The following is a 553947-nucleotide window of genomic DNA, read 5'->3' as shown; positions in this document are numbered from 1 at the left end:
GAATACAGCCTGTAGAGTGCCTTAGTTATGTAGTTCAGAGTATATTTTTACTTTACCAAACCAATAACGAATTAAGTCAACAACTGAGATAATTCATAAAAGATATGTTTACTTTAATAAATTTCCAATTCAAAACAATTTATCCTGTGATATTTAGTGTATGTCATGTACATGAGAAATACGAAGCATTGTGAGTAAATGGAAAACTCCTGACCTAACCTGCGTGTCCCCAACTGACCAAAGAACTAGAACATACCATTCATGTGGGGCCACTGAATGTTAAGCATGGCCCTTGCTGTACAAATAGTTTGTTATGCAATTTTCTTTTCTTTTTTTTGAGACTGAGTCTCACTCTGTCCCCCAGGCTAGAGTGCAGTGGCAGATCTCAGCTCTTTGCAACCTCTGCCTCCCGGGTTCAAGTAATTCTCCTGCCGCAGCCTCCCAAGTAGCTGGGGTTACAGGTGCCCGCCACCTCACCTGGCTAATTTTTGTATTTTTAGTAGAGATGGAGTTTTGTCATGTTGGCCAGGCTGGTCTCAAACTCCTGACCTCAGGTGATCTGCCCACCTTGGCCTCCCAAAGTGCTGGGATTTACAAGCATGAGGCACCACATCCAGCCAGGAATTTTCTAACATGTAAACAAAAATAGAAAGTATGCTGGAACCCCCACAAACCTGTGACCCAGCTTCAACATTTATCTGCATTTTGCCAGTCATATTTCACTTCCTGCTTCCCACCTCACTTCCCTGCCTCAGCAAGATCTTATTTCAGGAGCACTTGCTTCAATATTCATCTCTGACAGGGCTTAACAAAATATAACCCTGATACCATTATCACACCTCTAATAATTACTTTTTTTTTTTGAGATGGTTCTCGCTCTGTCGCCCAGGCTGGAGTGCGGTGGCGTGATCTCAGCTCACTGCAAGCTCCGCCACCCGGGTTCACGCCATTTTCCAGCCTCAGCCTCCCAAGTAGCTGGGACTATAGGTGCCCGTCACCATGCCCGGCTAATTTTGTTTTCGTATTTTTAGTAGAGATGGGGTTTCACCGTGTTAGCCGGGATGGTCTTCATCTCCTGACCTCGTGATCAGCCCACCTCGGCCTCCCAAAGTGATGGGGTTACAGGCGTGAGCCACCACGCCTGGTCAACAATTACTCTTTAATGTCATATAATAATCCAGTCAGTGTCCAGATTTTCCTAGTTATCTTGTAAATGTCCTTTTGCAGTTCGTTTGTGTGAATCTTGATTCAGATGATGTTTGCATTCTATACTACACTTGAGCCTCTCTTGGTTTTTTTCCTTGCTAAAGAAAAAAGAAACTGAGTAATTTTTTCCCGTAGCATTCTTTATATTCTCAGCTTGGCTTTTGCATCCCTGTGGTGGTGGTCAACCTGTATTTCCTATGAAATGGTAGATCTTGAGGTTTGATCAGGTCGTTTAGGCAATAAAAAGTAATTGTTAGTGTGTGCTTTGAGACACATCCCTCTTTGTTCACATGAAATACAGGGATAGAGGAATGTTGTTAATACCACAACAGGCATGCATACCAGGGGAGAAGAATGTCTGCCACATGGGGTGTGGGACATTTGCAGGACAAATAGACCAGCTCCACTAAATGCATGGCAAAGGCAGAACGGAGGAAGGTTGGGTCTTGCTTGTGTTCTGATTTGAATGAGGCAACAATAGAATGACAAGAGATAATCAGAAAAGTTTGATGACTGTAGCATATTGGATGATATGGGAATTATTGTTTGTGCTATGATAATAGCAATGTGGATATGTTTTTCAAAAAACTCCTTAATTCCGGCCGGGCGCGGTGGCTCATGCCTGTAATCCCAGCACTTTGGGAGGCTGAGGCAGGTGGATCACCTGAGGTTAGAAGTTCAAGACCAGCCTGGCCAACATGGTGAAACCCTGTCTCTACTAAAAATACAAAAAAGGAGCTGGGTGTGGTAGTACTCGCCTATGGTCCCAGCTACTCAGGAGGCTGAGGTTGGAGAATTGCTTGAACCCGGGAGGCAGAGGTTGCAGTGAGCCAAGATTGCACCACTGCACTCCAGTCTGGGCAACAAGTCAGATTCCATCTCAAAAAAAAAAAACAAAAAGCAATAAACAAAAAACCCAAACCTCCTTAATTCAGTGATATATACTGACGTTTTGAAACAACATAATGCCTAGAATTTTTAAATGATAATCCACATCTGAACAAGATTGGTCACATGTTGCTAACTGTTGAGCTGGGTAATGGAGTCATGGAGTTCTTTGTACTATTTGTTCTAATTTGTGTATATTCAAATCTGTTTTATGTTTTAAAAAGGATGAAAGGTCTGTTACTACTTGACATTTTATCTCTTCCTTAGTTAAGGCATCTTGGTTCAAGAAAGCTCTAAGACAGAAGAGTTTGCAGTCATTCAGTAAGGCTGTCATCCTATTTAAAACTTTTAGGAAGAAAATCAGTGAGTGTCGCATGCCTCAGGTAGACATCTCGATGAGCTGATCACTTCTTTTGAAGCAAACATTACTCAGATGTGGCTGCATTAACTTTGAGTAACTCAGTTGGTATTTCCAGAACTGAAGTAAAGGAGCTCTAACTGTGTGTACATGTTCATGCCTCACACACCCCGCTCTCCAGTTAGAGGATCTAGTATGCTTGATTCTACCAAGTGTTTTGTGTCTAGTATCACAGGTATATTGAAATTGCCATAAAGCAGTGCAGGAGCTCAGGAATCGATTGTAAAATCCATGGTCTCATCCTGCTGGGACGGATCCGGGCAGAGGAGGAAGATTTGGCTGCAGTTCCTTTCTTAGCTTCAGATAATGAAGAGGAGGAGGATGAGAAAGGCAACAGCGGAAGGTGAGAGCCATTTGTTACAAGTACTCACTTACCTCTGGCTGCATTCCTGGATCCTCACTTTCTAAAGGAAACATTTAATTAGAGTGTGTCTCATACTGAGAGTCATTTTATGTCCACAAGAATGGTAAAGTACAGTTGTTTTCAAAAATTGTAATTTTTTAAAATAAAGTGTTTAATGTAGAAACACATTATATTTAGAAAAATACCGTTAAAAGAGGGAAGTGAAAATGTTTAATATCTCTACCTGAAATATCACTGTTACTATTTTGGTATATACCTTTGTAGTTTTCCTTTTTTTCTGGTACTAAATGTATTTTCCTACAGAAGTTGTATGATATATTTTAAAGCTCTTTTTGCTAAGTTATTTATCATTAACGTTAAAAATATATTTATTTTGTATTATGGTGAAATATATATATTGTTTACCATTTTAAGTGTACAGTTCAGTGGCATTAAGTACATTCACATTTTTGTGCAACCACCACTACTGTCCGTCTCTAGAATTTCCATATGATTAGTCTTCTATCCTGTAATTTTTGAGTGCAGTATTTTGTCTTATGACTATTCTCATTTACTCACTCAATTCCTTATTTTGTGTGAGCACTGTGGTGATGACTGTTACTGTATTTATTCATTCAACATCTTTTGAACACCTACTGTGGGCCATTCCCAGTTATGTATACTGGGAATACTGTGATGAACATGCAAAATAAAATAAGACAGACACACGCATCAGTGTAATGTTAGGGCTTTGGTAAGAGGCAGGAAGAATTGCATGCAGCCTGGAGAGTGCATTGGAGCATTGATCTGTCAGGACAAGGAAAACTTCCCCCCAGGCCATACGTACAGAAGTCAGAATTATTGAAACGAAGTGGGCAGGCAAGGGCGTTTCTGATAGGGAAGACAACATGCTAGGGGAGAAGAATGATATCTGCGAAGTTGTTGCATGCTTGTGCATTTCCCAGGGCATGTATCTAGAACTTGCATGTGCAGGGGCTGCTCTAAGCCTTGTTTACCATCCCAGCGGCAAACAGTGGATAATAACGGATAATAACAATGGAAGATAGTCAGTGTCCTCATAGAAGTTGTATTTACCTAGATAAATTGCTGAAAGTGAAATTGCTGTCAAAGGGTATGCACAATAAATGGGTTTGTTGTTAACATTCTCAAGGCGCTTTGGATTGCTGGTGTGACCGGGCACAGGAGGCAAGCCGCCAGTGATGGCTGAACTCTGTTGACCAAGACGCCCTGTGCTGTAAGTACTTGGCAGCATGTAACATAAGGAGACAACGGAGCGCTGCCCTGTGGCGTTGTTGAGCGCATTATATAGACAGAAGTGGGGGTAGCGGCTCTGGTAATAAATCAGGTTATTCTAGGACGCTGATCTTGGCTTTGGATTCTGTCCTGTTTTATTTCAGAAACTTTGTGTAGAAGTTGAAAAGAAAATAGTATCTATAACATTACCTTATCTAGAATATATGTTATACTATATGCTATAGTTCAAACTGATTGCGTCTATAGATACTAATTAAATAGGGACAGTACCAGTTCACTTAAATAAGGAAGTCAGTGAGATTTTTTAATAAAAGGATTATAGATTAGCATTTTCTTACTCAGTAGCTACTAAAATGAATTGGGCAAAATTTTTTGTATTTTTAGTAGAGACAGGGTTTCACCGTATTAGCCAGGATGGTCTCGATCTCCTGACCTTGTGATGCACCCACCTTGGCCTCCCAAAGTGCTGGGATTCCAGGCATGAGTCACCGTGCCCGGCTGTAAAATTATTAGTACATATATTGTATATGTGGAATAACCAAAAATGTTTTGAGCGTTACTTATTCATCAAATTTTTATGTAATTGAATATATTGTCAAAAGAAAAGCTAGATATTTGATTGTAATGGGTTTTTCTTCTGGTAAGATCGTATTAATTAGCCAATAACTTCAGAATGAGTCAGTGGCCTAGGCAGTCTCCTACAGGCTGGCACCCAACTGGGATGTTCCCACATTGACCATGTACAGCTGGCCTCCACCCTGGCTGATTGATACTTACATGGTGCCAGACATTAAGTATCTTGAATATCAGTTCTGGTTTCCCATACATACATACATGTGTGTATGGGAAATATATATCTATTTTGAGATAGGATCTCACTCTGTCACCAGGCTGGAGTGCAGTGATATGATCTCAGTTCACTGCAGTCTCTGCCTCCCAGGTTCAAGTGATTCTCCCACCTCAGTCTCCCAAGTAGCTGGGATTACAGGTGTGTGCTACCACACCTGGCTAATTTTTTGCTTTTTTTTTTTTGTAGAGATGGGGTTTTACCATGTTGCCCAGGCTGGTCTCCCAACTCCTGGGCTCAAGGGATCTGTCCACCTCGGCCTCCCAAAATGCTAGGATTACAGGTGTGAGCTACCATGCCTGGCCCTCATACATATTTTTAAGTCAAAATGTGTCACAAGATATTTCAATATTTTGTGCATATGCTTGCTCACCTGTGCCTGGTATTAGATGAAAGAGTTTTTCACTTTTATTCCAAAACGTGAAATTTGGAACCCTGAAAGTAAATATTTATTAGTATATAATGTGTGAAAAAAGTGATACCTGTCTAGGAGCCAGTCTCTGGTGCCTTTGGGCATCTATCCTAGCTTATAAAAATAGAGCAAAAGCAAACAAAAAGGTGAAAACCCCAAATACAGAAGAAGCAATTTCTCGGCACCAGGCATCAGACTGTCAGCCAAGAAAATCTAACACTGGCCTGTATACTTTTTTGAAGTTGCAAGAATTGGAGCATTTTGGATGCTGTAGATTAAACTTCTAACCTGCTGGGTGTGGTGGCTTCTACCTATAATCCCAGCACTTTAGGAGGCTGAGCAGGGAGGATCACTGGAGCCCAGGAGTTCAAGAGCAGCCTTGACGATATAGTCTCTACAAAAAATGCAAAAATTAGTTGGGCATGGTGGTGCATACCTATAGTCCCAGCTATTCGGGAGGCTGAGGTGGAAGGATTGCTTGAGCCTGGGAGGTTGAAGCTACAGTGAACTGGGATTATGCCACTGCATTCCAGCCTGAGTGACAGAGCATGACCCTGTCTCAAAAAAAACAAAAAATAAATAAACTCCTAACCTGTCGAGGGCAGGTCATTAAATAGATGAGCAAGGTGGAAGCAGCAAGTCCTCTAGGAAGGAAAGGAGACGAGGACTTTCAGCCCAGCTGGCCGATGATCGGGTGCTTCTGGCTGGTGTCCTGGGCAGAGGGTATAAAGGAAGAGAGAAGCATTAGGACATGTGTTTGTATTAAAGTACCTCCATGGTCATGTGGCCACATACTGTTTTATTCTTTCTGTGGGAAAATAATTGGCCAAACAGATGTCTAGATTTAGGGACATTGCTGTAAGGCCAGGCCCAGCGTTGCTCCTGGGGAGGTTTCTTGTGTCTCTGCAGTGCCATTTGTGGTAGCTGCGCATCTGTTTCCATGGCTTGGAATGATTCCCACATGTTCAAGTTGGTATTTAAGATGAAAGAGAATGTAGTGTATCATCGTTTTCCATCAAAAATAAGAGCTGAAATTAAGTGCTGGTATTAACAGGTAGCATGGTGGTATCTAGAAAATTTGACCCTCCAGAGCACTTACTCCTGTACATGCTTGAGGTTGTATTCTATTAAAGCAAAATTTTAAGAGTTTCTGAAAGTAACCATAAAATTTTTAATGCTTGAGGTTGCTTTTCTTTTTATTTTTTAAATGTTTTATGCTGAATAACCTCTATTTTCTTTCTTTTCTTTTCTTTTTTTTTTTTTTTGCTTGGTTAGCCTCATTAGAAAGAAGGCTGCTGCGCTGGAATCGGCAGCTGCGATAAGAACCGAAGTGTTTGTGTGGGGTCTGAATGACAAGGACCAGCTGGGCGGGCTGAAAGGCTCCAAGGTACGGCCTGCTCCCTGGGACCCAGCAGGGCGGGGCACTCGGCAGCAGCCACACCTCGTGAAGTTTTTATAATAACTTTACGCTCTGTATGTTGTACTGTTTCTTTACACGAATTAAAAGACATTACCAAATTACCCCTCAGAAGCGTCTCTCCTTGGAAAATTTCACTTTAGATATAATTGTCTTATTGCAGTCTTAGAAAATAAACTAGAAAATAAACTTTTGAAAAAATTTCACAAGTGCATAGACGAAAATTACAGACTATCAATAGATGTATCTTGCCTTCCCTACAATAAACACTTTTGACTATCATGAACAAAATAATGTGTAAAAAAGCCGTAGTGGCACACAGACGAGCAGGTTGTGGTCTCTGTCCTCCAGGTGCTTCGTGCCTGAGATTCTTCAGGGTAAAGTAGCTTGCACAGAGAGAGAAGGCTTTGTGAGCACAGAGAAACAAGCAGAATGCACATGTGTGCGCATACACACTTGCCTTATTCTTTGCAGGGTTTGTTGTGGGTGGAGAGCACCATGATCTCATTTACCTTGTCAGTAAACCATGAAGCATGTATGGGAAGCCGTGCCACAGCCTCTGTGTTCGCAACATCCTTCATCCCCTAGGTACTGGGATGAAAGGTTAATTTGTATTTTGAATTGCTTAGAAGAAAAAGACCATATTTTGAAAAAGAATAGGTGTAAGAAATGATGCATTTAAACTGGAGTTGAATTCGGCGTTCCTTATATTACTTAGTGTCTCCTGGCTGAGGAGCCACAAAGCAAATTCCTCTAAATTTTATTGCCCAGAGGCACTCTCTGTGTTCACATGAACTTAGGCTTCCTGTTACTTTCTGTGAGACATCACATCATACATTTTCCTTATTGCCTGCCCTGTTGAGAAGCTGAGAAATAAAGTTAGAACTCATTCATTTGAACTCTTTCCTTTCAAGGTGCAATAATTTTTATCTGTATTGGAGCAGCCTTGAATTGGATTTGTGTTTCAATGCCCCTGAGCTTGGTTTGGGAAGCGAACAGTGGACAGTGAGCTGTGGGTGTCTCAGCTGTGGGAGTGCAGGGCTGTCCAGGGGTCCCTGAGGTGCAGGCCATTGGTGGGAGCCTATGACCTTGCTCACTGCCCTACATGGAGTTTTCACTTCAAGGACGGAGTCATCTTTCCACGGTTGTGATGAAAATCCTTTCTTCCACTGCAGTAGTGACTGTTTCACCCATGGAATCATAAAGGGTTTTTTAGACAAAGGGCCCTAGGAATTTTAAATTAAATTCCATCCATCTACAATGGGAAATTTAAGTATATAATTTCTTAGAGATGTCAGAGTCAGAATCAGAGAATGAGCAGGACATGACTTGAAATAAGGTATAGTCTACAGGTGTGTGTTTTTATCTTTACATTATATGCATAGTCATCCCTCAGTATCCATAGGGGATTTGTTCCGGGACTTCCTGTGGATACCAAGATCTGTGGATGCTCAAGTCCCTGATATAAAACAGTGTAGTGTTTGCATATAACCTATGCACACCCTCCCAAATACTGTATATCATCTTCAGATTACTCAGAATACCTAATACAATGTAAATGGTATGTCAGTAGTTGTTATATTACATTGTTAAGGGAATAATGGCAACAAAAATATCTGTACATATTTAGTATAGGTACAATAAAAAATCTTTTCAGTCCATGGGTGGTTGAATTCATGGATATGGAACCCATGGATACAGAGGACCAACCGTATTTTATTTTTTACCTTCTATTATGGAAATGTTCAGATGTACCCAAATAGAGTGAATAACATCACGAACCCTTATGTCCCTGGTACCAGCTTCCATAGTTACCAGCAGCTGCCTACGTTTTTCTGTCTCTGTCCTCTCATTCCCCCAACTCTGGTTTAAAGTAAATCACAGTGTATCATTTCATTTTTAAAACACTCTAGTGTGAATCTCCAAGGAATAACCAACGCCTTTGGTTAATGTAACCATACATAGTAGTAGTACAGTCATGCGTTACTTAATGATGAGGATACATTCTGAGAAAGTTTTGGTAGGGTGATTTTGTCATTGTTGGAAAATGATAGAGTGTACTTAACACAAACGTAGATGGTGTAGCTTACTACACACTCAAGCTATATGGTATAGCCTGTTGCTCCTCCTAGTACAGTTACAACATGTAACTGTACTGAATATGGTAGGCAGTTGTAACTCAATGGCATTTGTGTATTTAAACAGAAAAGGTACAGTAAAAATACAGTGTAAAAGATTAAACATGGAACACCTGCATAGGGTACTTAACCATGAATAATGGAGTTTGCAGGACTGGAAGTTGCTCTGGGTGAGTCAGTGCACATTACTATAGACTTTAGAAGCACTATATGCTTTAGGCTACTCTATAAAAAATATTTTTCTTTCTTGAATAATAAATTATTTGTAACTTGTGAACTTTTCACTTTTTAAAAAACTTTTTGACTCTTATGATAATACTTAGCTTAAAACACAAACACAGCTCTGTGCAAAATGTTTTCTTTACATTCTTCTTTTTAAACTTTTTTGTTAAAAACTGAGACTTAAACACATACATTAGCCTAGCTAGGATCATAGTGTTACTTCTCTTTCACCCCCACAAAGGAGCTAGCTGTCCTTTCCTGTGACGGCAGTGCTTTCTGGAATCCCTCCTGAAGTACCAGCTATAGGCTGTTTTACAGTCGGCTTAAAAAAAAAAAAAAGTAGAAGGAATACACTCTAAAAGAATGATAGAAAGTATCGCATAGTGAATATATAAGCCAGTAGCAGTTGTCTGTTATCATTATGAGATATTAGGAATTGTTGATATGTAGCTGGCAGCACAGATGCTTGTTGACACAGCATCACCACAGACACATGAGGAACTGGTTGGACTGTGATGTTGTTATGGCCAGGACACCACTAGGCAGTAAGGATTTTTCAGCTCCATCATGATCTACTGGGACTGTCATCGTATATGTAGCCTGTGGTTGAGTGAAATGTTATGCAGTGCATGACTGTAATTCCTTGTATCATATAATAAGGTAACATAATTTTAAACATGCAAGTAAAAAATTTTTTTTTCTTAAAAATATTCTGTTCTAGATAAAGGTTCCTTCGTTCTCTGAGACACTGTCTGCTTTGAATGTGGTACAGGTGGCTGGTGGTTCTAAAAGTTTGTTTGCAGGTATGATTATTCTAATATTAAAAAATTTTTTAATTATGCTTGGCACCAAAAAACAGAAAAGTTTTTAATGTTGTGAAAAGTGAGTCCTCTTCTGGCCGTTGTTCCTTGCAGTGACTGTGGAAGGGAAGGTGTACGCCTGTGGAGAAGCCACGAATGGCCGGCTGGGGCTGGGCATTTCCAGCGGGACGGTGCCCATCCCACGGCAGATCACAGCTCTCAGCAGCTACGTGGTGAAGAAGGTGGCTGTTCACTCAGGTACAAACCAAGCACCAGCAGGCCTGTGTGGATCAGCTTGTTGCTCTTGCTCCATTGTTAACCAAAGCCCTAATTGGTGTCCTTACATTCTTTCTTAAGTTTTTACTTAGTAGGAATAAAAATTGGATAATGTAAATCTCTAGGTGGTCTAGAATTTAGTCATTGCTGCCAAATCAAGTTCTTTGCCTAAAAGCAGGCTGTTTTTCTGAGAAAGAGTCTATAACTTTCTTCAGATTCCCAAAAGTATCTATGAACCCAAGTAATGAGAAAGATCCTTTAAAAAAAAAACAGACCACTCTTTCAGTGTAGGGAGTGTTTATTTTGGAAACACTGTGCTAGGCCTCTGAGGAACGGAACTGAATTAGACACTAAGTTCTAATTCAGTTCATACCTTTGCTGAACGGGGCTCAGTGTCACCCGCGTAACAGGAAATCCAAATGATAGTGGCTTAAGCAATGCAGAGTTTTACTTTTCTCGTTTGTAAAAGTCCAGAGGTGGGGTCAGAGTCCATCCAGCAGGGCTGTGTCTATGAGGAGTGCTGGTCCTTTGTGTCCCCCTTTGTGGGAAGATAGTCTTAGACTAGCTCTGGCCCCCAGAGTCCAGGGCCAGGCCTGGCAGAAGAGGCAAGCGCCACACAGTGTGCCCTCCCACCCATGCAGCCCTCTCTCCAGAGCCCCTCCGAAGCCCCACTCATTTCACTCACCATCTCCTGGGGGTAGAGGAGGCTGGGAAGTGGTGTTTAGCTGAGCACATTAACATGGGGGTTCTGTTGGTAAGGAAGGGGGAGAATGAGCGCTGGGGGATTACAAACACGGTCTGCTGTGATGTTCTCAAAGCCCAGGAGTTGGCAGGAACTCACTGTGTAGGAGTGGTCATGCCTTTAATCCTGAGGCAGGTTGTATGGACTTTGAGAATATTCCATGCTGGGGAAAGAGCATCAGTTGGCGTGTTTTGGGAAGAGTGAGTATAATGCTAATGCAAATGATTGAATAATTTCACTGTTGAGGTACAGTTCTCAAAAGCTTAAATTGACACTATTTTTACGTTTTGTCTAATCACAAATTATTTTTACTTTTTTCATCTAAATTTTGATTTTTCATGTATTTAACATAATAGGAACCCTATTAATAATCAGTATTATTTTGCCTCTTTGCAAATTCTTTCTAGAGTTAAATTTGTAGTTTAGTAAAAATTCACTTATTTGACACATATGTCCCAGAAAGCTTTCCTGCTAACTCCGCTGTTGATCCTGTTGAGTTACTCATTTATTCAGCTCACACTCATTGAGTGTGTGCTACATGCCAGGCAAAATAGGGAGCTATGCTGTGGGCTCTCTGTACCTCGCCCTTTGGCAATCTGCACACCTGTGCATGTTGCAGGTGGCCGGCACGCGACGGCTTTAACTGTCGATGGAGAAGTGTTTTCGTGGGGCGAAGGTGACAACGGAAAACTTGGACACTTCAGCAGAATGTAAGGGTACTTTCTTTAGTCTCATTTGCTAATAAGAAACTGTTATGGATACTCTTGAAAGTTATTTTGCAGAAAATTAGACTAGATTATGGAAATGGATCTTAAACAATTTTTTTTAACACAGTTTTGTGTTTTGGTCTCATCGGTTCTGCTTTAAGGTTTGATAGTTGATCTGTGTATCTTGTGTTGACTACATGTGGATCAGTATAGATGTCTTTTTTCCTTCGTCTCTAAGAAGGGACGGATTGACTGTAGGGAGCTGATTTCTTCTTGTTGTAGGAACTGTGACAAGCCAAGGCTGATCGAGGCCCTGAAAACCAAGCGAATCCGGGATATCGCCTTTGGGAGCTCGCACAGCACGGCCCTCACATCCAGCGGAGAACTGTACACCTGGGGCCTTGGCAAGTATGGCCGTCTGGGACATGGGGATAATACGACCCAGCTAAAGCCCAAAATGGTGATTATACGCATTTTTGTTGCTTACAGAAAGCTTACCATCTGAAGATTTCAAGAGAAACTAAGCTTCGAGTCTAGGAAAGTTCATAAAGGTGTGTGCATGGTTGGCTTTGTCTTTGGGAAATTCACTTGCTTTCTCCGTGCCTGTGCTTGATTCTGTTTTTAAATTTGTAATTGAGTAGGTGAAAGTCCTTCTCGGTCACAGAGTAATCCAGGTTGTATGTGGGAGTAGAGACGCACAGACCCTGGCTCTGACCGATGAAGGTGAGTGCCTGGCATGATTCTGTGCTCCTGGGTGGGTAAGAATGATAGGAAACGTTGGCCTGAAGTATATGTATATTCTTAAACCTAGGTTTGGTATTTTCCTGGGGTGATGGTGACTTTGGAAAATTGGGCCGAGGCGGAAGTGAAGGCTGTAACATTCCCCAGAACATTGAGAGACAATGGACAGGGGGTGTGCCAGATTGAGTGTGGAGCTCAGTTCTCCCTGGCGCTCACAAGTCTGGAGTGGTGTGGACATGGTACGTAAACATCCTCCCTGTCACAGTGTGCGCGCTTGTGCAGGTGCATGCGGGGAACCTGGGCCTCACCCCAGGCCCACCCCGGCGTGATTGTGACCTGTCAGATTGTTACTTATGCATCTTTGTCCTTGAAAGGATATTGAGTTGGGATTCGTGACAATAGTGCAAGAAGAAATTTCCCATTGTAACTGGGTCATTTTGAAAATACTAGAACAATTTTAGGCCACTTACCTTTCCTGTTTGGGTGAGATTTATAGGAAAGATTTCTTCTGCTGAAGCCTAAGGATAAAATGAGAGCAAAATAACCTTCTGAATCCTTTGATCCTGAAAAAGTTAACATGTATTTCTTGTCAAAGCTTATTTTATTAATGTGCAAAAGAGCAGGTGCCCAGACTGGCCTTGAATGGTGTGTCAGGCCTTAGTGCCAGTGTCATGACCAGAGGCAGCTTGAGAAAGGTATATACCAGATAGGACTTTGGATAGGTGTTTGCAGTGGTGTGTCTTATTTTCAGTCTCTTTATATGAAAACTTACAACAGTAACTTAAATATCGTAACACATGTATTAAAGTATTAAGGTTTTTCCCAGCTGACTTCATAAGTTAATTTGAATTAACGGTGTATGATTTTGAATGTAAGTTCAAAGACCCTGAGTGCCGTGTGTGATGTCACTGAGCTGGCTGTGAAAGATGTGAGACTGAGCGTTTTCTTGTGTAGCATTGTCAGACCATAACGTATCGTAACACTCCACCGTTGGCCTTCTCCCAGGGGAAAGGGGGATTACTTCAGGTTGGGCCATGGCTCTGACGTGCACGTGCGGAAACTGCAAGTGGTGGAGGGGCTGAGAGGGAAGAAGATCGTGCATGTGGCTGTCGGGGCCCTGCACTGCCTGGCGGTCATGGACTTGGGGCAGGTAAGGCTGCAGGTGGCCTGGGGGTGGCGTGCCATCCTGACTTGGGGGACTTGGGGGTCACGACATGGTGCTCGTCCTGTTGAAATCACAGCTGTTGATGAAATCAGCCGAGTCTTATTGCTTGAAGAACCATGAGGGCAGGACGCGTCCCTTTTGCCCACTGGTGTATCTGCCTGCTCGGCTGCAGGGGTTGGGGGGCGGGGTCCTCAGAAAAGACACGTTCCCATTCTGAAGTCTGCGTGAAAAGTGTGTGGAAAGATTGTTATTCTTGAAGATGCTCCTACGGCAAGGTATTAGCAAGACTTCCCTTTAGAGAATTGCTAACTGGCGAGGAGGGATCCATGCCTCATTTTAGAGACAGAGCTACCGCCTGACAAGTGTTACTGTCTCTTCTGCTTGTAGGAGCATATGCTATGACTGGCTTGTGGATATTCACTTTTAAATTTTATTTATGAAAGCAAAATTACCATTACTGTTTTTGAGTCAAAATGAATTATACTTTATAGTTCTACAAGGCCAAGAAGCAACTTACTTGAAAAATGAGCATATTGTTTTTGGTCATTTTTCTTTGCAAAATACAAGGGAAAAAAATTATTGCACTTAGTTGAAGAGAGGAGCTTCTGTGTGTCTTGCAACAAAACAGAATTGGATTAATATTAAGAAAATACTCCTTTTATAGGTATTATCCAGCGTTTTCATGGTTAGATTTTCTTCAGAATTGTCGTACACTGATGCCATTTTGTAAGATCGTGAAATGGTTTGTTTTCACCTTTAAGAACTCAATTCTTTCAACTACCGTGGCATACACGTTAAGCATTTTGAAGTAAAAATTACATTAAAGAAAATGTCCTGAAATGTTGAAAAATTATAAGCATTTTCCCCCCTCGTAAACAGGTGTATGCTTGGGGTGACAATGACCATGGCCAGCAGGGCAATGGCACGACCACGGTTAACAGGAAGCCCACACTCATGCAAGGCTTAGAAGGCCAGAAGATCACGCGCGTGGCTTGCGGCTCGTCCCACAGCGTGGCGTGGACAACCGTGGATGTGGCCACGCCCTCTGTGCACGAGCCCGTCCTCTTCCAGACTGCAAGAGATCCTTTAGGTGCTTCCTATTTAGGTAACACAGATTTGTGTCTTCTCTGAGATTTTTCTGTAGATTACAGCAACCTTACAGATTTATTTAATTGTGTGCCAACGCATTAGAGGTTGTAGTGCTGTGTTAACTGCATTATGAATCTAAAGACACAGAGGAATTGTGGTGTGCTCTCATGCGATTTATCCATGCTGGAATGAAAATTGTAGAAGAAAGTATGTTGCTGATTCTTGTATTTATGATCAGGTAAACTCACAGTGCTGTACTTGTGTGTAAACAGGACTCCTAATAACTGCCTGAGAGATACAGGCACTGTAGTGGGCTCTTTCGTATTTTTTAACAGCTTTATTCAGTTATTATTGACATAATATAAACTGCATCTATTTTAAGTATACATTTTGATCAACTTTGAAATATGTGTGATCCATGAAAGCATCACCACAATCAAAGATAATGAACTCATACACTACTCTAGCGTTTCTCTCTGGCCCTTTGTACCCATCTCCCTCTTGCTTTTAACTCCCCTTCTCCTTCCTGCCATATGCAGCAACTTCATTTCTGTCACTATAGAACAGTTTGCGTGTTTTCTTTTTGTTGTTGTTGTTTGGTTGGGTTTTTGTTTGTTTGTAGACAGGGTCTCACTCTGTCGCCTAGGCTGGAGTGCAGTGGCACGATCTTGGCTCACTGCAGCTCCCACCTCAGCCTCCTGAATAGCTGGGACTCCAGGCACATGTCACCATGCCAGGCTAATTTTTGTTTGTTTGTTTGGTGGAGACAGGGTTTTGCCATGTTGCTCAGGTTGGTCTTGAACCCCTGAGCTCAAGTGATCCTCCCACCTCGGCCTCCCAAAGTGCTGGGATTATAGGCAGGAGCCACCGTGGCAGGCCAGTTTGCATGTTTTACAGCTTACTATAAATGGAATCATACAGCATATACTCTTTTTAAAAATCTTGCTTTTTCCACTCAGCATAATAATTTTGAGATTCACTTATGTTGCATGTATCAGTAGTTTATTCTTTTTAAATTGTTGAATAGCATCTTAAGATAAATAAATGCAATTTGCTGTTGATGAATGTTTGGGCTATTTCCAGTTTTTGACTATATAAGTGAAATTGCTAACGCACATTTCCATACAAGTTTGTGTGTGGACATCCACTTGAAATTCTCTTGGGTAAACTGCTAGGAGAAGAGTGGTTGGATCATATAGTAGGTGTATGTCTAGCTTCTTAAGATCGCTACATACTGTTTTGCAAAGTGGATGTTCCAGAGGTCCACATCCTCCACATTTTTGTCAACCCTTGATAGGTTCAGTCTTTTAATTATACTGATAGATGTATGGTGGTATCTCATTGTGGTTTTAATTTGTATTTCCCTAGTAACTAATGATCTCAAGCATCTTGCTTATTTACGAATCAGATACCTTTTTTGGTCAGTGTCCGTTCAAGTCTTTTCCCATATTTAAATAGGTCGATCGTTTTCTTACTGAGTTTGAGAATTCCTTATATATTCTGGGTTACAAGTCCTTTGCCTAATATATAATTTGCTAATATTTTCTGTCAATGTGACTTGTCATTTTATTCTCTTCATAGGTGAATCTTAAAGATTAGAAGTTTTTAATTTTGAGGAAGCCTAGTTTATTTTTATTCTTTTGTAAAGCGTACTTTTGATGTTGTGTCTACAAAACCTTTGCCTCGCTCAAGATTATAAAGATTCTCTTTCTGTGTTCTGTTATAGAAGTTTTACAGTTTTAGATATGTGTATCTATGACCAGTTGGTTAAATTTTATATATGGTGGGAGGTTCGGATTGAAAGGCTTTTTTTGGCTTGATTGTCCAGTAGTTTCAGTTGTATTTATTTAAAAACTTTGCTTTTCCTACTGAATTGCCTTTTACCTTTGTCAGAAATCAGTTGTCTATGGATGTATGGATCTATTTCTGAACTCTCAGTACTGTTTTTATTTGTGGATTTTGGTGGCAATGCCACATTGTCTTGATTACTACAGCTTTATAAAAGACCTGAACTCAAGATGCAACAGTTCTTTAGCTTTGTTCTTTTTCAAATATATTTTGGCTGTTGTAGTCCCTTTGCATTTCCATATAACTTAAAATGAGCTTGTCTTTTTTTTTTGGAGACAGAGTCTCACTCTGTCGCCCAGGCTAGAGTGCAGTGGCGCAATCTCGGCTCACTGCAGGCTCCGCCTCCCAGATTCACACCATTCTCCTGCCTCAGCCTCCAGAGTACCTGGGACTACAGGTGCCCGCCACCACGCCCGGCTAATTTTTTGTATTTTTAGTAGAGATGGGGTTTCACGGTGTTAGCCAGGATGGTCTCGATCTCCTGACCTCGTGAGCCACCGCGCCCGGCCGAGCTTGCCAGTTTTTATAAAACCGCTTGCTTGGGGTTTTGCTGTGAATTGCATTCATTCTGTAAGTCAATGTGGAAAGGATGGATTCACAGTATTCAGTCTTCTAACCCATGAACACAGTGTTTCTCTTTATTTGTTAGGTGTTTAGTTTCTCTCAGCAATGTTTTCTAGTCCCAATGTTGTATAGGTCTTGCATATCTTTTGTTAGATTATCTCTAAGAATTTCAGATTATTAAATGGTCTTTTAAAAATATCATTTTTTCTACTGTATGGGAATATTCACATTGCTCCTTGCTAGCATGTAGAAATAAATACAATTGCTTTTTTTTTAAGTGAACCTCATCTTGTCATACAAATATTTTGTTTTTTTCCCTTATCTCTCAGGAGGGGACATTTAGGCTCTAGCAGCATCTGCTTTTATGAATAACTGGAATGTGATCTTCTGGCTGTGTTAGTTACTGACTGTATGAACTGGGGCGAGTGCCTTCGCCTTCCTGTGCTGTCTTCTTTTCTGGGGTAGATGAAGATAAGGCTTGACTCTCGTCTTCCCCTTTCTGGTTCAAATTAGTATTTTCTCAACGTATAGCTCTTTTCATGTCACATTATTTGTATGACTTTTGAGTTTGGCTTTTTCCACTCAGCCTAATCCTCTGGAGAGTCATCCAAGTTGTTACATATTACATAGTTTGTTCAGTATTCTATCAAATACTCAACCATTGAAGGACGTTTGGATTATTTCTAGGTTTTGGCTAATACAAATAAAACTGCCATGTCATTCATATACAGGTGAATGTGAAAATTCACTTTATGTGAAAATAAGTTCTTATTTCTTTGACATAAATGCCCAAGAGTGTGATTGCTGGTCATATGGTAATTGTTTAGTTTGATAAGAAACTGCCAAACTGTTTTCTGGAATGGCTGTACCATTTTATAATCTCATAAGCAGTGGAGGATGATCCAGTTTTTCCCATATCCTCACCATCTTTTTACAATGTAGCCATACTGGTAGATAGGTCGTTGTATCTCATTGTGATTTGAATTTATATTTTCCTCACGGCTAATTATGTTAACCATCTTTTCATGTGCTTGTTTCCTGTCCGTATCTCCTCTGTGGTAAAATATGTCTTCATGCCCTTTTCTAATTGGCTGTTTTTTCTGTTGAGTGCAGAGAGTTCATTATGTATTCTAGATATTTCTAGTCCTTTGGCAGATGTGTGTTATGCAAATGTTTTCTCCTGGTCTCTAGCTTGTCTTTTCATTTCCTTTCATAAAACAAAAGTGTTTAATTTTGATGAAGTCTAATTCATCAGTTTTTTCTTTTGTAGGTCATACTTTTGGTGTCGTCTATTTTGGCCTAGTGCTAGATCCTAAAGACCGTCTCCTATTTTTTTCTAAAAGATTTATAGTTTTATATTTTCTACTTAAGTCATGATCCATTTGGATTTAATTTTGCATAAGGTGTAGACTTAGGCTGAAGTTTGGGTTTTTTGCCCACAGACGTCCAGTTGCTCCACCACCACGTGCTGAAAGGCTGTCCAACTCAGCCTCCGCTGAGTTGCTTTTGCACATTTGTCAACAGTCAGTGAGGCATATTTGTGTGGTTCTGTTTCTGGGTTCGCTATTTATTCCATAGATTCTTATGCCAGTACCACACAGTTTTGGTTATGGTATTAAAACAACTTTTGAGATTGGGTAGACTCATTCCTCCTCCTCATTTTTCTATTTCTATTCTTGTTCCTTTGCCTTTCCATATACATTTTAGAATAATCTTGACAAAAACTCTTGCGGGAATGCTGGTAGGAATTGCATTAAATCTGTGTATCAATTTGGATGAGTTGATATAGACACATGTACCAGCTCCACCTGACTCCCTCCCCCTGCGGAGACCTGGGAGTTTGCAGGGAAGTGAACCTGATGAGACTTTATTGGTGAACATCTTCTCTCTTTGTTGTTTTGTATTCTTTTTTGTCTTGCCTCACCAGGCTAAGAAAACACAGGTAGTTATTGTAGCATTTTCATAGCTTATATGTATATAACATAAACATTTGTAAGTGCATTTTATACAAGCATCTACGTCTTTTTGCAGTTACAGTGAAATTTTGCTGAAAATAGCTTCTTTATCAAAGTATGGATAAGTGGTGTTCTTATTCTGAAGGCCTGTGAATGAGCCTAATAGGTGCTCTGTGAAATAGCAAAATGCAGATTGCAGTGTGTTTTGGAACTAACCTATAAGGTCAGATTTTATAGAAATAGAGGAAATTGTGATCTTAAAAACAAAATGCACATTTTATTTTTCCCTTATAGGCGTGCCTTCAGATACTGATTCTTCTGCTGCCAGTAATAAAATAAGTGGTGCAAGTAATTCTAAGCCGAATCGCCCTTCTCTTGCCAAGATTCTCTTGTCACTGGATGGAAATCTGGCCAAACAGCAGGCCTTATCGCATATTCTTACAGCATTGCAAATCACGTATGCCAGGTAGGCTTCTGTGCTAATTTTTGAAATTCTGCAATTATGTGAGCTTTGGGTTTTTGTGATATTTTTTCTTTTCGTTGATCAGATGTCTCCAAGAATGTCATATTATTGTCTTTAAATGCTGTGTGTTGTAAGTCACATGTTCTTTGATGGTGATTGATCATATCTTTGTGTGTGTTTTAATGGGCATTGAAATATGAATTAGAAAACTAACTTGAACATTTTCACTATTCTTTTTGGCCAGTAGACTCTAACAATTAATATTTGGGGGAAGAAAAGAAGAATTAGGTGATACTAATTTATAGTGATGTCTAAGACAACTTAGCATCCCCTTGGCTCACTTGAGAAGGCTGAGTTTTGCCAATGCAGCATTTTGCAGTATTTTTCTGCTGCTTTCCCACAGCCTAGATAAGTTGCCCATCTACTAATGTATCACACCTATGGACCTGATGGGTGTATTGACATAGGAAAATTAGTTTCAGAACAAAAACAGTCATTCAGTAGAGGCCATTGAGTCCTAGCTGCCCAGTATGTGGCTTTCAGTAAACACAAAATTGCCTGCTGGTCAATTATCCAGCCCTCAGCCTCTCACGGCACCCCAAGAGGATTTCTCAGGGACAGCCAGAATCTCATTCTGGTCTGGTTTTTGTGTTTGGCAGTTTTTCACCTGCCATTACTCTGGTTTTTCAAATAAATAAAATCCAGAGTAAACATTTTAGCTATTAGCCCAAGGATACAGGTAATAATGTTTGGTTTCCAAAACTCTTTTACATGTATTCAATAAAAATGAGGAAATGCCTCAGTGTGCGTGCTAGTCCTGCCTCGCCACTTCCTGTGGTGCTGTGGAGAAGGGGCAGCTCACCACAGGCCGGGCTTTGTGTCCTGACAGAGATGCCGTTGTCGGGGCCCTGATGCCGGCTGCCATGATTGCCCCGGTGGAGTGCCCCTCGTTCTCCCCCGCGGCCCCTTCCGACACGTCTGCCATGGCTAGTCCCATGAATGGAGAAGAATGCATGCTGGCTGTTGATATGGAAGACAGACTGAGTCCAAATCCATGGCAAGAAAAGAGAGAGGTAAAAGCAACCTTAGATCAGAAGGTAAAAGCGAATCGTAAAGCAACGTTAGATCAGAAGGTAAAAGGTGGCTACTTTGTGTCTAGAAAAGTCTCATTCTGTCATTTAGTTTAGGCTGTTTCTGTGCCTCCCGCTTTGATTTTTGGCGTTACTTAGAAGAATATTCTCTGTAAAGGAGCTTTTAAAGTGCTTAAGTGGAATTAGATTTCTTTTTTAAAAAAATCTAATTCAAAAAATCTTAAAAAAAAAATTTTTTTTTTTTTAAATCTAATTCAAAAAATCATTAAGTGCAAGTTCACAGTCCTTTATCTGCAATTCTGAAACCTTAAAGTTCTGATAGTCAAGAATTTTAGTGACTTATTTTGGGGGAAAAAACCAACTTGAAGATAACGTGAACTCATTTTAGTCTGGTTCATGGATCTGTTGTGAATATTAATAGTTTTCTTGAAACTATGAGTGTACTTGACTTTGCACAACTGTCCTAGGCCCCGCTGGGGGTGGTAGTGGCTATGTCAGGTAGGCAGCATGTTACCTCTGTAAACTCTGGAACATTCTAAACAGCCCAAGTAGTTTTAGGTAAAGCATTTGGGACTTGCGTAGGAAATATGTTACGTTGTTGAGTTTTTCCCCTTAAACATCCCCTACTGTGCACTCTTTGACTAGATTGCTTCCTCTGAGGACGTGGTGACCCCCTCTGCAGTGACTCCATCGGCCCCCTCAGCCTCCGCTCGGCCGTTTATCCCAGTGACGGATGACCTGGGAGCCACAAGCATCATTGCAGAAACCATGACCAAAACCAAAGAGGTGAAGAGGCATTCTTCTTTAACTTTGTATTGTGAAATAATCTTAAATGTACACAGAAGTAGAAATAGTACTTAGGAGTGGAACACAGTTGATTCCTATCCCATTCACCTGGGCTTTCCACTTGTTAGCATCTTTGAAGCATTTGTGGGAATGTTGCAGGACACAGTCCCTGTCACTGCTTACTGCTTCCACGTATATTCCTTGAGTATCAGGACTACAGCTTGATCCAGGATTACTTTCAAACCCACAGACATATTTGGATTTTGCTCATCATCCCAATAGTATCCTTATAGGTCTAGCACCCAACCTAGGATTGCACACTGCCTCTTTGGTCTTCAGTGTGGAACAGTCCTTCGTTTTGACAGACACCACAGGAGTGGTGCAGAATTCTTCTCAGTGCCTCCGCTGGGACTCAGGTGTTGTTGATTTGCTGCATCGTTGGTGAGATAGCGCAGGAGTGGTGCAGAATTCTTCTCAGTGCCTCCACTGGGACTCAGGTGTTGTTGATTTGCTGCATCGTTGGTGAGATAGCGCAGGAGTGGTGCAGAATTCTTCTCAGTGCCTCCGCTGGGACTCAGGTGTTGTTGATTTGCTGCATCGTTGGTGAGATAGCGCAGGAGTGGTGCAGAATTCTTCTCAGTGCCTCCACTGGGACTCGGGCATTTCTGATTTTGCTGCATTATTGGTGAGATCGCTTATCACTTGGTTAAGGGTCTCTGCCAAGTTTCTCCACTGGAAATCAGTAAGTGTGTTTAGTACTCATGGGGAGACACTTTTGAGATTATGCCAATGTCTTGTTCCTCATTATACTTTTACCTCCCAGTTTTTAGCATCTTAAAAGATTCTAGCTGAATCCATTAGTACCGCGGTGGTGGTCACATTTTCATTTTTCACATTTATTGTTACTTCTGGTTGTAATTGTTGCCATTTTTTTGCAAGAGAAGGCTTTCCCTTCTCATCCATCTGTCTTCTACGTACCTACCTACCTACCTTTCTGTCTGTTTATATTGTGTAGATTCAGGAGTTCCTGTTTTAGTCAAATAGTGACATTCATTACTGTCATTATTTGACACCCAAATTGTCCCAGACTTGGTCATTGGGACTCAGTCATTGGGACCCTGTGGACTGGTCATTGGGACCTGGTTATTGGGACTCACGTGGACTGGTCATTGGAACCGGATTGGTCGTTGGGACTCCCTTGGACTGATCACTGGGACTCGGTCACCGGGACTCCCATGGACTGGTCATTGGGACTCAGTCACTGGGACTCCTGTGGACTGGTCATTGAGACCTGGTTATTGGGACTCGCGTGGACTGGTTATTGGGAACCCTGTGGACTGGTTCCATTGTCTGATGTGTCCCCGTAATTCTTAGGGGTCTTGCTTCATTTCTGGCACAACAGTGTGCTCGAGACTCATCTTTCACCTACCCTGCCCCTGCCTGGAATCAGCCATTTCTCCAAGAAGCCATGGTTCCTGCTAGTGGCTTGTAGGAGTTGGAAACCAAGATCTGGGTGCTTGCTAAGCCGACTGTTACTGAGTGTCTTTGGTTAGGCCCTCTCAGCAAATAGATCTATACAAACGAGCATTGATTTATCCTTCTGCATTTATCTATATAATAAAAACTATTAACAGCCCACATCAATACTTTTAATTCCAGTCCAGTACCACAGGGCTTATTCACTCTCCCTCTTTCCATATTTTTTTGGTGTATAATGCTTTTATATGTTGCTAGATTTGGTTTGCTGCTATTTCGTTGAAGATTTTTACATCTGTATTCATAAGGGATATGGCTCTGTAGTTTTCTTGTGATGTCTTTGCTTTGGGTATTATGGCAATATTGGCTTCATAGATTGGAGGGTGTTCCTTTCTTTTCTGTTTTTTGGAAGAGTTGGTGAAGGACTGGGGTTAATTCTTTAAATAGTTGGTAGAATTGTATCTGCTCTTCTGGCATATTCCCATCATTCTTTGAGTATTTCCTTTTTGGCACGACACAAAATTCCAGGCTCAACAAGATGTTTTAGGCTCCAACATAGGAATCAGTTGTTTCTCTGACAAGTCCTAGTTCTTTCTGGTGGAGAAGGGCATTTAGAGGTCAAGATCTGGGCCTTTCGTGTGCTTGTTGCTGTTTGGGTGACAGAGCTAGAGAATGAATATGTGTGCGTGTAACATAATAGATACATACATCAGTTTTTTGTTTTGTTTTGTTTTAGACAGGGTCTTGTTCCGTTGGCCAGGCTGGAGTACAGTGGCACAGTCTTGGCTCACTGCAGCCTCAACCTCTTGGTCTTAAGCCATCCTCAGCCTCCCAAGTAGCTGGAACTAACTATAAGCATGCACCACCACACCTGGCTAATTTTTGTATTTTTTTCTTTTTTTTTTTTTTAGAGATAGGGTTTCGCCATGGTGCCCAGGGTGGTCTTGGGCTGGGCTCGAGTGATCTGCTTGCCTCATCCTCTCAAAGTGCTGGGATTACAGGCATGAGCCACGTGTTTGGCCCACATCAGTATTTATGTTGTTATAAATTTACTTATATGGAAAACCACTGGTTCACACCAATATGATTGATTCTCATCCAACTGGGATTCATTCTAGTTTTCACCCTTTCTGTATTTATAACTTTCTTCTCTGACAGTGGGAAACCTGGCTCCTGTCATCAGCAGGCTGTTTACTTACAGTTCAGTCCCCTTAAAGATAATCAACCTCCGATCTTGGCTGTCCCCCACTCCGTGGTGGGCACCCTTCTTCCTCTGTACAGCCTCTGGCACTCCACGGTCACCCTATGTGACCTCTGACCCCCCCCCACCTCCATGTTGACCCAGAGTGTGGCACCTTCCTCACTTGGCCTGGCCCTCCCTCTCCAACCCCCCATGTGTGGATGCCCTCTCCAGCCTGCCAGGGTGCTCCCCACACCAGGCCAGCCCCTGCTCATGTGTGCTCCCTTGCCAGCCTTCTCACCTTGGGAACAAACACTTTATTTTTAATTACATTTGGAACCCTTGATTTATTATGCTGTTACTGCTGGCAGAAAATATGTCCTACGGAAATTATTGATAACCATCTATGGTAAAAAGAAAGACTCTATTTATGAATTAGGTGCTTGGAATCAACTTCTCATGTTTGGCAGTCTCCTGGTGTGAGGGTTTAATGCAGCACTTATTCGAGGAAGGCAACATTTTTGTTTTTAGGTAAAAGGATGATATGATTTCTTTTCCCCAATTTATTTATGAGACATAGGCATTATCCACGTTGTAACCCTGTATTTCTATTATTTCAGTTTTGGCTTGACTCATGAATTTAAGGCAAAGCAATTTTAATATTAGTATTAAGCTATAATTCACATTTTAGGATATGCCGCTCGTGATTTTCTTCCTTGGCAATTCTTCTAGACATATTTTCTTTGTGTGTGTGCGTGTTTTTAAGACACCCTCATTAAAAAAAATGGTAGGTACATTTCAATCTCAAGACTAAAGATATTCTTGTTGATATGTTTCACTGAATGCTTTTGCTGTCCTTCAGTGAGTTATGTTCTGGAATGTCATCATTTATAATGAATTTCACTTACTCCTTGGGTCTCCATGCAGAGGCAGGAGCAAGGTCTGTTTCCCTAAAGGGAGAAGAACCTTGTTCCTAAATCAGAGTGGTGTGATTTCCAGGGACCCTGGTTGGGTCATGTTCCCCTAAGGGGAACATGAGGGGCTGTCCTTCGCCCAGCTTGTTTATGTTTGTGGAAAGAGTCACACTGGATTTGCTGAGGTCCAGAAAGCAGGAGAGAAAAGAGGCACGTCCCTGGCTCTTGTTCTTCCTCTGGGGAGCCAGACTGTGCCTGGGGGAGGAGAAGGGGTTGACATACTCCTGCTCGGCACAGCGGTTCCCATGCTGGGTCAGAAGCGCTGGGAGTCCCTGGCTCTGACAAGGGCCTTTCCACTTTCCGCAAGTTCTGTCCTGATGCTGCCCTCCAGGAGGCTCCTGTGTGCCGACAAGCCGGGCGGGGTGGCGTGGGGGCGGCGCGGCCATCCTGGGCAAGGCACCTCTGTGGGGTGGGAGCTGGGGGTGCAGTGATGCTGCGAATTGGCTCATAGCAAACAAGGAGAGGAGGTGAAGGATCAAGATGCAGTATGTTTAGGCTAACAGGGCAGGAATGGGAAGTACACGAGTGGTAATGAGAAGACTTTTATGTGTGATGTTTTCAGTGAACCCAAGGAGAGAGAGACTATGGAGAGCATGTTACATGCCAGTGAGTCATTTGAAATAAGATTCCAGGAAAGAATTATGGAGAGGATCTAGACAAAATATATACAATTATAGAATACAAATGTAGTTTATAAACCATTTCAAGCATACCTTATGGGTAGATTATACAGGATGCAGCTTCATTCCAAAACTCCCCCTGTAGTATCTGCCTGTGCTCCAAACTTGGACCCCGTAATAAATTGTCATTTCTTTGTAGCTTAAGTCATCCCTTTTTGATAAATGCTATTGGTAATACAACAGTTCATTGGTCTTGAAAACATAGTACATGGCTTGGTGGAGATTTTAGGGGCCGTCATTTCTTAATCTGTTTTCTTAAGGTCTTAAACACCTTCAAGTTTCTTACTCGTTGGTATTCATGTGTTCTCTGAGTTTGTGGGTAAACTGGTGACTCTTTATCTCTTAACATATCATTCCTCATGTTAATTGTTGGATGTCATTTGACTTAGGATGTTGAAAGCCAAAATAAAGCAGCAGGTCTGGAGCCTTAGGCCTTGGATGAGTTCACCAGTCTGCTGATTGCGGATGACACCCGTGTGGTGGTAGACCTGCTCAAGCTGTCGGTGTGCAGCCGGGCCGGGGACAGGGGCAGGGACGTGCTGTCTGCGGTGCTTTCCTGTATGGGGACTGCCTACCTGCAGGTGAGTCTCAGGGAGGGCGGGGCCGTCTGACCCTACCTCCTCCACATGGGGCCAACCTCCTCTCCAAGGGAGAGCAGCTGTAGATCGCCGGTGATCTTGTGCTGGATTTCATCCTAGTAGACAGCAGGTTAGGAGCACTCCTTTAGAACAAAACGTTTTAGCATTTACCCCAGTGACATCCTTTCCCTGTTTTTTGTTGTTTATTTTTTTGAGACGGAGTCTTGCTCTGTCGCCCAGGCTGGAGTGCAGTGGCGCCATCTCGGCTCACTGCAAGCTCCACCTCCCAGGTTCACGCCATTCTCCTGCCTCAGCCTCCCGAGTAACTGGGACTGCAGGCGCCCGCCACCTCGCCCGGCTAATTTTTTTTGTATTTTTAGTAGAGACGGGGTTTCACCGTGTTCGCCAGGATGGTCTGGATCTCCTGACCTCTTGATCCACCTGCCTCGGCCTCCCAAAGTGCTGGGATTACAGGCATGAGCCATCGCGCCTGCCCCTTTACTTGTTTTACAACTGATTTGTGCGTCTTTTTTTTTTTTTTTTTTTTTTGAGACGGGGTCTTACTCTGTCACCCAGGCTGGAGTGCAGTGGCGTGATCTCGGCTCACTGCAACCTCCGCCTCCCGGGTTCACGCCATTCTCCTGCCTCAGCCTCCTGAGTAGCTGGGACTACAGGCGCCCACCACCACGCATGGCTAGCTTTTTTGTATTTTTTGTATTTTTAGTAGAGACAGGGTTTCACGGTGTTAGCCAGGATGGTCTCGATCTCCTGACCTTGTGTTCTGCCTGCCTCGGCCTCCCAAAGTGCTGGGATTACAGGTGTGAGCCACCGCGCCCGGCCTGATTTGTGCATCTTTTTAAAAATGATTTGTCAGAGTTCTTTAAGTCCCTTTTCTATCATATGTCTTACAGTTTCCACCCCAGTTTATCTTTTGTTATTAGTTTGATATTTTTTTGCCATGTAGAAATTTTTAATTATTACATGATCAGATCTGTCAGTTTTTTCATTTATGCCTTCTGAGTTTTGTATTATGCTGAAAAAAAAAAATGCTTGCTTATGTGACATTGTTTTAAATAAATTCTTCCAAATTTTCTTCTAAGTTTTTTGAGACAGTCTCCTTCACCAGGGCTGGAGTGAGGTGGTACGATCTTGGCCTCCCGGGATCACCTCTGCCTCCCAGGATCAAGTGATTCTTGTGCCTCAGTTCCCCGAGTAGCTGGGATTACAGGCGTGCTTCGACGCCTGGCTAATTTTTGTATTTTCAGTTGAGACAGGGTTTGACCATGTTGGCCCAGCTGGTCTCCAACTGCTAACCTCAAGTGGTCCACCCACCTCAGCCTTCCAAAGTGCTGGGATTACAGGCATGAGCCACCACGCCCGGCCTTCTTCTAAGTTTTTTATGATTTCATGTATTGTTTACATTTTTTAGGCACCTGGGATTTATTTTGATGTAAGAATAAAATAGGGATCCAACTTTATTTTTTTCCTAGATGGTAAACCGGTTGCCCTAACATCATTTATTGAACAATTCTTCTTTTCCCTGGTGATTTAAAAACCAGTTTTATCATATTCTAAATTCCTGTATGCATTTGGGTCTATTTACAAAACTTTTTAGACTCTAATACTATGGTATTTTAACTATTATAGCTTTAAAATGTTTTTAATGTTTGGTAGCACTGGGTCCATAGGACTTTGTCCTTGTGGAAATGTTCTGGACAGGAGCCATCTGGGACTGTTGGCACCAGCTACATACGACACTGAGCACTGAAATATGGCTAGTGCACCTGAGGAACTGAAGGTTTTAAAACACTCAACTTGAGGCACATGTGGCTAGTAGCTGTTGAACTGGTCTGTAGGTGTGCAGTATAAAGTGAATGTCTTATTACTGTGTCTTAGAAATAGGACTAATCAGTCCTAAAGGCCGTGGGCTTCCTTAAGAACTCAATCAGCAGCCATGCTCTGCCCTGCCGGGGGGCCTGAGATGTCCTTCCTGGCTACAGATACTTCGTCCCTTTCTCTGGGTGACTACTTTGTGTGGAGGAAAGTCTTACTCTGTCACTTAGTTTAGGCAGTTTCTGTGCCTATTATGATTTTTGGCTTTAGTTAGAAGAATATTCTATTCTCTTTAAAGGAACTTCTAAAGTTTTTAAGTAGAATTAGATTTTTTAAAAAAATCATTAAATGCAAGTTCATAGCCCTTTATCTGCAATTCTGGAACATTAAAGCTTCTGATAGTCAGAAATTTTAGTAACTTACATGATCACCAAAATGATAAAGCACTTAAGTAGAGCTGAGCAGTCTTGAAAGCACAGCAAAGGTTTGGTGGATATTTTAGGGGCTTGTTATTTCTTCATCTGCTATTCATGAAGAACTTAAAAACTATAGGTTTCCTTTTTTCTAGTTTTTTGAGATGAGTTACTTGGCATAATTCTAAGAGATGAAATCGAGGTGAATTGCCATAAGCACTATTATTTTTCATAAGTTTATTGCATTTGTGAGAGGGAAGGGTATGAATGAGAACTTCAATTTAAAATAATTCTGAGCCTTTGCCATGCATATCCCACATTCTCAGTACAGAGGGTAGGGGTTACCTTTATATATGGACGAGGAAACTGAGGCTGAGAGGTTGTTACAGCTTGAGGACACTCACTTTGCTGGTAGGTGGAAGAGATGGGTTGGAACCCTGAGTGCTCTGAGCCCCAGCTCTGTCATGACCCCTCTGCAGATGATGCCTTTGGCAGAGCAGCCTTTGAAGGCCAGAGCCCCTGGTCAACTCTGCACACGGGCACTTGATGATGCCGACATCTGCTTTCAGTAACTCAACCAGGTTCCAGGAGAGAGAGGAATAAGGATACGACCGTTTTCATACTGCCCTTGCCAGGTTGGCAAGGTGGCTATTTCTGTGTCCTGCCCTAACCTGATATTTGGGACTCAGAGAGAGAAATTTAGATTTTAAATCATGCCTATATGACAGTGATATTAGTTTGTTATTAATATATAATAATATGTTTACTAAGCAAAGCTATTTCTTACCTACATGTGAGGAAAAATAGAGAAAAGAATAATATATTTCTAAAAAGTATAGAATGAGCATTAGAGTTTTATTTTTTCTGGATTAAAAATTTGGGGGTTAATAGATTATTGCTATTATGACATATTCTCTCATTTATTTTAAAAATAACAGAGGTTATCATCACTACTCTTAACCTTAATTGTAAAAGGTTACAATTGGTGATTGTGAATCACCAGTAATTTTTATTTTACTTTATTTTTTTTTTGTTTTTGAGGCGGAGTCTTGCTCTGTCGCCCGGACTGGAGCGCAGTGGCCGGATCTCAGCTCACTGCAAGCTCCGCCTCCCGGGTTTACGCCATTCCCCTGCCTCAGCCTCCCGAGTAGCTGGGACTACAGGCGCCCGCCTCGTCGCCCGGCTAGTTTTTGTATTTTTAGTAGAGACGGGGTTTCACCGTGTTAGCCAAGATGGTCTCGATCTCCTGACCTCGTGATCCGCCCGTCTCGGCCTCCCAAAGTGCTGGGATTACAGGCTTGAGCCACCGCGCCCGGCCTAATTTTTAAAATAAAATAAGAACACTGTGGATTGTTGAGAATGTGGCGTGGGTCTGACCCCTAGTGTACTGGGTCAGGAGGGCCAGCCGTGTTGGGGTCGGTGGTCCCTCGTGTCACAGACTCTCTGTCCGGCCTGGGCTGCTTGATGGTTCCTGATTCCTGCCCCTCCCACTGGGCTCTGCTGCCTTCTAGGATTGTGGCCATTTTCACCTACTGGGTGCTCCTTCCCTTGATAGTTTTGTTTCCGAGGCCAGCTTTCCTCACTAGGAAGTGATCGTGTCTTGGTGTGAAATGAAGCTGTTGTTACCACGGTGTTTCATCTGATCAGCTGGCACGTGTTAAGTGTTGTGTGTGTTGGGAGCCTTCCAACTACTTTTTTTTCTTTTCTTTTCTTTTTTTTTTTTTTTTTTTCGAGACAGAGCCTCTCTCCGTCCATCAGGCTGGAGTACAGTGGTGCATTCTTAGCTCTGCAACCTTCACCTCCTGAGTTCACGCGATTCTCCTGTCTTAGCCTCCTGAGTAGCTGGGACTACAGGCACAGGCCCCCACACCCGGCTCATTGTTTGTATTTTTAATAGAGGTGGGGTTTCACCATATTGGCCAGGCTGGTCTCGAACTCCTCACCTCAAGTGATCTGCCCGCCTCAGCCTCCCAAAGTGCTTGTATTACAGGCATGAGCCACTGCACTGCACCCAATTACTATTTTTTTTTTTTTTGAGACACAGTCTTGCTTGGGTCACCCAGGCTGGGGTGCAATGGTGTGATCTCGGCTCACCACAACCTCTGCCTCCCAGGTTCAAGCGATTCTCCTGCCTCAGCCTCCTGAGTAACCAGGATTACAGGCGTGCGCCACCGTGCCTGGCTAATTTTGTGTTTTTAGTAAAGATAGGTATTTTCCGTGTTGGTCAGGCTGGTCTTGAACTCCCGACCTCAGGTGGTCTGCCTGCCTCGGCCTCCCAAAGTGCTGGGATTACAGGCATGAGCCACCAGGCCTGGCCCCAATGACTTTTTAATATAGATCATCTCTAAGCTTCACAGCACCTTTCAAGCTCTGTGCTGTTTCTGTTTTATGTGCAAGGAAGCCAAGCCCTGATTTGAACTCAATTTATCAAACTCCAAGCCCTCCAGTCTGCCACCCTGTCCTTGTGGAGCTCTGGAGCAGGACGGACAGAGGTGGCATTCAGGTGACCAGGTGTGGAACTGTCGGCCTCTTCGTTCATGTCCTTGCTTCCTCCCCAGGGGGCAGATATGCTGTTGGAGCTCTGCGTCAACCGAGTTGGAGGATGTGGCCACAGACTCGCAGAGCGGCCGCCTCTCTTCTCAGTCTGTGGTGGTGGAGAGCAGCCACTCTTACACCGATGACACCTCCACCAGCGGCACGTGAAGATACCAGGTACGGGGCCGGCCCCAGGGAGGAGCTGCAGCGTTTCCGCCTTCAGAACGGTGTGATTCTCTAATTGCTTCAGTAGAAACAGCCGTCTCTGTTTTATAAAAAGAAGATACAGAATTGCTTCAGAATCACTTTTCTCCCCTTTTCTAATAAACTTCTTTTGCACAATAAATCATACAGAAAGTCACACAAAGTAAATGTTTAGCATCATGATAATCAGGCAGACGCCCTAGTCATCATGACCCAGGTCTAGACGTAACCTGTGGCAGATTCCGGAAGCCCTCAGCCTGTCCCCTGACGTCCCTCTGAGTGATGCTGTCCTGACGTTGAGCCATCACTGACTTGCATTTCTGGACAGCTTCTGTTACCCATGTGTGTATCTTTCTTTTCTTTGTAACAACTCAAGAAAAATTATTAAGAAGAAAATCACGGAGGCCCTGGCCTTTGATCCGGCAGGCTTCTCTGCAGCCTGAACCTGCTGACCGGACACGCGTGCTGCTGTTCAGTGTGTTCCTCAGGCCCGTCCTTCTGCCAGGTGCTGCCTGATTCGGAGGCCCATAAGTTCCGCCCCTTTCGTCAGCTCCTTAGTGGCTGTGACTTAGCCTCAGCAGGCCCCTCCTGCCTGCCTGTCTTTCTTTTGTGACATCAGCAGCCCCTGAGGCTTATTAGCACCTGAGGCTGTTGGCCCACAGCGGACTAAAATGGTACTATTCTGGTGGAATCATCTCTTGCTTATTTATTAGCTGGAATGCTTTCTTATAAAGAGACATTTCCGGCCGGGCGCGGTGGCTCAAGCCTGTAATCCCAGCACTTTGGGAGGCCGAGACGGGCGGATCACGAGGTCAGGAGATCGAGACCATCCTGGCTAACATGGTGAAACCCCGTCTCTACTAAAAATACAAAAACTAGCCGGGCGAGATGGCGGGCGCCTGTAGTCCCAGCTACTGGGGAGGCTGAGGCAGGAGAATGGCGTAAACCCGGGAGGCGGAGCTTGCAGTGAGCTGAGATCCGGCCACTGCACTCCAGCCTGGGCGACAGAGTGAGACTCCGCCTCAAAAAAAAAAAAAAAAAAAAAAAGAGACATTTCCCCTCATCCTATAGTTGGTTGCCCAAGGTGCTGTTTGCCTGAGAAAGACAAAAGCTTGATTCTTCCTTCTGTTTACCAGATAATGAATTGGTTTCCTATCATTTCTTGAAGGTGACCTTTTTTAAAAATATTTTTATGAACCCATGGATTGAAACATATGTGATTGTTTTACTTTATTGTGATTATCTTTGTTAAAGCTGAGATTATCCTGTTTCTAGACAGTGGCAGCCTCTTCAGTGTGGCTCCTGAAGTGATTCTGGTGGTCTTTGGTAGCGTCCAGGCAGTCTAAACACGGTGACCTTGGTTTTTTGTAGGTTGCCACTCTTCACCTGGGATCTGCCCTGGATTCTTTTGAGTTCATACTGATACTTAAAAATGTTTTTCTTTTTTTTTTTCTTTTTTTTTTTTTAATTTAAGTTCTAGGGTACATGTGCATAACGTGCAAGTTTGTTACATATGTATACTTGTGCCATGTTGGTGTGCTGCACCCATCAACTCGTCAGCACCCATCAATTCATCATTTATATCAGGTATAACTCCCAATGCAATCCCTCCCCCCTCCTCCCTCCCCCTCCCCATGATAGGCCCCGATGTGTGATGTTCCCCTTCCCGAGTCCAAGTGATCTCATTGTTCAGTTCCCACCTATGAGTGAGAACATGTGGTGTTTGGTTTTCTGTTCTTGTGATAGTTTGCTAAGAATGATGGTTTCCAGCTGCATCCATGTCCCTACAAAGGATGCAAACTCATCGTTTTTTATGGCTGCATAGTATTCCATGGTGTATATGTGCCACATTTTCTTAATCCAGTCTGTCACAGATGGACATTTGGGTTGATTCCAAGTCTTTGCTATTGTGAATAGTGCCGCAATAAACATACGTGTGCATGTGTCTTTATAGCAGCATGATTTATAATCCTTTGGGTATATACCCAGTAGTGGGATGGCTGGGTCATATGGTACATCTAGTTCTAGATCCTTGAGGAATCGCCATACTGTTTTCCATAATGGTTGAACTAGTTTACAATCCCACCAACAGTGTAAAAGTGTTCCTATTTCTCCACATCCTCTCCAACACCTGTTGTTTCCAAAAAATGTTTTTCTTTTATTTATTTTGTATATTTTATTTACGTATTTATTTGTTTAGAGACAGAATCTTGCTCTGTCACCCAGGCTGGAGTGCAGTAGTGCAGTTATAGCTCACTGTAGCCTCTAATTTCTGGGCTCAAGTGATCCTCCTGCCTTAGCCTCCTGAGTAGCTAGGAGTACAGTCGCATGCCACCTCGCCTGGCTAATTAATGTGCTGATTCCTTCTACTCAAATTCAAAAGTACAAAGTCTGTACTTCTTCTCTTGCATCTGCCTCTCTTTTCTTCCATGTCAAATCCTGGTTCCAAGATAGTGTTTGATAAAATATCTCCTGATTTTTCATTTGTTTTACGTAACCACATTGCATATATGACAGACTTAGGATATAATTTCAATACTGCCAACATCAGTATAATTGCTGAAATTCTTAAAAATCTTAGAATATGCCCTAATTTCCTCAAATTTATTAAAATAATTATACTGCATCTACAAGAGCATAATAGCTGTTACATACCATACTTTCTTTCAGTCTTCAAGTCTTAGTTTTACTGACTGGTCCTTGTGGTATTATGCCCAGACCGTTTATTCCCCGAAGAAGACCACCAGAGTCCAGAGTCAAAGCCAAGCGGCAAGGATCTTTAATACAAGTTCGAACTTGGTCCCTCTGTTCTACAACATACAAGAGGGCCCGGAACAATGCGTGCGCTTGCTTTTTATAGCTTGAGGTAAACAGGACTTGTCAGGTTACAGAGGAACAAGGCATTACAATTGGTTTACATTTTAAATTATGCTTTTAGCAGCTTTCTTATTGGTTCCTGCGCTTTTACAAACAGTTGTAACCTTATCGGAGGTTCTCCAGGTGTTGTTTTTCTTTGAAATATATGGAGGAATGTGTTTGTGTCGGGCCCAGGAAGTGGAGGCATATGGGGGGATGTGATGTGCTCAAGGCTGTGATGTGTTTGTGTCCGGCCCAGGAAGTGGAGGCATATGGGGGGATGTGATGTGCTCAAGGCTGTGATGTGTTTGTGTCCTTTCATTTCCCCCTCTCTCAGGTACCTCTGGAGCCAATCTTGGGTCCTATAGGTCTGACTCCGTTTTAGTGTCCACAGTTTGGTATTGAGCTCTGAGGACCATGAGCTGTATGGTGTCAAACTTTTTCTTGACAAACCGCAAAATTCTGTTTATAACACAAGGTCCTACGGTAAGCAGAAACAGCAGACTTAGCAGGGGTCCAAGGAAGGGGGCTAACAGAGAAAACATAGAGGAATTCCACCATTGGTTTGCAGCTGAGGCAAACTGCTGTTTTTTTTATTTCTATGCTTAAGCTGCGTAACTGCTGGACCCGGTTCTCTACAAGCCCTGATTCATTGATATAAAAACAACAGGCCGGGCGCGGTGGCTCAAGCCTGTAATCCCAGCACTTTGGGAGGCCGAGACGGGTGGATCGCGAGGCCAGGAGATCGAGACCATCCTGGCTAACACGGCGAAACCCCGTCTCTACTAAAATATACAAAAAACTAGCCGGGCGAGTTGGCGGGCGCCTGTAGTCCCAGCTACTTGGGAGGCTGAGGCAGGAGAATGGCGTAAACCCAGGAGGCGGAGCTTGCAGTGAGCTGAGATCCGGCCACTGCACTCCAGCCTGGGCGACAGAGCGAGACTCCGTCTCAAAAAAAAAAAAAAAAAAAAACAACAATCATCCTTTAGAAACATACATGTACCACCTTTCTCAGCAGTGAGCAAGTCTAAGGCCCTCCAGTTCTGCAAGGCTACTTGAGCTAGGGATGAAAGCTGTTGTTGGAGGGAGGCAAGGGACTCAGCCGACTCCTCCATAGCAACAGCAAATTGGTACAACTTGTTATTTTCTATGAGGGTGTGACCTAGGGCTCCCCCTGCCAGTCCGGCGCAATGAGGGATGATGTGAGGGAGATTCCTGCAATGAGGGGAAGAAATATGGCTCGTGCAGGTCTCGGTCTAGGGACTGGGTGAATAGTAGTACTAGTCCAGTTACCGGTGTACCCCAGGAACTCGCCGGCAGTTAGGAGAGTTAACCGAGGAACTAATGTAACGGGAAGACACAGTTGGTTAGTTACAGAGGGACCAGATAGGTTCTTAGATAATGTTCCATTACACCAAAAGAATATGCCTGGCGGGGCCCTCAGGTTGGTGTTGGGGGGCGTTACAGTGATGTTGCAGAGGCTGGAGTTGGTGCCTGAAAAACAGTAGGGAAACTTCTCCTGACTGGGGTTCAGGTACAGTGGCACATCAAAAATGGGGTCGTTTGTGAGATTCTGAAGGTTGTTAATTTGGGTAGAGGATCCCCATGGCAGAGGGACAGCGGTTAGCGGTGGGCGCCCTAGGGTGGCACATAGAAAGCAACCGGACAAGCTATGAAGTCCTGTAAGGTTAGCAAGTTCTACTCCTTCTCGTAATAATTTTAACCAGGAGAAAGGACGTAACTCTTGTGTTAGTCTGTCTTTCTGTCGTTGGATATTCCCATGGACCAGGGGCAGTACTTGAACTAGGCCCGGCCACAGATAGAGGTGACTGCTAGGCCACGTGGAGGAAGGGGAGTAGTATACAACTCCATGTTGAGGCTTGGTCCAGCGGGAGTTCCAAGGGTCTTTAACTACCCAAGTATAGATGCCGCTTCTACCCTGTCGGTAGAAGATCCCCCCGGATCGCTCGCGCCACCCTCTGACTGAATGCATTTTACAGTAATTGTAGGGGCAGCCTGCGTTTTGGTGCCACCAATAGTGTTTACAGTTGTATTTAGTCTGATCAAATTCAAAACATATTATTGGCAACTTTGGTTCGGCTATTTGAAAACCAGTAAAATTTAGCAAAATTGGGTCACTGCACCCTGAGGGGGGCAATCAGCACTGGCTAATAATTTTCCGGGTTTATGAGGTTGCCCAGGGTGGGTTCGGTTTTTATAAAGCCAGAATTTCCAGACAAAGGGATTAGAAACTGGTTTTGTGTTTGCCCCAGTGGCCACTAGGGCAGCTAACGCTAGGGTTAGACTGCTTAGCTGCATGTTTGCAGTGAGCTATGCTGCCGGCGCAGGGTGAGTTTTAAGGGGTTGTTCTTAGCTCTGTCCACAGTCCATGTGGTTGGTGCTTCAGTCGCTGCCGTGAGTGGTCCAAGAAGGTCGGAGGTTGGGTCCACCGGTTTGACGTGGGCGTAGTGGATCCATGATGCGATGCCTTCTACTTTCAGGGCGGTGGGTGTGGTTAGGAGTACCTGGAGTGGTCCTTTTCACCTGAGTTTTAAGGTCTCTTGTCGGTGTCGCTTAACCAGGACCCAGTCTCCTGGCTGGTATGGATGGGGTGTAGGTGGGGGACCGGTCTCATATAGTTCAGCTTGGGCCAGACTTCCTGATGAATTTTCTGCAAGGCTTGTAGGGAAAATAAGAGTTCAGAGACATTTTCTGTTTTAGATTTGAGCAGATCATCTTTTAGGCTGGGAACCAGGGGTGGGGGTCTGCCATACATGATTTCATAAGGGGTAAGGCCCAGTCTGTAAGGGGTATTACGGGCCCGGAACAGAGCGTAGGGGAGAAGGACCACCCAATTAGTGCCAGTCTCCATAGTCAATTTAGTTAAGGTCTCCTTTAAGGTCCGATTCATCCTCTCTACCTGTCCTGAACTCTGGGGCCTGTAAGTGCAATGTAGTTTCCAATTTGCCCCAAGGATGGAAGCCAAATCCTGACTTACCTTAGCAACGAAGGCTGGTCCATTATCTGACCCTATCTGGACGGGGAAGCCATACCTGGGAAGGATATCTTCCATAATTTTCTTTGCTACAACCTGAGCAGTCTCCCTCTTGGTTGGGAATGTTTTAATCCACCCTGAAAAAGTATCTACAAACACAAGTAAGTACCGATACCCATACTTCCCTGGCTTTATCTCAGTAAAATCTACCTCCCAGTAGATACCGGGCCTGGTTCCCCTGAGCCTTGTTCCGGTTGCAGCCTGGGATTGAGGGTAGGCGTTGTTAAGCTGGCAGACTTTGCAATTGGTCACGATGCTGCTGGCCATCTCGGCTATATGTCTGATTTTGAGCTTGGAGCGTCTGATCAGGTCTATCATCCGCCGGGCACCCAGGTGGGTGGTTCGGTGGATGTGTTCTAACACTTGTTGTCCTAATTTTTTTGGTAGGATGGTTTGGTCATTAGTATCAGTCCACCACCCATTCTGGATCTGTTTCAGGGGAAGTTTGGCGATCCACTGGAGATCTTGTTCTGAATAATCAGGGAGATATGGCAGGTCCCGGGGGCCCGGATCAGGGAGCTGGAGTGCAAGGAGTTGACTGGGAGCCTTTGCCACACTCCTTGCAGTTTGGTCTGCCAGAAAGTTGCCTTGAGCAATTGGAGTGGTTGGTTTCTGATGCCATGGGCAATGTACAATAGCCAATTTTTCTGGTTCCCATAGGGCTGTTAACAGGGCTAGGATCTCTTGCTTATTTTTTATCTCTTTTTCTTTAGGCGTTAGTAACCCTCGCTCCCTGTAAATGGCCCCATGTATGTGCGCCGTAGCAAAAGCATATCGGCTGTCTGTGTATACTGTCAGTTTCTTCCCTGCCCCTAGGGTAAGAGCTTGGGTGAGCGCTATCAGTTCGGCCTTCTAGGCCGATGTCCCCGGGGGCAAGGGTTCCGCCCAGATTACCTCAGTCTCTGAAGTCACTGCTGCTCCAGCGTACCTCTGGCCTTGGTGAATGAAGCTGCTTCCATCAGTGAACCAGACGAGGTCTGCGTCAGGAAGTGGGCGGTCCTGTAGGTCCTCTCGAACTCCGTGCACCTGAGCTAGTATCTCAGTGCAATCGTGGAGCGGGACGTCCAGGTCCGGGTTAGGCAGCAGTGAGGCAGGGTTTAAGGTTGTCGGGGGCAGGAAAGTTATCCTGAGAGGGTTTAGTAGTAGTCCTTGGTAGTGGGTGAGCCGGGCATTACTTATCCACCGATGAGGTGGCTGTTTAAGTACACCCTCGATGGCATGTGGGGTACCGACCCGTAATTCTTGACCCATGACAAGTTTATCAGCATCTTGTACCATCAGGGCCGTGGCTGCAATCATTCGGAGGCAAGGGGGCCACCTGGTAGCCACTGGGTCTAATTTCTTTGACAGGTAAGCAACTGGCCTCCGCCAGGGGCCTAAGTTCTGAGTTAGCACCGCCTTGGCGACACCCTTGCTCTCATCCACGTATAAGTGGAAGGGCTTAGTGACGTCAGGTAGTCCCAGTGCAGGCGCAGAGAGTAAGGCAGTTTTGATCTGTTGGAAAGCCGTCTCGGCTTCTTCTGTCCAACTAAATGGCTGTTGTCCCCGGGTTGCCTGATATAAGGGTTTAGCCAGCTCCGCGAACCCAGGTATCCATAGTCTACAAAATCCTGCTGACCCCAGGAATTCCCTTACTTGTCGGGTGGACTGTGGCCTGGGGATCTGCAGAACAGTCTGCTTCCGGGCGTCTGTTAACCAGCGCCACCCTCCTTTTAGCAGGTACCCCAGATATGTTACTTCTGGTTTACAGATTTGAGCTTTCTTTGCTGAGGCCCGGTATCCTAGATTTCCTAAAGCTTGTAAGAGACCCTTGGTCCTAGGCCGGGCGCGGTGGCTCAAGCCTGTAATCCCAGCACTTTGGGAGGCCGAGGCGGGCGGATCACGAGGTCAGGAGATGGAGACCATCCTGGCTAACACGGTGAAACCCCGTCTCTACTAAAAAATACAAAAAACTAGCCGGGCGAGGTGGCGGGCGCGGTGGCGGGCGCCTGTAGTCCCAGCTACTCGGGAGGCTGAGGCAGGAGAATGGCGTAAACCCAGGAGGCGGAGCTTGCAGTGAGCTGAGATCCGGCCACTGCACTCCAGCCCGGGCGACAGAGCGAGACTCCGTCTCAAAAAAAAAAAAAAAAAAAAAAGAGACCCTTGGTCCCTTGGAGGCAAGCTTCTTGGGTCTCGGCTGCAATCAGGAGGTCATCAACATACTGTAGTAAAGTTATTTCAGGGTGTTTGCGTCGGTACTCACCCAGGTCTTCATGGAGGGCCTCATCGAACAGGGTGGGAGAGTTTTTGAATCCCTGAGGCAGTCTGGTCCATGTCAGTTGGCCACTTATGCCCCTCTCAGGGTCAGTCCACTCGAAGGCGAATAGCTTTTGGCTCTGAGGGGCTAAAGGCAAACTGAAGAAGGCATTTTTCAAATCTAAAACAGTATACCATTGGTGTTTGGGGTTTAAGAGTACTCAGGAGGGTGTACGGGTTAGGCACAGTTGGATGTATGTCCATAACCCTCTTATTGACTTCTCTTAAGTCTTGTACAGGTCTGTATTCTCCGCTATTAGGTTTACGTACCGGCAACAATGGAGTGTTCCAGGGTGAATGACAGGGCCGAAGGACCCCTTGGTCGAGGAGCCGACGGATGTGGAGCGTAATTCCTACTTTGGCCTCTAGGGGCATTGGGTACTGCCGTATCCGAACAGGATCTGTCCCAGGCTTGAGTTCGAAAAACAAGGCAGGACGGTGTTTCGCTAGTCCTAAGCCCCCTGTCTCTGCCCAAGCTCCTGGATATTGCTGGAGCCAGGTTGCTATGTCCTGGTCAGGGGTCACTTGCTCTTGGTGGAGCCAGTACTCATCTTCTAGGGTTATAGTCAGGATGGGCACGGGCTGATTTTGGGAATTGGTCACGATGGGCCCCTTAGGGAGGAAATGGATCTCTGCTCCCATTTTAGTCAGCAGGTCTCTCCCTAATAAGGGGCAGGGGCTCTCAGGGATGACCAGGAAAGAATGGGTTACATTCCTGGCTCCGAGGTTTACTGTCCTTTGTGTCGTCCAGGGGTACTTCTTAATTCCTGTGGCCCCTTGTACCCATGAGGACTTGGTGGATAATTTTCCATTAGTTTTAACTAGGACCGAATGCTGTGCTCCCGTATCGACCAAGAACTGGACTGGGGACCCCTCCACTTGCAAAGTTACCCTAGGTTCGGGGAGGGGGTCCGAACCCCGTCTTCCCTAGTCTTCGTCTTGAGTGACTAGTACGGGTGTAGGCCTAGGGGGTCCCTGTCCTCATTGTTTCTTCTTAGGGCAGTCTCTTACCCAGTGGCCAACTTCCTTACAGTAGGCGCATTGGTCTTTGTTCAAATTATCATGTCTGGGGCACTGCCTAGGTTGAGTGTTCTCTGGCTGTAGATGCTCTTTCTGTACTACTGCTGCCAGGACCTTAGTCATTTTTTCAGTGGCCTTAAATTGCCTTTCTTCTGGAGTATCTCTATTATTGTAAACTCGCTGGGCTATCTGGAGGAGGTCCTGTATCTGTTTTCCCTCTAAGTTTTCTAATTTCTGGAGTTTCTTTTTAATATCTGGGGCTGCCTGATTTACAAAAGACATTACAATAGCTGCCTGACTTCCTGGGGCCTCTGGGTCTATGGGGGTATACTGTCTAAAGGCTTCCATTAATCTTTCTAAGTAGCTGGCTGGGCTTTCTGTCTTTCCTTGCAAAACAGAGTATACTTTTTTGTTTTTTGTTTTTTTTGAGGCGGAGTCTCGCTCTGTCGCCCGGACTGGAGTGCAGCGGCCAGATCTCAGCTCACTGCAAGCTCCGCCTCCCGGGTTTACGCCATTCTCCTGCCTCAGCCTCCCGAGTAGCTGGGACTACAGGCGCCCGCCACCTCGCCCGGCTAGTTTTTGTATTTTTAGTAGAGACGGGGTTTCACCATGTTAGCCAGGATGGTCTCGATCTCCTGACCTCGTGATCCGCCCGTCTCGGCCTCCCAAAGTGCTGGGATTACAAGAGTATACTTTAGCCAAATTAGTGGGCTTGCGAGCAGCCGCCCGGAGACCCGCCATTAGAGTCTGGCGATAAAGGTGTAGCCGTCCCCTACCTTCTGCTGTGTTGTAATCCCACGGCAGTCTGGTCAGAGGAAAAGTCGCATTTAGGAGGTCAGGGTTGGCATTTGGTTGACCGTCGTCACCCGGGACCAGCTTTCTAGCTTCTACCTGTATTCTCTCTCGCTCCTCCGTTGTGAACAAGATCCGGAGGAGCTGCTGACAATCATCCCAAGCGGGCTGGTGGGTGAACATGACACTATCTAGTAAAGCCATTAAATCTTTGGGGTTGTCTGAAAACCGGGCACTCTGAGTCTTCCAGTTATACAGATCACTAGTGGAGAATGGCCAGTACTGAAGCCTGGAGATTCCCGTGTCATCTGGGGGTCCTATTTCCCGGAGGGGTAAAGCCACTGTGGAGTCAGGCGGCTGGGGGGGGCTAGCTCGCAAAGTGCGCCCCCGCATCCGCCCAGCCGGCCCTTCAGAGTTACTTTCACTTTCAGCAGATCCAGGTGGCCGGCACGCCCTGATAGGAAAACCTTGGCCTTGACTCTAGTGATGACGGGAAGGCAGAATGTCCCTCCGGATGGCCACCCTACATTAAAGGCAGGCCATTCGGAGTGGCATAGAGTAATTAGCCTTCCCTTCCTGATTTCCATACTGAGATCACGGCCCCTTGCTCTAACATCCTTGAAATTACTTGTAAGGAGAGATAGGGGAGTGCTCTGGGTATTACCCATTTTAAACGGTAGCGCCCGGAGAGGCGTCTGGAACAGGTCCTGCAAGGGAACAAATTATGTCAGCCGCAGGCACGCACCAGAAATCTGGGTCAGAATCCGATCAGAGGGGAGCCACCAGCGGGCACCAGAAATCTGGGTCAGAATCCAATCAGAGGGGAGCCGCCAGCGCGCACCAGAAATCTGGGTCAGAATCCGATCAGAGGGGAGCCAGAGGGGAGCCGCCAGCGCGCACCAGAAATCTGGGTCAGAATCTGATCAGGGGGAGCCGCCAGCGCGCACCAGAAATCTGGGTCAGAATCCGATCAGAGGGGAGCCGGGGGACGTCTCCCACCGGTCTCCGCTGGCTGTCCTATAGCGCGTCCGCCAGGACTGCGTCAGCTTCAGTTTCAGACCTTGTGAGTTACAGATACAGGTTTAGAACAGACACAGACAAACAGAGACGAGCCGCAGACTCAGAGAGCTGCAGATTCAGAACGGACACAGACAGACAAACAGAGACGAGCTGCAGACTCAGACAGCTGCAGATTCAGAACTGACACAGACAGACAAACAGACGAGTCGGCTCACCTATTAGCAGATCGATCCTAGTAGATCCGTTGACCGGGGGTCTGGTGGGCTTGGGGGAATCCCGGACGAGACCCCAAATGTTATGCCCAGACCGTTTATTCCCCGAAGAAGACCACCAGAGTCCAGAGTCAAAGCCAAGCGGCAAGGATCTTTAATACAAGTTCGAACTTGGTCCCTCCGTTCTACAACATACAAGAGGGCCCGGAACAATGCGTGCGCTTGCTTTTTATAGCTTGAGGTAAACAGGACTTGTCAGGTTACAGAGGAACAAGGCATTACAATTGGTTTACATTTTAAATTATGCTTTTAGCAGCTTTCTTATTGGTTCCTGCGCTTTTACAAACAGTTGTAACCTTATCGGAGGTTCTCCAGGTGTTGTTTTTCTTTGAAATATATGGAGGAATGTGTTTGTGTTGGGCCCAGGAAGTGGAGGCATTGCTCAAGGCTGTGATGTGTTTGTGTCCGGCCCAGGAAGTGGAGGCATATGGGGGGATGTGATGTGCTCAAGGCTGTGATGTGTTTGTGTCCTTTCAGTATTATGTGGTTGTACAAATGTACTTTTTTTGACCTGAAAATGCAAAAACTTCCTTTCTTCCCACTTCCTGAGACTCTGCAACCTTAAAGGAAGAGTGGGGTACTTCAAAGGAAAGGTGGTGGTGGCTGGGTAATGGGTACAAATGTCTACTGTATACTTCCTTTCCCAAAACAAGTCCCTGTCTGCCGTCAGCATTTCCAAAATGTGAAGATCAAGTGTGGTGTTAACTCATTAACTAATCACTAGACTTTGAGTGCTTGTGGAAACAAAATCTCAGTGTGTGCCTGGATGTTCTAATTCTGTTAAATTAGTTAGTGCATATTGTATATACAATAGTCTCTTAGCCCAGTGGCAGATTTAAGGAGTGGGAGATAGATTTCTACGTTTCAGAAATGAAATATATAAAGAATAAAAATTTTTAATCCCATGATTCTTTGCCTGAGTTTCATTTTTTGGAGAGTTTTTTCCTTTAGATTTTCTTTCCCTTCCATTAAACTGTCACTTTGAAAGGTCCTAGGGTTTGGGGAAAGCGAGTGGGAAAGACACTTGCCTGAACTCTCCAGGATAAGGGAGTGAAGAGGACTTCTTGCCCTCATTTTATTATTGAATAATGTGATGAGAACAATTATTAAGGTGAATAGTCTACAGTAGAAGTTTTCAGATGCCTTCTCAGCAAAATAATTCGGTTTAGTCAACACAAGGATGCCTTTGGTTAGCTGGAATGGAAGATGTGCAGGCGAGAGTGGTCTTGGCAAGTTTTCTGGGGGGAAATACAGCATTTGGAAGGGTGGGAAGCAGAAGGAATCTTAGGCAAGGGAAATGTTTGGGCAGAGCCCCAGGGGACAGAACGGATTGTGGGGGACTTGGTGTCCACATAGACCTAATTAGTAGTCTTAGCTTTTGTGTTTTCAAAATTACCACAGTTTGTGTTCTAAAACTGTCATTCCCTTGATTTTATTGTAGGCATACTATCTGTGTATTTTTAAATTTAAAGTAATAGTAAAGGAGAAATGAAATTATTTTGTTTGAGAAAGAGTTAAAAGGTTAAAATGTCTTGATATAAATAATTTTCTAATGGGAGATTTGGTACATCCCCAGAAGTTGACTTTGGTTCAGAGAATAGTCTTCAGATCTAGAAAGGACTTGAGTCCCAGAGAGGAGCTGCATGGTCTGAACACTTTGATTCTCACAACAGAAGGGAGAAAAACAATTCCAACCATGAAATGATGCAGATGTTCATATTTTGGACAGGGTAAGATCAGTGCTGTTGTCAGAGGAAAAACTCTTGGCCATCACAGGATGGGAGAGAAAGTTTCAGTTGTAAAGAATACTCAAATGCCATTTAAGGAAATGGGTTCTTCTGCCCCTATTCTTTGGAATATATAGGGTTAAGTTCTTAGTTTTTGACATCATAAAAATGTCAAACTATCCTGTTCTAAGAGCCATTTCAAACAATTGACTAGAATTTCAGAGCAATTGCATGAGAGTAATACCATTAGAATTTTAAAATTACTCATAGCCCTATATCCCTAACAAGTATGTTCATGCTTGCATGTTCTCTTCTCATCTTTACTGTGTGCTTGTTTTCTTAGAAATGGCATGTAGAAATTGTTTGAGCAGGAATAATTCTCGAGATAATTTTGTATGTTTCCTTTTTTCTCTTTAAGGTATATATTGGGTAGAAGAGCATTATGTATGGAACTTCTCATGAAACAGGTGATTTTCTTATGATACTCAATTTTCACCCTCAATAGAGTGTTTTGATTATGTAAGCTAGATTTAAGCTAGATTCTCTTAAAGAAATTTTAGTGTTTTGTTTTTTTTTTCATAGCCCCTACTTTCAAGAATGAAAGAGGTCAACCAGTAAAAGGAGATTGTACTTGGTGCCGAATCTATGCTAGGATCGGCATTAAGAGTGACCTTTATTTAAGGTTCTAATTTGCTTATGGTTGGGCACTTAGAACGTCAGTTTGTTGGTTTTTGTGAGATTCTAGAAACGGTCCAATTTTACTTTTTCCCCTTGTCTCCAGACGTTTTAACACTGATCTGCTGCTGTTGAGGTATATGCCATCTTGTTAGGCCTTCTCAAGTGGGAATCAGGAATGCCGCTGTGTTCCAGAGATGTTTTGTTCTTCCTGTAGGGCTGAAGCAGTGCCTACTCAATAGAACCGGTCAGCGTGCAAAGAAATGCCACCTGACTCAAAGGCAAAGCCAGAGTGCAGCTTGGAGCAAAGAAGGTACTTTCATTAAGAATTTTATATAAACCATAAGATATATTTTATATTACTTTGTGCACCTTCTTCTTATCTTAGTTCTTTTTGAGAGAATTCATTTCATTTTCATTTGGTTTGTTTTCTTCTTGTTACAAAGATGATCTGTAGAAAATATAGAAGTATAAAAAAATTAAAGATACTAACTGATAATCGCTTAATGATTTAGTATCTGCTTGTTTAGTCTTTGTTATATTTACTGTAGACAAACATATCTCCAGTTGTAAATTTATTATTGGTATGTATACCCTAGTAAGTTAAAAGTTATATGTACTTTGAAGTTTTGCAAAGTTGAGTTCATATTATAGAATTAATTCCTGATGAACTTTTACGTGCTAGGCACTAGTCTTTTTATTTACTTATTTATTTGTTTATTTATTTATTTTTACATTTTTCCCCCCTCTGTGCCTATGCTTACCAAGTCTTCTTAATTTTTACTTTTTATTTACTCTTTCAATCCTCTTAAGAACTTAAAAAGAGGTTATTACTAATATCTGCATCTTGTGGATGAAGTAACTCAAGGTCGATAACTTATCCAAGGTCACAGGTGGCAGAGCAAGGATTAAAACCAGACAGTCTGGCTGCCCAAGGCCCAACCAAGAGGAGCTGAGAGCAAGCCACGGGGCAGAAGGATGTTGTTCAGGCTGGTTTTCTGTTCAGTTAACATGAAACACGGGCTGTAACCTTAATTCCAGGACATTACCGAGAAAGCCTTCCAAAGCCAGGTTTTTTACCATGAGCATGACTTTTAGCAAGAGTTTGTGGTTTAAAGGCCACATGGTGTTCTAACAAGCTTCCGTTCACGCTTATGGAGGGACTGGTAGTTGAGCTAAACAGTGAAATCCTGGAGCACACAGCCTTTAGGGCAGGTTCTGACCTATTTCTGTGGTCAGGAAAGACACCTGTCTTTCCCTGCTGCCCACAGCCTCCAGTTATTCACCTTCAGAATTTCCTAGTCTGTGATCACATTCAGATGAGAGATGTGTTTTGTTTTTTCCAGGGTAGGAGGAAGGGAGTCACCAACAATACTAAGCAGTCTAGTCTTCTGTGTATGAATGAGCAAGGTTGGGGAGCCAAATTTGTGAACCTTGTGTAATCCTGAGATTCTCCGAGAGCATTCAAGAGAATGTCAGGATTACGCTTGGTGGTAAAGTGGGCTTATGTTAGTTGTCGCCACAGCTCTCATCAAAAGCAGACACAGATACTTTTTGTAGGAAATTATCTCTAACTTAAGCCTGTAGGATTCCCAAAGATTAAAAGCAGGCAACTATGAATTCAGTGAAATCATAGCATTCAAGTAGTCAACCCAACATACTTGAGAATTATCAGAAACAATGAATAATATGTTTCCCGAAGACTATAGGTTTCGGAATTACCAGATACAGAACACAGATTTCAAATATTAGAATTATGAGAAAACAGTTACATGTGAAGTCTAATATATGTAAAAAAGTTCACTCATAAAATTGAGGAAGCAGTAAGACCACCAGGAATGACGAGGAAGACCTGAAAGGAAAATGGAAGAAATAGAACTTACAGAAATAAAATATATAGCTGGGTAGGGTGGCTCACACCTGTAATCCCAGCACTTTTTGGGAGGCTGAGGTGGGAGCATGGCATGAGCCCAGGAGTTGGAGACAAGCCTGGGCAACACGGTGAGAACTTGTTTCTACAAAAAAATACCTCACCACCACCAAAAAACAAAAAAATTAGCTGGGTGTGGGGCACCTGCCTATAGTCCCAGCTACTCAGGAGGCTGAGGTGGGAGGATCACTTGAGTTCAGGAGTCTGTGGCTGCAGATTCGTACCACTGCAGTCCAGCCTGGGTGACAGAGTGAGACTCTGTCCCAGAATAAAATGAAATAAGGAAATAAAAAATGTAATTGTTGAAATAAGAAATTCAGTGGATGGGCCGGGCGAGGTGGCTCAAGCCTGTAATCCCAGCACTTTGGGAGGCCGAGACGGGCGGATCACGAGGTCAGGAGATTGAGACCATCCTGGCTAACACGGTGAAACCCCATCTCTCCTAAAAAATACAAAAAACTAGCCGGGCGAGGTGGCGGGCGCCTGTAGTCCCAGCTACTCGGGAGGCTGAGGCAGGAGAATGGCGTAAACCCGGGAGGCGGAGCTTGCAGTGAGCTGAGATCCGGCCACTGTACTCCAGCCTGGGTGACAGAGCGAGACTCCGTCTCAAAAAAAAAAAAAAAAAAAGAAAAGAAATTCAGTGGATGGATTTGACACTGGAAGGAAGAATTAATTGGTTAGACAATTCTCTCCAAAAAGTCGGTATGTTACACAGAGAGACCTGAGGATAGATGATAGAGCAGAAGTTGGTGGGGTTGAGGGGGAGAGGGAGATCAGAATAAGGTCTAAAATAAATCTTAGTGGAATCCCAGGAGGAGATATTAAAATTATATTAGAAAGTGAGAGAAATAGAAGTTCTTCTTTTGTTTTGTTTTTTTGAGACAGAGTCTCTCTCTGTAGCCCAGGCTGCTGTGCAGTGGTGCGATCTTGGCTCACTGCAAGCTCCGCCTCCCGGGTTCATGCCATTCTCCTGCCTCTGCCTCCCAAGTAGCTGGGACTACAGGTGCCCGCCACCATGCCTGGCTAATTTTTTGTATTTTTAATAGAGACAGAGTTTCACCATGTTAGCCAGAATGGTCTTGATTTCCTGACCTCGTGATCCGCCCACCTCAGCCTCCCAAAGTGCTGGGATTACAGGCGTGAACCACCGCACCCAGCACAAAAGCTTTGTGTTTTTACAGATATTAGACTTGTTTCTTGTTTAAGAAAAAAAAAATCATAACAATAACGTAAGACAATAAAAGAAATGTTTTTCCAAAAAAGAGAAATCATTGTGATTATCTTATCTTATTGGAATGTTGGATAATATAGTCTGCTTCATTAACCATCAAGCATGCTATAGATTTTCCATTTTTATAGGCTCTGTATCTCAGTTAAGGCAATATTGGTAATTTTTGTACTGTATTTGAAGATGAAAAATACAGATCAAAATCAAAGACCTTGCATAGAAGCTGGATAATGAAGACAGCTCTGGAGGAACACATACACACACACAGACACACACATATATAAAGTGTACATACTTTTTAAAAAAAGTTTTAAAGCTTTTAAAACATAAGCCGGCCCCTTCCCTCTCCCAGATTGGGCGGCCCCTTCCCTCTCTCAGAGTGAGTGGGGACAGTGGTTGCATGGGCAGCTTTCCTTGTGAGCCACAGGTCCCTCTGGACACACTGCTGCCTGGCCACGCCCCAATTCCCTTTCATCTTTCTCATTGACCAATGGGCTTGGAGCATTAAGGCCACGCCCTTTTTCTGCATTCTACTGGAGCCCTGGTTACGCCTCCCCTGGTTCAGTTGCTCAGCTGCCTGGTAGGTGACTGGAAGCATTGATCAGTGCTCGCTGGGATTTTGCTGACGTGGCCCCAATCCCACTTCCCTCCCCACCCTGCGATGGCAGAAGAAACTCGACAGAATAAATTGGCCTTAGCCAAGAAAAAGGTAAATATGCACCAGGTCATGGCCCCCCAACCTAGCCACAGATCCCCTTCGACAACAAGACCACTGCCAGAGTCGATATCACTCCTGAGGCACACCAAACTGGGCCCCCCAACCCTGGCACCTCTGGGCTGCCCCCACCAAAGTCTTGTCAATCAGCCCTGCCCCTTCAGCAAGCAGCCCAGTCCCTACCCTCACCAATCACCTCAGGGTGACTTTGGGTGTGTGACTCCTGGGACTTCCCCCTCCATTACTGGGCCCTCACCTCCTGCCTACCCAAACTTGACCTCCCTAGGTTCTTTGGGCTCACGTTTCCAAGCACCTGGGTCCCCCAGCCCTAGGCCCCACCCTCGCCAGTTGTCCCTGGGTGACTTTGGGCTGGTGATTCCTGGGGCTCCCTACTGCAGACTCTGTCCTCCCCTCCTGCTGCCTCAAGGTCAAACTCCCTGGGCTCTTTGTGCTGGTGTCTCCAAGGACCTGGGTCCCAACCCTGTGTTTCCCTCCCCCATAGTGGAGTGGGACTTGGACATTTTGCTGATGTGCCCCCCCCCCCCCCCGCCCAACCAGGAGGAGTGGAATGTAGTGATGTCACAATCTGCCTAGGAACTGTCACTACTGGAAGACCGGCCTTTGATCTTATGACCCAGTGCCCTAAGTGGTGTCACCCCATTTCTTCTTCCTCTGGTCATAGTGCAAATTTGCACCTGGAAGGGGAATGGAGACCATGGGACCTAGGAGCAAGGGGTTCCAGGCTGCCTCACTCCTTTAACATAGACATTGATGGGGGAAAAGCCTACACTTCCCCTGTGAGCTCAAAACATTGACAGTATCTCTGGGTGACAATGAGAGAACGGGTTTGGTTTGGTTTTCTCCAAGGCTTCTACTTTCCAGAGAGATTTTAACATTTTTTTTCTGAGTTCTCCACCTCATATTCTATTTCTCCATGGTTCTGGGACCAGACTACCCTTCAGTCAGTGGTCTCTGAAGTGAGATTTGCTCATCTTCTGTGGAATAGATCTTGGGAAACTGAACTTGACAGCTTGAATCTTCCTCATATTATCTCGACCTGGGGAACTCTGAGTGCCACGGGATAAATGTGGGACATCTTTCTGAAGCATCGGTTTCCCTTGATTCTCTTGAGAGAAGGAGAAAAAACATTAATGTACTAAGGATGACAGTCACATAGGCTTCTGAGAGTATACCAGACTTCTCTCTGAAATGAGGCTTGGGTTGTCCTCTTTCTGATGAATTCTCAGATTTAACAGAAAGGCTGCCTTCTGATAGGAGGACACATTGATATAGAAGTTTGAGAGGTACTGGTGCACTTCTTGATACTAACAGATGTGTGAGGATGTATGACTCTAAACCATGCAGTTCCTGCCTACCTAATGTTTACTTTTCTACCTCTGCCTCTGGTTTTGGTCCCTGGCAGCTGCTGATTTTTGGCAAAACCCCAGAGCTTGGAGTCAGAAGACTGAGTTTCGAAGTTCCAGTATCACCTTTTTCTTTTTCTTTTTTTTTCTAGCCATGATATCAATCCCTCTCAGTCACTAAATGATGGTGACAACACCTTGTACAGTGGTTGGTGTCATTAAATCAGATGGTGTATAAGAGTATTTTGTAAAAACTGTAAAGGAGGATGTGGCTGTAGGGGCTCATGGTTCTCATCACGAGGATTACTGCTCTTCTTTCCCACAGTTAAAAGAATATTGGCAGAGAAACAGCCCTGGTGGTCCAGCAGGCGTGAAGAAGAACAGGAAAACTAATGGCAGTGTCCCTGAGACAGCCACTTCTGGTGGTTGCCACTCACCTGGGGATGTGAGTCTTGGCTGACCAGGCTCCTGGGGACAGGGGGCCCAAGGGGCAGTAGAGGGTAATTGTTAAGATTGTGGATGGACTGTTGGGTACTGGTTAAGAATTCTGGGTTTGAATCCTGCCTCTCCATCTGCCAGGGATATAATTAGGGCAAGTTGCTTGAGCTCTTTGGGCCTCTCTTTGCACATCTGTATAATAGAGGTGGTATTATTGTTTGACTTCCATTTGTGAGGTTTAAATGAGATTTGTTATTGTTTTATGTGAATCCCTAGTACATGGCCTGCTGTAAACACCCAGGACACCAGGATGTGGTCATTGCTGTTTGATTTTCCTCATCCCCAGTCTCAAGGGGAAGCCAGGACAATGAGAACAGCCATTTGCCATCAGGAGTCACTGAAAGGGCCCCAGGGTGGGATGGTGGGGAGATAAGAACCATGAGAGAAGTTGGCATAAAGGAGTTATGGGACAAAGGTCCAAGACAGGCAGAAAAGAAAATGTTGCCAGTTGATGGGGAAGAAAGGAAGTCAGAGGGCTTAGACACTGAGGGACAGAACATCTCCATGTGCACTCTCATCTCTTGTAGTCAGCAACAGGTATCGACGGAGAGGGTCTGACGTCATCTGCACCCCTCAAGGATCTGGAGGTAAGAGGCTCTGGGCGGAGGTGCAGTGACCCTGCAGGCCAGCCCTCCACCCTCCTCCTACAGCGGGGACTGGGTGCCCCTGTGCCAGCTGAGACAGCCCACACACACCCCAGCCCTAATGATTGTTCTCCCTACCACTCCCCCAACTCCTCCTCCACCTCCTCTTCTCTACATGTGCCTCAGAGCCCATCCCAAGAACTAGCAGCAGCCCTGGACTCAAGGCCGGTCAAAATCAGTCTACTGAAGAACACCATCAAATCTTTGGTAAGAATCCAGTGGGGCCCCCTGATTCCACGCTGACAATCCTGGGCTCCAGTTTCCCCTTGGGGCCCTGAAGAAAGGGACTGGGGGCCCCTGGTGCCAAGGGCAAATAGGGAGCAGGGGCACCCAGACCTCACCTGGAGGGACCCCAGAGCACGCAGCGTGGCTGTTCTTTTGCTGCCCTCTTTGCCGACTCTCTCCTCTCCACACACCCCTGCTCTAGTCCTTGCTACACACACCCTGGGGTTGTTGCCTCTCGGGGGAAGTGCAAGCCTGACTGGTTGTCAGGGGGCCCGTATTTCTGCCGTGACTCAGTCCCTAATTTGCTCTTTGATTCTGGACAAGCCGCCTCTGCTTTTTGGACTCGTGTTTCCAGAGGAGGTAGTGAGTATCAAAGGTGTCTGTTAGCTCTGAGAGTCCAAGATTTAAAGGGCCCCTAGAATGGAAACCTCAGGGCCAAGGGCTCCTGTCTGTCATTTTCTGTCCTATATCTGCTGTGAAGAACCGTTCCTGGCCCATTCGTGCTCAGTAAATGTTTACTGAATGAACGCACTTTTCTAAATCACAAGCAGGCAGAAGGGGGGGGCCTTTCTCAAACTCCATCTCTAGACGTTTATATTACTGTCCTCTCAAGAGATTCCACATTCAGACTTCGAGTTCTGTGGCTGTGAGTGAAAACCAACAAAGACCCAAATCCTCTGTCCTTGGGAGCTTGAGGAGAGTTGACCAGTTCGTATTCCCATTATGTCTGAGAACTTTGCCTTTAAAATCCATTCCTGGCCCCTGCCTACGGCTTCCTGGCCTGGGGAATAGAGTTGAGGGGGCCGCCCTCCGTCACCTTCATTTGACTCTCCCCACAGAAACAAGAGAAGAAACAAGTGGAACATCAGCTGGAAGAAGTAACGTGATTTCCTTCTTTCCTCGCGACATGACCGCTGGGTTTGGGGGGCACTCAGATGTAGAGGCCCCAGTCTCGTCTCGCCCACTCCCAGCCTGGGGAAGAAGGCTCACCCCTCAGATTCCACCCCACCCCCACAGGGTCCCTGATAACCTGATGCCATGGGTGGGCCTGTCCTGGGGCATTGATGACATTCTGGGGCATGTCTCTTGCTGTGCCATCTCTGCCTCCCTCTGGTAAGAGCTCTGTCTTCCTCTTCCTATAGGAAAAGAAGGCAAACAGTGAGAAACAGAAAGCTGAAAGGGAGCTAGAGGTGAGTGGAGGGTGTGAAGTTTTCTCCTGTCCTCCGGAGAATGTTTCTTTCCTTCTCTTTCAGCACTTGCTTGGCTTTTCTCCCAAAGGTTCGAGTCCAGAGATTGAGTAGACAGAAGCGGAAACTACGTACGGACCTGTATCGCATGAAACGCTCTCTCAGATACTTAGAAGGTGGGAATCTGGGCACCCTGTCATCCTTCAGCCTGGCACTTTGACAGGTCTTTAGGGGGAGTCCTTTGGGCCCCATCTCAACTCTCTCATTACAGAGGAGTCCAAGGATCTGGCTGGCCGCCTGCAACATTCATTGCAGCGTAAAGGAGAGTTAGAGCAGACTCTCTCTGCTATCACCACCACACAGAAGGAGAAGGACAGAGTGAGTCTGACCACCTGCCCCATCCCCTGGGAGCCCAGCTTGGCAGATGGAGGAGTGAGCCTACAGGTCCCTTCTACAGGATGGAGTGTCCTGCCCAGAAGGCAGCATGGCCATTTCTCGCTGCTTTTGTGTCTGGTTGTTAGAGGCAGCCTGGGGCTGAGTCAGCTGCTGTGGTTGGGTTGGGGGGTGTGGTGGGAAGAGAGCACTGGACACAGAACTTGGAGGCCAAGTGCCTCCCCTGCCCTTACCTGACTGGGGTCTTGGCCAAGTCCTAGGTGGAATATTGGGTACTTTACTCGTGAAGGTACAGGAGAGTACCTTTAGTATGTTACCATTTCTGTAGAGAGAGGAAACCTGTGTGTGTGTGTGTGTACATACTATGATAATATACAGAAAACATGTCTGCAAGGTTCATAGAAAACTCAGGAGAGAGCAACAGGGTGGCTGGGAGATACTTCCCTTCTGTACCTTCTGAGTTTTGAACTATGCGAATGTATCATCCTTTCAGAAAGTAAACAAAAGATTAATTTTCCCCTTCCTATCTGTGCCCCCATCCCCAGCAAGAAAAATGGGCTTAGAGAATTGGATAGACCTGGGTGTTCAAATCCCAGCTCTGCCTAAGTGATGTTAGGCAAGCGCTTCACCTCAAATACTCCATGATTTTTCATGTACACAATAGAGGGAATCATAGTCACTGTCTCCTGTGGTGGTTGCGAGAATTAAAGGGGATTGCTAGCATGGTACCTGGCGAAGCACTCCATAAAGGTTCAAACAGCGGTAGTAATAACAGTAGTAACAATAGCAATATTATCTGATCTCTCTGGGCCTCTGTTAGCCAGCTGTAAATTCGATCTCTTTCCCTGTCCCTTCCAACTTGACTGAGTTCTTTTAAAAACCAGACCACAGACTTGGAAATGCCTCGATCTTTACTGACCGAGTTGTATATTCAGCCTAGCCCTAGCTTGTTTAAGGGGCACTGTATGGAATGGCCCAGGTTCCCTATATAGAAACTTCTCACTCTTCACCATCCAGTCCTCGAGCCACAGGAAAGCACGTATGGAGTGGAAGTTAGAGCGGTCCATACGGGAGCAGGCACTGCGGAAAGCACAGCTGACACAGGTGAGGTTTTGCAGAGGGAGGGAGGGAAGGAAGATGACCCCAGGTGGCGAGGGCAGGTGAGGACCAGTGACAGCCCTCCCTAACTTCTGTGCCCATTCTTGCAGATGGAGGATTCACTTAAACAAGTCCAGCTAGAGAGAGATGAATATGCTCAACGTCTAAAAGGAGAGAGGGCCCGGTGGCAGGAGAGGATGAGAAAAATGTCGCAGGAGGTGAGATCTGACCCCTCAGCCCCCCCCACCTTAGATCGGTCACTGGATCTTTCTAAGCGTCTGTAACATGGGAATAGTAGAGCCAGAGGTGGTCATGGGTCTGGGCTTTGTGGAGGTGGGGGGCAAAGAGGGAGACGGCAGCCTGTCCAGGCACCAGCCCCTCTCTCCAGGACCCTTTATCCCTACGCTTTGGGCAGGTTTGCACCTTGAAGAAGGAAAAGCAGCATAATATGCGTCTGATAGAGAAGCTGGAGAGGCGCTTGTCCAAATGCAAAAACCAGATGGGTAAGATGGGGCTGGCATGACCTGGGAGCAGGCCTGGCATCAGAGGGCTATGGGGGGGCTTAGAATGCCCCAGGGAGGTAGGTGGATGGAAGGGCTTTGAGGCAGAGGGAAAGAGGTCTGTGCCGGGAGACAGCAAGTCTTGTCATCTCCGTGAGCCTCAGTGTCCCCATCAGCAAATGGGGCCCATTGTCAGTCACCCACAGTGCTCTCCATCTGAAAGTGGTTTGGAAGATTGGCTACCATCCGGGTGCGAGGAATCATTCGCAGTGAGGCCAAGTTTGGGGAGCCTGAGAGGAACTGTGCACCAAGAGGAGGGTTTTTTTTTTTTTTTTTTTTTTTTTTTTTTTTTTGAGACGGGGTCTCGCTCTGTCGCCCGGGCTGGAGTGCAGTGGCCGGATCTCAGCTCACTGCAAGCTCCGCCTCCCGGGTTGATGCCATTCTCCTGCCTCAGCCTCCTGAGTAGCTGGGACTACAGGCGCCCGCCACCTTGCCCGGCTAGTTTTTTGTATTTTTAGTAGAGACGGGGTTTCACCGTGTTAGCCAGGATGGTCTCGATCTCCTGACCTCGTGATCCGCCCGTCTCGGCCTCCCAAAGTGCTGGGATTACAGGCTTGAGCCACCACGCCCGGCCGAGGAGGGGTTTTTTTGTTGTTGTTTTTTGTTTTGTTTTGTTTTTGTTTCTGAGAATCCAGAGGCCCTTATTGTCTGCTTCCTTTCTCAGCTGAACCCCTGTCCCCGGAGCCCCCAGCAGTGCCCCCTGAGGAGGAGCTGCAGCACCTGAGGAAGGAACTAGAGCGAGTGTCAGCAGAGCTCCAGGCCCAGGTGGAAAACCATCAGCACGTGAGTCTCCTGAACCAGGCACAAAAGGAGAGGCTTCAGCAGCTGGCCGAGCCACAAAGCGGCGTCGAGGAGCTGGTGCATTGCCCCACCTGGGGAGCCTGCCCTCCTCCCTAGTCCTCCAGGCCTTTGTTTCCCAACTTGTAAAACGGGGCAGTGTAGCCCTCACGTGAAATATTACTTCTAAAGGCACCTGTGAGCCAGAGCCCTGCTCTGGTAGCTGTGGGAGAGAGGGGATGATTTTTCTAACCTGCCTCCACCCTTTCCGGTGCCATGGGAGGCAGACACCAAGTTCTGGGGTCTCCAGCTGCAGTGGGTGGCTGCTGATTGCTTCTCTCTGTCCAGAACAACGAGAACAAGAGCGCACTGCAGGTGGAGCAGCAAGCACAGGAGCTACTGGAGAAGCTGGACGAGGTGAAGGAGACAGTAACCTCTGCCCCATCCAAGAAGGGCTGGGAGGCGGGCACCAGCCTCTGGGGAGGATGTGCCAGGCCAGAGGCAGCTGCAGCCTGGGGGCAGGTGACCCAGCACCCTCCAGGGCAGTCTTGTGACTGCTTCTTCCTTCCTGCCTTCTGACTTTTAGAGGTCGGTACCCCTGGGCTACTCTCAGGTCTGGAAATCGTCATCCCAGCTAGAGGCATGGAGCCCCCAGTCATAGGGGAAGACACAGTGGTATAAGAGGCTCCTTATGCCAGGCACGGTGGCTCACACCTATAATCCCAGCACTTTGGGAGGCTGAGGCAGGAGAATCACTTGAGGTCGGGAGTTTGAGATCAGCCTGGCCAACATGGTAACATCCCTACTAAAATTATGAAAACAACAAACAAACAAAACGGGCATGGTGGTGCATGCCTGTAATCCCACCTACTCAGGAGGCTGAGGCACGAGAATCTCTTGAGCCCAGGAGGTGAAGGTTGCAGTGAGCTGAGATTGCACCGCTGCACTCTAGCCTAGGCCACAGAGTGACACTCTGTCTCAAAACAGAACAAAAAGGCTCCTTAGGTTACAACTGGATTCCAGCCTTGGTTTCACTGGTCACCATTCAAGTACTTTGCATCTCTAAGTTTCTGTTTCTTTAACTTTAAAAGGAAGTTAGCATTTTCCTTACAGAGCTGCTGAGGATTAAATGAGATAATACATGGAAAGCACTAGGCCTGTAGCACACTTAGCAGATGGCGGCTGGCTCCCACTGCTTTTCCAGCAGTCTGTGGCCTACAGTTTAAATGGTGAGGGCTGGGTGCGGTGGCTCAAGCCTGTAATCCCAGCACTTTGGGAGGCCGAGGCCGGCGGATCACGAGGTCAGGAGATCGAGACCATCCTGGCTAACACGGTGAAACCCCGTCTCTACTAAAAAATACAAAAAACTGCCGGGCGCGGTGGCTCAAGCCTGTAATCCCAGCACTTTGGGAGGCCGAGACGGGTGGATCATGAGGTCAGGAGATCGAGACCATCCTGGCTAATACAGTGAAACCCCGTCTCTACTAAAAATACAAAAACTAGCCGGGCGAGGTGGCGGGCACCTGTAGTCCCAGCTACTCGGGAGGCTGAGGCAGGAGAATGGCGGAAACCCGGGAGGCGGAGCTTGCAGTGAGCTGAGATCTGGCCACTGCACTCCAGTCCGGGCGACAGAGCTAGACTCCGCCTCAAAAAAAAAAAATACAAAAAACTAGCCGGGCGAGGTGGCGGGCGCCTGTAGTCCCAGCTACTCGGGAGGCTGAGGCAGGAGAATGGCGTAAACCTGGGAGACGGAGCTTGCAGTGAGCTGAGATCCGGCCACTGCACTCCAGTCCGGGCGACAGAGCGAGACTCCACCTCAAAAAAAAAAAAAAAGAAAAAAAAAAAAAATGGTGAGAAGAGGGTATGAGATTTGAGCCTGGGGAAGGAGGCATGGTGTTCTAGGAAAGGGAGGCAGTCACTTAGGCCTGGAGTAAGGGGTGAGGGTCCTGGGCAGGTGACAGAGCCCCACAGTGCCCTCGCGACCCTATTAATGGGCCCAGAATCTGGAAGCCAGCCACAAGGTGCCCTCATGCCCACGGTCTTCCTGTAGGTGGAGCTGAAGAGGCAAGAGGCTCAGAGTCTGCAGCAGCAGCCAGACCATTACCTGGGTCACTTGCAGCAGTCCGTGGCCACCTATCAGCAGCAGGTGGCCGCCTATCAGCAGCTGACCTCTGAGAAGGAGGCGCTGCACAGGCAGTTACTGCAGCAGACCCAGCTAATGAACCAGCTGCAGCAGCAGGAATCTTGGGGCAAACCGGTGGCCGAGATGGCCCGCCAAAAGTTGCAGGAGACCTAGGGGAGGGAGCTGCTGAAGACGGAGCTGTGAGGGGGACGACCTGGCAAACTCCATGCCTTCTCACTCTTTCCTGGCCCCTTAGGAACACCTGGAAGCTGCCAGCCAGCAGCTGAATGCCCCGTTGAACCACATGGCTCTCCCTGGGGAAGGTACGGGAGACCGCTCAGAGGAAGAGGAGAGAGCCCCAGGAGGAAGGGGGGACTGTGAGCAGCACAGGATTGAGGAGTTGGAAGAGACCTTTAGAACAGCTGGTCATTATGCCGACTGGGTGCCTGCACTAAGTTCGGCATCAATATGGTGACCTCCTGGGAGCGGGGGGCCACCAAGTTGCCTAAGGATGGCTGAACTGGGCCAGGTCAGAAACGGAGCAGGTCAGAACTCCTGCAGTGACCGGTAGTGGGACTGTGCCTGGGCGGTATAGCAAGACCTTGGTTCTTAAAAAAAAATAAAGAACAGCAGCTCATTCCTCTCTGGGAAGGGCTGGCTCAGGGTTACATAGTGAGGGTGGGGGCAGAGTTGGGCCCACAGTACCTGCCTTGTTGGGTTGTCTGAGAAGCCCTCTGGCCACCCCCCACAGGAGATGGAGGAGGACATCTGGACAGTGAGGAGGAGGACCTGGAGAGCTGGGAGGCCATGGTGAGCCTGACTCCCCCTGCACCTATTTTGCCACCTTCCTCTCTGGTCCCTCGAAAACCCCTTTATGCTCTTACTTTCCCTGCCTTCTGATTTCTCTGCACCCTCACCCCTTCCGAGAGCCAGTGGTCAGACACCATTTCCCCTGTGAGCAACAGGTGCACTCTCTGAGGCCCCAAGGGAAGGGGCTGCGCTCCACCTCTCTGCCCCATTTGTTCTGTGTATGCCCCTATACGAATGCGCACGTCTTGCCCTCAGGTGGCATTTTTCAACTCCACTGGAGCCAGTGCCCAGGAGGAGCAGGCACGGTTATGAGAGCGGGTGAAAGAGCAGAGGGTGTGCTGCCAGCGCCTGGCTCACTGGGTGGCCTCGGCCCAGAAGGAGCCAGAGGCAGCGATCCCAGCCCCAGGGACTGGGAACGAGTCTGTGAGTGGGGAGACTCACCGGGCCCTGAGGAAGTCATAGGGAAGCTGGCCCATGCCAGGACTCACCTCCAGCTTCGCCATGACTTGAAAATGCTACCTGAGGGCAGGTTGCTGCCAAGATGTGACCCCATTATTTTGGCTCCAGAGTGGCATTATGGACCACCCGGAGAAGACGGCGGTCTCAGCCTCCCGAAGTGCTGGAATTACACGTGTGAGCCACTGCTCCTGGCTAAGAACCCGTCTCTGTTTAAATGAAAGAAGAAAATTCAGAATATGTGGAATACAGAACACCAAAGGCCAACGTTATTTACCTCTCTGAGGTAATCTGTGTAAACAATTTGATATATATCCTTTCAAGTTCCTACTTGCTATGCATATATATACATATACACAAGTATACGTTGACACGTTCCCCCTTCCCTGCTGTCGTGCTTTTAGTCTTTGTTTTGTAGAAAGTGGACCAACTCTATGTTCTTTGCTGGCCTGTATTTCTCCTATTCAGTGATGTGTTATGAATATGTGTTTAAGTCAATTTATGCAACTCTTTAATACCATTTTAAAAGGTTATGATATATGATCATATGAAGGTATTGCAATTTATTCCAACAGTTCCCTTTTGCACGTTTAACAATTTCCATTGATTTGCCAGGGTGAACATTCTCATGTCACGGCTAAATCCTTTTGTATGGACATCCTTAATTATTCCCTTAAGTTAAACATTTAAATAAAGTTGCTAGATTAGTCTCATTTCTTAAAAAGTTCTTAATTGGTCGTTTATATGTAACATTGTAGTTTTATATGTACTTGCAAATAGCTATAGTTCCTGTAAAAAAAAGTGATAAAATTAAACTTTAACATATGCCAAAAATATTTTGACTTAGCGCTTAAGTGCATGATTACAGTCTCTGTATCTTTTGATTTACCTTTCTATCTTTACAATTTTCAGCCGAGACAGTTAGAGGTCACATAGTAAATTAAGGTTTTCTTTTTTTAATAATCTCCATCTTTCTAAATTTGGTGAGTCACAATAAGTTATTTTGGGGTTGTTGAAAGCTGTGGCTGTGTTCTAAATTTGAGCCCAGAAATCATGCCACTTACAAAATATGCTTTGTCTTCCAACATCAGAGTGTCTGGTAGAAGGTGACAGTTCTTGGAACTTAAAAAATCTAAAACAGGACAGGAACAGAATCTGGAAAATATTTGTTTCTGATAATATGGCTGAGTAGGTACTGTGCAAACCCTGTCTCATAAAATAGACATGCTGGATAGTCCTTGCCAAGATGTACTTGAACTTGCCATAAAAGAAAAATCCAGACTCTCTAAGAATGAAGATGAAGTGAAAATCAGAAGGCTACTGTGAGAATAATGGGGAAGTAGCCCGTTATCAAGGTATGTGTGCATGTGTTCAATAAAAAGCTTCAAACCTAAAAAAAGTTGAGATAATTAATATTGCCCTACATATACACATCATCAACAAGTTTTCATTCATGGCATGGCCAACTTTCTGTTTTTTAAAGGTGGGGTTTTGCTGTGTTTGCCCAGGCTGGAGTGCAGTGGCATGATCTTGGCCACTGGGATTACAGGTGCCCGGCACCACATTCGGATAATTTTTGTATTTTTACTAGAGATGGGGTTTCACCACGTTGGCCAGGCTGGTCTTGGACTCCTGACTGACCTCAGGTCATCGCCTGCCTTGGCCTCCCAAAGTGCTGGGATTACAGATGTGAGCCACTGCACCTGGCCACAGCCAGCTTTGTTTCATTTATATTCCCACTTCATCTATATACATTCCTTCTTCCTCTGAATTATTTTGAAGTAAAACCTATAAACATATCATTTTTTAATTACTGTATATGTATCTGTAGAAGACAAAGAATTTTTTAAAATAAATATATTCGGCCGGGCGCGGTGGCTGAAGCCTGTAATCCCAGCACTTTGGGAGGCCGAGACGGGCGGATGACGAGGTCAGGAGATTGAGACCATCCTGGCTAACATGGTCAAACCCCGTCTCTACTAAAAAATACCAAAAACTAGCCTGGCGAGGTGGCGGGCGCCTGTAGTCCCAGCTACTCGGGAGGCTGAGGCAGGAGAATGGCATAAACCCGGGAGGCAGAGCTTGCAGTGAGCTGAGATCCGGCCACTGCACTCCAGCCTGGGCGACAGAGCGAGACTCCGTCTCAAAAATAAATAAATAAATAAATAAATAAATAAATAAATAAATAAATATATTCGCAATGTCATTAAATACCAAAGAGGTAATACATTCGGGAAATAGCCATAAATCCAGAGTTCACATTTTCTTGACTTACTCATAAGTGATTTTTTCTAGGTTATCTATTTCAATCAGATAACCTGTTTGCTCATATTTACATTCCCGACTGAACAATGTCTAAACTTAAACTCACAGAAAATGCAGGTGATCTTGTGACCAAATGCCTCCTGCAAGGAAAAAACTTGAAACTGCGAGAGGAGTCCCTCCAAATATAGAAAGGACCAGTATTTTAAGAGAGATGTTAATTAAAATGTGGCAATGTAAGGAGCAGAGCAGGAAGAACCTTTGAGTCGGAAACTTACAACAAGTCAATTTCATAGTTAGTTTCCGTGGTCCTTCCACAACCACCTCTGGCATCTGTTTTCTCTACAATGGCGGTAACAATAGTAGCTATTTCAGAGCAGGAAAAGGCTTAGAGCAGCGCTAGAAGAGGGTCCTGGCTATATAAAGTTTAGTTGTTTGTATATTGTAACAAAGCTACTTTTTTTTTTTTTTGTCAATAACAGATTTCTTTTGGAAAAGTAGCAGCCTCCTGTCCGGGGAACACCTGCAGTTCCCACTAAGTGAACATTGGTGTCTGCTAACCTTTGCCTCTGTTTCTCTCAATAACATACTGTCAAGCTGTTCCTTGATTTAGCCATTTTATTTACTTTTTCTTTTCCTTTTTTTCCCTTCCCCTTTTCCTGAGACACAGTCCCTCTCAGTTTCCCAGTCTGGACTGCAGCAGCGCCATCTGGCTCACTGCCACCTCCACCCCGGTCTCAAGCAATCCTCCTCCATCAGCCTTCACAGTAGCTGGGACTACCCCCGGGGCCCACCACGCCCTGCTCATCATTGTGGTTTTTATTTTTCCGTTGAAACCGGGTTTGGGGCCAGACTCAGTGACTCGTGCCTGCAATACCAGCACCCCCGAAGGCCAAGGCTGGAGGATCACCCGAGGGGACGAGCTGGAGACCAACAGCCCGACCTACATGGAGAATCCCAGTCTCTACCAACAAAAAATAAAAAACTAACCGGGCATGGTGGTTCACGCCTGCAATCCCAGTCACTCAAGTGGCTGAGGCAAGAGAACCACCCAAACCCAGGAGGCAGAGGCCGCGGGGAGCGGAGGCCCCGCCACTGCACTCCAGCCTGGGCAACAAGAGCGAAACTCCGCCTCAAGAATGAAAAAAAGAGAGAGACTAGGTTGCCCCATGTTGCCTGGGCCGGTCTGGAACTCCTAGGCTCAAGCAATCCGCCACGCTCAGCCCTCCAAAGACCTGGGATCCCAAGCGTGAGCCGCCACACCAGGCCAATCTATTCCTGTCTGATTAATAAATTGGGCCTTAGGGACTGGCTCAGGCCTGCAATCCCAGCACCCGGGGAGGCCGAGGCGGGCAGATAACCTGAGGTCAGAACATTGAGACCAGCCTGAGCAACATGGAGAAACCCCATCTCTAACAACAACAACAACAAAAATATATAGATACATAATTAGCCGGGCGTGGTGGCTCACGCCTGCAATCCCAGCCACTCCGGAGGCTGTGGTGGGAGAACCACCCAAGCCCAGGAGGTGGAGGCGGAGGCTGCAGGGAGCCGAGACCCTGTCACTGCACTCCATCCTGGGCAACAAGAGCGAAGCTCCCTCTCAAAACAAAAACCAAAAAAAAAAAAAACAAAAAAAAAAAACAGACTCAATTTCACCATGGTGCCCAGGCCGGCCTTAACTTCTAGGCTCAAGCGATCCGCCCCTTTCGGCAGTCCGAAGTCCTGGGATCACAAGCGTGAGCCGCCATGCCAGGACGATCTGTTCCTTTCTGATTAATAAATTAGGTCGTGTGCGCTGGCACATGCCTGCAATCCCAGCACCCCGGGAAGCCGAGGCGGGTGGATAACCTGAGGTCGGGAGTTTGAGACCAGCCTGACCAACATGGAGAAACCTCGTCTGTGCCAAAAAAAAAAAAAAAAACGAAATTAGCCAGGTATGGTGGTTCACGCCTGCAATCCCAGCCACTGGGGAGGCTGAGGCATAAGAGCCACCCAAACCCAGGAGGCGGAGGCCGCGGGGAGCCCAGACCATGACATTGCACTCCAGCCTGAGCAACAAGAGCGAAACTTCGCCTCAAAACAAACAAAACAGACCTAATTTCAACATGTTGCCCAGGCCAGTCTGGAACTCCTAGGCTCCAGCGATCTGCTGCGCTCAGCCATCCTAAATCTGGGATCAAAAGCGTGAGCCACCACTGTTATGCCCAGACCGTTTATTCCCCGAAGAAGACCACCAGAGTCCAGAGTCAAAGCCAAGCGGCAAGGATCTTTAATACAAGTTCGAACTTGGTCCCTCCGTTCTACAACATACAAGAGGGCCCGGAACAATGCGTGCGCTTGCTTTTTATAGCTTGAGGTAAACAGGACTTGTCAGGTTACAGAGGAACAAGGCATTACAATTGGTTTACATTTTAAATTATGCTTTTAGCAGCTTTCTTATTGGTTCCTGCACTTTTACAAACAGTTGTAACCTTATCGGAGGTTCTCCAGGTGTTGTTTTTCTTTGAAATATATGGAGGAATGTGTTTGTGTCGGGCCCAGGAAGTGGAGGCATTGCTCAAGGCTGTGATGTGTTTGTGTCCGGCCCAGGAAGTGGAGGCATATGGGGGGGTGTGATGTGCTCAAGGCTGTGATGTGTTTGTGTCCTTTCAATCCTAGCACTTTGGGAGGCCGAGATGGGCGGATCACGAGGTCAGGAGATCGAGACCATCCTGGCTAATACGGTGAAACCCCGTCTCTACTAAAAAATACAAAAAACTAGCCGGGCGACGAGGCGGGCGCCTGTAGTCCCAGCTACTCGGGAGGCTGAGACAGGAGAATGGCGTGAACCCAGGAGGCGGAGCTTGCAGTGAGCTGAGAGCCGGCCACTGCACTCCAGCCTGGGCGGCAGAGCAAGACTCCGTCTCAAAAAAAAAAAAAAAAATTTAGAGGTACTTACAAAAAGAATAAAATTAGAGCATGTAAATTCCAAGGTAATAAAGAAGGAGGGAAAAGAAAAGGAATCCAAAAGTTCTCAGGGGGAAAAAAAACGCAGAAGAAAAGAGTGAATAGAAACCACAAAATAAGATAGCAGGCCGAGTGCGGTGGCTCACATCTGTGATCCCATCACTTTGGGAGCCCGAGGCAAGCGGATTACCTGAGGTCAGGAGTTCGAGACCAGTCTGTCCAAGGTGGTGAAACTCTGTCTCTACTAAAACTACAAAAATTAGCCAGGTGTGGTGGCAGGCACCTGTAATCCCAGCTACTTAGCACTTAGCAGGCCGAGACAGGCAAACTGCTTGAACTCAGGAGGCGGAGGTTGCAGTGAGCTGAGATAGTGCCACTGGACTCTAGCCTAGGTGACAGAGTGAGACTCCATCTCCAAAAAAAGATAGCAGTAAGAAATCCAAATATATCAATAATCATAATAAATGTTAATGGACTAAACTAATCCATTAAAAACTATAAATTTAATTTTCTATATGCTTGAATTTCTCCTAAAAAAAATTTTAAAAGAGAGATTGTCAATCTGGTGTTTGATTTTTTTTTTTTTTTTTTTTTTGAGGCGGAGTCTAGCTCTGTCGCCCGGACTGGAGTGCAGTGGCCGGATCTCAGCTCACTGCAAGCTCCGCCTCCCAGGTTCATGCCATTCTCCTGCCTCAGCCTCCCGAGTAGCTGGGACTACAGGCGCCCGCCACCTCGCCCGGCTAGTTTTTGTATTTTTAGTAGAGACGGGGTTTCACCGTGTTAGCCAGGATGGTCTCGATCTCCTGACCTCGTGATCTGCCCGTCTCGGCCTCCCAAAGTGCTAGGATTACAGGCTTGAGCCACCGCGCCCGGCCAATCTAGTGTTTTCTTTAAACCCCACCTGTGGCTGTTTGCAAGAGCACACTGAAAACGTAAGAAAACACAAAAAAGTCGAAAATAAGAGATTGGATAAAGAGATTGGACACCAGCCAAACACTGATCGTGAGAAAACTGGTGTACATATAGGTAAAAGAGACTCTAATGTAAACATCATTAAGAATAAGGAGGATTGCTATGGAAAGCTTAAAGGAATATTTCACCAGAAAGATAGTTTCCACTTGCATGTCTCTAGATAACATAGCCTTAAAATGTTCTAATTAAACCTTGACAAAATTAAAATGTTCTAAGCAAAACTTGACAAATCTACAATTCTACCTCTCATCAATGGATAAATAAAACATATAAAATATTATTGAGCATATAGAAGATTTGAACAACACAGCGAACAAGCTTCATCTACAGGACATATACAGACCCCTACAGTCACAACATTTAGGGAATACACCTTCTTCTCAAACACAATCGAACATTTTTTATAAACATTGATCAGGAACAGGGTTTTATGGTAAGTCTCAAAAATCTGAAAAAGGTACCATACAGATAACATTTCTTTTACCAACATGCAAATAAGGTAGAAATCAATCACAAAAATATGCCTTACAAAATCTATGATTCAAGAATTATGAAACACCTTACCAAATGGAAACAGAATAAACTTACTTTTTTTTTTTTTTAAAAAAAAAGAGCTTTTCAGCCGGGCGCGGTGGCTCAAGCCTGTAATCCCAGCACTTTGGGAGGCCGAGACGGGTGGATCACGAGGTCAGGAGATCGAGACCATCCTGGCTAACCCGGTGAAACCCCGTCTCTACTAAAAAATACAAAAAACTAGCCGGGCGAGGTGGCGGGTGCCTGTAGTCCCAGCTACTCGGGAGGCTGAGGCAGGAGAATGGCGTAAACCTGGGAGGCGGAGCTTGCAGTGAGCAGAGATCCGGCCACTGCACTCCAGCCCGGGAGACAGAGCAAGACTCCGTCTCAAAAAAAAAAAAAAAAGCTTTTCTTTAGAACAGAAAAATTGTGAAGATAGTACAGCATTCCCACCGACCCTGTGGCCAGTTTTCCTATTATTAACATCAAACATGAGTATATTTGCTACAATTAACCCATATTGATATGTTATTAACTAAATCTATCCTTTATTCGGATTTCCTTAGTTTTTACCTAATCTCTTCTTCTTTTCCAAGATTCCATCTAGGATATGACATTTAGTAGTCACGTCTTAGGCTCCTCTTGGCTGTGATGGTTTCTCAGATTTCCCTTGTTTTTGATGACCTTGACAGTCTTGAGAAGTACTGGTCAGGTGTTTTGTAAAATGTCCTTCAATTGAGATGTGTCTGATGTTTTCCTCACTATTAGACTAGAACCATGGTTTTGAGGGAGGAAGACCACAGAGGTAAAGGGACATTTTCCTCACATCATGTCAAGGGTACATGCTATCAACGTGTCTTATCAATGTTACTGTTGACCTGATCACCTGGCTGAGGTAATATTTGCCAATTTTCTCTACTGTAAAGTTACTTCCTCCTTTCCATTCTGTACTCTTTGGAAGCAAGTCACTAAGTGGAGCTCATACTTAAGGGGTGGGGAATCATATTCTACCTCCTTTATTGAGGAGTATCTACATAAATTATTTGGAATTATTCTGCTTGAAAGATTTGTCTCTTCTTTCCCATTATTTACTTTATTGGTATTTATTTATATTAGTTTATATTAGTATGGACTCATGGATATTTATTTTATGTTTTGGGTTATAATCCAATGCTACTTTATTTTTTAATTTTTTAAAATTTTAAAAAATTTTTATTTTATTTTATTTTATTTTTTTAAATTTTGAATTAGTATTACTTCTTTTTGAGACAGGACTCTTGCTCTGTCACCCAGGCTGGAGTACAGTGGCATGATCTCAGCTCACTGCAACCTTCGCCTCCCAGGTTCAAGTGATTCTCCTGCCTCAGCCTCCCAAATAGCTGGGATTACAGGTGTGTGGCACCACACCCAGCTAATTTTTTTTTGGATTTCTAGTAGAAATGGGGTTTTACCATGTTGGCCAGGCTGGTCTTGAGCTCCTGACCTCAAGTGATCCACCTGCCTCAACCTCCCAAAGTGCTGGGATTACAAGCGTAAACCATCACGCCCAGTCAACTTTATTTATTTTTGTTGCTCAAATTGTTCCAGCACTGGCCATTGGGGGGCATTTGTGGTTGCTTCCTGTGTCTCTTTTGACACATATCTATTGTTTTCCTTTTTGAGCACCTCCTTGCTTTTTGATCACTTCCTTACTTTCTGGCACTACAAGATGCTTTAGGATCATCTTGCATCCTGACTGTTTCCACTCTAGAATGAACCATTTCTCCAAGAACCTGGTTCTTTCTTACTGAAGAATGGTATTAGAAGCCAAGATCTGGGCACCATGTGTGCTCATTGCTCCTGGGGTGTCATTGCTTCTAGGTTCTCTCAGCAGACAGGGCTAGGCTATTTTGTGTGTGTGTAACACATATTTAATATATAGGTTTATATAAATCTGTATGTATATGACATACACTGATCTATGTATACACACATATCTATAATTATTTTTATATCTATCCATCAATATCTAAATCAAACATGCTATCTCTGACTCTAATCCAGCACCACGTTGTTCTTTCTAGTAATCCAAAAGTCTTTTGAAAAACTGAATTAGTGGCTAGGTGTGATGGCTCATGCCTGTAATCCCAGCACTTTGGGAGGCCGAGGTGGGTGGATTGCCTGAGGTCAGAAGTTTGAGACCAGCCTGACTAACATGGTGAAACCCTGTCTCTACTAAAAATATGAAAAAAACAAAAAAAAATTAGCCAGGCGTGGTTGCACACGCCTGTAGTCCCATCTACACAGGAGGCTGAGACAGGAGAATTGCTTGAACCTGGGAGGCAGAGGTTGCAGTGAGCTGAAATTGGGCCACTGCACTCCAGCCTGGGTGATAGAGCAAGACTCCATCTCAAAAAAAGAAAAAAGAAAAACTGAATTATTAATCAAAAATCTAACAACAACAAAAAATAAACTCAAGACCCAGATTACTTTATAGGCAAGTGTTACCAGGTAAAGACTAGACAACATTTTTTTTTTTGAAATGGTGTCTCACTCTGTTGCCCAGGCTGGAGTGCAGTGGCGTGATCTTGGCTCACTGCAAGCTCTGCCTCCTGGATTCACACCATTCTCCTGCCTCAGCCTCCTGAGTAGCTGGGACTACAGGCGCCCACCACCACGCCTGGCTAATTTTTTGTATTTTTAGTAGAGATGGGGTTTCACCATGTTAGCCAGGATGGTCTCAATCTCCTCACCTTGTGATCTGCCTGCCTGGGCCTCCCAAAGTGCTGGGATTATAGGTGTGAGCCACCATGCCCGGCCAAGACTAGACAACATTTTAAATGTGCATTTGAAAAACATTAAGACCTCAAGAAAAATGGAAAAAATATGCCATGTTCCTTAGAATCTTTATCTAAAGATATCAATTCTCTCCAAAAACAATCTCTATATTTAATGCTACTTCAAATAGAATCCCAAAAGGGTTTTTCATGAAACTTGATGAGATGAATCAAAAGTTTATATGGAAGATCAGAAAAACAGTAATAGCCAAGACAATACTAAAAGAACAGAAAGGAGGTTTGCGGTTATTATAAATTAATTACAGCAACTGAGTCTTGGAGCAAGAACACACACACAGACAAATATAACAGAATATAGAACCCAGAAACATACCCATACACAGTTGGAAACTTGTTATAGATACAAGTGGCAGTGCAGATCAAGGCAGAAAACATACTAGCTATTAAATGGTGCTAGGGAAAACATAAAATCAATTCAGGCCCTACATTTTATTTTATTTTTTTGAGACAGGGTCTGGCTCTGTCATAAGGCTGGAGTACAGTGGTGCAACCTTAGCTCACTGCAACCTCCACCTCCCAGGTTCAAATGATCCTCCCACCTCAGCCTCCTGAGTAGCTGGAACTACAGATGCAAGCCACCACGCCTGGCTAATTTTTACATGTTTTGTAGATATGAAATTTTGCCACATTTCCCAGGCTAGGCTTGAACTCCTGAGCTCAAGCAATCCTCCCGCCTCAGTCTCCCAAAGTGCTGGGATTACAGGCATGAGCCACCGCACCTAGACAGGCCCCGTATTTTAAAAGTAAAGGTTAAAACTCTTAGAATAAAATATATAATATTTAGAATATTAAGATAAGGAAGGATTTTTTAAACAAGAAACAAAACTCATGAATCACAAAGGAAAACTATTATTTACATTAAAATATAAAACTTTAAAATAAAAGACATCTTCCAATGTGGAAAAAATAATTCACAGACTGAGGGAAGATATTTGCAATATATTTAGCCAAAAATGTATTAGAATTTAAAAAAATTTATAATTTACAAATCAGAAAAAGACAACTAAATAGAAAAATGCGCAGAATATACAAACCAACATTATCACAGATGAGCAAACCAGCACAGACGAAAACACACGCAACATATGCTGCCTCTCACTAACATTTGGGGGAAATGCAAATTAAATCCACAGTGGGCTACTATCTCGGACACATCAGATTTGCAAAAACTCAAAAGTCTTACAAGGTCCCTGAACTCAGCATTTTGCCTTCTCTTAAGTCATTCAAAGGCAACAGAAGAAAATAATAACAGAAACACAAACTCTACCTTTGATGAAATTAAAAAAACATTTGAATCCCAATCCACAAATATATGTGGAATACCAAAAGCAACGAAAAGCAAACAGGGGCCGGGCGCGGTGGCTCAAGCCTGTAATCCCAGCACTTTGGGAGGCCGAGGCCGGCGGATCACAAGGTCAGGAGATCGAGACCATCCTGGCTAACACGGTGAAACCCCGTCTCTACTAAAAAATACAAAAAACTAGCCGGGCGAGGTGGCGGGCGCCTGTAGTCCCAGCTACTCAGGAGGCTGAGGCAGGAGAATGGCGTGAACCCGGGAGGCGGAGCTTGCAGTGAGCTGAGATCTGGCCAGTGCACTCCAGCTTGGGTGACAGAGCGAGACTCCGTCTCAAAAAAAAAAAAGAAAAGCAAACAGGAGTGTGGAGGGAAGGGGATCAAGGTTGCCTGCAACTTCTGAGCTCACAGACTACTCGGTGCCTATGCCAAAGGGAGGAACACACCTTAAATTGCAAAACCAAAATAATGGATGGGGTGCATGGGCTTGTGGCAGGAACTTCTTGGGAGCTGATTTAGTTATGGGAAATATTGGGGGCGGGGCTGACTGACAAATCCCAGAAGCAAGATTCTTTAACGAGAAGCTGTGTATTCCAATAGCTGCCTATCTCGTTCGGCTGCCTAATGATAAAGCTAAAGGAACTCATACACGCTACCCTGAAAGGACAGTTCCTGCTGCAGGACAAGCAGCCCATGCCCCTCCCTGAGACTCCCATTGTGAAATAGCTGGTGTCTGTAGTAGGGTTCTTCAGAGAAACAAATAGGATGTATACATAGAGAGAAAGAGATTTATTATAAGGAACCAGCTTCCAATTATGGAGGCTGGCAAATCCAGAATCTGCAGTGTGGGCCAGCAGGCTGAAGACCCAGGAGAGCTGATGGTGCAGATGAGGTCCAAAGGCAGTCTGCTGCAGAGCGGCCTCTTGCTTGGGGAGGTCAGTCTTTTTGCTCAATTCAGGCCTTTAACTGATTGGATGAGGCGTACCTACATTATGGAGAGCAGTCTGCTTTACTCAAGAGTTCACCAATTTAAACGTTAATCTCATCCCAAAACACCCTCCAAATTGACACATAACATTACCCATTACAGTGTCTTAGGTTTGGTTCCTTAGAAGTAGAGCCTGAGGCAGGGACTGGGGGCCCTTGTGGTACAGGCAGAAGACTCCCAGGAGACAGGGAGAGAGGGAAGCAGGGAGGAAAACCAGCTAAACAAACACGTGGTCTCAGCTGCAGCCTCGCTTCAGTCTGATCCCACGGGGACCTCTGCAGCACAAATTGCAATGGAATTGGTCCCACTTTGGAGCAGGGGGCCTGGCCTTCTGAACCCCTCTGTCTGCTGAGGATTGACTCCTGACAGCCTCAGGGTTGCGGGTGTGAGTGAGGACTTAACCTCTCAGGTGTGATGGTTCATTGCATGGGCTTTCTTGGCTAGGCTATGATGCCCAGCAGTTTGGTCAAGCACTAGCGTAGATATTGCTATGAAGGTATTTTGTAGATGTGACTAATTTACAATAAGTTGACTTTAAGTATAGGGCATTACCCTCACTAATGTGGGTGGGCCTCATTTAATCAGTTGAAAACCATTGGGAGCAAAAACTGAGGTTTCTCAGAGGAGGAGGAATTCTGCCTAAAGACTGCAGCTCTTGCCTGGGTTTCCAGCCTGCCAGCCTGTCCTACAAATTGCAGACTTGTCAGAGCCCACAATTGCATGAGCCAGTTCTCTCCCTCTCTCACTGATACTGTTTTTCTGGAGAACCCTGAGTGATAAAGCAGATATGGGGCTCTCATTCAGCCAAGAACAAATCTTTGGAGAAGGGGTTAGCTGAGGGCCATTAGCAGCCAACCCTCTCAGCATAGGCTGGTCAAAAGAAGCTGTGCAGGCCACCAACAGCATGTACTATGGTCCACCTCCCAAACCACTGAGATCCAATTGCTTCCCACGTTAACTTCACTCAATCTAGGCACAGCTTTTCCAGGAATCTGGCTGGTCACAATTTGTGGGAACATTTACAGGAGAAGAGTTAGTGGAAGGAACTACAGCCCACACCACCACAGTTTGTCTCCATCTGTCACTGACACTCGTCATCTTCCTCCTCCACCACCCATCTAGGTTCTCCTTCCTCTCAGCGAGCACTCCTGCTGCTCTCTGTGGCTCTCAGGAGGGCTGTTCCAGACCCTTATCTCCAAGGGGCCTGAAGCTCCAGTTATTATGCTTTACTTAGACCATAATAAGAGAAAAGCAAACCCAGGATCACCTGAGTGCCAAACATATTCCTCCCTGCCCCCATTGTCCCACTGTATAGCAGCAACTCTGTCTCTTCCTGATGATCAGATCAATTACCCCTGCTGGACTTGTAACCCCTTCCTTTGCCTGCTGCAGAACAGGCTGAGTGACAGGCCTGGACCTCCCTGACCTAGTCCTAAGCTTGAGCTCTGCCGGCTGGCTCTGGGACTGGCCCTGGAGGGGTCCACAGGTTGCAAGAAGTACCTTGTGCAATCCACACTGGAAGCCTGTCCTCACCCAGATGAGGGTGGGGCTGAGGGGGCCCTCAGGGTTTCAGGGCCTGGGTGTAACAGCAGCCAGTCAGATCAGGGTAGACACACACACGTATTGTCCCTGAGGCTCAGCCCAGCCCGCTCTGGAGGCTGAAGGCCCTCCCATCAGCCCTGCATCTGGCTTCATTGGAAGTTTCCCAAATGCAAAGACTTTTGTGGTTGTTGTTGAACTCAGGCCTCTTACTTTCTCCACACTCATGCCTAAAACACAAGATGCCAAAAAAAAAAAAAAGCCAAGTGCTCAGAGACATACGGTAGTATGGTGGCTAAGTCTTTGGGTGTTGGAATGAAAAAAAAGCCCTGAGTCTGAGTTCAAGGTATGGCTTTGTCACTTTTGACTTTAATGTTCTTAGATAAATAACAATTCTCTGAGCCTCAGTCTCTACATCTATAAAACATGAATATTACCTCCCTCACAGAATTGTGAGGATAAAGGAAAACATATACGTAAAATGTTTGACACAAAACAAGTATTCAACAGAGGCTATATAACATTATTAAAAACAAGAGTTCGTGATAAAATAGGGAACACAGACAGAAAACCCAAAATAAATGCAGAAGACAGAAAGAAATGGGAAACATTGAAGATCCTGTGGCAAGCATGAAAATCAGACCTCCTTCAAGAGAACCTGCTGCAGGCTTATAGTGACCACCAGCCCCTGGCCACCCTCTGGAGCTATCACTACGTTCACGCCAAGGCCACGCTTTCTTGAGCTACTCCCAGCCAGACAGAATGTGGTGGGGCACCAGTGTCTGCCCATTCCTGTGGGATATGGAGCTCCTCTAATGGGCAACTTTGGCTCCAGGACTCCCATCAGCCAGGCTGGGATTTTCTTAGAACTGCACTGAGTCTGAGGCCCTTCCTTCCATCGCCCCTTCCTTCCCTGTTTCCTTTCATAGGTGTCCAAACGGTATTACAATCTGAAGGCTCTCCTGCTTCTGTCCTTCCTCATTCACAGGTGTTTCCCTCAACAAGTCTCTGGCACAAATAATCCCATCTTGGCCTCTTTAGAGCACCTGAGCTAACACAGGCCCCTTCCCTGAAGCTGGGCTTCCTTAGAGGGAGGGTCCTGAGAGGATCTGTCCCAAATCCGTGTTGTGCACCACCTGGGTGAGGGCAGCCGCAGTTCCAGGTTGACATGAAATTCTTTGATCATGGAGCTCGAATGGGAAATAGGAAGTGAGTGTCCTTGGGACATGCTATGATGCCTGATGGTTCATATTTTCATATTCCTCTCTGTGCCTGAAGTCACCCCTCAGGTTAAGCAATCCCTGCCTCTTCCTGCCCCCACTCCCTAGGCTGGCTCCTCTGGCCTGCACTTCAAATTCATCCTGCTTGTGCATAAACATAATTAGCGTGAATGCTTTGTTTGGTTGAACCAGTATTCTATACAGGTCTGGGTAAGAGTTTATTGTTGGCTTCTCTGAGACCATAAATGTAAGGGAGAGCTTTAGGTGGGATGTGGCTCCCTGGGCAGGGAGACAAGCTGCAGCGGTGGCCCAAGCCTAGGAGAGCTGGGAAACTCCAGCCCAGGGAGGGCTGTGGCTGTGCCCACTTGCAGGTTGGGTTCAATCCCCAGCCCTTGCAGGGACAGTGTGGCCCTCAGGGTCCTGGGGGCTCTGGGGCAGATAAAGGTCTCTGGGGACTTCCCTCCACCCCTCACCCCAGGGCCCAGTGCATCAGGGAAGTCCTCAAGGTCTGCACATGGTGCTGTGGCCACACAGGCGCAACAAGTGGTCGCCAAAGTCTTTCACCTTGAACATCATGTCGTATAGAGAATAAGGTGAGGAAAAATCACAAAGGTTTCATTGGCTTCCCTGCCGCCAAGGGGAGAGGAGATTAGGAGCAGGTCACAGAAGGCTCCCCCACATCTAGTAAGCTGAGGTCTCAAGGTAGGGGACAAGCCAGCCTTCATGCTTGGAAACATGGAAATGTTGCCCATTTTCTGGATTCAGACACATGTAACCACATGTAACCAGCACTACAGTGTCATATAAAGTAGTTTCACTACCCTCAAAAGCCTCTGTGCTCTGCCTCTTCATCCCTCCCTCCCACCTAACCCTTGGCAATCACTGATTTTTTTTTTTTTTTTTTTTTTTTTTTTTTACTGTTGTTTAGGTTTTCCTTTTTCAGAATGTCATACAATCAAAATCATTCTCTGTTCTCTTTTCAGACTGGCTTCTTTACACATTAAGTTTCCTCCATGTCTTTTCAAGGCTTGACTGCTTATTTCTTTTTAGCACTGAATCGTATTCCATTGTGTGGATGTACCCCAGCTTGCTCATCAGTTCACTCACTGAAGGACGGCTTGGTTTCTTCTAAGGTTTAGCAATTATAGCTAGAGCTGCTATCAACATTCATGTGCGGTCTTTGTAAAGAGATAAATTTTCAACTCTTTTGGATAAATATTCCAAAATGAAACTGAGAATATGTTTAGTTTTGTCAGAAACCTCCAGATTTGTATCCAAAGTGACTATCATTTTGCATTCCCACCATTAATGAATGGAAGTTCCTGTTGCTCCACTTCGTCGCCAGCATTTGATGTCGTCAGTGTTCTGGACCTAGTCATTCTCATAGGTGTGGAGTACTATTTCATTGTTCCTTTCATTTGCATTTCCCTGATGATGTGTGAAATGGAGCATCGTTTCATATGCTTACCTGTCATCTGTATTTCTTCTTTGGTGAGGTGTCTGTTAAGGTCTTTGGCCCATTTTTTAATAGGGTTGTTTTCTTTTTATCAAGTGTTAAGAGTGCTTTGTATTTTGGATAACAGTCCTTTATTAGATATGTCTTTTGCAAATACTTTCTTCCAGTCTGTGGCTTCTCTTTTCAATCTCTTTGCAGTGTCATTTGAGGAGCAGAAATGGTTTTTTTGTTTTTGTTTTTTGAGACAGTCTTACTCTATTGCCCAGGCTGGAGTGCAGTGGCACGATCTTGGCTCACTGCAACTTCCACCTCCCAGGTTCAAGCAATTCTTCTGCCTCAGCCTCCCAAGTAGCTGGGATCATAGGCATGTGCCATCATGCCCAGCTAATTTTGTATTTTTAGTAGAGATGCGGTTTCACCATGTTAGCCAGGTTGGTCTCAAACTCCTGACCTCAGGTGATCCACCTGCCTCAGCCTCCCAAAGTGCTAGGATTACAAGTGTGCACCATGATGCCTGGCCAAGAAATGTTTTATTTTAGTAAAATCCGGCTTATCAATTATTTCTTTCATGGATGTTGCCTTTGGTATTGTATCCAAAAAGTCATTGCCAAACCCTGTCATCTAGATTTACTCCTCTTATCTTCTAAGAGTTCTACAGTTTTACATTTTACATTTAAGTCTCTTATCCATTTTGAGATAATTTTTGTGAAGGGTGTAAGGTCTGTGTCTAGCCATCATTTTTTTTTTTGCATGTGGATGTCCAGCTGCCCCAGCATCATTTGTTGAAAAGACTCTGCTTTCTTGTATTGCCTTTGCTCCATTGTCAAAGATCCTCTATTTATGTGAGTCTATTTCTGGGCTCTCATTCTGTTCCATTGATCTGTTTGTCTTCGTGCTGTGTCTTCATCCCTTCCTCCCCTTTAACCTCTGTCACCAATACCACATTGTCTTGATTATCGTAGCTTTATAGTCTTTAAGTTAGATAGTGTCAGTCTACCAACTTTGTTCTTCTTTAATGTAGTTTTGGCTACTCAGGGTCTCTTGCCTCCCCATACAAACTCTAGAATCAGTTTGTCAGTATCCACAAAATAGCTGGCCGGGATTTTGATTGGAAGTGCATTAAAACTATAGATCAAGTTGTGGAGAACTGACATCTTGACAATATTGCATCTTCCTAACCATGAATATGGAATATCTCTCCATTTACTTAGTTCTTCTTTAAATTTCTTTCCTGGCCGGGCGCGGTGGCTCAAGCCTGTAATCCCAGCACTTTGGGAGGCCGAGACGGGCGGATCACGAGGTCAGGAGATCGAGACCATCCTGGCGAACACGGTGAAACCCCGTCTCTACTAAAAAATACAAAAAACTAGCTGGGCGAGATGGCAGGCGCCTGTAGTCCCAGCTACTCGAGAGGCTGAGGCAGGAGAATGGCATAAACCCAGGAGGCGGAGCTTGCAGTGAACTGAGATCCGGCCACTGCACTCCAGCCTGGGCGACAGAGTGAGACTCCGTCTCAAAAAAAAATAATAATAAAATAAAATAAATTTCTTTCCTTGGGGTTTTATAGTTTTCCTCATATAGATGTTGTGCATATTTTTTAGCTTTATACCTAAGTATTCATTTGGGAGGCTGCTAAATAGTATTGTGTTTTTTTTTTTTTTTTGAGACAGAATCTCGCTCTGTCTCTCAGGCTGGAGTGCAGTGGCACGATCTCCGCTCACTGCAAGCTCCGTCGCCTCCCAGGTTCACACCACTCTCCTGCCTCAGCCTCCCGAGAAGCTGGGACTACAGGTGCCCACCACCATGCCCAGCTAGTTTTTTTGTATTTTTAGTAGAGACGGGATTTCACCGTGTTCGCCAGGATGGTCTCGATCTCCTGACCTCATGATCCGCCTGCCTCAGCCTCCCAAAGTGCTGGGATTACAGGCGTGAGCCACCGCGCCCGGCCAGTATTGTGTTTTTTAATTTCAAATTCCACTCACTCATTGCTGGTATATAGGAAAGTGATAGACTTTTGGATATTAAACTTGTATCCTGCAACCTTGCCATAATTGCTTGTTCACTTGGAGTGTTTCTAGTACTTGGTATGGAGTATGTGAATCCAATTTTATTTTATTTTACAAATAACTATCTGGTTATCACAATACCCTTTTTTTTTTTTTTTTTTTTTTTTTTTTTTTTTTAGTAGAGATGGGGTTTCACCGTGTTCGCCAGGATGGTCTCGAACTCCTGACCTCGTGATCCACCCGTCTCGGCCTCCCAAAGTGCTGGGATTACAGGCTTGAGCCACCGCGCCCGGCCAATACCCTTATTTAAGTTATTTTTTTCTTCAGTGACTTGAGATATCATGTATAGTTTATACTAAATGTTCATATGTATTGCCATCTATTTTTTATACTTTGTATTCTGTTCCATTCATTATGTGTCAGCAGCATATAATTTTAATTATAAGGCCTTTATCATGCTTTAATATTTGATAAAGCTCATCCCCTGCCCTCCATTCACACCACAATTATTGCTTTTTTAAGAGATGGGGTCTCACTGTATTGCCCAGGCCGATCTCAAACTCCTGGCCTCAAGCAATCCTCTCGCCTTAGCCTCCCAAAGTACTGGGATTATAGGCATGAGCCACCGTGCCTGGCTCCTGCAAGTTTATCTGTTCATATAAACTTTACAATTAACTTGTCTGGCTTAAAAAATAGTTATTTTTAATTGAATTACATTGCGGGAAATTGATGACTTTATGACAGGCAGTGATTCTGCTTATTTATTTTTTTTGAGACAGAGTTCTGCTTTGTCGCCCAGGCTAAAGCACAGTGGCACAATCTCGGCTCACTGAAACCTCTGCCTCCCCAGGTTTAAGCAATTCTTGTGCCTCAGCCTCCTGAGTAGCTGGCCATCAAGGGCCTGCCACCACACCCAGCTGCTTTTTCGTATTTTAGTCGAGACAGGGTTTCACCATGTTGGCCAAGCTGGTCTTGAACTCCTGATCTCAGGCTATCGGCCCACCTCAGCCTCCCAAAGTGCTGGGATTACAGGCGTGAGCCACTGTCCCCGGTCTCTACTTACTTACTTATTTTTTGGGATAGAGTCTCGCTCTATCACCCAGGCTGGAGTGCAGTGGCACAATCTTGGCTCACTGCAACTTCTGCCTCCTGGGTTCAAGTTATTCTCCTGCCTCAGCCTCCTGAGTAATTGGGATTACAAGTGTGGGCCACCACGCCCAGCTAATTTTTTGTATTTTTAGTAGAGAAGGGGTTTCACCATGTTGGCCAGGCTGGTCTTTAACTCCTAACCTCCGCCTGCTGAGTTCAAGCAATTCTTGTGTCTCTGCCTCCCTAAGTGCTGGGATTACAGACATGAGTCACTGCATCCAGCCCATTTATTTATTTCAGATTCAGGAGGTATGTGTGTAGGTTTGTTACGTGGGTATATTGCATGCTGAGATTTGGGCTTCTAACCCAAGTAGTTTGCCCAAATGATATGGGATGGGACAGGGAATTGCTGGTTAGAGAAAGGCGGGGTCCCTGGCAAGGACTCCATCCCTATTTTGTGCCCAAATGTTGCATTTCCCAAGACCGCCCTGGCCTGCCACACTCTCATCCTGTGCTATAAATACCCTGAGACCCTAGCGGGCCAAGCAGCTGGATATTGAGAGGAACACACCCGTGGAAGAAGACACAAGCCACCTACAGACGGCAACACCGAAAGAGCTCACCGTAACACACGCCCACTGGGGCTTCCGCTGTAAACATTCGTCCCAGGACACTGCCATGAGGTCAGAACCCCACAGCCTGTCTGTATGCTCCCCTAGAGATTTGAGCAGTGAGACACTAAGAAGCGAGCCACACCCCCATCGCACACCCTGCAGGGGGATAAGGGAACTTTTCCCATTTCACAAGTATTGAATAGGTAGTTTTTCAACCCTTGCCCCCCTTCCTCTCTCCCTGCTTTTGGAATTCCTGGTGCTTATTGTTCCTATCTTTGTGTTTATTCATATCTAATGTTTAGCTCCCACTTATGAGTAAGGACATGCAGTGTTTGGCTTTCTGTTCATGTTAATTTGCTAAGGATAATGGCCTCCAGCTTCATCCAAGTTGCTGCAAAGGACATGATTTCATTCTTTTTTAGAGCTGTGTAGTATTCCATAGTGTGTATGCGCCACATTTTCTTTATCCAATCCACCATTGATGGGCACCTGGGTTGATTCTATGTCTTTGCTATTGTGTGAATAGTGCTGTGATGAACATACAAGTGCAGGTGGCTTTTTGGCAGAACAATTTATTTTCCTTTGGGTATATATCCAGTAATAGGATTGCTGGGTTAAATGGTGATTCTATTTTTACTCCTTTGAGAAATCTCCAGACTGTTTTCCACAGGGGCTGAATTAATTTGCACTCCCATCAGCAGTGTATAAGCGTCCCCTTTCCTCCACAGCCTCTCCCTCATCTGTTAGTTTTATTTTTTTATTTTTTTTTGAGACGGAGTCTCGCTCTGTCGCCCAGGCTGGAGTGCAGTGGCTGGATCTCAGCTCACTGCAAGCTCCGCCTCCCGGGTTTACGCCATTCTCCTGCCTCAGCCTCCCAAGTAGCTGGGACTACAGGCGCCTGCCACCTCGCCCGGCTAGTTTTTTGTATTTTTTAGTAGAGACGGGGTTTCACCGTGTTCGCCAGGATGGTCTCGATCTCCTGACCTCGTGATCCGCCCGTCTCGGCCTCCCAAAGTGCTAGGATTACAGGTTTGAGCCACCGCGCCCGGCCCATCTGTTATTTTTTGAGGTTTTAACAATAGCCATTCTGACGGGTGTGCGATTAAACAATACTTAAAGGAAGTGTATAGCTTTAATTGCATATATTAGAAAACAACCTGGGCTGGGTGTGGTGGCTCACACCTGTAGTCCTAGCATTTTGGGAGGCCAAGGTGGTCAGATAGCTTGAGCCCAGGAGTCTGAGACCATCCAGGGCAACATGGCAAAACCCCATCTCTACAAAAAAAAACAAAAAAAAAAGCAAAAATTAGCCAGACATGGTGGTACATACCTCTAGTCCCAGCTTTCCAGGAGGCTGAGGTGGGAGGATCACTTTAGCCCAGGAAGTCAAGGCTGCAGTGAGCCAAGATGGTGCCACTACACTCCAGCCTGAGTGACAGAACAAGACCCTGTCGAGGACGGAAGAGGGAAGAGGGGAGAGGGGAGGGGCTGATAATTAATGATGTTGAACATACTTTCATATATCTGTCATTTTGTATGTCTTCTTTGCAGAAATTTCTGTTCAAATCCTTTACTCAGTTTAAAATCAGATTATTTGTGTTGTTTTTGTTTTTTGCTATTGAGTTGCAGGATTTCCTTACATATTTTGGAAATTAACCCCTTATCAGATATATGATTTACAAATGCTTACTCCCATCCTATAGGTTACCTTTAAATTCTGTTAATTGCTTCCTTTGCTATGCAGAAGTTTTTTAGTTTGATGTTGTCCTTTCTATCTATTTTCAGGTTTGTTCCCTGTGCTTTTAGAGTCATATCCAATACATCATTACCAATGCCAGTGTCAAGAAGTTTTCCCCTATAGTTTCTTTTAGAAGTTTTACAGTTTCATATCTAACATTTAAGTCTTAAATTCATTTAATTTTTGTGTGTAGTGTAAAGTAGGGTTCTAACTTCATTTTCATTTTCTGTTTTTTTTTTTTTTTGGCATGTGGATATCCAATTTTCCTAGCACATTTGTTTGAAGAGACTATATTTTCTCACTGTCTCATTGTCTATTCTTGGTACCCTTGTCAAAGATCAATTGACCATACATACGTATGTTTACTTCTGGGCTCTCTATTTTGTTCAGTTGGTCTATATGCCTGTCATTATGACAGTATTTTTTAGAGTCAGACTCATGGAATTTATTTTTTAAGAGTCAGACTCATGGAAGCAGAGAGTACCGTAGTAGTTGCCAGAGTTTAGGTCTGAGAGAAATGAGGAATTGTTGTTCAATAGGTATAAAGTTTCACTTTTGCTAGATCATTAAGTTCTGGAGATCTGCTCTACAACATAGCATCGTAGTTAACAACCTGGTATTGTAGAATTCAGAATCTGTTAGAGGGCAGGTCCCACCTTAAGTGTTCTTACCACAAAAACAAAACAAAGCAGAAACAGAAACAAAAGGACACCAGGAACCTTTCTTAGGGCTTGACTGTGTTGACTTGATTGTGGTGATAATATCACAGGTGTTTGCCTATGTCCAAACTCATCAAATTTTACAAATTAAACGTGCCGTTCTTCGTATGTCAATTATATATCAATAAAGCTGCTTTTTAAGAAAGGAAACCACTGAGTTGAAATGGTCAGCTTCTGTCTGCCTTAAGAAGCTAGACAAAGAGCAAATTAAACTCAAAGTAATAAGTAAAAAAGAACAAAATTCACTTAAATAGAAAATAGGAAAATAATGCATAAAGTCAACAAAGCAAAAGTTAGCTCTTCTTGAATATTTAATAAAATTGAGAAATCTCTTCGCTAGACTGACCAAGCAGAGAGAAAACACAAGTGAGCAACATCAGAAATGAAAGGGGACATTACTCTTCATCCTAAAATGAGAGACTTGACCTAGCTAGCCTCTGACATCCCTTCCAGCTCTAGTTCAACCTTCTCCCATGACTCCCTGCAACTCTATTTCCACTCGTGGAGAACCCACCAGGAAGGAATCCCCCAGTAGCTTCACCAGCTCTGCAAGAGTCACTCACTAGGCTTGAGATGAAGGGGGCCGGGGAAGGAGCCTCCAGTATGACTGTGACTTGGGATCCTCTGCAGGAAGAGCAGCCTCAGCAGATCGCTGACCCCCTCCCTGGTTGGTAAACTAGGACCCATTGGTAGTAAGAAGGTTTGGGATGGGGAGCATCGGAGAAGGGGCGTGGAACTACAGACAGAGCTGAGAACCCTGCACCATAAGGAAATAGCTTCCTCCATGCCTCGGACCCCCTAGTGAGCAGGTTCCAGAACAGTCCTGGATGCCCAGGCTGCTCCCTAGCTGCTCTTTTGCCCACCTACCCCATTCCTGCAGCCTTGAGCTCCTCCAGCCCAAAGTAGGGCACTTCCATCTGCTAATGGAGAAAGTCCTCTGGGACACCTAGCAGGAAACACTAGAAGCTCAGGCTGACACAGGCTGTGGTGGCAAATCCCTGGCTGTAACGGCACTCGATGAAAGGAGATCTCTATCCCTGGGGCCCCCAAATGCCTCTTATTACCAATTCCCCAGGGTCAGTTGGTCCCCACAGCAAGCCTCCTCTGAGAGGCCCAGTCGGGAACTGCTTGTCTAGACCCAGCTCAGGCCGAGGTGCCCAAGGTCAAGGCTTCAGTAGCCAGGCTCAGTCTGGGAAATAAGATGAGAAACCCAGGATAGTGACCCTGGTGACATGTAGTCCCTCTCTATAGCCAGGATATGGGACCCCAAGGGAGACTTGAGAAGGCAGCCTGCTTCTAACAGTTCTCGCTCAGAGAAAGACGCAGATCAGGAGCAGGGGCCATGAGGAGGCACCAAGGCCTGGATCAACAGGGGGCTTCTACTAAGTGTGAACCCTGTGGGTGCATCTGGGGAACCTCTTGTCAGTGTGCTGAGGGCAGGGAAGGGGGTTTGTACGAATCATGTAGCCTTGTAGCTGTTGATCATAGCAAGTGATCCAAAAATGTATGGCTTGAGGATGGCCCGGTGGGCCCTTAGGCCTGTACTTCCCACCTGTTTCCACGTGAAGGCACTCCTGGAAAGTGGAGGCATTTACTCCTAGAAAGTGAAGGCATCAATGCGGTACACTGGGTTAAACAGACAAGTCTGCAGGTGGTTGGAGGAGAATGGCAGCAAGACTCCTGTCTTCAGTTTGTGCTGCTCTAACAGAACACTGCAGCCTGGGTGATTTCTACAGAACAGAAATGTATTTTTCAAGGTGTCAGCGGGTGAGGGCTGCTGTCTGCTTCCCATATGGCACCTGTGGCTTTATCCTCCAGAAGGAAGAACACTGTGTCTTCACGTGGCAGATGGGTCAGAAGGGGCAAATTTGCCTCCTGAATCCCTTCTGTAAGGTCACTAATCCCCATTCATGAGAGTGGAGCCCTCATGGCCTAATCACCTCCCAAAGTCCCCATCTCTTAATATTGTTGCATTGGGAGCTAAATTTCAACATGAATTTTGGAGGGGACATCATCTTTCAAAACACAGCAGCTTCTAACAGCCCAGGCCCTTCCAGCCACCTTGGGGGCTGAGGAGCTTGGCATCTCCCATCCAGGAATATGAGAGTACAGCTCTGGACTGCAGGCCCCTCCTGCCCTGGCTCTGGCTCCACTCCAAGCCCAGCTCTTAACAAAGATACCTACTCCCTGGGTGGTGGCAGCAACAGTCACACAGAATGGGAGCTTGAATCTCCTGACCTCAGCAAGGCAGGTCTCTATGAAGGCATCCAGGCTCTACCCTCTGGGGGGCTCCACACCGAGTGCTTTTCCCTCAGCTCTTTGAGGCCAGCCAGCACCACCAGGAACCTCTGGCACAGCTCACAAAAGAAAAAGGAAAGGCCAGGCATGCACACAGGGGCACACAGGGGAGGGTCTACCTCCCACCAGGCCAGCAGGTGAGGGAGGGAGATGAGGCAGATCCACGGGCAAAGACGAGGAGCCAGTCCTGTGAAACGTCCCATAAGGTCAGGTCCTCCCCCTGGCCTCGGTGAGGGTTGAGACAGAGGACTGGTCACTCTGGCCAGCACCACCCCAACCCCCACCAGCGTGGCAGCAATAAGGCCAGGTCTGAACCAAGCTGCTCTGAATGCACCTGGCAGAAAGTGGGGAGTAATGAGGACTGAGTCACTTAGGACCAGCCAAGAGGCCACTCCTGGGCAGCTTAGTGCAATCAGCACCCTGTGTGAAATAATAACCATTTATACTGAGGACTCCCAGGGTGCCGGCCACTGTGCTCACCACGCTGCACACCTTATTTCAATTCGCCTTCATGGCAACCTGTGAGCAGGTCCCTGAGAGACTTAGGGAGGCCTGGCAGCTCTCAGGTTAAAAAGCTCCTTATCCTTGCACATGTCAGGTCCAATTAGTCCACTCTCTGATTCAGCTGGTGGAGAGGAAGAGTGGATGTCAGCTCAGATTGATGGTGCATTTGGGGATTGAAAAATACATGAGTAATTGGGTGCAGTGGCTCACGCCTGTAATCCTAGCACTTTGGGAGGCCGAGGTGGCCGGATCACCTGAGGTCAGGAGTTCGAGACCAGCCTGGCCAACATGGTGAAACCCGTCGCTACTAAAAATACAAAACTTAGCAGGGTGTGGCGGCTGTGCCTGTAATCCCAGCTACTTGGGAGGCTGAGGCAGGAGAAATCACTTGAACCCAGGGGGGCGGAGCTTGCAATGAGCTGAGATCGCACAACTGCTCCAACCTGGGCAACAGAGTGAGACTCCATCTCAAAAAAAGAAAACAAACAAAAAAAATGAGTAATCAAAAAACTCAAATATTAATAGAATAAAATATATAAAACAATTCATGCCTAAAATGTCCTCATTGTTTCAGATGTAGAATAGTTAATTTAACTTAAATCATTTCTTAGAAAGACAAATTCAGAAAATTTATTGTGTAATTGAAAATACTTTAAAAAATGTTGAGGGTGAACTTAGCCTGTTCTCTGTCTTTCATCTTGAAACCAGAACTTTTCCTTTATAACATTTTACTCATCCCCACCTTAGTTCATTTGCGTTGCTATGAAAGGATACCTGAAGCTGGGTAATTTATAAAGAAAACAGGTTAATCTGGCTCACGGCTCGGCAGGCTGTACAAAAACCATGGTGCCAGTGTCTGCGTCTGCTTCTGGTGAGGGCCTCAGACTGCTTCCACTCATGGCAGAGGGCAAGGGGAGACTTTGTGTGCAGAGATCACAGAGTGAGAGAGAAAGCAAGAGATGGGGGAGGTGCCAGGCTCTTTCTAACAACCCGCTCTTGGAGGAACTTATAGAGTGAGAACTCACCCAGCCCCCAACAAAGAGGGCAATAACCTATTCTTGAGGGATCCGGCCCCATAACCTAACACCTCCCATTAGGCCCCATCTTCAACACTGGGGATTAAATTTCAACATGACATTTGGAGGGAACAAACATCCAAGCTGAAGGACCCCCTATACCAAACCCATCCTATTAATAATAGAAAAGATATAAACATAGGTTAATACATTCATAATCCATGACTCAAAGCAAGAAAGAGAACTCTTCATGAGTCAGAAACTCAGAGGCAGCCCTGAATGAAAGAGGTAAACAGGCAGCGCAGTGGAACACATGTGCACGCTACCCAGCCCTCCACGCCAAGGCTGCTACTGCTACTGCTACTGTTACCCAGAGGCTGCAGCGTCCCTTCAAGGCTGTGCGAGTCCCCCAACAGCATACCTTCAGCCTCCCTGGCCCCAAGTCCCACACTGCCATCTGCAGGCCGGCCATCATTGCCATGGCATGGCCAAAGACACGCAGCCAGGAGCCATCACAGCCCAGGGCATGCAAGGAACTCGCTCAGAGATGAGGTTACAACCAACAATCACCAAATACATGCAGAAGGCAGAATCCATGAAAGAGAGGCAACAAAGAACCTACCCTCAAGGAATCCAGTCACAGAACAATCAGAAGAACGTGTTAAAGTACATACGCTAACATCATCACAGTGAAAGGAATGAAGCCTATTCAGGAAATGAAAACACGTAGTTTTGGAAAAGATCCACTTAGAGAACTTAAAATGAAAAATGTGATAGTTGAGTTAAACAGAAACCCCAAAAGATGAATCCAGGAGCAGACTGGACACAGTAGAAGATTGTGTTCATGATCTGGAAAGCCATGCTAAGAGAATCCCCCGGAATACAGCACAATGAAAAGATAGAATGCATAAGAGGAAAGTTTAGGGATACACAGCATTGATTCAGATATTTCTACATCCATTTAATATGAATTCCAGAAAGGGAGGATGAACAGCACTTTTGATAAAATTGACAGGTAATTTCTTAGAGCTTCAAGAAACATACATCCAGAGGTCGAAAGAACTCACTGGTAATTTTTTCCTTTACACTTTAGAAAAATCAAAATTAAACTTTTTGATTTTATTATTATTGGATTTAGAGACATAGTTTTACTCTGTCACCCAGGCTGGAGTGCAGTGATGCAATCGTGGCTCACTGAGGCCTCGACCTCCTCCTGGGCTCAAGCAATTCTCTCGCCTCAGCCTCCCACATAGCTGGGACTACAGGTGTGTACCACCATGCTCAGCTAATTTTTTATAGAGATGAAGTCTTGCTTTGTTCACCAGGTTTGTCTCTAACCCCTGGCTTCAAGTGATCCTCCTGCCTGGCTTCCCAAAGTGTTGGGATTAACAGATGTAAGCCATAGAGCCTGGCCAAAGTTAAACTTTAAAAATCAAAGACAGGCCGGGTATTGGTGGCTCATACCTATAATCCTATCACTTTACAGGGCCGAGGTTGGAGGATTGTTTGAGCCTAGGAGTTCGACACCAGCCTAAGCAACATAGGGAGACCCTGTCTCTACAAAATTAAAAATAATAATAATAAAAATAGCCAGGAATGGTGGCACATGCCTGTGGGCCCAGCTTCCTGGGAGGCTGAGGTGGGAGGATGCTTGAGCTTAGGAGGTTGAGGCTACAGTGAGCCATGATCTGCCACTGCACTCCAGCCTGGGTGACAGAGTGAGACCTCGTCTCAGAAAATAATAAATAAATAAAATAAAAAGACAAAGTCCTAAAAATTAGAGAAAGACAAATGACCTGCAATGGAGACTCCAACTGCCATCAGATTGCGTATCAGCAATATCAAATGCAGAAGGCATTAACGTCTGAGCAAATGCACGCGTGAACCAAGAATTCTATACTCATCCAGGCTATTATTCGTAAGTCAGGGCAAGAAAAGACAATTCTAGACATATAAGGACTCAGAATATTTACCATCCATGCACCCTTCATTAAATATTCAATTTTGCACTTCACTAAAAGGAAAAGCAAACACAAAAGAAAGGAGTTACAAGAAGCAATGACAAGCAACTAAATCAAGAAAATATATTGTAAAGTGGAAATAAAAATTTCTATTTTGAAGTTTTTAATACACTGGAAATAAGATTCCAGGTGATTAGTAGAACGTTTGGGTTGTGGGGGAGTGGAGTATAGGGCAGGAAACAGGAAGCCACAAGCATGCCGGGATGCTTGTCTTGTTTGGGGAGAGACAATAGAGACTGGTGGACTTTTTAATGGGACTTTCAAAAAATAAAAGTTTAGGCTGGGTGCGGTGGCTCATGCCTGTAATCCCAGCACTTTGGGAGGCAGAATTGGGTGGATCACTTGAGGTCAGGAGTTCAAGACCAGCCTGGCCAACATGGTGAAACCCATCTCTATTAAAAATACAAAAATTAGCTGGGCATGGTGGTACACACCTGTAATCCCAGCTACTCAGGAGGCTGAGGCAGGAGAATCGCTTGAACCCGGGAGGCAGAGATTGCACCACTGCACTGCAGCCTGGGCGACAGAGTGAGACTTTGTCTAAATGAATGAATGAACGTTTAAGTAAGAAGACATTTTTTTCTATTTTTTCTTTTTTTGAGACAGAGTCTCGCTCTGTCACCCAGGCTGGAGTGCAGTGGCACGATCTTGGCTCACTGTAAGCTACACCTCCCAAGTTCACGCCAGTCTCCTGCCTCAGCCTCCCAAGTAGCTGGGACTACAGGCGCCCATCATCACGCCCGGCTAATTTCTTGTATTTTTAGTATAGACAGGGTTTCATCATGTTAACCAGGATGGTCTCAATCTCCTGACCTCATGATCCTCCCGCCTCAGCCTCCCAAAGTGCTGGAATTACAGGCGTGAGCCACCACGCCTGGCTGTAAGAAGACTTTTAATGAGAGCTTAATTTGGAAATAAACCAAATTTCCATCAGCAGGGGAATGGATAAACATTGTGGGATATCCACATAAATCCTAGTGAGTTATACTAAACAAAGAACTACAGGCATAGCAACAGGGATGACTGGCAAACGCAAAACATGTTGAGTGAGAGAAGCCGGACACAATGAGTGAAAAAGTCAACAAATTGTAAGTCAAAAAAAATTTTAAGCGGTTCAATGTAACAATTTTTTGACTGTATCATTCCATTTGTATGAAACTCTGGAAAAGACAAATCCATTGTGGGAGAAAGCTGATCAGTAGTCACCTGGGGCCAGGAGTGGGGAAACTGACTGGGATGGAACACAAGATAACGTTTTGGGTAATGGACATGTTCCATATCGTGATTGTGGTGGTAGTTACACATGTATATAAATCAGAATTCATTGAACTGTACACTTACTCTCTTGTACACTTACTGTGCACTTGGAGTGAATGTGTGCGATTGTAAATAAATGGTACGTCCATGAAATTGACAAGAGGAACCACCAGAATGGTAGAAATAGGATGCATAACATTCAAACCAGCAGACGGGGGAAGGAAAAAATCAAACCAGAAAGCAGGAAAGGGGAGGAGAAAGACAAAGCATGGCAAACAGAAAACAAGTGTGTCTCAAGACTCAGGACTTGCTTTGAAACCCAGTGATGGTAAAATAAACGGAGAAGTTGGGGTGGAGAGTGAAAGGAGACCTGGGGCATGGCACAGTGTTTTCTGATACCCAAGATGGAACTGAAAATCTACAGGCCCTTAGAGGCCTTGAGGTGCCTCCAGGAAATGCTGGCAGTGTTCAGGGACCCGAAGAGAGGGCGGGAGGACAAGGATGGCAGAAGGGCTGAGGCCAGAGGGAGGAAGGACAAGCAAGAAGGGGCTTCCATGGTACCAACCTGAACTAGACGAAGCACAAGCAAGGGCCACCTGGACCCTCCTGGGGAAGCCTCAGCCGCCATGGTCCAGAGGAGCTCAGCGGGGGTGGTGGGATGAGAAAGACGCCCTGCAGTAGACCAAGCAGAGCTGGGCCAGGCATCAGGCGTTTAAAGCTCCCCAGATGAATTCAATGTGCAGCCCAGGTGAGATCCACCACTCTGGGGTCAAAGGATAAGGAGCCACGAGGACTTGTGAACGCCAGCAAATAAGTCAGAGCCTCTCTCAAGAGCACCTGCCTGCCTCTCCCCACCCAGGTGGCCCCACTCTGGGCAGCTCCCCATCCCTTCTCTTCCTGACTCATATTTTCCTCCTCTTTGTCTCTTCCTCTTTCCCCAGCCTCGCCTCCTTTTACCACTTACTTTGCCAAAGCTCCCCGCCTAGTGTTGGTAGACTTTTCAAACAGTGGCGTTTATTACGTGTTTATACAGATGGTCCCCAACTGAATGGTTTGACTTAGAATTTTTTGACTTTCCAATGGGTTGTTGGGATGTAACCCCATTGTAAGTCGAGAAGCAACTGTACATCTTTTTCAAAACCAAGACCTAAATCTTACTAAAGTAACTGGCTTTTTAACATAGTGACTCATTCACCACTTAGTATTTCCTGTGCCTCAGCTTTCCTAATAGGAAAAAAAATCACTCCCCAGCCCCGACTTCTAGTGGTAAAGAGCCTCCCTAACTCTCCCAGGACAGCCCCCTACAGACCACTGTCCTGCATGGAGAAAATTCCAGGACTCCTTTGTTGGGTGTCCCTGTGGAGTTTTACAGGACAGAGGTGCTAGGGAAAAATAGATTCCTGCAGGGTGATGCAGAGTGCCCTGCTTTCTGTTCTGCAAGAATGGTTCCATCTGAAATGAAGGACATTTCATTCAAACCCTCAGCTGATTACCACCACCACCAGAGCAATGTTAGCTGCATGGCCTGGGCTCGGAGAAGGCGGGGGTTACCCATGCCCACAAGCCACCTGCCAGTATCTGAGGCCCCTCTCCCAGTGCTGCACCATCCAAGGAATGGAAAGGATATTTGCTTATTTTTGTTCTGCAGGAGATTCTTGTGAATGCCCAGAGATGCATCGAAGCAGCCAGGGGGCCTGATATTTGAACCAGCCTCTGTCCTCATATTCAGTTGAGGCTGTGGTCGCAGGGCTGCTAGGTTACACAACTCCAAGGGACAAATTTGCATCATCAGTTCATGTGAACAGCATCTGCTGAAGCTGTGCAGTGCACAACCTGTGCAGCCATGTGTGACAGGCTTGTGGCCCCTTTTTCTCTCATGAGGGGCTGACAAGTGACAAGTTGATGAATGATGTCCCTGCTCCTGTGTTTCTACCCACATTCAAGGGAAACCACGCTTGTTCTTCTGGACAAATCCCTCCAATTCCGTCACCTTCAGGACTTTGAAGCTTATTTCCAGCCATCTTAGACAAGGGCTGGGAATGAGGTAAAGACTCAGATACCTCCTCACTGAGGAGTGACCCTGGCCGAGCAGTGGATGAAATGGGTACCCAGACACAGGTATGCAGTGTAAGAGCAGACAGAGGACTGCCCGGCTCAAGTGGCCAAAATGCAGCCCCGAAAAGCTGGAACTGCTTGCCTTTATTCAGTGCAGGCACAATGCCAAAAGCCTGGAGCAAACACTGGAGGTAATCAACATTTATTGTTCCCCGTTCTGTCCTGTGCACAGATGATCAAAGGTCAGTTCCTGGTCAACATAAGTAAACAAGCCTGTTTAAGATAAATTCCCCCACACTCCCTTGTACCTACTCCTTGCCCTCTGCCTCAGGGTTAGAGAACAGCTGCCTTCAGCTCTTCTCCCCGGGGCTCTGCAGGAGCTTCCAGCCTTTCAGAAGGCCTGCTCCCTTCCCTTTAGTTTCTCCCACCACTCTGACCAATCTCCTACCCTTGTGGCCCCCTTTTTCTTGCCTTGCCTCATGAGGGGCTCTGACAAGGTTGAAGAATGATGTCCCCGCTCCTGTGTTTCTACCCAGCTTCAACGGAAACCACGCTTGTTCTTCTGGACAAATCCCTCCAACTTTGTCACCTTCAGGACCTTGAAGCTTATTTCCAGCCATCTTAGACAAGGGCTGGGAATGAGGTAAAGACTCAGATCTCTCCTGAGGAGCAGGCATCAAACTGGCCAGGTTATCTTCGGCCCCTCCCCTGGCTTCTCACTCTGCATGGCTCCCAGAGTCTGGCCAATATCTGGGCCACAGCACTAGTCCAGCCTCCTGCTCCCTGCCCTCGATCGTGTCCCAGTGTCCTCCCAAACCTGATCTGAACACAAGTGGCGTTGTCTATACTTCTGTGTGAGAAGGTCCCCGCCCACTCTGCACAAGCCTTGCTGGCCTTGGGGAACAGTCACTGGCCTCTACGACCCTGGGGCTGGTGATCACATAGCTGAAGCAGAGACCCTGATGTAAGCAACCTTTAATGTGTGTGTGCGCCTTTTTCTTGGGAGAGGGTCTGTGGTTTATATCAGCTCTTCAAAAAGTCCAAATGGGTTAAGAATCATGAAAGCATTGCATGCTTTTTTTTTGTGGTTGGTGGGCGATGATCCATCTCTTAGAATGTAGGTTCCCATTCATTTATCAAGTATTTATTGAGCACCTACCATGTATCAGCTGCTGCTCTAGGCACTGAGGATACAGCAGTGAACAAAACAGATGGTAGAATGACTTTCTAGGAGCCAGAGACAGCCTGAGGCTCTAACGGGCACTGAAGAAACAGTGCAGATGCTAAGTTGTGAACGCTGTGCGGCTCAAAGCTGGGAACCTGTGAAGGTTTTATTAACAAGTTATTGATGACAGCAGGCACAGCAGTGTTGATGACGATGGCCACAGCAGGAGCCAGATAAACTCCCAATAAACCTCTCACTGATGAACCAAGAGGAGGAGCCGTGGCCTGTGACAGGCAGCCATGGTGAGGAGGCAGAGGAGAACTGAGATGCCCCCACCCCATGCCAGCCCAAATAACTGGCTCCCCCAGCCCTCGCAACTCATGCCAGCTGGAGGGCTGCAGGTCCCAGCCAGGCCAAGACACAGGCTGGGCTCCAGTCACCCTTCCCCCATCTGGGAGCCAGAACTACAGTCTTCTTCCCAGACTCAGGACAGGTGAGGCTTCCCAGCACAGGTGTCCCTGACAGCGTGTCTGTGTGAGAGAGCCAGGAGCGGGGGCACAGCCAAGTGGGAGCCCCTGGCACAGGGAGCAGAAGGAACAAAGGCTCAAGCGCTGCTGCAGGGTCCTGGGCGGCTCAGCACCAGGGGCATACGCTGCAGAGGCCGCGGCCAGAATGGATCTCCTCTTCACCAATCTGAGGGCTGCCCGCACTAGAGAGGTTCTAAATATTTGGAGAGTCCCTGGTGGGTCACGGGAAATGGAGAAGAGGGAGAGTGAGAAACAAAACTTGCCAAGACCCATTGGATGCATCTGGGAAAGAGGCAAGAGCCCAGGCGAGGCTCCCTCTGCACTGCCCATGCCTTGCCACCAACCCACCCCAGGAACTTGCACCACACCCCCGCCCCGCATAAAGGTGCACATCCTCTCCCCTTGATGAACAGATGCCCCTTCTAGACACACCCATTGAGCAACTAGGAATGGTGAGAGTATATCTGCATGACGTGGCCACTACACACATGACCAGAGACTGTGGCCCAGGCTCGAAGAGTGAAGCCTGGGTAATTGGCAGGGAGACATGTGCACATCTCCCACCTGGAGCAGCCGGAATGGGCCATCACCCCACAGGCTTTAGGGCTCTGGGAAGAGAAGGGTAATCTGGGAGGAGGCACGAGGAGGTGAGAAGGCAGACGGAGGGTTAGGATGATGGAGTCAGCGACACAGGCTGGCCACCCCCACTTGGCCCCTCGTTGTTCTTGATAGCAGTGCATCCAGGAGCTCAAGGTGGGGTTGGGGCTTGGGGCTTGGGCCGCTCTGCAGGAAGTGTGGGTAGATGCATCTCTGCTTTCCGTCTCAGTGTAAGGAGGACAGCTGGCTTCTCGATGCCCTCAGCCCCTGGGCTGAGAACCTGGGCCCTCTGAGGTGCTTCTGTGTCTGGGGTGGGCCCTGTGGCTCATCTGATTCTCTCCACACCCCACTGTGAGATGAGTGCTGCTCTCTTCTGCCCTACATCCCCAAGAGCCCCTGGAGAGATCTACTGCCCATCTTCTCCAAAAAACACGCAAGGAGAGCCCTGCCCCAAGTCCAAGCTGCAATTCTGCAAGAGCTTTCCGGGGCCTGGGGCACCTCGAGGCAGGTCCTGGAGAGAAGGGAAGTAGACCTCGCACAGCGTCCCCATCGCTCCTCCCTCGACGAGCCCTGGCCACGAGCAGGGTGTCTCCTCTCTATCACAGTCCTCCGCCTCCTGCCTTGGTCAGCCCCCAGTCCTCTCCCGAGCCTGGTGCCGGTCCAGAGCCAGCTGGAGGGCATGCTTCAAGGTCTCCACGTTGTTCAGAACATTGTATCGACTCAGGGCCACCAGCCGATCAAAGTCCTGGGGCTCGTAGGTGAAGTTCATCATGCCATAGGGGGTGTCTGGCCTGTTGATGACAAAGTCCCCAAAGGCCTTCTCCTCAGCTGTGTGTCGCTCCACACCTGTGGGTGGGGGAAGCAGGGAAGCCAGGCTGGAGCCCTCTGTGGAACTGGTTGGTACAGCCCAGAAGTCTTCCTTGTGCAGGACACCTGGATGGCTCCATTCAGGCCCTGCTTGGGCCACATCTCAGCTCTCAAAGCCACCAGGAGGGGCTGGCCCCATGTGAACGCTGAGACCCAGGGAGCAGAGGGCCGCAGGGGCCAGCTCAGGCCTACCAGGAGGCGCACTTAGCAACATTCTCCAGGGAACCCACCCTCAGAACAGCATCCCGTCACCATCCCAGGGCTCTGTGGGTCAGTCCCAGGCCTGGAGCTTCCCTTACCTGGGGCCAGGTGTGTGCCGAAGGTGTGGTTGACAAGGGGGAAGTGCAGCACGATGGGGGAGCGGGGGTCCTCAGTCTTGGCAAACAGATAGCACTCACGAGCCTCCTCCATGTCTTCAGGGCCCACCTCGATGCTAGGGAAGGGGATTCCTCGGTCCAGGCAGTACTTCTCTGTCATCTTCAAGACCTTAGCAGGAGCAAACCTCTGACTCTGCCTCTCCTCCACCCTGGCCACTCCCCACTGCCCTGGACTCACACACACCCAGACTTCAATGCCAGCTCTGTTTCTGACTAGCTGAGTGACTTCAGGCAGGTGACAGCTCCTTTCTGAGCTGGTTTCTCATGTGTAAAATAAAAAATTTTTACACTCCAGGCTGGGCATGGTGGCTCATGTCTGTAATCCCAGCACTTTGGGAGGCCGAGGCTGGCGGATCATGGGGTCAAGAGATCAAGACCACCCTGGCCAACATGGTGAAATCCTGTCTCGCTAAAAATACAAAAATTAGCTGGGCATGGTGGTGTGTGCCCATAGTCCCAGCTATTCGGGAGGCTGAGGCAGGAGAATCATTTGAACCTAGGAGGCAGAGGTTGCAGTGAGCCAAGATCACACCACTGCACTCCAGCCTGGTGACAGTGCAAGACTTCGTCTCAAAAAAAAAAAAAAAAAAAAGCTCCCCTATCTAGTGGGGTTGTGAAGATTAACAATAATCAGTAATGATCAACAATCAATCATCCACTGCCTCAACAGCATTCCTCCCCAGAAGCACCGTGGTCTTCCCTTCTCTCACCCCATCTGCTCCCTATCAGAGGCCGATGTCAGTTTCACAAGGTTGACACGCGACAATCACAGAAGGTTCATGTCAGAAGAGGCTTTGTCAATCCCCAATCAATCCCAGGCTCTCACTGGACCCAAGACAAGGAGGAGACCAAAGAAGGAAGGGCTGCTCGAGCAGCACCACCAGCACCCACATGGGAACGGGGGCCTCCGTCCACCACCCAGCAGAGTTGGAGGGACTTGCTGCAGGGCTTCAGCATCAGAGGGGACCCTTACGGCTCTGTTGTTACCGTGGTAACAATGGGGCCACAGACTCGGGTCCAAGCTGGAGTGGGGAACTCTGTCATGAATGGGCAGAGTCTAGAACTGGGGAGTCTCCTATGGATGAGGTTAGAAGATTCCTGGGGACCCGCTTTGGCCTCCTTTTCCCATGCCCACCACCATCTCAGCAATTCTGCAACTGGGAGACCTGTGCTGCCAACAGCGTTCAAAAGGCAGCCCCTCACACACAGAGTAGAACCCAGGCCGTCCACAAAGGGCAACCCCCACACACCCAGCCAGTCTCCCTCACCAGAGCCTTCTCTCCCCTCCTCTCCTCCCTCACCCTCTCTGTCCACTCACTGAAGGTGCTCCCCACATCCCTGCCTCCAGCTCACCTCAAAAGGAGCTTCCAAGGAATAGTCAAAGGACAGAATGAGGTCCACTGCTCTCTGAGGCCGCAGAGCCAGTGGGAATGGAGAGTTGATGGCAAAGCCTCCGTCCACCAGGTACAGGCAGTCCTGCATTGGGGTGAGCTGGTTGGGGAAGGCGTCTGGGTGTCTGTCTGCAAGGAACCCATGTGTATGCACGGGGACGAATGCAGTTGCTCTTGCTAGCAACCCCTTCTGTATCTGCATTCACACTTGCCTTCTCTCTGTAGAGTTCTGACAGCCAGGGAGTCTCCCACCCCAAGCCCTCGGCCCCGCCTTCCAAATTCCAGCAGTACTTAGAGTTGCTCCACATCAGCCCATAGGCAGCAGGAGACCACACCTCAATCCCCAGCCCAAAGCCAGCACTGGCCCCAGTGAACCAGAGACGCAGGCAGGAAGGGAAGCCCCCTGTCTCCCACCCAGGGCAGCACTCACCTTTCCAGGCCACGAACTCTCTGCCAGCCACATAGTCCTTGTGCAAGCAGAGACCCTGGGTGAAGTTAAAGCTTTGGGCAGAAGTGAGGCGGGAGGTGAATACGTCCAGCACAGCCTGGGAGAAGGGCCCCTGCGGGGTAAGGAGCCTTGTTCGCAGCCTCGATGGGTTGTGCGGCTGAGGCTTCTGGCAGTTATCTAGACGGGGTGGGACAGTGAACTAGAGAGAGAAGTGGCATCCTCCTTTGCCCAGTGGTCCTTATAGTTCAGGGGTGCCCTTCCTCAACACTGAGCCCTCCCCACATCCCTCCTCCTCCCCGACCCCACCTCCCAGGCCTCTGACCGATGCTTCATCGAACCACTTTGAAATGACTTTTTCTTTTGTATCTTCTATGTTTTGTAAACTGCCTGTAACATTATATTTACTAAATAATAATTTATCTTCCACCCTTTCAAAAATAAAGTTTGAGTCTACAGCTACCAATCAGAACTTCGTCCATTAAACAGTGACTGAGCAGTTACTATGCCCGGCACTGCGCTAGGCACGAGGGCTGTGAAGGTGAACGGGGCCTGCGCTGGCCCTCCCAAGTGCACGGCCTACTTGTGGGGAAAGTCACATAAAGAGAGAATAGATGATGACAAAGCCCCGGGGTAAGGATGACAAGGATGTGCACATGGTCCTAGAGGACCATGGTGGTAAGATTCTCAGGCAGGCCAGGAGCGGTGGCTCATGCCTGTAATCCCAGCACTTTGGGAGGCCGAGACGGGCGGATCACGAGGTCAGGAGATCGAGACCATCCTGGCTAACACGGTGAAACCCCGTCTCTACTAAAACACAAAAAACAAAATTAGCCGGGTGTGGTGGCAGGCGCCTGTAGTCCCGGCTACTCGGAGGCTGAGGCAGGAGAATGGCATGAACCTGGGAGGCGGAGCTTGCAGTGAGCCGAGATTCACGCCACCACACTCCAGCCTGGGCGACAGAGCGAGACTCCGTCTCAAAAAAAAAAAAAAAAAAAAAGATTCTCAGGCATTGTGGAGGGATGGAGTGCAAAAGGGATGTCTGACAAAATGACATCTGTGCTGAACTGAAGAACGGGGGAAAAGTGATCCAGGGGAGAAAGGTGGGAAAGGTGCTCTGCACCATGGGGCTCCCATGAGCCATTTAAGGACCAGACCGAAGAGGAGCCACTCAAGAGGGGTGGACAGAGTATCAACCCGATACCCAGTAGTCCTGCACTGAGTGGACCTAATCGGATCCCAGAACAGAGAACTCAAAGGTGTGGCTTGATCACACCTCTGGACATCTAGAGACCCTAAACTAGAGGTCATTTCCTCAGGACTTCCCCGAATCCAGTGGGACAGCCAAGTCCTTCTCTGTCCCGTCCCTCATTCTTTGTGTCTCTACCAGGGCCCCGTTGCTGGAATGTGGTGTGGGAGGGGCTCGGGGTCACTACCCTCACCTGTGATATTCACACTGCCTCTGTACCACTCCAGGAAGCTGAGGCCTGAGCCCGCAGTCTTTAGGAAGATCTCATCCAGGCTGGTGGCAAAGGCGCTGCCCCACACACCTAAGGAGACAGGCAGGGCCCCACCCCATGTCAGTCAGGGCCTGGCCCCGGCACCTGCCTGTCCCCAGCCCTCCAGCCTCGACTCACCTTGCAGGTAGCAGATCCGGGGCTCGGGCTGGAGCTGCAGCAATCGTCCCATGAAAAGCTCTGAGCCAAAGAGCTCGGTGGGAACATAAGCCCCGTACTTGGGGAAGCCGACCTCGTAGGGCGTGAACTCGCACCACTCTAGGGGCCCGAGTAAAGGGAAAGTCACCAGGGGCTTCCCACCACAGTGCTTGTGCCCAAGCAGGAATCTTAGCCTTGCCAACGACAGGAAGCAGCAGCCCCGCTGTGCTCCAAGGTGCCTGTGTGCAACCACCTCCTCTGGGCACCCTGATCACCCCGTTCTCTCACCCCCTCCTCCCCACCTCCTCTACCTCCTTCCTTCGTCACCACACCCAGGCACCTGCAAAATCTTCCCCACTCATGTTGGTGCGGACGTTGACGCTGGTGTAAATGGGGTAAGGGTTCTGACCCTGGCGGACCGCCTCCTGTTGGTCGGACAGCTTGGCAGGGTTCTCCTGGGCAGGAAAGAAGGGAGGCAGCTTGGCCTTTCAGGAGTTCCATTCCGATCCCTGTGGCCTGGGGCCGGCACCCTGCAGGGTGTGGCATGCCCACAAGAGAGGCTTTGGTTCGCCAAGGCCAGCGCTCTAAGGACAGCTCTCTGAGGGACAGGTTTCAGGCCGCAGCCAAGGGGAGCCCACTGTGGGTCTGTATAATTCCAGGGACTATGGGAACACCCTCCCTCCTTCTTTACTACTCAAAATAGTGTATCAGAACACCAGGAAGTCAGGGTGATGTTGCTAAAGGAATGCTTGAAAAGCCAGTCCAATTTCTTTAAAAAATAAATTACTAAGAAATGTAGATTATTTACTGAGAAATGAGAAATCACTTGTGATATCCATCCACACCTGATCGCCACACACGGGGTGGTGGGAAGCAGTTCCGCGTCTTATCGCCTGGAACTGCAGCTGGGTCTGAAGTGCCAGGAGCAGCCAGGTGGAGTGAGTTACGGCCGAATTGGCCGAGGAGTGGGTGTGGTGCTGGGCCTCACATCCAGGTGTGGACTGAAATCTCTTTCAAAAAATCCTGAGACCAACTAAAATCAGTATCTCTGGAAGGGGGGCCCAGCCATGGGTGTGTTTGCAAAGCTGTCCCGGTGATTCTAATATGCAGCCAGAGCTGAGCGCTGTGGACCAGCCTCCTGCTCCCCAGGGGTTAGGAGCTAGGGAGGCAAAGTGGTGCCAGCCCACCCTGGAGTCTTACTCCTGGCCCCAGGGGAGCTGAGACGTCAGAAACAGCTTTGTAAATCAGATCTGAGCCTGAAGGATGAGGCAGAAGCAAGGGCGGGTGGAAAGAGTGGAGAGGAGCCTGTGTATTTCCTTCTGGCTCTTCTCTCACCTCCTGGTACAGGAAATACTCCACAAGGAGGCCCCAGAGGTCGACGAGGGACATGCTGTGGCCACTGCGCTCCCGGACCCCCAGTTCCTGAATGTAGTACTGTAGCCGCTCCGTGGACAAAGCTCCCATCTTACTGCTGCAGACGCGAACCTGGGCACGCTCAATGGGGCCCTGCAAGGCCACCTGGGACCAGGCTGGGTCCCTGTAGAGTGTGGAGATGCACCTGCGGATGGGGGTTGTGCCTGAGTCAGGGGCAGGAGAGCACAGCCATGGGAGAGAGGGGTGCAGAGTCTGTGAGTGGCCCTCCACCCCCGTTACTTGCCCATGCTGCCCTGCAAGCAACCCCACTCAAAGGGGCGCTTGGGACTCAGTCTCTTCCTGCCCCTCCTAATCCCCTTGGAGGCAGGATCCCAGCCCCTCAGGGACTCCTGCAGATCACCAGGTCCCAACCCCACCCTCTGTGGGGTCTCCTCTACCCTGCGCCCTGCCCCCACCTCACTTACCAGGTGGACCCAGAGACCCCACTCAGGTAGGTCACAGTGTCTAGCAGGCCGAGCTCCTGCAACCCTGCCAGGCTGCCGTACAGAGAAGACATGGCTCGGGTTCCACCCCCGGAACCCAACACAGCCACTACAGGAACCTGGGTACAATAGTAACAAGGAAAACGACTCCGACTACTACCGTCATTTACATATTACATGTAATGCCTATACATGTCGGACATTATTCTAAGAACCTTACACGTATTATCTCATTGAATCCTCACAGCAACCCAGTGAGAACCCGATTTTCCAGATGAGGAAACTGAGGCACGGGATGGTTAAATAATGTGCCCACGATCATACAGTTATTAAGTGATGAGCTCTCACACCTAAGCTATATGGCTCCAGAGATAGCCCTTCACCATTCGACCTGCAAGATATAGACCTGGAAGGTACATCTGATTCCCCAAAATCAGCTACGGCAGGTTCCTCTCAACTGTGGCACTCTTGATATTCCTGACCAGGTAGCTCTTTGCTGGTGGGGACTGTCCTGTGTGTTGTAGGACGTTTAGCAGCATTTCTGGCCGCCTCTACCCGGTAGAAGCCAGTAGCCTCCCTCCACCTCCCCTTTCCCCAGCAGCAACAATGAAATCCATCTCTACACATGGACAGATGTCCCCAGGGGTGCAGTGGGGAGGAACTAAATTGTGCCCCGTTGAGCACCACTGAGCGAAAGTGACAAAGGCCAGCAAGCAGCCTAGACCTGCCCCCAGACACCAAAGGGGCCCCGAGGTTTTAAGGTTTCCTCAGGGTCGGAGGTGCCTTAGCGGTCAGAGTCGATGCTTTCGGCTGCTTAGCTTTCCCACTAAGACTTGGCTTATTCCACTCTGGATTTTTGGCTCTTTTCCCTGTTCTCTTTTCTTCTCTTGTCTTGAAAAAAATGTTCCCTGGCCACTGCTCACGGAAGGCGCTGTTGCTTCAGAGTGCTGGATGAGACAGAGCAGACACCTAGCACAGAGCGGGCACACATATTGCCCGAATGAACGAGCGCTGGGCCACAGTGACAGCGTCTCTTGAGGACTCAGGCAGCCAGGAGGAAGCCAGCAGCCTGTTCCTGACCCCCTGTAAGTCCCTCTCTCAGCACTCCTTTCCTTCTGCCTCCCAGCCACAGGCTGGCTGTCTCTAAACCCAGAGGATCCCAGGGACCCCCAAGCTGCACATCCCTTTGATGATGTTACGGACTCAACTGTCCCCCTCCAAATTCCTGTGTTGGAGCCCTAACCCCCAACGTGACAGTATTTGGAAATAGGGCCTACAAGGAGGTGATAAAGGTGAAGTGGGTAAGGGCCTTCAACTGACAGGACTGGGGTCCTTAGAAGAGGAGGAGGAGACCCCAAGGCGTACACTCTGCACACACGCACAGAGGAAGGGCCACGTGAGGACACGGTGAGACAGCTCCACTAGGAAGAGGAGAGGGGCCCGAGCAGAAACCAGCCCTGATGATGGCACCTTCGTCTTGGACTTCCAGCCTCCAGAACGGAGAGAAGTCATTTCTGTCATTTAAGCCACCTGGTCTGTGGGGTTTTGTTACGGCAGTCCATGCAGACCAAGACATCCAGCCTTGGCCAGGGCTGTTCGGCCCTCGTCCCATACGGGGTCCTGGCTCTGCCGATGGTGTCCATCAGCTCAGGCGAACAGGCCAACCTCCTCTGGCCTCTCTTAGCCATGCTGGTCCTCTCAAGGAAAGAGCCTTGATTTGGTCCTAGCAGCTCTGGGGTCCAGCTCCTCCTCCATTCCGTACCTGGCCACTGTCCGGAGCCTCACTCAATCCCAGCACCTGCTGCAGGGCCTTGGCCACGACCTGCTTCCTCCTGTCCAGAAACTCCTGCTCCCCGTCGCAGAGGTCAAAGCCAAGGCGTAGGTCTAGGTCCCCGGAGCTGCCTCACGTGGGGCGGGGGCGGGGGGGATTCTGGGTGACTGTCCGGTGGAGGAGAGCCCTGGGCCCAGCCCGGGTCTTTCACAGGAGCAGTCCAAGGGATCCGCCCACCAGCACCAGAACCGGGGAGGGAAAGGTGTCACCCCCACCCCACAGCCTGAGCTTCTTGGGCAAGAGAGTGGAGCACGTTGGGGTGTGTCCCCACACTTCTAGCCCAGCCCCAAGAGGCCTTCTGCCTGGAGTCCCACTCACCTCATTTCCACCTTCACACTCAGAGCCACCTCCTGGCCCTGAAAGACACAGCAGCCCCAACCCTGAGCTCTCTGAGCAGGATTCTCCCAGGGACGTGGCTCCCCCACCTGCAGCCCCTGTGGCCATCACTGGCCCGACGCGGACATCCTCACTGAGCTCTGGGCTGACCTGATCCAGCCACCCTCTTGGGTCCCTCCTCCAGACCTCTCTTGGTGGTCATAGAGAGCAGGCAGGGGTCCCTCGGGCACCCAGACAGAGCCTTACCTCCCCCAGGGCCACAGAACACTGTTCCTCCTGGCCTAGGGGCAGAGAGGAGAGCAGGACGCCCCCCTGGCCCAGCTTGCTGGTCTGAGCCTCCAGCTCCGCGCTGGGGTCGCTCTGAGGAGAAGAAAACACCCAAGAAGCTCTCCAGCGGGGAAGAAAAGGCTCTCCCAACGTGGCCCTGGAATGCCAGTCTGGGCTGAGTTGGATCTACGGACCGTCCTGGCGGCACACTCACCTGCACAGCTGAGAGCTGCTCCATCAGCTCCACGTGTAGCCTGGAGCTCAGCACTGGGTTCACGTGGAAGATAAAGGTGGGTTGGAGGCCTGGCTCTGTGGGAGGCTGCAGGGGCAAGAGCTGTGGCTTCTCGTAGGCCCCAGGCACTGTCAGCAGGAGCTGCCGAGAGCCTGAGAGCAGAACGCCCAGGTGGGTGTGCAGGTGAGGGGGTGGGTCTGTGTCTGTGCAGCTTATGCCAGCAGCACCCCAACAGCAACTCCTCCCTTCTCTTCCCCTAGGAAATGCCAACTCCTATCGCCCTGCTCTTTCTCGAACACTGCTCATAGAGAAAGCCTCCGGAAGGACTCAGGTCCTCTAGCCTGCCCTGGTCAGAACTGGAACTCAGGGAAGGGTGGGAAGCACACAAATGCCTGGAGGGGAAGGCAGGGAATGGGGAGGGAGAGGGGCCCTGCCCAGAGCCTGTGGGGCTGATGATTTGAGCTGATTCTATGTTTATTGTAAGAATGAGCAGGCCGGGCGAGGTGGCTCACTCCTGTAATCCCAGCACTTTGGGAGGCCGAGGCAGGCGGATCATGAGGTCAAGAGATCGAGACCATCCTGGTGAATATGGTGAAATCCCGTCTCTACTAAAAATACAAAAAATTAGCCGGGCGAGGTGGCGGGCACCTGTAGTCCTAGCTTCTCAGGAGGCTGAGGCAGGAGAATGGCGTGAACCTGGGAGGCGGAGCTTGCAGTGAGCTGAGATTGCGTCACTGCACTCCAGCCTGGGTGACAGAGCGAGATTCCGTCTCAAAAAAAAAGAACGAGCAGTTTTCAGGCGGTGGTTTCCCCCTTGCCCCACTTCAGGCTCTTTGCTCATTGTGTTGGAGGTTTGTGGCCCGAGAGAGTTGTTCTGGCCTTTGTTTCCAAGTGTAGAACGCTGGGAGAGGAAGGTTTGTAGAGGTGGGAGGAGGAAGAATGGGATGCGTGGATACAGAGAGATGCACGTCCTGGAGAAGCGGCAGAGGGCAAGCCCAGACTGGAAGGTGAGGCCCAGGCTGGGAGGAGTGAGGGGGGCAGGCTTGTAGGCTTCAGAGCTCCCTGCCCAGCTTCCCAGCAGCTTTCTGGGGAGGAGGCCAGACCCCAGAGAGAAATGACTGCACATGACATCCAGGCAGAGGGGGCCACAGACAGCCTCCCAGGAGTCCCAGCCCCTAACACAACATGGAAGAACTAGAGACATAAAGTATGCGAGGATAGCAGACACTGAGGGATCAGAGGAGTCCCTGCCCTGCAGCCCCTCCTTGCACTAGATGAGGCGCAGAGACTCAACATGACCAAGTGTGAGAAGGGAATTCAAGAATATAAGGAAAGTGATATTTTATTCATGCCAAGGCCTATGGACTGAGATGGAGACGTGCTATTCATAAGAAGAAGCCATATAATCCGTGGTTGAGAGAACCGGAGTGTCACTGACCTGGGTTTGACCCTGGCTCTACTACTTACTGGCTGTGTGCCCGTGAGCAAATGTCTTCTTTGGGCCTCAGCCTCATGAATTAGAGGATATTCTAATTGTGCCTGCTTTACAAGGTTGTTAGGAGGATTATAAGACACATTAAAATGCTTAGCCCAGGGCCTGCCTCAGAATGAGCGCTCAGAGTTTCCCGGGCAGGACTCATCCTGCAGGCTCAGGCTGTCAGCACTGGAAGGGGCCTTCGCTGTCACACAGCCACCACTGCTGTCCCACATCTGGACTCCCCTGGTGGGTGGCTGCCCTCTGTGGTACTGGGTTTGACAGCCCCCGTTCTTCATTTCCCCTGTGTTCTGACTGCCGTGTGATTTCAGCTCCCCCTACTAAAGAGGTCAACTATATTCCCTACCCTCCAGCTTTGAGTTCAACCCTGTTTGGGCCAATAAGATGTTAGGTAGCAGCCAGGATGTGACCAGGCTTAACAAGCCTTTGTTCAGTTGGGCTTGCTCTCTTGGGCCTCTGCTGATGCCTTGAGAACACGCCCAGGCTAATGGGCTTGTCACAGGAGGCAGAGGAGAGACACATGGCACAGGGCTGGGCCACCCCCCGCCAAGCGCAGCCCAGCCCGGCTGACCACTGGGTATGTGAGCCGAATAAACGCTGCTTGTATGCCACTGAGATCATGTGGGTGTTTGTTGTAGAGCAATAGTTGGGCGGATACAACCTCTTTGCTCGAATACTTCCAGGGACAGGTCGTTCACTGCCTCCCGGGGCTTCCATCCCATGTGAGTTAGTCGGCTTTGAGCAATGGAAACTGTAAGAGCTTCCTGACCCAGGCCCACCTCCTGACATCAGCAGTCCCAACCCCAGCAGAGAAGGCAGAAGAACCAAGGCCGCTGAGCAGACTCACCGTACTCTTCCCGTGGGGCTGTCCCATCTCCCCGGAGTGTGCCCTGGATTCTCAGACAGGGGTGAGCCTGAGGAAAGCAGAGGCCTGTGGGAGCCAGACAGCCCAGGGCCCCAGCCAGGATGGAGGGAGGGAGGAGTTCCTGGAGCAGGGTCTAGGAAACAGCCCTCCCAGGACCTGGGCCTCATGGGTAGGAGTCTTTTGCAGCAGCCCCAGGTTATACCCAGCCCCTCTCCCCAGACTCAGAGGAAGTGGGCACTGGTGAGAAAGGGGGAGGAGTTGAGGGGCCATGAGAGTGGCTGCTCCAGAGATCTTAGCAGCCAGAGGCCTAAGTAAGTAACATGCTGTGTGGGAGTAGGAGGCTGGGGTCCTGGGCTGTCCACCAAGTGCCTGGCAGCTTCTTGTCCTTCCCCTGTGGAGGTGCCTCCCTAGCATGCCTCCCCTCTGAGGAGGGATTGGGTGTCCTTCAGAGACAAGTGGGCCTGATGGGCCCCATCACAGGCTCCTCACTGGCCCCCGCCCAGAACGCCACCAAGCTCGCCTTCCCCACTCACCACCAGAACCCTGTTGGTGATGATTTCAGATGATTTCAGGCACCTGGCTGCAAAGGATAAGGAATACATGGGGAATGCATCTGGCCCCATCATGATGCCTCTACAATCATAATGTGAGTGAAGCAGCGGGCAGAGCCTGGGGAGCACAGCAGGGTTTGGGGTGGGGCGAGCCTGCCGTCCAACATGCAGATGGGTATCAAGACCAGGCCATCGCCTCCAGGCCAGGCCTGCAAGGCCAGTGCAAGACATGGTGACTGGCAGGCACCTAGGAGCTGCCGTGACTCAAATCTCTGAGTCTCCGAGGGTGTTGGCTCTGCCAGAACTTACCTCTTCTCTAGAGCAAATTCCACCTGCAGCTCTTGTGAATCCTACATGGAGAGGGAGGGAGCACCAGTTTTTTCAAGGCTCCAAAAGCCTCCAGAGCTGTTCCTGCCTGCCAGCCCTGCTCGGCTCCAGGAACTAGAAGGGGAGACTGGCATTGTGGCTTGTCATGGACATAGGAGGGGCAGTGATATCTCCATGGAGAGCCTCATTTATTCCAAAATATGTGTCAGGGGCTGTTCTAGACATTGAGAATCCAGCTGTGACTGAGGCAACACACAGCCCTCAAGGAGCTCATATTTTGGTTTCATGCAAGGAAGATGTATTAGAGGGAAACCTTTATAGGATCAGGGCTGCGGGATGGAGGAAGGTCTGCCTTGGAGGCTTGGCCTGTGCTGACCAGAGCCCCCTCTTCGGTGGCCCTGTGCTGGGCCTCCCCTCCTCCAGTTGGGCTCTCCGCCAGCACTGGTGGGCTCACCTGGTGGTTGAGTGCGAAGGTGTGTTTGTGAGGTTGGCCACATTTGAGGCTCGTCAGGTCAAACAGGAGCCGGGAGAGCTGGTCACTGTCCAGGATGTCCTTGTCATAGAGAGTGAGCTCCAGAACATTCTGGGGACAGGGCAGGCAGGAGGTCGGAGCCTGAGGTAGGACAGGAGGGCAGCTGCCTGAAGATTACCCTTCCTTCCGCAGCGTGGCCCCTGGCTGGCCCTCACCTTCACAGCACCGTGGATCTGGTAGTGGAAAGTCTCATTCCACTCGGGGTCACTGCAGTTGGCCACTGTCCTAGTCTGGGCAGGGCTGGGGGACGCCGTGGGCAGCCACAGTTGCACATAGCAGTCGGCTTTGGACACTGCAGGTAGGACAGGGGAGGGGCCGGGGCCTCAAGCTCTCATTGCTGAAAAGGTTTCCTGGGGGAGGCTACGGCGGAAGGGGAAGGAGCAGAGTGGCGAGGAGGGGAAGCCGCCCTTGTGGCATGGTGGGGTGAGGAGGTGGAGGGAGAGCTTTGATGTCTTTCACTCCATCTTGATTCCACACACCTCCCGTTCACCTGAACAGAAATCCTGCAGCAGCCAGTTGGAAAGATCCCATGGCAGCACAGACCATTAACTCCAGCTACTGCATGATTCAGGCAGTAAAATCCCCTCCCTGTGTGGGCGCTGGCATGGAAAGCTCCCTGAGAGCACGTGCTGACTTGTAGCCACAGCGGGCCTCACACGCTCACCCAGGGCGGCACTCCCAGGCACAGGGAGGAGGCCGAGTCTGCACAGCTGTCCCCTCCAGCCCTGCCTGCCCTCACCTCCATGGTCAGCACCAGTCCCTCCACCTACTCCACACATACACGCTCACACACACACTCTTGCACTCACGCACCCATGTGTGTACGTACTCTCACATTGGCACTCACACACACATGCACTCAGTCACACGGACACTCACTGTCATGTATGCACACACATATACAACACACACGTATACTCACGCACTCACTTTCACACTCACACACGTGCACTTACACACTCGCACACACTTGCACACATATATACACATACTTGTGCTCCCACACTTGCATGCACACGTTTACATTACACACATACGCTCACACACATGTATACACATGTACTCACACTTGCACTCACACTTGCACACAGGCATACACACATATGTATACTCACGTATACACATACACACACGTATACACACACGTATACACACACTTGCACACATGTATACACACATACACTCTCACTCGTACTCACCCATGTATATACTCTCTTACACACACACACACAGTCTCTCTCTCTCTGTCTTTGCCGGCCTGAGCTGAGCTCTGAGGAGGCCGCAGGGAAAGGACAGGGAGAAGGGTGGAGATGGGGTCACTCACGCAGGTCTGTACCCCGGATGTTTGTGGCCCTCAGCACCTTCACCTGGAGGTCATAGTATGGGTGGGTTTCCCGCTGCAACAACAGAACTCCAGGGACTCAGCTAGTGTGAGCCTGGTCCCTCCCCCCATTGTTCCCCTCGTGCCATCACGGAGCAGCAACCTGGCATAGGGTCACTGATGTCTCTGTGCGGGGGAGCAGGGAGACCTTGGCGGGGCCCGGGCATTGGGAATTCAACACCTTCGTGATGCGTCTGGATCCTGGAACCCAACCGGTCTGGGTTCAAATCTGAATCCAGCACGGACTCGCTGAACTATCGATGGCTGTCGTGCACCACACACCTGCGGCTCCCCTCAGACCCTCGCGCCCCCACCCTAGCTCGGGAGCGGCTGTGAGAGCTGCGCTAATGTTGTGCTTGAGGCGATTAAATATTAAAAGAGAAAAACGGCGACACCCCTCCCTCGCTTGCTCCCTGACAGAGGCTCAAAGACCGCCTAGGAGGCAGCCAGCAGGTGAGCGGAAGCCAAGAGTCACCGGCCGGTACCGGTCTGATGAGTCACCGAGCAGATTACAGCTGGGCGCAGGCGAGAGAGCATCAGCATGCCGCCTGCTGGGAGGGAAACCCTCCCCTCACAACCCCACCAGTGCCGTAGACTCTACAGCCAGGCTCGCGCATCCTTCGCGAAAGCCAACCCACCCCAGACAAGTGTCAGGTGAACTAACCCTCCATTTCCTAATCGGAGGGAGCTATTTTCAAGGTTTAATTTAAGCTCTGCCAGGTCATCTAGAATAAACAGGTCCCACCGCAACTCAAAACCCAGGGCTGGGGCTGCTCTCAGTCTTCACAGGGCACTGTAGCTCCCAGGACTCCCCCAGTCCAGGTTTCCCAGGTAATCTCAGGTACGTTACCCGCCAGTGCCTCCACAGAGGGCCCCTCTTCTCTGTCTTCTGAAGCAGCACCGCCCCCAGGAGGGGCAGCATCTTGCCTGCCAGCCACCTTGGCCAGAGTGCCCAGAGCATGGCTGGGCAGCCCGGGCCTCAGCAGGGAGCCCTGCCAGCGCTCCTCTGGCTGCACAAACTGCTGGCTCAGGTGTGACAGGTAGCACTGAGTTGGGAGGGTGGAGCTGCCTGCTCCACAGAGGACTCAGGCTGGATGGCTGCTGGAGGTGGAGTTTGACATGTTCCAGGAAGTGACTGGAGCTTAATTTTCCCAGGCAGGAGGCAGCTCAAGCTCAGTCTGTCTCCATGAGACTCTTGGAGTCTCTGGTTAGCACTCTTGTTCCCAAACCCAGCCCTCTGGTTATCACTGGGCTGTTTGTGCAAAATAGACCCCGGAGCTATTTCCAACAAGCCCTCTAGGTGATGCTGGCACAGCTGGCCCAGAGACCAGCTGGCAAGTGCAAATCAGTGACTAGTCTCCTCCAGTTGTGGAAAAGGCCTGAAACTAGCCATGCTTCAAGTCCCTCCTTCCCTGCGGCTCTTGAGCTGAAGCATTTCATCTGGGCTCAAAGATGTTTCCTTATATATATATATACATACATATGTGTGTGTGTGTGTATATGTTTTTTTAAAAATTATGTGTAAGTTCTAGGGTACATGTGCACAACATGCAGGTTTGTTACATAGGTATAGATGTGCCATGTTGGTTTGCTGCACCCATTAACTTGTCATTTACATTAGGTATATCTCCTAATGCTATCCCTCCCCGCTGCCCCCACCCCACGACACGCCCCGGTGTGTGATGTTCCCCTTCCTGTGTCCAAGTGTTCTCATTGTTCAGTTCCCACCTATGAGTGAGAACATGCGGTGTTTGGTTTTCTGTCCTTGCAATAGTTTGCTCAGAATGATGGTTTCCAGCTTCATCCATGTCCCTACAAAGGACATGAACTCACCAAAGATATTTCTAATCTCCCCTGACCACCCTCATTAATTCTCCAAACACCAAGAGCCTGGTGGGTGCCAGACCTGTGCTAGGCCTAGAAATGCAAAGGTGACAAAGGTGAGGTGGGCCCATCCACATCCTGGAGAAATTCAGTCCGTGACTCCCTGTGGCTTCGGCCCAGGCTCGCTTCCTGTGTCAGTGTATGGTGTCCAGGTACAGACAGGCATATGGGCAGGGGTTATAAATAAGGACAGGCCAAACAAGAAGTCTGCCTGTCCTTCAGCCACTAGAGATATAGGCTTTAGAGTTCTCTTTGGCCACTGTAGGCCTTAGGCTGCAGATGGATGTGATGTCCACTCTTCTGTGGACCACAACCATCAGAGTGGCTGAGACAGGCACAGTCTCCAGGAAGAGTGAGGATCTCTGGGGCTGTGAACTGTGGGAGGGATAGAATTTCTGTCCCTCAACTGAGATTCAGTCATCTCCTCTTCCCAAGGCCTAGAGTCGCCGGCTGAAAAATACATCCAAAACAGATGTGATTCAACTCCCAAATCAACCGAATGGGCAAGTTCAGACCAAAAACTCCCCTCAAAAAGGAATGTGTGACTGCCAGTGACCAGGCCCCAAAGAAGGGCCTGTTTCTGCTTTATTTGGATTGTGAAGCAAAGACCTGGCCTGGGCTCTAAGAAATGAGAGTCCAGCACCCTTGGTGATCGCGTTAATGTGTGCAGGGGACCCGTGGATCCACACAAGAGGAGAGGGCACAGAGCTAGCTGGGGGTGGAACCAGGCTGGGGCCCCAGCTTCTGACTGATGTGAGTCTTGATGGCTATACCACCCTCTTCTGGAAGTCATCGGCCCCACTACACAATAAAGTCATTGCCCCTAGTGCCAGATGTGACAAAGAGACAACAAGGGCTACATTTTCTCTCTGGAATTGGCCAAAGTGAACCAACACTTCTCCACTTACCAAACACCCCTGCATCCCTCCATCCCAATTCCTTCATCATGCGCTGCAGGAAGAGGCACCAGGTGCTACCACATGAAGGGGGAAAACACTTGGATCTTCCAGAGCGCCAGTGTGTCCGGTAGAATTCTGTAATGATGGACATGTTCCGGATCTGTGCTGACGACTTATCAGCCATGACCACACTGGCCGTACCACGTGGCATGGGGCAACATTTGTGATGCAAGTATTATATTCATTTTTTCTTGGTCACTAATTGGCTTACTCTTCTAAGTTCTTTGCTAAATTACTACCTTTTCATTGTTATTTTCATCAAACTCCATGGGAGGGGAAATAAAGAGACCCAGAAAGGCTTGGTTTCTGGCTTCATTAGGTTTATTATGAGGAGCAGTGATGAGATCTTTATCAGTCTTCCCTACAAAGCTTTCATCTCCAGCCTTCTCCATAGCTCTGCGGAGGGCAGAGTTGAGGGAAGGAAGAATGGAGTTTGGCAGATGGGGTCATGTATGTATACCAGGAAAGAAAACACACGTTCTTTATTCTATTGCTTCAAACAGTTCATGATCATTGAAGATAACAAGCACAGCTGGCCAGGAAGGCAGGGCACACGTGGCAGGACAAGTTCCTGCTATCCAGGGAGGCAACCCAGGCTTCCCTGCTGCTCCTGGAGGAAGCCGAGTCCAAGCTGGCCCGGACGAGGCCACAGGCAGCACTGCTTCTGTGTGGGTATGGCCAGCTGGGAGGTGGCACCACACACTGCTCCTCCGAACTCTGGTGAAGGCCTGTCCAGCCTCACAGGCCTAAGCAGAGTCTCCCATGTCTGTGAATTGGGCCAACGGCACTCACTGTCTATTTAGGCCCCCACGGACGGCATGCCTGGGGGAGCCTAGTCTACTTACCATCAGCACGTTGATCTGTCACACAGCATGAAGCCATGGTTTCCAAAGGACCATGGCATGTCAAGGACAGGCCACTAAAACTGTCAGTGTTGGGCACCATCACCTACCCCACTACCATCGAAGACACTGGTGCAGTGAGACTTCGAGTCTGCAAAAACCCCAGGGAGGACAGGAGGCAGGGCCACTCTCCCTATGTGTCCTCAGCCTGCAGTGCCTGAAACTCCAGCCTGTGCACCTCTGGCAGGATCCCCCACACTGCTCCACAGGTGTGGCCGTGAGTTATTTTTAAACCGGTGTGCTGCTGTTCTTGCCCCGCCCCGTCCTCTCTGCTGTGCCTGAACACCTCTCAGGAACACTTGGCAGCATGCCATTGTCAGTTCCAGGTCCGCTCATCCCCTGCGTCTTGCCGGGACCCACCTTCCTGCGCTATCCCAGCACAACCCTCCAACCACACCACTGCCGAACAAAGCTGGGGAGCCAGGGCAGGCTGTAAGGCAAGTGAATGGAAACTGGCTGGAAAAAGAGAAAGGGCCCAGAGCACAACATCGCCACTCACAAAGACTAAGCCAGCTCGCCTGAGTGTCTGGTGAGCGAAAATGGAGCAGGGACCTCTGTGGGAACATGTGTCAGGGATCACGCATACCCCAGACAGGGCAGGCTCATCCGCAGGAGCTGCGGTCACACTCGGCCCGGCCTGAGGCGAGGGATGCAGGGCCTGGCCTAGGCAGAGAATGGTGCTCTCTGAGGCATCTAGGCATGGAGTGTACGGCCAAAGAGGGTCTCTTTACAACATACCCGACAATCAACTAGCACTGTAACCCTAGGAACTGAGACTTCCCCTTGCTTCTCATCTTACCTTGCACAAATATTAGTTATTCCCAGAGTCAGGGAAGTGAGTGGGAGAGAAAGCCTGGGTAGGGCAGTGAGGGAAGTGATAAATGGTGAGAAAGAAAAGGAGACTGAAAACTAACAGGGCGGCTACTGAGGGGTGCAGGGCATGGCTACCATGGGGAGGTAAAACACTACACAGAACGTGAGCCATCGGGTCCATGTGGCCAGAAGCGTGAGCACTGTTCTCTCATGGAACTCTCCAGTGAGCCATGCTGAGGGGTCCTTGTGAACCTGTACACTTATCTTAATAGAAAAGCCCTTGATGAACAACCTAATGGTTACAAACACTTGTGACAAGTTTCCTTGTTCAGGTGACTGATATGCAAAGGCAAGATGGGGCACCTCCTCCTGACCAAGCAGGTACTGAATTCTCTGGAATTGCCCACAGGATAATGGTATAACTAATCTCTTTTCCCATTAAAAAGCCGGCAATGCCAGACCATGAGTCTAATTAATTCAGAGTTGTTCCAGGGCACAAGATAGCCAGTAGTGTCCAAATAGGGAGCCTTGTGGTGGTGGCAGCCAGGATTCCTAAGGCCAGGTGCTCCTTCACCTCTCTGGGAGAGCCAAGCTGTCCATCTGCTGGATCCCCAAGATGCTGGGCTCAAGTGTCAGCTGGGTTTACCTCTTTGGAACAGAAGTAGTGCACGACCACTCCATTGGGGTATCTTGCAAATGCACTGCAGGGAAGAAAATGGCTTGGGAGTGAGGACTGCCTCAAAGTGACCACTTCTCTGGCGGCGGCGCCTCCTACAGAAGAGGCACATTGCTGGGGGGCCATCCCAGAAGCAGCCCACCCAAACATCAAAGGACAGCCTGCCTTGAGGGGCTCTGGATTTCTGTAGCCATCATCTCTGTCAAATAACCAGAGGATGAGGTGCACACAGTTAAGAGTGCATGGGGTATTATTTTACTATGCAAAACACACGGCATAATAAAGATGGACAGTGCAACAGCCCAAAACTCAGCACTGGCTTCCTCAGAGCCGACAATGTCCATCAGAACAGGTTTCAGGCTAATTCTAAAAAGGACAGCGAGTTTGTCTTTCTAAAGAAACATATTTTTCTGGCTACATAAGAAAAGGGACAAGTCCCTCTCCTCTGAAGAAAGGGATTAACTGGAGGATGTGTCTCAACACAGTATGAGGCTGGCTCACCGTCCTACTCCAGTCACACTGCAGTAACTCGAAAGATCTTTTTCTTCCTTCACTAGATCTTCCTTAAAATATAACAACTTTCTGCTGACCTGTACCTCTCCGGCACCCACTGTATCAGTTTCTAGCTTCTAGAGGGGAAGAGTTTTATGGTCAAGAATCCAACAGCTCCATACCATATATTGTGGGTCTTTAAATTCTCAAAGCCCACCCCCAACAGATAGAACAGGCTGCTCTTTGAAGGCTCAAGAACTAAAAGTTGTCAGGACAGCCAGCGGCCACGTTCTCCGGCTCTGTTAAAGGGCGGAAATCCATCCTGAGCGTTCTCCACCCCCGGAAACCTCCACAGAGCCCAGACGCTGCACAGGCATGAAGGAGGCGCACCTGTTTCCAATCTTCTTCTTACACACCATGCACACCTTCTCCTCTGTGATGATGCACTTCACCTGCTGGTGTAAAATCCGCTCTTCCTGGACCTGGAAGAACAGGGGGACTGAGGAAGAAGTTCCACAGTGTGGCACCCAGAAACAGGAGGCAGAGGCCGGCACTGTTTCCTCTTTCAGCTGTCACAGATTCTTCTGCTTAGAACACTGGCAATTCAATGTCAGGCTGGCTACTGGATCAGCTTGAGCTGCACTGTACAGGCTCTGCCTTGGTCGGAAGGGAACATGCGGACACTGTCTTGTACTGGAAGTTAAAAGCCCACCCTAGAGTTTGGAAGGCCCATACCTACCCTCAGGAACTCTGCATGGAGAAGGTTCTTGAGCACTTGATTGAACCGTTTCTTTTGTGCATTTTCTTCCAAGACCTTTTCCAGGAAGATGCGTATGTCGTTGATCTGAGTGTTTGCTGGCAGAAGGTTGAGGGCCTAGGGACAGGAACAGAGATAGCGACTGGGTGAGGCGGAACAGGGGTAAGAATGAAGAAATGTCTGCAGCCATGGAGCTCTTGGACCCTAGTCCCTGTCTGCATTTCCTCTTCTCACTCGATGCTCCCTGCAAACACCCTCCATCTCCCTGGGAACAACTCCGGACCTTGGTGGTGTCCAGTTTGCTGTGGTGCAGCTCCAGGACCTGCAGGGCAGCCTGGAGGTTGGCTTTTGGCTCCAGCAGTTCCAGCTTGATTGGCCCCAGGCAGTGAATGCTGGGGGGCGACAGGTACATCCGAAGCAGGGACAGATACACCTGTCTCAGAGAGAAAAGAGCCACGTCAGGCTGGCAGCAACCCGCCCAGAACCCCCAGCACGGAGCGCGCCTAAAGATTCGAGGTGCTCGTCTACAGTAACGCTATCACTGAGCATGTAAAACTCGCCATTTTCACCTTTTAAACTGGTAAGGTCAAACAGGCAACGGAAGATGTTAATTAAGGATTGCTTTTTCCCTGAGAGAAAAAACCAAATGCCTTGTATTTGTTTACCATTATACCATTTACAAAATGCTACCACGGTAAAATAATTCAACAAGATTCCTCACTTCCTTTGGCTTTAAAAGCTGATACCCTGTCCACATTTTTGCAGGTGGGGTAGCAGGTGAGATGCTGCATTTCCTACTGGTGCCAGTACCACAGGGTTTCGCAACCTCAGTGCACATTCGGGGCCAGATGATTCTTGGTTTGGCGGCTGTCCTGTGCGTTGTTTAGCAGCATCTCTGGCCTCTACCCCCTGGATTCTAGCAGCACCCCTGTCCTCAGTCACAACAATCAAAAATGTCTCCAGACATTGACAAGTCAACGTGTATTGGAGATGTAGTACATCAGAACCATGACAGGTTCCCACTCGACAGGCAGACCTCGTAATATATGACACAAATCAAGACTCCTGAGAGTAAAGAGACAGGAGTGCTATTAATAATCACAGGGATGATAAAGATGTACACCAGAACTACCCCAAGCACACCAGGACGAATGGTCCCACGCTCTCCCTCAATACACACATGCAAGATCAATCAGAGCCCTGACCCATGCCCTGTCTCATTCTGCCACTCATATTATTGCCACCTCTGGTCAAACCAATGGGGCGACGTATGCACACGTGCTCCTGGGGTCAGGGCCACTACTCACATCTTTGTTGCCATCTTTGTTTTGGTCATAGTGTTTGTGGCAGTACCTGTAAGGGAGAGAGTGGTGAGAGCAGGTGGTGTGGGAGGGGGGGCATTTAAATGAGAGGCTGTGCGTGCAGCCTGTTCGAGCAGCCTAACCACAGCCAAAACTGGGGGCCGGGATGGAGGCGATTCTTGCTCCCGCAGCAGAGTGTGGGGAGATGGACTTCTTAGCTCTCATTTCTCTGCGGGGCCTGTAGACTGCTTAGGAGGTAGGATGGCGGGGCAAACTTACTCCTCAGCCATCCTTGTATCCTTCAAGATGTGGACATAAATGAAAAGAGCTTGTTCGTGTTTCCCCATGCGCCCCAACAGGAGAGCTCGTTCTTCTAAGAGGCCTAGGAGGAAAAGGAATATGAGGAACCACTGCCAGCAATCACGCAAGCACAAGGTGAGGACCAAGCTGTCCAGAGGAGTGGACACACGGCAATATACAAGGGAAGAAGATAGGATCCTTATTGCTTGGGTTTTTCTTCAAGGAGGAGATGACTGAAGTTTAAAAGAGGAGGAGGGAGCTATTTTGGGAAGTACTTTATCCCATCTTTTTCGAGATCACATATAAACTGGGTAAGAATATTCATTCAGCAGCCAAGTACTTAACAACCACCTACAACAAGCCAAGTGGTTCAGGTAAGATGAGCAAATGCTTGCTCTCAGCTCTCATCAAGACAAATCACGCCAGATTACAAAAACTGCTGAACAATGAACTTGGCCAAGAACATGTTCTGAAGCAAAAAACAGGTTGCAACCTGGCTATCAATTAGCATGTGGTTCACACCCAGGAAGGAGACTTTTCTCAGTCAGCGTACAAAAGTGAGTCTTCAGAGGGGACAAAACAGGAGCACTGGCCTGAAACGCCTGGTTTTTCCAGGCCCAACTTTTGTGGAGAGTTGGGGAACAATGAAAGGGGTGGATTAGTCTTTGCTCGACCTTCAGCGGAAGTGGCTTCTGGCCGTAAGCCAGACACTCACCATCAAAGGGAAAATCACAGATGAGCCGGCCTGGATCATAGTAGCTGGAAATCTCCAAGAACATGAGGAGCTTTTGCCGGTATTCTCCCAGTTCACCCTCTTCCTCTCCAGCTGGGACTGGGGTCTTGCCTTTAAGGGAAACCAAGCTCAACATGAAAGGATGCTGCCAGATGGCAATGTGGGGTCATCAAGAAAAATGAAGGGAATGGGGTTCAAGGATGTCACCACATGGCCAGAAAGGCCTCGAGGGTGGCTTCCATGCTCACTGCTTTTAGTTCACAGTCTCTATGTGGCCCCAAAACATCAGCTTAAAGTTAAAAAACAAATAAGCTGAGAAGAGAAATACTCTGTGGGCAAACCTGTTTATCAGTATAGCTGCCATCTTGCAGACAGGTCTGTTCCCTCCACCCTCCCCCAGCGATGAATCTGAGACACTCAGAGATGCCAGGACCCAGACAAGGGCTCCTGAGTCTCATGTGCCAGGCCTGTGTCACTTAGCTGCCCTGGCTCCTCTTCAGAACTTCTGCCCACCTGGGCAGAGAACAGCGTGGCCTGCTTACCCCCACCACATGTGGCACCTGGGTCTGTGCTCTCCTCTAAGGCCTGGGGCCAACCGACTTCCTAAGAGAACTGGTACCTGCAGGGAAGGACAGGAGATACTCCTTCATCAGACCTTGCACCTTTTCACAGTACAGCTGGATCAGGCAGTTGTGGAACCGAGAGCCTGTCTCCTCCCAAACGTGGATGATGTGTTCCTGAGGCAAGATGGAAGTCTTTGTCACTGGTATTCTCCAGGCTGTGACCTGGTCTCCCAGCCTGCCGCACATTTTTAAGGCCCAAGAGGTCCCAGATTATTCCCTGATCAGGCTGCAAAGATGACCAAGAGACAGCTCATCTAAAGCCACTGTGAAGTTTCACCGGAAGTTTCACAATGCGACCCAGTAACGTGAGGAGCCGTCTTCTCAACTTCTAAACTCCTTTTTACAAATTTGGTCCCATAATCCTCCAAACTCTCACATCAACCCATGTAATTATGGTTAAATATCTGCATCCTGGTACTTAAGCCCATTTGATTGTCCTGTGGTCACTTTTGAGTTTGGCTGTACAAATGTGGCTTTGGAATCTTTTTTCTAAAACATCATTCTTTCATCCCTCTGTACTTTACCTAGATTTGGTAGGTAGCATTTCCAGCTTGGTCTACTGGGATCTTTTTCTTCAGAGGAAGGTGAAATAACCCTCATCCTTCCAATCCGCAAGTGACATAAATCCCAAATCTGAACAGCTGGATAACAGCACCATGCAGTCCTGGATCCTGGGTTTAAAGCTTTTTAGTGCAGACCAAAAAATACCTTACCAGATAAGGAACAGCCAGACCCTTAAAATTCTCTACTAAGAAGCCGAGGACTCGATCCCGTGGCAGAGACTCCACTTCTGGGAGATCTTCAGTAAATATCTGTCAGAATGAACCCGAGTTCCAGCAGCAGAACCATCTGACTGCAGTTCCACCAAACACACATGCATGTCAGCGCAGCGATCAAACAGACTTTAGGAGGGGAAGGGTACAAGAAGGCATCTGCAGGCAGGCAGAGTGTCAGACGAGGCACAGGCCTCCTCAAGCCTGTGCAAGGCTCTCTCTACTAGCTTCGGCGCTGGCTCACACTTCCCAGTCCACCCTTTCTAGCACCAATGAGGACGGATGCATGAATCCACCCTCCTCTCCATCCACTGCTGTGCCAAGTGCAGTCAGGACCAAGTGCGGCACCAGATAAATCCAAGGGACTCCCATGGCTCACCTTCAGGCCATCTTCCGGGAAGTCTCTCAGCACCCACACTGAGTAGGAGAAAATCAAATGCAGGTTTTCTGTGCCTAGAGGGGAAAGCAGGACTTGTTAGCAGTTGCGGCCCATCCTGCCCGTGGCACTGGGAAGGCAGGTGGGCAGGTTGCCCCAGCATTCACTTTCCTGAAAAGATAGCTCAAGCATGAGTTACTCGGGGCTGTTAGTCCTACTGGGTTGGCTCCATACCACGGGGCTGTCATAGGTCAACCACCGAGGGACTTTTATGCCATCTGGAGGAATGAAATTGAGTGAACACAAGCATGGAAGGGAGGGGAGCAACCAAGCAGAAACAGAAACGGAGGGAGACCCGGTTGTTTGAACAGGAGCGCTTTCCCCTCCCTTTCAAAAGGTGGACTTACCCAGACGCTGCAGATACTGCACTGTCCTCTCGTGGCCTTTCAGAGGGGAGTTGGCTTTCTTGGACTGGTCCACGAGCACCTGCAGAGCTGACCACCAAGCCCAAGAACAAGGTCATGAGCCTTTTCCCCACAGGAGATTTGTCACATCTCAGTAGGTTTCCCCTGCCGTGTACAAGAGTCCCTCCCAGATCCAAGGAACCAGCCCCACACCTTTCTCGTGGAGCCCCTTCTTCTCATACAGGATGATAAGCTCACTGTACTTGTGGGCCTTCTTCAGCACGTGCTCGCTCTCCTCAATGTGGCAGTGATTGTTCTCCAGGCGTAGCAAGGGGGCCACCAGGGCCACATTCGTCTGCAGAAAGAGCAGGAGTTCAGTGGAAACTGCTTCCCTAGCCCAGGCCTGCTCTAGGCTGAAGGGCCAGGAATGTAGCACAAGCAAGAGGAAGCAGACAGCCCTCTTTCAGGACAGCAGGTAGAGGCTTTTAGAGCATTTATGGACCTTCGCACAATGTGTTTTAATGTTCTGTGGGGGAGAAGAGAGACAGAACTTCTTGAAGGAAATACTGTCCCAGCTGACTTTGTAGCACGAACTGCAATCCGACCAGAGAAGATGAACCCACTGTACAATTGTGCGCTGATATCTTGCCTTATCCTCTTAATTCCAAGAGACTCACAGGCATCAGGAGAGTCTATATGGTTTCCAGAATCAAAGACTTCACTCTTACTAGTGGCAGGTCCCCCAGGGTCTAGCACTCCCTTTTACTTTCCCAGACTGTCAGGGTAAGTGGGAATTGCGGCACCGAGCGCTCGGGTAACTCACATGGAGGTAGCACTTGAGCAGGGTGGTGTCGATGATCTGTAGCAACTTCTTCTTGGATTTGATGGTGGGAGTGCCTTCCATGAGCGGGGAGGTGCTTGACTGGTGATCAGAGTCGTTCAGCTTCTTTACCAATTGACTTCGTTTCTGCAAAGGTCAAAATGTGGGGTTAAGGGCTAAGTCTTCCTTTGTCACCTGAGCGACTGAGTCATTCTGAATACCTCCAAATCAGCTCATGCCCATTGGCCTGATCTCACATTAGCGTTCAATGTTTAGCACTGCCAAACTGCCACAGAGACAACAACAATTATTTATTGAATATTTACTACAGACCAGGCACCATGCCGAGCACGTTATATATACCATCTTAATCCTAAAGCAAGTGCCAATAATATTATCCTTATTTTACAGGTGAGGAACCCAAGGCACAGACGTCAGCTGCTACGTAAGGGGTAAGGCAGGATTCAAAGTGGGGTCTGACTCCAAAGCCCATGTTCTTTTATTTTTTTTTTAAATCAACCTTATTGAGGTATAACTTACAATAAAATCTAAGCTTTTAAAGTGTACCATCAGATACATTTTGACAGATGTGTACATGCATGTAACCACCACCTCAGTGAAGGAAGATAACATTTCTATCACTCCAGAAAGTTCCTCGTGCTGTTCCCAAACAATCCCACCCACTGATCTGCTTTGGATCCCTGGAGATGAGTTTCTGCCTATCCTAGAACTTCATCCAGTAGGTATTCTCTTGAGTCTGGCAGAGCCCATGGTCTTGCTCTGCCATCTCTCTGGCACAATATTAGTGTCAGTTACTTCATGCATTCCCAGTATCAGTGAAGAAGGCCAGGGAAGGACATGTGCTCACCTTCCTATGGCTAAGACACTGGCAGTGGAGGGCCTTCCACAGTGCCACAGGCTTTGGGAGATACTATGCCCAGGAATCTTTTTTACTTAGCACAGTGTGTGCAGTGTGTAGACAGTGGCAAGTTTGTGTGCTCCTTGCAGGCTGCCAGCCCCAGGAGGGTACCCTTGGAGCCCAGTGTCAAGGAAGGGCCAAGGCCACCCATGCCTGATCAGACCTGCGGGACCTCACTGACCCAGAGGCAGGGAGTGGAAAGCAGTATGACCATTTCTCCAGCAATACTTCTTTTTTTTTTTTTTTTGGAGACAGAGTCTCACTCTGTCGCTCAGGCTGGAGTGCAGTGGTGCAATCTCAGCTCACTGCCAGCTCCGCCTCCTGGGTTCACGCAATTCTCCTGCCTCAGCCTCCTGAGTAGCTGGGATTACAGGCGTGGGCCACCACACCCAGCTAATTTTTGTGTTTTTAGTAGAGAAGGGTTTCACCATGTTGGCCAGGCTGGTTTCAAACTCCTGACCTCAGGTGATCTTCCTGTCTCGGCCTTCCAAAGTGCTGGGATTACAGGCAGGAGCCACCGCACCCAGCCAACAGCAATACTTCTCAGTGCCTACCCTGGAGCGTTCTGGAGACCCCTTACAATGGTCTGCAGAACACTTAAGAGGAAAAAATATCAGTAAGGTCTCTGATTCTGAATGGGTACACAGGAAATAAACAATAGGCTTCTGTGACAGAAATCTAGGATTAAGGGACTTTAATGGAGATGCTGGTTTTAGTGCTGACTTAAAAAATACATGTCTATAATAGTAAATCATAAAAAATTTTAAATCTAAATACCTCCCTTAAAAACATGTTATAGAAGGATATTTATTGACAAGGAAGTACTTTCTCAGTATATGGCTACATTTTTTAAAAGTAAGCTATAAAACAATCTATAATTTGATATCCATTTGCAATAAATAAACCAAGAAGTAAATAAACAAAAGCTAATTCACAGACATAAAAGTCTAGAAGGACAACACTAGAATGTTAGTTTCTTATATTCTGGTGGTAGAGTTATAGGTAATTTGTATTTCTGTTTCGTACTTTTTTTGTGTGTTTTCCAAGTGGTTCCACATACAGGAGGCATTTTCCCCAAATCCATGTATGTTACAAAAAGTTTGTTTTAAAAAATCTTGTATGCTTCTATCAACTAAAATTTACCTTTTTTAGTTTCTGTAACAGCTTAGTGCGAATTTACTAGGAATTGGGTGTGTTTATTATTATCAAGATTTGGCAGAAAACCCCACTTCAATGGTACTGTTAAGTGAGAAGAAGTAGCAGAAAGAAACTTTCCCCTAGGCAGACTTCCTAGAGCATTAATTTATAGAATGCCTTAGCATTAGAGAAGGCCTTAAATTCCTTGCCATAGAGAAACAAGTACTGAAACTCCCAGGCAAACTCTTTCACGCACTCTGTATTACACCTACCTGTGTCAGGTAGTCAATCAGAGCTAAGTGAGCCTTCTCCAATTCAGCCCCGGAGAGCACAGGCAGTGGGTTGGGATACTGCAACTGCTTCCTGTAGTCTGTGGGCAGCAGGTCCGGGTACAGACCCATCACATGGGTGGGATCTATATGGAAGGTAAACATGATTCCTCTGGAAAGGAGCCCAACAATTTAGGGATAAAATAAAACAAGACTATTACTATAGCAAAATAAGTTCCAGAGTGATTTTTTAAAAAAAGACTCTCAGTTCATAAACTTTCAATGAGCTGTAGACTTATGATTTGAGCATTCTTTATACATATGTTAAAATTCACTAAAACATCACAAAAATGGCATGACTATATTCAAATACACACACAGAATCAGAATTGAATATTTATCAAGCACCTGAGAGTAGAGAATAAAAAATTTCTAAGGAAAAATGCTGATGTTGAAGTAGAAGAGATCAAGAAACTTAACAAAAAATGTATGTCAAAAAAAGAAACACTAAAAAAAAAAAGCAGACAACAGGCTAGGGAATATATTTGTAGTACACATGGCAACAGATTAATTTGTTGATTACAAGACTGGGCAGGAGAGTGAGACCCCATGTCTACAAAAAAATTTTAAATTTGCTGGGCATGGTGGCATGTGCCTGTATCCAGCTACTTGGGAGGCTGAGGTGAGAGGATCGCTTGAGCCCAGGAGGTCGAGGCTGCAGTGAGCTGTGAATCATGCCACTATACTCCAGCATGGGCAAGAGTGGAGACCCTGTCTCAAAAAAATTTTTAAAAAGAGGGTAATATGTTGATTAGATAAACAAATTCACATAAATTGGTAATAAAATGTAAGACTTCATTTGATAAATGACCAAAAGACAAGACCAACTGACAAGAGAGTATAAATAAGTGGGAAAATGTTCTGCTACATTAAGAATCAAAATGGTACACATTAACAATATCAAAGAGGTGACATTTTCCTTCTGCCTTAGAATTTATGTTCTCACAGACGCTTACAGATTTTTTTTTTTTTTTTCAGACAGGGTTTTGCTCTGTCCCCCAGGCTAGAGTACAGCGGCACAATCTTGGCTTCTTGTAGTCTTGACCTCTTGGCTCAAGTGATCCTCCTGCCTCACCTTCACAAGTAGCTGAGACTACAGGCATGTACTACCCTTCCAACTAATTACCTTTAAATTTTTTGTAAAGATGACGTCTCACTATGTTGCCTACGCTGGTCTTGAACTCCTGGGCTCAAGCAATCCTCTCTCTTTGGTCTCCCAAAAAGCTGGGATTATAGGCATGAGCCACCATACCTGGCCACTCCCAGATTGTAACAGCAAAATGCTGTTAAGTAGCCAACATACCCCCTCACTGCCACTGGGGGCTGGTTAACTGGTTATATAATTTACTATAATTTACATTTATTATAATTTATAATACTGTGGAACGCTATTGTTTATTGGTCAACTGGCACTTCCTATCCATTTCTACTCCTTTCTAGTCCTTTCTAGTCCACAGGGGCTATAAAACTGAAAATGACTTTTCTCAAACTCCCTAGCAGTCAGGGTTCTAAGTGAAAATCTGGTTCCACCCAGAAACAGGACATGAGATTTGGAAACTGAAAGTGAGATGGAAGCCTCCTTCTTCCAGCTCCTGAGTGTGTGCAGCCAGACTCGGCATTTCCAGTGTCTGGTTACAGCTCTGCCACTCCGTAGAGGCACCTGCCTGGATACAGCAGCCCACACCCAGTCACCAGCTCTGTGGGAACAGAGGTCACTGCAGGCCTTAGGCAGTGGAAGCAGCAGCAACTTGCTGACCTCTGGGTCACAGGGATATGCCCATATCCATGTCCAGTAGTAGACCCCTGTCTTCTGATACTTCAACTCATCCAACAATCTGTGTGTCTCTATGTGGTAAAATATACACGCTACAGTATTTACCCTTTTAACCATTTGTAAGCCTACAATTCAGCGGCATTAAATACATTCACACTGTTGTGCAACCATCAGTACCATCCATCTCCAGGACTCTTCCATCATCTCAAATTGAAACTGCCCAATAATAACAATTACTCCCTATTCTCCCTCCATTCCAGCCCCTGGGAACCTCTATTTTACTTGTGGTCTCCATGAATCTGCCTACTCTAGGTACTTCAGATAAGGGCAAGTTCTCTCTTCCAGGCTATGTGGAGTCTTGGTGGGAGGATAGCTACCTTTGCCTTCAGAAGCAGAGGGGAGCCAAACCTCTTTCTCCACCCCTGGTAGAGTCTGGGGGTCAGACCATGACCTAATCCTGGCTAATCAGATCCCCTGATCTGGAGAAAATGATGCAAGGATGACAAGCAGTGTGGTACACACCAACATATATCATACATCCCATCCTATGTGCTCCTCTTAGACAACATGACACTCTTCCATCAAGAGGCAAAGTCTGAACTTCCTTGCCTTGAACATGGCAGGACCCTTGTAAACCAACAGAATATAGCAGGAACAAGAGTCACAAAAGACCACTGAGGCTTCTGCCTAGGTCTCTTAGACACTCCTTCCAGAAAGAGCCTGCTGTTATGCATGAGGACACTCAAGCAGCTCTGAAGAGAGACCCACTTGGACAAGAACTGAGGCCCCCAGCTCCAGCTAGCACCACCTTGTCAGCCATATGAGTGAACCAGCTTGGAAGTGGATCTTCTAGCCCAGTCCAGATTTCAAATGATGGTAGTCCAGTTGACATAAGACTACAACTGCCTGGGAGACGTGAAGCAAGGACAGTGCAGCTGACCCCTTCTCAAATTCCTGACCAAGTACTAACAGAGATGGATGACTACTGTTACTTTAAGCCATACAGTTTTGGGGAGATTTGTGACATAGCATCAGATAGCTAATACACTGTAGGTGGCAATTTTTATATGGCTAAGGAGGTGGCTATGCTAGTGCAGGATGGCCCAGCCTGTCCTGGCTGCAAACTGATCATTCTCTGGCTTCCTGTTTCCAGCTGGGAGGGCCTCCAGAGCTCCCCTCATTTCCATCTATTCCCCACCTAATCTCCCATCAATTTTATGGGTTCTTCCAACTGTCTTTACCCTAACATTCCAATAAACTCTGCTTAATTTATCCAGATTCTACTTAAACGATCCAGAGTTGGTCTCCATTGCTCACAACCAAGAATCTTGACTGATACAGGGAGTTACCACAGTTCATTACTGGCCAAGGTTGAGGAATGGTAGAAAAAAGGCAAAGCAATGAAGAGGAGAAGAGGAGATACTAGTATGATACAGAGTCAAACCAAGTATATATATAGATTGATCCAAATTAAGCAAAACTGTAATATACAGTTTTGAATATATAGTAATGATATTCAATACTAATAACATCAAACACTTACAGAACACTTGTTAAGTGCCAGACACTGTTCAAAGCACTTCATATAATCCTTACAGCAACACTCTAAGGTAAGCAGTAGTATGATCATCCCTTTTTTGCAGAGGAGAAAGCAGAAACACAGAGAGGTCCAGTACTCTGCCGGATATCTCAGGCAGACCCCAAGGCACCTGCTCCTCGCCACTACAGTCATGTCGAGAGGTTTCAGGACACTAAGAAAAGGAAGGGCTTCATGGCACTGCCCTGTGTTGGCTCTCAAAAATGATCTGCAGTTTAATCCAAGGAATATGGTCTAGAACAGCATTCAATAAACACTAGCTGATCAAATACCCATCTGTTGAACTGAATGACCTGCTGCTACCTTTCGTTAATGGCAAGGGCATATCATACTGGAAAACTGGGAGTCCACATTTATTGAGAAGACCAGATTCACAGGATTAGGAGTATAGACAGGTAACCACTATGGCCACCCCACAGGATCTTGCTAGGTATGAGGATCAATGTAGCTGAGCCTAAACTTTCTCCATTCTCAGAAGTCTATTATCATTTCTCCCCATACTTTCCAGGCTCCCCTCCTCCACCAGTTCCTTATATGAAGGCCTCACCACTTGTTACCTGTGCCAAGTTTAGCAAAGACCTGCATGGACTCATCAAAACGCTTCTGGCAGAAGAGGTTGAAAGCATACAAGTTCTTGATGTGATGAATTTGTTGCTGCTTTTCACTGTCAGAATCATCTTTCATTTCCTAATAACAGAGTAGAATAGGTAAGAGCTCACTCACTCAACAAATACTGTTGAGTATGTTCTTGATGTTAGAGAAGATGCTAGGAGCTACAGACACCAAAGCGTACAAGACAAGGCCGGGCGCGGTGGCTCACGTCTGTAATCCCAGCACTTTGGGAGGCCGAGGCGGACGGATCATGAGGTCAAGAGATCGAGGCCATCCTGGCTAACATGGTAAAACTCCGTCTCTACTAAAAATACAAAAAAGTAGCCGGGCGTGGTGGCAAGTGCCTGTAGTCCCAGCTACTCGGGAAGCTGAGGCAGGAGAATCACCTGAACCCAGGAGGTAGAGGCTGCAGTGAGTCAAGATCGTGCCACTGCACTCCAGCCTGGGTGACAGAGTGAGACTCCATCTCAAAATAAATAAATAAATAAATAAATAAATAAAAAAGTGTACGAGACAGCCACATGGTATCCGCCTTGCAGGCTGCCCTTACAATCTAACTGTAAGACTAAATACGCGGCCGGGCGCGGTGGCTTAAGCCTGTAATCCCAGCACTTTGGGAGGCCGAGACGGGCGGATCACAAGGTCAGGAGATCGAGACCATCCTGGCTAACCTGGTGAAACCCCGTCTCTATTAAAAAATACAAAAAACTAGCCGGGCGAGATGGCGGGCGCCTGTAGTCCCAGCTACTCGGGAGGCTGAGGCAGGAGAATGGCGTAAACCCGAGAGGCAGAGCTTGCAGTGAGCTGAGATCCGGCCACTGCACTCCAGCCTGGGCGACAGAGCGAGACTCCGTCTCAAAAAAAAAAAAAAAAAAAAGACTAAATACGCAATTAAAACACAACAGGGTTTCTATGAGATGCCTAACTGATAATCCTGAAAATTGTCATGGTCATGAAAAACAAGGAAAGATAAAATGTCACAGACCAGAGGACACTAAGGACACATGACAACTAAATGCAATCTGATTTCTGGATTTGATCCTGGAACAGAAAAAAGGACACTAATAGAAAAACTGGTCAAATCTGAATAAAACCTAGTTTAGTTTAAAAACACAAAATCAAAACAAAATAGGGTAAGAGTGATGACAAGCATGTGGGAGGGGTCCCCAGTCCAGTCTGAGTCAGGGGTCCAGCATGGATTCCAAGAGGGACCTAATCTGAGACATAAAGGATGGGTTGGGCCAGGCACGGTGGCTCACGCCTGTAATCCCAGCACTTTGGGAGACCAAGGTGAGTGGATCACCTCAGGTCAGGAGTTTGAGACCCAGCCTGGCTAACATGGTGAAACCCATCTTTACTAAAAATACAAAACTTAGCTGGGTGTGGTGGCACATGCCCGTAATCCCAGCTACTCAGGAGGCTGAGGCAGGAGAACTGCTTGAATCCAGGAGGCGGAGGTTGCAGTGAGCCAAGATTGCACCACTGCACTCCAGCCTGGTGACAGAGGAAGACTCTGGACTCTGTCTTGGGGAAAAAAAAAAAAAAGAAAGCCATCTGGCATAGCTGACACTGTTGGGAAAGGTCCTAGTCTCAGTAAAAGCTAAACAAATGCAGCTGCTATGAACTTTGCTTCTTCCTCATAACCTATTTTCTCCTTATACCTCTTTAGCCAATCTTTATCAAATTTAGTTTTTCCTTTCAAAATGTCTCTCAATTTCCCCCCTTCCTTTCTTTTCCTATTACCGCCACACTAGTCCAAGCCATCACCAACATGTGGCTGTCCCTGGTCTCGCCTCTCCTGCTTGGTGCTTCAAAGGCTTCCAAAACCTGGTGCCAGCCTCCTTATCTAGCTGAGTCCTGAACACTTATGCCACACCTTCTTCTCCAGTCAGGAAAGGCTCCAAATGTGATAGACATAGGCCACACTTTTCCCTTCTTTAACTTCCTCTCCATCTGGAATGGAATGCTCCATTTCCTGCTCTTAATCCTAATCTAACATATTCTTAAAGGGTCAACTCAAGTGTCCAGCCGTAGGATGCCTTTTCCAGCCCACAGTGAACTGTCCCTCTCTGACACTTGGCTCCAGGACTTATCAATGCCAAAGTTTAGCTTGGAATTTCCCTCTGAAAGTTCTATTATGTTTGCTTATCTATTCAAACAAAAGATAGGTTCTTCCTGGACTAAGATGATGTCAATCAAACCTTTTTTGTCATAAAAAGGGCAGAACACAAAATAAGTATGAGCCTAGAAAAGAGAAGGAAAAATGGGAACCCACTTCCATTTTCTTTACCTGAGATTAAACAACCTGAACTAGGAAGATCACTGAAAAGACTCTGAGACCTTCCTGCTGAGAAAAATAGACTAAAGAGTTTCCTACTGCGTAACCTTTCTATAAAGTTCAAAAACTAAATACATACTTCCATATATTAAATATATGTAAAAGATTAAACGTGTTTAATCATTAAATACATATTTTAAATGTAAACATATATTTGTATATTAAATATATGTTTTAAATATATATGTAAAAGAGTAAGGTCATGATAAATACAAAATTTAGGATAATGATTACATCTGGAGGAGAGGCAGAGGGATGGGATGGGAAGGACTATAAAAAGTTCTAAAAGTTATGGTTCTTGGGTGGGATGGTGCGTTCATGGGCATTCGTTGTATTATTTTTAAAAATGAAAATAAAATAATACAGGACAATGCATGAGTAGAAAAAAAACAGTAAGATGCTGAAATTCAGTGCTCCAAGAAAGCAATCATCTTTATGGAATATTAACTATGTCATACTATTATATTCTTCACGAGTAGCCACCATAGATAACTAAAAGTATCTGCATTCTAAAAAATTGCTTTCCTTTCAGAAATTGTTTACAGGATACCCTAGAAATTCAGTTTTATTATTATCATCTTCATAAAAATCTCTTCTTTAAAGTATCACTATCTGAGGCTGGGCATGGTGGTTCACATCTATAACCCCAGCACTTTGGGAGGCTGAGACAGGAGGATCACTTGAGCTCAGGAGTTCAAGGCCAGCCTGGGCAACAAAGTGAGACCCTATCTCTACAAAAAATAAAAAAACATTAGCTGGGTGTGGTGGTACATGCTTGTGGTCCTAGCAATACAGGAGGCTGAGGTGGGCTGATCACCTGAGACCAGGAGGTTGAGGCTGCAGTCAGCCAAGACTGCATCACTGCACTCCAGCCTGGGTGACAGAGTGAGACCCTGTCTCAAAAAAACAAAAACAAAACAAAACAAAAAAACTCAAAAAACCCCCAAATACATAAAGTAGCAATATCTGGTTTAACAACTAGGTTAGGCTCAGAATGTCTTTTGGTTGTTTCCTAAAAGCAAATCCACTCCCTACAGATGACAATAATCATCACTGAGGATGTTTAAAAGAACAAGACACAGACTCTGACATCAACCTTGGAACAAGAAGTGGTCACTATTTTGCTGTGAACAAGATCCCTTGCAAACATTACAGCAAGCATCATAAATATAAGACTGCAGCCTGGCTGAATACAACAACTTGAAGTAGTTTCAGAATATCAAAAGAAAGCTTACTTATCCAAACATAGGAGTCTACTGTGGAAAGGAATTTTGAGGGGTCCTCTCGTTGTTGCATTCAACTTGACTATAACAGCATATTTATGATTATTACTAGAGTTTAATGTCTGCATTATCTTTAATTTTTCATGACCATACAATATCTATTAAATTATTTTATTCTCCCATTAATTTTTTTTTGTTTTTTGAGACAAAGTCTCGCTCTGTCACCCAGGCTGGAGTGCAGTGGCATGACCTCGGCTCACCGCAACCTCTACCTCCTGGGTTCAAGCAATTCTCCTGCCTCAGCTTCCTGAGTAGCTCGGATTACAGGTGCCTGCCACCATGCCCAGCTAATTTTTGTGTTTTTAGTGGAGATGGGGTTTTGCCATGTTGGCGAAGCTGGTCTCGAACTCCTGATCTCAGGTGATCTGCTCGCCTTGGCCTCCCAAAATGCTGGGATTACAGGCGTGAGCCACCGCTCCCGCCTCTCACATTAATTCTACAAGGTACTATTACTATAATTGATATTCATTCTACATTGGACAGATAAAGTGAAAAAGTAAAATCACTTAGAGTTACATAGATATTTTATGGTGGAGTCAGACCTAGTATCCAAGGCCCCGGACTTTCAGCTATGTGCTTAGCCTACTAATCCAAAATAAATATGAACACTGACACCCAAATCACCTACTTTCAAGAACAATAAGGAAGGCAGACTAGTCATGAATGAGACTTACTGCGAGCTGCAGAGCCAATTCAAACTGCTTGTCCTGGAGAAGCTGTTGGATTTGGGTTGCCATCGGGACAGGGATGAGTCTCCAAACAAAATGATTGCTGGCCACATAGATAATGTTTGATCTGGAGACAAAAGTAAGAATATTAGCAAAAGATCACAGGCTTTGTGATGACACAGGTGACTTTACAACTTTGGGATAATATATAGCCACAGTAAAAAAAGAAATTCCTTACCCTCCTGAGGTAATGAAACGGGGCCTTTGCAATTCAATGCTCTGGACCAGAAGCCTCGGTTCAAATGTTCGGATCTCCACGTATCGAGGCAACACTGCAATGATGTAGGGAGGCTGGTGCTCTGTGAAGGAGAACATATAAAGCAGTTGTTCCAGTCCAAGGCTTTGGGTTTATGGAGCGTTTCAGCTGCCCTTTCTAAGATACATTTAAATGGATCTCCAAAAAGTCCACTAGTCAAGTATCAAGCCAGGATCTTACACTGTGATTCAGAAAGAAAGAAAAAAAAAAATTGGCGTGTAATCCCAGCAACTTGAGAGTTTGAGGTGGGAAGGTCGTGTAGGCGGGGAGTTTGAGACCAACCTAGGCAACTTAGTGAGACACTGTCTCGACAAAAACATTTTTTTTTTTAATGAGTCAGGTGTGGTGGCACACGCCTGTAGTCCCAGCTACTCAGGAGGCTGAGGTGCGAAGATGATTTGAGCCCAGGAGTTTGAGGCTGCAATGAGCCATAACTGCACCACTGCACTCCAGCATGGGTGACACAGTGAGATCCTGACTCTAAAAAAAGAAAAAGAAAAAAAATTGCTTTGGTTGAGTTATGATAAGATAAATCTTTTGCACAAAAAAGACGCATCAGCTGTGCTGACAGTCGCCTGATCCCACTCATGCCTTATTCCCCAAAGAACTGTATAAAAGTTTCACTTGCTCCCTTTTCATCAGTCACAAAGCCAGGCCAGACAAAGGCCAGATGCAGCTGCCCATAACAATGCATCAGTGGGAGAACCAGGTAACAGAACCTCTTCTTCGTTCTCTTAGAAAGGGGGGAAAAGAGGCCGGGCGCAGTGGCTTATGCCTGTAATCCCAGCACTTTGGGAGGCCAAGGCGAGCGGATCACGAGGTCAGGAGATCGAGACCATCCTGGCTAACACAGCGAAACCCCACCTCTACTAAAAATACAAAAAAGTTAGCCGGGCGTGGTGGCGGGCGCCTGTAGTCCCAGCTACTTGGGAGGCTGAGGCCGGAGAATGGTGTGAACTTGGGAGGCAGAGCTTGCAGTGAGCCGAGATTGTGCCACTGCACTCCAGCCTGGGCGACAGAGCAACACCCTGTCTCAAAAAATGAATAAACAAAATAAAAATAATAAATAAATAAATAAAAAGGAAGGGGGGCAGGGAAGGCAAATTCTATTCTCCCTAAAATTACTCTTAAGGGAAGAGTTCCACATTTCTAGCCAATGTTGTTTCTGCTAGAGATTTCCACAGAGAAAAGGTGTGATGCTCCACCTGATGGCTGCTATGGTTTGACTGTTTTTATTCCCTCCCCAGCTTGTGCATTGGACACTTAATCCCCAGCGCAAAAGTGTTCGGAGGTGGGGCCTAATGAGAGGTGTTTAGGTGGTGAGGCTCCAGCTTCATCAACAGATTAATGTGCTATAAAAAGGGCTTGTGGGAGTGGGTTCTCTCTCTTCTGCCATGTGATAACACAGAGCTCATCTTTCTCTTACCCTTCTCCTTCCACCATGTGAAGGAGCATCAAGAAGGCCCTTACAAGACACCAGATGCTGGCACCCTGATCTCGGACTTCCAAGTCTCCAAAACTGTGAGGAAACAAATTTCTGTTTTTATAAATTACCTAGCCTGTGGTATCCTCTTATAGCTGCACAAAAGAACTAAGACAACAGCTTAATGGTACACAGAGAAGGTGGCTGGACAGATTTCTCAGTGTAGGCATTTCTATTTGATACTTGCTGTTAAGTCTTACAATTGTTTTCCTCTATTATATCTAAAAAAACACCTTTGATTCATCTATCCATAACCCCCAATTTACCCTTCTGATCCAGTACAAATTATTGGGTTATACTCCTTTTCTTCATTCTTCCTCTCTCTTTTGAAAATAACTTTTAATAAATCCACCATATTTTCTATACTTTTTGACAGGCATGTGACAGTCCAAAGCTTAACATGCTGGATGAAGCAGAACAATTCCACACAGTCCTTAAGAAGTCAGTATGCAAAAAGCAGAGCTGACAAAACCATAAAATCACTGCAAATCAAGTCTTCCAATATTCGAGAAGTTGTATGGTGAAGGAGATTTAACATAGAGGGAATTTAGAAAATAAGCAACACAAAACATATCTTTAAAAACACAAATCTCAGAACAAGACTGAATAAGAATCTGCCTTACCTTACAATGAACTGTAAAATAAATGTATTGTTTGTATACTATATGAAACGTAATTTCTCTAACTTAGAGATAATAGAAATATTTTCTATGACTATATTCTGTACTATATCAAGAATTAGTAAAAAACCACAGTGAGATATCACCCATTGGCCTTTAGGATGGCTACTATTAAAAAAACCAAAACAAAAATAACAAGTGTTGACGAGAATATGGAAAAACTGGAACCCTTGCGCACTGTTGGTGGGACTGTAAAATGGTGCAGCCGCTATGGAAAACAGTATGGTGGTTCCTCAGAAAATTAAAAATAGAATCACCATACGGTCCAGGAATCCCGTTTCTGGGTATATATTCAAAACAATTGAAAATCAGGATTTCAAGAAGATATTTGCACTCACGTGTTTGTAGCAGCATTATTCACAGTAGTCAAATGGTGAAAGTAACCCAAGCATCCATGAACAGATGGATGGATAAACAAAATGTGGTGTATACATACAGTGGAATATTACCTTTTTAAGTAATTATTTTATTACCTAAATTTTAAGTGGAATATATATTACCCTTTTAAGGTTCAGCCTTAAAAAGGAAGGCATAACCTTGAGGACATTATGCTAAATTAAATAAGGCAGTCACAGAAAGACAAATACTGTATGATTCCCCTTATACAAGGTATCTAGAAGATGTCAAATTCATAGAAGCAGAAAGGAGAACGGCGGCTTCAGGGGCTGGAGGGAGAACTGAGGAGTTGTTAAGGGGTATAGAGTTTCAGTTTTGCAACATAAAAAAGTTCTGAAGATCTATTGTACAACAATATTAACATAGTTAATACCACTTAACCATACACTTAAAAATGGCTCAGGTGGTAAATTGTATGTTATGTGTTTTTTACATTTAAAAATAAAAATGTTTTTAAAAGCAAAAAAATTAGTAAAAAGCAAACCACTACATGCCTAATTACCACATAGAAGTTTAACTTCAAAGGATATATTCATAAAAATAATTTCTTAGTGTGTCTAATCTGCTATGAATTTATATTCCTAATTATCCTTTTTTTTTGAGACAGTCTCTCTGTACAGGCCCGGCTGGAATGTAGTGAGTGGTGTGATCACGGCTTACTGCCGCCTCCATCTCCCAGGCTCAAGCAATCCTCCCACCTCAGCCACCAAAGTCCTGGGACTACATGCGTGCAGCACAATGCCCAGCTAATTTCTTAAATTTATTTTTTGTACACACAGGGTCTCACTATGTTGTCCAGGCTGGTCTCAAACTCCTGGGCTCAAGCAGTCCTCCTGCCTCAGCCTCCCAAATGTGCTGGGATTACAGGCATGAGCCGCTGCACTGGTTTAATTATCCATTATATGATAAAAAGTTTTTCCTATTATATTTGCAATTTATACTATCAATGAACAGTACAATAAAATTTCAAAGCTAGGAGGGAACTCAGAAATGAGTAACCTGAGAACTAAGTTGTAGTTCTATCATTTTGAATGCTACTGCTATTATTATGCTGATATTTTTTTTTTTTTTTTTTTCTGAGACGGAGTCTCGCTCTGTCGCCCAGGCTGGAGTGCAGTGGCCAGATCTCAGCTCACTGCAAGCTCTGCCTCCCGGGTTCGCGCCATTCTCCTGCCTCAGCTTCCCGAGTAGCTAGGACTACAGGCGCCCACCACCTCGCCCGGCTAATGTTTTGTATTTTTAGTAGAGATGGGGTTTCACCGTGTTAGCCAGGATGGTCTCGATCTCCTGACCTCATGATCCGCCCTTCTCGGCCTCCCAAAGTGCTGGGATTACAGGCTTGAGCCACCGCGCCTGGCCTATGCTGATATTTTTCATTCTACCAGAAAAATAAAATTAAAAGCGTATTGTTTTATATTGAATTTTTTCTTTTCTTTTTATGCTGGCCTCATTTTGAAAAGTTAGTACAATTCTCTTTAGTGCTAACTTGTAAAACATATGTAAAATTTCTTTCTCCTTTTAAAATCTGGCCCACTTGAATACGTTCTCATTTAATTAAAAAGGTAATCTATAACAGAAACTCCTTTGGTTGTCATATCTTTTGTTGACAATAGAGATGGTCTGGATCTCTTTATATCTCCAAAACTTGGGAGACTGGCTGGTGTACAGCAGGCATATAAATAATGACTGAAAAGGATAATGCTGCAATTATTCAGCAAGCATTTTCTAAGTTGCTCTGATGTTTCAGGCACTGTACTATGTAGTAATGACTCAAAGTGGATCAAGACATGCATTCAGACCTCACAGAGCTCCTACAGGAACAGAGGAGACAGATTGCTCACGTGTGACAAGGTGCCGTGACAGAGATATCTGAAAGGGTTACGGAAGCACCAAGGAGAAGTGACTAATCCTGCCTGTGGGTCAAAGGAGACCTCACAGGGCAAGTGCCTCAAAATGTACTTCAGCAATAAGACACAGACATGGTTTTGAGAAGCACCGATGAAGGCCCCAGGCACTAACAAAGGTTGGAAAACAGGAACTCTCACACTGGGAAATCAGAAACACACTTGACCATCATATTACATGCCTCTAAACTCCTCTACCAACGTTCCTTTTCTGAAGGAAAAACAAGGTCCCCTAGAACATCAGGAAGCCTCCCATAAAGCCCCGTAAGCCCCTCAAACTTGTTACTATCCATAATCCTGGACCTTCTAAAATACTGACCTTTTGATTTCTCTTCCTTCTGGACTACTTGTCTCTAACCACAACCAGAATAATCACCCTAGAACATGATGCTTTTTTTTGAGATGGAGTCTCGCTCTGTTGCCCAGGCTGGAGTGCAGTGGTGCAATCTCGGCTCACCACAACTTCCGCCTCCCTTCAAGCAATTCTCCTGCCTCAGCCTCCCAAGTAGCTGGCACCACAGGCACACATCGCCATGCCCGGCTAGCTTTTTTTTTTTTTTTTCATATTTTAGTAGAGACAGGGTTTCAACATGTTACGCAGGCTGGTCGTGAATTCCTGAGCTCAGGCAATCTGCCTGCCTCACCCTCCCAAAGTGCTGGGATTACAGGCCTGAGCCACCGCGCCCGGCCAGAACATGATGCTTTTATCAAGACATTCTGCCATTTAGGATCACTGGCCTCCCAGACCTTCTCATGGGCATGTAACAACGAGCCCTATTTCACTGCTCTGTAATTCAGACCACCTGTGTTAAGTCAGGCTCTGTAATGCCCTCTTCCAAATTGGCATGTCTTTGGACTTCTACTCATTTATCAAACTGCTTTCTGCCTAGACTGAATGGAAATTTTTCTTCAAGCCAGGTTCCAAACTCCCTGCCTGACCTAGTCCAATCTTACCTATGTAATGAAACTTCTTCCTGACTAAACAACAAACTTCCCTTTCTCTGAACTACCGAATTTTAACTCATCCAATTTAACACCTTAAGCAGTGCCTTGTCTTGTCTCTTTATCCAGGACTGTAACCCTTGTTTCCAGAGACAGAGGTGTTTAAAGACAGAAAGCATGTCAGCATATCCCACTTCACAGCAGCAACTATTTTAGTAATACTCACTCTTCTGACTGAAAATAAAATGAGGCAAGAGTGGTTATATGTTTCCAAGCAATTCCACTGTGGATAACTGGGAACCTGAAGCAAGCATAAGAACAGAAGCACCTAATGCGTAGAATAGAGACTGACACCTAAATCACCTAAATGTTGTCTGTGCCTCTAAGCAACAACAACAACAAAATAGCAACAATAGAAAAACCCTTCAACATGGAATTACGACATTAAAAACCCTTCAATATGGAATTACTCATACTATAGGAATACACAACGAATTTCCACTCATTTCCAAATGTAGTCTATTTGGCAGAGGTCACAATCAAAACTCTTAAAAAAAGGAGGAAGAAAAAAACTAAGAAGTAAAAAAATAGCAGTAGATAATCACTTCCTAAAATAAACATTTCTGTTCACATGTTTTCCCCCTCAACTTCCTGCAAGAACTAGACTATCCCATTTTTAGTGACCCTAAAATGTCATCTACTTACAAGAAGGGGAACGGCAAGTGAATGACACAATGTAAAGCAGTCTGCCAAAGCTATGAATGGGACTCCGTTCTTGCAGGAATGGCACACAACCCCAACCCAAAGTGGGAAACAGCAGCTACTGCTGGTCTCACCCATGGCCACTGGTATGTCCGTCCAGTTCAGGGCACATTTCTGTGTGCAGATCCCTTCCTCATTGAGTACCACGGTGAGATCATCCTGGCCCACAGCCACTTTTCCATCTGCCAGAGGTGCAACTAAGGGCTCCAGCTGTTTTCCTGTTGGGAAGAGCTCTTTGATAGACCCCTTTCCATCCACCTATAGGAAGAAACAGAGTGAGTCACCTAGCATTCCCCAGCCAGAGGTAGGAATACAGGCTGGAAAAATCCAGAGAGAACCCGAAACCTAGAGAAGCCAATAATATTCCTTGTTTGACATAAGAAAATGTTACGGAGTTCATTATAATAAGCTTTGTTATCACAATATAAAACCCGTTCTTTTGTTCTCTAATGCAAAGAAAAGCATCTAGCCTGGCAACTGACAATGCCAGGTGCTGGCGAGAATGCAGAGCAACTAAAACTCACATTCACTGCTGGTGGGAATGCAAAATGGGGCAGCCTTTTTGTTTGTTGGTTTCTTATAAAGTTTAAGATACACTTACCATATGCCCCTTAAAGATACACTTATCATATGCCCCAGCAATCCCATTTCCAGGCATTTGCCCAGGAATGAAAATGTATGTTTACACAAACACTTGTATGCAAATGTCTTAGCAGCTTTATTCAAAATTGCTAAAAACTGAAAACAACTTTTTTTTTTTTTTTTTTTTAATTGAGACAGAGTCTTGCTCTGACACCCAGGCTGGAGTGCAGTGGTGCAATCTCGGCTCACTGCAACCTCTGCCTCCTGGGTTCAAGCAATTCTCTCACCTCAGCCTCCCAAGTAGCTGGAACTACAGGTGCCCGCCACCACACCAGGCTATTTTTTTTTTTAATTTTTAGTAGAGATGGGGTTCCACCGTGTTAGCCAGAATGGTCTCGATCTCCTGACCTCGTGATCCGCCCGCCTCTGCCTCCCAAAGTGCTGGGATTACAGGCGTGAGCCACTGCGCCCAGTGGAAAACAACTTTGTCCAGCAACTGATGAATGGATAAACAAACATCCATGCCATAGACTACTACTCAGCTATGAAAAAGAATAAACTATTAACACGCACAACGACATGGATGAATCTCCAATGCATTCTGCTAAGGGAAAGAAGCCAGACTCAAAAGGTGACATGTTGTGTGATTCAATTTATATGACGTCTGGAAAAGGCAAAGCTATAGGAGATGAAGAGCAGATGAGTAGTTACTACAGGTCTGGGAACAGAAGGAGAGGCTGACTTCAAAGGGGTAATACGAGGGAATGTTGGGGGGTGATGGTAGTGTTGTGAATCTTGATTGTGGCATTAGTCACATAAATCTAAGCATTGGTCAAAACACAGAACTGTACACCAAAAAGAATACATTTTACTGCATGTAAATAAGTAATTTCTGAATAACCTGGTCCTAAGGCAAGATTTCCCACCCTGCAGGTGAGGTCAGCATCCAAGGAAGTCAGAGAACTGAGAGCCTTAACTCCAGCTTTTGCTGAGTTCCCTTACTCCTTGTGAGCTCTCTCACCATCTATAGGCCTAATTGCTATTTAGTCAGTTGCACAGCAGTGACTCCTCCTGGAGTCTGCAACTCTGATGCTGATAAAATTAGGATATTCAAATGATACAAAGACCGAACAAATATATTAACAAGGTAACAATGGGGCCGGGCATGGTGGCTGTAATCCCAGCACTTTGGGAGGCTGAGGAGGAGGGCTGTTTGAGCCCAGGAGTTTAAGACCAGCCTATGCAACATATTGCGACCCCATATCTACAAAAAATACAAAAATTGGCCGGGCGCGGTGGCTCAAGCCTGTAATCCCAGCACTTTGGGAGGCCGAGACGGGCGGATCACGAGGTCAGGAGATCGAAACCATCCTGGCTAACACGGTGAAACCCCGTCTCTACTAAAAATACAAAAAAAAACTAGCCGGGCGAGGTGGCGGTGCCTGTAGTCCCAGCTACTCGGGAGGCTGAGGCAGGAGAATGGCGTGAACCCGGGAGGCGGAGCTTGCAGTGAGCTGAGATCTGGCCACTGCACTCCAGCCTGGGTGACAGAGCGAGACTCCGTCTCAAAAAAAAAAAAAAAAAAAAAAATACAAAAATTAGCTGGCCACGGTGGTAGGCGTGTGCGAGTCCAGCTACCTGGAGGCTGAGGTGGGAGGATGGCTTGAGCCCAGGAGGCGGAGGTTGCAGTGAGCTAAGATCCTGCCACTGCACTCTAGCCTGGGTGACACAGGGAAACCCTGTCTAAAACAAACAAACAAACAAACAAACAAAAAAACAATGAAGAGCTCACCCAGTGGAAGACAGAGAGAAAGGCTTCTAGAATTGCCATGTCTGAATTACGAGTGGGGTGTGACGCTAAGAGATTTAGATTATTCAATGAAACGAACAGTGTATCAATCTTTTCTACATACAGTATGCATAGTGGAGAAAAACAACATCATGGATATTTACAACTTATGTTAAGAGAAAACACAGGTTATAAAACAATTGTATAACATGGTATTTTTACAAATAGGATGGAAGCTCATACACCAAAAAGTTGGCAGTGCCTATTTCTGAGTGGGGGGACTAAGGTTGATTTGTACTTCCTTTATCTCCTTATCTATATTTTCTGTAATAAACCCTTGTGGCTTTTGAAATTTGAAAATCACTTTTAGTACAAAATATACAAAAAGATAGGAGGGCAGAAGATGAAACTCAAAGTCTTAAAAATACTTAGGTTTATACTAAAATTAGTTTATAATTCCTGAGCACTGAAGAATTAGGATAGCAGTCCATGATGATCCACTGGGCAGAGGTAAGCAGCCTTCATTATTTGTCCGAATAGTCATGAATAAGACATCTTATTTATGAAAAGTGGTGAGCATGAATGATAACTACACATACAAATAACAAATCCTGTTATGCCAAAAGCTCTACTTAAAGTTGTCTCTTGACCTGGAGTTCGGAGCACATAATCATCTTCCCCAAGATAAACTAATGATATTTGCAAAATAATAAGGTTTTACCCGTATTAGGTAGTAGTCTCTCTTGAAACCCACACAAATAGAATTTTCACACCACGCCATGGACTTGGGCACATCTGGTACACTAAAGTCCCCCTGAAAAAAGAGAGCAAGGATCTGAATGAAATAAATATTTTTTTTAAAAAAATCATGACTTTCCTGTTATTCTGCAACCTCCATTCTGCAAAACAACCCTCGCCCTCACCGGGCACAATTCTACAGGCACAAGGCCAGGAAACCACCCTTAATAAAAATACAAGTCCATGAACTGGACCAAGCACATTTGGAAAAGGTGAAAACCCACTTTGAAATAAACCGATCTGTAGAAACACTGTAGACTCATATTACAAGTAAGCATCAACAAGCTCTCATGCACTTCATACCAAGAGTAGTCACCTGTGTAGAACGACAAGACTGGAATCCTGAACTTCATTAGAACTGAGCTACTGCAGCAGTTCCTACTCAATCCATGGGCCAAGGAACAGAGGACTTACTTGCAATTCATGAAATTCCCTGTCCTTCCAGAAATAGAGCTGCAGCTTCTTCTTTACAGCCACACACATCCGTAACACCTCCTCACCGGTCTCTGTGTGCTGGGAGGAGACACGCAAAGCAAATGAAAATACAATGACTCTCTCTACCTGAGTGATGACTAAATTAGAGACTGTCTACCTTGAAATGGCTACCAGTGTGAAAATTCCCTGTGACACAGTCATCCTGCCAGGAAAGCTGCGCAGAACACCATTCTCTAAGATGCACTAAGAAACAAGTGACTGAAGAACACTTCCTCCCGCAGGGCTGCCAGCCAAAGACCACAGCACCAGCAAATCACACGGACATTCACAATTCAGAGGCGAAAATCCGGGGGCAGTCCTTCCCCTATATAACTCCTCTCCCCTTTTTTTCTCTTAAATGTTTCTTGCTCCTGGCAGTCAATGCATGCTGGGTCAGGCGTGACCATGTGCTAGTGATATCAAGCCCACTTTTACGCCTTTAAAGAGCAAGGAAAAGAATATTCCTAAGCATAAAATGATGCAGTGTCATTGTAGAACATAAATGCTAAAAAATGGTAAGTTGAGTAGAGGGGTGAGGCAGATTCTGAAGAATGCAAGAATGATAAACTGGCAAAAATAAAGAGAGATGTCTTTTTTAAACAATGAAAAGTCCCTAATGACAAAGACCTCAGTGATCTGTTTAGAACAAGAGTCCATTTAATGTCTTATAATTGTCTTCATGATATTGTTACAGTCTTGCTTTCCCAATAATGGCTTGTCCAGGACAAGCTTTTTGTCCATGGTTAGTTGCCTCTTGCTGATAGCACTAGATTCTCATTAACCCACACACAGGGAACGCAAACGCTTCAACTTCACACTGCACACCAATAGAGAAATTTCTCTAATACAATGAAATATTCTCTTTGGGCCGGACGTGGTGGCTCACACCTGTAATCCCAGCACTTTGGGAGGCCAAGGCAGGCGGATCACCTGGGGTCAGGAGTTCGAGACTAGCCTGGCCAACATGGTGAAACCCCATCTCTAATTTGAAAAATACAAAAAATAGCCGGACGTGGTGGTGCATGCCTGTAGTCCCAGCTACACAGGAGGCTGAGGCAAGAGAATCACTTGAGCCCAAGAGGTAGGGGTTGCAGTGAACCAAGATCATGCCACTACACTGTAGCCTGGGCGACAGAACAGACTCCATCCCAGGGGAAAAAAAAAAAAGATCTTTGGAGTCTCCATTGGGTATGGATCATCAATGTCATTCTTCCCATCTAATGGTAGGAATGATGTAGGAAAGACTGTACTGATTAAAGCATAAAGCCAAATTTCATCTCGGGTAAACTTACCTGGAGGTCACACGTAAACAGTGATGCTCCCTTTGCCTTTGAAACCGTAGTGATTTGTTGAAATGTCAACAGGTCATGGACATAAATGTTATTTTCTGTTTGGGAGGAAGCATAACATCAGAATCAATGATCATAATTCTCTAGTAGAGCCACTATTGAGGCAAAAAAAGTAACTGTGTTAACATCTCGAAGAAGCAAATGGCAGATGTTGGCTGAAGATGTACCTTCAGTTTCACTAAGATGATTCATTCTCACCTATAACCAGCACAAAACATTTAAGAGGTCACCTGGTCTTCTAAACTTGGATATTTTCTTCCTTAAACATTTGAGCTTGGCCAGGCACGGTGGCTCATGCCTGTCATCCCAGCACTTTGGGAGGCCGAGACAGGCAGATCACTTGAGGTCAGGAGTTTGAGACCAGTCTGGGTAATATGGTGAAACCCTGTCTCTACTAAAAATACAAAAATTAGCTGGGCATGGTGGTGGGTGCCTGCAATCCCAGCTACTCGGGAGGCTGAAGCAGGAGAACTGCTTGAACTCAGGAGGCAGAGGCTGCTGTGAGCTGAGATCATGCCACTGTAACTTACCACATTGTATTGTGATTACTTCCTGTCATTTAGTCTTTGTAATCAGAACGTAAATCTCAAAGATATCAATGATGTCTCACTGAACTTGTTATCTCCAATGTCTAGTCCAGACTTTGCATAGAATAGGCTCAATAAATATTTGATCAATGAATGAATGAATGAATAAAGTGAGACTCCTTGGAGAGGAGAGTTCGAGTTTATGGAGGATGCTGCTGCCTTTATTACCCACGTACCCTGCCATACCAGGTTTGGAACACGTCTGTTCATTGTTAAGTAACCACTATCAAATTAACCATGAAAGGGTTAATCAGTCATATCTTTTCTTTTTAAACACAGGATACAAATGCAACTCCTTTTCTTACCTAACAAGCTGACCAGAATCTTAAACTGGGAAACCACATGGATCTGGAAAACAGCAAATCATGAGGTTCAATTAAACATTTCTGACAAGGTTTAGCAAATGTTCATTCAGCACTAAAAAGGGACCATGTAGCCTATCCAGTTACAGGGCTCTCACTTATTTTTCTGGGCATTATAGTTTCTGTGATTATCATTTCTGCTTGTGAGAGAGGCTCAGGCACATGATATATGGGCAGAGACCCCTGGATAAATGGAAGGTCAAAGAGAAGAGGATTCGGAGTTAATAAATAACATTACCGGCCGGGTGCGGTGGCTCACGCCTGTAATCCCAGCACTTTGGGAGGCCAAGGCGGGTGGATCACGAGGTCAAGAGATCAAGACCATCCTGGCTAACACAGTGAAACCCCGTCTCTACTAAAAATACAAAAAATTAGCTGGGCGTGGTGGCGGGTGCCTGTAGTCCCAGCTACTCGGGAGGCTGAGGCAGGAGAATGGCGTAAACCCAGGAGGCAGAGCTTGCAGTGAGCCGAGATCGCGCCACTACACTCCAGCCTGCGTGACAGAGCGAGACTCCGCCTCAAAAAAAAAAAAAAAATACATACATAAATACATAAATGACATTACCAAAATTCTAGTTTGACGGGTCTCATCTAAGTCAAATCTTCTTATAAGGACTGCCATCACTGCTTACCTGCTGAATCTTTTTGGAGAAGTTCTTATTGGATTTCTCTAGTGTCACTTCAAATCTGTTACAACCTATGGAAAAGAAATAAACATTGGAAGTTCCAAATACAGGGATACATATAAAAACCACTACTAGAAAAATACTGCTCCATACTGCTCTCCTACATAAATCTTTAGAAGTTCCTGAAAGACTAAAAATCAGAGATCTAAATAGCCAGCTGTCTTACGAGCACTGTAAGATGCTTTCAACTCCAGTTTTAGAGCAGAGCGTTTCATGCACCTTCACTTGGCATCGGCAGAAAGGATCACACAAAGTTTACTGAAGCTGCAAGGTACTTGTGAGTCTGAAGATCTTATCTTGCATAATCAGTACCTTGGCAAAGTGTTCCACAAGGAAGAGTGTAAAAAGTAACAGTCAAATATAAGAGCCCAAGCCATGAAACCCAGCGCAAAGCATCCTCAGATCCAGACCAACTAATTTCCAGCAACTACTCTAAGTCCTGTATCATGGAGACAGAGCAAACACTCAAACCCATCTCCAGAGCTAAGGCAACTGAATGCATCTACACTTACTGCCACTTTCAGGTGATGCTACATCTGCTGGCACTGTTACAAAAAAGGGGAAGAAAGTTATATACCATAAAAACATGTGAATTCAGCCTTGCTGGGGATGACAAAAATATTCAGCCTCAAAAGTCACCAATGAGTCAAAAAGAGAGTAAGTATCATCATCATCATCATCAGAGCAGCTATCATTAAGCGATAACTACATACTGGGTTCTGGGTTTAAAAATTTATACTTTTCTTTTTCTGTAAACTCACAACTCCCGAGAAGTAGGTATTATTACTCCAAGCTCATATCTGAGGGCCCTGAGGGGTAAAGCAGTTAGGTAACAGCCAGTGAGGGAGCCTACAAGCAAACCCAGGCTGACTCTAAAGCCTGTGCTCTGAGCCCATGCCCTGCTACCTGCCTTCTAGTTCATGGACAGGATGCTCACACTGCTGACCTGAGTTGTTCCCCACACCTAGCTCTGCCCTTGCCCTCTGGAAATCAGGGAGACTCTTTGGGGCAGCCATAAGAACTCATGTCACCAAAGCTGGTCTCACTTCTTCCATGTGTCCTTCAGTACAGGGGATGAAGAAAGGGCCCTAAAGTTGCAGGGAGTGTGCCCTGGTATTCTGTTGTTACATTTCATGAGGAAAAAAAACAATTCAGACACTTCCTACACTTCAAAGCACCTTATTATTGCACTTAATAATTCTCCTTTTTTTTTTTTTGAGACAGAGTATCATTCTGTTGCCCAGGCCAGAGTGCAGTGGCGCGATCTCAGCTTACTGCAACTTCCACCTCCTGGGTTCAAGCAATTCTTGTGCCCTTAGCCTCTGGAGTAGCTGGGATTACAGGCATGTGCCACCACGCCCGGCTAATTTTTATATTTTTAGTAGAGACGGGGTTTCACCATGTTCGCCAGGTTGGTCTTGAACTCTTGACCTCAGGCGATCCACCCACCTCGGCCTCCCAAAGTGCTGGGATTACAGGTGTGAGCCACTGCTTCAGGCCTATAATTCTCTTTACAAATAGAATTTTCTAAGGCAGAGATTCTTAAACTTTTTTTTCTCCAAATCTTGATAATCTTAAAAATTACTGAGGACTTCAAAGAACTTTTCTGGGGATTATATACATGAATATTTACATTAGAAATTTAAATACATACATTTTAAAACATGTGGCCGGGCGCGGTGGCTCAAGCCTGTAATCCCAGCACTTTGGGAGGCCGAGACGGGCGGATCACGAGGTCAGGAGATCGAGACCATCCTGGCTAACACAGTGAAACCCCGTCTCTACTAAAAAAAATACAAAAAAAAAAAAAAAAAAAAACTAGCGGGCAAGGTGGCGGGCGCCTGTAGTCCCAGCTGCTCGGGAGGCTGAGGCAGGAGAATGGTGTAAACCCGGGAGGCGGAGCTTGCAGTGAGCTGAGATCCGGCCACTGCACTCCAGCCTAGGCGACAGAGTGAGACTCCATCTCAAAAAAAAAAAAAAAAACAAAAAACATGTATGTATTTAAAAACATACATACATTTAAAAACATGTATGTATTAAAAAACAACAATAACCCCATAAGAACCCACATCTGCTTCTGCATTTAATCTGTTTTGATAATTCAATTTGTTTTGGTTGAAGTATATGATAAAAAATCTGTCCTCATATAGATATACAGTTGGAAAGGGAAAAGTACTTTAATAGGTTTTTCAGATTATTCTTTGACACTATACCAATACTTAACAAATGTAATTTCTCGTAAAGTGAAATCTCATACTTGTCAATGAACTTTTCATTTTTTGTCACGTCAAAAAACATTTGTCTACCTTACATTTTGAATGTATCTTTTACTCACACATGATTTTAAAACTTCATGCATTCGTCATCTGGAAAATGTTGGTTTACTGAGTTATGCAGATTTTCCAATCCAGACCTACATTTCATTATAGGATGTTAAAAAATGACACTCATTATTATCACCCCCAATCTCATCAGAAAAAATCTTTAATTATGGAGAAGCTGTCACACTCAGCGGGGTGAACACAAGTTTTCCACAATTCTATTTTTTTCTTGAAAGCTCTAACTTTATTGTTCACAACAAATACTGCCAGTTGTTTACCTTAAAGTAACAGATTCCCTTTGCTCATTAAAAAAAAAAAAAACAAAAACCTGCCAAATATCCAAATGGTCTGAAAAAACCACAACCTGTCATTCTTCAAACAAAAACAACACTCCATGAAAAAAGTAGCCAGTTTAGCTCATACCTCAATCACACAAGCATTTTTCCCTCAAGACAGCCATCGGACTTCACACCTTAGCACACAGCAGAAGTACTGTATGTGTACTTCTCATATCACAAGAGATTACTAAAAAGATGTGTTGCCAAAAGTCAAAATACAATAAAAATAACAACTTTTACTGCCTAACCAAGAACACTCTTAAGTGAAACTAGCTTTCTCACACACACACACACACACACACACACAACTGGCCGGGCGTAGTGGTTCACGACTGTAATCCCCGCACTTTGGGAGGCTGAGACAGGTGGGTCACCTGAGGTCAGGAGTTCAAGAACAGCCTGGCCAACATGGTGAAATCCTGTCTCTACTAAAAACACAAAAATTAGCCATGTGTGGTGGTGGATGCCTGTAATCCCAGTTACTCAGGAGGCTGAGGCACGAGAATTGCTTGAACCTGGGAGGGGGAGGTTGCAGTGAGCTGAGAATGCGCCACTGTATTCCAGCTTAGGTGACAAGAGTGAAATTTCGTCTCAAAAAAAAAAAGAAAGAAAGAAAAAACAACAACAACCCATCACTTGAGGCCACCCTGGGCAACAAGAGACACCTCATCTTTATGAGAAGTAAAACCTATCTGGGCACATTGGTGTGTGCTGGTGGTCCTAGCTGCCTGAGAGGCTGAGGCGGGAGGATCGCCTGAGCCTAGGAGTTACAGGTTGCAGTGAGTCACGATTGCGCCACAGGACTCTAGTCTGAGTGACAGAGTGAGACCATCTCAAACAAACAAACAAACAAACAAACAAAAACCCATGGTGAGCACATGGTGAGAATTGTACACAATGACTATTAGTACAGCCTGGTACCACTTTTTTTTTTCTTGTTTTTTTAAAGTCTCTATTTGAAGTTAGGTGCTACTGTTCTGATTTGTGTTCAGGCGCCCACCAGTTTTAATCACCATTCCTTTTGCACCATCACTGTAAATGTCAATACAGTGGGAAAAAAAAAACAAACAATGAAATGTTTCAGTGTTTTTGCAAACTTGGTTTTGTCCTTGTAGGTCCTCTGAAAGGATCTTGGGGATCCCCAGGGGTCTAGAGACCACACTTTGAGAACGCTGCTTAGCCGGGCGCGGTGGCTCAAGCCTGTAATCCCAGCACTTTGGGAGGCTGAGACGGGCGGATCACGAGGTCAGGAGATCGAGACCATCCTGGCTAACACGGTGAAACCCCGTCTCTACTAAAAATACAAAAAAAAACTAGCCGGGCGAGGTGGCGGGCGCCTGTAGTCCCAGCTACTCCGGAGGCTGAGGCAGGAGAATGGCGTAAACCCGGGAGGCGGAGCTTGCAGTGAGCTGAGATCCAGCCACTGCACTCCAGCCCGGGTGACAGAGCAAGACTCCGTCTCAAAAAGAAAAAAAAAAAAAAAAAGAGAACGCTGCTCAGCACGACTGAAATAAACCTAGAGTTGTAAAGCCCTCAGACATGAACTAATCTAACCCCTCTCAGTTCAAGATAAGAGTAGACTGGACTGGGCACAGTGGCTCACACCTGTAATCCCAGCACTTTGGGAGGCTGAGGCGGGCGGATCACTTGAGGTCAGGAATTCCAGACCAGCCTGGCCAAGATGGTGAAACCCTGTCTCTAAAAAAATACAAAAATTAGCTGGGCATGGTGGCACACATCTGTAGTCCCAGAACTTTGGGAGGCTGAGGTGGGCAGATTACTTGAGCCTAGGAATTCAAGTCCAGCCTGGGCAATCTGGCGAAACCCCATCTCTACAAAAGATACAAAAATGGGTCAGGCATGTTGGTGTGTGCCTGTGGTCCCAGCTACCTGGGAGGCTGAGGTGGGAGGATGGTTTGAACCCAGGAGGCTGAGGCTACAGTGAGCCAGGATAGCGCCACTACACTCCAGCCTAGGCAACTAGGTAAGTTGACCTAGGCTGAGTAAGACCCTGTCTCAAAAAATAAAGGAGTAAAATGAAGCCTAGAGATGTCTGTTGAGAAATGTTTATACTCATGTTTGAGAATTAACCAATTAAAAACACATTTACTGAACAATTACTAGGCTAGACATATCAGAGGATAAAAATGTCACTGGCTCAACTGAGCTCCAGGGAAATGACTCAGATCAGATCAGAGCCCACGATCCCTAGCCCTGGTCTTTTCTTGACCCTATTATCCCCTCCCTTTCCTCAGAAAGACAGTCTACCCATAAGACCTATTTAGGCTTGAAATATCTCAAATCTAGAAACCAAACTAACCCTAGAACTAATTCACACAGGCCCAAGTCTATTTCTGGCCCACACCAGGCCAGAGCTGGGCCAGAACTAAACTGTTCACCAAGAGTATAGGGAAAAATGACATTTCTTGAAGAAAAAGTTTCAAATCAGAGTTTGATTTCCTAATTGTCTATATTTAAGCTACCTATGGAGAAACTGAGGCCCAGGAACATTAACTAATTTGTCAAAGTTGACATGATAAAATGATCACAGAGCAAGGAATAGTCGCCACCGGGGTTCCAAGCCAGATGAATGCTCATATTACCAGTTTAGGTCTATACTGTGTTGAAAGACTTCATTTTTAAAGTCTTGTTTTCAATTTCTGATCACCACTTACATCTGAAAGTAGAGAGTCAAAAAACAGTTGTTGAATGCTGAATAAGATAAGCATTTTTAGCTTTAAAATTAAAATGTGAGCTTAATTTTAAAATTATAGACCAGGTAAATATCACAGAATGCAAATATTTTGGCTCTGAGAACTAAAAAAAAAAAAATTTTTTTTGAGACAAGGTCTGTTGCTAAGGCTGGAGAGCAATGGTGCGATCACAGCTCACTGCAGCCTCAACCTCCCGGGCTCAAGCGATCCTCTCAGCTCAGCCTCCACAGCAGCTGGAATTACAAGCACGTGCCACCACATCCAGCTAATTTTTAGTAGAGAGGGTGTCGCTATGTTGCCCAGGCTGGTCTCAAACTCCTGGCCTCAAACATTCCTCCTACTTCAGTCTCCCAAAGTGCTGAGATTATAGGCATGAGCCACTTCACCTAGCCAAGAATTAAAAATTTAAAACATTAAAACAAAGATCAACAATGTACTGCCCAAGGGCCAAACTGAGGCCTTTGCATGTTTTTGTAAATAAAGTTTTATTGGAACATAACCACACCTATTCATTATATATTGCTTACAGCTGCTTTCATGTTACAATGGCAGAATTAAGTACTTACAACACTGCAAAGCCTAAAATATTTATTCTTTGGACCTTTTCAGAACAAGTTTGCTGACCCCTGATTTAGAGGACAGTTGAAAAACTTAGAAATGAAATAAATTCTCTATTTTATTCTCTGGTTTATTTTCCTACCCTGCTGCAGAAACTGACCAGGATATCTTCCTCTTTGCCGGGTTCACTAGTAAAGTGCTTTTTCCCCCAATGTTACCCTTGCTCCATGTTCCAAAAGAGAGCTCTATTTATCTTAAGCTATCTCTTAAGCTATTTACCAGAGAAATATATATTAGATTGAAAGGTATGAAATTAACTGCAGATTTCTGTAGAGTGGCTCCAGGGTATAATACCTCAACACATCTATTCTCCATAAAGAGAGCACAGAAATGAAAACAGGGAAGGGCAGTGAGGTACTTTCTGCCCCATTAAAAAAACACTCTTTAACAGAATACATTTCAAATACTTTAGTTATTACTCTACGTTACTGACAGTCACATTTGATTAGAACTTTAGTTTTCACAGTTTCTTTAAGCCTAATATTGCATCTGCCCCAACGACTTTGTGAGACAGAGTTTATAGAAAATTGATGTTGGAAAGAACCTGCTCACAGTCACGCAGCCAGGGGGAGGTACACATGAACACAAACCCTGGTCCTCTCTTCCTGGTCTACTCCTCATAAGCTAACAAGATATTTTAAACCAATGTTTCCTAATTTTTTTTCCTACCACCACACCATATATACAGGAATCTTATTCCCATTAATAGTATTTCTTATTACTGGTAGTGAGTCTCTAAGAAAAGAGGAGGAAAACCACCACCTCCTCTTTCCTTAGAGACTCACTACCAGTAATAAGTAATTCAGTAACAAGTAAACCATCAACTCATCCTCACCTCCCAGATGTAGGTAGGGCAATACAGTTTGAAGGAGAAAAGCCCTAGGCATTCTCAAGTCTTCTCCCCATTTTCCCACCGCGCTCCCTCTAACCTTCACTCTTTCTTTCAATGGTCCAGGAATAACTGATTTTACCGTTGTATACTAGCTGACTATTAAAACATTATCATTATTATTATTTTTTCATGAGCAATATGCACTTACCAACGTCCTTCCGAATCCTATAGAGAAGAAGATGTCCTTGTTTGGTTCCCACAAGAAGCCATTCCTCTGGAAAAAAAACAGCTTTGAGAAAGGTCAATCATCTTGAGTATAACCCTATTTCTTTAGCTTGGGCTTGTCATCAGAAATCAATGTGTCAAGAAAATGAGTTGCTTTTGATAGCAGGTGTTTTGCAAAGCTAAGGAATGTTTATACTCATGTTTGAGAATCAACCAATTAAAAATACATTTATTGGCCGGGCGCGGTGGCTCAAGCCTGTAATCCCAGCACTTTGGGAGGCCGAGACGGGCGGATCACGAGGTCAGGAGATCGAGACCATCCTGGCTAACATGGTGAAACCCCGTCTCTACTAAAATATACAAAAAATTAGCCGGGCGAGATGGCGGGCGCCTGTAGTCCCAGCTACTCGGGAGGCTGAGGCGAGAGAATGGCGTAAACCCGGGAGGCGGAGCTTGCAGTGAGCTGAGATCCGGCCACTGTACTCCAGCCTGGGCGACAGAGCGAGATTCCGTCTCAAAAAAAATAAATAAATAAAAATAATAATAATAAATAAATAAATAAAAATACATTTATTGAATAATTACTAGGCTAGACATATCAGAGGATAAAAATGTCACTGGCTCAATTAATATTAAACTAATAAAAAAGATAGAAGGGCTTTGTATTTTTAAGATTAAATGATTGATTTTTTTTATATATACTTATATTAAGATATAAATCTTTAGATCTATATTTTTAAATTAAGCTAAAAAGAATATGATTAAAGTTTATAAAATCACAAAATGGAAGTACAAATGTGAAACCAGGTATCCAACCTCAGAAATAATAGCTAAGAGGCATCTTTTAAATGCTTTTACTTTCAGCAAAATAAATGACATAGCGTAATAGGCTTACAGAATTCATTATCTCAAAAGATAGTCTAGTAGAAAATATTTAATAACAAGTGTTGATGAGAATATAAAGACATTAGAACCCTCATACACTGCTGGCAGGAATGTAAAATGGGACAGCCGCTTTGGAAAAGTCTTGCAGTTCCTCAAAAGGCTAAACATAGCTACCCTGGGAACCAGCAATTCCACTCCTGGGTACACACCCAACAGAAATGAAAACATATTCTACACAAAAACTTGTACACAAATGTTCACAGCAGTATTATTTGTAATAGCTAAAAGATGGAAACAAACCAAATGTCCACCAACTGATGAATAAATAAACAAAATGTGGCATGTCTATATAACGGAATATTAGCTAACAATGAAAAGAAAGGAAGTGTGGATATATGCTGCAACATAGATGCACCTGAAAACATGATGCTAACTGAAGGAAGCCAGACCACAAAAGGCCATTATGATTCCATTTATATCAAATGTCCAGAGTAGGCAAATCCACAGAGGTAGAAAGATTAGTGGTTGCCCAGGGTTGGTGGGCTTGGGGGAAAATGCAAAGCAAATACTAATGGGTACTGAGTTTCTTCTAAAAGTGATGAATATGTTCTAAAATTAATTGTGGTGATAGTTGCACAACTCTGAATATACTAAAAACCATTGAATTGTACACTTTTTTTTTTTAACTTTTATTTTTTTAAGATAGGGTTCCACTCTGTCGCCCGGGCTACAGAGCAGTGGCATGATCATGGCTCACTGCAGCCTCCACCTCCCTGGCTCAAGTGATCCTCCCACCTCAGCCTCCTGAGTATGATCATGGCTCACTGCAGTCTCTGCCTCCTGGGCTCAAGTGATATGCCCACCTCAGCCTCCCGAGTGGTGACAACTGCAGGCATGCACAACCACGCTCAGCTATTTTTTAAAAAATTTTTATAGAGATGAGGGCTCACAATATTGCCAATCTGGTCTCCAACTCTTGACCTCAAGCAATGCCCCTTCAGCTTCCCAAAGTGTTGAGATTACAGGGGTGAGCCACTGTGCCCAGCCAAACTGTACATTTTAAAAGATGGTCTAGGCTAGTGGTTCTTAAACTTTAGTGTTATCACAATTATTTGAGAGTTTGTTAAAACAGAATGCTAGGCTCTACCCCAGAGCTTCTGATTCAGTAGGTCTAAAAGTAGGCCCAGGAATTTTCATTTCTAACAACTTCCCAGATGATGCTGATGCTGGTGGTTGAAGGACCATATTGTGGGAGGCACTGGTCTAGGTAAAAAGAGGCTCAGAAAGAGTTTAAATAATTACCCTGATTACCAAATTACGTCATTCGAGGAAGGTAAGCATGTACAGATACTTCCTTAGCTTTTTGATAACATAAAGGTCACTCATTCCTTTCATAAACTCTCTTGATTCTGGATCTCTGTAAAATAAAATCTTGGATAATGGGACAAATAGATAACTTTTATTGCGCATGTATTGTGTTCCAGGAAATGCTAAGCACATCTGTTAGTTCACTAATCCTCCCAACTACCCCTTGAGGTAAGTCCTTTTTTCCAATCCCCATTTTATAGATGAGGAAGTTGAGACCTAGGGAATACATAACTTTTCCAGAGTCACACATGTGGCAAGCAGCCGAGTCGGGATCCCAACCCCAATTTGTCTCATTCCCAACCACATGCTATGATGTACTTACTAAGGCACCCATGTCAAAAGAATGGGTGTCAGCCAAAGGTTGTCTGAAACACAGTAGTTATATTTATAAAAACAGGTCAGCATCTACATTCTTTATCCAAAGGATCAGTAATACTTCTCCAGGATGATGTTCTTAGTCATCCAGAAAAACAGAGTGATTCTACTTTCTTTGATTTGGGGTCTTAAAGGAAAGGCAGGTCACAAAAAGTAACACTGTATCCTCTTAATAACATTAAGTTGAAATCAGAAATAACAGCAGCTCTAATGAAGGCTGGAGATTTATGCTGGGACAGAACATGAAAAAGTAAAAGAATTCATTTTGCAATGCTTGCTTTGTAAAAGATATTATATTTCGAACTTTATTTATAGATATCATGATATCAGGCAATTTGGCAATACTAAAGTTGATTTTTAGGCCACCCACTGATATTTCAGATATAAATAAAATGAAGTGGAAAATTTAAAAAAATTCCCTCATGCATAAAAATCTATAACCAAAACAAAAGGCCACCATAATGTTCACCATCTTCCCCATCCTTCTCTCTCCACTCTGTCCCCCATTCCCCGCCAGTTCCTGTTTTTCTTTATCTATTTTAATAGCCTCAGCTTCCTTCCAAGTTGGCCAGGGTCTATGAATTTTATCTCTAATGGTTCCTCATGACAGCCTCCTCCTGTAGAGTCTCTCCAGGGACCCCTGTGACAGCTTCAACTGGTCTCATTCACTCCAGGCATTCTCTCACATTTGCTGTCAGTTATCTCAGAGCAGATCTCTGAAGCTGTCACACTGGGGCTTAAAAAATCTTAGGAAGCTACACTACCAAAATATGAAGTCAAATTCCTAAACATGACATTCAAGAGTCTATTTTCCATTTTTATTGAAATGTTTGTTGCCAATAGATTTTTAGATTAATTTACTTTTTTTTCTTGTGAACTCAAACTAAGACATGTCAAAACATTTTTAAAAATCAAATGTCTAGGGGCCGGGCATGGTGGCTCACACCTGTAATCCCAGCACTTTGGGAGGCCGAGGTGGGTGAATCACCAGAGGTCAGGAGTTTAAGACCAGCCTGGCCAATACAGTGAAACCCCATCTCTACTAAAAAATACAAAAATTAGGCCAGGTGTGGTGGCTCAAGCTTGTAATCCTAGCACTTTGGGAGGCCAAGGCAGGCAGATCACCTGAAGTCAGGAGTTCAAGACCAGTTCAGTATAGTGGAACCCTGTCTCTACTAAAAATACAAAAACAATTAGCTGGGCATGGTGTGTGTGCCTGTAATCCCAGCTACTCAGGAGACTGAGGCAAGAGAAATGTGTCAACCCCGGAGGGAGAGGTTGCAGTGAGCTGGGATCGCACCACTGTACTCCAGCCTGGGTGATAGGGCAGGACTCCTGTCTCAAAAAAAAAAAAAAAAAAAAAATTAGCCAAGTGTGGTGGCGAGCACCTGTAATCCCAGGTCTGGGAAGGCTGAGCCAGGAGAATCACTTGAATCCAGGAGGCAGAGGTTGTGCCATTGCACTCCAGCCTGGGTGACAAGTGTGAAACTCCACCTCAAAAAAAAAAAAAAAAAAAATCAAATGTCTATTCTACTGGTCATAAAAGGGAATCATTCTGATGTGTTAAATTCACTGAAAACTTTTAAATCAACCTGATTGATTAAATGTGCCATTAGCCAGAGGATCTGTCCCATGTTGGGTCCTCCACTCTCTAAGACATGTTATTTAACACAGCTGTGCATGCACAACACAGAGAATGACAAGCCCGCAGAGCACGTGCAGCATGGGGTGGACAGTCCCTTCTGAGACTCAAGACAGTAACACACAACAGAAAGCGAGACATACTACGCAAACACATAATGCACACATAAGCAAAGCAGTATCAGCCCTGGAAAACTCCTGACGGCCTAACCCTGAGCCACAAGGTTGGACTTAATTCCTCCTGGGAAGGAGGGCTAGGCCCTGTTGCTCATAATTACCCTAATGGAACTCCTTCCAACAGTGCAATGCAGTCCAGCTTCATGTAATAAATTCCATTTCTGGCCCAATGCTGGCCACTGCAGGGAACACAAAGATGAATAAGATAGTAGTCACTTCCCTTCGTTGGGTAACATGGCAAATAACAGTACTTCTCATCTGGGCATAAGCCCCCAGTCAGCTGCATTAGAATCACCTGGACTTATTAAAAATGCACATTCCTGGGCCCTGCACATGGAGATTCAGATTCAATGGCTTTGAGGTGGTACTCTGAAATCTACATTTTAAAATTTAATTTTGTTGGCTGGGCACAGTGGCTCACGCCTATAATCCCAGCACTTTGGGAGGCTGAGGTAGGGATCACCTGAGGTCAGGAGTTTGAGACCAGCCTGGCCAAAATGGCAAAACCCTGTCTCTACTAAAAGTACAAAAATTAGCCAGGCATGGTGGTGGGCGCCTGTAATCCCAGCTACTCAGGAGGCTGAGGCACAGCAATGGCTTGTACAGGTACACGCCTGGGAGGCGGAAGTTGCAGTGAGCTGAGATTGCACTGCTGGACTCTAGCCTGGGCGACATAGTGAGACTCAGTCTCAAAAAATAATAAAATAAAATAAAATAAAATTTTATTATTTGTTTTCATGAGACATTTTTGTAGTTCCAAAGCTAAAACGATGAAAAGTCTAATTTCTATCATTGTCCATCTTATCCTCTCCTCTCCCTTCTGCTATGGGCATCATTTTAGTAATTTTTGAGTTATCTTTCCATTGTTTCTCTGGAAAATATAGGTATGTATGTATATACAGACATACAGATACTCATATATACACATGAAGTCTGCATTTTTTTTTTACAGGCTTTGAATATACATTCAAGTTTGGGAACCAGGCTCTAGAAGCAGACATGATTTACAGGACATGTGACCTTGGAAAAATTTCTTAAATTATCTAAGCCTCAGGTCCTTCTTCTGTAACATGGAGTCTTATTTTATAAAAGCCTAATACAGATTAGCATTTAACAACTGCAAGCTATTACTATTCATATCAACATTATTCATTAAATACATATTTAATGAATACCCACTGAGTCAGGAAATGTTTTAGGTACCCCGGATATAGCAATGTAGAAAACGAAGTTCCTGCCCTGAGGGAACTTATATTCTAATGTGGAGTGAGAGATGCAATAATAATTAAATACATAAAACAACAGTAGATGGTGACCCATGATTACAAGATAAGGCTAAGAAAATAGCACATTGGTGGGTGTGGCAATCTCTTTTATATAGGATACGTAGGGAAGGTTTTGCTGATTTGGGTGACATTTCAGCAGAGAACTGAGTGAAATGAGGAATGAACCATATATACCAAGGCAAGTGAGTGCCAGGCCGAGGAAACAGCAAGTGTAAAGGCCCTGGGGTGGGTATGTGCTTTGTGCATTGATGGAACAAGGAAGGCTGTGTGGGCCTGGTACCAGAAAGGCATGAGAGGTAAGTGCACAGGAAACAGGGACGTTACCAGGGCCTCAGCACGTCAGATGTTGCCAGACAGGGTAAAGACTTTGGAACTTATTCTAGTTGTGATGTAATACCACGGGAGGGTTTTGAGCAGAGGATGGAATCAGATTTAGGTTTTCAAAGTTTCACTCTACCTGGTAGATAAAAAACTGAAAATGGCAAAATGGCAAATATAGGGTGATCAATGAGAAGACTACTACAGTAATTCAGGTGACAGATGATGGTGCCTTCAAGAGTAGTAATTATCAAGACAGAAATGACTGGATTTCAGATTTATTCTGGGGTAGAACACACAAGATTTGCTGATAGATGGGATATAGTGTAAAATAGAATGAAAGAAGTCAAGAACGATTCCAAAGCTTTTGGCCTTAGTCAAACAGGTAAATAGAAATGCCACTTGCTGAGATTAAGATACAGGAGAACAGGCATGTTTGAGGGGAGAGGAATCAAGAACTGTTTTGGTTATGCTATGAGACATCCAAATGAAGATGCTGAAAAGGCAGCAGGATTATACATATTTGGAGTTTAGAAAGAAATCACCCTCATCATGTTCCCCTGATTTCCTTTTTTTTTTTTTTGAGACGGAGTCTCGCTCTGTCACCCAGGCTAGAGTGCGGAGGCGCGATCTCGGCTCACTGCAAGCTCCGCCTCCCGGGTTCACGCCATTTTCCTGCCTCGGCCTCCAGAGTAGCTGGGACTGCAGGCGCCCGCCACCACGCCCGGCTAATTTTTTGTATTTTTAGTAGAGACAGAGTTTCATCGTGTTAGCCAGGATGGTCTCAATCTCCTGACCTCGTGATCCGCCCGCCTCGGCCTCCCAAAGTGCTGGGATTACAGGCGTGAGCCACCGCGCCCGGCCCTCTTGATTTCTATTTCCTAGGAGAGAGAGTATGTTGTCTCTAAGACATTTACACCTTAAATATTATTTGGCCCTGTGTGACCTGCCTCTGGAAATTCCCGGACGAACTTTGCATCCAAAGGCACAATGTAGTTAAAAAGGGGTAATGACTAGAAACAGCAATAATTACTGCTGCTCAAATCTGGAAATAAAGCACTTTTGAAGCAGGAGGCAGTTAATGGTCTCTTGTAACCTAATATGTACTAAAGCACCTTAGGAAGCAAAGAGCATTTCTCCTGTTTGGTGGGTGATCAAGGAAGGCCAAAAGCTACCTATCGTTTCAAAACTGTGTTCCTGAAAACCACAGGTGCAAGGAATTTTTACTGTGACAAAGTGGAGTTACTGAGAGTCTAGGAGCACTATGTGCTAATGGTCCAACAGGAGATCGGAGTCAAGGATTCTGACGCGCTACGTCAAGTGTGGCAACAGCTGCATTAATCCTTAATGCCTTTCAGAAACATGTCCTTAGCTGAGTTGGGTACCCCCTCATCCATATGTCTCTAGTATCATAATCTGTTCACATGTCTTTGTCCCCCCAATGTGTGTCCTAGGAGCACAGGCACCGTTTCTTACTCATCATTGTATTACTGTCCCTAGCAAAGAGAATGGCCCATGTAAGCACCTAATAATACATATATCTGATGAAGCAATGGGGGAATTAATCCCTTCATGCAGTGTCACGTCTTTCATTTAAAAACCTTCTCCTTCTCTATTTAAATGTTTAATGAGAGCATTTAATGACAGAAACAGGATTCTCCTCTTAACCCAAAGGACTAGAACTGCTTACTGTGGAGGTGTGATTTTAAAGAGACCCAGAGCTGCTAAAGGAGGAAGGGTGCACATTAACATCAAAATTCTTCGTGAAAGAACCCTACAGAAGAAATCATGAAGAACTCTGCAAGGATGACTCAGTGACACTGTGAACAGCTGATGCACACAATATCAGACACACCAAGATTCCATGAGGCCCATCATGGTTACCTATCTAGCCCAGTATAAGATCTGATTAAGGGATCTGAATCATCTTTTTATGGTCCTTGATTTCTAGGACCTAAACATTAGGAGGAAAGTTAGAAATGATTTCCTCGGTCTTTGGGGGCTGATATCAAACCAGTCACTCATAGATAAGAGCACAATGTTCATCGTTATCCCTGAAACCTTAATTTGTATTTCAGAGCACACAAGAGATGTCTATCCCTGCCTTCTGCACTAGTCAATCCCAAAAGGACTATGCTAGTTTTTATGGGTTAGGTTTCATGACAGTCTGGAAACTCTTCCGCCTAAAGAGTTGGGTAACTTGGACACTTTGGATATAAGGTAATCAACCACTTGGGTAGACTCAAAGGTTAGCTAACTACATGAGTTCCCTACAGGAATGAGAAGTGAACGAGTGATCACTATAGGGGAAAAAAAGCATATGGTGTTAACTTGTTCTATGCCCCCAAAACCAGGGTTGACTTTCATCTAGAAAACAACACAAACATCTGGACAACTCAAGCCCCTGGCAGGCTGAGAACTTCTTACTGCTTTGGCCCTCTAAAATGAAGACTTCTTGGGAATCAAAATGGGCTAAAGCTGAGCACAATTAAAAAGGAAAGCTCATCCTCCCACTCTGCACAGGGAGCAAGAGCAAGGGGAACTCCCCTAAATGACTGATCACTGGGATCACCCAAGCAGCCCCATAGACATCGATGTCTACAGCCGGTGGTCATCTCTCTGCTTTCTCTCATTCCAAGCCCCTCTCGGGTAGCATCCAACCGAAGCCCACACGGATGAACGCCTGTCCATTTCCCCGGCCTCAGAAAAGCTCCGGGCCGCTCCTGTGCTGACTCCGCCTCGGCCCCGCGGCCCCTCGGCTCACCCCAGGCAGCGAGACAGTCGATTTGCAGAGGCAGCTTTTCTAGGATCGGCACTGGCTCGAAAGCGTCGTGCATGGCGGCAAGGGGAGAGTCGTCACCGCCGTCTCGCCCACAGTGTTCCGGGCCGGGTTGGGGTCCGGAACGAGGCTGGGCTAAGAGTAGACCGGAATCCGGCCAGGTGGCCCCCCAGCTACAGGCCCTTCAACAACACAGCCATCGTCAACCCCGGACTTCCTGCTGGTTAGGCCCGCCCCTTCCGCAGTCGAAGTCCCGCCCCTTCCTCCCAGTGCACTCTCAAGGAATTGACTTGTTGCTGAGTTGCCATCGTCACTGTGGACGCAGAGCCACTCTATCCCGAGTAGCCATGGGCTTACCATAGAAGGAGCAAACTCTTAAATCTTAGAACTGTTTTAGGCAGTGGGCGTGATGGTTAAAAACTCGGCCTTTGGCGTCAGACCTCAGACGGAGATCTACCAATTAGGAAATCAGCTGTGATTTAGAAAATTTATTTCAATACCATACTTTCCTAATCTGCAAAATGATTTGTGTAAATACCTGTGATCCAGTATCGTGAGCGCTTGGTAACACCTGACACACACTAAGCTCTCAATAAATGGTAGCTTTAGTATTACCATTATATCCCAATTAGTACAAGCACCTTACCTTTATGCTTTCATGGTTGTTCTAGACCAGCAACACAGCAGTAGCAGCAGCACCTATGAACTTGTTAGAAATGCAGTTTCAGGCCCATTCCAGTTCTACTGAATCTGAAACTCTGGAACAGTAATCTGTGTTTTAATAAACCCCAAGGTGAGTCCATGCATTTAAAAGCTTAAGAACCACTATCTTAGGCTAGGGTTGTTCAGTGGTAGCACTACCCACCTTTAGGACAGGATAATTTCTTGTTGGGGGAGGGAGCATGTTCTGTGCAATGTAAGGTGTTTAACAGTATCCTTAACCTCCACCCACCAGATGCCAGTATCTTCCCTACAGAGGTATAAAAATGTCTCTTTGCTGTATGTCCTCTGGAAGGCAAAATCACCCTGAGAACCATTTGAGGCCAATGCTTTTCAAATTTAATGTGCATACAAATCACCTAGAGACAGTGTTAAAATGCCTCTTCTGATTCAGTAGGACCAGAGTAAGACCCTCAACTGAGCACCAAAAATCTCCCAGATGTTGCTTGTCCCTGGATCACATTTTGAGTAGCAAGAGTTTAGGCAACAGATGATTCACTAACTCTTGGAAGTGAGTGAAATAAGCCTCCTTTTAATTTGATGATCACATTCCTGCCAATTCAACTTTCCCAAGTTGTGTCTTATATCCTAATATTCCTTTTAGGAAGGTGTCATGGCTCTTCCTCCTACAGGACCCGGGACCTGTACTGTCTGAGGTTACCTTAGTATTCCCCTTGAAGACTTAAAAAACAACTTAGTTTGAGCTGCAAGAATGATCTATATCTGGTAATTTCCCCCTAGGAAAACATCAGATCAAAAAATTAAGCATTTGGGTTTAAAGCAAAAATGTAAAAGAAAAAGGGTAAATCTATGATATGAAGCCAACAAAACTGGTCCTGGTCATTTTATTTTTACACGGTATCAATTTCTTCATATGTAAACTAGGAATACTTGTCCCATCTTTGCCAAATGCTGTTCTGATAATCAAGTGAAAGTACACTTTCAAGTAGTCATAAACACAAAAATTGCTAAACAAATCCTGTGTTACAGCTGATTTTCACCATAGAAGCTGATCACCTTCTTAAAAATTTAGAATTACCAGCTGTTGTGCTGGAAGAAGGTCTAGTACCTTTTTGTTCAGGCCCAAAACCCTAAGGTTTATATTGTTTTACAGATTAGTGTAAAGCTATAAATTTCTTCTGAACCTGTCCTAAGAAATGACACATTATATCCATTCCCAGTAATACAGAAAGCTGTAAGTAGAATTATCAGGGCCCAAGCTATAGAATTTGTACTATACACTCCTGCTTAACACAAGGGTTTTTTTTTTTTTTCCCCTAGTCTCAAGTCAACATCAAACCAGCCTAAAAAAATAATTTGACCAACTATCTTGCTGCATTACAACTATTATTCATCTGTTAAGTTTTAATATGCAATAGCAGCATGTAACAGTACCACCAGCCTTTGGCTAATGAATTAGCATGAGAATATAGTCAGTTCTTCAGACTGCTGTTCCCCAGAGATACTTCCCAAGAAACTTTTTTTAAAATCACCATAGCAAAGAGTTGTAGAGAAACTACCTAAGGATTAACACTTTCACTGCAGTATGAGTTAGTGAAGATTATGGTCATGTGGTCATTGGTTTTAACAGAAAATAAGATAATCTAGAATAAAAGCCATAGAAGGAAATGTTTCATGAGTTTGAGAGAAAGGGTCTTCAGAAAAAGTTTGAAAAAAATGAGAAAAATACATTAATTTTGTTAAATTTTTTTATATTAAAAAGTGGCATGAACATTTTATGTAGAACAAAAATCTTGGGAAGGCAAAATTGGATAAAACCATTAAAACAGAAATAGAGTGCTTCAAATGAATCCCATCACCTTGTGATGTCCCTTATAAACAGGCTCTAAACCAATACCAGATACCAGAACAGTCCATCCTAAAGAATGAGCAGCAGTCCAGGGCCTCCACACTACTTCATGCAACAACTGTTTAAATTAAGCCAGCAGGACCTGTTTCCTTTGTATAAGCTACCACTTCTGAAGCATTACAGTTCCTCTAGCATGGTGCTCAATCACAGCACTTGGAGCACCTCTCTGCATAAAGGCAAGCAAAACATTGCCTAGGACCCTGCAATGCCACCCTTGGAGGCTTACAAAACAGTAGTTAAAAGTTTCGGAGTGTGCACCACATTGCCAGCAATGGGATGTGTCACAATAGCAGATGTCAAAAGAGTTAAGCTAATATTTCTCTTTAAAGTACATCTGAAATAGAAAAATCTTTAATATACACCATTTGTAAACAAAATTGCACTTGATTTTGCTTTTTTAAATGATCTGAATCATACTGTAACAGTTTCTCTTTTTTCTTTTTTTCTTTTGATCACTCACAGAATTATGGCTCCTTAACTCAGAAGGGCCCTTTTTTCTCAAAACAACCTCTGCGAGATGTAACCTTGACTTCCCAGGAAAATTAAAGGTAGTTAACAATTTTCCCCATCACCTATGTAACTCCCTAAATAAATAAAAATTACAGGCAGTTGCTCCTGGAGATTACATATTATGGTGTTGATGACAGTCCTTTAGAAGACGTTAAACTTTTTAGTTTGTCAGATTAAAAAAATGAAACATTACAGAAAGTTCAGGAACAACATATTTAAGTTGCATGAACATCCAGTCAGAGTCTGGGAGGAAAGGGGGCATCAGTGTTGTAAATATGAAGCTTGCAGATTTTTCTCATCTTATGAACTTGTTTTCAGTAAGATGTTCTCTTTGTTCTGACACCTCTTGCCAACTCCAATGCCCAAAGATCAAGGAACAGATCAGGATGTCATTGCTTCCTTTAATCCCATGGAGCCGTACAGAAGACTGACACAGATGCTGATCTCTTCCCTGATAGGAGCCATCTTTAACTGCAAATCTTCCCATTCCTTACTCCATTTTGGACCTTTCAAAGTGTGTGATCATTCGTTCCTAGGGACAAAAAAGGTTTAAGTATATTAGGTTCAAATGATCTATATTCCAAATATCTTCTATACAGACTATCCAAGCAAACATCTTCCACGAGTACTTGTTTATGTTAATTAAATGTTTAGAGAAATGGTTCCTAAACATTTCTGAAGATTTTGAACATACAGATGTCCAGACCTCACCCAAGAACAACTAAATCAAAAGCTCTAGGCTTCGGGACAGCAAATCAGCACTCAGAAGGAAATGTATAGCGTCAGTTAAGATGACTAAACAAATATTTACATAAGATTAGGCTTTAATAAAAATGTGTACTTCCTCTAATTCAGGAATTTAACTTGAAGACCCAGTGAAGGATGAGGGCAAAGATGTGCACATAGTTAACACTTTGCACTTTAGAATGGTTAGGAGGGTAGATTTCTTATGTGTTTTTTACTACAATTTTTAAAAATCATGTAAAAAATAAAATTACATTTAATTTAATATAGTATTTACAGTATCCCATTTCAATTACAATAATTAATGCACTACCGTTAAATTTCCCTTCTTAGGCAATTTTATACCTTAGAGTTAATTTTCATTTTTCTTCTGCTTCATTTGCTAAGTACCTCTCACTGTTGTATTACAAACTGACAGAACTACAAATCCTTTTTGAATATAATCAATCACATCAGATAATCTATAGATGTTTCCCTTTTTCTTAAAAATATCCTTTCCGATGCACTCTGTTCTCTACTCCATCCAAGCTTGTTGCCCAGCTGCCAACCTGAGAATTTCTTACATCATACTGGGAATTTTTCTTGTCTCTGTGTTGGACCCTTTATTTCCTAGATCCCAAGTCTTTTTCTTAGCTTCCTCATTTTTGTGGAGAACATTTTCTACTGCTTTCCTCAGAAACTGCATATAGGACATCAATTATTTTACTTCTTGTGTGGCTGGAAACATCTTTATTTTACCCTCATAATGATAGTTTAGTTGAGTACAGAATTCTAGGTTGAAAATAATTCAAAGGCTTTGTTCTGGCTTCCAAAGATGTTGTTGAAGAGCCTTATGCCATTTTGATTCCTGGTCCATCATGTACATTGTTTCTCCTGTAATTCATTTAAGTTCTTTTTCAGTTTTAAGTGAAAAAAAGGCCTTGGAGAAAGTGATGTCAGCAAGATGACAGAACAGGAAGTCCTGGACCCTCCTTCCCCCTACAGACACACTGATTCAATAACACATGGAAAAATTCCCTTTGTGAGAAATCCAGAAACCAGTTGAGGGTCTTCTGCACTACAGGAAAGCATGAAACCAGCTGTATCAAAGTCAGCAGAAAAATCTGAGGCACCCTCTTGCCATAATTCTTCCCTTCCCATGGATCCAGTACAGTACCACATGATAGGGTGGAAACCCTCAGCTCCCAGCTTCTTTTTGGAGAGGGAAGGAAATGACTGGAATGTACACCCAACATTCTGACTTTTCTGGAACCTGCACAAGAGACTGTTCTCTGTCTTGCCTGAATCCAAGAGCTAACAACAAAGTGCCCAGGTTGGAAGTTGCTGAAATCAAAAGTGGAAGTTTGGACTAGCAAGTATGAGCTCACTACAGCCCCTCCCCCAGCTCAGTGCAGAGTAAGCAGGTAGAATCCCCAACATCCCCAAATCCCAGCTTTTCCCTAGGGAGGAGAGTTGGACTGTGAAAAAGTTCCAACTTTGTAAGAGGTTACCTGAGGGAATAGTTTCTGTAGGGAATGGTTTGAAGCACAGATGGGACCAGTATACTTTAGGTGCCTGGGGTCAGTATAAATAAAAAAGAGCTGGGCTATGCCACTAGCTCCAAGAGACCCATGATACAGCAGATAAACACAAAAGGGAGCAAGAGATTATAAATTCCCGGGGAGGGAAAAACCCAGCAAATCCCTCTGATTGGGAATATATATGCAGAAGTCCAGAAAAGATATAATACAGAGTGGGTTAGAGAGGTCCTCAGAATCTCCATGCAGGATGATTGGTGAGGGTGTTCTCCTGTACAATGCCAGTCCATGAACACGGGAAAGGTAACTTTTTTTCTAATGCACTGAAACCAACACAAAGAATTAAGGAAAATGGAGAATCAGAGAAACATGGCCCAAACAAAGGAAGAAGATAAATCTCTGGAAACCAACCCTGATGAAACAGAGGTATAGGAATTATTTGAAAGAGAATGCAAAATAACTATCATGAAAATTTAAACAAACTCAGGAGAACAACGCATGAACAAAGTAAGAATTTCAACAAAAATATACAAAACATTTTTTAAAATATGCCAACAAATTGGATAACCTAGAACAAAATATATAGTTCCTAGAAGTATACAACCTACCAAGACTGAATCATCAAGGAATAGAAAATCTTGGGGGCGGGGAGGAAAGAAAAAACACAACCTGGTAAGACCTACAACAAGAAACAAGATTCCATTAGTAATCAAACACACCCCAACAAAAAAGCAGCCCAGGACCAGATGGCTTCTTTAGTTGAGTCCTACCAAGTATTTAAAGACAAAGTAACACTAATCCTTCTTGAACTCTTTCAAAAAAATTCAAGAGGAAAAAATGTATTTGGAAGGATCTTCCAAACTTATTCTATGAGGCCAGCATTACCCTAATGCCAAAGCCAAAGACATGACAAGAAGAGAAAACGACAGGCCAATATCCCTGATGAGCACGGACGCAAAAACCTTCAACAAAACGCTGGAAAACAGAATTCAACGGCACATTAAAAGAATCATATACTATGACCAGGTGGAACAAAATAGAAAGCCCAGAAATAAAACTTCACATATATGGTCAACTGATCTTCGAAAAAAGAGACAACACTGCACAGTGGGGAAACTGACAGTTTCCTCAACAAATGGTGCTGGAAAAACTAGATATCCACATGAGAAAGAATAAAAGTAACTCATCTTCATGATACATAAAAATCAATTCAAAATAGATTAAAGACTTAGCCAAGTCAAAATAGATGAAAGAATTAGACATAAGATCTGTAAACCACAAAACTCCTAGAAGACAACCTAAGTTTCTTGAAATTGGTCTTGGCAGTGATTTCTTGGCTATGACACCAAAAGCACAAAACAACAAGAGCAAAACAGACCAACGGGACTACATCAAACTAAAAAGCTTCTGCAGAGCAAGGGAAGCACACAACAGAACGAAAGGCAACCTACAGAACTGGAGACAATATATGCATACCACATACAGTCATGTATCACTTAATGACAGGGATACATTCTAAGAAGTGTGTCATTAGGCAATTTCATAGTTGTGTGAACTTCACAGAATATACTTACACAAATCTAGATGTTATATAGCCTACTACATACCTCGGCTATATGGTATAAACATACTGCTCTAGGCTAAAAACCTATACAGCATGTTACTGTACTGAATACCAAAGGCAACTGGAATATAATGGTAAGTATTTGGGTACCTAAAGATATCCAAACATTGAAAAGGTACAGTAAAAATACAGTATTATTTTATGAGACCACTGTCATATATGTGGTCTGTTGCTGACTGAAATGTGGCATAGGACTGTTTCTGATAAGGATTAATATCCAAAATATATAAGAAACCCCTACAATTCAACAGCAAAAAAAATCAACTAACCTGATTAAAAACTGGGACAGGGACTGAAGAGACATTTCTCAAAAGAGGGCTTCCAAATGGCTGACGGGTATATTAAAAAATGCTCATCATCACTAATCATCAGAGAAATACAAACCAAAACCACAAGGTATCACCTCACACCTGTTAGGATGGCCATTATCAAAAAACAAAAAACAAATGTTGGCGAAGAAAGAAACTGGAACCCCTGTGCCTCGCTGGTGGAAATGTAAAATGGTGCAATCACTATGGAAAACAGTATGAAAGCTGCTCAAAAAATTAAAAAAAAAAACTGCCATATAATCCAGTAATCCCACTTCTGCATATATACCTAAAAGAAATGAAGCAGGATCTCAAAGAGACATGTGCACTCCCATGTTCACTGCAACATTATTCACAATAGTCAAGGTATGGAAATAACCCAAGTGTCCACTGACAGATAAATGGATGAAGATAACATGTTAACCTATATACAATGGAACACCTGTCAGCCTTAAAAAGGAAGGAAATTCTGACATGTGCTACAACTTAGATAAATCTTGAAGACTTTATGCTAAGTGAAATAAGCCACAGGAGGACAAATACTGCATGATTCCACTTCTATGAGTTATCTAAAATAGAACTCGAAGGCAGAAAGTAGAATGGTGGATGCCAGGGGCTGAGGGAGGGAGAAAGGAAGAGTTGCTCTTCAACAGGCATAAAATTTCAGTTAAACGAGATGAAAATGTTCTAGAGATCTGCTGTACAACATTGTGCTTATACGTAACAATACTGTAATGTACACTAAAGGAATTGTTAAGAGGGTAGATATCATTATGTTTTCTTGCCACAAAAAAGCCTTATGTATACTTGCAAACTCTTGGACAGTGTTTTCACAGAGAAAAATATGAACAGATGGCTGAACTCAGTGCCACCAAATTACTATAGCAAACTTGCATTCCCATGAAGGGCACAATCATGTTTCACTTAATCAGCCTTCTCTGCTTATAGCAGCTCATGGAGAGCTGAAGTCAAAGGGAAGCCCTAAAGACAAATAATTAGCAGAGGAAGACCTCAAGAGGGAGATGTGGGAACAGCAGAATATACCGCAGAAAGCAAAGTGTTTGGCAGATAGGTTCAAATGTGAATGGTAGAGTTCTCAATTATTTCAATGCATAGAACAGCTAAGGAATTTGATACTGTACATGCTGTGTCAAATATCATGTCAGTGAGAAATGAACAAATCATTTTTAGAAGCCAATTTAACACAATGAATCAGAATCAGACAAGATGCTTCCAAAAGGCTTCCTGAAAAAAAAAACAAAAACAAGCAAACAAAAACTCTATAATGACCTAATATTAGAACATGTCCAGAACTAGTTTCCATGAACTCAGGCCACAATTCTTTTTTTTTTTTTCTTTGAGATGGGGTCTCACTCTTTTGTCCAGGCTGGAATGGCATGATCTCAGCTCACTGCAACCTCTGCCTCCAGGGCTCAAGTGATCCTCCCACTTCACCTCCCAAGTAGCTGGGACTACAGGTGTATGCCACCATCTCTGGCTAATTTTTGTATGTTTTGTAGAGATGGGGTTTCACCACGTTGCACAGGCTGGTGTCAAGCTCCTGACCTGAAGTGATCCTCCTGCCTCCGCCTCCCAAAGTGCTGGGATTACAGGCATGAGCCACTGTACCTGGCCCACAATCCTAACATAAGACTTCATGTGAAGCCTTCTAGATTAACTGTATGGAGGCAAAGTAAAAGATTAAAAACATAAATATTAAGGGTACTAATTATAATCCTTACTATCTGAAGAAGGTAGTGACATAAATATTATTAAATAGTAGGTAACAATTTAGATTTTGTTTTGGTCTACTATATTCCTTTCTCAATATTTTTCCTTATTATTTTTGCCAGTATTAGATTAGGGTTAAATTTGCGTTTCTTACAGACAAAATAACTAGACGGTGGAGAGTACTGTACTTACTATCCAATTTCAACAAAAACATTCTCAAGTCTGACCGTGTAACTTTGAAAAGTGAAACATGCATAGACAGATGCAAAGGAAAGATTCTTGAATGTTTGAACTCTATTAGTATTTCTATTCTTATCCTTTTCAACTATATAAACTACAGTTTTCAGGCCACTACTGAGTCAAATAAAGAGAATCTCCATGAACAGACGATTCATGACTTTCTACTTAGTCACCATATACACAATTTATGCATGTGTATTGAGTACCAACCTCATCTGAATCCAGAAGGGCTGGAAGTGCTCTGCAGAGAGAGAGAAATACTGAATTGAACAATGTAAAATAAAGCCACAAATGGTTCATAAAAGACATTGGAATAATGCAATTTAAAGCTTTTTTATTATCATCTAAGATTTGAATTTTATTAATGGCCCTTGTAGGGAAAATAAACAGCAAATACAGTAAGCAACAGTTACAGAAATTGTATAGAAAAAAAACGAATTTTGCAATGTGACAGGACCAATGTTTCATTAAAATTATAGCCCTGGAAAGGAACTAAAAAATTTCAAAAGGAGTATCCCATTCATTTTAAGATCTACTACATAGCTAAATCTTTTTTTTTTTGAGACGGGAGTCTCGCTCTGTTGCCCAGGCTGGAGTGCACTGGCCAGATCTCAGCTCACTGCAAGCTCTGCCTCCCAGATTCATGCCATTCTCCTGCCTCAGCTTCCCGAGTGGCTGGGACTACAGGCGCCCGCCACCTCGCCTGGCTAGTTTTTTTTTGTATTTTTTAGTAGAGACGGGGTTTCACCATGTTAGCCAGGATGGTCTCGATCTCCTGACCTCGTGATCCACCCGTCTCAGCCTCCCAAAGTGCTAGGATTACAGGCTTGAGCCACCGCGCCCGTCCAGTAGCTAAATCTTTCTAAGTAGAAATGTCATCTGAATGAATAAACCCAATTAATTTTGTTTGCAGATTATTCCTATTCTTTTATTTTTCAGTATCTTGTATTTTCATGAGCATAACTTGCTCATTTAAAATAACAACAAAGTAGTACTAACTTTGAAATAGGATTCTTGTCGTAATCATTCAAAAACTTACACATCTGTCACAGAAGAAGGAACGTTCTCTTCTACCCACTTCAAATCATCTTCCTGCTGGGAACATACAAATACCACTCGTTACTAAAATGCACCACATAATACATCTCAAGTAAGGACATAAAGGTCTTAAATCTTGTCTTTCGTAATTCTGTAGCAGTACATTCACAAATGGGACTGCTGACAGAAAAGTCAAATATTTTAATTTTTAAAAACTTTTTTTTTTTTTTTTTTGGAGACGGAGTCTCGCTCTGTCGCCCCGGCTGGAGTGCAGTGGCACAATCTTGGCTCACTGCAAGCTCCGCCTCCCGGGTTCATGCCATTCTCCTGCCTCAGCCTCCCGAGTAGCTGGGACTACAGGCGCCCACTGCAGCGCCCGGCTAGTTTTTTGTATTTTTAGTAGAGACGGGGTTTCACTATAGTCTCGATCTCCTGACCTTGTGATCCACCCGCCTCGGCCTCCCCAAGTGCTGGGATTACAGGCATGAGCCACCGCGCCCGGCCAAAAACATTTTAAAAAATCCCTTTGACCAACATCTCCCCAGTTCTCCCACAGCCCCTGGTAACCACCACTCAACCCTCTGCTTCTAGGAATTCAACTTTTTTAGATTCGACGTAAGTGAGATCATGTGGTATTTGTCTTTCTGTGCCTGGCTTATTTTATTTCACATAATATCTTCCAGGCTTCTTCACACTGTTGCAAATGACAAGATCTCCTTCTGAGTCTAAATAGTATTCCACTGTAGGCCGGGCGCGGTGGCTCAAGCCTGTAATCCCAGCACTTTGGGAGGCCGAGACGGGTGGATCACGAGGTCAGGAGATCGAGACCATCCTGGCTAACACGGTGAAACCCTGTCTCTACTAAAAAATACAAAAAACTAGCCGGGCGACGTGGCGGGCGCCTGTAGTCCCAGCTACTTGGGAGGCTGAGGTAGGAGAATGGCGTAAACCCAGGAGGCGGGGCTTGCAGTGAGCTGAGATCCGGCCACTGCACTCCAGCCTTGGCGGCAGAGCGAGACTCCGTCTCAAAAAAAAAAAAAAAAGTATTCCACTGTGTATTGAAATACACATTTTCCTTATCCATTCATCTATTGATGGACATGCAGGTTGATTCTGTATCTTGGCTACTGTGATTAATGCTGCAATGAACATGACAGTGCAAGTATCTCTCTGACATACTGATTTCATTTCGTTTCGGTATATACCCAGTGATATGAATGCTGGATCATAAGGTAGTTCTATTTTTAATTTTGAGGAACCTCCATACTATTTTCCATAATGGCTATACTAACTCACATTCCTATCAACAGTGTGCAAGGGTTCCCTTTTTTCCATGTCCTTGCCAACACTTGTTATTTCTTCATTTGATAAATGCCATTCAAACAGGTGTGAGGTGTTATCTCATTGTAGTTTTCATTTGCATTTCCCTGAGGATTAGTAATGACGAAAATTTTTTCACATACTTGTTGGCCATATAGGTCTTATGTTAAGAAATCTATATTCAGGTTCACTGCCCATTTTTAAACTGGGCTATTCATTTTCTTGCTACTGAGTTCCTTATATAAATTGGATATTAACCCCTTAACAGATGCAATGTTTGCAAATGTTTTCTCCCATTCTGTAGGTTGCCTTTTCACTTTGTTAACTGTTTCCTTTGCTGTGCAGAAGCTTTATAGTTTGATGTACCCTCATTTCTCTATTTTTGCTTTGTTCCCTGTGCTTTTGGGGTCATATACAAAAAAAATCATTGCCAAGACCAATGTCACGAACTTGCTTCCTGTTTTCTTCTAGTAGTTCTACTGAGGGTTGGAAGATGGGGCAAAGAACAAAGACGAATGGAAAAGTCATACTTACTGCTTTGTTAACTTTACTATTTCCATTGGGCTCTTGTTTGGTACTTCTCATTTTCATTCCCTCTGTAGAAGAAAACAAATGTACACTGGTTAACTTTGTGAACAGACCGACAATGATGGCAAAATGGATTCAGAACTTTTTTTTTCTTTTTTTAAATTAAAAGCCCCAAGGTTAGTTTAAGCTTTCTAATACTTGTGAAGTATACAACAGATGTTTCTCCATCTTTACATGTATGCTGGGAAGTTCAAAGCAAAATTTTTAGCTCACTTCTAGCAAGTAAAATGGATACTTAATGTGCAAATACTTACTGAATTTACCATGGCTTCATCTTAAGATTCACACCCTTATTTTCTTTACCCTAACTTCATCCCATACCAAATATAGGAACAACATAGTTACAAAATGATAAACAATGTACTTATAGAAAAAGAACATTTAAAGTACTAATAAGAGGTGAATTTTATGACTACCAAAGCTTTCTTTCAGCATAGGTTCCTTTTGTTCATCTTCCTCCTCTTCCTCAGACAATGGTGAAAAGGCAAACCTAACACAAGGAAAAAATTAGAAAACTTCAAAAACTGCTATACCAGTTGCATTTTACAAAACGAATTATTGAAACTGCAATTATAGTAACTCATTAAATCAGTTTAATAATAAAATTTCTTCCCCTTCAGAAAGCTCTTAATTGCCTATAATAGTAAGGGAGAAGCAGGACAGTATCACATATATGAGTGCAGGCTCAGCTGAATACTGCCTGTGACATTAGACTAGTTACTTAATCTCTCTGTACCCAGTTTCCTCATCTGTAAAGAAGGGGATAATAGAACACTACTAATAGGAGTGTTTTGTAAAAGTCAGTTATTACAAATAAAGTGCTTAGAACAATACCTGTGTCATTTAGTAGGCAGTCAACAAATGTTCATTCATAAGGATATGTATGTATCAAATAGAATTAGGTAAATTCTCATCTAATTTAAAATCGCAGCCTTCAAATTGGGAGTTAAGAGAAGGCAGGCCTATTCTAGGTAATTTAAAATTTCAGCCTACAAGTGGGAAGCTCAGAAGATGAAGGTCTGATCTGGTATATCTCAGATGCCTCCTTTCCTTAACAACCTCCAAGAGATTCAGCAAAGCAGCTCCCAGACATGTAATTCCTAGAATGTTTTAGCTTTTATTTATTTATTTATTCATTTATTTATTTAAGATGGAGTCTTGCTCTGTTGCCCAGGCTGGAGTGCAGTGACATGATCTCGGCTCACTGCAAGCTCCGCCTCCTGGGTTCACATCATTCTCCTGCCTCAGCTTCCTGAGTAGCTGGGACTACAGGTGCCTGCCACCACACCTGGCTAATTTTTTTGTATTTTTAGTAGAGACAGGGTTTCACTGTGTTAGCCAGGATGGTCTTGATTTCCTAACCTCATGATTTGCCTGCCTCAGTCTCCTAAAGTGCTGGGATTACAGGCATAAGCCACCGCGCCCAGCTGAATGCTTTAGCTTTGACCTCACTCTATACTTCCCATTTTATTGTTACCATTTTCATTCTACCTTGCTTTTAAAACTCCCTTTCATGATAAAAATTCTTAATAAAGTAGGAATAGAAGGGAACATCTATAACTTGCTAATGGGTAACAAATTCCATGGTAAATATCATAGTTGATGATATCTGAGAAGCATTTAATGTCAGAGTAAGATGAGAGGGCCCATCGTCATTGACTCTATTCAATATTATACAGGAGGGCTTAGCCAAGCTAATAATATAAGAATCAAAATTGAGGCAGGAAGATTGTTTGGCAAGAAAGAAGCATGTAATGATTACTTTAGACAAAAATCTATCTGAAAAGAAAATGTGGAAATTATCAGAACTAACAATGTAACAGGAGGGTTGCTGGGTATGATATACATTAAAAAAGCAAACTGGGCATGGTGGCTCATGCCTGTAATCCCAGCACTTTGGGAGGCTGAGGAGGATGAACCACTTGAGGTCAGGAGTTTGAGACCAGCCTGGCCTACATGGTGAATCCCCGTCTCTACTAAAAGTACAAAAATTAGCTGGGCATGGTGGCAGGTGCCTGTAATCCCAGCTACTCAGGAGGCTGAAGCAGGAGAATCCCTTGACCCCGGGGAGCAGAAGTTACAGTGAGCCAAGACTGCACCACTGTACTCCAGCCTGGGTGACAGAGCAAGACTCCGTCGAGAAAAGAAAGAAAGGAGACAAAGACAGAGAGAGATGGGGGGGTGGAGGAGGCAACAGCATCCTACATATTTGAAAAAGCTGTATATATTTTTAAAGGTTGCATTCGTAACAGCCACAAAAATTTAAATCAGAAGTTACAAAACATAATTGAAGGACTAAAAAATGGAGAGATGCCATAGTCAAAGAATTGTCAAAAAAATATAATCTCCCTAATTCATCAATTCAATTAAGTTCCAATCAAGATCTTAATAGCTTTTCCTAGAATTAAACAATCTAAATTTTTTTATTAAAAACCAAAAGCTGAGTGTAATGACATGCACCATTAGTCTCAGCTACTGAGGAGGCTGAGGTAGGAGGATCCCTTGAGCCCAGAAGTTTGAGTCTAGCCTAGGCAACATAGCAAGACCCTATCTAAAATAAAAAAAATTTAAAATAAAGGGCAAAAATTTAACACCAAAGGCTTTTCAAAAAATTTTTTGAGACAGGGTCTCGCTCTGTTGCCCAGGCTGGAGTGCAGTGGTATGACCACGGCTCATTGCAGCCTCAACATCCCAGGTTCCAGTGATCCTCCCAACTCAGCCTCCCTAGTAGCTGGGATTACAGGCACGCACTACCATGCCCAGCTAACCTAAAACAATTTTTTTTTTTTTTGTAGAAATGGGATCTTGCTATATTGCCAGGGCTGGTCTCAAACTCCTGGGCTCAAGCAATCCTCCCAGCCAGGCCTGCCAAAGTGCTGGAATGACAGGTGTGAGCCATCACACCTGGCCAAAGGTTTTTTTTTTTTTTTCTTTTTTTTGAGAAGGAGTTTCACTCTTGTTGCCCAGGCTTGAGTGCAATGGTGCAATCTCAGTTCACTGCAACCTCCCCCTCCCGGGTTCAAGCAATTCTCCTGCCTCAGTCTCCCAAATAGCTGGGATTACAGGCATGCGCCATCACACCCAACTAATTTGGTATTTTTAGTAGAGATGGGGTTTCTCTAGTTGGTCAGACTGGTCTTGAACTCCCGACCTCAGGTGATCCTCCCGCTTCGGCCTCCCAAAGTGTTGGGAATATAGGCATGAGCCACTGCGCCCAGCCCAAAAGCTATTTTTAAAAGAGCTAGATAGTATGCAGCTGAGCCTGCACTTATAAATATGATTAGAGGTTCAGGCCCTCCAGATACCATGATTTATCAGAAGCCTAGGGTAATTCAGACAGTGTGCTAGTGATGCAGGACCAGAACACAAGAGAGTAGAGAGCCTAGAATCAAGTAATTCTTGGGGCATGAACATCTTGCTTGTGATTTTTTTTTTTTTTTTTGAGACGAAGTTTCGCTTGTGTTGCCCAGGCTAGAGTGCAATGGCACGATTTCAGCTCACTGCAACCTCCGCCTCCTGGGTTCAAGCGATTCTGCTGTCTCAGCCTCCCCAAGTAGCTGGGATGACAGGTGCCCACCACCACGTCCAGCTAATCTTTGTGATTTTTAGTAGAGATGAGGTTTCATCATGTTGGTCAGGCTGGTCTCAAACTCTTGACCTCAGGCTATCCACCCACCGCCTCAGCCTCCCAAAGTGCTGGGATTACAGGCATGAGCCGCCGTGCCCGGCCTGATTGTGAAATTTTTAAAAAGTCATTAGAGAATAATTTTTTGACCTCACCTTAGGCTAGATAAGAATTTGCCAAAATAAGATGCAAAATGTACAATCCTTGAAGGGAAAAACTAACTCCATATTTCTGAGATTTTGTATGATTGAAAACAGCATAAAATTTGAATTTGAAAAATCAAAAGATAATTAACTGGCAGAAAATATATGCAATACTTAGAACAAACAAAATATCGGCATACAAAATATATTAGAAATTCCTACAAATTGGGCCTGGTATGGTGGCTCATGCCTATAATCTCAGCATTTTGGGAGGCCAAGGTGGGTGGATTGCTGGAGCTCAGGGGTTCGAAACAAGCCTGGGCACATGGCAAAACCCCATCTCTACAAAAAATAGAAAGATTAGTCCAGTGTGGTGGTACACACCTGTGGTCCCAGCTACTCGGGAGGCTGAGGTGGGAGGATCATTTGAGCCCAGAAGGTGGAGGTTGTAGTGAGCCAAGGTTGCTCCACTACACTCCAGCCTTGGCTTCAGAGCGAGACCCCATCTCAAAATAAACAAATTCCTACGAATCAATACATAAGTGATTGTTACAGTCTGAACGTTGGTCCCCTCCAAAAGTCATGTTGAAACCTAATTCCCAGTGTGATAGTGTTGGGAGTTGGGCCTAATGGAAAGCATTTAGGTCATGAGGGCCCCACCCTCATGAATGAATTAATGCTGTCATATAAAGGGTTTTCTGGAGCGGGCTCTCCCTTTTGCCCTTCCACCTTCTGTCACTTGACGACCCAGTAAAAAGGCCCTCACCAGATGCTGACACTGCTAGCCAACAAATCTCTCTTCATTATAAACAGTCTGTGATATTTTGTTATAGCAGCAGAAAATGGACAGAGACAATGATCAATAAGCCAATAAAAAATAAGCTAAAGATCCAACCTTAAATGCAAAAAGTAACAATATTAATTCTCATCCACCAAAATTAAATAAAATGATGGGACATAAAAAGAGGGAAGAAGAAAAAACCCCTTTAATGCCATTGTTATTAAATATGCAATTTCCTTCAGGTTTCTTTCGGGAACAAAATCTGGAAATACTTTAAAAATTACAAATACACATATCCTGCAACCTAGCAAATCCAAGCCCACTCATTAAGTATTTCTTGAGCATGTGCCAGTGTGTAGTGAGAAATTAACCTTCATTGACTAATGTGAGGTTATCTCTACACTCATAAAATGTCCTGTCTTTATTTGCCTGGGGACTTTGGCGGACAGTCTAACAGCATGGTTTATGATAGGGGCTTTGGGCCATGCCATATCAGTTCTAACCTCCAGAGGAAATGGTATCAGCCTGACTGCCAGGAGGGGTTAGAAACTAAAAGTCAGCAACAGAGACAGTATGTGATTGAGCCCCAGTAAAAACTCTGGACATTGAACGCTCAAATCAGTTTCCCTCGTTGGCAGTAGTCTGTGCATACTGTCACGTATTTGGCTGGGAGGAGGTAACACGTTCCAATAAAAATCTTGAGTGCTGAACATCAATGGGCTTTCCCGGACAGCAACAATGTGTTACTACATTTTTGTTGCTGGGGAAAAGAATTGACTTGAAGAGAGAGAGAACACAAGAAAAGAAAATACAGATTTCCCCAGTTAGACCTGCTATCACCATTTTGTCGTAATACACCTTAAATACAAGCATAACTGTATGCTGTGTCCCATGAGGCCTTCCAGTAAATCGCTGAACATTAGGATGGTCTTGAGGACCGTGACACACCGCAAACTGGAAATATCCCAAATGCCCATTAATAAGAGAATATGTTAATTTAACTGTACTACACATGTCCCATATTTATGCTCTCCATGAAAATGAATGAGTTCAATTAAACCTGTTACACTGGAAGGAATCTCCACAATGTACTGTTACAAGAGTAATGGAAGATTCCATAAGTGAACAGGGAAAAGACACATTATAATATACAGTTAACACTGAAGTCACAGAGAAAGGGGGCAATGTTTTAAAAGAAAAGGGGAAAAAAATAAGAGGGAAGGTAATGCAAAAATTTTTTAATGACTGAGGAAGGGAAAATATTTAAATACAAGTATAGCTAGTGAGTAACCAGTAGATCAACAGACAGATATAAAAGAAGGGTCTCCAGAATGTAAAAGTTCTTTCTCAATAGTGTGATTTCAGATCTCCTGTATTTTCTTTCATGACTTTTCTCTATTCTTTGACTTTTTTTGATAAACACACATAAAGTGCATAGTTTGAAATGACAGCAAGGCCATTTTCATGGAGTAAAAGGATTTCACCTATTTTCTATCTCAATCTTTCATTGGTAAGTCTGGTTATAAAATTAGTCGTTTATACCATGTTACCCTTTTCCTTCTTTGGTGGTATGGGTGTTTAATATAAGCTCTTAACCGTCTACATGCAAATGAGGGGGGAAAAGAGGGAAAAAAGGCATATTCACAAAATAAAGATAGGCAGTTCCTAAATGTCTGAAATTTGCCTATAGTTGTACAAATCAAATTTACACATAGATTTTTAATTTCGGCCGGGCGCGGTGGCTCAAGCCTGTAATCCCAGCACTTTGGGAGGCCGAGATGGGTGGATCACGAGGTCAGGAGATCGAGACCATCCTGGCTAACACGGTGAAACCCCGTCTCTACTAAAAATACAAAAAAAAAACTAGCTGGGCGAGGTGGCGGGCGCCTGTAGTCCCAGCTACTCGGGAGGCTGAGGCAGGAGAATGGCGTAAACCCGGGAGGCGGAGCTTGCAGTGAGCTGAGATCCGGCCACTGCACTCCAGTCCGGGAGACAGAGCGAGACTCCGCCTCAAAAAAAAAAAAAAAAAAAAAAAAAAGATTTTTAATTTCAAAGCTGGTTATGTAAGTTTTAATTTTACCCTTTCTATCATTACAAAGTGAGCTGGGTTGCTGGTTACAGAAGTTTTCTTTCCTTCTAGACACTAGACAGGACAGACTCAGTATAAGTGACACAATTATATCTTTTTTTTTCTTTGATAAAGAGTCTCACTCTGTCACCCAGGCTGGAAAGCAGTGGCGCCATCTCGCCTCACTGCAACCTCCGCTTCCGGGTTCAAGCGATTCTTGTGCCTCGGCCTCCGGAGTAGCTGGGATTAGAGGTATGCACTGCCATGCTCGGTTAGTTTTTGTAGTTTTACTAGAGGTGGGGTTTTGCCATGTTGGTCAAGCTGGTCTGAAACTCCTGGATTCATGTGATTTGCCACCTTGGCCTCCCAAAGTGCTGAGATTACAGGTATGAGCCACCGTGCCCAGTTGACACAATAGATTATATATCTATCTCCCTTGTTTACTATACAAATACTTACAGGCATACTCGGTTTTATGGTATTTCATTTTATTGTGCTTCCCAGATATTGTGGCAACCCTGTGTCAAGGAAGTCTATTGGTGCCATTTCCTAACAGTAATGTGCTCACTTTGTGTGTCAGCATTTTTTTTTTTTGAGATGGAGTCTCGCTCTGTCACTTATGCTGTGCAGTGGCATGATCTCGGCTCACTGCAACCTCTGCCTCCCAGGTTTAAGCGATTCTCCTGCCTCAGGTGCCCAAGTAGCTGGCATTACAGGTGTCCACCTCCACACCCAGCTAATGTCTGCATTTTTAGTAGAGACGGGGTTCCACCACAATTGTCAGGCTGATCTCGAACTCCTGACCTCAGGTGATCCGACTGCCTCGGCCTCCCAAAGTGCTGGAATTACAGGTGTGAGCCAGCACGCCCAGCCCCTGTGTCAGCATTTTTTTTCTTTCTTTCTTTTTTTTTTTTTTTAACAATAAAGTGTTTTTAAATTAAGGTGTGTACATTTTTTAGACATAATGCTATTGCATACATAGTAGACTATAGAATAGTGTAAACATAACTTTGATATGCACTGGAAAAAACAAAAAATGCATGTGACTCAGTATCTGCTTTATTGTGATGGTCTGAAACCAAACTTGCAATTTATCTCCATAGCATGCCTGTGTATTTATCACAAAATGTCAGAGCTGAAAGGAACTTCATATTGCTGGGTTTAATTCCCCCTCATTATATAGAAAGGGAACTAAGGCCAGAGAGGTGGAGAGGTCACATGCCAAAAATCGTGAAATTAAGAGGAGAGCTGAGATAGGAACCCATTTCTTCTGATTCCAGGCCCAGTGTTCCTTCCACTATATGACACAGCCCTGATACTGTCTCCCAATGCACCACCCCTAGTTGATGACATGGTCATCTCATGTTAGCAGAGTAAACAGAAGAGTCCAAGAACCTTTGGTTGTTTGCAGATGGTCGCCAGAGAACCATGATGACAAAGAGGATCATGGAGAATAGCAAGCGCCAGATGGCGTCGTCTACCCACAGCTCCCGCCAGTCCTACAATATGGGGGAGAAGTACAACATTTATAAACCTTATCTTAACCCCTTGTTCATAAAGCCTTTGGCATAGAACAAAAATCACGTATTTGTTCATTCAAGTTATGTTTACTAAGAGCCTGCTATGTGCTTAGTACTGTGGTAAGGGTGGGGAAACAAAGTGAATGAATGTAGTTTTTGCCCTTGTAGTGCTTACTGTTGTTAAAGAAAATGCATCAATGGAACAGAGTATTTGTCAAAGCTTCGTCATCCCTCTGAGAAGCTTTAAGAAAGGGTTTTATATAGGGTAAGAGAAAGTTACCTTATACAGGGTAAGGGAAAGTTACATGAGGTTGGTATACTTTATAATTTTCATTTTCAATTTATTTATTTATTTTTAACAAAATAGAGCCTTAGCTGCTTCTAAAGAAATCCTATTGGCCACAGTCTTTGAGCTCAGATCTTAAGGATGTGGCTTCTATTCAGGTTAGTATTATTTACACATATGGTACTTAATATTTAGTACTCTGGACTTCTTAAGATTTTTAGTTAAAGTAAGACTGGGTTGTAGCATACTGTAATTATAACTTACAAAATTCTCTCCCAAAACTGGGAGAATACAGTCAGACAAACAAAAAACTATCTACTATACCAAGCACCATGATAGTATAGAATACCTAGGAGGAGGGAAGTATTACAACCAACCCTCAGAGTAGAGACCTAGCTCTAATTTTTCATAAGGTATGTAACTCAGAAGAACCTTACTACTGTCATCAACATCATCAGTTGTTTGTAAGACAGTACATTATTCATAAATGTGCTTATAACTCACCGACTGACATGTCACTATTCTGAACTTCATGGTTGTCCAGATGATAAACACAATAGATGCTAACGGTAAATGAAAAACCAGGTCAGAGTATGAATGCTGGTTTACATCCCCAATTACATTCCCCCATTTCTAGTTAAGTGGAATCCCACACACCCCAAACTACCAAATACATCACAATTCTATGAGTTATTTTAACAAGTGTATTGAATACAAATGTACTGTATACCTGCTATCAGCAAGGCTCATGATATATACTCTGGCCAATCCTTTCTGTATTTAAAGGATAATTTGGTAATAATTTTATTTGCCATCTGCTACATTAGTAACCATCGTGGTTGGAAAATAAGGTATTGGAAATATAGCTCCTTCCAGCATTATCAACATCATTTTTTTCTCCTTTTATCCCTAGTATAGTAATGCTAATTTTTCTTTGGCTGGTCAGATGAAAAGAAAAATGACTGATAAAACGACTGCAACACAAGCAGAAGAGCTAGTTCCAATCATAAATCAGACCTCACTATTCCTGGTTACAAGGGTAATGAGGTAGGCAAATTAGCCTAGTTTGGTTACAGTCCACCTAATCTAATTTCTTACATAGGCTTGCTGACATATGGAAAAGCACTATAATAGCAATGTACCCTAATCTAAAATTCTACAATTACTTAATAAAACTAAACAAACATGTGGTAATGTCTTCTAAAAAGAGCACTCTCTGGCACTTAAGCTAACTAACCTCAAGACAAAGAATGCCTCAAGAAAGAATGTAAATAGAAGAGGGATAAATGAAGAGCTGAAATATGAGGTTGATTTCCAACTACCGTACAAAAAAATAAATGGTTCTCAACTTCTTTAAAACCATAGATCCTTCTGAGAATTTGACAAGAGCTAAGAATCCTTTTCCAAGTGAAATATACAAAACTTTCTACGCCTACCCATGGCCTTTCAGGTTAAGAATCTCCATTCTAAACAGATCACATTTGAACTCCAAGAAGAAAGTCCCAGACTTACCTGCCACTGCCAAAATAAGCGTGTTGGTGAAATGCCGATACAAAGAGAGTTTTACAATGTTCCTCCGAAGTTTTAATAGCTTCATTGTTTGAGTCAGGCTAATAAATATGTGTTTGCAGGTCAAGGAATTCAACATTCAGGAAAAAACAGTAAGCTAGCCAATTAGTTTTCAGGTTTCTTTGAGGATCTGGGGTCATGCTAATAAACTTATAGATCTCTCAGAGGCCTTATAGCTCTCTTATTCTCAATCTCACAAACACCTCAAGATTAGTAAGAAAGTCATCATTTTCTTTTCTTTTCCTTTTTTTTGTGAGGCAGGGTCTAGCCCAGGCTAGAGTGCAGTGGCACAATCACGACTCACTATAGCCTTGACCACCACTGAGGCTCAAGCAATCCTCCCACCTCAGCCTCCCAAGCAGCTGGGACTACAGGCATGCGCCACCATGCCTGGCTAATTTTTAGTTTTTTTTGTACAGATAAGGTCTCGCTATGTGGCTCAGGTTGGTCTTAAACTCCTGGCCTCAACTGATCCTCCTGCCTTGGCCTCCCAAAGCGCTGGCATTACAGGCACGAGCCACCATACCTGGCCGAAAGTCATCATTTTCAATGAGACAATAAAGAGAAGACAGACCAGGATAAAGGAAGAATGTACAAAATCACAAGAGAAAAAAATATAAAAAAAAGAAAGACAGGAAGAGGCTTTCTAGAGAAACAAAAAAAGAAAATAAATAGAAAGGGAAATGGTAGACGATAAAGTGAACATGAGTAATAGGCAAGGGACAGAGAGTTAACATCATCTTCTCTCTCTCTTTAAGGTGGGTAGCTCTGTTCTCATCTGTCCAGCAAAAGTAGTTGAGGGTCATCATTATACTCATGCCTGTAATATCCCAGAGATCTATACTCAGTCCCCTCATGCCGTCTTAAGGAACTTGCCATCAGTTGCCTGCATTATCCTGAATTAAAAGGACCTTACAACTGGTTGAGAAGCTCATACGGTTTGCTTCCAAAAGCAATGACTCTCCATTTTCAGAACATTATTCTCAAGTAGTAAGTTGCCAGAGAAAAACAGGAGGGGAATTGGTGAGTACTAAAAATGGTATCTGCTCTCAGGTTCAATTTTCTTTTATTTTTGAGACAGGGTCTCAGGGTCTCACTCTGTCACTCAGGCTGGAGTGCAGTGGTGCGATCTTGGCTCCCTGCAACCTCCGCTTCCAGGGCTCAAGCAATTCTCCTGCTTCAGCCTCCCCAGCAGCTGGGACTACAGGTGCAAGCCACCATGGTTGACTAATTTTTGTATTTTTTGTAGAGATAGGGCTTTGCTATGTTGCCCAGGCTGGTCTCAAACTCCTGAGCTTAAAGCAATCTGCTCACCTCAGCCTCCCAAAGTGCTGCGATTATAGGCATGAACCACTGCACCTGGCTCAATTTTCAGAATGAGAAGCAGATACAAAAATAAGAGATTTGACATTTGCTCTGCTCTTACAGAGCCTTAGCTGTTACCTAGTCATTGGGTTATCTTACTGCACAATCCATTCCCACCTCCCTCTTCTCTCAATGCTTGTAAAGGTTCACAAAACACTTGGAAAGATACTAATCTAGAAAAGCTTTGGCTATTAAGACCGAGGACACTTTTGAAAACTCTTATATGGCAACCCACTCAAATTCACAAAACAATTTTGTTTACATTCACAGTTTTTCAACAGTCACAATCTATCAGGTCAGTAATAATGAAAATTGCAAATAGGACCAAATATATAATAACCAAAACAAATTCAATATAAGATAAAGTCCAAAAACTTGAATCCTTTAGCCATCAGGCCAAGTCCCTAATAAATAAATTTAATTTTAAAGAGCAGGAGAAAAAGATTGCTCATATAGAAGCTTGTTTGTTATCTGCTGGTTGACTCTGCCTGTAAATGAATCAATTACTTATTCTAAAGGGTGGAAATCTTCAAACAATTCCAAGTCAGCTTTTGAATGAGGCAACAAAACACTCACTCCATAAGGGTTAAAACCTACTGAACCTACACAGAGTTTCAGAAGAGTCAAAGCACGTTACATAGTTCCTGAAATCAAATTTTAAGGATCAAAATCGTTTTATAAGTTTCAAAGCATTAAAGAATTGCTAGAGACTAAAAGACAGAGCAGGACCAGCACAGCCAGTGATTCTAACACTAAATGATTAGGTACACAGATAACAAGTGCAAAATCAAGATGAAATGCTCATTTAAAAGAAAACAGCCAAAAGATTTTTCTTGAGCCCGGTCCACAGTCACCAATTTCCAATTCGATTTTTAAAATTAAAAAAATAAAAACAAGAAAACTGCTTACCTGAAACCTCAAGTTGTTAAGACTTAGCATGCACTATTCCCCACGCTAAGGAGTAATCAACATAACTGATAAAAACTCTTTGCAGAAAGATCAATGGAAACCCATCTCCAAGGGGAGAAAATGGACCGTCATCAAACAAGCCAATGAGAAGGATATCCACCAGCACAAGGCAGTGTCTAGGAAAGCCAAGGGGATAAAGGCCAAGGAAGCAAGATCAGTCTGGGCCTGCAGACAAAGAAAAAGAAGTGGTGAAAAACAGATGTCTAGAGAGGCACAGAGAAGAACCACCACATGATTCTGCATTTACATAACCACCGGAATGTTTTTGCATAAAGAAAATAAAAAGAACACTTGACATCTAATCATTCTTCCCTTCTTATAAACCATCACGTAGAATATATGGCTATAAGCATTTCACATAAATTGTCAGTTACAATCTTGAAACATACCGCTAACTACAAGTTTTTCATATAAAAAGATCCATGTTAACAAGTGACCATATTCCAAAAAACTTCTAATGTTTATAAGCCCCATCCTTAACCTATCATTTCCTATCATTGCGATTTTGGCTACAAATCTGAAAAGACTTTTCTCATATTTACAAAATATTGCTGCATCATATACAAAGAATTATTAATTTCCAAAACTGTAATACAAGATTTTACAAATAAAAGCTCACCCCAAAATAAAATGTAAGGCAATTATCTGTCCGAAAAACTACGCTGCATGTTTCCAGGAGTTTATATAGAGTATGTTTTTTTATATAACCCTAATTACCCAATCAACAGGCATTATGAAAGGATATCCATAAAATAACACAGGCATCAATTGCTGAGAGGGCCAGGTTTACTATCAGAGTCAAGGGGTAAGAAAAATACTACAGTAACAGCAGAAGAAAGAAAATGAAATTAACAGAGGGTTAAAGTTGCTAAAAGTCTAAGAAAATTACACACAGAGGACAGTGTGATTTGAAAAGCAAATTTGCATCCACAAAGCGTTTTATTTAAGAGGCAATTTATTGCAAAACATATGGAGCCCACTTTTCTTGTGGGCAAAGCCAAGTTTATAGTATTTGCAATACTGAATCTAATAGGTTGCTATGGAGTCTGACTTTTTTAAAAAATAAGAAAATTAATTGAAATGGCCTAGAGAACCCTACTTCTTCATATTAATCCAGTGGTTAACATAAATTTCTTCTCTTCTCTTTTTTTTTTTTTTTTTTTTTTTTTTTTTTTTTTTGAGGCGGAGTCTTGCTCTGTCTCCCGGACTGGAGTGCAGTGGCCGGATCTCAGCTCACTGCAAGCTCCGCCTCCCGGGTTTACGCCATTCTCCTGCCTCAGCCTCCCGAGTAGCTGGGACTACAGGCGCCCGCCACCTCGCCCGGCTAGTTTTTTTGTATTTTTAGTAGAGACGGGGTTTCACCGTGTTAGCCAGGATGGTCTCGATCTCCTGACCTCGTGATCCGCCCGTCTCGGCCTCCCAAAGTGCTGGGATTACAGGCTTGAGCCACCGCGCCCGGCCCTCTTCTCTTTTTTAAGGAAGAGGTAACTCTCTGTTGCTGGAGTGTAATGGCATGATCATGGCTCACTGCAGCCTGAACTCAATCAGTCCTTCCACCTTACCCTCCCAAGAAGCCTGGACTACAGGCGCCCACCACCGCTCCCAGCCATAAATCTCTTTATCACTTATATCTCAGTGCTTTGGTTTCCTTCCCTGGCAAAGGAAATAATTATACAATTCTCAAAAATGATGTGAAACTTCATTAGCTACATTTTTTTTTGAGATGGAGTCTTGCTCTGTCACCCAGGCTGGAGTGCAGCAGCACAATCTCTGCTCACTGCAAGCTCCGCCTCCCAGGTTCACGCCCTTCTCCTGCCTCAGCCTCCCAAGTAGCTGGGGACTACGGGTGCCTGCCACCACGCCCAGCTAATTTTTTGTATTTTTTTTTTAGTAGAGACAGGGTTTCACCATGTTGCCAGGATGGTCTCGATCTCCTGACCTCATGACCCGCCCGCCTCAGCCTCCCAAAGTGCTGAGATTACAGGCGTGAGTCACACAGCAGGCCTCATCAGCTGCATTTTAAGGAAGTTTTTGAAACTCCAATGTTGATTAAGAAACAACAGTTACTTTAGATTAGATTAACTAGTAAGTGCATGACTCCAAAGTCTGCCATTTATTCAAGAATTTCAGTCTGGATTCCATCGATTAGAAAAAGAAAAAAAAAAAAATGCAAGTCCACTGCTTGGGAGGAGGAACTAAAACAATTACTGATTGGAGACAGGTGGAAAAGCATTCATTCCGGGCACACGTTAAGTTTACAAAGCTCTAACAGATTAAAAAGAAAACATGAACTATACATATATTTTGAGAATCAGAGCCCAAAAGCGACTTAAAGCAAACAGAAAGAAGACCACAGACATTTCCGACTCACACGTCAAGATGTAAACAATATAATTGAACTGACCACAGAAAATGAGGTTAAGCAGTACTAACCCCAGTAACTCTGAGGACCCCTTCCATGCCAGAGAACAAAAGATAGAGGGCTCCTGCTACTACAACCTTATGAAGAGTGACTCCAAGGCGTGGCCTAAAGAGGAAGCAAAGAGACATCTGAGTACATATGGGACAAATCCCAAAACAAGCTAAATAACAGGAACTTGTGTTAATTAATATAGACCAACAATTTAAAGCAATAAACAATATACACTTGATTCACCTAAGAGAAAAAAACTAAGACCTTATGGTCTTAAAACAAGATAGGGAACACTACAACTTAAGATTTGGTGTCTGGTTACCACATTTTAAAAAAAGTTTCCTTAGAGAGTTTTGAAGCATATTCATAAGTAGTATAATGCACCCTTAAAAACCCTTCACTGAGGTCCAACCACCAACCTATGGTCAATTCTGTCCCATGCATACCCCATTCACTTTCCACCCTTTCATACTCTCTTGATGCAAATCCTAGACAGTATATCTTTGATATATTTCAGTATGTTTTTAATAAATGAGGACTTTATTTTTCTTTGGTATTTCAATGGCTACAAAAGGGCCTTTCTTTTTTTTCTCCTAAAGAAACTCCTGTCGCCCACGCTGAAGTGCAGCGGCCCAGTCACAGCTCACTGCAGCCGTGAACTCCTGGGTTCGAGCAACCCTCCCACCTCAGCCTCCTGAGTAGCTGAGGACTACAGGGAAGTTCCACTACACCCAGCTAATTTTTTTTTTTTTTTTTTAATGTTTTGTAGAGACAAAGTCTCACTGTGTTGCTCAGGCTGGTCTAGAACTCCTAGGCTCAAGTGATTCTCCTGCATTGGCCTCCCCAAGGGCTGGGATTACAGGCATGAGCCACTGTGCCTGGCCCACAAAAGAAACTGTTAAAAAACATCACCAAAATACCACTATCAAATCTAAAAATTCTAACAATTCCTTAATATAATCAAATATCCCATTACAGTTCACTAAATAGTATATTTGCAAGCTCGAAACCTAATATATGAAAAGTCTTCTGAGGAACTTCTGTTTGAAGGAGAAAAAGTCTTAGATCCTTGAGATTCAAAATCCTACACAACTAGAATCCACATGTTAACAAAATCCTTAGGTGATTCCTTAGTGTAGTGTAGTTTAAGATGCACTGCCTTAAATCATGTCTGCATAGGCCTTACCAATATTTGTTCTTATATTTTTTGATATACATTGGGGAAAACTCCGTATGAGCAGGGAATTTTCTCCCCATTCATCTTGTAAACCTAAAATACTTCCTGGCATATAGGAGGCACTCAAATAATTGTTAAATAAATAAGTTTTAAGAATTAAAATTCCGGCCGGGCGCGGTGGCTCAAGCCTGTAATCCCAGCACTTTGGGAGGCCGAGACGGGCGGATCACGAGGTCAGGAGATCGAGACCATCCTGGCTAACACGGTGAAACCCCGTCTCTACTAAAAAATACAAAAAAAAAAAACTAGCCGGGCGAGGTAGCAGGCGCCTGTAGTCCCAGCTACTCGGGAGGCTGAGGCAGGAGAATGGCGTAAACCCGGGAGGCGGAGCTTCCAGTGAGCTGAGATCCGGCCACTGCACTCCAGCCCGGGCGACAGAGCGAGACTCCGTCTCAAAAAAAAAAAAAAAAAAAAAAAAGAATTAAAATTCCCCATATCTCTAATCCCATTTAAAGCAAAACTCCTTTAAACGAATAAACAAACTTAAAACAACTAACCTTAATCCTACTTAAGCACTATAAAGTGATGCTATAGCTATAGCACAATTCCTTTAAATAATTGTCTATACAATTATTCCAATTCCTCTCCTCCTATTCTCTCTGGAACTCTCCCCAACTGGGCTTTTGTACCTATCACTTCACCAAAACTATTCCTGTGACGGTCACTACGACCCTTCATGTAGGTAAACTCAATGGCCAATTCTCACTTGACTTATCAGGATCGCTTGACACAATCACTTCCTCCTGGAAACACATTCTTCAGTTTTCTTTTTTTTGAGACGGAGTCTTGCTCTGCCACCCAGGCTGGAGTACAGTGGCCGGATCTCAGCTCACTGCAAGCTCCGCCTCCCGGGTTTACGCCATTCTCCTGCCTCAGCCTCCCGAGTAGCTGGGACTACAGGCGCCCGCCTCGTCGCCCGGCTAGTTTTTTGTATTTTTAAGTAGAGACAGGGTTTCACCGTATTAGCCAGGATGGTCTCGATCTCCTGACCTCGTGATCCGCCCGTCTCGGCCTCCCAAAGTGCTGGGATTACAGGCTTGAGCCACCGCGCCCGGCCCATTCTTCAGTTTTCTACCCACCTCACTGGTCACTCCTCAATTTCTTCTGCTAACTACTTCATCTTACAGACTTCTAAATAATATTAAATATTCAAGGGCCCAGCCCTTAGACCTCTTCTCTATATATACTCACTTACTTGGTGACCAAATCCAGTCTCATGACTTTATTTATTTATTTATTTTTGGAGACAGAGTCTCGCTCTGTTACCTAGGCTAGAGTGTAGTGGCGTGATCTTGGCTCACTGCAATCTCCACCTCCAGGATTCAAACGATTCTCTTGCCTCAGCCTCCCAAGTAGCTGGGACTATAGGCGCATGCCACCACACCCGGCTAATTTTTTGTATTTTAGTAGACACGGAGTTTCACTGTGTTGTCCAGGCTGGTCTTGAACTCCTGACCTCAGGCAATCTGCCCACCTTGGCCTCCCAAAGTGTTAAGATTACAGGCATGAACCACCATGCCTGGCCCTCATGACTTTAAATAACATTTGTATCTTCATGACTCCCAAACTTTTATCTCTGCCCCAACCTCTCCCCTTTGTTTCTCCTACTTAGTTATCTAACTGAACTCCAATCTTGCCCCTGCTCCACACTTATTTCACCTAAGGTCTTCCTGAACTCAGTAAATCTTGAATTCCATCCTGCCATGTGATCAGATCAAAACAGTTGGCATCATCCTTAATTCCTATTCTCTTTCACATCACACATCTGATCCATCAGCAAATTCCACTGGTTCCACCTTGAAAATATATATAGAATCTGATCTCAACTCAGCATCTCTTCCCTTGGGTATACATATAGCTTCCTCACCTTCTTGAAGTCTCTGCTTAAATGTCATTAAGTGAAGCCCTCCTTGATCACCCTATATACAACTGCAAGTTCTAGCTCCAGCATTACCTGCTCCACTGCACTTTTCACTGACATATTAAAATATTTTACTCATTTAAATTTTGTCTTTGTCCCCTCCCTCCACAAATGTAAGCTTAAAATCTTCTGTTTACTTGCTATATCCCCAGGGCCTGGAACAATGCCTCGAAGAATGCCTAGAGAAGACACTCAATAAAAATAAAATTTTCTGGATAGAAAAATATTTTCAGTTACAGCAAGAATGAGTTTCCCATAAAAAATCTAATTTGTAAAAAATATTTTGGAAGTATAAAGTCACTGTAAGTTTACTATAAAAGTCTGGTGTTTCAATCTTATTTGTTCTAAGCTTTCCTACAGATGCTCCTCCTAGGAAGTAAAATGAAACACTAACATTTTCCCAATATTTACAAGGCTACAGCATTTCAGATACCTTTCTTGTTTCAGAATTATTATTATTATTATTTTTTGAGACGGAGTCTCGCTGTGTTGCCCAGGCTGGAGTGCAGTGGTACAATCTTGGCTCACTGCAAGCTCTGCCTTCCAGGTTCACGCCATTCTCCTGCCTCAGCCTCCCGAGTAGATGGGACTACAGACACTTGCCACCACGCCCAGCTAATTTTTTGTATTTTTAGTAGAGATGGGGTTTCACCATGTTAGCCAGGATGGTCTTGATGTCCTGACCTTGTGATCCGCCCACCTTGGCCTCCCAAAGTGCTGGCATTACAAGCGTGAGCCACCGCATCCGACCAGAATTATTTCTTTTATCAACTGTTTCAGAACTACTACATCGGGAACATGCAGTACTGTTTTAATTTAATCAGCATTTTAATGTGCTCTTCCATACAGGAAGTTAATACTTACTTGACGATGCCATATCCCAGACTGACTATGATGACCAGGGTTCGAGCCAGTGAGCGTTTCACTGCTGAAAGCAGCTCTGCAAGGATCAAAGCACCCTGGACTATGAAAGAGAAGGGGAGAAATGGCACCATAACCTAAGTCTGGCAACAGGCAAGATGCCAATACTAGACTGCTGATTTCTACACTCTTCAAAGTAAGCACTGATATTAGTCCTGCTAAAATAGAATACCTCTTCTGCAGCTTTTACAGTATACAAGCTGATACCACTCACAATCTTACTCATGTGTATGTATGGCAATCTGAGTACGCTCAACTCAGCTCCCTCCCCAACCTGCCCCCAAATTCACTAAAACTTTAACAGAATACCTCACCCTATATGGAGAGTTTGTAGCATCAAGACAACTTACCCCATTTTTAAAAACTGTGAAATACAGCTACACATAGAAAAGCATAAAACACACACGTGTACACACTTGTTGGCATGTATAGTTTAACTGATTTTCAGATCTACTATTTTCAAGATCTTTCAAGGACCAGGGGAAATCTTATCAGTTTATCTCACAATAATGATTATGACTAAATTAAATGGTCTGACAAGAAAAAAACCGAAGCAATCACAAAAAACTACAGTATAAAACAACTTCTGTCATTACCAGTTCACCTTATTAAACCGTAAGCACCCTCCTATTTTCTTGATATGACTATATTTTATCAATTAGATGTACTTTCCCACCACATTTTGAGGTTTTTTAAATCAAGGTCTTACAATCAATGACATTTTACAATTAAATTGACACGGTTTACCTTCTTAGATGGATAATGGTGCCTTAGAAATCAATGGAAATTGAGATTTGATGATGTTAATAATCATTCCCAAAGTGGCCACTACTGTTGTGACTTTTGTGAGCATACTTCAGTAAAATTACTCTTACATCACTGAACTCATAAGATTAAAAACAGAAGTCAGAATCATAGTGATTCTGCTTAAGTTATTGTAATAATTAAGTAATTGAAAAGTTAAGCCTATTTAGTGACTGCTGACCTTAGGAATATTTTCACACATCTCAGCTTCCAACCACTCAAACCAGCAAAGATTTTTTGGTTACATACCAGATTCTCCTTTGTATCGGATATTCTGAAATTCTGCATAGAAGACAGCTTTCTCAAGCATTCCCAGGAATATGACAGCACCAATCCAAAACTGAATTCTCAGGAGATCTCTCCAGTAGCAGGCAGACCATGCCAGCCACAGAACACCAAACAGGACATATACAATACACATCACCATGAAAAACTGTTATCAAATTGGATAAAAGATAAAAAGGAGAATTAGAACCAAGAGTCAAGTCTGTATATATACTATTTTTTTTTTTTTTTTTTTAAAGAGATGGGGTTTTGCTATGTTGCCCAGGATGGTCTTGAACTTCTGGGCTCAAGCAATCCTCCCATTTCTGCCTCCCAAAGTGTTGGGATTACAGGCATAAGCCACAGTGCCTGTCCTGAATCAATATACAGTCTTAACAAGTTATAAAAATATACATTTTTATATATTAAAATGTATAAAATAGTTAAAAAATAATTCTAGTTAAAAAATAATTATTCCTTTGGAGCTTAACACTAATATGAAAAATTATCGTCTTAAGCAGAGAAGACTACATAGGAACTTGTCCTCGAGAGCGAATGCTCTCATATATATGTGTGTGTGTATATATACATATATATCACATATGCATACCATATAAAATGTGCTCTCTATTATACACACACACACATATATGGTATATATAGAGAGCACTCAGCCTCCTCTCCTATAGTAAAAGAGCTTTTTCTGGTCAGGCGTGGTAATTCACACCTGTAATAGTGCCTTGGGAAGCTGAGGCAGGAGGATTGCTTGAGGTCATGAGTTCAAGGCCAGTCTGGGCAACATAGCAAGACTCTGTCCCTACAAAAAATAAAAATTAGGCCAGGCGTGGTGGCTCACGCCTGTAATCCCAGCACTTTGGGAGGCAGAGGCGGGCAGATCACATGAAGTTAGGAGTTCAAGACCAGCCTGGCCAAAACATGGTGAAACCCTGTCTCTACTAAAAATACGAAAATTAGCTGGGCATGGTGGCTCACACCTGTAGTCCCAGCTACTCAGGAGGCTGAGGCAGGAGAATCGCTTGAACCCGGGAGCTGGAGGTTGCAGTGAGCCGAGATCGTGTCATTCCACTCCAGTCTGGGTGACAGAGTGAGACCACGTTTCAAGATAAAAAATAATAAAATAAAATAAAAATTAGCCAGGCATAGTGGCACACGCCTGTTGTCCTAGCTCCTCGAGAGGCTAAGGTGAAGGGTAGCTTGAGCCTGGAGTTTAAGGCTGCAGTGAGCCATTATCCATTATCATGCCACTGCACTCTAGCCCAGGAGACAGAGTGAGACTCTTTCTTTTCTTTTTTTTTTTTTTTAAAGAAGGAGCTATTTCAGCTCACGATCTAAATTATGTAGATGAAGACATCACTGAAGAAGAAAAATGGCATGATTAGGATACATCTAGAGGCAAGGAAACACAACAATATAGGAAAATGATTAAAGGGAAAGGAAGAAGAGAATAATCATGAACAAAGGAAAGCAAAAATATATTAAGGATATTCTGAGACCGGGCGCGGTGGCTCACGCCTGTAATCCCAGCACTTTGGGAGCCGATCAGGGGGATCAAGACCATCCTGGCTAACACGGTGAAACCCCGTCTCTGCTAAAAATACAAAAAATTAGCTGGGTGTGGTGGCGGGCGCCTGTAGTCCCAGCTACTCGGGAGGCTGAGGCAGGAGAATGGCGTGAACCCAGGAGGCGGAGGTTGCAGTGAGCCGAGATCGCGCCACTGCACTACTCCAGCCTGGGCAACAAAGCGAGACTCCGTCTCAAAAAAAAAGGATATTCTGAGACACAGACGTATGCACACATACATGTATGTGCACACGTACACACACAAAATGAAGAGAAGGGAGCTTCATCATTTAGGTAATTTTCTGTTGTTGAGACAGTTTCACTCTGTCACCCAGGCTGGAGTACAGTGGCACGATCTTGGCTCACAGCAGCCTCTGCCTCCTGGGTTCAAGCAATTCTCCTGCTTCAAACTCCCGAGTAGCTGCGACTACAAGCACCTGCCACCACACCCAGCTAATTTTTGTTTTTTTAGTATAGACGGGGTTTCACCACGTTGGCCAGGCTGGTCTCAAACTCCTGACCTCAAGTGATCTGCCTGCCTCAGCTTCCCAAAGTGTTGGGATTACAGACACGAGCCAGGGTACCCAGCCTCATTTAGTTAATGTAAGTGGGACCAGAAACGACAGAGTTGTAGTAAAAAGTGCCCCACTATGGATCCTAGAGAGAATGTGAGATGACCTCTGAGGTATTTCCACAGGTCACTCACTGACCCCTTCATTATATGGATAAGAAAATGAGGCACACAAGGGTATACTGACTCTCTCAAAGTCCCTGTCTAATAATAAATAAATCCAGGACTACAAGCAACATTTTCTGAATTGCATAGGAACAATTCATTAAAAAGAATACTGCCACAAAATATGGGACAATCTTTGAACCCGAAATCATTCAATACTGAGGTTAAATAATATAAAGTCACTTACAATCATCAAGGGGTAGTCTTCAAGCGTGAGGTATTCATAGGGACCCTTCACTTCAACAGTCACTGTCAAAATACAGTCCTCAGAATTAATTTACAGGACGCAGAAATTAAACAAAAATATTGCCTAATATTTGTTTCATGAAATCAGTAAGAATTTCATTGGGTCATTTACTTTTAGGCACTTCAATCCTGGTCAGTATTACATTATATTTGTACAGCACTTGGGAAGTCATTAAGTGTTCTCATAGTTCACGCTGTGTCCTGCACAGGTTTCCATGCCTCCACCATAGTCTGAAGTGGGAAGGCTCTTTTGCTTCCATACTCACATCTTTAAAAAGACTAGACTGAATATTTCCTCCACACAGCCTTCTCTGGCTGCCCATCTGGAACAACTCTACACATAAATTCTAAACATATTTCACATATACTTTTCCTTATTACACATCAGTAAAATATGCCTTACAGGACTTCCTTTTTACATACTGCCATCTTCTTTGTTTCTTTCCTCAACTGTATTTTCCTATTGCTTTACTATTTTTTCATGGACTCCAATTTTATGTGATCTTGTTACATTCATCTATCATTTTCAGAATGAAGGCATTGGAAAAAAACTTAAAAATTCAAATTAACTTACACCAAAAAAATACCATCCTTGATACAATAAGATTGAAATCTAGCTTCACAATCATGTACCCTAGATTCTCACTCAAAAAGAAAACAACTCAAAAGTTCAGATGCTTTGAAGCAAAGCTCCATCCAATAAATATAGAATTGAACTTCCCCAAAACCTGCTAGTTAACATTTTTCAAAGAATTTGTTAATAACAAAGTGTTTAATGAGACAGAAAAAGGAATAGTAGTAACATAAATCTGAAAGACATCTTTGCCTTAGTAAAGCAAACTTATTGACTAATTTTAAGATTATCTGTAATTTAAAAAACTATTTCAAGATGGACTATTTTATTACTGTATTGATAAAATAATTTGGATATATTCTAGGTATAATTAATCAACAAAAATCTGACTTATTTGAGCAGTGATCATCCCTAGAGACAGACTAGTAACTGTTCATTCAACAAAAATTCCCTACTAGCTTCTGATATACCATTATTTAAAGTAAACCACATCCAATACTTACATGAAAAAAGCATTCCATAAGAGCAATTATAAAAATTTCAGAGCAAAACTGATTATTACATCTATACCTTCCTAATAAAAGAGTAAACAAAATATTCAGTAAATATTTGCATCATATTCTTTGCTTACTCTATGCCTTGGTCAGCAAAATACAGCACATGGGCCAAATCTGGCCATCAGCTTTTTCTGTTAATAAAGTTTTATTGGAACACAGCCACATCCATTCATTTACATATTGTCTACAGCTGCCTCTGCACCACCATCGCAGAGTTGGGTAGTTATAATACAGAAAATATTTACTATCTGGCTCTTTAAGAAAAAAATCTGCCAGCCCCTGCTCTATGCTAAAATATACATTTACTAAGCACTTATTATTTCACAGGCCTATGGAAAACATAGCAGATAAAAATATAAGTAAGATGTTTTCTACCATCAAATGGGTAACCACCTTGCAGGGGAGAGGGAGTTGAAAAGTTACATAGAGAACTGTCCATCTCAGCCAGACCAGAAGGATAAGTATATATTTTCCGGAACAAAGTAAAAAGCCTTCTAGGTAGAGGAAATAACATGAACAAAACAGCTGTGAAAATGTGTGGTATATTTAAAGAACAAATATAGTCTGAGACTGCACATAATACCATATAGTAGTAGTGTTTTGGCATAAGGCAGCAAAAGGTAAACTGGGACAAGCTGTAAAGAGTTTTATAAACCTTGCTGCAAAATGTAGACATTCTATAGGCAATGGGGAGCCACTAAAGGTTTCAATGAAGGCAAGAAAAATGATAAAACTGTATTAGCGATAATGTACCTTCTCCATTCCAAAAAAAGAAGGTACATTTTTGAAATGAGAAAACAAGGCCAGGTGTGGTGGCTCACGACTGTAATCCCAGCACATTGCGAGGCCAAGGCGGGCAGATCACTCAAAGTCAGAAGTTCAAGACCAGTCTGGCCAACATGGTGAAACTAAAAATACAATTTACTAAATAAAAATTTAGTATATTTAATAATTTAGCAGATAAATAATAATTTAGTAGGTTGTAAAAATACAATCTACTAAAAATACAAAAATTAGTTAGGTGTGATGGTGCAGGCCTGTAGTCCCAGCTACTTGGGAGGCTGAGGCAGCAGAATCGCTTGAACCCAGGAGGCAGAGGTTGCAGTGAAACGAGATCACACCACTGCACTCCAGCCTGGGTGACAGAGTGAGACTCTATCTCAAAAAAAAAAAAAAAGAAAAAAGAAAAAGAAACAAAACAAAAAAGGATATAAGCTCAAAAACAAGACAGACATTTCCAAGAATCAAAACAGAAACTCAGAACAGTGCAGGAGGCTGACTCCATGATCATGTTGGGCTCTTGGACCAAAAGCAGGCTATGGTAGTTGGAAGTGCTGTCCCTATGGGATCTATGGTAGTTGGAAGTAGAGTTCCTATGGGATCACTGAAGCTAGCAGGTTTCAAAGAAAAAGAAGAGGGACCAGAGCCAGGCTGGATGCATGAAGAAGCTGAAGTAGGGTGGAATACAGCTTCTCTTCCAACATTTTCAAAGAAAGAAGGTTGAAAATGAACACTGGTAACTATGCCTTGAGACTATAATCCATTAAAAGTCATAGGCCTAAAGAGACAGGAGGATACACATGTATGAGTGAAGGGGAGAGGGGCAGGGAGAGAGGGAGAGGGAGGGAGGAAGAGAAGAGAGAGACAGAGAGAATGTGTGTGTGTGTGTGTGTGTGTGTGTGTGTGTGTGTGTGTGTGAAAACCAAGTAGTGGTATCCCAGAAGTTCAACAATGATTTAATGTTAGAAGATCATTAATTTAATGTATGATATTAACTTATTATATGAGAAAGCCCATATGATCATTTAAATTAGTACAATTAAACTATTTGATAAAGCTAAATATTCATTCTTTTTTTTTTTTTTTTTGAGACGGAGTCTTGCTCTGTCGCCCGGGCTGGAGTGCAGTGGCTGGATCTCAGCTCACTGCAAGCTCCGCCTCCCGGGTTCCCGCCATTCTCCTGCCTCAGCCTCCGGAGTAGCTGGGACTACAGGCGCCCGCCACCTCAACCGGCTAGTTTTTTGTATTTTTAGTAGAGACGGGGTTTCACCGTGTTAGCCAGGATGGTCTCGATCTCCTGACCTCGTGATCCACCCGTCTCGGCCTCCCAAAGTGCTGGGATTACAGGCTTGAGCCACCACGCCCGGCCTAAATATTCATTCTTAACTTTTTTTTAAAAAAGGAAACTAGTCTCATGAAACTAGGAATAGAAAGGAACATCCTTAACCAAATAAAGAATATTTCAAAAGTTCTACAGTGAACATAGTACTTAATGGTGAAATATACCAGTACAGCCAGTAAAGTCAGGAGCGAAGTAATGGTGGCTGCCATCATTGTTTCTATTCCATATACTGCTTAAGAAAGCAGAGTAGGAAAGGAAATTGCAAAAAATACAAAGATGAAACAAAGGGGAAACCACAGGAAATAAGACCAGTTAGGAAGTTCTTGCAAATTCCAGGTAAGGGATGATGACTCTATGAATGAGGCAGCAACCTTGGAAAGGAGAACACTTAAATTCTTGAGACACTAAAAACTACCAATGTTAATTTTTTCTTTTTTTTTTTTTTTGAGACGGAGTTTCATTCTTGTTGCCCAGGCTGCAGTGCAATGGTGCGATCTCAGCTCCCACAACCTCCATCTCCCGGGTTCAAGCAATTCTCCTGCCTCAGCCTCCTGAGTAGCTGGGATTACAGGCATGTGCCACCACACCCAGCTAATTTTGTATTTTTAGTAGAGGCGGGGTTTCTCCATGTTGGTCAGGCTGGTCTTGAACTCCCGACCTCACGTGATCTGCCTGCCTCGGCCTCCCAAAGTGCTGGGATTACAGGCATGAACCACCGCACTCGGCCAATGTTAATTTACAATTTCCTGATCTCTGGCTTGGTGACCAAGTTTTGATAATTCTAGTTCAGAATACTGAAAACATGTTACTAACTAAAAATTTCAAAAGCAGGAGTAACAAATGAAGGAAAAAGAAATCTGATATCTGTAATACCTAATAAAAAAGCATATATAAAGTACATGAATGACATAACCAGATAATAACATAACCATTAAAAAAAAACAAGCACTGAACTTACTGGTAAAAAGATTACTCAGTGAATTTTCTTTTGATGATTCCTTTGAGGACGAAATGCCAATATGTACAATAAAAATGTATGGTGCATCTTGCCAGGTTTGCAATGGTTCATGCATTGCCTAGAGAGGGAAAAGGGCATCACATCTGTAAATCTTAAGAATTAAGAGCACAAATTAATAATACAATATGCAAATTTTGCTCCAGAATGTGCCCAGAAATATGATAAAGTCCTTCTCTTTCATTCATTGAAACAATAGGCACAACAAACCAAACAAGCCTAAAGTAGGCTAGATTATGAATACTGCATAAAGTAGGCCAGATTATGAATACTGCATAAAGTAGGCTAGATTACGAATAACACTGCATAAAGTAGGCTAGATTATGAATAATACTGCATAAAGTAGGCTAGATTATGAATACTACATAAAGTAGGCTAGATTATGAATACTGAATAAAGTAGGCTAGATTATGAATACTGCATAAAGTAGGCTTGATTATGAATACTGCATAAAGTAGGCTAGATTATGAATAATACTGCATAAAGTAGGCTAGATCATGAAAACTGCATAAAGTAGGCTAGATTATGAATACTGCATAAAGTAGGCTAGATTACGAATACTGCATAAAGTAGGCTAGATTAAGAATACTGCATAAAGTAGGCTAGATTATGAATTACTAAAAGGCAAGATACCGCAAGTCTTGTACACAAAAATCACATTTAAGGTATTTTTTTAATGAGGAAAATCCCAACTAAAATCACTAAATTTAATCTTTGTTTAACTAAGCCATACTAGGATACTAGTTTGTGTTTTATGCAGACATTACAAAGGAATTTAAATAAAGAATTATTTAAATCACCTTAAACAAAAATTAATGATGGTATCAGTAAAAATGAATTCTAATTGCCAATTCCTGAATAATCCCCTTTGTTCAACATGCTTCCCAAGAACATCAGAATTCCTGCTGACACGGTCTCACATTTATACCGAAAATTCAACCTTGGGCTAGTCTGTGGTAAGCAAGAGTCACTACCCCTCAAAGTCAAAGAAGACAAATTAATAGTCTCCAAGTCCTTGACTTTGAAGGGTAGTGACTCTTCCTTTTCACACAGACTAGAGTCTTCACAAACAGAAGACTAACATACAATGATAAAGACGAACACAGAAAATAACTGGTTTATTCTTCCTTGGAATTACAATTTATTACCATCTGGTCTTAAAAGGAGAAACGTTTACCCAGAGATCTCTGGGTAAGCCTCTATGATCTGCAAACCCCTCAAAATGAATAGCTGGTTTTGTATGTTTATGCATTTTTCCTTTGGAGCCACAGTTCTCAAATGGTTAAAATACCCTACAACCAAGAAAAGGCTAACATAGTTCAAAAATTATATTCCATGAAAAAAATCCACGTCAAACAAAGAAGGCTAAACAATTCTCCAGATTATCTATTTACCAGGTTATCTTAGTAAAACATAAGAACATAAATGTCTTCCTAATCATACATTGATTTATCCCCACCTTATAGTCTCCAATGAGACTCAGGATCAATTTGTGAGAAAACTTTACAGTTTCAAAGTTATGGGTAATACATGTCTGATTAGTCATAATTACAGAACCTTTTTCCTGAACTTACTTACTCATCAGCCTATATATAAAACGCTGGTGTAATAACCTGCTCTATTAATCATATACGTCTTAAAACCACCTTTTACAAATTCCAAAATAAATTGATCAATTCTCATATTCCAGAATTTGAGAAAGTTTACATTTAACTCTGGAATGCAGAAATTCTGACCCTGTAAAAATAACATTTATATGCCAGATAACTCTGTTAAGCATATGACATTACTTTTTTTTTTTTTTTTGAGGCAGAGTCTCGCTCCATCGCCCAGGCTGGAGTACAGCAGTGTGATCTTGGCTCACTGTGATCTCCACCTCCCGGGTTCTAGAATTCTCCTGCCTCAGCCTCACAAGTAGCTGGGACTACAGGCGCATGACACTACATCAGGCTAATATATTTATTTACCTTTTTTGTATTTTTGGTAGAGACGGGGTTTCGCCATGTTGGCCAGCCTGGTCTCGAGCTCCTGACCTCAGGTGATCCACCCACCTCGCCCTCCCTAAGTGCTGGGATTAAGGTGTGAGCCACCATGCCCGGCCCATTTATTACATTTTTAAATCCTCAAAGCAGCCCTATCAGATAGGTATTATTATTAACTCCTTTGTAAACTAAATTTTACATAAAATTCACACTTTTAATGTGTATAAATCAATGATATGTGGTACAAGAACAATGATGTGCAAATATCACCTCTATCTAGTTCTAAAACATTTTCATCAACCGAAAAGGAGACCCTGTACTCATTAAGCAGGTAGCTCCCCATTTCTTCCTCCTCTCACTTATTGACCTCCTGTCTCCATGGAGTCATCTATTATGGTCATTTCATATAAACGTGTCCGGCTTCTCTCACTTAACATGTTTTCAGGGTTCATCTATGTTGTTGTATGTATCAGTGCGTCATTCATTTTTTTTTTTTTTTTTGAGTTGAAGGAATTGGCAAAAAGTTTACTTTACTGATCATGGTTGTTTTCTAAGTACTGAGACCCAAGTTGTTGCTGTTGTTGTTTTTTATTACAGTTTAAATTCTAGGGTATGTGTGCACAAAGTACAGGTTTGATACATATGTATACATGTACCATGTTGGTCTGCTGCACCCATTAACTCATCATTTACATTAGTTATTTCTCCTAATGCTATCCCTCCCCCATTCCCCCACCCAATGACAGGCCCCAGTGTGTGATGTTCCCCGCCTTGTGTCCAAGTGTTTTCATTGTTCAGTTCCCACCTATGAATGACAACATGCGGTATCTGGTTTTCTGTCCTTGTGATAGTTTGCTCAGAATGATGGGTTCCAGCTTCATCCATGTCCCTACAAAGGACACGAGCTCATCCTTTTTTATGGCTGCATAGTATTTCATGATGTATATGTGCCACATTTTCTTAATCCAGTCTATCACTGATGGACATTTGGGTTGGTTCCTAGTCTTCGCTATTGTGAATAGTGTCGCAATAAACATACGTGTGCATGTGTCTTTATAGCAGCATGATTTATAATTCTCTGGGTATATACCCAGTAATGGGATGGCTGGGTCAAATGGTATTTCTAGTTCTAGATCCTTGAGGAATGGCCACATTGTCTTCCACAATGGTTGAACTAGTTTACACTACCACCAACAGTGTAAAAGTGTTCCTATTTCTCCACTTCCTCTCCGGCATCTGTTGTTTCCTGACTTTTCAATGATTACCATTCTAACTGGTGTGAGATGGTATCACACTGTGGTTTTGATTTGCATTTCTCTGATGACCAGTGATGATAAGCATTTTTTCATGTGTCTGTTGGCTGCATAAATGTCTTCTTTTGAAAAGTGTCTGTTCATATCCTTTACCCACTTTTTGATGGGGTTGATTTTTTTGTGTAAATTTGAGTTCTTTGTAGATTCTGGATATTAGCCCTCGGTCAGATGGGTAGATTGCAAAAATTTTCTCCTATTCTGCAGGTTGCCTGTTCACTCTGATGGCAGTTTCTTTTGTTGTGCAGAAGCTCATTAGTTTAATTAGATCCGATTTATCTATTTTGGCTTTTGTTGCCATTGCTTTTGGTGTTTTAGTTATGAAGTCCTTGCCCATGCCTCTGTCCTGAATGGCATTGCCTAGGTTTCCTTCTAGGGTTTTTATGGCTTTAGGTCTCACATTTAAGTCTTTAATCCATCTTGAATTATTTTTGTATAAGGTGTAAGGAAGGGATCCAGTTTCAGCTTTCTACATATGGCTAGCCAGTTTTCCCAGCACCATTTATTATATAGGGCATCCTTTCCCCATTTCTTGTTTTTGTCAGGTTTGTCAAAGATCTGATGGTTGTAGATGTGTAGTGTTATTTCTGAGCCCTCTGTTCTGTTCAATTGGTTTATATGTCTGTACCAGCACCATGCTGTTTTGGTTACTGTAGCCTTGTAGTATAGTTTGAAGGCAGGCAGCGTGATGCCTCCAGCTTTGTTCTTTATGTTTAGGATTGTCTTGGCAATGCGGGCTCTTTTTTGGTTCCCTGTGAACTTTAAAGTATTTTTCCAGTTCTGTGAAGAAAGTCATTGGTAGCTTGATGGGGATGGCATTGAATCTGTAAATTTTTTGGGCAGTATGGCCATTTTCACGATATTGATTCTTCCTATCCATGAGCATGGAATGTCCTTCTGTTTGTTTGTGTCCTCTTTTATTTCATTGAGCAGTGGTTTGTACTTCTCCTTGAAGAGCTTTTCACATCCCTTGTAAGTTGGATTCCTAGGTATTTCATTCTCTTTGTAGCAATTGTGAATGGGACTTCATTCATGATTTGGCTGTTTCTCTGCTACTGGTGTATATGAATGCTTATGATTTTTGCACATTGATTTTGTATCCTGAGACTGTGCTGAAGTTGCTTATCAGCTTAAGGAGATTTTGGGATGCGAATATGGTGTTTTCTAAATATACAGTCATGTTATCTGCAAACAGGGACAATTTGATTTCCTCTTTTCCTAACTGAATACCCTTTATTTCTTTCTCCTGCCTGATTGCCCTGGCTTAGGAGTAGTGAGAGAGGGCATCCCTGTCTTGTGCCAGTTTTCAAAGGGAATGCTTCCAGTTTTTGCCCATTCAGTATGATATTGGCTGTGGGTTTGTCATAAATAGCTCTTATTATTTTGAGATACGTTCCATCAATACTTAGTTTATTGAGAGTTTTTAGCATGAAGGGCTGTTGAATTTTGTCAAAGGCCTTTTCTGCATCTATTGAGATAATCATGTGGTTTTTGTTGTTGGTTCTGTTTATGTGATGACTTATGTTTATTGATTTGCGTATGTTGAACCAGCCTTGCATCCCAGGGATGAAGCTGACTTGAACGTGGTGGATATGCTTTTTGATGTGCTGCTGGATTTGGTTTGCCAGTATTTTATTGAGGATTTTTGCATCAATGTTCATCAGGGATATTGGTCTAAAATTCTCTTTTTTTGTTGTGTTTCTGCCAGGCTTTGGTATCAGGATGATGCTGGCCTCATAAAATGAGTTAGGGAAGACTCCATCTTTTTCTATCGATTGGAATCGTTTCAGAAGGAATGGTACCAGCTCCTTTTTGTACCTCTGGTAGAATTCAGCTGTGAATCCTCTGATCCTGAACTGTTTCTGGTTGGTAGGCTACTAATTATTGCCTCAATTTCAAAGCCTGTTATTGGTCTATTCAGGGATTCAATGTCTTCCTGGTTTAGTCTTTGGAGAGTGTATGTGTCCAGGAATTTATCCATTTCTTCTAGATTTTCTAGTTGATTTGTGTGGAGATGTTTATAGTATTCTCTGATGGTAGTTTATATTTCTGTGGGATTGGTAGTGATATCCCCTTTTATCATTTTTTATTGCATCTATTTGATTCTTCTCTTTTCTTTATTAATCTTGCTAGAGGTCTATTTGGTTGATCTTTTCAAAAAACAAGCTCCTGGATTCAGAGATTCTTTTGAAGGGTTTTTTTGTGTCTCTATGTCCATCAGTTCTGCTCTGATCTTAGTTATTTGTTGCCTTCTCCTAGCTTTTGAATGTGTTTGCTCTTGCCTCTCTAATTCTTTTAATTGTGATGTTAGGGAGTCAATTTTAGGTCATTCCTGCTTTCTCTTGTGGGCACTTAGTGCTATAAATGTCCCACTACACACTGCTTTAACCGTGTCCCAGAGATTCTGGTATGTTGTGTCTTTGTTCTCATTGGTTTCAAAGAACATCTTTATTTCTGCCTTCATTTTGTTATTTACCCAGCAGTCATTCAGAAGTAGGTTGTTCAGTTTCTATATAGTTGTGCAGTTTTGAGTGGGTTTCTTAATCCTGAGTTCTAATTTGATTGCACTGTGGTCTGAGAGACTGTTTGTTGTGACTTCTGTTCTTTTACATTTGTCGATGAGTGCTTTACTTCCAACTCTGTGGTCAGTTTTGGAATAAGTGTGATGTGGTGCTGAGAAGAATGTACATTCTGTTTATTTGGGGTGGAGGGTTCTGTAGATGTCTATTAGGTCTGCTTGGTGCAGAGCTGAGTTCAAGTCCTGGATATCCTTGATAACTTTCTGTCTCATTGATCTAAGATTGACAGTGGGGTGTTTTTTTTTTTTTTTTTTTTTTTTTGAGACGGAGTCTCACTCTGTCGCCCAGGCTGGAGTGTAGTGGCCGGATCTCAGATCACTGCAAGCTCTGCCTCCTGGGTTTACGCCATTCTCCTGCCTCAGCCTCCCGAGTAAGCTGGGACTAGAGGCGCCTGCCACCTCGCCTGGCTAGTTTTTTGTTTTTTAGCAGAGACGGGGTTTCACCATGTTAGCCAGGATGGTCTCGATCTCCTGACCTCGTGATCCGCCCGTCTTGGCCTCCCAAAGTGCTGGGATTACAGGCTTGAGCCACCGCGCCCGGCCGACAGTGGGGTCTTAAAGTCTCCCATTATTATTGTGTGGGAGTCTAAGTCTCTTTGTAGGTCTCTAAGGACTTGCTTTATTAATCTGGGTGTTACTGTATCAGGTACATATATATTTAGGATAGTCAGCTCTTCTTGTTGAATTGACCCCTTTACCATTATGTAGTGGCCTTGTCTTTTTTGATCTTTGTTGGTTTAAAGTCTGTTTTATCAGAGGCTAGGATTGCAACCTCTGCTTTTTTTTTTTTGCTTTCCCTTTGCTTGCTAGATCTTCCTCCATCCCTTTATTTTGAACCTATGTGTGTCTCTGCACGTGAGATGGGTCTCCTGAATACAGCACACTGATGGGTCCTGACTCTTTATCCAATTTGCCAGTCTTGTCTTTTAATTGGGGCATTGAGCCCGTCTACATTTAAGGTTAATATTGTTATGTGTGAATTTGATTCTGTCACTATGATACTAGCTGCTTATTTTGCCCGTTAGTTAATGTAGTTTCTTCCTAGCATCAATGGTCTTTACATTTTGGCATGTTTTTGCAGTAGCTGGTACCGGTTGTTTCTCTCCACGTTTAGTGCTTCCTTCAGGAGCTCTTGTAAGGCAGGCCTGGTGGTGACAAAATCTCTCAGCATTTGCTTGTCTGTAAAGGATTTTATTTCTCCTTTGCTTATGAGGCTTAGTTTGGCTGGATATGAAATTCTGGGTTGAAAATTCTTTAAGAATATTGAATATTGGTCCCCACTCTCTTCTGGCTTGTAGTTTCTGCCGAGAGTTCTGCTGTTAGTCTGATGGCCTTCCCTTTGTGGGCAACCCGACCTTTCTCTCTGGCTGCCCTTAACATTTTTTTCAATTTCAATCTTGGTGAATCTGACAATTTTGTGTCTTTGGGTTACTCTTCTCAAGGAGTATCTTTGTGGCATTCTCTGTATTTCCTGAATTTCAATGTTGGCCTGCCTTGCTAGGTTGGGGAAGTTCTCCTGGATAATATCCTGAAGAGTGTTTTCCAACTTGGTTCCATTCTCCCCGTCACTTTCAGGTACACCAATCAGATGTAGATTTGCTCTTTTTTCACAGTCCCATACTTCTTGGAGGCTTTGTTCATTTCTTTTTACTCTTTTCTCTCTAAAGTTCTCTTCTCGCTTCATTTCATTCATTTGATTTTCAATCACTGATACCCTTTCTTCCAGTTGATCGAATTGGCTACTGAAGCTTATGCATGCGTCACGTAGTTCTCGTGCCATATTTTCAGCTCCATTAGGTCATTTAAGGTCTTCTCTACACTGTTTATTCTAGTCAGCCAATCGTCTAATCTTTTTTCAAGGTTTTTAGCTTCCTTGCGATGGGATCGAACATCCTCCTTTAGCTTGGAGAGGTTTGTTATTACCGACCTTCTGAAGCCTACTTCTGTCAACTCGTCAAATTCATTCTTTGTCCAGCTTTGTTCCGTTGCTGGCGAGGAGCTGCGAGCCTTTGGAGAAGAGGTGCTCTGGTTTTGAGAATTTTCAGCTTTTCTGCTCTGGTTTATCCCCATCTTTGTGGTTTTATCTACCTTTGATCTTTGACGTTGGTGACCTACAGATGGGGTTTTGGTGTGGATGTCCTTTTTGTTGATGTTGATACTATTCCTTTCTGTTTGTTAGTTTTCCTTCTAAGAGTCAGGTCCCTCAGCTGCAGGTCTGTTGGGAGTTTGCTGGAGGTCCACTCCACACCCTGTTTGCCTGGTTATCACCAGCGGAGGCTGCAGAACAGTAAATGTTGTTGCCTGATCCTTCCCCTGGAAGCTTCGTCTCAGAGGAGCACCTGGCTGTATGAAGTGTCAGCTGGCCCCTGTTGGGATGTCTCCCCCAGTTAGGCAACAAAGGGGTCAGGGACCCACTTTAGGAGGCAGTCTGTCCATTCTCAGAGCTCAAACACTGTGCTGGGAGAACCACTGCTCTCTTCAGAGCTGTCAGACAGGGATGTTTAAGTCTTCAGAAGTTTCTGCTGCCTTTTGTTCAGCTATGCCCTGCCCCCAGAGCTGGAGTCTACAGAGGCAGGCAGGCCTCGCTGAGCTGTAGTGGGCTCCACCCAATGTGAACTTCCTGGCCGCTTTACCTACTCAAGCCTCAGCAACGGTGATGCCCCTTCCCCAGCCGGGCTGCCACCTCACAGTTCTATTTGGGACTGCTGTGCTAGCAGTGAGCAACGCTCCGTGGGTGTGGGACCTGCTGAGCCAGGTGCGGTATATAATCTCCTGGTGTGCCCTTTGCTAAGACCATTGGAAAAGTACAGTATTAAGGCGGGAGTGTCCCGATTTTCCTGGTACAGTCTGTCACGGCTTCCCTTGGCTAGGAAAGGGATATCCCGGACCCCTTGAACTTCCCGGGTGAGGCAATGCCCTGCCCTGCTTTGGCTTGCCCTCCGTGGGCTGCACCCACTATCCAACCAGTCCCAGTGAGATGAACCGGTACCTCAGTTGGAAATGCAGAAATCACCCATCTTCTGTGTCAATCACGCTGGGAGCTGCAGACAGAGCTGTTCCTATTCGGCCATCTTGGAATCCAGCTCTCATTCATTTTTATAGATGAATGATATTCCATTTTATGGACATACAACATTTTACTTTTTCATTCCTGGTTGTAGTTTGAGATTTGTGAGCTTCTCACTTTCTGAAATTCATACTTTCATCAAATTTAGGAAGTTGCTGGGCATTATTCCTTCAAATATTCTTTCCATACCTTTCTCTCTCTCTTCTCCCTCTGATGAATTCCTACTATGTGGATGTTGATACACTTAAGGGTGTCCCATAGGTCTCTCAGGCTTGTCTTTATTCTTTTTATCATTTTTATCTCTATGTTCTCCTGGTTTCCTTTAGGTTCTTCGTCCATGGTTTTTTTTTTTATTTTTAGCTCTTTGAGATATTTAAGACAGTTCATTTAAAATCTTTGGTCTGGTGAGTCTAATGCTAAGGGTTCCTCTTCGAAGTATGTATACTTTTTTAACCCTGTAAATATGCTATACTCTGTTTGCCATATATGGACGCCTCGTAATTTTCCACTGAAAACTGAATGTTTTAAAGTGACAGCTCTGGAAACCACAATCTGCCCCCTCCTTGGGGTTTGTTAGCTGGTAATAATATGGGCTGTCTCTTTTACTGAGTGACTTTTCTGAACCATTTTTGTAAAGTCTGCATTGTTAGACCTGTGTGGCTACTGGAATCCATATTCCTTCAGCTTAGTGGTCAGCTAGTGTTTTGACAAAGATTTCTTAAACACCAGGAGCCAAAGACAAAAAAGAACAGAATATTCTCCCAGTCTTTGCACCCTGGGGCAATCCTTCAATGCTTAGCTGGGCCAATTAAAGCTATTCCTTAATCTTCACTTTTTGCTTGTACAGAGCCTAAAGGTTAGCCAGAATGAGAGCTTAGGGTCATCTAAGGTCTTTTCTGATCATATGTCCAGTCGTGAGAATATATATGGCTTTCTTCATACCTCAATATACACAGAAGCTTTAAAAAGCCTTGTTCTTTCACAAATCTCCTTTCTGGACCCTTTCCTTCTCATGCTTGACAGTCTCTCTATTGCTTATCCCCACTGTTATCCCCTTCCCTATGTACACAATACTTCTGCCTTCAAATGCTTTTGGCAAACACAACCCAGGAAGCCACTCCAGCCCTGGGAACACTCTAAATTGGGGAAAACAGAGGCAAGTCCTTGCATGGGTCCTTCAGGGAGCCTCCAGACAGGTGAAAACACACAATGGCAAGTCTTTTAAGAAAAAGGTCTGTATTAGTTCCCCTGGCACTAGCGACCTGCACCATGACTGTGGGTTGCCATCTTCCTGCCGCTGAACTGGGAAGGAGGGTATGGTAAACAAATTACAATATCACAGCCCTTTCTTAATGTAATGTAGCAGCTTCTTTCTTTGTTGAACTTTTTCCTTATTAAGTTTTGGCTCGATTTCAAAGTTCTGTGAAAGTTGCATGTGACAGTTTTCATCAGCTTACTAGTTGCTTTTGTAGAAGCATGGAGACCTGGACTTCGCTACTCGACAATTCTTGGTAATATCATTTCTATTAGCTCCATTTTATTATGTAAGAAACTGAAGCACAATAACATTTCTAAGGGAAATATTAAGTTATGAAGTTGGGATTTCAAAATCTAGGACACCTGACCCCAGAGCCTGGGCTCTCAACTACCATCTCAACTATTAATTATTTTGTTCTCCGTAACAGAACTATTTTTTTCTTTTTTTCCCTTTTTCACAGTCTACCGCTAGCTTATGAACAGAATTATTTTTAAAGCACTGTCTTCATGGTATGATCTCAAAATTGTAAGTGCCCTTCAACAGAACTTTTTAACCCCATGAGTAAGGTAATTAAAGCTACAAGTGACAATCCAGTTATTGATGCTGTCAGACAGACAGACTACAAGAGTAGTTTTGTTCCCAGAACATGCTATTTTTGATTAAGCACTGCATTGTCAAAATTGCAATGGTTACAAAACTAAACATACTCTTACCATACAATCTAGCAATCATGCTCCTTGATAGTTACCCAAATGAGTTGAAAACTTACGTCCACATAAAACCCTGGACACAAATGTTTACAACAGCTTTATCTATAACTGTTATAATTTGAAAGCAATCAAGATGTCCTTCAATAGATGAATGGATAAACTGTGATATATCCAAACAATGGAATATGATTCAGCACTAAAAATAAATGAACTATCAAGCCACCAGAAGACATGGAGGAACCTTAAACGCATATTACTAAGTGAAAGAAGCCAATCTAAAAAGGTCACATATTTGTACAACTCCAACTAGATGACATTCTGGAAAAGGCAAAACTATGAAGACAGTAAAAAGATCACTGATTGCCAGGAGTTCAAGGAGAAAGGAGAGACAAACAGGCAGAGCACAGAGGATGTTTAGGCACTGAAACTATTCTGTATGATACTACAAAAGTGAAGATTTCTTTACACATTTATCAAAATTCATACAATGTACAATGCAGAGTGAACCTTAATGTAAACTACAGACTTTGGTTGATAATGACATGTCAGCATGGTTCATCAATTATAACCGTGTGCCACAGTGGCGCATACGTTGATGATGGGGGAGGCTAAGTGTACAGGTACAAACAGGGCATGGGGGACCTCTCTTTTTTTTTTTGAGACAGAGTGTTGCTTTATTGCTTAGACTGGAGTACAATGACATGATCATGGCTCACTGCAGCCTTGATCTCCTGGGCTCAAGTGATCCTCCCACTTCAGCCTCCCTTGTAGCTGTGACTATAGGCATGCACAACCACGCTGGGTAATCTGGGTTTTGTTTGTTTGTTTTTAAGACGGAGTTTTGCTCTTGTCGCCCAGGCTGGAGTGCAAAGGTGCGATCTTGGCTCACTGCAAACTCCGCCTCCCAGGTTCAAGCCATTCTCCTGCCTCAGCCTCCCAAGTAGCTGGGATTACAGGCATATGCTACCATGCCCAGCTAATTTTACATTTTTAGTAGAGACGGGTTTCTCCATGTTGGTCAGGTTGGTCTCAAACTCCCGACCTCAGGTGATCTGTCTGCCTGGGCCTCCCAAAGTGCTGGGATTACAGACATGAGCCACTGTACCCAGCCAACTTTTGCTTTTTGTAGAGATAGGGTCTCAATGTTTTCCAGGCTGCTCTTGAACTCCTGGGTTCAAGTGATCCTCCCACCTTGGCCTCCCAAAGGGTGTAAGCCACTGCACTGGCCTCTCTGCACCTTTTATTCAATTTTGTTGTGAACCTAAAACTGCTCTAAACAATAAACTCTATTAATTTTTTTTTTTTTTTTTTTGAGACGGAGTCTTGCTCTGCCGCCCAGGCTGGAGTGCAGTGGCCGGCTCTCAGCTCACTGCAAGCTCCGCCTCCCGGGTTCAAGCCATTCTCCTGTCTCAGCCTCCCGAGTAGCTGGGACTACAGGCGCCTGCCTCGTCGCCCGGCTAGTTTTTTGTATTTTTTAGTAGAGACGGGGTTTCACCATATTAGCCAGGATGGTCTTGATCTCCTGACCTCCTGATCTGCCCGTCTCGGCCTCCCAAAGTGCTGGGATTACAGGCTTGAGCCACCGCGCCCGGCCTCTATTAATTTTTTAAAAATTGTAATGTTAAATGTATCACATTATTGCTTAAATCCAAAAAAACTGAGTTAATCAAAATATTCAAGTGTTCTCTTTTATCATTCTTTCCTTAGAGGAAGGGACATGCAGAGGACCTTTCTTCCATAAACACATAGGGTTTTTTTTCTTTAGATGGAGTCTTGCTCTATTGCCTAGGCTGGAGTGCAGTGGAATGATCTCAGCTCAATGTAATCTCCGCCTCCTGGGTTCAGGCATTCTCCCACCTCAGCCTCCCAAGTAGCTGGGATTACAGGCGTGCGCCACCACACCTAGTTAATTTTCCTTTTTTTTTTTTTTTTTTCTTGTATTTTTTAGTAGAGACGAGGTTTCACCACATTGGCCAGGCTGACCTTGAACTCCTGACATCAGGTCATCCACCCACCTTGGCCTCCCAAAGTGCTGGGATCACAGGTGTGAGCCACTACACCCGGCCCATAAACATATATATTTAATCAGAGCTTTAATGAAATAGGATGGAAGTACTGAATTTGTGAGTATCCTTTTTGTTTTTTTGAGACAGAGTCTCATTTTGTCACTCAGGCTGGAGTGCAGTGGTGTAATCGTGGCTCACTACAACCTGTGCCTTTTGGGCTCAAGTGATTCTCAGGCCTCAAGCACTCAAGTAGCTGGGATTACAGATGTACCCCACCACACCAAGCTAATTTTTGCACTTTTAGTAGAGACAGGGTTTTGCCATGTTGACCAGACTGGTCTCAAAAATCCTGGCTTCAAGTGATCCACCCACTTTGGGCCTCAAAAATGCTGAGATTACCACTGAACCCAGCCTGTGAATATCCTTTAAATAGGATTATAAGGTATTTGCCTTGGACTAAATTTTCAGGAAGAAAGATCAAAAGATAGTTAATTCTTTCATTTCTTTTGACTATATTTTGACTAAGTATTCCTAAATATTACTTGTGGTATTCAACAGGGTCACCTTTCAGCCAGTTTTAATCACTGTAACAAGACTCAAGCCTTGAATAGAACTCAAAGTATGCTGTGCACAGAAGACAACTGAAGAAAGCACAAGAGCCAATACCCATATAAATGAATGTTCACCTTCAACAATAATTCTGTTGTTGTTGTTTTTGTTTTTGAGACGAGGTATGGCTCTATCGCCTAGAGTGAAGTGGTGTGATCTTGGCTCACTGCAATCTCTGCCTCCCAGGCTCAAGCCATCCTCCCACATCAGTCACCCAAGTAGCTGGGACTACAGGCGCACGTGCCACCTTCTGGCTAATTTTGCCATCATTTTTTGCAGAGACAAGGTTTCACCATATTGCCCAGGCTGGTCTCAAACTTGTGAGCTCAAGCGATCCACCTGCTGTGGCCTCCCAATGTGCTGGGGTTATAGGCGTGAGCCACAGCACCTGGCTTAACAATAATTTTTTGAATATAATTTACAACAGCAAATTATTGCTTAACTAGACAAACTGCATAAAATCTATTTTAAATGACAGCCACTGTTTTTGTGAGGAAAGATGGAAACTCACTGCTATGGTTTAGATAGCTGTCCTCCCAAATTTCATATTGAGATGTGATCCCCAATGTTGGAGGTGAAATCTAGAGAGAGGTGTTTGGGTCACGGGGTCAATCCCTAATGAGTGGCTTGGTGCCACTGTCCTTTCAGTAATGACTTCTCCCTCTATTGGTTCCTTGATTATTAAAAAAGAGTCCGCTATGTCCTCTCCTCCTCCCTCTTTCCTTCTTCCTCCCTTGCCATGTGATCTGCACACACAGACTCCCCTTCACCTCCCACCATGAGTGGAAGCAGCCTGAAGCCCTCACCAGAAATAGATGCCGGCCCCATGCTTCTTTGAAAGCCCACAGAACAGTGAGCCAAATAAACCTCTTTTCTTTATAAATTACCCAGCTCCAGGTGTCCTTCCATAGCAACATAAACAAACTAAGACACTCACTCTCACTTTCTTGGGGCCATAAATTGCTACGAAAAAGAACTTTTAAACTGTGCATACATGTGGATCTAGCAATTCTACCTCCAGGAATTTAACCTAAAGATTATAAATGTACACAGAGATACAGCTAGACATTAGGAACATGACCTTATCCATAATAGGGAAAATTTGGGAACGACCCAAATATTCATCAATTGGGAGTTAATTGTTAAAATCATAATAAAACAGAACACTAAGCAGCCATGAAAAGGTGAAGCAGTATTCAAGGTACCAATTTGGTAGTAAAAATAAAAAATTATACAACGGTATATGATATGATCTTATTTTGATTAATATGCATGTGTTCTGTGTAATCACACCAAACTGTTAACACTATGAGAACACAAAATTACAAAGGATTTTTACTTTTAAGTTATAGAATTAAAAACTTATTCCAATATACAATTCTTCTGAGATCAGAAAATAGACTTAAAAGCAAATGTAGTTAAAATATTAATCACAACACTGCATAAAATTCCAAGATAATGAAACTCATAAATGTTCAATAGAGAATTGAACAAACTGCAATGTACTCATACAATAAGACACTATACAAGCATTTAAGTAACGATGTAATACAATATTTACCAAACTGAAAAGATGTCCATGTTATATTGCTAAACTACAAAAAAAGTCATATAATACATACTGTAAGATCCCCTTTTTAAAATAAATATCAACATGCCCATATACAAAAGACTAGGAAAATAAATACATCACTGCATGGTATTATAGATTACTATTTTCTTCTTTTCATTTATGTATGTCGTCTCCATTTTCACAGTGAATATATGCCTATTAGTAAGAGAAAATCCAATGAATATCTTTTTTCCTTTTTTGTTTTTGAGATGGAATCTCACTGGTCACCCAGACTGGAGTGCAGTAGCGTGATCTCAGCTCACTGCAACCTCCACCTCCCAAGTTCAAGTGATTCTCCTGCCTCAGCCTCCCGAATTGCTTGGATTACAGGTGCCTGCCACCATGACCAACTAATTTTTGTATTTTTAGTAAAGACAAAGTTTCACCACGTTGGCCAGGTTGGTCTCAAACTCCCAACCTCAAGTGATCTGCCCACCTTGGCCTCCCAAAGTGCTGGCATTGTAGGCGTGAGCCACTGCACCAAGTCCTAATGGCTATCTTTTGTTTAAAAAAATTAACAAAGATTGTCATGCCTAACCTACTTTCAGTTAAAATTCTGTATAAATAAAACTGGGGTTTGGGTAGTGAGAATACTTTCAGAATGGCAGAATAAGAAACTCTGAAAATCTACTCATCTATAAAAGCAACAAAAACACTAACACAAACTATCAAAATCAACTTTTGGAACTTTGGAAATTAAAGTCTTTCAACAATACAAAAAATGTTTCTTCGAGAAAGGTAACTGAATCTAGGAAAGAAAAGCAAGCTTGAGATGTCTGTGTTCACCTTAATCCCATCCCTCTCTCCCAAGTTCCTTAAAACCAAAATCCCTGAAACTGTTAATAGCTGAGAAAAACAACAGCTTAGCAGCCACTGGGCAAAGGGGGCGGGGGAAGGGAACACAGAGTTTCACTGTTGCCTAGGCTGGAGTGCAGTGGTGTGATCTCAGCTTACTGTAGCCTCCACTTTCTGGGTTCAAGTGATTCTCCTGCTTCAGCCTCCCAAGTAGCTGGGATTACAGGTGTGTACCACCATGCCTGTCTAATTTTTGTATTTTTGGCAGAGACGAGTTTCACCATGTTGGTCAGGCTGGTGTCAAACTCCTGGCCTCAAGTGATCTGCCCACCTAGGCCTCCCAAAGGAAAAAACAAATTTGGAGGTCCCTAAAAGACTGATCACCTGAGCTGTCTGGCAAATTGCTGAAAAGCTCCATTCTCAGGGCTTGTCTTTATCTGACCTGACTCAGGGATCACCCAGTGTCAACAGCCCTGTACTCAAAGCATTTGCCAAACACACTGAATAGCAATCCTTCAAGATCACAGCTGCCTGAGGTGACATTACCAACCGGGGCGACTAAAAGGCTGATCGGAAACTTAAAAGAAAAAACTGGAGAGTGGGATGTCCACAGGGACTTTGGAAAGCTCCAAAATATTCCTGGAAATCTAGAAGGCCATATGCCCAGGGCTGTGCACAGGTCCAGGAGAGACCTGAGAAGGCCCTAATCACTCGCTGGCTGATCTTAAGGTTCTGTGCAAGCAGGAAGTAAAAGTTAAGACAAAGTGTAAACTGCGAAAGAGGCCAGACACAAGGCCATGTATTATACGATTTCAGTTATATAAAATGTCCAGAAAAGGCAAATACAGAGACAGAAAACAGATTACTGATTGTCAGAGGCTGAGGGCAGGAAAAATGGGGAGTGACTGATAATGAGTATGGGGCTACTTTTGGGGACGATGAACAATTCTGGAACTAGACTTTGAGTGGTGCTTGCACAACTTAAGAATACTAAAAACCACTAAATTATGTGCTTTAATATAATAACTTTAACAATAACTTTTAGGCTGGGCGCAGTGGCTCACACCTATAATCCTAGCACTTTGGGAGGCTGAAGTGAGATGATTACTTGAGCCTAGGAGTTCCATACCAGCCTGGGCAACATGGTGAGATCCAATCTCTACCAAAAATTTTTAAAAATTAGCCAGGCATGGCGGTATGTGCCTCTGATCTCAGTTACTTGGGAGTCTGAGGCAGGAGGATCACTTCAGCCCAGGAGGTCAAGGCTGCAGGGAGCCATGTTCACACTACTGTTCTTCAACATAGGCAAGAGTGAGACCTTGTCTCAAAAAACAAAACAAAACATAACTTCTGTCATATGTATATTATACTTTCATAAGTTGTTACAAAATTAAAAACTTTAAACAGCCTTGTAAAAACCATAATCCAACATTGATAGATGTCATCCTTCCTCTAAATTTTTAACTGGTGATGTTTTGAGGAATTAGTGATTATGAATTTGAAAATAGTATCCATACAATGCATACTTATGAAAACTTAAGACATATTTACAGTTTTAGACCTTATTTCAATTTTCCAAACTCTCTTTCAATTATATTTTATCACAGATAATTTTAGATCAAGTTTAAGAGTTCTTATTTTTAACAAGTTTCTTCCTGTTTACAGATATGTATTGAGGGATAATTATAAAAGCAATACAGATGTACAGTAGAAAATATAGAAATACAGAAAACACAAAAAAGAAACTAAAAATCACTCATAGTTATCATCCAGAGATCCAACCATTTTTAAGATTTTGGTTGGCCGGGCGCGGTGGCTCAAGCCTGTAATCCCAGTACTTTGGGAGGCCGAGACGGGTGGACCACGAGGTCAGGAGATCGAGACCATCCTGGTCTACACGGTGAATCCCTGTCTCTACTAAAAAATACAAAAAACTAGCCAGGCGAGATGGCGGGCGCCTGTAGTCCCAGCTACTTGGGAGGCTGAGGCAGGAGAATGGCGTAAACCCGGGAGGCGGAGCTTGCAGTGAGCCGAGATCGTGCCACTGCATTCCAGCCTGGGCAACAGAGCGAGATTCCATCTCAAAAAAAAAAAAAAAAAGATTTTGGTCTATAGCTTCCAGACTTAACTTTCTTTTCAAATGTTAGCATAATATGGGAGAACAATTCAAAAATACAGGACTATAAGAAAACAAAAATATGTGTTCAATGCCCCAAATCCCCAAATATACTTACAGTTTTGTCTCCAATAAAGGTAAGGTTTGTTCCATTCTCCTTAGCCTTTAAATATTAAAAAATAATAATAATTAATTCAGAACTTCTTGTTTTTAGCTGCCCAAGTTCCTGTAGCCTCTGCCTGAGCCTGCTCCCCAGATGCAGCACTCCCTCCCTGGAGATGTAGCGAGCATGGGTGTCTCCTGCACCACCAAAGTTTTTACTGCACTCTCAGAAATATATAAGGAAAACAATTACCTCCTGTTTTTCTCCTAAAAGAGGCAGTCGATGCATAAAATCTCCAGAAAAGCTCTATAAAAGAAACACAAAACTAAAAAAATTAAAGGTGTGTAAATACTAGAAGAAAAGTGTAACTCAAAATACAAAGAAATGGTTAAAACACCACATCCTAATTAGTAAATATAATAACACAGCATCAGTAGACGAAACATTTCCAATTAACCACAAACAAGTGAATAAAACCCTGCTGGGAACTAGAAAATAGTATCAAACCAAAATGGCCTTTCAATTTTTCTATGAGAATAATAAACATTTAAGAATGACAAAGTCTTAGATATAGGATGTATACTTAAGATGGAAGAATCTTAGATCATTTCCCCTCATTTTACAGGTGAGTAAAATGTGGCTCAAAACTACAAAACTTTAGACAAAGAAATAGGATTTAAACCTAATTTTTTTTTTTTTTTTTTTTTTTTTTTTGAGACAGAGTCTGGCTCTGTCGCCCAGGCTGGAGTGCGGTGGCCGGATCTCATCTCACCGCAAGCTCTGCCTCCCAGGTTTACGCCATTCTCCTGCCTCCACCTCCCAAGTAGCTGGGACTACAGGCGCCCGCCTCGTCGCCCCGTTGCCCGTCTAGTTTTTTGTATTCTTTAGTAGAGACAGGGTTTCACCGTATTAGCCAGGGTGGTCTCGATCTCCTGACCTTGTGATCCGCCCGTCTCGGCCTCCCAAAGTGCTAGGATTACAGGCTTGAGCCACCGCGCCCGGCCTTTTTTTTTTTTTTTTTTTTAGGCGAGTCTTGCTCTGTCGCTCAGGCTGGAGTGCAGTAGTACGATCTTGGCTCACTGCAAGCTCCACCTCCCAGGTTCAGGCCATTCTCCTGCCTCAGCCTCCCGAGTAGCTGGGACTACAGGTGCTTGCTACCACGCCCAGCTAATTTTTTTTGTATTTTTAGTAGAGCCGGGGTTTCACCATGTTAGCCAGGATGGTCTCAATCTCTTGACCTCGTGATCCACCTGTCTCAGCCTCCCAAAGTGCTGGGATTACAGGCGTGACCCACTGTGCCCGGCCTAAACTTAGTATTCTTGACACTTAGGTCTGCTGTCCCTTGCACCGTACTACATTTCATGCCTGTAAAAAACTACACTAATTATCTTTCTTACCAATTATCGGTAGATGAGGCATTCTCCTTCCTGAGTAATGAGATTGTGTAATTCAACCTGTTACATTAGACTGGAGGAGGAGAGGAAACCTTACCAATAAGCCAATACCCCGGAAAGATTATAGCACATCTAAAAGTAGTCAGCCTCAGGCAACCAGAGGCAACAGGTAGCTTTCCATAATCGAATCCAGGAAAGACCAACCAACCCTCCTAGTCTAAGGGATAAATTTGGAAAACCAACAGAAAACATACAAACTACACAACATCACACTGTTTCTAGTTTTCTTTACCATTCTTTCACCATCTTAAAGCTATTTTCTTTTCCCTTCAAGATCATAAAATCTAAGTTATAATAAAAGCTGAACTGTTCCTTCAATTACCAATTACTTCATCTGCTCATCAACTATCAATTTTTTTTTTTTTTGAGACCAAGTTTCACTCTCATTGCCCAGGCTGGAGTGCAGTGGCACGATCTCAGCCTTCTGGGTTCAAGTGATTCTCCCACCTCAGCCTCTCAAGTAGCTGGGATTACATGCCCGGATAATTTTTTTTTTGTATTTTTAGTAGAGACAGGGTTTCACCATGTTGGCCAGGTTGGTCTTGAACTCCTGACCTCAGGTGATCCGCCCACCTCAGCCTCTCAAAAGTGCTGGGATTACAGGCCTGAGCCATCGTGTCCAGACTCAATTACAATTCAATGATTAAATTTGTCTTCTTAATAATAAACTTTACTTCCAGTAATTTGACAGTTCAAGGCAAGTTGCTAAATATTCCAAAATGATTTTTAAATATAGTAAGGACAAGTATAGATGATAATTACTATAACTGTTTTTAACACATATAAAACTTTTCTATCAAAAAATTGGTATTAGATTACTATTTCTAAGACAAAATTTCCTATCAGAATCCCCACTTACATTACATATATGTAAGCGTGAAAAATATGATTATTCACATCTCTCTCTTTCTACAAAATTAAGGTGTGAAATTGAACTCTAAGACAATGATGATACCCTTCTGATTTCAGATCTATAGCAGTAAAATTTTAAAAACCTGATTTTTCTAGGAACATATTAAAGAGATGAGGAGACCAGAGAATTAAAAATATGAGGTTTCAAATGTCTATCAACAGATGAATGGAAAAACAAAATGTGGTACATATATACCATAAATCATCATTTAGCCTTAAAAAGGAATGAAATTCTGATAATGCTACAACATGGATGAATCTTAAAAACATTATGCTAAGTGAAAGAAGTCAGACAAAAAAACCACAAAAGTTGTATGATTCTATTTATATGAGGTATCTAGAATAGTCAAATTCATGGAAAGTAGAAGAGTGGTTACCGTGGACTTGGGGCTGGAGGGTGGGGAATTTTTGCTTAATAGGTATGCTGTTTTAGTTTGGGATGATAAAAGTACTAGACATGGGGCTCAGCCCGGTGGCTCACAACTGTAATCCCAGCATTTCTGGAGGCTAAGGTGGGTAGATCACTTGAGGTCAAGAGTTCAAGACCAGCCTGGCTAACATGGTGAAATCCTGTCTCTACTGAAAATACAAAAGAATTAGCCAGGTGTAATGGTGTGAACCTATAGCCCTAGCCACTTGGGAGGCTGAGGCAAAAGAATTGCTTGGACCCTGGACGGAGGTGGAAACTGCAGTGAGCCGAGATTGCACCACTGCACTCCAGCCTGGGGGACAGAACGAGACTCTTCCTTGGAAAAAAAAAAGAAAGTACTGGAGATATGGAGATGGGTTGATGGCTGCACAGCAATGTGAATATACTTAATGCCACTGTATTACACACTTAGAAATGGTTAAAATGGTAAATTTTATGTAGTGTATATTTTACCACAAGAAAAAAAAATGGGGGTTTGCTTTTTACACACAAAGGAAAATACAATCTCTCTTTGATGAGTATGTAAGTGGCTTACTATGTACCTATCAGAACATGCTTCCACTTACTTCTACCAAAAGAAATACTTGAGGAGTGGGAAGAGAATACAGCCAAAAATACAGACATTCCATTTTTTGCCTATTCTATTTATCTCCAACCACTTGCAAAGATTACCTGTGTTTTAAAGAGTTCACTGCAGTTCTGGAACAATTTTGATGACGTTTGATATCTCCCAGACAAGCCTCTTTTTTCCTTAAGTTTTTCCAAATACATCTCTACTTCTTCTGCCTGGAAAAAGAGATAATACAGAGTAGTTAATTCACCTTTCAAAAAATAAGATATAAGAGCACAACAAATAGTTCACCTATAGTACAAATATAATTTTGAGTTTGCTATTTTAAAAATGAACAGCATCAGATAAAGGCTCCATATAAAAGTATCTAAGAATCGAACACTATTAGACTCAAGGGCATAATTCTAGTCTTTGGTTCACAAGGCACAGTTCTACTAACAATTCTGAGTAGACTGGGAAACTGCCAAAGTGTAGAGGGTTTTGTCACATTAAAATATACTTAAAAGAGTTTACTTGACCACATTAACAACATCAACAAAAAGATATTCATGCTCATAAGCTAAGATAGAGCACAAAATTTGTTGCAAGCACAAAACAAGGACAATCTTTTTTAAAAAAATGCAAATAGGGAGATGGAAACAGAATGGAAAAGGTCTGAACAATTCAACTCAGAACTCTCTATATATACTTTTTAAAAAATTTTTATTTTAGGTTCAGGTATACATATGCAACTTTGTTACATAGGTAACCTCAACTCACAGGGGATTGTTTCACAGATTATTTCATCACCCAGGTACCACGTAGTACTCAAGAGTTATTTTTTCTGATCCTCTCCCTCCACCCTGAAGTAGGCCCAGTATCTGTCGTTCCCCTCTTTGTGACCATGTGTTCTCATCATTCAGCTCCATCTTATAAGTGAAAACGTGATATTTCGCTTTCTGTTCCCGTGTTAGGTTGCTAAGGATAATGGCCTCCAGCTCCTTCTGTGTTCTCACAAAGGAAATGATCTCTCATTCGTGTTTATGGCTGCATATGTACTGCATTCTTTTTTATGGCTGCATACGTACCACATTTTATTTATCCAGTTTACCACTGATGAGCATTTAGGTTGATTCCATGTCTTTGCTATTGTGAACAGTGCTGCAGTGAACACACGTGTGCATGTGTCTTTACGAAAGAATGATTTATATTACTTTGGATATATACCCAGTAATGGGATTGCTGGGTCAAATAGTAATTCTGTTTTTATCTCTTTGAGGAACTGCCACACTGCTTTCCACAGGGGCTGAACTAATTTACACTCCCACTAACAATGTATAAGCATTCCCTTCCTCCACAACCTTGCCAGCATATATTATCCTTCGACTTTTTAATAATAGCCATTCTCATGTGAGATGGTATCTCATTGTGATTTTGATTTGCATTTCTCTAATAACCAGTAATACAGAGCCTTTTTTTTCATATGCTTGTTAGCTGTATGTATGTCTTCTTTTGAAAAGTGTCTGTTCATATCCTTTACCCGCTTTTCTATGGGGTTGTTTTTTGCATATAAATTTAACTTCCTTATAGAGGCTGGATATTAAATCTTTGTTGGATGCATAGTTTGCAAATATTTTTTCCCATTCTGTAGGTTGTCTGTTTACTTTGTTGATAGTTTCTTTTGCTGTGCAGAGGCTCTTAATTAAATCCCATTTGTCAATTTTTGCTTTTGTTGCGATTGCTTTTGGCATCATCATGAAATCTTTGCCACTTCCCATGTCCAGAATGGTATTGCCTAGGTTGTCTTCCAGGGTTTTTATAGTTTCGGGTTTTACATTTAAGTTTTCAATCTATCTTGAGTTGATTTTTGAATATGGTGTGAGCAAGGGGTCCAGTTTCAATCTTCTGCATATGGCCAGCACAGTAATGCAACACTATTTACTAAATACGGAGTCCTTTCCCCATTGCTTGTTTTTGTCAGCTTTGTTAAATGTCAGATGGTTGTAGGCGTGCGGCCTTATTTCTGGGCTCTCTTTTCTGTTCCACTGGTCTTTGTGTCTGTTTTGGTAACTGTAGCCCTGTAGCATAGTTTGAAGTCAGGTAATGTGATGCTTCCAGCTTTGTTCTTTGAGCAATACATTTTCAGTGCTCAAGTATTCTGGATTATGGCAATTCTCAAAAGTGTGGTCGCTGAACCCTTTCACAAAGTCTAGGTGGTCAAAACTATTTTCATGGCCAGGCATGGTGGTTCACGCCTATAATCCCAGCACTTTGGGAGGCTGAGGCAGGTGGTTCACCTGAGGTCAGGAGTCAAGACCAGCCTGGCCAACATGGCAAAACCCCATCTTTACTAAAAATACAAAAATTAGCCGGGTGTGGTGGCAGACACCTGTAATCCCAGCCACTCGGGAGGCTGAGGCCAGAGAATCACTTGAACCTGGGAGGCAGAGATTGTGGTGAGCTGAGATCACGCCACTGCACTCCAGCCCGGGGGGACAGAGTGAGACTTCGTCTCAAAAAAAAAAAATAGTATGCTATTTGACTCGCAATGATATTACGAAAGCAATAGTGGGTAAAACTGCTGCCCCTCATCAGGAACTAAGGCAGTGGCACTTAATTGTACTAGCAATCATATTCTTCACAGTCACAAACGGGCAGTTGTTAAAAGTGCCAGTTTTATGTAAGAATATCCTTGATAAAACAGTAAAAATTATTAATGTTATTAAATCTGGACATTTTGAGTACCTGACTTTTTAAATAATCTAGGTGACAAAATGGGAATTATGCAAAATACAATAAATTGTTGTCCTGAGATAAAGCACTCTGCAACTGCTTTGACTTGTGAGTTAAACTAATCATTTTTTTCCATGAAACACATTTACTTGAAAGAATGACTGAAAAACTACCATTACTCAGACGTGGTTATTTGAGAGATATTTCTCTGGAGATGGGCAATGGAGGCTGTCACCTCAAGGAAGACAACTGACAGTATTCACTGCCAAAATAAAATTTGAGATTTCAAGCAAAAACTGGAATTGTGAAGAACTTGTATCTGCTACACTGAATTTAACTCCTTCCAAAACTTAAGAACCTACTGATGAGATGAAGAGGGCAGGGGATAGTTACAAACAATGTAAGTTTTAGCTAAATGTGAAATGAGTTAATATTTAGAAAACATATGCCGGGCGCAGTGGCTCACACCTGTAATCCCAGCACTTTGGGAGGCCGAGGCGAGCGGATCACGAGGTCAGGAGATCGAGACCACGGTGAAACCCCGTCTCTACTAAAAATACAAAAAATTAGCCGGGCACGGTGGCGGGCGCCTGTAGTCCCAGCTACTCGGGAGGCTGAGGCAGGAGAATGGCGTAAACCCGGGAGGCGGAGCTTGCAATGAGCCGAGATGGCACCACTGCACTCCAGCCTGGGCGACAAAGCAAGACTCCATCTCAAAAAAAAAAAAAAAAAAGAAAATGTATATAATTCAGTCAACTACTATGTTCTAAATGACCAATAAATGATGCTACAAGATCACACACAGGTAAAAGATACATTCATAGCAGTGGATTTTTTTCATCAGAGTACAAAAAAAGTTCACTAATATTTCAGATTCCACATTGCAACTAACCTTTAAAAACTTCCACTTGTTGAGTTTTGGTACAGAATCAAAAAAGAATATCCTCAGTTATCTGAAAAGGCCATTAAAACACCATTCTTTTTCCCAACTATATATCTGTATGAGGTCATTATTTTCTACATGTACTTAAATCAAATTATTGCAACAGACTGAGTGAAGAAGGGAATATAAGAATCCAGTGATCTTCTGTTATGCCAGATAGTAAACAAATTTACAAAAATACAAAACAATCCTACTCTTTTATGTAGTTTTCTTGGAAAAACAGTTATTTATATTAACATGTAATAAGTTTATTATTGCTACTTTAAAATTAATAAATATTTCTATATTTTCTCAGTTACAATTTCTAATAGCATAAAGGCTTTCTGGAATCTGCAATAATTTTTACAAATATGAGTTCTGAAACCAAAAAGTTTGAGAACTGATGGTCTGCAAATTGGGAAGCATGTGTTCTAGTTCCAGCTCTCCTCCTCCATAGCTACATGATACTCTTTCCTCTATGAAATCAAGAGACTGGAACCAGATAATCACTAACGTCCAAGAAAAGACTGTAATTTTATGTTCGTTACCTTGAAGTTGTAGATTTCATTGTAACAATCAGCACTTTTCAGATACCAGGTTATATTCAAAGACAGGTCACAAGGTTCTCCATCAACTACAAAAGAAGAAATCTTTGTTAACAAAAGATAATTCCCCAACAAAGCATTTTTCCTAAACTGTTAACCTGCATCCTATTTATTTCCTACCCTAAACTGAGATACTCAAAGACTATCCTTTCTCCAAACATAAGATATTGAAATAATATAGCAAAAAAGGCTGGATATTAAGATAAAAGTATTGTTGTTCATAAAAAAATAGCAGGCAGGCAGTTTTTAACCTCTTGAAACTGTGGATATATTTTTATGCCATAAAGTTCTAACTTCTGGATCTCTATTGGGAAAAACCTGGGAGTGATAAAGCAGTCCTAAATTAAAACCAGTCTTCTATTATTTAAGCATTTATTGAGCAGGCTAGGTGCAGTAGCTCACACCTATAACCCCAGAAGTTTGGGAGGCCAAGGCAAGCGGATCACTTGAGCCCAGGAGTTCAAGACCACCCTAGGCAACATAGTGAGAACTCATCGCTACAAAAAATGTTTAAAAAGCTAGGCGTGGTGGTACTTGCTTGTAGCCCCAGCTACTCAGGTGAGGGAGGCAGGAGGATCACTTGAGCCCAGGAAGTCCAGTCTGCAGTGAGCCATGATGGTACCACTGCACTCTAGCCTGGGCGACAGAGCAAGACCCCGTCTCGAAAAACATAAATAAATAAATATGGCACACTGTTAGGCCAAAAAGGGAAACGAGTGGAAACAAATTATTAAGACCCTTCAAAACGCTAGTTGAGACAAGGAATAACAAAATTAGGAATGCATGTCACAGGGCAATATTCGTAACTGTTAAATGGTGTTAAATGATGATATACATAATAGTGGATAATAGTTCCACTGAGAGCATAATTCATATCTTGGACCTTGAAAGATATCAAGATAGAACAGAAAGAGCAATGAACGAAAAGCAAGCATGGCTGTGGAAGGTAGAAATAGCAAAAGCAAAGATAAGAGTATCAGATTTTTTTTTTCAAAGCCTACCTTAGAAGAGGCCTCAAGAAAGCTCATGTTATCATGGAAGCTTCATAAAACTCATTAAACACAGTTTGGAACACAGTATTCTAATGAATCAAAACATTATTCTGAAGACTTGGTAGGGTAAATCTGACTATATGACTGATTAGCTGGAGGAAGTCAGTATTCGCTTTTATCTCTGATTCTAGCTGTGAAAGGAAAAATATACTAAAGACTCCCTACTTTATACATATGTGACAAAAATAAACATGACTGCATTTAGGAATCTACTTTTGGTTCATAATAAAAGATGCAACCTAATTATAAGCTTCCTTTTTTCTTTCTTTTAAACTGTTTTCTCAAAATAATTTTTAAATGACCAACACATTTTCAAAGGATTCTACTAGAATGTTCAAAAATTTAACTTGTTGGATAGAATTTATGGAAATGGTAAAAAGCAATCAGGCTATGAACTATTCAAAAGAATCCACAAAGGTAAGATTAACTAGTAAAAAGCCCCTAAGAACACATCCCCCAAACAGGAGACTTGTAAGGAAATTTGGCAGCAAAAATACTGCTGTTTATGTTAAAAGACAACATTTAGAACCTTAAATGAATGGTTCTAAGAGACAATAAAAACGGTTACAGCTATTCCATGGAAAGCTACATACCATTCCCCAAAAAGTAGAAAATCAAAGACAACTGGTAAATATGAGAAAGCACAGGAATAACAAAGAAAAAGATAATGTAAATGTTAAAGTGTCTCAGGCTGGGCATGGTGGCTCACACCTGTAATCCCAGAACTTTGGGAGGCCAAGGCAGGCAGATAACTTGAGGTCAGGAGTTCAAAACCAGCCTGGTCAATATGGTGAAACCCCATCTCTATTAAAAATATAAAAATTAGCCGGCATGGTGGCACACGCCTGTAGTCCCAAGTACTCGGGAGGCTGGGGCAGGAGAATCGCTTGAACCCGGGAAGCAGAGGTTACAGTGAGCAGATATCGCGCCATTGCACTCCATCCTGGGCGTCACAGTGAAACTCCGTCTCAAAAAACAACAACAAAAAATAAAGTGCCTCAAATCCTCCAAAAACAATGAAATATAAACACTTCAAAATATGCAGTTGGGGCCGGGCATAGAGACTTATGTCTGTAATCCCAGTTACTTGGGAGGCCGAGGTAGGAAAATCACTTGAACCTGGGAGGCAGAGGTTGCAATGAGCCAAGATTACGCCACTGCACTCCAGTCTGGGTGACAGAGTGAGACACCATCTTAAAAAAAAAAAAAAAGCAGTTGGTTTAACTTGGCAAAACACCACTAGATCAAACTACAAGTGAAAAAAAGACTGGACCTAATAAAAAAATAGAACAGCAAACAGGCTGTCAGACCATTCCAAAAGACAAGGGTTCCTAGGTTACCTAGTAAACCAATCTCACAAGGCCAGTGTCAGAGTAGATTTGATCTAAATCAAATGTAAGTCATTGGTCAGGAGACTGATTATATATACATGGACATAGCATATATTCTTCAGAGAAATTCTACCTGCTGCTTTCACTCCCACTAGAATGTAAGCTCGATGAGGGAAGAACATTTTTCTACCACTTCCCTGTAGTCTACGCAATAAGTAATAGTTACTTACTTAACAATTGAAAAGAATAAAATCATCCAACTATGACTTACAATTTTGCACTTCCGTGAATACAGTATGCATAGAAACACACATCTATCATCAGGATTTTTATCCCTCATCTAGAAATAAAGCTGCCCACGATCAATTATTCTGTAAATTAAAGCCAGTTTCAGAACTAAAAGGAACCTTTATTTAACAGACAATGGGATACTTTAGATTCAGACACAGTCATTTTTCCACTAGACAAACCAGTTTTGTTCTACATTGTTTCTATTTCTTGATCATATCTGAGCTTCCTTTCCAAGGCAGTAAAACACTCCTTTTGTAAATAAAAGATCTACTAAATATATTCCTTCACAGCCAATGACCTGACAAACCTAGGTCATGTTTTCAGTAAACATTTAACAAGCACACAAGAGTAAAACCTCTTTAATCTACACAAAACAGATTAAAACAACCATGCAGGGAATCAACCCCAACATAATCACAGTCATGCACTACGTAACATTTCAGTAAATGAAAGACTACATATACAACGGGAGTCCCATTGTAATATCGTATTTGTACTCTACTTTCCTATGTTGAGATATACAAAAACTTACCATTGTGTCACAACCACCTATAGTATTCAGCACAATGACATGTCATACACGCTTATAGCCTAGGAGCAATAGGCTGTTCCATACAGACTAGGCATGTAGTGCTATCCAGTTTTAAGTATGCCATCCAGTTTTAAGTATACTCTACGACGTTTGCACGACAAAATCACCTAAGGATGCTTTTCTCAGAACGTATCAACTGTAAATGTAATTCGACTGACATGTGACTGAATATTCAATGTGTATATATAGCACATATATCAATATATGTAATGTATATAATGTATATATTAATATATAATATATAACATATAATATATAAACATATATAATATATATAGCGTATATACGCAATGTAAACGCCAGAAAAACAGAAGAAAACAAAGTTCACACAAGTACTTTGAAGATGATTCAGTGAAAGGACCTTAGTAATCCTAAAAATATTTATACCTAGATAATACCAGACTATTAGATTTCAGAACTTTAAAAATAGGTAATTTAAAACATTACCTAGGAATTTTTAAAATTCAAATTAAAACTTCATGAAATTCAAAAACTCACACTTCAGGAAGATAGTGGTATTTCTGAAGAGGATCTTTCCAAAACTAAAATAATTTTTCCCCTGAAAAGATAAAGGAAAGATAATTAGCCTCAGGTGGCTTCAATTACCAAAGCATCATATAACTAAGGCTGCTAGAAATTCCAACTTAACTTAAAATCTTTATGGGATGTACCCCTTAATCAGTTCATTCCCTTTACTCACCAATCACTGCTCAGAATAACCAATCATTTTTTCAAATGAACTATTCTGTGTGCAGATAACCGGAGTTTTATTTTCAAATCTAAAAAGACTTAAGTATTAACCACTTTAGTAATAAGCAAAAACCTAACTGAACACCTGAAAATCTTCACCACTGAACAAAAGGTATAATGTTTGCCATATACAAAAGTCCAAATAAGATTTGGACATTACAATCAGTGAGCAGGGCAGAATGAAACAAAAAGGCCAACGTAAGTTTAATGGGGCTAATGGTTTTCAGCACTTCCTCCCTGCATCTGGTTTTTGTTACTGAATCAAGGTTTAAAATGGGTAAGGGGCAGAAAGGGTCAACCCATGTAGTTATTTATCCCAATGAAAGATTAGCCTTACCACATTAAATTTTAAGTACTATTTCTTCCATTTTAACCACTCCCATGTTAAAACATTTTTAAAATCTCTCTGCTTTCTAGTTACACAGTAAAGCTTAGAATAGCCATTTCAAAGTTGAAGCGAAGTCGAATCATTTCGTAAGCAGGATTACTCAGGGACCAAAAAGTGCAGGGGGAAAAAAAGAAAGAAAGAAATGAAGACTCTATTTACGTATCTTTCTTATCCAACCCGGGGGCACTGGACTCTGTGAAACATAACCTGAAACATAAACAACTCTCCGTTTGTACATCAAGTTTACATCTCAAGTCAGGCACTGAAAGTTCTGTTTTTCTGATGAGATGCCGCTCCACCACTCCTGTCTTGCTGAAGTGGCCCTGACATTCCCGCTAGCCTAATCAGTGCGCGGCTTTCCCCTCCAGGGAGGTGGGTCCCAGTTGGCCAGCCACACAGACCATCCCGGCAACCCCACCCCTTTTGAAGAGACTTTTGCGGAACCTTCATGGACCCCTTGGGCCGCCGTAGCCCCTCCCCTTGCTCCTCTAGGTTCAGATGCTAGTGAAGTGAATACTCACCGACGGTATCGGAATGCACCACTTGGACCGGTCGGCAGCAGCTACGGGTGCCGGTCCCGCACTGAAAAGCGACAGTGGTGACGGCTGAGCTCCCAGAAGCAGAAGAACGACAGGTAACACCTGAAGCCACGCAGCCGCCGCCATCTTCACAGCCGTGGAGTGCCTACCGAAAGCATTTCACCCTTTTCCGGTTCGTCCCGCCTTCTTCCGGCTCTCCTCTGGGGGCGGGATTATCCGGGTCCTGGAAACGTCGCGGGGCTGGTTTGCTGTGCGACGTAGCGGCCCCTCCCTCAGACAGTCGTCTTTGCGCCGTGAGACTTTGGACCTACTGCGCAAGCGTCACTCAGTTGGCGCCTAGTCAGCTGGGTTTGGGAGATCGCTACATGCCAGCCCGGCCTGAGTCTTTTCTCTGTCCCAGCCCTTAAAGGTTTTGGGACCAGACAGGCACCCCGTGCAGGATTTGGCTCTTTACTTCTCCCGCTCGCCCCAGCCCCTCATACCTTATAAGTCGGTGTCAGACATTGGGGCCAGAAAGTCTGGAAAAGCACTAAGTCTGGCTGCCCAATTGGCGTCTAGCAGTGAGTTCTCCGGTTTGGGTGGTATTTAAGCAAAGGCTGGAATTCGGCGGTGGTGGAGTATACGCGATTCCTAGACTGGGTAGTGTAACAACCTTCAAAGGCCCCTTCTAGCCCTGAAGAGTACGATGCTGCAGTAGAATCTGGCCGGAGACCTAACCTCCAGCAAAGACCCTGCCGGCACTTGCCACTCTTAACCGAAAACGGAGACAGAGAGGGTCAGTTTTCAAAATCTGTGGCGTGACCCCGCCACTGAGGTACATCTGCAGATGCTTCGTCCCAGTCGGGGAGGCCGTCTCGGCATTTCCGGGTTCACACGCTCTTGATTTTTACCCGCTAGGACTCATTGCGTACACGCCCTCACCGCTGGCCAATTTCGGTTCCTAACAAAAGCATGTTCCTCCTCAGCCACCCATAATCAAGACAAATTTGCCAAATAAATCATTGTAGAAACGCTAGTTTGGGCCTGAAAAATTCCAGGAGCAAGAGTCAAGATTTGTCACTCCATGAGGATCTGGAGGGGACTCCCTTTCCAGAAACTTGACGGTGAAGTGCTGGTTGTAATTTTAGAAAGACATCCAATCGTCTTTTTAAAAAGATCGCCCAGGGCGCTTGTCCTGAGAGCTGGGAGCTGGTCGGAGTGACAGAGAAGCCATGGAAGCAGCTGAGAAAGAGGAAATAAGGTAAAGGCCAAGTGCTTCTGTAGCGAGTGACCCCAGGGTCCCTAGAAGCAGGGAATAGTACCTGAAAGTACCTGAAAACATTTTGGCTTTGAAGATTTCATTGATTTTTTTAAATTGCACTTCTTATTTGTGTATTTGGTATTTGCTCATCTTTATCTTTTCTCTCAATTCGCAGGGAGTTAGTTGATAATTAATAGCATCTTGTAAAATACTTTCAGGATGGTTAAATAGGCCGGGTGCAGTGGCTTAAGCAGGTAATCCCACAGCACTTTGGGAGGCCAAGGCGGGAGCATCGCTTAGAGTCCAGGAGTTCGAAACCCCCTCCCCGCCCCCTCGAAGTCCCAGCTACTTGGGAGACCAGTAGGGGGATGGATTTGGAGGCTGCAGTGAGCTGTGATCTTGCCACTGCTTGGGCAACAAAGTGAGACCCTGTCTCCAAAAAAAGGGATGGTTAAATAACATTGACAGTGGAAAAGCTGCAATCAGAACTCTAACACATGAATTTCAGGCATGTTGCTTTCCAAGTTCAACTATAACCACCCCCTTCCTATGTCATCCCAGAGTTAATTCTTCAAAGCTATAAAAAGGAAACAAAAGATTCTCCAATCTTTGTACACTTGATTAAAATAAACTGGGCCGGGTCGCTCCTGCCTGTAATCCCAGCACTTTGGGAGGCCTGTAGGTGGGCAGATTGCTTGAACCCAGGAGTTCAAGACCAGCCTGGGCAACATGGTGAATCCCTGTCTCTACAAAAGAATTTAAAGTTAGCCAGACATGGTGATGTGGGCCTGTAGTCCCAGCTACTCAAGAGGCTGCGGCAGGAGGGTAGCCTGAGCCCAGGAGGCGGCGGTTGCAGCGAGCCAAGATCATGCCACTTCGCTCCAACCGAGGCAGCAGAGCGAGATCCTGTCTCAAAAAAATTTTTTAAATAAAATAAACAGACAAAGACTGAGTTCAGTGGAGGACAGTTTTTTAGTATGGCCAAGTATATATGCCTGGGCTCGTTTTCATAATATTTCGACATTTGTGTTCAGTCATAGTTTTCTACGTAATCATGGACATGCTGACTACAGATGCATTCGGCCACACCGGTGCATGAAAGCCAGTGTTATTTTTTTTCTCGTTATAATCTGTAGTTGTTTTAATCAGATGGAGGCTAGTTTAAATACATATACTCAAACTGCAGTATACACATACATCTCATTCATGTTTTATTCCAGAAACGGCTCTTCTGGAAACTTGGTTTTAAAAAAACATGGCCCCTAGATTGTCACCTCATCTTAAAAAGCAAGAAATTCCCCTTCTACGTCTGTTCTGTTCTTATTCTAGCACCTTGCACCTCTATTAAAGCATTTTTCAGCTTATATTGCGATTTTTGGTAAAACTCTTACTGACAGCTTGAACACAGTCCATATCTTCCTCTGAGCCCAGCACCCAGGAAGAATATTCTGAAAATATTTTGTTGAATAAATCTGTGGGTGGGTTATGGTTGTTAGTTTGTCTGGTTTGTTGGTTTTGGTTTGTTCGTTTTGGGATGCTGTTTTGGTTTTGCTCCTTCACATTTTACTTTTGCAGTCATAACCTTCAGTCATTATTTCAAAAGAATATGTCCTGTTAAGTGACAGTGATCTTTTCCCATTACTTTCGGAGTAATCCCAGAACCTGATGTTTTGTTGTTTACCTCAGAGGATTTAGAAAAGGCTATTGTTCTGCAGCATAATGTGCTATTATGTTATACTATGACCATGACACAATTTTGCATTGCAGAATAGACGCCAAAGGTTTATTTTGCATGTTTATACTGTAGTTGGAGAAGGTACAAAAATTGGACTCACAAGCCCTGTGTAAAATAAATTTCTCAAAATGTCTTTTTATTTAGCGTTGAAGATGAAGCTGTGGATAAAAACATTTTCAGAGACTGCAACAAGATCGCATTTTACAGGTAAGGAAGATAAATATAGTAACCAGATCAAAACATTTCTTGACAGTATTTCAAAATTGATACTTATTAAATTTTTTAGAACTGATAGACTTTCCAAGGAAAGGATAATTTAATAATTAAGGAAATCGTCAGACAGGAGACTCGCTTTTAACTTTATACATTTACTCCTGAAGTATTTAAATTTTTCGGTAAACAGCTATTTTATTTTAAAAGCCAAAGTATTTTTAAACTAGTTTTTAAATTTTGATGCTTTGAATAGATACACTTTTACATGGTTCAAAAATAATATAAAGAGGTATACATTGAAAAATATTACTTCCACTCCTGTCCCATTCTACCCATTTCTCATCTTGTCCAAAATAACCAAATTCCATCATTTCTTATTGATCTTTCTAGCATTTCTTTTTGTAAATACATGTATTTTTATATTATTCCCTTTCTCTTTTGTTATCACCCCTTTCTTATACCAAATAGGTTTTTTTTTCCTGTTTTATAGTTTGTTCTGAGGAGGAATTCATATGAGTGCATGGAGATTGCTTCTCCTTTTTACAGCTGCATAATATTCCATGGGGTAGATATTCAGTCTGTCTCTTATTGCTAGACCCTTGGGTTGCTTTTAATCTTTTGCTAAAATAGCACTACCACAATGAAGAACTATACATAGGTCATTTTCTACACATGCATGTGTATTTATAGGATACATTTCTAGGATTAGGATTACTGGGTCAAAGAGTAAAGGCATTTGAAATGTGTTAAGTATTGCCAAATTTCCCTCCATAGGAATTATACCATTTGTACTCCTATCACCATTATATAAGATTGCCTGGTTGGGCGAGGTGACTCACACCTGTAATCCCAGCACTTTGGGAGGCCAAGGCAGGCAGATCACCTGAGGTCAGGAGTTCAAGACCAGCCTGACCAACATGGAGAAACCCCGTCTCTACTAAAAATACAAAATTAGCCAGACGTGGTGGCGCATACCTGTAATCTCAGCTACTTGGGAGGCTGAAGCAGGAGAATTGCTTGAACCAGAAGGCAGAGGTTGTCGTGAGCCGAGATCATGCCATTGCACTCCAGCCTGGGCAATAAGAGTGAAACTCCATCTCAAAGAAAAAAAAAGGTTGCCTGTTTCTCCAGAGCTACAAAAAATATGCCTTTAAAATCTTCATTTTATTTTATTTATTTATTTTTTGAGACGGAGTCTCCGTCTGTCACCCAGGCTAAAGTGCAGTGGCGCAATCACTGCTCACTGCAACCTCCACTGCCTGGGTTCAAGTGATTCACCTGCCTCAGCCTCCTGAGTAGCTGGGATTACAGACATGCGCCACCACGCCCGGCTAATTTTTTGTATTTTTAGTAGAGAGGGGGTTTCACCATGTTGGTCAGGCTCGTCTTGAACTCCTGACCTCAGATGATCCACCCACCTCGGCCTCCCAAAGTACTGGGATTATAGGCATGAGCCATCACGCCCGGCTGTAATCTTCGTTTTAAAAAAAAAGTCTTTATGTGATCTTGAAACTGAAATTATCAAAAATTGTGTTATACAGTATAGAAATTACCAAAAATTGTGTTATACAGTGAATATTCTAACATATTCACTCTCTGTTCAATAGGAAGAAACGTGTATTATTTTAATTCTGAACAGGTATCTAGAGGGAAGTCTACAGTGAATGCCTGGTAACCTTGTTAAATGACTAGATTCTATTGAATTTCCACTAGAAATGACTTAGTTACTATTAAAGTCCATTTCATGGAAAGAGGGAGGGAAATTAACAAGCTCACAACCGTCATCTATGAAAATTGCCCCACCATCTCAAGGAAGGAGACAAGATGTCATTCTTTGAGCAACGTTATATTGATCAATTTTATTAGTGTTCTTACTAATACTCATCTTATTAGCACTCTAATAATAAAGTTCTTTTTTTTTTTTTTTTTTTTTTTTTTTTGAGACGGAGTCTCGCTCTGTCGCCCAGGTTGGAATGCAGTGGCCGGATCTCAGCTCACTGCAAGCTCCGCCTCCCGGGTTTACGCCATTCTCCTGCCTCAGCCCCCCGAGTAGCTGGGACTACAGGCGCCCGCCACCTCGCCCGGCTAGTTTTTTGTATTTTTTTTTTAGTAGAGATGGGGTTTCACCATGTTAGCCAGGATGGTCCCGATCTCCTGACCTCGTGATCTGCCCGTCTCGGCCTCCCAAGGTGCTGGGATTACAGGCTTGAGCCACCGCGCCCGGCCTTAAAGTTCTTCATTAGCACTTTATTATAGTACTAATGCTGTTTGTGCCCTGAAATTCCCTGAATATCATAGTGAATTTTAATGACTTCCCTGTGATAATATAGTCTGTTGGATACTGACAATCACAAATAATTACCAAGCATCTGCATACTCCTTATCTATAGGCGTCAGAAACAGTGGCTTTCCAAGAAGTCCACCTATCAGGCATTACTGGACTCAGTCACAACAGATGAAGACAGCACCAGGTTCCAAATCATCAATGAAGCAAGTAAGGTGAGATGGAAGTATTTTCTACAGAGAATCATTTATTTCTGTATTTATTGGGGCTGAATGAGGTAAATTTCCACAAAAGCCAATTAAAGCTATGTATGCTTCAAAAGTAAACCTCATTTAGAAAAGGAATATCGGCCTTTTAGTGATTAGTGGCTCACGCCTGTAATCCCAGCATTCTGGGAGGCAGAGGCGGGCAGATTGCTCAAGCCCAAGAGTTCAAGACCAGCCTGGGTAACATGGTGAAAACCCATCTCTACAAAAAGTACAAAAAATTAGCCAGGCACAGTCGTGCATGCCTGTAGCCCCAGCTACTCAGGAGGCTGAGATGGGAGGATCTCTTGAGCCTGGGAGGTAGAGGCTGCAGTGAGCCATGAGAGTGCGGCTGCACTTCAGCCTGGGTGACACAGCGAGACCCTCCCTCACAAAAAAAAAAGAAAGAAAAAATGAATGTCATCTTTTCACATCTATAGTAATAATATTGTAATAGTTATAGTAATATCAGTATGTAGATTGTCTGTGTATCAGATGTTTTCCTAAATGTCTTACAAATGTTATTTCCTTTTTATTAGTCTTCATAACACATCTAAGAGATACATTATATTTTCCCAGTTTTCAGATAAGGAAAATGAAGTCTAGAAAATCCCTTGCCCAGAGTCTCACATTTAGTAACCAAAATTTTCTCCTGCATCTGTCAGACGCTATCACCCACGTGCTTTCTAACACTATTACACAATGCCCAGTTGCATTTGTAGCCTGAGCAAGGTACAAATTTAGGGTATGTCCAAATCTCAAAATGCAGGTGGGCCAGGGGGAACAGGGGACAGGCAAAAGGACTATGCAGTTGAAAACCCAAGTAACAAGTGTTCCCTTACCTGAGCTGCTTCACTAGAGCTGCTTCACTTCATAGTTTTTGCCTAGTGAGAGGGTTAGGGAAGTATATTTTAAGTGCTTTCTCTCACCCATGAAGTTGCCATGTTACTTTAGATGGGCCATTCATAGAGGAAGCACTATGGACTGTGCTAGGACGTGTGACTGTGCACTACTACCTGATGCCCTCAACCTGACCCTCACTTTCAGATCCGCCCTGCATTCTAAAGGCATCCTGGGTTTCTAAGGCCTCTGAGACCTATCTGACTTAACTGGTAATCCATATCACTGAAAGACAGTTAAGGCCATTAGGTCTGGGTCCCGTAACTGCTTGGATAATAACTGCACCAACTCACTAACAAGTCCTGGTTCTGGGAAGTTGACGTTCATGGCAAAGCTGTGAACCGTGTGACTACCATAGTTCCTGCCCTGCAGCGCTGTGCTGACATTAGTGGGTTCTCCATAATAATCGTAAGGCCTTTAATTTAGAAATGGGTCCAAACTTTATTCCCAAACAGAAAGAATAATTGTACAGTGAGGAAAACTAGCTTCATTATGGAGTTCTAGAGATTTTTGTCATATAGAGTCTTCTTTCATAACTTTCTTGCCCAAATTCAAAATATGAGATAGATTTATATCAATAGTTCTGTGTTCTCTATCCCCATCCCCTGTCCTCAACTTCTACAACATAGTTATTATGGCAGTACACTTAGCTCATCTCTCTTAGCTGCACAGATGGGGCAGTTAGCCTTTCTCCAAAACCTAGTGCTGATTCTTATACCACCCATCTTTCTGGAGTAGTTTTCCTCCTTGCCTAGTATCTTTGATACATTTGAGTTCTCAGCTTATGGAACCCCCAAAGCCGTAGGTCCTCTAATGCTGATTCAGATCTCCTTTTATGTTGTTATTTATACATGTTGTTTATATATCTTTTTGTAGCCTAGTTTGATAGCCGTTCATGGGGAAAAAAAATGGGACAGCAGTAATTTCCTTCCTGGAGAGCCAACCACTGTTTGCATGTGATCTAATAGCCTGACACCCGGCCAAACCACTCTATTCAGGGTCAGCAGAAGCAATCGGCTTCAGGAAATGCATCAAGTCCACCAGAGGCCTTCCAGGAGTCTTTAGGCCTTAACCAGATGTCAAGAACTTCCTGTTGTGTTTTTCTTGTCATTGTCTCATTTTCTTTCCTGTTTCCATTGTGTCTAACCTGAGAGAGTTGTAGTTGTCCATAGTCAGAGCAAGAATCCCTATCCATCCTTGAGAATGCTTAGTATGTTGAGCACCTGGTCATGAAGACATGCTGAGGTGAAGTAAATGAGGCAAAATCACCCGGAATATCAGTGGTGAGCCAAAATGAAAAATCTCAACACAGCATGATACCAGTTTGCGGTGGACACCCACATATGCCATTTTACATTACTGTAGATCAATTTCTCTTTTTGGATCCTGAAAAAGTGAGGGACAATGCTGTTCAGGTCAGGTGCCAGGACCAGAGCCCAGCAACCTTCAAAGGCAAAGAAACCACAGTCCAGGAGGAGCCACAGGATCTCAGCACAAGACAGCACCTGGCTCAAAAGGAAGCTGAGGAGCCTGATAAACAAGGACAGATTACCTGGGACATCAGCAACGTAGCTCCCAGGACTGAGAACTTTGAGGACCTCTTGGAACAGACTCCATGCTCAGGTATGAGAAATATTGGAACCACATGAGGAATCTGCATGCACTGATCTCAGGCAAATGTATGCAAATATATATTTCGGGAGATCACCCTGAAATTCTGCACTGAACTCCATTTTAATGTCCTCCTTGTCATGTGGTGTTGAGATGACTAGTAGGCACGTAAGGTTTCATACCCTCTGTCAGTCTGTTAGGGACAACAGAGGTGATGGTGATCGCTAATGTTGCCTGCATCTTGTATACAGCTCATTGCATAGTGAAAGAGCCTCTATTACGCCGGGCATGGTGTCTCACGCCTATCATCTCAGCACTTTGGGAGGCTAAAGCAGACAGATCGCTTGAGGCCAGGAGTTCGAGACCAGCTATGGCCAACGTGGCAAAACCCTGTCTCTACTAAAATTACACAAATTAGCCAGGCATGGTGATGCATGCCTGTAATCCCAGCTACTCCAAAGGCTGAGACATGAGAATCGCTTGACCCTGGGAGGCAGAGGTTGCAGTGAGCCAAGATTGTGCCACTGCACTGCAGCCTGGGCAACACAGTGAGACACTGTCCAAAAAAAGTTGACCTAAAATATGGCAAAGACAGCATGAAAAAAGAAAAAATTAGGCCGAGTGCAGTGGCTCACACCTGTAATCCCAGCACTGTGGAAGGCCAAGGTGGGCAGATCACGAGGTCAGGAGTTCAAGACCAGCCTGACCAACATAGTAAGACCCATCTCTACTAAAAAATACAAAAATTAGCCAGGCATGGTGGCGTGTGCCCGTAGTCCCAGCTACTCAGGAGACTGAGGCAGGAGAATCACTTCTAAAAAAAACAAAAATACAAAAATTAGCTGGGTGTGGTGGCACATGCCTGTAATCCCAGCTACTCAGGAGGCTGAGGCAGGAAAATTGCTTGAACCTGGGAGTCAGAGGTTGTATTGAGCCAAGATTATGCCACTGCACTGCAGCCTGGGCAACACAGTGAGACTCTGTCTCAAAAAAAAATTTGTTTTTAAATAACAAAGAACTGTTAAAAATGGTTCCTGGGATGAGATGGGTGTTTCAAGGAGATTGCACATTAAGATATGGTATGAGTGTGATCTGAAGTTTTAAAATAAGCTGCATACATCCACTTATTCAGAATGATAGCTTTTTATTTCAGGTTGAGAGGGACAGCCCAGAGTCTAAGAGGATCGTATTCAGCTCACAGCTGCAGTTCTCAAATTGCACTGATCAGGCAGATTCTTATAAATCCAACACTCTTGGTGCCTGCCTGCCGCTACACCTTTAAAACCCTTAAAGCAGAAACTTTGGAATTGTCAAGATTTGTTAATTTTTGAATTTCTCCCTCTCAATTCCCTTCCCCAATCTGCTCCTTAATAAACAACCAGGAAGCAGAACCAAGCTTCATTCAACATTGTGTTAGGCTGCCATCACCAAATACCACAGGCTGGCAGCTTGAACAACAGATGTTTATTTCTTGCAGTTTTGAAGGCTGTAAATTCCAAGATCAAACTGCCAGTAGCTTCACTGTCTGGTGAGGGCTCTCTTCTTGCTTTGTAGATGGCTCCCTTCTTCTTGTGCCCTCACATAGTGGAGAGAGAGTGTGTACACAAGCTCTCTGGTCTTTTCTTTTTTCTTTTTCTTTTTTTTTTTTTTTTGAGATGGAGTCTTGCTCTGTCGCCCAGGCTGGAGCGCAGTGGTGCGATCTCAGTTCACTGCAAGCTCCACCTCCCGGGTTCACGCCATTCTCCTGCCTCAGCCTCCCGAGTAGCTGGACTACAGGCACCCGCCACCACACCCAGCTAATGTTCTGTATTTTTAGTAGAGATGGGGTTTCACCGTATTAGCCAGGATGGTCTCAATCTCCTGACCTCGTGATCCACCCGTCTCAGCCTCCCAAAGTGCTGGGATTACAGGCGTGAGCCACTGCGCCCAGCTCTGGTCTTTTCTTATGAGGGCACTAATATACTCCTGAGGATCTCCTCAACCTCGTGACCTCATCTAAACCTAATTACCTCCCAAGGGCTTCATCTCTGAATACCATCATATTGTAGGTTGGGGCTTTAATAGTAAATTTTGGGAAGACACCAGTCCATAGCAAACATGATGTTCCTAGGGCGTATATCTGTTACAAAACAAGCTGGAATGTTGACCTGTGTGTTGTCACAAGGTCAGAACATCCAGGCTTTGGAGAAAAACTAGTTGCAGGTTCAGATGCGTAAGTTTTCTCACATGGGGTCCTAATATAGTGTTATGCTTATTCCTGATGACAGAATAATCAGGTAGATATTTAGTAAAGAAGCTTCCAGAAAATAAAAAGAAAGTGATCAGGAAAGTGTTGACTGCTTTTGTAGAACTCAGTTGTTGTTTTCTTTTTTTTCCTACTACTCTCAGTTTTCTACCTTCAGTGAAAATTTGGTTTGGATTGAGAAAGAGACATCTAGTCTTGTGATCTAGGCAAAGGAAGATGTATGCTGTCTTGTGAGTCTAGCTTAAAAAGCATTGCTAGCAAGGATGTCTGGAGCAATCTACTTTATATTGCTAATTATGATGCTTTCTAATGATATAGGTGACCATTTGGCAACATGTTTATTTTCTTTTGCAGCCAGTTTGCAAGGTTTCATCAGAGACAGCACTTCCAGCAGCTTCTCCAAGGATGCAGGAATATCTCCGAGCATCTCTGTGAAGTTACCCCTTGCCTCTTCATCTGAGCCTAATGAAAATGAGGCTTTGCCCAACCAGCCATCTTCTCAGCAGACGAGGCATGACTACCACTTGTTAGCCAGTACTGTGTCTGCAGAAATGGCCAGGAAGAGGCAGCTAATTTGGGAACTGGCCAGACAATCAGAAGCACACCTGGACAGGCTAATTGTCCTTGGGGAACAGGCCAGTACCCAGCATGAGGTTGCCAGTATTCGTCATAGAAAATCAGTGCTTGCAATAAACCAACTGGCTGCCACTGTGGAAGGGACGATTAGTGCCCTATAGCAATTTGATGAACTATTAGACCATTCTCTGGATCCCGGAAGGTCTTGATCACAGCTGGTAGAGGTGGTCACTCACTGTTCTAGGTCTTTTAAGTTAACAGTTCTTTATGTAATAGTGAAGAGTCCTGGTGCCTCAGGAAAAGCAAGATCAACCTACCAAGGAGGAGTTGATGGAGTCCTAATTTTCCTACTTAACACCCACTTCGAATTTAAATATGTGTTCTAGGGCTGTTCTGTTAACTCTATTATGGTCTTTACTAATCGTGATTCCCAGTTCTGGGTGAATAAAAAGTTTTTGTTTTAATGTAATTGTGATCAACCCTATGCTTGAAGACATAGACAAAGCTATTTCTACCACCATGATGTTTACAAAATATCTGATATTTTTGCCTATATGGCCACAAAAAAACTAGATTCGTGGATAACAAACCACCAAGTTTTAATTGTTTTTATTTTGTAAGAGAGAAATAAGACAGGAAAAGAGAATTAATACTCTTTTTCCCAGACTGAGAGGTGGGCTTCTAAGTAAAGATATATGAAAAACTGAGTAGAGGCTTGTAGTATTAAAATGAACCTCCAAAAGGTATTCTTTTCTCTGAGGATGTATCTCAGCTTCTCTGTGTAATTGGACATTAACACATCTTAACTTTTTTTAAAAGCTGGGGTCTCACTGTGTTTTTCAGGGTGGAGTGCAGTGGTTACTCACAGGTGCAGTCAAGGCACACTGTAACCTCAAACTGCTAGGCTTAAGCAATCCTCTTGCCTCAGCCCCACTGAGCAGCTGGGGCTATATGCATGCAGCACCCACTGGCACATCTTAAATATTTCTAAGGGAGCAAAATCCATGCTTTCTCACCTCGCTGTAACTATCCATTTAAAATTATTATTTTACATAAATTGATCTGGCTGGAATTGCGTGTAACTACTTATGCTATCTAAGGATTCATACTAAATTCTCAATTTAAGCAGTCCAACATCTGTAACTTCTTAATGTATTTTTTCATTGTCATTTCCAATCATCACTAACAAGAGGAAAAGATTTGGTAGTTTATTTGTATATTATTTTATGTATAAGTATCCAGCAGCTCCCAGCAAATAGGAAAGGAATATCTACGTATGTTTACTATTTTAGGTAGAAGAATATAATAACAGTCATGTCCAGACTTTTTGAAAGAGCAAGGATGTGGTGGAAGGATTGGGAAAGAACTGGCAGTTAAGCCTCAGGGAAGTGGCTTTTGAACTGTCATCCACAGAGCCCTGAGGTTTTGACAGAGGTGCCTTAGGACTCAATACTGGGAAGGCAGGGGACTCTAAGGTTGGACACTGAGCCATTCCCTACTGTCTTTAACCCAAGAGGCTTTACTTATTGGACTTCTGGGAGTCTGGTGATAGTAAAAGAAAAAAAAATCTGGTAAGAAAGAAAAAACACATGAAGCTAGATCATAGGAGGAAGTGCATACTAAGGTCTAAGATAAGTAGTGCCTGGACCAACAAAACTATGTTGGTGATAATGAGAGATAAGAATGAATCTGTTCATTGATTAAAAGGATGAGAAAAAAGGCCAGGCATGGTGGCTCATATCTGTAATCCCAGCACTTCGGGAGGCTGAGGCAGGAGGATCACTTGAGGTTAGGAGTTTGAGACAGCCTGGTCAACAGGGTGGAACCCTGTCTCTACTAAAAATACAAAAATTAGCCTGGTGTGGTGGCATGCACCTGTAATTCCAGCTACTCAGGAGACTGAGGCACAAGAATTGCTTGAACCCAGGCGGTGGAGGTTGCAGTGAGCCAAGATTGTGCCACTGCCCTCCAGCCTGGGCGACGGAGCAAGATCCATCTCAAAATAAATAAATAGATAAATTTAAAGAAAGAATGACTCTAAATATTGCTAAATTTCAGAGTGAGTTTTGCTAAAATAAGGTTGCTAAATTAAAATTAAAATGAGGATTAACTCTGATTTATACATGAAGTTATTATAGTGAAAACAGGATTATTGCTCTCTCTTTTTTTCCTCCTGGGCTGCAGCCTCAAGAACAGAACGTACAGATTAAGTCTTTGGTTTAAACAAAAATTAGTTGTGTTTTTTTGTAGAGAAAGCTATTTTACTAAAAATGGGACAATCTCTGAGTGAATAACTAGATGTAAATTATTAATCATATATAGGCAGACAACCCGATTATTGGTTGTCTAAGCCCCCTGCTTAGGATGATCTTGCCCATTTTTGCCTACTCAAAGTCTTACTAATTCCTAAAGGCCCTGCTTAAATCTCTACTCCTCCAGAGAAACGTCCAGAACTTCTCACCCTACAGTCATCATTAATAACCTTGCCTTTCTGCTTTAAAACATCACAGAATGCTCTGTGTTAGCTTTGCATCTCTTTTATCTCCTCCAAATTGCAGCCTCCTCAAAAGTTCAATCATTGCAATAATAGATGCCAAATAAATGTTAATTGAATGGAATTTGAGAGAGCAATGAAAATATATATTTAAATAGTGAGAGAATACATAATCTGATCATTTGAACTTTGTACTTGGACATATTTCCAAATGTGAAAATTCTGATAGTACACTGAAAGTAGCTTAAATATGTAAAAGAACATTAAACATGCAAGCAGTAATGGATCACTATTGCATCATAACCCTGCCTTAGAATATCTAGAAAAGGATCCACAGCCATAGCACTGTTTACTCGGTCACTGTTCAGTATCATGTTACAGTTTAACTGCCCTGATTGCTTCCCTGTATTCGCAAGAGACAAAGTTCCAGTAACATCACCTTTTTGGTGCTGGCTTGATACTCTTATCTTTTACTTGTACCACATTGTATCCATTCTAAGCTGTGTCACACAACTTACCCAGTTTAGCTGTGGGTTAACAGACATAATAGTAACAGCACAGGCACCCATTTGTAACCAAAATTTGGCATGGTACTTCATGAAGAAATTGCAATTGACTAGTGCAGCATGGCCCACCAGTTGAAAACCATGATCTTAAAATATTTTTCTGATCTAGGTGCCTCATTTTGTAACCTGAATCCAGTCACTTCTATTCTCCTAGAGCTTCTTGTTCTGTGTTTTATTTTTCAAGTTCTGTATGATCTTCAGGGTTCTACATTGTTTCTGTGTCCCATTGTAGGCAGAATTTTACCTACGTTCCCCAGCCTCTTGTAAAAGTTCCCTGGGCCTATTCCCAGCTGTGAACAAATCAATTCCAGTTTTAGAGCAGCAAGCCTCATTTCATCCACAACTAGAGAACTCCAATAATCATCACTTTATTTTCTACTCTTTTCTCTTCTGTAGCCTGCCACCCTTCATCTTTCATCTAGCTGGAATCTAGTTACTCTGCTTATAACACCCAAACTCTTATTCTTAACATATCTGTAGTTTATCATAGATACAATAGCCACATGTCCCAATCTTCCAAGGCAAGTTTCAGTTTATGCCTGTCTTTCCGTGTAATTATTAGTAGAGACTCCTTTCACTCTGAAGATCCTGGTTTGGACAACTATGTGTTCACCAGCCACAGAACACATAGAAGATATTTCTTGCTGCTACTACAGCTGTATCCAAGCAAATACATACATGAACTGGGAGCTTTTCTTTTAAATTGCCATTGTTCTCCAGTTTGCTTGGCCTATCGTAATTTAAACAAATACTTTTCTAATTATTGTAATTTGTGCAAAATTGGCCATCACTTGGGTAACCTGTTGAAGGTAATCTCTTGAATCTGTTTCCAGGTTACTCTCCTGGCTGAAATTTATGGTATAGAAGGAAACATTTTCAGGCTTAAAATTAATGAAGAAACTCCTCTAAAACCCAGGTTTGAAGTTCCTGATGTCCTCACAAGCAAGCCAAGCACTGTAAGGTAAGCCAAGGAGTGAGGTATCTTAAAGATGCGCCTGATACATTCTTTTATCATCTCTTGAGTAGTAAATTTTGTTATGTGCACCTCTTATTTTGACTGTTCAAAACTACAGTCATTTACAGAGTTATAGGTTGGTGCAAAAGTAATTGTGGTTTTTGCCATTACTTTTAATGTATTCAGTTATTTTGGGATAAGTCTATCCATTTTTCTTATTATCCATTCTGTTTTTTTTTTTTTTTTTTGAGGTGGAGTCTCGCTCTGTCGCCCGGACTGGAGTGCAGTGGCCGGATCTCAGCTCACTGCAAGCTCCGCCTCCCGGGTTTACGCCATTCTCCTGCCTCAGCCTCCGGAGTAGCTGGGACTACAGGCGCCCGCCACCTCACCCGGCTAGTTTTTGTATTTTTAGTAGAGACGGGGTTTCACCGTGTTAGCCAGCATGGTCTCGATCTCCTGACCTCGTGATCCGCCCATCTCGGCCTCCCAAAGTGCTGGGATTACAGGCTTGAGCCACCGCGCCCGGCCCATTCTGTTTTTTCATCATCCACCATTTGATTTGTCAGGACTTATTTAATGGAGAGAAGCAGAACTTTGATCCCTGCTCTCCTTCTCACAAAGAAAGTGGTTTTATTAGCCAGACTATGGGAGCAAGTAGAAGGAAAGCTACTTAATTTACTCACTCAGATTAGCAGCAGGGCTCCAGAGATCTAATGCACTAGCCAAATTTGCATGCTTACAGTAATTTGTACAGTTGGACACACTCACTTTTAATTAAGGTTATTCTTAGAAGTCTAACATGTAATTTTACTTAGAGTCAAGGTAAATTAATAATCAGTGTCTAGGTGAAAAACAATCTTTGGGGACTAAAGCATTTTCAGTTACCTGCAAAACCTTCATCTGTTCTCATAACACTTTCCAGTGATATTTCAGCTCCGTTTTGCTGGTTGGTTTCCATTATATTTTCATATTATTTTACCAAAGGAATATAAGATTATGCCAGATGCTTTCATTTTTACTGTATCATCACTGTAGTTTTATGTAAATTATTTTTTCCTTGAAAACCTTAAAAAAGATCAATATAGGGGGGTCACCAAGATGGCTGAATAGGAACGGCTCCAGGCTACAGCTCCCAGCATGAACGACACAGAAGACGGGTGATTTCTGCATTTCCAACTGAGGTACCGGGTTCATCTCACTGGGGCGTGTTGGACAGTGGGTGCAGGACAGTGAGTGCAGCCCACTGAGCGAGAGCCGAAGCAGGGCGAGGCATCGCCTCACCCAGGAAGCGCAAGGGCTAAGGAAATTCCCTTTCCTAGCCAAGGGAAACCGTGACACACAGCACCTGGAAACTCAGGTCACTCTCACCCTAATACTACGCTTTTCCAAGGGTCTTAGCAAACGGCACACCAGGAGATTATATCCCGCGCCTGGCTCAGAGGGTCCCACACACACAGGGCCTCCCTCATTGCTAGCACAGCAGTCTGAGATCTAACGGTAAGGTGGCAGCGAGGTTGTGGGAGGGGTGCCCGCCATTGCTGAGGCTTGAGTACGTAAACAAAGTGTCTGGGAAGCTCAAACTGGGTGGAGCCCACCACAGCTCAAGGAGGCCTGCCTGCCTCTGTAGACTCCACCTCTGGGGACAGGGCATAGCCAAACAAAAGGCAGCAGAAACCTCTGCAGATTTAAATGTCCCTGTCTGACAACTTTGAAGAGAGTAGTGGTTCTCCCAGCACAGAGTTTGAGATCTGAGAACGGACAGACTGCCTCCTCTAGCGGGTCCCTGACCCCTAAGTAGCCTAACTGGGAGGCAACCCCCAGCAGGGGCAGACTGACACCTCACACAGCCGGGTACCCATCTGAGACAAAGCTTCCAGAGGAACGATCAGGCAGCAACATTTGCTGTTCAGCAATATTCACTCTTCTGCAGTCTCTGCTGCTGATACCCAGGCAAACAGGGTCTAGAGTGGACCTCCAGCAAAAGACCTGCAACTGAGGGTCCTGACTGTTAGAAGGAAAACTAACAAACGGAAAGGACATCCACACCAAAACCCCATCTGTACGTCATCATCATCAAAGACCAAAGATAGATGAAACCACAAAGATGGGGAAAAAACAGAGCAGAAAAGCTGAAAATTCTAAAACTCAGAGTGCCTCTCCCCCTCCAAAGAAACGCAGCTCCTCTCCAGAAATGGAACAAAGCTGGACAGAGAATGACATTGATGAGTTGAGAGAAGAAGGCTTCAGATGATCAAACTTCTCCCAGCTAAAGGAGGAAGTTCGAACCCATCGCAAAGAAGCTAAAAACCTTGAAAAAAGATTAGATGAATGGCTGATTAGAATAACCAATGTAGAGAAATCCTTAAATGACCTGATAGAGCTGAAAAGCATGGCACGAGAACTACGTGACAAATGCAGAAGCTTCAGTAACCGATTCAATCAACTGGAAGAAGGGGTATCAGTAGTTGAAGATCAAATGAATGAAATGAAGCGAAAAGAGAAGTTGAGAGAGAAGAGAGTAAAAAGAAATGAACAAAGCCTCGAAGAAATATGGGACTATGTGAAAAGACCAAATCTACGTCTGATTGGTGTACCTGAAAGTGACAGAGAGAATAGAACCAAGTTGGAAAACACTCTGCAGGTTATTATCCAGGAGAACTTCCCCAACCTAGCAAGGCAGGCCAACATTCAAATTCAGGAAATACAGAGAACACCACAAAGATAATCTTCAAGAAGAGCGACTCCAAGACACATAATTGTCAGATTCACCAAAGTTGAAATGAAGGAAAAAACGTTAAGGGCAGCCATAGAGAAAGGTTGGGTTACCCACAAAGGGAAGCCCATCAGACTAACAGCGGATCTCTTGGCAGAAACTCTAAAAGCCAGAAGAGAGTGGGGGCCAATATTCAACATTCTTAAAGAAAAGAATTTTCAACCCAGAATTTCATATCCAGCCAAACTAAATTTCGTAAGTGAAGGAGAAATAAAATCCTTTACAGGCAAGCAAATGCTAAGAGATTTTGTCACCACCAGGTCTGCCCTACAAGAGCTCCGGAAGGAAGCACTAAACATGGAAAGGAACAACCGGTACCAGCCACTGCAAAAACATGCCAAAATGTAAAGACCATCGATGTTAGGAAGAAACTGCATCAACTAATGAGCAAAATAACCAGCTAACATCATAAAGACAGGATCAAATTCACACATAACAATATTAACCTTGAATGTAAATGGGCTAAATGCTCCCATTAAAAGACACAGACTGACAAATTGGATAAAGAGTCAAGACCCATCAGTGTGCTGTATTCAGGACACCCATCTCATGTGCAGAGACACACGTAGGCTTAAAATAAAGGGAATGGAGGAAGATCTACCAAGCAAATGGAAAACAAAAAAAGGCAGGGGTTGCAATCCTAGTCTCTGACAAAACAGACTTTAAACCAACAAAGATCAAAAGAGACAAAGAAGGCCACTACATAATGGTAAAGGAATCAATTCAACAAGAAGAGCTAACTATCCTAAATATTTCTGTACCCAATACAGGAGCACCCAGATTCATAAAGCAAGTCCTTAGAGACTTATAAAGAGACTTAGACTCCCACACAATAATAATGGGAGACTTTAACATCCCACTGTCAACATTAGACAAATCAACAAGACAGAAAGTTAACAAGGATATCCAGAAATTGAACTCAGCTCTGCACCAAGCAGACCTAATAGACATCTACAGAACTCTCCACCCCAAATCAACAGAATATACATTCTTCTCAGCACCACATCGCACTTATTCCAAAATTGACCACATAGTTGGAAGTAAAGCACTCCTCAGGGAATGTAAAAGAATAGAAATTGTAACAAACTGCCTCTCAGACCACAGTGCAATCAAACTAGAACTCAGGATTAAGAAACTCACTCAGAACCACTCAACTACATGGAAACTGAACAACCCTCCCCTGAATGACTACTAGGTACATAATGAAATGAAGGCAGAAATAAAGATGTCCTTTGAAACCAATGAGAATAAAGATACAATGTACCAGAATCTCTGGGACACATTTAAAGCACTGTGTAGAGGGAAATTTACAGCCCTAAACGCCCACAAGAGAAAGCAGGAAAGATCTAAAATTGACTCCCTAACATCACAATTAAAAGAACTAGAGAAGCAAGAGCAAACACATTCAAAAGGTAGCAGAAGGCAAGAAGTAACTAAGATCAGAGCAGAACTAAAGGAGATAGAGACACAAAAAACCCTTCCAAAAATCAGTGAATCCAGGATCTGGTTTTTTTGAAGAGATCAACAAACTTGATAGACTGCTAGCAAGACTACTAAAGAAGAAAAGAGAGAAGAATCAAATAGACACAATAAAAAATGATAAAGTGGATATCACCAGCGACCCCACAGAAATACAAACTACCATCAGAGAATACTATAAACACCTCTATGCAAATAAACTAGAAAACCTAAAAGAAATTGATAAATTCCTGTACACGTGCACTCTCCAGAGACTAAACCAGAAAGACGTTGAATCCCTGAATAGACCAATAACAGGCTCTGAAATTGAGGCAATAATTAATAGCCTACCAACCAAAAAAAGTCCAGGACCAGACAGATTCATAGCCGAATTCTACCAGAAGTACAAGGAGGAACTGGTACCATTCCTTCTGAAACTATTCCAATCAATAGAAAAAGAGGGAATCCTCCCTAACTGATTTTATGAGGCAAACATCATCTTGATACCAAAGCCTGGCAGAGACACAACCAAAAAAGAGAATTTTAGACCAGTATCCCTGATGAACATCGATGCAAAACTCCTCAGTAAAATACTGGCAAACCAAATCCAGCAGCACATCAAAAAGCTTATCCACCATGATCAAGTGGGCTTCATCCCTGGGATGCAAGGCTGGTTCAACATTCGCAAATCAATAAATGTAATCCAGCATATAAACAGAACCAAAGACAAAAACCACATGATTATCTCAATAGATGCAGAAAAGGCCTTTGACAAAATTCAATAGCCCTTTATGCTAAAAACTCTCAATAAATTCGGTATTGATGGAACGTATCTCAAACTGATAAGAGCTATTTATGACAAACTCACAGCCAATACCATACTGAATGGGCAAAAACTGGAAGCATTCACTTTGAAAACTGGCACAAGACAGGGATGCCCTCTCTCACCACTCCTATTCAACATAGTGTTGGAAGTTCTGGCCAGGGCAATCAGGCAAGAGAAAGAAATAAAGGGTATTCAATTCAATTAGGAAAAGAGGAATTCAAATTGTCTCTGTTTGCAGATGACATGATTGTATATTTAGAAAACCCCATTGTCTCAGCCCAAAATCTCCTTAAGTTGATAAGCAACTTCAGCAAAGTCTCAGGATACAAAATGAATGTGCAAAAATCGCAAGCATTCCTATACACCAATAACAGACAAACAGCCAAATCATTAGTGAACTCCCATTCACAATTGCTTCACATAGAATAAAATACCTAGGAATCCAACTTACAAGGAATGTGAAGGACCTCTTCAAGGAGAACTACAAACCACTGCTCAATGAAATAAAAGAAGACACAAACAAATGGAAGGACATTCCATGCTCATGGATAGGAAGAATCAATATCATGAAAATGGCCATACTGCCCAAGGTGATTTATAGATTCAAGGCCATCCCCATTAAGCTACCAATGACTTTCTTCACAGAATTGGAAAAAACTACTTTAAAGTTCATATGGAACCAAAAAAGAGCCCACATTGCCAAGACAATCCTGAGCCAAAGAACAAAGCTGAAGGCATCACACTACCTGACTTCCAACTATACTACAAGGCTACAGTAACCAAAACAGCATGGTACTGGTACCAAAACAGAGATATAGACCAATGGAACAGAACAGAGCCCTCAGAAATAATATCACACATCTATCACCATCTGATCTTAGACAAACCTGACAAAAACAAGAAATGGGGAAAGGATTCCCTATTTAATAAATGGTGCTGGGAAAACTGGCTAGCCATATGTAGAAAGCTGAAATTGGATCCCTTCCTTACACCTTATACAAAAATTAATTCAAGGTAGATTAGAGACTTAAATGTCAGACCTAAAACCATAAAAACCCTAGAAGAAAACCTAGGCAGTACCGTTCAGGACATAGGCATGGGCAAGGACTTCATGTCTAAAACACCAAAAGCAATGGCAACAAAAGCCAAAATTGACAAATGGGATCTAGTCAAACTAAAGAGCTTCTGCACAGCAAAAGAAACTACCATCAGAGTGAACAGGCAACCTATAGAACGGGAGAAAATTTTTGCAATCTACTCGTCTGACAAAGGGCTAATATCCAGAACCTACAAAGAACTCAAACAAATTTACAAGGAAAAAAAAAAAAAAACCCCATCAAAAAGTGGGTGAAGGATATGAAGACACTTCTCAAAAGAAGACATTTATTCAGCCAACAGACACATGAGAAAATGCTCATCATCACTTGCCATCAGAAAAATGCAAATCAAAACCACAGTGAAGTACTGCCTCACACCAGTTATAATGGTGATCATTAAAAAGTCCGGAAACAACAGGTGCTGGAGAGGATGTGGAGAAATAGGAACACTTTTACACTGTTGGTCAGACTAATTTAGTTCAACCATTGTGGAAGACAGTGTGGCAATTCCTCAAGGATCTAGAACTAGAAATACCATTTGACCCAGCCATCCTATTACTGGGTATATACCCAAAGGATTATAAATCATGCTGCTCTAAAGACACATGCACACATATGTTTATTGTGGCACTATTCACAATAGCAAAGACTTGGAACCAACCCAAATGTCCATCAGTGACAGATTGGATTAAGAAAATGTGGCACATACACACTATGGAATACTATGCAGCCATAAAAAAGGATGAGTTCATGTCCTTTGTAGGGAACTGGATGTAGCTGGAAACCATCATTCTCAGTAAACTGTCATAAGAACAGAAAATCAAATACCGCATGTTCTCACTCATAGGTGGGAATTGAACAATGAGAACACTTGGACACAGGAAGGGGAATATTACACACCAGGGCCTGTTGTGGGGTGGGGGAGGGGGGAGGGATAGCATTAGGAGAAATACCTTATGTAAATGACAAGTTAATGGATGCAGTACACCAACATGGCACACGTATACATATGTAACAAACCTGCACGTTGTGCACATGTACCCTAGAACTTAAAGTATAATTTAAAAAGTCAGTATATTATAATGAGAAATTAATTCAGTTATGATAGAATCATCAGAAGTTTAAAATACATCTATTCACTGAGCCACACTATGTGCCAATAACTTAGTAAACATAATTTTTTTAAATTTAATTTTATTCTTTGATAGAGACAGAGTCTTGCTGTGTTGCCCCAGCTGGTTTCAAACTCCTGGCCTCAAATGATTCTCCCTCCTCTTCCTCCCAAAGTGTTGGGGTTATCGGCATGAGCCACGATGCCTGCCCTGAATAAGAACTTAAAAGAGACTGTTTCTGAAGTCTTTGGCAGTTTGGCAATTGAGTCAATGCATACATATAACCTGGCCACAATATGTTATTTTCTGCTATCCTGAAGAATAGTACAGCCTTCACAATTTTTATACTTGTGTTCATAAGTAAGTTAATGTGTAATTTTCTCTTTCTGTGCTGTCTTTGCCGTGGTTTAGGGTCCAGGTGATAATTCACTTGGTATGGTAAATATGGTATTAGTTCTGCATCTGTTCTGACTGCTTTCTGGAGGGCCTTTGGCTACTGTAGTAACTGGAAAGCTAAAAACTACATTTCTTCATTTCCCAGACTCCCTTTTGCTACAGGTTCTGATGTAATTCAGTTTCCACCTGTCAGATGCACTTAAAAAACCTGGATTTCAGAACTGAGTTCCTTTTTATATGGATTTTGCACCTGTAGAGTGACTCTAAGGCCATTAGTTAAGGCCATGAGTTACTCATCTTTGAATTATAGCTAAGGTGGCATGATCCCAGAGCCCAGCAGTTATCATAGTGACTTCTGATAACTCAACTTCTTGATTCTAGCTAAGATAGAAGGTCAATTGGCCATACAGTTACACAGTATTGTTCTAGGGGTCATTCCTGGACATGCAGCCTGGAACCTACTACCTCAGCCCTTCCCATGATGTTGTAAGCAACAGATTATCCATATGAAGTCATTTATTTTCTGCTTAAAATAGCCAGAGTTGTTTTTGTTTTCTACAATAGAGCCTTGGTTGATGTAGTAGTTGCTGTTAGAAATGAATATAAGCAACAGCCCCTCAAGGATGGGAATATGAGATTGACTGGCTGACCTAGCTGGATTTGGAGGCAGTGAGGACGTATTTACCAATAGAGGATGGGATACTATTGTTACTGGCTGAATTGTGTTCCCCCAAAATTTCAGGTGTTGAGCCCTAACCTCTAGTACCTCAGAATGTGACTATATTTTGAGATAGGGCCTTTAAAGCAGTAAATAAATTAAAATGGGGGTGATTAGGGTAGGCCCTAATCCGTTAAACCTGGTGCCCTTGTAAGAAGCGGAGATTAGGACACAGATGTAGGCACAGAGGGACAATCACGTGAAGATACAGTGAGAAGGCAGCCACCTGCAAGCCCAGGAAATAGGCCTCACAAGAAACCCAACTTTCTGACACCTTGATCTTGGACTTCTAGCCTCCAGAATTAAGAGAAAATAAATTTCTGTTGTTCAAGCTACCCAGTTTGTGATATTTTCTTATGGTAGCCCTGCCAAACTAATACATCTAATAATAGACCACAAAATTCTGTGGCAACGTTACTTAAATGACTACTGGTGGTCAACTAAAATAAAGTGGCCCACTGAAAGCAGACCAAGAGATAGGGCCGTACTGCATCATGATTATGCAGAATTCAGAGCTCTGAGGTGGCTTGGCTGCTTCAACTTCACTGAAGAGTTTAAAGAAAGAAAACTGTAGTCTCAGGGCTTTAAATTCTTAGCTCAAGGTATTGTCAGAAGATGGATAATTTTCTGTGACAATCCTAAAAGTCCTCTTATCTTCTGTAACTGCAGGTACATGTAGCTGAAAATCAGAGGCAGAGTTTGATATTGCAGGCTCTGAATTAGGCCGTAAGTTGAATTCATAGCCTCATCAGGTCTGTGAATTTCAGGCATTAACTGGGAAAACCTAGAACTCTTCAAAATTGAATAGCAGGCTGAGTGCAGCAGCTCACATCTATAATCCCAATACTTTGGGAGGCCAAGGCAGGAGGATTGCTGGAGATCAAGGGTTGTAGACCAGACTGGACAACAAAGTGAGACTGCGTCTCTACAAAAGATTTAAAAATTAACTGGGCATGGTAGCACACACCTGTAGTCCTAGCTACTCAGGAGGCTGTGGTGGAAGGATCACTTGAGCCCCGTGGTTCAAGGCCACAGTGAACTATGATTGCACCACTGCACTCCAGCCTGGGTGATGGAGCAAGACCCTGTCTCTAAAAAAAAAATCAAGTTTTTAAAAATTGAATAACAGTATTTGGGAAGAGTTGGATAATTCTAAATAGTCAAACCTCAAAATTTAACTGGCCCTCCCATTTCAGCAGAAGCAACCCCTCCTATGAAGGGAGGTGAAACTGATCCTGCCTTGCTTGGATACCCTATATTGACCTCACCTAAAATATACGTGCACGGGGATTCAAGTGCTCCTTGTGCCCAACCCCTACCACCCTTCACTGCCTCCAGACCCACCATCAAAGTCAGATCCCAACATGCCCAGAGAGCCAATTACAGACAAACCCAGGGGGAGAAGGCTTGCATGCCTGAAAAATTATAAGACTACATAATGGCAAAACAAAACAAAACAAACAAAAAAAACAACTGGGAAATATGCATGGAAATGGTTTCCGAGGAATTCCTAGACCAGAAGGAACTTAACTGTAGATCAGGCTAAATTTGTTGACACAGGAACACGTACCAGAGAATGCAGATTTGATATGCTAGCTTGGGCAGCTGAGAATGGCTCTAATTGATGGCTTAGTTGGTTAATTATCATCTGAACTCAGCTATGGATTCTTCTGAGTGAAGCTGAGATATCAGGAATTCCTTGGCATGGTATAGAGGAAATGATCCACAGACTTAGAGAGATAAAGATGTTGGAGTGGATTTGTTTCATGCAACCAGCTCATCTAGCCCCTCTGGATTCTGTTCCCCACGAGATCCAGAACATACCCCCTTCACTGAGAAACTGATGAGGGAGCACTGTAGTGAACATCTTCCTTTTGTGGGCTGGAGATAATGGTGGGAAATGATGCCAGTAAAATGGTCTCCCTGATTTCAGTGGAGATAATGAGACTCCAAGTAGCAGAGGCAGAGTAGAAACATTTAGTTGTCAGAGACAAGGTGAACATAATTCCATTATGTGTGGTAGGGCCCATGTAGTACTCAAAATGGTTTAACGCTTGGGGCAGTAAGCAATTTATGGCGGGGTGCATTAGACTGACAAATATGAACCACAGTCCTACGTAATGGAATAATCAAAAGAACTCTGTCTAGGTTCATTGAACAGTGAGAGACAGCCTCTCAGCCTTCTCCAGAGTTAATTTCCAGATCCAAAGCATCTTGCTTGAAGAGGAGACATAGAATCCATGGAGAAGGACTGAAAAGACATAATAAGAACCTAAACTGTCTCTTTTTACCTTCCTTAAAGAGTCCTGTGAACATTTACTAGGCACACTGTGTACTGGAGAAAGGGAAATATCTAGCTTTGAGGGATTTTAAGTGCTGTGTCTGAGCTTACATAATTCTTGTGGATCTAAAACATCCTAACAGTGTACCTGTGAAATTGGAGGCTGGTGGGAATCAGGCAATAAATAGGTAAATAAAAATTTGACCCAATTCCATCTCACTGTGGACCCACTCTATGTTATTTCCTCGGTTTCTGAGTATGTGGTTGGAATGAGAAAGAAAAACAATATTTAGATTTTGCACACCAAAATCTAGAAAGTTACTAGACATTCCAGATCAAGGTAATGATGATGACGATGATGATAGCGAACATTTATTTTTTATTTTTTTTAAATGTGTCTGGCACTGTGTCAAGAGCTTTACACATGTGATCTCATTTAATTCTCTCCAGAAATTTTGTTGTTCCTTTTGTTATTTTCACTTTACAGATAAGGAAACCAAAACCTAGAAAGGTTGGATAACTTTGTTATCTGAAGTTATAAAGTGTATGTAGAGTTATGCTCAATTTAAGTTCTTTGGCACCAAAGCCAATGCTCTCGTTAACGTTTCTCTATTGCCTTATCTATAGCTATGTCACATGAATAGTGATTTACTAATTAATTACTTGGAAGTACAAATCACATAAGGCCATGTAAACCTATAGCGGCTTGTTTTTCTCTTCCTGCTTTGTTTTCTAGGCTGATTTCATGCTCAGGGCACACAGGGAGTCTGATATTGGCAGATGGAAAAGGAGGCCTGAAGTGCCATATCACAGCAAACCCATTCAAGGTAGACTTGGTGTCTGAAGAAGAGGTTGTGATTAGCATAAATTCCCTGGGCCAATTATACTTTGAGCATCTACAGATTCTTCACAAACAAAGGTATTCTTATGCATTACTTGACACATAAAGACCTTAACATAACCTGATTAATGAATATCACTTGCCTAAACAGATAACATATCACCATAGAAAATTGGTTTGCCTTATTTACTCTAGTATTGTTTTTGAGAAATTTTATCTTTTCACCTGTGAAGGTGAATACAGGCTTTATGACAAAAATAATTCCCAAACTTTTATAAATGTTACACTCTTAACATGTCCTGTGTGTGACTGATGGCATTCTCTACCCTACACACTCTTCTATAAAAGCACCCTGTGGACCCGACAAATGTTAATGTGAACTAGCATACCTTCATAATTTCACTTCACTCCCTTACAATAACACAGATTACCCTAGACTTGAATAGTTGTCCAGGAATTTTCTGGGACCATCTGCTTGATCAAAGCTGTTTGTGTGGGCGCTCACATGAATAAGGTGGTGGTGGTAAGGAAAAGATTCTTCTTCCATTCTTACCAATACTGTTTTAAAATCTTTTAGTCTATAGTTCTTTCTATTTTTATCACAATAATAAACATATTATATGGTCTGCAGAAAACTTTCAACATTCCTTATTCCAACATAGTGATTTTTCTGAGTTTCAACTCATTTGTATTTTAAAATTTTGGTATTCAAAATATCATTTTCTCATCTTAGAACTTATACTTGTTCATCATAGGCAAATTAGAAAATATTGAAAAGAAGAAAATTTAAAATCCCTATAATCTCTCCACCTACTCTGTTAGTGTCTTATGAATATCCAAGTACTTGTTTAACTGAAAAATACTAATAATAGCATAACAAATATCTGTGTACCCACTACCCATGTTCTTTATATTTAAAGCCTTTTTTCTAGCCAGGTGCAGTGGCTCACGCCTGTAATCATAACACTTTGGGAGGCCGAGGTGGGCAAATCAGTTGAGCCCAAGAATTTGAGGTCAGCCTGGGCAACATGGTGAAACCCTGTCCTACAAAAACTACAAAAAAATTAGCTGAGTGTAATAGCACGTGCCTGTAGTCCCAACTACTTGGGAGGCTGAGGTGGGAGGATCACTTGAGCCCAGGAAGTCAAGACTGCAATGAGCTGTGATTGTGCCACTGCACTCCAGCCTGGACAACAAAGTGAGATTCTGTCTCAAAACAAACAAACAAAAAAAAAAAAACGCTTTTTTTTCTTTTGTAAACCCCCATGATTTTGTTCTATTTTCTTTTAAACGTTGTTTCTTTCCTAAGTTGATCCTTTTACTTACTTATGTAGAAGAGGCACATGGTACAGAGGAGTATATATTAATACAAATTTCTATATAATAGTAGTAAAGAATTTCCTTCCCCCTTTGTCCTCTAGCTACCCACTTTCCATCCTTGAAAGTAATGTGTTCTGGCTGGGTGCAGTGGCTCATGCCTGCAATCCCAGCACTTTGGGAGGCCAAGGCAGGCGGATCACCTGAGGTCAGGAGTTCGAGACCAGCCTAGCCAACATGGTGAAACACTATCTCTACTAAAAATACAAAAATTTAGCCAGGTGTAGTAGCGCGTGCCTGTAGTCCCAGCTACTCAAGAGGCTGAGGCAGGAGAATCACTTGAACCCGGGAGGCGGAGGTTGCAGTGAGCTGAGAACACGCCACTGCACTCCAGCCTGAGCAACAGACCAAGACTCTGTCTCAAAGAAAAAGAAAAAAAAGAAAGTAATGTGTTGCCAGTTTTTTTGTGTATCCTTTCAGAAACAATTTATGTATATACATTTTATATATATTATTTGACTTTTCCTTTCCTGACACAAATGGCACCACCTTTACACATTATTCTACACCTTGCTTTTTTTCTCTTAACAATGTGATAATTCTTAATTTCTTTAAAGCAGCTACATAATTTCTGTTATATGGCTGTACTGTGATTCACTGAGTAAATTCTCTATTGAGGAATTTAAAGTTGTTTCTAATCTTGTTTTACAACTAGTTTACTAATAACCTTGAATATGTGTCATTGTGCAGATATACAAGTATATTTATAGTATAGAGTCATAAAAGGATAGTTGTTGATCAGATGGTTTGTGCATTTGTAGTTTTTTCTTTTTTTTGAGATGGAGTCTCGCTCTGTTGCCCAGGCTGGAGTGCAGCAGCATGATCTCGGCTCACTGCAAGCTCCGCCTCCTGGGTTCATGCCATTCTCCTGCCTCAGCCTCCCAAGTAGCTGGGACTGCAGGTGCCCGCCACAATGCCCGGCTAATTTTCTTTTTGTATTTTTAGTAGAGAGGGGGTTTCACTGTGTTAGGATGATCTCGATCTCCTGACCTCATGATCCGCCCGCCTCAGCCTCTCAAAGTGCTGTGATTAAAGGTGTGAGCCACTGTGCCCGGCCTGTAGTTTTCATAGGTATGGCCAAATTGCCTTCCATAGAGGTTGTACTGGTAGTTATAGTTCCATGATTTACATTTATATTTATAATTATATTTGTGTTAGAAAAATCAGATGATCTAACTGGAAAAAATTTTAAGTTAGATTTTAACCTCATAACATTAACAAAAATAAATTGCAGGTGAATTAAAATTAAACATAACAAGACAAAAATAGAAGAAAATATAGAACAATATTTTTGTAATTATGATAGTGTGACATAAACTGAAGAGCCATAGGAAAAGATTGATGCATTTGGTTACTTACACATTTTAAGCTTTGATTCTACTCAGAAAGCAACACAAGAAAAAAAAAAAAGCTTTATTATAGACACACACACACACACAACACACACACACAGACAGCATGAACAAAATTAAAAGTCAAGGACTTCCAGTTTCCCATCTGGCATGTAAGGAGGTTAGAAGTCACTACTCCATCCTAACAATGGCTAAAAAGCTCAACAAATCAGTTTTTGCCTTATATAGTTTGATGTTCTGTTAGACTCATACACACATTAAGGATTGTTATGTTGGGCTGGGCACAATGGCTTATGGCTGTAATCCCAGCACTTTGGGAGGCCAAGGCAGGCAGATCTTCTGAGGTCAAGAGTTCAAGACCAGCCTGGCCAACATGCTGAAACTCTGTCTCTACTAAAAATATGAAAAATTAGCCAGGTGTGGTGGCATGTACCTGTAGTTCCAGCTAATTAGGAGGTTGAGGCAGGAGAATCGCTTGAACCCGGGAGGTGGAGGTTGCAGTGAGCCGAGATCACACCATTGCACTCCAGGCTAGGCGACAAGAGTGAAATTCCGTCTCAAAAAAAAAAGATTGTTATGTCTGCTTGGAGTATTAATCCCTTTATCATTATGTAATATCCCTCTTTATCCCCCCAAATTTTCCTTGCTTTGAAATCTGTTCTGTCTGAAATTAATACATCTACTCTTACTCTCTTTTGATTGGTGTTAGCATAGTATACTTACCTTCAGAGGTAACCAGTTTACTAAATTTTGTGTTAATCACTTCCTTGGGTTTGGTTTGGTTTTAAGATGGAGTTTCATTGTTGTTGCTCAGGCTGGAGTACAGTGGTGCAATCTTGGCTCACTGCAACCTCCGCTTCCCAGGTTCAAGCAATTCTCCTGCCTCAGCTTCCCAAGTAGCTGGGATTACAGGCTCCCACCACCATATTCCAGCTAATTTTTGTATTTTTAGTAGAGACAAGGTTTCACCAGGAGTTCAAGGCTCGTCTTGAACTCCTGACCTCAAGTAATCTACCCACATCGGCCTCTCAAAGTGCCCAGATTATAGGTATGAGCTGCTGCACCCGGCCTCCTTGGGGTTTTTAATTGCATTCCCACATATGTATGAATTTCCAAACAACATATTATTTGGATTTACTTTCTAAAAAAGCTTTTATGTAATAAAAGTATGCTGTATGTATTCTTTTGTAATATATTTTTCACTCAAATTTTTTTTCTTTTTCCATTTCTTTTTTTTTTGGAGACAGGATCTCACTATGTTGCCCATTAAATGTATAAAAGTTAGCCTACATCATTCATGCTCATAGAAATACAAACTGAAATACATTTATTTTTTCTACAATTTTAGATTTGGCAAAAACTGAAAGATTGATAAAATCCAACATTGTTCAGAATGTGGGGAAATGAGCGCTCAAATACAACTATAGGTGGAAGACTAAATTGTCACAGTCATTCCAAAAGACTGTACATTATGGTGCTGTGTTTTGGGAGTGAGGAGAGTCACACTGATTGAAGGGAGCTATGTTCTACCTTGCTTACTTAGGTTTTGTTGAAATATTATGAGCATGTTTAACATTTATAATAAAAAATGATAAAAGCATTTTTTAAAGAGTTAACAAAATTAAAATACATCTACATTAAGAAATGAAGCTATTAGATTAATATTCATCATTACTGTCCAATTTTATAAACTCATTTTTAAATTTTTTTTTTATTTAAAGATGAGATCTCACTATGTTACCCAGGCTGACACCAAACTCCTGGGTTTAAGTGACACTCTAGCCTCAGCCTCTCAAGTAGCTGGGATTACAGGCAGGCACCACTGCACCTGGCTTCATTTTTATTTTTATAATGATGTTATATTTAATACGTTAAAGATATAACTTATGGGGTCTCAAAAGTTGGAAATGAAAATCTTTATCATTGAACAAAATTCTATCAGTCTTGCCATTGAGTGAAACAACTTTATTTATGTTAAAACAGAGCTGCTAAAGAAAATGAGGAGGCGGCATCAGTGGACACCTCTCAGGTAATCTAGATTGATCCATTTATTGTTATCTTTTTCACCATCATCATAATGATAAGGCATATAAGGAATTCTCTTTCTTCCTTCTACAGAAGGGTGTTTGTTAAATGATCTACTGCATATAAATAGGACCACCTGTTTCTTTGGCGCACCTTGTCATCTCATTCATTCATTCATTCATTCATTCATAAAAACAGATGCTTCCTGAGTGCCTGCCTTTTACCAGGCATTATTGCTAGACAAGGAGAATCAGCCTTGAATAAAACAAATCCCAAACCTGTTCTCCTGGAAATTAGAATCTACTGGGAAAGATAGACATTAAGTAAGTAATTACAAGCATGAAGAGTGTTACAAAATTGTGCTACAGAAGAATACAAGAGATCTGGCCAAGATGAGGGTCAGGAAAGACCTTCTGAGGGAAATAATGTTAAAGCTGAAACTGATGTGTTAGTATACACAAGTCAAAAAGTGGGGAAAAGAACATTCCAGGTAGAGGGAACTGCATATTCAAAGATCTGGAGGTAGGACAGAGCATATTCCACTTGAAGAAATGGAATATGTATGCAATATATATTTATTTTAGCTGGAGAAAGGAAAGCAAAGGGGAAGGTGGTATATAACGAGGCTAGAGAGATAGGCAGGGCAGTGCTGTGGACATATTTGTAATAATTCTTTTATCTAACAATTGTTTGTTAAGTACCTCCTATATCCCAGTCTCTTTTCATGGAATTGGTGAGACATCATGGAAAAATATAAGTCCCCCATTTATCATGGAGCTTACCTTCTTCCAAGCCATGTAACCTTTCTGAGTTTGTCCTAAGAGCAAAGGAAAACTCTGGAACGGTTCTAAGTAGCAGAGATGCATGGTCTTATTTCTATTTTAAAAAGATTATTTTGCTGAATTGTGAAGAATGGACACTCCAGAAATCATCTCTCTCTTCATTCCCAGTCAGATACATCTTCAAAAGAGCACTTTTCACGATATTGATTCTTCCTATCCATGAGGATGGAATGTTTTATCATTGGTGTCCTCACTTGTTTCCTTGAGCAGTAGTTTGTAGTTCTACTTGAAGAGGCCGTTCACATCCCTTGTTAGCTGTATTCCTAGGTATTTTATTCCCTTTGTAGCAATTGTGAATGGGAGTTCATTCAGGATTTGACTCTCTGATTGTCTAGTTTGGATGTAAAGGCATGCTTGTGATTTTTGCACATTGATTTTGTATCCTCAGACTTCGCTGAAGTTGCTTATCAGTTTAAGGATTTTTGGGGGCTGAGATGATGGTATTTTCTAAATATAAAATCATGTCGTCTACAAACAGACAATTTGACTTCCTCTCTTCCTATTTGAATACTCTTTATTTCTTCCCCTTGCCTGATTGCCTTGGCCAGAACTTCCAATTACTATGTTGAATAGGAGTGGTGAGAGAGGGCATCCTTCTCCTGTGCTGGTTTTCAAAGGGAATGCTTCCAGCTTTTGCCCATTCAGTATGATATTGGCTGTGGGTTTGTCATAAATAGCTCTTATTATTTTGAGATATGTTCCATCAATATGTAGTTCATTGAGAGTTTTTAACATGAAGGATGTTGAATTCTATCAAAGGCCTTTTCTGCATCTGTTGAGATAATCATGTGATTTTTGTCTTTGGTTCTGTTTATGTGATGGATTATGTTTATTGATTTGCGTATGTTGAACCAGCCTTGCTCCAGAGATGAAGCTGACTTGATCACGGTGGATAAATTTTTTGATATGCTGCTGGATTCGGTTTGCCAGTATTTTATTGAGGATTTTCACATTGATATTTATCAGGAATATTGGCCTGAAGTTTTCTTACTGCCCAAAATAATTTATAGAGTCAATGCTATTCCTATCAAACGACCATTGACATTCTTCACAGAATTAGAAACAACTATCTTAAATTTCATATGGAATCAAAGAAGATCCCATATAGCCAAGACAATCCTAAGCAAAAAGAACAAATCTGGAGCCATCACATTACCTGACTTCAAACTATACTACAAGGCTACAGTAAGCAAAACAGCATGGTACTGGTACCAGAACAGACATATAGACCAGTGGAACAGAACAGAGACCTCAGAAATAACCAAATAATGCCACACATCTACAACCATTTGATCTTCGAGACACCTGACAAAAACAAGCAGTGGGGAAAGGATCTCCTATTCAATAAATGGTGCTGGGAAAACTGACTAGCCGTATGCAGAAAACTGAAACTGGATCCCTTCCATACACCTTATACAAAAATTTAACTCAAGATGAATTAAAGACTTAAATGTGAAACTCAAAACCATAAAAACCCTAGAAGAAAACCTAGACAATACCATTCAGGACATGGGCATGGGCAAAGACTTCATGATGAAAACACCAAAAGCAAATGCAATAAAAACCAAAATTGACAAATGGGACCTAATTAAACTAAAGAGCTTCTGCACAGCAAAATAAATGATCATCAGAGTAAACAGGCAACTTACAGAATGGGAGAAAATTTTTGCGATCTACCCATCTGACAAAGTGCTAATATCCAGAATTTACAAGGAACCTAAGCAAATTTACAAGAAAAAACAACCCCATCAAAACGTAGGCAAAGGATATGAACAGACACTTCTCAAAAGAAGGCATTTGCATGGCCAACAAACATATGAAAAAAAGCTCATCATCACTGATCATCAGAGAAATGCAAATCAAAACCACAGTGAGATACCATCTCACACCAGTCAGAATGATGATTATTAAAAAGTCAAAAAACAATAGATGCTGGCGAGGCTCTGGAGAAATAGGAACACTTTTACACTCTTGGTGGAAATGTAAATTAGTCCATTGTGGAAGACAGTATAGTGATTCCTCAAGGATCTAGAACTAGAAATACCATTTGACCCAGCAGTCCCATTACTGGGTATATACCCAAAGGAACATAAATCATTCTACTATAAAGGCACATGCACATGTATGTTTATTGCAGCACTATTTACAATAGCAAAGACATGAAACCAACCCAAGTGCCCATCAGTGATACACTGGATAAAGAAAATGTGGGACTGGGTGTGTGGCTCATGCCTGTAATCCCAGCACTTTGGGAGGCTGAGGCAAGCGGATCACCTGAGGTTGGGAGTTCGAGACCAGCCTGACCAACATGGAGAAACCCTGTCTGTACTAAAAATATAAAATTAGCTGGGCATGGTAATGCGCGCCTGTAATCCCAGCCACTAGGGAGGCTGAAGCAGGAGAATCACATGAACCTGGGAGGTGGAGGTTACGGTGAGCCAAGATTGCGCCATTGCACTCCAGCCTGGGCAACAAGAGCGAAACTCCATCTTAAAAAAAAAAAAAAAAAAAGAAAATGTGGTATGCTGTGGCTGGCAAGATGGCCGCACAGCTCCGGTCTGCAGCTCCCAGCAAGATCAACGCAGAAGACAGGTGATCTCTGAATATCCAGCTGAAGTGTCTGACTCATCTCATTGGGACTGGTTAAGAGAGTAGGTGCAGCCCATGGAGGGTGAGCCGAAGCAGGGTGGGGCATTGCCTCACCCAGGAAGCACAAGGGATCGGGAAACTCCCTCCCCTAGCCAAGAGAAACCATGAGAGACTGTGCTGTGAGAAATGGTGCATTCTGGCCCAGATACTACATTTCTCCCATTGTCTTGGTAACCCGCAGACCAGGAGATTCCCTCAGGTGCCTACACCACCAGGGCCCTGGTTTTCAAGCACAAAACTGGGCGGCTATTTGGGCAGACACCAAGCTAGCTGCATGGTTTTTTTTTGAAGCGGAGTCTCGCTCTGTCGCCCGGACTGGAGTGCAGTGGCCGGATCTCAGCTCACTGCAAGCTCCGCCTCCCGGGTTTACGCCATTCTCCTGCCTCAGCCTCCCGAGTAGCTGGGACTACAGGCGCCCGCCACCTCGCCCGGCTAGTTTTTGTATTTTTAGTAGAGACGGGGTTTCACTGTGTTAGCCAGGATGGTCTCGATCTCCTGACCTCGTGATCCGCCCGTCTCGGCCTCCCAAAGTGCTGGGATTACAGGCTTGAGCCACCGCGCCCGGCCTGCATGGTTTTTTTTAAATACCCCAGTGGCGCCTGGAACACCAGCAAGACAGAACTGTTCACTGTCCTGGAAACGGGGCTGAAGTCAGGGAGCTAAGTGGTCTAGCTCAGCAGATTCCAACGCCACGGAACCCAGCAAGCTAAGATCCACTGACTTGAAATTCTCACTGCCATCATACCAGTCTGAAGTTGACCTGGGACACTCAAGCTTGGTGGGATGAGGGGCATCCGCCATTACTGAGGCTTGAGTAGGCAGTTTTCCCCTCACAGTCTAAACAGAGCCACCTGGAAGTTTGAACTGGGTAGAGCCCACTGCAGCTTCACAAAGCTGCTGTAGCCAGACTGCCTCTCTAGATTCCTTCTGCCTGGACAGGGCATCTCTGAAAGAAAGGCAGCAGCCCCAGTCAGGGACTTACAGATAAAACTCCCATCTCCCTGGGACAGAGCATCTGGGGGTAAGGGACAACTGTGGGTACAGCTTCAGCAGACTTAAACATTCCTGCCTGCCACCTCTGAAGAGATCAGTGGGTCTCCCAGCACAGCGCTCGAGCTCTGCTAAGGGACAGACTGCCTCCTCAAGTAGGTCCCTGACCCTCATGCCTCCTGACTGGGAGATACCTCCCAGCAAGGGTCAACAGACACCTCATACAGGAGAGCTCTGGCTGGCATCTTCCAGGTGCCTCTCTGGGATGAGGCCTCCAGAGGAAGGAACAGGCAGCAATCTTTGCTGTTCTGCAGCCTCTGCTGGTGATACCCGGTCAAACAGGGTCTGGAATGGACCTCCAGCAAACTCCAGCAGACCTGCAGCAGAGGGGCCTGACTGTTAGAAGGAAAACTAACAAACAGAAAGGAATAACATCAACATCAACAAAAAGGACGTCCACACAAAAACCCCATCCGAAGGTCACCAACATCAAAGACCAAAGTAGATAAATCCATGAAGGTGAGGAAAAACCAGCCCAAAAGGCTGAAAATTCTAAAAACCAGAATGCCTATTCTCCTTCAAAGGATCACAACTCACCAGTGAGGGAACAAAATTGGATGGTGAATGAGTTTAATGAATTGACAGAAGTAGGCTTCAGAAGGTGGGTAATAACAAACTCCTCCAAGCTAAAGGAGCATGTTCTAACCCAATGCAAGGAAGCTAAGAACCTTGAAAAAAGGTTAGAGGAATCGCTAACTAGAATAACCAGTTTCGAGAAGAGTGTAAATGACCTCATGGAGGTGAAAAACACAGCATGAGAACTTCATGAGGCATACACAAGTATCAATAGCCAAATTGATCAAGTGGAAGAAAGGATATCAGAGATTGAAGATCAACTTAATGGAATAATGAGTGAAGACAAGATTAGAGAAAAAAGAAAAATGAAAAGGAACAAACAAAGCCTCCAAGATATATGGGACTGTGTGAAAAGGCCAAACCTACCTTTGATTGGTATACCTGAAAGTGACAGGAAGAGTGGAACCAAGTTGGAAAACACTCTTCAGGATATTATCCAGGAGAACCTCCCCAACATGGCAAGACAGACCAACATTCAAATTCAAGAAATACAGAGAACACCACAAAGATACTACTTGAGAAGAGCAACCCTAAGACGCATAATCGTCAGACTGAACAAGGTTGAAATGAAGGAAAAAAATGTTAAGGGCAGCCATAGAGAAAGGTCGGGTTACCCACAAAGGGAAGCCCATCAGACTAACACCAGATCTCTCTGCAGAAGCCCTACAAGCCAGAAAGTGGGGGCCAATATTCAGCATTCTTAAAGAAAATAATTTTAATCCAGAATTTCATATCCAGCCAAACTAAGCTTCATAAGCAAAGGAGAAAGAAAATCCTTTACAGACAAGCAAATACTGAGAGATTTTGTCACCACCAAGCCTGCCTTACAAGAGTTTCTGAAGGAAGCACTGAATATGGAAAGGAAAAACCAGTACTAGCCACTGCAAAAACATACCAGATTGTAAAGACCATCAACACAATGAAGAAACTGCATCAACTAATGGGCAAAATAACCAGCTAGTATCATAATGACAGGATCAGATTAACACATAACAATATTAACTGTAAATGTAGACAGGCTAAATTCCCCAATTAAAAGACACAGATGGGCAAATTGGATAAAGAGTTAAGACCCATTGGTGTGCTGTATTCAGGAGACCCATCTCACATGCAGAGACACACATAGGCTCAAAATAAAGGGAGGGAGGAATATTTACCAAGCAAATGGAAAGCAAAAAATAAATAAATAAGAAAGCAGAGGTTGCAGTCTTAGTCTCTGATATAACAGACTTTAAACCAACAAAGATTGAAAGAAACAAAAAAGGGCATTACATAATGGTGAAGGGATCAATGCAACAAGAAGAGCTAACTATCCTAAATATATATGCACCCAATACAGGAGTACCCAGATTCATAAAGCAAGTTCTTAGAGACTTACAAAGAGACTTAGACTCCCACAAAATAATAGTGGGAGACTTTAACACCCATTGTCAATATTAGACAGATTAACAAGACAGAAAATTAACAAGGATACTCAGGACTTGAACCCAGCACTGCAGCAAGTGGACCTAATAAACATCTACAGAACTCTCCACCCCAAATCAGTAGAATGTACATTCTTCTCAGCACCACATCGCACTAACTCTAAAATTGACCACATAATTGGAAGTAAAATATTCCTCAGCAAATGGAAAATAGTGGAAATCATAACAAACAGTCTCTTAGAGCGCAGTGCAATCAAATTAGAACTCAGGATTAAGAAACTCACTGAAGGCCGGGCGTGGTGGCTCAAGCCTGTAATCCCAGCACTTTGGGAGGCCGAGACGGGTGGATCACGAGGTCAGGAGATCGAGACCATCCTGGCTAACACGGTGAAACCCCATCTCTACTAAAAAATACAAAAAACTAGCCGGGCGAGGTGGCGGGCGCCTGTAGTCCCAGCTACTCTGGAGTCTGAGGCAGGAGAATGGCGTAAATCCAGGAGGCGGAGCTTGCAGTGAGCTGAGATCCGGCCACTGCACTCCAGCCTGGGCGGCAGAGCGAGACTCCATCTCAAAAAAAAAAAAGAAACTCACTGAAAATCGCACAACTACATGGAAGCTGAACAACCTGCTCCTGAATGACTACTGGGTAAATGACAAAATGAAGGCAGAAATAAGTAAGTTATTTGAAACCAATGAGAACAAAAACACAATGTGCCAGAATCTCTGGGACACAGCCAAAGCAGTGTTTAGAGGGAAATTTATAGCACTAAATGCCCATGGGAGAAAGCAGGAAAGATCTAAAATCAACACCCTAACATCACAATTAAAATAACTGGAGAAGCAAGAGTATACAAATTCAAAAGCTACCAGAAGACAAGAAATAACTAAGATCAGAGCAGAACTGAAGGAGATAGAGACACGAAAAACCCTTCAAAAAATCAATGAATCCAGAGGCTGGTTTTTTGAAAAGATTAACAGAATAGATAGACTGCTAGCCAGAATAATAAAGAATAAAAGAGAGAAGAATCAAATAGACATAATAAAAAATGATAAAGGGGATATCACCACTGATCCTACAGAAATACAAAATACCATCAGAATACTATAAACATATCTATGCAAATAAACTAGAAAATCTAGAAGAAATCAATAAATTCCTGGACACATACACCCTCCCAAGACTAAACCAGGAAAAAGTTGAATCCCTGAATAGAACAATAACAAGTTCTGAAATTGAGGCAGTAATTAATAGTCTACCAACTAAAAAAAGCCCAGGACCAGACGGATTCACAGCTGAATTCTACCAGAGATACAAAGAGGAGCTGATACCATTCCTTCCGAAACTATTCCAAACAATAGAAAAAGATGGACTCCTCCCTAACTCATTTTATGAGGCCAGCATCATCCTCATACCCATACCTGGGCTAAGAAAATTTGAGGCCAATATCCCTAATGAACGTTGATGAGAAAATCCTCAATAAAATACCGGCAAGCCAAATCCAGCAGCACATCAAAAAGCTTATCCATCACGATCAAATCAGCTTCATCCCTGGGATGCAAAGCTGGTTCAACCTACACAAATCAATAAACGTAATCCATCACATAAGCAGAATCAATGACAAAAACCACATGATTATCTTAATAGATCCAGAAAAGGCCTTCAATAAAATTCAACACCCCTTCATGCTAAAAACTCTTAATAAACTAGGTATTGATGGAATGTATCTCAAAATAATAAGAGCTATTTATGACAAACCCACAGCCAATATCATACTGAATGGGCAAAAGCTGGAAGCCTTCCCTTTGAAAACCGGCACAAGACAAGGATGCCCTTTCTCACCCCTCCTATTCGACATAGTAATTGCAAGTTCTAGCCAGGGCAGTCAGGTAAGAGAAAGAAATAAAAAGTATTCAAATAGGAAGAGAGGAAGTCAAATTGTCTCGGTTTGCAGATGGCATGATTATATATTTAGAAAACCACATCATCTCAGCCCAAAATCTCCTTAAGCTGATAAGCAAAGTCTTAGGATATAAAATCAATGTGCAAAAATCACAAGCATTCCTATATACCAGTAATAGTCAGAGAGCCACATCATAAGCAAACTCCCATTCACAGTTGCTACAAAAATAATAAAACACCTAGGAATACAACTTACAAGAGATGTGAAGGACCTCTTCAAGGAGAACTACAAACCACTGCTCAAAGAAATAAAAGAGGACACAAACAAATGGAATAACATTCCATGCTCATGGATAGTAAGAATCAATATTGTGAAAATGGCCATACTGCCCAAAGTACTTTATAGATTCAATGCTATCCCCATCAAGCTACCATTGACTTTCTTCACAGAATTAGAAAAAACTACTTTAAATGTCACATGGAACCAAAAAAGAGCCCATATAGCCAAGACAATCCTAAGCAGAAAGAACAAAGCTGGAGGTATCACGCTACCTGACTTCAAATTATACTACAAGGATACAGTAACCAAAACAGCATGGTACTAGTACCAAAACAGATTTGTGGACCAATGGAACAGAACAGAGGCCTCAGAAATAATGCCACACATCTACAACCATCTAATCTTTGACAACCTGACAAAAGCAATGGGGAAAGGATTCCCTATTTAATAAATGGTGTTGGGAAAACTGACTAGCCATATGCAGAAAACTGAAACTGGACCCCTTCCTTACACCTTATACAAAAATTAACACAAGATGAATTAAAGACTTAAACATAAGATCTAAAACCATAAAAACCCTAGAAGAAAACCTAGGCAATACCATTCAGGACATAGGCATGGGCAAAGACTTCATGACTAAAACATCAAAAGCAATAGCAACAAAAGCCAAAATTGACAAAAGGGATCTAATTAAACTAAAGAGCTTCTGCACAGCTAAAGAAACTATCATCAGAGTAAACATGTAACTTACAGAATGGGAGAAAATTTTTGTAATCTATCCATCTGACAAAGGGCTAATATCCAGAATCTACAAGGAGCTTAAACAAATTTACAGGAAAAAAATAACCCCATCAAAAAATGGACAAAGGTTCTGAATAGACACTTCTCAAAAGAAGGCATTTATGTGGCCGACAAACATAAAAAAAAGCTCATCATCACTGGTCATTACAGAAATGCAAATCAAAACCACAATGAGTACCATCTCACAGCAGTTAGAATGGCAATCATTAAAAAATCAGGAAACAACAGATCCTGGAGAGGATATGGAGAAATAGGAATGCTTTTACACTGTTGGTGGGAGTGTAAATTAGTTCAACCATTGTGGAAGACTGGTGATTCCTCAAGGATCTAGAACCAGAAACACCATCGGACCCAGCCATCCCATTACTGGGGATATTCCTAAAGAATTATAAATCATTCTATAAAGACACATTCACACATATGTTTATTGCAGCACTGTTCACATTAGCAAAGACTTGGAACCAACTCAAATGTCTATCAGTGATAGACTGGATAAAGAAAATATGGCACATATATACCAAGGAATACTATGCAGCCATAAAAAAGGATGAGTTCATGTCCTTTGCAGGGACATGGGTGAAGCTAGAAACCGTTATTCTCAGCAAGCTAACAGAGGAACAGAAAACCAAACACCACATGTTCTCACTCATAAGTAGGAGTTAAACAGTGAGAACACATGGACACAGGGAGGGGAACATCACACACCAGGGCCTGTTGCAGGGTGGGGGCCTAGGGGAGAGAGAGCATTAGGAGTAGTACCTAATGTAGATGATGGGTTGATGGGTGTAGCAAACCACCATGGCACATGTATACCTATGTAACCTGCACATTCTGTACATGTATCCCAGAACTTAAAGTATAATAAAATAAACCAATAATAAAAATCAACATTAACAAAATCCACTGTTCAGAGATTTAAAAAGAAAAGAAAATGTGGTACATACACACCATGGAGTACTATGCAGCTATAAAAAGGAATGGAATTATGTACTTTGCAGGGACCTGGATGAAGCTGGAAGCCATCATCCTCAGCAAACTAGCACAGGGACAGAAAAACAAACACTGCATGTTCTCACTCGTAAGTGGGAGTTGCAATGAGAACACATGGACATGGGAAAGGGAACATCACACACCAGGACCTGTTGTGGGGTGGAGGGCGAGGGGACGGAACTTAGAGGATGGGTCAATAAGTGCAGCGAACCACCATGGCACTTGCATACCTGTGTAACAAACCTGCACGTTCTGCACATGTATCCCCCCACTTTTTTTAAAGAAGAAATAAAAACAAAAAAAGAGCCCTGACAGTAGATAGATTAGGTAGTGGTTTTTTTTTTTTTTTTTTTTTTTTTTTTTTTTTTTTAAGATTAGGTAGTGGTTTTGAGTCACAGACCCCTTTGTAAGAATCTGATGGAAACTATGAACCATCTCTGTAGAAAAATTAAAATTGTTCATACTGTTTGAGGGAGTTAATGGACTCTAAAGCCCATCCAGGGACCCCAGAATAGTAGCCCCTGTATTATGCATTCAGGTGTTTTGGTTTTTTTAAACATACAGCTGGCTAGATAATGGTGGCTCACTCCTGTAATCCCGACAATTTGGGAGACCAAGGAGGGAGGATTGCTTGAGCCCAGGAGTTCAAGACCAGTCTGGGCAACATAGTGAGACTTGTCTCTATAAAAAATAAAAATAAATTAACCAGGCATGGTGACATGTGCCTGTAGTCTCAGCTACTCGGAAGGCTGAGGCGGAAGAATTACTTAAGCCCAGGAGGTCAAGGCTGCAGTGATTGTGCCACTGCACTCCAGCTTGGCTGACAGAGCAAGACTGTCCAAAAAAAAAAAAAAAAAACAGGCTTGCTTTACAGAAGCTTTAATTATGAACCTAGAAATGGACAAAGAGTCATTTAAAGAAATATGCATTTCACACATACACAATTTTTTAAAGTTTTTTATTCTAGGGAAAAGAAGACTTTTATAAAGCTGAGAAAGTTTATACCTTTGCTTCAAAAGATTATGGACCTGAGCAGTCATTGCCATCCCAGTTGACTTGACTTCTCAAACTAGCACAAGAATGTAGCCAGTAGTTTGGCTGATTGATTGAAGCAGGGGGGTAAAGTGCCCATCTCAGCAAAAACAAATCTCTGCATAGGATCTCTTAAAACAGACCTAAGTTATTTGGTTCTAAATGTTTTGCCTCACATATTTACAAGAAAAAAAATTTTTAATTCTTACATATGTAAAGACTGCATTTTTCTTTTTTTTTTTTTTTTTTTTTTTTGAGACGGAGTCTCGCTCTGTCACCCAGGCTGGAGTGCAGTGGCGCGATCTCGGCTCACTGCAAGCTCCGCCTCCCGGGTTTACGCCATTCTCCTGCCTGAGCCTCCCGAGTAGCTGGGACTACAGGCGCCCGCCATCTCGCCCGGCTAATTTTTTGTATTTTTTTAGTAGAGACGGGGTTTCACCGTGTTAGCCAGGATGGTCTCGATCTCCTGACCTCGTGATCCACCCGTCTCGGCCTCCCAAAGTGCTGGGATTACAGGCTTGAGCCACCGCGCCCGGCCAAGACTGCATTTTTCAAAGCACTTTTACATTTTGGTTCCTGTAGAGGTATTCATGTCAAGAGTTGTGGCAGTTCCTCAAAGAATTAAACATAGAATCACAATATGATCCAGCAGTTCCACTCTGGGTTTATACCCAGAAGTGAAGACAGGGACTCAGATACTTGTATGCCCATGTTCATAGCAGCATTATTCACAATAGCCAAAAGGTGGAGGCAACCAAAGTGTGTCCATTGATGGATGAATGCCCAAACAAAATGTGATAAATACATGCAATGGAATATTATTTAGTCTTAAAAAGGAAGGAAATTCTGATACATACTGCAACATGGATGAAACCTGAAGTTGTTATCCTAAGTGAAATAAGCCAGTTACAAAAGGACAAATTATATGTCATTCTACTTGTAGGAGGTACCTAGAGTAGTCAAATTCATAAAAGACAGAAAGTAGAATGGTGGCTGCCAGGGACTGACAGTGGGGGAAACGGGGAGTTGCTCTTTAACGGTCAAGGAGGTTCAGTCTGGGACGATGAAAAAGTTCTGCAGATGGGCAGTGCTCAGGGGCTTCCACAGAGACTCCCTCTACACCCCCGGGCACTGCCCAGGAAAAAAAAAATGTTCTAGAGGCCGGCCATGGTGGCTCACACCTGTAATTCCAGCACTTTGGGAGGCCAAGGCGAGTGGATCACGAGGTCAGGAGATCAAGACCATCCTGGCCAACATGGTGAAACCCTGTCTCTACTAAAAATATAAAAATTAGCTGGGTGTGGTGGTGCATGCCTGTAATCCCAGCTACTTGGGTGCCTGAGGCAGGAGAAGCGCTTGAACACGGGAGTTGGAAGTTGCAGTGAGCCAAGATCACACCACTGCATTTCAGCCTGGCAACAGAGCGAGACTCCGTCTCAAAAAAAAAAAAAAAAAAAAAAAAAATTCTGGAGATGGATGGTGACAGTGTTACTGAGCAAAGGGGCTTGCTGCCTGATGCACTAGAAACCAATACTACGACACCAGGTCTTTGAGAAGAGAAAAGGTATTTATTTTAGATTGACCAACAAGGAGATAGGAGTTCAGCTCAAATTTGTCTCTGTGCTGGCCTTAAGGCACTAATTTTATTAGAAAGTTTTAGGGAGTACATTCTGGGATTATATTATAACAGGTGGTTGGTGGAAGGAAAGGGAAGTCTGAAAAGTCCTCGAGCATGTGCAGTTATCTCTTCATACTTCCTCATAGGTTGCCTGTGCAAATTCAGAGGGAATTAGTATGAAATGTGTGGTGGCAGTTCAGGCTATGTTGCCAGCAAGCTTGTTCTGCAGACTCTAATTGGCCATATTGGTTCCAACTGATTTCAGCCAGTTTTTTAATCTCACAAGCAGAGGGTTTTAGCATTTCAGCAACTTGTTTTTTTTCTTATCTGCCATCTTATAAGCTGAAGAAATTCTGTTAATCACTGGCTTATTTAACTCTTTGGGGTACAGTTTCAATAGTTGCAGAGCAATGTGAAGGTACTTAAAGCCACTGAACCTGAACTTAAAGCCACTGAACCTGAACTTGAAAATAGTTGAAATGGTAAATTTTATGTTGTGTATATTTTACCACAATAAAAAATATATAGTCATGTCAGCTATGACTCATAAAGATGATTATTGACATGTATATAGAACACAGATTTGATTTGTTAAATGTACTGACATCACACACTGTTCTTCTAAAAGATGAACTCACTTTCTCAGTCTTTTAGAAAAAAAATCCAAATAAAATGTGCTATTGTGGTGAACACATTTGTTACAATTTGTAAACTCCCTTTGCTCCCTTTTTTGTACCAACAGGAAAATCAAGAGGATCTGGGCCTCTGGGAAGAGAAATTTGGAAAATTTGTGGATATCAAAGCTAATGGTAAAATTGAAACTGGTGTAGTATTAAAACAGATCATTCCAAAAATGGCTGCGTAATTCTATCTAAAAGCCCCTTGATCTCTGGCACCTAAAACAGGTGACTTTAATAGAAGAACAGAAATCTCAGATCAGATTTGCTATCCTTCAATAATGCATTGCAACAGAGAAATAGCAATTATATGCCTTTTGTGGGAAGTGTAAAAGAAATATAGGCCACATGGAGCTTATGGTCTCGTGGAGGGGCCTAGGTCAGCACACTGCTTTCACTGTTCATTAGATAAGACAGCTACAAATTCCACATTCAATTTTTATGAGAGTCAAGTGATGAGAAACCCAAGTTCTAGAGCCCCTCAGTTGCAACATTTCAAGCCAATGGTTCTCAACCTTTTCCAGTCCCATCATTCGCATGGGTATCACATTCCCATCTGTTACATTTCTCACCAGGCTTAGTGATGGAATTGGGATGGGGGGCAAGTTTGTCTCTTTAGGAGGTGTCTTTCAGGTACTAGGAACTTATGCGTTTAGAAAAGTACTCATTTTCCTCTTTCCTCCTCCCTACTCTGTAGAATAACAAACCCTTTCTAACACCTTTAAAATTCCCATTCTAGCCATCATTATCCACAACATAGTATAATGATCAGGGCTGACAGAATGCCCCAAATTAAAAGTGGGGGCATGGGTTCTCAGGCCTTCTTTTCTATAACATCATAATCTTTTTATCTTTTTGTTTATGTGTTTGTTTGTTTGAGCCAGGTTCTCACTCTGTCACCCAGGCTGGAGTGCAGTGGCGTGATCATGGCTTACTGCACCCTTGAACTCCTGGCCTCAAGTGATGCACCTGCCTCAGCCTCCCAAAGTGCTGGGATTACAGGAGTAAGCCACCATACCCGTCCATGTCATAATCTTTTTTTACGTTCTCTGTAGCATCTCTTTTCCACAAGCTCCTACAAATAAGGACCATTTGAAGTCAAATACTTTAACCTAGCATAAATTAAAGTCCACGTTATACCTCCTAGTCATTTACATTTTTCCGGTAGCTCTAAAATAATTGCTAAATAACAGACTTTGTCTTTGGTTAAAGGAAGTTTATATAATCACAATCACAGAGGAGGAATATTTTGAGGAACCAGTTGTGGCCCTCCTGGTGCACTTGACATTTGTATTCTCTATAGGCAGTCACAGATGAGGCTGGCAGTAAGAATGAGTGATCAGGCACAAGACATTCAGTCATTTCATCTAGTGAAGACCGAAAATGCGCAATATCCTTTACTTCCTAAGCAAGGAAATATGTGATAAGGAAAATTTCGATTAGGAAAAAAATCTAAAACTTTGTAATCATGCTTTATAGAGAGAAAAGAGATTTACTGGAAAGAGGAAGCAGAGAGCTTCATCACACAGCTAAGGCAACAGAACTAATACGTGACCAGAACTTTGAGTTAAACATTTTTGTATCCCCACAATACCTGAATATAATATCTCACAGAGGGTCAGTACACAGCATTTGCTGATTGATCTAGCTGAGCCCGGGTCTCTCAGCCTCTAGTCTAGTCATCTCTCTGCACTCAGAATTAACTGAATCTCCTTACGTGAGTGTCTTTTCAAAAACAAAACTTGGTATCCTGGTTTCTACAGGTCCTTCTTCCATTGGTTTGGATTTCTCCTTGCATGGATTTGAGCATCTCTATGGGATCCCACAGCATGCAGAATCACACCAACTTAAAAATACTGGGTAAGTGAAAACAAGAATTCTTACGGGAGGCTCTGGTTTCTGTATTGAGATGATTTGAAAACATTTGTTAGCTGTCTGAGCCAGAGCTAATATGTGCCAGGCCTTTTCCTCCTTTATATTGCTTGTGGATATTTAAGAACCCTCCTTGAATGATCACTCAGAGCAGTGGTTTTCCTTTTTTTTTTTTTTTTTTTGAGACGGAATCTTGCTCTGTTGGCCAGGCTGGAGTACAGTGGCACAATCTTGGCTCACTTCAACCTCCACCTCCTGGGTTCAAGCAATTCTCCTGCTTCAGCTTCCTGAGTAGCTGGGACTACAGGTACCTGTCACCACGCCTGGCTAATTTGTTTTGTATTTTTAGTAGAGATGGGGTTTCACCATATTGGCCAGTCTGGTCTCGAACTCCCGACCTTGTGATTCGCCCACCTTGGCCTCCCAAAGTGCTGGTATTACAGCTGTGAGCCACCGTGCCTGGCCGGTTTTCCATTTTTATTTATTTTTCCTGTGGTAAAATTAGATAACTATAAAAACTATAGTACTGAACCTAGAAATACAGAAGAAGTAAAATTATGGAGCTGCTGTGATCAGAGTAGAGGGAAGATCTTTATCCCCAGGTTTCACTTCTACCACTCAAGGCCTTTTGTGGAACCCTAGGAGAATATATTGTGAAAAATCATTGACCTAGAAAAAGTCTTTTACCAAAATGGGAGAGTGAGCCAGAGAATGGAATAATGTGGCATCTGATCACCTTTAGTTCCCTCAGGGATATCATGTCAGACTAACACTATTGACAAATAGATGCCAGAGGCATCAGATTAAGAGGAAACAAAACCAAAGAGAAACAGAGTCTGATAAGGTTGCCAGGTTCAGGTGCTGTTTACTTTCAGGTAGGCATAGTGACAAGTCCAGCAGAAACTGTGCTGCTCTCACACTGATTTGAGCTCTGTGCTGCCTTCCCCAATTAAGTTCCTCATCTTCCCCTGCTAAGCACTGTGGAAGCCTGTTGGACACAATTCTTTTAACTGCAGAGAAATACTCATACAATTCATCAGTGGATACTTACTGTGTGCTTGCTGTTGTGGAGTATTCATTGGAGAGAGTCCTCCACTCAAAGGATATTTAGGCCGGGCACAGTGGCTCACACCTGTAATCCCAGCACTTTGGGAGGCCGAGGTGGGTGGATCACTTGAGGTCAGGAGTTTGAGACCAGTCCGGCCAACATGGTGAAACCTCATCTCTACCAAAAAATACAAAAATTAGCTGGGTGTAGTGGTGCGCACCTGTATCCCAGCTACTTGGGAGGCTGAGGTGGGAGAACTGCTGAACCTGGAAAGTGGAGGTTGCAGTGAGCTAAGATCGTGCCACTGCACTCCAGCCTGGGTGACAGAGTGAGACCCTGTCTGGAAAAAAGAAAAAGAGATTTAGAAAAGATGTGTAAGATGTGATCGTATGTGCTAATGTCACAGGAAGTGGTGCCAAAGGAGTCAAGGGAAGAGGACCACATTCACCCAAGTTGGGTCAGGAAATCTTTAGGGAAGTGGCAAGACTTGAGCCTTCAAAGATGCATGGGACCTACGTGTTTTCAGAGAAGAGTAGAGCTATTCTATTTATTAATAATAATAATATATTTGTGATAGTAATTGAAGATAATCTTTGTGTTTCAGTGATGAAGATGCTTACCGTCTTTATAACCTGGATGTCTATGGATACCAAATATTTGATAAAATGGGCATTTATGGTTCAGTACCTTATCTCCTGGCCCACAAACTGGGCAGAACTATAGGCATTTTCTGGCTGAATGCCTCAGAAACACTGGTGGAGATCAATACAGAGCCTGCAGTAGAGGTGAGCTATGGATCATGGCTACATGTCATAGTTAAAGAAGAAGCAAAACCACTGCAGTGGAGTCATAGCTGTTATCTTTGTAGTGGCACTTCTCTGCCACCAAAAGCTTTACAGTATAATCAGTGAATATCAGTAGTATCTACTAAAGGAACAGACTGTTACTTATATATGGCTGGATGTTGCAGGTTAAAGGGAAATTTCTCAAATTTTTATTCCGTTCTTTTTCCAGTATACACTGTCCCAGATGGGTCCAGTTGCTGCTAAACAAAAGGTCAGATCTCGAACTCATGTGCACTGGATGTCAGAAAGTGGAATCATTGATGTTTTTCTGCTAACAGGACCTACACCTTCTGATGTCTTCAAACAGTACTCACACCTTACAGGTATTTGCATGGAGAAGTGCCAGTTTCTTGTTCTGTTATACATCCTATATCCCATGTGTTATCACTGTAAGTTAATATTTGTTGCACACTGTGTAGAATTTATAACTTACCCAAGCATTTTAATTAGCAAGCATTTCTGTTCCCATCCTCATCCCATTCAGTTAAGTAAAACATTGCACTGCGTCTAGAATGCTCCACTGTCTAATTCCTAATACTTACCATCTGCTTTCCTTGGAGCTTTTAGCCCCTGGGCTATCTCTCCCTTTATCTTAGATGACCAGTATCCCAGCTTCAACTTTTCTGTGTTTTCTTCTCCATTAAAATATGCAACTGGCTTTAGCATGAGAGCATTTTATTTTAAAAGAATGCAAGCTTTTCTCTAAGATCAGAAACAAGACAAGGCATTGCATTTTTACCACTGTTATTCAACATTGTACTGGAATTTCTAGCCAGAGAAATTAGGCAAGAAAACTAAATAAAAGACATCAAAATTGGAAAAGAATAAATAAGATTATAGGAGATGATATGATCCTGTATATAGATAATCCCAAAGAATCCACAAAAAAATTACTAGAGGTAGTAAATTCAGCAAAGTTGCAGGGTACAAGATCAGTATATTAATCTGCTCTTGCACTGCTATGAAGAAACACCTGAAACTGGGCAATTTATAAAGAAAATAGGTTTAATTGGCTCATGGTTCTGCAGGCTGTACAGGAAGCATGACTGGGGAGGCCTCAGGAAACTTAACAATTATGATGGAAGGCGAAGGGGAAGCAGGCACATCTTACCTGGTCGGAGCAGGAGGAATAGAGGGAGGAGGTGCCACACACTTTTAAACAACCGGATCTTGTGAGAAATAACTATCACAAGAACAGCAAGGGAGAAATCCGCCCCCATGATCCAGTCATCTCCCACCAGGCTCCTCTTCCAACATTGGGGATTACAATTCGACATGAGATTTGGGTGGGAACACAAATCGAAACCATATCGATTAATAACGAAAAAAATTAGTTCTGTTTCTATATACCCTCAATGAACAATCCAAAAAAAATTAAGAAAACAGTTCCATTTACAATAACATCCAAAAGAATAAAATACCTAGGAATGCACTTAACGAAGGAGGTGAAAGACTTGTACACTGAAAACTATAAAACATTCCTGAAAGAAATTAAAGAATGCCTAAATCAATGGAAAGACATCCCATGTTCATAGGTTGGAAGGCAATGTTAAGATGGCAGTAATACAGAAAGTGATTTACAGATTCACTGCAGTCCCTATCAAAATTGCAATGGCTTCTTTCGCAGTAGTGAAAAGGCTGGTCTTCCATAGAATTGCAAAGGGACCTGAATAGCCAAAACAATCTTTAAAAAGAGAAACAAAGTTGGAAAATTTATACTTCTGATATGATTTAGCTGTGTCCCCACTCAAATCTCATCACGAATTCCCATGTTGTGGGAGAGACCCGGTGGGAGGTCATCGAATCATGGGGGCGGATCTTTCCCATACTGTTCTCTTGATAGTAAGTCAGTCTCATGAGACCTGATGGTTATAAAAAGGGGAGTTTCCCTGCACAAGTACTCTCTTTGTCTACTGCCGTTCACGTAAGATGTGACATGCTCCTTCTTGCCTTCAGCCACGATTGTGAGGCTTCATGTGGAACTGTAAGTCCAATTAAACTTCTTTCTTTTGTAGATTGTCCAGTCTCGGGTATGTCTTAAGCAGATTGAAAATGGAATACAACTTCTCAATTTCAAACTTACTTCAAAGCTATGGCAATCAAAAGAACATGCCACTGCCCGGCCGGGCGCGGTGGCTCAAGCCTGTAATCCCAGCACTTTGGGAGGCCGAGACGGGCGGATCACGAGGTCAGGAGATCGAGACCATCCTGGCTAACACGGTGAAACCCCGTCTCTACTAAAAAATACAAAAAACTAGCCGGGCGAGGTGGCGGGCGCCTGTAGTCCCAGCTACTCCGGAGGCTGAGGCAGGAGAATGGCGTAAACCCGGGAGGCGGAGCTTGCAGTGAGCTGAGATCCGGCCACTGCACTCCAGCCCGGGCGACAGAGCGAGACTCCGTATCAAAAAAAAAAAAAAAAAAAAAAGAACATGCCACTGCCCAGGCACAGTGGCCAGTGCCTGTAATCCCAGCACTTTGGGAGGCTGAGGTGGGTGGATCACTTGAGGTCAGGAGTTTGAGACCAGCCTGACTAACATGGTGAAAACCTGTCTCTACTAAAAATACAAAAATTAGCCAGGCGTGGTGGTGGGCATCTGTAATCCCAGCTACTTGGGAGGCTGAGGCAGGAGAATCGATTGAACTCACGAGGCGAGGTGGAGGTTGCAGTGAGCCAAGATTGTGCCACTGCACTCCAGCCTGGGTGACAAAACAAGACTCCATCTCAAAAAAAAAAAAAAAAAGAACATGCTACTGGAATAAGGATAGATATATAGACCAGTGAAATAGAATTGACAATCTAGAAATAAACCCATACATTTATAGCCACCCAAACACTGGGATTACAGGCACAAACCACAGTACTTTGTCCATGTCACCATTACAATTTCAATAAAGGTTCATGACCATTCGATAAAGAAGAAATAGTCTCTTGAGCATATGGTGTGAGACAGTTGGATATCTGCTTGCAAAAGAATGAAGTTGGACTCCTATATTCAAAATATGTTGTATGTATATCATATACAAAAAACTAACTCAAAATGGATCAACTGTATAAGAGCTAAAACCATAAAACTCTCAGAAGAAAACAGGTAAATCTCCGTGAACTTGGATTTGGCAATGGATTCTTAGATATGACAACAAAATCGTGAGCAACAATGACAACAAATACGTGTTAGAATTCACTAACATTAAAAACTTTTTTGCATCAAAGAACATAAGAAAGTGAAAAAGCAACCTACAGAATGGGAGAAAATGTTTGCAGATTGTGTATCTGATATGGGTCTCTTATCCAGAATACATGCAGAACTTTCTGCAACTCAACAACAAAAAGACAGGCTGAGCACTGGGCCCATACCCCTCATGCTCGCCTGCTATATACTGTCTGCCACTGAGGGCACATGCATCCCCTAGACCACAACCAAACAGTGACCCAGACTGCTACAGCCATCTTCTGGCACCATATCACAGAGCAGGGGCCCCAGGCTGCAGAGAAAGCTTGCAGGGCTCCTGGATAGAACTACACTTTAGCAATGATAGGAAGGGGAACAGTGCTCCAATATCAGTTTCTGTTTATAATGGTGACATGGGCTGAACACAGTGGCTCACGCCTGTAATCCCAGTGCTTTGGGAAACCTCCAAAGTACTTCTTTGAATTCAAGTAATCCTCTGCTTTGCTTCCCAAAGGAAGGCTGCAGTGAGCAATGTTCACACTACTGCTCTCCAGCCTAGGCAACAGAGCGAGACCCTATCTCTAAAAAAAAAAAAAAAAAAAATTAATATAATAGCGACGTGGAAAAAATACAGCTGGATGCTTAAAATGAATTTGAATTTGGACAGAGTAGCTCCAAAAGTTCTATGACAGCCTACCTCTTTCACAGACATTGGAGAAAAATAGCTCTCAGTCTGAGGAAGATAGTGAGAGAAAGAAAGACGTTGAAAGCATCTTGAATAAAAGCTCAGGTTGGATATGGGATTAGTCAAGTTGGCCAGAAAATATTCCCCACAAGGAGTTCCTCTTTGAAGCACCTGAAGCACACAGCTACCCAGCGTGGAATTTAAAGCCTGATGAGGAAAGGGGGCATTTTCTCAGCAGAATTTCTAAAGAGTTTTGCTGCTGTCTCATCTGGTGGCCATGGGATTGGGGATCTATACTGGAAGGCATCCGACAACTTCTACCAGCACCTTTTGATGAATAATTTGAATCCAGCTTTGTGCATATAGTGGAGATTTCTACTGAGCTTGTGACACAGCTAACTCAGGAGCTGTTATGGTCCTTGGGTGGCTGCTTCACTTGTTTTTATTTGTTCTGTAACTACTGCTTTCCTAATTTAGTAAATGAAAGAATAGACACTAAAATCATACTGACCTATACTTATACCTATAGAATCAGTTAATAAGGGTGTCAGACTGTTTAATATCTACTGTTAACAATTTGGCAGTGAATTTTCTTTGGGTATTAGATATAAATATGTAAGTATAGTTTTAATATATTAGTCATGATATAGTATTTTAAAAATTATCTGTAACCTTAATTCACTTAAAACACTTTATATTCCAAAAGAATGAATGACAGTGATATTAAAATCACTACATTAAAGGGTTTGCCCAAAATAAATATTGTGGCCTTACTTACGCTACTGTGGAAAATATTATGTTTAATTTAAATGGATGCAGGTTGTCTGCTAAAGACTACAGTTAACTATGCTAATTGTGCTTAATAAACAGAAAACAAGTTACAGCTACAAATGCCACCATACACTTCATACACCAGATTATTCTCACTTTTGCAGCATAAGGACTTTAATGTCCAACTATTAGGTAATCAACCTGGATAATGTGTCTGTTGAAGGCACCTACTCAGTATCTTTTCCTTTTTATCACTCTGGATTGCTGAATTTAATCCTATCCTTTGTGCTCAACTTTTTTGTGCTGTTAAAATCAGCTTTAACCTAAGCGTATCTGTGTCTACTTTAAAAGACTGGAAATGGAAAAAAAGATAAATATTTTCCATATCCTTTAAAAAAAGAAAAGAAGCCATACTTTAAAAGACTAGAAATGGAAAATAAATAAATAAATCTTTACCAAATCCTTAAAAAAAAAAAGAAAAAGACAACCCAATTCTAAAATGAGCAAAGGGTTTAAAGAGATATTTCTGCAAAGAAGATAAATAAATGAACAACAAGCACATGAAAATATGCTCAACATTGTTAGTCATTAGGAAAATGCAAATCAAAACCACAGTAAAATATCACTTCACACCCCCTAGGATGGCTAAATCCAAAAAATGAAAAACGTAAGTGTTTACGAGGATGTAGAGAAATTGGAACATTGCCGGTGGAAATGTAAAATGGTTCAGCCATTGCAGAAAACAGTTCGGCATTTCCTGAAAACATTAAAAACAGAATTACCATATGAACCAGTGTGATGGTTAATTTTATGTGTCAATTTGTCTAGTTTAGATGTCTCTGTGAAGGTATTTTTTAATGAGATTAACATTTAAGTCAGTAGACTTTGAAGGAAGCAGATTACTCTCCATAATGAGAGTGGGCCTCATCCAGTAGTTGAAGGCCTTGGAGAAAAAGACTAAGGTCCCTGGGGAAAACAGAATATCTCCAGCTTGCCTTCAGGCTCAAGTTGCAACATCAACTCTTCCCTGATTCTCTAGTATGCCAGTATCTCCTGCAAAACTCAGACTTGCCAGCCCCTACAATCACATGAGCCAGTTACTTTAAGTAAATCAGTATTTGTATCTCTCTCTCTCTGTGTATACATAATATATAAATATATTCAATATAAATCCTATTAATTCTGTTTCTCTGAAAAACCCTGTGTTCTCTGAAGAACGCTAACTGATACACCCAGCAATTCTACTCCTAGGAATATGCACAAGGGAATTGAAAGCAGGGACTCAACAGATACATGTATGCCAATGATCACTGTAGCATTATTCATGACTGTAGGATCCAGCCTTACAGGGCTTAGTGGGTGTTCTCCCCGTGTGTGGAGACGAGAGATTGTAAGAAATAAAGATACAAGACAAAGAGATAAAGAGAAAACAGCTGGGCCCCAGAGACCACTACCACCAAGACGCGGAGACCGGTAGTGGCCCTGAATGACTGGGCACGCTGATATTTATTGTGTACAAGACAAGGGGTGCAGGGTAAGGAAGGTGAGTCGTCCTAGTGATTGATAAGGTCAAGCAAGTCATGTGATCATGGGACAGGGGGCCCTTCCCTTTTAGGTAGTCAAAGCAGAGAGGAAAGGCAGCATACATCAGTGTTTTCTTCTGTGCACTTGTAAGAAGATCAAAGACTTTAAGACTTTCACTATTTCTTCTACCACTGTCTACTACGAACTTCAAAGAGGAACCAGGAGTATGGGAGGAACATGAGAGTGGACAAGAAGCATGACCACTGAAGCACAGCACCACAGGGAGGGGTTTAAGCCTCCGGATGACTGTGGGCAGGCCTGGATAATATCCAGCCTCCCACCAGAAACTGGTGGAGCAGAGTGTTCCCTGACTCCTCCAAGGAAAGAGAGACTCCCTTTCGCGGTCTGCTAAGTAACGGGTGCCTTCCCAATCACTGGCGTTACCGCTTGACCAAGGAGCCCTCAGGCGGCCCTTATGCAGGTGTGACAGAGGGCTCACCTCTTGCCTTCTAGGTCACTTCTCACAATGTCCCTTCAGTACCTGACCCTATACCCGCCAGTTATTCCTAGGTTATATTAGTAATGCAACAAAGAGTAATATTAAAAGCTAGTGATTAATAATGTTTATACTAATGATTGATAATTGTCCATGATCATCTCTATATCTAATATGTATTATAACTATTTTTTATTCTAACTCTCTTCTTTATTATGCTGCTACAGTTTGTGCCTTCAGTCTCTTGCCTCAGCACCTGGGTAATCCTTCACCCACACATGATAGCCAAAAGGTAGAAACAATCCAAGTGCCCATCAAAGATTAACAAATAAAATGTGGTATATACATATAACAGAATATTATTCAGCTATAAAAAGAAATGAAGTTCTGATACATGGTGCAACATGAATGAACCTTGAAAATATGGAAAATGAAATAAGACAGTCATGAAAGGAGAAGTATTATACAATCCACTTATATGAAGTAGCTACAATATGCAAATTTGTCAAGACAGAGATTAGAGGGGGCTGAGAGGTGTGAGTGATGGGGATTTACTGCTTAATGATTACAGAGTTTCTGCTTGGGGTGATGTAAAGTTTTTAGAAATAGTGGTAATGCTAGTACTACATGGTGAATGTAATTAATGCCACTGAATTGGACACTTGGAAATGATTAAAATGGCAAATTTTGCTATACGTGTTTTACCACAATTTTTAAGAATCAGTAATGTAATATGCCATAAAAACCCACATTGAATTGTGCATTTTAGGTGGGTGAATTGCATGGTATGTGAATTCAGTAAAGCTGTTAAAAACAAAAGTATTGCAGCATCATTTCTGCTGCATTCAGTTGATAAAAGCAAGCTAAGTCTAGCCCATGTTCAAGGGTGTTCAATTCCAATTGCGACAGGAGGAATGACAATTTATGGATATGGGTACTTGTCAAGTCCTATCAAAGCCCACCTGCAGCTACATTCCACATTGTTATTAGTGAGAATGCCGGTTTATGATAAAGCTCTTCAAAAATACTGGATCTTCCACCATGTTCAAAGACAGTAAAGATTATTTGTGGACTCCTACTGAGGGTTTAGCTCAATCATACACCATACCCGCCTCTGTCTCCCACCCAATCTAGTTATATCACAATTTTTGGTTAAATCAATATTCAGTGTTTACATTTTTCACATGCTCAAGGGTGTCTGATACTTTATCCAGTCTACTTCTTTCCCTACCAGAGCTCTTCATCTTCCTCCTCCCATCTGGACCATTGCTCTCTAGGTTCCCTGCACAGCTTTCATCTCAGAACTTACCTTTGTTGTTTTCTGGTGTTGTATCCCTCCTTTCTTCAGTTCCTTGTTTTTCTTTTTTCTGGTTTATTCCCTTGTTGTGTTTATTTGTTTGTAGCATCTTCTGGTAGTTTCCCAAGGACGTTTGCATTGGAGGTACTCTTTTTGCCTCCTTGCAGGTATGAAACCATCTTTTTTCCTACCTTTACCCTTGATTGATAATTTGCCTATCAGGGCTGAATATTCTTTCTCTGAGAATTTGAAGGCATTTCTCCTCAGAAATAATACCACACATCTACAACCATCTGATCTTTGACAGACCTGACCAAAAAAAAAAAAAAAAAAAAGAAATGAGGAAAGGATTCCCTATTTAATAAATGGTGCTGGGAAAACTGGCTAGCCATAAGTAGAAAGCTGAAATTGGATCCCTTCCTTACACTTTATACAAAAATTAATTCAAGGTGGATTAGAGACTTAAATGTCAGACCTAAAACCATAAGAAACCCTAGAAGAAAACCTAGGCAGTACCATTCAGGACATAGGCATGGGCAAGGACTTCATGTCTAAAACACCAAAAGCAACGTCAACAAAAGCCAAAATTGACAAATGGGATCTAATTAAACTAAAGAGCTTCTGCACAGCAAAAGAAACTACCATCAGAGTGAACAGGCAACCTGCAGAATGAGAGAAAATTCTTGCAATCTACTCATCTGACAAAGGGCTAATATCCAGAACCTACAAAGAACTCAAACAAATTTATAAGAAAAAACAACCCCATCAAAAAGTGGGCAAAGGATATGAACAGACACTTCTCAAAAGAAGACATTTATGCAGCCAACAGACACATGAAAAAATGTTCATCATCACTCACCATCAGAGAAATACAAATCAAAACCACAATGAGATACCATCTCACACCAGTGAGAATGGCAGTCATTAAAAAGTCAAGAAACAACAGGTGCTGGAGAGGATGTGGAGAAATAGGAACACTTTTACACTGTTGGTGGGACTGTAAACTAGTTCAACCATTGTGGAAGACAGTGTGGCCATTCCTCAAGGACCTAGAACTAGAAATACCATTTGACCCAGCCATCCCATTACTGGGTATATACCCAAAGGATTATAAATCCTGCTGCTATAAAGACACATGCACACGTATGTTTATTGCGGCACTATTCACAATAGCAAAGACTTGGAACCAACCCAAATGTCCATCAATGACAGACTGGATTAAGAAAATGTGGCACATATACACCTATACAGCTGGGCCCCAGGTAATCTATGCAGCTATAAAAAAGGATGAGTTTTATAGCTGGGCCCGATACTATGCAGCTATAAAAAAGGATGAGTTCATGTCCTTTGTAGGGACATGGATGCAGCTGGAAACCATCATTCTCAGCAAACTATCGCAAGAACAGAAAACCAAACACCGCATGTTCTCACTCATAGATGGGAATTGAACAATTAGAACACTTGGACACAGGGTAGGGAACATCACACACTGGAGCCTGTTGTGGGGTAGAGGGAGGGGGGAGGGATAGCATTAGGAGATATACCTAATGTAAATGCCGAGTTAATGGGTACAGCACACCAACATGGCACATGTATACATGTGTAACAAACCTGCATGTTGTGCACACGTACCCTAGAACATAAAGTATTTTAAAAAAAGAAGATATAGGAGACTTGAACAACATAAAAAAAAAGAATTTGAAGGCATTTCTTTTAAAGTCTTCTACCTTCTTGCTCCAAAACCATTCTTAATTCTATTCCTTTGTTCCTCTGTGTGTAATCTATCTTTTCTCTCTGAAATACCTTCTCTTTATCATTAGCATTCCAAATTTCCAGTATTCTGAAATTTTATAATAAAATCCCTTGATGGAGATCTTTTGTTTGTTTGTTTGTTTGAGTCAGGATTTTGCTCTATGCCCAGGTTGGAGTGCAGTGGTGTCATCGTGGTTCACTGCAGCGTCAAACTCCTGGGCTCAAGTGATAATCACACCTCAGAATCCTGAGTAGATGGGACTTACAGGCATGTGCCACCATGCCCAACTAATTTTTTCACTTTTTGTATAGGCAGGGTTTCCCTAGTTACCCAGACTGGTCTTAAAACCCTAGGCTCAAGGGATCCTCCCACCTTGGCCTCCCAAAGTGCTTTGCAGGGATTACAGGTGTGAGCCACTGTGACTGGCCCTAGGTCTTTTAAAATAATTATTGTTCTGGATGTTAGATGTGGACCCCTTCAATCCTGAGAATTGTGTCATTCAGTTCTAAGAAACTGTTTTGTATTATTCCTTAGATTAATTTTTCCCTTCCTTTCTACTCTACGGATTTTATAATCTCCTTTTTCTTGTTTTGCCTAGTTTTTGAGCAGTTTTCTCAATTTTATCTTCTAGGCCTTCCATTTATGCTATCATGTTTCTGCTTTCTAGGAGCTCTTTCTTATCCTCTGATGGTTCCTTGTTTTTGTTTTCATGTTATGCAAAGCAATGGCAAAACATTTATTATCCTGAAATGTGTACATCCTATTTTTCAAGTAGCAAATTTGTTGGTGACGTAATTTATTTAACCTGTTTCAGTTGGACAGACTCATGATCAGTGCTGCTCTGTATAATTTCAAGTCTGATGAGCCTCTAAGTTTTTTGTTTTTTTGTTTTTAGGAGACAGGGTCTCACTCTGTTGCCCAGGCTGGAGTGCAGTGGCGTGACCATGGCTCACTGCAGCCTCTAGCTCCTGGGCTCAAGCGATCCTTCCAGTTTAGCCTCCGAAGTAACTGTGGCTGTGGGCATGTGCCACATGCCCAGCTAATTCTTTTTATTTATTTACTTTAATTTTTTTGTTGAGATGGGGTCTGCTATGTTGCCCAGGTTAGTCTTGAACTCCTGGTCTCAAGCAATCCTCCTGCCTCATCTTTCCAAAGCACTGAGATATTCTAAGTATTTTTACCCCACTTCTAAAACTTGATGAGGAATTCAAAATAGCACACCACATTAAATGACATTTATTGTTTTATAAATTGTATACAGGTTGAGTATTCCATGCTTGGGACTCTAGAGTGTTTCAGATTTGGGATTATTTTGAATTTTTGAATATTTTCATTAAACTTACTGGTTGAACATCCCAATCTGAAAATCCAAAACCCAAAATGCTCCAATGAGCATTTCCTTTGAGTATCATGTTGGTGTTCAAAAAGTTTCAGATTTTAGAGGCCAGGTATGGTGGCTCATGACTGTAATCCCAGCACTTTGAGGGGCCAAGGTGGGTGATCACCTAAGGTCAGGAGTTTGAGACCAACCTGGTCAACATGGTGAAACCCCATCTCTACTAAAAAGTACAAAAATTAGCTGGGCATGGTGACACGCACCTGTAGTCCCAGCTACTTAGGAGGCTGAGGCAGGAGAACTGCTTGAACCCAGAGGCAGAGGTTGCAGTGAGCCAAGGTCGCACCACTGCACTCTAGCCTGGGTAACAGAGCTAGACTCCATCTTAAAAAAAAAAAAAAAAAAAAAAAAAAATCAGATTTTAGAGTACTTCAGATTTTGGATTTTCGAATTAGGGATACTCAACCTACACTTGTTTTATGCTATCCTAGTCTTGTTTAAGGGTACAATACCTTTTTTCGTCTCTCTAGAGATACTAATGATAATGTTTTGATATTTACTTTGATTCCTTGCGTTGTCCCTGTTTTCTTGGAGATCCTTTTATTCTGTTTCCTTATTTGAGTCACTTTCTCTGATTTTGGAGACTTTGCTCAAATGTGAGTTTTGAGACGGAGTCTCACTCTATTGCCCAGGCTGGAGTGCAGTGGTGCAATCTTGGCTCACTGCAACCTCTGCCTCCTGGGGTCAAGCAATTCTCCTGCCTCAGCCTCCCAAGTAGCTGGGACTACAGGTGCCCGCCACCACACCTGGATAATTTTTGTATTTTTAGTAGAGATGGGATTTCACCATGTTGGCCAGGCTGGTCTAGAACTCCTGACTTCAAGTGATCCACCCGCCCCAGCCTCCCAAAGTGCTGGGATTACAGGCATGAGCCACCACACCCTCCTCCATTCATATTTCATGGTGAGGCTCTGTGTGCCTAGATGAGGCTTCCACTCTATTTTTGAGAGTGGGTGTGTCTACTGGTGTTTGGGACCAGGGTGAGCTCTTCCATCAGTAGCCTCCTCAGTAGCACTCTGGGGAGAGCTTCCCTGGCTTTGCCCAACAGTTACCACCCCATTCCTGCCTACCACCTGCCAAATTTTTGTTGATATTACTCCACTCCATTCTCTTTTTGTGGCTTTCTTTCTTTTTTCTTTTCTTTACTCAGATTTTAGTGTGACTTTAGGAGAGGAAGGAGATACATGCAAGTGGTTGACCAGAAGTCCTTCACATTATCAGTAAACATTTTGATAATAATTTACTGAAATTTCTTCCCAACTCCAGTCTCTTTACCTTCAAGTGAGTCCGAATGCTGCACCCTGACTTAATTTTTCTTAAATATAGTTCTGCTAAGATTACATCTTGCCAGACACTTGATGGCTTCTCATAAGACAAGATTCAGAATTCCTAACCTCAATTACAAGGCCCTTGACAATCTGACCCTATTCAGTTTCATCTTCTACTGGTCTTCCTCACACTGTGACACCCTGTAATATTTATTTTTCTGTAAACTTGTCATGTACTTCTCTGCCTCTGTGTTTTTTCTATTCCCTGTGCCCCGAATGCTCTATCTATGCTTACTATCTGGTCTATTCCTACTTAGTCTACAAGGTCCAAACCAGGTTTTATCTCCTCTGTGAAGCCTTTCAAGACCCTATACTTCACCGCAGGCAGAATGTATTAACCTCTCCGTGTTCTGGTAGCACTAGACTGATACATTAACCTGGTAGTTATACCTCAGGGCGAGCACTTTATTTACACTCCTGCCTCATTGGCCAGGTTGTCACTTCCTTAAAGGCGAGGACTATGCTTTCTTCTCCTTGATATTCTAAGCATAAGCTCAGTGCTGAATACTCTGTAGACATTCAGGAAATGTTTATCAAATGAATAATGCTCATTGCGGTGGCAGTTGACTCAGTTGTCATCTCCTTCTTTTAGGCACACAAGCCATGCCCCCTCTTTTCTCTTTGGGATACCACCAGTGCCGCTGGAACTATGAAGATGAGCAGGACGTAAAAGCAGTGGATACAGGGTTTGATGAGCATGACATTCCTTATGATGCCATGTGGCTGGACATAGAGCACACTGAGGGCAAGAGGTACTTCACCTGGGACAAAAAAAGATTCCCAAACCCCAAGAGGATGCAAGAGCTGCTCAGAAGCAAAAAGCGTAAGGTAAAATAAGCCAACATTTCTGAACCTTTTAATTACAGAGTTTTTAAAAATGTTTTAAACTTGCCTTGGCACATCAATGGTGGAGAAACATCTGATAAAAAATGACTGTGAAAATAGTAGATTCAAATATAATTGTCACTGTGATAAGACAGAAAATGAATGGTGAAAAGGCGATGACCCCATCCATTCCTAGCTTAGTTATTTAGGTCCCCATAATGAAGAAAGGGTCTAGCATTTTCAGTTCCGTTTGTTGTGGCCGCCCTGTAGTAATATGATCCCCCCACTCAAAATTTGGTTTCCATGTCTCAGTTGGTGACACCACACATGCACCAAGGGTAATTAAAAAGTTTATTACTCATATAATGAGAATTTCTGGGGAGAGCAGGGGTGGCTCCCAAGCCGGTTTGAAAATGGCTTGAGAGAACTGAGAAAGCAGATTGACTCAGTTTTTATGGTGGTTAGCAGGTGGGGACAGGGCAAGGGCTCTTGCATGCAGGCTGAGGCTTAGATAGTTTGAACCCCCTGCTGGCACCAAAGGAGGGAGCACTAGAGCTTTATTTGTTGACTTGTCCAGATATGGGCAGAAGGGTAAGCGGGGAGTAGCAGGGCTTGAAAAACCCTTAACAGTCAAATATCAAATATAATATCAAATTCTTTTATTACACTGTTTTTCATGCATGCTTCCTTGGTGGACTCCAGCTGTCAATCTGGCCAAAAAAATAATAGAAATAGAAAATGGGGAGGGAGAGAAGCCACTGGAACATGTATAATGCTGTTTTCCAGTTCCAGGAGTGGTGGTGGTGGTAATAGCAATAATGAAAAGATGGAAGGAGAGAAAAAAATGGAGAGAGGAGAAGTGGGGTGAAACCCTATGTGTATCATGTAAATGAATAAAGTCCCTCTCCTTGAAAGTAAGGTTGACTTTTCAACCCATTCCTTTGACCTCCCCACCAGGCTTTTCACAGATGACCAGAGCCAAGCCATTTAACTCCTAATTTCCTATTTAATAAATAGCTACCGTATATCAAGCTATTACGGGCTAGACAATATAATAAAACACATTATTCCATCCAGTGATGACAAAACTATAAGGTAGGTCTTGTCACCCCATATTTTAGATGAAGAAGCTGAGGCTTAGGCTGGTTTCAAAATTTACACAAAGGCACACAGTGAATAAATAGCAAGACAAGAGTCTGAACCCTGGTCTGCCTGACTCCAGATCTTCTGTCCTTAATAAGTAGTTATCTACCGAGGAACCTTCAAGATGCTGTGCTAGTGCTGAAGAGTATACAGAGATGAGCTCCTTGTGGTCTTACAGTGAGTGAAGAAAAGGCAAGTATCCAGCCACAATACAGGGAAGTAACATAAGGGCCAAAGAAAGGTCAGGGTAGGGGACAGGCCAAGAAAGAGAAGATTGTATCCTCAAGACTTAAGCAGGGCTTTGTTTCAGAGGTACATTTTATTTTATTTATTTATTTTTATTTAATTTTTTTTGGGGGACAGAGTCTCACTCTGTCACCCAGGCTGGAGTGCCATATTGCGATCTTGGCTCACTGCGTCCCCCACCTCCTGGATTCATGTAATTCTCCTGCCTCAGCCTTCTGAGTAGCTAGAATTACAGGCATGTGCCACCATGGCCAGCTAATTTTTGTATTTTTAGTAGAGACGGGGTTTCACCATGTTGGCCAGGCTGGTCTTGAACTCCTGACCTCAGGTGATCTGCCCGCCTGGGGCTGCCAAAGTGCTGGGGTTACAGGCGTGAGCCACCATGTCTGGCCTAGAAGTGCATTTTAGATGAGCCCTGAAGGATGCCCCTAACTAATGGGTAAGCAGGGAGAGGGAAGAGCGCAGTGCAGCCAGAGGAAGGAGCATTAAGGGTGTTCGGAAAGTAGTGCACAGGCAAGGTTGACAGCAAGGCATGTGAGGGTTCTAACAGTGGAGGATCTGACCAGAAAGGTTGGGACCTTTTTGTAAACTGCTTTGTATGCATTTGGAAACATTACAAGTTTTTGAATAAAGGGTTAATATCCAGAATATATAACAAACTCTTACAACTCAGCAGCAGAAAAACAGTTAAAAAGTGGGCAAAGAACTTGAATAGACATCTCTCCAAAGTAGATATACAAATAGCCTGGCCGGGCACGGTGGCTCAAGCCTGTAATCCCAGCACTTTGGGAGGCCGAGATGGGCGGATCACGAGGTCAGGAGATCGAGACCATCCTGGCTAACACGGTGAAACCCCGTCTCTACTAAAAAATACAAAAAACTAGCCGGGCGACGAGGCGGGCGCCTGTAGTCCCAGCTACTCGGGAGGCTGAGACAGGAGAATGGCGTGAACCCGGGAGGCGGAGCTTGCAGTGAGCTGAGAGCTGGCCACTGCACTCCAGCCTGGGTGGCAGAGCAAGACTCCGTCTCAAATAAAAAAAAAAAAAAAAAAACAAAAAACAAATAGCCAACAAGCACAAGAAAAGATGCTCAACACCACTAATCATTAGGGAAATGCAAACCAAGACCACAGTGAAATCCCATTTTACGTAATTAAGATGACTACTATTTAAAAAAATAAATAAATAACAAGTGTTGGCAAGGATGTAGAGAAATTGGAATCCTTGTGCACTGTTGGTAGGAATGCAAAATGGTACAGCTGTTATGGAAAACAGTATGGTAGTTCCTCAAAAATTTAAAAATGGAATTACTGTATGATCCAATAATTCCACTTATGGATATATACCCAAAGGAATTGGAAGCAGGAACCTGAACAGATATTTATACACCCACGTTTATAGCAGCATTAGTCACAGTAGTCAAAAGGTCAGAGCAACCCAAGCTGCTTGGGTTGCAGCTCCCTTGACAGATGAATATGTAAACAAAATGTGGTGTATACATACAACAGAATATTATTCCGCCTTTAAAAGGAAGGAAATTCTAATAGATACTAAAGCATGGATGAACCTTGAGGATAAATGCTAAGTGAAATAAGCCAGTTACAAAAAGACAAATACTGCGTGATTCCACTAATTTGAAGTAATTGGAGTAGTCAGATTCATAGAGACAGAAAGTATTATAGAATGGTAGTTGCTGGAGCTGGGAGGAGGGAATGAGAAATAATTATTTAATGAGTATAAAGGTTTAGTTTTGCAACATGAGAGAGTTCTGGAGATTGACTACACAACATTGTGAATGTGCATACTTAACAGTACTAAACTGCACACTTAAAAAAAGGTTAAGATGGTAAATTTTATATTATGTGTATTTTTCCACAATTTAAAAATTTAGGCTGGGTGCGGTGGCTCACACCTGCAATCCCAGCACTTTGGGAGGCCGAAGTGGGCGGATCACCTGAGGTCAGGAGTTCGAGATCAGCCTGGCCAATATGATGAAACCCTATCTCTACTAAAAATACAAAAAAAAAGTTAGCCCGGCATGGTGGCGGGCACCTGTGATTCCAGCTACTTGGGAGGCTGAGGCAGGAGAATCGCTTGAACCCAGGAGGTGGAGCTTGCAGTGAGCCGAGACCATGCCACTGCCCTCCAGCCTAAGTGACAGAGCAAGACTGTCTGAAAAAACAAACAAACAAAATTTAAGAAAAAGTTTGAGCAATGAAGAATTAAACTTTAATTTTTAGGACTGATAAGAATAGAGACGAGGAAGGAGGATTAGATGGTGTTCTAGCCAAATAAAGTGTTATTGAGGCCCTAGACTGGTGGAAGTGATGGTATTATAAAGTCACGGAGAGATGGTAGAGACGTAACACTGTGGCTTACAACTTTTCTCAAATCTCCTTCCTAATATGCCTGCACCACTAGGCTTGGGGACTTCATTTGTTTTTAACATGTTATTCTCTTAGTTTCTTTAATGTTTGCTCATATCAATGTTATCTGAGCATCTAAATGTCTAGGGAGCACGTACCCTGCCTACTTAGTTCTCTGTGTATAGTATGCAGCACCCATCATCATGGACAGATAGACACTTAATGCTATTTAAAGAGCATCTATTGGTTAGGCAGCAATAATTATAGAAGAGCATTGGCCTGTTTTGCTTTTGTTTTTGTTTTTGTTTGTTTTCTTTTTTAGAGATGGGGTCTTGTTCTGTCACTCAAGCTGGATTGCAGTGTCATCATCATGGCTTATTGTAGCTGCAACCTCCCTAGCTCAAACAATCCTCTTGCTTCAGCCTCCTGAGTAGCTGGGACCACAGGTGGACACCATCATGCCCAACTAATTTTTAAATTTTTTTGTGGAGGCAGGGTCCCACTATGTTGCCCAGGCTGGTCTTAAACTCCTGGCCTTAAGCAATCCTCCCACCTTGACCTCCCAAAGTGTTGGGATTGCAGGTGTGAGCCGCTGTGCCTGGCCAGCATTGACCCAGTTTTACTATCAGTTGAAATTCTCATAAGCACGTGAAAGGTTATAGGGTTTTACTGGTGTCTGAAATACCTATTTTGTTTTTGGTTTTGGTTTTGTGTCTGAAATATTTCAATACTAGTTGTAGTTGTTTGTAAAAATTGAGCCCCCAAACTATGGTGAAAACATATACATGAACATTTGTCTTACATAAAACTGATGAGACCTCCAAACCTTCATGTCCTGACAGCTTGTGGTCATCAGTGATCCCCACATCAAGATTGATCCTGACTACTCAGTATATGTGAAGGCCAAAGATCAGGGCTTCTTTGTGAAGAACCAGGAAGGGGAAGACTTTGAAGGGGTGTGCTGGCCAGGTATGAAATCACTTTATACACTTACTATTTCCACTTGTTCTGTCCCAATTAATAAAGGCTGCATGGTCCTTATTCTGCTCCCTTGTAGATGTCTTTTGCTCCTCTAGCTACATTTTAAGCATATAATTTAAGGAAGAGATAGTATTGCCTTCTTTTATATCTTTCATAACACTTGGTACTGTATGCTTTGTATGTATTTATCAATCAATAATTGAATGAATGAAAAATAAACAAACCTCAGTGGCATGCTGTTTCTCTAAGCAAACAGTAGTAAAAAGTTGGAGAATAAGAAAAGCGGAGGAGGAGAAAGAAAAAAGGGGGTTCTGCAAGCTCTCTCCTTGTAATTGCTCTTCACCCTTTTAACCCATAGTTTTGGCTTCCCAGGCTTTCATGAGTGACCTCAGCCACCCTGGTGACTATGAATTGTTCATTTCAAAAGTTATTAAAAGTTATTAATTTAAAGCCTTGGTAGAAACTCCCCAAGGACAAAAGGAAACTCACCACATTGTTTAGAAATAGAGATAAAGAGTCAGCACTATCTCTTATAAATCCATGCACTGTAGAGAAACCCTGTACCTTTCTTTTTTTCCCTTTACATCCCTTGAACACACTTCTCTGTTCTCTTTAAGAACCAAGAGATCGGCCGGGTGCGGTGGCTCAAGCCTGTAATCCCAGCACTCTGGGAGGCCGAGACGGGTGGATCACGAGGTCAGGAGATCGAGACCATCCTGGCTAACACGGTGAAACCGTCTCTACTAAAAAATACAAAAAACTAGCCAGGCGAGGTGGCGGGCACCTGTAGTCCCAGCTACTCAGGAGGCTGAGGCAGGAGAATGGCGTGAACCAGGGAGGCAGAACTTGCAGTGAGCTGAGATCCGGCCACTGCACTCCAGCCTGGGCGACAGAGCGAGACTCCGTCTCAAAAAAAAAAAAAAAAAAAAAAGAACCAAGAGATAGCTGCAGGATATTTACCATCCTTACTTGGGCTGCCTTAGGCCATCAGTAAGGGACAGGCTCCATCGTGATGCTTGTGCATTGGCATTCCCCTGGGCCTCTGGTATTGAAAGATCTAGTGATTGTCACTGGAGCCCAGCATTGCCTTCATTCACTTCTCAACAGACCATGCCTGTGTCAGCCAACTTTCATGTTTATGTAAGGTGCCCATTTCCCAGCTCTCACATCTGATACCTTCTTTACAATGCATCTTACTGTGAGGACCACTGTTCTTGACAGGCTCCCTACTGTTCTGCCTCCACAGGTCTCTCCTCTTACCTGGATTTCACCAATCCCAAGGTCAGAGAGTGGTATTCAAGTCTTTTTGCTTTCCCTGTTTATCAGGTTGGTTTTTATTCCTTTGTTCTTTTCTAGTTACCTGAAAGAGTGAAAGAAGCAGAAAAAGGGATTGAATAAAACTATTCTTTTTCATTGAGTAGCTTTTCATATATAATGCTTTTGTTAAAAGGCAAGTATGGCCACCACATTACGGACTCTGGGGGTGCTGGGAGAGGTGCCATATGCATAACCAAATGCACAAAAGCTGTGATTTTGACCTCTATTATAATAGACTCTGATATATCAAAGTACTTTATAGCAGAGGTTTATTATATTTTCAAATTGCTATATACATATTTTATATAAAATTGTATTCCATAACTGTTATTTAAATATGATGATACATGTGCAAAATATCTTACAACATATTTGTCATTAAAAGTGAAGTGTGATTTTTAAATAATCTGATAAGAACCACAGAGAAAACTGGAGAGGCCACATCTGGAGAACTGTTTTCAACCAATTATGATGATATTAATGATGGCAGTGATGATGATAATGATGATACCTAATGCAGATTGAGTACTTGCTGCGTGCCAAGCACTGTGCTAAGGACTTTATGTGCATCATACCATTTGTCTTCATAATAACCCTCTGAAGTTGGAACTATAACTAAATCTAACCCCATAGATGAAGAAACTGAGACATAGAGAAGCTTAAAAACTTGCCAAGGTCACGCATCTAGTAAGTGGTGGAACCAAAATTTGAACTCAGGTCTGTTTGTCCCCTAAGCCCAACTTTTAACCACTGAACTCTAGTTTCTGGCATCAAGTATTAGGGCACTAGTAAACAACTTAGTACAGGGATAGACAAGCCTTGGGCCAAATCTGGCCATGCCTATTCATTTGCCTATTATTTGTGGCTGCTTTCGTGCTACAATGCAGAGTTGAATAATTGAAAAAGAGACCTCATGGCCTGCAAAGTTGAAAATATTTACTATCTGTACCTTTACCAAAAATGTTTGCCAATCCCTGCCTTAGATGGTTCTAAAGGAAAGATATGGTAGTTAAATATTTGGAAATCATTTACCCTTATTCATAGAAGTACACGTTTAGAAATAAAGATTAAAAAACAAACAAACAAACAAAAAAACAAGTAAGCCACCTCCAGGCATTTGAAAGACTTTCATGTGGGCGAGGTGACAGATGTATTCTGTGGGGTCTCAGAAGGTAAGCTAGGTAGGCTCTGCAAGGGGAATATTATGTACAAAGAGCAAGATTTTTGGAAAATAATGGAATGAGCTGCCTGAGGGACTCCCTGTCTTTTTAGCTCTTCAGTCAAATGCCAAAAGATAAGGGATTCTAGAAAAGACCAGGGATTCTGCAATACCATGTTAACTAGATGACTCAACTGTCCCTAAATTGAACAGTTCTGTGTAGAATACAAACTATAGATCATATTAACAAAAAGGTATATTGACTATTAAGTCTTTCAAAGTATTAGAGAGAAGGTAGAATCTTGTCATGTTCATCTGTAGTTGCCCTTAGTTAAGAGTTGTAGCATCCGATGAATGAGAAAGAGCCCAATTGTGAACATTCACCACCTTCCCCATAGGAGTCCTGCATGGAGGTCTTGGAATGAATTTGCCAGGCAATATATATTTCTTTTTTCTTTTTTTTTTTTTTTTGAGACGGAGTCTCGCTCTAGCCCGGGCTGGAGTGCAGTGGCCGGATCTCAGCTCACTGCAAGCTCCGCCTTCCGGGTTTACGCCATTCTCCTGCCTCAGCCTCTGGAGTAGCTGGGACTACAGGCGCCCGCCACCTCGCCCGGCTCGTTTTTTGTATTTTTTAGTAGAGACGGGGTTTCACCGTGTTAGCCAGGATGGTCTCGATCTCCTGACCTCGTGATCCGCCCGTCTCAGCCTCCCAAAGTGCTGGGATTACAGGCTTGAGCCACCGCGCCCGGCTGGCAATATATATTTCACAGATAACACAGGGCAGCACTCTTTTATTCATCAGCAAATATTTATTGGGATATGTTTATGGGCCAGGTATTATTCTAGATGTTTGGAATTGATTAATGAACAAAACAGACAAAATGTCGTGCCCTGTGGAACTTAAACTCTAGCAGTGGAGCAGAGGACAGAGCATAGATAATAAACATAATTTTTAAAATGAGGTAGGAAAGAGGAATGGTGAGAGCTATTGTATAGACATCATCATTGTAGGAGTGTCATGACCAAGATTTACTTCCTAGGGATCTACGGACATCCTCTTCCTTTGGAATGACATGAATGAGCCCTCTGTCTTTAGAGGGCCAGAGCAAACCATGCAGAAGAATGCCATTCATCATGGCAATTGGGAGCACAGAGAACTCCACAACATCTACGGTTTTTATCACGTAAGACATCCAAAAAGAAGTAAATTGGGCTCGTGTGACCTGCCTTTTGGCTGAAAGTCATTTGCTTTGTATTATAATGGCTATCCTCTACTGTTCATTTCTCTTTGTGTGTCTTTTCTGACAGTTGCAATGAGTGTTAGGTAGTAGCCAATACAAGACTTTTTATTATTTCTCCCTTTGCTTCTTTTCTTTTCATGATGAACTTTTAAATATTATGAAATTAATTATAACATAAAACCTCTGCCTCGATAGGAGCCCTTAATAAGTGGCACTCACTGGCTACTACCTCAAACTTTTATTGATGCAAGCAGTGTATAAATATGTGAATGAAGGTAATTAAAACAAATGTTTTAAGATTTCACAAATATCTACATACAGCAAGTCTTATATTCACACTGGAGGAGCAATATTTAGAACACAGACACAATTTCAATAAGTATACTTTAAAAATGTAGAGCCTTCCTTAAGTACTTAGCTTCCTCAATAAAGGTGGTAAAATTATCTTTCATTTGCCGGCTACATCCAAAAGACATGGCAGACACTTGCCCTCATGTATACCCATGGTTCTTTGTTATTTTCAACTTGTGACTGTATTCCTGTAGCCCTCTCACCTATTGGTATTTTCCAATGGGAGCTTTTGGCTAAATATAAGCCTAGTTTTCAGATAGTATGTGTTTGCCTCTGTAACAGCCTGTTGCAGTAACTGTAGGCTGCTTTAGTTAGTAAGCTTTCTTATATAGGTCAGGGCCAGTCATTTAACCTCTCTGAATCTCAGTTTTTCCTGCCAGTGAAAACTGTCTCTCAGAGGTTGTTACGTAGATTATATGAGAAAACTGTATTAAGTGCCTAGCAATAGTAAGCACCAAATAAATGCTAAATGATTGTTAATTATTATTTCATTGCTATTGTTAACCAAAGAAAATTTTCCATTCTTTTAATAGGGGAATTTAGAGTAGTTTCATTATACCGTGAAACTTATTTGATGGATTTATTTTAATATTTTCCATTTCATGCTCCTGCCTACTGTTTGCTTTTTGTATTTTAGATAGCTTATTGAGGATGTCTGTACAAATCCAATCATCTCTTTGAAATTTTTCTTGTTTGGTGATATAGCAAATGGCTACTGCAGAAGGACTGATACAGCGATGTAAAGGGAAGGAGAGACCCTTTGTTCTTACACGTTCGTTCTTTGCTGGGTCACAAAAGTATGGTAAGGAATGGCTCATATCAGACTTAAAAACACATTAGCAACTTTTTTTTTAACCATTTGTAGAATGTGATGTTACTGTGTTGATACCTTCCTTTTCTTTCTTTTTTTTTTTCATTTTTTCATTTTTTCATTTGTTTGTTTGAGACAGAGTCTTGCTTTGTCCCCCAGGCTGGAGTGCAGTGGCACAGTCGTGACTCACTGCAGCATTGACCACCTGGGTTCAAGCAATCCTCCCACCTAAGCCTCGTGAGTAGCTGGGATTACAGGTGCACACCACCACGCCCTGTTAATTTATATATGTATATGTATTTTTTGGTAGAGACAGGGTTTCACCATGTTGCCCAGGCTAGTCTCGAACTCCTGGACTGAAGCGATCTGCCCACCTTGGCCTCCCAAAGTGTTGGGATTACAGGTGTGAGCCACCACACTCAGCTGATGCCTTCGTTTTCAGTAGCCATTGGTCAGGCCTTTGATTGTAGACAGTGGTATGCCCTAAAGTATGCATTTTGTCCTGTAAGACAGAACAAATTTTAGTCCTTTGATACTTGTTTCCTACTGAAGAAATGGGCACTTAATTGTTGGGAGAGTAACTTCTAAGTATTCAGTTTGCTGGGATAGTCATCTTCGATCCTGTCTCTTTGATTTATCAAAGCCAGGGAGATACACCTCTAACACATTCCATTAACCAACTGTTCCATTTAGCAATGTGGCTTAAAATAGACCTGGCTGTTGCGTGTGGTCAGGGTCATCTATAACTGGATGCAGTTTACCAGCTAATGCAGATCTGGTTCAACTTAACCACCCTGTGGCAGGAAGGCTATTTAAGTCCCCTGGCCTTGCATAAACAACAAAGAGCTTAGATCCTAGTTTAAAGAATCCAGCCCGTACTATACTGTAGACATTATTAAGCCTCCCACTCCACCCCTGAAAACCAGGCCCTGTGGCATTCCGGAAAGGGCCAAAATATTACAATCTCAGGCAAAGATTCATATACAGAGGTATTCAACACAACAGTAGTCCTTGAAACAAAAGTAAGAAAGAAAATCTAAATACTTAACAATAAGGGAATAGTTATAAAAGTATGGTATAGCAACATGATAGATTATCGTGAGGCTATTTATGTTAAAAAAAGTTTTTTTCTTATTTTATTTTCATAAGGCTATTTTAAATGGTAGCTTTAATTGCATGAGAAAATGTTTGTGATATGATAAATTAAAAAGGAATGCCTAAGTGTTTATAATATACTAATTTTGTATTGATATGTATTAGATGTACATATTTTCAGGATATGTGTGACAATTTGATAAGTTCATGTAATCAAATCAGAGTAATTGGGATATCACCTTAAATATGTATCTTTTCTTTATGCTAGGAACATTTAAATTATTCTTTTAGCTTTTTAAAAATGCACAATCAAGGCTAACTATAGTCACCTTACTGATCTATCAAACATCAAGTCATTTCTTATTATCTCAATTTTATAAAAGATAAATGAAAGATAGTAATTTAAATAAATATGTAGGTAGATAGATAGGCAGACAGTTAAATACAAGAAAATGATAATATTGTATAATTTATATAAACATATATATTTGATAATATCAAAAAGAAAATATAAAAAGATAAAAATACCTTGGTGATTTTGAGTGATTTTCATTTTTTTCTTTTACCTAACTTTATTTTACAAATTGTCTACAAGTATCATTTTTAATCACAAAAGAAGTATTTTTAATGAAAACATTTACCAGCAACAGTTAAAAAAAAGGTAACAGAAGATTTGAATATTAGGTTATTGTTGATCTCTTATGTTGCTCCATTGCTTAGCCTGCAGTACTCTGTGTGAAGCTATCAGCTTTGCTTCATTGTGTAGCAAGACATTACAGGAAACACTACTTTGTTAAGTCAAATGCGATGACCAATAGCCATAGAGACCTTCTGACTAAACAATCATATGAGACATGAAAATATCTACATGTTTACGTGAGCTTTCTTGATGAGAATGTCTCCATATGGATTTCAAAATCATTATGTAGATACGTACATATCTCACTTGAAGTCAAGAGAAAATTAGAATACTTTTTTAAAAGAACAATCCCTGGAAAATGTTTTTTTGGGCCAGGCGCAGTGGCTCACACCTGTAATCCCAGCACTTTGGGAGGCCTAGGCGGGTGGATCACCTGAGGTAAGGAGTTCGAGACTAGCCTGATCAACATGGTGAAACCCTGTCTCTACTAAAAAAAGAAAATAAAAATTAGCTGGGCATGGTAGTGTGCACCTGTATTCCCAGCTACTAGGGAGGCTGAGGCAGGAGAATCACTTGAACCTGGAAGGCAGAGGTTTCAGTGAGCAGAGATCGCACCATTGCACTCCAGCCTGGGCAACAGCAAAACTGTCTCGAAAAAAAAAGAAGCCTTTTTTTTTGGTCAGGAGCAGTGGCTCATGTCTATAATCTCAGCACTTTTCTGAGGCAGGTGGGCAGATCACTTGAGATTAGGAGTTTGAGACCAGCCTGGCCAACATGGTGAAACCCTGTCTCTACTAAAATACAAAAATGAGCCAGGCATAGTGGCACATGCCTGTAGTCCCAGCTATTCAGGAGGCTGAGGCAGGAGAATTGCTTGAAATTAGGAGGTGGATGTTGCAGTGAGCCAAGATTGCACCACTGCACTCCAGCCTGGGCCACAGAGTGAAACCCCATCTCAAAAAAAAAGAAAAAAAAGAAAAAAAAATTTTCCTGGCCATAGGGCAGCCTAAAATTTCTATGAAAGATTAAAACAAAAATATCTACCAAAACTGTTTTAGTAGAAGGTAGACAAAAATGCTTCAGGAGTAGTATATATTTAGTAAAATAAGATTTTCCCTTTTATGGCTGTCTTTGGTGGTATATAATCTCTCATCACAAACTCTTAGCAACTCTTCAGTAAATAAGAACAAGAACACTGGCTTAGGCATCCGAGTGCCTGGGCTCAAATCATGCCTCTACCACTTAGTAACTGTGTAACTCTGGTTAGATTATGTATCCATTGCTTGCTATACTTCCCTCATCTGCAAAATTGAGTTTATAATAGCGTTTATCTGATAGGATTGTTGTGATTATTAAGTAGGATAATACCAGCAAACTATTCAGCATAACACCTGGCTCAGTGTGGGTTACATAAATGTTAATTATTGTTATTGCTACTGTTACTATGTCTCCGCTTTATGGCCTGTAACCCTTCTCTCGAGTTTTTTACGGTTTTCTTTGGGAGCAGGGGATGGTGGAGGTGGGAGGAAATAGGTACATAAATCAATGGAACAGAGTAGAGAATCCAGAGTATCCAACACATATGTGATCAATTGCTTTGCAACAAAGTTTCCAAGGCAATTTAATGGAGAGATTATAATTTTTTTTCAGTAAATGGTTCTGAAACAACTGGATATCTGTGTGGGGAAAAAAAATGAAACTACACCCCTGCCTCATACCATATTCAAAATTAAACTAAAACATCAACTCATTTTAAAAGCTAAAAATACAAACTAACTTCTGGAAAAAACATAGAATAAAATCTTTTTTTTTTTGAGATGGAGTCTCACTCTGTTGCCCAGGCTGGGATGCAGTGGCATCATCTCAGATCACTGCAACCTCCACCTCCCTGGTTCAAGTGATTCTCCTGCCTCAGCCTCCTGAGTAGCTGGGATTACAGGTGCCCACCACCACACCTGGCTAACTTTTACATTTTTAGCAGAGACAGGGTTTCACCATGTTGGGCAGTCCAGTCTTGACATCAAGTGATCCTTGCTCCTTGGCTTCCCAAAGTGCTGGGATTACAGGCATGAGCCATCGCATCTGGCCAGGAGAAAATCTTTATGGCTTTGAAATAGACAAAAATTTCTTAGAAAGAACACAAAAAGCATGAATCATAAAAGAAAAAAATGACAAATTAGACTTCATCAAAATTTTAAAATGTCTGCCCTTTCAAAGACGTTGGTAAGAAAATGAAATGGCAAGCCACAGACTGAGGAAAAAAATATTTGAAATATACATATATAGGTATATCTGCCAAAATACTTGTATCCAGAATATATAAAGAACTTTTACTAATCAATAATAAGAAGAAAGACAACCTACTTTAAAAACAACCTACTTTAAGAGTTGGTTTTCTGAAAAAAATAAATAACAAAATAGATAGACTGCTAGCTAGACTAATAAAGAAGAAAAGAGAGAAGATCCAAATAAACACAATTAGAAATTACAAAAGAGAAAATCTAGGAGAAATGGATAAATTCCTGGACACATATACCCTCCTAAGACTGAACCAAGAACAAATTGAATCCCTGAAAAGACCAATAACAAGCTCCAAAATTGAATCAATAGTAAAAAGCCTACCAACCAAAAATAGCCCAGGACCAGAGAGATTCATAGCCCAGTTCTACCAGATGTACAAAGGAGAGCTGATACCATTTCTACTGACACTATTTCAAAAAATTGAGGAGGAGGGACTCCTCCCTAACTCACTCTATGATGCCAGCATCATCCTGATGCCAAAACCTGGCAGAGACACAAAAAAGAAAATTTCAAGCCAATATCCTTGATGAACATTGATGCAAAAATCCTCAAAAAAATACTGGCAGACTGAATTCAGCAGCACATCAGAAAGCTTATCCACCATAATCAAGAAGGCTTTATTGTTGGAATGCAAGGTTGGTTTAACATACCCAAGTCAATGTGATTCATCACATAAACAGAACTAAAAACGAAAACCACATTATCATCTCAATAGAAGCAGAAAAAGCTTTCAATAAAATTCAGCATCCCTTCTTGTTAAAAACTCTCAGCAAACTAGGTACTGAAGGAACATACCTCAAAATAAGAGCCATATTTGACAAATCCACAGCCCACATCATACTAAATGGGAAAAGCTGGAAGCATTCCCCTTGAAAACTGGCACAATACAAGGATGCCCTCTCTCACCACTCCTATTCAAAATGATATTGGAAGAAGTCCTGGCCAGAGCAATCAGGCAAGAGAAAGAAAGTGCATCCAGATAGAAAGAGAGGAAGTCAAACTATTCCTATTTGCAGATGACATGACTCTGTATCTAGAAAACCCCACAGTCTGAGCCCAAAAGCTCCTTAAGCTAATAAACAACTTCAGCAAAGTCTCAGGATACAAAATCAACATCTAAAAATCATTAGCATTTCTATACACCAACAACAGTCAAGCCTAGAGCCAAATCAGGAACATAGTCCCATGCACAATTGCCACGAAAAGAAGAAAATACCTAGGAATACAGCTAACCAGCGAAGTGAAAGATCTCTACAATGAAAACTACAAAATGCTGCTCAAAGAAATCAGATATGACACAAACAAATGGAAAAACATTCCATGCTCATGGATAGGAAGAATCAATATTGTTGAAATGGCCATACTGCCCAAAGCAATTTATAGATTCAGTGCTATTCCTGTCAGACTACCAATGACATTCTTCACAAAACTAGAAAAAAACAATTTTAAAATTCATATGGAACCAAAACAAAAACAAAAAGAGCCTGAATAGCCAAGGCAATCCTAAGCAAAAAGAACAAAGCAAGAGGCAGTATACTACCCAACCTCAAACTACTACAAGGCTGCAGTAACCAAAACAACATGATATTGGCACAAAAATAGGCATGTAGACCAATGGAAAAGAATAGAGAGCCCAGAAATAAGGTTGCACACCTACAACCGTCTGATCTTTGACAAAGCTGACAAAAACAAGCAATGGGGAAAGGACTCCCTCTTCAATAAGTGGTGCTGGGACAACTGGCAAGCCATATGCAGAAGATTGAAACTGCACTCCTTTCATATACCATATACAAAATTAACTCAAGATGGATTAAAGACTTAAAAGTAAAACCCTGCCGGGCGCGGTGGCTCAAGCCTGTAATCCCAGCACTTTGGGAGGCCGAGACGGGCAGATCACGAGGTCAGGAGATCGAGACCATCCTGGCGAACACGGTGAAACCCCGTCTCTACTAAAAAATACAAAAAACTAGCCGGGCGAGGTGGCAGGCACCTGTAGTCCCAGCTACTCGGGAGGCTGAGGCAGGAGAATGGCGTAAACCCGGGAGGCGGAGCTTGCAGTGAGCTGAGATCCGGCCACTGCACTCCAGCCTGGGCAACAGAGCGAGACTCCGTCTCAAAACAAACAAACAAACAAACAAAAAAGTAAAACCCAAAACTATATAAAAACCCTGGAAGACAACCTAAGCATTACCATTCTGGACATGGGAATAGGCAAAGATTTCATGATGAGGACACCAAAAGCAATTGCAACAAAAGCAAAATGACAAACAGGATCTAATTAAACTAAAGAGCTTCTGCACAGCAAAAGAAACTATCAATAGAGTAAACAGACAATCTACAGAATGGGGGAAAATATTTACAAACTATGCATCTGACAAAGGTCTAATATCCAGCATCTATAAGGAACTTAAGCAAATTTATGAGAAAAAACAAACAGCCCCATTAAAAAGTGGGCAAAGAACATGAACAGACACTTTTCAAAAGAAGGCATACATGTGGCCAACAAGCATATGAAAAAAAGCTCAACGTCACTGATCAATAGAAAAAAACATATCAAAACCACAATGAAATACCACCTCACACCATTCAGAATGGCTATTATTAAAAAGTGAAAAGGTAACAGATGCTGGCAAGGTTGCAGAGAAAGGAAAATGCTTATACACTACTGGTAGGACTGTAAAATAGTTCAACCATTGTGGAAAGGAGTGTGGTGTTTCCTCAGGTAATTAAGAACAGAACTACCATTTGACCCAGCAATCCCATTGCTAGGTATATACCCAAAGGAATACAAATCATTCTGTCATAAAGACACATGAGTGTGTTTGTTCACTGCAGCACTGTTCACAATAACAAAGACATGGAATAAACTTAAATGCCTATCAGTGGTAATCTGGATAAAGAAAATGTGGTACATATACACCGTGGACTACTATGCAGCCATAAAAAAGAATGGACTATCTTGCCTGTGATCTAGTCTTTGTTTTTTTCTTTTTTATTAAATTTATTTATATATATGTGAATGAGATCATGCCCTTTGCAGGAACATGGATGGAGTTGGAGGCTGAGATCATGCCCTTTGCAGGAACATGGATGGAGTTGGAGGCCATTATCCTTAGCAAACTAATGCAGAAACAGAAAACCAAATACCACATGTTCTCACTTAGGAGTGGGAGCTAAATGATGAGAACACATGGACACATAGAGGGGAACAACAGACACTGGGGCCTGCCTGAGCATAGAGGGTGGGAAGAGGAAGAGGATCAGGAAAAATAACTAATGGGTATTAGGCTTAACATCAGGGTGACAAAATGACAAAATAATCTGTTTACCGACATAACACACCTGTGCATGTACCCCTGAACTTAAATTTTTTAAAAAATGAGCAAAAGATTTCTGTAGACACTTTACAAAAGAAGATACATGAAGAGGCTGGGCATAGTGGCTCATGCCTCTAGTTTTAGCACTTTGGGAAGCCAAGGCAGGTGGATCACTTGAGGCTAGGAGTTTCAGACCAGCCTGGCTGTCCCGACCCACAGGACAGTCCAACGGGCCCTGGAAGGGGGAGTGGGAATGGAGGAGACAAGAAAACACGAGAAATGGAGACAAGACAAATAGCCTGATCAAGTCTCGTTTAATGGTGGCGGTGCAATGCCTTATATAAGCTGGCAGGGGAAGAGGTTGGGCCTGGGCGGTAAGGGGGGGCCGGGTTTTCTCAAATTACAATCACGCATGCGCCGTTGGTTGGTAATTTTCCCGGGCGCAGGATCGCGCCTGCGCTGTAGGCTGCATATCTTCCTGGGCGCGAAAAAGTTTGTGCGCGCGCGCGCGCGGGAAAGGTTGGCGCACGGAGGAACAGTTTAGGCAGGCGCGGGAACAGTTTAGGCGCGCGGGGGAAAAGTTTAGGCGTGCGCGGGAAAGGTTGTTAATGAAGAACCTGGAAACGTGCCATCTTGTTTCCGCTTTGTGGAGATCAGCAACAGAGGTCGGCTAATTCCAGGCCTCATGGCTCCGGACAGGTCCCCCTTTTTTATATATAATTGTGGCTAGAAGATTGTCCCTCGGGAACTGCGCCTGTCTTAGGTTGGAGTAATGCATCTCCTCACTGGTACCCGTCATGGGATTAGGCAGTAGCTTATGACGGCCCTCCTGTCTTAGGTTAGTGAGAGATGATACTCTCTTACCCGTCGTTGGCTGTCCAGTTCAGCACATAGGGAAGGTGGTCATAATGGGCGTGAGTATGAACCACCGCGATCTTCTTGTTCTAGGCAATGATAATGGACCTGTATAGGTTTCGCTTGGATAGCCTCGACTTGTTGCTTAATGAATGTCATGAGCTTATTGAAGACCAAAGGTCCTACAGAGAATAAGAGCAACAGGCAAAGCAGTGGGCCCAGGAATGGCATAATATAGGGAAGGAGTCCATGGAACCCAGTCCAAAACGGGTTATCGGTTATTTCTTTTCATCGTTTTTCTAGTTCTTGTAGACGCCTGATTTTATCTCTGACGATCCCGGATTTGTTGGCATAGAAACAGCACTTTTCCTGTAAAGCCAAGCAGATGCCTCCCTGTTCTGCAGTTAGTAAATCTAGGCCTCTTCTATTTTGGAGCACTACTTCTGCCAGAGAATCTACCTGATCTTGTAAATCTTGTATAGTACTTGAGATGGCCTGCATATCTGAGATCAATTGGCGAGACAATTTGGTGTATTGAGTAACAGAAGCCCCTAGGCCTGTAGCCCCAGTTGCTACGGCAGTAGTTATGCCTAATCCTGCAAGTAAGGGGATAAATTGTATTGCCCTTTTGTTTCTTCCTAAAAAGTGATCTATAGCTGGGATAGGTACAGGTTCATCTCCAGGGATAATGTCTATGTCTGGCAAAAGTGTGGCTAAGACACAGCATCCTGTCCAGTTAGTAGGTAAATAGGTATAAGCCCTATTATTGCCACATATAAAAACTGAGCTGTTTGGGGCACACAACGGTTGGGAAATATTTGCTATGGTGGAACAATTATTGAACTCATTGAATCCTACATCAAGGTCGTAAGTGTTATTAAGGGGAGGGGAGTAGATGCAAGAGGAACGAGGAAATTCTAAAGGTTGTACTTTAAGGGGAGGAATTATGGTGCAAAGGGTATTGGATGTATAATTTAAGTCATTGCTGGGTATAGCAAGAGGAATGGGATCTCCTGATTGCAGACACAGCCAGCAGTCATTAGCTAGACTAGAGTTGGAATTGTTAAGCAGGTTATGAGTAGCAGTGAGGAGGTCAAAGGTCTGGGCATCAATTTTCTCTTTCCCTCGGGCTTTGGGCAAGGCCAAGGGGTGGTAGTGAATTTCCGGGTACAGGGACCTTTGCAACTCCTCAAGTTTTTTGTATACCATAATTTCTCGGACCTTGTCTTGTGGTCCTCCTCCGTCAGAGATATGAAGAGGGGGGCGAATATTCCAGCAGACAGGCTGTCCTACAATTCCAGTACAGCCAGCTGATATAAGGTTATTGGTATTTCCTAAAACTGTAGGGACATTGCTGGCCCCTATAGTGGGATTTCTAGTTCTTGTTAAGATAGCAGTATAGTATGTTTTACCGCCAGAGGTGCATTCTTGATAAGTCGTGTAGCAGGAACTATGCATAGCAGCCTTAAATGTGTCACAAGGGCAGGTTGTGGTACCCCCTCTGCTAGATATTCTTGGGGTTGACACACACCTCCACTTAAGGGAGTTACTAGGCAGGTATGCTGTGTAAGCGGAGCAGGACACAGTTGAGAGGTACTTAATTGGAGGGGAGGTCACATATCCCCCATAACAATCACAGGGCTTACCGTATCGTTGTTGTATATATGTACGGGCCTCATGGGGATTACCGAAGCCGGCATATACCTGGAGTGCTTGGCAGATCATCACCATGGTCCAGAGGGGCTTGTAGTTGGAGTTCATCTCTGCAATAGAGGAAAAGAGTACTCTCAGGGAGAAAATTACTACCTGGATTGGCTATTGTTAGGTACCTGTCTCACCAGTCGCTCTGGTAGCCATCTGGCTGCATCATGAGTTTGAGAAAAAACACAAACTGAGCCTCTTCCCCAAATTAACACTGGGTCTGGACCATGCCATGTGTTGTCTAAGGGGTCTTTCCATTTAACCATGGCAAATTGTTTTTTGGACTTGGAATGCCAAAATCGATCGGCTGCTGATCTGTTCAGGTTATCCAAATTTAAAAAATTTAAAATAAAAAGTGTGTGATTAAGGATATTCTAGGGGTGCCCTTAGTAGGGTACCATTCTCCCTTTTTTATTTTGTCAATGGTGGTTTTTAAGGATAGGTGTGCTCTTTCAACTATTCCTTGTCCTTGAGGGTTATATGGAATTCCAGTAATGTGCTTGATTTGTAATTTAAGACAAAAGTCTCGAAAGGCTTTGGATGTGTAGCCAGGACCATTGTCTGTTTTTAGTTGTTTAGGCTTTCCAACTATGGAGAAACAGTGTAGTAAATGAGCTATAACATGTTTGGTAGCTTCTCCTGTTTGTAAGGTGGCTAATATAAATCCACTAAATGTATCTATACATACATGGACGTATTTTAAGTTACCGAATTCTGAATAATGAGTGACATCCATTTGCCAGATCATGTTAGGAACTAGTCCTCTTGGGTTAATTCCTAAGTGAGGGACTGGCAGGTATGTTATACAGGTCTGACATTGTTTAACTATTTGTCTTGCTTGTTCTCTAGTTATTTTAAACATCAGTCTCAAAGTTTGAGCATTAAGATGGTGTAAGGCATGAGTAGCCTGTGCTTGGGCTAGGTTTGTATTTGTAGCTATGGCTACCGTCTTGGTTGCCATATCAGCCAGTTGGTTGCCCTGGGATAGAGGTCCTGGTAATCCTGAATGAGCTCTAATGTGTCCAAGAAAGAAGGGTGTTGTTCTATTATGTATTAATTGTTGGCATTGTAAAAATAACTTGGCTATATATGACACATGCTTAATTTGTGCTACTGTCTCAAGTAGAGGTATTGAGTGAACTAAGTATGCACTGTCAGTATAAATATTAAGAGCCTGATTAGGGAAGGCTGACAGCACCGCGATTAGGGCCTGTAATTCTACTAACTGAGCCGAGGTATGGCTGGTTTTGAATTTAACAGTGGTGTCAGCAAAGGTATATGCAGCAGTTCCTGTGGATGACCCATCAGTAAATACTAATAAGGCATTGTCTAAAGGTGTTTTACTGGTGACATGAGGGAAGACAAAAGCATGTAGCTTACAAAATTGGACAAGCTTGTTTGGCGAGTAATGGTTATCTAAGTTACCGGCATAAGAGGCGCAAGCAATCGGCCACGTTTCAGTGTTTTGCATTAGCCAATGGATTTGTGGCTTAAAATAAGGTTGTATGATCGTAGAGAGTTCAATTCCAAAATATTTTTTGCTATTGTCTCTACCTAAGATGATTAAATCCGCTATGGCATCATAATAGGGGAGTAATACCTTTTTGGGTGATGAAGGCAAGTGGACCCACATAATAGGGTTATTTTGCCAGAATAAACCAGTAGGTGTCAGTGTTGTGTTAAAGATTAAAAAGATTAATGACTGTGAATAGTCTATGTTAGTAACAATTTGCTCAGCAATGGCCGCCTCTACTTTATTAAGTGATAAAAGAGCTTCTTTTGATAACGACCTAAGGGACTTAGGGTTGGGGTCACCTCTCAGGGTGTCGAATAAAGGTTTTAAGTCTCCCGTGGTGAGTTTTAAGTATGGCCGAAGCCAATTTATGTCTCCAAGGAGCTTTTGGAAATCATTGAGGGTTTGTAACTGATCTTTACGGATAACGGCTTTTTGATTTGTAATTTTAGGTCCATTTATTTGAAAACCTAAATATGTATAAGGGTCTTGTAGTTGTATTTTTTCTGGAGCTATTTGTAACCCCACTGTGGTTAGTTCCTGTTTGAGTTGGGCAAAACACTGTAAGACTTGTTCTCCTATTTGTCCTGCTATAAGAATGTCATCCATATAGTGTGTAATATACATTTGTTTCCATGTCTCTCTAACTGAGTGTATGGCTGTAGCCACATATTTTTGACACAAGTTGGGACTGTTGGCCATACCTTGAGGTAACACTTTCCATTGGTATCGCTTCATTGGTTCTTTAGAATTTATAGATGGTAAGCTAAAGGCGAATCGTTTTTGGTCAGTAGGATGAAGGGGAATTGTAAAAAAGCAATCTTTAAGGTCTATGATAATTTTAAAATATCCTTGAGGGATTGCTACCGGAGAGGGTAGTCCGGGCTGCAGAGCACCCATAAGTATCACGGTAGTATTTATTGCTCTTAGATCTTGTAAGAGTCTCCGCTTTCCGGATTTCCTTTTTATGACAAATATGGGGGTGTTCCAAGGAGAGTTGCTTTCTATAATGTGTCCTGCCTCTAATTGTTCCTGCACTAACTGTTGGGCAGCGGCAAGCTTCTTATTGGTTAGTGGCCATTGATCAACCCAAACGGGTTCATCTGACTTCCAAGTGATTGGGTCAGCACTTTTTTGGGGTGCAGGCATGTCAATGGCCACGGTTAAAAATTTCCAAGCCCCCTTTTATCTAATTTTCCTATGGCTGGGATTGGCTGCAAAATGCCATCTTCTCTTCTTCCTAACCCTTTCCCAGGGTGGTAGCCCTGAGCCAATATTTGTGCAGTGACTATATCATTTGGGCTACCCATCATGACCCTCATTTGGGAGAGAAGATCTCTACCCCAAAGGTTAACAGGCAAATCAGGGATAACAAATGGCTTAATGAGACCGGAATTACTTTCTTGATCTCTCCAGGTGAGATATTTGGAACTTTGTCTAGGATTATTACTTTGCCCGATTCCTCGTAAATTTGTTGAGGTCTCTGAAGTGGGCCAACTGGCCGGCCAATCTTGTTGTTTAATATTGTTACATAGGCCCCTGTGTCTATCAGTCCTGTAAATAAGTTTCCGTCCAGCCACAAGGTGAGAGAGGGTTTTTGATTAGTAATGGGCTGTACCCAGTAGATGTCTGAGGATCCGATTCCTCCCTTTCCTCTTAGGGGCGATTGCACTTTATTAGCTGTTTTTAGCGATGGTAACAGGAGTAACTGCGCTCTTCTATCCCCTTGAGGAATGATAATGATGTTGTCAATAGCCTTGGCCATGATTTTGATTTCTCCTATATAATCACTATCAACTATTCCCGAAAAGACCTGTAGGCCTTTCATGGTGATGCTGCTTCTCCCTAGGATTAATCCAAACATGTTTGAGGGTAGGGGTCCATATACCCCAGTACCTAAGGCTTGCGGTCCCATTTCAGGGGTTAATACTGTCTGGGAGGTGGAACAGAGGTCCAATCCTGCGCTTCCTGGGGTTGCTCTACTAAGTTGTGAAACGGATTGTGGTTGGTTGGTACAAAACTGACCGCCCCATAAGCTTGTTTTGGGGCCTGGGGCCGGCCCCTCAATCCGTTTCCCTGTTGAGGTGTTAGGGGATTTCCTTGATTGTCAATTTTAGATTTACATTCATTGGCCCAATGTTTTCCTCTTTTACACTTAGGGCAGAGGCCTGGAGCTTTTGCCTCTAAGGTCTTAGCTAGCTCTCCCTTACAATCCCTAGCGAAGTGTCCCATTTTTCCACACTTAAAGCACCCCCTGCTATTTTTATTTTTACTGGCGAGGAAGTCTTTTACGGTTTGTCCACTAAAGGCAGCAGCCATAGCCAAACCCTGTTGATATGAGGGCCCTATGTCTGAACAGAGGCGGATGTAACCTGTTAAGTCTGTTTTCTTTCTATAAGGTCTGATTGCTGCCTGACAAGCCGGATTAGCATTTTCGTAAGCTAGCTGTTTTACATAATCCACCCCTGCCTCGGCATTTCCAAATATTCTGCTGGCCATGGTTAAAAGTCTATGTACAAAGTCTGCAAAGGGCTCATCAGGTCCTTGTTTGACCCCCGTGAGCGAGGCTCCTGGATCCCCCTTAACAGGAAGTTTTCTCCAGGCTTTGGTAGCCGCTGCTTGGATTTGAGAAAACAGTCCGGGATCGTACTGCATCCGAGCATCGGTTTCTGTGTAATTACCCGAGCCAGTTAGCATATCAAAATCCCAACCATTTCCGGCTTGTTGGTTTCTCTTGGCCGTATCTCTACAATTTTCATAAAATTCTGACTTCCAAATCAGATGGTCGCCTCCGGAAAGAACTGCTCTAACTAAGGTATTCCAGTCAGTGGGAGTGAGCCAATTTTCAGCCACAGATTCGACTATGGCCAGGGTGTACGGGGCAGTAGCTCCGTATTGCGAGACAGCGGTTTTTAGTTCTTTTATTACAGTAAATTCAAACCCATTGTGGTGTCTCCAGGCTCGGCCCTGCGCATCTGTAGTTTCAGTTACTGGAAAAACGTCTCGAGGAGAGGAATCCTCCCTATCCCTACTACCAAGCGCCCTTCCTTTTGGGACATGCTGTCCGGGTCTCTGAGGGTGAGAGTGTTTCTCTATTCCTTTAGGGTATTGAACGCTCTCACTTCCTGTCCTTAATTTCTGCAATCTAGTGATTAAAGACTGATGTAGTTCTTCGAGCTTTATTTGCTCTTCAAGCTGTGCAATTTTTTCTCCAAGCTCCTCTTTTGGGTCTATTACTGCCATAACTGCGGGGGCAGAAGCCTTATTATAGGGAGGGGGATAAGTAAGAGTTTGTGGCCAGTCAGAATTATGATATTTTGCTGCCTCTTCCTCTAAATTATCCCAGTTTACTTCTGAAGGGTTAAGGTTATTTTTACTTTTGCTTTCATTAGTTGTAGGTAAAACTGGGTATTTTTTAGCCTTTTCCTTAGTTGATGTTTCTATGTTTGTTATTGAGGGGACCCCAGCCTCTTCCTCATCGCTTTGTAGCGATATAAGGTCTATTTCTTTGTTAGGTATGGATTTTTCGAGGTTGGTTTGGGAACTGCCTCTTAATATTTCCTCAGTCTGAGTAACCACCGCCATTACCTCAGGATCTTTTTTCTTTTTCCTTTTTATCTATTATATCTTTGATTCGATTCCAATAAGAAAAGGCTGTTATCGGAATCTTTTCTGGTCCAAAAGTACTATAGTAATCTTGAAAACAATCTCCCACTCTACGCCACCTCTTTATGTCAATGGTTCCCTCTTGTGGAAACCAAGGGCAGGTATCTTTTACGAAATCAGAAAACTTAAATAAATCATTACTTTTAACCTTTACTCCTCGTGTTTTTAAGGCCTCTTTTAATTGCCCTACATAAATTTGATGTTGGCTCAATTCTTGTCCCATAATCAGACACTGTTACTCAACTCTGGTTCCAACGCAGCAGGCTCCCGCGACGTCCGGAGGAATTTCTTCCACTTTTACTTTAGGCCGACTTTAGTGCCTTCTTCCTCACTTCTTCCCCCGTGTCCAGGTCCCTGTCCGGGCGCCAGGTGTCCCGACCCGCAGGACAGTCCAACGGGCCCTGGAAGGGGGAGTGGGAATGGAGGAGACAAGAAAACACGAGAAATGGAGACAAGACAAATAGCCTGATCAAGTCTCGTTTAATGGTGGCGGTACAATGCCTTATACAGGCTGGCAGGGGAAGAGGTTGGGCCTGGGCGGTAACGGGGGGCCGGGTTTTCTCAAATTACAATCACGCATGCACCGTTGGTTGGTAATTTTCCCGGGCACGGGATCGCGCCTGCGCCATAGGCTGCATATCTTCCTGGGCGCGAAAAAGTTTGTGCGCGCGCGCGGGAAAGGTTGGCGTACGCAGAACAGTTTAGGCACGCGCGGGAACAGTTTAGGCGCACGCGGGAAAAGTTTAGGCGTGCACGGGAAAGGTTGTTAATGAAGAACCCGGAAATGTGCCATCTTGTTTCTGCTTTGCGGAGATCAGCAACAGAGGTTGGCTAATTCCGGGCCTCATGGCTCCGGACACCTGGCCAACATGGTGAAACCCCATCTCTGCTAAAAATACAAAATTTAGCCAGGCGTATGGGGCACACTTGTAATCCCAGCTACTTGGGAGGCTGAGGCAGGAGACTCACTTGAACCCCTGGAGACAGAGGTTGCAGTGAGCGGAGATCACGGCACTGTACTCCAGCCTGGGCAAGTGAGAACATGACTCCATCTAAAAAAAACAAAAAACCCACATGTATTATATGCAAGTTATATCTTAAAGTTGTTTTTTCAAAGGGTTCCTCCACTATCCAACCTAAACTATACTTCAAAAATAAGTGCAATTTCAGAATATTTTCCTAGAATGCTTGTTTTGTAGATTTTAATAACTTTTCACATTAGAAAATTGATACTTTTCATTGTAGAAAATTAGAATTTATTTATTTTAAGCCAAGAAATTGGTTTTCCTTTTCATTAAGTTGTCTTTTACAAATAAGGAATCTACATAGGAAATTGAACACATGGGTTGATTTGTGATTTTAATATATTGTTGCTTGTGACCAAAGGTGCTGTGTGGACAGGTGACAACACAGCAGAATGGAGCTACCTGAAAATTTCTATCCCAATGTTACTCACTCTCAGCATTACTGGGATCTCTTTTTGTGGAGGTAAGATGAGTCCTTTGAGGCTTGAAGTGCAAGAAAATAAAAAGTGAGGGTGTTTTCATCAAAGCAGATTACAAATCCCTTCTCATTAGCTGTTGTGGGCAGACATAAATGTGGGAAAGAGAAACTGTGAGAAGTGAAGAGAAGCGGATTAGAGAGGAGAGTGAAAGGCTTGCCTCAGAGCTATTTCTGTCTGGTCTGTGTTGAGGACATGAAATCAGGTTGTCGGAAAGGGAGCCAGAGCCATCCTCTTATCACTTCCTTCCTGGACAGTCTTGATAACTAGGTTTCTCTTCCTGACAGCTATCTTTTCTTCTTGAAAGTGAGAAAAATAGAACTACAAGGAATTTAGAAAATCAGAAAGCCTTACAGAAATTCTTTTTACTCAGCAGATTTAAAATTCTGTGGCATATTTTAACTGTACTAAAACAAAAAGATATGCTCTTGAGAAAGATAAATTTAGTTAAAATAAAATTTTCCAATGGACTGTCTTCCCTGCATCCTAAGAATTCTCTGTAGATGAGAGATCTCAATATGGAAGGGGCTCAAGATGGCTGCAGTTCCAGCTGCTCCTTGTTTCCTGTAGGAGTAGAAGCAAATTATTATCATTCTTTTGATGCATGTGTTTTTATTGCATTGGTCCATGTACAATACAAGGAATATATATACTACTCAATGGCCCAGCATGGAATTCTATTCTGATAATCACAACATCTACTTCTGATTATCTGCTTCTCTTCAGTTCTTTCTGTTTTTATCTTAGTTCAGCTGTTGCTTCCAAAGGAAATCAGTTGCCAACCACCCCCTTCCAACACACACACACACACACACACACGCGCACGCGCGTGCGCGCGCACACACACACACACACACACACACAGTTATTTAATCAGGCAGACATTTTTCAGTGTCTGGGTTATCTGTTTTGAGGAACATACAGGAATATTGATCTCGAAATAAAGCTTCTGACCTTTTGATAAGAAAGTAATATTCTAAGAACCCATTGTCAGATCCCCAGACTGAATTATGTAGTAAGGGTCACCTGTTTGAGGCCACGGCTTTATCCTGTCCTTTGGAGTGCATATACTCTGCTTTTCTCCTGTCCATCTTCAAGACCTTAATTTCCTTGTGTGCATCATTTATTCAAAGCTTGGTTGCCTCACTTGGCCTTCTTTTGCTTCCAGCTGACATAGGCGGGTTCATTGGGAATCCAGAGACAGAGCTGCTAGTGCGTTGGTACCAGGCCGGAGCCTACCAGCCCTTCTTCCGTGGCCATGCCACCATGAACACCAAGCGACGGGAGCCCTGGCTCTTTGGGAAGGAACACACCCGGCTCATCCGAGAAGCCATCAGAGAGCGCTATGGCCTCTTGCCATATTGGTATTCTCTGTTCTACTATGCACACGTGGCTTCCCAACCTGTCATGAGGTAAAAAAGCTTCATCCATTCAGGGACTGCAGCAACCAGTCTGTAATAGAAGATCTCAGTCATTAAAGAATGCAGTAATTATAGTGATTTCAAGAGAAAGGTGAAGAAATGCTACATATTTAATCAAGTTTCAATAAGCTTATTGAGCAGCAGCAGTGAACAGGGTGCTGGCTGTTGGGGACACAGAAGATAAAAACTAGGTCTCCTACTGCTTTGTGATTAAAATGTGAATATTTGATAGGAGACAGAATAGAGATATTTCAAAGAAAATGGAAGTGGCTTTGTAATAACATTCATTCAGTATTTAACCTATAAGTGTCTTCTCATGAAGAATAACTTATTTTGTTAGGCTTAGGCTTAAATCATATGAAAAAGAGTCTTGGCTCTTTGGCACGTTCCCATTTCCTTTGAATAGTTATAAAACTGAAAATAGGCCAGGCGTGGTGGCTCACACCTGTAATCCCAGCACTTTGGGAGGCCAAGGTAGGAGGATTACCTGAGGTCAGGAGTTTGAGACCAGCCTGACCAACATGGTGAAACCCTGTCTCTAAAAATATAAAAATTGGGCTGGGCGCGGTGGCTCAAGCCTGTAATCCCAACACCAAAGGAGGCCAAGACAGGCAGCTCACGAGGTCAGGAGATCGAGACCATCCTGGCTAACACAGTGAAACCCCATCTCTACTAAAAAAAAATGCAAAAAACTAGCCAGGCGAGGTGGCAGGCGCCTGTAGTCCCAGTTACTCGGGAGGCTGAGGCAGGAGAATGGCGTAAACCCAGGAGGCAGAACTTGCAGTGAGCTGAGATCCGGCCACTGCACTCCAGCCTGGGCAACAGAGCGAGACTCCGTCTCAAAAAAAAAAAACAAAAAAACAAAAATTGGCCAGGCGTGGTGCTGTGTGCCTATAATCCCAGCTACTTGGGAGGCCGAGGCAGGAGAATCGGTTGAACCCAAGAGGCAGAGACTGCAGTGAGCCAAGATAACACCACTGCATTCCAGCCTGGGCAACAGAGCAAGATCCATCTTAAAAAAAAAAAAAAAAGGCCGGGCGCGGTGGCTCAAGCCTGTAATCCCAGCACTTTGGGAGGCCGAGACGGGCGAATCACGAGGTCAGGAGATCGAGACCATCCTGGCTAACACGGTGAAACCCCGTCTCTACTAAAAAATACAAAAAAACTAGCCAGGCGAGGTGGCGGGCGCCTGTAGTCCCAGCTACTCGGGAGGCTGAGGCAGGAGAATAGCATGAACCCGGGAGGCAGAGCTTGCAGTGAGCTGAGATCCGGCCACTGCACTCCAGCCTGGGAGACAGAGCAAGACTCCGTCTCAAAAAAAAAAAAAAAAAAAAAAAAACACTAAAAATATAAGTGATTGATTGCAATAAGATGTCTATAATGGTAAAACAATATTTTTTTCTTTCCCCAGGCCTCTGTGGGTAGAGTTCCCAGATGAACTAAAGACTTTTGATATGGAAGATGAATACATGCTGGGTGAGCATTTCTGGATTTTTTTTTGTTGTTTTTTTTGTTGTTTTTTTGAGAGAGTCTCACTCTGTCACCCAGGCTAGAGTGCAGTGGTATGATCTCAACTCACTGCAACCTGCACCTCCTGGTTTCAAGCAATTCTCTGCCTCAGCCTCCTGAGCAGCTGAGATTACAGGTGCCTGCCACCATGCCTGGCTAATTTTTGTATTTTTAGTAGAGACAGGGTTTCATCATCTTGGCTGGGCTGGTTTTGAACTCTTGACCTCATGATCCACCTACCTTGGCCTCCCAAAGTGCTGGAATTACAGGCGCGAGCCACTGTGCCTGGCCAAACATTTATTGATTAATTATAGTCGTTATAAAAAGTGTAATTATGTTTTTATTATATTTTCTAATATAAGAGCCCTAAAAAATATCCTAATTCCAAGAAAGCCAAAAAATAAAAATAAAGGAAATTCCTTCACCAAGATTTCTAATGCATTATTAGTAGGATCATACCTCCATTCTGTTGTGATGTAGCATTTCTCATAAATTGTTCTTGCTGACTTATTTGGTGGATGTCTTTTAGGATTCTTGTTCTGGGTTCACTCTTCTAATCCTGTGAGATCACTTTGGGGAAGGGAAGTAGAAAAAAACAGCCCAGGTAGTGTGATAGGAAAGAACCAGAAGAGTTTATTTCATATGCAATAATAGGATTTTTTTTGGTTGACCTCTTCTTTAAGAAAGATTAACTATCAAATCCAGAACGTAGATTTTTATCAGCTTAGTAACAGGGCTCAAGAAGCCAGGCTAAATATACTGTTCCCGAAAGGGTGAATCTCATTTCTGAGTTCTTTTTTTTTTTTTTTTTGAGATGGAGCCTTACTCTGTTACCCAGGCTGGAGTGCAGTAGTATAATCTCAGCTCACTGCAACCTCTGCCTCCCGGGCTCAAGCAATCCTCCCACCTCAGCCTGCCGAGTAGCTGGGACCACAGGCATGCACCACTATGTCTGGCTAATCTTTTTCTATTTTTAGTAGAGATGGGGTTTTGTCTTGCTGCCCAGGCTGATCTCGAACTCCTGACCTCAGGTGATCCACCCACCTTGGCTTTCCAAAGTGCTGGGATTACAGGCGTGAGCCACCACAGCCAGCCCCATTTCTGAGTTCTTTAAGTCTGCACTCATCATTAGGTCTCAGTTTAATCGTCACTGCCTTGGAGACACTTCCTTGACCACTTCTTGTTTCCTTATACCTAATTCTACCTAGTAAAAATCAGCCCCTCTTATTATGTAACTTTCATTCCATTTTGTAATTTTGCCTCTTTTGGTATTTGTTTTAATTCTAATTAATTCGTAATTATGTTTTACTATTTGTTTTCACTAACTGTAAACTTCACAAGGTCAGGAGCCACGCTTGTCTTATTGGCCACTACATCCCAGAGCCTCGCATGGTGCCCAGCGTGCAGTAGGCACTCAAAATAACTATTTATTGAATAAAAGAACAAATTAGTAAGTGGGTAAATTTTATATATGTGTTGTACCAAGGTCAAAGCAAATTTAATAATCCAGATTGCCTTTAAGAAAACCAGAGGCCAGGCATGGTGCTCATGCCTGTAATCCCAACACTGTAGGAGGCCGAGTGTGAGATCGCTTAAACTGAGGAGTTTGAGATTAGCATTAGCCTGGGCAATATAGCAAGACCCTGTCTCTACAAAAAATTTAAAAATTAGCTGTGCACGGTAGGTGTGTACCTGTAGTCCTGTCTACTCTGAGGCTGAGGCTGGAGGATTACATGAGTCCAGGAGTTAGAGGTTGCAATAAGCTGTGATTACACTGCTGCACTCCTGCTTGGGGAACAGAGTGAGACCCCATCTCCTGTCTCTAAAAAAAAAAGAAAGAAAAAGAAAACTACAGCCTCTCTGATGATAACCATCCAAACAAGAGGTGCTGAGCATCCACACTGACCACACTTCTGGATAATAGTTGTGGGCTTCCCATCATCAGTGTCACTCACAGCAAACAGTGAAGCACTTGGAAAGGAGCAATGGTGCTTTGACTACTGACACACTAGCAGTTAGACAAAAAATGAGACCGATGGACTGTGTCAGAGTCCCTTCCTATAATCACAGTATACCCAAAGTGCATTAATGACAAGTGATGACCTTTTTGAGCTCACCTCTTTGAGCACCTGTCCTCTTTCTATCAGTGCATCTCTCTGACAAATCACTGGTTCAGCTCTCCGAAGTTCACAGTTGGGAGGTCTGTAACCGCATGATAGCTAGCACTCAATTAAAGAGAAAGAAGATTTTTAGACCTCTTATAATGATACTCAACTTTATTTCCTCTTAGGGAGTGCATTATTGGTTCATCCAGTCACAGAACCAAAAGCCACCACAGTTGATGTGTTTCTTCCAGGATCAAATGAGGTAAGAGTAATAACAAACAGCCGCATATCTGATACATCTCATATCTCTCATCCCTTCTTTTCTTTTAGGAAAGAGATTTCTTCTTCATGTGTTTGTGAACACACCCCAAATGACTATAGCAATCAGTGATTATAGTTAAGTCATGACCACTGTCCTCAGAGGTCAAGACACTTAACAGAGGAGAGAAGGGAAAAAGATGAATTGGTGAGGATTCTGAGGAGGATCAGAGTGATTTTTAATCTTCACACTTTGACTAGTAAAAGTGAGTCCTGATAAACACACTGAGGCTTGGGGTAGGAAGAAATCTTCAGCAAACTCTGGGTGAAAGCAAGTATGAAGTGACTTTGCTCTTTGGTCTAGCTTTATCTGAAACCTGAGTTTTGGGTACCAAAAGCTGGTCTCAATACACTCACCGAAGTGGGTAAAAAGTAACAATAGTGACTCCTTTCCCAGATTCCTCTGCTCTTTTATTATTGTCACTAATTACTGTCCTAGGTATAAAATATCATCCTGGACCTGCTGCAGCCCAGGACACTGAACCCACGCAGGGCACAGGGGAGAGGAGGGAATACTGTTGGTCTGCAGGCAGAGAGCCATGGGTAATAAGAGCAGCCTCCAGAGACAGGCCACAGATAAATCCAGAGGGGCCAGGAGAAGAACTGGAGCAAAACTCAGGGCACCACACTAAGGGAGGAGGGTGTGGAAGGGAGAGTAGGAAGGAGACAGACCCTACAGAGTGTCCTTGAGCACTGGAGCATGCCACAGGGTTCAGCAGGCAGGGGAAGAGCCACGCAGGTATGGAGCTGGTATGGGACTGCCAGGCCACATAGTCATGGACTGTAAAGGCAAGTGGCAAGGTAGCTGAACCAGGCCACGCTTGCTGCTCAGTGCTGTCAGGCTCTGGGCTGGCAACCCCATGAAACCACATCTAGTGCCATGCTCTCCCTCAATCTAGCTTTACGTGTTTGGTTGTTCTTTTAGTTTCTTAAGGCTTCTATAACAAGTAACTACAAACCTAGTGGCTTAAAACAACGAAACTTTATTCTCTCACAGTTCTGGAGGCTTGAAATCTGAAATCAAGGTGTCGTCAGGGTCTGTTTCTTCTGGAGACTCTGAGGGAGAATCTGTTCATGCCTCCCTCCTGGCTTCTGGAGGTTGCCAGCAATCCTGGGCTTCCTTGGTTTGTAGCCACGTCACTGCAGTCTCGCCTATCTTCATGTTGCCTTTTCCTCCGTGTGTCTCTGTCTGTCTCTTATAAGGACACTTGTGGTCACATTGAAGGCCCACCTGGATAATCTGGGATAACCTCCTTGTCTCAGGATCTTAATCAAATCTGTGACCATAGAAGGTAATATTCATTCCTTCCAGGGATTGTGACATGAATACATCTTTTTGAGGGAGGACCGTTCCACCTACTATGCTTGTCATTATTGACAGAACAACCAGGCTTCTCTCCGGAATGTTCATGAACTATGGCCTGTCCTCTTGGTTTCTCCAGTTATTTGGAGTTCTGAAGATGAGGGCTCTTTACTAAGGTTCCCCTGCCAAGTGGAAACCTGAGGAAAAGGTTAAATACAACAACTGCTGAATAAATGCCCTGCCAGATACTTCTGCTGAGAATTTCTCAATTTGATTCTAGCAAAGTGATGGGTTCCCATTAAGAGGAACTGGCTCCCTTTCTGACTTAGTCACAGAGTTTTACTCGTGATCTATCATCATTCCAAACACGTTGTTGTGAGTGTGTATTATGTTCCTTCAGCACTATTTCCTGGACTGTTGTGTGATTGTTTCTCTTGCTTCACAAACCTGCCATATAAAGGATGTGGTAATCCCAGGAGGTGAACTTGCAAAATAGACTCCAGGGCTGCCAGGAAGTGTTCTGAGCTAGAAGAAAGACAAAGATGTTTGTTTTCATTCTGCTTCTGATGATATCTTAAGAATTTATCCCATCAAATTACTTTAGAGACCTTTTTGGTACTTCAGCAACTAAATCCCCTTGATAGATAAGAACCTTATCCTTGAATTATGCTTTGTTTAAAAAAAAAAAAATACTATAGTAGTAATTCAAGTTTCCATTTGTTTTCCTCCCAGGAAGGAGGAGGAAGCATTTCCTTCTCTTATACTTCCTTTTCTCCTGCCTCTTTTGTAATTTATTTGCCTGCAATGTGTTTGTCTTCTTTGCTGTCTTTTTTCTTTTCTCCATCACCTCTTTCACTACTAGAAGCATTAAGTTTTCATAAGCCAAGTGGGCTATAAGATCCATGAGGACAGCAACTATGTCTTTTCTGTTCAGTCATATATACTCAGCATCTGGCACAGTGCTGGGCACAGGGTAGATTGTTCAATAGGTAGCTTTTGGATGAATAGAAAACAAATGGCCTTTTAGTTAAATTAATCAGCCATAGTCCTTTGGGATCTTCTTAAAAGCACATGTTCTTCCTAACTTCTACCCAATATATTTTTTAAGTTATACTTATTTTAGCTTTCTGGTTATTTGAAATCCAGGTAAGTGGATATTTTACTGAATAATGAAATGGTGAACAGAGTTGCTCATGTACTTTTTTTTACTGGACTCCATTACTTTCTAGGTCTGGTATGACTATAAGACATTTGCTCATTGGGAAGGAGGGTGTACTGTAAAGATCCCAGTAGCCTTGGACACTGTAAGTTATTTTCAGACTACTATTTTTACCTATCATGTGCTCTGTTGGTCGGCTAGGGCTGCCATGACAAAATACCACAGACTGGGTGGTTTTACACAACAGAAACTTATTTTCTTGAAGTTTTGGAAGCTGGAAGTCCCAGATCAAGGTGCCAGCCGATTCTGTTCCTGGTGAGGGACCTTTTCCCGGCCTGTAGACTGCTACCTTCTTGCTGTGCCTACACATGGCAGAGAGAGATAAACAGAGGGTGCTGTCTCTTACAAGGATACTGCTCCTATCGTTTCAGGACCCCATCCTTATGACCACATTTTTAACTTTAGTTAACTCCGTAAAGGCCCAATGTCCAAATATCTCAGGCTTGGGGATTCAGCATATGAATTTGGGGGAGATACAAACATTCAGTCCATAATGTGTTCCTCTATAAAAAGAACCAAGGATGCTAGTGTTCTACACAATAGCACATACGCATAGAGACAGAAGGTAGGTCCGGGGGTGCCTAGTGCTAGGGCAGAGGAGGGTTAAGGAGTCATGAGGAATGACTGTTAACTGGTTCAGGGTTTCTTTTTGGGGCGATGAAAATGCTTTAAAAGTGATTGTGATGATGGTTGCATGACTCTTAATATGCTGAAAAGTGTTTAATTGTAGACTTTAAATTGGTGAGTTGTATGGTATATGAATTCTATCAAAGCTGTAAAATGTGAGAAAAAAAGAGTTAAGAATCACATCTACTCAATTTCACAGATTGAGACATCAGAGACAAACATAACTCTTCCCCGTATGTTTACATTTGTGTGTCTAAGAAGAACAAAAACACTGAAAACAGAGAAAACACGGTAGTCACTCTCCGTGCCGTCTGGAATGTCATTCTGCAGGACTAAGGCAAAAAACAGGAGCTTTCAGTTGTAATCCTGGGCCCAGGGGAAGACATCAGTTATGATGTTATAATCAAAGTGGTCCATCCAGGCTATCTTGAGTTTCTAAAGGGAACTTTCTTTCTACACTTGAATAACAACCACTGCCCCACCACCACAGCCCTAAGTAGTGTAAAGATGGATAAGTAGATACTGATATTATTTTGTAAACCATCAGCAGCAATAGGAACCCCATTATTTTAAAAAAATAGTTTCAGATGTCAACTTTCAGATCTAGAAGAGAACTTAAACAATCATGTACTCTAATCCCTCACACAGGTAAAAAAACCCTGAGATTCAGAGAAGTTAAATTATTTGTCCAGGAACACAGCAGACTTGTGGCAGAACTGAAACAAGCCCCCAGGTGCCTTCCCTTGGGCTGGACTCCCATTCTAGAACCCATTTCACTCTAACTTATGGCCTTGTTCTTTGAAAAAAAAAGAAGAGAGAGATTGGCCAATAAGGGAGGGGACATGTGTGGGGAGATAGAAATGCTTTACTTCTTGCTGCCAAGGCAAGTTAAGTAGAGGTAGGACATCTGAACTACTGGGTCCTCAGTCTCAACTTCATGTATGTTCTTGTACTCTCCTGCATGCTCATTCTTGAATCAGAGCAAAGCAGAAGCCCTCCTGTGACACAGGCAGCTTCCTTACAGGAGGCAGGAAACCTACCCAGGCAGTGCTGCCTGGAGTGCCATTCCAGAAGACTCATAGTTATGGGCCTGTTGTTAGGGTCTCTTAAAGTACCCTTGGTGGTCTCTAATGTAACAGCAGCAGTTTCACAGATTTACCTTCAGAATTGAGTCAGTCATCCAGGTGATCCATAGAAACAGGAAGCAAGAGGGGACAGGCTGCAGTGAGTGAGGACAAAAGTCATCTGCCCAAACCAAGAAACCACCATCGGTTATACACACACATACACAGACTTCTGGGCCCACTCACACAGACAGAAAACTTCAGTCGTTAGTAGGGCTCTAGAAATAAGCATGTATATACTACACTGATAGGAAAATTTAAAATACAAAATAGGAAAGGCCACTTATAGGATGGGCAGAAAAGAATTCATCACTTAAGAGGAAAAAACAGCAAAGACAGACATAGATAACAAACCAATGAAGGGCGGGAAGTTTCCCTAATAATTAAAAAATGGACCATTCTTCAGCGTTAGAGCTCTTTTCCTTTTAATGGCAGGACCCCCATATTTGCCATCTCTGTGCCCCAAAATTTATTTTGCCTGTGAATCAGCACTTGAAAAGAGTGTGAATCTTATAAAATAAAATATTTTTAAATTCTACCCTGAAATTTTCTTATATGAATACTGCTTCTCTGAGCATGCTGCTCTGTTACAGATTCCAGTGTTTCAGCGAGGTGGAAGTGTGGTACCAATAAAGACAACTGTAGGAAAATCCACAGGCTGGATGACTGAATCCTCCTATGGACTCCGGGTTGCTCTAAGCACTAAGGTATTTGGTAAATTTGTTACCCATTTTGTTTCTACTCTCTCTTTACAGTGTTAGCCTTTTGAGTGTGTGACACTACTTAAAAGTGGTGAGCTCCATCTATGAGATAGGCGCTCCTGACATTTATCTAGAAATCAAGGTTTGAATCATTTCCGAATCATTGTTCGCTTGTCTGCCTTCCCTGGAATTGTTCTTAAGGGAACTCTTGAGATCTAGGAATAACAGAAATGTTCCTCTTGGGCACTGTGTCTGTTGGTGCTCCTCAACTTGACATTGATTACTACTGGAATGAATGCTTTTCGAGCCATAGACAGCCTTCCCACATGGATTAGCCCTGAAACCCAGTCTCCCATAAAATGGCACCCATGTCTATGCACCATTTCAGAGATCCCAGTCCCAACCAGTGATTTCTCATCAGGCAGCTCCAACAACTAAAACCCCCTTGGGCAAAGCCTGAGAGGACCCAGAAATGATGTGTCCTTTTGAGAAGATTTTTTGAGCCTACTGAGGCCTATAGCAGATTCCGCTCCTGTCCATTTGTTCAAACATAGTACAGGGCCAAACAAACACCAACTCTTACGCTTACTATATTAATACTTACTTGCATTGATATCAGTATTATAAAATGATTCAGTTATAGGGGATTTTTTTCCCATCTTTTTCACTTAGGCATGTCTTCTTGGGCCAAACTATGGGCCCCAGACCCATACGAGGCCCCAGAATAAATGCAAAAGACTAGCGATGCATAGCATATCAAGTATTGTCAATAATAGTAAACTGCCACGTACTCCACGTGAAAAAGGAACCAGATACCATTCTCTAAGTGGAGGGTCTTCTAAAGATAGTTGATCTCATCTATTATATATTAATTTTTTTTAACATCAGTATTATTCAGTGAACTTTCTTGGCCTTGTTGTCACATTCTGGTGGAGTATTTTCAGGGAATCTACTTATACCATTGAACATACTTCATAGTTTAAATTCTTTCAACAAAGCCTAACTCTTTGTGTTCTTCTTATGTGACTTTCCTATTGTTTTACTATCTACTCAGGAGTGATTGGTTATTGAATACATTAGGTATTTTATATAGTTTGAATTTTTCACAAACTTTTTATTCTATTGTTACCCTTTAGGAGCTTTTCCTGTAAACCTATCATATAAGTACATTCTGTCTCTGTGATTCATTCTCCAGGGTTCTTCAGTGGGTGAGTTATATCTTGATGATGGCCATTCATTCCAGTACCTCCACCAGAAGCAATTTTTGCACAGGAAGTTTTCATTCTGTTCCAGTGTTTTGATCAATAGGTAATGGCAGCTAAAGAAACTGTTTGTTTTCTTAAGTAAATCACACTGTCCGTTCGGCATCCTCAAGTGCACAGGTATGTTTTAAGGTACAGTTTTTTTTGTTTGTTTTTGTTTTTTTTTTTTTGAGATGGAGTCTCGCTCTGTCGCCTAGGCTGGAGTGCAATGGCACAATCTTGGCTCACTGCAAGCTCCGCCTCCTGGGTTTACGCCATTCTCCTGCCTCAGCCTCCTAAGTAGCTGGGACTACAGGTGCCCACCACCATGCCTGGCTAATTTTTTTGTATATTTTTAGTGGAGACAGGGTTTCACCGTGTTAGCCAGTATGAACTCGATCTCCTGACCTCGTGATCCACCCGCCCCAGCCTCCCAAAGTGCTGGGATTACAGGCATGAGCCACCGCGCCCAGCCATTTTAAGGTACTATTTAAGAAATGAATGGTGAAGGCCATTTCTGGAGTATTTTTCTTTTTCTTTTTTTTTTTTTTTTTTTTGAGACTGAGTCTCACTCACTCTGTTGCTCAGGCTAGAGTGCAGTGGTGTGATCTTGGCTCACTGCAACCTCCACCTCCCAGGTTCAAGCGATTCTCCTGCCTCAACCTCCCAAGTAGCTGGAACTATAGTCATACACCAGCACACCTGGCTAATTTTTGTATTTTTAGTAGAGACGGGGTTTCACCATGTTAGCTAGACTGGTCTCGAACTCCTAACATCAGGTGATCCACCCACCTCAGCCTCCCAAAGTGCTGGGATTACAGATGTGAGCCACCGTGCCCAGCCCATTTCTGGAGTATTTTTCAACCACTCTACCATGAATGATCCTCCCTTATTGTCTCTACCTTCCTTTCCCCGACTTTCTGGGTTTTTTTTTTTTGTTTTTTTTTTGTTTTTTTCCCAGACAGAGTTTCGCTCTTGTTGCCCAGGCTGGAGAGCAGTGGCACAACCTCGACTCACTGCAACCTCCGCCTCCCAGGTTCAAGCGATTCTCCTGCCTCAGCCTCCTGAGTAGCTGAGGTTACAGGCATGTGCCACCACGCCCGGCTAATTTTGTATTTTTAGTAGAGACAGGGTTTTTCCATTTGGTCAGGCTGGTCTCGAACTGCCAACCTCAGGTGATCTGCCTGCTTTGGCCTCCCAAAGTGCTGAGATTACAGGTGTGAGCCACTGCACCCAGACTCCTAACTTTCTAAAAAATAAAAAAGGACTTAATTTAAGCTCCCACTAATTCCATTCATTCATCTATTCACCAATTCACTAAATATCTGATTTATTACGATTTGATTATCCAAGTCACATGTGTAACTTTTGTGTTCTTCAGTGATTTTCCTTCAAATAACTTGTTAAAGAAAGCCTGATTTGGCCACCAGTTAACTCTTCCTTGATACACAGAGTTGTCTTTTTTTTTTTTTTTGAGACAGTTTCACTCTTGTTGCCCAGGCTAGAGTGCAGTGGCTTAATCTCAGCTCACTGCAACCTCTGCCTCCTGGGTTCAAGCAATTCTCCTGCCTCAGCCTCCCGAGTAACTGGGATTACAGATGCCCACCACCACGCCTGGCTAATTTTTTGTATTTTTTTAGTAGAGATGGGATTTTGTCATGTTGGGCAGGCTGGTCTCGATCTCCTGACCTCAGGTGATCCGCCCGCCTTGGCCTCCCAAAGTGCTGGGATTACAGGCGTGAGCCACCATGCCTGGCCGACTTGTCTTTTTTTTTTCTTTTTTTTTGTGAGACAGTCTTACTTTATCACCCAGGCTGGAGTGCAGTGGTGTGATCTCAGTTCACTGCAACCTCCACCTCCCGGGTTCAGGGGATTCTCATGACTCAGCCTCCCAAATAGCTGGAACTACAGGCACGTACCACCACTCCTGGCTAATTTTTGTATTTTTCGTGGAGACAGGATTTTGCCATGTTGCCCAGGCTGGTCTTGAACTCCTGGCCTCAAGTGATCTGCCCACCTCAGCCTCCCAATGTGCTGGGATTACAGGCATGAGCCACCGTGCCTGGCTCTTTGATTATCTTTTTTTATTATCTCTTCATCCTGATAAATATGACTCTTATATGGATTCTGCCTCCAAGGGACAGATGGGGGAGGAACTCACAAGGCTGGAGATGTTGAGCTGGTGGCCACTTCAAACCCCCATCACTCTCCTTTTAATACTGTTTGTATCTATTCCAGTTCTGCTGACCAGAGAGGTCATTATCCCAGCAAGTGTGTGGTGGAGCAGATCTTGGTCTTAGGCCTCAGGAAGGAGCCATCTTTTGTGACTACCCACTCATCTGGTGAGAAACCAGTCCATTCTTACCTCACCATTTCTTTTTATAAACAAGTATCTGCAGTAAGGAGATGATTAGTTCCCACACTGACATAATATGCTGAGCCTGAGTGGACTGTGTGCTTTCAGGTAGAGATGAAATCTACTAGTTTCTAGAATAAATGAGGCCATCTTGCTTCTCTTCATGAATTGATCTGCCTCCTCACTTTTAGTGTTTTTCTAAGGAAACTTATTTGGGCCTTGAGATAATATTATGGCTTTTCTGAATATTTGTTTAAACTGGCCGGGCGCGGTGGCTCAAGCCTGTAATCCCAGCACTTTGGGAGGCCGAGACGGGCGGATCACGAGGTCAGGAGATCGAGACCATCCTGGCGAACACTGTGAAACCCCGTCTCTACTAAAAAATACAAAAAACTAGCCGGGCGAGGTGGCGGGCGTCTGTAGTCCCAGCTACTCGGGAGGCTGAGGCAGGAGAATGGCGTAAACCCGGGAGGCGGAGCTTGCAGTGAGCTGAGATCCGGCCACTGCACTGCAGCCCCGGCGACAGAGCAAGACTCCGTCTCAAAAAAAAAAAAAAAAAAAAAAAAAAAACTGTAGCTGCCTGAAGACCTGGAGAATCCTACCCACGTGTTTGGAGTTTATGAAAGGGCAGGATGGGGCTTATATCCTTTCTTGCTTCCCAAAGTTCTTGGACAAATTTATTTGTTCCTTATGGTTTCTTTTCAACCAGTCTTGCGGTCAAAACAATGAAGTTTTCCATGTTTCTAAAACTTCATGGAAGCTCATGGGTAAAAGTGCTATTAATTTGGAGTGGAGTATAAGGTTTTATGATAGAGTGAGAAAACATTTCAGATTTGAAGAAAAGATTTTTCCCTTCTAGAGATTCATCAAAATTTCCCTCTTTTATTGTCTTGCTATTTAGGTGGTAAAGATCAGCCTGTGGCTTTTACGTATTGTGCCAAAACGTCTAGCCTGACCCTGGAGAAGCTCTCGCTCAACATTGCCACTGACTGGGAGGTCCACATCATATGACAAAGAACTGCCCCTGGTGATGTGAGCGGGGACCTGCCAGTCCCTTTCAACCTTCCCCTCGCCTTTTTTGAGATTTATGCAGCAATCTACTTGCCTTTCCTGAGTCAAAATAATCTTTCATTCGTCACCATTCTACTAATGAACAATAGATTTCATGTTTTAAATTTTCAGATTTTACATGTTAAGAGTACTAGCAATATTCCTTGTGTCAAACATCCCCTTTTCTCCCAGATACATAGCCCTGAGACATTTATAGCGTTCAAGAGTCTTCTGTTGCTTCCATTCCTTGAGCAAGGCTGCATGGTTCTGTTTTAATGTGGGCCAAGCCTACCTGGGCAGCCCCTTTGCCAGGGCTTGCCTCGGGCCATGCAGCATTGGCGTTGTGGCTGCAGCAACTGAGTTGCTTGAGGCCAGTCTCCAAGTGGACAGCAGCCTCTGATAGTCCCCGCAGTTATCTTCCACCCACATGGACTGGGCAAAGCAGCCCTCTTCTGTGTGTGCTGCATATGCTGCAGCAGTGGGAGTTATTCTCCCCTAGAGATCCACTTGGCAGCATGAAGGATTATTTTCTCTTTCGTGCTTCTCAGGCTCAGTAGTTTCTAATTAATCTCAAAATCCATGTCTTTTAAATTGTTTTTTAATTAAGTGCTGTCTACTAACCAAAGAATATTTGTAACATGAGTAAGCTATGATTAATAACAATGAAATGAATACCCATGTACCCACCACTGGATTTCCAAAGTAGAACTCATGACTGGGACTAGGATGAGGCAAGGGAGGCCCTGGCCTTGGGCACAAAATGTAAGGGATGCCAAAAAATACAGTAATCAAAATAAGTAATATTTCAATCCACTATTTTTAAAAATCAGAATTAATGCAAAAAAAAAAAACCATGATGAACAAAATATCAAAATTTAAAATAAAGACAGGATTAGTATTACTGAGTTTTCCTTTTGTCCCAGGCTCTAATATGGCTTGGCATGGAGCAGAACATTACAATATACCAGTCGCATCATAATGCCCAAGGCTCTGCAGACCCCAGTGGCTCCCTGCTGCCTGCCGCAGCATCTGTTTTGGCAGCCTCAACTCCCTAGCACTCCTCAGCACACACCTCTTCTTATCAGGCTTCCTCCACTTAGCAACTTGCTAGTGGCCACCTCTGTGCCTTCTCATCCCTGGGCACCAATATCCTCCTGCCCTTACCATCCTTCCAGGCCCAACTCAAATTCCACTTTCCCGTTAAGCCTAACTACGCGAACACCCCTACCCCCATACCCATTAGCAGTGATTTTGCCCTTCCCTGTAATGCTGTCCCACTTATAACTGTGCTCTACTTACCATTCTCAGGGATCATACCTTAATGTTTTCAGTATGTCTGTGTTCTCCTACTAGATTGTATGTTCCTCAAGAGCATGTTCTATTTCTCTTCTGACACAGCACTATTACACCTGACTTTCAGTAACTGTTAGCTGTGATTGGTTAGCTGGTGGATTTAATTGATTAAAAAATTACATTTGAATGTATTTCCATCTGATTTACTTTTCTGATGCAAGATTCTTCCCAAAGGCAGTCAGCATTGTGCATTTCCTCGTGGACACATTTCATTGTATGAGTTGAGATTTGAGCTCTGCACCATATGTAAGCTCACAGAGACCTGCACAGATTCTTTGCTCCTATTTCTATAAGTTTTGCAGTTGAGAAGAAAGGAGCAACCTTATATTAGCTGAAGCCATGGTTCCTATCTTCAAATTTCCCTTGCCAACCTAAAATAAAACTTAGCCAGAAGACTGGGTGCTCCTCCCTAATATAAATGATAGTTTTTTTTTTTTTTTTTTGAGACGGAGTCTCGCTCTGTCACCCAGGCTGGAGTGCAGTGGCTGGATCTCAGCTCACTGCAAGCTCCGCCTCCCGGGTTCACGCCATTCTCCTGCCTCAGCCTCCCGAGTAGCTGGGACGACAGGCGCCGCCACCTCGCCCGGCTAGTTTTTTGTATTTTTAGTGGAGACGGGGTTTCGCCATGTTCGCCAGGATGGTCTCGAACTCCTGACCTCGTGATCCGCCCGTCTCGGCCTCCCAAAGTGCTGGGATTACAGGCTTGAGCCACCGCGCCCGGCCTAAATGATAGTTTTTAATATCATTTAAAGTTGAATAAGAACTCTCTTTAGGTCAACATTTATTGCACGTCTGTTCTTCTATTTAAAATATTGTTGGAGGAATGGAACAGTAACTAGTAGAGTAAGTTAATGAGGAACTGCTCTGTTTTGACCCAAATCTATATTGAAACATTTGGCTAGAGACAAGTGGAGAGAAAGATAACCTGGGTGTTTTTAACGGTTTTCTGCTCTTATTGCTTCTCACACTTTACCTGCCTCCCATTTCTGAATTTGTGTACCAGAGAGCAATATGGGGCTGAGTTGGCCTACAGGTAATAAGTTACTTTTTTGTGGCTAATTCTTAATATGGTTTCATAGGAAACTGGATTTTATATAAGAAGTTTTATTCATTTCAACAGGGTTTCTAAAAAAGCTCTAAAATGAATTCATAGTGTGTCTTTCCTTCAAGATATAAATGTCAAGGAATGAGTTGACAAATCAGTTTAAAAACAGAAACTACCCAACAGAAAAATGTAAGTATAATCTTTCAGGATTATATAAAATCAATATTTAAAATATTTTGTAATATTTTTATATAAATATATAAATATTTTATAATATTTTTATATAAATATATATTTATATCTATAAAATATAAATATAGTCTAATCACATGATTAGACTAAGGTTATGGATTTGGGGGAAGACTGTCACAGATGTGACATGGCCACCTCCTCAAACCATATTTGGGGGTACACGATATTAATAGTTTTATTACAGGTGACGTCAACTTTGATCACTTGCCTAAAGTGTTGTTTACCGGGTTTCTCCCTGGTAATATTACTATTTTTCCCTTTCTGTACACATAAAATATTTCAAATTTGTAGAAACACTGCAAGTTTCACTAATTCCATTTTACAACTGAGGAAACTTGAGATATCTGCTGTATTTTGACAGTTAAGTATCAGAAAATACACAACATTTTAGAGATTATCTCTTTTTTTTTTAGATGGAGTCTCTCTCTGTCACCAGGCTGGAGTGCAGGGGTACAGTCTTAGCTCACTGCACTTCTGCCTCCCGGGTTAGAAATTATAGACATTATAGAAATTAGACTATAAAATATATAGTATAAATAATATATATTATATAAATAATATATATTTTATATAAATATATAACATATTATATAAATAATATATATTTATATAAATAATATATATTTTATATAAATAATATATATTATATATTTATATAAATAATATATATTTATATAAATATATATATATATTTATATAAATAATATATATTTTATATAAATATATAAATATTTTATAATATTTTTATATAATATATATTTATATAAATATATTAAAATTTTTAATTTTAATAAAAATACATGGGGTCTCACTGTGTTGCCCAGGCCAGTCTTGAACTCCTGGGCTCAAACGATCCTCCTGCCTTGACCTCCCAAAGTGCTGGGGCTATAGGCGTGAGCTACTGTGCCTGGCCTTACCTCCTGTCTTGGGACAGTTGGCAACATTGGAATGGGATCTTTTGATTACATGGTATTTTTTTTTTACTTTGGAACATTGTATTAGGATCATATAGAAGAATTTTCTTGGTTTTAAGAAAAATACAGTTCTGGAGTTTGGTCTGTGTGCAGAATTCCTTCACTTTATCACATCCTTTTCACTATCAAGGCATCCTGATGGTAAGCAGCAGAAACGCAGTCAAAGCACATAAACATTGGGAGTTGAATAGTTTTTAGCTAATTAACCCTCTGCCTAAGAGCCTTAGTTATAAGATTCCTAGGATTTCCACCTACCGAACCCTCGAAGGGCTACTCAAGACTAAAATAACTTCTCAGGCCAGGGGGTAGAAAGCCATCAGTAGCTCCACTGGAAACAGGCTATCATATTAGGCACTGACAATGGAGGCCATATAGCTAGCATTCTAGGAGAAATAACAGAGACATTGGCATCTGATGTCAGATCTGCTTGTCTCATGACAAGCCTTGCTGAAGGCTATCGTGCCACACCAAGACTTGTCAGAATTAGACGGCTGGTTTTTTTTTTTTTTTTTCTGAGACAGAATCTTGCTCTGTCACCCAGGATGGAGTGCAATGGCACGATCTCAGCTCACTGCAACCTCTGCCTTCTGGGTTCAAGCGATTGTCCTGCCTCAGTATCCTGAGTAGCTGGGATTATAGGCATGCGCCACCAGGCCCAGCTAATTTTTGTATTTTTAGTAGAGATAGGTTTTCACCATGTTGGCCAGGCTGATCTTGAACTCCTGACCTCATGTGATTTGCCCACCTCTGCCTCCCAAAGTGCAACAGCTGCTTCTTGACAGTTGTTTCCACCCAGGCCGATGGTATTAGATTGCTGTCCAATCAGAGCCAGGAGAAGGGGAGCCTGACTGTTTGCATGCAAGGATACAGAGATCTTATGCCTAATTCACATCAATTAAATCTTAGTCATGCATTTACTTCCATGGAAATCAAGAGCCCTGGAGTCTAGTTTGCTTCTACAGTGAACTGGCTGAGTGATCTTGGCCATGGCATTTAACCTCTCTGGGCTTTGTTTTTTTTTTTTTTTTTGAGACGGAGTCTCGCTCTGTCGCCCAGGCTGGAGTGCAGTGGCCGGATCTCAGCTCACTGCAAGCTCCGCCTCCCGGGTTTACGCCATTCTCCTGCCTCAGCCTCCCGAGTAGCTGGGACTACAGGCGCCCACCACCTCGCCCGGCTAGTTTTTTGTATTTTTTAGTAGAGACGGGGTTTCACCGTGTTAGTCAGGATGGTCTCGATCTCCTGACCTCGTGATCCGCCCACCTCGGCCTCCCAAAGTGCTGGGATTACAGGCTTGAGCCACCGCGCCCGGCCTGGGCTTTGTTAAAGAAAAGAGATAATCTCTAGTTTGGGTGTAGTGGCTCACGCCTGTAATCTCGGCACTTTGGGAGGCCAAGGCAGGGGGTTCACTTGAGGTCAGGAGTTCGAGACCAACCTGGCCAACATGGTGAAGCCCCATCTCTACTAAAAATACAAAAATTAGCAGGGCATGGTGGCACATGCCTGTAATCTCAGCTATTCAGGAGACTGAGGCAGGAGAATTGCTTGAACCCAGGAGGCGGACGTGCAGTGAGCTAAGATTGCACCCCTGCACTCCAGCCTGGTGACAGAGACTCCATCTAAAAAAAAAAAAAGGAGATAATCTCTAAAATGTTGTATGTTTTCTGATATTTAACTGTCAAAATACAGCAGATATCTCAAGTTTCCTCAGTTGTAAAATGGAATTAGTGAAACTTGCAGAGTGTTTTACAAATTTGAAATATTTTATGTGTACAGAAAGGGAAAAATAGTAGCATTACCAGGGAGAAACCCGGTAAACATCACTTTCGGCAAGTGATCAAAGTTGACATCACCTGTAATAAAACCTATCAATATCGTGTACCCCCAAATATGGTTTCAGGAGGTGGCCATGTCACATCTGTGACAGTCTTCCCCCAAATCCATAACCTTAGTCTAATCATATGAAAAATATCAGAGAAACCCAAATTTAGGGTCATTCTACAAAAACCTGATAAGTACTCTTCAAAAGTATCAAGGTTATGAGAGACAAAGACTGTGGAATGATCAGAGACTGGAGGACACTAAGGAGTTCTATCTTTGCAATTCTTTTGTAAGTCTAAAATTATCTTAAAATAAAAAGTTGTTTAAAGGTCTCTGTGAAGTGGCTAGCTCCCAGTAGGCTCTTAATGAATGAGAGGTATTATAATGATAAGCAAAAAGATTGCTTCCAACGGTGTTAGAAATCAAAGAAATGCTTCTTGGTGGAAAAGACAGAGCCATTAGTTGGCAATGCTGTGCAACAGAAACCATTCCAGCCACAGATATTACATAACCGTGGGTGAAATATGTTATAAAAACTGGTTCTTTATCCTTAAAGGGGCTTCTGGGAATTGAAATGTGCAGCTGTTTATATGTTCATTATCTGCCCTTTGTTCATGGACTCGAGTTAGATTTCTTCCTGATAGCATTGGTTTCCACAGCTGTGCCATATAACTCAATAAACCTTGAGTTTGGACCTATTCATCTGAGAGAATGTTTTATCCACAACAACTGACAGAGCAAAATGAATGGCACCTTGCCCTTTCTGTGTTTGATATGCCCACCCGGCTCTGACAAGAGGCTTGCTGCTGTCACATACTTCTGTTAGTTCCTCACAGATGGTGCTGGCTGAGACAGCTGAGGAAAGAAAGCCCAGTGGGTATTTGGCCCAGGATAGCTCCTTCGCCTGGAGCAGATCAGCAGAGAAACTTTGATTGCACTGGCAAAGCCAGAAGTGTAAGAAATTTCTCTTTGCATAGGAAAAGTTCATTCACCAGATACGTAACACGTATTTATTAAGGGCCTTCAATATATCTGAACCTGAGAGAGAAATGGGAACCCACTTCCCAGCTCCACGGTCTTACGGGCAAACAGGAAGTTAAATAAGCAAAAACAATAAAGTGTGGGTCAGTGCTGTGAATTTCAGGGTGGGATAGAATGCTAGGCTGGGACCCAAACTTACGACAGTGGGGGAAGGAAACCCGACCTTTGCTGTCTGTGCCATTGGTGACTTTGAGGGTGGAAGTCAGTCTTTTTAGTGCAGGCAGATAGGCCAGCCTCTGACTGGAGGTACTGCATACCACATGAGCCTGGCAGATTATACCTATTCCTGTGCTGTCCACATAGCAGATATTCAGTTAATGCCCATTGAGTGAATGCTGATTTGCATCGGTGAGTGAATGTTGTCATTCAACCTGATCTAACTCCAAAGTAATATTAAATTCAGGTCTTCTCTAACAACACCATTTATTGAGTGCTTAACAAAATCCTGGCACTATGTTAAATGTATTACATAAATTATTTGATTGTTATAAAAACCTGATAACAGAATGACTATAATTGTACCTATTTTGTAGGTGAGAAATCTGAGACAGAAAGGAAGAAATAACTCACCTAAAGTTACACAGGCACAGCCAGTAAAGGGCCAACCTAGACTTTGAACCGAGGTGGTCAGCCACCAGAGACCGCTGTCCTCTATTCTGCCTCTCCAAGACTAGTAAAGAGCCCTGGGCGTTTTCCTGGAGGAACAGATGGCTAGGCTGATGGTTCCTGCAAGCCCAGACAGAAGAGTTCTTCAATGCCGCAATCCCAGGGATCAGGAGGCTGATAGTACTCCCTATTTTACCTGTCACTTCCCACCTTCTTCCGTAGCCTCTAATCTTGGATTATTGAGACTGGTCGCATAGGAACAGGCACGACTACAGCCTAGGACGTGCCTCCACTGTGCCATACTTGAAATGTGGTCATCTCCTTACAGGCCAGGGAGCAGCTATTGTGGGTAGAAGACAAGGTGGAGGCCAGGCAGGCACTTTCCTTCCCCAGAGCCACTTATGCTGTCATCTAAGAGCCCTAAAACCAGGTGTGACATCCCAGGGCTTGACAGGCAGTCTGGTTAGGTATCCAATTCCAGCTTCTGTCTCAGATGCCTAATGTGGCATGGCTGAATGAGTCAACATGTAACCTGTACAGTAAGTCCTCACTTAACATCGTTGATAGGTTCTTATAAACTGTGACTTTAACCAAAACAAGCTTACTAGAACCTATTGATGACATTGGGGATTTACTGTGCTCAGATGCACTTTTTTTTTTTAAGATGGAGTCTCGTTCTGTCACCCAGGCTGGAGTGCAGTGGCGCAATCTGGGTTCACTCCAACCTCTGCCTCCTGGGTTCAAGCGATTCTTCTGTCTCAGCCTCCCAAGTAGCTGGGATTACAGGCACCCACCACCACGCCTGTCTTATTTTTGTGTTTTCACTGGTTTCACTGTTGTTGGCTAGGCTGATCTCGAACTCCTGACCTCATGTGATCCACCCGCCTCGGCCTCCCAAAGTGCTGAGATTACAGATATGAGCCCCCGCGCCCTGCAGGTGCATTTTTTTATAGCAGATTCAGTCCCAGTGTTTATTTTAGGGATGGGAAGAGACAAGAGGTGGCAAGGTCAAGTATGCAGGTACAGACAGGGATTTTCTCAACCAAGGACTCTGCTGAGTAGCATTTTCCATGCAGACATTTCCAATAAATGCTGACCCAAGAACATTCTAGAAAAGATGCCAAATCTAACATTGAATAATGTTCTGATATCCTAAAATTTTAGGACTAAAAATCATGTTCTCTAAAATTCACAGAATATTTTCCTAGAATTCAGTACCTCTCATTCACCCTAACTAGCTTTTTTGCAATATTGTTTTTCATTCATTTGGTGGCCAGTAGTTGGGTGGTCTGTATAACTGCCTACTCAATAACATGTCAGCAGTTCTCAGCTTCTTTCCAGTGTTCACCTTACTCAGATACTCCCTTTTCATTTTCTGACAACACCAGCACTTCATGGCAACAGAGATGTCCCTAGCCAGGTGCTCCTCTCTCTAGCATGCAGTCTCTCTAGCTCTCATACTCACAGTGTTTCTTCACATCTATTTTTAGTTTTCCTGGCTCAAGCATCTTCAGGCCACTGAAACACAACCCTCACTCTCTTTCTCTCTCCCTCTGGCATGCATGCTGCTGGTGGGAGAACCCAGGTCAACATTGCTTCAGAAATCCTTTAGCACTCATTATTCAGGAGAACTTATGGCTTCAGAATCACAGCTCGGTTTTTAAGATGGACATAACCTGTACGACCTTCTGATGGGCTTTCAACTTCGAACTGGATGTGGACACTTTTCTCTCAGATGACAGAATTACTCCAACTTCCCCTTTGCAGTTGCTTCCTTTCCTTGAAGGTAGCTGTATCTTGTTTTCTTTAAAAAGCTTTTTCTTCCAAAGCCACTTGCCATGCCGACCGTCATTAGTGCATCTGTGGCTCCAAGGACAGCGGCTGAGCCAAGGTCCCCAGGGCCAGTTCCTCACCCAGCCCAGAGCAAGACCACCGAGGCTGGGGGTGGAAACCCAAGTGGCATCTATTCAGCCATCATCAGCCGCAATTTTCCTATTATCGGAGTGAAAGAGAAGACATTCGACCAGCTTCACAAGAAATGTCTAGAAAAGAAAGTTCTTTATGTGGACCCTGAGTTCCCACCGGATGAGACCTCTCTCTTTTATAGCCAGAAGTTCCCCATCCAGTTCATCTGGAAGAGACCTCCGGTGAGTAACTTCCTGCTTACTGGCTGGGTTTTCCCCCCACGGGCGAGTCCTCCCACTCAGCACCTCCGGCAGCTCAGCTGTGCACATGGGCAATGGGGGAAGGATCCTGGCAGCAATTCTGCTGGGCTCTGTCCTTAAGTGTGAAGCAGGGAGGAGAGGAACAGGTCTCAGATATTTCACCAAATCTCAGCAAAATCCAGAGGGAGAGCGGGGGAGGTAGGGCTGATTCTCATGCTCTGACTCTTTCTCTCTGAAAAAAAAAATTCTTGCTTTTTATAAAAGTGGTTGGAACTCAGTTTAATTCATCCTGTAAAAATATTCCTTTCTCAGAACAAATTCCAGACAGCCCAGATCTACCCTTTCATTTTAAATACCTTTCATCTTTGTAAGATTACTTTGGTTTCTCTGGCTAAAATCATGATATTATTCTTCTTTAATTTACCAGTGGCCATATCTTTCCGAAACATAGCAACCCTAGAAAGAAGAGAGTCATAGGCAAGGAATATTTTTTCATGCATAAAATGTTGGGGTTAGAGAGAGAGACCTAGCAATCGCTTTTGTCCACCTACCTCACCTCATAAGCGAGGAGTCAAGGCACACCAGAGCGAAATATATCCAGTGGGCACATGACAGAGCCCGGATTAAAACTTTCTCTTTTAGGAAACTCTCCCAGCCTCTGGGTTTCATTTATAGTGATCACCAGGAGGGAAATCACATTCCCCTGGCTCACCTCTCTGATCATCCCTCCAGTGTGACTCTTGTTCTTAATTCAAGAAATAGTTATTGAGCATCTACTAGTGCCAACACTGGGCAAGCAACTGGGGGGACAGCAGTGAGTAAGAAAAACCAAAATCCAAGCTGTCTTGGAACCTAGGGTCCTGAAGGGAAGATGGGTGTTGAACAAGAGTGACGTTGTCAGGAGACAATGTTCTGGGTGCCACGGGATCATGTGGCAAGGAGAGCTAACCTGGTCCAGGGAGAGAAACCCTTCCTGAGGAAACGATGGCAAGCTGAGACCTGATACTATTCCTTAGTCATGTTTTTCTTTAACCTAAGATGGGCCAGGCGTGGTGGCTGATGCCTGTAATCCCAGCATTTTGGGAGGCCCAGGCTGGAGGATTGCTTGAGCCCAAGAGTTTGAGGCCAGCCTGGGCAACAGGGCAAAAATCTATCTCTTTTGTACTAAAAATTCAAAAAATTATCCAGGCATGGTGGCACAGGCCTGTGGTCCTGCCTGCTTGGAGGCTGAGGTGGGAAGATCACTTGAACTCGCGAAGTCGAGGCAGCAGTGAGCTGAGATCACACCACTGCACTCCGGGCTGGGTGACAGGACTGAGACCCAGTCTCAAACAACAACAACAACAACAACCCTGAGGTGGAATACTCCACAACCCGTGTATCCCATAGGGGCTTCTCGGTTCTATGGTAAGGCTCATAACTGTCCTGAAGGCCTTCAGTTTAGAAGATAACACTGTTCTGCTATCAGAGTAGTTGGACATGTCATAACCCCCTGCTGAAATATCTTCAGTGACATCCCTCTCTCAGCTGCCTTCAGGACAAATCCAAACTCCTTAGCCAAGCCATAGGCCCTTCTCAGCTGGTCCCTGCCTACCTATCCAGGCCCATCTCCATCCTCTTTTCCCAGATCCTGACACACCAGCAGTGCTTGGACATTTAGCTGTTCTGTGGTTCCAAGTCTTCTCGCACCGGAGGCCTTTGCTCATGCTGTCTGTCTGCCATGCCCTTTTTGTTCCTGTCTGAAACTCTGCTCAGGTGTCACTTCCTTCAATCTTTCTCATGACTGTTTTCCTCTCACTGAGAGCAGAGACCCTTCCTGTTCATCTTTGAGGCCCGCTCACCAAGTTCAGGCCAGTCCCATAGTGGGTACTCAGCTGATGCTGGTGAATGAAAACCCATGCCGGAAGGCCTTGACCGATGAGACAGGATAGTCCTGCGTTCCCAGGCAAGGATTTCTTAAAAACCCTTTCTTGGGCCAGACATGGTGGCTTATGCCTGTAATCCCAGCACTTTGGGAGGCAGAGGTGGGAGCATCACTTGAGCTCAGGAGTTAGAGACCAGCCTGGGCAACATAGTGAGACCCTATCTCTATAAAAAAGGTTTAAAAAAATAAAAGCCCTTTCTCAGAATGGGTAAAATTAAAACCTACAAATACTGTTTTCAGTGAAATCATTGGTGAACTTGAGTCACAAGCTAGACTTACAAATTAATAAAAATGCTTTAAGGGCCTTTTATGCTCTAGGTACTAGATTGGGCAGTGTCCATATTTGAAATGAGGGGTGCAGAAAACCTGTCTGTTCTAAATTGTGCCCCCACCACCACCATCACCAACAACAAGGATCCTGGATCTTCGACTGTTTGAGTCACTAAAGGACCAGATAGCAAAGGCCATTCTTTGATAAAATGCCCACATATTCCCCTGGGGTTGAGATCACAGGAACACTGCCCATTGGGTTCACTAGTATAAATAAGAAATATAAAATTAGAGATGGTCAGAGTTGGAATGATTCTTGGAGAGGTGGTCCAGTGTCCTTGCTTTATAGGTGAAGTGATTAAGGCCCAGAAAGGGCAAATGACTTATCTACAGCCACACAAGTTGACTTGAAACTGAAAAACTGAAATGACTCCAGAACTTTCTGACTGTAAAGCACTTCTTGGAGACATCAGTTCTCCATTAATTTCTTCAGATGTAGTGACCTTTGCCAGCCCTGAGCAGTCTGAAAAGACTGTGTCCTATCAGGAAAAGCACCACGCAGGTGAGTAAAGGCCTTCCTGCTTTTTCTATCTAAGGCACAGAACCTTTGGAAACCAATCTGAATTTTTTTTCAACCATCAAGTATTATTTATTATAATTACAGTGATAATTATGATGATAATGATAAAGGGAGAATTATTCCTGGCCAACTATAATTCTAGTTAAAATAGCATGCTACACTTTCAGCCTTTCCCTCTTAAAACAGGCTCTGGCCAACTGTTCCTAGCACAGCTGTAGTCTCTTCTCTCACTTACCAGTGCTACTGTCACACGCATCTGTGTGAAGAGACCACCAAACAGACTTTGTGTGAGCAACAAGGCTGTTTATTTCACCTGGGTGCAGGCAGGCTGAGTCCAAAAAAGGAGTCAGCAAAGGGTGGCGAGATTATCATTAGTTCTTATAGGTTTGGGATAGATGTACAAAGTACATTTTAAAGGGTGGGGAGAATATTACAAAGTACCTTCTTAAGGGTGGGGGAGAATATTACAAAGTACCTTCTTAAGCGTCGGGGGAGAATATATCCTATCAGTTAGGGTGGGGCAGGAACAAATCACAATGGTGTAGTTTCATCAGTTAAAGCTATTTTCACTTCTTTTGTGGATCTTCAGTTGCTTCAGGCCATCTGGATGTCTACGTGCAGGTCACAGGGGATATGATGGCTTAGCTTGGCTCAGAGGCCTGACAGCTACCTCACAGCCTTTCTTTCTCTACTCGGGAGCATCATGCCTTGAGTTTCCCGGCCAAACAATCTGATTCCTCTAGCCTATCCTTATATGATCTATTTCTAGGATCAGAAAGCAAACAAATTATTCAACACTTCCCAACTGTTAAGGCAAGTTTTCTTGATGACAGATCCCAGGGCAGAATAGCATGGCCTCTAGAACAGGGCTTCTGGGATGCTGGTGCCCAATACACTAGGGATAGGTTGGGGATGGGAGGGCAGGTCATATTTCATTCCGTGGGGTGGAAGGTTCAATTGCACCACACTCCTGGCCTCTCTTCTTTTCATGGTGGGTTTGTAAAGAGAATTTGACCTGTAAAGCCCACTTCTTGGCTTCCATCTTTCTCTGGGAAGCAAGCTGCCTGCAAGAAGCATGACTTCTGCTTTCTGCCCTCCTTGCAGCAAGTTTTCTGGAGGCAAGACCCCATGGGGAGTCATGCAGGAGTCCCTGGGCCACCTGGTAATATATAGTTAATAGTAAAGATAATCGCTAATTTTGAGTGAGAACTCACCACATGCCAGTGACTTAAGTGCTTTCCATGTGTTAATTCATTTAATCTTCACAACAATCCTGTAAGGAAGTACCATTATTGTCCCACTTTACAAAGGAGGGAACTGAGTCTCAGAGGGATTCTCCAGATCTCCCAGTTAGTGAAGGTTGGGGCTGGGATTTAAACCCACACAATCTGGCTCTAGAGCCCCCAGTCTATCTAATTCTGAGATTTAGCTGTCAATATCCGTTTTTATTAAACAATAAATGTAGGATTTTGGATTCCCACCTGCCCTGTACTTTTATAGCATTCCTTTATTGGCTCAAAACTCAGGCATGGAAATAAGGTGTCATTTATTGGGCCTCCTCAAGACACAACAGGTATTGAGTGACACCCCAGGGGTAGCCCCTGAAAGCAGCAGCCTATGTAAGTTGGAGATGGAATGGCACAGTGGCTAAGAGCCCAGGCTCTGAGGTCAGATAACCTATGTTCAAGTCTTGGCCTGCTACTTAACGCTTAGGTAATCTTGGTCACATGCCCTCATTTTGCCACAGGTTCTCCATGTGAAAAATGGAGAGCAACCATAATAGAAGAACCCATCTCGTAATTGAGGATTAAATGAGTTAATGCAGGCTAAAGGCTTACGACCAGCACATGGGCAAGTGCTCAGTAAACATAGACTACTCTTATTACTGCCTACAAGCAGCTGTGCAGTCTCTTAAAAGTGGCAACATCATAAACATTTTTCCAGCTTAATTTGTGCCTGTGACCAGTCAAGATATTAACCACAGCAATGTATTTGAGTACTTCATGCCTGGTCTAAATGCATCCGTCCATCTCAGCAGGAGAATGTGTGTGTGAATGCTCCCCTCATGGGCAGGGGACTGCTTGTCCTTTAGGGCAATTCCAGTTGTCTACATCAAATATCAAATGTACATTTGGTTGTGAAAATCTGAGTGTATCGTAGAGCCAGGAAGGCGACGACAAAAGAGGGCCACTCTTGGCTGGGAACTTGGCCACTTGCTCAGTGATTAGCTTTGAAGCCCCACCGAGACCAGCATGGTGAACAAGGGCTTCCTTTTTCCCATGCTTGCACCTCAGTCATGCCAGGTGGAGTTCTTAAGCTATTCTCTCTGATCTCCTGCAATCCCCAAATCAGGGGCAACCTAGATCCCTGCTTCTTTTGGAGGGATGAGAAGTGAAGGGCCAGTTGCAGTACCTTGTGATGCAGGATCTGGTCCCCTCCTCACCCTTGGTAACGTGGGATCGCAGAATTGCTCCACAGTGCCCTGCCTTGCACCATCAGCTCAGCTGGCCAGGGCCTCCAGCAGTGGACCCTGACAACAGTGAGGTTCCTGGGCTTCCCCCTGTCTCTGGTGCTAGGTGGAGTCACCTTTCTGTAAATTCTATGTTATTCCAGACCCACCCTAACCTGGAGCTTGGAGAAGGAAGGGCCCACCCTATTTAGGAGCTGGATTAACCCAGACTTCAGGTTAAACTTGAAACAACCCAGACTTCAGGTTAAACAGACCATCAGCATGGTCTCAGTGTTTCTTGGCTCTGCTAGGAGAGGTTATTTCTGGTTGGGTCTCCAGTTCATAGCCCTGAATTGGAGTCAAAACTGCATCATTGATATACAGCCACCTCCAGCTTAACCTCCAGCTCTTTCCCTAGGAAATTCTGTTCTCGCCTCTTCCACCATCCTCCAAGCTCCTGGGGCTGATAGCTGGGCCCTGCAGTTTCTCATCGCAGCCTTCTGCGTAACTTCTATTAGCTGTTGGGAGTTGGGGGAGCTTGTCACCTTCCCACTTAACTCAAGATCCAGTGCCTTCTCATTTGCTGGTGGTGGCTGGAGCTCCAGCTATGGGTTGCCTAACCCACCTCTTTCCCTCAACTCCTGTCCTCACCTTCTATCATTACAGGGCCCCACCCATTACCAGCTCAGAGCTGGGTCTCCACTTCACCCATATTTCTCTACTGTTTGCCTTTCTTCTTGCAAGGTATTACTATCATACCCATATCCAGCCATGCTTTGCCCAGTAGTCCAACCTCACCCTTAGCCCTGCTCTTCCTCACTCCTGGGGCCAGTAGTTCCCTCCGCCAACACCTGGACCTGTGGAAGCCTCTTTCCCAGACAGACAGCAGCAGCCCCTTAATCCTTTGAACAGATGACTTTATTCCTTGTATTCTGGTACACAAAAATCTCTTGTATTAGGCTCATTTTAAGGATAGAGTTTAGTTAAGTTTCCCAAGCTGTAATTCATCATGAACCTTATTTTCCCATGTCTACAAGATTCTCAATATTAGTACTTTCTTGATCTTATCAGAGGGTATCCATGGAAGGTCATGACCATCACCCAGCTGAGTGCAGTAGAAGGAAGCTTTCTAATATAAGTTGCATCACGGTTTCAGAGATGTGAGAGAAATTCAGAAATGTGAGGGAAATTGTGAAATGTAAAATGTGAGGGAGAAAAGCATTCAGAATGGAAAAAATAAGACAAAGAGTCCCTTCCCATCTAACTCACAGCCCTGCCATCCCCAACCTATTCCTTTTCCCAGGCTCCTGCTTTCTTCCATGCTGTCTATCAACATCAGACCCAGCCACACTGGCTGGTTTTTGCTGCTTTCTATATGACCTGGTCTCTTGCCGCTTCCCAGCATCCTCGGCATCCAGGCAGAACCAACTTCTTCCTTGTGCCAGGGCTGTTACACCAGGAGAAAAAAAAAGTATGACATTCTTCAGGGTAGATCTTCTTACTACTATGGAATTATTGTCGAGTCTTTAAACTTATTTCGCCAAATGTGCTCACTTTCTGAACCCTTAACATGGCAGAAACATCTTCTGTCTTCTCGAGGAAAACCTCTAAGAATAACCTTAGAAAGATTATTGTAATTACAGAATTACATTAATCTCTGGGGTGGGGTAAGGAGAATTAAATATGATTGTTTTCTAGGAAGAAAACAAAGGAAAAACACCTGCCTGTTTACTTACGAGAAGGAGGGGCTCATGACGACCCCCCACCCGGTGTTCTTCCTCTCCACAACCCGACCCTCACAGAATTCTTTGTTTTTTTTTTTTGAGACGGAGTTTCGCTCTGTCGCCCGGGCTGGAGTGCAGTGGCTGGATCTCAGCTCACTGCAAGCTCCGCCTCCCGGGTTCACGCCATTCTCCTGCCTCAGCCTCCCGAGTAGCTGGGACTACAGGCGCCCGCCACCTCGCCCGGCTAGTTTTTTGTATTTTTTAGTAGAGATGGGGTATCACAGTGTTAGCCAGGATGGTCTCGATCTCCTGACCTCGTGATCTGCCTGTCTCGGCCTCCCAAAGTGCTGGGATTACAGGCTTGAGCCACTGCACCCGGCCTGTTTTTTTTTTTTTGTTTGGAGACAGAGTCTTGCTCTGTTGCCCAGGCTGGAGTGCAGTGGCTCTAGCTCGGCTCACTGCAACCTCTGCCTCCCGAGTTCAAGCAGTCCTCCCACCTCAGCCTCCCTAGTAACTGGGACTACAGACATGCGCCACCACGCCTGGCTAATTTTCATATTTTTAGTAGAGACGGGGTTTCACATATTGATCAGGCTGGTCTCGAACTCCTGACTCCAAGTGATCCACCTGCCTCAGCCTCCCAAAGTGCCGGGATTATAGGCATGAGGCACTTCGCCTGGCCTCCCTCACAGAATTCTTTCCGAGTGCTTGTGAAACTTCTGAGGCAAGTGACTTGGTAGAGGGTGGAGGTTCCTATTTTGGTTTACACAAGCAGGGGTGAGCCAACATTCAGAAGTCAGAATGTGGAAAGCACAGGAGTGTGTGGAGAGAGAAGCACACAGAAGGGAGCTGCTAGGAACCGGCTGAACTGTGATGGGAATGAGAGGCTCTGCCCTCTCAGAGACTATGGAGTGGTGTCAAGACTAATTCACAAGGAAGCCTGGTGCCTCAGGAAGCATTCTGCTCGAGAGGAGCTGACGCGTACTTTTCCATTTTCATTCAACCTTCAAATTTAAGCAATCACCATCAGAACTTTCAGAAGTGGCCGGGCGCGGTGGCTCAAGCCTGTAATCCCAGCACTTTGGGAGGCCGAGGCAGGTGGATCACAAGGTCAGGAGATCGAGACCATCCTGGCTAACACGGTGAAACCCCGTCTCTACTAAAAATACAAAAAAAACTAACCGGGCGTGGCGGGGGCGCCTGTAGTCCCAGCTACTCAGAGGCTGAGGAGGGAGAATGGCGGGAACCCGGGAGGCGGAGCTTGCAGTGAGCTGAGATCGCGCCACTACACTCCAGCCTGGGCCACAGAGCGAGACTCCGTCTCAAAAACAAAACAAAACAAAAAACAACAAAAAAAGAACTTTCAGAAGTGTATTATATGCTCCAGAACACCAGGAATATAGTATAAAAACTGCTATTTTTAAAATACCCCAGAGACCATATGACCAAAAAATGGGAACTACTTTCAGCCTTTCCAGATGGATGGCTTTCTTTCCTGATACAAAGGTTTTAAAGGGAAAAGGATGGCTCCATCTCCTTCAGTAACCTTCAGCTTGTAACTTTCACAGTCTGAACATTCATCCTTATTTCTAACTAGAACATTTCCAGATGCAAATGTAGTATATTTTCTCTGGCTGTGACCCAAAAGACAGTGAAATGGAGTCAGCTGATTTTCCCTGTATGCGAAATCCTCCCTATTCTTTTTTTTTTTTTTTTTAAATAGAGATAGGGGTCTCACTATGTTGTCCACACTGGACTTGAACTCCTGGGTTTAAGTGATCCTCCTGCCTCAGACTCTGAGTAGCTGGGACTACAGGCATATCCTGTTCTTGAATCATGTCATCCCTCTTTTAGTTACTTCAGATGAGTCACAAAATTGTTCCAACTTTACACCATAGGCATGGCTTTTCCAACGTGGAGGACGTCAGTGCTATAAACCTTACACAGCCAATCCTTGTTATTCGCAGATACCATATTTGCAAATTCACCTACTCGCTAAAGTTTGTCTCCCCAAAATTAGTACTTGAGGTGTTTTTGCAGTCATTTGTGAGCATACACAGAGCTGTGAAAAATCTGAGTCACCCCACACGCATGTTCTCAGCTCAGGTCAAACAAGGCAACACTCTGTCTTCTTGTTTCAGCTTTCATACTTTAAAGAGTGTCCTTTTCACGATGTCTTTAGTGCCATGTTTTTCTCATTTCTGTGCTTTTTATTGGTGACCTCCAAGCATAGTGCTGAAATGCTGTTTAGCATTCTAGGAGGCTGGGGTGTGCCTCATGGAGGTAATGCGTGTGTCAGATAAGTTTTGTTCACACACAAGTTACAGTCAGTTGGCTGTGAGTTCAATGTTATTGAATCATCAATCAAACAATTTAATGAATCAATATTAAATAAGGTGTCTTTAAGCAGAAACATACATAAAATCAGGCTCTGTATTGATTGGTTGATGAAAATGTGACCAGAGACTCACAGGACCCTAACTCTGTATGTCCCCTAGGAGCAATGGTTCAGTATTTACTAATACAGTGATCGCAGCAATATTACAAAACATAACTACCAAGAATAATGAGTATTGACTGTACTTCATTTTCTCTGTATTCTTTTTTTTTTTTTTTTTTTTTTGAGACGGAGTCTCGCTCTGTCACCCAGGCTGGAGTGCTGTGGCCGGATCTCAGCTCACTGCAAGCTCCGCCTCCCGGGTTCACGCCATTCTCCTGCCTCAGCCTCCGGGTAGCTGGGACTACAGGCGCCGCCACGTCGCCCGGCTAGTTTTTTGTAGTTTTTAGTAGAGACGGGTTTTCACCATGTTAGCCAGGATGGTCTCAATCTCCTGACCTCGTGATCCGCCCGTCTCGGCCTCCCAAAGTGCTGGGATTACAGGCTTGAGCCACCGCGCCCGGCTGTATTCTTAAATATTATAGCTTGAAACAATACTCTATTAAGAATGTGGGCCAACCATGGTGGCTCACGCCTGCAGTTCCAGCACTTTGGGAGGCCAAGGCGGGCAGATCACCTGAGGTCAGAAGTTTGAGACCAGTCTGGCCAACATGGTGAAACCCCATCTCTACTAAAAATACAAAATTAGCCAAGCATGGTGGCGCATGCTTGTAATCGCAGCTACTCAGGATGCTGAGGCAGGAGAATGGCTTGAAACCGAGAGGCGGAGACTGTGCCATTGCACTCCAGCCTGGGCGACAAGAGCGAAAATCTGTCTCAAAACCATAAATAAATAGAGTTTCTTGCAGACAACATATAGTTGAGTCTTGTTTTTATCCACTTTCACAGTCTTTGTCTTTTAATTGGTGTATTTTGATCATTCACATGTAAGTGATTATAAGGTAGTTAGATTACTACCAACGTGTTTGTAACTGATTTCTATTTATTGCATTTGTTCTTGTCCCTCCCCTTTTTCTGGCTTCTCTGGTTTAACTGAAAGTTTTTTTTTGTTTTTTGTTTTTTTGAGACAGAGTCTTGCTGTGTCGCCCAGGCCAGAGCGCAGTGGCGTGATCTTGGCTCACTGCAAGCTCCGCCTCCTGGGTTCACATCATTCTTCTGCCTCAGCCTCCTCAGTAGCTGGGATTACAGGCACCCGCCACTACGCCTGGCTAATTTTTTTTGTATTTTTTAGTAGAGACGGGGTTTCAATGTGTTAGCCAGGATGGTCTTGATCTCCTGACCTCCTGATCCTCCCGCCTCAGCCTCCCAAAGTGCTGGGATAACAGGCCTGAGCCACCACACCCAGCTGAAAGTTTTATAGTTTATCCTTTTACTTCCTCATTTTTGTCATCTTGTTTGTTTTTTTGGTTTTTGTTTTTTTTGAGACAGGGTCTGGCTCTGTCACCCAGGCTGGAGTGCAGTGGCATGATCTTGGCTCACTGCAACCTCCACCTCCTGGGCTCAAGCGATCCTCCTATCTCAGCCTCCTGAGTAGCTGAGACTACAGGTGCATGCCACCATGACCAACTAATGTGTGTGTGTGTGTGTGTGTGTGTGTGTGTGTGTGTGTGTATTTTTTTTTTGGTTTGTTTTTTTTTTTAAGACGGGGTTTTGCCATGTTGCCCAGGCTGGTCTCAAACTCCTGAGCTCAAGCAATCTGCCCACCTTGGCCTCCCAAAGTGCTGGGATTACAGGTGTGAACCTGCGGCACCCGGCCTTATCTCCTCTCTTGGTATATCAATTATATTTATTTTTTCCAATTCTAGTGGTCATGCTAGTGTTTCCAATATACGTTTTCAACTAAATCCACCCTCAAATAACTCTATACCATTTAGTTTGTAGTATCGGTATTTTATAACAAAGTGTTACCATTTCCTTCCTTCCTTTGCTTATGACATTACTGTCATTCGTTTCACTTATCTGTATGCTATAATTGCCCAGCACATTATTTTTATTATAATTTTAACTAAGATACCCTTTAGATTAAGAGTTTATTTTATCTTCATTTATTTTCTCTCCAGTGCTCTTCCTTTCTTTATGTGGGTCCAAGTTTCTGACCTGTATCATTTTTCTTCTCCCTAAATAACTTCTTTTAACATTTCTTTATGGCAAGTCTGCTGGCAATGAATTTCCTCTACTTTTGTTTGTCTGATTAAGCTGCAGAATAACAATATTAATAATATCATTACCAAAATAATTCCTGAAAACAGTTTAGTCTTTCCATAGGCTTTCTTCTTTCACCTTTCATTTAAAATGGTTTTAAATAGTTGTTCATTGCCCAAACACTATAGGCAATATATTACATAATTTATATCCTCCCTTTAATCATCATGTACTTTGTTGGGCTTTTGTTGTTGTTGTTGTTTTGTTTGTTTGTTTGTTTGTTTGTTTTGACAGAGTCTCACTCTGTCGCCCAGGCTGGAGTGCAGTGGTGCGATCTTGGCTCACTGCAACCTCTGCGTCCAGGCAATTCTCCTGCCTCAGCCTCCCAAGTAGCTGATACTACAGGCATGAGCCACCACGCCTGGCTAATTTTTGTATTTTTAGTAGAGACGGGAGTTTGTCATGTTGACCAGGCTGGTCTTGAACTCCTGGCCTTGTGATCCACCCACCTCGGCCTCCCAAACTGCTGCGATTACAGGTGTGAGTCATTGCACCCAGCCATCATGTAGTTTTAAATCTACAAATAACGATATACTAACTACTTATTCCCAGTCCTTATGTTAATGTCCTTCTAAACCTTCTGGTTGTCTGAAAGTTATTCTTTAGTATATTCCTCAGGAAGAGCTTCTGGGAACAATATTCCCTGAATTCTAATGTATTAGAAACAGTTTGCCCACATCCCTTATTCTTGAAATGAATAAAAGAAGTCATGTTGTATATAAATCCTTGGTTCACATTTTCTTTCCTTGAGCATCTTAAATATACTGCTCCAATTGCTTCTGGTGTAAAAAAAAAAAAGTCTCTACTAAGAATACAAAAACCAGCCAGGCATGGTGGCACACATCTGTAGTCCCAGCTACTTGGGAGGCTGAGGCAGGAGAATTGCTTGAACCTGGGAGACGGAGTTTGCAGTAAGCCAAAATGGCGCCATTGCACTCCAGCCTGTATTGCCCACTGCACAGCCTGGGTGACACAGTGAGACTCTGTCTCAAAAAAACAAAACACTGAATCTATATTTTATTTATTTTAATTAATTTATTATTATTATTATTTTGATTCTCCTGTCTCAGCCTCCTGAGTAGCTGAGATTACCTGTCACCATGCCTGGCTGATTTGTGTATTTTTAGTAGAGACAGGGTTTCACTATGTTGGCCAGGTTGGTCTCGAACTCCTGACCTCAAGTGATCCACCCGCCTTGGCCTCCCAAAGTGCTAGGATTACAGGCGTGAGCCACCATGCCTGGCCGACACTGCCCTAACTCTCAAGGTGCATCCTTACTTGGATAGTATGACAGTGTGGGAAGCAGCATGGGACAATATAAAAAGGAGACATGCTTCTGGCTTCTGCCACTTACTAGCTGTGTGTCTTTGCACAAGTTTCTTAACCTCGCTGGGCCTCAGTTTCCTTATCTGAAAAATAAGAATGATAGTATTCCCTTCACAGGGCCAAATGGAATACTATCAGGAACACTACATAATGGAACTCAATATATAATAGCTACTGCGGCCGGGCACGGTGGCTTACACCTGTAATCCCAGCACTTTGGGAGGCCGAGGTAGGTGGATCACGAGGTCAAGAGATGGAGACCATCCTGGTCAACATGGTGAAACCTCATCTCTACTAAAGATACAAAAATTAGCTGGGCATGGTGGTGCATGCTTGTAGTCCCAGCTACTCGGGAGGCTGAGGCAGGAGAATCACTTGAACCCCAGAGGCAGAGGTTGTGGTGAGCCAAGATCACACCACTGCACTCCAGCCTGGCGACAGAGTGAGACTCTGTCTGAAAAAAATAAAATAAAATAAAATAAATATACACACACACACACACACACACACAATTATTATTACCTGGTCATTTCCTTTTTGTTTCACAGGAAATTTGCGAGAATCCCCGATTTATCATTGATGGAGCCAACAGAACTGACATCTGTCAAGGAGATCTAGGTAGGAAAGTGCCTCAGGTCAGATCCTGCCAGATGATCAAGGGGTGATTACAAGGTGTGATCCCTTTCCAGGAGGTAAAGGGACAATCTGTTCTTGCTTCTAGTAACTTTTTGGAAGATTTTTTATAACAGTTGCTTTATGGTCGCTTATCTACATGCTGGCGATTGCTTCGTTTCCTCCTCCACGCCTCTTTTGCATTCTGCCGTGCGTCACAGGGGGTATCTGCATCCTGTGGCCTCCTCTCCAGCATCTCAAGGACACTTACATACCCCACTCAGCATGACAAAAGCCCTGCTTTTCACTGTACCCGTCTGTCTTGGAAGACAGCGCTGTGACTGTGCACCAAGCATGCCCCTTGGGCATGGAGACTCTAGATACACACAAAAGGCATCGCCAAGGAAAGCACTTGTAACTGGAACCCTTGTTTAAATTGCCCCAGCACAGCTCCGTATTAAAGGAGTCTTTCAACAAAGGTGGCATCCGCCATGTAGATGAGCATCTAATTTTCTCTTTGGTTAGCTTGGCTGCTCCATCTGATCTTCCTCTCTCTCGACCTCTTGTTCAGAAAGTATTGTCTTTGGTGTGGACTATAAGCAAGCTCTGTGAAGTAAAATTGGAGAGAACATCAACAGAAACAATTTAAATTTGAGGAAAAGGGGCACCCAAGACCAAATGAAAGGAATTTGTCTTATTTCGTTCCAGAAAGGGAGGCTGAGAAGAAATCAGATGAATATCTGGGTTCCTGTACCTGGGGGAAGGCTTCCTGCAGAGCCCTGGACATAATAATCTGGGACCTTCAAACCAATACACTCTTTCCAAGGAAAGACTGGCTGCTTCCAAGGAGGGTAGGGGAGGGTGGCTGCAGGCAGCTCTCGTCCCCCCCCTGCACACTCTCAGTTGCATTTCACTTAACCCATCCTCCTTAGAAGGCAGCTCTATGACCAGGTACACCCCCTATTACACACACATGCGCGCGCGCACACACACACACACACACAGAGAGAGAGAGAGCAAAGCCTTACGTCCAACTACATATAGTACTCTGTCAGAAAAGAACTCTAGAAATAAGAAAATGTCCCGATCTCATTCCGTTGCCAGCAATGTCTCACTGCCCCCTATAGACCGGTTCCAGGGCAGCTGCCTACCTGGCCTTCCTTCCAGTACAAATCATCTTGGTGGATGGTTCTCTGATGCTCAGTCTTCGCTGAGGTCAGAAGAGGAATTGGACTCACATTGCAAAGGCACGGGGCAGGGTAGATTTCCTACAGGTGTTAGGAAGAACAGCCCGGTTATGATCACCTACTGCTCTGTCTCCATTGAGGCCTAAAAAGGAAGTGAGTTTATACTGCAGTTGGAGGAACTGCCTGCAGCCTTGAGGAAAATGTCTAGTCACAGGGAGTAAGTTACCTGTTGATCATATTGTCAAGGAATTCCTGTCCCATTTTCCTTCCCTGGGTTGACACCTCTGTAAGGTCAGATCTGGAAGTAGGACAGTGGGCACCAAGGGAGTTCCTGTTCAGGGAAGTGGAGTGGCTGGCTGGGATTGGGGCTTTTTCTTCCCAGGAGGAGCAGGACTGCTCACGATATGTGCCCTGTGTCTGCCTGCAGGGGACTGCTGGTTTCTCGCGGCCATTGCCTGCCTGACCCTGAACCAGCGCCTTCTTTTCCGAGTCATACCCCATGATCAAAGTTTCATCAAAAACTACGCAGGGATCTTCCACTTCCAGGTGAGGTAATGAGAGTGTAGTTAAGAGGGTCAGCTGCAGGCCACCCACCGCTGGTCTCCTGGCCTTGACTTCCCAGAAGCTGGAGGAAACTTTCCACCCATCTACCCCCAGCAGCAACAGTGGGCATGGACCCCCTTAAGGCTTCAAGCCTGGGAGGAAGCAGTTGCTTATCTCTGGATCCCTAATCCCTCCCCCACCACCTTCCACTATGTCCCAGAAAGGCAGGAAGACATCCTGTTTACTGTGGGTCTATTTTTGTCTTTGCAGCTGTCTGGCTGCTGTTATTGCCTGCAGCCCTTCTCAGGTGGGTCCCTAAGATATTAGCACTGGGACACCACAGGACCCTTCAGGTTGTACAGGAACCCCTGTCCAGGGCTCCTGTGTACTTCTTCCTCTCTAAGGCATGGCGGTACCAAGGCTATCACTCCTCTCTTCCAAGTCCTGGAAGAAGAGTCTGCTTAACCTGGGGATCAGGCTTCTTGTTTGCCCTAGAACTGAGTCTGATGGTTCTAGAATCCATCCAGTTACTGGAAGTTTTCTGAGTCCCAGTCATCTTGGCATAGAGCTAGTGCTAGAGCAGAACCAAACTGAGTTCTACCTGTGAGGGTCTCGTAGGTTCTGGGATGCTGGGGAGTCAGCCTATCTCCAGCTTCAAAGGCTCCCTCATGTCCCAGGATGACCCACATAACCAGTTCTTGCTCTGCTGATCTTGCACCTCAGCACGGAAGGCCTCAGAAAAGGTCTATCCCCAGGCTCAGACTCCCCCTCCTGCTGCCTTGGGAACATGGCACATTTAAAGGGTCTTAGATCTAAAGGGCCTTTTTTTTTTTTTTTTTTTTTTTTTTGAGACGGAGTCTTGCTCTGTCGCCCGGTCTGGAGTGCAGTGGCCGGATCTCAGCTCACTGCAAGCTCCGCCTCCCGGGTTTACGCCATTCTCCTGCCTCAGCCTCCGAGTAGCTGGGACCACAGGCGCCCGCCACCTCGCCCGGCTAGTTTTTCGTATTTTTAGTAGAGACGGGGTTTCACCGTGTTAGCCAGGATGGTCTCAATCTCCTGACCTCGTGATCCGCCCGTCTCGGCCTCCCAAAGTGCTGGGATTACAGGCTTGAGCCACCGCGCCCGGCCTAAAGGGCCTTAAACACAAATATCAGATAGATTTCTGTTCTCTTTTCAATGAGGGAGAAAGTGCCATTGAAAAGGAGACTAAACTGCATTTGGCCCTTTTCAGTTCAAACTGATTCATTCAAAAAAGAGCAACATCCAAACTTGAAATGATTGGACAATGTTCCTGCTACAGCTAGAATAGATTCTGGGTCACTTTGTTCCTCCATTTCAATCCTTGTTCTTCAGTTTGGCATCAAGAAATACCTAAATCAAGGCCGGGAGCAGTGGCTTCTGCCTGTAATCCCAGCACTTCGGGAGGCCGAGGCAAGCAGATCATGAGGTCAGGAGATCGAGACCATCCTGGCTAACGCGGTGAAACCCTGTCTCTACTAAAAACATACAAAAAATTAGCCGGGCATAGTGGCGGGCGCCTGTAGTCCCAGCTACTCAGGAGGCTGAGGCTGGGGAATGGCATGAACCCAGGAGACGGAGCTTGCAGTGAGCTGAGATTGCGCCACTGCACTCCAGCCTGGGTGACAGAGCGAGACTCCGTCAAAAACAAACAAAAACCCTAAATCAGTACAGTGCCTTCACTGCATAGTTCCCAACCCTGGCCACATTGAATCAGCTAGGGGCACCTGAGAGTACTGACACCCAGGCCCTGCCCCAGACCTGCTGAGCAGGAGAATGAAAATCTTACATCCTAAGACACTCAGGGAGCACCCACTATATCCATTACAGGGCTGGACTCTGTGGAAGACATGAAGTATATGTAACTCACTTCCAGCCCTCGAAAAGCACATAGTCCAGTTAGAGACAGATTCACACACCCCAAACCAGAATAGGATGAACAGGCACCCAGATGCAGAGTTTAGGAAATGATGCTGCTTTGGGATCCAAGAACCCCCTGAGGAATGTGGAGGAAGGACACATTTCCTAACAGTAATTTGAGTATGTGACTCTGTGCTCGACGCTTCTATGCAGTTCTGGCGCTATGGAGAGTGGGTGGACGTAGTTATTGATGACTGCCTGCCAACGTACAACAATCAACTGGTTTTCACCAAGTCCAACCACCGCAATGAGTTCTGGAGCGCTCTGCTGGAGAAGGCTTATGCTAAGTAAGTAACGCTTTAGAATGTGAGATGGGACTAGAGGTGAGAAAGTGGGTGGGTTGCAAAATCCACTAGAGGTGAGAAAGTGGGTTGCAAAATCCAGCCAAGGCCTCACTCACAGGAAGAGGCATGTGCCTCTATACACCCATATGTGTGGGCATTGGTGTCCAACTGTGACCCAAAGTTAGGGATCAGTTCCAGGCAACAACAGCTCTAATTAAAAACATTAAATTTTAAGAGTAGAAATGAAGATTTGCATAGAAGACCTTTAGCTTTAGCTTACCAAGGTGAGTTCTTTCATTGTACCTCCATGGTGGCATTGCAAGTCTTGGATCAGAGCATTGTATCTCTGGAGCTCAGATCCCAGGGTCTTGCTTGGCTCAGCCTCACATGCTTATAGCAGATTTATAAAACCATGTTGTCTCTCAACTTAAAAGCTCACCCCAGATGCTAATAATGGATTTTTAAAATTTTTTTGAAACAAGGTCTCACTCTGTAACGCAGGCTGGAGTGCAGTGGTGCAGTCACGGCTCACTGCAGCATTGACCTCCTGGGTTCAAGGTGCTCCTCCCACCTCAGCCTCCCAAGTAGCTGGGACTACATGCGGGCATCACCATGCCCAGTTAATTTTTGTAGAGACAGGGTTTTACCATGTTGCCCAGACTGGTCTCGAACTCTTGAGCTCATGCAATCCACCAGCCTCGGCCTCCCGAAGTGCTGGGATTGCCGGTGTGAGCCACCACACTGGCAGCTGCTAATGACTTCAATGCAGCCCTTCCTCAGGGTTCAGGATGTAGTGAAAATAGCTCTCAGGAAGTGGGAATAGCTGGGTTTCAATCCCAGTGCCTCTGGCTCTCTGTGGTCTTGGGTGGATCACTTAGCCTCTTGAGCTCAGTTTCTTCATTTATGAAGAAAGGGAATCGTTGTTTCCATCCCATTAGTTCACAGCGTTAATGTGGAATTGGTGAAAGAACATCACGGCATCCAAGAGGTAAAGTTCTGGTGGCAGTGGTACCTGGGCTTTGTTTCCTGGAACTCTGTGACCCCAAATTGGTCTTCATCCTCTTTCTAAGGCTCCATGGTTCCTACGAAGCTCTGAAAGGTGGGAACACCACAGAGGCCATGGAGGACTTCACAGGAGGGGTGACAGAGTTTTTTGAGATCAAGGACGCTCCTAGTGACATGTACAAGATCATGAAGAAAGCCATCGAGAGAGGCTCCCTCATGGGCTGCTCCATTGATGTAAGTCTGGGGTCTGGGGCACAGGGCAGGGAGCTCCAAGTGTCAGGAAGCCTTTTACCCAATGAAGGGCAGCATAGAACTTTTGTGTGGGACAGAGTGCATGTTTTGTTTGAGGAAGCAGGAACTGGCTGTCAACTTTGAGGACTGGGAATTTCTCAAGGGAGAACAGTTCTTGGGGATTTTCAATAAAGACACTGGTCAGAGACATTTCAAGCTCTGGAATGTCAGTGGAAATCAGTCCAGAGGCCTGTGTCAGTGGAGGCCTCCCTTGCTGACGCTCCTCAGTCTCATGATGCTCCCATTAAGCTGGCCACATACTTGGCTGTGGACCTGAGCCCACCATTTCCCTAAGAAAGCCTCCCAGTCACTGCACTTTCACCACATCCCCTACTTGGGACGTGGGCTTTGTGTTGTTACCTGGGAGAAGCTAAACCTGCAGCCCCCTTCAGTGCAAAGAAATGCTGTGAACTGAGACAGGAGTCAAGGGTAGGGAGATGGCCACCCGTGGCCAGGCCTCCTTCAGGGGGCATGTCTTCCCTGAGGGGCTCAGTATATTGCTATGATAGTCTTAGTGGTTTCCATCGGGGAGGATGGGGTCTAAGCTGAATTCCTGCCCCTTTCTCTCCATAACACGCCCGGTGGAGCTTGGAAGATCAGTTAGCACACAACAGCATGGATGAACTTTTTTTTCCTGTATCATTTTTCTCCATCTTTCCTCCATTCGTGCTCTGTTGATCTCTCCTCTCTCCCTTTGTCTGTCCCATCTCTTCTTCCTCTCTCCTTCCCTTTCCACCCTTCTGTATTTGTTCTCTCCCTCTCCTGGGTTGTTCCCTGCTCTCTGTATCGGGCCTCAGGATGGCACGAACATGACCTATGGAACCTCTCCTTCTGGTCTGAACATGGGAGAGCTGATTGCACGGATGGTGAGGAATATGGATAACTCACTGTTCCGGGACTCAGACCTCGACCCCAGAGGCTCAGTTGAAAGACCGACCCGGGTGTGTATGCCTCCGATTATCAGGACTGACCATCCCTCCAACCCACATGACCCCGCCCTGCCAGTGTCAGACTCCCCTCAGCAGCCAGGGCCTTACCCACATACCCCCACCTGGCACCTCCCAAGGGTCTGGGTTGAAATAACTTGCTCAGCCAAGGCTCCTGAAGAACGTGCAAGAACCAGGATTTTGGAGGGAATCTCTGCTGGAGTTTCTGCATATATTCCATGGTCCAGGCAGTTCCTCTTATAACGAACTGTCAGACAGAAATAGCAGAGAGACTTAATTTATTTTAAAATATTTTTCCTCTTCTAATGTATTCGTTTATTCATTCAGCACTTATTTTTGAGCTCCTACTATGCTCCAGGCACTCCTCTAGCAAAACAAATTCTCTCCTCTTTTTCAGTATTTGTGGAAAAAGCAAGGTCTCCCTCTTGTAGAGTTTATATTCTAGTACTTTCATAAGTTATACCTGCTCACTGGAGAATACTGAGCCATACAGAAAAACACAGGAGAAAATTTCACTTCTATTTTTCCCCATGTAAAGATAACCACTCTTAACATCTAGTGTATGTTCTTCCAGGATTTTTCTGTGCACACAGTGAATCTATATTTTTATTTTTAAAATGTTTTCATATTGTATGTACCTCTTTGCAGCCCACTTTTTTCAGTTAGTTTGATTTTTTTTTTTTTTTTTTTTTTTTTGGAGACCAAGTCTCGCTGTATTGCCTAGGCTGGATCACAGTGGTGCCATCTCGGCTCACTGCAACCTCTGCCGCCCAAGTTAAAGTAATTCTCCTGCCTCAGCCTCCCGACATAGCTGGGATTACAGGTGCACACCACCACACCTGGCTAATTTTTGTATTTTTAGTAGAGACGGGGTTTCACCATGTTGGCTGGAATGGTCTCGAACTCCTGACCTCAAGTGATCCACCTGCCTCAGCCTCCCAAAATGCTGAGATTACAGGCGTGAACCACTGCCCCCAGCCTAGTTTGATATTCTTAATGTGCCCAAAGTATTCTCCTGTAACATTTTTTAGTAGCTACACGATATTCAAACACGCAGATATGTTATAATTTATTTACCCGATACCCTATTATTGGAAAGTGGAGTTTTTTTTCTTTGTTTTGTTTTGCTACTATTCTAAAATGCTATAATGAACATTCCAATAGATACATCTTTGTATACATCCATGGTGACTTCCATAGGACAGATTCCCAGCAGTAGAATTGCTGGGTTGAATGATATGTTTAGGTAATGACAGAAGACTCATTTCAAGCAGCTTCCCAGGTCTACAACTAAGGATTAATGAGTCTCCCACCCCCTCCCAGTCCATTCGGCATGATCTGGATCATGAGGACTGAGATCTGGAAGAGACTGAGATCTGGGAGAGGCCGAGATGCCAAAAGCCCTGGCTCCACCGATACTATCCCTCACCCTGAAAAAGGCTCTAGGAATTCTGCAGCCTAGCAAGGCTCTGGGAGGCTCATTTTAAAGCTGTTACGTTAGTCGGCACACGGAAGCCATAGAGAGCCTATCCAGGGCTCATGGGACTTTAGTGATCCTACCCTTCTGCCAAGGATCCCCCATGGCTGCAGCTTGGAAATTTCTGCAAATGGAAGAGCTACCCCTTAGGCACGGTCGTATCTGAGCAGGGATCTCCTCGGGCCTTCTCAGAATTCTCTCCCTGGGCACCGGGACTCTTGATTTCTTGAATATTATGTTCTAGGTGGGTGTGGAGGAGGTGAGGGGATGTAAAGAAAAAGGCTAGACTTGGCCAGGCATGGTGGCTCATGCCTGTAATCCCAGCACTTTGGGAGGCTGAGGCGGGTGGATCACCTGAGGTCAGGAGTTTGAGACCAGCCTGGCTAACATGGTGAAACCCTGTTTCTACTAAAAATACAAAAAATTAGCTGGGCATGGTGGCACATGCCTGTAGTCCCAGCTACTCGGGAGACTGAGGCAGGAAAATCGCTTGAACCCAGGAGGCGGAGGTTGCAGTGAGCCGAGATCGCACCACTGCTCTCCAGCCTGGGCGACAGAGCGAGACTCTGTCTTGAAAAAACAAAAAGAAAAAGAAAAAAGAAAAAGCTAGACTTATGTGTCATCTAACCCCTTTTGTCAACTCCTTTCTCTTCCAGGAAGAGTCAACCCTGGATGGCCTCAGGGGAAGGGGGATCCTGAAGCCCAGGGCAGCCTCCAACTCTACCCCTTCCTCCTTTGAAGGATACTAAGGGATCCAGAAAGGAGGGGCAGGGACGCTGTTACCCACCCCGCATCCCAGCATCCACATTGCTCTCTGATGGTCAGGACAGAGCCTTCTCAGGGAGACCAGCTTGTCTGGAGCTGTGTCTCTTGACACTGTTAAAGAGCCAGTGAAGGTCTATTCGTGGTCATGAGGCACACTTTCAGCGAGCAGAGTGGCCTGTGTCTTCACAGAGCCCGGAAAATGAACTAGGATGAACTTTGCGTCCAAGCGGCAGAACTTCTGTTTCCCTGCCCCTAATGGGCTCTCTGGTTACTGCTTTACAGACAATCGTTCCAGTTCAGTATGAAACAAGAATGGCCTGCGGGCTGGTCAGAGGTCACGCCTACTCTGTCACGGGGCTGGATGAGGTGAGCCTGGTGGGGCTTGGTGGGGCAAGGGAACCCTCCTGGGTTAACCTCCTGAAGTCAGGACTTAGCTGTTGGGGCCCCTTTCCTGTCTGCAGAGCTTGCCTCTGATCAGGACATTCAGTTCAAGGTCCAAGCCACGCAGAGGGGCCTGTGAAACTGGTAAAGGTGGATCCTGCCACGGTTGGTGCATCGTTTGTTTATCTTTGCTTTTCGAGCTAAAGATGGCAATTTTTCCAACATTTCCAATGAACAAATTGAAATATCACTTAACTTTGCTTTTACAAAGTTGGTTTCATGTGTTCTTGAGCTTCCTGTTCTCTCATGTTCAGAAAGCTACATTTGTCTCTGGGTAGCCACGGGGACTGGTTCCAGAAGCCCCAGTGTTAACAAAATCTGCAGATGCTCAAGTTTCTTCTATAAAATGGAGTAGTATTTGCATGTAACCTATGCACATCCTCCCGTATACTTTAAATCATCTCTGGATTACTTACGATACTGAACACAACGGAAATGCTATGTAAATAGTTGTTACACTGCACTGGGGTTTTTTTGGTATTATTTTCTATTGTTTTTTCTTTGTTTTTTTGAATATTTTTGATCCACGATTGGTTATATGCCAAAGCCATGGATACGAGAGGCTGACTGTTCTGTTTTGCTCCTTCTGGGACTTCTGGGCTTTCCTGGGCCATGTCTGAGACAGGAACATTGTAAGGCCTGTTGCACACAGTTGGGCAGGTTGTGCCCTGTACAGAAGGATGGGCTGAGAGGGGCAGTTGCCTGCATCAGCCCATTGCAGCAGACCAGAGGAAGTCTGCTTGTTTGTAGTTCCTCAGTCAGCAGGGGCCTTTTGTCTGTCTGTCTGTCTGTCTGTCTTTCTCTCTCTCTCTTTCTCTCTTTTTCTCTTCTCTTTTCTTTCCTCTTTTCTTTCTTTCCTTTGAGATGGAGTCTCACTCTGTCACCCAGGCTGGAGTGCAGTGGCGCAATCTTGGCTCACTGCAATGTCCGCCTTCTGGATTCAAGTGATTCTCCTGCTTCAGCCTCCTGAGTAGCTGGGATTACAGGCGCGTGCCACCATGCCCAGCTAATTTTTGTATTTTTAGTAGAGACGGGGGTTTCTCCATGTTGGTCAGGCTGGTCTTGAACTCCTGACCTTGTGATCTGCCTGCCACGGCCTCCCAAAGTGCTGGGATTACAGGCGTGAGCCACCACGCCTGGCCAGCAGAGGCCTTTTTTCTAATTTATATGAAGACACCTAATGTGCTAGCAGGGCCTTACTGTTTATGCCCCGCCTCCTCCCCGGAAGCTCATAACGGCAGGATGTTCCTGAGAAAATTGCCTCTTAGAAGATAGAGAGGAGATGGCCAAGCCCTAAATCAGGCAGACTCAGGAGGAAAGGTCTGACTGTTCCATTCCCCAGCACACTTCTGATTAGTCTCCTTGGCCAGAGTCAGGCAGAACACCCTCCCGTAAGGGATTTGCCCCTCAGCCCCGTCCCAGCCCTCAGGGCAAGACAGAAGAGTCCCTTTCCAGACAGGCTGCAGAGCATGAGAGCTCTTTCTCTGTGCTTAAGGTCCTGTTCAAAGGTGAGAAAGTGAAGCTGGTGCGGCTGCGGAATCCCTGGGGCCAGGTGGAGTGGAACGGCTCTTGGAGTGATGGGTAGGTGAGGGGACCCCACGGGATTGGCAGTGGGGGACAACAGGGCCCCGGACAAGGCTGTGTTGGGAACTGAGCCATGAGAGTATTGAAGATGCTTGGTATAAGATCACCCTCAAAACCAATGATCCACAGAGAAGAGGGGCACAAGTGTTGGCTCCAGGGAAGGGCCAGGAGCGGAAGCGGGGTGCTGGGGACCCAGAGAGGTTACTGACAGCCATTGGCTGGAAAGGAAGGATTCCAGAAAGCGTGGGGAAGGTCCAGGCAGGAAAAGAGTATGAATGCAGGGGTCTGGGCTAGACAAGTGACTTTCCTTCTTGGAGTCTTGTGTTGGTTTACCTGTAAAATGAGAACAGTATTATTAGCACTTACCGTGTGGGCTGATATGAGGAGTAAATGGGACTGTTTTTGGAAAGTGCTGAGCCATTGCCAAGATTTCCTTACCCGTGCTATCCCTGTACGAAGGCACAAGAGCCCTTTGAATTTTACTGCTTATCACTGAAAGGAATAGACTGGGGGCAACAAAAGTAACAAACATGGGAAGTTATTATGAAGGCTTCAGCACATTTGCAAAACTTCCATAGTCCCACTGGTTCCTGATGACCCCGACTGAACGGGAGGCGATTCACTACTGAATGAGCCCATGAGCTCCTCTTATTTCGAGAGGCGATGGCAGGACTCAGTAGAGGAGAAGGACCACACCCAGGCAGCCTGGGCCCCTGGCTTCTGTGCTTATGTATCGCTGGGTACCTCTTAGCCCAGCATGTAATTACTGGTTTGTTCAGTCACTCGTTTAGCAAATGTTTCTTAGGCACCTACTACATAGGAGGCACAGGTCAATGCACTGGGAATAGTCTGTGAACCCAGAGCCTCCCTTGATACACTGTGATTAGAGGCTGATCCTCGTGTCCTCACTGCCTCCTGCAGACATTCACATGCCTTCCTTCACTTATCCACGCTACAAATCCTTACTTCCTCACTGCTGACTTCTGCCAGGCCCTAGGCTACCTTCTGGGGATGTAGAAATGAACGCAGACTCATGGGCCCTGTGCCTGTGGGTTTAAGGTCCGGGGAAGGACAGGCAAGCACACACCAATAATTGAGATCAATGCCACAGTAAGGATCACAAAGAGGGGGCCTCTGCACCTAGTTTGGGTGGGAGGGGAAGCGTAGAGAAAAGTTACCTGAAGGGAGCAACTCTCTGCTCTGGGAAGGCCCTCAGTGACTCCTCAGTTGTCTACTTCACTGGCCCAAGTCACCTGCAGGGACCCTTGCTGTGTTCTCCAGCCTCAGAGCTTGGTGGGCGGCCCCGCCCTACTTACCATGACGCTGCCATCACAGGGACTGGAGACAAGTGGACCCAACGCTGTTCACTCAAGGAGATTCCCTCTACTGCATCCCTTCTCCTGGCCTCAGGAATCTCCATGTCCCCTGCAGGGCTCTCACTGACTCCAAGCACCTCCTCAACCCTTTACCTTTCCAGGGAGCACCCAGTTTAGTTGAATTCTCCTCAGTGAGCCTGAAACATATGTGCACTTTATTGGCCCCATCGTGAGGAGAGAGAGAGAGTGTGAAAACTGCCCAGTCTTTAGAAACACAATGCTGGGCTGTTTCCCGGCACAGGAAAGGAGATGTTCACAGGCTTGGCCTTTTTCTCTTAGTAACTCAGAGTTTCTTATTATATGACAGGCACTCTACTAACAGCTTTGCGTGCATTATTTCATCTGCCCAGCCCAGCCCTGTGAACAGCTGACATAATCATTTTCCTTTTGCAGTTGAGGAAGCAGAGTCTGACAGAGGTTAAGTGACCTGCCCAAGGTTGCATAGCTAGCACTATTATTAAATGGAACTCCCAGTTTGTCTATGTCCAGAACCCAATTCTTCCTTTTTTTTTTTTTTTTGAGACGGAGTCTTGCTCTGCCGCCCAGGCTGGAGTGCAGTGGTGCAATCTCAGCTCACTGCAACCTCTGCCTCCTGGGTTCAAGCGATTCTTCTGCCTCAGCCTCCTGAGTACCTGGGACTATAGGCGCGCACCACCACACTCAGCTAATTTTTGTATTTTTAATAGAGACGGAGTTTTACCATACTGGCCAGGCTGGTCTCGAACTCCTGACCTCATGATCCACCCACCACAGCCTCCCAAAGTGCTGTGATTACAGGTGTGAGCCATTGCGACCAGCCCAGAACCCAATTCTTAACCTTTAAAGTATGATGAGGAGAAGGGTCAAGCCCTCACCAGCCCATTTAAGGAGTTTACGCTCAGTCTTGATGTGAGAAGTCACTGCTATTGGGTTTCACACTGAAGGTAACAGATGAGGTCAACATTTTGGTGGTTCACAGTGGCTGCAACTCTTTGTATTTCTCCTGTCCCAACCTACATCAGGCCTTCCCTTCTTCCTCCTTCCTTAATTCCTCCATTTTCCCACCAGTTGGAAGGACTGGAACTTTGTGGACAAAGATGAGATGGCCCGTCTGCAGCACCAGGTCACTGAGGATGGAGAGTTCTGGTGAGTCCAGAACCCAGGAAGACCCAGAAGGGTAAGGGATGGGGAAGAGAGGGGAACTCTCAGACGTCAATCCCCAGCTGAGGTTATCAGATTCCAGCCCTTGAGAGATGTGGGCTGTGTTCTCCTCCTCCAGCCCAAGGCCCAGCAAGAATGAGGTTCTGAGAGGAGCCTTCCAGGCCACAGGGACAACTGAGCCCAGGACCAGACCAACATGACATGGCTCTTGCCTCCCCTGTGCCCCTCCGGCCACATACTCTATTCCAGCCACATGCACCTTGGCCTTACTTAGCACAGTTCTTTTCTGAGCCTAGGAAGCTCCACCCTGATCTTCCAACGTCAGCCTCACCATCTCAGGTTGCTTCTACTCAGGCTTCAAGTCTCAGCTTAAAGAGAATTTTCAAGTCTCAGCTTAAGGAGAGCCCCCTAAGTTCCCCCAGGACTGGGATTAATTTATGATGCTCATCACCCTTAAAATTGTTTGCTTGTCTCTTCTTTCCCAAACAATCTCTCTTTTCCGTGCACCTGGCACGAAATGAGCTCACCCATCAAGATGCATGAGTTGGAGTCATTGTTTTTTAAGATTTCTACACCTTATTGTTCATAAGTTATACGTCAGTGTTTTAAAAAGGAAAAGTATGTAAATGAAGAATGAGTGGATAGGAACAAAAAATGAAAATGGGTTTTATGGGTTTCTAATTTTTATAGCCATGTTATTTGTATTCCAATTACAACCGATAAGAGGTGCAGAAAGCTTTTAGGTGTATTTATTAAGAGAGTTGTGTTACAGTTGGAAATCACATTCCTCATACAATATGAAAGCAAAGCCTCATGACAGTTTGAGTATTTTAGTTTGCTTTTCTTCAGATTCCTTCATATTTTTCAGCTTGAAGAGGTATATGTAGAATATAAGTTTGGACATAAACCAACAGGCAAATTTGTAGCAGAGCTTTTCTCATTACTAGGAAATTTGAGTTTTCCAAATCAATGATTATAATAAAGCTTAAGCAGTAGCTAAGAGCAGTCGCTTAGAAAACGAGATGCAAGCCGGGTATGGCGGCATATGCCATAGTCCCAGCTACTTGGGACGCTGAGGTGGGAGGATCGCTTGAGCCGAGGAGTTCAAGTATAGCCAGAATAACATCATGAGACCCCATATCTAAAAAATAAAAACAAAAAAAATAAAGAAAATGAGAAACATGGCTTGTGGCCAATGTGTTAGGAAAAAAGAAAACAACAACATTGTTCTCTTTTTCTTAGTTCCTTTTGGGAAAATAAGAATTTTTCTATCAACATATTTAATGTCTGACACTGTGGCAGACATTAAGTATGTTGTCTTACACTTGGGAAGGCCAAGGTGGGCAGATCACTTGAGGTCAGGAGTTCGAGACCAACCTGGCCAACATAGTGAAACCCCATCTTTACTAAAAATACAAAATTTAGCCGGGCATGATGGGCGTGGGCCTGTAATTCCAGCTACTCGGAAGGCTGAGGCAGGAGAATCGCTGGAACCCGGGAGCCAGAGGTTGCAGTGAGCCCAGATTACACCACTGCACTCCAGCCTGGATGACAGAGTGAGACTCTGTCTTGGGAAAAAAAAAAAATTTGTCTTAGTATAATGTCAAAGGAAAGGTTTTTTGTGTTTTTATTACTTTATTTTTTAATTTATTTGAAAACTGCAATAGAGATGGGCCTCGCTATATTGCTCAGGCTGGTCTCAAACTCATGGGCTCAAGTGATCCTCCTACCTTGGCCTCCCAAAATGCTGGGATGTGGGCCTGGGTAACATATGGGACCCCAACTTTACAGAAAGATTTAAAATTAGGCAGGTGTGGTGGTGTGTGCCTGTAGTCCCAGCTATTTGAGAGGCTGAAGCAGGGGGTCACTTGAGCCCAGGAGGTTGAGGCTGCAGTGAACTATGATTGTACCACTGCAGTCCATCCTGGGCAACAGAGCAAGATCCTGTCTTAAAAAAAAGTGCTGGGATTACAGATGTAAGCCACCACACCTGGCCTTCTATTTTTTATGGATATATCATAGCTATATATATATTTGGGGGTACATATGATATTTTGATACACATATACAATGTGTAATGATCAAATTAGGGTAATTGGGATACCATCATCTCAAATATGTATCTTTTCTTTGTGTTGGGAACATTACAGTTCTTTTCCTCTAGCTATTTTGAAAGATACTATAGGCTGGGCATGGTGGCTCATGCCTGTAATCCCAACGCCTTGGGAGGCTGAGGTGGGTGGATCACCTGAGGCTAGGAGTTTGAGACCAGCCTGGCCAACATGGTGAAACCCCATCTCTACTGAAAATACAAAATAACAAAAATTAGCTGAGCGTCATGGCAGGCAACCTGTAATCCCAATTACTTGGGAGGCCGAGGCAGGAGAATCCCTTGACTGCAGGAAGTGGAGGTTGCAGTGAGCCAAGATCACGCCACTGCACTCCAGCCTGGGCAACAGAGCGAGACTCTGTCAAAAAAAAAAAATATATATATATATACACACACACACGCACGTATATATACAGACATATGTGTGTGTGTATATATACATATATACGTATACACGTATATATACATATTAAATGTGTGTGTGTATACGTATATATATACAGTATGAAAGCAAAGCCTCATGACAGTTTGAGTATTTTAGTTTCCTTTTCTTCAGATTCCTTCATATTTTTCAGCTTGAAGAGGTATATGTAGAATATAAGTTTGGACATAAACCAACAGGCAAATTTGTAGCAGAGCTTTTCTCATTACAAGGAAATGTGAGTTTTCCAAATCAATGATGATAATATGTATACAGTTTACTTACATATTTTATGCAATACATATATATTTTAATACATATATATGTATACACGCACATATATATACACACACACTATATTATAAATTCTTATTTAGCTGTGTTTGCCTTACTGACTGTGCTACTGAGCACTAGAGCTTTTTTTTTGAGACAGAGTCTCACTCTGTTGCCCAGGCTGGAGTGTAATGGCACAATATCAGCTCAATGCAACCTCTGCCTCCTGGGTTCAAGTGATTCTCCTGCCTCAGCCTCCCAAGTAACTGGGATTACAGGTTGCCTGCCATGACGCTCAGCTAATTTTTGTATTTTATATTTTCAGTAGAGATGGGGTTTCACCATGTTGGCCAGACTGGTCTCGAATTCCTAGCCTCAGGTGATCCACCTGTCTCAGCCTCCCAAAGTGCTGGGATTACAGGCGTGAGCCACCGCGCCCGGGTGAGCACTAGAGCTTATTTCTTCTATTTAACTGTATTTTGTATCCATTAGCCACCCTCTTTTCATTCTCCCCTCTCCTTCCCTTCCCAGCCTCTGGTAACCACCATCTACTCCCTCTTCCATTCCATACACTTTGTTTTAGCTTTCACATATGAGAGCATGCGACATTTGTCTTTCAGGGCCTGGCTCATTTTTGAATCATTGTTAGGAAAGATGGTGGTTTGGAGTAGATGCATCAGAAGTGACAGCGTTTGCCCTGAAAAGGAAACAGAGGCTCCTCTGGGACCCTGGCCAAGTTCCTGTAACTGTTTTATTATTGTGCTGTGTTAGCCCTGGGGTCTTCCACGCCCAGTCCTCCTCACCTTTTCCCGTTTGGGTCTCTCTTTTCTTCCAACCTCTCAGGATGTCCTATAAGGATTTCATCTACCATTTCACAAAGTTGGAGATCTGCAACCTCACGGCCGACGCTCTGCAGTCTGACAAGCTTCAGACCTGGACAGTGTCTGTGAATGAGGGCCGCTGGGTGCGGGGTTGCTCGGCCGGAGGCTGCCGCAACTTCCCAGGTGAGAGATGCTCTTGATGGGGGGAGGGTCCAAGCAGAACAAGTTCCAGGCAGAAGAAGCCTAATGAGCGCTTATGAAGTCTCTCTGTCCCAGATGTCCACTATCTTGTTAAACCCTCCCTATTTTACTGAGAAGGAAACCACCATGCTGAGAAGTTTGCAGTAGGGAGCTGGTAGTGACTTTGAAGCAGGAAATTGTGGGAACAATGCAGATGCTGCTTGATTTATGATGAGGTTATGTCTAGATAAGCCCACCCATCTTTGAAAACACCCTGGGTCGAAAGTGCATTTAATATGCCTAACCCACCAAACGTCATAGCTTAGCCTGGCCCACCTTAAACATGCTCGGAACACTGACCTTAGCCTAAAGTTGGGCAAAATCATCTAACACAAAGCCTATTTTACAATAAAATGTTGAATATCTCATGTAACTTACTTAATACTGCACTAAAAGTGAAAAACAGAATGGTTGTATGAGTACTCGAAATCCAGTTTCTACTGAATGTGCATCACTTTCACATTGTAAAGTTAAAAAATTGTAGCTGAACCATCCTAAGTCGGGGACTGTGAGTACTGTGTCAGTAACAGTAAGGGCAGTATTGGAGAACCAAGTTAGTAGCTGCTGCAATAGTTTAAGTCAGAGATGATGAAAAGCTAGACCAGGCCGGGCGTGGTGGCTCAAGCCTGTAATCCCAGCACTTTGGGAGGCCGAGACGGGTGGATCGCGAGGTCAGGAGATCGAGACCATCCTGGCTAACACGGCGAAACCCCGTCTCTACTAAAAAATAGAAAAAACTAGCCGGGCGAGTTGGCGGGCGCCTGTAGTCCCAGCTACTCGGGAGGCTGAGGCAGGAGAATGGCGTAAACCCGGGAGGCGGAGCTTGCAGTGAGCTGAGATCCGGCCACTGCACTCCAGCCTGGGCGACTGCGAGACTCCGTCTCAAAAAAAAAAAAAAAAAAAAAAAAAAAAAAAAAAGAAAAGCTAGACCAAGTCAGTAGCAGCAGAGATGGAGGGGAGAGAGCAGATTTAGGGAGAGCATATTGGGTGATGTATGGAAGGAAGAATAAAGAATGATGTCAAGATTCCCAGTTGAGGACCTGACAACATTACAACATAAGATACACAAGAAGACCAGGCGGGTGGCTCACGCCTATAATCCCAGCACTTTGGGAGGCAGAGGCAGGAGGATCACTTGAGCCCAGGAGTTCAAGACCAACACAGGCAACATAGTGAGATCTCATCTTTACAAAAAAATTTAAAAAATGAGGCAGGAGGATTGCTTGAGGCGGTTGAGGCTGCAATGAACCATGATCGTGCCACTGCACGCCTGCCTGGGTGACAGAGTAAGACCCTGCCTCAACAAAAATAAAAAAAGACGAGAAAAATATCAGCGTGTTGTTTTTGGTGGAGTTGATTGTGGGGTTATAGGGAAAGGAATTTAGCTTGGGACAAGGAAAGGCTGAGGTTCCTGTAGAGTATCCCAGTGAAGATTTGTAAGTATTGGATGCGCATATTATATGGCACTTGGTGATATGATAAGAACTCAAAAAAAAAAAAAGACCAGTCACGGTGGCTCATGCCTGTGATCCTAGCACTTTGGGAGGTGGAGGCAGGCGGATCACTTGTGGTCAGGAGCTCAAGACCAGCTTGGCTAACACGGTGAAACCCCGTCTCTACTAAAAATACAAAAATTAACCAGGGATGGTGGCGGGCGCCTATAATCCCTGCTACTTGGGAGGCTGAGTCAGAAGAATCACTTGAACCCAGGAGGCAGAGGCTGCAGTAAGCCGAGATCGTGCCACTGCACTCCAGCCTGGGCAACAAAGCCAGACTGTGTCTCAAAAAAAAAAAAAAAACGGTGAGAGAGATTGCGGCTGGGATATATGGCTCAGACATCATGAGTGTGTAGGGGGCAGTTAAAAAGCAGAAGTAAGAAAGATTGCCTAGGGAGGCAGGAAGGGTGAGGTAAGAGGAGAAGAGGCTGAGACCAGATTCCAGACACCAACAGCGTTTAAGGTGCAGGTAAGGAAAACAAAATCGTCAGCAAAGACTGAGAATGAAAGCTCAGAGAGGAAGGGAGAGCCACACATCCAGTCAGTACAGCTCCATCTGTGTAAAGGTAGCGCCTCGCTCCCTCCAAATAGACAAATGCCTGAACCGTGTTTTCTATTGATATTTTCTAAGCACCTAGATGCAGGGCATAGAAATAAATAGGTTCCCTCTGTCTCATCTCCTTCCTGCCCTCTGAGAGGCAGCTCTGGATGCATGTTTCCTTTCTGGGGGCGCAGATACTTTCTGGACCAACCCTCAGTACCGTCTGAAGCTCTTGGAGGAGGACGATGACCCTGACGACTCAGAGGTGATTTGCAGCTTCCTGGTGGCGCTGATGCAGAAGAACCGGCGCAAGGACCGGAAGTTAGGGGCCAATCTCTTCACCATCGGCTTCGCCATCTACGAGGTGTGCCGTCCTGATCGGCTCCAGCCCGGGAAACATACTTCCCCAGCGAGGACGCTTCCAGGGGCTTCTAGAGGGGTCCTCTGGCTTCCTCGATACTCAGTGACCCCCAGAGCTCCCGGTGTCAGGCCCACTTGTGTTTGTAATAAGCAAAAAATACCAGGGGGGCATTGGAGCAGCAGTGGGGTGGGCCTGGCAGGGCAGGTGCCTGGGGATCAGGCTTCCACATGTGGGCTGCAGTTGCTGGCATTGCCTTCCGCAGGCTCCTCATCCTCATTCAGATCTGAAGCATCTTCCTTTCTGTTTCTCCTCAAGGTTCCCAAAGAGGTATAGCAGCAGCAGCGGCCAGCAGTTGTGTGCAGCACTACTCAGGGGGCCCCGAGTCTGTCTGTGGCTCGTCGAGAAGCTTCCTGGTGGGGTTTGTGGACAGGACTGTGATAGGAGAGGGCCTTGCCTGCGTTAATTCCACTGCAGAGCAGGTGCCTCGGGGCATTGCATGACCCGTGACTACCACCCCGATGTGTACTTTCCCCCTCGCACCAGACACTGCGCATCACGCGCCTTTGCACACGCACCCTCCATGCTCACAGCCACACACACAGTTACACAGACGCGTTCTGAGGGTGGCTGTCCTCTTGGGATGGAGGAATCACTTCCCTCAGAACCCAGCCAAGTCCTCTAGGCCTTCTTGGGGGTCCCTCCAGCCTGAGGGGCTTTGGAGCTGAGGAGCAGCTGTTCTGGTAAGTGGCCCTGAGTGTGGGGATGGCACAGTTACCATTCACTGTGAATCACAACAGAAAAGGAAGTGAGGTAGGGAGGCTTTTTAAGCCTTGGGAGTCTGAAGTAGGGAGGTTGAGACTGTGACATGGGTGACCAGGGAGTCGGGAAGGGACCCTTGGAGGTGGCTGTGGCAGGACAGGGCGTCCCTCCCAAGGGGCTCATGTCCCATGGGCTCTCCCGTCTCTCAGATGCACGGGAACAAGCAGCACCTGCAGAAGGACTTCTTCCTGTACAACGCCTCCAAGGCCAGGAGCAAAACCTACATCAACATGCGGGAGGTGTCCCAGCGCTTCCGCCTGCCTCCCAGCGAGTATGTCATCGTGCCCTCCACCTACGAGCCCCACCAGGAGGGTGATTTCATCCTCCGGGTCTTCTCTGAAAAGAGGAACCTCTCCGAGTGAGTGCCCGCCCAGCTTTCCCACCTGTTTCTAAAAGCTCACGTGGCCCACTCCAGAGATCGAAGGCGTGAGGCAGCGAGACACATCCCTCCAGGGGTCCTGGGACATGTTGACCAGCTGAACGTCTGCTGCTGCTCCTGAGCCACTGGCCACATTACCCCCATTCACTCACTCATCCATTCTGCAGATATTTATTGAGCACCTACTATGTTCCAGGCACTCTCCTAGGCACTAGGGATAGAGTACTGAAGTAAACAGAAAGAAATCCCTGCCTTCATGGAGCTTAATATTCTAACATGAGACAATGATGGATAGGAAAAATATATGTAGCATGTTAGATTTGGAGAGGCGATATGGAGCAAAAATAAAGTAGGGAAGAGGGATAGGAGGTATTGGAGATGCTTGAAATTTTAGGTTAGCATGGCCAGGAAAGCCACATCCTGTCCCTGGTCACCACAGACGAACTCATAGCCCCCGCCACTCTGATCTCTGTCCTTGCAAGATGCACCAGGTACATGGGTAGGTGGCTGGCCATGGGGGGCTCTGAGCAATGCCAACAAGAACCTGCGTGCCTGGGCTTGGCTGTTGGGGATGGTGCTGACATGGGCTGGTTCCTGGGGTTCGGGGTGTTAGTTCCAGGGGTTCTCTAGAGGCTGGTCCTGGCTTGGCCGTGAGAAGCCATGCACCAGAGCAAACCCTCCATGGGCTTCCTGCTTGCTTCTGGTGACACTGAGACCCCACATGTCTGTGTTCCTCACAGGGAAGTTGAAAATACAATCTCCGTGGACCGGCCAGTGGTGAGTGGTTTAGACCTTCTGTGTGAAAGGTCCAGAGGGTGCCCTTCTCTGACCATGCAGGGGACAGATGGTGCAGGGGAGAGTGGGCAGTGGCAGAGGGAATGGGACTCTGGGCTGTGCTGAGCAGTCCCTCCATGGCACTGCAAATCCTGCTTGGCATGGCCGGAAGTAATGGGCCTTATGCACCGGGGGCCATTGAGGCAGTTCAGGGGCTGGGAAATACGGAAGGGGGTCCTGGAAGGGAGAAGCAATTTGAACAATCGGAGGGAGGGAACAAGACCACAGGAAGGGATGACAAGAGCCGCAGCAAACACTGGATTCTGAGACTGGATAACATTGGATTTCACACATAAGAGAAAAGAAAATAAGCTGGTGCGGACCTGGTGTCGACACCTGGATCCTCCACCTACCAGTGGGGTGACCCGGACAATTTCTATAGTCGCTTTCACTCAGTTTCCTGCTCTGTAAAACGGGGATAATAATGTGCCTCGCAAGCCTTTTGTGAGGTTTCATCAATGAGATGATGTATGTGAAGTGTCTGGCACAGCATGGGCACTCAAACAGAGGTGCTTTTCACATTTTACACTTTACAAGGTACTTTTCACATGTGTTATCGCAATACTTGCAAGGTTTCTGAGAGGTAGATAAATCCCTGGTGTTCAAGAAAGGAAGTAGGGGCTCAACGGGGTTGAATGACTGCTCTGAGTTCACAGAGCTCAGTAAGTGGCAGGGTTGGAACTCACATTCAGACTCTCTGACTCCACGCTGAGGCCAGCCCCAGGCAGTGCGAAGCCCAAAGTCTGAAGCACAGAGTGCTGTGTGTTGGGCTCTCTGTGCTGAGTCTTGTGACTGCCTTGGGCTTTGGGCTGTGGTCCGCTGGCAGTCTGTGGGGATGGCGTAGGTCAATGGGAGGACAGATGCCCTCTGACCTGTCTTCTGGGCAGTGAGTCATGGTCATAATCCTGACCCTGAGCCAGGTCTCCAAGTGCCTTCTGAATGACCACAGGCGATTGGTTTTAGTGGTAGGTGTCGGGGGGTCTGTTCTGGTCATCTGGATGCTGGTCATCGGTGTACAGTATTGATCAGGACCTGCAAACTCAAAAGCTTACGGGAGCTGGCACGTCACCTGAGTAGAGGAGGCAGGTGCAGGGGTTTTGATGTCCCTGCACTGACACAGTTGTCTGCAGTTCTCACCTGACATTTGGCTCCAGTGTGGAGGGTCAACAGGAATGTTGGGGCCGTGGGCAATCTGGGAGACACAGGGAGCAGCGGCCCTCGGCTCAGCTGATAGTTGCCACAGGGATGACAGGCCCAGACAGCCTGCCAGAGCTGCTGCTTTTACCAGAGAAAATCTCCCTATGGTAAATGTTTGCTCGAAGATTTTTTTAAAAATACTCTATAAAATCAAAATCCATTGTCAGGTCAGTTTGAGTGAGCCATGTTTTTGGTGTTTTAGTAACCAATTTCATTTTTATTATTATTTCTATCTATCTATCTATCTATCTATCTATTTATTTATTTATTTATTTTGAGATGGACTTTCGCTCTTGTCGCCCAGGCTGGAGTGCAGTGGCGCGATCTCAGCTCACTGCAACCTCCGCCTCCCAGGTTCAAGCAATTCTCCTGCCTCAGCCTCCTGAGTAGCTGAGATTACAGGTGCCCACCACCACGCCTAGCTAATTTGTGTATTTTTTAGTTGAGACGGGGTTTCACTATGTTGGTCAGGCTGGTCCGGAACTCCTGACCTCAGGTAATCCACCCACCTCGGCCTCCCAAAGTGCTGGGATTACAGGCATGAGCCACCGCACCCGGCCACCAATTTCATTTTTTAAAAAAAGGAAGAAAGAAAACCTTAGCCAGAAGATCCTTTTCCTTGCCATATGCAGTAAGAGTAAATTACAAAAACAAAGGCAGAGTAGTCACTGGTGTCTGGACATGGAGGAGAAAGAATTCTTTTCTCCCTTCACCCTCCATGCCCTTTTTTGGCTCCATGTGACTCAGATTTCTGGACCCCGGAGCCTCACCCGCAAGCTAAAGACCAGAATACAGGGAAGCGCAAAGCCACTGGCCATTCTGGCAACTTGCTTTTCACTTATTCTGCATTTACTGTTTCCTTTTCTTGTGCAGAGAAAGAAAAAAACCAAGGTAGGTGTGTGGGTAGAGAGCACGAAGTGTGTGTACTCATGCATGTGTGTGTGCATGCGTGTGTGTGTGCATGTGTGTTGGAGCTCATATGCATGCATGCACCAGAGTTGCCTCTTCCTCCCGCTCCTTCCCTGAGCTCCTGCTGGGGCTGAGAGTGCAGTAATGACAGCTGAGATTTGCTGGGGGAAGACTACGTGCCAAGCACTCTTCTAGGTGATTTCCATGATTAATTCCATCCTCACAACAGCCCTATCCCCATTTTCAGAGGGAGAAAAGGTACAGACAGATTGACTAACTTGCCCAAGACCGCACAGTCAGGGAGTGGCAGGGCCAGTACTTAGAGCCAGGCAGTCTGGGTCTAGAGTCTGTGTCCTGAACCACAAGAGGCCATCATACACCATCGGATTTGGTTCTAGCATTTCTGGTGGTGCCTGGTGGTGATGGATCCATCACAGGGCACCTCCGGGTACTGGTGCTGGCCCAGACCAGAGCTGACACTCATCAGGCACTACCACATTCCAGGTACTGTGCTTGGGGTCAAACTCTCTTTTTGTGTTTTTTTCCCACAATTATAACAGTATCTACAAAGTAGGGTGCTGTTATTTTTCCCCTTTCACAGGTGAGATAAAGAAGTGAACTTGCCCAAGGAACAGAACTAATAAGTGGGGAAAATGGAACTGGAAACCATGTCTGTTTACTCCAACACCTGTGTTTCTTGCCCTCTGTCTCTGCTGCCAGGCCCCTACACTTCAAGGCCTGCATTGTCCAGACCCACACTCAGGCCTGCTGGTGTGTGCCTGGCAGGGATGCTCCGTGGCCACATCATATCCATCCTACACATCCCCCTCAGACTGTGACCTCCATTTGCTCTGGGATCCCCACAAGCTTCAGCTGCTTGAGCAAGACACTTTGCTTAGAAGGCAGAGCAAGCCAGGGCCTCTGGAGCCTGCTGGGAGCCAAAGCTGGGGAGCCGTTACCATGGGTCTATCTGCTTGAGCTGTCCTAGATGAGCCGCATGGAAGGGCAGTGACGCCTGAGCCTGGGCGGGCTGCTTTTCTGCTCTGAGAGGCTCTGCCTGCTCCGTTGTTCTCTTCATTGCAGCCTCAATCCCCACAGCCTTGCCTTCCCCCAGGCTTCCCCTGCAGGTTGCACCCACCAGTGTTGGCGCCATGCAGCAGCCGCTCTCCACCCTTTTCATATCCTTGTCACTTGCATGAGCATGTCTTGAAAATATCCCTTGTTTGTGTAGTATCTTAAATGGTTTTGCAGTATGACTTTGCATTCCGTATCTCATGTGATCCCCACAAGAGCCCTATGAGGAGGGAAAGCAGGTTTTACTATTAAAGGATGAGTAAACTGAGGCCAGAGAGGAGCTTTCTTATATGAGGGGCAGGGCTGGGATTCCGGCCCAGTGTTCTGATGGCTCACCCACTGGCCATGCCGCTACTCCGTGTCCTCTTTCAGTCTGTACTTGGCAGAGTCCTAGAGGTTCCTTGGAGGTGCCTCAGTAGCTGCCATGGTGATGTGGGGTGCTGAGGGCAAAGAGCTCTGTTCTCTTTAATCAGAGCAGCTCTGTTTTTCAATGACTTTATATACACGGTGTTTCTGCAGGAAATTTAATTTGAACAGTGTTTTTCCATCTGGAAAAAAAAAAGTCCACAAAATACTTGACAATCACTGCACTAGATCATGCTGCTTTTAGCATTCTTAGCATTTCACATGCTGAGCTCAGTACTCTACCATGAGGAGGGATGGAGTGGGTATGAAAAGATAAAGAACTGAAGTCACACGGCTTGTCAGTGGCAGAGATAGAGCTTGAACCGAGGTTGAAGAGCTCCCGCCTGTTCTTTTCCTCTTCTCACTGGATAAAGCTGCTCCAAGAGAGAGGCTGCCTCAGTGTGCCTGTTCAGACTGTAATCCTCACTTCCTTCCTGCCCGCTCCCTCCTTCCCTCCTCTCTCCAGCCCATCATCTTCGTGTCGGACAGAGCAAACAGCAACAAGGAGCTGGGTGTGGACCAGGAGTCAGAGGAGGGCAAAGGCAAAACAAGCCCTGATAAGCAAGAGCAGTCCCCACAGGTGTCTGAGCACGTGGCATGGGTGGGCGGTCAGCGCACTACAGGGGCTTCCTATGCGCTTGGGATACGTGGGCTGGAGGCTTCCCAGGGGGTTGTCTTGAACATCTAGAGGTTTGGATTTGTCCCACTGACCTTCTCTCTCAGCAAGTTCCCCTAAAATTCGGGCTGCTGCTTGGGTGAATATCCCAGGATGGGGGTTCCATTCTAGGAGTGGACTGGCAGGCTGAACCTCCCATGGAGCTGATCCAGCCAGGACAGAGAGAAGGGGAGGCAAAGGCTGAGACAGATCCAGCCAGGACAAGAGAAGGGGAGGCAAAGGCTGAGACAGAACCAGCCGGACAGAGGGAAGGGGAGGCAAAGGCTGAGACAGATCCAGCCAGGACAGAGAGAAGGGGAGGCAAAGGCTGAGACAGAACCAGTTTGAGAGTAGATCCAGCCAAGACAGAGACAAGGGGAGGCAAAGGCTGAGACAGAACCAGCCAGGACACAGATAAGGGGAGGCAAAGGCTGAGACAGAACCAGCTTGAGAGCAGAGGTACAACTCCTGTCTCCTGGTGTCCTTGAGCATTTTACAATAGGGGGATAAAGAATAGGAGCAGAAAGTGGGGCTGACCTAACAAATGGGGTTTTCTAGAGCTCGCGGGAGGGTGTTAGATTGCAGTGGGATGCTTAGTGGAGGTGAGCCTTAGAGGCAAAAGTCTCCAGACCAATCGGGGCCCCTCTTCTATCCGGGGGACCTCTTCTCTCCAGGGCCTCGTGCGTTGGGGTCTAGGGGAGGTTCTCTGAGGACTTGGCCTTGACAACAGGGTGGTTGGAGGAATCACAACAGTCAGACCTTCTTTGACCTGCGGGCACCTTTGTTTGGAATGGTCAGGCCTGGGATGGTGAAGGCAGCTCTTGCGGGTGGGGACTGGGGTGGTGGGGAGGAGGCTGTCTGTGTCTGCATGGCCGCCACATCTCCTTTGGCTGGGGGCGTCAGGGCTGGAGAGGTGTGGAGTGAGGTGTCACTGAGGCCTCCATGCATCTCACTCCAGCTCACCGGTCTGCATTTGCCCCTGTCCCCAGCTCCTGCTGTCACCTCCGGCCGTTTTAGGCACTTGGCTCCCTTGGCCCAGAGGAGCTTGCCCCTCAGGCCTGTGCACCTCTGACCCCTGTGAACCACTTTTCCTTTGTGCCTCCACAGCCACAGCCTGGCAGCTCTGACCAGGAAAGTGAGGAACAGCAACAATTCCGGAACATTTTCAAGCAGATAGCAGGAGACGTGAGTACCTCCAAGCCCAGGACGCCCACAGGTGCTGCTTCTCTCCTGGATTAACTGCTCAGATTACCAATTATTTTGCTATTGTTTGGTAGGGTCATTTTGGACTTTGGTGGAGCCAGGGAATGTGTGTGTAGCACACAAATCCACAAGTCCTTGAGTTTTGGACTGCCATATCCACTGGTGGGCTCAGAGGCCTTTTTGCTCTGCCCACGGTGGTCCTGATAGCTGGGGTGCAGTATCTGGCCTCCGTCTTCCTCAGAAAAGTCCTAGCTTCCCATGACAGAATAGCACCGACAGGGATTTCACAAACACGGCCAGCTGGAATTTGTTTTGCAAAGCATCTGCGCCAGGAGCTGCTGTACTCCTGAACCATGACCCTCCTCTCCCTTCCTCCTCAGGACATGGAAATCTGTGCAGATGAGCTCAAGAAGGTCCTTAACACAGTCGTGAACAAACGTGAGTTGCTCAAACCAAATGTGGGGGGTGGGTGGGAATTGTCTCAAAGCACCTCCTCACTCTTCTCCATCCCCCCAGACAAGGACCTGAAGACACACGGGTTCACACTGGAGTCCTGCCGTAGCATGATTGCCCTCATGGATGTATCCTTCCTGCCGCCCCTTCCCGACCCTCTGTCATCAGCCCACGGGCGCCAAGGCACCACACAGGGTGCCCAGTCAGGCAAAGGGCCCTAATTTGTGCCCAGGAAAACACTTAATTCAGAACCTGATTCAGAACATCTTGGATACTCCTCTGAAAGGGGTTGCTAGAGGCTGAAGGGGAGGACGTTGGGTTGTAACTGCCCTAACCTGTGTGCTTCTCTTCGGCCTGGGATCCTGCCCAAGCAAAAGTGGCCCTTAGGAGATCGGCTCCCTGGGTTACAGAGTAGGTGCAATCTCTGACGGGTGGCGGAGTGGAGGGGAGGGTTAAATACCACAACAGGGCAGTGGTTAGGACAGCCCAGGCAGAGTCTTCTGGACCCTCCCTCCAAATCCAGGGGGATTTTGCTATGTGCTGTGTAGCCCTGACCTCCCTCCTCCAGACAGATGGCTCTGGGAAGCTCAACCTGCAAGAGTTCCACCACCTCTGGAACAAGATTAAGGCCTGGCAGGTGGGAAGAGAAAATGAAGTGTGGGAGTGAAGAACGGGGTTAATTTGGAGATTCGGTGTGTGACCTCCATTCTCAAATTTTCTATTGCCAGAAAATTTTCAAACACTATGACACAGACCAGTCTGGCACCATTAACAGCTACGAGATGCGAAATGCAGTCAATGACGCAGGTGCTAAGAAGGGGTGGGAGGGATGTGGACCCGAGGCGGTGGGAGCAGGAATGGGAGGGGACTAGGCTACTAGGGCCCCACTAGAGAAAGGAGAGGGAAAGGGCTTCTCATTTTCCTTTCCCAGGTCACAGGGTGGCTGAGAGGCAAGGAAAATAGAAGGCAGGCCCAAGACCTCCAGCTCCATGTCCCCCTTAACATGGTCCCCTCCACAGGATTCCGCCTCAACAACCAGCTCTACGACATCATTACCATGCGGTACGCAGACAAACACATGAACATCGACTTCGACAGTTTCATCTGCTGCTTCGTCAGGCTGGAGGGCATGTTCAGTAAGTGGGGGAGAGGGGCTGACCTCTGCTCTCTTGCAGGGGCAGTTGTGGCAACAGGCATCTCACCTGATAATCTCCAGTCTGCCCCATCCAGGCGGAACAAGGGCCAAGGCCCTCTTTAGGCCCAGAATGGGATGGCAAAGCTGGTGATTCTCTGCCTGCAGATCTTTGTGCTGATGAGGGATAGCACTGGGCACATGGTCCTCTTTGGAAAGTTAACAGTAGTGCAGGTAGAATGCACCTGTAACTGGCCTCTGGCCTGTGCCTTCTTTCTCAGGAGCTTTTCATGCATTTGACAAGGATGGAGACGGTATCATCAAACTCAACGTTCTGGAGGTAAAGCATAGGCACAGCACATTCCCCCTGCACATTAAAACACAAGGTGGAGGGTCGGTGAGGCAGACTGGACCCACGGTGTGCTCATTTCCACACAGTGGTGGAGGGAGGGGATAGGAACAGAACGTGGAGGGAGGCTCTGCGGGCTCACAGGACACACGCACTTGAGGCCCAAAGGGACCTCTGCTCCCCCAGTCACTCGATGCTGGAAAACATGCACCTTCTTAGGGAAGATCTAGGAGAAAGAAAACAGTAAGCCACTGCTTCTTGGAAAATCTTCCGGAGGTCTGACCTACTGGGACTGTTCCCTTTCCTCTTGCCTTGTAAGATTCCTAGGGCGCGGGGTCACTCTTTTCTGATCTACATTCTGATCTTGGGACTTCTTTCAGTGGCTGCAGCTCACCATGTATGCCTGAACCAGGCTGGCCTCATCCAAAGCCATGCAGGAGCACTCAGGATTTCCGTCTCGCCCTCTATTTCCAAAGCCACTTACCTCAAAGGACCCAGCAGCTGCACCCCTACAGTCCTCCAGTCACCTCATCAGTCCTGTTCCTCCTCCATTTTACCCCCTCCTCATCCCTGATCAGTCATGCCTAGCCTGGCCCTTTAGTAAAGCAATGAGGTAGGAAGAACAAACCCTTGTCTCTACCGTGTGGAGGAAAGTGCCTGCCTCTGGTCCGAGCCGCTGTGGTTCTGAAGTGAGTGCTCCTGCTTACCTTGCTCTAGGCTGGCTGCAGAAGCACCTGCCGGTGGCACTCAGCACCCCCTTGTGCTAGAGCTCTCCACCATCTTCACGCTCTCCCACCATGGGCCAGGAACCAAACCCGCACTGGGTTCTGCCTGGTTATTTCAGGAGAGGCCTGCTGTGGGGTAAACTAACTCAGTGGAATAGGGCTGGTTACTTTGGGCTGTCTGACTCGTAAGTTTGGCTGCATTTTGCAAAAAGCTGATCTAAATAAAGGCATGTGTATGGCGGGTCCCCTTGTGTTTTGTTGTCTCACGTTTAGATATCCGCCATAGCATGACTGAATGGCTTCCAATCCTACACTCACTTATGACCTAGAAGAGAACAATGAAAAACACACACAAAAACAAAATCTTGAACCCCCCCTTTAATCATGCCTATTGCTATTTCTTGAGCATAGGAATTACTCAAATACTTTCCAAGACATAAAAGGAAGGCAGAGGAATAGCTGTTGCTGTAAAAAGACATCAAGAATAAATGGGTTATGTACAGCGGGAGGGGCTGGTTACCTGAATGTAATGGAGTGGAGACTGCGCTATCCTAGCTCCTCTGCTCACTAACTGGCCCGTCGTATGACCGTGGACAAAACCCTGAAGGCAGCAGTTTGCTAAACTTACCTGGACCATGGCCTGTGGCATATCTACAGGCATCCTGTGTTTTCCACCCAGTTTCCTTCTTCCTCGCTAAGCCAGCGTGGAAAGGGCTGACCATGAATACGCAGACAAGGTAACGAAAGTAAACCGTCAGTTAGTAAAAGTACTTTATTTTCCTCTTGTATTTGCTTTATATCTTGCTTTACAAAGTTACGAAGTTCACAGCTTTATACCAAAATGTAAGAAGGCTATTTGCTTATAAACATTTTTGCAGTCATCTGATTCATTCTTGTAATCCATATTCAATATTTAAAAAGTCAGAAACCAAGGGTGCTGGAGCAGCTCTAGGGCATATATTTCTCTTAAATAGGAGAAAGATTTTCAACAGCTTTTCCTCCTTGACACTCTCCTCTCCCAGTTTATTTGGGTCACTACCTTGAGTTTAGAGTGAATCTGGGAAATTCAGTCACCAGCTAACCCAGCAGGGCTGTACACTGGGGCTTGGAGGTGAGGTTAGAGGTTCCTGTCTAACACAGTAGGTCTGTTTCTATGAGGAGCTCACATTTCCTGTCTAACACAGTAGGTCTGTTTCTATGAGGAGCTCACATTTCCTGTCTAACACAGTAGGTCTGTTTCTATGAGGAGCTCACATTTCCTGTCTAACACAGTAGGTCGGTCTGTTTCTATGAGGAGCTCACATTTCCTGTCTAACACAGTAGGCCTGTTTCTATGAGGAGCTCACATTTCCTGTCTAACACAGTAGGTCTGTTTCTATGAGGAGCTCACATTTCCTGTCTAACACAGTAGGCCTGTTTCTATGAGGAGCTCACATCCACTTGCATAGGAACTCAGTCTATCCCAGATCACCTCCACCACAACTTCCATTCCCGTCTGTGGGACCGCTTCTCTTAAACCCGAGGAACCTGATGATTTGAGGGCAGGGATAAAACCATTATTTTATAAATGTGGCAGGTATGGCTTTCATAATTCTAGAAGCTCCCGTTTAGGTAACAGAAACAAAATTGAGAAGCAAGCATAAACTGCAGTTATTTGAGCAAACCACAGCATATGTGCTGTTCAAATCCCGCTTTACAATATACTTCAATCTCACCTCCAATGAATTCTCTTCCATAAAATACACCATTCCACTAAGTATATACCTACTCCCACCAAGTCATCCACATGCCTCTTCACTAAAGTTGTCCATTGTATACTCTACCAGAAAAAAGACAAAATAAAACCTGTGGCAAGCAAATAATCACTTAAACAGTAATAATATTGCCTCTAAATTAAAGGTAAGTCAGGAGCTGAACACTCAACTGTTAACTCTTCTGGGGAAGAAAAAAATTCTTCCCACAAAAGCAGGAGTGCAGTAGTAAGTAATGACTTTCTCTCAAATTCAAGTAATATCAGGTCAAGATAACCTTTGCTGTTCGAGTTTTGTTTGCATTGTGTGGAATTGCTTTCTAAACTGAGTAGAGAGGTATGCCAAAATTATTTTTTTATTTTTTTATTTTTTGAGACGGAGTCTCGCTCTGTCACCCAAGCTGGAGTGCACTGGCCAGATCTCAGCTCACTGCAAGCTCCGCCTCCCGGGTTCACGCCATTCTCCTGCCTCAGCCTCCCGAGTAGCTGGGACTACAGGCGTCCGCCACCTCGCCCGGCTAGTTTTTTGTATTTTTTAGTAGAGACGGGGTTTCACCGTGTTAGCCAGGATGGTCTCGATCTCCTGACCTTGTGATCCGCCCGCCTCGGCCTCCCAAAGTGCTGGGATTACAGGCTTGAGCCACCGTGCCCGACCGCCAAAATTATTTTTAACCTAATTAAAAACTTTCACATAAAACTTGAAGTGACTGATACTTCATCAGAACAAACTGCCATTTTAACACTAGCATAGGTACACAAAAGGATTTATACTATGGTTTTCTTGGCTTTAAGCCATTAGAAGTAGGCAAAAGCAACCAAGAATAACATTCTAAAAGTGGCTCCAACTACTTTAAAGACATGAGTCAGTTTTTGTCAGGTCACTTAATGGTTTTCTTCCTTCACAAAGCTACTAAATGCCAGAGTTAACAAAGATCCCTGAGCCACAGCTCTTCTCTGAGGGGAAGCAGGGTTATAATCAGTCACGACATTGTGGAAGACATTAAAAAAAGAAGGCAAAGTTCTGCATAATTTTCAAGACACTTGTAAGTAGTAACACACAACCATAAGCAGCCAAAATGCTTATGGTCCCTTTATTTCTTAACAGAGGGCTAGAACGGTTCATTTTGGGTAATACGCTAATCTGGTGTTAAAAGAATTTCACGTGTTCTTGAAACAAAGGCATTATTACTGCCACTGCTTCAAAAAAAGCCTTCGTGAAATGAAGAAAACTATGACAAGTACAGGTTCCCACGCGTACACATGCACACAAAGGAACCGCGCACTTGCACACACACAGGCAGATACAGGCACAGTTCCACCAAAGCGAAGTCCAAATCGGAGTTCTTACTGATTCTACCTGTCTGGAATACTCTCAGGAGTTCCCCACAACTGCCCAACACCTCACCTAGCCTCTTCCTGCTGCACAAAGGCTCCTCCACTCTCATCTTTTCCACACATCCTCAGGCAGGGCAGAAGGGCACTATGCTGCAGAGCATTCGAGGCTCTCTCAGCACAAAGCCAGCATGGAAATGCGGCTTCACTACAGCCCAGAGAAAAGGGCCTGGTTTAGTCGTCGATCCCAATGCATCTTCCCGGGAAACGGCCATTCCCAAACACACAGAACAGCTTGGCTTCTCTGGATATCCTTACAGGAAACAGGGGTGAGAGGTGAGAAAAGCTTCTTAATCTCATACAGAAACAGCACGAATATTTAACACATTTTTTGCAACAAGATCTTCTCTGTTCTCCATTAAGCATCACATAAATCTCACTAGTGTGGTTAACAAAATGGCTTTCCCTAAGGACAGAAGTCAAGAGCTTGTGGGGGCATTTATTATCTAGTACTAGGCCATTCATTATCTCCTAGATTAACCTTTTTTTTTTTTCAAGTGGAGTTTCACTCTGTTGCCCAGGCTGGAGTGCAGTGGTAGGATCTTGGCTCACTGCAACTTCTACCTCCCAGGTTCAAGTGATTCTCCTGTCTCAGCCTCCCATGTAGCTGAGACTACAGACACACGCCACCACACCCAGCTAATTTTTGTATTTTTAGTGGAGACGGGGTTTCACCATGTTGGCCAGGCTGGTCTCAAACGCCTGACCTTGAGTGATCCACCCACCTCGGCCTCCCAAAGTGCTGGGATTACAGGCGTGAACCACCAAGCCCAGCCTTCTAGATTAATTCTTAACATTTTTTGGATCAACTAAGAACCACTGGAGCCTTTCCTGGAAAAAAGAACACATACTCAGTCTCACACACAATTTCTGGGGGTTCACAGACCCTTGAAGCCTATCCACGAACCCCCTGGTGAAGTCCCCCTGCCCGATAGCCTGAGGGAAGACATGTGAGTAGATGTGTGTGCACTAATAGGGGCAAAGACAGACCTGGATGCTCTGCAATCCCAGAGAGCATGTCCCAAAGCTTGGTATGTGGCCCTGGGCTCCTCCCCCTTATTTTCTCTCTCTGAAGAAGCTTTCTGAGGTTTTTTTTTTTTTTTTTTTTTTTGAGACGGAGTCTCACTCTGTCACCCAGGCTGGAGTGCAGTGGCGCGATCTCGGCTCACTACAATCTCCGCCTCCTGGGTTCAAGCGATTCTCCTGCCTCAGCCTCCTGAGCAGCTGGGATTACAAGTGCACACCACCATGCCCAGCTAACTTTGTATTTTCAGTAGAGATGGGGTTTTGCCATGTTGGCCAGGCTGGTTTCCAACTCCTAACCTCAGGCGATCTGCCTGCCTGGGCCTCCCAAAGTGCTGGGATTACAGGCATGAGCCACCACGCCTGGCCACTTTCTGAGTTTTGAGGATCCAGAAACAAAAGGCTGGAAAGCAACACTTCTACAGGTTTACTGATGAGTCTGGAGAAAATCCAAAAACAAAACCCCACTCAGGGTTTGTGAATTTGGCTGTTCTCAGTGGCCAGGCAGAGTCTCTGCTCCACTCTTCTTTCCCACCTAGCAGGGAAGTGAAGGCAAAGAACTGTCTCAGAAACAAGTCTCTAGGAAGTCTGCTTGAGGTCCTAAAAACCGTATTCAGATGCTTTATTCTAACCCCTTCTCCCCCACCATCTTGGGTGCTGCAGAGGGGTGGAAAACATGAGCCCGGAGGAATACTGGATGGCTGCCATCAGTCTAGGCACAGCCGTACAGTGGGAGAGATGGAGGCTGGCAACTGAACAAACCAAAAGGGTTCAAACCGACATTAGGCTTGCAGGGTCAGACGCTAGAAAGGAAGATAAAGGTACACCTCCAGCTGCAACAGCCTGATAGGATCTGTGGCAGGTAGTGCCCAGTTCAACAGCAAACGTAAAGGTAGACATTAGGTCTACGCACTGCCTCACACTGAGCTTTCTGTCCACATTTACAGAGGTTTACTAGGAAGTGGTGTTGTAAGGACTTGTCACTATGTGATTTGCTTTCTGAATTCCTAAAATACAGTCAGCAGAGCAGCCGCTGTTTGTCAAAAATCTACTGTGTCCTTTAGCACTTAAAGCAAGCTCTGTCCATCTATGAAGCAAGAAAACAGGGACACACACTGCACATAACTGTTAAGAAAGAAAACGATTTGCTTCCAATTTAAATACCCAGCTATTACAAATGGAGAAATTAAAACTGATCCCAAAAGTCTAGCACTTAAACAAATTTGTACTTAAAAGCCTGACTATAGGTTTAAACCACCATAAGAACATAAACTAAACATTGCAAACTGAAGTCAATAAAATATACATATGATTAGGGTCAAACTGGGTAACCAATTAGGATCTGTATCTTTAGTAAACATCTGGAGAACGCAAGTAGCATAAATCACTGTATGCCATGCTGTCCCAGAGGAGTGTGGTTCCCTAACATCTGTCTACATCTATTTAAAACCTCTAGCAAGAACTTAAAGAGTAATCTATCATCCCATAGAGCTGCCCAGACTCATGCTAGGGGCCTGGCTAGTAACCACTTTCTCCTTCCTTGCTTCACCCAGGAAGGGAAGAGAGTGGCCTGTGTGGGGGGCTGATGTGAAAATAGTTCAACCAATGACTTCCCAACGTGGGAGGCAAACAACTTCATGAATCAATTTTGCTGTCATCTTCAGCGTGTCGTTCAATATGTCCTGCAGCATCCTAGGAATGAAGGGAAAAGGACCCATGAGAGAGTAGTTGATAGTAAGACAGGAGAAAGTCAAAGCCAAGGAAAGCCACGTGGGTCCATTCCACCTAGGATCCAGAGGGGAAAGGCAGTCAGGAGCCAGCACTTCGCTAACTTACGTGAAAGCGTGTACTTAAAGGTGAGCTGTTGTCTCAGCACAAGAGCACTGTAATAAATCTCCAGGTTCAGTTACTGGATTTGAAACATCTGAAAACATTCTCTAGGCCCTTTCTCAAAAATGACCTAATTCTTCATTTGAAACTTCATTAAGCTATCCCCCAAATCTCTGAATCATAAAAAGAAAAACCGTAGGCCCTCCCTATATATGGCAATTCTCAATAATAAAACAAAAAAGGTTTGCTAGCCCCTGCTCTGAGCAGTCTACTGAATCCCAGGTGAACCTCAAGTCCCACTAATGTACCTGTTTGGATCCTTTCCTAGCAGTGAAGAAAGCATCGCAGTTCTTCCAGCGACATTTCAGAGTCTGGAAGTTGGGATTAGTGTGGTCAGTCAGCAAGTGTTGTTTTAAATGATCTACAACGCCGAATATCAGAGAGCAGCCATGCCACTGGAGAGAAAGAAAATGAGGGGACTCGGTGAAAAAGGGTGCAGTGAACGTGAATGAGAACAGCCCCACCTGGCTCCCACAGGCACTATGGAAGCAAAAACCCAGCCCTTATTTTAAATTTATTCTTGGCTAGAAAAGACAACAAAGCCAAGGCAACCAAAGTATCAGCATAACGAGGAACCTTGAAAAGACTGGAAAAATCTTTTGCTATTTTGATATTTTGAGAGGGCAAAGCACTAACATAGCAATTATGTCTTAAATCAGAAAAAGGTCAGCAAATATTTATGGATAAATCACCATAAAATTCTGTTTAAACTGTATTTTTTATGCTGCCATCATAAAATTGAGTTTCTTTCTTAGTTTATTCAATACAAAAGACAAGTACCTTTCCTATTATACCGAAAGGGCTTTTTTTTTTTTTGAGATGCAGTTTCACTCTTGTCGGCGAGGCTGGAGTGCGGTGGTGCGATCTCGGCTCACTGCAACCTCTGCCCCCCGGGTTCAAGCAGTTCTCCTGCCTCAGCCTCCCGAGTAGCTGGGATTACAGGTGTGCACCACCACGCCCAGTTAATTTTGTATATATATATATATAATTTTTTTTTTTTTTTTTAGTAAAGACAGGGTTTCACCATGTTCGTCAGGCTGGTCTCAAACTCCCAACCTCAGGTGATCTGCCCACCTTGGCCTCCCAAAGTGCTGGGATTACAGGCATGAGCCACTGCGCCCGGCCCGAAAGGGCTATTTTTAACAATTCTAAGAACTACTGAATGTAAACGTGAAAATAAAAATGTCTGATAAAGAAAACTACATTTGTGGAAATATTTATTGTAGAATACTGTGTTTGCCAATGGAGGCCTGATTTTACTCACAGCCTTTATCACTTGAATCTCAATCTTACGATTACCTACTTATTTTTTTAAGCTATAATTTTACTTATAAATGTAGCTTAATTTCATGTATTAGAAAGCACAAGCTAGTGTCTTATGCTTCCTAAGTGGTGGCTCAGTGGGATTACAACCTGTAATCCCAGCACTTTGAGAGGCCAAGGTGGGTGGTTCACTTCAGCCCAGGAGTTCGAGACCAGCCTGGGCAACATAGTGAGACCCTGTCCCTACAGAAAAAGAAAGAAAAAATCCAGGCCGGGCGCGAGTTCAAGACCAGCCTGGCCAACATGGTGAAACCCTGTCTGTACTAAAAATACAAAAATTAGCTGGGTGTGGTGGCGGGTGCCTGTGTTCCCAGCTACTCGGGAGGCTGAGGCAGGAGAATCGCTTGAACCCCAGAGGTGGAGGTTGCAGTGAGCTGAGATCATGCCACTGCATTCCAGCCTGGCAACAGAGAGATTCTGTCTCAAAAAAAAAAAAAAAAGTAATGCAAAGTTAAGTTTCTCCTCTGTCAGTACTACTCCATCTTTCTCTCTATAAAGCCAGAGGTATCTTCCCCATTTCTCTCTATGGATTAACTCTATTTGTGTGCTCTGGATCCTGTCATTCAGTAGTGCCTCCTTATCCATGGTTTTACTTTCTGAGGTTTTAGTTACCTGTGGTTAACTGATCTTCAAAAATATTAATTGGAAAATTCCCAAAATAAACAATTCTTGAGTTTTAAATTACACATTATTCTGAGCAGTGTGATGAAATCTCCTGCCATCCCACTGCATCTCACCCAGATGTGAATTGTCCCTTTGTCCAACATATCTATACTATATTGGCTACCGCCTGTTAGTCACTTAGCCCTCTTGATTACCACATCAAAAAAAGATAGACCATATGCCCCTTGGATAAAGAGGAACTGTACTAGATTTTGCTTGCCTTCACTGAGAAAATTAAAAAGCAAAGATAGTAATGTGTAGAGAGCTGAAAAGTCACTAGGCTGTGGACAAGTGTAAAGTCGGATTTTAAAGTGGAGAGTGTCAAAGTTCATGCCATCAATGCTGAAAAGGATCTTAGGGTTTTAGGGAAAAGCTACCATTGTTAGAACTGATGAAAAAAAATTAAGGCTTATAAGAAATAGTGTGAAAATTTTAAGGGTTAATCATCAGCCCTCACCCCAAAATAAAAATCACACAATTCAGCCTGATGAACTAAGGTTTGGAACTTACAAGACCTTAGACTTTTTTTATTTGCCTATTCCTCAAAAACCAATGAGGACACAAACCAAACCATTAATACTAGTAATCTCTGATGAGCGGGAGTACAGGGGGCAGTGCCATTACCAAAATAAGCACTTCCACTTTTTATTTCATATATTGCTGTACTGTTGCTTTCTAAGCATGTATTGATTTTATAATAAACAAACAACCACCTAGGAGACAGCCTGTGATCTACGGTGTAAGGCATAAAGTAGATGCTAAAATATAAAAATGCTACACTGATGATAGTGAAGATCAATTAGCCTAGGGTGAAGCAAGCTCTCCCAGCCCGGTGACCAGAAGAGTTTCACTCCTTACCCAGCAGCGGTAATTCTGCATCAGATTAAGCCTCACGGCCTGAATACTGCCATCATAACAGCCAGTGTAAATCTGGAGAAAGACAGGTTTATAGTGTCAGACCAAAATACATACAAACTACAAAACACCCTCAAAACAGGTCACAAGCTCCCTGAAGCAGCTACAAGAAAACAAACACCTAAATCAAAACCAGCTCCAGAGTAGTAGAATGGGAACGTAGTTTCCAGATCTTCCAGTCTAGATATTTTGCAGCTGTGCTCCTTAGAAAGCCACTCGGGACCAGGGCAGAGAGGAGTGGCAGGGCTCAGAGGCACCCACTTGGCCTTTCTACTTTAACTGGGGTAGCCCTGGTTTCCATCGGGTGCTCATTAGGCACCTGTATTTCACTGGAAAAGAAAGGATTCTACCACTCAGAGTCTGAAAAACATCCATTCTGGTTCAACTCCGTAACTTAAAAGTGAAAAAAAAAAGGCTTAGCAGGGTTATGTGAGTTGGTTTCTACTTTTAGATCTGCTGTAACCATGCCACACTGGCCAAATCTCCTGACTCCATTCCAGTGTTCTATTCAGATCATGTCTCTGGAAAAGGCACCACTCAATTTTTTGAAGCATCTTAAATTTACCTTCTATTTAACTGTAGTTGATACTACCATTTTTATTGTAATAATTTTGGCTGTTAATAGACAATGGAATATTCAACACTGTCCCCTGGTTACTTCCCTATTATGCCAAGAGATGGGAAGGTACTTAACAATGAGGCATATCAGCAGATGTCACTTTTGAAAGTGACAACAATTTTTTTAGCAAACACATTCAAAAGCAAATATCTGACATGACAAATAACACTTACCATGCTTTTATGGATGGTCATACACATAATCATGTCTTTGTGTCCTCCATAAACTTGTAATCGATCATGAGACTTAGGCAGAAGAAAAAAAAAAAGAAAGAATTAAAGTTATTTATACCTTGCGTTTAATAAGTACAGTCCCTAAAGGCCTTTAGCAGGTATAAAACCACACCTGAGGCGCTAAGTGGAAGCACTAGTAGCATTCTAACAGAAATATAATCTAACGACAATTTTTCTTTCACATTCTACTATACAAGGAGGGAGCTGGTAATTAGAGGTAATAAAATCAATTTTGTTAGAATCAGAGTTTCAAACTTGAAATTGCACACAAGAACTATAAATTAACTAGAACTAGAAACTAAGTTTTGACACCCATGACCCAGATCAAGTGTCTCAGAGCAGTTTGTGAAAGTTGTAATCTACAGGCCAGCTGCTTCATAATTATCTAGAAAGCTCATGAAAATGCAGATTCCTGGGTTCCATCCCACCTTACTGTATCAAAAATCAACACTAAACTCAAAATGACAATCTCCCCAAATCATTCAAGCAAAATACTGAATCTAAATTCTACCTGTAATTCATAGACACGAACAAATTTATCCAGGCAAGCAGTCACCATCACTTTTCCTAGGATATTCACCACAGTCACTGCGTGATTGTGACCTTTATAGATCCGCACGAGCTCACCAGTCTGTGTCAGAAGAGAAGTAAGAGTCACCAGACTGACTTTTGAGACTCCTTCCTGGTTATAATTCTATAATTCTAAGAGGCATAATTCTGAGGATACTGTACACATACAATTAATACAATTAATAGTGTTAATTAACTGTACAAATAGTATTAATAGTATTAACTTTAATAGAAGTATTCCACAATCATTTATTACATACACAAAATATATGAATTGTATCCTGATGGAAAGACTCTAATGTCATGGAAAGAAAGTGGCCAAAACTCTATCTGTATTTATAGCCTTCCAAGTACTTTTACTTTTTTCATTTCACTGGATCTAGACCACAAGTCTATCAGTTGGGAATTATTACTCTGAGGTTACAGACCAGGAACTGAGCTTCAAATTATTATTCTGAGGTTATAGACCAGGAATGTAGCTGCCTCTACGACCTGAGAACACTCTCTCAGCTGTTTCTGTTGTTCATTTTTTTAAGAGACAGGGTCTCACAGGCTGGGTGCAGTGGCTCACACCTATAATTCCAACACTTTGGGAGGCCGAGGTGGGCAGATCACTTGAGCTCAGGAGTTCAAGACCAGCCTGGGCAAGAGACCCCATCTCTACAAAAAAAATATGAAAAAATTAGCCAGGCATGGAGGCTCACACCATTAGTCCCAGCTACTTGGGGGGCTGAGGTGGGAGGATCCCTTGAGCCTAAGAGGTTGAGGCTGCAGTGAGTCAAGATCGCACCACTGCACTCCAGCCTGGGTGATAAAGTGAGATCCCCATCTCAAAAAAAAAAAAAAAAAAAAGATAAAAAGAAAAAGAAATGGGGTCTCACTTGGTCACCCAGGCTGGAGTGCGGTGATGCGATCATACCTCACTGCAGCCTTGAACTCCTGGGCCCAAACAATCCTCCCACCTCAGCCTCCTGAGTAGCTAGAATTACAGAATGCACTGCCATGCCCAGCTTATTAAAAAAAATTTTTTTAAGAGACAGGGCCACTATTTTGCCTAGGCTGGTCTCAAACTCCTGGCCTCAAGTGATCCTCCCACCTCAGCCTTCTGAGTAGCTGGCATTACTGGTGACAGCCATTGGGCCCAGCTCTCAGCTGTTTTTACTAGTTCTATTTTAACTACATATCATACCCACTTTCAGAAAGCCTCAGCTGCTCCGTTTATTTCAAGTTTAAATGAGGCATTCAAACTAAACCTTACATAAACTTTGAGTCTGTCTGTCCACCATTAAAAACGTTGATGAGGTAGAATTTCTAGGTTACATAATATTATCCAAGAGCACATGCATAGGGATGATGACAAATTCCTTTGGTGGATAAAGGGCTTAATTTAAATTGCAAGAGGTTTAAGAAAACCATCAAGCTTTAACGATTATTTTACTCAAGGTTTCTTTACACAACACCAACATAGCTTACATGAATGTTGTGGGCATGGACTGACTGATCACTGGAGCCACTGAACACGAGATCATTCACCACCTTAAAGAAAAAAATTCAACATGTCAGATTCTGTATACGGTTCTCAATTTTCTCTACAACTTGTAATACACATTGGCAAATTCTAATTTCCATCCTATTTTGAGATGAGCACAATGAACTAGGTATAAAAGTTTCTCAGACAAATTTTCTTAGCTGAAACCTATGCCCCCCACCAAGCATGCTAATTAACTGATAATGTATTATTAGGTTTGTTACCTTTCCACCATGACTATGAAGCAGCCTAGAAAGGCATTCGAGTATCATGCTAATTAACTGATAATGTATTATTAGGTTTGTTACCTTTCCACCATGACTATGAAGCAGCCTAGAAAGGCATTCGAGTATCATGCTAATTAACTGATAATGTATTATTAGGTTTGTTACCTTTCCACCATGACTATGAAGCAGCCTAGAAAGGCATTCGAGTATACCCACTCTATAACAAAATACACTCATTGCTTCTCAAATGAAAGTGTATCACTTGGTGATGTTGGTGTGAAGAAAAGGTTTGCAATCTCCTCACTCTTTCTGAGGTGGTGTTTCTAAATGATGCGTGAGATAACATGGAAATGCCATTTAAAATCCTTCTCTGTTTTGTTTTGCTTTGCTTGAGTCAAGGTCTCACTCTGTTGCCCGCGCTGGAGTACAGTGGCACAGTCATGGCTCACTGAAGCCTTGATCTTCTGTGCTCAAGTGATCCTCCCACCTCAGCCTCGTGAGTAGTACAGGTGCACACCACAACATCTCACTAATTTTTGTATTTTTTTGGAGAGATGGAGTTTTGCCATGCTGCCCTGGCTGGTCTAGAACTTCTGAGCTCAAGTGATCCCCCTGCCTCGCCCTCCCAAAGTGCTGGGACTACAGACGAGAGCCACGCCCCTGGCCTCAAAACCCTTCTATTTGTGCCAGACAACTCCTATTCTCTTGCACTGTACTTGCCTTCATGCAAAGAATGGTTTTGCTATGGCCCTCCAGAGTTCTGAGGAGCAGTCCATTCCGGGCATCGCGTACACTAATGGTGCAGTCATAAGAGCCCACGACCAGCAGTTTTCGGGCACCTTCCTGAGCTGTGGCAAGACAGCTGACTGCCCGGGGGCCATGGCATTCAAAGATCTCAAGTCGCTTGTTGTTCTGGAAAATAAGCCAAGATTAGAGCTAAAAACAACTTAGCTGGAAAACTCCAAAACGAACTAACCAAAATCATTACCTTGGTACAAACGCTCATTTCTGTCACCTGTACTCAAATTTTCATACCCACTCTGCAGCCTTCATGTATCCATCTCTGCTATTTCCCACTCCAACCCTCTTTGCTGAACCTTCCCTATCCCCTGATCTGAGGAGGGCAAACTCTTACATTATAAACTCCTTTATAATTTCAACCCACACCATCCCCATCCTAATTAGAAACTGGTTCTCTTTTTATGCTCTCTTTTACCACCTGTAAGTTAGTAACAATGAAAGGTGAACCTTTTTTTTTTTTTTTCAAACCCTAGTGCATTTTCCCTGACACAGACCCAGGAACTATTTCTGTCATCCAAAATTTAGGCCATCTATGTGTCATGCTGTTTCCAAAAATCTCTACTTAGAATTACCTTCCTAGACAATTTCAGTAAGTCTCAGATTCTCCACTTTTTTTTTTTTTTTGAGACAGAGTCTCGCTCTGTCGCCCAGCCTGGAATGCAGTGGCGCCAGCTCAGCTCACTGCAACCTCCGCCTCCTGAGTTCCAGTGATTCTCCTGCCTCAGCCTCCCGAGTAGCTGGGATTACAGGTGCCCGCCACCACACCTGGCTAGCTTTTATATTTTTGTAAAGACAGGGTTTCACCATGTTGGACAGGATGGTCTTGAATTCCTAACCTCAGGTGATCCGCCCACCTCAGCCTCCCAAAGTGCTGGGATTACAGGCGTGAGCCATCATGCCTGGCCTAAATTCTCCTTATTATGATGTTCTTTTGGCACCTGGCTCCATGTCATCTCTGTCATCATTTAGTAGACTATAGAAGCCTAATTATACCAGAGTGACAGGGTCACATCCTGAATCCCAAAACATTCTTTTATCTCAGATTTTAGACTTCTTTCCTTCATCCCCCAACCAACCCTGTTCATTAAACCTCCCAATTCCACAAAAGTTCTTTAGGTGCATGCCTGGAATAAGGCTTCTAAAAACTAAGTAGCTGATCATTGCTCAGATAGGCTCAATATAGGCTGGAGGCCTATATTGCTGAACAATGATTTCAGCCGTCTTTTTTTTTTTTTTTTTTTGAGATGGAGTCTCGCTCTGTCACCAGGCTGGAGTGCTGTGGCCGGATCTCAGCTCACTGCAAGCTCCGCCTCCCGGGTTCACGCCATTCTCCTGTCTCAGCCTCCCGGGTAGCTGGGACTACAGGCGCCGCCACGTCGCCCGGCTAGTTTTTTGTATTTTTTAGTAGAGACGGGGTTTCACCGTGTTAGCCAGGATGGTCTCGATCTCCTGACCTCGTGATCCGCCCGTCTCGGCCTCCCAAAGTGCTGGGATTACAGGCTTGAGCCACCGCGCCCGGCCGATTTCAGCCGTCTTGAAGTGCTAGGGAGACAGACTGAATGGGGAGGTCGGGACCCAAAGGTAGACCGGCCCTGGTAAACAGTCCTGGTTTTCTGTTGTGACTCCAGAAGCACTACATTCTAAGAGTATGGACAAACTAGGAAAAAGCCCAGCCCTCATTTTCAAAATTCACATCTATGCAGAGATTCTCAAATGTCTGTCTCTAGGACCATCTTCTCCACGGCTTTTCAACCCTTTAAAGAACTTCTCCATTGGAATTTCTTGTCATCATCTCATCATTTTGCCTCAAGATTGCCTTGCTCCTTACTTCTGTCTACTACTTAAAAAAAAAAAAAGAGAGAGACAGGGTCTCACTCTGTCACCCAGGCTTCAGTACAGTGGTGTGATTATAGCTCACTGCAGCCTTGAAGTCCTGGCCCAAGCAATCCTCCTGCCTCAGCTTCCTGAGTAGCTGGGACTACAGGCGTGTGCCACCATACTTAGCTTTTTTCTTTTTTTTTTTTTTTAGTTAAAAAATCTTTTTTTTTTTTTTTTTTTTTTTTTGAGAAACAGGAGTCTTGCTTTGTTGCTCAGGCTGGTCTCGAACTTCTGGGCTCAAGCAATCCTCCTACCTCAGTCTCCCAAAGTGCTGGGATTATATGCATGAGCCACCATATCCAGCCACTTCTGTCCACTTCTGATAATCTCACAAAAGAGAAGATAATTAGGTAATTATCACATTTTAGCCTTTAAAATATTTTAAATTTACTTTCCTCTACATTTCTATTGCCCTAATCCAATTTAATCAGACTTAGAACTTGTCTGCATCTAGAATGCAAAAATCTTCACTAATTGCCCTTCTATGATGTATCATATCAAATACACCAAATCACTTGGCACTTGATTATATACACATTAGATTCTAACTTGATTTTTAAGTTTCCTGTAGGCAGAAACCATGACATATTTTAATGCACATCTTCCGTTAGTTCCAGCTAGCATGTAGCCTATGAATGACACTGTACTAGTACCATTCTAACACATGGTTACAAGATGACCAGGGGATATGGTGCCACAATTAATTAGCAATCAAACCTATCAAGTCTACCTCTTAGATTATATCTTTCCTCCATTCCCTTCTCTTCATCCTGTTTAACCTTTTTCATGTCAGCTTCCACTACAAAGCCTCCTAAATGGTCTCCCTGCCTTTGCTAATACCAATCTTTCCCAATCTTATCAACTCCAGTGACTTTTCCTGAAACATAATGGGATCATGTTTCTCATACTTTAAAGCCTGTAAGATGAAGTCCAACTACCTTATCAAAGCACACAGGGCCATCAAAAACTAAACCTTATTCTGGGGCCTAACACATAACAGATGTTCAATAAAGGCTAGGTCAACAAATGAATTTATCTCTGGGTTAGGAAAGAATGAAGCCATTTGGGCATTAGAGCAAACCTCTCAGTTCACCTCACAGATGGACCGCCCTCATGAAACCCTAAACCAGTGCCAAACCACACCAATGTCATACTCAATGGAATTTAAGTTCATTTTTCTTCATTTATTTTTTAATATGGAATGCTTCATGAATTTGCGTGTCCTCCTTGCGCAGGGGCCATGCTAATCTTCTCTGTATCATTCCAAATTTAGTGTATGTGCTGTCGAAGTGAGCACTTAAGTTCATTTTTTATGATGTCATTCTTAAACTGAGACAGACTAGTTTAATCCATGACTCATTATTTGGCCCCAAATCTTCAGGCTTGGTTTAATTTAGTGGAGTTACATTTTGGACCTGGCACATTTGAGTAGAAGCAGAGAGAATGGAGGATCTTGTTTCACTTACATCAGAAGATAACTGTGTTTGAGTAGCAGCTGATTCTGCTGCTTCCCCACAGAAGAAAACAGGAAAACCCCTGCCTGCTACTTCTTCCCACACAAGCTCACACTATTTGCAAGTAGCATGGGAAGCAAGCCTTTTCTCCCCAACCACTAACCTTTATGTTGAAGGTGACCACAGTGCCATTTGCCAGTCCCGCATAGAGGATTCGCCACCTACTGTGCAGGCAGAGGACTCGGTCTTCCAGCTGTAACTGCTCCACACACTCTCGGCTCTGATAAAAGCACATAACCTTGAATCAGCAGAGGGTACTGGCAAATGAGATGTCAAAAACAGTTCCTCCAGAAGCAGACTTTAAAATGACTCTTACGTGGAAGAAAATGTGACATCCTCTATTTTGTAGGGGACTATCTTAGATCTGTTTTTCCTTTGAAATATGAGGCCAAAGACTCCCAAGCTGTAGGTAATGTGAAAATAAAACATAAATTCTAGTAATGTTACCTATGTTTCTAACTTAGAACGTAGAGATTTTTCAAGGGGCACTATGAGTTGGGTCTTAGCCTTTTAAATTAAGAGGCCAAATATAAAAGACAAAGCTGTATTTTGACATCTAAAGAGAAAATCAGGATTATAGTTACATATTTGATAAATGCACTAATCAAATATGTGGTTTTCTGCAACTTACTCTCTATTTCAATAGCTCCCAAATGCCTCCTTCAAACTGGTGCCGGGTTAGTTGGGCTAAATTACTCAAGAAGCTTTTAAAATATATAGAACCCAAGCTCCAACCCCATCCCTGAGACTCTTAATTCAGTGGGCTCTAGAATCTGTGTTGTAAAAAATTTCCCTAGTAATTCAGATGTACATGCAGGTTTAATGCCCACTGTTTGATCTGACCTTCAAAAAATGATTTCTACCAGTTTCCTCCAACTAGATTATACTAGCAAATCTCTTTACCTAGAACCCAGAATTGGCCAGGACATAGTACATTCAAAATTTATTGTTGAGGCCAGGCACGGTTGGGATTACGCCTGTAATCCCAACACTTTGGGAATCCCAGGTGGGTGAATCATGAGGTCAGGAGATCGAGACCATCCTGGCTAACATGGTGAAACCCTGTCTCTACTAAAAATCCAAAAATTAGCCAGGCGTGGTGGCGCACGCCTGTAGTCCCAGCTACTCGGGAGACTGAGGCAGGAGAACCGCTTGAACTCGGGAGGTGGAGGTTACAGTGAGCCGAGATCACGCCACCACACTCCAGCCTGGGCCACAGAGCAAGACTCTGTCTCAAACAAACAAACAAACAAACAAACAAACAAAAACTTATTGTTGAAGGCTACTAAAGACCCAGGTGTAGCTTTTTAAGTGGGCTTGGCACTAGATGTTAAAATCAAGATGGTTATAATTGGGTAGGGTGGGACAAGCTGTGGGTAGGATGAGAAAAGCTGTGGGTTGTCAAACCCGTTGATCTCCTCTCCCAGCCTTCTTTCATACCTAAAAGAGTCAGTCAAATTACTCAATTTCTCCCCTGAAAAAATTACAAACATAAGTGCCATATACGAAATTGTAAGATATAGCAAAAGACAGTGAATATGTCTAAATATTAAGATTCATGTTGCTTCCGGTTAATCCATATGAGATCTTTTGTAACTTTATAGGGGAAATTGAACATTACATAGTAATAAAAAAAGAACAAACTATTGGCACATATACCAATACAGATGAATTTTCAAACATCATGGTGAGCTAAAGCTAGACATTAAAGAATACATGTGGTATAGTTATACTGACATGACAGCTAAGCACAGACAAAAGTCATCCATGACAGTAGTCAAAATAGTGATTAGCTTTAGAAGGTTATGCCCAGGGAGGCATTTGAGGGAAGCTTCAGGGCTATGAAATGGTCTGTTTTGATCTTTGTGGTAGTTATACAAACAAATATCTGCTTTTCTGCAAGCTGTATACTTAAAATCTGTGTGCTTTACTGTATGAAGTTATGTCTCGATGTCAAATAATGGTTACAAAATCTTTTTCACTAGTGTACAGTCCTGCTATGCCAAACACTACACATGAGAACCCTTAATACTGAAAAGCTTTTTTAAAAATTTTTTGCTAATATTATGAGTAAAAACGGTATTCCTTGTACTTCGGTTTTAATTTGCATTTATTTGCAAGACTGTATTTTTTTCAGTTATTTGTATTTCTTAAGAGACTTGCTTGCTTTTTGTCAATGTATTTATTTCTTTGTTTTTTGAAAGACAAGGTCTCCCTCTGTCTCCTGGCTAGAGTGCAGTGGCGTGATTACTGCTCACTGCAGCCTTGACCTCCGAGGCTCAAGGAATCCTCCCATCGCAGCCTCCTGAGTAGCTGGAACTGCAGGCGTGGGCCATCATCACGCATGCCTAGTTAATTTTTAAATTTTTTTTGGAGAGATGCGGTCTCGCCATGCTGCCTAGGCTGTTCTTGAACTCCTGGGCTCAAGCGATCCTCCCGACTTGGCCTCCTAAAGTGTTGGGATTACAGGCATGAACCACAGCACCTGGCTGTAGGAATTTAAAGGTGTAAGCCCCTTACAACATATACCAAACCTATGTTTGTCCTATCTTAAGTTACAGCTTTTCCCCCCATTTTTATATAAGACTATTTCTTGCCAAAATATGCTTACAATTTTTTTTCCACAAGTTTGCATAATTTTTTATAGGTTTGTACAAGTTGCCTAGCTAGGCTTGAACTCCTGGCTTCAAAGGATCCTCCTACCGCAACCTCCCAAGGCACTGGGATTACAGACATGAGCCACCGTGCCCAGCCTCTTTTTGTAGTTTCTTGAATTTTAAAGCTTTCTTCTTTTCTAATAGAAGCAATTAAAAATACAGATTTCCCTTTCAGCAATGCTTTAGCCGCATCCTACAAATGATATGTTGCATTTTCATTTAGTTAGATATTTTCTAATTTCCTTGTGATTCCTTCTTTGAACCACAATAATTTAGAAGTATGTTATTTTCATCTCCCTATATTTGGGGATTTCCAAGATTTCTGTTACTGCTTTCTAATAAATGTCACTGTGGTTAGAGAACATACTCCGTATGATTTTGGTGCTTTTAAATTGATTGAGACTTATTTAATAGCCCAGTATGAGGTCCTGGTGAATGTCTATGTGCGCATTCTTGAAAAAAATGTGTATTCTGCAATTTTGAGTGGAGTGTTCTATAAATGCTAATTGGATCTTATTTGTTAATGGTGTTGTACAGTTTTTTTTTTTTTTGAAACGAAGTTTTTCTCTGTTGCCCAGGCTGGAGTACAGTGGCGCAATCTCAGCTCACTGCAACCTTCACCTCCCAGGTTCAAGTCATTCTCCTGCCTCAGCCTCCTGAGTAGCTGGGATTATAGGCACGTACCACCAGGCCTGGCTAATTTTTTTGTATTCTTATTTTTATTTATTTTTTGAGACAGAGTCTCATTCCGTTGCCCAGGCTGGAGTGCAGTGGCACAGTCTTGGCTCACTGCAACCTCTGCCTCACAGGTTCAACCAATTCTCCTGCCTCAGCCTCCCAAGTAGCTGGGACTACAGGCACAAGCACCACACCTGGCTAATTTTTGTATGAGGAGGTTTCAACATGTTGGTCAGGCTGGTCTCACACCCCTGACCTCAGGTGATATGCCCATCTTGGCCTCCCAAAGTGGTGGAATGAATTACAGGCGTAAGCCACCACACCCAGCCTAATTTTTTTGTATTTTTAGTAGAGACAGGGTTTCACCATGTTGGCTAGGCCGGTCTCGAACTCCTGACCTCAAGTGATCCACTCGCCTCAGCCTCCAAAAGTGCTGGGATGACAGGCATGAGCCACCACATCCAGCTGGTGTTGTTCAGTTCTTATATATCCTTGATGGTTTTTATTTAGTAGTCTGTCAATTATTGAAAAAGGGTTGTTGATGTCCCCAACTATAATTGTGAATTTGTCTATTTCTCCTTTCAGTTCTATCAGTCACTGTTTCATATATTTTAGAGTTCTGTTATTAGGTACCTGTACTTACAATTGTTATATCTTTCAGCTGTGCTGACTCATCATTATGGAATGTCCTCCTTTCTCCAGTAGTATTGTCCTTTTCATTATTTAAAGGGACAGTGTCTCGCTCTGTTACCCAGGCTGTAGTGCAGTGGCACTGTCATAGCTCATTATAACCTCAAATTCCTCAGCTCAAATGATCCTCTCACCTCAACCTCCCAAGTAGCTACGACTAGAGGTACATACAACCATGCTTACCTCACTTTTTCATTTTTTGCGGAGATGGGCTCTCACTATGTTACCCAGGCTGGTCTGGAACTTCTGGTCTCAAGCGATCTTCCCACCTCAGCCTTCCAAAGTGGGATGTAGGCATGAGCCACAGTGCTCAGTCACTTGTCTTAAAGTCTGCTTGCCCAATATTAACATAACCACTCCAGTTCTGTTACTATTTGGATAGTGTATCTTCTTCCATTCTTATTCTTTTACTTTCAACCCATTTTGTCTTGACATTTAAAGCAGTCTCTGGCTGGGCATGGTGGTGCATGCCTGTAATCCCAGCACTGTGGGAGACCAAAGCAGGGGGGCTGCTTGTGCCCAGGAGCTTCAGACTAGTCTAGGCAACATAGCAAGACCCTGTTTCTAAAAAAAAAAAAAAAAAAAAGGCCGGGCGCGGTGGCTCAAGCCTGTAATCCCAGCACTTTGGCAGGCCGAGAAGGGCGGATCACGAGGTCAGGAGATCGAGACCATCCTGGCTAACACGGTGAAACCCCGTCTCTACTAAAAAATACAAAAAATTAGCCGGGCGAGATGGCGGGAGCCTGTAGTCCCAGCTACTCGGGAGGCTGAGGCGAGAGAATGGCGTAAACCCGGGAGGCGGAGCTTGCAGTGAGCTGAGATCCGGCCACTGCACTCCAGCCTGGGCGACAGAGCGAGACTCCGTCTCAACAACAACAACAACAACAAAAAGGCCGGGTGCGGTGGCTCAAGCCTGTAATCCCAGAACTTTAGGAGGCCGAGACGGGCGGATCACGAGGTCAGGAGATCAAGACCATCCTGGCTAACACGGTGAAACCCCGTCTCTACTAAAAAATACAAAAAACGAGCCGGGCGAGGTGGCGGGCGCCTGTAGTCCCAGCTACTTGGGAGGCTGAGGCAGGAGAATGCCATGAACCCGGGGGGCGGAGCTTGCAGTGAGCTGAGATCCGGCCACTGCACTCCAGCCTGGGCGACAGAGCGGGACTCCGTCTCAAAAAAAAAAAAAAAAAAAAAAAAAAAAATTTAATTAGCAAACTGTAGTGACATGTGCCTGTAATCCCAATTACTCGGGAAGCTGAGGCAGGAGGATCACTTCAGCCCAGGAGTTCCAGGCTGCAGCGACTTAATCAGCCACTGCACTCCAGCCAGGGTGACAGGCCAAGATCGTGTCTCAAAAATAAAAGTGTGTCTCTTGTAGACAACAAAGATTTTGATGTTACTTCTGTATCCAGCCAATTTCTGCCTTTTGATTTTAGTATCAGTTCACTCACATTTAATGTAATTATTAAATATGGGTAAATTTAGGTCTCCAATTTGCTATCTGCTTTCTATTTGTCTCATTTTTATTCCTCTATTTCTCCTTCTACCTTCTCTTGTATTAAGTATATTTTTCGCTTACCATTTTAATCCCTCAATTGACTTTCTAAGCACAATTTCTTTGTATTATTCTTTTTTTTTTTGAGAAGGAGTCTTGCTCTGGTGCCCAGGCTGGAGTGCAGTGGCATGATCTTGGTTCACTGCAATCTCTGCCTCCCAGTTCAAGTGATTCTCCAGCCTCAGCCTCCCAAGTAGCTGGGATTACAGGTGTGCACCACCACACCCGACTAATTTTTGTATTTTTAGTAGAGACAGGGTTTCACCAGGTTGGCCAGTCTGGTCTCGAACTCCTGACCCCATGACCCTCTTTGCATTATTAGTTTAGTAATTACTCTAGGGCAGTATTTCTCAAAGTGTGGTCCTCAAACCATCTGCATCAATATCACATAATACCTTATTAGAAGTGTAAATTCTTTTTGTTTGTTTTGGTTAATTTTTATGCTTTTTTGAGGCAGGCTCTTGTTGTGACACCCAGGCTGTAGTGAAGTGACACAACCATAGCTCACTATAACCTTGAACTCCTGGGCTCAAGTGATCCTCCCGCCTTAGCCTCCGGAACAGCGAGGACTATAGGTGTGAGCTACCACATCCAGTTCATTTTTATTTTTTTATAGAGACAGGGTCTTGCTATGTTGCCCAGGTTGGTCTTGAGCTCCTGGCCTCAAGCAACCCTCCTGCTCTGGTCTTCCAAAGTACTGGGATTACAGATATGAGCCATAGTACCTGGCCGAGAAATGTAAATTTGTGAGTTTGACCCCAAGCCTACTGGATCAGAAGCTCTGGGAAGGGTTGCGTGTGGTGGCTCATGCCTGTAATCTCAGCGCTTTGGGAGGCCGAGGTGGGAGGATCGCCTGACTCCAGGAGCTCAAAACCAGCCTGAGCAACATGGTGAGACCCTGCCTCTTAAAAAAACAAAAAACAAACAAAAAAACACCTCTGGGAGCGGGTACCAGTAATATGTGTTTTAACAAGCTGTCCAGGTCAATGTGATGCACGCTCAAGTTGTAAGGCAGTGCCTCCAGGGATTACATTTTTAAAATTATAACAATCTAGTTCAAATTAGTACTTATTCCCAGTAAAATATAAGAACCCTCTTCTAGCACAGCTCCATCCCCTCCTACTTCTTTTTTTTTTTTTTTTTTGAGACGGAGTCTCGCTCTGTCGCCCGGGCTGGAGTGCAGTGGCTGGATCTCAGCTCACTGCAAGCTCTGCCTCCCGGGTTTACGCCATTCTCCTGCCTCAGCCTCCCAAGTAGCTGGGACTACAGGCGCCCGCCACCTCGCCCGGCTAGCTTTTTGTATTTTTTAGTAGAGACGGGGTTTCACCGTGTTAGCTAGGATGGTCTCAAACTCCTGACCTCGTGATCCGCCCGTCTAGGCCTCCCAAAGTGCTGGGATTACAGGCTTGAGCCCCCGCGCCCAGCCCCCTCCTACTTCTTTATGTTCCTGTTATCACATATATTCCATCTATGTTATAAACTTAATGATAGCCTTATCAATTCTGCTTCATGTATCTCCATCTTTTAAAGAAATTAAGAATATATTGTATACAATTTTAAACATAATTTTCTCATTTCCTTCAGTGCATTTAAGTTTAAAAAACTCTCAGAGGAGATGTCCATTTCTAATTCTGCAGATTTAAAAAATTTTTACATTTTGCTTTTTTTTTTTTTTTTCTGAGATGGAGTTTCGCTCTCGTTGCCAAGGCTGGAGTGCAATGGCACCTCAGCTCACTGCAACCTCTGCCTCCTGGGTTCAAGTGATTCTCCTGCCTCAGCCTCTCAAGTAGCTGGGATTATAGGCATGTGCCACCACACCCGGCTAATTTTGTATTTTTAGTAGAGACGGGGTTTCTCCATGTTGGTCAGGCTGGTCTTGAACTCCCAACCTCAGGTGAATCCGCCCACCTCTGCCTCCCAAAGTGCTGGGACTACAGGCGTGAGCCACCACACCCAGCCTACATTTTTCTCTTTATTCTATCTAGGATTAATTTTGATACATGATACGCATAACATTTGTGGCAAAGACCAAGGAAGGTATATTAATAGTAGGAAGCGAAAAAATACTGGTGGAGACAGAAAATACAGTTTATGTCTAAGTCTCATATCTACCTAAAGCTACAACAATGTGCTAAACATTGTTTAGAAGCGAAAAGGAGACGGTGGGTAGAATGAAGCATCTGCCGGTGTCTCCACTCCACACAGTAAATACAAAGCGACTCAATATGAACCACTTTGGATTTCTCTGGACTCACCTACCTTAACATTATAGCAGCGGACGGTATGGTCACTGGAGCCGGTGTAAAGGGCAGCGTTCTTCCCGGATGTCTGAGTGACCAGGAGGCAGTTTACTTTCGAGGTATGGCCCTCAAAGACACCAACACATTTCCGACTCTAAAGTTTAAGCACAGACCAGATTATTACTTATGAGATATAGAAGGATTAGAGAATATATTTCCTCAAAAAAAAAAAAAAAGATGCTAAAACATTCAGTTCACTGCTGTATCCTCAGTGTCTAAAACAGCACCTGGTACACAAAAGATGTTCAGTAAATGTACGTTCACCAAATGCCAGCAAACAGTCATAGGCAATGAGGTATCTGAAAGTATATGTTAGTTGAGCCATACCAAAAAATATTTACGGCAATTCACTGTAAGATAGCCAGAATTTTAATTAATGTTTAGGGCAAAGCTTTCTGACATGGACCAAGGACCTAGCAAATCCAAACTGTAGCTAATTACCCACAAAAGATGTGCATTTGATAAGCAGCTTGTGAGAATGCACCATGGTATTCAAAAACATATCAGGTGCTATCACAGGTCTAGTGGTTCTGGTGGTGTTTCTCTTTTTTTCTTTTTCTTTTTTTTTTGAGATGGAGTCTCGCTCTGTCACCTAGGCTGGAGTGCAGTGGCGCAATCTCGGCTGACTGCAAGCTTTGCCTCTTAGATTCATGCCATTCTCCTGCCTCAGCCTCCCGTGTAGCTGGGACTATAGGCACCCGCCACCACGCCTGGCTAGTTTTTTGTATTTTTAGTAGAGACGGGGTTTCACCGTGTTAGCCAGGATGGTCTCGATCTCCTGACCTCGTGATCCACCGGCCTCAGCCTCCCAAAGTGCTGGGATTACAGGCTTGAGCCACTGTACCCGGCCTCTGGTATTGTTTCTTACGAGTACATTCCAAATGTTATCTCAGTGCACATACTGAGATCTATTTAGAATGTACTTGTGGCCGGGCGTGGTGGCTCAAGCCTGTAATCCCAGCACTTTGGGAGGCCGAGACGGGTGGATCACGAGGTCAGGAGATCGAGACCATCCTGGCTAACACGGTGAAACCCCGTCTCTACTAAAAATACAAAAAATTAGCCGGGCGAGGTGGCGGGCGCCTGTAGTCCCAGCTACTGGGGAGGCTGAGGCAGGAGAATGGCGCGAACCTGGGAGGCGGAGCTTGCAGTGAGCTGAGATCCGGCCACTGCACGCCAGCCTGGGAGACAGAGCGAGACTCCGTCTCAGAAAAAAAAAAAAAAAAAAAAAAAAAAAAGAATGTACTTGTATACATACACATACACATTTTGATACCCTGTTCCCCTAGATCTTACACCTATACATCCTGGTAGCATTGCTTCCTTTTTTCAGTCATTCGTGTTAATCCTCATATCATTAAGCTAAAGGAATCTACATACCTGTTGCCTATAGCAAACACATTTTCGTGGTCTGTCATCTAACTTTTAAATTTTCACTGACTCTAGCAATTTTAAATATTTTCATGGTGTTCATTCAGACAACATCATGTTCCTCAAATTTCTTAAGCTGTCATTGTTCATAATTAGTTTATGAACAAATTCAAATTCAAAACTCAAAAGTTAATTATTTTGAGAGTAACAAGCATCAGATAATACTAAGGGTGAGGTAGTGGAAAAGTGTTGCTCTCCTTAATAACTCGAACTCTACTTGTAATCAATCACTTGTCAGGGAAAATACCTTCTCCAATACTTCCCCATATTCACTCCATCCCTCCTCTATTATGTAGCTGCTATGCAAGTGACCCCATTACCAACTCCAGTGTTGGGACCGGAACAGTCCAAGACCACTGGTGTAATCCCAACCCCCTTTTGCCACAGGCAAAGGTGATCGTTCAGGGAATAAAACACAGGACCCTTTTGTGCTGGTGGGAGGGAAAAAGAGACCCTAGCGGCTCCTGACATTTACCTTGTGAGCAGGAGGGGAACTACCTTTCAGAAAGAGGTGATACCAGAGAAGGCAGGGTAGAGAGACAAAAAGAAACTAAGTCCCCAATGACCTTGCGGAGCTACTGGATCAAATGCATCTAAAGTCAATCTAAGGCCCACCCCTTCCTCCAGACAGCCAACAAATTCCCTTTATTGTTTAAAAGAGTATAAACTGGATTTTCCAAAACCTGCAACCAAAAACATACTACATGTTCTATCAACTTACCACCAGATTATAAACCCGGACAGTTTTATCTGCTGAACAGGTATATAGTAAGTTCCCAAATATCTGAATTGCATTGACAGCAGCTTGGTGCCCCTCAAAGGTTCCTTCTGTGGGCTCATCATCATCTCCTGGCTCTGAAGATATTTCTGGAAAACAAGAGTAGGTTTCAGAGACATGTCTGCTAGAGTCTGAAAAGACCCTCAAAAATCAGAACTATTATACAATACAGCAGTCCCTAGATTAAACCAAAAGTAGATCCCCTTAAAGCTTAGTTCCTCTATCAGACTACTCCAATTCTGATTACACATCTTCACTATGAAGACTGCATAATAAGCAAAGGCCTTTCACTTAGGAAAAAGATAGGTAATTATATAACGAGCTTTTGGGCTGGGTGTGGTGGCTCACACCTGTAATCTCAACACTTTGGGAGGCTGAGGTGGGCGAATCACCTGAGGCCAGGAGTTTGAGACTAGCCTGGCCAAGATGGTGAAACCCCGTCTCTACTAAAAATACAAAAATTAGCTGGGCATGGTGGCGTGCGCCTGTAGTCCCAGTTACTTGGGGAGGCTGAGGCAGGAGAATCACTTGAACCCAGGGGCAGAGGTTGCAGTGAGCTGAGATCACACCACTGGATTCCAGCCTGGGCGACAGAGTGAGACTCTGTCTCAAAAATAAATAAATAAAAGCTTTGAGTGATACTTGGAAGGTACCCAACCTCTCCCACACTTCCAAACAGTTATTTCTTTGAGTAAGGCAGTATTCCTTAAGCAGTTCCTTCTGAAAGCAAATATCCTTAGAGCCAATGACACCTTAATACTAATTAGTTGAACAGATAAAGGAGCTGGATAAGACAGATTAGAAGGGCCAGGCATGATGGCTTACACCTGTAATCCCAGCACGTTGGGAGGCCAAGGCGTGAGGATCACTTGAGGCCAGGAGTTGGAGACCAGCCTGGTCTCTACTAAAAATACAAAAAAAAATTTGCCAGGCATGATGGCGCGCACCTGTGGTCCCAGCTATTTGGGAGGCTGAGGCAGGAGAATTGCTTGAACCTGGGAGGTGGAAGTTGCAGTGAGCAGAGATCATGTCACTGCACTCCAGCCTAGGTGACAAAGCAAGACTCCGTTACAATCAATCAATCAATCAATCAATAAGACAGATGAGAATAAGAATCTGAAAGACCAGGATTTGAGGTTTTAAGAATAGCAGAACTGTTGATCAAGGCAATCCTCTTGGTGATAAACCCCTCCCCATTCTCTTATTCTATAAATATATTTAAGTAGGTTTAAATTCTGGCTTTAATATTTACAAGGCTTTTAATTCTGTGGTTAATTTAAATAAAACTGAACAGCAAATACCTGAAGAATTCTTTGATCCTTTTATGGAAGAGATCACAGTCTGAGTTTCTGCCACACTACAAAATAATAGCAAAAGTGTTCTCAGCATCTGTGTGAACAGGGCGGGTAGCAAAAGTAAAAATTTCCTGACTCAAAGGATTTTTCTAAACAATGGGCAAAGTAGTAATGATATAAGAAATTAGTTTTTCCATCTGAAATTTCTAAAGGAAGGGAAATAAAAGCAGAGTGAATATTTATAACACAGTCAAAAGAGAAAGCAGAAAATCTCTACTGCCGAGCTTTAATTTTTCCATGTCCACAATCCCTGCTGCATTCACGTAAATTTTGATTTTTAAATAAATTCTGATTCATAATTTAAAATTCTATTTAAAAAAATAAAGTTGGTGAAAGTTCTTCTGACTGGACCAATACAATACTCTTACCTTACAGGGATGCCGTCTTTATAGCGAGTGCCAATTTCACTGGTCGAGCTAACTTCATCACACCCAGAACGAGAAGTTTCTAGCAGGTTTTGCTCTGTAGAGTTCCAAATATCCTTTTTAGATGGGCTATCTGGTTTCTCTTCTCCTGATTCTGAAGAATCAATGGCTACTACTTCTAACTGAGGATTAGGAATTTCTAGGACTTCCAGAGACGAGTCACTATCTGGCTCATCTCTGACACTCCCTTGCTCCCGACCAGTCCTGCTGTCTTCCCAAGTGGAGGTTGTTACTTTCCCCCCTTTAATTAACTTTCCAGCTTTTACTTTCCTTACGGGTTTAACAGTCAAAACATCCTGTTCAGTGTCGCTATTCTCAGGAACATGGGCAGCCCGTAGACTTTTCTTCTTCCGAAGTTTCTTCTTTTTCTTGCTTCCCCTAGTCTCAGCTGATGTCAAAGTGGATTCTGCCTGTTGTTCAGGCTGGTCAGCTGGAGAGTGGGGTTCCTTTTCCAAAGGGGTTTCTGAAGCAAAAGACAATCTTAGAAAAGAATTGGTACAGGCTTCAGACCCACTATTGCCTCTGGTTGGCTCTTCCCCTTCTTTATTTATGCTAGAAAGACCAGCTGATTGGGAAGAGGGAGAGTTCTGTTTCTGGTATTTCTTTGCTCCACAGAAAACTTCAGTTCTTGGCTAGGCTCATGGAAACTTTCTGTTGACTCTGATAAGGACAATCTAGCAGTGATGACTGGATAAACTGGATAACTGTCACTGATCTCTCCTGAATTGAGAGGAAAAAAATTATTGCATCCTTTTTTTGTGTTTGCTGCAATTTATCACTGACTGAAACTCTACCAAATATTTCAATAAGATGTTCACAAAACCATGACTGTTTCAGCTGGTATCTCACCCCTCAGTTTCCCATCACCTACATACACTCCTATGACAGCACTTACTACCCTCTGCCTTGTGTGAATGTCACAGCCACTGTGTGTCTTATTCCCTACAAAAGCTCCTTGTGGGGAGGGACTGTTTCTATTAATCTTTTTTCTTGTTTTAAATGTCCACACATTTAACATTGTGTTTTATTCTTAGCAGACACTTAAATGTCTACTTAGCTGAAGTTCTTTTATTTCTTTGAAGTTTTCATTATCCACACCCATCCAATTTAGCTACACTTTAGTAGTTAAAATATTTGCTGACTTAGAAATGTCAATTTCCTTTGACACTTCATGTCTAGGAATTAAAAGTGATGAAATAATCACAGATGTACTCAAAGACATATACAATGCAGTGTTATACAGAATATGAAAAAAGTTAGAAAACTATTCAAAAAAGATTCACCACATAAATTATTGTATATCCAAATTATGCAACTATTAAAATATTATGCAACTTGTAATATAAAATATTTTAGATAAATTATTTTTATGATAGAAAAATCATGATATATTAAAAAGGTTATATATGATTGCTCCTTTGTATAAGTTCTACATGTAAACACAAAAACATGATTTAAGAAAGATTGAAATAATATGTAATATGAAAAATAGTACCAAAATATTTCATGTAATCCATAAATATATACACCTACTATGTACCCACAAAAATTTAAAATAATTTTTAAAAATATGCTACGGGCTGGGCACGGTGGCTTACGTCTGTAATCCCAGCATTTTGGGAGGCTGAGGAGGGCAGATCACTCAAGGTCAGGAGTTCAAGACCAGCTTGGCCAACATGGTGAAACTCTGTCTCTATTAAAAATACATAAATTAGCTGGGCATGGTGGTGGGCGCCTGTAATCCCAGCTATTCGGGAGCCTGAGACAGGACAATCACTTGAACCTGGAGGCGCACGTTGCAGTGAGCCAAGAGGACGCCACTGAACACCAGCCTGGACAACAAAAAGCGAAACTCTGTCTTAAAAAAAAAAAAAACTGCATATATATATAAATATATATACATATGTTAAGCCAGGCACAGTGGCTCACACCTATAATCTAAGCACTTTGGGAGTCCAAGGCGGGTGGATCACTTGAGCCCAGGAGATCAAGACCAGCCTGGGTAACATGGTGAATCTCTACAAAAAAAAAAAAAATACAAAAATGAGCCGGGCATGGTGGCAGGTGTCTGTAGTCCTAGCTACTCCGGAGGCTGAGGTGGGAGGTTCATCTGAGCCCAGGAGGTCAAGCCTGTGGTGAGCTGTGATTGTGCCACCGCACTCCAGCCTGAGTGACAGAGTGAGACTCTGTCTCAATAAACAAATAAGCTATACATTTGATACTAACATCTAGATTAATATTGCAACACAGTACTGGTAGTAAAATCTAGAGTAATTTTTTAGACTTTCTGCTTTTCCTCAGGAAACCACACAATGCGTTTGTTGGACTTAACTTTCAAATACAGCACCACTGTGGTAATGCACACTTCTACCAGGATTTTACACAGCTTAGACATATTCTCAGATGATAACCAGGTAAGTGTTATTTTTTGAAAAGAGTGAAAACCCTGGCTATTTCTCAACACAAAGTTCTTAGTAGATGATTCCAAACCCCATCATGGCCACCTGCCTCTCAAGCTTATATTAATCCTGGTTTGTATTTGAGATTATATAGACAGTTAAGTGCAAAGAAATTCAGAGGATAGACCTTATTTAGAAAATTGGTTGAATTAACTTCAACCCCATTTATTTCACACAAAACAAATTTTATACTTATCCTAATAAATGGAACCTTGTGGGTGTTAATACAAAGTCAACTCTAACCCTAGATAATAGGAAATGATAGAAAATGACTGATATTTAAATTACATTCTCTAAAATATTTTAAAAGAATCCTCCTGTATATATGAAGAGAATTTCAGTGAAAAATTAGTTGTATTTGCTCATTTTAGTTTTAATGAGCAAGTATGGCTTATATCACTCATATAAAAATGCCCCAGTCCCACTACTGGGATGCCCTTAACCCAGAGAAAAGCTTACATACTATTAGCTTCCAGTAGTTCGTTGGACACATTGCAGGCAGAGCTTGGTGGCACAGCATTCACATTCTCATCTTGTTCAGGAGACATGGGCTCTTGTTTAATCTGAACTGATGAGTCTGGAGCAGGGACACTGCCATGGGTTTGGAAAGTAGGAGATGTGGTTATTTGAAGAGAGGCTCCGGTGGGTGATGGAGACACATGGGAAGATGGAGGCTCCAGAAAAAGTGGGAAAAAGGGAGTAGGCAGCAATGCCGCATCAATGGATGTTTGAGATCTACTGTTCGTTCGTTCTCGTGTGACGCTACAGGGAACCTGGTCTGGGTGCTCAGAAGGTTCATATGTTTCTAGAATGGGAAACAGACATACATAGAAATGCAAAAATGTTATCTGAAAAGTCATTTGTTTCTGAGCTAATTTGTATATTTAAATATTAGAAAAGAATTTTAAGTAAGTTTATTAGCATAGTCTGTCATAATTCTCCAAAATATAGAGAATATAATCTCTACAACCACCAAGGATACAGACAGAATAGGCATCAACATTTTTTTTAGATAGGGTCTCGCTTTGTCACCCAGGCTGCAGTGCATGGACTCAAGCAATCCTCCTGCCTCAGCCTCCCAAGCAGTTGGGATTATAGGCACATGCCACTATGCCCAGTTATTATTGTTATTATTTTTTTGAGACAGAGTCTCACTCTGTCGCCCAGGCTGGAGTGCAGTGGCGCAATCTCGGCTCACTGCAACCTCCGCCTCCCGAGTTCGAGCGATTCGCCTGCCTCAGCGTCCTGAGTAGCTGGGATTACAGGCGCCGCCACCATGCCCAGCTAATTTTTGTATTTTTAGTAGAGATGGGGTTTCACCATGTTGGTCAGGCTGGAATTATTAATTATCTATTATTAAAAATTATTAATAACTTTTGTGTTGGGGTTTCACCATGTTGCCTGGGCTCAAGGAATCCACCTGCCTCAGACTCCCAAAGTGCTGGGATTACAGTCATCAGCCATTGTGCCTGGCTATATTCCAATTTTTCAAATTTTAAATGACTTATCCAAAGTTATATAGGTTACTAATGGAAGAGCGAATATTTGAATCCAGGCCTCTTGATTCTTAATGAAAACTCTTCTAAAACATATTGTCTGTTGCTAAACATTTTTGGGATGCACCATCTACAGACCTTACTATAGAAGGATGAAACTGGCCAGGCGTGGTGGCTCAGGCCTGTAATCCTAACCATTTGGGAGGTCAAGTTAGGAGGACTGCTTGAGCCCAGGAGTTTGGGACTATCCTGGGAAACACTGGGAGATCCCATCTCTATAAAAACATTTTTTAAATTTTTGTAACTTTTTATAATTTTTATAACCTTTAAATTTTTACGATTTTAAATTATAGCTTTATAAAATTAAAAGTTAAAAATTTTAATAACCAGTCATGGTGACACACATCTGTAGTCCCAGCTACTGGGGGGAGTGAGATGGGAAGATCGCTTGAGCCCAGGAGGTTGAGGCTGCAATGAGCCGTGATCATGCCACTGCACTCCAGCCTGAGTGACAGAGCAAGGCCCTGTCTCAAAAAAACAAAAAAGGATGAAACCAAGGAGACAGGAGAGAAATAACATGACCTTTTCATTACTATTTTTCATTCCCCTCAAAGAGAACAAAAAGGCCTGGTGCAATAGCTCACGCCTGTAATCCAGCACTTTGGGAGGCTGAGGCAGGCGAATCACCTGAGGTCAGGAATTCGAGACCAGTCTCGCCAACATGGTGAAACCCTGTCTCTACTAAAAATACAAAAATTAGCTGGTGGTGGGGTGGGCACCTGTAATTCCAGCTAATCAACTGCTGAGGCACGAGAATCACTTGAACCCGGGAGGCAGAGGTTGCAGTGAGCAGAGATTGCACCACTGCATTCCAGCCTGGGGGATAGAGCAAGACTCTGTCTAAAAAAAACGAACAAACAAACAAAAAAAAACAACAAAAAAGTAACAAGCTATCCATCAGATGCCCTCTGAATACCTTGTAATCCCTGTAGAATCTGTATTCTATGGGTCCTCAGTGCACTCATCTCCATAGTTATCTAAAAATAAAGTATTTTATTAAGCATTTTGAAATCCAACTTGTAGGGTCCTCTAGGTCTCCCCACTTTTCTTCCATGTCCTTGACCAAACATCAGTGTTTTGACTGCTGTGACCCAGCCAGCTGCAGGTTTTCCCCAGCAGGCCTGAACCCCACCTGGGGCCTTGACGATTCCCAGGCACTGATAAAAGCATCTAGGTTGTTGCCCAAAACACTGAAAGAAATTGGCCCTGGCCCAGAGCCGAATTCCTTAAACCCTCATATAAACTCCACATCCCGCCCGCTGGCTGTGGATACACCAAGGGAGAACACCCCTTTTTTGCTGTCCCTTGTCGGGACTGCTGCAGCCTACTCTGTAAGTAAGCTCTCCTAATAAATGCTTTGGACTCATCATCCTGGCATTTCGTGCTTCTTTCTTTGGAATCCTAACTGTCCCCGATTAGGCACAGTCTGGGCACTTCCCTTGTGGAAACTCCCCTGCCACTGCTTTTGGGGTGACTCCAGCCATGGGTTTGGCAGGACAAAACATGATTTCAGAGATGATCCATTTTTATTAAATCCTCCACATGCCGTTACCTGCTGCTTGAGCATAAGTAGCCTCTGAACTTCCACATAAGCTGTCTGAAGGGCTGCACGGGCTTGCAGAAGATTGTTATCCATGCACTGCAATGACTTACTAAGTTCTTCCTCCCTTAAAGAAATATTCAGCAGCTGGTCAACCTGAGAACGTTCTGCCAAAAGAAACCACAAGGTTCAGGTTAATACTAGAGATTTCCGTCTCATCACACAGCTCCTCACAAGATTGAACTATTCCCACTATTTAGGATAAGACTTTATGTATTCCTCAATAGGTCACTGGAAATTCACAAAACATTTAGTCAACCACAATGATATCAAAGCTAGGAACCAAAAGTGACACCTGCTAAGATGGAGGAGTCTCATAAGCTCCAGGGTCCACCACATCATTCTGTCTCATCTGATCACCACCTTCCACCACTGCCTTTCCAGGTGAAATCTGTCCCATGCAAACCATCTGTTCTAGGTCTCATTTCCCATTCTTCCTTTACCTACCACCGTCTTCACAAAGGACTTCTGCTTAGATTGGACTCTGGACCTAGACTGCTTGCACTCTCTTTCCAATCCATATTAGTCTGTCAGTTGACTTAAAAATTGTTTTTTTTTTTGTTTTTTTTTTTTTTTTTTTTTTTTTTTTGAGGCGGAGTCTCGCTCTGTCGCCCGGACTGGAGTGCAGTGGCCAGATCTCAGCTCACTGCAAGCTCCGCCTCCTGGGTTTCCGCCATTCTCCTGCCTCAGCCTCCCAAGTAGCTGGGACTACAGGCACCCGCCACCTCGCCGGCTAGTTTTTGTATTTTTAGTAGAGACGGGGTTTCACCATATTAGCCAGGATGGTCTCGATCTCCTGACCTCGTGATCCGCCCGTCTCGGCCTCCCAAAGTGCTGGGATTACAGGCTTGAGCCACCGCGCCCGGCCAAAAATTGTTTTTATTAGAGAAGACTTCCTGAAGAAAATACAGCTGTGAAATAGTACACTTAACTTACTTTGAATAAAATGTTCTGTGTATGTATTTACCATCATTGGGTTTGTCTGTTTCCCATTCAATATGCCAGGACCTCTCCCTTAAGCTCCACACCCACATAGCCAACTACAGACTATGATATTTCTAGCTAGGTTATCTCAAAGGTCCTTTAAGTCAAAGAATCCCTGAGGGAATTCATCACCTTTCTCTATTCTCAATCTGCTCCTCTCATGGAGCTTTCTAGCTCTACATATGATCCATCTGGTTGGTCCAGCCAGAAATGTGGGTTGTCCTTGACTCCTCCCTTATCCATCACATCCACTCACTCACGCCTCATCCAATCACTGCCGGGACTAGCCGTTATACTAGAACTGGGTTAGAGTCAAGGAAAAGCAGGAATCACAGAAATATATCAATGAGGGAGCAATGTTAATAACTTCTTTCCATAATTCACTTTAGAAAAACAACCAAGGAAGGGAGTGTGGAGGTAGGGCAGCGGGGAAGCAACCAACATGCCTCAAAAACAGAAAGTGAGAGAAATGGCTATACATGACCAAGAGGGCCAACATGTTTTATCCCACCAAAAAGGCTTAAGGAAACTTTCTGGCTTTATATTGTCCCAGTGATATACTAACCTTGGCTTACAAGTCTATGTGACATCATATATTTCTTCTACAGTTGTAACTGGATGTATTAGGAAATCAAACTTTTCTTTCCTCTTAAGCAAGGCAACAAAAATGTCCAAAAAAAGTCAGTGGACAATCAGTGTTTGATAAATGACAAGCTATGCTCTGTGTCAAGTTGTACAAACACTGAACTGCTACAAGAACCTCTTGGGGCTGGACACAGTGGCTTACACCTGTAATCCCAACACTTTGGGGGGCCAAGGTGAGAGGATCACTGGAGCCCAGCAGTTTCAGTCCAGCCTGGGCAATATAGCTAGACCCTGTCTCTACAAAAAAATAAAAAGAATTAGTGTGTTATCACACACCAGTAGTCCTACCTACTCGGGAGGCTGAGAGAAGAGGATTGCTTGAGCCCAAGAGTTGGGAGGTTATCAAAAAAACCCAAAAAACGAAACAAAAAACACCAACTTCTTTCTCCCAAAATATTCTGCACCATACCTTTTTTTCCTTTAATTTTCCTTCTTTTATTTTTTCTCTCAAGACTTGGGAGTTCAGGAGAAGATCCATCCTGGAGCGATAAAGAAAACTGCATAAAATCCAATGTGTAAAAGCCATTATCCAAGAGGAGCAAAAGGAATCAATTCGAAGATAGCCGTACGCTGTTCCTCACTATTGCTACCATCTCTAACATGATCATAGGAGTCTCACGCACATGGTACAAACTCAAATTTCAGTTCAATAAACATATCTGATTCAAGAAGAAAGAAAGAAAAAAAAGAATCCAGGGTGAAGTGCCTTCTAGCATCCTAGAGGTAGGAAAGCCCATGGAGGTCAGACAAAGCATTCCATCTTGGTGTAGTAAGGCACAAGTAGAAGTATTGACAAAGCCAGTTATATGTATAAATATATCTATTTATAACTTGGCATAGTTTCTACTTTAAATTTCAGCAAGAAAACAAAACAAAAAGCTTAACAGTCCACGAGACAAGCTCTTTGTCATAGGACAATTCCTCAGCTTGAAGTGTATTTTAAGTCATCCAATAACATCCACTACATATAGTATCTAGCTCAAAGGAGCAGAATTGCAATTTGAAGCAAGCCTAAAATTCATGACCTTAACTACTATGTTTATCACCTCAGTAGTAAATGAGAGAAGCCCAGCACAGTGACACATGCTTGTAGTCCCCAATACTTGAGAGGTTGAGGTAGGAGGACTGCTCGAGTCCAGGAGTTCCAGAGCAGTCTGGACTACATTGTGAGACCTCGTCTCTAATATAAATTTTAAAATATTATAAAATAAACAAATAAATAATGAAGAGAAGAACCCATTTTTTTTTTCACATTGCCAGATCCCCAACTATCTCACTACCAGCACCTCTTTCTTTCCAGAAAGGGATACCAAGAGGGTTAAGCAGTATTAGCGGCAGAATTTCCGGAAGAGCAGAAGTGCTATCAGTGAAATAAAAGATTCTTAAAGGCCAGGCTGGGTAACTGAAGGACGAAGGACAGAGTTACACAGACTAAAAATATTTCTATACTCTGTTCATATATATGCACTCTAACAGTATTAAAACCATCTTAGTGTTAAGCCTAGTACTCCTGAATCCAGCAATCATCCATGCTCTACAACAGTAGAACGCCTTTCTTCAGCAGCAGTGCAGAATGCATCTATGAAAACAGATTGAGTTACAGCTGAAGATGTGACTGATCCTTGGTCAGGTGATACAAAGAATCATTGGCTTGGACACTGGTTTTAGATATGACTTCATATTTTCCTGGTACTGTACATTCATATTAGATTACATTTAATTTAGCAGAATTACTCAGTGTAAGAAACCAGTAGGATGAAAGTAAGAACCTCACAATTCTTCTAGAAGTTGAGAGAATCACAATCCCAGACACCCAAGAAAAACAGTTGAAGCTTTTTTAATAAGCAACTAACTTGCCACATGCGATGTTCTACAAAAAGCAGAGGGAATTATACTCACTCCAGTGGCTCTTCGTTTCTTTCTAATACTTTGGCCATCATTTTGTTCAGCACCAGAGGTACAGCTACTATCTGTGGCCGCATCCGCTAAACTGGAGATCGCAAGGGCTGAGGATGCATTTGATGACAGAGAGTTTCCTTCTCCATTACTCTCTTGGGAATTCTGACTCTCTGAAGGTGGCATAGACCTCTCCTGGTTATTCAAGTCTTTTGCCGAATGCATCAAAGGTATTATATCATCAGAAGGTAATTGTGCACTATGTCGCCTTCGGGTAGCAACATTTTCAGCCCTTTCACCTGTTCGAAGGGAGGCAGCCAGAGGTGTCACTTCTTGTTTGAGGTGCATGGTTGCGTTCTGACTCTGACCAGCCCTCAATGAGTTACTAGGTGAAACCATCTGCTGGGGCTCATTTTCTTTGCCTGTATCTTCCTCACTGAAGAAGCTATACACAGAAGGAGCTCTGTCCATGATCACGCTGCTCTCAGAAAGGCTTCGCTTTCTTGCCAAGCCAGGGGATGAGGAAATGGAAACGCCTTCCCACTGGAATCCTTCTAGACTAGACAGATCAGGTTCACCATCCAAATCTAAGGCTTCTTGTTCATTTTGAACAAGGGGTACCATTTCTATGCCAAACCTTAAGGAAGAAAGAAAAAATGAAAACATAAATTGGATATGGTTGTTGGGAGAGGCATTATTTTTTAATGTGCCAGGCTCTCTCAAGCACTGAGGTTATAAAAAGGAAGGTGGTTCTTGTCCTCAAGGAGCTCACAGTCTAGTAAGTGATACAGATATAAATATATTATGTTGTGACAAGTACCAGATTAGAGGTTTGTATATGGCTACAATAATATATTTGAGGGAGTAAAAAGTGAGTTTTATTTCATATGGAGCTCTAAATCTATAATAATACATATGACATACAATTTTTAAAAGCAAACAAACCAAACCAAAACAAAAAAAAAAACCTTTTATTGAGCATTTACGGGTGCTTTATATTGATAATTTCAAGTGCTACTCACAGGGTGTGGGAAAAAGAAAGTGGGGGAAAACAAATCCATTATTTCAACAAGTATGGAAATGCCCCTGAAGCCTGGAGAACTGTATCATTGAGCAGCAGAGTTATGACTTTCAAGTAGCAAACCTATGTTGAACACTGTTTCACCATTCAGAAAAGTCTAGTACCTCAACATAAGATGAAGAGCCACAATATTACACAAGTGCTCAAGAGAAAGCATGTTGTAGTAATAAATACAATGCCCAGAGTACATACAGAAAAGCTAACTATTCGTAGGTTCCAAGTAAAAGGTAATGAGAACAGTTCTATTTAAAAGTTACAGCACGCATTCCAAAATTAAGGTTTAGAAAAAGACACAGATCTATAGCTCTACATTTTTATATTGTCGTTTTCTACCCCTATAAAGTGATGGATTTTACCCCTACAAAGTGATGACTTTTTTCTTACGTCACCATCTTGTTTCTCAAGTAGGTGTGCTTCCATTTTAACCTGCACTCTCTGCTAGGAAATACTTTATTCCATCTGTCATAGAGTATCAGTCACTATTTGATATTAAATCAAGACATCTACAACAGATATTGTTGGCAAACATTTAATTAAATGAAACACGTAGAATCTCTTGATCAGGGTCAAAGGGTTACTTTAAAAGAAAGCGAGGGGGAAAAAAAAAAGACACTGAAAAGCAGCACACACCTGGGTAAGCCTTTGCCCAGCTCTTGCTTTTTCTTGGTTACTTGCTGAATGACCTGTTCCCAGTTGACATTTCTCCGAGATGCATTTAGAATCTGCCGTAGGGTTGGCTTGAGCCCAGACTCCTTCTCTGTCTCACTCTTTCGGTGACCGCTAATATTGCGAATGCGGCGGGCACTATTGAGGTTTGGCTCAGGAAGGTGCACTCCAGTTTTGCTCTTCAAACTAATGTGCCGGGTTAGATCCCTCTGCAGTGAGGCAGGAAAGCCAAGCTTACTTAGTTCAGGCAGGAGAGGGCCCGAGGGCTGACTGATGTCACTTTTTTGAAGCTCTGCATCCAAGCTAGTACTCTCAAAGCCTTCTGTTTCATAAGATACATGAGATTTAATAGAGTCATCAACCTGTGCATCTTCTAGAGAGGTTTTCAAGTCTAGCAATAAGCCAGGGTGGGGACTGGCTGCAGATGTCATTTGTAATTCAGATTCTTTCTGGTGAACTGTGGGATTACATGGGGAAGTGGATAGTTCTCTAGAAGTCTTCAGGATTCGGTCATCGTCCTCTTTCTCATCAGCAGTACGAGTGCTGCCGGATAACAATTCTGTAGTTGCAGAACCTAGGGTTCCAATTTTTGTTCCCTGCTTTTCCGTGTCAGATGTCTCTCCATCACTTTCATCTTCTAGTGCGTGCACTTGAAACTCAATTTTCAAAGACCCTTTTTCAGATTCTTCTACATTTCTACTTGCTTTTGCATAGTTCCTGGTCCTTTTAGAAGTGCTAAGAAGTGGATTTTGCAATGACTCATGACACTGTAGCACCTCTTTGGCCTTTCGTAATGTATCATTTAAATTGTCACCAGATTGCTTTTGAGAGCCAAATGCACTTTTATTCCCTTTTAAAACATGAGGACATGAACTACGCAGTTTGGATATGTAAGGACCATGGTTATCTTCTGCAGAGGGCTTGTTCGAGGGATCTGAGTGTTCTCCAGAGGAAAAAAAATTTGTTTTGGTGTTTTTTGAGGTATTCTTTGGATCTTGCTTTTGAGGAAATGATTTAGTGGCTGGACATGGAAGGAGTGGGGATTTCAATGACGGCATTTTATTTGGGGCATGCTCTTGTTCAGGCTTTTCTATAATGGAGCACTGTCTCACCACCTCGAAGGAAGCAGCAGAATCAGAAGAGGCCTTGTGATTAAGAGATCCAGTATGCATTTCTTTTTGTGTTTTCTGTGTTGGGGAATTATGTGTTTCATCAGTTTGGGGCTCCTGTATTCCTGTAGTTATCAAGCTAAAATCAAAGAGAGGTTTCTCTATCATTTCTGACTTGTTACCAGTGACGTCTTTCAATCCCGACTGTAAATCCAGAGTCTTCTGGGAAGGGTAAGGCGTCCAGCGACGAGGCTTTTCCCTTGCCGCACTGCCATTCTTTCCACTAACTTTGGAAGTAGCAGTGTCTATTTGTTTAGTGGTTTGGCTTTCCGGCTGCTCAAAATTGAAGTCGAGTAAGCCTTCTGAAGGAAATGTATCACTTGCAAATCCTTCAGAAGGACCTCTGTATGTGGCAACTGTACCAAGTTTGTCATTTTCTTGCCGCTGCCAATTATATCTGTCCTGACTGTATTTGTTTGACTTACTAGATTTCTTGTTCCATAGCATAGTCATGTCTTCCATTGGACAGTTAGAATTTCTGTTTCTGCCTGGTTGAAATTTGTCTCCAGGGCCACTGTAATTCCAATTATTTGTACTACGTACACTGGATTTCCAGTTTCCGTTACTGTTGTTCATATGCCAACTGGAAAAGCCACCTGTTCCTTCAGAAAGCCAACTGGAATTCCTTCCTGTACCATTATGATTCCAATCTACTGTTCCGCTATTTGAAAGCCAACCACCTCCAGAATTACTATGGTTGTGAAACCAAGTCGAGGAGCCTCCTGCAACACCCTTATGCCACCCGGAACGTCCTCTTGGCCCACCACCATTCCTCAAAGAATGTGGAAAGCTGTTTTTCCTAGTATTATTAAAGCCATCTTTTTCCCATTTCCAATCCCGCTGTGGAGGTCCACGATGATGCCATGCAGGCTGACTGTAACTCTCTCTGTCTTGGTAAGGAATTCGGTCTTCTCGTCTCCATTGGGGTCGTCTGTCATCAGAGTTTATTTCTTGGTTGCTATTGGAAGGTTCATCTTGTCTGGAAGAAAAACAGTTTTTCATTAGTAATTTAAAGGAATTCCTATGCTACCTTGAAAGGCATAACCCTCCAAACTTCCCTTGTACTTTCCTCCCGTTACTTAGAATATGTAACCGAGTCTAGTTTCATATCTAATAGTGGTTGTTTTCATATCTTTAAATGATATATTTAAACTTATATTCCTCAACTTATTAACTTAAAAATTAAACATTTTGGCCGGGCGCGGTGGCTCAAGCCTGTAATCCCAGCACTTTGGGAGGCCGAGTCGGGTGGATCACGAGGTCAGGAGATCGAGACCATCCTGGCTAACACGGTGAAACCCCGTCTCTACTAAAAAATACAAAAAACTAGCCGGGCGAGGTGGTGGGCGCCTGTAGTCCCAGCTGCTCGGGAGGCTGAGGCAGGAGAATGGCGTGAACCCGGGAGGCGGAGCTTGCAGTGAGCCGAGATCCGGCCACAGCACTCCAGCCTGGGCGACAGAGCGAGACTCCGTCTCAAAAAAAAAAAAATTAAACATTTTAAATTATTTAAATTTCAAATAATTACAACCATCTCCCCTATCACCCAGAAATATTAAAAATTTGGTACATTTGGCCAGGTGTGGTGGCTCACATCTATAATTCCAGCCACTTTGGGAGGCCAAGGCGGGCAGATCACTTGAGGTCAGGAGTTCAAGACCAACATGGCCAACATGGAGAAACCCCATCTCTACTAAAAATACAAAAATTAGCCATGCGTAGTGCCGCACGCCTGTAACTCCAGCTATTCAGGAGGCTGAAGAATGAGAATTACTTGAGCCCAGGAGGCGGAGGTTGCAGTGAGCTGAGATCGCACCATTGCACTCCAGCCTGGGCAACAGAGCAAGACTATCTCAAAAAACAAGCACAAAATCTGACACATTTATATTCTCCTCCCTTTCTTGGTCTTGTTTTTCTGGGCATGTTCTGAGATTTTGTCCCTATCATCCAATTATTATTTTTATATTATGCAGCTTTTTTGGAATAAGAACAACTATATTTTATAGCTATAGTTATCTTTTTTTTTTTTTTTTTGAGACAGAGTCTTGCTCTGTTGGCCAGGCTGGAGTGCAGTGGCACAATCTCAGCTCACTGCAACCTTTGTCTCCGAGGCTCAAGCAATTCTCCTGCCTCAGCCTCCCAAGTAGCTGGGATTACAGGCATGCGCCACCATGCCTGGCTAATTTTTGTATTTTTGGTAGAGACAGCGTTTCACCATGTTGGCCAGGCTGATCTCAAACTCCTGACCTCAGGTAATCCACCCACCGCAGCCTCCCAAAGTGCTGGGATTACAAGCGTACAGGCATGAGCCACTGTGCCTGGCCTAGTTATCATATTTAATACAATTTTATGTTCAGCTGCCCTTAATACCATGATTTTTCCAGTTGTAGGTTCTTTCTGAAAAACTCCCATTTCTTAACCTATTTTAAATAAGATTATACTTTCCATGGTTATTTTTATTAATAAACACTTTGACCAGTACCCATTCAATAACCGTTAGTGGTATAAGAAGACTTTTATGTACAGTTCTGGTTTGTGAAGGGCTTAGCGCCTAGCTGAGATAATAAAGTCACAAACAGGAGGAAAATAGCATATACCAAACAAGTAGTAACCATAAGATGTGCTATAAGGAGCTTCATGAGCTAGAGGTTTTTATAAAGAAACTACAGCTGTTTCATGTATTCATGTTAGATGAGGAGTCCACAGAAACATGAATAAACTTCAGTAAGCATCACAGCAATAGGTGTAAACACTATTTTCTTCTACAAACTGCCTATGGTGTGCATGGGCATGGTGCTTATCACGTGCTAAGTGCTCAAAATACTGAGTACTGCTAGTTAAAATTTACTGAGTACCTAAGTGTCAGGCATTTAATGCCAAGCACCTTACACAGATTATCTCTTTTAGTTTTTATAATCCTGAGGCAAGTATTCTTTTTTTTTGTCACCTAGGCTGGAGTGCAATGGCATGATCTCGGCTCACTGCAACCTCCAACTCTCGAGTTCAAGCGATTCTCCTGCCTCAGCCTCCTGAGTAGCTGGGATTACAGGTGCCCACCACCATGCCTCGCTAATTTTTGTATTTTTAGTAGAGACGGGGTTTCACCACGTTGGCCAGGCTGGTCTTGAACTCCTGACCTCATGATCTGCCTGCCTCAGCCTCCCAAAACGCTAGGATTACAGGCATGGCAAGTATTCTTATTATTCCTACTTTTCAGATGAGAAATTGAGCAGTAGAGAGGTTACATAACTTGAGTAGAATAAGACAGCCAGAAAGTAGCAGAGCAGAGATTTAAACCTTGGCAGTCTGACTCCAGCCAGTCTATACTCCTAACCACAGGCCTTCATAGAATCAACATCTCAAAACAAAGTTTCCACATCTAAGTTCCTTCCTCTGACCTTGACTTAAAAATCTTAAACTCAGTACTGACTTAAATTGGCTTTAAAGGCTTTTAATGTCTATGATATTTTGGACACAAATTGGAACTTCTTCCTTTTTCACAAGATGGAATTTAAAAGTCTATCTAGAAGTTCAAACATCCACTAATGTTACATAAATTACAATCACTTCTAAACAGGAGACTCTATTTAGAAAGTAACAAGTATTATTACATACAGTAGCAGAATTTTTTTTATAACCATTAACCAAATTGCCTTTATGTTTTGATTCTATGCAAAAACTTTTGACATCCAAGGAGACCACTGACACAGCTATACTGATAGGATCAGAAATGGGAGAACTGGGGGATAAATAACTCACGAAGTAGAATTCCTAGATCTCATGAATTGGCTAGATTCAGAAGATAGGAGCATTCAGCTAAACCCACAGACCAGAAAGAATAATCTAAGTTAAAAATCGTGAAGGAAAAAAGAAAAAAACAACTCCTGAAGAAGTAGATGATTTTGGCCAGGTGTGGTGGCTCATGTCTGTAATCTCAGCACTTTGGGAGGCCAAGGCAGGTGGATCACTTGAGCCCAGAAGTTCGAGGCCAGCCTGGGCAACATGCCTAAACCCCATCTCTACCAAAACTAAAAATTAAAAGAAAAATTAGCCAGGCATGGTGGCAACACATGCCTGTGGCCCCAGCTTCTTGGGAAGCTGAGGTGGGAGGACTGTTGGAGCCTAGGAAGTTGAGGCTGCAGTGAGATGTCATTGTGCCACTATACTCAAGCCTGGGTGACAGACCAATACTCTGTCTCCAAAAAAAAAAAAAGAAGTAGATTATTTTATAAATAGGTCACCAAGGAGGCATATCAAAAGACTCAAAAAATAGTAACTATGATATGAATATCTAATCTATTCTGTCTTACTGTTTAATTATTTACACAGATAAAGCTAATAATGGCACTAGTATGTAAGAACAAAATAGAAGTTAGTCTCCCAGAGGCTTCAACTGCCTAAAGTAGGAGAAAGTAAACTGCAACTATATTAAAAGTAACGAAAATGTCATTTGAAGGACTAAGCTACTAAATGATTTAACAACCATGTTGTTTGAGTGTCCCTCATCTGAAGTGCTTGGGACCAGAAATGTTTTGCATTTCAAATTGCTTTGGATTTGGAATATTTTTGCATATACATAATGGGATATTATGGGAATGGGACCCAAATCTAAACATAAAATTCATTTATGTTTCATATATACCTTTTATACACAGTCTGAAGATAATTTTAGGTAATATTTTAAATAATTTTGTAAAATGAAATGAGGTGTGGAATTTTCCACTGATGGCCTCATATTGGCACTCAGAAGTTTTGGATTTTGGTGCATTTTCAGATTTTGGATTACGGATGCTCACCCTTTATTGATATTTTAAGATTAAGAAAGTCTCCTTCAAGGACTTGTTCAAAAAACTTTTTTTTAAATTTTAATTTTCTTTTTTTTTTTTGGTTACATATATAAGGGCTTCCTATGTTGCCCAGGCTGGTCTTGTAGCCCTGGCCTCATCTCCTCGTGCACCAGGACAACAGGCCTGAGCCACCGTGCCTCCCGGCAAAAATATAAGGTTACATATATAAGGGCTTCCTATGTTGCCCAGGCTGGTCTTGTAGCCCTGGCCTCATCTCCTCGTGCACTAGGACAACAGGCCTGAGCCACCGTGCCTCCCGGCAAAAAAATTTTAAACACACAGAGTAAAAGCCTCCTTTTTATAGCCAAGCCTCTAACTAAAAAGGAGGTACAGACCAGGTATAACTAGTATTCAAGAATAAGCTTTAAATTTTTATTTTAGAATCTGAAATGATTCTCTTCATATTCTGGGACTTAAAAAATTATCCCACCTCATAAGTGCTTCTCTCTCTTCCCCTCACATCTGAAAATTTCTACCTCATTAATTAAACTCTTTTTAACAAATTTTATAATTAAACTCTTTAGACTAGAAAACAGTAAGGTGAAAACATAAATGCCTAATACCTGAATGTATAAATGTAGGTATGAAATTATGCAGTACAAATTAGAAAATTTATATTGCTTAAATGATCTTGACACTATCAAAAAAATTTACTCAATAAAGCACTGTGGTAGTCACTGGGGATTCAAAGACAAAAAGATAAATCACATTTGGCCGACGCACCACGTTAATTCACACTAGTCAAAAAACATTTTCCTAAGAAATGTTATTTTGGCAATAAGACTATACTATGTACTATATAATTTATACAATGAAGCTTATATTCTAACACTTTTCCACTAGAAAATTTAAACACCAAATAAAAACTTATTGGTATTCAAAAGATTTGGATACTGGCCAGGTACGGTGGCTCACGCCTGTAATCCCAGCACTTTGGGAGGCTGAGGCAGGCAGATTGCTTGAGGTCAGGAGTTTGAGACCAGCCTGGCTAATGGGGTGAAACCCCATCTCTACTAAAAATACAAAAAAAATTAGACAGGCGTGGTGGCGGGCATCTGTAATCCCAGCTACTCAGGAGGCTGAAGCAGGAGAATTGCTTGAACCCAGGAGGCAGAGGTTACAGTGAACCAAGATCACACCACTGCACTCCAGCCTGGGTGGATGACAGAGTGAGACTCCATCTTAAAAAAAAAAAAGATTTGGATACCAACAAAACCATTCTCAACATAATTACCAACATGGCAAAAATTTCAGACATGTGGCTACAGCTTACGTAGGAACAATACTGAGTTTGCTTTTTTAAGAAAATATTACAGTAGTTCAGGAAAGCATTCCACTGCCCTTTGATTAATAAGACAACAACCTCCAGCTAAACTTTATACCTAAGTTTAAATGCTATGGGCTGAACAGTACAAAGATATAAAATGTATTCTCTGCTGTGTTCTGTTATAGATAGGCTTTTTAAAAAATCAATTACTTACCGACTTTGTTCTTTCCTTTGCTTTATTAACTGAATGAGTTCCTTGTCAAAATAATCTTCTTCCTCTTCCTCTCCTTTTCCATCATCTTCTCTTTCCTGGGCATCAACGTTATCTTTGTGCAACTGGCCAGAAATGTGCTTTGCATATGCAGAAAGACCCACTTCTGTGACCCCGCACACTCGGCACTCATGACTAATGTCCCTAGGGAAAGAGGGAGATGAGGGACATTCAATTCTCCCCACTGGCATGGCACACTCACCAGATCCGCTATCGTTTCCTCTGAAGGACACTGCACACTTTGGCACAGTGAAAAATTAGTGCTAATTAATTTCAATGCTCCTTTCATCACTTTTAGTAAGTTTGTTTATAAGTTACTTTTGAAATGAGTTTAAGATTCTTTTCCAGCAATCAAGAGGCAATACACTTCAGATAAATGTCGTTTAGGAGGAGAAATCTTCTTGAATTGCTGTACTTAAAATCTTGTCAGAGGAAACATGGTGAAAGGGGAGGCAGGGCAGGGGGCTCAGAGCAAGCAGAAGTTGCTCTGGAGCACACCCATGGTGCCAGCTGCACTCAGAAGGCCTGGTGACAGCGCTTACATTTAATCTTCAGTCTAGAGCTTTCTTCCAGTGAAAGTTAAGGGGTGGAAACAAGAGTAGGTGGCGCAGCCAATCCCAAGTGGGTAACTAAATCGGAACAGCTGGAGCTCTGCCTGGAATGTGAGGATTCCGGACCCAGGAGTAGTCCAGGCAAACTTTTTTGGTCTGGATGATACATGTGATCTACATTCTGCTTCAGAAGGGCTTATTTTAAAGGGAATGGAAAGCATTTCAGTTGTAGGAAGTTAACAGCTGTGCCAAGCAAATGTGTTTTCTCAAGTTTCAGAAAATGCTACAGTTCAGAGAGATGCAAAACCAGGTTTTTAGTTAAACTAGGCAGACTTTTTTGCTTTGTTTTGTTTTTTTACTTTACATACTTCATGGCAAATCTCACTTAGCCAGTCTTCAGAAGCCAAAGTCTTGAATCAGTGTCCAGAGCTGTAGCAGATCAATAATTTAACTGCTTTTTAGCTTCTGGAAATCCCTTGACTGGGTCAGCTGACTACGCAGTCATTTATGAGAAACATCTGAACACCATAGTTACAAGACAGCAGTATCCATTCAACAATCCAAATTGGCTTAACTCTGTATCACGTGTCTTGGATTTAGACTAGTTATATTTTTGCACTTCCTATGCCAATCTATTAAAAAAAACCCAACAACCCAAAAAGACATGCCGTCTTTGTCCAGACAGAAACACATACACACGCGTGCACCTCTGTTCCATCTTTCCCTCACAAATACCTAACTAGACATAGGCAGAATTTACATCAATCAACCAGAAGAGACCCTCAAACCTGGGCACTTCGTTTACTAGAAGACAGTTACTGTTACAGATCACCTGAATATTCATTCAAGAAAAAAAAAAAAAGGCCGGGCTTGGTGGCTCACGCCTGTAATCCCAGCACTTGGGGAGGCCGAGGCGGGTGGATCATGAGGTCAGGAGTTTGAGACCAGCCTGACCAAAATGGTAAAACCCCATCTCTACTAAAAATACAAAAATTAGCCTGGTGTGGTGGCGTGCGCATGTATTCCCAGCTATTCGGGAGGCTGAGACAGGAGAATCGCTTGAACCCGAGAGGCAAAGGTTGCAGTGAGCCGAGATTACACCACTGCACTCCACCCTGAGCGACAGAGCGAGACTCCATCTCAAAAGAAAAAAAGAAGAAGAAGAAGAAAAAAAAACCTTACCAAAAAACAGCTAAATTCTAGGCATGCTGTTTTTTGGTAAGGTGTTTTCTTTTTTTTTTTTTTTTTTTAAATGAATATTCAGGTGACCTGTAACAGAAACTATCTTCTAGTAAATACTTAGCATAGTCACTCTTATCTAGGGCGACAAAGTCTAAACACTCAAACATCGCCTAGTAAGTTTAAAAAAAAACACCGTTCCTTATTTTGTAAGGATCATGGAGAAGAGCTCAGAAAAACTGAGAAAATTTGCAAGTTTTCACTGTTTTTTTTGACTTTGTAACCTCAAATACTGACATTTTTAAGATTCATTTTAATGTGCTCTGACCAGGTTACCTAAAAATATCAATACCTGATTACCGGCCGGGCGCGGTGGCTCAAGCCTGTAATCCCAGCACTTTGGGAGGCCGAGACGGGCGGATCACGAGGTCAGGAGATCGAGACCATCCTGGCTAATACGGTGAAACCCCATCTCTACTTAAAAATACAAAAAACTAGTCGGGCGAGGTGGCGGGCGCCTGTAGTCCCAGCTACTCGGGAGGCTGAGGCAGGAGAATGGCATAAACCCGGGAGGCGGAGCTTGCAGTGGGCTGAGATCCGGCCACTGCACTCCAGCCTGGGGGCAGAGGAAGACTCCGTCTCAAAAAAAAAAAAAAAAAAAAAAAAAAAAAACCTGATTACCCAGAATATCAATATTATAATTCCACAGGTACTTAGATACATTACTTTTACTGAGGGTTTTCAACTGCACTTACTACATTTATACACTTAAAGAATAATCTTCGGCCGGGCGCGGTGGCTCATGCCTGTAATCCCAGCACTTTGGGAGGCCAAGGCAGGCGGATCACTTGAGGTCAGGAGTTTGAGACCACCCTGGCCAACCTGGTAAAACCCCATCTCTACTAAAAATACAAAAATTAGCCGGGTGTGGTGGTGGCACCTGTAATCCCAGCTACTCGGGAGGCTGAGGCAGGAGAATCACTTGAACCCGGGAGGCGGAGGTTGTATGAGCCGAGATCGCGCCACTGCACTCCAGCCTGGGCAACAGAGTGAGACTCCATCTCAAAAAAAAAAAAAAGAAAGAAAAAAGAGTAATCCTCAACTTTCTCCAGTTTACCAGGGATACTGATACTTTTCTCTCAAGCAATTAAATTGATGGTAGCTCATTCCAACTGAACTTTAATAACAAGCTGTTTCTCAAAGCAACACACAAAGAAGTTAATTATATAAATCTATCACAATGGGCAGCATGAGAACAGTCTGAGGACTGTAACAAATCTACAATATCTCCTTTACACTATAAACATTCCAATCAACTCAATTTTCCAGTTAGAAAATCTTTTTGTTGGCCGGGCGCAGTGGCTGAAGCCTGTAATCCCAGCACTTTGGGAGGCTGAGGTGGGTGGATCACAAGGTCAGGAGTTCGAGACCAGCTTGGCCAATACGGTGAAACCCCGTCTCTACTTAAAATACAAAAATCAGTCGGGCACGGTGGTGCGTGCCTGTAATCCCAGCTACTCAGGAGGCTGAGGCAGGAGACTCACTTAAACCTCAGAGGTGGAGGCTGCAGTGAACCGAGATCACTCCACTGCACTCCAACCTGGGTAACAGAGTGAGACTTGGTCTCAAAAAAAAAAAAAAAAGAAAAAAGAAAAAAATATTTTTTGCCTTAAAACTCTCTAAAACTACAGAAAATATCTTAGCCTACTTTTCTCTCTAAAAACTCACAGAATGCTAAACTGAATACTGCAGTACCAGGGACATCTTTCAACTAGGGACTTTAGTATAATCCCCAAAAGGTATTTTAAAATAAAATTCCTGATTTTATCCTTACTTCTAAAATGCAGAGAATTTGTCTAATGCTCAAACTATCTATCAAAACCCCTCACTCTTTTTTCTTTTTTTTTTTTTTGAGACGGAGTCTCGCTCTGTCGCCCAGGCTGGAGTGCAGTGGCCGGATCTCAGCTCACTGCAAGCTCCGCCTCCCGGGTTTACGCCATTCTCCTGCCTCAGCCTCCCGAGTAGCTGGGACTACAGGCGCCCGCCACCTCGCCCGGCTAGTTTTTTTTTGTATTTTTTAGTAGAGATGGGGTTTCACCGTATTAGCCAGGATGGTCTCGATCTCCTGACCTCGTGATCCGCCCGTCTCGGCCTCCCAAAGTGCTGGGATTACAGGCTTGAGCCACCGTGCCCGGCCAAAACCCCTCACTCTTAAAAGACACAACTAGAAAGCAATACTGACTTTCCAAAATATTAAGGAATGTTGCATAAAGTAGGCAGAACTTAACTGTTAAAAATAAACATCCATAATAATAAACCCACACACCCTGCAACCCCCAAAGCACAAACATATGTTGGATTCTTAACAGTGGAACATTTTCAAACCATTTTGCAATCCTAGTGAGAAAGAATATAACCATAGTTCCAAAATTATTTGACAATGAACAAATCAGAGACCCTGCCCAGAAGGGCACAGGCAGTAAGTGCAGTATAAAAGTTAACACTAGCTGGGTACTTACGCCTGTAATCCCAGCACTTTGGGAGGCTGAGGTAGGCAGATCACCTGAGGTCAGGAGTTCAAGACCAGCCTGACCAACATGGAGAAACCCAGTTTCTACTAAAAGTACAAAATTAGTCAGGTGTGGTGACGCATGCCTGTAATCCCAACTACTTGGGAGGCTGAGGCAGGAGAATCACTTGAATTCAGGAGATGGAAGTTGTGGTGAGCAGAGATTGCACCATTGCACTCCAGCCTGGGCAACAAGAGCAAAACTCCATTTCAAAAAAAAAAAAAAAGTTAATACTAAAAATGATTTTTCAAAAAACCAAATCCCTAACATTTTCCTATAAATAAAATCCAGTTTAAAATAGAAACTCTGCAAGAAACTTCAAAAAAAAAAAACTTTATAAGAAACTTCAAAAAGTGTAAAGAGGTAATACAGTGACCTCCACACACATCTGTGTTTTCAGAAGATGCGGTTAGACCACCCTGTTCTTTTTTTTGTTTGTTTGTTTGTTTGTGTTTTTTTGAGGCGGAGTCTCGCTCTGTCGCCCGGACTGGAGTGCAGTGGCCGGATCTCAGCTCACTGCAAGCTCCGCCTCCCGGGTTTACGCCATTCTCCTGCCTCAGCCTCCCAAGTAGCTGGGACTACAGGCGCCCGCCACCTCGCCCGGCTAGTTTTTGTATTTTTAGCAGAGACGGGGTTTCACCGTATTAGCCAGGATGGTCTCGATCTCCTGACCTCGTGATCCGCCCGTCTCGGCCTCCCAAAGTGCTGGGATTACAGGCTTGAGCCACCGCGCCCGGCCGACCACCCTGTTCTTTCTCTATGCGACCACATCTTCTGAAAATCCAAGTGTGTATGGAGTAAGCATATTTACCTCTGTTCTCTACACAACAGGCATTCATGCTTCAACATATAATGTTTGGGAAACCACGTTTTAAAAACCTAATAGCAAATTAAATAATATTTTAATGATGCTACTTGACATTTATTAATAATCAGTTAAAATCCTACACTGTGTGAATAAATAAAATAATTACGGGGGAAATGTACAGCTTTGCTCCTTGGCTAGCAAAGGCAATAATTTTCCTTAGGGCATTTAAAGGAGGGCCTAAATTAGCTTCATCCTGTTACCACACAATTTCCTCTCATGTGCGAAATGCAAAGTCTTAAGATACTCTCTCCATACGCTTTTCTTTATTAAGCTTGCTCTAACTATCCGACAACAGCTGCTGAATAAATAAAGGTTGTGCCTTTTTAATAGTCTCTATCTGGAGATGCTACTTACGGCCCACACATTTGAAGAAGTATATTAGGAAAAAACAGGGAAATATTTCACATGTCCACAGCTGTGAACCAAATAAGACCAGTTACTTATTGCTTATTCAAGCTCGCATGCAAAGCCTAAACAACACGTACTTTGCAATTCTTAACCAGATCACAACCAAAAACTGTAGACACAACTGCACAGAGCAAAAGAAAGTCTCAGTGTCAGAAACTCAGTAGTTAAAAATGAAATCCAGAGGAAATAATCACAAACTCAGGATAACAGGGTAAAGAAATAATGACTGATAATTATTTGTCCCTATGGTACAAGCTGGTGAAGACCATCCTTACAGTAAAAGCTCCAAGCCAGTAAACAATTTTTGAGATCTTATGGGATTTCCTATAATTTTGTAAGCTGTTTTTTCTTGCTACCTGTTTGTCTTCTCCCTTATATGTAACATAATTTGTTACAGGTCAGGAACACTATATCCAATATGTGAGTAAATAAGTACTAAAGGCTATCCTCTAAAGAAAATGAGTTAGGGTGCAAAACCTGACATTCCTATTGGCAGCTCAGGGAGGCTTTTAGTGCCTTTTTCCTAATTATTTTACTGTGATCCAAATAATTTAAAATGGTAGATAAAATCTCCATGGCACAGTGTAGTTGCATGGGTGGAAAAGAACACACTACAGAACAAAACATAAATGACAATGTGATTCATTATGTTAATATCACAAAACAAAATGTGTATCTATAAATATAAGTGTATAGGCCAGGCGTGGTGGCTTACGCCTGTAATCCCAGCACTTTGGGAGGCCGAGGCAGGTGAATCACCTGAGGTCAGGAGTTCGAGACCAGCCTGGTCAACATGGCGAAACCCGGTTTCTACTAAAAATACAAAAAATTAGCTGGGCACGGTTGCGCGCACCCGTAATCTCAGCTACTTGGGAGGCTGAGGCAGGAGAATCGCTTGAACCCAGGAGGCGTAGGTTGCGGTGGGCCAAGATCGCACCACTGCACTCCAGCTTGGGCTACAAGTGTGAAACTCCGTATCAATCAATAAATAAATAAGTATGTAAATACACAGAAAGAGATCTGGATAGGATATATACCAACCACAGAGTCTCCCCTAAGAGAGAAATAGGATTTAGAGGGGAAAGGGCAGTGGGGTGGGGAGAAGACTTTTACTTTTTAAAAAACTTTTTATGATTCTGCATTGATTATAAACATGAGTCTTATGTGACCAAACTTGGTTTTGTTTTGAGACAGGGTCTCACTGTTGCCCAGGCTGGAGTGCAGTGGCACGATCATAGCTCACTGCAGCCTCGAACTCCTAGGCTCAAGGGATCCTCCTGCCTCAGCATCTTTACGTAGCTGGACTATAGGTGCAACCCACCACACCAGGCTATTTATAGATTTATTTATTTATTTATTTACTTTTGGGTAGAGACGGGGTCCCACTATGTTGCCCAGGTTGGTCTCGAACTCCTCGGCTTAAGTGATCCTCCTGTCTTAGCCTCCCAAGGTGCTAGGATTATAGGCACGAGCACTGCGGCCAGCCCAAACTTTTTAAAACGTTTTAAATGGCTGATTAGTGATGTCTGAAATAAATGAGTCATTAATCTTTGAATGCAATGGGCTTCTCTCCTACAGACTAGATTTACTGACCTTGTTTGTTTTGTTTAACGATGTAGTGCAGATGGGTCGGGTGGCAGGTAAGTAACCCTTAATGAACTCTAGAAGGAAGTCTGTTGAAAATGGGATTTTAGGCCGGGCGCGGTGGCTCAAGCCTGTAATCCCAGCACTTTGGGAGGCCGAGGTGGGCGGATTACGAGGTCAGGAGATCAAGACCATCCTGGCTAACACTGTGAAACCCTGTCTCTACTAAAAAATATAAAAAAACTAGCCGGGCGAGGTGGCGGGCGCCTGTAGTCCCAGCTACTCCGGAGGCTGAGGCAGGAGAATGGTGTGAACCCGGGAGGCGGAGCTTGCAGTGAGCCGAGATCCGGCCACTGCACTCCAGCCTGGGCGACAGAGCGAGACTCCATCTCAAAAAAAAAAAAAAAAAGAAAAAGAAAAAGAAAATGGGATTTTAAAGTAAAATACTCCACATAATCAAAAGTTGACTGCATTTCATAGACTTTGAATGTTAATGAGGTAGAGATCATACATATTCAAGGTATTATGATAAGGGCTTCTGGCCATGCAGAGTGGCTCATGCCTGTCTTTCCACCAATTTGGAAGGCATAGGCAGGAGGATCAGCTAGAGCCCAGGAATTCAAGACCACCCCGAGCAACAGAGTGGAAGCCTGTCTTTACAAAAAATAAAAGCCAAATAACAGAATGGAGCTTGGTGGTTTCCGGTGCAGGAACTGAGAGACCCTTTGGTGTTCTACCTGGAGGCATGGCTGGCAGACGAGCTCTTTGGCCCGGACAGAGCCATGATTCCAGAAATGGAGTGGACGAGGCAGGCCCTGATGACAGTGGACATAGTGGGCTCTGGGAACCTAGTCGAAATCACCGTTTTTGGACGGCCCAGTGTACAGAATCGGGTGAAGAGCATGCTCCTGTGCCTGGCATGGTTTCACCGAGAACATCGTGCCCGAGCTGAAAAGATGAAACACCTTGAGAAGAACTTGAAGGCCCATGCATCAGACCTCCACTCTCCCCAGGATCCTGTTGCTTAAGACAACATAGTTACTGTCGGGAACATCTTAAGAACTTTCCAACTTTTTCTGCTAAAGTTGAAGAGAAGCAAGTATAGCATTCCTAAATCCCTGCATTCCTTTTTCCTGTGTCTTGATGGAATGTGGTTTATTTTGTTGCAAGAGTGAGCTTGAACTATTCTAATAAAGAAATGGCTTTTTTGCCAATGGCATTAAGATCTTCACACACTTATAATAAAGCAAATTTATAAAAAAAAAAAAAAAGACAGAATGGAACCCTGTCTTTACGAAAAATAAAAGCCAAAACTAAAAGCCAAAAGGGTGTGGTGGCACACACCTGTAGTCCCAGCCACACAGTAAGCTAAGATGGGAGGATTGTTTGAGCCCAGAAGTTCGAGGTTGCAGTGAGCTGTGATTGTGCTATGGCACCCCAGTCTGGTGATAGAGTGAGTGAGACCCTGTCTCAAAAAAGTATATATTAAAAATAATAAGGGCTCCCCATACTAAAATTTGAGTGAGTCTGCTTTATATTGCTGCTAAGACCTAACCTTCACACAGTAAGAGACTGGGGGCAGGGAAAAATTCCACTAATAGGCTAAAGAGATGCTGAAAGTTTAATAACACATTAATTTGCCCACAGAATCTTAAATTGCGGGTCATAAAAAAATAAATTTCAAATGACCTAGGTTGACATCCTGATCAAAACTTGTAACTATTGGCCGGGCACAGTGGCTCACGCCTGTAATCCCAACACTTTGGGAGGCCGAGGTGGGCGGATCACAAGGTCAGGAGTTCGAGACCAGCCTGACCAACATGGTGAAACCCCGTCTCTACCAAAAGTACAAAAATTAGCCATGCGTGGTGGTGCGCACCTGTAATCCAGCTACTCAGGAGGGTGGAGAGTTGCTTGAACCCAGGAGGCGGAGGCTGCAGTGAGCCGAGATGGTGCCACTGCACTCCAGCCTGGGAGACAGAGCGAGACTCCATCTCAAAGAAAAAAAAAAAAAAAAAACTTTTAACTTTTTAACTTTTATTCATGGGATAAGATATAATCCCTATTTCCTAGGTTCCCAATGTTTCTCCATCTATCCTGTTTCCAAACTTCAAATTGACAGAAGTCAAATACATCAAAAAAGAAATCACAAATAGACAAAAGACATGGAATATACACACATGCTACTTTTTTTTTTTTTTTTGAGACAGGTTCTGACTCTGTCACCAGGCTGGGGTGTGGTGGTATGATCTTGGCTCACCGCAACCTCCAACTCCCAGGCTCAAGTATCTTCCCACCTCAGGCTGATGAGTAGCTGGGACTACAGGCACACACCACTATGCCTAGCTAATTTTGGAGTTTTTTGTGGGGTAGGGCATAGAGACAGGTGATATGGTTTGTCTCACCTTGAATTGCAATAATCCTCACATGTCAAGGGTAGGGCCAGATGGAGATAACTGAATCATAGGGGCAGTTTCCCATACTGTTCTCATAGTAGTGAATAAGCCTCAGGAGATCTGATGGTTTTATAAATGGGAATTCCCCTGCACAAGCTCTCTTGCCTGCTGCCATGTAAGACATAACTCTGCTCCTCATTCACCTTCCGCCATGACCGTGAGGCCTCCCCAGCCACGTGGAACTGTGAGTCAATTAAACCTCCCTCCTTTATAAATTACCCAGTCTCGGCCGGGCACGGTGGCTCAAGCCTGTAATCCCAGCACTTTGGGAGGCCAAGACGGGCGGATCACGAGGTCAGGAGATCGAGACCATCCTGGCTAACGTGGTGAAACCCCATCTCTACTAAAAATACAAAAAACTAGCCGGGCAAGGTGGCGGGCGCCTGTAGTCCCAGCTACTCTGGAGGCTGAGGCAGGAGAATGGCCTAAAACCCGGGAGGCGGAGCTTGCAGTGAGCTGAGATCCGGCCACTGCACTCCAGCCCGGGCGAAAGAGCAAGACTCCGTCTCTAAATAAATAAATAAATAAATAAATAAAATAAAATAAAATAAATAAATAAATAAATAACCCAGTCTCGGGCATGTCTTTATTAGCAGCATGAGAATAGACTAATACAATGGGGTTTCCCCATGTTGTCCAGGTTGGTCTTGAACTCCTGGGCTCAAGCAATCTACCTGGCTCAGTTTTCCAAAATGCTGGGATTACAGGCATGAGTCACTGCACCCGGCCTACATTTCATTTTTTAAAGGTGTCCACTTTTAGATTTCCTTTCCTTAAACATCTCAAGCTTTAAATCACAGAAGAGCATTCTTCTTCGTTATTTATTCTTTTTTTTTGAGACGGGGTCTCACTGTGTCACCCAGGCAGGAGGGCAGTGGCGCAATCACTGTAGCCTGGACCTACCTAAGCTCAAGTGATCCTCCCAACCTAAGCCTCCCAAATAGCTGGGACCACAGGCTATTAGCTGCCACACCCACCTAATTTCTTTATTTGTCGAGACAAGGTCTTGCGCTATGTTGCCCAGGCTGGTCTCAAACTCCTGGGTTCAAGTAATCCTTCCACCCTGGGCTCCCAAAGTGTTGGGATTATAGGCATGAGCCACTGCACCTGGTCAGCATTCTTAAATACACTTAAGGTTTATATTTCAGTTTTGTTTATACCAATGAGATCTTGAGTGCTATCTAGCAGACTTTGGATGTTTCAGACAATTTCAGCAATACTAAATGTTTATGACATGCAGTAATGTGTAACATTGCTGAAGTGAAAATACAAAATGTCCTAGTTGTAAGGCTGGCAGGTAGGAATGACAAAGCTTACTAATGAGAGAGTTAGCTCATCCCAACTCACCTTTGTTGTAATCTACTTGATAGGGCTGCTGCAAATTCACATATTTGAGATGCCCAAAGGTATCAGAGTTTATCTTCTTTTGAATGCCAAAAATTGACTATACTTTATATTAATTCTAAAAGATTGTTCTACACCACAAGACAACATTTGCTTATGACGGATTACTGCAAAACAAACTGACAGGCACCATCATCACTCAGATCCACCCATATTCACAAACTTACGGAAGAGAGCCATTCCCATACCTGCCCTTCAGGTTCTCAAGTTCCCTGTGATGCAACATGCTCCGCATGTGTTCGTCCATCTCCTTCAAAATTAAAGAAAGTAGATTAAAACTAAGCAGGATTGCTTTGAAAAAACTCCTCTGTTCCTATTCAATCAAAAATTGAGGCTCAAACTCCTTATGTCAACATATGTTTGTGGTTATTCTCAATTTAATACTGAAATCATTTCCTTAATAATTGACTGTGTTTAATATATTTCATGTTTAAATAAAAAGAATTCTTAAAAAGACATATTTAAGTGGCTTTCCAAAAAGATTAGAGAGTACTGTCTTTAGCAAGCAAAAGACTTACGAGTAAACTAAGTAGGTTAAATTCTATCCCATTATAAAGAATTTACTAAAGTTCATTTTAAAAAAACCTGTCAAACCACTCAACCTTTCAACTATTTGGCTTCTTTTATCCATAGTTTCTCAAGAGTAAGCTACAACTCTTACTTTACCCATGTCTTGGACAGGGCTAGCATAGAGTCATCAATAAGCATTTGTTGAATGAATATAGATAGATACATCAATTCTAGATAGGAGTTACAAACACAACAGAGCCTCTCTATGCTAGATAAGAAAGTTTTTAAAAAATACCTTGGGCCGGGCGCGGTGGCTCAAGCCTGTAATCCCAGCACTTTGGGAGGCCGAGACGGGTGGATCACGAGGTCAGGAGATCAAGACCATCCTGGTCTACACGGTGAAACCCCGTCTCTACTAAAAAATACAAAAAACTAGCCGGGCGAGATGGCGGGCGCCTGTAGTCCCAGCTACTCGGGAGGCTGAGGCAGGAGAATGGCGTAAACCCGGGAGGCGGAGCTTGCAGTGAGCTGAGATCCGGCCACTGCACTCCAGCCTGGGTGACAGAGCGAGACTCCGTCTCAAAAAAAAAAAAAAAAAAAATACCTTGAACATAGCAGCTTAATTATTCCTTTATCTTCACTGTCCACTCCCTCACTTCCCCAATGGATTTGTTTGGTTCCAATGAAAAGTTTGAACATTTATAGTAGATTCCCTCCTTTCCATCCTTAGAGGGAAGAAAATATGTGGGAAAGCTGCCACTTAAAAACATGCAAATGGCCAGGTGCGGTCGCTCACGCCTGTAATCCCAGCACTTTGAGAGGCTGAGGTGGGCGGCTCACGAGGTCAGGAGATCAAGACTATCCTGGCCAACATGATGAAACCCCATCTCTACTAAAAATACGAAAATTAGCCGGGCGTGGCGGCGTGTGCCTATAGTCCCAGCTACTCAGGAGGCTGAGACAGGAGAATCACTCGAACCTGGGAGGCGGAAGCTGCAGTGAGTCAAGATTGTGCCATTGCACTCCAGCCTGGCAACAGAACAAGACTCTGTCTCAAAAGAAAAAGAAAAAGAAAAAAACACGCACACATGTGCACATACACATGCACAAAACTCAAAAAGCTATAAATGTCTATCCCTTTGTCACTCTACAGTATATACAGCCAGAATGCCATAGAGAATGGGTATTCACATCTATGATAATAAAGGGCTACTACACTTGTTGTGTTATTGCTGTTTACTGCATCCTGTGTGAAGTCCCTCAAACAATTTCTCACTTGAACTGCAAAATACTGCCGAAGAAGTATGATTAATTTCATGCTGAAGAATGCAGAGAAGTTAACTCATTCATTCACTGAATATTTATCAAGTTCTTATTATATGCCAAGAATAGAGCTAGGCATTAAAGGTTAAGTGTGAAAATATTCAGTTTAGGCTGGGCACAGTGGCTCATGCCTGTAATCCCAGCACTTTGGGAGGCTGAGGCAGGCGGATCATGAGGTCAGGAGTTTGAGACCAGCCTAACCAACATGGTGAAACCCCGTCTCTACTAAAAATACAAAAAAAAAAAAAAACACACACACACACAACACTAGCTGGGCATGGTTGTGGGCACCTGTAATCCCAGCTACTTGGAAGGCTGAGGCAGGAGAATCGCTTGAACCTGGGAAGGCGGAGGTTGCAGTAAGCCGAGATCGTGCCACTGCACTCCAGCCTGGACAATAAGAGTGAGACTCTGTCTCAAAAAACAAACAAACAAACAAAATATTCAGTCTTGCCCTCTCAGAGTCACAAATAATCAAGTGGTCAAACCCAGGCAGATCTGTCACCAAAGCTAATGCTTCAAACACCATGTCACATTGTAAGCACTGGGTGCACTGACATTTTTTCATTATATACAGGTCATTTGTCTCGCTCTGTCGCCCAGGTTGGAGAGTAGTGGCTCGATCTCGGCTCACTGCAACCTCTGCCTCCCAGGTTTCAAGAGATTCTCCTGCCTCAGCCTCCTGAGTAGCCTGGATTACAGGCATGCATCACTACGCCCAGCTAATTTTTTGTATTTTAAGTAGAGATGGGGTTTCACCATGTTGGCCAGGCTGGTCTCGAACTCCTGACCTCAGGTAATCTGCCCGCCTCGGCCTTCCAAAGTTCTGGGATTACAGGCGTGAGCCACCGTGCCCGGCCAAAACACTTCTTTTAAATGGCAATTTTACTGAAGATGACCATTGTTTCCTTCCTATCTCTACAGATGCTTCATAAGGAGAGAGTAGCTTTACACATTACCTCTTCTAGCCACAACTGATTGGCCAGTAACTAAAATTAACACTTGCAGACTTGAAAACTAAGACAAGTTAGTGACAGAATAGAATGAAAAAAATCCATTAAAATACACAACTTCGGCGGGGCACGGTGGCTCATGCCTGTAACCCCAACACTTTGGGAGACCGAGGTGGGTGGATCACCTGAGGTCAGCAGTTCTCGACCAGCCTGACCAACATGGTGAAACCCTGTCTCTACTAAAAATACAAAATTAGCTGGGTGTGGTGGCACATGCCTGTAATCCCAGCTACTCAGGAGGCTGAAGCAGGAGAATCACTTGAACCCAGGAGGTGGAGGCTGCAGTGAGCCAAGGTCGTGCCATTGCACTCCAGCCTGGGCAACAAGAGCAAAAATGCCATCTCAAAAAAAAAAAAAAAAATATATATATATATATATAGATATATATGAAGTCTTTATGCTTCCTGTTATTCAATTCTTCTTTGATTTAGATGCTTACCAATATGCCTAATCCCCTTTACTTGAGCTAAATTTAAATGAGTTCTGTTCCTTACAACAAAACCATTCCTGACAAAACAGCATTCATTGAAATGGGTTTGTCTGATATAAAAACTGATTCTTCTTACTATAAAAATGTTATCACCCACTAATAGTTTTAATGTGACTTTTGATTTTTTAAAAACACTTCACTAATCTTGTCCTAAATTTACATGCAAACCTTCTCCCATCCTGGTCCAAGGAATGAATGTAAACAGTGAGACAACCAAGCTTTCAAAAATCATTAGAAAAAATTCAGCCAGACATAGTGGCTCACACCTGGAAGCCCAGTATTCGGGAGGTTGAGGTACAAGGATCACTTGAGCCTACGAGTTCAAGATCAGTGTGGGCAGTCTAGTAAGACCTCATCCCTCCCTACAAAAAATTTTTGATTAAAAAATAGCTGAATGTGGTGGCACACGCCTGTAGTCCAAGCTACTCAGGAGGCTGAGATGGGAGCATCACCTGAGCCTGGGACACAGAGGTTGCAGTGAGCTGAGATGGCTCCACTGCACTCCAGCAGTGGGTAAGACCCTGTCTCAAAACAAAACATAACAACAACAACAACAACAAAAATAAGAAGAAGAAAAAAGATCCACAGGCACAGGATTAAGGTAATGGCCCAAATGCATTCCTTCTCATGTATTAGGCTTCTATTTAGGCCTTGGATATTAATCAGTATTATACTTTTAAAGGCTGGGTTGGTTGGAGGGGAGGGGGGAACTCATGGTTAAACACATGTGAAAAACATTGAATAATACAAAAAATATGACCTGGTGTACTGGCTCACACTTGAGGCCAGGATTTCAAGACCAGCTGGGCAACATAATGAGATTCCATCTCTATGATATACATATATTTAACTCCAGGGCTTCTCAGTCTTTTATCTGTCAATGGGCCTCAGGATACTCAGGGATATCTCACACAGCTTTTCCCCATACTCAAGTCACTTAGAACCTTTTCTCCTCCATAGTGTATTTGGAGAAACCAGAGTTACACTAGTCTGGGAAATTGGAGAAAAGCACAGCTTCAACACCAATTGTTCATAGTCCTATCTAAAAGTAAGTATCAGTTATCCCTTCCAACTAACCCATTTTGTTATTTTCTTTTTTTTTTTTTTTTTTTTTTGAGGTGGAGTCTCGCTCTGTCGCCCGGACTGGAGTGCAGTGGCCAGATCTCAGCTCACTGCAAGCTCCGCCTCCCGGGTTCACGCCATTCTCCTGCCTCAGCCTCCCGAGTAGCTGGGACTACAGGCGCCCGCCACCTCGCCCGGCTAGTTTTTGTATTTTTAGTAGAGATGGGGTTTTCACTGTGTTAGCCAGGATGGTCTCGATCTCCTGACCTCGTGATCCGCCCGTCTTGGCCTCCCAAAGTGCTGGGATTACAGGCTTGAGCCACCGCGCCCGGCCATTTTGTTATTTTCTTAAATCATACTGCTCACTTAAAGCAGGCCATTCCCTTGCTTTAAAAAAATAAAGGCGGGGGGGCAAAAAAAAAAAAAAAAAAAAACTACAACCAGCTTTTCCTTTTTTTAAAAGAAAGAAAATAAATAAAAACTACAATCAGCTTTTCCCAGTTCAGGAGTAGACAATTCCAGCCCTTCATTTAACTTCATTATGATTATGGAAAAGTATGAAGAGATAAAAGTATGTTTGAAACCAGAGTAGAGAGCCAAAAAGATTTAAAATGGCAAAATCACAAAATCATGGTATCCCAAGATAGGACTGCTATTCCATGAAACTCTTGATACCACGTCTCTGAGCAGCAGCCTATCCATCTCATATCTTCTCCCTACCTCTGTCCAACCTGAAAGTAGTCATAAGGAATTCTGACTTATTTACAATTTGTGTCAACCTTCGTCAAATTTTTAAAACTAGAAGAGCATTCTTTTATTTTTGTAAATAGTAGCAGGTATATTACATGATTTTTAAATCTCACTGATTTTTCCATCACTAACAGAAATCTAGACAGAAAAAAAATAGAATCCACCCAAGTCTACTTGGTGGATCATAATCAACCCTTCGATCTGGCATCCAACACTGTTTATCAACTGTCTTCACTTAAATTACAAATTATAGTCCCGCTATTCCCAAGGTAAAACTGTTTTAATCAGATGAGCCTTCTTGCCAACTCCTAGAACTGTCATACTCTATTCCATTTGTCTCTGTACATGTTGTTCTCCTACCTAAAATATCTCTTCCTCATTTCTCTTAAACCATCATTACTCTAGTCGCTTTTCACTTCCACTCACACTTCCCTGGCTAACCTAGCCCATGATCCTCCCAGTTCTCTGAATTTCCAATGACAATCAAAAGCATCTTAAAAGCAAAGACAATAAATTCCTCAGTATTTAAACTAGTAGCACTACTCTGAAAGCAAATGATAAAGGCAGGTAAAGGCAAAAAGTGACACAAATTGCAGCCAATTTTAGGTCCTAAAAAGATGTTTTGGCCAGGCATGGTGGCTCATGCCTGTAATCCTAGCACTTTGGGAGGCCCGAGGCTGGTGAGTGACCTGCAGTCAGGAGTTCAAGACCAGCCTGGGCAACATGGTGAAACCCCGTCTCTACTAAAAATACAAGTCAGTCATGCCCGGCAGCACAATCCCAGTTACTTGAGAGGCTGAGGCGGGAGAATCACTTGAACCTGGGAGGCAGAGGTTGCAGTGAGCTGAGATTGTGCAACTGCACTACAGCCTGGGCAACACGGTAAGACTCCATTTAAAAAGAAAAAAAAAAAAGTTTTTCTTTGAGCAACATCCCCACCTTGTGGACATCTAGGATATTGTTAACACTATTTCTGCTGTGCTGCACTTTCCACAAGCATAGGCATAAACAGAATGTAGGTACATACAACAAATGCTATATCCTTAGCTAATCAACAAGTACATGATTTTAAAATTGCAGAAAGCAGTATAACTTCAAATAACCTTGGAATTTTAAGGTATCTTCCCTATAACTGGTTACTAAATTTCCCTGGGTCATCTAGTTTTGAATACCCTCAAATTCTGGATGGACAGAAGTTTAATAATACAGGTACTGGCTTTAGGAGGCAGTAACGAGAAAGAAACCAGTGGAATGGAGACTATGGTTTAGGAAAGAAGCATAAATAAGACATTGTCAAGCTTTTCCCATCGATTAATAACATATGTCTCTTTAAAAAATAGTCATAAAGCCTCAGATTCTCCCTCTTCCATTATTACCTTTTTTGAGCTGTACACAATGTGGCACAATATGCATTTTCGTTCTCGTACCATAGTGATCAGATCTGAAGCACTCAACGTCACACCTGCAATGAGGAAGTAACATTTAGTAAGCTTTTCTCCTCAGATACTTTCTTGCATTCATCTTCACATAGCCAAAATTACAAGTCTTGTCTTCCTCACCTCCACTTTGCTCCTCCCCCAGTCTTCCCGTTTCCAGGTGCATAGGGTAAACATTTTGGGAGCCATCCTTGATCCTTCTTTTTTACCCCATATCCACCCTCATTAGAAAAATGTCAGTCCTACCTTGATATGTAGCCAAATTCCGACCACTTCTCACCACCCAGCACACCTATCATCCCACATGGCATTACTCTACTACTGAAATGACTCCTTCCTTCTGCTCTTGTCCTCTCACAGCTGATTCTCAAAACAGTGTTTTGAGAGTAGCCAAAGATTCTTAGAAGAACATTCTTTTAAAGTTTAATTCAGAACGGCCGGGTGCAGTGGCTCACACCTGTAATCCCAGCACTTTGGGAGGCCGAAGTGGGCAGATCACGAGGTCAGGAGTTAGAGACCAGCCTGGCCAACATGGTGAAACCCCGTCTCTACTAAAAATACATAAATTAGCTGGGCGTGGTGGCAGGCGCCTGTAATACCAGCTACCCAGGAGGCTAAGGCAGAATTGCTTGAACCCGGGAGCGGAGGCTGCAGTGAGCCGAGATAGCACCACTGCACTCCAGCCTGGGCGACAGAGCAAGACTCCGTCTGGAAAAAAAAAAAAAAAAAAAGTTTAAGTTAGAACATATACAGGTTGAACATTCCAAATCTAAAAATCTGAAATGATCCAAAACCAGAAACTTTTTGGGTGTCAACAAGATGCTCAAAGGAAATGCCCATTGGAGCATTTTAGATTTGGAATGTTCCGATTTGGGATGTTCAGCCAGTAAGTATGCAAATATTCCAAGATCTGGAAAAATCTGAAATCCACAACACTTTTGGTCCCAAGTATGTCGGATAAAGGAACTCAACCTGCATGTAATTCCTCTGCTCAGAATTTTCCAACGGCGTCCATCTCACTCACAGAAAACTTAGTCTTTGCAAAAAAAAAAAAAAAAGAAGAAGAAAACCCTAGTCTTTGCCATGGCTACAAAATCTGTTTCTCTCTTCGTCTCTGAACCATCCGCACGCCCCACCGCTCTCCCTCTATCATTCTAGTGCACTCGCATTGCCCTCGTTGCTGTTCTTTGACCACATCACAGATCCTCCCACCTTAGCACCTCCACATTTCCTGTTCTCTGCCTGGAATATTCTTCCTTAAAAAGTCCTTATGGCTCCTGTGGCTCATTGATTTCCATAAGGTATCTAAAATATTGCCTATGGGAGAGGCCCTGCCTGACCTTCTACGTAACGTTGCACTTTCTGATACCCCACCTCTTCACATAGTTCCAGTTTCTCTATTCCCCTATTAACCTGCTCAATTTTTTTATAGTATTATGGGAGATCATGTTTCCACAGAAGGCCTCAACAATATCTGCTACCCCATGTGCTCTTTTGCAATGTGATCTTGCCCCCATCCATGAAAAGGTGGATGGAGTCTGTTTCCCCCTGCTGTGAACTATTTTGATCAATAAAATGTGGCAGAAGTAATGCTGTATAACTTATGAGGCTGGGCTTTCAGAAATCTGTACCTTTAAACTCTGCCCACTTGTTATGCTCCCTCTTGAAAACCAGCCACCGTGCTGCGAGAAGCCAAAGCCACAGGGCAAGGCCAGGTAAAAAAAGAACTGAGGCCCCCACTGAGCACCCAAACAACAACCAGGACCAACTGACAGCCAGAAGCGTGAACCATCTTGGGGGCTCCAGGTCCAGCCACCAACGAGAGACCCCCAAGTGAGACCAATACATAAACCATCCAGATAAGCCCTTTTCAACCCATAGAATTGTGAGACACAATACAATAGTTGTTTTAAGCCAGTAAATTTTAGAATAGTTTATGAACAAGCAATATCTGGAACATGTATTTTTTACTACCTGACATAGTATGTGTTATTCTGTCTCTGCCCATTAAAATTTAAATTCCATGAGAAAAAGGACTTTGTATAGTTTGTTCACTAGTATAGTTCTGTCTAGCACTTAGAACAGTATATGACATACCATAAGCAATTCAAAAGTATTTGTTGATTATTCCAAATGGAACTATCCATCCTTGGGTTACAACATGTGAATTAAGTAACTGAGCTGAGTAAATACTGGGGTTTGAGGCCAGGCACAGTGGCTCACACCTGTAATGCCAGCACTTTGGGAGGCTGAGGTCGTAGGATCACTTGAGGCCAGGAGTTCAACACCAGTCTGGGCAACATAGTATCTCCACAAAAAATGAAAGAATTGGGTACTGTGGCTCATGCCTGTAATCCCAGCTACTTGGGAGGCACAGCAAGGAGGATTCCTTGAGCCCAGGAGTTTGAGGTTATAATGAGCTATGATTGTGCCACTGTACTTCACCCTGGGCAAGACTGAGGCTCCCTAAAAAAAAAAAAAAAAAAGCAAGAAAAAAGAAAATACCAGGGGTTTAGATTAAGACTCAACAATGGTTGACTCTTTCACAATCCTCTAGCACTAGCACACTTTCCTCGAGTCCCTGCTAGAGATGCTCTATATGAAATTTTAAATCTACTCCCCAAGCAGCATTGCTCCTTCCTCTACAGAATAACATCAGGCCCTAATAGACAGATCTGCTTCCTTACCTGAGGTACATTCCTTAGGAGATTTTAAAACTGTGACATAATGAGGTTACAAACTACCACAGTTTAATCTGTAACTCCTAGATAATATGGCAGAAGGACCAACGAAAGAGGCCTAAGGTTCTCCACTCCTCTGAATACTCAGCAGTTTTCTTGCCATGCAACCTACTTCATAATATTACTGAATTCCTAAATAATTTTATTCAATAATAAAGTTCAGGCTGGGCATGGTAGCTCATGCCTATAATCCCAGCACTTTGGGAGGCTGAGGTGGGTGAATAACTTGAGGTCAGGAGTTCAAGACCAGCCTGGCCAACATAGTGAAACCCCGTCTCTATTAAAAATACAAAAATTAGCTGGGTGTGGTGGCATGTGCCTGTAATCCCAGCTACTCTGGAGGCTGAGGCAGGAGAACTGCTTGAACCCAGGAGGCGGAGGTTGTAGTGAGCCGAGATGACGCCCCTGCACTCCTGTCTAAGTGACACAGCGAGACTGTCTCAAAAAATAAAAATAAAAAATAAAATTCAAAATGCTAAAGTAAGATTATGGGGTAAAAATATGGACATTTAAGAAAGTTGAATGTCAGTTAGCTACCAAAACAAAGAACTATACCTTTGTGGATAGGTACAGTATTATACTTTCCATATTACCAATAATCTCTTAAATCTCAGACAGAAATGTTCAGTGCTATAGGATACTACTTCTAACTGCTTTATAATGTAACATTTACTTCAACTTTAATTACTACTTACATGTGTTATTTTGTTACTTCATTCAACAAACATTTATTGAGCACTAAGCACACTATTCTAAGGGTTGGAGAAATTGGTGAAGATACATCCAGAAAAGTTTTAAGTTGTGCTTCCAGTTATCAATCACTAAAGCAAAACAGGAACAAGAAACTTAGAAGTAATAAAGTCAGTGAAACAGTGTGACTCTCTGGTAGAAATTACAGCAGTTACTGTGGAGGTTTCACATATTTACTTGGTTGAAAACCAAGCACTAAAATACAAACTGTGCTTTTATTTGACAACGCCAACAACATCAACCCCTAGTAAATGGATAAAGAAATAAAGCCATACAGTATAATAGAAATACTCTATATCAACCTTTTAACCAAAGTCTCCCTCTTTTTAGTTAATTTTTTCTTTCACAAGCTTGTTTCTAATCTGCATATATTAAGAATACTCATTTTCATTTTCTTAAAAAAATCAAAATGTAACTGCCAGCAAAGTATTCAATCGATAAGAAAGACTTAGTATTTAAACTCTAAGGTGACATGATTCCAGGCAAAGTAACTTCAGTTTGTATATTCTTAAATTGGGTAAACATATAAATTCCATTAAGCTTTCTGAAATACTGTAATTAGCCCAGCCTTCTAGATGGGAACCAGTGCTCTTTTTAAAGGCCTTGACAAAGACTAGAAGCCATGGAAATACAAACCATCCAACTCTGTGATCTCAACCAAGGTGAGTGAGAAGTGACAAACTACAAGTAAGGAAGGAATTCAAACCTACTGTCATCCTCACTTTAGCCACCTTACATTTTCCCCTATGTCAATTAAATATAACCTTCATGAAATTTTTCAACTCTTCTCTAAATAACTGAGAAAGAGCTGTGATATTTTAAATGTAATAACCTAAAAACCCTATCAAAGGTATTTTTTCTTAACATTCTAATTAATATTGTCAATAAAATTACCATCCTCCCTAGGCAAAACCATACCATGTCTAGTTCTTTTCTTTTAGACTCTCATACTTAGTCACAAAGGCACTCACCCCCAGGCAAGGAAATAGACAGGGTAGATCACAGCCTGATTCTTTAACTCAGAATTATAAGTAGTGTCAGTTTCCAATTCCTTACTTAATTCTGGAACTTGGCAAGCATTCTGCTCTAGAGGAAAAAATAACCCAGAAAGAAGCTGGGATAACACAGACCCTAACAACTTAATAAAACTACTAGCAAAAGTTATCATCTAACAAAGTAAGTTATAAGTCCAAGACAGCATGTACAAAGACTGCCTCTTTTGGGTTTTTTTTTTGGAAGATGGAGTCTTGCTCTGTCACCCAGGCTGGACTGCAGTGGTGCGATCTTGGCTCACCACAACCTCTGCCACCTCGGTTCAAGCGATTCTCCTGTCTCAGTCTTGCAAGTAGCTGGCATTACAGGCATGCACCACCACGCCTGGCTAATTCTTTTTGTGGTTTTTTAGTAGAGATGGGGTTTCACCACATTGGCCAGGCTGGTCTCGAATTCCTGACCTCCCTCAGGTGATCTGCCCACCTCAGCCTCCTAAAGTACTAGGATTACAGGTGTGAGCCACCACACCCAGCACAAAGACTGTTTTAAAAGTGTAACCAGATAGCTTGTTGCATTTACTTAATAGTTGAAAGTTTGTATTCTTGCATTTAACAGTGTCATTTATATATACTTTTTTCCCCCAAAGGTTCACACCATAATTTAAAATTCTGTGACATGAATCATAAGCGCTGCAAGCTAATGAATAAGCCTAGATGAATCATCACTATTCTTCTCAAAGAGTTTTGTTGTTCTCCATTCATCTCATTGTTTGTGTTTGAGACAGAGTCTCACTCTCGTGATCCAGGCTGGAGTGCAATGGCATGATCTCGGCTCACTGCAACCTCCACCTCCTGGGTTCAAGCAATTCTCCTGCCTCAGCCTCCCAAGTAGCTGGGATTGCAGGCTCCTGCCACCACGCCTGGCTAATTTTTTTATTTTTAGTACAGATGGGATTTCACCATGCTGGCCAGGCTGATCAAGAACTCCTGACCTCGTGATCCACCTGCCTTGGCATCCCAAAGTGCTGGGATTATAGGAGTGAGCCACTGCACCCAGCCTCATCTCATTGTTAACAGTACATTTAATAATCTTTATCCATTTTTGTATATGTACAAAAGAAAATTCTGTACTGTTCATAAAGTGGAAGTGGATCATCATAAAGATCTTCATCCTCAGTCTTCACATTGAGTACACCAAGGAGGAAGCAGGGGAGGGGTTGGTCTTGCTGTCTCAGGGATGGCAGAGGCAGAGAAAATTCTGTGTATAAGTGGACCTGCGAACCACAAACTTGTGCGGTTCAAGGGTCAACTGTATATTTTCTCTTCCTTAAGATTTCCTTAATATTTTCTTTTCTCTAGCTTACTTTATTGTAAGGATACAGTATACAACATATATAACATGCAAAATATGTGCTAATTAACTCTTATGTTATCAGTAAGGCTGCTGGTCAACAGGAAACTATTAGTAGTTAAGTTTTGGGGGAGTCAAAGGCTATAGATGGATTATTGACTTCACATGATATCAGTGCCCCCAACCCTTGAGTTGTTCAAGGGTCAACTGTATTTTTCCTTATCAGTCTATCTATATTTTGTTTGTTAATATTATTAATCTTTTCAAAGAACCAACTTTGTCATTTTGTCTATTGTCTTTTTCTATTTCCTTAATTTCGACTGCTGTCTTTATTACCTTTCCTTTTATATACTTTGGGTTTATTTTGTTCTTCATTTACTAGCTTCTTAAGGTAGAACTTGAGGTCACTGTCTTTAGGCCTTTTTTCTTTTCTAATAAATACGTTTAAACCCATAAACTTCTCTGTAAGCACTGCTTTAGTGGCATCCCACATTTTTTAGTACTTTTTAATAAACGTTTTACTTTAGAATAGTTTTACATTGATATAAAAGTGGTAAAGAAAGAGATAGTACAGTTTCCATATACCCCATGTCTAGTTTCCCATATTAACATCTTTCATTTAGCCACGTCAGTGACTCATGTCTGTAATCCCAGCACTTTGGGAGGATGGCTTGAAGCCAGGAATTCAAGACCAGCCTGGTCAACACAGCAAAATTCGTGTATCCACAGAAAAATTAAAAATTATCCAAGTTGGCCAGGTGTGGTGGCTCACACCTGTAATCCCAACACTTTGGGAGGCCGAGGTAGGTGGATCACCTGAAGTCGGGAGTTGCAAGACCAGCGTGACCAACATGGTGAAACCCCATCACTACTAAAAAGATAAAAATTAGCTGGGCTTGGTGGCACGAACCTGTAATCCCAGCTACTCAAGAGGCTGAAGTAGGAGAGTCACTTGAACCCGGGAGGCAGAGGTTGCAGTGAGCCGAGATCTCACCATTGCACTCCAGCCTGGGCAACAAGAGTGAAACTCAGTCTTTAAAAAAAAAAAAAAATCAGGCCGGGCGCAGTGGCTCAAGCCTGTAATCCCAGCACTTTGGGAGGCCGAGACGGGCGGATCACGAGGTCAGGAGATTGAGGCTATCCTGGCTAACACGGTGAAACCCTGTCTCTACTAAAAAAAACACAAAAAACTAGCCGGGCGAGGTGGCGGGCGCCTGTAGTCCCAGCTACTCGGGAGGCTGAGGCAGGAGAATGGCGTAAACCCGGGAGGCGGAGCTTGCAGTGAGCTGAGATCCGGCCACTGCACTCCAGCCTGGGCGACAGAGCTAGACTCCGTCTCAAAAAAAAAAAAAAAAAAAAAACTTACATTAGTATGTTACATTTGTCACAATTAAATTAACAAACCAATATTGATACACTGCTATTTATTCATTTATTTTTGAGGCAGAGCCTCAGCTCTATTGCCCAGGCTGGAGTGCAGTGGTGCCATCTTGGCTCACTGCAATCTCTGTAACCTCCGCCTGAAACTATGTCGCAAAAAAGAAACAAAAATCTTACATCAGAATGTTACATTTGTCACAATTAACAAACCAATATTGATACACTGTTATTTATTTTATTTATTTATTTTTTTTGAGACAGAGTCTCGCTTTGTTGCCCAGGCTAGAGCACAATGGCACCATCTCGGCTCACTGCAACCTCTGCCTCCTGGGTTCAAGCAATTCTCCTGCCTCAGCCTCCTGAGTAGCTGGGACTACAGGCACCCGCCACCATGCCCGGCTAATTTTTGTATTTTTAGTAGAGACGGGATTTCACCATATTGGCTAGGCTGGTCTCAAACTCCTGACCTTGTGATCTGCCCGCCTTGGCCTCCCAAAGTGCTGGGATTACAGGTGTGAGCCACCTCACCCAGCCTGATATACTGTTATTATGGAAGCCATATTTTATTCAGAAGTCCATTTATTTATTTGTTTGTTTATTTATTTATTTATTTTGAGACAGAGTCTCGCTTTGTTGCCCAGGCTAGAGCACAATGGCACCATCTCGGCTCACTGCAACCTCTGCCTCCTGGGTTCAAGCAATTCTCCTGCCTCAGCCTCCTGAGTAGCTGGGACTACAGGCACCCGCCACCATGCCCGGCTAATTTTTGTATTTTTAGTAGAGACGGGATTTCACCATATTGGCTAGGCTGGTCTCAAACTCCTGACCTTGTGATCTGCCCGCCTTGGCCTCCCAAAGTGCTGGGATTACAGGTGTGAGCCACCTCACCCAGCCTGATATACTGTTATTATGGAAGCCATATTTTATTCAGAAGTCCATTTATTTATTTGTTTGTTTATTTATTTATTTATTTATTTTGAGACGCACTCTTGCTGTATCCCAGGCAGGAGTGAAGTGGTGTGATCTCCGCTCACTGCAACCTCCGCCTCCTGGGTTTGTTTGTTTGTTTGTTTGTTTATTTATTTATTTATTTAGAGACGCACTGTTGCCGTATCCCAGGCAGGAGTGAAGTGGTGTGATCTCCGCTCACTGCAACCTCCGCCTCCTGGGTTCAAGCGATTCTCCTGCCTCAGCCTCCCGAGTAGCTTGACAGGTGCCTGCCACCATGCCCAGCTAATTTTTGTGTTTACTTTCAGTAGAGACAGGGTTTCACCATATTGGCCAGGCTAGTCTGGAACTCCTGACCTCAGGCAATCTGCCTGCCTTGGCCTCTCAAAGTGCTGGGATTACAGGCGTGAGCCACTGTGCTCAGCCCAGATGTCCTCATTCTTTACCTCCTACATTTTTTCTCTTCCGGCATGTCACAGAGGATACCACATGACATTTAGTCATCATTTCTCCTCTGGCTCCCCTTGGCCATGACAGTTATCCCACAAATTCTGATGCCATATTTTCAATATCATTCAATTCAAAGTACTTTCTAATTTCTCTTGTGATGTCTTCTTTGACTCACAGATTATTTAGAAGATTCATTGAATTTCCAAATACTTGTGGCCTTTTACATATCTTGGTTTCTAATTTAATCTTATTAAGAGGCTGGGAACTATGACTCACGCCTGTAATCCCAGCACTTCGGGAGGCCAAGGTGAGTGGATCACCTGAGGTCAGGAGTTTGAGACCAGTCTGGCCATTATGGTGAAACCCCGTCTCTACTAAAACTAAGAAATTAGCTGGGCGTGGTGGCAGGCACCCGTAATCCCAGCTACTTGGGAGGCTGAGGCAGGAGAATCACTTGAACCCAGGAGGCGGCGGTTGCAGTGAGCTGAGACTGCACCATTGTACTCCAGCCTGGGCTACAAGATCGAAACGCTGTCTCAAAAAAAAATTAATTAACAATAATCACAATAATCTTATTATAGTCAAAGAACATATACTATATTAGTTTAATCCTTTCAAATATACTGAGAATTACAGCCCAGCATCTGGTTTATATATACAGTGGGGGAAATAAAGTATATTCTGCAGTTGTTGTATGGAAATCATTTATACTGTGTGTGTGTGTGTGTGTGTGTGTGTGTGTGTGTGTGTGTGTTTTTGAAGGCACAGTCTCGGCCAGGCACAGTGGCTCATGCCTGTAATCCTAGTACTTTGGGAGGCTGAGGTGGGTGGATCACAAGGGGTCAGGAGTTTGAGACCAGCGTGGCCAACATGGCAAAACCCTATCTCTACTAAAAACACAAAAATTAGTCTGGTGTAGTGGCAGGAGGCTATAATCCCAGTTACTCGGGAGGCTGAGGCAAGTGAATCGCTTGAACCTGGCAGGTAGAGGTTGGAGTGAGCCAAGATTGCTCCACTTCATTCCAGCCTTGGCAAAAGAGCAAAACTCCGTCTCAAGAAATAAATAAATAAATAAAAATAAATAAAGACATGGTCCCACTCTGTCATTTAGGCTGGAGTGCCATGACACAAACATGGCTCACTGCAGCCTCAACCTTCCAGGTTCAAGCAATCTTTCCTACATCAGCCTCCCAAGTAGCTGGGACCATGGGCACATGCCACCACACTGGGCTAATGGTTTTATTTTGAACAGACTGGGTCTCTTCATGTTTGTTGGCCAGGCTAGTCTTGAACTCCTGGGCTCAAGCAGTCCTCCCACCTCAGCCTCCCAAAATGTATACTAATTTTTTTTGTTATCATTGAGAGAAGAATGTTCAAATCTCTATGATAGTGAATTGTCTATTCCTTTAGTTGTATCCATTTTTGCTTCATGTATTTTGAAGCTCTGATATCAGGCACAAGCATAGTTATAACTGTTACATCTTTCTCATGAACTGACCTTTTATTGTTATGATATGATCCCTTTAACTCTGGTGATACTTTTTATATTGAAGTCTATTTTATCTGATATGAATATAACCACTCTAGGCTTCTTACGCTACTTTGATCTTTTTCCATGCATTTGCTTTTAGCCATTTTGTCTTTATGCATTAAATCAGTGTGTATTCCATTAAAGCCAATGAAATTATTAATATAGTTGAATTAGATCTACCGTTTTATTATTTTTAGCTCCTCTATTTTTGTTCAGTTATACCTGTTTCTGTCTCCTTTGGATTATTCACTTTAATTTTTCTACTAGTTTTTTTTTTGGCAACACTTCTTTGCATGATTCTATTTTCCCCCCAGTGGTTGCTTTAGGAATTCCAACATGTATCTTTACCATTATACTCTTTACTGTGTTAAAAAGTACCACTGGCCAGGCATGGTGGCTCATGCCTGTAATCCTAGCACTTTGGGAGGCCAAGATGAGCGGATCACCTGAGGTCAGGAGTTTGAGACCAGCCTGACCAACAAGGTGAAACCCCGTCTCTACTGAAAATACAAAAATTAGCTGGGCATGGAGGCGGTGCCTGTACTCCCAGCCACTCGAGAGGCTAAGGCAGGAGAATCGCTTGAATCCAGGAGGCAGAGGTTGCAGTGAGCAGAGATGGCGCCACTGTACTCCAGCCTGAATGACAAGAATGAAACTGTTTCAAAAAAAAAAAAAAAAAAGTACCACTACAGGTAATATGTAAAAACCTTGCAACCATATAGGCCCATTTACCCTCACCCATCATCCCATCCTTTATGGGATATGTTTTATATCTACCATATGTAATGAACCCCCAAGATGATGCTTTTTTGTGCTATAGTCATTTTTTTAAGAAATGAAAAAGAAAGTTTCAAAATATCTATCCAGATATTTACAAGTTCTAATCTTCATTGCTTTCTGAAGATTCAACTTTCCATCTGGTATCATTTCCCTATGCCTGAAGAACTTCTTTTAGCATTTCTTATAGTGCAGATCTACTAGCAATGAATTATCTTACAATATCTTTATTTCATATTATTTTTTTTTTTTTTTTTTTTTTTTTGAGACAGAGTCTTGCTCTGTCACCCAGGCTGGAGTGCAGTGGTGTCATCTCAGCTCACTGCAACCTCCGCCTCCTGGGTTCAAGCGATTCTTCTGCTTCAGCCTCCCAAGTACCTGGGATTACAGGTACCAGTAATCATGCCTGGCTAATTTTTTTGTATTTTTAGTAGAGATGGGGTTTCACCATGTTGGCCAGGCTGGTCTCAAACTCCTCACCTCCAGTCATCCCCGCATCAACCTCCCAAAGTGTTGGGATTACAGGCATGAGCCACTGCACCCGGCCCCATATTCTTTCTTGAAGGCTATTCTGCTGAATCTGAAATTCTGGGCTGACATGTTTTTTCCTTCAGCACTTTAAGGATTCTCTTCTGGCCTCCACTGTTTCTGATGATTTGTCAGTGGTAAACGGAATTGTCTCTTTGTATCTAATATGTTGTTTTCTTTGCTGTTTTCTAGATTTTTCCTTTAGTCTGCCAATAGTTTAACTATAAGACATCCACCCATAGTTTTCTTCATATTAAAATTCTTGAGGTTTCTGTGGTTTTCTTATTTTTATTTTTCTTGGGGTTTGCTGAGCTTACTGAATCGATCAATGTATGTCCTTCACCAAATTTGGGAAATTTTCAGCCATTAAATTTTTAAACTTTTTTTTTTTTTCTCATTGTTCTTCTTCTCCCTTCCAGATTTCAATTAAATGTGCTGGGTTTTTAAAATATTGATCCCAGGTCACTGAGGATGTATTTCTTTTTCCCTCTCACTCTTTCTTCAACTTTAACTTCAAGGATGCTTTCCTCTGTCATCTCCATTCTTCCATTAGGCCTCATCCAGTTTAAATTTTTATTTCAGATATCATATTTTTCAGTTCTAGAATGTCTATTTAGTTATCTTAGTTTCACACTCATTCTTTATGAGTACATTTTCCTTTATATCATTTTTATTTCCTTTACTAATGCACAGTTATAAAAGTTTAAAATCATTTCCTGCTAATCCCAGCATTTGAGCATTTTAAGTCTAGAGTGTCATTTAGCTTGAGAATAGGTTACATTTCCCTGTTTCTTTGTATGTGAGTAGTTTTGGAATATATCCTTGATATTTTGAATGTTATGTTGCAGCAACTCTAGAGTCCTTTATATTCCTCTGAAGAGTATGGACTTTTGTTTTTTTTTACTTTTGTTTTCGTAGTATCTAACTTGGTTAACTCAAACTACAAATCTGTCTCCTAGGCAGCAATGAAATCTTCAGTTATTTCACCCTTAGCTGGGCTTCTTTGGAGTGTGCTCCACATATGCATAATTCAGCGGTCTGCCGAGATCTGGGCAGAGTTTATTCACAGAGTCTGATGCTTCTCCTCTCTCTCTGCTTTCCAGGATTCTCTTCTCACTTCCCTACAGCTGTAGTTGCTTGAGCTTTATCTTCTGGTTCTTCAGGCCACAAAGACTGAAGTTTACTATTGGAATTGTAAGCACCCTACATGACACAGATCAGGGCCTGCCCTAATGTTAGAAGCCATGAAAATGGGAAATTACTCCAAGTAGTCCCATTCTTGTGTTAACTCCCCTCTAGAATCTGCCTGGTTTTTTGTAACTCTCCAGTAGATTTTACTGGTTTTATGTATTTCCGTACAGATGTAATAATTGTTATCTGTGGGGGCACTGGCCACGAGGAGCTTACTCAGCCTATGACCAGAACAGGACTCCCATGTTTGCACTTTTGTGACCCACCAGCGTGTTTGAATGGCTCCAAGCAACACTCAATCAGGTCAGACTTATCAAAGAAGACATATCCTCAATCATGCAATGGAGTAGGAGGCCCTAGGTTTAGTGACAAAGTCTGCTGGGACCTGGGTGACTCTTGAATGGCAGCTGTTCATGAGGTGGCTTGGCATTCCAGCCTACTTCAATTTTATGGTGCCTCCATCTAAACACACACATAATGGTTTGCTCAACCATACACTGAAAAAACCATTCTCATGCATGCTTGTTTAATGCCTTTGTCCCTCACTATTAAAAGCCCTTTAAAGGCATCTAATTATCTAAGACATAAATCAAAATATTTAAAATGTCTTACAAGGCCCACTTGAAAGAACCCTTGCTAATGTGTATTACATAGGTTTGAGCTACTTTCTTGTAGGTCTCTGTGATCAGACAAAATGGCATTTTCAGTTCTTCCCACCTACCACACTCCTCCCACCTTTGGGCTTTTTCATGTGCTGGTCCCTCTCCTTGGAAAGCTCTTACTCCTTTTCATCTAGTTAATTACTCATCCTTCAAATCTCAGTCCAAATGTCAGTTGCCTAGGAAAGCACTCCCTCATCTCCCAGACTAGGTCATACCCCTCACTGTGCACTGCTCTTCTGAAACCCTGTCCCTTCTTTATAACACTTATCCCAATTGTGGCTATTTCTGAGGCACACTGTAGAGCAGCAATTCTTAATCACATCAGACCCAACTCTTTTTTCCTAAAACATATCATTGTGGAAATTTTCATTCATACATAAAAATAGAAGGATTATTATAACAATCCCTGCTGTTCTGATCAGCCAGCTTCCCCCACTGTCACAATTTTTCCTTTTAAGATATTTTGTACCCCCTTTTTATTGTAAATATTTTGTAAGAACCTTTTTATCCTTCCTGAAATAAAATGCAGAGCTACTGTAACTTACTTACACATGTAAAACTTCAAATATCAATATAATGTGCTAACTATAATAAAAATGAAAAATTAAATGAAAGTGCGTTATAAAATAACATGTATATCAACACATATAAATGCTCAGACATGACTATATTAGAAGGATAAAACTATAAATGTGACTACTACAAAATCAGACGAATATAGACAGGTATGTGATATTTAAATACCATGAATAGGCTGGGCATGGTGGCTCATGCTTGTAATCCCAGTACTCTGGGAGGCTGAGGCAGGCGAATCACCTTAGGATGGAAGTTCAAGACCAGCCTGGCCAACACAGTGAAATCCCATCTCTACTAAACATATAAAAATTAGCCAGGTGTGGTGATGCATGCCCATAGTCCCACATACTCAGGAAGCTTAGGCATGAGAATTGGTTGAATCTGGGAGGCAGAGGTTGCAGTGAGCCGAGATCATGCCACCACACTCCAGCCTGGGTGACAGAGTAAGACTCTGGCTCAAAACAAACAAACACAAACGGCATTGCTGTCTGCAATACAATTTCCCAAAATAGTGACCAACTCAATAATCTTTCTGAACTAAAGAAAGCACAATCCCTTGATTTACACGATAACTATGCTTCATGCAAAAAAATACTCTGTGTTGACAGGTGCAGTAGCTCATGCCTGCAGTCCCAGCATCTGGGAGGCAGAGGCAGGCGGATCGTTAGAGTCCAGGAGTTCAAGACCAGTCTGGCCAACATGGCAAAACCCCGTCTCTACAAAAAAAAAAAAAAAATTAGCTGGGTTTGGGGGTCCATGCCTGTAATCCCAGCTACTCAGGTGGCTGAGACACAAGAATCACTTGAACCCAGGAGGCAGAGGTTGCAGTGAGCCGAGACCATGACACTGCACTCCAGCCTGGGGGGTCAGAGTGAGACCTTACCTCAGGAAAATAAAATAAAATAAAATACTGTGTGTATATGTTAAACAAATTTGGTTTGAGGCTCAGATCATTATAAACCGATTTTTCACCTACATGAACATCTTCTGGGACATTAGAAAGCGATGCAAGATTTATGTGTTCTCACCACAAAAACTTATAATACATATATTAGTTTCATCTAGCTATTCCACAAGGTACAGCAGGTCCTCAAAAAATGCTGTTTCATTCAATACCATGCTGTTATAACATTAATGAGAAAAAGTAAATTATATCCAGCTGAGGCCACTGTCTACATAGAGCTTGTATGTTCTCCCTATTCCTTCATGGGATTCTTCCAGGTCTCTAGTTTCCTCCCACACCCCAAAGATGTGCCTGATGGGTGAATTGGGTGTCTAAATGGTCACAGTCTCGGTGAGTGTGTGTGTGTGTGTCTGAGTGTACCCTGTGATGGAATGGCGTCCTGTCCAGGGTTGGTTTCTACCTTGTAAACTTAGCTGCTCTGACCACCTGAACACGGAACTGGAATAAAGAGGTTGGAAAACAAAAGAGTGGATAAATACAAATTATTGTAAAATAAAAATGTGTGAAGTATGCACGACAATAAACAATGTGGTATGAAAGCACCCACCTGTCATATTTGTTGATTTTTAACCACATGGTAGTAGGCAGGACCAATTGTATATGCAATACATAATATTTTTATAAAACCACAGTGGTCGCAAAAAGCATACCCTATTTTGCACCTTTTCTTTCTCACTATATAGGAGGTCATTCAATATTACCACATATAGAGTTGGCTCATTCTTTCTAGCAAATGCATACGTTTATTTAATCAATCCTTTACTGATGAAGACCTGGGAGCTTCTTGATAGTTTCTTTCATATTAAAACATGCACACATAGGCCGGGCGCGGTGGCTCAAGCCTGTAATCCCAGCACTTTGGGAGGCCGAGACGGGCGGATCACGAGGTCAGGAGATCGAGACCATCCTGGCTAACACGGTGAAACCCCGTCTCTACTAAAAAATACAAAAAACTAGCCGGGCGAGGTGGCAGGCACCTGTAGTCCCAGCTACTCGGGAGGCTGAGGCAGGAGAATGGCGTCAACCCGGGAGGCGGAGCTTGTAGTGAGCTGAGATCCGGCCACAGCACTCCAGCCTGGGCCACAGAGCAAGACTCTGTCTCAAAAAAAAAACAAAAAACAAACAAACAAACAAACAAAAACATGCACACACGCGCACACACGCGCACACACACACACACACACTCGACTGTAGGGTTTCCACTAGTGATTTTACATGTTAGAGGTCCAAGTAGAGCATTCATATGTAACTTGTCTGCCCAGGTGCTCTTATTCATTGGGTACACAAATTAATCCTAAACTCTCCACTAAGACACTCCAATTACAAAACACACAACACATAGACTTCTCCCTGAGCCATTCCTGGTCCCAGAACCAAGTCATCTAGCATCTACCATTCCTTTCAACTCTTGTAGAGCAGCCTTCAGACGATATGTGCACTAATCTAGATGTACAATAATCGCTATTCATAGTCTTTCCTTTTTAAATATCTTCCTTTTAATCAAAACAATTGGCCGGGCGCGGTGGCTCAAGCCTGTAATCCCAGCACTTTGGGAGGCCGAGACGGGTGGATCACGAGGTCAGGAGATCGAGACCATCCTGGCGAACACGGTGAAACCCCGTCTCTACTAAAAATACAAAAAACTAGCCGGGCGAGGTGGCGGGCGCCTGTAGTCCCAGCTACTCGGGAGGCTGAGGCAGGAGAATGGCGTAAACCCGGGAGGCGGAGCTTGCAGTGAGCTGAGATCTGGCCACTGCACTCCAGTCCGGGCGACAGAGCAAGACTCCACCTCAAAAAAAAAAAAAAAAAAAAAAATTGGGGGCCGGGCGCGGTGGCTCAAGCCTGTAATCCCAGCACTTTGGGAGGCCGAGACGGGCGGATCACGAGGTCAGGAGATCGAGACCATCCTGGCTAACACGGTGAAACCCCCTCTCTACTAAAAAAATACAAAAAATTAGCCAGGCAAGATGGCGGGCGCCTGTAGTCCCAGCTACTGGGGAGGCTGAGGCGAGAGAATGGCGTAAACCCGGGAGGCGGAGCTTGCAGTGAGCTGAGATCCGGCCACTGCACTCCAGCCTGGGCGACAGAGCGAGACTCCGTCTCAAAAAAAAAAAAAAAAAAAAAAAAAACAATTGAGGTCGGGTGCAGTGGCTCATGCCTGTAATCCCAGCAATTTGGGAGGCCGAGGTGGATCACCTGAGGTCAGGAGTTCCAGACCAGCCTAGCCAACATGGTGAAACCCTGCCTATTAAAAATACAAAAAGTTAGCCAGGGAGGTGGTGGGCACCTGTATTCCCAGCTACTTGGGAGGTTGAGACAGGAGAATCACCTGAACCCAAGAAGGAGAGGTTGCAGTGAGCTGGGATCATGCCACTGCACTCCAGCCTGGGTGACAGAGCAAGGCTCTAAAAAAAAAAAAAAAAAAAACCAAAACACACACACACAATAGGTTCTGAACTCAGCTGATTAGATTCGTTCACATCCTCTACCTCCTGCCAGGCCATTTTATTTATTATTTTTTAATTTTTGAGATGGAGTTTCGTTTTTGGAGTGCAATGGCACGATCTCGGCTCACTGCAACCTCTGCCTCCCAGGTTCAAGCGATTTTCCTGCCTCAGCCTCCTGGGTAGCTGGGATTATAGGCATGTGCCATCACACCCAGCTAATTTTGTATTTCTAGTAGAGACAGGGTTTCTCCATGTTGGTCAGGCTGGTCTCAAACTCCTGACCTCATGTGATCCGCCCGCCTCAGCCTCCCAAAGTGGTGGGATTATAGGCAGTGAGTCATTGCGCCCGGCCCTTCCAGGCCATTTTAAAGTTCTCCTCAAAAACCATCTAGTATTTCTAATTAAAGGGCTCCTACCATCTTCTAGACTCAAGAGTTAACTCTAGGCACGGCGCGGTATTTGGCAAATGTGGAGTAGATACTAAATAAATTCTAGTTGTATCTGAATATTGTCTTTCATTATTTCATTCACGACCAAACTTGAGAATGGGGCTTAACGCAAATTTTAAGATTTCCCATGGTATTTACAACAGTACTAAGCTAGTAGTAAGTACTCAAAAGTTATTTGTGGGCCGGGTGCGGTGACTCACGCCTGTAATCCCAGCACTTTCAGAGGCCGAGGCGGGTGGATCATCTAAGGTCAGGAGTTCGAGACTAGCCTGGCCAAAGCGGTGAAACCCCGTCTCCACGAAAAATACAAAAATTAGCCGGGCGTGGTGGTGGTGCATGCCTGTAATCCCAGCTACTCAGGAGGCTGAGGCAGGAGAATCTCTTGAAACTGGAGGGCGGAGGTTGCAGTGGGCCAAGATCTCGGCACTGCACTCCAGCCTGGGCGAAAGAGTGAAACTCCGTCCTAAAATAATAATAATAATAAATAAAAATACAAAACATTAGCCAGGTATGGTGACAGGTGCCTGTAATTCCAGCTACTGGGGAGGCTGAGGCAGGAGAATCCCTTGAATCTAGGAGGCGGAGGTTGCAGTGGGCCGAGATCACACCACTGCACTCCAGCCTGAACAATAAGAGCGAAACTTTGTCTCCAAAAAAAGTTATTTGTGGTTTGAATAAACTGGATATAAACCATTATGGTGGACACAGCACTTATTTGCTAGGTAAGAGATCTTCCCTTACCTAGGATGACAGTCTCAAGTTGCTAAAAGCCATGGATATCTCAAACTTCTCAATAAAATGGCTTAATCTTACTCCCAAAGATGATTACACAACAAATTGAAAGGGGAAGAGGGTGTAAAGCGTTTCCTCTCTATAATTATACACCGAGATTAGGACTAAATATTAAACGGACACAGTAAGCTGTGTATTATTTGTTATTAGTTGTTATTATTGAGAGGCATCCCACAAGGAGAGAAACGAAAGGAGGAAAAAGAACGGAGGTTGTCAGTCGGGAGAGGTTGAAATGTGTTCCTGGCCTGAGACCTACGGGCTTTAAGGACCAGAGTCTTTGGACTCCCTGCCCACCTGGGGACCGAAGGAGGTCAGCGGCTTCCCCTAAAGGTCAAGGCTTTGGAGCCACGTTTCCTTCTGGGGCTGGGAGCAGAGCTGGAACGCCCCCGCGAAAATACGTACCCCGAAGCCAGCAGCACCGCCTGCCCATAAACCCGCGTCGGCTCTGGGAGAGCGGACCACCAGGTGGCCCCTGCGCCGCAGCCTGCAGGAGTAGAAACCCGGCAGTGTCTTGCAGCCCCACAACCTGCCTAAGGGACAGACCACCAGGACCCTTGGGCTCCGATACCCTCAACGCAGGCCGGCCCGTCGATACTCACATTCACAGCCAACCCCTCTTACTCCATCAGGCCGTCGTGGGCCAGGCGAGGGAGCTCCCTGACGCCCCAGACGCCCCCTTCAGTTTTGGGTCCGGGAGCCTGCTCCGGACCCGCTCCCCGCCGGGCCCCGCCACAGCCGCCGCCAGCGCGCAGGCGCACATCGAGGCCGTCACGCTCTTTTTTTTTTTTTTTTTTTTTCCTTTGCGGTCCGCCGTTTTCAATAATCTAGCTTTATTTGAACACAAGAGAGTGAACAACGGACACACAGGAAGAGGTTTTTCTCAAAAAGAATGGAGGAAGAACAAAGGCAGGCCAGCTTGCGGGAGAGTCAGTACGCAGCGTCGGACGCTATGAACAGCCTCCCTGGTCCCTTTTTCATTCTTCTTGTTTCTCCTTGTTCTTTCCCGGCCCCCCTCTAGCTCCTACTCTCTTCCTTGGTGTCCCGCCATTTCCTTTAGTCAGTGGCAACTGTTCAGGCTAAAATTTGAAATCCTTCCTTGTAAAACTTACTGAAGTTTAATGGAAAGTGCAACAGCTTTAGAACAGACAGACCTGAGTTTCAGATCTTGGACTAGCTACTAATAATTTGTGACTTTGGGTAAAATACAGTTCTTGGAATCTCAGGTTCTTGAGTTAAAATTAGGATAATGTTATCTCACAGGGTGTTGCTAGGATTAAATAACATAGGTCAAATGTTTATCCATGAATGCTGCCTATCACAGAGTAGACATTCCATAATACTGATTTTATTCTTACTCATGCCTAAGGCATTTATAATATTTTTTAAGTAGAGACAGGGTTTCACCATGTTGCCCAGGCTGGTCTCAAACTCCTGGGCTCAAGTGATCGGCCTGCCTCGGCCTTCCAAAGTGCTGGGATTGAAGGTGTCAGCTACTGCGTCCAGCCTACATTTATTATGTATGTATGTATGTATGTATGTATTTTGAGACAGAGTCTTGCTATCTTTCGGGCTGTAGTGCAGAGCCGTTATCTTGGTTCACTGCAACCTCCATCTTCCGGGTTCAAACGATACTTCAGCCTCAGCCTCCCAAGTAGCTGGAATTACAGACGTGCACCACCACGCCCAACAAATTTTTGTATTTTTAGTAGAGACGGGGTTTCACCATATTGGCCAGGCAGGTCTCAAACCCCTGATCTCAAATGATCCACCCACCTCGGCTTCCCTAAGTGCTGGAATTACAGGTGTGAGCCAACACGCTGGCCGGCTATATTTATTATTAAATTTAGCCCATACCCATTCCCTCAGAAACCTAATTTTAGTGACTAAGACTAGTCAGACAAATGAAATGACATTAAGGGTGATAATTATGTGAAGTGTTCCTCCTATATTACTGAGTTTATAACATCTGTGTTTAACAAGACCTTCAATGCCTCAAATGAAAGTAAGCAGCGACGGGGCGCGGTGGCTCACGCCTGTAATCCCAGCACTTTGGGAGGCCGAGGCGGGCGGATCGTGAGGTCCGGAGATCGATATCATCCTGGTCAACATGGTGAAACCGCTTCTCCACTAAAAATACAAAAATTAGCAGGGCGTAGTGGTGCGTGCCTGTAGTCCCAGTTACTCGGGAGGCTGAGGAAGGAGAATCGCTTGAACCCGGGAGTCGGAGGTTGCAGTGAGCCGAGATCATGCCACTGCACTCCAACCTAGCAACAGAGCCAGACTCCCTCTCAAAAAAAAAAAAGGAAGCGGCTATACTAATCTCTTCTATGTAAATCCAGATTTGTTCTGGAGGTTTAGGAAATTTCCAATTCCGTGTTTGTGACATCACAAGTCCTTGAAACACTCAAGAGCTGTGGCACACTGCTCATTCTATTCTTCTTCAAAGGCATGCAATGGAAGAACTGTTTTACCCTATAAACTCTGGGCCATCATTCAAGGAAAATCCTGTAGAAGACTACAGTCAGATATTGGTGAGTGCCAAGGTAACGCTAGATTAGGGTTTCTCAGCTTTGGGGTTACTGACATTTTGGAACATAAACTTTTTTGTCAGGGGTATCCTGTGCATTGTAAGATGTTTAGCAGCAGATTGGGAGCAGTGGCTTACACATGTAATCCTAGAACTTTGGGAGGTCAAGGGAGGCAGATCACTTGAGTCCAGGAGTTTGAGACCAGCCTGGGTGACATGGTGAACCCCTGTCTCTACAAAAAATGCAAAAATTAGCGGGCAGTGGTGGTGCACACCTGTAGTCCCAGCTACTCGGCAGGCTGAGGTGGGAGGATTTGAGCCGCAGAGGTAGAGGTTGCAGTGAGCGGACATCACACTATTGCACTTCACCCTGGGCAACAGAGTAAGACCTCTCTCTCTCTCGCTCTCTCTGTTTTTATATATATATAAGTATATATATATTATATATTTTATAAATATATATGTATATAATTTATATATTTTGTGTGTGTGTGTGTGTGTGTGTGTTTAACACCACTGCTGGACATGATGCTAGCAGCACCTACCCCTGTTTCCCTGTCATCACAATAAAGCGTCTCCAGACATTACCAAATATCCCCTGGAGGACAAAATCATCCCTGGTTGAGAACCACGGAATTATATCAATGACCATCACAACCCTAAATGAACTAACTAACTCAACTATACATTTTCTCCACCTCTGCCCTCAAAAAGTGACTGCTGCTTGAGAAAGTTACACAGGAGGCAGAAAATGGTGAGTTCATTTTTGCCCATATTAAAAAGGCCCTCAATATTGCTTACCAGTCCTACAACATTTTTCTGTCAACTTGTTGGTATTACTTTCTACAATATTTCCCAATCTTCTCAACTTTCCTTTAAACTCCCAATGCCACTTCCTTTTCTATCAGAAGATGACCCCATCTCCAACTTCACAGATAAAACAAGTTAGCAAATGAGAACTTTTAACTTCCTGTTACTAAACATACAGAAACATACTTCCTGTCATAACTGGGGAGATATCTCCTCTCTCTTTCTCCCCTCCCTCCTCTCTTCCAAAACCATTCTTCTCACCAGTGTTTTGAATTGCCTCTAAACTGCCTCTATTCTTACCCTTTCACGATCTTTGCCTACTGACTATCCCTTCTCTTCCTTTATTCAACCATTTTTTTTTTCTCAGTTGAATCTTCCCTACCTTACTCAAGTTTCCCCTGTCTTAATTCTAACAACAACAACATCAAAAAACAATAACAAAAAATCTTGATCCTTCATCATTCTCCCTCCTTCCTCCCTGTCAAGTCCAAACTTTCCAAAAGCATTCTACAACTTGTCCCCATCTCTACATCTCCCCCATCTCCAAACTAATAAGTTGTTTTTTTCAACCCCAGCATTCCACCAAACAGCTTTCACTGACATAATCAGTGACCTGTGTGTTATGAAATTAAAAAAAAACATTTCTCAGGCTTCATCTTCCTTGATCCCTTAGGAACAGACTATTTCCTCCTTGAAGCACTGTTTTTTTGTTTTTTTGTTTTTGTTTTGAGAGGTAGTCTGGCACTGTCGCCAGACAGCGATAGACATGATAGTAACGTAGCTGGGATTACAGGCGCCTGCCACCACACCCAGCTATTTTTTCTATTTTTTTTTTTTGTCTGGGTCGGGGGGAACGGAGTTTTGCTCTTGTTGCCCAGGCTGGAGTGCAATGCCTGATCTCGGCCCACTGCAACCTCCGCCTCCCGGGTTCAGGCAATTCTCCTGCCTCAGCCTCCCGACTAGCTGGAATTACAGGCGTCTGCCATCACACCCGGCTAATTTTTTGTATTTTTAGTAGAGACGGGGTTTCTCTATGTTGGCTAGGCTGGTCTCGAACTCCTGACCTCGTGATCTGCCCGCTTCAGCCTCCCAAAGTGCTGGGATTGATTACAGGTGTGAGCCACTGTGCCTGGTGAATGAAGCCCTTTATTTTCTTGATTTCCAGCAGTTTGTTTTATTCTTAGAGGTGAGTGGAAGGGTTCCTGCAGCAAATAGTTTACAATAATCATCCATCTGCTTAAAACTCTTCAATAGTTTTCAGTGCCCATAGTATAAAGTGGTCTAAAATTCCAAGGCCTTCCAAAATCTAGCGATTGTCGGCCTTCTAAAGCTTTCTTCCCTCTACACTCTGGGATGTACGATTAGCACTAAGCCTCTCACAAGGATGAACTACTAGAAATTTCCAGAAGGCGTTATGCTGTTCTCGACATAAGCTATTTCCCAGAGCCTGGAAAACTCTAGCTCTTTCTCTGCCAGATTTCCGGGGGAACTCCTACTTATCCTTCAGGACTGAAGTCACTTCCTCCGGGAACCCTTCCAGACACCCCTAAGAATAAAACGCTTTGTTCATTATCAGCCAAAGGCGCCTCAGATTTTCTATGTGCTATGCACTGTATTCTATCCACTATAAATTTGTTTACATATCTATATCTTAGTCTAGACATATTGAAAGACGCTGAAGGGCAGGGAAAGCATTCTATTCGCTTTCTTTTCTTCATCGTTCATCCAGCACAGTGCCTGGCACACGGTTTGCCCTCAGTAAATGTTTACTGCATGAACACCTCCCAGCTTCGGGCATGACCGGAATCTATCCAGTTAACTGGTGAATTCGCAGACTCTCCGCCTGCGTGGCAGGGACATTTAAACCCCCAGCACCGTGATTGGCTCCAGCTGCAGGGGTGTGTCCGTGTCCTCGGCGCACGGGAAGTGCGCAGGCGCGCGGACTCGGCGCGCGCAGGCGCGACTAGGGCGCAGCGCCAGGTCCGGTGTTGGGGTGTCCGAGCTGCGGCTGGAGAGGAGTGGCCTTACCCGCTTGGTGAGTCTCCAGGAGTGGGACGGAGGGAGCTGACTGGGATGAAGTCGGAGAGTATGTCCTGAGAAGAAAGAGTATATCGTATTGGTTGAAAAGTTGGTGGGGTCGGGCTTAAGCGGAGGAGGGGGCGCTCTGGCCCTTACTGGGCAGATGGGCCCGGAGCGAGGACGGGAGGTGCCGGGAGAACATCGAGGGGCCAGTGGAGGAAGGTGGCTGGTTAGTGATTCTCTAGACCCTTCCTCGAAATTAAACAGAGATCACCTCCCGTCCCTCACCCCCACTGTGTTTCTGTTTGACATTAATAGACTGCCTGTCTGGTGACCACGGTGACCCGATAGCTCTGAGATAATGGCTTGAGGAAGACTCTGAGGTTCCTGGTATTGGATAGCACTTTCTCTGTAGAAAGGTTCAGCCTTACTTCGCGGCACAAATTAGAGGATCAGGAAAAGAATGAATTCCACAATTCGGGATTGGAGTGGTGAGGGGGAAAAGTACTGTAAAGTGTAGTTTTATCTCGTCCTTCTTTTCTTCTTTAATCATTAGTCACCACAATGTTAGGAAAGGCAGTTGATGGTAGGAGAAAACGTAAAGACATAAAAGTGGGGGAGAGAAAAAGTCAAGAAGGGAGTATCACTTTGCCTTTTGCTATTTGTCATCTCCTGGAATGGAGTCTGTATTAGTTCGTTCTCACACTGCTATAAAGAAGTACCCGAGGCCGGGCTTGGTGGCTCATGCCTGTAATCCCAGCCTTTGGGAGGCCCAGGTGGGAGGATCACTTGAGATCAGGGGTTCGAGACCAGCCTGGCCAACATGATGAACTCCCATCTCTACTAAAAATACAAAAATTAGCCAGGCGTGGTGGCATATGCTTGTAATCCCAGCTACTCCGGAGGCTGAGGCAGGAGAATTTCTTGAACCTGGGAAGCAGAGGTTGCAGTCAACTGAGATCATGCCACTGTGCTCCAGCCTGGGAGGCAGAGTCAGACTCCATCTCAAAAAAAAAAAAAAAAGAAAAAGAAAAAGAAAAAGAAATACCCGAGACTGGGTAATTTCTAAAGGAAAGAAGTTTAATTGACTCTCAGTTCTGCATGGCTGGGGAGGCCTCAAGAAACTTATAATCGTGGTGGAAGGCAAAGGAGAAGCCAAATACCTTCTTCACAAGATGGCAGGAGAGAGAGAGTGAAGGGGAAAGAGCCCCTTATAAAACCAGTATCATGAGGACAGCATGGGGGAAACCACCTCCATAATTTAATCACCTCCCACCAGATTCGAGATGAGGTTATGGGTAGCCAAACCTATCATTCTGCCCCTGGCCATTTTCTTTTTTTTTTTTTTTTGAGACAGAGTCACCCAGGCTGGAGTGCAGTGGCGCTGTGTCGGCTCACTACAACCTCCAACACTTCAGCCATCCTCCTGCCTCACCCTCCTGAGTAGAGACTACAGATGCATTCCACCAAACCTGGCTTTTTTTTTTTGAGATGGGGTCTTGCTCTGTTGTTCAGGTTGGAGTGCAGTGGCATGATCTCCGCTCACTGCAACCTCCATCTCCCAGGGTCAAGCAGTTCTCCTGCATCAGCCTCCCCAGTAGCTGGGATTACAGGCGCCTGCCACCACACCTGGCTCATTTTTGTATTTTTAGTAGAGATGGGGTTTGGCCATGTTGGCCAGGCTGATCTTGAACTCCTGACCTCAGGTTAGCCTCCCAAAGTGCTGGGATTACAGGCGTGAGCCACCAGGCCTGGCTAATTTTTGTATTTTTTAGTAGAGACGGGGTGTCACTATATTGGCCAGACTGGTCTTGAACTCCTGACCTCATGATCCACCCACCTCGTCCTCCCAAGGTGCTGGGATTACAGATATGAGCCACCACTCCCGGCTCCCCTGGCCCCTTTCTAATCTCATGTGCTCACAGTTCAAAACACAATCATGCCTTCCCAACAGGCCTCCAAAGTCTTAACTCATTCCAGTATTAACCCAAAAGTCCAAGTCCAAAGTCTCATCTGAGACAAGGCAAGTCCCTTTTGCCTAGGAGCTTGTAAAATCAAAAGCAAGTTAGTTACTTCTAAGATGCTATGGGGGAATAGGCATTGGTAAATGCTCCCATTCCAAATGGGAGAAATTGGACAAAACAAAGGGGCTACCGGCCCTATACAAGTCCAAAATCCAGTGGGACAGTCATTCCATCTTAAAGCTTATTTTAATCTCCTTTGACTCCATGTCTCACATTCAGGGCATGCTGATGCAAAGGGTGGGCTCACAAGGCCTTGAGCAGTTGCGACCCTGTGGCTTTGCAGGGTTCAGGCCCAGAAGCTGCTCTCCTGGGCTGGCATTCAGTGCCTGCGGCTTTTCCAGGTGTATGGTTTGTAGACCTGCCATTCTGGAGTCTGGAGGATGGTGGCCATCTTCTCACAGCTCCACTAGGCAGTGCCCCAGTGGGGACTCTGGGGGGGCTCCAACCCCATGTTTCCTTTCTGCAACGCCCTAGCAGAGGTTCTCCATGAGGTCTCTTCCCCTGCAGCAGACTTTGACCTGGACATCCAGGGATTTCCATACATCTTCTGAAATCTAGACGGAGGTTTCCAAACCTCAATTCTTGACTTCTGTGCACCTGCAGGCCCAGCATCACGTGCAAGCTACCAAGGCTTTGGGGCTTGCAGCCTCTGAAGCAACAGCCCAAGCTGTACCTTGGTCCCTTTTAGCCATGAGCTGGAGCAGCTGGGACTCAGGGCCCCAAGTCCTGAGGCTGCCCACGAAACCATTTTTTCTTCCTAGGCCTCAGGTCCTGTGAGGGGAGGGGCTACCTTGAAGATCTCTGACATGCCCTGGAGACATTTTTCCCATTGTTTTTGTGATTAACGTTCAGCTCCTCGTTACTTATGCAAATTTATGCAGCTGGCTTAAATTGCTTCATAAATTACTCAGTGGTCTCGACTCACTGAGATCTCAGAGTGATCTCAGGAAAATAAAGAAATATTAGCAAATAAGAGAAACACCTTACATTGCCATACTCCTTTGACAGGTCATGTGAAAGTAATTTAAGTGATCATGTAACTTAGCCTGCAGTTGGGATATTTGTCTTGCTAGGTTTTTCTTTAGGTGCTTGTAGTATGTGTTTATGCATTAGAAAGTTGGTGTTATCATAGTTCCAGCATAAGGATGACTTACTGTGCCATTATTTTCCTAACAATATTATACCATTTCATATAAACAGTGGAATTCTTATATGTATCTTGGTGTTTGTTTCTTATATGAACTTAGGTACAATACACAAGCTCACTTAACTAAAGGTCACATCTTTTCTTTTTTTTTTTGTTTTGAGATGGAGTTTTGCTGTTGTTGCCCAGGCTAGAGTGCAATGGCATGATCTCGGGTCACCTCAATCTCCGCCTCCCGGCTTCAAGTGATTCTTCTGCCTCAGCCTCCCGAGTAGCTGGGATTACAGGCATATGCCACCACACCTGGCTGATTTTGTATTTTTAATAGAGAGTAGGTTGGTCAGGCTGGTCTGGAACTCCTGACCTCAGGTGATTCCGCTCACCTCTGCCTCCTAAAGTGCTGGGATTACAGGCGTGAGCCGCCACGCCCAGCCTAAGGTCACATCATTCAGAACACAACCTAGAACCACAAAGAAAGTAAACAAAAACAGGCCTGTACTCATGGGACAGCTGTAGAGTCTTCACCTGTGAGTCATACCACCATCATAGTTTTCGCTGTTTAGAGTACTATTATTTTACTTCATGTTTAATGAGTTTTTTTAAAAAAACATTGCCCACTTCCAAAGTGATAATCTGTGAAATCATGGTTTTTATGTATTTTATACCTTTTTTAGTATCTATTATAATAAATACATAACTATTAAATATATAACTCTTCTGTATATAACAGTTAAAATCATATTCTTGCTGTGCACTTCGGAGAATACTGCTTTGGGCCTAATCAGCTCATTTTTAAAATGAAGATTGAACTAAAGCTTATGGACTTGAAAATTTTGTGATCTCTATGATGGTGTTCATATCATAACACAATTCTAGCAAAGTTAACTTGTTCCACCAGAGGAAAGTAGATTACAGCTGGGCAGTGGCTCATGCCTGTAATCCCGCACTTTGGGAGGCTGAGGCAGGAGGATTGCTTGAGCCCGGGAGTTTGAGACCAGCCTGGACAACATGCCAAGACTGTCTCTACAAAATTTAAAAAAAAAAAAAAAAATAGCTGGGCCTGGTGCCCCGTGCCTGTGGTCCCAGCTACTCGGAAGGCTGAGGTGGAGAATCACTTGAGACTGGGAGGTCAAGGCTGCTATAGATCAGAATAGCAAAAAGGAAAAAGAGGATGTTTGCTCTTTGATGTTTTTGTGAAATCAGCTGCCTTTTTTTTTTTTTTTTTTCTGAATTCAGGCTCCCCCCTGCCCCCACAATTTGGTTCCTTTATCTGCAACACACTGGACATCTATTTTTGAGCTATGTTTGTACTCCACATTAAGTATATATTAGCATGATAATACATAATGTTGCTTATCTCCCAGGGTGCTGAACTTTTTATTCCATTACTATAGTTTGTTTCCAGATCTGTAGGTTGACAGAGGGGCAGATGACAAGGACTGCTCTTTTCTTTTCCCCCCCTTTTTTTTTTGAGACGGAGTTTTGCTCTTGTCGCCCAAGCCGGAGTGCAATGGTGTGATCTCGGCTCACCGCAACCTCCACCTCCTGGGTTCAAGTGATTGTCCTGCCTCAGCCTCCTGAGTAGCTGGGATTACAGGCATGCACCACCATGCCTGGCTAATTTTTTGTGTTTTTAGGAGAAACGAGGTTTCACCATGTTAGCCTGGCTGGTCTCAATCTCCTGACCTCAGATGATCCGCCCACCTGGGCCTCCCAAAGTGCTGGGAATACAGGCTTGAGCCACCTCACCTGGCCAGGACTGCTCTTTTCTTTGCTGTGGTAGGTAGAAACTTGAAACAGACTGATCCAGTGCCTCCAACAATTGGAGGAAGTGGATTATGGAGCCAGGAAACAGCATGTACTGTGTCTTTTTAAATATTATGCGTAGAAGAAGCCCATTTGTATTCATTTAGGTTCACTGACATTTTGGTTTGGGTTTCAATTTAGGTTGTATTGCTATTAAGGTATTTAAATCACTAATTCCTATGTTTTTCCAGAATTCTCTTTTCTTGTTGCTTTCTGTAAGTTCTGTAACTTAGACGTAAAGTTTGTTTAAATTTATTTTGACAGTGTTTTGGAAATTGAAATTACTTTAGATGGCCTTTCAATACTTATAAAACTCAAGCCAGTTGTGATGGTTTGTCTGTAGTCCCAGATACTTGGGAGGCTGAAGTGGGAGCATCAGTTGAGGTCAGGAGTTCAAGACCAACCTAGGTAGCCAAGCAAAATGAATTTCAAACTTCTTGGTATAGTATACAAAGCTCTTCACAATATGTGTTCTGTCTGCCTTGAAAGCCATCCCCTGCCCTCCATACATACACACACATTATATTCCTGCCTGACCACTGAATCCTTACATTGTGACTTTTTTTTGATAATTTAATTTAAAACCATAATTTTTTTGACTTGATCATACTTGGATTTTGACCCACACAAGTGAGAATCAGGGTGTTTGTGTTTTTTGTTTGTTTGTTTTTTAAGACAGTCTTGCTGTGTCACCAAGGACTCCAGTGGCATGATCATAGCTCACTGCAGTCTCAAACTGCTGAGCTCAAGTGATCCCCCTGCTTCAGCCTCCTGAGTAGCTGGGACTACAGGTGCACGCCACCAGGCCCGGCTGATTTTTTTTTTTTGTGTGTAGAGATGGGGGACTTGCTTAATTACCCAGGCTGGTCTCGAACTCTTGGCTTTAAGCAGTCCTTTTGCCTTGGCCTCCTAATGTGCTGAGATTATAAGCATGAGCCACCATGCCTGGCCAAAATCATGAGAGATATTTAATAATTATTATGAAAAGTTATAATAGTTTTATTGAGTGCTATGTGGCAGGCACTGCTTTAAATACTGTGCATGAATTAGCTCAATCCATGTAACAACACTTAAAGTAAGCATTATTATTCTATTTAATGAGGAAACTGAAGCACAGAAAAGTTAAGTAAATAGTAGTCAGGATTTGAAACTATTATGCCTTCAGATGTTGGGCACATAACCACTATACTATGTTGTCTTTTGTATAAGCAAGAATGCTACTCTTTTAATGTTCTGCTGGGGGTATCCTTTTCCAGGGACATGAGTGCTTATGTTCTCTTTTCCAGGGATATGAGTGCATATGTTCTCTATCTGTAGCTTCTGACTCTTAATATCAGAATACTTGAAAAACTAACCAGAAAGCATCTAAGTGTCTGGGTGTGGTGTCTCACGCCTTCTGGCATTTGGGGAGTCCAAGGCAGAAGGATCGCTTGAGGCCAGGAGTTCAAGAGCAGCCTGGGCAACATAGTAAGATACCCTATCTCTGCATACATACACATGTACGTACATATATAAAGCATCTAAGTGAACTTAATCAGAGCTAAACTATGTGGATGGTTTCGCTGAATATTTCATTCAGGCAGGATGAATCCTTGCCAATTAATCTCACCCCATGCTTGGTATCTCCCTGGCAGATACCACACTTATGCCTGCCATATTGTCTCCTCCTGGGTTGGCTCTTGAGTCCCGTTCTTATATTTCACATAGAACATCCCCTTTCTGTTCACACAACCATTCTCATAGGTAGGGTTAATATAACTGATTACAATCAAAGCTACATCTACCTCCTCAGTATTACTCCTGGGTCACTTAGAGTAGAATTGTGGAAGTTCCAAATTTGACAGGGACTTGAAGACCAGGCATTGGATATCAAGCAATTAAGTTACCAGAGGTGCTTCTGTAAAACTGAAGTGTCATTTTTGTTTTTTGGTTTTTTTTTGTAAGAGTCAGGGTTTTGCTATGTTGCCCAGGTTATATTTAAACTCCTGGGCTCAGGTGATCCTCCTGCCTCAGCCTCCTGAGTAGCTGGGACTATAGGCCTGAAAATGTAATTTTGGTTTTGTTTTTGGTTCCTGATTTTTAGTGGGACTTTCCCACTTGTTAATATGATTTCTGTCTTGGATCATGTGCTTCAGTGTACTTTGAAACCAAGCTGTTTTTTTGTTTTGTTTTTTGTTGTTGTTATTTTTTAAGATGGAGTCTCACTCTGTTGCTGAGGCTGGAGTGCGGTGGTGCGATCTCGGCTCACTGCCACCTCTGCCTCTCCAGTTCAAGCGATTCTCCTGCCTTAGCCTCCTGAGTAGCTGGGATTACAGGTGCCTACCACCACACCTGGCTAATTTTTTTTTTTTTTTTGAGAAGGAGTCTCACTCTGTTGCCCAGGCTGGAGTACAGTGGCACAATCTCGACTCACTGCAACCTCTGCCTCCTGGGTTCAAGTGATTTTCCTGCCTCAGCCTCCCAAGTAGCTGGGATTACAGGCACATGCCACCATACCTGGCTAATTTTTGTATTTTTAGTAGAAACGGGGTTTCAGCATGTTGGCCAGGCTGGTCTCAAACCTGTGACCTCAAGAGATCCGCCCTCCTTAGCCTCCCAAAGTGCTAGGATTACAGGCATGAGCCACCGCACCCGGCCTTTGGTATTTTTTAGTGGAGACAGGGTTTCTCCATGTTGGCCAGTCTGGTCTCAAACTCCTGACCTCAGGTGATCCGCCCGCCTCGGCCTCCCAAAGTGCTGGGATTATAAATGTGAGCCACTGTGCCTGGCCTGAAACCAGGCTGTTTAGTAGTTATGATTCTGTGGTGTTCTTAGTATATTTGCATTTGAGTTACAGACTTTGTATGGTAAAAAGAAAAGAATTTTTAAAAAGAAAAAAACAATATATGTATGTATATTTGCATAGTTTTGGGGCCTATATATAAAAATGGTTAAAGTTGTTTGTGTAGAAGGAGATAGAAAGGAAAGCTGAGAGAGGAAATAAAAGGAGGAAGCTATCCATAACATAAATGAGACCCATGCCAGGCAAAGTGGCTCATACGTGTAATCCCAGCACTTAGGGAGGCTGAGCCAGGAGCATCACTTGAGCCCAGGAGTTTGAGACCAGCCTGGGCAACATAGTGAGACCCTGCCTCTACAATAATAGTAGTGATTTAAAAAAAGGCCAGGTGTGGTAGTGGGCACCTGTAATCCCAGCTACTTGGGAGGCTGAGGCAGGAGAATCACTTGAACCCGGGGGCAGAGGTTGCAGTGAGCCAAGATCACACCACTGCACTCCAGCTTGGGCAACAGAGTGAGACTCCATCTCAAAAAAAAATAAAAATAAAAATTGAGACTCTGTCTCAAAAAAAAAGTTGTATATAGCCTATATAGTATCATCAACTTTAATATTTAAATTTAGCCTTGCAGATGGCACTGTTAATATTTAGTAGCTGTTACTTTCAGTTACATTTACATAAATGTGACTTATATTCAACATTGCTACTTTCCTTTTGTTTTGCCTACTGTTTATTTCCACTTCAGTAAAAGTATTAAAATAATGGCTAACATTGAACAGCGGCCATGTGCAAGGCATTGTACTAAGTACTTTGCATAGATCATCTCTTTTTAATCGTCACAAAAAAACCAAAACTATGAAATAGAATGTTATTCCTGTTTTACAAATACAGAAACTGAATTTAGTGGGGTTAGGTAATTTCCTTGGGGTCACACAACAAATACATTCTGAGGCTGGAATTTGAATTCTGGAGTTCCCACTCACCCACTCTGCTATCCTACTGTAAACAGAAGTTTCCTCTTGTTGCAGATACATTGGTTACCATGGAAGTAGACTTCTATCAAAATAAGCCAAAGAGAATGCTGAACTTAAAAGTACAATAATAAACCCTTTGAGTGTAACTCATTGAGGAGCTTTATTGTGATTAATTTTCAGAGAAGAAATAAGTCAGGAAGCTAATTTGGTAGAATATTTTAGCTGCAAAGTCCTTGTTTACCTGTATAAAAATAATTATCTATAGTTATAAAATCATTTTTTGCAGGACCCTGTGAAATTGATGGTGATTTTTTTTTTTTAGACAGTCTTGCTCTGTTGCCCAGCCTCCGCCTCCCAGGCTCAAGCCAGAGACGTGCACTACCGCATTGGGCTAATTTTTATATTTTCTTTTTAGTAAAGATGGGGTTTCACCATATTGGTCAGTCTGGTCTTGAACTACCGGCCTCAAGTGATCCACCCACCTCTGTTTCCCACAGTGCTGGGATTACAGGCGTGAGCCACCTGCACCTGGCCTGATGGTGATTTAAAGTGCTGTTTCTTCATTACTTCTCGAGTAACTCTCTAGTTTTATAAATGAAGTCACATGGATCTTTCAAGGCCTTATTTGAATTCCAGGGCCTTTTTTCTGTGTATTTCTTTCCGAGAAGCTTATTTTCTTTTCCTTTCTTCTTTTCTTCTCTTTTCTTTTACTTCCTTTCTGCTTACCTTTTTTTTTTTTTTTTCTGAGACAGAGTCTTGCTGTTGCCCAGGCTGAAGTACAGTGATCTCGGCTCACTGCAACCTTCGCCTCTCGGGTTAAGCAGCTCTCATGTCTCAGCCTCCTGAGTAGCTGGGATTACAGGCATGCATCACCACACCTGGCTAATTTTTGTATTTTTAGTAGAGACGGGGTTTCACCATGTTGGCCAGGCTGGTCTTGAACTCCTGACCTCAGGCGATCCGCCCACCTCGGCCTCCCAGAGTGCTGGGACTACAGGCGTGAGCCACCACACCCGGCCTCTTGCTTGCTTTCTTGTTGTCTTCTCCTTCCCTCCCTCTGTCTTTCTTTTTTCTTTTCTTTTCTTTTTTTCTTTCTTTCTTTTTTTTTTTTTAGACAGAGTTTTGCTCTTGTCGCCCAGGCTGGAGTGCAGTAGCATGATCTTGGCTCACTGCAACCTCTGCCTCCCTCCTGGGTTCAAGCAATTCTCCTGCCTCAGCTTCCTGAGTAGCTGGGACTACAGGCGCCCACCATCATACCCAGCTAATTTTTCTATTTTTAGTAGAGATGGGGTTTCACCATATTGGCAAGGCTGGTCTCGAACTCCTGACCTTGTGATCCACCCACCTCGGCTTCCCAAAGTGCTGGGATTACAGGCATGAGCCACTGTGCCCAGCCCATTTCTTTTTTTTTCTTTGGGGTCTTGCTCTGTCAGGCAGGCTGGAGTGTAGTGGGGATATGGCTCACTGCAGCCCTGAACTCCCAGTCTCAAGTGAACCTCCTAACTCAGCCTCCCAAGTAGCTGGGACTACAGGCACTGATCACCACACCTGGCTATTTTTGTTGTTACTTTTTGTGGAGACAGAGTCTTGTTGTGTTGCCTAGGCTGGTCTCAAACTAGCCTCAAGCCGTTTTCCTACCTCAGCCCTCAAAAGTGCCAGCGTTACAGGCATGAGCCACTACGCCTGACCAATAGACTTCTTTCCATTTTCTAAATTAATGTAGATTATTTTTAGCTTCTGAAATACTAGAAGACAGTTGAAAACCGCGATTACTCTGGTCTTTCTATTTCTCCTTCAATTTAACTGTCTTATTTGAGTCTGTAGAAGAGATGAAATCTCGGGGTCTTATAGAAAGCATCTGAAATTTTGAAATGAACCATCATACAGGGTTGCTTGGCCTATTTTCTAATAGTCAGCAGTTCTCATATCATCTGTTGTTTGTTAAGGGGGTGGTGGGTACAGTCAACAGAAAGACTCTTTTTTTGGAAACAGGGTCTTGCTCTGTCACCCAGTGCCATCTCAGCTCACTGCACCCTCTGTCTCCCAGGTTCAAGTGATTCTTGTGCCTCAGCCTCCTGAGTAGCTGGGACTACAGGCATGTGCCCCCGTGCCCAGCTAATTTTTTGATTATTTGTTGAGACCGGGTCTCACTGTGCTGCCCAGGCTGGTCTTGAACTCCTGGCCTCAAGCAGTCCTCCTGCCTTGGCCTCCCAAAGTACTGGGATTACAGACGTGTGCCACCATTCCCAGCTCCAGAAAGACTCTTTATCAGACCATGAACTATACTTAATTTGCAAGTAGATCCCGACTTGAATAATTAATCTGCTCTTTACTAACTCAGTCGTCTTAGGTAAGTTACTTAAACTGAGCCTTAGTTTCTTCATCTGTGAAATAGTATAATGGAGATAATGATGTAGATAAATACTTAGTAGGGTATCTGATGCCTAAGAGGTACTCTGTGAACTTCTTTCCCTGCCTAGGTTTAAATTAGAAAAGAAAAAGGTCAAATTAGGAGTCTTTGAATAAGCCCAAGTGAGCCATAGCCTGAGAAATAAGGTGTGAAAACACTGAGACAAATCTTGAATTTTCCTCTCAAGGGCACACAGCATAGTGTAAGTTCCCAGCAGCACTGGAAAAATGACACAAGTATTTAATAGATTAGATTAAATCTGAGGAAAGTACATTTAATGGCATCTTTGTGTCAGCTGATGTTTTATTTTTCACCCCACCCCACCAGTTCTCTTTCCTCTAATATTCTGGGTAACCTTTTCCTGATTCTGTAAGGAAAATGTCTGCAGAGAATAATAAATATGAGTAAGGCTATGTAGCTATGTAGCTATTTTGCATGCGTGAATACTGTATTTTCTTTTTTTTTTTTTTTGAGGCAAGGCCTCACTCTGTCACCCAGGTTGGAGAGCAGTGGTGCAATCAGGTTCACTACAGCCTTGCCCTCCCGGGTTCAAGCAATCCTCCCGTTTAGCCCCCTGAATAGCTGGGAAGGGGCTATGTAGCTAATTCTAGGTTATATTCTCTCTGACCCATCTGAGCAAACTCACAAAGGCCGATAAGAACTTAAGGAGTATTATTCCTTGTCTCTCTTTGTCCTTCCCCTTAAAATTCTACCTTGACTCTCTTACTTTCATACACATTTGACCCTTGAACAACATGGCTTGAACTGCGTGGGTTCACTTATAGGTAAATTTTTTTTTTCAGTACATACAATTAGCCCTCCATATCAGCAGGTTCCACATCTACAAGCAAATGCAGATAGAAAATACAGTATTCAGCTAGATACAGGAGCTTGTCCCTGTAATTCCAGGACTTTGGGAGGCTGAGGTGGGAGGATTGCTTGAGCCCAAAAGTTTGAGACCAGCCCAGATAATATAGTGAGACCCGGTCTCTATAAAACAGCTTAAAAATTAGCCTGGCATGGTGCATGCACCTGTAGTCCCAGCTATTCAGGGGGCTAAATGGGAGGATTGCTTGAGCCCAGGAGGGCAAGGCTGTAGTGAACCTGATTGCACCACTGCTCTCCAACCTGGGTGACAGAGTGAGGCCTTGCCTCAAAAAAAAAAAAAAAAAAGAAAGAAAAGAAAAGAAAATACGGTATTCTTGCATGCAAAACTCTTATCTACAGATGGATATACAGTTTTATATCTGCAGGTTCCTCAGGGCCAGCTGGTATCCACAGGCAGTCTTGAATCCAACCCTCTGAGGGACGACCATACTCTAATCTTGTGCTCAAAATCCTCAAGAATCCAGAGTAATCTTAGGCACCTGCATCCTGACGTCAGCATGCCAAACTTGGGAGATCTTTTTTTTTTTTTTTTTTTTTTTTTTTTTTTTTTTTTTTTTGAGATGGAGTCTTGCTCTGTCACCCAGGCTGGAGTGCAGTGGCCGGATCTCAGCTCATGCAAGCTCCGCCTCCCGGGTTTTACACCATTCTCCTGCCTCAGCTTCCGGAGTAGCTGGGACTACAGGCGCCTGCCACCTCGCCCGGCTAGTTTTTTGTATTTTTAGTAGAGATGGGGTTTCACCATGTTAGCCAGGATGGTCTCGATCTTCTGACCTTGTGATCCGCCCGTCTCGGCCTCCCAAAGTGCTGGGATTATAGGCTTGAGCCACTGCGCCTGGCCGGGAGCTCTTTATAGATATCTGTTACTTGTCTTGTGTGTTGTCTGGTCAGGGAAGAAAAAAAATATTAAGTAGAACTTCGAGTTCACACAGAAAGAGTGTGTCCTTCAGACTGACCTCATTGCAGTGTCAGGGGTGATTCTTCACGTTATCCATCTCCCAGTTACATCTGCTTTCTTTTTTATTTTAAAGAAGGCAGGACAGAGGTCAGGAGTACATTCACCCCTAACTCTGTAGTTTTGCTTTTTTTTTTTTCCTAGGAAGCTAGCAAAGACTGACTTGTAATTGGCAATAATCACCTCTAGGAATAGAATTACAAAATTACATAATTTGTGATATTTGGGCTTTCTTACCCCAGAATGTCTCCCGACCCACAGGATACTATATCTGAAAACCTCACTAAGGGTGCCTTTTCCAGGCACTAATGGATTAGTGTATATTATTTTTCATATTTTTTTCTCTGTTGGGCATTGAGGAGTTAGACATGACAGGAATAGATAACTTCAGAGCATTACTGCCTGGGAAGGGCAGACTTTGGAGAGGCATCTCAGTTGGGGCTTTAGGAAGTGATGGAGAAGCATAAGGCTACCTGGGCAGATGTGGGGTATTATAGAAAGGAAAGGTGTGCAAAAATGTGGAGGTGAGAGGGTTCAAAAAGTAATCTCCATTTTCTTTCTGTAGTTGTAAATAGGAAAGAGTGACAAAAGAACAGTAGCATGGACGTGTGTATGTATGATAAAGCTTAAGACTCAAACAATTAGCAAATCAATAAAATACATGGTTCCTTTTGCACTTATATCTAATGAATGATATCTTTATGTCTTGATTATATCTTAGTGTGGAAACTTGCCTGAACCACAGTCTATGGCAAGCAAGATAGAAATCTAAATTTGGAACTTAAAATTCTTTTTTTCATGAGCACTAATAACTTTAATCAAGGCTCAAAATCTTTTTTTTTTTTTTTTTTTTTTGAGACAGAGTCTCACTCTGTTGCCCAGGCTGGAGTGTAGTGGCGCCGTGGTGCGATCTCGGCTCACTGCAACCTCTGCCTCCCAGGTTCAAGCAATTCTCCTGCCTCAGCCTCCCAGGTAGCTGGGATTACAGGCGCTCACCACCACCTCCGGCTAATTTTTGTATTTTTAGTAGAGACAGGGTTTTACCATGTTGGTCAAGCTGGCCTCGATCTCCCAACCTCGTGATCCACCCACCTCGGCCTCCCAAAGTGCTGGGATTACAGGCGTGAGCCACCACGCCTGGCCCTCAAAATCTTAAACCATAAAGCAGTTATGACAGTAGAATTATAAACAGGGCTGGGCACAGTGGCTCAGGCTGGGCGCAGTGGCTCATGTCTGTAATGTTGGCAGTTTGGGAGGCTGAGATGGATGGATCACCTGAGGTCTGGAGTTCGAGATCAGCCTGGCCAACATGGTGAAACCCCATCTCTACTAAAAATACAAAAATTAGCAGGGCGTGGTGGTGCATGCCTGTAATCCCAGCTCCTTGAGAGGCTGAGGCAGGAGAGTTGCTTGAACCCAGGATGTGGAAGTTGCAGTGAGTCAAGGCTGCACCACTGAACTCCAGCCTGGGCAATAGAATGAGACTCCATCTCAAAAAAATAAAAAATAAAATGATAGTAGTGGTTCAACTAAAAACGACTGAAAAGATTATTATTATTATTATTATTTTATTTTTATTTTATTTATTTTTTTGAGATAGGGTCTTGCTCTGTCACCCAGGCTGGAGTGCAGTGCCATGATCTTGACTTACTTCAGCCTCAACCTCCTGGACTCAAGCAATCCGCCCGCCTCGGCCCCCCCAAGTCACTGGACTACAGGTGTGCGCCACCATGCCCGGCTAATTTTTGTATTTTTGGTAGAGATGGGTTTTTGCCATGTTGCCCAGGCTGAACTACAACTCCTGAGATCAAACCATCCACTCACCTTAGCCTCCCAAAGTGCTAGGATTCCAGTCATGAGCTACCACGCCCAGCCAAAAGTGACTGAAAAGATTTGTATGTGATCATATCATACACTTGCAATAGCAGTTTTAGGTTTGTGGCTCTAGTGATTCTTTGCAGGCTTTGTGCTACTGTTACATGCAGCTTTGTTTCTAAGAGCCATGTAAATACTTTGAGAGTACACCCTGTTTTTCTACTTATTTGTTCATTCAGCTATTTTCGGAGTATCTACTGTCAGATCCTATTAGGTGTTAGAGATACAAAGATAAAATCTCTGCCTTCCAAGAATTCAGTCCAGTACATTCTTGGGGGAATTAGGTTTTCTGCTTATCAAAGGGTATATCCATGGCAAGGTTTCTCACCTCAAATTGACATTTTGGGTCAGATTATTCTTTGCTGGAGGGCTTTCCTGAAGAGTGTTGTAGGAGATTAAACGGCTTCCCTGCCTCTACCTACTAGGTGCCAGTAACCAGCACCATCACCTGGCCCAAGTTGTGACAATCAAGCATCTCCAGACATTGCCAGATTCCTGGGGGCAAATCTGTAATAAGAACCAGAGTTTATCTGTGTCATTGACAGTGAGCTTTGGTAAACGAGTTTTGAGAAAATTCATACAAAGCTAGCAAATGTAACAAAGAAAGAACCTAGATCCGTTGCACAATGCTTGTTATTACTCCACATGACTTCTCAAAGAGGAATTAGATAACAGCTGTGCTGAATAACACCTACAAAATGTTTTATTTTTTAGCTTGGATGTCTATGAGATCTCTGAGTTACTATGTGTAGGAGAATAATTGTTTGGTTTCTTAGGGACTCCACTAAAACAACAAACAATATAAGCCATTGGAGAGGAAGAGTCTAATGCATAATAAAAACCTTAGTCTTTTCTGAGCTGTTTGTACCGGCATTTCCCTTTTCTTGTTAAGAGCGAAAGTATTTTCCCCAGTGAGTACCCGGGACAACTGGCATATTTAGAAATGTCTCCTGTGTTCTTCAGGCATGTAACTTAAAATTTTGTTACTTTACTAAATCGGACTTTTCTTCACTTATTGCTTTTCCATGTTCAGACAACACGTGAAGAACATTGAACAACCAAAAATTCATTTTAATAGTCTTTTAACGCTTGTCTTCCAGTAATGCCTTGCTTCTCAAAGTAAAGGATCCACTTTCCTGTTGGAAAGAGTACTTCCCTAGAAGTCCTAAAACTTGTATTTTAGGTTCACCCTTGGCATTCTTATTAAACATTCATTTAGCCTCTCTCGGTCTTGATTTCTTTACTTGTGGTAAACTAATAGATATAGAAAGAGGTTCTTTTATCCTGTTTTCCTGATAAGTTCCTAAATTCCATAAATCTACACTTTTTGCTCATACACACTTTTATATATCCTTATTCTTATACAATATCCACATTTCCATTTCTGTGCCTAATAGAGTTTTGATTCATCATGGATAATCTGTCATCAGAAGAAATTCAACTGAGAGCTCACCAGATTACTGATGAGGTAAATGTTTTACCTAAAATAAGTAAATAATTCTATTTCAGTTTTCATATTGGAGGGGTGAGAGGGCTTTCTTAGGGACCATTTTGGCCTCTTCCTAGTCCATTAATATCAAAGAACACATTTGCCCCTTAATACCATTGCGGGTTTTTATTTTCTTTCTTTCTTTTTTTTTTTTTTTTTTGAGGCAGAGTCTCGCTCTGTCACCCGGACTGGAGTGCAGTGGCCGGATCTCAGCTGACTGCAAGCTCCGTCTCCCAGGTTTACGCCATTCTCCTGCCTCAGCCTCCCGAGTAGCTGGGACTACAGGCGCCCGCCACCTCGCCCGGCTAGTTTTTGTATTTTTAGTAGAGACGGGGTTTCACCGTGTTAGCCAGGATGGTCTCGATCTCCTGACCTCGTGATCCGCCCGTCTCGGCCTCCCAAAGTGCTGGGATTACAGGCTTGAGCCACCGCGCCCGGCCTTTTTTTTTTTTTTAGACGGAGTCTGGCTATGTCGCCCAGGCTGGAGTGCGGTGGCCGGATCTCAGCTCACTGCAAGCTCCGCCTCCCGGGTTTACGCCATTCTCCTGCCTCTGCCTCCCAAGTAGCTGGGACTACAGGCGCCCGCCTCGTCGCCCGGCTAGTTTTTTGTATTCTTTAGTAGAGACGGGGTTTCACCGTATTAGCCAGGATGGTCTCGATCTCCTGACCTTGTGATCCGCCCGTCTCGGCCTCCCAAAGTGCTGGGATTACAGGCTTGAGCCACCGCGCCCGGCCTGGGTTTTTATTTTCTTAAAGTGAAAACAGTTTGTATGATTTTTATTTTTTAGGTACTTATTACTTAGGTGCAACAAAGATACTCTATTATGTATTTGAGAAATGCTAGACTTCTATTTAACAATTTCCTAATATCTGTAATTTACTTAGATTTCTACCTACATTAAATTTTTATGACTGTAAAATTTTTATTCCCACGAACTTCACCGTCCAAATATTCTCTCTTTTTTAAAAAAACTTTTTCTTTCAACATCACACTGGAAGTCCTTACACATTTTCTCTTAAGGAGCACTTGAAAATAACTAAAATTGTAGTGATCAACTTACTTTTTTTTTTTTTGAGACAGAGTCTCACTCTATTGCCCAGGCTGCAGTGCAGTGACGCGATCTCGGCTCACTGCAACCTCTGCCTCCTGTGTTCATCAGGGGATTCTCCTGCCTCAGCTTCCTGGGTAGCTGGAATTACAGGCATGTGCCACCACGTCCAGCTAATTTTTGTAGTTTTAGTAGAGACAGGATTTCACCATGCTGGGCAGACTGGTCTTGAACTCCTGACCTCGTGATCCACCCACCTCAGCCTCCCAAAGTGCTGGGATTATAGTCATGAGCCACCACACCCGGCCATTGTTTTGTTTCAAAGGAAGGGATAGGCTGGCAATTCTTTTTGTTTTTTCCTATAATGGAGACAGTCTCTCCATTGGGCTATGTTGCCTGGGCTGGTCTTGAGCTCTGGTACTCAAGAAATCCTCCTGCCTCGGCCTCCCAAAGTGCTGGGATTATAGGCATGAGCCACTGTGCCCAGCCTGAGCTGGCCATTTTTAAAGATAGAATAGCATCATAAATGTGGCCTGTGATCAGTTTTTTTGTTTTTGTTTTTTTTTTTTTTTTACATATTTTGGAATGCTAAAACTCTGTGTTTTTTCCTAGTCTCTGGAAAGTACGAGGAGAATCCTGGGTTTAGCCATTGAGGTAAGAAAATGTTAGATATCAACTTAAGTATAAAAATTTATAGGAGATATCCTAATACTTCTGGCTGGAATTAGTATTAAAGGGTAATGTATCAATATGCTTTATTATTTGAAATTAACAGTTGCTGAAATTGTGAAATCATGCACTAATGGGCCTTTTCTGTTTTTCCATTTGACAGTATTGGAATATGACAGGGAAGATGAATTCACTATGAGTTTGTGACTTAATTATTTTGGGGGGCTACTATGTTAAAGTGTGTTAGTTTAAGAATACTAGTTCTGTCTGTAGCTCTAATCCTCTGAGAGCTTGGGTTTCTAAATTATTCTGTCTTGCTATTTGACAGCTCTTGTAGGTTTTGTTTCTGTTGTTTTTGGTTTGTTTTGTTGTACTATCAGCCTTTTTCCCACTTCTTTTAGTCTCAGGATGCAGGAATCAAGACCATCACTATGCTGGATGAACAAGGGGGTGAGTTAAATTATTAGCAGAAATTCTTAATTTGACTATGATGCCAAAAAGCCCTATCAGATTAGCCACATACAAATTTCAGCCTTTGGGAGGGCCTTCCCTTTGTAAAGTAAGAATAATATGTTTACTTCTTGTCTTCTGGTTTGAATAATGTCATGTTCACTGTCTATTTGGGATGGCAGGCAACAATGCCCAACTGTGTATATACCAAGTATGTGTTAGGCCAGCATGGCTTATTTTGTGTATTGGTTATATGTGCCTTAGACATTATGATAGTAATGTAGCTGGGATTACAGGTACCCGCCACCACACCCAGCTAATTTTTTGTATTTTCAGTAGAGATAGGGTTTCACCGTGTTGGCCGGGTTGATCTCAAACTCTTGACCCCAAGTGATCCGTCTACCTCGGCCTCCCGAAGTGCTGGGATTATAGGCATAAGCCACCATGTCTGGGCAGACATTATGATATTCTTACATCATCCTCAGAAATCAAGTTAAGTCCTAAAACAAGTCTAGATTCAGGTGTGCTTGGAAACACTTGAGTTGGCCCTGAGTAATCAGGTCTAGTTTTTATTACTCCTATAACAGCCCTCAGGTTTTGAACCTATTATAGAAATGATGGGGATTTGACCTGGTCAAAGTACCCTTAACTTGGTTGTAAGGATGATCTCTAAATAACCATCCCTTGGTCCTACTATACAAGATTCTTTTTTTTTTTTTTTTTTTTGAGGGGAATCCCACTCTGTCATCCAGGCTGGAGTTCAGTGGTGCAATTGCAGCTCACTGCAACCTCCAGCTGCCAGGTTCAAGTGATTCTCCTACCTCAGCCTCCCAGGTAGCTGGGATTACAGGCACTCATCACCACACCCAGCTAATTTTTGTATTTTTAGTAGAGATGGGGTTTCATCATGTTGGCCAGGCTGGTCTTGAACTCCTGACCTCAGGTGATCCGCCCACCTCGGCCTCCCAAAGTGCTGGGATCACAGGCGTGAGCCACCATACCCAGCCACATACAAGCTTCTTAGAACAAATTTTTCCACAGCAAGAGGCTAGGTGCTTCAGGATCAGTACATGAAAGATTGTTATCATGTTGAATAGCTTCTAATACCTTTTGACACTGACATACTCACTGTGGGGAGTTATTGGTAGATTCAAGATTGAAGTTTACTGCTTCATAATAATAGCATTTTCTGGTTGACACTGTGAATGGAACACAAAATGTAACTTTACAACTTATTCTTAGAACAACTAAACCGCATAGAAGAAGGCTTGGACCAAATAAATAAAGACATGAGAGAGACAGAGAAGACTTTAACAGAACTCAACAAATGCTGTGGCCTTTGTGTCTGCCCATGTAATAGGTGAGTTGATAAATTAAGACGGTTTCAAAATAAATAAATGAGAGTACCCCACCTTCTCCCGCCAGCTAAGGTCGGAAGTATGACTGGGCTTAATGAGGAACTCTATTAGATAAATGTAAGTTGTCTCTCCTTCAGGCAGATTAAGCTTTTTGTGTAAATACTGCTTGTTCACTGAAAACTGTGACTTATATTTGACCAATCCTGGGATCAAGTTCCAATTTCAATTTGTAGTGATACATGAAAAGGTTAAGAAGTATAGAGAAATGTATATCTGGATGATGGTGAGCAGGATGGAGTTATTTTCTTTTCCTTTCACAAGAAGGAGTAGTAACAAAATATTGATTTTGTGGTAGGCACATGAGGGATGGCCAAAAGAATAGAAAAGTTGGGAAAGAATGGCAAAACATAAAAAATACATAAATCTAATGTTAGGTTATATGATAGTGACCAAGGCTAGGTATACAGAACTGATAAAGGTTGGGTTGGAGAGCATCTTATAGAAGAGGTAGGATATGGGTCGCGCTTTGAGTGATTAGAAGGATTTGGAGGAACAGTGAGGGCATTTCCTATGAAAGGTTCAAAATAAAGATTAACAAGGAGCTTGACTTAACTGAGCTGTGTGCTCATGTAAATGAGAAGTGGAAAGTAAGATATAAGTAGGTAGTAGAGGAACTTGAATGCCAAACTAAAGAGTTGATAGATTGGAGTGGAGTGTAAAAAGAAAAGACAGTATCTGGAGATTGAATGAGTGTACTCACGGCTGAAAGGTTTTTTTTTTTTTTTCCCCCTGAGACAGGGTCTCTGTTACTCAGGGTGGAATGCAGCGGCGTGATCACGGCTTACTTAAGCCTCTCTTTCCTGGGCACAAGAGATCCTCCCACCTTGGCCTCCCAAAGTGCTGGGATTACAGGCATGAGCCACTGCACCCAGCCAAAGTATTTTTTTTTTTTTTTTTGAGATGGAGTCTCACTCTGTCGCCAGGCTGGAATGCAGTGGCGCAATCTTGGCTCACTGCAACCTCTGTCTCCTGGGTTCAAGTGATTATCCTGCCTCAGCCTCTCAAGTAGCTGGGACTATAGGCGCCCACCACCACACTCAGCTAATTTTGTATTTTTAGTAGAGACATGTTGGCCAGATGGTCTTGATCTCTTGACCTCATGATCCGCCCGCCTCGGCCTCTCCAGTTGCTGGGATTACAGGTGTGAGCCACCGCACCTGGCCTCAAAGTATTCATTTTTAAAGAGCTTCTTAGACATTAGTATTTCATCCAGTTCTCAGCTGGTCTTGTAAATCAACAATGATTATATTTTTATATTTTCAGATAAGTGTTTTATGTAACAGCATTTTTGTGCCATTTCTACTGGAGAAAGTAGAGATTAATTCCTTGTCAGTCAACTTTAGTGTTTATTTTGGCCATGAGGAGTTAAGATTTGACAGTGTTCTTCCTAGTCTTATCCATTGACTTCCTATTCTAACACAAGTCTGTTGACCTGTTTACACCTTGGTTGACTAACGGAAAGTTTTTTTTTTTTTTTTTTTAAGACAGAGTCTTGCTCTGTCACCCAGGCTGGAGTACAGTGGTGTGATCTCGGCTCACTGCAACTTCCACCTTACAGGTTCAAGTGATTCTCCTGCCTCAGCCTCCCAAGTAGCTGGGATTACAAATGTGTGCCACCATACCCTGCTAATTTTTATATTTTTAGTAGAGACAGGCTTTCACCATGTCGGCCAGGCTGGTCTCAAACTCCTAACCTCAGGTGGTCTGCCCGCCTCTGCCTCCCAAAGTGCTGGGATTACTGCTCCCGGCTGAAAGTTCATATTTTAATAACTATAACTTGTCAATCAGAGCAGATTACTTTAAGCAAACAAGTTAAAATGTACAGATTGTTTGATACAAACTCTTAGCTATGTTTTACAAAAATAATTGTACCTTTCTTTTGTGTTCCATGTACCTTCTTGGAAGAGTACAGAAGAGAGGATGTAGATGAATTTTCTTGAGATCAGATGTTAGGAGAACAAGGAGAAAGAAGTCTCCCCTAAAATCTTAGAGCAAGATCAACTCTGAGTCACATACTGATAAACAGGAAGAGCATTGAATTAGACCTAAGATGGTCTAATATCATAGAAAGTGGGAAATGCAGCTACAGAGTATTAATTTTATGTCTCTTTGTGTATCCCAGCCAAGCATAGGCAAGCTTTTCTTGAAGACTGGTGGGAAACAAGGTAGAGTATGGTCCTGAATCAGCGTTCTTCAGCCTCTAACCTCAGTAGAACCCTTTCTCAGTGGATCAAGAGAAGGCACTACTTTTTTAGAGATGGCATCTCCCTCTGTCTCCCGGGCTTGAGTACAGTGGCACCACCATAGCTCAGTGTAGCCTCAAACATCTGGGCTCAAGCGATCCACCCACCTCAGCCTACCAAGTAGCTAGGATTACAGGTGTATGCCACCATGCCCAGCTAATTTTTTAAATTTTTTGTAGATATGGGGGTCTTGCTTTGTTGCCCAGGCTTCTATCAAACTCCTGGCCTCAAGAAATCCTCAGCCTCCCAAAGCACTGGGATTACAGGCTTGAGCCACTGAACTCAACTGGCACTTCTTTCTTTTCTTTTTTCTGGCACTTCTTGAGAGATGGAATCAAGGGACTGCTGTAACAAAACAGTTCCCTGAAGAGAAGAAAGCATTATCTCAGTTAAAGATGTCTGATTGTAATTGCCTTTCTTCCACCTATTTCTTTTTTACACCATTGAGACCTTCGCCAGTATGATATCTCTTATCCTCAGCTCTTCCTGTGATTCTTGCCTGTGTCTTGATCTTTCTAATCTGCTAGTCTGTGTTTCCGTTAGGCTCATTATGTGAATAACCATAATATGAGCTTCTTAAAGGTAGACATGAGATCTTGGTCTTTTGTATAAGGCCTAGTCTTAATACTGGCAGGAGTAGTCACAACCCAGGTCAGGTCCAGAGTTCCTTATTTGACATTTGAAAATACTTTTTCTTTTCTTTCTTTTTTTTTTTTCGAGACAGGGTCTCATTCTGTTACCTAGGCTGGAGTGCAGTGGCACAGTCATGGCTCACTGAAGCCTCAACCCATCCTCCAGCGTCAGCCTCCCAAGTAGCTGGGATTACAGGCACATGTCACCACACCCAGCTAATTTTGTATTTTTTGTAGAGACAAGATTTCACCATGTTGGCCAGGCTGGTCTCAAACCCTTGGGCTCAGGCAATCCACCCACCTTGGCCTCCAGAAGTGCTGGGATTGCAGGCATAAGCCATTAAGCCCTGCCGGCCATTCAGAAATCTGAAAAACTCTGAAAGCTTAAGTTTTGTTTCATTTTTGCTATAATGGTGCCACAACTCATTAGGGTATAAAATGTAGCCTGAACTGAAGCTATGTTTAGCTTTTATTACTTGCTGTAAATATTAATTGGTTTCACTACAGAAATACTGCTTTTGAGTCAGGGTCTCACTCTGTCACCCAGGTTGGAGTACAGTGGTATGATCTTGGCTCACTGCAGCCTCGACCTCCCAGGTTCAGGTGATCCCCCTACCTCATGAGTAGCTGGGACTACAGGTGTGTGTCACCATGCCTGGCATGTTTTTAAAACTTTTGTTTCTTCTTCTTCCTTTTTTTTTTTTTTTTTGAGACGGAGTCTCATCTGTTGCCTAGGTTGGAGTACAGTGATACAATCTCAGTTCACTGCAACCTCTGCCTCCTGGGTTCAACCGATTCTCCTGCCTTAGCCTCCCACATAGCTGGGATTACTGGTGCCCGCCACCACACCCAGCTAATTTTTGTATTTTTAGTAGAGACGGGATTTCACCATATTGGCCAGGCTGGTCTTGAACTCCTGACCTCAGGTGATCCACCTGTCTCAGCCTCCCAAAATGCTGGGATTACAGGCATGAGCCACCACGCCCAACCCTGTTTCTTTTTCCTTTTCTTTTCTTTTCTTTTTTTTGAGACAGAATTTTACATTGTCCCCCAGACCGGAGTGCAGCCGTATGGTCTCGGCTCACTGAAACCTTCACTTCCTGGGTTCAATCGATTCTCATGCCTCAGCCACCCAAGTAGCTGAGATTAGAGGCATGTGCCAACACCTTGCTAACTATTGTATTTTTAGTAGAGACAGGTTTTGCCATGTTGGCCAGGATGGTCTTGAACTCCTGACCTCAAGTGATCCACCTACCTCAGCCTCCCAATGTGCTGGGGTTACAGGCATGAGCTACCGCACCTGGACTTTAAAAACTTTTTGTAGAGACGAGGTCTCACTATGTTGCTCAGGCTGGTCTCAAACTCCTAAGCTCAAGCAGTCCTCCCGCATTGGCCTCCCAAAGTGCTGGTATTACAGACGTGAGCCACCACGCCCAATGTCACTACAGAAATATTAATGTATTTAATTATGTGGTACTGCCCAAAACATCTTGCCCCCAGTGGATTGGGATAACAGTTGTGGGCCTGTGTGTTAGTTTAAGGTACTATTCTGAGCATGTTAATTTAATCCTTAAACAGTAGCCTTAATATGAGATAGATGTTCTTTATTATTATCATTTTACATCCAGGCTACACTATGTAGTTAAATTGAGACCAACTTGGCAGAGGTTCAAAACCAGGCAGAGCCCTTACCTTTTTTTTTTTTTTTTTGAGACCGAGTCTCGCTCTGTCACCAGGCTGGAGTGCAGTGGTGTGATCTCAGCTCACCGCAACCTCCGCCTCCCGGGTTCAAGCGATTCTCCTGCCTCAGCCTCCCGAGTAGCTGGGATTACAGGCATGCACCACCACGCCTGGCTAATTTTTGTATTTTTAGTAGAGCTGGGGTTTCACCATGTTGGTCAGGCTGGTCTTGAACTCCTGACCACGTGATCCACCTGCTTCGGCCTCCCAAAGTGGTGGGATTACAGGCGTGAGCCACTGTGCCCAGCAGAACCATTGCTTTTAACTGTATGCTACATTGTTTAACTCTAAGAAAAGAATGGACCTTTATGTTGTTGCTCTTGTTAGATGTAATATTATATAGAAAACTTCTTGAGTAGATTTGTTCTTGAAGGTTTGTTTTCTTCTTCTTTTTTTTTTGAGAGAGGATTTTGCTCTGTTGCCCGGACTGCAGTGCAGTGGCATGAACATGGCTCACTGCAGCCTCAACCTTATGTGCTCAAGCAATCACCTCAGTCCCCAACCCCTGAGTAGCAGGGACTACAGGAATACACCACCACCACACCTGGCTAATATTGCCCAGGCTATTCTTGAACTCCTGGGTCTAATCATTCCTCTCCACTCAGCCTCCCAGAGTGTTGGGATTAGAGGTGTGAGCTAGCATGCCTGAGTAGAAAACCTTTTATTACCTTTTTGAGACAGGGTCTCACTTTGTTACCCAGGCTTAAATGCAGTGGCACAATCTTGGCTCACTGCAGCCTTGACCTCCCTGGCCCAAGCAATCCTCCTGCCTCAGTCTGCTGAGTAGCTGGGATTACAGGCATGCACTACCATGCCCAGCTAATTTTTGTATTTTTTGTATAGACAGAGTTTTGCCTTGTTGCCTAGGCTGGCACATCTTTTTTAAATAAGACATTGAAATAGCTTTACTTAAAAAAATTCTGTATTAGAAGGATATTTTAACTGTAGCAAATTCTTTCTAAAGGATTAGTAGAATTTAGTAACAGATTACCAGGGTTAAACTTTAAGATGGTGAATAAATGCCGTTCTGTGGTTTGTAAAATTTGAATTCTAAAAGAATAGCACAAATCCTTCTTTTTTTTTTTTTTTTTGAGATGGAGTCTCACTGTGTCACCTAGGCTGGAGTGCAGTGGCAGGATCTCGGTTCAGCTCACTGCAAGCTCCGCCTCCTGGGTTCATGCCATTCTCCTGCCTCAGCCTCCCGAGTAGCTGGGACTACAGGTGTCCACCACCACACCCGGCTAACTTTTTGTATTTTTAGTAGAGACGGGGTTTCACTGTGTTAGCCAGGATGGTCTCCATTTCCTGATCTCGTGATCCGCCCGCCTCGGCCTCCCAAAGTGCTGGGATTACAGGTGTGAGCCACCGCGCCCAGCCCAGAAATCCTTTTTTAAAATCACATATCTTAGGCAGTAATTGATAAATTGTAATTCTAATTAGTAAGAATTTGAAAGGAGACAGATTTAAAATGGTAAGTCTCAGAATAGTAAACTGCTTGATGTCCCAGTTTAAACTTTTTTTTTTTTTTTTTTTGAGATGGAGCCTTGCCCTGTTGCCCAGTCTGGAGTGCAGTGGTGCCATCTCTGCTCTCTGCAAGCTCCACCTCCTGAGTTCACTCCATTCTCCTGCCTCAGCCTCCTGAGTAGCTGAGACTACAGGCACCCAGTACTACGCCCAGCTAATTTTTTGTGTTTTTAGTAGAGATGGGGTTTCACCATGTTAGCTGGGTTGATCTCAATCTCCTGACCTTGTGATCCGCCTGCCAGGCGTGAGCCACCGCGCCTGGCCTTAAACTTTCTTAGATAAGGTATTCTTCTGTCTTAACTTGCCTGTTTTATAAAGTCTAACAGTGGCACATAGTTTGAAGACAGATTGGCATTTCTGACCACTTACTAAAGTTCCAAATTGGCACTACAGGTTTTCTGCTATTCCCATCTTAAGTCATACTGAGGTGTAAAAATTCAGCTCCGACTAATTAAAATGAATATTGAATTATATTTCATTCAGTAGTTGAGTGCTGCTTCCCTCCTGCTCACTGGAGACACAAGTATGAGTAAGGCATACCTCTGGCCCTGCCTGTTTTATTTATCTTGACATTATTTTTTATACCTCATGTAGTATGGGATATATTGTAGTTACTCAATAAATACTTGTTGATTTGAGCGTCCTTGAGAAACTTGTTGGCTGGTGGGAGAGTTTGATGTGTAAAAAGATTTTTTTTTTTCCCCAAAATAAAACAAAAATTTACTTGGACGTTATTCATTGGCTAATAGAACATTTTAGTCCCAATCCAACAAAATTCTAGGAAAATGTCAAGAACCAAGTTAACCAAGACCACTTTAAACAGAATCTTCATTCTAGGTATATGAAAACTGTTTCTTTAAATTAGAGATCTTTTTGGTCTTAAAGTCTAGAACTGAATCAGCTACAACTGCAAACAAGGTGATTAGTGCAAAGTAATACAAGTGTCCAAAGATAAGCTACTTCCCATTTTCCCTACTCAGTAACCCATTATCAAAATCCTTAATATTAGCCCTTCAATTTCCATGCATCTACGCAGTAACACCTAAAGCAACTATTTAAGGAATAAAGCCACACAAGGTCAGAGTAATTGAGCACCTAGTATGAACCAATTATCTAAATAGATTTCTAAAAGTCCATAATGAATCAGAACTCAGGTAAGTTACCACCATTTATCTTTTATATGTATACTTTCTTGCATATACAAGTCTCAGGAAGAGTAATGTCATACAAGAGCACTAGGAATTGTCACATACTCCCAAATGGGCAGCAAAAGGAGCAAACATTACTGATTTAAAACAGTACATACATACTAACTCAAAAAAATAATTTGGCAAATCATTTTCTAACAAAAGATTTTTTAAAATTACAATGAATATAAAATATATAAGAAAATAAAATATATACTAGAAGTAATTAAGAGAAATCTTAATCACTAAGAGGAAGGAGTCTCATAGCATCTCCATTGGTTTTTGCCTTCTCTTGTATTTTCTAATTTTAGGAAAGAATATAATCACCCAAAATTCTGAGGAAAAATGAAATGTGCTCTGGTTTAAATAGTTTTCTTATTTTTCTTTTTATCCAGATTGGTTGTTTCTGTGAAACCAGGCAGGAAATTGAATACATTATGTTTTTAAACATTAAACCTGCTTCTGTTCTGTTTGAGTGGCATTTACTATTTTCTGCGTTTCATTCTCTCACCTAATCTCTTCCTTTCTAATCTGCTTACTAAAATGAAGATTTAACATCAGAAGCCGGGCTCAGTAACTGATCAAAGGGAACTTTAAGATGCAGTCTTGTGGCGCAGTTTGGGCTGCTAACCTGCTATCTAAAGGTGATGCTTCAAATGGCTTTTCTGTGCATGTGCGTGGATTTTGTGAATGGTGGAAACTGTCTCTAAACCTGTGTGGTGGTGTGTAGTGTCAAGTGAATTTGTTCTTGATGGGTGCTGTCTCACAAAAGACGGACTTGACAAAAGGACCTTCATGTATAATACCATTCTTTGACAAATGTCTCTGATAACTAAGTTTTTGCTAAATAACATTTAAGGTTACCAAAATAACAACACTCCTGGAGTTTCTTAAGAAATTTAAAATAGGTTGATCTTTGAGACAGCTGCTGCAGTCTAGTTCTGATAAAAGGTAAGGGAAGTCATGCTAAATGCTTCTCTGTCTTCATAGGACTTTGATTTTAGCATCCTGTCTTCCATTAAGTTTCCCTACTTTTTTCTGGTTCTTGAGTCAAGATTTCCTCTGTTAAAGTTTTGCTTCTAATGATTTAGATTACCCATGATTTAGGCCACTACCAAATTAAGGAATCAATTGTCAGTCTAGTCATCTCAAATCCTATTTGGAACAAGGTGGGATATAAAATTTTAAATGCTACCATATCTGGTATCTTCTTATCTTAAATAAGGGTTTCCCCTTTATATATGTTATAAACTATTCTATAATTCCTGTTACATCATGTGTTAACTTGCTATGATTTCATGTTGAATTAATACAGAGCTAACTAATCTTAATTTTTCATAGGAGATAAGTTTTGTCAGCTTACTGTTTATTATTGTGTCTGACTCTTAATTTTAGATCTTTATAAGAATTATGAAGACCATGATTAAATGTTAACAAATTAAGTATTTGATTTCTACCCTTTGTTTCCTGCCCTCCTTTTTCCTTCTTTCCTTAGTTTGACTATCCAAAGCACACACACACTCACATTCACTCTTTATTATTAGTTTGTATTTATTTGGTCCCTTTTCTCCTTGATGTGAAATAGTCACAGCTAATATTTAGCTTTATTTTTGCTATTTTTAATTCAGTTAAAACTAATATTGATGCAACCAAAACTAAAATAAGAAATTATTGTTTTTGTGCTCATATCTTAATATTTACAGTTTTATCCTTAATAGCAGCTTCCTGAATTGACTAGGAATATTTCAGATTCTTAAAACTTGCCTTTTTTTTTGAGACAGAGTCTCGCTGTGTCCCCTAGGCTGGAGTATAGTGGCTCAATCTCAGCTCACTGCAACCTCTGCCTCCCGGGTTCAAGCAATTCTCCTGCCTTAGCCTCACAAGTAGCTGGGATTATAAGCTTGTGCCACCACACCCGGCTAATTTTTTGTAGTTTTAGTACAGAAGAGGTTTCACCATGTTGACCAGGCTGGTCTTGAACGCCTGACGTCAAGTAATTCACCTGCCTTGGCCTCCCAAAATGCTGAAATTACAAGCATGAGCCACCATCCCCAAACACTTGCCATTTTTGAATGAGACATTTAAGTGGAAAAAAAAGAGGTTCCAGTTAAAGACTATTAGACCACTCAAAACTAACAGTCAGTTGTAAATTAAGTTTCTAGATGGAGTTCTGAATTAAGACTTATCACCAATTTACTTAGGCATTTTATCATGAAGACTAATTTCTTCCCAGAGGGGCTTTTTTTTTTTTAAGAGTCCTGTCACAGATTAGAGCTATTATTTCTTACTGTAGACTAAAACAACCTGGTCCTAGTAATCTTTCATGTCACCATATTCCAACTACTTTCATCTACCTGTAGATCTCAAAGCTAAGAAATGGTAATGGACCAAAAAATAAACATGCCAGTTGGTAATCCGTGCACTTACAGGCATTAACTGTTGACTAAGGGTGAGGTTGAAGTTGAAGCCAATGAATTAAAATATTTATCCAGTGATTTACAAAGCAGTTTTATGTCTGTTATCAACAGAACATTTTATAGCCCTGCTAAACATTAAGTATTGTTATTATCCTAGTTTACTTACAAAGAAAGGGATTCTCTGAAATTGAAGTTTGCTTAAGATTCTGTAGCTTCTGAATGACATGCGTAGGATTGGAATTTGAAGTTATTTTACTCCAAATGCTGTTACTTTTGTTTGTTTGTTTTTTGTTTGTTTGTTTTTAGATGGAGTCTCACTCTGTCACTCAGGCTGGAGTGCAGTGGCGCGATCTCGGCCCACTGTACCCTCCGCCCTCCGAGTTCAAGTGACTCTCCTGCCTCAGGCTCCCAAGTAGCTAGGATTACAGGTGCCTGCCACCGTGCCTGGCTAATTTTTCATATTTTTAGTAGAGACAGGGTTTCACCATCTTGCCAGGCTGGTCTTGAATTCCTGACCTCATGATCCACCCACTTTGGCCTCCCAAACTGCTGGGATTACAGGTGTGAGCCACCGCGCCTGGCCTTTTTGTTTGTTTTAATCCTGACCTGTCCCTTTGCTTCTTCCAGATTAACTATTTAGTGTTCCAATATATAGACTACTAGAGTCTGTAGACAGACTACCAGAGTAATCTGAAGCACTCCTCCTGGATCGCTAAATGTCCCACTGACCTCGTATAAAACACAACAAGTGATTCCCAGGCTTTACCCCATATGTATTGGAGTAGAATCTCCAGAGTGCAACCTACATACCTATGTGTTCTACAGCAGAGGCCCTCAACACCCCAGCCATGGACCACTACTAGTCCATAGCCTGTTAATAGAAACTGGTCCTCATAGCAGGAGGTGAGCATTACTGCCTGAGCTCCGCTTCCTCTCAGATCAGCAGTGGCATTACATTCTCATAGGAGCAAGAACCCTATTGTGAACTGCGCATGTGAGGGATCTAGTTGTGTGCTCCTTGTGAGAATCTAACTAATGCCTGATGATCTGAGGTAGAACAATTTCATCCCCAAAGCATCACCTGGTCCCCATCTGTGGAAAAATAGTCTCCATGAAACTGGTCCCCAGTGCCAAAAAGGTTGGGGACCACTGAGATCGCTCTGATACTCAATTAAGTTTGGAAGGTATTACCTTTAAAGCATCTAAGACCCTTTGGAAGGAAAGTAATTAATTTAAAAACATTACTGTATTTGTGAACATTTTTTATTTTATTAACTTAGGTAAGCAGCTATCTGACAATGCCTTAAAAACAGGTTCCAACTTGATGGAGGAAACTCCAGGGTGATGGCAAGTGACAGGGTCTCGAGCAACCAAAAGGCATTACCTAGAGTGGATGTGCTGAATGAGACACACTGAACTGTCACACCACCTCTTCATAAACATGCAGAACATACTATAACTGCAAGAAAAAAAGTAGTTTTTTTTCCATCCCATTTGAAGGTAAACATGCCAACACAATGCAAAGCTGTAAAAAAATTCAAAGTCAGCTTTTTGTGTCTTTTCCCCTTGATACAGAAAGAACATCTTCAAAGATCAAGTCTTCTTTTTTTTTTGAGACAGAGTCTCACTCTGTTGCCCAGGCTGGAGTGTAGTGGCATAATCTGGGCTCACTGCAACCTCCGCCTCCCAGGTTCAAGTGATTCTTCTGCCTCAGCCTCCTGAGTTGCTGGGACTACAGGGGAGCGCCATCATGCCCAGCTAATTTTTATGTTTTTGGTAGAGACAGGGTTTCACCACGTTGGCCAAGCTGGTCTCAAACTCCTGACTTTGTGATCCGCCTGCCTCGGCCTCCCAAAGTGCTGGTATTACAGATGTGAACCACCACACTTGGCCAAGATCCAGTCATTTTAAAGACAGCAGAGTTTGATAACCAATCTGATTCTTTGTTTATAGACTATGCTTCAATCAAAAATCATTCACATGATCATTTTAAAACAATTCATTGGCACCTTATGCCCTTATATCTAATTATGGAAAGAAGAATTCTCATAAGTGTAAATAATTTTTTCAAATATTGCCTCTTAATGTTGGGAAGGAGTTTGGAGCGCATATATATCCCTTAATAGACCAGAACCCACAGGTCATGTCCCAGTCTATTCCTCTTTTTGTGCTGTCAGAAACATAATATCTCATTAGTTACTTTGGAATTTCAACCCTCTCTCTTGAACTTGTTCCACAATCTGAAATTCTAATAAAAGCCCCACTTCTATTACCTCTGTTAATATTTGTGGTTATTAACTTTCTGTTAGACTAATACATTGCTTTTGTTTTATTTAGTAGCACTTACTCTGCTCTAGAATTTTGCCTGGGACCTTTCTTATTATTAACAAAGAATACATGTGAATATTTATTTTAAAAATGTATATCCTACCTTGTTCCAGGAAAAATTTAACATGACTTCATAATAAATAAATGAGTTAATTAATAAAAATAGCATAGAAACATAATTATGAGAACTTAAAGTGGTACCATGAAACACACTTTGATAACTAGCCTTTCAGTGTTCATAAATTTGCCTTTGCAGTGCCTCTCACAAAAAAAGTAGTAGTATCCTTTCTGTAATATTAATGGTAAAGGTCTAAGATTCAATTCTAGGTTTGCCAAGAATGAATCCTCACATGCCTATTAAGGAATAAGTAACTTTTTTCATAAAATCTCTTCCCTACCTTTTTATTTTGAAATTTTAAAACTTCCTTATTAATGTAAAAGATAGAATAAATCAGAGACCAATATTTGAGCAACATACTATTTTGTTTTTGTTTATAGAAAAGTGAAAACTATAATTGAATGAAAGCTTGACTTTAGCCAAATAATCAAGAAAAATTTTGTGTTACTTTTCCATAATAGCCATTTTTTTTTCCTGTAATAGCCACTTTTTCTTTCTTTCTTGAGATGGAGTCTCACCCTCTTGCCCAGGCTGGAGTGCAGTGGCACAATCTCAGCTTATTGCAACCTCCATCTCCCAGGTTCAAGTGATTCTCCTGCCTCAGCCTCCTGAGTAGCTGGGATTACAGGCACCAGTACCTGGCGAATTTTTCTATTTTTAGTAGAGACTGGTTTTGCCATGTTAGCCTGGCTGGTCTCGAACTTCCAGCCTCTGGTGATCTGCCCATGTGGGCCTCCCAAAATGTTGGAATTACAGGTGTGAACCACTGCACCCAGCCTGTAATAGCCATTTAAAAGTCACTTTCCTAGGCTTTTTTTTTTTTCTTGCCAGTTGGATCTGTTTGAGTGGTTAATTCCATGGTAATACTCTGGCTCTGACTTATTTTTGTCTCTGTCAGCTATATCTGAAGCATATGCTTTTATTTTTAAGAGATTTAGCCTTATGATTTTTTTTTTTTTTGAGACGGAGTCTCGCTCCGTCGCCCAGGCTGGAGTGCAGTGGTGCAATCTTGGCTCACTGCAACCTCTGCCTCCTGGGTTCAAGCAATTCTCCTACCTCAGCCTCCCGAGTATCTGGGACTACAGACGCACGCCGCCACGCCTAACTAATTTTTGTATTTCAAGAGACAGGGTTTCATCGTGTTGCCCAGGCTGGTCTTGAACTCCTGAGCTCAGGCAGTCAGCCTCCCAAAGTGCTGGAATTACAGGCGTGAGCCACTGCATCTGGTGATCTTTTTTTTTTTTTTTTTGAGATGGAATCTTGATCTGTCGCCCAGGCTGGAGAGCAGTGGTGCAATCTCAGCTCACTGCAGCTTCCACCTCTCAGGCTCAAGCGATTCTCCCGACTCAGCCTCCCCAGTAGCTGGGATTATAGGCGGATGCTGCTGCACTCAGCTAATTTTTGTATTTTTAGTAGAGATGGGGTTTCACCATGTTGCCCAGGCTGGTCTTGAACTCCTGACCTCAGGTGATCCACCCACCTCAACCTCCCTAAGTGCTGGAATTACCGGCGTGAGCCACTGTGCCTGGCCTCAATCTTTTTTTTTTTTTTTTTATAAGAGGAAACTCTTAAATGAAAAGCTCCTACACTATAGGATTTATGAATGACCACTTGTGTGGTCAAGGTACTTATTTGTCCACTGATTGTCCAATTTGGAAATTATTCATGCTTTTCTTTCCTGATGGCTGGTTTGTTTGTAAGAAACCATTGTTTAAAATTTCATGGAAAATTCTAATAAAAACTGATTAGCTGGAACTACACTGGTTCAAATTCAGTCTTCTTATTTTAAAAATTTTATTTATTCATTTAAGATTTAAGGTCTCGGCCGGGCTCGGTGGCTCAAGCCTGTAATCCCAGCACTTTGGGAGGCCGAGACGGGCGGATCACGAGGTCAGGAGATCGAGACCATCCTGGCTAACACAGTGAAACCCCGTCTCTACTAAAAAATACAAAAAACTAGCTGGGCGAGGTGGCGGGCGCCTGTAGTCCTAGCTACTTGGGAGGCTGAGGCAGGAGAATGGCGTAAACCCGGGAGGCGGAGTTTACAGTGAGCCGAGATCCAGCCACTGCACTCCAGCCTGGGTGACAGAGCGAGACTCCGTCTCAAAAAAAAAAAAAAAAATGGTTTAAGGTCTCACTCTGTCACCCAGGCTGGAGTGCAGTGGCACTATCATGGCTCACTGCAGCCTCGACCTGGGCTCAAGCAGTCCTCCCACCTCAGCCTCTCGAGCAGCTGGGACCAAAGGCGTGCACCACCACACCCAGCTAATGTTTGTATTTTTTTATAGAGATGGCATTTTGAGGCAGGGAGCAGTGGCTCACAAGCCTGTAGTCCCAGCACTTTGGGATGCCGAGGTGGGTGGATCACTTGAGGTCAGGAGTTTGAGAGATGGGGTTTTGCCATGTTGCCCTGGCTGATCTTAAACTCCTGAGTTAAAGCAATCCACCCGCCTTGGCCTCCCAAAGTGCTGGGAGTACAGGTGTGAGCCACTGCACCCAGCGTCAGCCCTCTTATTCTGTCATCCCTTGTCAACCTCTGAGGTGCCTTCAAGGAACCTCTTAAGGTATCCCAGAACACTTTTTCTAAGTAATGGACCTTTTTTTAAGTAATGTGCGTTAACCTCTTTTCCAGATAGTGCTGGATACACTAGGAAGAGAAAAGCAAAACGATAGCGCCAGAGACTAAGGGAACCTGAAAAATCAAATAGTTTTTTTTTGCTACTTGCTAACAACGTAGTGAAGATTTGGTAGAAGCAGTATTTGGACCTTTTTAAAATTTTTTTTAGTGTCAATGGGTTTACATAATTCATCTATTTCCTATCCCATATTGCCATGGAGCATAGTATAGATCATCTAGACTTAGCTGTATGCAGCTTTTCTACTAGAGTTGTTAGTGTCATCCTCAAGGTAACAGGCACTAATAATTAGAACTCTCCCTCTTCTTTTTTTTGGTATCTCCCTACACTCCTGACTCTTATATAGAACAAAGAACTTTGAGTCTGGCAAGGCTTATAAGACAACATGGGGAGATGGCGGAGAAAACTCACCTTGCAATGTAGTATCTAAACAGCCAGGCCCGGTGACAAATGGTCAGCCTCAGCAACCAACGACAGGAGCAGCCAGTGGTGGATACATTAAACGGTATGCCAACTCCTCCCGATATTCCTGTACCTTTCTTAATGAATGGTTCACTTAGGGGATGAGTTTAGCAGTACATGACCCCTAACTAATAAATAAAAATTGTATTTATTCCATTTTAAAAATGCATTTAAAAATCTGCCCACTGACAAAATGTGGTGGTTTTTTTTGTTTTGTTTTTTTGTTTGTTTGTTGTTTTGTTTTGAGAGAGCGTCTTACTGTGTTGCCCAGGCTGGAGTGCAGTGGCATGATCTCAGCTCACTGCAACCTCCACCTCCCAGGTTCAAGTAATTCTCCTGCCACAGCCTCCTGAGTAGCTGGGACTACAGGTGTGCGCCACCAGGCCCAGCTAATTTTTGTATTTTTAGTAGAGACAGGGTTTCACCATGCTGACCAGGCTAGTCTTGGACTCCTGACCTCAGGTGATCCACCTGCCTCGGCCTCCCAAAGTGCTGGGATTACAGGCATGAACTACCACACCCGGCCAGACAAAATATTGACTGTGGTGGTTGACCTTGGGTGACGGGATTAACTTTTCTTTATACTTTTCCGTACTTTCCGAATTACTGAACTAGACATACTTTACTTTTGTATATAGAAAAAAATATGTTTTAAAATGTGTCGTCTAGAGCAAGGGTCAGCTAGATTCCTGTAAGAAGATCTGTAACGAGCCAGAGAGTCAATATTTCAGACTTTTCAGGCCATACAGTCTCTTGCAATTACTCAACTCTGTTGTACAGTTAAAGCTGGCATAAACAATATGTAAACAAATGTGCATACTCTGTTTGAATAACACTTGATTTATATAATCAGATGGTGATCCAACCTCTCTTTTAGAGCCGTGGTTCTTTAGATAGACTTAACTGTGCATTAGAACCACTTGAGGGGCTTATGAAACCATAGGTTTCTGGGACGCACTTACAATTTCTGATTTAGTAGGTCTGGAGTGGAGTGTGAGAATTAGCATGTTCCCATGTCTAACAGCTTCCCAGGTGATGCTGGGAATTACGCTTTGAGAAACACCGTTTTAGAGTTGTTTCTTTTCTTACATGGTTTTAAGACACTGTGCTCTCTTTGATGAGTCTTCCAGTTTTATTACAGAATGTTTCCCAAGAATGGTAACCTATATTCCTTTGGATCTTATACTTGCTGAGAGTCATTTTGGTACTTTTGTGAAAATTAAATCCAGATTTACTCTATTTAAATTCAGAAAAATCTATGGAATTAACTGTCTTCTTGTGATAGCATAACTAATGATGCCAGAGAAGATGAAATGGAAGAGAACCTGACTCAAGTGGGTAGTATCCTGGGAAATCTAAAAGACATGGCCCTGAACATAGGCAATGAGATCGATGCTCAAAATCCGCAAATAAAACGAATCACAGACAAGGTAAAAGCTTTTTATTGCCACAAGAAAATGAGACACCCAGTTCAGTGTTTCCGTAATAGACATTTGTGCTAGATGCTGTGGGGGACATGGTAGAAGAAGCTCCTGGACTCATAGGTCTTAGTTCTGATGAGGTGGTGGTTCTTTTCTTTTTTTTCTTTTGAGATGAAGTCTCACTCTGTTGCCAGGCTAGAGTGCAGTGGCTCAATCTCAGCTCACTGCAACCTCCGTCTCCCGGATTCAAGCAATTCTGCTGCCTCAGCCTCCCGAGTCGCTGGGACTACAGGCACACGCCACCAGGCCCAGCTAATTTTTGTATTTTTAGTAAAGACGGGGTTTCATCATGTTGGCCAGAATGGTCTCATCTGTTGACCTCATGATCTGCCTGCCTCTGCCTCCCAAAGTGCTGGGATTACAGGCATGAGCCACCACGCCCAGCAAGGTGGTGGTTCTAACACATAAAACAAGAGCCAAGTCCTCCCCCTCATGGCAGTTGGTGCCTTTTGAAACCAGAGTTTTGGAATGTAGTAGTTTTACTTAAACCTTCACACATGAAGCTTAGTATCTACTTTAGCCTTTGACTGTGTTTTTTTCTCTCCCAAATGAGTAAGTTTTATTTTGTTAACTAATTTTTTGATTGAGAATGGTGTCTTGCTCTGTCGCCTAGGGTAGTGCAGTGGTACAATCACAGCTCACTACAGCCTACCTCCCAGGCTAAAGCTAAAGCTTTCCTCCCACATCAGCCTATTTTGTTAACTAAAAATAAATTAGGTTCCTGAATCCTCATCTCATGAAAGAAAACCCGTTCTGCAGAATAGTTAATATAGAGTGGTCACACGAAATAGAGTCATGTGAGTGAAAGAAAGCTGTGATTCTTTTCCCTTAACTTTACATGATACCATGAAAGTGAAAATTGTTTTTGGTGTTTTGATGTGTCACATGTAAAAGTCATACTTTGGCCAGCCATGGTAGCTCACACCTGTAATCTCAACACTTTGAGAGGCCGAGGCAGGAGGATTGCTTAAGCTCAGGAGTTTAAGACCAGAGCAAGACCTAGAATGTTCTAAAAACATTTAAAAGTTGACTAGGCATGGTGGCATATGCCTTTTGTCCTAGTTACTCTGGAGGCGGAGGCAGAAGGATTGCTTGAGTGTAGGAGTTGAAGGCTGCAGTGAGCTGTGATTGTACCATTGCATTCCAGCCTGGGCAACAGAGTGAGACCCTGTCTCAAAAAGAAAGAAAAAAGAGTCATACCTCATTAAAATCTCAGTGAACTTTAAAGTTTAGGGTGAGTTTTTAAGCTTGGCTCTCTGTTAAATCACTTTTGATGGATTTAATTGAAACAGTGGTTCACAAGATGCTTTAAATGCTGCAGTCTGGGTGTAGGCTACATTTACCTGTCATTTTAATTCAGATGTTGGTGTGGATGGTAATAGATTCGTTCCAAAGATCTTTGGAAAGGTTATTTCAGTCTCTCCAGGTTAGACTTAGGGTGTCTGAATCCAGATGAGATTCTGTGATTCAGTTCAGAGGACTCACACAAGGTCCAATCTTTAACAGAGAAGAGCACTCTCATATTTCATCACATCAGAAAATGCCATTGATTACAGGATGCATCCCAGTTTCAGGCATGTTAAACTATGAAAAAATGTGTTGTAGAATTGATGAAATATTGACAAGGTCTTATATGTTACACCTTTGTCATGTTTATATACCAGGGTTTTTCCAAATGAATTTCATGTTCTGTTACTTCTTGCCCAACATGAGTTTTGTAATGTAACTTCACATGGTTTCTTGGATTTTCTCAGTGTGTCAGTTACTCCAAGTGTAAAATGTTTAATTTTTATTAGAGTTACTTACCTTGTAAAATAAAGCTGATCTCATTCTTGTTTTTCAGGCTGACACCAACAAAGATCGTATTGATATTGCCAATGCCAGAGCAAAGAAACTCATTGACAGCTAAAGCTACTGCTGTTATTCTTTATCATTTATTCACTTCCGTAGCTCCTCCTTGAAAGTTATTACCTTTTCAGCGTTTAAATTTTCGGTTCCACGCTCTTCTAATTGGGAGATAATATGGAAGAAGGGCCAGAGCAGTCACAGCCCTCCTTCTCTTTTGTTTTCTATTGAGGGCCGACTGCTGCTTGGCCTTCCTTCTAGTATTTTCTTTTTCAATTCATACTCTTAGATTGGTTTTCATATGTCATGTATAGTGTTTTCATCCTCCTCATATACTTTAGCAGGTTCTTTTGCTTTCAAGATTTGGAAGCATTGCCAAAGACAGCCATGAAGAAGGAAGCTGTAGAGGTGTTCTTTGTTGTTGTTTATTTTTGCTTTTGTGGTAGAGGGAGGGACAAGAGATAAGAGGTTGTTACCTCAGTAAAAACCTTCAGGCCACAAAACAAAAAGTTGCATAGCCACAGGGAAGATGTAGTTGAATATAGTTTTTGATTTAAGTTGCGGTTATAGCCAATTTAGGCTAATGCTTGGTTTTGGAGCTTTTATACACAAAATTTTTGTTAGGCATCATAGTTTTGCAACCTCTGCTCCAAAGAGAAAAATAGAATGAGTTTTCTTTCTTTCTTTTTTTTTTTTTTCCCTGAGTCAGAGTCTCGCTCTGTCACCCAGGCTGGAGTGCAGTGGCGCGATCTGGGCTCACTGCAACCTCAGCCTCCTCGATTCAAGTGATTCTCCTGCCTCAGCCTCCTGAGTAGCTGGGATTACAGGCGCATGCCACCACGCTCAGCTAATTTTTGTATTTTTAGTAGAGACAGGGTTTCACCACGTCAGGCTGGTCTTGAACTCCTGACCTCGTGATCCACCCGCCTTGGCCTCCCAAAGTACTGGGATTACAGGTGTGAGCCACCGTGTCTGGCCGAGTTTTCTTAAAGTGAGCTTAATTTCTGAACTCTTAGTGATTCATATATGTACATAAATCTGTGATCCCATTTCTTATTGCACCATTCAGGAACACTTTGTATAAATGAGTGGCTTTTTATTTCATATTATTAGTAGTATCATGGTTCCATTACAGGCCTATTAACCTCATACATTGTCATTAGTCTTTGAAGAAAAAATATGTAAATATATATATGTAACAAGAGAATTTCTCTCTAAAGCAGGGCTTAAAATTTTTTGGAAAAGTTTGACAAAGTATACCACATGAATTCAGGTTTACCTCAATGCTAAGAATTATGTTTAGTTAGGAAAAGGAAAGTCATTCTGATCTCAGGTAGAAAAGTAGATTGCTTTGAGTTTTATGTAGCTTTAGACTTTAAAAAGTTAGAATTTATTCTGTTACTAAAAATTATTTGAAAAAATTATGCCTCTGGTTTAATTGTTGGTGATTACACACTGTCTTTCTCTTACCCTTGTGTATTGAATTATGTCCATAATCAAGTTGATGTGGATCCTGAAAAGTGTTATGAAAATCTGATTGGTATTTGTCACATTTATTTTAAAATTAGCACCTGAACACTTCAAAGCTGTCAGTGTGAATTGGTTTCACCAATAACCACTGCTTGATCCTTACAGTTAAATTTTTTAACTAACTAATGGTATTGTTCTTTCAAATAGGTAACATGTTTCTATGACTTAATTTGGGGGAAAATAGTTTCATCAGCTCTCATTTAACAAATTAATAAAGCAAAGATCCATAGAGCACTACAACAGGAAGCTGCCTTTAGCATCTTTCCGGTATTGATTGAAAATATTGATAGGACTTAAATTTACCTTGCTAAAATTTGTTGTGAGGTTCATTTTAATCATTACTAGTCTTACTCACTTGAGCTTAAATACACTAGTGACTGGAAGGGTAATGGTTCTGTGTGAGAACTACAACTCACTGGAGAAGATACAGTTAATGTGGGAGCTTTCAAAGGCTAAAGTGGAAAATATTTAAATAAAGTGAGATGCAACTACACCCTCTGTAATAGAAATGTTCCACGTCAAAATGAGTGGTTTGGCAGGTGATGGTAAATGTGTAAAGTAAGAAGGTGTAAAACGGAGGATTGTGCTTTACCTAAATGCATTTCCTAAAACCATTTACCAAAAAAAATTTTTAGCACTGTTCTGGATAAAGGAAATAGTTCTGAGAATACCAGCGTGCTACACTCACAGTATAATTGGTTAGAAGCATGGGCTGAGGCATTAGCTGAATTTTCACTCTAGCTGAAGTGACTGTAAGGTCATTTCTGTGCCTTAATTTGTCTGTAAATGCAGATTAATACAAGCATACCTCAGATACTGAGGGTTCAGTTCTAGACTACTACCATAAAGCTAGTGTTGCAATAAAGTGAGTCACATGAATTTTTGGTTTCCCAGTGCATATAAAAGTTCTGTTTACACTATTCTGTAGTCTATTAAATGTGCAGTAGCATTATGTCTTTAAAAAACAAAGTATGTACCTTAATTAAAAATACCATGTGCCAGGCGTAGTGGCTCATGCCTGTAATCCTAGCACTTTGGGAGGCCAAGGCGGATGGATCACTTTACGTCAAGAGTTTGAGACCAGCCTGGCCAACATGGTAAAACCACGTCTCTACTAAAAATGCAAAAATTAGCTGGATGTGGTGGCACGTGCCTGTAATTCCTCCACTGAAGTCTCTTTTTTGTTTGTTTGTTCGTTTTGAGATGGAGTCTCACTCTGTCGCCCAGGCTGGAGTGCATTGGCACGATCTCAGCTCACTGTGACGTCTGCCTCCCGGGTTCAAGCGGTTCTCCTGCCTCAGCCTCCTGAGTAGCTGGGATTACAGGCAGGCACCACCATGCCCAGCTCATTTTTGTATTTTTAGTAGAAATGGGGTTTCACCACGTTGGTCAGGCTGGTCTCGAACTCCTGACCTTGTGATCCACCTGCCTCAGCCTCCCAAAGTGCTGGGGTTACAGGCGTGAGCCACCATACCTGGCCTCCTCCACTGAAGTCTTGAAACGCTCAGTCATCCATGAAGGTTGGAATCAACTTCTTCCAAACCCCTGTTAATGTTGGTATCTTGCCCTCCTTTCATGAATCATGAATGTCCTTAATGGCATCCTTTCCAGAAGGTTTTCAGTTTACTTTGCCCATATGCATGAGAAGAATCACTATGGCATCTATACCTTTATTCTTAAGCTGTAAGACCTGAAAGCTGAAATGACTCTTTTATCCAAGGGCTGTAGAATGGATATGTTAGCAAGCATGAAAACAACACAACATTAATCTTGTACATCTTCATCAGAGCTCTTGGGTGACCAGATGCTCTGATGCTCATTATCAATAAGCAGTAAGATTTTGAAAATAATTTTTTTTTCTGTGCAGTAGTTCTCAAGAGTGGGTTTTAAATACTCAGTAAATCATGCTGTAAACAGATGTGTTATCTAGGTTTCATTGTTCCATTTATAGTACACAGGTATAGTAGACTTAGCATGATTCTTAAGGCCCCTATATTTTCAAAATGGTAAATAAGCAATGCCTTCAGCTTGAAGTCACCAGCTCTATTAGCCTCTAACAAGAGAGTCAGTCTGTCTTTTCAAACAAGCTGGGCATTGACTTCTCTCTGGCTATGTGAGTCCTAAATGGTGTCATTTTCCAATAGAAGGCAGTTTTATCTACATTGAAAAATCTATTGTTTACTGTAGGCACCGTCATCAATTATCTGGATAACGCTGCAGCTTCTCCATCAGCACTTGCTGTTTCATTTTACACTTTTATGTTAACAGATACGGCTTCTTCTCTTAAACCTCATGAACCAACCTCGGCTAACTTCCAACTTTCCTTCTGAAGCTTCCTCACCTCTCAGACTTTCTAAGCATTGAAGGGAGTTAGGGCCTTGTGTTTACTGGAGTAGCACTTTTAACTTCCTTCAAGAACTTTTCCTTTGCATTCACCACTTAGTTAATCGGTGCAAGAGGCCTAGCCTTTGGCCTGTCTTGTTTTTTTTTTTTTGAGACGGAGTCTTGCTCTGTTGCCCAGGCTAGAGTACAATGGCACCATCTCAGCTCACTGCAACCTCTGTCTCCCGAGTAGCTGGGATTGCAGGTGTGTGCCACCATGTCCAGCTAGTTTTTGTATTTTTAGTAGAGACAGGGTTTCGCCATGTTGACGAGGCTGGTTCGAACTCCTGACCTCAGGTGATGTGCCTTCCTCGGCCTCCTGAAGTGCTGGGATTACAGGTGTGAGCCAACACGCCTGGCTATGACTCTTCTTTTCACTTGAACTTAGAGGCCATTGCAGGGCTATATATTGGCTTAATTTCAATATTCTGTCTCAGATTAGGGAGGCCCAAGGAAAGGAGAGTGATAAGGAATGGCTACTTGTTAGAGCAGTCAGAACACACATTTATCAATTAAATTCGTCATCTTATGGCTTAGGCAAGAAGATGAGACCGTTTCTACAAAAAAATTTTAAAATTAGCCAGGTGTGGTGGTGCATATCTGTAGTCTAGCTACTCAGGAGGCTGAGATGGGATGATCGCTTGAGCCTAGGGGGTTGAGGCTGCAGCAAGCCATGATTGCACCACTGCACTCCAGCATGGGTGACAGAGCGAGACCCTGTCAAAAAAGGTTGCCATCTTATATTGGCATGGTTTGTGGCATCCCAAAACAGTTAAAATAGTACCATCAGTGATCCCAGATCACCATAACACATAATAATGAGAAAATCTGAAATATTGTGAGAATTTTCAAAATGTGAGACATGAATTGAGCACATGCTGTTGGAAAGACGGCAGTGATAGACTTGCTTGATGTAGGCTGCCACAAACTATCTGTGGAAAAACTTAATGGAGTGCAGTAAAATGAGGTATGCCTGTAATTCATACATAGCATTATACTGCATAGAGTGGTAACAGGTAAAGCACTTAGAACAGTTCCTGGCTAATGTAAGAGCTTATAAGTGTTAGCTGCTATTCTCTCCAAAGTGGAGCTCTTTCTGGTCAAGCAGCTCTGTGAATTAGATGAAAGGCAACGTAGCCTCTCCCCAGAGAAACAGGCACACAAATGCAAATCATGCATAAATGAGGTTCATAAATGGAGATCTTGAAAGCTCGTCCATGGAACCCAGGTTAAAACTTTCCCATAGCTTCTGCTATTGAGAAAGAAGAGAGGTGAGGCCATAGAAATTAGACTCCATCATGCATTACAAACGGCTGTTCATTTAAAGCCCTTTCTGATTTTCTTCCATAACATTGTCTGGAAATTTGATTCACTTTTGAAAGGTAGTAAATGGTTAACACAAGCTCTGGAGTCTGACCACCTGGGATCAAATTTTGGTTCATTAATTTACTTTTAGTTGTGTGGCCTTGAGCATAATACTGACCTGTAACTAAAGAGGTAAACAATTGTATCCCCCACTGAACTTGTTTTTTAACACTAAGCTCCCTCTTCAAGTTTCCAGTCTTATAACCATAATGATCTGTATCCCCTATAGCCATGCCTATTTTTTTCCCTTCAGTTTTAATTCATCTTTTGTTTCTATACTTCAACTCTAAATCTTTCCATTTCATGTATGGATTATGAGTGTCCTTAACTTAAACATCTATGGCCCAGACATCCTATACTCAGTTGCACTTAGAATTAGCTTTTTAAAGACATACACTATAATCCCAGCTACTTGGGAGGCTGAGGCGGGAGGATCACTTGGGCTCAGGTGTTCAGGACCAGCCTGGGCAACATAGTACGATTCTCTCTCTCACCCCTCTTTTCTCTCTCTCTCTCTCTCTCTCTCTCACACACACACACACACACAAATGGCCAAGAGGTAGGTGGAAAAATTCTCAACATTGCTAATTATCATGGGAATGAAATAAAACCTACAATGAGATGATCTCATTCCAGTTATAATGGCCATTATCAAAAGAGAGAAAATGCTGGCAAGGATGCTGAGAAAAGGGAACTCATTCCCACTTGGTGGCAATGTGAATGAGTACAGCCACTATAGAAAACACTATGGAGACCCCTCAGAAAACTAAAAATAGAACTACCATACTATCCAGCAATCACACTACTGGGTATTTATTGAAAGGAAAGAAAATCAATATGTTAAAGGGATACCTGCACTTCCATGGTTATTGCAGCACTATTCACAATAGCAAAGATAATAGAATCAACCTAAGGGTCCATCAGCAGATGAATGGATAAAGGAAATGGGGTATATATACACAGTGGAATACTATTCAGCCATAAAAAAGAATGAAATCCTATTGTTTGCAGTGACATGAATACACTGGAGGTGTATCCATGGAACTGGAGGTCATTGTAGTAAGTGAAATAATCCAGGCACAGAAAGACAAATACTGCATGTTCTTACTCATGTGAGCTAAAAAATTTATTTCATGGAGGTAGAGAGTAGAATGATAGTTACCAGAGGCTGGGTAAGGGGTGTACAGGGTGGGGCAATGAAGGAAGGTAGGTTAATGGGTAGATACAAACATACAGTTAGATAAAAGGAGTAAGTTTTAATGCTTGATAGCATAGTAGGGTGACTATACTTAACAATGTAAATTTCAAAATGGCTAGATTTGAAATGTTCCCAACACAAATAAATGATAATGAATAACATAATTTGAGATAATGAATAACATAAATATCCTGGCTTGATCATTATACATTCTATGCATGTCTCAGAATATCACAAGTACCCCGTAAATAGGAACAAATATATATATAAAAAAAATAGTAAAGTGAAAAAGGAAAACAAAGCAGCTTATCTAAGTGCTATTTTCTTTAGGTCACTCTTACCAAAGTTTAAGTTATCCCAATTACATTCCTAATCAGATTTTATTTCTCAGATTGATATTCAAGTTTCTCATCTAGTCATTTAAAAGTTTATTTTTTCCATAAAGTAAAAGCAAGTTTATTTAAAAAGTAAAGGAATAAAAGAATGCCACTCCATAGGCAGAGCAGCCTATTTACTATTATTTTTTTGGAGCCACAATCTCACTATGTTGCCCAAGCTGACCTCAAACTCCTAGGTTCAAGGGATCCTCCAGCCTCAGGCCTCCTAAATAGCTGGGACTATAGATGCCTGCCTCTGCGTGGCTCCATTTTTTAAATCCTTTTAATGTAGTGTCCACTCCAAGCCTTCTACTTCTGTACAACTTGTAAAATTCTACTTTCATGCCTTATAGATGAGATAAATGGCATGGTTTACCGAGTGCTTACTCTGTCATGGTGACTATGCGAAGTGCTTTTATATAATTTTTTGCAACATACCTGAGAGGTAGGAGCTATTCCCTATATTTACAAGTGAGACGAAACTGCTCAAATTCATAAAGCTAATAAATGACAGACTCTGGATTTAAACCTGGATCATTCTGACTCCTGGACCCACGATTTTAATATATTACATTGCCTTCCAAACCAAGCTATAAAAAATTTGGGCGACTTGGGCCATATGTGGTGGCTCACACCTGTAATCCCAGCACTTTGGGAGGTAAAGCGGGATTGCTTGAGCCCAGAAGTTTGGGGTCAGCCTGGGGAACACACTAAAAAATTAAAAATTAGCTGAGTGTGGTGGCAGATACCTGCAGCTCCAGCTACTCAAGAGGAATGGGAGGAGATAGCTTGAGCCCAGGAGATCAAGGCGTCCGTGAGCTGTGATCGTGACACTGCACTTCAGTCTGGGCAATAGAGCAGGACCCTGTCTCAAAAAATATATATAGTCTGGGCATGGTGACTCATGCCTGTAATCCCAGCACTATGGGAGGCCAAGGCAGGCGGATCACCAGAGGTTGGGAGATGAGCCTGGCCAACATAGTGAAACCCCATCTCTACTAAAAATACAAAAATTAGCTGGGCCTGGTGGTGGGTGCCTGTAATCCCAGCTACTTGGGAGGCTGAGACAGGAGAATCACTAGAACCCAGGAGGTGGAGGTTGCAGTGAGCTGAGATTGTGCCACTGCACTCCAACCTGGGCGACACAGCCTCTGTCTTGTTAAAAAAAAAAAAAAAAAAAGTGACTTAAAAGCCAGGCAGTGGCTGATGCCTGTAATCTCAACACTTTGGGAGGCCAAGATGGGAGGATCACTTGAGCCCAGGAGTTTAAGACTAGCCCAGGTAACATTGCAAGATCTGTCGGAAAAAAAAAAAAAAAAAAATTAGGTGACTTGGGCTAGTGGCCAAATTAGAATCTGGGTCTTAAACCACAAGCCAGTCTACTTGATTAGCTCATATTTAAATTTAAATCTTGTTTGCTGTAACTTTGGACATATTACTGTATATAGCCCTTGCCCTCAAAGAGTTAGTCTATCATGAAAGACAAATATAGAATGTGAGAAGTGCTATAGTAACAGATGGGTGAGCAGTTAATTCGACTTAGACGCAGGAAAGAGGCTTAGACATAGAGAATGAGCATATTAAGAGAGGGCAGGCTGGGCACATTAGCTCATGCCTGTAATCCCAGCATTTTGGGAGGCCAGGGCAGGTGGATCAGCTGAGGTCAGGAGTTTGAGACTAGCCTGACCAATATGGTGAAACACTGTCTCTACTAAAAATACAAAAATTAGCCAGGAGTGGTGGTGCCTGCCTGTAATCCCAGCTACTCAGAAGGCTAAGGCAGGACAATCACTTGAACCCAGGAGGCAGAGGTTGCAGTGAGCCAAGATTGTGCCATTGTACTCCAGCCTGGGTAAGAGAGTGAGCCTCTAGAAAAAAAAAAGAGAGAGAGAATGGGCATTCCCAAATGAGTGAACAATACAGTTGGCCCTAAGTATCCGGGTTCCACATCTGTGGATTCAACTGCAGATCAGACATATTTGAGGGGGAAAATGCCTCAAAATTCTAAGAAACAAAACCTGAATTTGGCATGCATCAAATACTATGTTGAATCTATGCCAATGAATTTATGTGTAGGCATATTAGGTATTATAAGTAATCTAGAGATAATTTAAAGTTTCAGGAAGATAATATGTCATTTTATGTAAGGGACTTGAGCATCATGGATTTGGTAGCCATGGAGGTCTTGAAACCAATCCTCCATGGATACCGAGGGACAAGCTCTATAAAGGGAGTCAGAGGAGAGAGACTGCACCGTGGGTTTACACAGAATAATCTGATATGGGTGGGCAGGCAAATGAGAGTGAAGAAAGGGAAATAAGTCTGGGTCCAAGTTGTAAAGGGTGGTAGTTGCAGATTGTGATAAGAGTGTGGATTAAGTTCCAATTAACAATTAAATGGGAACATTTAAATTGTTTTTTTTTTTTTTTTTTTGAGACGGAGTCTCGCTCTGTCGCCCGGACTGGAGTGCAGTGGCCAGATCTCAGCTCACTGCAAGCTCCGCCTCCCGGGTTCCCGCCATTCTCCTGCCTCAGCCTCCCGAGTAGCTGGGACTACAGGCGCCCGCCACCTCGCCCGGCTAGTTTTTGTATTTTTAGTAGAGACGGGGTTTCACCGTGTTAGCCAGGATGGTCTCGATCTCCTGACCTCATGATCCGCCCGTCTCGGCCTCCCAAAGTGCTGGGATTACAGGCTTGAGCCACCGCGCCCGGCCTTAAATTGTTAAATGTGTAAATTCTGGCCAGGCACGGTGGCTCACGCCTGTAATCCCAGCCCTTTGGGAGGCCAAGGTGGTCGGATCACCTGAGGTCAGGAGTTCAAGACTAACCTGGCCAACATGGTGAAACACCATCTCTACTAAAAATACAAAAAATTAGCAGGGCATGGTGGCATAAACCTGTAGTACCAGCTACGCAGGAGGCTGAGGCAAGAGAATTGCTTGAACCTGGGAGGCAGAGGTTGCAACAAGCCGAGACTGCACCGCTGCACTCTGGCCTGGGTGACAGAGTGAGACTCCATCTCAAAAAAAAAAAAAAAATGTGGCCGGGCGCGGTGGCTCAAGCCTGTAATCCCAGCACTTTGGGAGGCCAAGACGGGCGGATCATGAGGTCGGGAGATGGAGACCAGCCTGGATAACACGGTGAAACCCCGTCTCTACTAAAAAAAAAAAATACAAAAAACTAGCTGGGCGAGGTGGCAGGCGCCTGTAGTCCCAGCTACTCGGGAGGCTGAGGCAGGAGAATGGGGTAAACCGGGAGGCAGAGCTTGCAGTGAGCTGAGATCCGGCCACTGCACTCCCGCCTGGGCCACAGAGTGAGACTCCGTCTCAAAAAAAAAAAAAAAAAAGTATCAGTTCTGATTTATTAGATGAGAAGTACTGATAAAACACTCAGAGAAATGTTAATTGTTCAGTAGATCAATAAGATTAATAAACTAAACATTAAAATTTAGAAAAAACAAAACTCCTCAACTGATATGGATAAACTAGTACCCCTGTAGCCCTTTCAAAGTGAGAAACAGAAAATGACATATGGGAGGCTGGGTGTGTTGGCTCCCACCTATAATCCCAGCATTTTGGGAGGCCGAGGTGGGTGGATCACCTGAGGCCAGGAATTCAAGACCAGTCTGGCCAACACGGTGAAACCCTGTCTCTACTAAAAATACAAAAATGAGCTGGGTGTGGTGGTACATGCCTGTAATCCCAGTTACTCAGGAGAATGAGGCATGAGAATCAGTCGAACCTGAGAGATGGAGGTTGCAGTTGAGCCAAGATCGTGCCACTGCGCTCTAGCCTGGAATGAGATTCTGTCTCAAAAAAGAAAGTAACACATGGGAAAAAGAACACCTAGACCAGATTTACGTCAGAAAGATTTTGTCATAGAGATTAAATAGTAGGTTTGTGTGATCTCTTGACTTAATGGATAAACTAGGTTTAACCATTATTGAGAACTGTTGATATATAGTTAGTAATAGCTTTGTGGCTAAGATAAAATCAGAAAATGACCAAAATGGTAGCTTTCTAAATGTTCATGTTAGTGATAATCTGAAATCCTCTACCTTTGTACCTTCAGATTTTTTTTTTTTTTTTTTTGAGACGGAGTCTCACTCTGTCGCCCAGGCTGGAATGCAGTGGCACCATCTCAGCTTGCTGCAACCTCCACCTCACAGGTTCAAGCAATTCTTCTGCCTCAGTCTCCTGAGTAGCTGGGATTACAGGCGCGTGCCACCACACTTGGCTAATTTTTGTATTTTTAGTAGAGACGGGGTATCAACACATTGGTCAGGCTGGTCTTGAACTCCTGACCTCGTGATCCACCTGCCTCAGCCTTCCAAAGTGCTGGGATTACAGGCGTGAACCATTGCCCCCAGCCTCAGAATCTCTTAATAAGCATAGTTCTAGTATCACAAAATGTTTATGTCACATGAAGGCATTTCACTACTCATACAATGTGAACATGAGCATGAAACATGTCTTTCTAATCTATGTATAGGTTAAAGTTCTCCTGTCCTCCTCCTTTAAAGGATTAACCTTGCTTCCAGCCAAAGTTAATTAAAAATTTAGTATATTCTCTCACTCAGAGTAAGCATGATAAACATAGGTTGTTTTAAAATATTATAGTAATGGTTTATTGATAGGTAATTTGGTTAGTAGAGTTATAAATACAAAAAGGGAAAGGTTACCAGAAATAAAACATTATTTCTAACAAATCTTCAGGAAAATCTTGATTATTAAAATCCCCTTTATCTTACAAGTGTTGCATATACAGTTTTAGCTCTTCATAGCCCTCTACCAATAAGGCACCTGCAATAGTATTGCTACTGCAGCCTTAGAGAGCATTTCTTAGAGGTCTGTTGGTGCTTCTCCTGACAAAGTGCACTTTTTAATTTTTTCCCCCCGAGACAGAGTCTTGCTCTGTTGCCCAGAGTTGGAGTGCAATGGCACAATCTTGGCTCACTGCAACCTCTGCTCCTGGGTTCAAGCAATTCTGCTGCCTCAGCCTCCCGAGTAGCTGAGATTACAGGTACCCACGACCACGCCAGGCTAATTTTTGTATTTTCAGTAGAGACAGGGTTTCACCATGTTAGCCAGGCTGGTCTCGAACTCCTAACCTCGTGATCCGCCTGCCTTGGCCTCCCAATGTGCTGGGATTACAGGCGTGAGCCACCACTCCCAGCCAATAAAGCGTACTTAAAAAAAAAATTATTTTTAGTTTTTAAATTTGAGATGGAGTCTCACTCTGTCACCCACGCTGGAGTGCAGTGGCATAATCTCAGCTCACTGCAATCTCCGCCTCTTGGGTTCAAGCGATTCTCCTGCCTCAGCCTCCCAAGTAGCTGGGATTACAAGCATGCACCACCACACCCAGATAATTTTTGAATTTTTAGTAGAGACAGGGTTTTCTCATGTTGGCCACGCTAGTCTTGAACTCCTGGCCTCAAGTGAGCCACCCACCTTGGCCTCCCAAAGTATTGGGATTATAGGCATGAACCACCATGCCCAGCCCAAAGTGCACTTTTAGTCAAGACAAACAGTCACACATTTATATATATCCTAAAGTCCTAGTATAAAAACTGCGACTGAACTGATGGACTAGAATAAAAATAATAAATCCTTAGATCCATGCCAGCCTCTCACAAATTATCTGAATTTCATAAAAATATGAAGTGTTAACACAGAGATGGAATGGCAACTGACTTTATGAAAGCTCGCACATTGAAACTAAACAAAATCTCAAGCTGTGGTGTGGAGCCATTCTGTTACCAGGCAGCACCCCCTCACCATATAAATAGCAGCTAGCTACCAGTTTCTTAAAGCCAAACTAATGATGGTTTTGAAGATCAACCTTGTCTATTGCCCTACTCGTGACTCAAAATGGAAGACTTTTCCTGTCTCCTGACCCTTTTTCTTTTAGCTTATTTGAGAAGAGCCCTGAAATGAAAAAGGATCATTGAGTGAAATATAATCTCCTGGAGTATCATCTCCTTACTGTAGATACCCCTAACAACAACAGGAGGCTTTGATTCAGCCACATTCCAACAGAGGTTCTAAGTCAGTATCCTGTAAGGTTTCCATAGTCCTGGAAAACTTCACGCAAACTTCTTCTTGGTGGCTGTGAACCTCTCCATGTACTAAAAAACATGAAAGAATACATCAGGGGTATTTTGGCATGAGTAAATAAATAAAAGCCTATTTTTTTTTTTTTAATTTTGGTTTTTATTGCATGTGGTTTTTCATGTCCTACAAAATATAACTGCTCTAAATGCAAAATTAAGTACATAGTTTTGGCCGGGTGCAGTGGTTCACACTTGTAATCCCAACACTTTGGGAGGCCAAGGTAGATGGATCGCTTGAGCCTAGGAGTTTGAGACCAGCCTGGGCAATATGGTGAAATCCCATCTCTACCAAGAATAGAAAAATGAGGCATGGTAGCGCCTGTAGTCTCAGCTAATTGGGAGGTTGAGGTGGGAGGACCACTTGAGCTGAGATCCTGCCACTGCACTCAAGCCGGGTGACAGAGCGAGACCTTGCCTCCAAAAAAAAATAAAAATAAAGCACATAGGGCCAGACGCGGTGGCTTACACCTGTAATCCCAGGACCTTGGAGGCTGTGGCAGGCAGATCACTTGAGCTCAGGAGTTTGAGACCAGCTTGGCCAACAAGGTGAAACCCCATCTCTGCAAAAAATTAGCAAGGCATACTGGCATGCGATTGTGATCCCAGCTACTAAGGGGGCCGAGGGATAAGAATCGCTTGAGCCCAGGAGGTGGGGGCTGCGCCAGTGAGCTGAGATTGCACCACTGCACTCCAGCCTGGGCAACAGAGTGAGACCCTGTCTCACAAAATATATATGTGTGTGTGTGTGTGTGTGTGTGTGTGTATATATGCGTGTATATATGTGTGTGTATATATGTGTGTGTATATATATGTGTGTGTATATATATCTTTCAAAAGACAAAGATGAAGACAAAGATGCTTTACAATAAGCTGTCTCTAGAGAAAAAGTCATCTTGGTACAACACCATTCAGCCAATGCTTTGAATCTACTTCCAAAATGGGGAAGAACAAATCCTGTTGACATTAGCTATAAACATTTCTGTGGATTACTTCACCATTGTCTTCTCTGGGGTAGTGACTAGAAAGGCAGAAGTACATTAATTCATACCTTATCATAGCCTTCCAGTTCTCGAAGTTTCTTTATTTCAAAAAGATTGCCTTCCACAGCAAAGAGACAGATCTGGGAATCACTGAGGATGCTCTGGGGAAGCATGCTGAGCTCAAGACAATTCTCTTCCAGGCGAAGAATTTTAAGGCGAGGACAGCAAGATATCTTCACTGAGATCTGAGATATCTATTGAAAAACCACAAAAGAATAACAGGAAAAAGCACAAGCACTACACTGGTTACTTTTAGTACATTAAAACAAAACAAAAAATCTTTACTTATTTGTTCTAGTTTTCCCCGCTTTTACCGCCTCCATTTTCTCACTGCCTACTCACTCCAGAAGCCTCTGTTATCTAGCTTCTGTTACTACGCCCCCACTTAAAAAAAAAAAATGCTTTTATGAAGGTCGCCAGTGGCTTTTTGGGAACAAAATTTTCTGATGATAAAAGCACTGTATGTCCATTATAGAAAATTTGAGAATCACAGGTTTAAAGAAAAAAGTTGACCTGGAATCCACCACCCAGAAATAACCACCATAAACATTTTGGTACATTTACTGCCAATATTTTATGTGTACATAGATACTGACTATTTTACTACCAAATTCAAGGATCCATCGTCCTCAGTCCCTATTGCATTTAACTGTACTATCTATCCCTTCCTTAAAACCCCTTCTTTTTGTCCTTTTTGGTTTTTCTTCCTATCTTTTGGATTATTCCTTACTTCTCTTGTTTTTACGGGCATTTTTCAAGTAGCTGTCCCTAATACTTCATATGTCATCTTCTCTCTCAACTTTTCCTAGAAAGCTCATTCATTGAAGTCCATCACTTTTGTTATGACCTCAAGATCTGTATCTACACTCTTACGTTTATTCTGCTCCAATGCTTCCAACTTTCATTAAGGCATTTCCATTTACAAGATTCACCACAGACAACTTAGCATGTCCATTCTCAATAACACCACTGTTCCTTTAGGCCCTCAAGCTCAATACCAAGCAATTGTCTTTGACTCACCCCTTTTGCCATTTAAATACTAAAAGTCACCAAATTCTTTGATTCTGCCTAGTATCATCTCAGACCATCACTTATTAGAAATGATGGGAACTTTAGTAAGTTCAATAACTAGCAATGCAAGTTCTCAGACCTCATCCCAGACCTACTGGATCAGACACACTGACGGCAGGGGCTAATGATCTCTTTAAACAAGCTTTTCTGGTTATTCTGATGCATACTAAAGTCAGAGAACCACTGAATAAAGGTATTAGCAGAGGTGAATGTGGAGCAATCCTCGACTAATACTTGCTGCTTAACTGATTCAGTTTTTTCCCCCCCAAGAAGCTCTATAACATATAAGAATATCCACTTAAGGTAAAAAACATGAGGCCAATCCCTCAAAGACCGACTGAATTTCATCATGATGTAAAATCACTACAATCTAGAAAAGGAATAGCCATATGCAGCTAATTGCTACTTTAATGGATCATGCAGATCTAGAAATACAGACACTAACAACCTAAAGGCCATCCAGTCTCACAGTGTTGAGTGTTTCATCACTTGTGCCTTCATGCCTAGACAAGAATCTTTGGATTGGTTTTCCAGACAAATATTAGTTGAAAAGCTGCCAAAGTCATGGAAACAAATTTCAAATATTATAATTAAAGCTGTATAACAGTGAAATGGGCTATCTCCAGAAAGCCTATCACTTAATACTCTTCAGCAAAAACAGAAGACACACTTAACAAAGATGTCAAAACCCCCCACAAAATGAAAAAACTGAATTACCTCTGACACCTGACTCTGAGAACCTCAGTTTAGGCTTCATTTCCACCTTCTATCCCTGACATTGCTCCTGGCTAGCTGGTTTGGGGCATATTTGAGGAGGATCTGAAGAATTCTTCAAGATTGGTGAGACAGTAGTTTAACTTTTGAAATGATCTCTCCCTGTTACCTACCTCATCCTCCCGAAAACACCTATACAACTAACACATCCTGTGTCTCAACTAATTCCATGGCACTTTGGGCCTTGAAATTAGTTCAGCTTACAGAAGAAACCTCTCATCTAGCCTCTGATACTTAGCTCTATGATGGCAGCTTAGAGAGGTTAAGAGGTATCAGGAGACCATAAACCCACACATACGCTGTAGAGGAAAAAACCTTAAGCTCTAGACCTGATTCTGGTTAAGGTTGAGTTCGATGACTTGCAGCTCTCCCACTGTGTCAGGTATACTTCGAATCTGGTTCTTAGAGAGATCCACCACATCCAGGTGCCGTAGGCTACAAAGTTGGAGAGGTAATGCTCCCAGCTGGTTCCCAGAGAGGCTCAGGGTCTTGAGGGCAGAGAGTTGCCCAAAGGTAGACGGCAGCTCTCTAAGGTGATTGTTGTTCAGGCTTAGCGTCTCTAGTTTTTTCAGATTGCATATCTCATCAGGCAGAACAGCTGGCAAAGAAAATTTTTTTAAAACCTGAATCTGATAGAGCTGAAAACAACTTTGATGAAGTTTCTAAAGACTATATGGCAGGCTTTTTCGCCTCTTGTTAATATATGTAAAATTCCCACACGTGCCATTTTTAGGTACTGCATTTTACCAACATAGTCTTCAGAAGGTGAGGGTGCCATCAAAATTCAGGTGAGCATTTGTGTGTATAATGGACTCCTTTTGTAAAGGGGTCCAAGGCACAATTTGATGGCAATTTTGTGATATTTGGAAGATCCTTCCCTTCCCATCCATCCCCCATTCCAAGTTAGGTAGCTTTGTTTACATTACATCCCCAAAATGTTCTTCCCTTTCAAGTCCAAATTAACCCAGTAACAATCATTGTAACACCCAGGGAGGCTTATTTTAGATGTAATTACAAGAAGTAGAAAGAAGGTTTCAAGGATTCCGGCATTCTGCAACTTGAGCCCTCCTGCACGGTTTCATAACGAAAACAAAAATCAGCTTGTAACAGGAAACCACCCCTGGTAACAGCTTATCACTAGCAAAACCCCGAGCCATACTCAGTTTGTTGTTGTTCAGGGAGAGGCTCTTCAGTAGAGTGAACTTTCCTATCAGCAAAGGCGGTAGGCTCTCGATCTTGTTGTTGGACAAGTCGATGGTCCTGAGATTGCTCGTGAGCTTCTGCAAGTCTGCGGGGAACTGGAGAAAGGAGTTCACAGCGTGGAGAATCCCGCACCGACTAAGTTCGCCGCCCCCGCCGTCCCTCTCCCTTTAAGTTCCCTGGTCGTGTCCCTCCCATTCTCACCTCGGTCAGCCCTCGGTCCTTAAGCTGAAAGACACCAGTTTTCTGCGCCGTTTCCACATGAGCGCGGAGCGCACTGTTTCCCATCCTAGCGTCGCGGCTCAAGTCCCTGCGGGAAGGAAGCGCAGCTGTCACCGCCCAGTCCACCCGGTCGGCCTCCCGGCTGGGTCTCCTGCCCCAGCTCTCATCTCCCGCCGATCCCTGGCTCCTGGGGCCCGACCAAGAGCGGCAAGGAAGAAACGGAAGAACAGACAGCCCAACCACCAAGCCCTGCCGCCTTTGCAACTCTGCGGAGGCCAGGCGCCTCTGGGAGCCTACGGAAGATCACGGAACCCCGGACTCGCCTCCCACCGCTCAGCTGCGGGATGGCTCAGCAGATGAAGACCCAGGACCCGCAATAGCCGGGATGCGCTCCCCGGCTTAGCCCCGGGCGGGACCGCCCTGTGACGTCATCGAGCCGCGCCGTGCGTTCGCCCTGCGTTCCAGCTCACGGTTGGCGCCTTCGCGGGAGGTGAGGCCGAGCCATGGCCGCTGCCAACCCCTGGGACCCGGCGTCCGCACCTAACGGCGCTGGGCTAGTGCTAGGCCACTTCATAGCTTCCGGGATGGTCAATCAGGTGCGTAGGGGCGGCGGTGGCGTCATCAAAGGGGTGCCCACGGTGGCAACAGAATATGGCTGTGAGTTGGTGCTGCTGGCTGTGGGAGTGGTGAGGGTCGTGGTTGGGGTCTGTACTGTAGTAATAGAGCCCCTTCCAGGCAACAGCCGCGACCGTTCTGCCGTGGGTGCTTGGAAAACGGGGATCTGAGTAGATGGTGTTTAGGGTAGACTGTGTTTTGAGTGTCTGTAGGCTAAATTTGTCCCCGGCCCGTTTGTAGGAGAGTAGACTGCTGTTACTGGCCTTTTTTTCATCTAGTGATACTGCCTCTAGACTGTAGTGTAAGGCGGGGATGGGAAATACTGATCATTATGTCCCCTCGCGGAACAAGCATTCCCAACAACGCTCGTTTATGGGAAGTATTGAATCGTATTTGGGGCGGGAGGTGCTGGGTATAGAAGGCGCTAGAAGCTCTTTTTTGTTTGTTTATTTATTTATTTATTTATTTATTTGAGACAGTCTCGCTCTGTCGCCCAGGCTGGAGTGCAGTGGCACGGTCTCGGCTCACTGCAACCTCCGCCTCCCGGGTTCAAGCGATTCTCTTGCCTCAGTCTAGTAGGTGGGACTACAGGCGTGTACCGCCACGCCCAGCTAATTTTTTTTTTTTTTTTTTTTTAATGTTTAGTAGAGACGGGTTTTACCGTGTTAGCCAGGATGGTCTCGATCTCTTGACTTCGTGATCCACCCGCCTCGGCCTCCCAAAGTGCTGGGATTACAGGCTTGAGTCACCGTGCCAGGCCTTGGCATCTTTACAGGCCAAAAAAAAAAAAAAAGTATTGGCTAAAAAGATAAGACCTTGGAACGTGAATGGAGGAAGAGATTAATTTTGAGAAGGAGAGAAAAGAGACATTAACTTAAGGAGTCACAAAGTGGCAGTTTTAGGTTGGGCAAGAGGAGCATGTCGGGGGAAGGAGCCAATAGAGGGAGAAATTGAACATGTGAGGAAATAATGGAATGCAAGTGACAGAAGGGCATGGGGAAAGTGGGATCAAGGGCATTGAGAAAAATGGGGAAAGAAATTTTGATATACAGAGGAAGTTGAGGAATTTCACTAAAAAGAAAACAGAAAAGTTAAACTGATCTGTAAAAATTAGCACCATATTAGCCAGCGTGGTGGCGTGCACCTGTGGTCCCAGCTACTCCCAGGACCACATGGGTCCCGGAGGCTCAGATGGGAAGATGGCTTGAGCTCAGCAGATGGAGGTTACAGTGAGACGCGATTGGGCCACTCCACTTAGCCTGGGCGACAGAGTGAGACCTTGTCTCAGAAAAAAAAAAACAAAAAAACATTACAAACATGATGGAAGATTTACAGAAAATATATAACTTTTAATAGTTAGAAGAGCCATTAGAGACTCTAATACCTTACAGTATTTTTTAATTTAAGAAACTAAGGCTTAGACCAAGAAACTTGCCCATGGTCACTAGACTGTTGAAGGAGAATTAGATCTTAGCACTCTCCCTTTTGACACAATGTGTCCTCTCAAGATGAACTGTTATAAGAAGCTGTGATACTGTCTTGAAAGATTTTAAGCTTTTGTTGAACATCCATTGTCTGGGTGATCGGGAGATTCAGGTGGTCCTAGTTGACTACATTTCCCAGGAGTGGCCACAGCCCTCTACAGTTTAATCCTTCCTTCTCTCCTGTGTTTTCTTTTTCTTTTCTTTTCTTTATTTTTTTTTTTGAGATGGAGTCTCCCTCTGTTGCCCAGGCTGGAGTGCAGTGGTGTGATCTTGGTTCACTGTACCCTCCGCCACCTGGGTTCAAGCAATTCTCGTGCTCCAGAGTAGCTGGGACTACAGGCACCTGCCATCATGCCTGCTAATTTTCATATTTTCAGTAGAGATGGGGTTTCACCATTTTGGCTAGGCTAGTCTCAAACTCCTGACCTCAGGTGATCCACCTGTCTTGGCCTCCCAAAGTATTTGGATTACAGGCGTGAGCCACTGAGCCCAGCCTTTTTCTTATCAGGTTACCTAGTACTCTCACTTGTATTGTCCAGTTCTCCTGTCGCAAAATAGTTTGGCAAACTCATAATAGAAAACATTTTTGAGGGCTCACGCCTGTAATCCCAACACTTTGGGAGGCCAAGGCGGGTTGATCACCTGAGGTCAGGAGATTGAGACCATCCTGGCCAACATGGTGAAACCCAGTCTCTACTAAAAATACAAAAATTAGCCAGGTATGGTGGTAGGTGCCTGTAATACCAGCTACTCAGGAAGCTGAGACATGAGAATCGCTTGAGCCCTGGAGGTGGAGGTTGCAGTGAGCAAAGATCATGCCACTGCACTCCAGCCCGGGTGACACAGTAAGACCCTGTCTCAAACAAAAACAAAAACCCCCAACGTTTGGTACTTGGTATCCCTCTAAAGAGCATTGGTAGGAAATACAAATGCCTAAACCAAAGGAGTGAGGCACTGGTGAGAGAATTTTAGGCATTGATGGGTGAACTCTCTTTTGGGGGTGGTGGTTGTCTTCGTGGTGTCCACTGTCTCTCAAGTAACATTAATTAGGCAGTTACTGGTTTTACCTACAGTTAACATGTCCCACTCCATAGCTCCTTAAGACCTTACTACACAGCTAGTCCCAGTGAGGGAGCTATTTACAGACTTGTAGGTTGGTTTTACTTTAAGCAAACTTTATACATAAAAACCTTTATCTTTTTTTTTTTTTTTCCTGAGACAGAGTCTTGCTCTGTTGCCCAGACTGGAGTATAGTGGCACAGACTGGAGTATAGTGGCACAATCTCGGCTCACTGCAACCTCCACCTCCTGGGTTCAAGCAATTATCCTGCCTCAGCTTCCTGAGTAGCTGAGATTACAGGCACGCACCACCACGCCCGGCTAATTTTTTTAATTTTTAGTAGAGACGGGGTTTCACCATGTTGGTCAGGCTGGTCTCAAACTCCTGACCTCAAATGATCCACCCGCCTCGGCCTCCCAAAGTGCTGGGATTACAGGCATGAGCCACCACACCCAGCCAAAAACCTTTTCCTGTTAGAAAGATTTAGCACTGATTCTTTCAAAATGATTTGTCACATCATCCCTTTAAACAGCCCATCCCTTTAATGCAAATCATTTTTTGTGCATTAAAAATTAAGACGGCCGGGCGCGGTGGCTCAAGCCTGTAATCCCAGCACTTTGGGAGGCCGAGACGGGCGGATCACGAGGTCAGAAGATCGAGACCATCCTGGCTAACATGGTGAAACCCCGTCTCTACTAAAAAATACAAAAAACTAGCCAGGCGAGGTGGCGGGCGCCTGTAGTCCCAGCTACTCGGGAGGCTGAGGCAGGAGAATGGCGTAAATCCGGGAGGCGGAGCTTGCAGTGAGGTGAGATCCGGCCACTGCACTCCAGCCCGGGCGACAGAGCGAGACTCCGTCTCAAAAAAAAAAAAAAAAAAAAAAAAAAAATTAAGACTACTGAATTCCTGCTGGCAAGAATTTTTTAAAAATTCAGTGATTCCTAAAATTGGTATTTGATACAACTCTTCTAGAAAACATAACTTGTTTGAAGTTTTGTTTCAGTCCGTTAGAGAGTGATTTGGTGAAAGAAAGGTAGGACTGTCTGTAGGATAATGGGGTATTGCTTTAGTTTATTCCCCTAGGGACTGCTTTAATGGCCTTACATTCTAGATATTTTTCCAGCAAGTGTGAGTGAGTCATGGAGTCTTGACCAAAGCTTGGTCATTGCTTATTGGCAATTAATAAGATCAGGGTCTGGATCTACCAAAAAAAAAAAAAAAAAAAAACACAGAATCTACTAATTCTACTTTCTTAACCTGTGTCCTACTCTCCTCTACACCTGCTCTCCCATTTGAGAGCCCCTGCTCTTAAATTCTCTGCTATACTAACCTCCCTTTTAGTGTCTCTCAGCTAGAATTCAGTATGAAAAGGAAGGGATAGGAAAAAGAAGAAAGGGTGCCCACAAATTACAAACTTATACATACATATATGGTATATAATATTACCAGGATTTTTATATTAAGTGTAAAGGTTCTGGATTTCAGCTTCTTCTTGTGCCTAGCCACGGAATAAACAGAAATACCCTGAATAGACTCCTTTTTCTCAGGATGCTTTCATTTTCAGGGTACTTTTGCCCTCTGGGGCATGTAATAGCAATATATAATAACAATAGCTAAAGGAAAAGACTTTTCTATATTCTTTTTTTTTTTTTGAGACGGAGTCTCGCTCTGTCACCCAGGCTGGAGTGCAGTGAGCGATCTCGGCTCACTGCAAGCTCCGCCTCCCGGGTTTACGCCATTCTCCTGCCTCAGCCTCCCGAGTAGCTGGGACTACAGGCGCCCGCCATCTCGCCCGGCTAATTTTTTTTTGTATTTTTTTAGTAGAGACGGGGTTTCACCGTGTTAGCCAGGATGGTCTCGATCTCCTGACCTCGTGATCCACCCGTCTCGGCCTCCCAAAGTGCTGGGATTACAGGCTTGAGCCACCGCGCCCGGCCTTTCTATATTCTTGAATCCCTGATTTTTTTTCTTTTTTTTTTTAAATGTGTTAAACTAAGTCTCAGTCCTCAAATAGTTATACTTTCTATTTGTTATAGAAAATAAGCCTCCACCTCCCTAAGTGCAGGGATTACAGGTGAGAGCCACTGCACCTGACCATCTTTCTTTCTTCTCTCCTTTTTTGTTATCTGCTTCTTAAACATTCTTATTTTTCCTCTGGTTTCTCTTGCATGTTCTTAGCTAAGCACCGTTACTCTATTGTTGAACCCGACAGTTTACTAGTTTGCCAGATATACAACTAAGATTTGTGTATAAGCATGGAGAGAGGGAGATATACCAGGGAACAAGTTGATTACAATGTGATACATTGTAGAAAATGTTTTACGCTCCTTTACCTCCTGAGAGAGAAAAAAGGGCCAGCTCATATGATGGAAAGACAGTGGATTAGATGTGTTCTCACTTCCACCCTTGCACACATTGGCAGTGTGAAGTTGGAGTAATACTTTCCTGTTCCTCAATTTTGCCATCAGTAAAATATCTTGTGTTATCTACTTCAGCGAATGGCATAACTCTGTCCAGTCACGTGAAGCAGAATCCTTGGAGTATTAACTGGATTTTATCCCTTATTCACCATATCAACTAAGATTTGTCAATTCCATCTTTGCAGGAACTCCTTCTTTTCTTCCTTTCCTTTTTAACTATTATTGACCTAGTCCACATTCTCATCCTCACCTGGAATACTGTAGCAGCTACCTGTTGAAAATATCCAGTCTCTCTAGTCCATTGCTCCACTAGTGTTGTTTATGTTAGCTAGTTACCAGGGTTTTCCTTCTTTTTTTTTTTATTGTGGTAAAATACATATAACATATAACATAAAATTTACCATTTTAACTATCTTAAAATGTACAATTCAGTGGCATTTACTATACTCAATATTGTGCAATTATTTTCAAAAACATTTTTATCAGTCCAGATGTAAACCCTGTATTATTCCCTATTCCCTCCTCCCTCTTCAGTAGTGTTTTTATTTTGTTTGTTTTGTGGGTGTATTTTTTTTTTTTTTTTTTGAGAGAGTCTCGCTCTGTCGTCCAGGCTGGAGTGCAGTGGCGCACTCACGGCTCACTGCAGCCTCGGCCTCCTGGCCTCAAGTGATCCTCCCACGTCAGCCTCCCTAGTAGCTGGGACTACAGGCATATGTCATCATGCCTGGCTAATTTTTGTATTTTTAGTAGAGACAGGGTTTCACCATATTGGCCAGGCCAGTCTCCAACTCCTGATCTCAGGTGATCTACCCACCTCCGCCTCCCAAAGTGCTAGGATTACAGGTGTGAGCCACCACACCCAGCCAGTTTTATTTTTCATACTACCCCAGTTAAATATCCCCCACCTTCCCCGCCACCGCTGAGACAGGGTCTCACCCTGTTGCCCAGGCTGGAGTTGCAGTAGCATGATCACAGCTTACTGTATCCTCAATCTCCCAGGCTCAAGGGATCTTCCCACCCCAGCCTCCCAAGTAGTTGGGACTATAGGCACACGTTACCATGCCTGGCTTTTTTTTTTTTTTTTTTTTTGAGACAGTCTCACTCTGTCACCAGGCTGGAGTGCAATGTGGCATGATCTCGGCTCACTGCAACCTCCGCCTCCTGGGTTCAAGCGATTCTCCTGCCTCAGCCTTCCGAGTAGCTGGGACTAAAGGTGTGCCACCATACCCAGCTAATTTTTATATTTTTTAGTAGAGATGGAGTTTCACCATGTTGGCCATGACCATCTCGATCTCCTGACCTCGTGATCTGCCCCCCTCAGCCTCCCAAAGTGCTGGAATTACGGCCGTGAGCCACCATGCCCGGCTGCCTGGCTAATTTTTTTTAAATTTTTTATAGAGACAGGGTCTCCCTGTGTTGTGCAGGCTGGTCTCAAACTCCTGGGCTCAAGCAGTTATTCTGCTTTAGCCTCCCAGAGTGCTGGGATTACATACATGTGTGAGCCATCATGCCAGCCTGTATTTCTAAATAAGTATTATGTATGATTTTATTACTTCTTTACCAGAAAATGTTCAGTTGCTCCCATTTTCTGCAGTATGATTGTTGAGCATAGCACTCAGGATCATCTGTGATTATGTGGAGACTATGTTTTCAGCTACCTCTTACCCTGTTTTCACATATATGCTAACACTGGTGGTTACTGAACATTTATAAGGTTTTTGATCTTTCTATCTAGAATACATTTTTCTTGCCATACATTATGAGCCTCGTGAGGGTGGAGAGCTTGTTTCATATTTGAATATTTCATTGCCTAACTCAGTGTTCATAAAATTGGTTATTTTATGGACAGTAAACTTTTACTATGAAGACCAGAGAGTAAATATATAAGGCTTTGTGGGCCATATGGTTGCAACTACACAACTAGGTGGTTGTATAAAGGCAGCCAGAGATAGCATGTAAATGGATGAGACAAGTCACTTTCCAATAAAACTTTATTTCTAGACCACGAAACGTGAATTTCATATCATTTTCTTTGTTTTTTTTTTTTAGACGGAGTTTTGTTCTGTCGCCCAGGCTGGAGTACAATGGCGCAATCTTGGCTCACTGCAACCTCCGCCTCCCAGGTTCAAGCAGTTCTCCTGCCTCAGCCTCCCAAAGTAGCTGGATTACAGGTGCCCACCACCACGCCCGGCTAATTTTTTTTGTTTATTTTTTTTGAATAGAGACAGAGTTTCACCATGTTGGCCAGGCTGGTCTCAAACTCCTGATCTCAGGTAATCTGCTTGCCATGGCCTCCCAAAGTGTTGGGATTACAGCCATGAACTATCACGCCCAGCCTTTTTTTTTTTTTTTTTTTTTGAGATAGGGTCTCACTCTGTCGCCCAGACTAGAGTTCAGTGGCAATCTCAGCTCACCACAATCTCTGTCTCCTAGGCTCAAGCAATTCTCCTGCCTCAGCCTCCCGAGTAGCTGGGATTACAGGTGTGCACCACTATTGCCTGACTAATTTTTGTATTTTTAGTAGAGATGGGGTTTCACTATGTTGGCCAGGCTGGTCTTGAACTCCTGACCTCAAATGATCCACCCACCTCAGCCTCCCAAAGTGCTGGGATTACAGGCATGAGCCACTGTGCCCAGGCTGTTATAAAATATTGTCTTTGATTTTCTTTTTCCCAACAATTTGAATATATAAAAATCATGCCTGGCTGTAATGGGCTGCATTTATTTCATGGACTATAGTTTTCCAATCCCTGGCCTATCTGATCTCTAAAATTCTTTGGCCTGGGCACGGTGGCTCACGCCTGTAATCCAAGCACTCTAGGAGGCTGAGGCGGGTGGATCACCTGAGGTCAGCAGTTGTAGACCAGCCAGGCCAACATGGTGAAACCCCTACTGTACTAAAAGTACAAAAAAAAAAAAAAAATAGCTGGGCATGGTGGTGATAATCCCATGGTAGCTGGGAAGCTACTTGGAAAGCTGTAATCCCAGCTACTTGGGAAGCTAAAGCAGGAGAATCAATTGAATCCAAGAGGCAGAGGTTGCAGTGAGTGGAGATCATGCCATTGCACTCCAGCCTGGGTGACAAGAACAAACCCACTGGGTGACTCACGCCTGTAATCCCAGCACTTTGGGAGGCCTAGGTGGGCAGGTCACAAGGTCAGGAGATTGAGACCATCCTGGCTAACACAGTGAAACCCCGTCTCTACTAAAAAATACAAAAAAAAATTTAGCCGGGCATGCTGGCAGGCGCTTGTAGTCCCAGCAACTCAGGAGGCTGAGGCAGGAGAATGGCCTGAACCCGGGAGGCGGAGCTTGCAGTGAGCTGAGATCGCACCACTGCACTCCAGCCTGGGTGACAGAGCGAGACTCCATCCAAAAAAAAATATATATATATATTATATATATATATTCTTTGCTGTGCTAGCATTGTAGAAAATGTGATGATAGAGAAAATTATGGATGAAGTCTAGGGATGCACAAGATAATACTCAATTCTGAGATAATGTGCATGGACTCATGGAATGAAAGGATAAAAAAGAAGGGGTGGCCGGGCGCGGTGGCTCAAGCCTGTAATCCCAGCACTTTGGGAGGCCGAGACGGGCGGATCACGAGGTCAGGAGATCGAGACCATCCTGGCTAACACGGTGAAACCCCGTCTCTACTAAAAATACAAAAACTAGCCGGGCGAGGTGGCGGGCGCCTGTAGTCCCAGCTACTCGGGAGGCTGAGGCAGGAGAATGGCGTAAACCCGGGAGGCGGAGCTTGCAGTGAGCTGAGATCTGGCCACTGCACTCCAGTCTGGGCGACAGAGCGAGACTCCGCCTCAAAAAAAAAAAAGAAGGGGTAACCTTTTTGAAAGAATAATTATGCCTGGATACAAATAATCCTTTAACTGAAAGATAAGAATGTGAATATACACAGTATGAATGACTTGTAGCCAACTGAGGTCATTTAGCGAATCAGATAAATGATTCCATGAAGGGGAAAAGTATTTGATTTCAACCCCAGAAGCTCAGAGAGACTGGGCCTGAGTCATTTGGAAAGATAGAGGTGATTCTCCAACAACTTTAGTCTTAGAATCCTTTGATAAACTATCAGTAATACAAATCTATTTTGTATGATACCTTAGGAAATAATACAAAGGGAGTGTGTTGTTTGTTTCTCTTTTTTTTTTAATATTTGAGCAAATGATTTGTGATGGTGAAGGTTCTAAAACAAGAATTACACATTGCTACTGTTTTACTTTGCACTTCAAAGGCAGTGTTGGACATAATATATTCTCATATTTTAGACTATAAGCATGCTATTCCAATGTACATAGAAACTTTTTGTGACATTCTGCTACTTTCCTTGTTCGTTTACCAATAGGAGATGTTAAACATGTCTAAGAAAACAGCTTCTTGTTTTGTGAACTTCACCAGACTACAGCAGATCACAGACATTGAAGCTGAAATCTACCAGGTAAATCATGTTGAGCTTTTCACTTTCTTTTTTTTTTTTTTTTGAGACAGAGTCTCACTCTGTCACCCAGGCTGGAGGCTGGAGTGCAGTGGCACGAGCTCGGCTCACTCCTAGCTCCGCCTCCCAGGTTCACACCATTCTCCTGCCTCAGCCTCCTGAGTAGCCTGAGTAGCTGGCACTACAGGCGCCCACTACCCCCACTGGCTAATTTTTTGTATTTTTAGTAGAGACGGGGTTTCATTGTGTTAGCCAGGATGGTCTCGATCTCCTGACCTTGTGATCCGCCTGCCTTGGCCTCCCAAAGTGCTGGGATTACAGGTGTGAGTCACCGCGCCCAGACTGAACTTTTCTCTTTGTACTTCTAGTATAGGAAAACAAAAACAAAAGCTGGCCAGGTGTAGTGGCTCACACCTATAATCCTCGCACTTTGGGAGGCCAAGGTGGGAGGACTGCTTGAGCCCAGGAGTTTGAGACCCTGTATGGGCAACATAGGGAGATCTCGTCTCTACAGAAAAATTTAAAAAGTAACCAGATATGGTGGCACACACCTGTAGTCCCAGCTACTTGGGAGGCTGAGGTGGGAGGATCACTTGAGCCTAGGAGGTCGAGGCTGCAGTGAGCCATGTTTGTGCCACTGTACTCCAACCTGGGTGACAGACGGAGACCCAATCTCAAAAACAAAATGTGATCCTCCCATCTCAGCCTCCCAAGTAGCTGAGACTACAGGTGCGCACCACCACACCCAGCTAATTTTTTATTTTTAGTAGAGATGGGGTTTCACCATGTTGGCCAGGCTGGTCTCGAACTCCTGACCTCAGGTGATCCACCCACCTCGGCCTCCCAAAGTGCTGGGATTACAGGAGTGAGTCACCGTGCCTGGCCCCGGATACTCTCTGATTGAGCTAAATGTTACCTTTGTTCCTTATGTAGAAAAACCTGGAAATTGAACTCTTGAAACTAGAAAAAGATACAGCAGATGTTGTTCATCCTTTCTTTTTGGGTAAGTGGTTTGGTTTTAGTTAAGTGGATAATCACTGGAATTTCAGCTTTTTCTTGGATTACTGTAATAAGCACCAGTCAGTCAAATTATGATGCACTGTCGTTTTTCCAGGTGTTGTTCCAAAGCTAATGAAGTCGTCTATTTCTATGCTGAAATAGAAGTTCTGTTGGCTTGAGTAGTACAAACAGCATGAAAAGTGACTAAATTGGCTCTTCAAAGTCAGGAGAACTTGAAAGAAAAGTCTGAGGAACTTTCAGATTAAAGGAGACTAAAGGGACATGACAACTAAAGCACTGTACGATCATGGATTGATTTTTTTTTTTAATGAGATGGGGTCTTCCTATGTTGCCTAGGGTAGTCTTGAATGGCACAAGCAATCCTCCCAAATCAGCCTCCCAAGTAGCTGGGATCACAGGTGCTTACCACCATGGCTGGCAATGTATTGAATATTTGACGAGAAAGTTTTCTTGTGGCCAGGTGTGGAGAGTCACGCCTGTAAACCCAGCACTTTGGGAGGCCAAGGTGGGTGGATTGCTTAAGCCCGGGAGTTCAAGATCAGCCTGGGCAACATGGTGAAACCCTGTCTCTACAAAAAATACAAAAACTAGCCAGTCATTGTAGCGTGTACCTGAAGTACCAGTTACATGAAAGTCTGAGGCAGGAGGATTGTTTGAGCCTGGGAGGTCGAGGCTGCAATGAGTTGTGATCATAGCACTTCGCTCCAGCGTGGGTGAGAGTGAGACCCTGTCTCAAAAATTAAAATTCTTTTTGCTGTAAAGGACATTATCGGGATACTTAGTGATGTTTAAATATGGGCTGTATTAAATATTGGTAGTATTGTATCAATGTTAAATTTTTGAATTTGATAATGTGCTGTAGTTATATATAGGAGAATGTTCCTGTTCTTGGGAAATACATGCTAACGTTTCACAGGGAAAAAATATCTGTCTGCAGCTTACTCTCAAATGGATCAGCAAAAATAGAGAGAGAGAGTGTGTGTGTGCGTAGAGAGAGAAGGACGATAAAAAGAAAATGTAGCCAAATGTTAACAATCAGTGAATATAAATAAAATGTATATGTGAGTTCACCGATTTTTTTGAAACTTTTCTGCAAATCTGAATTTTTTCAAAATAAGAATTTTAAAGAAAGGTCAATTGGCAGCCATTAACTGAATGGGGAAAATAATGAGATAATCAGAAATAGCTTGTAAGATGACTTTAAGAGTGTCACCCTGTCACCCAGGCTGAAGTACAGGTCACTGTAACTTTAACACCTGGTTTCAACTGATTCTCTCAAGTAGCTAGGACTACTGGCATGTGCCACCATGCCCAGCTAATTTTTTTTTTTCTTCAATTTTTTTGTAGAGATGAGGTTTTACTGTGTTGCCCAGGCTGGTCTCAAACCCCTGGCCTCAGTTCTCCCAGTTCAGTCTCCCAAAACACTGCAATTACAGGTATGAGCTAGTGCACCAGCTAAGGTGACTCTTTTTCGATGGTCTTTTATAGACTTATTAGAGTCAGAGATAGGAAAAAAAAAAACTTTGTGTTAAGAATACAGCTCTGGCTATAAGAACTGAATAAGAGGTAGAGATGAGAAACACAGAGAAAGAATTTAGCACTAGATTTGGTTATCACTAGGAAAATAGATAATAGAAATATATTACATATACAAAAACCAACTAAAAGAAAATTGTTGAAAATGAAATTGGTATTGGTATTAGATAGCAAAGAGGAGACAGGAGGGTAATGATGGGATGAATTTTTGACATTGGTGGTGTTAAACCAAGGCAAAGAAGAAATTATTAGTGATTCTGTTATTTGTCCTATTGCTAACTGTAATTACTGTTTTTAATTTGTATAGCTCAGAAGTGTCATACTCTGCAAAGCATGAATAATCATTTGGAAGCAGTGCTGAAAGAGAAGAGATCCCTTAGGCAAAGACTGTTGAAACCCATGTGCCAGGAAAACTTACCTATTGAAGCTGTTTATCACAGGTTAGACTAAAAAGTAGAAATTAACAGTTACACCTGTTTTCTCAGTTTACTTTTTGTTTTGCAGTTACTTTGCAGCAGAATTCATAAAACAATTAGTGATTCTATTTGTTAACATTATTAATGTTGATATATTAAACCAGAAAGAAAATCGTTGCTTTTAGACCACTATACCTATGGCAAAAAGAAAGAACTTGGCCATCGTGTTTTGGGAATTACAAATTATGACTTTAGTGAAAGAAATTCGATCCATAACATGTAACAAAAATTGTATGTAAGTAAATTCATTGTTGTAAAGTAAAGTCATTGTTGAGTTAATGTTGCCTATATGTAAAAATTCTATTGTGGGCGTTTTAACTGGGGCAGATGAAAACACTATCAACTAAGGGAGGAAAAAACCTGGATTCTGTTCTCATCTCTACTGTTTATATGCCTCAAAGCCTTGAGCAAATGATTTAAATTTTTCACTTGGTTTCCCAATAAATAGAATGGAGATGACTTCTATTGCCCTCTTCCTCACAGTATTACAAGTATCAAATTGAAGATGTAGATTATGACTAATGATAAATACCAGCCTGGGCAACATGGTATTTTTTAGAATATTTTTTAGAAAGTGGGTATTTGTAGAACCCACTTCTACAAAAAAAAAGAAAAACAAAAATGAGCAAAGCATGATGGCACACACCTGTATTCCTAGCTACCTGGGAGGCTGAGCTGGGAGGATGACCTGAGTCCAGAAGGTCAACTCTGCAGTGAGCTGTGATTGCACCAGCCTGGGTAACAGAGTGAGACTCTGTCTCAAATAAATAAGAAACAAGCATCTGGGGATCTCATTGCTAACTTTCTCCACCAGTGCCTCACTAGCTTAAGCAAATCAGTATCTTCTCTTAAGTGTCAGATTTTTTATTTTGTAGGAAAACAGTAGATACACAAAAACTTATTCTTCCAAAACAACAAAACAAGGCTGGGCACAGTGGCTCACGCCTGTAATCCCAACACTTTGGGAGGCCGAGGTGGGCTGATCACTTGAGAGACCAGGAGTTCGAGACCAGCCTGGCCAACATGATGAAACCCTGTCTCTACCAAAAAATACAAAATATGCTGGGCATGGTGGCACATGCCTGTAATACCAGCTACTGGTGAGGCTGAGGCAGGAAAATCACATGAACCCAGGAGGCAGAGGTTGCAGTGAGCTGAGATTCTGCCACTGCACTCCAGCCTGGGCAACAGAGTGAGACTCTGTCTCAAAACAAAAAACAAAACAAAACCTCTTTCATGTGGCTATATTCAGTATCTCTTTAGTACATTATCATTACCCTTAGCGTATATATTGTACTACATCTAAGAAATGGGCAATGATTTGAAAGAGTTTTTGCAAATGCAGAGACTCAAAGTAGCTTTCTATGTAGGCTATTTCAATGAAGTACATTTATCCTTATTGTCTTCATTCTTCACAGAGAATGAGTAGATTGAAATGGAATGAGGCCGGGCATCATAGCTCATGCCTGTAATCCTAATAATTTGGGAGGCCAAGATGGGTGGATCACTTGAGGCCACGACTTTGAGATCAGCCTGGCCAACATGACAAAACCCTGTCTCTACTAAAAATACAAAAAGTAACTGAGTGCAGTGGTGTAATCTCAGCTACTCAGGAGGCTGAGGTGCAAGAATCGCTTGAACCCAGGAGGTGGAGGTTACAGTGAGCCGAGATTGTGCCACTGCATTCCAGCCTGGGCAACAGAGTGAGACTCTGTCTCAAAAAGAAAGAAATGGGGCCGGGCGAGGTGACTCATGCCTGTAATCCCAGCACTTTGGGAGGCCAAGGCGGGCGGATCATGAGGTCAGGAGATCGAGACCATCCTGGCCAACATAATGAACCCCGTCTTTGCTAAAAATACAAAAATTAGCTGGCCATAGTGGCATGTGCCTCTAATCCCAGCTACTCAGGAGGCTGAGGCAGGAGAATTGCTTGAACCCAGGAGGCGGAGTTTGCAGTGAGCTGAGATTGCGCCACTGCACTCCAGCCTGGTGACATAGTGAGACTCCATCTCAAAAAAAAAAAAAAAAAAAGGAAAAAGGAAACAGAATGGGGTTTTTTAATCTAGGGAAATTCCTTTACTTTTTTTTTTTTTTTTTTTTTTGAGACGGAGTCTCGCTCTGTGGCCCGGGGTGGAGTGCAATGGCCGGATCTCAGCTCACTGCAAGCTCCGCCTCCCGGGTTCACGCCATTCTCCTGTCTCAGCTGCCCGAGTAGCTGGGACTACAGGCGCCCGCCACCTCACCCGGCTAGTTTTTTGTATTTTTTAGTAGAGACGGGGTTTCACCATGTTAGCCAAGATGGTCTCGATTTCCTAACCTCGTGATCCGCCCACCTTGGCCTCCCAAAGTGCTGGGATTATAGGCTTGAGCCACCGTGCCCTGCCGGAAATTCCTTTACTTATATGAGAAAATGATTATGATTAACATTGAGGTTTCTTTAACATTAAGTTGGATTCCACATATGAGTACTGTTGTCTCTTTCCATTTTTTTATTGGATGACAGGTTGCTTAAAGTGAAAGAGAAGGACCTTTTTTAAATCACTAATATTTCTATGAATGCAGAAAGGTTGTTATTGGCTCTTTAGGTTGATTGTAATTCTTATCTCAAATTAAAAGTCCTGATTAAAGGAAAAGAAAAAGAACGCAAAACATTTAAACTTAAAAAAATGGTTGACTTTTTTCTTTCTCTTTCAGATATATGGTACATTTGCTGGAATTGGCTGTGACTTTCATTGAGAGATTAGAAACCCACCTTGAAACAATTAGAAATATTCCTCATTTAGCTGCAAACCTAAAGAAAATGGTGAGTATTAATATAACTATCTTTAGTTATTTGATACTAGAATCTTAGAGGTATGCTCTCCCAGTTTAGCTTTTTAATAGCTAATATTACGAGCTAGTTATTTTTTAAATCAAGAAGTGTTTTCTTGGCCAGGCATGGTGGCTCACGCCTGTAATCCCTGCACTTTGGGAGGCCGCGACTTTGGATTACTTGAAGTCAGGAGTTGGAGACCAGCCTGGCCAACATGGCGAAACTCCATCTCTACTGAAAATACCAAAATTAGCTGGGCGTGGTGGTGCGCGCCTGTAATTCCAGCCACCCAGGAGGCTGAGGCAGGAGAATTGCTTGAAACTGGGAGGCAGAGGTTGTAGTGAGCCGAGATCATGCCACTGCACTCCATCCTGGGCAACAGAACAAGACTCCATTTCCAAAAAAAAAAAAAAAAAAGAAGTGTTTATTTATTTAGACCTTGGATTTAGCATTTTCTTTTTCATATAATTTTTCTTTAGAAGCCAGTTTAAATTCTTTTATTCCAACATTTAATAAACATGTGTTGCCTTCATTGTGCTGTGGCTATGCTACATGTATTGTGAAAGATAGATATGACCAAACCCTGCCTTCAAATTCTCAATGTTTGATGAGACAGCTATAAAATATGTATTTTCTACTTTATAGGATTGTATTTGCATAATCGATGCAGCAGAGAATTATAAAGAGATGCCATCTATTGAGCATAGAAAAGGGAGGAATTACTTCCAGTTTAGGAGGATTCTGAGTAGGACAGGGGTAGGAAGACTTCAATTAAGTTTTTGTTTTGTTTTTTAAATAGAGATGAGTTCTCACTATGTTGCCTAGGCTGGTCTTGAACTCCTAAGCTCAAGTGAGGCACCTGCCTCAGCCTCTCAAAGTGCTGAGATCACAGGCATGAGCCACCACGTCCAGCTTCAATAAAGATTTATTTAGGTGTTAGCAGTACGCCGAATCTTTTTTTTTTTTTTTCTGAGATGGAGTTTCACTCTTGTTACCCAGGCTGGAGTGCAATGGCATAATCTCGGCTCACTGCAACCTCCGCCTCTTGGGTTCAAGCGATTCTCCTGCCTCAGCCTCCCAAGTAGCTGGGATTACAGGCGCCCGCCACCACGCCCTGCTAATAGTTTATATTTTTAGTAGAGACAGGGTTTTACCATGTTGGCCAGGCTGGTCTCCAACTCCTGACCTCAGGTGATCCACCTACCTCAGCCTCCCAAAGTGTTGGGATTAAAGGCCTGAGCCACTGCGCTTGCCAAAGTAAGCTGAATCTTAATGAACAGTTGAAATTTGGACATGCATCAGAAAGAATAGGTTGGCCAAAAGGAGCAATGTGAGGAAAGACATATAAGCTAAGTCAAAGAACCCAGGTAGTATGGGGGAAAAGTGATACTCCACTTTGGCTGGTGCCTAAAGGTATTGAGGAGATTAGCTCAGGGTTAGTTTATGCAGTGCCTTAAAAACCAGACTAAGAATCTTAGACTTTACTGTCTGAGTATTGGGGAGCCATTGAATATATGTGTGTGTGTGTCTGTGTGTGTGTGGTGTGTGTGTGTGTGTCTGTGTGTGTGTGTTTTCTTTTTTTAGTGAAGGGTGCGGAGGAGTGACTTGATTAGAACTGTGCCTTAATCATGGAGAAAATATTGGATAGAGCAGACTGAGCCTTGCTACTCCTAAGTATTGGCAGAGAGTATCAGCATCACTTGGAAGCTTGTTTTAAATACAAAACTACAGACATCATGCACCTTAGACCTTCAGAATCAGAATCTATGTTTTAACAAGTTCCTCAGGTGATTCTTGTGCACATTAAAGTTCGATCAGCTCAGGCCAGGCACGGTGGCTCACGCCTGTAATCCCAGCACTTTGGGAGGCTGAGGTGGGCGAATCACAAGGTCAGGAGATCGAGACCATCCTGGCCAACATGGTGAAACCCCATCTCTACTAAAAATACAAAAATTAACAGGGTGTGGTGGCGCACGCCTGTAGTCCCAGCTACTCGAGGGGCCGAGGCAAGAGAATCGCTTGAACCTGGGAGACAGGTTGCAGTGAGCCGAGATCGCGACACTGCACTCCAGCCTAGTGACAGAAAGAGACCCCGTCTCAAAAAAAAAGTTTGATCAGCTCTGGGTTAGAAGACTAGGCAGAGAAACCAAAGGCAGAAAAACCTGGAGACTAATTTACAGTCATTCAGATAAAAGATTTAAAGCGTAGAAATACAGATGATAATTTTTTTAGATTTTGGAGGTCAAATTTTTAGAACTTGGCTATGAATTAGACAAGGGACACATCAAAGATAATGAAGTTTCTAGTCTGGGTGACTTGAAGGTAAGTAGGATCAAGTGTGGGTTAAAGAAGTTTGTTTTTTGACACATCTTGCACATGTAGTAAATGGTCAATCATTGTTGAACTGTAGTTAAACTGAGTTTGAGATATTGAAGGTACATCCAGATAGAGATTACCAATAGTCTTAAATGTGGGCCTGAATTTTAGGAGCTTGAATTTTAGGAAGGAGGTTAGGTTTAGCAATATAAATTGAGGGTCATCTGCATTGAGTGATTATTGAAGACAAAAGAGGTGAACTCACAAAGAGTAGGTTTGTACTATAAAGTGGGAAGGCATAGTTTTAAGGAACTTTTGAAGTAAGGGGCTGGAAAAAGATCAGGTGTTAACCTTTGGTATCAATTATTCATGATATAATGAATTAATAAGAGACATAATTTCTCCTGTTTCCCTTTTCAAATGTTACAGAACCAGGCTTTAGCAAAGATGGATATATTGGTGACTGAGACAGAAGAACTGGCAGAGAATATACTCAAGTGGCGTAAACAACAAAATGAAGTTTCGTCTTGTATCCCCAAAATATTAGCTGAAGAAAGTTATCTTTATAAACATGATATTATAATGCCTCCTTTACCTTTTACTTCTAAAGTTCATGTCCAAACTATTAATGCCAAGTAGTCATCAACTTCATTTTTGCTTAATTATGTGTAGTCATATGAAGTCTATTTCTAGTTGACTGTAACATGGGTATTAATAGTCTTTGCTGCTAGTAATACTGAAAGAACCTGCTTTATGTTGGAGTATCAAGATCTCAGGTTAATTAAGACCAAACTGACTTTTCCTTTGTTTTTCGTATATTTTTATTCTACCTTTCAGTAAAACTAGAGAAGATAAAAAATAGCCATGACAATTTATTAACATAAGTGAATTAACCATTTCTCAGGCAGAAAATTCTCTTTTTTAAAAAAATGTGTGTTTATGGTCTGGTGTGGTGGCTCACACCTGTAGTCCTAACGCTTCGGGAGGCTGAGGCGGGCAGATCGCTTCAACCCAGGAGTTCAAGACCAGCCTGGGTAACATGGTGAAAGCCCGTATCTACAAAATATACAAAAAATTAGCCGACCATGGTGGTGCATGCCTGTAGTCCCAGCTATTCAGGAGGCTGAGGTAAGAGGATCACCTAAGCCTGGGAGGTCAAGGTTGCAATAAGCCATGATCACACCACTGTGCTACAGCCTGGACCACACATTTCAAAAAAAAAAAGTGTGTTTCTGGCCAAGCACGGTGGCTCATGCCTGTACTTTGGGAGGCCTAGGTGGGCAGATCACGAGGTCAGGGGTTCAAGACCAGCCTGGCCACCATGGCGAAACAACTGTCTCTACAAAAAATACAAAAATTAGGCTGGGCGCAGTGGCTCACGCCTGTAATCCCAACACTCTGGGAGGCCAACCCAGGTGGGTGGATCACCTGAGGTCAGGAGTTTGAGACCAGCCTGGACAACATGGTGAAACCCCATCTCTAGTAGAAATATAAAAAATTAGCCAGGCATGGTGGTGGATGCCTGTAATCCCAGCCACTTGGGAGGCTGAGGCAGAAGAATCACTTGAACCCAGGAGGCAGAGGTTACAGTAAGCCGAGATTGTGCCACTGCACTCCAGCCTGGGCGACAGAGCAAGACTCCATCTCCAAAAAAAAAAAACAAAACAAAAATTCGCCAGGCATGGTGGCATGTGCCTGTAATCCCAGCTACTCAGGAGGCTGAGGCAGGAGAATCACTTGAGCCCAGGAGATAGAGGTTGCAGTGCACCCAGATCGTGCCACCACACTCCAGCCTGGGCAACAGAGTAAGACTCTGTCTTCAAAAAAAAAAGGTGTTTCTGAATTAGAAGAGTCTTCTTGAATCTGAAAATGTCTATGGTGATTATTCCTATGGGAATGTCACTAAGTATGCAGAAAAGAGTAACAGAGCCAGCCTGACTTATCCTTTGAAAGGCCTGATGATAAGGTTCGTCCTTGGCTGTTGCATCTGGGAACTTAGATATCAGGTGTCTTGGTCTGTTCTGCTGTCATAACAGAATTACACAAACTATTTTATAACGAATAGAAGTTTATTTGGTTGATGGGTGTGGAGGCTAGGCAGTCCAAGAACATGGCGCCAGCATCTAGCGAGGGTCTTGCCATGGCAGAAGGCGTCATATGGCAAGTGAGCATGAGAAAGATATATGGGTCTAAACTTAGCCTTTTATCATGAGCCCACTCCCGAGATAGCAGCACTAATTCACTAATGAGGGCAAAGCCCTCCTTACCTAATCATTTGTTAAAGGTCTCATAACACTTTTACAATGTCAATTAAATTTCCAACACTTGAACTTGGGGGACATATTTAAACCTTAACAGGAAGGCTCCACTCACTGAAAAGAGTGGTTCATGGTAACTAACCTGTTTGTACAATGTGGTGTGTGCTGAACACCTGCTTTCTTCCTGGGAGTCTAGAATTTTGGTACGTGGTAGGTAGAAGGTACCTACGTGACCAGCCCCCAGTAAAAACCCCGGGCACTGTATCTCTAACAAGCTTCCCTGGTAAACATTTCTCACATGTTGTCACAATTCAGTTGCTGGTGGAATGAAACAACACATGTGTGACTCCACTGTTAGGGGACTCTGGGAACTTGTACCTGGTTTCCCCCAGACTTGGCCTCTACCTCTTCTCTTTGCTGTTTTGCTTCATATGCTTTTGCTGTAATAAATCATACCTGTGTGATGATATGCTGAATCTTGTGAATTCTAGCAAATCATGGAACCTGGAGGTAGTCTTGGAGACCCTGGCACACAAAGCAGTTCCTGAGTGTTCACTGGCAGCTGTAGAAATAGGCAAAGAAGAAACAACAAAGAAAAGGGCACATTGTGGTATAACTTTGGAGGTTTACCTTGCAAAATGCTCAGATATTTTACCTATCTGAGGTTATTGTGCATATAATAGAGAGTGATATACTAACAACTGCCTCAGGATATACTCTTTTTAATCAGTATTGTAACTATCCTTGGCTTATTTTACTTTTAGACTTGGGGTTCTGTTTTGCTATAAAACGTGTACATCAGTTTTGTTTTTTGTTTTTTTCTTTTCGAAGACAGGATCTCACTCTGTCACCCAGGTTGCCGAGAGTGCTGAGAGTGTGGTATGGCCTGATCTTGGCTCACTGCAGCCTTGACCTCTCAGGCTTAAGTGATCCTCCCACCTCAGCCTCCCAAGTAGTTGGAACTATAGGCACGTGCCACCATGCCTGGCTAATTTTTGTATTTTCTGTAGAGACAGGGTTTTGTCATGTTGTCGAGGCTGGTCTCGAACTACTGGGTTCAAACGATCCTCCCACCTCAGCCTCCCAAAGTGCTGGGAGTACAGGTGTTAGCCACCATGCCTGGCCTCATTGCACTCCTTAACACAAGAAGACTTCAACAATGATGAGTAAAATAGTTGTTTATAAGGAAGCAGGATCATTACCAAAATAAATCCGGCTAAAACAACAGGAATCGTGTTTTAAAGCCTACTTTGCTAATATTTACTAGTAGGATAAGAGTGGTAATATCTCAAACATTACATAGGCATAGCCTTTAGTTGTATTTCATCAAAAATCTGTTCATACCCCATGTTGGTTTCAAAACATACTATGCTTTTTCTTGATGTTATTTTCTATATTCATTTGTGTGTGTGTGTGTGTATGTCATAAATATTGATATGCCTGGTTGTTTATTTTTGTTTTCTATTATGCCTTTTTCAAAATATAAAAATAAATCTGTAATTTCTAACTAAAATTTTGTAGCCCTAGTCTGAATTTAAAGTGGTAGAAAGGACTGATGTACTCTTTAGCTTATACAGTATAGGCATACAGGCTATCAGAATCAAAAGAGCTGGAGGTAAGTTAAGCCTGAGGTCTACTTTAAAGGGAAAAGCTAATGTAATACTCTTCCAAAGTTAGTCAGTGCTGATTAATTTTTCTTTAATTATTCAACTTTTAGATGTGTGGATACTAAAAACAAAAATCAGCTCTGCATGCCTTTTTTTTTTTTTTTTTTTTTTTTTGGAGATTGTCTTGCTCTCACCCAGGCCGGAGTGCAGTGGCACAATCATAGCTCACTGCACTCTCAACCTCCTGGACTCAATGGATCCTCCCACCTCAGCCTCCCAAGTAGCTGGGACTACAACTGTGCCCCACCACACCCAGCTAATTTTTAAATTTTTTTGTAGAGATGAGGTCTTGTCGTGTTGCCCAGGCTGGTCTTGAACTCCTGGGTTCAAACAATCTTGGCCTCCCAAAGTGCTGGGATCACAGGTGTGAGCCCCTTGCACCTAGCCTGAATGTCTGTTTTCTACTTACACTAGAAGAGGTGTGTGATATTTGTAAATTTATTACCAGCATAGTAGTGATGCCAGTTTGTGAAGACCATTCTGGAATAATTGAGATGCTGCCTGGTTTTCCTAGCATTTTTCTTATTTTCTTTCTTTCTCTATGTGACTCTACCAGTCTGACCCCTGATTTATCCTCTGAAACCCTCAGTGAAGTCAGGAACATAGTCTGAGGATTTCTTGACATGCAAAATCTATAATAGAGTTGCGATTTTAATAAGGCTGTAATTAGTGTATTGTGGGATTTCTTCACATATCTATAAAACACATGAATTTACATAAAAGGTTTATCGCACAATTTGGGGAATCCACTAATTGAGTTTACTGAAAAATTATGCATTAGACCCTTGAACAACATAAGTTTGAAGTGCACAGGTATATGCAATTTTTTATTTTATTTATTTTTTTTGAGATAAGACTCATTGTCACCAGGCTAGAGTGCAGTGGTATGATCTCAGCTCACTGCAACCTCTGCCTCCTGGGTTCAAGCAGTTCTCCTGCCTCAGCCTCCCGAGTAACTGGGATTATAGGTGCACACCATCATGTCTGGCTAATTTTTGTATTTTTAGTAGAGACAGGATTTCACCATGTTAGCCAGGATGGTCTCGATCTCTTGACCTCGTGATCCACGCACCTTGGCCTCCCAAAGTGCTGGGGTTACAGGAGTGAGCCACTGTGTGGGACCACAGTTGTTTTTTTTCAATAAATATATTGGAAATTTGTTTGGAGCTTTGTGACAACTTGAAAAATTCACAGGCCAGGCATAGTGGCTCATGCCTGTAATCCCAGCACTTTGGGAGGCCAAGGCGGGCAGGTGATCACTTTAGGTTGGGAGTTCGAGACCAGCCTGACCAACATGGAGAAACCCCGTCTCTAGGAAAATTACAAAATTAGCCAGGAATGGTGGCACATGCCTATAATCCCAGCTACTTGGGAGGCTGAGGCAGGAGAATTGCTTGAACCCAGGAGGTGGAGTTGCAATGAGCTGAGGTGATGCCATTGCACTCCAGCCTGGGCAACAAGAGCAAAACTCTGTCTCAAAAACAAAAAAAAGAAAAGTTCATAGATGAAGTGTGTGGCCTACAGATATCTTGAATGCAAAAGATATATGTAGATACTAGTCCATCATTTACTACTACAAAATACACCAATCTATTAAAAGTTAAATTTTATGAAAACATAGACTGTACATGTAAGCAAATTTAAAATGCAATATTAAATCATAACTCCATCGCTGCCACTGTTCAGCCACAGCCCCGCGCTCTTCACTGTCACCATCTTGCACAGAGTGGCCTCGGTTCTGGGGTTTGGCGCCAGAATTAAACAAGCACCATGTCGAGCAAAAAGGCATAGACCAAGACCACCAAGAAGCGCCCTCAGTGTGTAACATCCAATGTGTTTGCCATGTTTGAGCAGTCACAGATTCAGGAGTTCAAAGAGGCCTTCACGATTGATCAGAACAGGGATGGTTTCATCAATAAGGAAGATTTGCATGATATGTTAGATTGCTTCTCTAGGGAAGAATCCCACTGATGCATACCTTGATGCCATGATGAATGAGGCACCAGGGCCCATTAATTTCACCACATTCCTCACCATGTTTGGTGAGAAGTTAAATGGCACAGATCCTGAAGATGTCATCAGAAATACTTTTGCTTGCTTTGATGAAGAACAGGCACCACTCAGGAAGATTACCTGAGAGAGCTGCTGATAACCATGGGGGATCAGTTTACAGATGAGGAGGTGGATGAGCTGTACAGAGAAGCACCTATTGACAAAAAGGGGAATTTCAATTACGTTGAGTTCACAAGCATCCTGAAACACGGAGTAAAAGATAAAGATGACTGAAAAGAACTTTAGCTAAAACTTGCCAATTACATTGTCTTACTCTGTTTTATTTCTCACACACTTCCCCCACCTTCGTAGAACCTGTTGCATGCAACTTAGTTTCACAGCTTTGCCTCTTTTTTTTTTTAATGTATTTATTCCAGACCTTTCTGCCACTTAGCACTTGTATAATCAGACTGGAAATGGGGATGAGGGCATAAATTGTATTGAAAAAGAGGTCGCCAATAAAAATCAACAAATGTGAAAGCCCCCCCAAAAAAACATAACTCTATAAACTAGTACGTACTGTACTACTGCAATTTTGTAACTGCCTCCTGTTTTAGTGAGTCAAGTGTTGCCAGTATCTGCTTAAAACTCTGTGATGCTAATCATCAGAGCAGTTCCTCTCTTCAGTCAACTGTGTATCACAATCAAGTGATCTCTTGAGGTTCTTGAGTGTTTTCACCATATTCAGTGCAATACTATAAGTCTTGAACAACATCAGGGGACCAGTACAAAGTGCCACTAGTGATGCTGGAAGTGCTCTCAAGAAGCAGAGAAATGTCATGACATTATAAGAAAAAGTTGAATTGCTTGTTATGTACTATAGATCTGCAGCTGTGGTTGCCTACCATTTCAAGATAAATGAATCCATTGTAAGGCCCATTGTAACATTTTTAAAAATTGTGCAACCATGACCACAGCTACACCAGCAGGCACAAAAATATTGCGCTTTTTGTGAAATATCTTTTTTATAGTTTATTTTTATTTTTTAATTTTTGTAGAGATGAGGTCTCATGATTTTGCCTAGGCTGGTCTCAAACTACTAGGCTGAAGCAATACTCCTACCTTGGCCTCCCAAAGTGCTGAGATTACAGGTGTGAGCCACCATGCCTGGTCCTGAAATACCTTTTTATCACATATCAAAAATGAGATATGAGATATTTGGCGGGGTGCAGTGACTCACACCTGTAATCCCAGCATTTTGGGAGTGGGCAGATCACCTGAGGTCAGGAGTTTGAGACCAGCCTGGCCAACATGGTGAAACCCTGTCTCTACTGAAAATACAAAAATTAGCTGGGCATGGTGGTGCACACCTGTAATCCCAGCTACTCGGGAGACTGAGGCAGAAGAATCGCTTGAACCCAGGAGCCAGAGGTTGCAGTGAGCTGAGATTATGCCACTGCACCCCAGCCTGGGTGACAGAGCAAGACTCTGTCTCAAAAAAACCACCACCACCACCACCAACAACAAAACAAAATGCAGCTTTTATGTGGGTACAGGATTGCTGTAAGAAAAACATACCTGGCTAGTGCGGTGGCTCACGTCTGTAATCCCAACACTTTGGGAGGCAGAGGTGGTCGGATTGCCTTGTCAGGAGTTTGAGACCAGTCTGGCCAACATGGCGAAACCCTGTCTCTACTAAAAATACAAAAAAATTAGCCAGGCGTGGTGGCACATGCCTGTAATCCCAGCTACTCGGGAGGCCGAGGCAGGGGAATTGATTGAAGCAGGGAGTTGAAGGTTGCAGTGAGCCGAGATCGCACCACTGCACTCCAGCCTGGGCGACAGAGTGAGACTCCATCTCAAAAAAAAAAAAAGAAAAAGAAAAAAGAAGAAAGCATACCTATATATTCTAATATGATTTGAGAACAAGCAAAGTAATTATATGACAACTTGAAGCAAAAGGAAGGTGAAGCATCTAAAGCTAAACAATTTTATGCCAGTAAAGGACGGTTTGATAAATTTGGAAAGGTTTGGTTTAAAATATATCAATATAACAGGAGAAGCAGCTTCTGCTGACCAAGAGGGATTAAATGAGTTCCTAGACACCATTAAGGAAATGATTGAGAAGAAAGGGTATCTGCCTGAACAGGTTTTTTGGTGCATATGCAAGTGCCCTATTCTGGAAAAACAAATGCCACAAAGGACATTTATCAGTAAGGAAGCAAGCACCAGGATTTAAGTCAGGAAGGGACAGGCTAATATTTTGTGCAAATGCAGTTGGGTTTATGATCAACACTGCCCTTATCTATGCAGCTGCTAACCCTCAAGCCCTG

General features: G+C 43.4%; 12 protein-coding genes, 4 long non-coding RNA genes, 1 other non-coding gene and 2 pseudogenes across 46 annotated transcripts; 10 read left to right on the top strand and 9 right to left on the bottom strand.

The window, feature by feature from the left end:
• Positions 1 to 2468: 2468 nt before the first annotated feature.
• Positions 2469 to 20549, top strand: LOC117071117 (E3 ubiquitin-protein ligase HERC2-like). The gene is made up of 13 exons (XM_033190874.1): positions 2469 to 2477; positions 2680 to 2855; positions 6665 to 6707; positions 9888 to 9969; positions 10081 to 10224; positions 11604 to 11694; positions 11974 to 12151; positions 12333 to 12414; positions 12503 to 12671; positions 13438 to 13582; positions 14477 to 14702; positions 19348 to 19519; positions 20406 to 20549. Exons 1-9 carry the CDS (start codon positions 2469 to 2471, stop codon positions 12616 to 12618), a joined length of 921 nt encoding a protein of 306 aa, XP_033046765.1. The 3' UTR covers positions 12619 to 12671; positions 13438 to 13582; positions 14477 to 14702; positions 19348 to 19519; positions 20406 to 20549.
• A 28216-nt stretch (positions 20550 to 48765) lies between these two features.
• LOC117070815 (golgin subfamily A member 8S-like) lies at positions 48766 to 58930 on the top strand. Of its 3 annotated transcripts, XM_033190452.1 has the most exons (15): positions 48766 to 48845; positions 50541 to 50660; positions 51241 to 51300; positions 51484 to 51564; positions 52422 to 52460; positions 52725 to 52772; positions 52861 to 52945; positions 53041 to 53147; positions 54180 to 54266; positions 54371 to 54478; positions 54676 to 54763; positions 55485 to 55678; positions 55946 to 56014; positions 57976 to 58042; positions 58471 to 58930. In XM_033190452.1, exons 1-15 carry the CDS (start codon positions 48798 to 48800, stop codon positions 58617 to 58619), a joined length of 1350 nt encoding a protein of 449 aa, XP_033046343.1. In that variant the 5' UTR covers positions 48766 to 48797; the 3' UTR covers positions 58620 to 58930. The 3 variants fall into 3 exon arrangements, with proteins under 3 accessions (XP_033046343.1, XP_033046342.1, XP_033046344.1); XM_033190451.1 differs by lacking the exons at positions 57976 to 58042; positions 58471 to 58930 and adding an exon at positions 57648 to 57919; XM_033190453.1 differs by lacking the exons at positions 57976 to 58042; positions 58471 to 58930 and adding an exon at positions 57648 to 57919 and having other exon boundaries at positions 51241 to 51564.
• A 33531-nt stretch (positions 58931 to 92461) lies between these two features.
• On the bottom strand, positions 92462 to 108076 carry PLA2G4F (phospholipase A2 group IVF). The gene is made up of 20 exons (XM_033190448.1): positions 107879 to 108076; positions 106972 to 107044; positions 105803 to 105939; positions 105570 to 105698; positions 105098 to 105138; positions 104771 to 104813; positions 104220 to 104286; positions 101860 to 102029; positions 101625 to 101738; positions 101361 to 101398; positions 100974 to 101109; positions 99194 to 99330; positions 98691 to 98913; positions 97696 to 97810; positions 97338 to 97475; positions 97143 to 97250; positions 95686 to 95880; positions 95218 to 95384; positions 93787 to 93973; positions 92462 to 93466 (listed from the first exon to the last, which is right to left on the bottom strand). Exons 1-20 carry the CDS (start codon positions 107987 to 107989, stop codon positions 93246 to 93248), a joined length of 2550 nt encoding a protein of 849 aa, XP_033046339.1. The 5' UTR covers positions 107990 to 108076; the 3' UTR covers positions 92462 to 93245.
• Positions 108077 to 110170: 2094 nt separating this feature from the next.
• Positions 110171 to 158714, bottom strand: VPS39 (VPS39 subunit of HOPS complex). Of its 4 annotated transcripts, none has more exons than XM_033190444.1 (26): positions 158471 to 158714; positions 149640 to 149720; positions 143121 to 143153; positions 142555 to 142619; positions 141866 to 141908; positions 140917 to 141011; positions 139565 to 139663; positions 139074 to 139166; positions 136056 to 136239; positions 129737 to 129857; positions 129505 to 129625; positions 125155 to 125284; positions 121170 to 121312; positions 118845 to 118988; positions 118235 to 118376; positions 118025 to 118111; positions 117621 to 117694; positions 117182 to 117280; positions 116465 to 116582; positions 115828 to 115956; positions 115092 to 115194; positions 114819 to 114864; positions 113795 to 113944; positions 113494 to 113628; positions 113145 to 113236; positions 110171 to 112287 (listed from the first exon to the last, which is right to left on the bottom strand). In XM_033190444.1, exons 1-26 carry the CDS (start codon positions 158541 to 158543, stop codon positions 112212 to 112214), a joined length of 2676 nt encoding a protein of 891 aa, XP_033046335.1. In that variant the 5' UTR covers positions 158544 to 158714; the 3' UTR covers positions 110171 to 112211. The 4 variants fall into 4 exon arrangements, with proteins under 4 accessions (XP_033046335.1, XP_033046336.1, XP_033046337.1 ...); XM_033190445.1 differs by having other exon boundaries at positions 149640 to 149705; XM_033190446.1 differs by lacking the exon at positions 143121 to 143153.
• A 2186-nt stretch (positions 158715 to 160900) lies between these two features.
• Positions 160901 to 228419, bottom strand: TMEM87A (transmembrane protein 87A). 5 transcript variants are annotated; one of them, XM_033190432.1, is made up of 20 exons: positions 228090 to 228388; positions 226929 to 226989; positions 223108 to 223193; positions 219027 to 219140; positions 215811 to 215864; positions 215574 to 215618; positions 197356 to 197473; positions 193086 to 193147; positions 190567 to 190750; positions 189457 to 189556; positions 185455 to 185548; positions 183767 to 183838; positions 180631 to 180739; positions 179623 to 179681; positions 178708 to 178811; positions 171112 to 171185; positions 170642 to 170703; positions 168789 to 168844; positions 167960 to 167990; positions 160901 to 162117 (listed from the first exon to the last, which is right to left on the bottom strand). In XM_033190432.1, exons 1-20 carry the CDS (start codon positions 228231 to 228233, stop codon positions 162076 to 162078), a joined length of 1671 nt encoding a protein of 556 aa, XP_033046323.1. In that variant the 5' UTR covers positions 228234 to 228388; the 3' UTR covers positions 160901 to 162075. The 5 variants fall into 5 exon arrangements, with proteins under 5 accessions (XP_033046323.1, XP_033046324.1, XP_033046326.1 ...); XM_033190433.1 differs by lacking the exon at positions 183767 to 183838 and adding an exon at positions 183118 to 183186; XM_033190435.1 differs by lacking the exons at positions 183767 to 183838; positions 226929 to 226989 and adding an exon at positions 183118 to 183186 and having other exon boundaries at positions 228090 to 228419.
• Positions 228160 to 332937, top strand: GANC (glucosidase alpha, neutral C). 3 transcript variants are annotated; one of them, XM_033190421.1, is made up of 25 exons: positions 228160 to 228279; positions 229235 to 229347; positions 231227 to 231289; positions 233686 to 233794; positions 243050 to 243177; positions 254569 to 254751; positions 259386 to 259431; positions 273332 to 273398; positions 275030 to 275126; positions 276791 to 276971; positions 277201 to 277354; positions 290044 to 290279; positions 294873 to 294999; positions 296258 to 296337; positions 298528 to 298671; positions 299785 to 299881; positions 316365 to 316466; positions 317648 to 317891; positions 319312 to 319376; positions 321700 to 321776; positions 324365 to 324439; positions 326699 to 326812; positions 328002 to 328114; positions 330286 to 330389; positions 331305 to 332937. In XM_033190421.1, the coding sequence occupies exons 2-25, from the start codon at positions 229319 to 229321 to the stop codon at positions 331412 to 331414; spliced, it is 2745 nt and encodes a 914-aa protein (XP_033046312.1). In that variant the 5' UTR covers positions 228160 to 228279; positions 229235 to 229318; the 3' UTR covers positions 331415 to 332937. The 3 variants fall into 3 exon arrangements, with proteins under 3 accessions (XP_033046312.1, XP_033046313.1, XP_033046314.1); XM_033190422.1 differs by lacking the exons at positions 228160 to 228279; positions 290044 to 290279; positions 294873 to 294999; ... (10 more) ...; positions 330286 to 330389; positions 331305 to 332937 and adding an exon at positions 279047 to 279235 and having other exon boundaries at positions 229005 to 229347; XM_033190423.1 differs by lacking the exons at positions 228160 to 228279; positions 243050 to 243177; positions 254569 to 254751; ... (17 more) ...; positions 330286 to 330389; positions 331305 to 332937 and adding exons at positions 236140 to 236347; positions 238935 to 239745 and having other exon boundaries at positions 229140 to 229347.
• Positions 280372 to 281220, top strand: LOC117069561 (annotated as a pseudogene).
• On the bottom strand, positions 319875 to 323003 carry LOC117070811. The gene is made up of 3 exons (XR_004432065.1): positions 322828 to 323003; positions 321527 to 321634; positions 319875 to 319979 (listed from the first exon to the last, which is right to left on the bottom strand). It is a non-coding gene; the product is annotated as an uncharacterized LOC117070811 (long non-coding RNA).
• Positions 332938 to 339927: 6990 nt separating the features above from the next.
• On the top strand, positions 339928 to 383812 carry CAPN3 (calpain 3). 7 transcript variants are annotated; one of them, XM_033190424.1, is made up of 24 exons: positions 339928 to 340689; positions 354129 to 354198; positions 355807 to 355925; positions 358014 to 358147; positions 359215 to 359383; positions 360238 to 360381; positions 362912 to 362995; positions 364566 to 364651; positions 367078 to 367155; positions 370818 to 370978; positions 373267 to 373436; positions 373749 to 373760; positions 374402 to 374610; positions 375372 to 375408; positions 377536 to 377553; positions 379517 to 379630; positions 380813 to 380890; positions 381289 to 381346; positions 381425 to 381489; positions 381930 to 381998; positions 382090 to 382168; positions 382381 to 382497; positions 382775 to 382833; positions 383223 to 383812. In XM_033190424.1, the coding sequence occupies exons 1-24, from the start codon at positions 340381 to 340383 to the stop codon at positions 383247 to 383249; spliced, it is 2466 nt and encodes an 821-aa protein (XP_033046315.1). In that variant the 5' UTR covers positions 339928 to 340380; the 3' UTR covers positions 383250 to 383812. The 7 variants fall into 7 exon arrangements, with proteins under 7 accessions (XP_033046315.1, XP_033046316.1, XP_033046317.1 ...); XM_033190425.1 differs by lacking the exon at positions 377536 to 377553; XM_033190426.1 differs by lacking the exons at positions 377536 to 377553; positions 379517 to 379630.
• On the bottom strand, positions 368122 to 370907 carry LOC117070809. Its single transcript, XR_004432063.1, has 2 exons — positions 370778 to 370907; positions 368122 to 368311 (listed from the first exon to the last, which is right to left on the bottom strand). It is a non-coding gene; the product is annotated as an uncharacterized LOC117070809 (long non-coding RNA).
• LOC117070808 lies at positions 377193 to 384965 on the bottom strand. The gene is made up of 3 exons (XR_004432062.1): positions 384196 to 384965; positions 378982 to 382860; positions 377193 to 378865 (listed from the first exon to the last, which is right to left on the bottom strand). It is a non-coding gene; the product is annotated as an uncharacterized LOC117070808 (long non-coding RNA).
• Positions 384966 to 385982: 1017 nt separating this feature from the next.
• Positions 385983 to 467156, bottom strand: ZNF106 (zinc finger protein 106). Of its 2 annotated transcripts, XM_033190418.1 has the most exons (22): positions 466933 to 467106; positions 447745 to 447830; positions 441409 to 441470; positions 430144 to 430344; positions 422614 to 424797; positions 420906 to 421539; positions 419416 to 419485; positions 417330 to 417484; positions 416694 to 416754; positions 414685 to 415026; positions 411706 to 412225; positions 411284 to 411339; positions 409926 to 410071; positions 407733 to 407867; positions 399997 to 400113; positions 396421 to 396612; positions 395419 to 395481; positions 393887 to 394006; positions 393316 to 393387; positions 392467 to 392538; positions 389871 to 390017; positions 385983 to 389424 (listed from the first exon to the last, which is right to left on the bottom strand). In XM_033190418.1, exons 2-22 carry the CDS (start codon positions 447796 to 447798, stop codon positions 389368 to 389370), a joined length of 5460 nt encoding a protein of 1819 aa, XP_033046309.1. In that variant the 5' UTR covers positions 447799 to 447830; positions 466933 to 467106; the 3' UTR covers positions 385983 to 389367. The 2 variants fall into 2 exon arrangements, with proteins under 2 accessions (XP_033046309.1, XP_033046311.1); XM_033190420.1 differs by lacking the exons at positions 422614 to 424797; positions 430144 to 430344 and having other exon boundaries at positions 466933 to 467156.
• Positions 399570 to 399676, bottom strand: LOC117071635. Its single transcript, XR_004432403.1, has one exon. It is a non-coding gene; the product is annotated as a U6 spliceosomal RNA (small nuclear RNA).
• Positions 436022 to 438625, top strand: LOC117069560 (oocyte-expressed protein homolog). Its single transcript, XM_033187881.1, has 2 exons — positions 436022 to 436069; positions 438044 to 438625. Exons 1-2 carry the CDS (start codon positions 436022 to 436024, stop codon positions 438386 to 438388), a joined length of 393 nt encoding a protein of 130 aa, XP_033043772.1. The 3' UTR covers positions 438389 to 438625.
• Positions 467157 to 468784: 1628 nt separating the features above from the next.
• On the top strand, positions 468785 to 511880 carry SNAP23 (synaptosome associated protein 23). Of its 5 annotated transcripts, none has more exons than XM_033190442.1 (8): positions 468785 to 468864; positions 487937 to 488007; positions 489690 to 489731; positions 490148 to 490196; positions 491439 to 491556; positions 506786 to 506944; positions 508187 to 508331; positions 510226 to 511880. In XM_033190442.1, the coding sequence occupies exons 2-8, from the start codon at positions 487951 to 487953 to the stop codon at positions 510289 to 510291; spliced, it is 636 nt and encodes a 211-aa protein (XP_033046333.1). In that variant the 5' UTR covers positions 468785 to 468864; positions 487937 to 487950; the 3' UTR covers positions 510292 to 511880. The 5 variants fall into 5 exon arrangements, with proteins under 5 accessions (XP_033046333.1, XP_033046328.1, XP_033046329.1 ...); XM_033190437.1 differs by lacking the exon at positions 468785 to 468864 and adding an exon at positions 471256 to 471705; XM_033190438.1 differs by lacking the exon at positions 468785 to 468864 and adding an exon at positions 471571 to 471705 and having other exon boundaries at positions 487907 to 488007.
• On the top strand, positions 497540 to 498902 carry LOC117070810. The gene is made up of 2 exons (XR_004432064.1): positions 497540 to 497584; positions 497996 to 498902. It is a non-coding gene; the product is annotated as an uncharacterized LOC117070810 (long non-coding RNA).
• Positions 511881 to 521678: 9798 nt separating the features above from the next.
• Positions 521679 to 527950, bottom strand: LRRC57 (leucine rich repeat containing 57). The gene is made up of 6 exons (XM_033190409.1): positions 527824 to 527950; positions 527483 to 527588; positions 527238 to 527376; positions 526408 to 526676; positions 524242 to 524427; positions 521679 to 523208 (listed from the first exon to the last, which is right to left on the bottom strand). The coding sequence occupies exons 2-6, from the start codon at positions 527564 to 527566 to the stop codon at positions 523167 to 523169; spliced, it is 720 nt and encodes a 239-aa protein (XP_033046300.1). The 5' UTR covers positions 527567 to 527588; positions 527824 to 527950; the 3' UTR covers positions 521679 to 523166.
• HAUS2 (HAUS augmin like complex subunit 2) lies at positions 527858 to 549468 on the top strand. Of its 7 annotated transcripts, none has more exons than XM_033190412.1 (6): positions 527858 to 527990; positions 537448 to 537540; positions 538471 to 538540; positions 540401 to 540533; positions 543264 to 543372; positions 546127 to 549468. In XM_033190412.1, the coding sequence occupies exons 2-6, from the start codon at positions 537451 to 537453 to the stop codon at positions 546334 to 546336; spliced, it is 612 nt and encodes a 203-aa protein (XP_033046303.1). In that variant the 5' UTR covers positions 527858 to 527990; positions 537448 to 537450; the 3' UTR covers positions 546337 to 549468. The 7 variants fall into 7 exon arrangements, with proteins under 7 accessions (XP_033046303.1, XP_033046305.1, XP_033046308.1 ...); XM_033190411.1 differs by having other exon boundaries at positions 527941 to 528096; XM_033190414.1 differs by lacking the exon at positions 538471 to 538540 and having other exon boundaries at positions 546127 to 546595.
• Positions 549469 to 551083: 1615 nt separating this feature from the next.
• Positions 551084 to 552159, top strand: LOC117070801 (annotated as a pseudogene). The gene has a single exon (XR_004432061.1). The product of XR_004432061.1 is annotated as a myosin regulatory light chain 12B-like (transcript).
• Positions 552160 to 553947: the final 1788 nt, after the last annotated feature.

The sequence above is a fragment of the Trachypithecus francoisi genome, unplaced genomic scaffold (assembly GCF_009764315.1).
Source record: "Trachypithecus francoisi isolate TF-2019V2 unplaced genomic scaffold, Tfra_2.0 Lachesis_group3, whole genome shotgun sequence".
NCBI classification, from domain to species: Eukaryota; Metazoa; Chordata; class Mammalia; order Primates; family Cercopithecidae; genus Trachypithecus; species Trachypithecus francoisi.
This window is presented reverse-complemented; position numbering and strand designations above follow the sequence as displayed.

What these genes read in the sequence shown, in the direction of transcription:
- LOC117069560 (XM_033187881.1), top strand. Translation starts at nt 436,022, where the DNA reads ATGGTACAAGCTGGTGAAGACCATCCTTACAGTAAAAGCTCCAAGCCA. An exon ending in ACAGTAAAAGCTCCAAGCCA is followed by an intron (nt 436,070 to 438,043) that starts GTAAACAATTTT and finishes GCCAAATAACAG; the next exon opens with AATGGAGCTTGGTGGTTTCC.
- VPS39 (XM_033190444.1), bottom strand. Translation starts at nt 158,543, where the DNA reads ATGCACGACGCTTTCGAGCCAGTGCCGATCCTAGAAAAGCTGCCTCTG. An exon ending in CTTTGCTAAACTTGGCACAG is followed by an intron (nt 121,313 to 125,154) that starts GTAACAAGTGGT and finishes CCTTCCATATAG; the next exon opens with ATCCCACCCATGTGATGGGT. An exon ending in TGCTCAAGTGCTACCTCCAT is followed by an intron (nt 118,377 to 118,844) that starts GTGAGTTACCCG and finishes CTCTTTCTGCAG; the next exon opens with ACGAATGTGGCCCTGGTGGC.
- TMEM87A (XM_033190432.1), bottom strand. Translation starts at nt 228,233, where the DNA reads ATGGCGGCGGCTGCGTGGCTTCAGGTGTTACCTGTCGTTCTTCTGCTT. An exon ending in TTTTAGGAGAAAAACAGGAG is followed by an intron (nt 215,619 to 215,810) that starts GTAATTGTTTTC and finishes TAATATTTAAAG; the next exon opens with GCTAAGGAGAATGGAACAAA. An exon ending in ATAGTAAAGTTAACAAAGCA is followed by an intron (nt 168,845 to 170,641) that starts GTAAGTATGACT and finishes GTATGTTCCCAG; the next exon opens with CAGGAAGATGATTTGAAGTG.
- CAPN3 (XM_033190424.1), top strand. Translation starts at nt 340,381, where the DNA reads ATGCCGACCGTCATTAGTGCATCTGTGGCTCCAAGGACAGCGGCTGAG. An exon ending in CAGGGATCTTCCACTTCCAG is followed by an intron (nt 355,926 to 358,013) that starts GTGAGGTAATGA and finishes GCTTCTATGCAG; the next exon opens with TTCTGGCGCTATGGAGAGTG. An exon ending in AGCAAGAGCAGTCCCCACAG is followed by an intron (nt 379,631 to 380,812) that starts GTGTCTGAGCAC and finishes GTGCCTCCACAG; the next exon opens with CCACAGCCTGGCAGCTCTGA.
- HAUS2 (XM_033190411.1), top strand. Translation starts at nt 528,004, where the DNA reads ATGGCCGCTGCCAACCCCTGGGACCCGGCGTCCGCACCTAACGGCGCT. An exon ending in TGTTCATCCTTTCTTTTTGG is followed by an intron (nt 538,541 to 540,400) that starts GTAAGTGGTTTG and finishes TAATTTGTATAG; the next exon opens with CTCAGAAGTGTCATACTCTG. An exon ending in ATTGAAGCTGTTTATCACAG is followed by an intron (nt 540,534 to 543,263) that starts GTTAGACTAAAA and finishes TTTCTCTTTCAG; the next exon opens with ATATATGGTACATTTGCTGG.
- LRRC57 (XM_033190409.1), bottom strand. Translation starts at nt 527,566, where the DNA reads ATGGGAAACAGTGCGCTCCGCGCTCATGTGGAAACGGCGCAGAAAACT. An exon ending in CCTGAACAACAACAAACTGA is followed by an intron (nt 526,677 to 527,237) that starts GTATGGCTCGGG and finishes TTTCTTTGCCAG; the next exon opens with CTGTTCTGCCTGATGAGATA. An exon ending in TCAACCTTAACCAGAATCAG is followed by an intron (nt 524,428 to 526,407) that starts GTCTAGAGCTTA and finishes GTTTTTCAATAG; the next exon opens with ATATCTCAGATCTCAGTGAA.
- LOC117070815 (XM_033190453.1), top strand. Translation starts at nt 48,798, where the DNA reads ATGGCAGAAGAAACTCGACAGAATAAATTGGCCTTAGCCAAGAAAAAG. An exon ending in GTTGCCACTCACCTGGGGAT is followed by an intron (nt 50,661 to 51,240) that starts GTGAGTCTTGGC and finishes CATCTCTTGTAG; the next exon opens with TCAGCAACAGGTATCGACGG. An exon ending in AAAGCGGCGTCGAGGAGCTG is followed by an intron (nt 55,679 to 55,945) that starts GTGCATTGCCCC and finishes CTCTCTGTCCAG; the next exon opens with AACAACGAGAACAAGAGCGC.
- ZNF106 (XM_033190418.1), bottom strand. Translation starts at nt 447,798, where the DNA reads ATGGTACGAGAACGAAAATGCATATTGTGCCACATTGTGTACAGCTCA. An exon ending in GATTCTACAGGGATTACAAG is followed by an intron (nt 415,027 to 416,693) that starts GTATTCAGAGGG and finishes TTCCCATTCTAG; the next exon opens with AAACATATGAACCTTCTGAG. An exon ending in CTAGGAAAGGATCCAAACAG is followed by an intron (nt 389,425 to 389,870) that starts GTACATTAGTGG and finishes CTTCATTCCTAG; the next exon opens with GATGCTGCAGGACATATTGA.
- PLA2G4F (XM_033190448.1), bottom strand. Translation starts at nt 107,989, where the DNA reads ATGCTCTGGGCACTCTGGCCAAGGTGGCTGGCAGGCAAGATGCTGCCC. An exon ending in TCACCAACAGGGTTCTGGTG is followed by an intron (nt 104,287 to 104,770) that starts GTGAGTGGGGAA and finishes TGCTTTCCTCAG; the next exon opens with GCTCACCCCTGTCTGAGAAT. An exon ending in AGCAGCTCTCAGCTGTGCAG is followed by an intron (nt 101,739 to 101,859) that starts GTGAGTGTGCCG and finishes TCTTCTCCTCAG; the next exon opens with AGCGACCCCAGCGCGGAGCT.
- GANC (XM_033190421.1), top strand. Translation starts at nt 229,319, where the DNA reads ATGGAAGCAGCTGAGAAAGAGGAAATAAG. An exon ending in AACAAGATCGCATTTTACAG is followed by an intron (nt 231,290 to 233,685) that starts GTAAGGAAGATA and finishes CCTTATCTATAG; the next exon opens with GCGTCAGAAACAGTGGCTTT. An exon ending in TGGGATCTCTTTTTGTGGAG is followed by an intron (nt 316,467 to 317,647) that starts GTAAGATGAGTC and finishes TTTTGCTTCCAG; the next exon opens with CTGACATAGGCGGGTTCATT.
- LOC117071117 (XM_033190874.1), top strand. An exon ending in CGCTGGAATCGGCAGCTGCG is followed by an intron (nt 6,708 to 9,887) that starts ATAAGAACCGAA and finishes ATTCTGTTCTAG; the next exon opens with ATAAAGGTTCCTTCGTTCTC. An exon ending in TTCTAAAAGTTTGTTTGCAG is followed by an intron (nt 9,970 to 10,080) that starts GTATGATTATTC and finishes TGTTCCTTGCAG; the next exon opens with TGACTGTGGAAGGGAAGGTG.
- SNAP23 (XM_033190442.1), top strand. Translation starts at nt 487,951, where the DNA reads ATGGATAATCTGTCATCAGAAGAAATTCAACTGAGAGCTCACCAGATT. An exon ending in TATGCTGGATGAACAAGGGG is followed by an intron (nt 490,197 to 491,438) that starts GTGAGTTAAATT and finishes ACTTATTCTTAG; the next exon opens with AACAACTAAACCGCATAGAA. An exon ending in TAAAACGAATCACAGACAAG is followed by an intron (nt 508,332 to 510,225) that starts GTAAAAGCTTTT and finishes CTTGTTTTTCAG; the next exon opens with GCTGACACCAACAAAGATCG.